General features: G+C 39.9%; 9 protein-coding genes and 1 pseudogene across 29 annotated transcripts in view; 3 read left to right on the forward strand and 7 right to left on the reverse strand.

Annotated features, from left to right (window-relative positions):
• The window catches only part of RASGRF2 (Ras protein specific guanine nucleotide releasing factor 2), a 260,971-nt gene extending 202,608 nt beyond the window's left edge, over positions 1–58,363 (reverse strand). For 2 of the 4 annotated variants that reach the window (XM_006065110.4, XR_006553204.2), the window contains exon 1: positions 57,554–58,363. In XM_006065110.4, coding sequence (XP_006065172.3) covers positions 57,554–57,841 — 288 coding nt within the window. In that variant the 5' untranslated portion in view covers positions 57,842–58,363. The remainder of the gene's footprint in view (positions 1–57,553) is intronic. The other 2 variants (XM_006065111.4, XM_006065112.4) reach the window with 2 other exon arrangements.
• A 49,487-nt stretch (positions 58,364–107,850) lies between these two features.
• MSH3 (mutS homolog 3) lies at positions 107,851–291,146 on the reverse strand. Of its 5 annotated transcripts, none has more exons than XM_006065108.4 (24): positions 290,943–291,146; positions 289,185–289,305; positions 281,983–282,203; positions 280,473–280,676; positions 277,587–277,703; positions 277,066–277,183; positions 275,110–275,255; positions 271,727–271,893; positions 243,913–244,025; positions 239,904–240,018; positions 233,543–233,627; positions 230,282–230,391; positions 206,116–206,248; positions 198,072–198,259; positions 197,023–197,191; positions 188,646–188,710; positions 185,613–185,729; positions 178,434–178,541; positions 169,853–169,964; positions 144,890–145,047; positions 124,432–124,618; positions 120,559–120,688; positions 111,407–111,578; positions 107,851–108,576 (listed from the first exon to the last, which is right to left on the reverse strand). In XM_006065108.4, the coding sequence occupies exons 1-24, from the start codon at positions 291,144–291,146 to the stop codon at positions 108,480–108,482; spliced, it is 3,357 nt and encodes a 1,118-aa protein (XP_006065170.2). In that variant the 3' UTR covers positions 107,851–108,479. The 5 variants fall into 5 exon arrangements, with proteins under 5 accessions (XP_006065170.2, XP_006065169.2, XP_044803280.2 ...); XM_006065107.4 differs by having other exon boundaries at positions 290,940–291,146; XM_044947345.2 differs by lacking the exon at positions 290,943–291,146 and adding an exon at positions 290,767–290,785.
• Positions 291,147–291,229: 83 nt separating this feature from the next.
• Positions 291,230–307,288, forward strand: DHFR (dihydrofolate reductase). 2 transcript variants are annotated; one of them, XM_006065109.4, is made up of 6 exons: positions 291,230–291,488; positions 291,866–291,915; positions 294,491–294,596; positions 297,961–298,087; positions 300,342–300,457; positions 304,588–307,288. In XM_006065109.4, the coding sequence occupies exons 1-6, from the start codon at positions 291,403–291,405 to the stop codon at positions 304,664–304,666; spliced, it is 564 nt and encodes a 187-aa protein (XP_006065171.2). In that variant the 5' UTR covers positions 291,230–291,402; the 3' UTR covers positions 304,667–307,288. The 2 variants fall into 2 exon arrangements, with proteins under 2 accessions (XP_006065171.2, XP_025148055.2); XM_025292270.3 differs by lacking the exon at positions 291,866–291,915.
• Positions 307,289–307,645: 357 nt separating this feature from the next.
• LOC123335004 (translation initiation factor IF-2-like) lies at positions 307,646–346,629 on the reverse strand. The gene is made up of 3 exons (XM_045166804.1): positions 346,588–346,629; positions 345,819–346,495; positions 307,646–307,771 (listed from the first exon to the last, which is right to left on the reverse strand). The coding sequence occupies exons 1-3, from the start codon at positions 346,627–346,629 to the stop codon at positions 307,768–307,770; spliced, it is 723 nt and encodes a 240-aa protein (XP_045022739.1). The 3' UTR covers positions 307,646–307,767.
• On the forward strand, positions 345,823–361,578 carry ANKRD34B (ankyrin repeat domain 34B). 4 transcript variants are annotated; one of them, XM_006065105.4, is made up of 5 exons: positions 345,823–345,959; positions 346,944–347,084; positions 349,238–349,323; positions 351,134–351,264; positions 359,194–361,578. In XM_006065105.4, exon 5 carries the CDS (start codon positions 359,216–359,218, stop codon positions 360,749–360,751), a length of 1,536 nt encoding a protein of 511 aa, XP_006065167.1. In that variant the 5' UTR covers positions 345,823–345,959; positions 346,944–347,084; positions 349,238–349,323; positions 351,134–351,264; positions 359,194–359,215; the 3' UTR covers positions 360,752–361,578. The 4 variants fall into 4 exon arrangements, with proteins under 4 accessions (XP_006065167.1, XP_025148056.1, XP_006065166.1 ...); XM_025292271.3 differs by having other exon boundaries at positions 349,241–349,323; XM_006065104.4 differs by lacking the exon at positions 351,134–351,264.
• Positions 361,579–373,512: 11,934 nt separating this feature from the next.
• FAM151B (family with sequence similarity 151 member B) lies at positions 373,513–408,205 on the reverse strand. Of its 4 annotated transcripts, none has more exons than XM_006065102.4 (6): positions 408,025–408,201; positions 401,434–401,559; positions 389,633–389,798; positions 381,917–382,134; positions 379,361–379,496; positions 373,513–374,878 (listed from the first exon to the last, which is right to left on the reverse strand). In XM_006065102.4, exons 1-6 carry the CDS (start codon positions 408,047–408,049, stop codon positions 374,719–374,721), a joined length of 831 nt encoding a protein of 276 aa, XP_006065164.1. In that variant the 5' UTR covers positions 408,050–408,201; the 3' UTR covers positions 373,513–374,718. The 4 variants fall into 4 exon arrangements, with proteins under 4 accessions (XP_006065164.1, XP_044803281.1, XP_006065165.1 ...); XM_044947346.2 differs by having other exon boundaries at positions 407,967–408,116; XM_006065103.4 differs by lacking the exon at positions 401,434–401,559 and having other exon boundaries at positions 408,025–408,205.
• A 7,795-nt stretch (positions 408,206–416,000) lies between these two features.
• ZFYVE16 (zinc finger FYVE-type containing 16) lies at positions 416,001–476,377 on the reverse strand. Of its 7 annotated transcripts, none has more exons than XM_025292276.3 (19): positions 476,168–476,377; positions 472,988–473,111; positions 459,718–459,826; positions 456,817–459,086; positions 454,845–454,941; positions 451,818–451,979; positions 448,984–449,126; positions 446,815–447,190; positions 445,498–445,620; positions 441,644–441,799; positions 440,051–440,275; positions 437,458–437,540; positions 436,388–436,492; positions 435,873–436,020; positions 435,184–435,264; positions 423,445–423,607; positions 421,741–421,846; positions 420,663–420,830; positions 416,001–417,950 (listed from the first exon to the last, which is right to left on the reverse strand). In XM_025292276.3, the coding sequence occupies exons 3-19, from the start codon at positions 459,785–459,787 to the stop codon at positions 417,786–417,788; spliced, it is 4,641 nt and encodes a 1,546-aa protein (XP_025148061.1). In that variant the 5' UTR covers positions 459,788–459,826; positions 472,988–473,111; positions 476,168–476,377; the 3' UTR covers positions 416,001–417,785. The 7 variants fall into 7 exon arrangements, with proteins under 7 accessions (XP_025148061.1, XP_006065161.1, XP_044803282.1 ...); XM_006065099.4 differs by lacking the exon at positions 476,168–476,377 and adding an exon at positions 475,892–476,053; XM_044947347.2 differs by lacking the exons at positions 472,988–473,111; positions 476,168–476,377 and adding exons at positions 475,269–475,335; positions 475,892–476,053.
• A 22,975-nt stretch (positions 476,378–499,352) lies between these two features.
• On the reverse strand, positions 499,353–500,932 carry FBLL1 (fibrillarin like 1). The gene has a single exon (XM_006065095.4). The coding sequence runs from the start codon at positions 500,460–500,462 to the stop codon at positions 499,464–499,466; it is 999 nt and encodes a 332-aa protein (XP_006065157.1). The 5' UTR covers positions 500,463–500,932; the 3' UTR covers positions 499,353–499,463.
• A 12,177-nt stretch (positions 500,933–513,109) lies between these two features.
• RARS1 (arginyl-tRNA synthetase 1) lies at positions 513,110–540,659 on the reverse strand. The gene is made up of 15 exons (XM_006065093.4): positions 540,507–540,659; positions 539,013–539,147; positions 535,970–536,158; positions 534,760–534,868; positions 534,118–534,218; positions 532,813–532,934; positions 530,663–530,783; positions 528,771–528,900; positions 527,682–527,786; positions 523,967–524,145; positions 523,478–523,587; positions 518,735–518,840; positions 514,530–514,702; positions 514,145–514,392; positions 513,110–513,332 (listed from the first exon to the last, which is right to left on the reverse strand). Exons 1-15 carry the CDS (start codon positions 540,549–540,551, stop codon positions 513,223–513,225), a joined length of 1,983 nt encoding a protein of 660 aa, XP_006065155.2. The 5' UTR covers positions 540,552–540,659; the 3' UTR covers positions 513,110–513,222.
• Positions 532,659–533,867, forward strand: LOC102411969 (annotated as a pseudogene).
• Positions 540,660–546,820: the final 6,161 nt, after the last annotated feature.

A 546,820-nucleotide genomic window follows, 5' to 3' on the forward strand; every position in this document is an offset into this window, starting at 1 on the left:
CATCACCCAAAGACAACCACTGTTAAATTTAGATGTATTTCAAGCCATTCTATTTTCTAAAACCAGTTTAATATAGTTGACCTCATGCTGCATATGCAAAGTTACTCCAGCTTTTTTCAAGTTATATGATAACCTAAATATGTTTCCACGTTACTTACAGTGCAGTAAACATTTATGAAAGCCTGTATAGCACTGCACAGAGAGGACACAGTACAGTTTACGTAAACATATTTGCATATTTTTGAAACACTTAGAAGGTTTTCCGCCATTCCTCATACTATTTATGGTACATAAAATTTTTCATTTGAATTTTGAGTTAAGACTCTCAAGTGTGGACAACAGAGATGAAGAGTTTGGGGATTTTTTAACTTGTTTTTAGACTTTTCTTTAGGGATCTTTGTTCCACGTTGGCCACGGTTGACAGCAGGTTGCATGTGACAGGCGTGACAAGCAGCTACTGGAGCAACCCTTGCACCAAAGTTACAGCAGCTAGCAGCCCCAGTTATGATACTATAACTGGAAATTGTAAGCAGCTGAATATTCCTCCCCTCTGGGAGCTTATGCTCTCAGGGGTGCTTCTTTAACCTGAGCAGCATATGATGTCCATGTCTGCATATGTGGGCATAAGAATCGCTAACATCTATTCAGTGCTTAACATATACCAGGCATTGTACTAAGATTCCTTCTGTATTTTCTCATTTAATTCTCATAATACCACCGTGATTTACTCCCCTTTTACAGATGAGGAAATAGGCCTAAAGAAACATGACAGTCATCCCCAATCCACCAGGGCATGTGCCCTACCCTGGAGGCCCAGGGGTAGTAATGGACCCACATTCAACCACGCACCCTGCTTCCTATTCTCTGTTGTGAAAGCTGTACACATGGCAGAGCTAGCCGGGTCATACGCGTCCAAAACCCTGGGTTCAGACACACAGGTCTATTCTGCTGAGCCAACTCACCACGAAAGGATGGACCGCATGGGAAGGAGAAATAGATGGGCTGGAATCTCAAAAGGGAATGTGTGTGTCCAGAAAATAAATTTCCCCAAATCATCAAGTCTACACAGTTTTACCCCTGAACTTTATAATATTCCCATCTGCTGCCCTAACCATTTGTATCCTCATTTCTAATCTTTATATCAATAGCCCGAGAGACAGCAGGTGCTACAGAAAGGAAAGGAAAGAGAGAGAAGGAGGGAGGAAGATATCTATTAAATATTTATCAGCCATCTTATTTTAGGAAGGATCATGCTGGTGTGTTACACACAAAGACATACATAACACTTTCTGGCCATGAGGACATTTCTATTTTGCTATAGAGCTAAATTACACACTTATACAACAACTGAATAACAATGTAAGATTAAATGTGTGTGTGTGTGTATGTGTTCAGTCGCTCATTTGTGTCCGACTCTTTGTGGCCCCATGGACTGCACCATACCAGGCTCCTCCGTCCATGGGATTTTCCAGGCAATAATCCTGGAGTGGGTTGCCATTTCCTCCTCCAGGGGATCTTCCTGACCCAGGGATTGAACCTGTGTCTCCTGGATTGGCTGACAGATTCTTTACCACTGAGCCACCTGGGAAGCCCAAATAACAGTGTAAGGTATGTCATAAGCTGTATGAAATGGCAAGTGTCAACATTTTTTTCAGATTACTAGACATTTGAGACAGTTCCTCCTGTATATCAGACTACTCAACCTGATTTTGGCCTATGAGAAAATACTTACTACAGGTAAAGACAGTAAATGCTACAGGAGATCACTGAACAAACATCAAGATACCAATGAGTCACTCCCCAAGGCTAAGTCCCTAAGGACAAGTCCCTAAGCATTCAGAAAGAAGGATGGTACCGAATATAGGAAGAGTAAATGTGAAAAGGGGGCTTCCAAGATGGCTCAGTGCTAAAGAATCCACCCGGCAAGCAGTTGACTTGGGTTTGATCCCTGGGTAGGGAAGATCCCCTGGAGAAGAAAAAGGCAACCCACTCCAGTATGCTTGCCTGGGAAATTCCATGGACAGAGCAGCCTTGTGGGCTACAGTCCATGGGGTCGCAAAGACGTGGGCACGACTTAGCGACTAAACAGCAACAGTAGTAGTGTGAAGAGACCGGCAGAAACAAGGCCGAGGTCTCTTGCTGGATATTCCTGGGGAAGCCCGGGGCCTTTAGGTCTTCTCCATTACTGCCACTGCCAAGGGATGTGTACACTTCTATTGCTCTTTCCACTCATGCCTCCACATCCTACTCACCCCCTCCCAACAAGGATGCCCTATCTGATCTGCCTGCGCAGCATTTCACATTCAGCAGGCTGGTCTCTGTAGGTGGGGTCACTGCTCTAAAGAACAACATGCAGTCACCCTTCTCTCTCAGTTGTGTACACAATTAGGGGAGTAAGGTTAGCAGAAATCATGGAAAGGCAGGTGATCCTAATGGCTGACTTTGTTGGTCGTGATGCCAGCCTCTGTGGGTTCCAGTCCCATTGATGTCCCTTAGGAACTTACATATCCTTGGGCAAGTTGCTTAATATCTCTGTGCTTCAATTTTTGCATATAAAAATGTAGGTGACTGTTATAACTATCTCACAGAGTTACTGTGAAAATTATATGAATTCTTACAAGTAAAGAATTTATGCAAATACAACTATTTTCACTAACAAATTTGGGTTTGCCTTGCTCTTTATTTGCAGGGCCTGCGTACACAGGTCCAGACTTACGGGAAATAGGAAGCTCCTATTTCAACATCAAACTCAGGCCACAGTCAGCGGGTGAGGTCTGCCCGGGATAATAAATCAGCCTTTGTTTCTCATTTGACTGGATATTCTTCAACACATGGCCCACTGGTGAGAATCAGAGGAGGAAAGGAACATAACTCCATAAAAGAAGGGATGGAAGGTTGCACCAATTCATTCATTAGATTTTAAAGAGCCACAGAAACTATAGAAAATAAATTTTATTCCATAGGCAATTGCAACTGTATATTTTCTTGGGCTGGAATCATGAGATAATAAAAGCTGTCTTTTATAAAAATTAACTGGCAGTTATACAGAGCCTTTGGCAGAAAGTTTCTGCATCCATTCAAACCAGGGTTTTTAAAGGTAAAAGAGTTTCCAGCACCTATGACTTTTTTTTTCTACCCAGATTCTTTTGGGGCTTCCCTGGTGTCTCAGACGGTAAAGCATCTGCCTGCAATGCAGGAGACCCAGGTTCGATCCCTGGGTCAGGAAGATCCCCTGGAGAAGGAAATGGCAACCCACTCCAGTACTCTTGCCTGGAAAATCCCATGGATGGAGGCGCCTGGTAGGCTACAGTCCATGGGGTTGCAAAGAGTTGGATATGACTGAGCGACTTCTCTTTCTTTATCCAGATTTTTTTAGCCAGAAATGTAGTATACAATACTACATTTCAACAAAGCAAGAGTTGTGACTCTTATGTTCTTAAACCCCATGCCTGACGTAGAGTAAGGGCTCCACAATGATGACTGCATAAATATAAAACAGTATTTGCAATAACTGAAAGGATACAATAAGAAAGCTGAATTTGATGGCATGAGTTTAAGAAAAAAAAAAGAAAAGATAAAAAGTGAGGGAGTGTCTGCCCAGCTAACTTCCACTGCAGTAACCAGCAGGAGCATTCTAGGGGACACAGGCTGGAGTGCCCTGAAGGTGTGTGGCTTCACAGGGGAGGGGCTGCTTCAGCCCAGGGCCCAGCTCGAGAAAGGTCCTAGGAAGGAATGGACCGCTACACCCCAGGGAAGAAGGGAAGCTTCACTGTGCAGAACATCTCTCAGGAAACAGAAAAGGTCAGTGTAAATTCTCAAGTTGTTGAACTTGAAAACCAGCAAGTAAGCAAAAGGAAACTCAAGTTCACCCTTCCTTCCAATAAGGGAAAAAAATCTTGGGAGCGTGTTTTCTGGGAAGAATCGGTCTACTTGAAACCACAATCAGAAACGTTTCGAACAAATTACATTCTGGGTTAAAAAAAAAAAAAAAAAGCACATGATTTTGATGGCATCTAAATCAGTCAAAATACAAGAAGAGGAAATGGATTTGCTGCTCCAGGGTTGAAACTACTCATTTTAACTCATTTACATCCTCATCCTTGTCTACCATGTACGTATCTTTCTACTGACTATTCTGACTGGAACACACTTTGGGGAACACCTTGCCACTCTCAAAACTGTTGAGGCTTTCAGAAAGCTGTTTAAGTCAAGAGACTGCCTCTCTCAAAGGCCCTTCAATCAGAGTAAGAAGCATCACACTGAAATCAAGAAGAGCCCAAAGAGCCATCAAAACAGGATCCTGACAGAGAACTGTAAACCGAGTATGATTACAGCTCAATAAACAACAAAACAACTTAAAGTGGAAAACGCTGACAGGAAATAACCCAAAATGTTAAGGCAGATGTTTTGGGGTAATACAAATTTAAGTAATTTTGGTTCCATAGTCATCTAGTATTTTAAAGAGCATTTATTTGCTCTTTTTGGAAAAGCACACAAACATTTTCTGAATATTAAAGTCCAAGTTTTTCTCAAAGTCAAGAAACATAAAATAGCATCTAGGGAATTTAGTGGGGTGTGGTGTGTTATTTAGACCTCACTGGAAATAGCTTCCTTCACATCTTGAAAATCTTTTATTATCACTCAGGAAATTTTTTTTAACTTGGAAGGGACCTTAAAGATTGTATGATAAAAAAAAAAGTACCTCATTGTACAACTGAGGAAACAGTGAATTTCCTAACAAATGGCCTGTCAGGGGCAGACCTAGAACTCTGACCCACATTTCCTGCCTCCTAATCAATGTTCTCTCCAGCTCTGAGTATATCACCAAGGAAAGTGCCCCTTCCCCTCTCCAAATAGGAAGAAAAAAAAGCATTGCAAAAAATTGTCTCTCTCCACACCTGGATATATACCCAAGAGAAATGAATACAAATGTCCACACAAAAGCTTGTATATGAATATCCACAGCAGCATTATTCATAATAGCCAAAAAATGGAAACAACTCAAATATCTTATTAACTGATGAATGGATAAACAATGTGGTATATCCGTGAAATGGAATATTATTCACTTGTAAAAAGGACTGAAGTATTGATACATGCTATATAATAATACATACATGGATGAGCCTTGACACTACTATGTTCAGTGAAATAAGCTAGTCATAAAGGACTACATATACAGGATTCCATTTGTATAAAATGTCCAGATAGGCAAATCCATAAAGTCAGAAAGTAAATTAGTGGTTGCCCAGGACTGATGGGGCTTCCCTGGTGGCTCAGTGGTAAAGAATCCACCTGCCAAGCAGGCAACGCAGGTTTGATCCCTGGGTCAGGAAGACCCCCTAGAGAAAGAAATGGAAGCTCACTCCAGTATTCTTTCATGGGAAATCCCATGGACAGAGGAGCCTGCCGGGCTACAGTTCATGGGGTCACATCAGACATGACTTAGTGACTAAAACAACAGCAACCGAGCTGTGGGGGACAAGTGGTGGGAAATTGGGGAAAACTGAGTTGTTTTAAATTCACTGTAGGGAGGAGTGCAACTGAAAACAAATACTAAAGATTTATCAGCACTTCTGTTGCAAGTAAAGAATAATACTGATGATGTCATATGGGGGGAAAACAATTGTGTAGATTATTATCTCAATCAGCGCATTTATACCTCTTCCATTTTTGCTGCCCTGCCATTGATTATGCTACCCAAGCTCTGGAACTCTGTCTCTGTTAAGATGGTAAAGTCTCCAGAGACATTTCAGCTGATGAAATGACCCAAATGAAACAGCTGTGTACACTATCCTGTGGAAGAAGCCAGGCTTAGTCAAGAGCCACCTGCTTTAAAGAACAACACACTATTAAGCTGCAAGAAATGAATCTGCTTCAAATGGTTTAACCAAGTGGTTAGGTGTGGGGTGGCTCTCATTCACAAGCCAGCTGATGGAATGTTGCTATTGGACTGGACGTTCAGCTTCACGGCTTCCCACCACACCCAAAACAGCCTCTTAGCTGTTTGCCCTACTTCTCACTCACAGAAAGTCCAGGAACACACTGGGAAATGGATCCCACTCTGTGATCAGTGGGTCAATCACTGCCTGGAAACAAAAGGGTGTGTAAGAAGTAATGTGCCAAACCCTATCTGGTTTCAAATCAAGGAGACCTCAAATCCAAGTACGTCCAAAACTCAGTAGCTGAGCATTATTTTTTCTCCCCTGTTCAATGACAGGAAACTGCTCATTGTGTTTAGAGTTCAGCAGCAAATGAGAGCTTTATTCTGGCCTCAGATCATCCCGGAGAACCTTAAATGCTCTGAGGCTCTGACCAACCTGCCTGCCAACATTAACACAAACACAAGCACACATGTCAACTCCGAGCTCTCATTTCACCATCAGCCCTGCAGCAGGGACTCTGCTTCCAAGCAGGAATTTTTAAACAGAAGGGTCGGGATGCATACAAGGGATGGATGCCCTGTTTGCATGACTGATCTAAAGTTACGTGAGCCCCTTTCTAGGCAAAGCCCCTAACTGTTACCTCCAGGACTATCTTCAGAGACCTAGGACAATGGTAAACATGTAGAAGTCTCAGCTCCCCACCACTCAGGGAGCAACATAAAGGCCTCTTTTTCCTAAAATAATTGAGAAAAAGTAGATATTCCATTTCTTTAGGTCCACAGTTCAGCCTCGACACTGACTCTACCTTACACAGATTTCTGTTTTGTTGCCTGAAATCAAAACACTGATTTTATACAATTTTATTTGCCAATTATATCTTAATACAGCTGAAAAACTGTTTTCATAAATAAACCTTAAAACAAAAACCAATTTATTTTTCCTTTATGAAAAAAACCTGACTCTTTGTTATATTAAAAAACTGAGATAGCTACTTTCCTCTGGCAGGAAATCAATAACATTGACCAATTCACACCCACTGGACAGAGTTCAAGGGACTCTTGTTGACAGTTTCCATCTGGTCTGAAGACATCCAGAACAGATTTTTTCCGTAAGTGGTCCAATGGCCAGAGGCAGGTCTCCCATGCTGCTTGCCAAACCTGTCACAATAAATGTAATATAATGCTGATAATTTATTGTTGGGGAAAATGATGATTCTACTATCAAATATTCCATTTCACTATCTAGTGAGATAACATCTTGCAAAATCCTGGAAAAAGATAGCTTAATTACAAAATGTCCAGGTCTACATAATAAATACTCTTATTTACATGATCTTGATATTCCACAAGAACTAATACATTTAAAAATCTAGGCTGTTACTATGTAAAGGTACGCTAAGATTTTTTTTAATTTTTTACCTCTTCCAAAGATGCAAATTTATCCAGTAGTAATTATAGTCCCTTTATGTTAATATCATATAATCACTTGTTTACAATGACAAAACTGCATCCTCTGAGTCACAGGAAAAATTAAGAATAGCTGTTGTGCATATGTGTGCTCAGTTATGTCCAACTCTTTGCATCCCTGTAGACTGTAGCCTATCAGGCTCCTCTGTCCACAGGATTTTCTAGGCAAGAATATTAGAGTGAGTTGCCATCTCTTTCTCCAGGGGATCTTCCCGACCTAGGGATAGAACCTGCATCTCTTCTGTCTTCTGTGTTACAAGCAGACTCCTTACCTCTTGGGCTGAACAGATAGGTCACCATAAGATACTGTCCAGATGCTCCTTAAATAGTGCTCCATTATATCTTTTTCCCCATAATTGATCATTTAAAACAGGTAGTAAATGAATGGCATTTCAATAGCCATCTAGCCATGTTAGTAAATACTTGGCTCAAAACATAATACTAAATCCAGTATATAAATGCAGGAAAGAAAAGCAAATAAATAATTAGATGTATTGCAAAGAAAAACAAAGCCCTGCAAATAAAGCTGACAAATTTGATAACTACTCCCTCTATAAATAGGAATAGTTGCTAAATGCTAAATATGCCACTTTTACTTCCTCCAACAAAGCCAAACTAGAAGGAAAAATTGGTTGATACTCTTTTTGGAAAAAATCCACTGGATATATATAATAGTTTGCAACTGGACTACAGATGCAAAGCCATTTGCTGAAAACTACAGAGATAGCGAATTACCTAATTCCACACATGCGCTTAGCTGCTCAGTCGTGTCCAACTCTTTGCAACCCCATGGACTGTAGCCCGCCTGGCTCCTCGGGGAGCCCCCCTGGCTCCTCCATGGGGATTCTCCAGGAAAGAATACTGGAGTGGTTGCCATGCCCTCCTCGAATATCACATAGAGATGTGTCTTTATAGATAAGACTGAACAGATGAACCCAGTCAACCGAAATGACTGGACACTTTTCTCCCATTCCTTAGAGACCACCAATTCTGTCACAATTCAGGAGGACACAGAAGACAAGACCTTGCTCAAACCAGCAGATGAGGGGAAACCCAGATTTCCGTTCAATCTAACACAAGTTTCTAAGTGTCCGTCATGTGGCCAAAATCATGCCGGGCACTATCAAGATGAGAAACTCTTTCTCTCAGCCCTCAAGGAAGTTACATTCCTACAGCAAAACAGACGCAAGAAAACAAGTAAATACAAATCAGGGTAGAATTAGGTTTCATAAGGTAGCTGCTCAGGTTTTTCAAAAGTGGAGAACAGCTCATGTGTATGTCTGGGAAAGCCCTTTGGTCATCAAACATCCACATCATATTCTTTAATTGCCAAGGAGAAGTACCTGTGCTCGAGAAGCAGGGAATCCTTGACTCTCAGAGTACCAGAGAGCATCTTCATGGTCACAAAGGAATGAGGTTGGAGGATGAAAATAGACGAGATGTTTGTCTTCCCCAAAAATTCATATGTTGAGTCCTAATGGCCAATGAGAAGGAATTAGGAAGCAGGGCCTTTGGGAGGTGATTAGGTCATGGAGTGGAGTCCTTGTGAATGGCATTAGTGCTCTTATAAAAAGAGACCGCAGAGAGGTCCTTCACTCTTTCCAGCATGTGAGGACAGTAGGAAGATGGCCTTCTAGAAACCAAGACGCAGGCTCTCACCAGACACCCAGTCTGCCGGGGCTTTGATCTTAGACTTTCCAGTTCCTCCGGAACTGTGAGAAATAAATTTCTGTTGTTTACAAGCCACCCAGTCTGTGGTATTTTGATATAGTGGCCCATACAGACTAAGTCAGAGGGCCCTAAAGTGGCAGTGAAAACTGAGATGTTCATGTGTCAAAGGAACAAAACCTACAAGACTGCAGGGCCACATTCTGCAGGGGTCCCAAGCAGTGCGCCTGAAATCTGTGGGCTCCTCCGGTGAATCCAAACTGACACAGCAGAGAAGCCCAGCCAAGGCTGGTAAGTCCCCACTCAAATCCGTCATTAGCTCTGAGTATCTTATCCTTGATCACAAGTATCCTAGAGAAGACCTGGGTAACAAAGACCAGTTTCATTCACAAACCTAATAGAAAAGACTGCTGCCGGAAGGCTATTGACTGGGTTAACAATGGTATTTCCCGGGAGTGAAGACATAAGAACAGAGAAAGAAAAACAGCTTGTTGGATCATATATCTCATCTCAGTCTCTTTAGAACAGTGCTTCTTAATTAAGGCTGCATGCAGTGTTGAGTTTGGTAATATGCCCAATCTATTTAAATAGGAAATAAGAAAAATACAGAATAACGGTGATAGCACTCACTGGTGCATAACTCAGCCATGCAACAAGTCCCCTCCCTCACCACTTGTAGGGTCTCATTTTCTGTTATTAGACTGTAGCTGACCTACAAAGTCATCTTAGTTTCAAGTGTATAGCACAGTGATTCAAGTATATTCTTTTCACTTTCAGGTGATTACAAAATTTTGAGTATAGTTCCCTGTACTATATATTAGGTCCTCTACATACAAACCTTCAAACTGCAAACTTTCAAAGATATAAACATGCGATCGCATGTCTAATCACGTGCTTTCGTTCACATGTCCAGTGTATGTTGTCACGTGTGTGCATCCTCTACAAGTGGTTGTGCTTTTGTGTACTTTACTTTACAGTAGTGTACAGAGTGCTTTCCTGGTGCCTCAGTGGTCAAGAATCCGCCTGCCAGTGCAGGAGATGTAAGAGACTCAGGTTTGATCCCTGGATCAGGAAGATCTCCTGGAGAAGTAAATGGCAACCCACTCCAGTATTCTTGCCTGGGAAAACCCATGGACAGAGGAGCCTGGTGGGTTACAGTCCATGGGGTCACAAAAGAGTCAGACATGACTTAACTGATCGAAGCATACATACTGTATAGAGTACAACAGTGTCTTTCAGTACAGCCCGGTATCTTTATTTCAAACCTGGGATGTCCAGAAGCAAACATAAAAGCAGCAGTGATGCGGCTGGTACTACTAAGAAGCGCTACCTGTTGCACTGGATTACTGTATTTTTCAAGGTACTGTAAGATTAAAAACTGTTTTATCTTTATGTTTGTTTTCATGTACTATTTGTGTGAAAAGTGTGACAAATATATTACAGTACAGTACTACATAGCCAATTGTGTCAGCTGGGTACCTAACCTAACTTTGTTGGACTTAGAAACAAACTGAGCTTACAAACACGCTCTCAGGCCAGAACTCATTCGTATGTAGGAGACTTACTGTATAGCAGCATGAATATGTTGATCTCATTTTTGAAGCTTCTAGCTCCACAGTTACAGACGCTGCGAGGTGCAGCAGCAAGCAGCTCACGTCGTTAGGCGTGTTGCCTTGGCTTCATCTATGGCCTTCTTGGTCTTGGCCAAGGTGATAGGGTGTCAGGGGTACAGCTCTGTTTGAATTCAGCTGGCCAACCACACCCCTGGTTGTAGTTATTTGTGTTTTGTGTACCATGTTGAGGAAACACAAAATGCACAAAGCCTTTCTTTGCTCAGTCATAGCAAGCAGATGAGCACCAAACATCACCACGACAGTGTACTGTATGAAATCTGCTGTATTCGCACTCCAGGCTCACGCCATCAGAGCTGTCTGCACGGCTTTGACAAACCAGCCTTGAGGAAAGTCAGATACGCCCTTGACACTTCAGCTTTTACTAGGAAGAGTTCCCTGCCCCAGTTAAGATCCCAACAGGAAACCAGTGGCACCCTCAGATTAGGACACTTGGGGTACATTTACAAAACTGAGGAAAAGAGTGCAATAACTGGGGTGCTAGCACAAGTTATCCCCCCGCCCAAGCTCAAAGGGACAGAAGGAGTTAGTATCTACCCAAATCAAAAAGCTAGGGAGGCTGCAAGGATGCCAACCTTAAAAGGGAAAGTGACCTTTAGTAGACTGAGGCCAGCTCACAGACAGGGAGCCCACAGAATGCCGCTGACTTAATTCTCCCCTCTCCTGCCTGTAGAATAAAAACAAACAACGCACAACCTAAAAGTTGAGAGTTATGCTTTATTCAAGATGTCCCAGGTGGCACTAGTGGCAAATAACCCACCTGCCAACGCAGGAGACATAAGAGACACAGGTGCCATCTCTGGGTCAGAAGAAGATGAAATGGCAACCCACTCCAGTATCTGTGCCTGGGAAACCCCATGCACAGAGGAGTTGATGGCGTACAGTCCGTAGCATCACAAAGAGTGAGACACGACTGAAGTGACTTGGCATAAGAGCCTGGGAGACAGCCTCTCAGATAGTTCTAAGAAACCGTTCCAAAGAGATAAGGGAGGAACCAGGATATATATAAGTTTTTGCTGAAAAAAAATGTAGTCAAACATCAGAAGATTACTGCTAATCACAAAGAACCAGATATCTCAATTAATGATTTTAGTGCTTTTCTATACACAGGAAGATGCAAGAGTCTAGGTTTATAAAAATTATTCCTTTTATATGCATCTTAACTATGTAGGACCAGTATCCTGTTTTTCACCATCCTGAATTCCTCTCAGGGTCACCATCAAGGGCAGCTGCAGTGGCTGATGGTTTGATGGTGGTCAACAATCATTGTTTATTGAAATGGCATGCAATGTTCTTTATTCATATGCTCATCTCCTGTTGGGCTCCTTACTGACTGAACCCAACTAGAAGCCACCAAGCATGGTACTCTGTTGACTCAATGCATATAGGCAGAGAGTACAGGGTAAAAATGAGTGGAGAGTGGGTGTACAAGGGGAGTAGTAGAAGGTACTCTTAATGCATAAAAACAAAAAGCAATACAGAACTCTAGGGAAGGGAACATGCAAAAGAAAGTCATGGTGCAAAAAGGAAACCCACTAAAATGTGGCCAAATGTGCTGAGTATATTGGAAAGAGAATTTAACATTTCCTGAAGACAAAGAAGTTGTGGTCCTGGTACCAGAGAGAAAAAAACCTAATCATAGTATAGCTCTGTATACTGCAGTAAAACCTACTTTTAGCTTTTGTCTTTCAAAAACCAACCTATACATAGCAGATGATTTAAATTTCAGAATGTATGTGCTTCTGCTCAGTCACTAAGTCGTGGCCAGCTCTGCGACCCTCTGGACTATACAGCTCACCAGGCTCCTCTGTCCATGGGATTTCCCAGGCAAGAATACTGGAATGGGTTGCCATTTCTCTCTCCAGGGGATCTTCCTGACCCAGGAATTTAACCCACGTCTCTGGCTTGGCAGGCAGATTCTTTACCACTGAGCCACCAAGGAAGCCCCATAGTTTCAGCCATAATGACTTTCACAGTAAAGATGAGGGGAAGAGAGAAGAAGGAAGGGCAGAAAACAGAGACTCAAGAGGTACTGTTGAAAGCTGATCAAATAAAACACAGAAATTTACAAATATCAATAACAGCTATAAAATTGGAATATCGTAACCACTGTAGAAAGGTCACCTCAGGCCTTGCTTGCCCAGCATGTGAGCATCTTCCCCTGGGCATTTCAGCTTCTGGAAGAAATAACTGAGCAAACATAATGTCTTCTCCTTCCAGTCATTCAAAACTCTCCATAAGCACCAGTTCATATGCTATGTTCCCACTGTCATCTTCCTGTTTTAAAGATGCAGCTGTCCTCAACGGAGAGATCAAAGCTTTGACGATTTTAAAGGGAAATACTGACCAATTTTCTTCTACGCTTTGGGTTTCACTTTCATATGCTATTGTTTAACTGGTTCCAAATTAGGAGGAGTACGTCAAGGGGTATATTGTCACCCTGCTTATTTAACTTATATGCAGAGTACATCATAAGAAATGCTGGCCTGAGGGAAGCACAAGCTGGAATCAAAATTGCTGGGAGAAATGTCAATAACCTCAGATACACAGATGACACCACCCTGATGGCAGAAAGCGAAGAACTAAAGACCCTCTTGATGAAAATGAAGGAGGAGAGTGAAAAAATGGCTTAAAACTCAACATTCAGAAAACAAAGATCATGGCATCCAGTCCCATCACTTAATGGCAAATAGATGGGGAAACAGTGGAAACAGTGAGAGACTTTATTTTTCAGGGGGGGGCCTCCAAAATTACTGCAGATGGTGAGTGCAGCCATGAAATTAAAAGACGCTTGCTCCTTGGAAGAAAAGCTATGAACAACCTAGACAGCATATTAAAAAGCTGTCATTACTTTACCAAAAGAGAGACATTACTTTACCAACAAAGGTCCATCTAGTCAAAGCTATGGTTTTTCCAGTGGTCATGTATGGATGTGAGAGTTGGACTATAAAGAAAACTGAGTGCCGAAGAATTGCTGCTTTTGAACTGTGGTGTTGGAGAAGACTCTTGAGGGTTCCTTGGACTGCAAGGAGATCAAATGAGTCAATCGTAAAGGAAATCAGTCCTGAATGTTCATTGGAAGGACTGATGCTGAAGCTGAAGCTCCAATACTTTGGCCACCTGATGAGAAGAGCTGACTCTTGAGAAAAAAAAAAAAACCCTGATGCAGGGAAAGATTCAAGGCAGGAGAAAAAGGGGATGACAGAAGATGAGATGGTTGGATGGCATCACCAACTCTATGGACATGAGTTTGAATAGGCTCCAGGAGTTGGTGATGGATGGGGAAGCCTGGCATGCTAGTCCATGGGGTCACAGAGTCAGACACAACTGAGCGACTGAACTGAACTGAGTCGCTAAGTCGTGTGTGACTATTTTTGTGATCCCATGGACTGTAGCCCTCCAGGCTCCTCTGTCCATAGGATTTCCCAGGCAAGAATACTAGGGTGGACTGCCATTTCCTTTTCCAGGGCATCTCCCTGACTGGGATTAAACCCAAGTCTCCTGCATTGGCAGGCAGATTCTTTACCACTGAGTCACCAGGGAAGCCCCCACTTTTGTATGAACTATAGGAATTTTCGCATTTTATGACAAAACAAATGAGTTCCATGATATGAGAAGCTATTACTGTTTCAACATTTCAGAATTCCCACTTTAGCCATCTTCCCGTGATAAATACACTAAGAAAGAAAAATGGTTATCTGGGCCTGAGATTATACTTTGTTGTTTTGTTGTTGTTAAATTTAACTAAACAAATTTCTTAAGATTGCAGTTGCTGTAAGAGGGGTTTGTCTTTGTATGAAAAATTCTCTTCATTCCTGCCTTCAGTGAAGTTATCAAGTATCTGAGAGTCAATAGTATCCTTGAGGGGCTTCCCTGGTGGCTCAGACAGTAAAGAATCCACCTGCAATGTGGGAGACCTGGGTTCGATCCCTGGGTTGGGAAGATCCCCTGGAGGAGGGGATGGCAACCCACTCCAGTATTCTTGCCTGGAGAATCTCCATGGACAGAGGAGCCTGGTGGGCTACAGTCCATGGGCTCTCAAAGAATCAGACAAGACTGAGTGACTAAGCACAGCACAGTGCAGTATCCTTGAGCACAGAAAAGACCCTGTGCTTGGTGAAGACATTCTAGTTGCAGAGTCCAAGAGAAGTCTGATCCACAAACTGGATGCCAGGTGCCAGATGATGAAGTCAAATCTGACAGATTCCAAAGGAGACTTGGAGAAAGTAAATTAGTAAACCACCCTCTCTGCAGCTCCCCATAATCAAAGAAAATGGTCAGAATCCCCTTTTACCATCTCAAAGATGACTGTTTGTAGCACAACAAAGAAAGCATACTTGCATGAAAAATATTACTCTGAAAGGTTTTCTGTAACATTGGCTAAGAATACTTTAACTCAAATAGCTACCAATATAAAGGGAGTCTTTAGCTGTAAAATCTTTGTTAGCTAATTTTTATCACGTGCCTCATTTTAAATTTCATGTTCTTGCTAGAAAGAGGAAACCTCCTTCTTAGTTCACTTTACTGAACTGTGCACCAAAGAAGTGGAACAAACACAGCTTTTTCCTAAGTCTCCTATAATTTCCTTCTGAACTTTCTTTAACATAACACAAATTACATTGCTAACATCAAATGTCTAATTTAGCTATTTTGTAACATATGACTGAAACAAAATGGAGCTATATCAAAACACACCTTCGTGTGCGTGCGCGCGCGCGCACACACACACACACATTATGGCAAAGTAACTTAATTGGTCATGCCTGATCCCTTTCCCTGAAATTTGTAATTTATGCAGGTATTTTCCATAAAGGACAGTCTACTGAGTCCAAGAATTGTAATTATTAACACTTTTATCTTCAAAGTGCTAGTTCAAGGCACAGGAAGATCCCCTGGAGGGGAACATGGCAACCCACTCCAGTATTCTTGCCTGGGAAATCCCATGGACAGAGGAGCCTTGCAGGCTACAGAGAGGGTCACAAAGAGTGGGACACGACTGAGTGACTGAGCGACTTCACTTTCACTTCCTCCCAGAACAGAGGTGACCAGAGACATCTGCAAAGAATATGGGCCAGGAAATCTCAGCAGGGCCTGGAGGCCAGAGTCTACTCCGTGTCCCACTCTTTCTGGACAGTCCAGCAAACACTGATTTACCAAACGTTTGCTTTTCTATCTCCATGTGAACTGCCTTCCTCTCAAGTTCCAAAGCACTGCCCCCCAGCAACCTATTTTGTCTTTAGCTGAAGATGGGATTTCAGGTGAGGATTTCGACCAGTTTGGTGAATCACTCAATTCTCCTGGGTCTCTGCCATGTACACATGTGATCAAACTTTTGTGTGATTTTCTTCTGTTAATCTGTCTCATGTCAATTTAATTCTTAGGCCAGCCAGAAGAACCTAAAAGCGTAGAGGAAAATTCCTTCCTCCTCAAAAGTACTGTCAAGAAACAGTGGCTTGTATATTAATTAAAACCTCCAGAAGAAGGAAAAGCAGACACAATTAAATGCTGCTGGCTCTTGAAATGGGATTAGAAATGAAAGTGGGCGGTAGACTTGTCTTTTCATTTTAAATCTTTTTATACTACCCAGATCATTTTAACCATGTGTATCTACTTGGATAAATATTAACTTGTATAAACATGTAAGCACAAATAGACAATAAAACCCCAGGAGATTTATTTGTAAAAATTTAAAGACTGGTTCTAAAATTCAAATGTTATACTCTATATATGATTCCATTCATATAGAATTTTATAATAAGCAAAGCTACAGTAACAAAAACCAGATTAGAAACTGCACAGGGCCAGGACTTACCACAAAAACACCCAAGTAAACTTCCTAGGGTGTTTATGGAATATATTTTCTGTATTTTGATTGTGGGATAAAATATTCCATAATTTGACTGCGATAGTGACTACACAATTGTACACATGCATGCTAAGTCACTTCAGTCATGTCTGACCCTTTGTAACCCTATGGACTCTACGTAGCACTGAGCTCCTCTGTCCACGGGATTCTCAAGGCAAGAATTCTAGTGTGGGCTGTCATGCCCTCCTCCAGGGGATCTTCCCAACCCAGGGATCGAACCCGCATCTCTTACGTCTCCTGGGTTGGCAGGTGGGTTCTTTACCCCTATCGCCATCTGGGAAGCCCACACAATTGTATACATGTGCCCAAACTCATGGAACTATATACTTAAAATGGATGAAATTTATTGTATGTATAGTCTCTATATATGTATAGAAAAATGTACTTTTGTTTGAGAAGCTGGGGGAAAATCCACTATAATTCCCTCAGAAGAGTATATTCCAATACTTGACTTCGAATCACAACATTTTTGTGGCACAGCTGATTTTGCTTCAAGCTATCACATGAATGGAATGGAAGCTAAGAGAGTGGAATGGAATACAAGCTAAGAGAGTGGTTTTTCACAATAGATACTGTCACAGAGGCAAGGCCACGGTGCCATCTTGTCAAATCTGTGAGATTTATGGATCAGAAAATGAATTTTCTTCAACACCATAAAGGTGAAAGCAGCAAATGAAATTTTATGTAGGCTTTATTTTTGTCCTGCAGTCTGAAAACTATTCTCATAGGATTCATTAGTACTTGACAAAGACTCTCAGAAACCTGACAAAGCTGTCAGCTCACATGTCTGTTTCATTTCCTTGGCTCTGCAGTGATTGTTGCCACTTACTTAAGGTCCCTTCACTGTCCAGTGGCCCTTTATTCACTGAACTCTATCACAGACCAGGTCATGGTTTAAGCACTGGAACTACAGCAGTAAACCAGAGATAAGGTCCCTAGTGGAGACAACACAAAGATAGAATTTCTTTGCTGTTGTTCGTTGGTTAGTCACTAGGTCGTGTCCAATTCTTTGCAACCCCATAGACTGTAGCACTCCAGGCTTCCCTGTTCTTCACCATCTCCTGCAGTTTGCTCAAACTCATGTCCACTGCGTCAGTAATGCCATCCAACCATCTCATCCTATGTCGTCCCTTCTCCTTTTGCTCTCAATCTTTCCCAGCATCAGCGTCTTTTCCAGTGAGTTGGCTTTTCACATCAGATGACCAAAGTATTGGAGCTTCAGCTTTAGCATCAGTCCTTCCAATGAATATTTAGGGTTAATTTCCTTCAGGATTGACTAGTTTGATCTCCTTGCAATCCCAGGGACTCTCAAGAGTCTTCTCCAACACCACAGTTCAAAAGCAACAATTCTTCAGTGCTCTTCATGGTCCGACTCTCACATCCATACACGACTACCAGAAAAACCATAGCTTTGTCTATACGGACCTTGGTCGGCAAAGTGATATCTCTACTTTTTAATCTGCTGTCTAGGTTTGTCACAGCTTTTCTCCCAAGGGGCAAATGTCTTTTAATTCTATGGCTGCAGTCACTGTCCGCAGTGATTTTGGAGTCCAAGAAAAGAAAATGTGCTACACTCAATATGCCAGCAAATTTGGAAAGCTCAGCCGTGGCCACAGGACTGGTAAAGGTCAATTTTCTTTACTATGAGGAAAATCAAAAGCATTTGTTTAGGAACATGAAGTTAGGAAAAGTGCTGCATCTCTTCAATTTGCTCCTTTCCAACTCCACTCTTCTTCATCTTGCTCTATGCCCCTACAGGCTGAGGTGTATAGAAATCCTCTGGCTTTTGACTGGGTTTGGCCCATGGCAGCCACCATCCAGGGATAGAAGGGAAATAGACTCAAGCTGAAGTAGCCATCCCTCCAGCTCACCTCTCAACCATGACTGGTTGTCGTTTTTGTTAAGTACTTCCTGAAAGCTAATCTCTCCAATATCTTTAACCAGGTTCTCCCCTCATGTCTTCAGGAAGTGCCAAGGACTCCCTGCTCCAGCTACCCCTGGGTGACATCCTCTGGCCTGCTGGTAAACGGTCTCTTTATTGACAGCCCCTCAATTACCCAGTTTGAGAATATCAGCTCTTACTTGCCAAGACCTTGGCTAATACAGAAGACTCTGGAGACAAAAGGAACCTTGGGGATACATTTTTAAACCCTCTCACTATGCAAATTAGGAAACTGAGGGATCAGTAGCAGCCACTGGATTTAATCCATTTTGTACAGACTTTCCCTGAAATTAAAGTTGATGACTTTCTGCTAGAGAAATCTTTAGTCCCAAATTTTCTTCCCTTTTTAAGCAATTCAACTTAATATTTTCCAAAATATAGCTTGGTTGAGCAAAATAACACTCATGGAAGACTGCATAATGGATATGGGTCCATCCACTCTCCAGAAATGATGATTTATCCCTGGAGGCAGTCAGAGAGCTGAACACTTAGACTTTATCATTTTGGGCCCTTGTACAAAGGTCTTCACTAAATTATGCATACATATGCCATCAGTCTATATGAAAAGACCTTTTGAAAAATAGTCCCACAAACCATTCTACATTTGAAAAATAGTCCCACAAACCATTGTACATTTGAGAAATGCTGATGAAAGCATAGTTCACAACACATACAGTGTTCCCTTTATGAGGTGTTTCTCTCCAATCTAAACATAGGGAACCCTGTTTTGCCTTAATCTTAGGGCCATGATGCATTGTATCACTGACTCAGGGAGCCTGGACACTCTCAGCCAAACCCGTAGCTCACTTCTAATTAGTGAATGGCATCTTCTAGAAAATGTTTTACATGCTGACCCTACTCCTAGCTTCTTTTCTTTCCATATCCTTATATATTTTATTTTTAATCTTTGTGGGTGCATCTTTGTGGGCTATGCAACAAACTGAAAGTTTCAGTTCAGTTCAGTCGTTCAGTCATGTCTGACTCTTTGTGACCCCATGAAACACAGCACACCAGGCCTCCCAGTCCATCACCATCTCCTGGAGTTCACTCAAACTCACTTCCATCGAGTCGATGATGCCATCCAGACATCTCATCCTCTGTTGTCCCCTTTTCCTCCTGCCCCCAATCCCTCCCAGCATCAGAGTCTTTTCCAATGAGTCAACTCTTCGCATGAGGTGGCCAAAGTACTGGAGTTTCAGCTTTAGCATCATTCCCTCCAAAGAAATCCCAGGGCTGATCTCCTTCAGAATGGACTGGTTGGATCTCCTCGCTTATATCCCCCCAAAATCCATGTCAAAACTTTATCCTCAATGTCACAGTACTGAGAGATGGGGTCTTTGGGAAGTGATTAGGTCATGAAGGTAAAGCCTCATGAATGGCATGGGTGTCTTATAAAAGACACCCCCAAATCACTCCCTCACTCCTTTTACCATAGGAGGACACAGCAAGTGAGAAGATGATCATCTATGAACCAGGACGTGGATCTCACTGGACACCGAACCTGCTGGTCTGTTGATCTTGGACTTTTTAGCCTCTGGAACCTCGAGAAGTAAATTTCTGTTGTTCATAAACTGCCCAGTGGTAATTTTGATACAGAAATTCAAACAGACTAAGACAGGCTTATCAAATTCTTTTTGAAATGAGACAGAGATGAAAGATAATTTAGAACAAACTTTCAAAAAAGGCTGAAAATAGTGACATGCATCTTTCCCCATAAAGCTTAATCTGTATTTTAAAATGCCCCTAAAACTGTCAAGAAGCCTAAAATGTGATGATAATCTTTATAACTTATCCTGAAGCTTATCCTGGAACCCATTCCTTTCCATTTTGTTGAAGGGTTTCTTCTCTTTTTCAAAGGAAGCCTCTGGGCTATATCTCCCTCTTATTCTCTTCTGCAAATGACACCACTAATCTCAGCTTTATTAGCCAGAAAAAAAAGTGGAACAGATACTAGACTACACTGGACGAACTTGCAGAAGCCCTGTGACATGTCTCTCACAGGCATGAAGGTCACTGGTGCTCCCAGGCGGGGCCCAGGAGACACCCCTCCTGCAGCCTCAACACCAAAGGGAATGTTCAGACCTAAAAAGCAGGTCCTTCCAAGAACAGTACTGGCTTCCCTGAGGGTCTTGGTCCTTCAATAAGTCTCTCTCAGGCTCTGTTTCTGTGTGTGTGTGTACGTGTCTGTGTGTGTGAATGCGAGTGTGAGTGTGTACGTGTGTGTGTATAGCACATGTATGCATGCAAAGAGTTCTCTCCTCTCTGTTAAAAAGAATGGGTCTTCTCTGGTCCAGGATGGGGCTTAGGGGAGGAGCGTGTGATGGAGGTTAGGATATGGCAGGTACTCATATGGAGGACTGTCTGCATTATGAACATCCTCATGGGAATTTTCTCCTTGGACATCCCATCCTTGTCTATAAGATCCATGAAACTAAATTTACCCAAGGCAGCACTTACTTATCTAAAGAACTTCTGCTTCCAGAATTCACAATGAAGTTGTTAGATGGGTTAAAAGACACCTTCTCTGGTAAAGCTGATATATAAACTGCTGGTGCTCAAAATATCTCTGTAAAATTTAAATATGCTTACAGAATTTAAAAATGAAAATATTTAGAAATTAATGCAACTCAGACTTCCTCGGTGGTGCAGTGGATAAGAATCCACCTGCTGATGAATCCGCCTGCAATGCAGGAGACCCAAGAGACATGGGTTCAATCCCTGGGTTGGGAAGCTTCCCTGGAGTAATGAGTAGGTCTTAGTCTTTTAGGGCTTTCCCAGGTGGTGCTAGTGGTAAAGAATATGCCTGCCAATGCAGGAGACTCAGGTTTGATCCCTGGGTTGGGAAGATCTGCTGGAGGAAGATATGGCAACCCACTCCAGTATTCTTGCCTGGGAAATCCCATGGACAAAGGAGTCTAGAGTCCATAGGGTCGCAAAGAGTCAAACATGACTGAAGCAACTTAGCAGGCCAATGCAGGGGACACAGGTCTGATCTCTGGTCTGAGAAGATCCCACATGCCATGGAGCAACTAAGCCCATGCACCCCAACCACTGAGCCCATGCTCTAGAGCCAGGGAGCTGCGACCACTAAGCCCACATGCTCTAGAGCCCATTCTCCACAACGAGAGAGGACACTGCTCTCCGCAACTAGAGAAAGCCTGCGTGCAGCAACAAAGACCCAGTGCTGTCAAAAATAAATAAATATAGTAGCATGTACGTGTCAGAATTTTTTTTTAATTAAAAAAAAGTAAAAGTAGAAAAAAATGCAACTATTTGTTTTCATAGATAATATCTTAGGAACACGTTTGACAGTTGAAAAGTTACTTCAAATGTGTATCAATACACATCTCAGTGATAGCAAAGCAAACAGACACACCAGAAATAGCTCTATTAATAAAATAAAATGGTGTGTAAGGTGGGATTTTGAGGGAAAACTGGAAAAAGGTGGAAAAGATCCTATTGAGTGTGAGAACCACGATGAGGTCTTCCCGAGCTTGTTAAAAATGCACAGTCTAGGCCCCAACATGCTGGATCACAGTCTGCATTTTTAAAAGCCCTCAGGTGATGTGGAGACCTCTGTAAGGCTCCAGAAGCCTTGCTCTAAGGTCCCAGGAGTTCATATACTCTATCAGTGAACATATAAAATTAGGAGTTACTGACAGATGGAACCCCACTCCAGTACTCGTGCCTGGAAACTCCCATGGACGGAGGAGCCTGGTGCACTGCAGTCCATGAGGTCGCTAGGAGTCGGACATGACTGAGCGACTTCACTTTCACTTTTCACTTTCATGCATTGGAGAAGGAAATGGCAACACACTCCAGTGTTCTTGCCTGGAGAATCCCAGGGAAGGGGGAGCCTGGTGGGCTGCCGTCTATGGGGTCACACAGAGTCGGACACAACTGAAGTGACTTAGCAGCAGCAGACAGAAACAAGGGGTGGTCGAAATCTATAGTAAAACTAAATGAAAATGAGGTTTTGACATTCCTGGAGGTACTTTTCCTGCTCTAGTCTGATTCACAAACTCCTCCACTACAATAGCGCCATCACCTACCTGAGCTTATATAGCTCAACCGTGTGAACCTTCGTATAGTAAGAAATCAGCACGTACAATGTAGGATGACAATTTGAACTCCACTCTTTCCCAGAGTCATACCAAGGGATGTCCACAGAATAGAGGTTAGAAGCCACCAGGATAAGGGGCATGCCAGCCAACCAGCCAGCGAGCCACCCCATGGGATGGGAAAACCTAGCTGGGAAGTAGGAAGAGCCAACAAAGAGGAGCCCAGAGTGCTGGGAGCTCAGAGTTCAGGCTGGTGCAAGCCCTGGGACTGGCTACACGACCTGCAACAGGGCCGGCCTGGGCAACAGAGCAGCACCCTGACAAGCCCCGACCCCAGCCCGCAACAGGCTTTCACCTGGACCGACAGCCCTGCTCATTCCAACAGGGCCACTGCCATCAAGAGCAAGCCTCCCAGGGAAGGCAAGTGCCCCAGCAGACCTGAGCCCCAGCCTCAGAACTCTTTGGCCTGGCAACAGGGGTCTGAACTGCTTGTGGCTACAGTTCCCGCCCTGCTCCTTCCAAAGGCAATGAGACTACAGGAGTGCTCAGGAGGACCCTCAGGACTCCAAAAGCAGGCTCTGAGTTGGCCATGAAATTGCAGGTGTGAAGGAGCTCACCTCCTTCCTACGGACCCTGGAAATCAAGCCACTATTGGACTGTATAGTGAGCCTTTGTGCAATTTAGAAAATGGGGCTCCAGCTAGACAGAAAAAGAAGAAGGAAAAAAACTCAGTAAGGAATGTTCCTTTGGGTGTTGGGAACACAGGGCTTAGCAGACAGAAGGCACCTGTGTGCTAAGAAAATGGCCCTCCTTTCCCCGGGGAATGCAGCTCCCGCTCAGTTCCTGGCACAAACATGTATGCAATGTTTACAGACAAAGCCATCTGCCCTCCCCACCCTGGCAGCCTCTAAAGTTAGGCTGGAAGAGAAAGGAAAATAGACTACATAAGCACAGGCACCCCAGAATCCAATAAATAATCCAGACAAAGAACTGTACTTTAGAAGTAGGAATAGTTCCCAGAGGACTCATCCGTCCTCACATCTCATTATGACTCGTGTTGTAATTGCATTTTACACAATACGATTATATTGAGTTTTATAAATTGACTGATGGCATGATTAACTACAGCATAACTACACTGTATCGTGTCGGCAGTAATGGAATACATTTCGGAATGCAGGAATATAATAAAGCCCAGGCTGCCAAAGTGGAGCTGTTTATTTCAGCATATGCACAGGGAGTGGGGTAACTGCTCCGCTCATGGGCCACCGCCGTCCTCCAGTTCTCATTTGCTAACACGATGGGGCATTTTATGAAAACATTTTTCCACCATTCTCACAGTAATAGCTCCAAACTGCAACAACATTATTGGTTGTTCCAATGATAAAGTTTGCTCCAACACAAAATTTCACACCAAGGAATCTTTAAAGGAGCCCCCACTACAGTGGAATGCCTAAACTAAAAATGGCTGCCCAGAAGTGAACTCATGAAAAACATAAGAATTTCTTATTTCCATATTATTCCACAAGAATGTTTTTACTCAATTCTTTTAACATCTGGTGTATCTTCAGGCCAGACTTTCTACAATTGACTTAATTTGATTTTAGGTAGCAACACACAAGTAAAGGAGTTCTTTCTTCTAAAAAATAATAGTAACAGTGTTCAACTTTCTGAGTCACAATGTCACATTAATTTTTTTCATGCCTGCAACAAGTCAATTTTATAATCACTGGAATAAATCATTTATATATGCAAACTACATTTATCGTGTTAGAATTCATTTTTCTGTGCTTGTATGTACAAACCATAGATAGCAGTTAGTATGTATCATGCACTTATTATATATCATACATTGTTAAGGATTTTGCACATGTCTTGTCTCAACACCATTATCTTTGCATCAACCCTATGGACGTACAATAGATATGACTTTTAGCCTCATTAAGAGATGAAAAAGTGAAGCACAGAAAGGTTAGACTGCTAATACATAGAAAAGTCAGTATCTGAAGCCAGGAAATATGTTTCTCTCTCAATTACTATCAAATAAATGCAAACAGTATCCATCAAGGCCTGAACCAAGATTTTAAGCACTCAACAATGATTTAATTCAGAAAGACTTCAACATTTAATACTTCAACATTTAAACCTTCAGAGAATGGTACTAAGATATCCACATAATTAAAAAGAAAAAAGATATTGTCCATGGCTACAAGTACTTTGCAGGCTAATAAAAGATAAAAACATACACATAAGGTACATTTATTTCAAAGCTATATATCTAAGTGGAAAAAGAGAAAGATGACAGATATAACAGGAAGTGTTGCCAAGGTGATCCCTAACGTAGCTTTCTAAGGAACCAGTGCCTGGATTGACAGTGATGGGAGAAGGGAAATTCACACCATGATCAAATACAGAGGCAAAAAGTAACAGGAGAGATGGAGGTGGCAGCTGGAGAACAGAATGTATGTCACAAAATATTAATGTTTCAAGCCATATGAAACTATGCCGAGCTACTTCACAGTGGTTTTCCTTTACCCAAGAATCTACATTTTACACAAATCACCACCACTAATCTGGCTTTACTCTCCTTTCCTCTCAGTGTTCCAGGGCAACACTCTGGACTATTAAGTGGAAACCATATTTCCTGTGTTCGCTGCCTGGTCTGCTTCCCACCAGTGTACAATGATTTGCTCAGAAACAAACTAGCCGGGTAAATGAGTGATGTCACTAAGCAATCACCCACCACTGACATATTTGCAAAAACTGTCTCTGCCCGAAGCCAAAATAAAATGAGGGTTGAATTTACATGACTCAGGTTACTTGTCTGCTTCTTTTAAAAGATTATGGAAAGGTCTTCAGTCAACCATTATGTTTTATTTAGAGAGCTCCTGCCCAACTAGGTGTTCAGCCCAGAGTAAGTGGTTAGCCCCCAAAGGTTCTAGCCCCCAAGAACTTGGTGATCCACTGGGAACCAAGTCAACACAGTGCCTGGCATACATTGGCATTCAGTAAATGGGAGCGCCTGTTTCTTGACCACTGTAGCTGAGCCAAGGGAACTGACGTAGAAGTCAAGAAGCAAAAGACAAATACAGAAGGTAAATCAGAGAGCTGAGAAGCACTGGACAGGGACCACCAGAAGGGTGTGGCAAACTCCCCAAAGGGGTCAGAAAGCTGCTCTTTCACGGAAGAGGAGAGCACCTGGCAGAAATAGGAAGCTGGAGAGCATTTTGAGCAGTAACACAGCAAAGAATCTGACCTGTTAAAGAATGATAGCCACCTCTGTGTGGTATGACTGGGGCCCAGACATGGGGAGAGTGGGAGAAACTAGGTCAATGCACTGAGGGCTGCAGTGCCCTGCAAAGAAGGCAGGATTATCGAGCAGTTACAAGGAGCCAGGAACAGATATTAAGCAGGAAATTAATCTGATCATACTCATTTAAAGAGAGAGGTGTGATGGCAATGTGGAGGATGGACTGGAAAGGAGGCCTGGAGCTCATCAGGTAGTGCCACTGAGGGAAGAGGAGGGTCTGAATTCAAGTGGTGATGAACGAGATAAAAGGAAGAATTTTAACAAATATCAGTACTAAGAGATTTCTATCTGCAAAATATGTAGCTTAAGCTCTCAAGTTAGAGACTGCTGGATTTTCTCATGTCTGCAAAACATCAGGCAGGAGGCCATTCGGATTAATGCCTTTTGAAAGAGGGATTAATTAATAATTCTACATCCCAGAACATTCCTCTCCTGCTTTCCTTCTTTCAATAAACATCAGCAAGACACTAACTATATACCCTATACTGGTAGCTAGGGATACAAAAGTAAGACACAGATGTGGTGGTCGAGGAGCTCTGAGTTTAGTAGAAGACAAATGGATGCAGAGATAACAAGCACAATAATCCCAATGCTGTATGAAGCATATGAGAGCTGGCAAGTGCACAGAGACTCACAAGCTATCTTTTTTTTTTTAATTTTATTTTATTTTTAAATCACAAGCTATCTGACTGCGCAGAGCAGGTAACTTTTTTGTGTGTGTCTTTTAAAAAGGTTTTTATTGGAGTATAGTTGATTTACAAAGTTGTGTTAACTTCAGGTGTACAGCAAAATGAATCAGTTATACATATACATATATCCACTCATATTTTGATTATTTTCCCATATAGGCCATTACAAGCATTGAGTAGAGTTACCTGTGCTATGCAGTAGGTCCTTATTAGTTATCTATTATATATATAGTAGTGTGTATGTGCCAATTGAAATGGTTAGTCAGTTTACTTTTAATTACAGAGATAATTGGGTATGACTGCAGCCATGAAATTAAAAGATGCTTACTCCTTGGAAGGAAAGCTATGACCAACCTAGATAGAATATTCAAAAGCAGAGACATTACTTTGCCAACAAAGTTCCGTCTAGTCAAGGCTATGGTTTTTCCAGTAGTCATGTATGGATATGAGAGTTGGACTGTGAAGAAGGCTGAGCGCCGAAGAATTGATGCTTTTGAACTGTGGTGTTGGAGAAGACTCTTGAGAGTCCCTTGGACTGCAAGGAGATCCAACCAGTCCATTCTAAAGGAGATCAGCCCTGGGTGTTCTTCGAAAGGAATGATGCTAAAGCTGAAACTCCAGTACTTTGGCCACCTCATGCGAAGAGTTGACTCATTGGAAAAGACTCTGATGCTGGGAGGGATTGGGGGCAGGAGGAGAAGGGGATGACAGAGGATGAGATGGCTGGATGGCATCACTGACTCGATGGACGTGAGTCTGAGTGAACTCCGGGAGTTGGTGATGAACAGGGAGCCCTGGCATGCTGCAATTCACGGTGTCGCAAAGAGTCGGACATGACTGAGCGACTGAACTGAACTGAACTGAACTGATATGATCTTGCAGGTAACACTTGACTCCATTAATGTCTTAATAATTTAAAGAATCTATCACCAAATTTTTAATGATAAACACATTGCCAATGATTCACTCCCCCTTAACTTAGCTGAAGCGATAGATGAATTATTTAAAATACATCAGAACATAGATTCTATGAAACTTTTTTTTTAATTTTATTTTATTTTTAAACTTTACATAACTGTATTAGTTTTGCCAAATATCAAAATGAATCCGCCACAGGTATACATGTGTTCCCCATCCTGAACCCTCCTCCCTCCTCCCTCCCCATACCATCCCTCTGGGTAGTCCCAGTGCACCAGCCCCAAGCAGCCTTCTGAATGTTAAAGGCAAATCCCATTTGCAGAGCTCTGCTTGCTAGCTGGGGCTCACCCATTAACTACTATGATGAGAGTCATTTTCTTGCATTTTCAACTAATTCTCAGCATTGAATTTCATCACAGAAATAAACAAAATGGTAAAAACCTATTCAGACCTGTCGGGGTCAAGCACACACTCTGTATTGCCTATCCAAATCTGAAGAGAAAAAAACCTTTGCTTTGTAACAGCAATCTCTTCAGACTACTTTTGGTGGCCCTAGTCCACTTTCAGACAATTTTTCCAGTAACTGGCAGGAGTTCCCATGGTACTCCACCCCCTCCACATCCTTCCTGTGCTAGGTCACTTAAAAATAACTAGCCATGAAACAATTTAAAATTTCAGGAAATTATTTTAGAGGAAAAATCACTGGCTATCACAATTGTGGTGAAGACTCCAGGTAGATCTTGGAAGGATTTCAAATAAGAACTTTACTTTTTAGGTAGTACAAATTTCTTTACTCCCTACCAATGACTACTTACCCTAATATCAAGACAATTTGTTTGCAATATGTGAGGAATCTGGAGGAAAAAGCTTTTTATTTAATATCCTTCATTATGTGACAACAAAATCTATTTTAACGAATTCCTATGCCTCATAAATATGTTCACTTTGAATTCTGAACTTTTTCCAAGGAGCTGTTTCATATATTAGTTACAAAGTTATCAAGTAGTTAATTATATAAGATTACAGATTATAGAAAATTAGACCATATATGTAGGCATGAGGAAAATTAAAATAACCCAAAGAGAATTAGTATAAACAGTTAGAACCTATTTTCTTCCATTCAGAATTTTTAAAGTACAATTTCTCTTTAAAATACTGCTTGTCTATAAATACTTTTTAATAATTTATTGCCATAACTTATATTGGCAATATAATTATGTACATATTTCATAATTTAGCTAATCAATCTTCAGGGTGGGGCATCAAAAATTGTTTCCAATTTTTCTTCATTAAAGGCAATAATGAGCATAGTACTTAAATATTCATCCAATGGTTTCCTTAGGACAGAAGGCTAGAAGTGGAGTTGCTGAATCAGAGTAGACATGATACAGTCATTATTTTTATAGCATAGGAAATATATAGCTCATAGGTTGTTTAAAACATGCATACAAAAATAAACTATAAAATAATGTAAATATAGCTGTATTTGAAAAACATAAAGGAAAGTATATATTTTTAAGAGTAAGAGTTTACATCTATTAAATTATAGCTTGCTGCTGCTGCTGCTAAGTCTCTTCAGTCGTGGCCGACTCGGTGCGACCCCATAGACGGCAACCCACCAGGCTCCTCCGTCCCTGGGATTCTCCAGGCAAGAACACTGGAGTGGGTTGCCATTTCCTTCTCCAGTGCATAAAAGTGAAAAGTGAAAATGAAGTCGCTCAGTCGTGTCCAACTCTTAGTGACCCCATGGACTGCAGCCCACCAGGGTCCTCCGTCCATGGGATTTTCCAGGCAAGAGTACTGGAGTGGGGTACCACTAGCTGTCAACAAAGCACAAATTCTCAAACTAGAATAGGCTGCCAGCTCCTCTGTCCAAAGAATTCTCCAGGCAAGAATACTAGAGTGGGAAGACATTCCCTTCTCCAGGGGATCTTCCCCATCCAGGGATCAAACCTGGGTCTCCTGCATCGCAGGCAGATTCTTTACCATCTGAGCCCCCAGGGAAGCGAGAGTATAGGGCAATAAACTTGGGTGCTACGCTATAGTAAGTACTATACTATAGAAATATAATGTGCTCTCAAATGTAAGCCACACATGTAATTTTAAATTTGCTAGGGGCTACAGGGGGAAAAGGACAGAAAAACTGGTGATATTAATTTTAATAATACATTTAATTTGACCCAATGTATTTAAAATATTCTTTCACCATCTTATCAAGTTTAAAAAAATAATTATTGAGATATTCTATGCTCTTTTTTTTTTTTGGTACCAAGTCTTCAAATTTGAGCATGTGTAAGTGTAAATATTTATAACATATCTCAATTCTGTCTAGCTACATTCTAGGTTTCAAAAGCCACATAGGCCTGGTGGCTACTATATGGATAGGCAAGCCTTCTTCTGTAAAGGATCAGATAATAAATATTTATGGCTTGGCAGGCCAACAGGCAAAACTGAGGATATCGCATAGGTACTTAAACAGCACCTTTTGCCTGAGTGGCCCATCCAAGGTGGCGAGCGGCTTTGCACCCAAGTGCCTTCAACGGAAGATACTTTTGAGATGAAGACAGTGGCTTAAAGGTGGACAGGGACACTGCTGACACTTCACCTGGATTTCAGTGAGATCCTGCCTCCTCCTGAGAACCCAGCTCACACTGCCACTGGGACAGGTGGCCAGGACAGAGCAGACTGAGCAGTCGAGATTCCCAGACAGGGACAACTCCATCCAGTACCCTGCATCTGCCAGAGCGAAGACCCCAACGTGTGGGCAATCGAAGTGGGCCAGAGGGAGAGCAGAGGACCACGGGCGTGCCACAGCTTGGTCCCTGCAGCTCTCTGTGCCAGCCCACCCTGGTTCTGGAATAGGCTATCAAGTAAGGGAGATCTAACAAAGCCCCTTGCACGGTGAAGATTCTGAGAAATCCTGTCATTAAGAAACCTGCTTCACTCTGGATAACTCTGCTTTTTCTGCTTTCTTAACTTTTTTAGTGTGAACCCATTTTAACAATTAATAAACACCAAGGCACACAAGTTGATATTTCTCATAACACAGGGCTCTCTTCGAGAGATACTGTTCTGATCTAATTTTGTAAAGCCCTGTTTGACATCAGGAAAAATGCCTCACAGTAAAGCTTATTAATAATAGAACCAAATTCCCAGGTTCCTTCTCAGGCTCCTGTCTTTCCTTGTTCCATTTTCCCAGAACACAGTGCTAGATTAGCTCTTCAACTCTCCCATGTCCACACTAGTTCCCTCCAAGCTCTTCATGACGCACAAGCCAGTGATTGTGGTCTGCTCCAAGTGCCTTTCCGATTTTTCCCAAACGTTACTCCCAACTTGAACCTAAATGTCCCAGCTGAAGTCAAAATGAACCTAGCTCTTCCTTTTTCCTATGAGTTAAACTTGGTTCCTCTGTCAAGGACCAAGGACCACAGATGTGCCTGCAATCCTCTCTGACCACAAAGCCAGAAAGGTCCTCCTCATCCCCCAAACATGTACAGCCTTTACAAAGCCTCACATATCCTCAGAGAACTCCTTAAATACACCACCTTACCTCCCCTCTAGACAGGCACTTTCAGGATCAGGGGCTAGACCTGAAAATTTGTTCAAAGGCCTCGGTATAATGCTCTGCAGCAAATGCTCAAAGTCTGCTTAGTGAATAAAGGAAGGAAGTGCCTGGGTTCTGATGCAGAGGGATCTGGCTTGTGAGCACATTCAGGTTTCCTAAAAGACACATGAGGTGAGGATATTCCTGCTAGCCTTCACAGCAGAAAAGCCAATGATCTAACCCTTGTCCTGATTTATCGTTTTAAGGCATGAGCCACATACTGCTAGTGAATTAATTCAAGGTCAAACTTCTTTTTCCCTTTATGACATACTTTATATCCTTTATATCATTATTCTCCAAAGACAAATTTAATATATTGCAATTTTCCCACTGAAACCAGAAGTTTTGCTTCTAAAAAGCACTTTTTAAGCATGAGAAAGGAACTGTCTGGAATACCTCTTAAAGAGGATGTTAGTTACTAAAGTATCACAACATACACACACATGTGCACTTACAAACTTCTATATCAAAAACACAACCCTTGTTGTAAGAAAGTCTCTTTCATCCCAGTTGTACCACATGGACTGCTGAGAATGCCATTTAAGAGTCTAACCAGAATTTCACAAATTTTTTCAAAGCTACCAGGAAGTACAAGTACCATAATTTTCAAAGCAAATCATGACCTCATGACCTGAAAGCCAAATGCTGTTATGGGACTGTAGAGATAGAATATTTTAAATCAAGATTGTCCTGGAAAACCTGGAACCCTGCTGTGATATCAATTAAGCCAAATAGTATGAACAAAAACAAGTCTTAATAAAACCTAACATGGAAGGTTTTCACTTCATAACAGCGATTAGATAAGTAACTACTGTTGGTGTATTGAGACTACAGTAACATGTCACACATAAAAACTCAGCTCCAAAACTTCTAGTAACTTTTATACAAATGTGCAAAAGAGATTAGAAGTATCTGGAAAACACTCGAGTGGGTTTTACTGTGATGTCATGAGCAGCAATCCTGAGGAATCTGGGAAGTGGGTACGCAGGAGGTGTGGTCTGTGAGAGCTCTCGCCAACAAGGCTGCCCACCTCACTAGCCAACAAGACTGCCAGGAGAAAAGGCATAGGGCTTTCCTCCTTTATGGAAAGTGACCGAGTCTCCAAATAACCTGCCTTCCAGGATGCTAAAATAATCTTCAAATAAAATGTTTTGTCAAGCAATCTAAATTTCCATTGACAGACGAATGAATAAAGAAGATGTGGTACATATATACTATGGAATATTACCCAGCCATAAAAAAGACTGAAATAATGCCATCTGCAGCACCATGGATGGACCTAGAGATTATTGTATTAAGTGAGGTAAGTCAGAGAGAGAAAGATATATATCAAGTGATATCACTTATTTGTATAATATAAAAAAAGATAGCAATGAACTTATTTACAAAACAGAAACAGACTCACAGACATAGAAAACACACATATATATGTATATATGAATCACTCTGCTGTACACTAGAAACAAGCACAACATTGTAAATTAACTATACATCAATAACAATACATAAATGTTTTGTCTAAACAACAAAACTAGAAAGCCCATTTATTTAAATTCACAGCAACATATAAGTTTTAAAATAAGAGGACAGAAGAGGTTCAGTGACATTCTTTCAGAAGTTCTGCTTGGGGCCAAAATCATTCTTATTATCAAAAGCCACAGGGAGAGGTGTGATGGGGTAGGGCTGGTGGAACACCAGGAACATGAAAGATGTTCTCAGTGGAAAGGATCAGAAGTTGCAAGAGGCAAGGCAGCCCTTAACAACATCAAAGGTAGGCAAGAATGATTATCCCAGGACGGTTTAATTGTTTTGCTCTGGTTTCTTTAAATCACAAAAGGTTAACACAATTCAATTTAAGGACAGTCTGCTGCGGCTGCTGCTGCTGCTAAGTCACTTCAGTCGTGTCTGACTCTGTGCGACCCCATAGATGGCAGCCCACCAGGCTCCCCCGTCCCTGGGATTCTCCAGGCAAGAGTACTGGAGTGGGTTGCCACTGCCTTCGCCGAAGGACAGGCTAGAATCGTCAAATTTGCCATTCTCTATCCAATGGAAGAATTTGAAAAATAAAGACCCACTGCCAAAAAAGTTGATAATGTTTTATGGAGAAGCAACATCTTGAATTTTAGTGACCAAAGATCGTGTAATTTAAAGGGGCTGCAGGAAAAGATAACAACCGCGATAAGAGGAGAGTAAACGCCTTTAAAAACCAAGCATTGAATTTTTTTCTTTCTCACGTGGTCAGGACATTCCCCATCCTTATATTTAATTATTATCAAAAGGTCAAAAGCCCACTGCATATGATACAATATGTGCTGTGCTTAGTTGCTCAGGTCTGACTTTCTGCGACCCCATGACTGTAGCCCACCAGGCACCTTTGTCTATGGGGAATACTAGAGCGTTTAGACAGGCTCTCCTCCAGGGGATCTTCCCAAACCAGGGATCGAACCCAGGTCTCCCACATTGCAGGCGGATTCTTTATCATCTGAGCCACCAGGGAAGCCTATGATATAATAAAGATATTTATATACCTCTAGGCTCAAATGACATGCAAATTTGTGAAGCGTTCCTTTTTTTTTTTTTGGACTTCCCTGGTGGCTCAGATGGTAAAGCGTCTGCCTACAATGCGGGAGTCCTGGGTTCAATCCCTGGGTTGGGAAGATCTCCTGGAAAAGGAAATGGCAACCCACTCCAGTACTCTTGCCTGGAAAATTCCATGGACTGAGGAGCCTGGTAGGCTACAGTCCATGGGGTCGCAAAGACTCGGACACGACTGAGCAACTTCAATGTCAATGTCAATGTCAGGCTCAAATACACAGAGCAAACAGCACTGCAAACACAACTGTCAAGTATCTTAGTCTGAAAATTCCCACTCTATGTCTATCATGGTATCATTAAGTGTGTTCATACTGTCATATCCAACTCTTTCAGACCCCATGGACTGTAGCCTGCCAGGCTCCTCTGTCCATAGAATTTTTTAGGCAAGAATACTGGAGTGGGTTCCCATTTCCTCCTCCAGGGGATCTTCCTGACCCAGGGATCAAACCTGCATCTCCTGTGTCTCCTGCATTGGCAGGTGGATTCCTTACCATTGAGCTACCTGGGAAGCCCATGGTATCATTAAATGCACCTAAATTAGTAAAGGTGTATAGGAAAAGTATTATCACATCAACCAAATGTGCACATTGATTGAAAACACATTCTAATTTCACAAAATGTAAAACATCACAATCCAAATAGGCTTAAAATCGATGGAATGTGGTAGTTTCAGGCATTTCTATTTTATTCATTCAAACAGAGCTCATTTATCATGGTCCTAGGCACTCTAACTAATCAAAACAAACACCTCCTAAGAAGAGTGCTGCTGCTGCTGCTGCTAAGTCGCTTCAGACGTGTCCGACTCTGTGTGACCCCATAGACGGCAGCCCACCAGGCTCCCCCGTCCCTGGGATTCTCCAGGCAAGAACACTGGAGTGGGTTGCCATTTCCTTCTCCAATGCGTGAAAGTGAAAAGTGAAAGTGAAGTCGCTCAGTCGTGTCCAACTCCTAGCAACCCCAAGGACTGCAGCCTATCAGGCTCCTCCACCCATGGGATTTTCCAGGCAAGAACACTGGAGTGGGTTGCCATTGCCTTCTCCCCTAAGAAGAGTAAATCCCACCAAAATGCATTTATAGGTCTATAGTTTTATTTCCCCAAATTAGACTACTGTATTGGGCCATATTTGTTTCTGTATTTTACTCACAGGTGAGATTGTACCTCCATCCAGGAATTTATATTTCCTGTTGGGTTTTCAACTAGCTACAATACTACCTTGAAATGAAAGTGGGGCATTTATTAGAGAAAATAGCTTTTATTAAGGTGGAGAAGTTGAGGGAAATACCCTTACGGTCATAGCTAAAAGCTGCCTATCACTTCCTGCTTTTTTGTTTATTAATTTAATTGCATGTACCTCCACCTGCCCTGACAATTTTTTCACAAATGTCATCCTGATGTTCACTACAGAATTACTTACTATACCAAAGCACAGCTTTATAACATTAAAGCAATCTAAACATCAGACAACAGAATGTTTACCGTACATCTGTGTGATAGCAAGAATGTTGTATGGTAATTTAAAATAATGTTTTGAAAGATAGTTACTAACAAACAAAATGCTCACAATACAATGTTCAATTAAAAAATCAAGATTCAAAACTCTACATATAAAATATGATATTGATTATGCTTTACTTTTAAAATGTCTGTTTATTATATTCATACCCATGAAAAAAACTCCTGAAAGAAATCCTCCGACAATTCAATATATGTTTTTTTCTGAGGAATGGGATTTCAGGAAATATTAATTTTCTTATAGTTCTCTGACTTCAAATTATACACAAAAAAATTATTCCTTTTTGAGAGAATGAATTTTATAATTCATTAATAAGTTTAACCATGTAGCTAAGTGGTTAGAAATTATAAAGGAAACACAAGTAATACAGAGTTATTAAGAAATCAATGGTTAAAATATGTGAATGTATTTTGAGTGTTAAATAGAATTATATATCATTATTTAATTTTTAAATAATAATAATAGTTTGAATTTCTATTGCAACTGCATAAAAATAGTTGACTAGACACTAGTTTTATAAAAGGCAGAGGAACCAGAGATCTTGCCAACATCTGCTGGATCGTGGAAAAAGCAAGAGAGTTCCAGAAAAACATCTATTTCTGCTTTATTGACTATGCCAAAGCCGTTGACTGTGTGGATCACAATAAACTGTGGAAAATTCTGAAAGAGATGGGAATACCAGACCACCTGGCCTGACTCTTGAGAAACCTATATGCAGGTCAGGAAGCAACAGTTAGAACTGGACATGGAACAGCAGATTGGTTTCAAATAAGAAAAGGAGTACGTCAAGGCTGTATATTATCACCCCACTTATTTAACTTCTATGCAGAGTACATCATGAGAAACGCTGGGCTGGAAGAAGCACAAGCTGGAATCAAGATTGCCGGGAGAAATATCAATAACCTCAGTTATGCAGATGACACCACCCTTATGGCAGAAAGTGAAGAGGAGCTAAAAAGCCTCTTGATGAAAGTGAAAGAGGAGAGTGAAAAAGTTGGCTTAAAGCTCAACATTCAGAAAACGAAGATCATGGCATCCGGTCCCATCACTTTATGGGAAATAGATGGGGAAACAGTGGAAACAGTGTCAGACTTTATTTTTCTGGGTTCCAAAATCACTACAGATGGTGATTGCAGCCATGAAATTAAAAGATGCTTACTCCTTGGAAGGAAAGTTATGACCAACCTAGATAGCATATTCAAAAGCAGAGACATTACTTTGCCAAGAAAGGTCCATCTAGTCAAAGCTATGGTTTTTCCAGTGGTCATGTACGGATGTGAGAGTTGGACTGTGAAGAAGGCTGAGTGCCAAAGAATTGATGCTTTTGAACTGTGGTGTTGGAGAAGACTCTTGAGAGTCCCTTGGACTGCAAGGAGATTCAACCAGTCCATTCTGAAGGAAATCAGCCCTGGGTGTTCTTTGGAAGGAATGATGCTAAAGCTGAAACTCCAGTACTTTGGCCACCTCATGCGAAGAGTAGACTCATTGGAAAAGACTTTGATGCTGGGAGGGATTGGGGGCAGGAGGAGAAGGGGACAACAGAGGATGAGATGGCTGGATGGCATCACCAACTCAATGGACGTGAGTCTGAGTGAACTCCAGGAGTTGGTGATGGAGGCCTGGCATGCTGCAATTCATGGAGTCACAAAGAGTCAGACACGTCTGAGCGACTGAACTGAACTGAACTGAGACAGTAGTTAAGGTAAGGTCTATTTGGGTTCATGGGTAGTGTCTGAGATATCAAGATAGTTTGAAGATCACAAACATCAATCCTTTACACTCAATTATTTACAAACAAACAAGCTCTGTTTTTCATCCCTGACCAAATGTTCAAGAAATTAGATAGTGCCTTAATTATTCTCTCAAAGAACTGGGATAAGAATGCAGGTATTTTGACTCGTATCCACTTGGGCTACAGTGCTGCAAGAACAACCAATCGCTTCCATATATAATTCATGGACTCAGAAAATATATACTATTGATATCCATTCACTGATTTCTTTCCCTGGTTTCATTGAGAAAAAACTGACAACACTGTGTAAGTTTAAAGTGTACATAATGATTTGATATACTATATGTTGTGAAATAATTACCATGATAAGGTCAGCTAACAAATCCACCACTTTATGTTGTAACCTTGTGTACCTGTGTGTTTGTGTGGTGAGAACATTTTAGACCTACTCTGGTAATTAATTTCAAGTATACAATACTGTATTGTATAGTAACCAAGATATCCTTTGGATCCCCAGAGACATTACTTTTTTAATGAATAGATTTCTTTATTTTAAAATAAAAATTATATATATATATTTAAGGTGTACATCATGATGATTTTATAAACTTGGTGAAATAATTACTACAGTCAAGCTAGTTAACGTATCATCTCTTCGCACAGTTAGCATTTTGTCCAATAAGTGCATCTGATATCTATTCTCTTAGCATATTTTCAGTTTTGATACAATACTAGAGTGGGTTGCAATTCCCTTCTCCAGGGGATCTTCCTGACCCAGGGATCGAACCTGGGTCTCCTGTATCACAAGCAGATTCTTTACCATCTGAGCCACCAGGAGAGCCCAAGTATGGCCACCATGCCTATACATTAGATCTTTAGGCTTATTTGCCCTGGTTTTCAGTTAGAACTCACTGCTTGTCTAATTAGACCAAGCAGTTTCTAATTCCTTCATAAGATTATTTTTATAAATAAAAAGTTGCTTTAAAAATGTTCTGTTAAATTAGGAGATTGGGATTAACATATACACACTACTATATATAAAGCATACAACTAAACAAGGGCTTAGTGTACAGCACTGGGAATTCTACTCAAAATTCTGTACTAACCTTTATGGGAAAAGAATTTTTAAAAGAATATACATATACTCAATTATATATACATATGGATATATACTTGCTTGCTTGTTTAGTCACTCAGTGGTGTCTGACTCTTTGCAACCCCATGGACTGTAGCCTGCCAGGTTCCTCTGTCCATGGGGATTCTCCAGGCAAGAATACTGGAGTGGGTTGCCATGACCTCCTCCAGGGGATCTTCCCAACCCAGGATCGAATCTAGGTCTCCTACATTGAAGGCAGATTCTTTATCATCTGAGCCGTCAGGGAAGCCCAAGAACACTGGAGTGGGTAGCCAAACCTTCTCCAGGGGATCTTCCCAACCCAGGAATCGAACGGGGGTCTCCTGCATTGCAGACGAATTCTTCATCAGCTGAGTTACTAGGGAGATACATATATATATATATATATATATGGTATATAGGGTGTGTGTGTATATATATATATATACACATATACAGGATATATAGGGTGTATATATATATATCTGATATATACATATATATAGGATATATGATATATATATATATATAGGATATATAAGATATATATATATAGGCTTTCCAGGTGGCACAGTGTTAAAGGATCTGCCTTTAACCAAGAAAGAGACTCAGGTTCAACCCCTGGGTCAGGAATATCCCCTGGAGAAGGGAATAGCTACTCACTACAGTATTCTTGCTTAGGAAATCCCATAGACAGAGAAGCCTGGCAGGTGACAGCCCATGGGGTCATAGAGTTGGACACAACTTAGTGACTAAACAACAATGTGTGTGTGTGTGTGTGTTGCTATACACCTAAAACTAACACTACATTGTACTGATAAATCACCAATAAAGATTTTTTTAAAGTCAGGACAACCAAGAAAAAACAATAATAATAAAAATAAAAATATTCTGTCAACATGGCAATTTGTACCAAAAGGGAGAAAAATGAGTAAGCTGTGGATTTATTTTTTAGTATACATTTTAAATACCCTCTATAAAAGGCTGAACCTTTAAAGTGCAAATATTAATTTAGCTATATTTTTCTTCTGAAAAATTACCTCTTAATCTCATTAATATATTTAAATGTATCACCATTAGAAGGATCTATACAAAAGAAAGCATCTAAATGACAAAAATTTTCACTAACCTATTTAGGTAATACTCTCCTGCACTTAGTAAAAGTAATCTTCCAACTATTTCTTGAGGAATCTGCCATCCACTAAATATTTTCCACAGACCTTAAAAACCCTGGGCTCCAAAAGATGCCAACAAACTAGGCAGAGAGCTATGTGGTTCTCAAAATGGACCATAAAATGAACAGAACACACACCTACAGTTAGCCAACTCTCAACTGACCTACTGTTTAAATGGCCCTCACTTAAAGGAAAAACATGTAACTGTGAAGAATTTAAAGGGACATTCTTGAATTTAAAGAATATAAAAAGCATCACTATGTGAAAAGTGTCTTATAAACTTTTATCTCAATTTAATACTCCCATTTTCTTTACAAAGTAGGAACTATGCCCATTTTCCAGATGAGGAAATACTTACATCTCAGAATACACATATTCAAAGATGTTCAGAATTAAACTGATAAAATAAGGATTAGTTGTGATTTGACGTCTTAGTATTTTATTATTACTGAATTACAAGTAATTAACAGATAAATTTCTGGGAAAAGGAAACAAGATAATTCTTCCACTCCTTTGAAAGGAGTTTGACTCATTTTTAGACTCACTATTAAAACGCATTTCTAAGTGGCAACAGCCAGGTAACTTGTTATAGACCCTCCCCAACCACTCTAACATGCACACACTAGGGACAGTTAGAAAAGCTGGACACAACACACATATACATACATACACACACACACACACACACACACACACACACACACACACACACACAAATCTATTTGAAAGCATCAGTGAGCTAACAAGATAACCAGGACCTAAGAAGTAAAGACCTTAGAGAAGGGAAGTAAACTAGTGAGTCTAACAGTCTTTGAAGTTGTTCCTCTCAATGAATTTGCCAATTGCAAAGACAGGCTCGATAAAGGACAGAAATAGTATGGACCTAACAGAAGCAGAAGATATTAAGAAGAGGTGGCAAGAATACACAGAAGACCTGTATAAAAAAGATTTTTACGACCAAGATAATCAAGATGGTGTGTCACTCACCTAGAGCCAGACATCCTGGAATGTGAAGTCAGGTGGGCCTTAGAAAGCATCACTACGAACAAAGCTAGTGGAGGTGATGGAATTCCAGCTGAGCTATTTCAAGTCCTAGAAGATGATGCTGTGAAAGTGCTGCACTCAATATTGCAGCAAATTTGGAAAACTCAGCAGTGGCCACAGGACTGGAAAAGGTCAGTTTTCATTCCAATCCCAAAGAAAGGCAATGCCAAAGAATGCTCAAACTACCGCACAATTGCACTCATCTCACACGCTAGTAAAGTAATGCTCAAAATTCTCCAAGCCAGGCTTCAGCACTATGTGAATCGTGAACTTCCTGATGTTCAAGCTGGTTTTAGAAAAGGCAGAGGAACCAGAGATCTTGCCAACATCTGCTGGATCATGGAAAAAGCAAGAGAGTTCCAGAAAAACATATATTTCTGCTTTATTGACTATGCCAAAGCCGTTGACTGTGTGGATCACAGTAAACTGTGGAAAATTCTGAAAGAGATGGGAATACCAGACAACCTGACCTGCCTCTTGAGAAACATATATGGAAGTCAGGAAGCAACGGTTAGAACTGGACATGGAACAACAGACTGGTTCCAAATAGGAAAAGGAGTACGTCAAGGCTGTATATTGTCACCCTGCTTATTTAACTTATATGCAGAGTACATCATGACAAACACTGGGCTGGAAGAAGCACAAGCTGGAATCAAGATTGCCGGGAGAAATATCAATAACCTCAGATATGCAGATGACACCACCCTTATGGTAGAAAGTGAAGAGGAACTAAAAAGCCTCTTGATGAAAGTGAAAGTGGAGAGTGAGAAAGTTGGCTTAAAGCTCAACATTCAGAAAACGAAGATCATGGCATCTGGTCCCATCACTTCATGGGAAATAGATGGGGAAACAGTGGAAACAGCGTCAGACTTTATTTTGGGGTGCTCCAAAATCACTGCAGATGGTGACTGCAGCCATGAAATTAAAAGACGCTTACTCCTTGGAAGGAAAGTTATGACCAACCTAGATAGCATATTCAAAAGCAGAGACATTACTTTGCCAACAAAGGTCCGTCTAGTCAAGGCTATGGTTTTTCCAGTAGTCATGTATGGATGTGAGAGTTGGACTGTGAAGAAGGCTGAGTGCCAAAGAATTGATGGTTTTGAACTGTGGTGTTGGAGAAGACTCTTGAGAGTCCCTTGGACTGCAAGGAGATCCAACCAGTCCATTCTAAAGGAGATCCCCCTGGGTGTTCTTTGGAAGGAATGATGCCAGTACTTTGGCCACCTCATGCGAAGAGTTGACTCATTGGAAAAGACTCTGATGCTGGGAGAGATTGGGGGCAGGTGGAGAAGGGGTCGACAGAGGATGAGATGGCTGGATGGCATCACCGACTCAATGGACGAGAGTTTGAGTGAACTTTGGGAGTTGGTGATGGACAGGGAGGCCTGGCGTGCTACAATTCACGGTGTCGCAAAGAGTCGGACATGACTGAGCGACTGAACTGAACTGAACTGAAGTAGTACAGAGCCAAGAGGCTAAGAAGCCAGGCAGAAGCAGCAGCTAAGCTGCTGGAAATCAGCACTGAGTTTTTGGCAGTTCCATGGGGCTGTGAAGAGACCAAGGAGGAAGGGGTTATGTAAACACTCAGAATTCCTGATAAGATCCTGGAAAGGCTATACTTTAGAAATCAGGACAAAGTGGAAACTCTGCTCTCACAACCTGAAACCTAACTTTCACCAGCTCATCCTCAGAATGGATTAGTATAAACTACCCCACATTAATGCCAGCTAGAAACCAAAAGTAAATCCTCTGTGAGGGAAAATAATGTCATGCAGAAACTGAAATTACCTCTTTTGGTTTTTCATAAACAATGTCCAACATCCAAACAAAATCACAAGGCAGGCAGGTGACCATTAGTTTACAGCTGAGTCCTTGATGAAACTGACCCATAGAGGACTTATAACTTTCCGTTCTGAAATTCCCATTTTTGGATGAATTAACTCAGACTCAAGAACTGACAAAGTACGCAAGGCTCAGACCTTGTTCAATGGAAAAGGTATGTTTACGAATGTAGTTGGTGTGGCCCAGAAGCATCTCAGTTTTACATTTTAAAGAGCAGCATCTCTCTCTCTCTGTAGGAAACTTTATCTGCTCAGCTACCTGAGGCAAAGCCACTGACTCAATAGGATCCTTGATTCACAGAAATTCCCTAAATATCCGGGCCTGATTCACTGATGTTTTGGCTAACCTGAAACCCAATGGTATCCAGCGGCGCGCTGTGGCTGGTCAGTCTCAGTGTCAGCAATGCAGAAGAAAGAGCAGATGGAGTTGCTCCAGTCAGAGGGCAGGGCTCAGACTTCATGGCTGTTGGCAATGGCACAGCCATCTGGTCCATCACTTGGAAAACTACAGACTGTAAGATTCAAAGATCCTTCTTTGGAAACATGAATGGGGGGCACTGACTGAACTGTCTGCTGACTGAACTCTCTGGATCAGGCATGCAGGTGCCCACAGGAAGGGCTGTGGGCCAGCTGGAATCAAGCCACTGATAGAGGCTGACTCTTTCTAATGCAGAGGGCTATCGCCGCAGGGCATGCTCATGACTCCTGTCCAAAGTTGGCCCATTTGTCTCACAATGGGAGAGGCCACACCATGAGGGGCGTTATCCCCTCCCACTCTTGGCAGCTTGCCTGCACCAGACACGTGAAGCCCTCTCAGGGCTTGCGGCACTGCCTCAGCACTGTTGGTACTCGTTCGGGTGACTGGTTAGCAGGTTCCAGTCACCCCACTGTGGCTCTTGAAACTAACCTGTGCACTCAGCAGTAGACTGACTGTCCACCTCTTTCTCCCTCATTCCCTCCCAGTCCATATGTTTCAGCAAGGCAGTTTGATTAGTGAATACAGGTATTCCAAGAAAGGGCTCATCCCTTCTCGATCATTTCCTGGGTACGGATCAGGACAAAGTGGGAAGGGTTACAGAGCATTACATAGATGTATTTTGAAAACTGAGGATTCAGTCTTGACCATTATTCGGCATAACACATTTTTCTTACCCCACTCCAGTACTCTTGCCTGGAAAATCCCATGGACGGAGGAGCTTGGTAGGCTGCAGTCCATGGGGTCGCTAAGAGTCGGACACGACTGAGTGACTTCACTTTGACTTTTCACTTTCATGCATTGGAGGAGGAAATGGCAACCCACTCCAGTGTTCTTGCCTGGAGAATCCCATGGACAGAGGAGCCTGGTGGGTTGCCATCTATGGGGTCGCACAGAGTCGGACACAACTGAAGCGACTTAGCAGCAGCAGCAGCAGCAACAGCACCCCCAGGTCAGCCTGGATGATACATCCTCCAGGTGGCAGTATAGTTGAAAGGTAGCTGTCAGGAATTCAACCTTAGCTCTGGTTAAAGTTAATAAAAGTACCTTGTCCCTCTCGCATCTGACCCTTTGAGACGAAAGGTAGGTGTGAACTGAGGATGTCTGAAAACAAAGTGAAGTTAGAAGTACTGGAACAGAACACCCTCTTTTGTGAATAACACCGCTGTCAAAATCCTTGTACAAATCTTTGGTGCATATACATGCATTGCATCTCTAGAGGAAGAACAACAACCTACCATGTAGGGAGGGAACACCTCAGGCTCCAGGAGGTATGAGGGAGGAAAGAACATTAAGATATTTTTGTCCTGTAGATTGCCCCTGGAGCTTTTCTCAAAGGGGAAAACATCCTGGTGTGGCAATCTGAAGCTGCTGCAAGTGCATTCTGTTTTACCTATGGCTGCATCTTCTGTGATCCACTTGATTGCTTTGACCACAGAGCAAAAGGGAGACCCCAGCTCCTGCACCTTCCATACAAAGCACCTCCAGATGCTGTCCCCATCCACACCACACTCATTTCATGGGCAGACAAATTCCACAAAGAAAAATACAGATATTTTATACTATAATAAAATTTTAAACTTCTCATCATCAAATGACACCTTTAAGTAATTAGAAAGGCAAACCAGAGTAGAGAAAATATTTCCAATACATATAACTGACAAAGGACTCATGTCTTCATACATACTAGGATGAACAAGATGATATTCAATTATTTTGACATTCAAAAATGGCAGTTCATATAGTTTAATTTAATATTTCAAAACTCCTACAGATCAATAAGGGCTTCTCAGGTGGTGCTATTGGTAAAGAACCCACCTGCCAATGCAGGAGATGTAAGAGACAAGGGTTCAATCCCTAGGTCGGGAAGATCTCCTGGAGGAGGGCATGGCAACCCACTCCAATATTCTTGCCTGGAGAATCCCCTGGACAGAGGAGCCTGAAGGGCTACAGTCCATAGGGTCGCAAAGAGTCTGACACCACTGAAGTGACTTAGCATGCACACACAGATCAACAAGATAAGACAACTCAACTGAGAAATGGGCAAAAGATTGAATAAGCATTTCAAAACAGAGAATGTTCAAATGGTCAAGAAGTACTTGGGAAAATGTTCAAGTTAAATATCAGAGAAATAAAAATGAAAACCAACATGAGATACTACTTCATGTCTACTAGAAGGCTTAAAACTAAAAAGACTGATAATACCAACTATTAGCAGGGATGCAGAGCAACTGTAATTCTTATACATTGCTAGCGGTAACACAAATTGATATAACTATTTCAGAAAACTGTTTAGCAGTAATTATTGAAGTTGAATATAAGTAAGTCCTATGAACCAAAAAGTTAACTCCTGGGCATATACTGAACAGAAATGTGTACATGAACACAAAAAAAATCTGTACAAGAATTTCCATCGCCATATTATTTGTAATAGCCTCAATCTGGAAACAAATCCAAATGTTTCACCAACAGTAGACAAAGAATCGACCAAGAAACCATTGTATACTCATCCAGTGGAATACTACAAAGAAATGAAAAGGAATGAACCACAGCATCCAAAGTGTCATCCAAAACTCATAGATATGATGTCGAGGGAAAGAAGCCTGACACAGAAGAGTACTTACTGCAGGAGTCTATGATGAAGTTCAAAAACAGGCAAAAGGAATCCATGACGTTAGAAGTAAGGATGGTGGCTACCCATGGGGAGGAGCACCGAAGAGGAACAGAAACAGGTTCGTTTCCGGAGGGCTGAACATGTCAATGACTTGATCTGGGTGCTGCTAACAAAAATATAAGCACTCTGTGAACATTCAGGAAGCAGCCAGCACACTTGTGATCTGTGCACTTTTCTATACATATGCTATACCCTGAAAACAGGTTTATATTGTAATTTACGGTTAAAAGAACATTCAAATAACGTTTACTATTAAAGTATTAAAAAGTAAAGAGAAGTTACGAACATGAATCCTTAGCAACACAGGAGGCCAATCAGGACCAGAGGATAGAAACTGTTTTATTGGAAAGATCTTATTGATAAGGTGAGGATGTAAAATTGCTACTGAAGGAAGAGAAGGTGGCTTACAATGTATGAATATTAGTTAGTGAAAATAATATTTACTAGCTTGATGAATACACTAGACATGTCAATAATGTCTCTGACATCCACCAAACTTTTCATGAAACTCCCTTATCCACAGCTCCTGCTGATTGACAGCCAGTCCACGGACTGGTCAGAGTCCAGCAGTCTTGTCTAGTCTCCAAATGTGAGCTGAGCCAATGAGATTCTCTCTCACAAAAAGACGAGCCTGAATACACTGAGTGAATAAGAGATGCCTCAGTGAGAACTAAAGCAGTAAAGCAGAGAGCACTAAAGCAGTAAAAGCAGAGAGCAGGGCCATACCATGCTGAGTCAGCACCACAAGAGGCATGGCAGCATACAGTTAAGGGAAGCAGAAATGATGAGAAAACAGAAGCCGTGAGAAACCAAAGAGGCATAACACACTGAAGAACACGTCAGCCAGCACCAGTGTCCAAAGCACAGCTCTGGTGGTTTAGTTGCTCAGTCGTGTCCGACTGCGACCCCATGGATTGTGGCCTGCCCAACTCCTCTGTCCATGGGATCTTCCAGGCAAGAATACTAGAGTGGGTTGCCATTTCCTTCCTGACCCAGAGACTGAACCGGTGTCTTCTGCATTGCAGGTAGACTCTTTACCCTTGAGCCACCAGGGAAGCCCAAATCATAGCTGGTCACAATAAAGCTAGAGCAATACTTGCCCTTTTATAATATTCCCACTATCCCCCTACCACACAGAGAGGTTCCCATTATTCAAGACAACTTGAGTTCATGTCCCTCCCTTGCCTAAAGCAAATAATCATGTGACAGAAACCAACGAACCCTGGAAAAACTTAGCAGCACTAGAAAAAGCAAACTATACACCCGACTAATTAAACCTTAGTAACTGCCTTAAAATAGCAGTCTCTCAGATATATGTGAGATGCTGCCTCCCAGTCTGCGGTCCTCCTTTTGCCCCAAATTAAGCTTAACTCGCAACTTTCAAGTTGTAACAACTTTTTAGTCAACAGTTATGGCAACCAATGAAGCGACCCAGAGTGGACTTCCTTCCTTCGACTGGACTTCATGAGGAACCAGAGCTTTGGTACCAGCAGTGGCGCCCTGCACCCATCCGCCTCCTCGGGGAGTGCAGACAAATTTGGGTAAGTCTCTCCTGTTCTTAAATCTCCTGTATTGGTTGAGATTCTGAGTTTTATTTGGCAGTGGAGCAGTTTACCTAACCCTTCCCAGTAGGAAAGATACTGGGGGTAAGGGGAGAGAGTGGAGCATCCAGGGCATACCCACTGATGGTCTAGACACTGAGGGGGGTTCAGTTGAAAGATATCGAGAAATTACCACCCAGTCAAAAGACACTGGGTGGGCAGGGGAGGGGGATGGCTGAAAGATGCCAGGGGAACAGCCCACTCAGTGGAAAGGTACTGGTGGGGAGAGCTTATTTGGGAAAAAATTCGAGGAATACCTGGGGCTCGGCTGAATGGTGCCAAGGTTGCTCTGTTTCAGGGGACTGAAGGGTCTTGGCTGAGTGGTTAAGTAAGAGACTGATCTGACACTTTTCCTTAGTCCTCATACCATGCAGTGGTCCCATAGGGAAACCCACTCACTAGTTAAAATACTTGCTCATCTGGGGTTTGCACATAAGAACTGGCCATGCAGCTGCCTGAGCAGCCACGGTGGTCTTAGATTGAAGAATCCGAGACATGTAAGACAAGCTGAAACAACTCTGGGATAACTCCTGGAGGAGTTAAGCTCACAAATAGAACATTGGCCCACTACGCAAGTTAACTAGTGATTTTTACCCAGCTTAAAATGGAAACAGAATCTCTCAAAAACAGAAACAAAGGGGTGTCAGAAAGCCAGCCTCTGACTAACACGCCAGCCAGAATCTTGTACAATATGTACGGAGCTCATACTTGCAAGTACCTAGTTAATTGGAGAAATTATACTAAAAGAGATCTCAACCTAAAATGGCCAAATTGGGGTTCTTTTGATATTCCAAAACTGACATTTTGCACGTACAATTAGAAAAGGCCGGTTGTGCTTACTTTGACTTGTACCTAGAAGCTTCTAAAAGAGGAAATGATGGAGTAACTTCTTTGCAGGAAACCAACAAGAAATTGCCTGAAACTATATCATCAGTGAAAAAGGCTGCTAACACTGACTCTGCCAGGTCTCAGGATTAGTGGAACTGGGAAGTCATGTTTGGCATTTATGCCTTTTGGCTTTTGATTTCTGGGCATCACTTTATCATCTTTTGGGGGACACTCTTCCACTTGGCTTTTGATTTCTGGGCATCTCTTTGCCTTCTGTTTCAAGTTTGACTCCTGGCTGGTGAGGTTTTGGTTCCATTTGGTTTGAGTGTACAGACAACTGGTGCAAACTGCTCGAACTAACATGGGAAGTGCTCACTCTAAGCTTCCACACCCCACTTTGGAACCCCTTGGGAAAAAAAATTTTTTTTTGGACTGGTCAATCTATAGCAATCATCTAATGAAAAGGAAAATGGCCTAAAAATATTAGATCTTTATTGACACAGGATAGGAAAAGGTACTGAAGTTCCCTTATGTCCCCTGGTGGCTTAGATGGAAAAGCATCTGCCTGCAATGCAGGAGACCTGGGTTTGATCCCTGGGTCAGGAAGATCCCCTGGAGAAGGAAATGGCAACCCACTCCTCCAGTACTCTTGCCTAGAAAATCCCATGGACAGAGGAGCCTTGTAGGCTACAGTCCATGGGGTTGCAAAGAGTCGGACACGACTGAGCGACTTCACTTCACTTCAACTGCTTTAAAATAGCATTTACTGCTGCTGGGTCTCAGAACTGATTTTGATAGATGGATGAAACACTGATTTATGGATAATGTCCTGACTGTTGCAAAGCTATGCAAAATACTGAGAGATGAGAAGTATCAATGGCATCAGAAGGGAAAGCACTCACTCTTAACTCTAAACAAGACTCTTTCAGCTGCTGGAAGAGTTTGGTAAGTAGATTTCAATAAAGATAAGAATCCCTCAATAAGAAAACCACCAATAATTTAATTTCCTCTATGTGTGCTGTGCTTAGTCGCTCAGTCATATCTAACTCTTTGGACCCCATGGACTGTAACCCTCCAGGTACCTCTGTCCATGGGGATTCTCCAGGCAAGAACACTGGAGTGGGTTGCCATGCCCTCCTCCAGGGGATCTTCCCAACCCAGGGATCGAACCCAGGTCTCACACATTGCAAGCAGATTCTTTACCGTCTGAGCCACCAGGGAAGTTCAATTTCCCCTACAATGGGGTCAAATCATGAAAATACTTTTTACACCATGGTCATGGTTAAACAACTGATTTCAGACTTCTTTTCTTTAGGATTTAACAAGCCAGGCCTTATTTAAAACCTATTTCTACTACCTTTGTATCTTCACAACTACTGTCTCCGGTTTTCTCCTTTATAATGATAGCAAAGGAACAAAAAGACGATGACAATTACAATAACACGCATTAAATCAGAAACACATTACAAACTCTCTCCAGGATCGTTCTCTTCAGAGCTACACCTGCTACAATCTTCAGCGCCAAACAAGGGCTGTGCCAAAAAGGGAAAACCTCCTTATTTAATATGATGTTTGGGACTTGCTTTAAAAGAGTCAAACAACAACAACAACATAGGCATGTGTGGGGAAAAACACGTAACAAGAAAGCAGAAAGCTGAATATTGTTGAAGCTAGACAAGTATATTGGTAGTCCCTAAAATATTCTATTTTGTCTGTTTTAAATTAGAAGTATTTTTTAAAGAGAAAGAAAGGAAAAACCTGCCCAAGCAACCCTAGTAATTAAAGCAACAAGAAGAAAATTTACAAAGTATTGTGTTAGAAAGAGAGTAACACAAACAGCAGCTGACAAGCGTGCTATGCACACGCCGGGGCCTGGACCGGTTGCCTACGAGTCTCCACAAGCAGGTGATGCGGCTGCCACCACGGTCCCCATCACAGGCAGGGGTACAGGCGTAGAAAGAGAAATTGCTCATCACGGACCCAGTAAGCATCTGTGTGGAGACTGAAACCCCCACGGTTTAACTTCTGAACCAAACCATACACAATACTACTATCTGACCTGGAAAGTGACATTCTTCAAGGTGAAAGCAAATCCCTATCAGATACGAGCGGTCCCCTATTCCTATGCATCATAACATCATCTTGTTATGACTCTGCAATGAGGTATGATACTCCACAGTGAGCCTGAGGCCAGACTACCTCCTCCCCATTCCCATATTTCTAACCCCAGAAGCCTCCTAGCTTTCCAATCGTCCCTCTATTTGACGGCACTAACCCTCCTGTTTACATTAGTCACACAAATGGCATGAGCTCGTAAATATAGTTCAGGAAATGAATCGGGCGTTGTCTACATTAAATCAGAAAATGACAAAATAAAACATTTCGGGAAACTGAAAAGAAAGAATGCAAATTATCAGTAACCAGGGTCCCTCAGACGCCTGCTGATCCCGACATCATCCGTCTCAGCCAGCTCACAGCATAAGTATGGGAGAAGCTAATAAAAGAAATTTTAGCCTTCATTAAAAAAAAAAATAAGGCACCGAAGCAGGGGTTCCCAACCTCCAGGATCTACTGTTTGATGACCTGAGGTGGAGCTGATTTAATAATAATAGAAATAAAGGGCACAATAAATGTGATGTGCTTGAATCATCTCGAAACCATGTCCCTGTTCCCTGTCCAGGGAAAACTCTTCCACAAGACTTGTGTCTAGTCTCAGAACCATGTCCCTATTCCCTGTCCAGGGAAAACTTTCACAAGACTTGTCTCTGGTGTCAAAAAGGTTGGGGACCACTGCACTAAAGAATCAATAACCTTTATTTTTAAGCATAGCTTTTCTTTTTTTTTTTTTTTAATTTTTTTATGCTGTCTTTAAGAAATACACTTTATTTTTTTTAATTTTATTTTATTTTTAAACTTTACAAAATTGTATTAGTTTTGCCAAATATCAAAATGAATCCGCCACAGGTATACATGTGTTCCCCATCCTGAACCCTCCTCCCTCCTCCCTCCCCATACCATCCCTCTGGGTCGTCCCAGTGCACTAGCCCCAAGCATCCAAAGTAGTTTTATTTGTATCTTCTCAGATATTATGAGAATTCTAGCTTTCATTAACTTACCACACTCTAATGCTATGACTTACATAAGCCTCCCCAACTTTCTCATTTCTTTCTTTATAGTTCAATAAAAAAGAATTACTACTTAAATAAACACAGATAAACTTTTTTCTTGTTTTCTTCCCTCTTCCTAAAAGTATATTTGGAGCATTCTGCATTCACTACGCGGAGAAGGCAATGGCACCCCACTCCAGTACTCTTGCCTGGAGAATCCCAGGAACGGGGGAGCCTGGTGGGCTGCCGTCTATGGGGTCGCACAGAGTTGGACACAACTGAAGTGACTTAGCAGCAGCAGCAGCATTCACTATGAGAAGTTTTAAGAAAAATGATATGAATGTTCATTTCTAATGAATCGTAAGTTTTTCAAGTGCTAGTAAAAAGGAAAAATTGTGAGAACATGTGCTTTCTGCATCTTTGTTCCACTTTCTGATACAAATGTTTTATCAAGGAAAACTTGCTGCTGTTTTCCTCCCAAAATATACACATAATCATATTTTAATTCCTTGGGGAAAAATGGTAAAATATTTTATACCCTTTGGCGGAGCCAAAATAATGTACTTGTAACTTTACGATCAGCTAATATTTGAAAATTATACCAACTGAACTGCATTGAATAATTCTGGAATAATGGTCAATTTTTAGAAAATTGCCAAATATTATATAGTAAACAAACATTTACCATAGTGCTATATTGATACCTAACAAATATCATTGCTAGTTGTGTTTCAATATTAACGAAGATGTTCATATACATAGTCTTAAGGTAAACTAATATCAGAGAGGAATTTATACTGTGATGTAACTTAACACAATCATTAGTCCTGAAAAATCACCCCAAATTGTATTTACAACTCATTGTAAATAGTATTGTATTTACAGATTGTATTTACAACTCATGTCTTGAAATACATGTCTTAATGATACAAATAAAACCCTGCAAATGCCAAGATATGTAATTGAACGCTAATTTGCTTCAGCTGTGGCCAATTCTCTGCAAATCAATGAACCACAGCCCACCAGTCTCTGTCCATGGGATTCTCCAGGCAGGAACACTGGAATGGGTTGTCATTCCCTTCTCCAAGGAGCAAACCTGTGTCTCTTACGTCTCCTGCCATTGGCAGGTAGTTTCTTTACCACTAGCACCGCCTGGGAAGCTCCGTATCATCGTATAAAAATTGTCTGATTTTTAATGATGGAAGATAAACTCAATAAACATATTGAGTCCTCAATTTTTAATGATGGAAGATAAACTCAATAAACATATACACAATATGCATACACAAATATACACACATATCCCTTTCTTATAGGACAAATAAACAAGGCATTAAAACATAAAATCAGGACTTCAGACCTGAGTAAATCCATATTGTTTGTCAATATGGCTTATTTCATTACTTTTTCTACTCTACAAAATTAAAATTATATTGATTGTATCATGCATATTTATTGAGAAATATGGACAAAAATATGGTCAACTAAAAAGTATAATCTGCATTAAACAAACAGCAATATCAACAACTACTATAACAACAAACTACTAATATTTGCCAGCTAAGCCAGAAGCTTTTGGTTATCATACATGTTTTTGGACTTATCATTCAATGAAAGAAAAATACTTTTGCTTTTTCATTCCTGAAAGAAGGGAAAAAAATTGTTATTACACTACAAATATTTTCCACCATTTAGTAGTATATTTAGTACTCACTTATTAAAACCCATGGAAAAATACTTGTCACAATAAAAATTCACTTTTATGTACATCTGTCCCATCAAAGATGGATTTCTCTACTCTGAATTCTTAATGATAAGTACAATAATATAAACAGTAAGGTTTAGTGTAGTCAAAATTAAAACTGTATTTTTCTAATCCATAGATTATTTTTCTTCATTCAAATCTTAATTGGAAGAATGACTACAAAATTCAAGTGATAAATCACTTCTTTCCTAAACTATACTTTAAAACATTTTATAAAATTTAACAAATACTTTTATTCCATTTCCCCTTTATTTGTGTTCAATAAATAAAGGTTGAAAAGAAAATACTGAGTTGGTTATTATATTTCAATTAACGTGAGCTGGAACAAAAACTGATCATCCACACTCCCCAACCTCCACAAATATTTCAGGGCTTGCAGGCAGCTCTGCCTAATTCGATAAAATGATTAAAATCCTCTGCTTGTGGTCAAGTTAGGAAGGCTAAAATGACTGGCTAGAAATGAGGTGACAGGGGGGAATCTCATAACCTTTAATCCCTTAAAAATTAAAACATGTTTCATTCAGCACAAATATGACTAGTACCTACTACTTGAAACCTCCAGAACTAAGGATATGTTCTCTACCCTGCCTCTGAAACCACTGAAATCAGGCTGAATAGAACACTCAACACTACCAGGAGAGTAAGAGTAAAGATGACTTTGTTCCTGTCTGCCTCTCCTGCAAGCAGGCAAAACGGATACAACCTCGTAAACAGATCAGACTAATTGGGATGTATGCTTTCACCCTAGAGTAAGTATTTTTAAAGATTCCCTACAAAGTAAATGAATGCCCCATACAATTGTTTAAGCATAAAGCCCATTTTTCTTTGAAAATGGAATGGTCTGCAACTGTATTTCTCAAAATGGAAACTGCTCCTTAAACAGTTTTAAGAGGAAAAAATTAAACAGTGATTCACTTACTACAACTCCAACCCCCATTTCACCCAGATCTGAAATTTCTTGAAGCTCAGTGGATTTAAATAGTCTCCTTAATAAGCCACTCTTCAGAGATTATTCAGTCTTCATACCTAGAGTTAGACTTTGGTCATCTCCCTAAAACTCTCAAAGCCTCAATCTTATCATAGGTAAACATGAAAGAACATCACCAATCTCCAAGAGCAGAAGTGAGGTTCCAACTTGATTAGCTAACAGAACGTAACACTGAGCTTAGCACACAGAATGTGAAAGTGAAAGTGTAGTCGCGAGGTCGTGTCGGACTCTTTGCGCCCGGATGGACTGTAGCCTACCAGGGTCCTCTCTCCATGGGATTCTCCAGGCAAGAGTACTGGAGTGGGTTGCCATTTTCCTTCTCCAGGGGAATCTTCCTGACCCAGGGATCAAACCCGGGCCTCCCGTATTCCAGGCAGACACTTTAACCTCTGAGCCACCAGGGAAGCCCAGCACATAGAAGGTTCCTACTAAATGCAAATTCCTTTCCCCCTTGAACACATTTACCTGAAATGAAAGGTAAGTTTGTCATTTTCCATAAATGGAGCTCTTGTAGAAAGAAGTGCTATCAATACACATATTTTCGAGAAAAGGAGCACCACTTAAAATTTTCTGTAATTGAGAGCATTTTGACTATATCGCTGCAACTATCACGAAGAAATAGCTACTATAGAAGGTTGATAAGAGCCATGCATCTCCTGAGGACCAACTAAAGTGAAATCCTGGGACGCTATTGAGAAAAATAGAGCAATGCAAAAAATCCTTCAACCTATGCACATTTGGAAAGTGAAAATCACTTTTCTTTTTTCTTCTTAACTGGAAACAGTTCAAGATAAAATGGCGAAATAAAGGAAAGAAGTGGGAGGGAGGAAGGGACAGAGGGAAAGAAGGAAGGAGAGAGGGAAGAAAAAAATGAAGGAAAAAAACCTTAATTTTCTTTTGTCAACCAACGCACTTTGAATGAGTATTAAGAAGAAACAAACCAATGAGCGTTTTCTTCTCATAACTTACCACAGCTAATTAGACTTTTAAATAATTTGAAGAAGTAGAATCTAAACTGGCAAGGATGACAAGAGGCATTTTATAGCAAGAATTACATCAGCTGTCACCGTCATTACGTCGCCCTTCAGTGTGAATGGTAGGAACATCTTTGTCTCAAGCAATGATGTTTCTATAGTTCTGAACCTCTGCTGATTGCAGTTATCAGAAGGTCCACTTCAATCACCTGCTTGGCCTCAGCTACTCAGAGGCAGTATTTATTACAGAGACGGGTAATCTTTAAATCTTGTGAAATTGTCTTTCACATCCTTGTACATAGCAAAAAGCTCACACTATGTATTAAAATCCTAGAAGCAGGAGATGTTCTAAATGGAAGGCAACTTAGAAATCATCTTAGCCAAACTCTTAATATTTACATGTTAAAAAAAACAGATTTCATTAACAGAAAAAATGTTAATGAGATGTTAAGAGATTTGCCTTAAAGAAGTCACACAGAAATGGTGGAGGAAACCTATTCTGTCTCCTTAAGACCTGTTTCAAGCCCTAACCTTCATGTATGTTTATGGGGTTGCTAGAAATGTTTATGAGGAAAGTTCCAGAAGCATACTTGGAGAAGCAGACCCTGACAGGATCTCTGCTCAGCCCCTCTCATCTTCCCCCTACTCGCCCGTTTCATAGATCCACCGTGTCTAGCTGAGGTGAAGGACACTGTTGTTCAGTCGCTAAGTCGTGTCCAGATCTTTGTGACCTCATGGACTGCAGCACACCAGGCTTCCCTGTCCTTCACTATCTCCCCGAGTTTGCTCAACTCGTGTTCACTGAATTAATGAGGCCATCCAACCATCTCACCCTCTGTCATCCCCTTCACCTCCTGCTCTCAATCTTTCCCAGCATCGGGGTCTTTCCCAAAGGCTCTTTGCATCAGCGCATTAGCAACACAAATTAACTGAAAGAGAACCAACTAAATAAACTGTAGATTTAAGGTAAACTGTTTCTGCTTGCTTCTCATCTTCACAGTTTCTTCATTCTTCAAACACAGCCAGATAGTACTACAGAAAAAATATTAGCCTGCTCAGCCAACCTAAGTCATAAAGGTTGTCTAACACAAGACAAACTAACAGATTTCCCCATCCAACTCCTAATCCATTTTGAATGCTGTATTCTCTATCTCAGTTTTATTATAATCACTGCAGGTTCTAATTTCTAACCTCATGGAGATGTAGAAATGAGTGAGAAATACTCATGGCTTGTATGACCGAGAAAAAAAATTTTTTGTAAGGAGACCTATTTTGGACTTCCATTAGGAAGTAGCATGAGAGTCAAACTATTTATAGAGATTAGAGTTCTTTATAAAGTATGCTTCAAAGAAAACTGTCCTAAAGATGAGAGTCTGGTTATTCTCCAAGTAGAAAAATCTTGGTTTTCATATGTTATTAGGACAGGCAGCCACGTTTGGGTGCAACAGGTTAAAAACTCCCCACTCCCAGTTTTTTTTTTTTTAAGTGGCTATCTCCTGATATTAGCATACATACAAAGAGAGAAAAATACTTTGTAATTAAGTCATTGATGTATCTTCAGAATAATCTAAAGTATCCTATTTTAGTTTAGACAAAATAACACATTTTAAATCTATTGGTCTTTGCTCCTATAGGCCTTGGAACACATGCCTTTAAGAAAAATCTCACCAACAGAAACATTAAAAAAAAAAATTCTGAAAAAAAAAAAAAAAACCTCTACATATTTCTTCAAAACCCCTCCTCTGGCTCTCAATTTAATTTCTAAAATATCTAACTTGAAATTTAAACCTATATTTCCAGTACCTACATCTACAAAACTGGAAATCAGTTTTTCAAAGACGCTCGACATGCCCTCAAAAACCAAAGGGGGTGTAAGTTTTTCAGGTGTGTGGTATACCAAGCTTAATCAGTTAAATCTGAATGATTTACAGTGAAACTAAAGTGAAAAAAGAAAAATCAAACTTCTGGTCCATCTAGCTTTAACTCCTCTTAACTTTACACATTGATTTATGAGCCCCCAGGGGATATGCAGGCATCTTATTCATCTTTCCATCGCTAGCGCCTCCCACAGCCGCCCTCGGGGTTTGCAGTAGAAGATGTTTGGTCTGACTTGCACGGAAAATTAACCTGCTAAATATGTTCATGCAACAACAAAGACCATCAATCTTTTTTTCCAGGTGGACATCTAGAAGCGAAGTGAGAAGATCTGGGAGCATAAAATTAGTCTGCTTTAATTTTAATAACAAATGGTGATTGAAAAAATACAAATTTCGCATTCGCAGGAATGGGGTGCGGGAGTTACTAAATTTGTAGGGGCTTTTTTTCCCTTCGTGAGTGCAAAACATAGCAAAACTAATAAAATTACGACCCAGAATAAAAAGATCACATTCATTTTCAAAGCATTCATTGAAAAGTACACAGAAGCGTTCTTTTTAAATGCCCGCATGTTTACACATAGCAGGAATGTGGCTACTAAATATTAATCCTGAGGGAAACGGATACACATTTACCTTCATAATTAGACCCAGCAGGCCAAATGTTAGCAAAGTAAACTGACAGAAACCACAAAGACAGATTGAAAGTGACCCACAGAAAGTGCCTGTCCGTCCTGGGAGCCCGGTGTGTTCCCGGCTCAGCCAGCGATCAAACATCTCAGGCAAAGAAACCTGCACGCACCAGCCGGGTAAAGGAGAAACCAAACTTTCCCAAATAAGTTAGTTCCGTTTTGCCAGTCTAAATCCAACAGGTGTCAACACACGTCACCACACTAAATCCTTCCGAACAAGGTGTAGAGAGGCCATGGGAGGTGAGCAAAGAAGCTGAAAGGACCCGCCCGCTTTCGGGACGCGGAAAAAAAAAAAATAACGCCGAGCCCCTGTACCAACGGATCATAGAGATGAAGGATGGAGGACAAGAGGGGATGGAGATGGGTAGACGCGTAGAGCTGTCCTGCCACAGACGCCGCAGGGGGACCTCGGAGCGAGGGCCCTGCGTTAGGTCGGGCCCTCGACCTCCGGGGTTAGTAGAGTTGGGAATCGCCGCGGCCGCAGGCAGGGGAACAGGGAGGGGACGGCGCGTGGTACCTGCTTGTCCAGCGTATCCCGGGCGCCGCCCGGCCCGGCCCCGGCCCTGGGCGGCGCGAGTGCCCGCTCGCAGCTGCAGCCCTCCAGGAGGTACATGCCCGCCGGGCGGCAGCTCTGCTCGCCCTCAAAGTAGAAGAGCACATTCTGGTAGAGGGCGAACCACTTTTCGTGCCAGCGGCTCGCCTCGGCTGCCTTCTTGCTCAGGAAGCCGCGCTTGGTGCCCTCTTTGCGGGCTAGGAAGGCCAGGTACAGGGCATGCCCCTCGTTGTAGCGCACGCTCTTCTGCATGGTGAGGGCGCGGGGGACTCAGCCCTGCATCGCGGCCATCTCCCGCCGGCTCCTCCAAGGGCGCGCCCGTCTGGCTCCAGACGACGTGGGGGGCGCCCCGCTGCCTGACGCGGCGCACCCTGCACGCCGTCGGCCTCCCGGGCGCGGCGCCGCGCGGGTCCGAGGGACGGCGGGCTGCGGCCGGGACACGTTGTCTGCCCTGACCGCCCTCTCCGTCCCGTCCCCGGCCAAGCGAAGCCCCTGGCGCCCCGACGCCCGTGTGGAGAGGGGCCCGCGAGGGCGCCCGGCCGGCCGCCGCTTCGCTCAAAGTTGAGGGAGCCCGAGCCCCGCGGCGGGCTGAGAAGGACTGTCCTCGGGCAACTAGCTCCGGGAGACAGAAGGTAAAACGTCACGTGGGAGATCAGCTGTAATCGGCTTGGAGACCGATTTAAAGGGCAGAGTCGGCGCGGCGGCGGTGACGGCGGCGCTAGCCGCTCACCGCGGCGCGCGTCCCTCCCTCGCCCGCCCGGCCGCAGCCTCTGCTCCCGCCGCGAAGGGGCGGTTCGCGAGGAGGTGGAGGCGCGCGGCGACCGCACACACCGGCTCACACGCGCGCTCCATCGCGCGCGCACACACACACACGCAAACCAAGTATACATACTCAAACACACAAACCCACATTCCCGTGGCGCGCACAGCCCCAGCACAAACGCTCGCGTTTGTACAATTACACCCTCACACTCCCCCAAACGAGAACACACAAATACACAATCACAGACCCACATACTCCAACACACACAAATATATTCGCACAAATACACACAACGCAATGCTTGAACACACAAAAAATGACACATATATACAAATAACACCCACAACGTGCATTCCTCCACACAAAAATACAACCCCACTTGCAAATTACACACATATGCAACTTACACAAACTCACACACTGACATGCTCACCCAAACACACACATTTACACACACAAATCATACAGTCATCCACACACTCAACCAAACTCACCCACACAGTGGACACATGCACACACTTTTACACTCATACACACATTCATACACAAATAGACATCCATACACAATACCTTTCTATTCACATTCATGGTCATACACTCACACAAAATGTGATCATATACAAACACATATATGAACACACACACAACTGCACACATTTACTCAAAAATACACACAAATAGCATATTCATACACAGAAACATACAAGTACACATTCATGCAAATTTATACACTTTCACAAACCCACTGACACATGCAACACACTCACCAGCTAAATCCATATACTCACACTCATCCACCACTATGTTCCCACTGCAGTGGGTGGGGTCACGATGGTTTTGCATAGCAGGCAACCTTGACTTTTCTGCCTATACTTCACTGTACTTAAAAATCGAGGTGAAGATCTCCTGTTCCCAGAAAGGTATCGGATATTATGGGTCCCCTGTCAATGACCGTTATTTCTGAGGATTGAGACGAAAGACTAAATTTTAAGCACAGAGTTTTCAACCAGGAAAAAACAGCCCAACAGGGAGACTTGGGGCCCCTGGCAGAATTTATCCAGAGAGATCATGCTGTCATAGGTTCATTAGATACTGTTGCTGGGACTGGGATTCATTTGATTAACAAATCTCACAGGTTCAGCCAGAAAACCAAGACCCCTACTAAACAATGTAAGTGGCATAGAAGTAATGGGCCCAGCAGAGAAAGCTGTGAGAGAAAGCTAGTGAACACTCCAGGGAGTACCTGTGTTTGATTCTGTTATATACATTTTTTAGTCTCCTTAGTCACTTATCATAAAAATGGTTTGCTATAAAGTGTTTATTGTTAAAGATAAGATAATAATGGCAAAATCCTTTCCTGGGCCATGAATCCGCCATAGCACACCTGTGTCTGGTACCAATAGTTGTGTGTTCATTAACTGGTAGCCCAGGGGTTCTGCTGTAAGTGCTGTTTTTGCAGAATATTTTAACTCTGCCTCACTGAGCAGCTGAGTGTTCCTTCCATTTTAGCTAAAAAAAAAAAAAAAAAAAAAATCACTATTAAAAACTAAACAATAGGGAAGTTGCCATTTGAAATTTCAGTATGAGAACTGTGGCCATTTCTCTCTACATATTTTTAAATATCTAAAGGCCAGTGCTTGGCTAATTTGGGTTTAACCCAGGTGGGATATTATTGTATTGTTCTTCAGAGGAGATACCTGTAGAGAGACACTAAGTAAATGTGGACACGGTTTTGAGTCAGGTCCGAGAGGCAGAGGAGATGGCAGTTACCTCAGGAGGTCTTTCATTTCTTTCACTGTGATCCAAACCCCATAAGCGAGTTGACAGGGGTAGAGTTGATGAGCTCCATTTTTGAGCGGAAACCATAAAGGGTGTGAATTCAATACAAAAACAATTTTGCAATGAGTATTTAGAACTTCTAACCACTTGTGTGTTTTTTTAGATGTGAAACTTTTTTCCCCCCAATAAGCAGTGTCTTTAGTATTTAGGCTAATTTCAGTGCTTATTTATCTTTCTGCTCAAAGTTCCTTTTTATTTGAACCACATGAAGTATTCTTCTCAGCCCCTGGTCTGTCACCACTTTCTACTATGGAAGGTGTTGTGACTGTCATATGCCCTCTGAAAGTGAGAGAAAGGAGCTCTTTCTTTCCCCAAAAATTTGACTGGTGACCGTTATGGGTTTTAATTATGAAAATTCATTGGGAAACTGATCACTTGTTTATGTCCTCAACGCTACATTTAGGTGAGATAGAGGATATAGAGAAAAGCCCTTGCCTCTGCCCCGGTGTGCTCAGTCTGTTAGGAATAGGGTTTAACATTTAGGCACTTCTCACCTGTCTGTTCCTCCAAGGCAGGGCTGCAGCACCCAATGCATGCCCAGCTGCTAAGTCACATCGGACTCTTTGTGACCCTGTGGACTGTAGCCCTCCAGACTCCTCTGTTCATGGGATTCTCCAGGCAAGAATACTGGAGTGGTTTCCATTTCCATCTCCAGGGGATCTTCCCAACCCAGAGATCCAACTCACGTCTCCTGCATTGACAGGCAGATTCTTTAGCACCAAGCTACCTGGCAAGCCTGAAGCACCCAGTAGGAGAGCTTATATGCAGTAGATATACAAGTGATTCATAATATTTCCTAAATATTGGGCCACTGAATTATTAAAGACGACACACATATTAGCAAATATTACATCATTCTGCAAGACTCTTAAGAGATGGAGAAACAACCAGAAATTCCTAGGCATTCTAGAGAAGCTATATCCAGTGAGTATCTGATGGACATTCATGGACTTTCAGCTTCCTTCATCTAGAGGGAAACTGCACCCCTGGAATGGTGCCATCTTGAAACACCAAAGGGCCAAGAGGTTATGAAAATGAGGATGATTATTCCCCCAGCTAATCATACAGGCTGGCAAACATGGACTGTGTTCCAAGTGGGTGGAAACAAGTGCTTCTATGAATTCATTGTTTTTCCCTCTTGCGTTTCATGAACTTGTTCCTAAAGGGGACAGTTTAAGTTGATTTTCGAAAATGGTGCATTTCTCACTGATGATGAAAGTGTCCTCTTTCACTTTTCCTAGGTAAGAGAAAAAAAATGGCAATGAACTATCGTATCTGGAAACTATATTTACGATTTGTAGAGGGAGACAATTTCCAGACAATTTGACCAAAAAGTAAAGGAGGGAGAAAGGGAAGGAGGAAAGAAGGAAGGAAGGGAGGAAAAGAGGGAATAAGGGAATAAAGAGGAAAGATAAGAAGGAAAGAGAAATTTTCTCTGAGTTGTCCAAAGCTATTAAGGTTGGGGAGGTGGAGGCAGGGAAACTCATTCTCCATTTACAGAACTTAATCCATAGTTTTCCAAATGCCTAATTCATACATGAGAAGACTTTCCAGGAGGGGGCTCTGTGGCCAAATATTCAGGGGTTAGAAGAACAGTAGGCAGGTAGGACCTGAGGAGCATGGTACCCCGGAGGCTAAATAGCAGTGTTTGGAGAAAGAAGGAGTGATCAGCTGTATCAAATACTTCTTTGATGTTAAGTTAGATGCTGACCATTGGGTGTGGACAATGAGAAGATCATCGGTGACAGTTACAGCCATGGTTTCAGTTGAGTGGTAAGGCTAAAAAGACTGAATGGAGTGGTTCACACACATTAAGTATATTACCCTCAAAATCCAGGATGCAAATAAAAATATTAGGAAAAACTGTGTCAATCACCTTACCAGTGTGGACTTGGAAGCTCAACACTCAGATCCTCTCACTCTGAGCACAGGCAGCTGTTGGCTCTTGTAGGTAATTGCCAGACACATTCTGACAAGTCAGGTCATCCCCAGGACCACAGACACCTGGGTGAGAAGCGCTGCTGAATTTGGAGAAGATTCACTGCCATTGGGGAATTTGCTCCAGGAATAGACATCTGACGAGACTCTGTCATGGTCCCCCAACTGATAATAATAAGATTGGATCCAGCCTTACCACAGTCACTGCTTGTCCAAAGCGTCACACAGTGCGGCTGTCTGGATGCTTCAGAGAGGAGTCTATTTATCCTGCTCTATCCCACCAAAGACTCTGAGCAAATGTTCTCGGTAGCTTTGCGTCATGGTCTGGATCCAGTTTCTCCTCGTGCTGTAGGTACAGGTGCTGATGGTGTAGGACGCAGGATGCATGCCTTTGGCTAGACTGAACCCTGAATGCTTTGCAACCTTGGGGATAATTAGTAGAAAAGGAGTGGGGGAAGCCGTGGGAATGATCCATAAACCGTAAATAATTTTCTGCCTCTCAGGGGCTGGAAACTTGGATTCCCTTTGGTGTAGAAACTGTCCCTTCATAAGAAGCCCTTGAAAAGGCTCTTCAGGTGAGAAATATAAAACAAATGACTGCTCATCATTTCGAGAAAACCATGATGGGATCGTTGTGTGCATAGCTACTCTTGGAGATGTTTCTTTTCCTTCTGGCAGATACAGAGATGAACGCACCATTCTTCTCTCCTGGAGTGGAGGGGACTCTATTTCCCAGCCCTTCTTACCATATAACTGGGTTTTGGCCTAAGGGACGTGGGCAGACTGATGGGCACCTCCTGCTAGGTCCGGTCAGGATCATCTCTGCTCTTTCTTCTCCTTGGTAAGAGTGAAGATACGTCCTGAAGTCAGCAGGGCCACCAGATGGAAGAAGCCGTGCTCCCTGAGTCACTGCATGGCTTCGGACTGCTTGGAGCAGCCCAGCCCGTGTGACACTGTGACGTAAGCAAAACATAAACTTTTGTTTTATCAAGTCATAGAGATACTAGGCTTCTTGTTATAACTAGTGCTAAGTGCCCTGATTGATACATTTCTCTGTGGACTTAAAGTGCGTTATATCAGCTATAAACTGTTCTTTTTGCTTTTTTATAAAAACAGGCTTCTTGAAGTATAAATGACTTACAATAACTGCACATATTTAAAGAATACTGTTTGATAAGTGTTGACATATTTGTATACCCATGAACCCATAGCTAAATCAAAATAACAAACATTTCCCTGGTGGCTCAGATGGTAAAAAAAAAAAAAAAAAAATGCCTACAATGCAGGAGACCCGGGTTTGATCCCTGGGTTGGGAAGATCCCCTGGAGTAGGAAATAGCAACCCACTCCAGTATTCTTGCCTGGAGAATTCCACGGATAGAGGAGCCTGGCAGGCTACAGTTCATGGGATCGAAAGAGTCGGACACAACTGTGCAACTAACACATATCACTCCCAATAGTCTCCTCATCCCTCTTTGAAATCCTTTCCTTCCCACCTCTCCTTCCCCTCCACCCCCATGCAAACACTGGTCTACTTTGCCATTGTTGGTTTGCAATTTTTAGAATTTAAAATAATGGACTCATACAGTCTTGTAGCCTTTTCATCTGGTGTCTGCCATTCATAGTGGTATTGAGATTCATTCATTTTGATGAGCTTTCCAATAGTTTATTCCTTTCATTTCTGAGTAGTATTCTGTAGTGTGAGTACACCACATTTGTTCATGCATTTGCCTGCTGGTGGACATTTGAGTTGTACTTTGGATTAACTTAGTGAAAGTGAAAGTTGCTCAGTCGTGTCCAACTCTTTACAACCCCATAACCTAAGAACACTAAGATTTTCTCCTGTATTTTCTTTCAGAAGTTTTCTGGTGTTAGGGCTTATATTTCGGTCTGTGATCCAAGGTGTGAGGTATGAATTGAGGTTTGTATTTTTTACATATGGCTGTCCAACTGTTCCAGCACCATTTGTTGAAAAGATTCTTTCCCTATGGAATTGCCTTGGCATGTGTGTCAAAAATCAATTGACTACACATGTGTGGGTCTATTTCTGGATGCTGTTCTGTTCCTTTGATGTGTATCTTTATATATATATACATACACATATATATGTGTATATATATCAGATTTACATTGATATATAACTTTATACCAACTCTATACTGTCTTGATTAACTTTTTAAAAAGTCTTAAAAATCAATAGTTTTAAGATTTGAAACTCATTCTCCTTCTTCAAAATTGTTTTGGCTATTTTAAGTCTTGTAATTCCACACAAATTTTAGATTCAGCTCACAGATTTCTGAAAAAAAAAAAAATTGCTGGGCTTTAGATTGGGATGGGATTGAATCTATAAGTCAATTTAGAGAGAAATGACATTTTAACAATACTGAGGTCCTCCAATCCATGAACATAGTGTATCTCCCCATTTTAGGTCTTCTTTAATTTCTCTCAGCAGTGTTTTATAGTTTTCAGTATACAAGTCTTGCACAACTCTTGTCTAATTTATTCTAAATATTTCACATTTTTTAATGCAATAGTGTCTTAGTTAAGGCTGTTCTTAAAAAAAAAAAATACTGTAAACTGGGTAGCTTGTCAGTAACAGAAATTTCTCTCAGTTCTAGAGGCCAAAAGCCCAAGATCATGGTGCTAACCTGGCTGAGTCCAGCCAGAGAGTCCTCTTCCTGATTGCAGACAGTGGACTTCTTGCTGTATCCTCATAGTGTAGAGAAAGAGAACATTTTGGTCTCTTCATTGTCTTACAAAGGCACCAATTCCATTCATTAGGGCTCCACCCTCACAGTCTAATTACCTCCCAAAAGCCTCCTACCTCCCAATATCATCACATTGGAGATTAGATTTCAGTATGTGAATTTGGGAGGGCAGGCATGAACACAAACAGTCCACAACAAACAATAAATAGTATGTTTTCATTTATTTTCTGATTTCTCATTGACAGTAATATAGATATAAAATTTATTTCAACATATTGATCTCATATCCTGAAACCTCACTATATTCACTTCTAAGTTCTTACAACCTTTTCATAAGTTTAAAATTTTCTACATAGACAATGATGTCATCTGTTAATAAAAATACTTTTATTTCTTCCTTTCATATCAGTATGTCTTTTATGTCTATTTCTTGCCTTTTGCTAATGGCTAAGTCCTCTAAAAAATATGTTAAATAGAAGAGGTGAGAATGTACATCCTTGCTTGTTCCTTATCTTAGAAGGAAAAGATTCACCAGGTGTGATGTTATCTGTAAGTTTTTCATAGAGGCCATTAATCAGGTGGAAGAAGTTCCCAGCTATTCCTGGTTTGCAGAGAGTTTTTTTTTTTTAATCATGATTGGATATTGAATTTTGGCAGATGCTTTTTCTTATGTTCATATGGTTTTACTTTTTAAATCATTCAATATGGTGAAGCAATAGCTTTAAATAATAGTGTTAAATAAACCTTGCCTTCCCAGGATAAACTCTACTTTATTATGGTGTATCATCTGCTGTTAACCCATACAGTGTATTTTTCATCTCAAACATTATTTCATCTTTAAAAGTTTGATTGGGTCTTTTTGTCTTGCATTTTCCTCTTCATCATGCTCATGCTTTCTTTTACCTTATCAAAGTGGGAGTATATTTATATATGGGAGTATATATGGGAGTATATATATTATATATGGGAGTATATTTATAATAGCTGTTTTAATGTCCTTATCCTCCCATTTTATTGTTTCTGTCATTTGTGTCATTTCTGGGCCTACTCATTAATTTCATTTTCTCTTTCCAAAGAGCCACATTTTCCTGAGTCTTTGCCATATTTGGTTAGATGCCTAAGGAAGTATTCTTACCAGGATAATCCAGTGGACAAAGGGATTATCTTTGTCCTGGCGGGCTACAGTCTGTGGGGTTGCAAAGAGTCAACTGAAGCGACTGAGCACGCACACACACGCGCATGCACAGACACTGCGAATTTTACACTTTCAGTTCTGTTGCTTTCATTGTGTGTTGCAATTTGTTGCAATACACTGCTTTAAATATTTTCCACTTTGTTCTGGAACTCAGTTAAGTAACTTGAAAATCGTTCGATCTTTAGAAGGCCTACTTTTAAGCCTTCTTTTCAGGGAGGTTCAGAACAGCCTTTCATTTAAGTTCGTTTGGCCCACTCAGCCGAGGACTCTACTTCATGCTCCCTGTGTTAGGAGATATGTCCATTCTTCTAGGAAGTGGTGTAAACTCTGGAGATTTTTCCTCTTGCTTCTTTTTTTCTTGTTCTGACTTTAGTCATTTTCTCACATGCATGAGCTGATCTGGGCTCAGCTGAAGACTGAAGGGGAACTTTCTGTAGATTCGCAGCTCTCTCTTCATGTAGCTGTCTCCTCTCCAGCACCCTGTTCTATGTATTCTAGCCACTGGCTTCCCTGCACTCAGTCTTGTCTCTTCACCTCAGTGAGGCCACCAGGTCTTCATGGGGTTCTCCCTTTAAGCTCTGCAGCCTGGCAGCTCTCTCCAGGATGGGTGGTGGGGCCACTTGTAGGGCTCATCTCGTTTGCCTCCCTCACTCAAGGACTCCCAAGTGCCTTCCTGCCTCTTTCCCTGTGTCTGGAAACCACTGCTTCATATATTTTGTCCTATATTGTGGTTGTTTAGGGTCTGAAGTAGAAATCCTGTCTTTGTTCTTGAGAAATTATTTGGTGGTTGCTCATAGGTGATGACGAGTAGCTGTTGCTGGGATATTCACAATGTAAATGATGGGTGGGAGCTTCAGCCCACAGGTAGGAGAGAGGAAGAGGGGCTGCACCAAGCTCGGCAAAGCCCCACTGTGGTCTGGACCATGGAGGTCCTCCCTACTCAAGGTGTGTTATTTAACACAGGAGACCACAAATGGCTCGTGTTGGACTCTTTAGTCCCATTAGTGGCTTAAAATCAGCCCAGACAGGACCTATGTTTTCTCCTAATGAGAGTGATTCTTCCTTCCATAGAATCATTCTGAGAAGAGGCCGATTCTATGACAAGTGAAAACTGGAGAGGAAGGTTTGTGCTGAAGGAAGAGAGAAACTTTTTCTCTAGCAGGGAACTTCTCAGTTCATCTCCATGTTAACGTCTGCATTCTCTATGTTGTCAGAACCTTCTGTTCTCTGTTGTTCTGATGGAAATTAAAGGACCAATTCCACGCTTGAGATGGGTTGGTAAAGGTGAGTGGTGCTTCCCCTTGCCAATCTCCATTCCCACTGGCCCGAGGGTAACTCTGGCTCGGAGTTGCATGGAGGTGATTTGAGCTTCAAGGAGATACTAGATAAAGATCACCACAGCTGGCAGCTCAGTGAGACTGGAGCAGGAGACTATATACAGATCTTCTAGTGAATCCTCGTAAGGAAGCAGCCCCATGGCCTCCTAACAATTGTGTGTGTGTGTGTGTGTGTGTGTGTGTGCGCGCGCGCACATGCATGAGCATGTTCAGTCACTCAGTTATGTTCGATTCTTTGCAACCTCATGAACTGTAGCCCACCAGGCTCCTCTGTCCATGGAATTCTCCAGGCAAGAATACTGGAGTGGGTTGCCATTTCCTTCTCCAGGGGATCTTCCTGATCCAGGGAGCTCATGTCTCCTGCTTGGCAGGCAGATTTTTTACCACTGAGCCACCAGGGAAGCCCCTTTGAGGCCTATCTGCCTGTACAAAACCGTTTATCTCATCTGGACCTCCACAGTAAAACCACTTATCTTCTTTCTCTTCATTTTCTCTCTTCCTCTGCCAGGATCCACTGCAGGCTGCCTGGTGAATACTGCTCTTCTCACACCCTCTCACTGCTCTTTTTTTTCTGTTTTTCGCAGTCTGTCTTCTATTGGGTTATTTCACTTGTATCCACAGCACAGTGCACTTAAAAGACTAACCTCACCCAGTCATGAACAGCCAATCAGAGAACTGCTTTGCTTCTGGGTGTCAGCCTCCACAGCCAATCAGAGAGCTGCTTTCCTTCTACATTGCAGCGGTCAACCACAGCTCATTGGCTGTGAGTTTCAGAGCCTTGCTTCTCTTCTGAAATCTGGCCTTCACAGGGTGACTACCTTGTCCCAGATTCCCAGGACTCTGGTTTTAGCATTGAAATTCCTACATCCTGGAAAACTCCCCAGACCCCAACAAATGGAATGGTTGATCTCCCTAATCCTGAAGCCAGTGCATGACTTCTTTGTTCCCAAGAGCTGGTTTTTAAGGCCATTCAAGGTTCAAGTCCATCTGAGCAACTTAAGGGTGGAAGTGGCTAGTTACCAGATGACCTAAGATTTACTATGGTGGAGCTTTTATCAAATCTTTATGTAGTTAAATTTGTATCATTTATTTTAAATGGTAAAATTATCATGTTCAGTAAATGTGTCAGAGTCAAAAACACAGGTAGAGTAGCATATGTTTGCCTAAGGCAAATAAAATGAGATTCTGTAACTCCTAGTCTTAGTTCTTAAGGAGTATGGGAAGATAATCTTACACTGGGGATTATCATTACTTATGCAGGCTTTAGTAAAAATTGTAAAAATATATGTATATATATATATACACACACAAAGCTTCCCTGATGGCTCAGCAGGTAAAGATCTGCCTACAATGCAGGAGACATGGGAGATATGGGTTCAATCCCTGTGTCAGGAAGATCCCCTGGAGGAGGAAAATGACAACCTACTCCAGTATTCTTGCCTGAAAAATCCCATGGACAGAGGAGCCTGGCGGTCTACAATCCAAAGGGTTGCAAAGAGTCCGACATGACTGAGTGACTAAGCAAGCACACACATGTACTTTGTATTTGAAAAAGACATATTACTTATTGACGGCTCGCAATCCATGTGTTCTGAATTGATTTTCCAATGCCAGAGATGGATTTTGGTGCTCCATCCACATTCCTTGGGGCCAAAGATAGACATCTAGGGAAGGAATGCTGTGGGAGGCAGGGTGATGCTCATATAAAACCCAGAGGTGGAGTCTGCACGGACAGCAGAGGCCTCTGAAGGGCACTAAGAAAGAGAAATTCCACCATCTGTGAGTCATCACTCTGAGTTTATTATTACTATGTCCCTGTGCATTTATTAAAAATGCATATACTCTCAGTAGGGGCACACATCTTTGTGTGAATGGATTTATCAACTCATATTCTTTCCTAACAGGAGAAACAGAACAACACAAAAGCCCTGGATCATAAAGAGGAAAAACTGGAGGAAGGGAGGAGAAGAGAAGTGGAGTATGACATTGAATTCTGGGCCAAATATTTATTGAGTTGGCCAAAAAGTTTGTTCAGATTTTCCTGTAATATCTTACAGGTCAACCTAATAGTTAAAAGAATTGGTAGAAGGGATATGGGGAGATCTTATATCATTCAGGATTCAGTAAGGAAAATTTGAATATTTTACATAGAGAGAACTTAATTCAGGGATGGAAGACCAAAGGAGTCAAACGGGGTTCAGGGTGGAAACTCAGAGATGAAGAAAGGCAGGAAGTCAGTACAGCTTCTGGGCTGCAGAGACAAAGGGAGAAGATGAATTCCTGGGTCCCTGGCATAGCCGGGCAGAAGCTGGTATCTGGCAGGAGGTGAAGCCAGGGAAGAGGCTCAGCTATTGCTGCAGACTCAGCCAGGCAGAGATGGGGGAGAGAGGGAACGAACTGGATGACTCTCTCCTGCCTTCAGATTCACCTGCCTTCTTGTTGGCTGCACTCACCCTGAGCCTGGCAGACAAATACAAAGTGGGGGGGCGGGGGGGCGGGGAGGGCAAGAAGTAAATGTGAGAGCAAACAGCCCCAAGACTGGCAAACACCAGATAAATACCTAACTCTCTGCTTCATGAGCATGCCAGGGGTGTGCTCTTAGCACCTCAGCCCTAGACTTCAAAACATACAACCTTGCAGTCAACTTTCCAAAACTCCCAACTCTATTTTCTCAAACTGGAAATGAATTTATTCTGTAAACCAGCATAATGGCCTCTGTGACCCAAATCATCAAGAGATCAACAAACGTTTATCAACTTCTTACTTGTTATGGTGATGATGGTAGAAACAAATATGAATAAGACTGAAGCACTGACATATATACACAACCATGTGTAAAATAGATATCTAGTAGGAAGCTGCTATATAGCATAGGGAGCTCAGCTGTGTACTCTGTAACGACCTAGAGGGGTGGGATTGGAGGGGTGAGAGGAAGGCTCAAGAGGGAGGGGATATATGAACACTTACAGCTGATTCACATTATATAGCAGAAACATTATGTATACTGCTTTACAACACTGTAAAGCAATTATCCTCCAATTAAAAAAAAATTTTTTTTTTAAAGTGCTATTGACAGGTAGGAGGTGGTAGAAATGGGTGAAGGTGGTCAAAAGGTACAAACTTTCGGTTACTAGATAAGTAAGTTCTGGGGATGCAATGTACCACATGGTGCCTACAGTTAATAATACTGTATTATATACTTGAAAGTTGCTAAATGACTGGAGATTAATCTCATCACAGGAAAATTGTAACTGTGAAGTTACACATGTTCACTAAACTTGTGTTGATCAGTTCACAATATATACATATCAAATCATTATGTTGTATACCTTAAACTCATAAATGTTGTATGTCAATTATATCTCAGTAAAGGTGGAAAAAGGTGCAAAAAAAAAGAGCCTCTAATAGTTTCCCATTTTATACAAGAGGGCAAGCAAATACACAACTTTTTTCTTGCCTTGTTTATAATGCAAGGCAAGACAAAAGGCCAAAATGAGTTTTCCCTGTGACCATCAGAAAAACTAGGTGATTGAGCTAGATGATTAACAAAAAGAAAGAGATGCCAAAACACAGTTCATAATTTGTGAGCACTTTCTAAGTTGGTGAGTTACGGTAAGACTGAGGAAAGGAGAGACTTGCTAAAACTAATTGGTGAGATTCTTTACCACCAGTCCACATCAGATTCCCTGACTCAAATTCCATCTCTCACTACATAAAGCCCAAGTTCCTTTTCTGGCACAGAGGGCTCTCTGTGACCTGGTCTCAATTCCAGGTTAGTCTCATCATCTACCATTTCAAATATTACTCTCCAAGAACTTCAAAATTCAAATTTTAATTTCCAGGCACTTCAAATATTAATCTCCAATAACTCCAGACTTCTGGTAGATCTCAGCTTTTACCATGTTCAGTGGTGCTCGTTGAATAAGTGACTGTTTTCATGCCTCTAGCTCTTTATCTGTTTCTTTTTGTAAGAGCTTTGGTTTAGACAGTAAAGAATCCATCTGCAATGCAAGAGACCCAGATTCTATCTCTGGGTTGGGAAGATCCTCTGGAGATGGGAATGGCAACCCTCTCCAGTATTCTTGCCTGGAGAATTCCATGAACGGAAGACTCTGGTGGGCTACAGTCCATGGGGTCGCAAAGAGTTGGACATAATTGAGCAACTAACACTTCTCTAAGAGCAGCCTTCTGTCTTCATTTGACAACTGTGAAATGCTTATCTCTGCTTATCCTGCAAGAAATTGCTTGGTTATTTTTCCTCTATGGAGGCCTCACTGAACTTCTAGCTGGATTTAGTCCTCTTTCCATGTGCAACAGTCATATTATCTCTATAAGCATTCAACACAGTTTGGGAATTACCTATATGTCTATGTCTATCTCTGTTACTGGACAAAGCTCCCTGAGGCCAGGGACACTGTCTTACTCATTTCTGAGCCTCAACGGAGGTCCCAGTCCAGGCTAAGCTGCACTGAACCTAGCTGTGACTACTGTTGGTTATCGCCACCCCAAATTCCTCTCCACTCCTCTTCCCTAACGATACCCTACAAGTACGAGTATAACAAGGAGTGTGCTCTAATCTCAAGCCACCAGAATATTCTCTCTCTCCCACTTGGAGTGATTGATCTAAGCCAGTCCAATCACAGTGAATGTGAGGACTCTCACTTGAAACTCTAGGGTAAAGACTAAAACTTTCTCTTTACTTAGATGTGGAAGAGAGCCAAGGAGCTTCTGGAGCATCAGACCACCATTTAACCCTCACTGCTCAATTGCTATCCCATCTGAGTCTGGACAGTTGGACTACTTCCAAGGGAAGAACTCAAGAGAATGGAGGGCACACTTCCGCCCACCATCCCAGGCCCAGACACTTGCTAAGATTTGTCATACGGTAGGACTTGCCCTGACAGTGTGGATCTCTGCTAGGGATCTTTTCATCCTGCAATCCTATCTACCCCACAAAATGAGGGCATCCCTGCCTAAGAGGCAAAAATCTACCGAACAAACTTCTGCTCCCACAAAGGAGGACTCCTCTCTAGATTTAAAAATTACCAAATAACAATAAGGCTACAGTGGAAAAGTAGGGACTCTAGATGGTAACGTAAGACCCAGAATCTGGTGGGGACACACACACACACACACTTGATTTCATGTAGAGAAAACAGGTACTGGAGTTTGAGGAGGGCAGAAATAAAGAGAAGGGAGTGATGAGGAGTAGGGTGAGCCTTTAGCATTCTGGAAGTCTTGTAAACCTCGGTCAAGGGCATATCTGCCCAGTTGCTTTGACCACCGTGGTTACCTCCCTCCATTTTTTTGAACTAAACATACTGGAGATTTCCTCCAGTGCAAATAACTCAGGTGAGTCTCTAGTCCTAGCTGGCATTTTCCCACCAAGTAAGTTTTGGCCTGAAAAAGCCCAGGAGTCTGGTAGGGTCATAAGTAATAATAGTGACGGCAGTAAACACACTTACTTACATAGCACTTACTATGTGCTTGGTCTTTTTCTTAAATTAACTCATTTAATCCCCACTGCAACATTTTGACTTACACTTTATTATCATCACTATTTTATATTTCAACAAAAACATTTACTTCAAAATATACTGGGCAGCCACATACACCATATCAGCAGTTGCCCTATTGCCATCCCCTCTGCTAAAGGATTGAGCAAATGAATTCTTTTGTCTGCATACATTTCCTATTCAAAACCTTCAGTGGTTCCCTGTAGACTGGAGAATGATATTAATATCTGAGTTCCTTAAATAGCCCTGCAAGTCTTTCTAGTCCAATCTGTGTCCAGCGGACTATACTCACCTGCCCTAACCCCTAAGATTGGCCCTGCTCTCACCTGGAAAACTGTACCATCTGGGAAAACTGATCTTTTCTGCAGGCCAACTAAGCCCTACCTCTGCTCTGAGGCCTCCACTCTAACACTCCCCTCCCCCAGCCTCCTCTGAACTCACATGGCAATTAGAATTGGTAAGATGCCCTGGACAGCCAATATGTATTTCAGGAGACAGCTCTTGAAATATTACTTATTTTGGTGGACAATTCCCATTATATTTTATCTTACTAGTCAGATTGTGGACTTCTTGAAGAGCGATCATGACTGATAATAGATCTATTCTCCCTGCAAGGTGGTGCACAGGGACCCACCCTGGCAGTATTTGCTGACTTTTAGACGAATTCCAGGAGGGGAGAAAAAACCCTCATGTTTAAGGTTCAAAGTTCAAATCCCAACTCTTTGCCACTTTCTGGCTGAGTGAATAACTCAGGGGAGTTGTGCAATTGCTCAAGACCCTAGGCCTTCCTTTAAAGAGTAGTTAATGATCACTTACATCGCTTAGCCTTGCATACAAATGCACCGTGCATTTTAGCTATAGTTAGTCTTTTTGTTCTCGTTTTTAACTCTAGGCACTTTTAAAAGTTCACCTGAAACCACAGGTCTTAGACCACAAAGATGACGCACCTGACTTTGGCCATGGGAGAGGAGGAGTTTTGCTAGGGAAAGATTCAAGGGCGAAGAAAGGTGACTTGAAGGAGCCTGTATTCATATCTCTCCTGTGGGCTCCAGGCTGTATATTGAATAATATTATAAATCTGATCCCCCCTTCCACCTTTCAGAATTTACGTAGGAATTCAATTGTCCAAATAATAATATAATTTATAGGGTTTGGTTTACTTCAGGCTTTACTTTTTTCCAGGCTTAGCTGTGGTCCATCCACAGCAGCATGAAAATTAGAAGGCTCTTTTAGCAGAGGATAAATGTCACCACTGAAGCCATTTTTTAAAATGATCAATGGGCAAATCCTATTTTTAGCAGAGACCAGAGCATATGTAATTTGAACTGAAGAAGACAAGCCAGGATGAGACACATCAGTAAGGATCTGGGAAGTAAAAAGCAAGATAAAAAAGCTCCCTGACAATGTTATCTGAGAGAGGCAAAGCACAATGGAGCCTCTTAACACTCAAAACGTAGCATGTTTGAGGCAGTATTGTTTTATATCAGTGCTGGAATGTGTCATGATACTGTTAGGCATAATATCAACCATCAAACAGATCAGAGTTCAAATCCTGGCTCTGCCATTCATCAAAGGGAAAACTTTGGGGAACTCTATGAGCTGGCACTCCAGAATCCAGTGGAAATTTGTTAACTGATTTCCATGTCTGTGATTAGGAATGATAATGATAACAAACTGACCTCATAGAATTGTTGTATTAATACATGAACATTTTTAACACAGTTCTAGGGACATGGATGGAGGAGCCTGGTAGGCTGCAGTCCATGGGGTCGCTAGGAGTCAGACACAACTGAGCGACTTCACTTTCACTTTTCACTTTCATGCATTGGAGAAGGAAATGGCAACCCACTCCAGTGTTCTTGCCTGGAGAATCCCAGGGACCGGGGAGCCTGGTGGGCTGCCATCTATGGGGTCGCACAGAGTCAGACAGGACTGAAGCGACTTAGCAGCAGCAGCAGGGACATAGTATGTACTCATTAGTTAGCTATTCTTATTCTACCCACTTAATAATTCTACTCTATTGTTTTAATACCACAATGCCTGGTGTTAGCCAAAATGCCAAGAAAAGCAGAAGTCTCAATTATTTAACAGCTTCCTTCCTTTGATCAATCTTCAGTCACTGCCACTCTAATTCTTTTATTTCTCACCAAGTTTATGGTCATGGACAATAAAGCATTTCCTGTGGGATCGAGTCATTTGGATTTCCTATGCTGGAGGCAAGCTTGATTTCCCAGGAAGGACCATCTGGCATTGCCCCTGGCTAGACTTTGGAGCCAAGGAACATTGCCTGGCAGTGGGCACAGGAATACATTTCATTTCCTCTTGTAGGATTCAATAGTCATATTTTGTTCAAATTATAGCTCTGTTCTCCTTTAGTGCTAGGATCGACTGTGAAAATTAGGCCTGAAATGCACATTCATTTTCTAAAATTGTGCTGTTCTGTGTACAGCAGTCTCTAGGTCTTAACTAAGTCTATAGATTCTGTGATGTTTCTATTAAGAAGTCAGTGTGAACCAGACAGATTAGAAAGGAAACCTCCAAAATCCATATATCCTGGGCTGGGGGAAAGAGAAAACTTCAGAAGACACAAGCCAGAGAGTTCTTACAATGCGTTGTATATGCATTTTCATTTACTTTTATTTGTCTTTGTTTGCATGAGTTGTGTGAAGTTAACTGTCAATGTGTTTATTTATATGGCTCATGATATTGCAGTTGCTGATATCTACTGCTGCAATTATTATTTATGACAAAATTAGCTCCTGTTGGTAAGTGCACTAAGTTTTCACTCAAAGAGTACATCCATGTTTGGGCTATTTTAATCCCAAATACAAATTGGCAAGCACAGTAATTGTGGAAGAGAACAAGGAAGCTGGATCATAAATTGCCTTTATGGAAGACAAAATATTCTGGGAATACTTAGAACCTTATTTCTAAATAATATCTGATACAAACTATTATATATATATATATATATATATATATATATAATGGATAAACACCAGGTGGTCCTATTGTATAGCATAGGGAACTATATTAAATATCTGATAATAAACCATAATGGAAAAGAATATGAAAAAGAATGTATATGTAACTGAACTACCTTGCTGTACAGTAGAAATTAACACAACATTGTAAATCAACTATATGTTAATAAAACATACTTAAGAAAAAATAAACAGCATCTGAAGAAAAGTGAGAAATTGCCCCAACTCTGATGACTTTGATGGTGACATTTTGGGTTTTTTTTGTTTTTAAATGTTTCTTTGGCTGCATCGGGTCCTAGCTGTGGCACAGAGGAGCTTTGCTGAGGGCTCTCTGTTGCAGCGCGCAGACCTCTCTCTAGCTCCTGCACACAGGTTCCAGAGAACACAGGCTCATTTGTGGCACTCAGGCTTAGTTGTCCCGCAGCCTGTGGGATCTTAGATCCCCCGCCAGGGACTGAACCTGTGTCCCCATCCTTGGATGGCAGATTCTTAACCACCAGACCACCAGGAGACATTTTTGAACTTAAGGAGCTAAATTTTAGCTCATGATCTCCTGGTTTTAGGTCCTGCTCCATTAAAGATCATGGGAACTTTTGAAATATGTTCAGTTGTCTTAATGGCAAGGAATATTATTTTTTAAGAATTAAAGTTATTATTGAAATTGCTTTGAAATCAAGATGTGAAGCTAGACTTATACAAGGTCACATGGGGTGGACTTCAGTGCATTTGGAAAGAGTTTTGCTGATTAGGATTGGATCAGATGAATAGATGCTGAGATGTTGGGAAATGGATTTCCAGTCACTGAGACCTCCTCTGGAACTTTATTTCTAACTTTTCTGTATGACCATAGTAACACTATCCCTTGAGCATTTTCAAGTCTAAATTGTCAAATGGTCAAGAAAAAGGTAAAGATTATTTCTCAAAGCCCTTTATCAAAGGCACTTCTCTGGTTAACTTTTTTACAGCTAAACCTCTCTGGGGCCACCTCTGGTTCCAGCAGTGGCATCATCCTAAATTTATCCTAAAGAGCCCATTGCCCTCTGAGGCATGGACCACTGGAATATTCCCTTTAGGGCAACTGGTGGGGCGCTGCTTGGGCAACAAAATAAAACAATAGTACATAGTTTCAACCCCTGGGTCAGGAAGATCCCCTGGAGAAGGAAATGGCAACCCACTCCAGTATTCTGGAATAATCCCATGGATAGGGAGCCTGGCAGTTTATCATCCATGAGGTCGCAAAGAGTCAAATATGACTGAGCGACTGAGTACACACACACACAGACACACTCATATTTTTAGCAGGCTTTTATTTTAAAAAATATCAAAATGTGCCATATGTCATCTTGCAGAAAAGACATTTAGGAAGTCATCTAGACCATGTTTCTCAAAACATTGGGTTTATAAAGTTTCACTGTTTCTCTGTGAAATTAGAAAAGTAAGAACAGTGTAGTAAGTTTATAGTACAATTGCATTTATTTAAATTTAAAGGCCTGTCTTTTATTCAGAAGATTTTGCCCTTCCTATTTTAGGAATTAAAATATCACTTTTATATAAATGACAGGTCCAATTCAGTAAGCTGATAAAGGGGTGAGCAAACTGTCAGTTTGTGAACTAGTTCCTACAAACCCTGCATGGGGAGCTATTTTATTCTTTGCTCCTGGGGACCCAGTTACTAAGCTGCTGCTGCTGCTGCTGCTAAGTCGCTTCAGTCGTGTCTGGCTCTGTGCGACCCCAGAGACGGCAGCCCACCAGGCTCCCCGGTCCCTGGGATTCTCCAGGCAAGAACACTGGAGTGGGTTGCCATTTCCTTCTCCAATGCATGAAAGTAAAAAGTGAAAGTGAAGTCGCTCAGTTGTGTCTGACTCCTAGCGACCCCATGGGTTGCAGCCTACCAGGCTCCTCCATCCATGGGATTTTCCAGGCAAGAGTACTGGAGTGGGGTGCCATTACTAAGCTAGCTCTCTCCAACTCTGTCCCTGAAAATGCACAAGACAATTTGTAATCACACATTATCACATTGCAACAAATGTTGCTGTTGCTATTTTATCACTAAGTTGTGTCTGACTCTTTGCAACCCCATGGACTGCAGCCTGCTAGTCTCCTCTGTTGACGGGATTTCCTAGGCAAGGATACTGAAGTGGGTTGCCATTTCCTTCTCCAGGGGATCTTCCCAACCCAAGGATCTAACCTATAACAAATATAAAGTAGCTTTTTTTAATTAAAAATTAAAAAAAAATTTTGCATGCTACGTGGCATGTGGAATGATGTTCCACATGAACACACCCATGGATGAACACACCCATGATGTTCTTCAATCATGGATCCACCTGGTGCCCCTTGTATTGGAAGCACAGTCTTAACTGCTAGAACACCAGGGAAGTCCCTAAAATAGCTTTTTATTTTGAATCAAAACTTCTGAACATTTCTCAGTTATCCCTTATGCTTTACTCTTTGAAACCATGGAATTTATCTGAGTGAAATTGCTGCCAAATCACCTACCCTTTCCCTTGGCTTCACTTCCTCTAGTTCCCAGCATCCAGCTTGCAAAATGGCCCCTTCCCTCACTGCTGGGTGGAAACTGGCTCCCTGCCAATTTCATATCCCCATGTGCCCCCTCCCAACACCCCTGACAATTATATCCCCATCTAGTTAAATTTGTTTTTCCTTGACAATCAGCTTCAACATATGTTTTTAAGATCTCTTTCTTATTCAATTGTATTGCTTTTCTAGCTCTTTAAGACTCAAAATATTCTGCTCTTACAGCAATCTGTAGAATTTTAGTTATTTTCTGGGTGAAACAGGCTTTTATGAACTAACCTAGAAACCTCTTAACCTTGTTTCCATGGGGAAATGCATTTCAAATAACCAGCTGATATACAGACCATCAGAACACAAGCTGTTTGTACACCACTGGCTGTCTGGAATGTCAAGGGCCTATGACTTTTATTTGCCATATGATATGCAGCAACGAAGCAGCTAAATGTGCTTTTCATTTCCATGTGACCACTGTTATCCCAAGCACAGATGTTTCAAGGTTTCTGTGAGCTGATGGAAGAATGGAAATGCTTCCAAAAAAGGAAAAAAAAAAAACAAAAAAAAAAAACCCACAATAAATCAACAAGGTGAAAGAGCCATTAAACTCCTTGAGAACTGGGTGCGTTAGTCTATCCAAGAAAATTTTATGGGCCAATGTGCAGAAACAGATTTTTAAATAAAGCTTTCCTGATTCAAGGCATAAATCTAAGAAAGAATGCTAAGAATTCACAGGTGCCAAGTAGCAACAAAACTTGACCTAAGGGCAGCCTGTCCATAAAATGGAGGATATAAAAAGTGGAGAAAAATTGCAAATACAATCAATTGCTAGCTAATTTATACTAAGCAAATTAAAACAGGAAAATATAAATTAGAAGAAATAGCTATTTTGACGTTTATGAACATGGACCACTCAGGAAAAAAAAAAAAAAAAAAACTATTAGTTTAATAGTAACTTAGCTGCTTTTAGGGGAATTTTTCAAAATAGGTACCAGGATTGATTTAAATAATTGCACAAGATAAATTTTGTATATTTTTCTCTTATTTACAAGGAAAAAAGAAGTACATGGTAGCATAAGCAATAAAAAGGGACACCAAATATTAAAACAACATTTTTGGCAAAAATGAAATATGTATAAAACAGAGATGAAAGGAAAGTAGCACGGCAACAATTGAGATGTTTATGTGTTTCCAGAAAGTAAAATGAAAGTAACACTCCTACATGATGTCCAGAATGCAAACTCAGCTACCACAACAAAGAAACAGATACCTATAAAAATTAAAGAATGATCAGATTTTTGAGATCTTTTCAAGGATCCACAAACACAAGTCATAAAGCAAGGAAATGGCAATCCACTCCAGTATTCTTGCCTGGAAAACCCCATGGACTGAGGAGCCTGGCAGCCTACAGTTGGTGGGGTCACAAAATGGTTGGACACGACTTAGCGACTAAACAAAAGTAATAAAACATGGTTTGTGAAATAGAAAACTACTATAAAAAAAAAAAACAAACAAGAAATATCTGGAAATACTGGATGATCACAGAATGCCAAAATGAAGACTGTTCCAAGAAACTATAAAAAAGACCAAACTCAGGTTGAGCATTGAAAGGCAGCCCTGCTTGCCTAAATCTATGATCTAAGCTGTGGAGTTGCTGTTGCTCAATACAGCAGCTGGCTGGTGTTCCTTTGATGGCAAGGAACAGAAAAATCAGACTTATAGCTTAAACTGTAAGGATGTTTTTTTTTTTTTTAAACTTTAGTTATATCTTTTTATTTTTATTTATTTATTTTTTTTAATTTTATTTTATTTTTAAACTTTACATAACTGTATAGTTCACTAAGTCTAGGCTGGCAATCCTAAGGTTGATTTGATGGTTCAGTTGTGTCATCAAAGACTCCAGCTCTTTCTATTCTTGATTTCACCACTTTCGTGGCCATAGTTCCAGGCATCACATTCTTATACTACAGCTTTCAAAGCTAAAAGTGGACAGAAAAGTGGATAGAAACAACTTCCTCTTTGCATGCTGCTCTTCTCAGAGAGGAACAGTATTTCCTGAGTCCTCTAGCAGATTCCCCTTAAATCTCAGAGCTAGATCTGCGCTCCGCTGGTAAAGAGTCTGCCTGAAATGCGGGAGACCTGGGTTCGATCCCTGGGTTGGGAAGATCCCCTGGAGAAGGGGAAAGCTACCCACTCCAGTATTCCAGCCTGGAGAATGCCATGGACTGTATAGTCCATGGGGTCACAAAGAGTCAGACACAACTCATCGACTCTCACTTTCACTGTCACTTTCAGAGCCAGATCAGATGCTTGCATGCTCCACTGTGTATGGTTCTTTGTGACCCTATGGTCTGTAGCCCACCAGGCTCCTCTGTCTGGAAAGCCCTGATAAGACGCTTATCTGTAGACCAATTATTAATACTCTTAAGGAGGAATAGAGTTGCTGTGATTGGTTTAGACTAATCAAACTATAGGGATTCCCTAGTGGCTCAATGGTAAAGAATTCACCTGCCAATGCAGAAGACACAGGTTTGATCGCTGGGTTAGGAAGATCCCCTGGAGAAAGAAATAATAACACGCTCTAGTATTCTTGCCTGGGAAATCCTATAGACAGAGGAACCTGGCAGGCTATAGTCCATGGTGTCGCAAAAGAGTCAGACACAATTGAGCAACTAAACAATGACAAAGAAAATCAATCTATTAGTTGGGCACATTGCAGCTAGAACAAAAGTTGGGATTCTGTTATCAAAGAAGGAAAAATAAATTGTTTAAATTTGGTCTTTAGGAAAGGATAAATAGGTAAATAAAAAGCCTAAGCAAAATGTTATACAAACTACCTAAACAACTATGTGGCTGCTGTAGTGTGGATGGAAACGTGCAAAGGGCAGTATAGGCTAAGTAATGCTGCAGGAATAAACAACTCCAAATCAACAGGTTGATTTTCCACTCATGTTACATGTCTATCACAGGTCATCTCCACTCATAGACCAAGACTCACAGAGCAGCTCTTATCTGGAATGCTGCTGGTCTTATAGCAGAAGAATAAAAGACATGGTGGACATAATACGCATTCTTAATATTTCTGCTCTGAAGTGACACACGTCACTTCTGCTCATAATTTATTACCTAAAGGAAGTCATTTGGCCATGCCTGAGTTTAACAGCCAGGGAGTATTATTTTCCTGCAGGAAGGTGATCTCAGGGAAGGGCAACAAATATTTTGAATGATAATGCAATCTACCAAAAGGGTGAATGTGTCATTTACCCATTATTCACTTCAATGTGATCATGAACATCTGTGACTCAGCATTAAGCTTTTGTAAAAGGACAGTCTAACTTGAATTTTTCTGTTGCCATTAAAGCCCGACCTTGCTATTGATCCTAAGATAAGCCACCTGAAGAATGAAGTAAACGAGGAACAGCACTTTTTGGTTACTTACATTGATTTTTGTCAGTAGAATAAAACAACCATATAAAAAATAATTTAAAACATCCATTAAAAAGTTCCATTTCCTGAGTTCCATTTCCCCCTTTTCCCTTAGCTTTGAGTCCTTCCAAGTGCAGAAGGGATTTTTAACTGTCCCCCTGACACCTCATGTTCTCTCTCTTTTTTAATCTAGAATTAGGTTGGCTCAAGAAACAGTTCTGGCACAACCACAATAGCCTAATCTTTCACAGTTCGGATATGACTTGGTTAGAAAAAGCATATTTGATTGTTGAGAGTCTGTTTGGAGTCGGGGTAAATCCCACACCTTCTGAAGTTCTGTTCTAACCCTCCCAGGTCACAGCCTGATAAAGTCCTTGCAAAGCAGCTCTCTCCCACAGAGCGTTGCCTTCACATTTGGCTCCTGTATCCTCAGGATGAGAATCAGGGCAATTATATAACTATCTGCGATTTCTCTGCAATTAGTTATGGGAGGAAACATGGCTTTTCTTGCTGCGTAGGGCTTTGCAGAAGGGTTTAAAGCAAGTTTTTGCACTGAGAACTTACTGTAACTTATTTTGTGATTAACAAAGTTCTATGGCAACATATTACACAGAAATCATATATGATTTTTTGGAAACAGTTAACAGATTAACTTCTTTGTTTTTTAAAGCACACACAAAATTAACCTGAATAGGGCATATCTAAGGCATCTTCCCTAGTATTTCTCAGTCAAGACCTACATAAAGGCAATATGTGATCCATTAACTTTTTTGTGTGCATGTAAGATATACATCCACTCCAGTATTCTTGTCTGGAAAATCCCATGGACAGAGGAGGCTGTACGCTACAGTCCATGGGATCGCAAAGAGTCGGACACGACTGAGCGACTTCACTTTCACTTTCTCTTTCAAGAATACATAGAATTTACCATTTCAACCATTTTAAGTGTACAGTTTAGTACCATTAAGTATACTCATAGTTTTGCGTACATATCACCACCATCCTTCATGAGAACCTTTAATCACCCCAAACAGAAGCTCTGTACCCATTTAACAGTAAAGCCCCATTACTCCATCCTGCAAGCCACCCATTCTACCTTCTGTCTCTACGAATTTGACTACGTGCCTCATGTAAGTGGAGTCATAGACAGTTTATCTGTCTTCTTGTAACTGGCTTATTTCGTTCACCATAGTGTCCTTAAGGTTCATCTACATTGTAGGATGTGTCAGAATTTCCTTCATTTTTATGTCTATTAATTTTTAAATTGATATAGATGATAATGCTTTTAAATTGATATAGATGATAATGTATTTTAAAATGATCTGCATTTTAAACGGTTTTGCTTTCTTTTTAATTTACATACAGACTTACTTTTGATGTACAGTTTAATGCATAGACTTGTGTAATCGCAAACACAATCAGGATCCAGAACTCCCCTAAATTTCTCGTCAGGCTCTACTCTCCCCCAACACTAATCTCATGCAATCATTAATCTGTTCTCCTTCCCTCTAGTTTGCCTTTTCCAGAATGTCACATAAGTAAAATCATGAATATGTAACCTTTCCGGACTGTCTTCTTTCATTCAACACAACACATGAGAGCTTTACCCATGTTGTCATTTGCACGCATAGTATGTTCCTCTTCCTTGCTGTAAAGTACTCCATTGTATGCAGCTATCATAGTTTGTTTACCCAGTCGCCAGCTGAAGACATTTGGATTGTTCCCAGAAATGGGTCATTCTGAATAATGCTGTTATAAATATTCATGTGTAAGTTTTTGTGTGAATATAAGTTTTTGTTTTTCTAGACTAAAAGCTAGGAGTAGGAATGTTAAATCACATGGCAAGTGGATGAAGTGGAAGTGTTAGTCACTCAGTCGTGTCTGACTCTTTGCAATACCATGGACTGTAACCCGCTTTGTCCATGGGATTCTCCAGGCAAGAATACTGGGGTGGGTAGCCAGTCTCTTCTCCGGAGGATCTTCCTGACACAGGGATTGAACCTGGGTCTCCTCATTGCAGGATTCTTTACTGTCTGAGCCACCAGGGAAACCTGGCAACTGTATATTTAACTTTAATAGAAACTGTCACATTGCTTTCTGAAGTGGCTGTACTATTTTTCATCCTCACCAGCAAAGTATTTCAGTTGCTCCACATTCTCACCAGCATTTGGTTTTATATGTTATGTGTATGTGTCTGTTTTAAGACATTCTAACAGGTGTACAGTGGTATCTTATTGTGACTTTAATTTCAGTTTAGTTCAGCCGCTCAGTCGTGTCCAACTCTTTGCAACCCCACGGACTGCCGCATGCCAGGCTTCCCTGTCCATCAACAACTCTCGGAGCTTGCCCAAACTCATGTCCATTGCCATCAGTGATGCCATCCCACCATCTCATCCTCTGTCATCCCCTTCTCCTCCTGCCTTCAATATTTCCCAGCATCAGGATCTTTTCAAATGAATCAATTCTTCACATCAGTAGGCCAAAGTATTAGAGCTTCAGGTTCAGCGTCAGTCCTTCCAATGAATATTCAGGACTGATTTCCTTTAGGATGGTCTGGTTGGATCTCCTTGCAGTCCAAGGGACTCTCAAGAGTCTTCTCCAACACCACAGTTCAAAAGCATCAATTCTTCGGCGCTCAGCTTTCTTTATAGTCCAACTCTCACATCCATACATGACTACTGGAAAAACCATAGCTTTGACTAGATGGAACTTTAATTTACATATCTCTAATAACTGATGATGTTACACATCGCTTAATGTGCTTATTTCCCATTCATTTGCCTTCTCTGGTAACAGGTCAGTTCAAATCTGTTGCCCATTCATGTACTAAATTGTTTACTTACTGATGAGTTTTGAGAGTTCGTGCATTGATAAGGAGGAAGCAGCAATATGATTTATTGCTTTACTGTAGCCTAGTGTATCTGACAGAATTGCTTCACAGTAGAATCCCAGGGACGGGGGAGCCTGGTGGGCTTCCATCTCTGGGGTCGCACAGAGTCGGACACGACTGAAGCGACTTAGCAGCAGCAGCAGCAGCAGCCTTGTGTATACACTAATGAAGTAATCATCTCAAAAACTTTATGGCATACAGTATTACAGTCATATTCATAATATAGTATTGGAAACACTGCTACACTAACACGCACACTTGTTTAAAGATCTAAATGTAAGACCTGAAACCACACAAGTTCTAGAGGAGAACATAGGCAGAACACTTTTTGACATAAATCATAGCAATTTATTTTAGAGCTGTCTCCTAAGGCAAAAGAAACAAAAGTAAAAATAAACAAATAGGACCTAATTAAACCTAAATCTTTTTACAGAAAAGAACATTATCAACAAAATAAAAAGACAATCTATTGACTGGAAGAAAATATTTGCAAAGGATATGACCAATAAAGGGTTAATATCCAAAATATATAAACAGCTCATATGAGTGAAATTCACTCAGTCGTGTCCGACTCTTTGTCACCACATGGACTATACAGTCCATGGAATTTTCCAGGCCAGAATACTGGTGTGGATAGCCATTCCCTTCTGCAGGGATCTTCCCAACCCGTGCATCAAATCCAGGTCTCCAGGCCAGAACACTGGAGTGAGTAGCCTTTCCTTTCTCCAGGGGATCTTCCCAACCCAGGGATCGAACCCAGGTCTCCTGCATTGCAGGTGATTCTTTACCAGCTAAGCCAAAAGGGAAGCCCAAGAATACTGGAGTGGGTAGCCTAACCCTTCTCCAGCAGATCTTCCTGACCCAGGGATGGAACCAGAGTCTCTTGCATTGCAGGCAGATTCTTTACCAAGTGAGCTATCAGGGAAGCCCATAAACAGCTTATACAACTCAATATTTTAACAAAAAATTTTAAAATGGGCAGATGATCTGAGTTAACATTTTTTCAAAGATGACATACAGATGGCCAACAAGGACATGAAAATATGCTCAACATTTCTAATTGAAAATATGCTCAACATTGCTAATCATCAGAGAATGCAAATCAAACCCACAATGAGATATCACCTCACACCTGTCAGAATGAGTATCATCAAAGTCTACAAATAACAAGTGTTGGAAAGGAAGTAGAGAAAAGGGAACCCTACTATACTGTTGGTGAGAATGGAAATTGGTGCAGAGATCAAACCAGTCAATCCTAGCAGAAACCAACCCTCTTTATTGAAAGGACTGATGCTGAAGCTGAAGTTCCAATACTTGGGCCACCTGATGTAAAGAGCCGACTCATTGGAAAAGACCTTGATGCTGGGAAAGCTTGAAGGTAGGAGGAAAGGGGGGCAACAGAGGATGTGACAGTTGGATGATATCACTGACTCAATGGATGTGAGTCTGAAAAAACTCTGGGAGATAGGGAAGGACAGGGAAGCCCAGTGCAGAAGGCGATGGCACCTCACTCCAGTACTCTTGCCTAGAAAATCCCATGGACGGAGGAGCCTGGTGGGCTGCAGTCCATGGGGTAGCGAACAGTTGGACACGACTGAGTGACTTCACTTTCACTTTTCACTTTCACACATTGAAGAAGGAAATGGCAACCTACTCCAGTGTTCTTGCCTGGAGAATCCCAGGGACGAGGGAGCCTGGTGGGCTGCTGTCTATGGGGTCGCACAGAGTCAGACACGACTGAAGTGACTTAGCAGCAGCAGCAGCAGCAGCAGGGAAGCCCAGAGTGCTGCAGTCCACAGGATTGCAAAAAGTCAAACATGGCTTAGCAACTGAACAATAACAACTGTGTAAAACAGTATGGCGTTTCTTCAAGAAAGTAAAAACAGAACTGCCACATGACCCAGTAATTCTCCTGGGAATATATCTGTAGAAAATGAAAACACTAATTATAAAAAAAGGCTACATGCACCCCAACTTTCATTGCAGCATTATTCACAATAGCCAAGATTTGGAAGCAAACTAAGTGTTCACCAACAGATGAATAGATGAAGATGTGGCATATATATAAAACTGAATACTGCTGCTGCTGCTAAGTTGCTTCATTCGTGTCTGACTCTGTGCGACCCCATAGACGGCAGCCAACCAGGCTCCCCTGTCCCTGGGATTCTCAAGGCAAGAACACTGGAGTGGGTTGCCATTTCCTTCTCCAATGCATGAAAGTGAAAAGTCAAAGTGAAGTTGCTCAGTCATGTCCGGCTCTTAGCGACCCCACGGACTGCAGCCTACCAGGCTCCTCCATCCATGGGATTTTCCAGGCAAGAGTACTGGAGTGGGGTGCTCAGTCACAAAAACGGATGAAATTCTGCCATTTGCAACAATGTGGATGGACCTAGAGGGTATTATGCTTAGTAAAATAAGTCATAGAAAGATAATATTCTGTTAAGCAGACACATTACTTTGCCAACAAAGGTCCGTCTGGTAAAGGCTATGGTTTTTCCAGTGGTCATGTATGGATGTGAGAGTTGGACTGTGAAGAAAGCTGAGCACTGAAGAGTTGATGCTTTTGAACTGTGGTGTTGGAGAAGACTCCTGAGAGTCCCTTGGACTGCAAGGAGATCCAACCAGTCCATCCTAAAGGAGATGAGTCCTGGGCGTTCATTGGAAGGACTGATGCTGAAGCTGAAACTCCAATACTTTGGCCACCTCATGCGAAGAGCTGACTCATTGGAAAAGACCCTTATGCTGGGAGGGATTGGGAGCAGAAGGAAAAGGGGACAACAGAGGATGAGATGGCTGGATGGCATCACTGACTCGATGGACATGAGTTTGAGTAGACTCCAGGAGTTGGTGATGGACAGGGAGGCCTGGCGTGCTGCGATTCATGGGGTTGCAAAGAGTCGGACATGACTGAGCGACTGAACTGAACTGAACCACTTACATGTGCAATTTAAAAAATAAAATGAATGAATATAATGAAACAGACTCACAGATAACAGATATAGAGAACAAACCATTGGTTACCAGTGGGGAAAGGAAAGAGGGGAGGATCAAGACAGGGGTTAAATGATACAAACTACTATATAAAAAATAAATAAGCAACAAAAGGCATTTTGTACAGAAAAGGGTAATAAATTCATTTTTTGTAATAACTTTTTTTTAATTTTATTTTTAAACTTTACATAATTGTGTTAGTTTTGCCAAATATCAAAATGAATACGCCACAGGTATACATGTGTTCCCCATCCTGATGGAGTATAATCCATAAAAGTATTGAACCACTGTTATACACCTGAAACTAATATAATATTATAAATCAACTGTTCAGTTCAGTTCAGTCGCTCAGTCGTGTCCGACTCTTTCCAACACTTGGGATGATAGTCTGATATGCAGTTTCTTCAATTACAAGAAAAAGAAAGGCATACTGTATAGTACTGTGAGTCTCTGAAAGCAAACTTATAAAACAGTGAGAAAATCAACACATTATTAATTTTATATTAACGATCACTCACCTTATGCCTATGGAAGGATATGCTATCCACTTCAACGCAAGTCTTGCACACAATGTTCTACACCATGAGTACTGAGGCAGTGATGAGAACCATGATGACACAAAAACATCTCATACAGTTCTTGTATAAGTTACTAGATTTTCACACAAAGATACACACACATATACAACAGGTAAGTTTTCGTATAACCATACGGCACAGCGATTCTTTACTACTCATTAAGTGGAGGTGGATCATCATAAAGGTCTTCATCCTTGTCGTCGTCGCACTGAGTAGGCTGAGGACAAGGAGGAAGAAGACAGCTTCGTCTTGCTGTCTCAGGGGTGGCAGAGGTGGAGGAGGTGGAAAGGGAGGCAGGAGAGCACATTCAGTATAACATCAAAATACTTAATAATCTCTTCTGACTTTTTTGCTTTTTCATACTTCTAAAAACTGTTTCTATATGATATCAATTGCTTTCTCCACCATTTGCTTTTGTTTCAGTGTCCATATCCATAAAAGGGTCTATGTTGTAAAGAAGTCAAAAGCAGTCTTAAATGATTGAAACCCTTCTGCCAGACTATGTCAATTTATTTTCTGGCACTGCTTCTTCTACATCTTCTTCCTCATCTGGCACTGGTTCAGAAGCACTTGCCTCCATCAGGTCATCTTCTGTCAATTCCTCTAGTGTGGTATCCAGCAGCTCTTGAAGTTTTCCGAGATCTGTATCTTGAAACCCTTCACCCACCCGACCCCACCCCACTTTTTTTTTTTTTCCATATCCATGATCTCTTTCATGATTTCCCTGTAAATTCTGTGAAATCATGCCAACATCTGGATACCGTTTACTCCAACAGGAATTTATAGTTTTGGGCTTGATGGTTTTCATGGCTTTTTCTATAACTATGATGACATCTTCAATGATGTAATCATTTCAACAGTGTAATCATTTCAGACTTTCATGATGTTCTCTGTATCTGGGTACTTTGCCATAGCATTAACAATTCTTTCTGTACAATACCATGCTAATGAGCCTTAAAGGTCCCTAGAACTCCTTGATCTAGAGGCTGAGTTAGAGATGTGTTTGGGAGCAAGTGGGTCACTTTGATGCCTTCAATGTTGAATTCATGGGGTTCTGGGTGGCCAGGGACATTTTCCAGTATCAAAAGAACTTTAAAAGGCAGTTCCTTTCTGGTAAGGTACTTTCTGACTTCAGAGACAGAACATTGTTGGGATCAATCCCCAGAAAAGGTTCTCAATGTCTAGGCCTTGTACAACCAAAAGACAGACGGCTGGTGCTTATCTTTCCCCATTAAGGCCCAGGGATTAGCAGCTGTATAGCTAAGGGCTGTCTTGTCATAAAACTGATTGTATTTTCACAAAACAATAGTTAGCTTATCTCTTCCTGCTTAAATCTTGGTGCATGTTTCTATTCCTTACTAATAGTGTTCTTCTTGGCATTTTTTTGCCCCCCAGAATAAGGCAGTTTCATCTGCATTAAAAACCTGTTCAGGCAGATATCCCTTCTCCTTAATGATTTTCATAATGGCATCTGGGAACTTGTCTGCCGCCTCCTGGTCAACAGAAGTTGCTTCTCCTGTTACTTGATATTTTTTAAGCCACACCTCTGTAACTATCAAACTATCTTTCTGGTATTAAAGTCTCTAGCTTTAGATCCTTTACATTCCTTTTGCTTTAAGTTGGCATATTTTTTTCTCCACTTTTTCTCTAGAGTCTATAGGTATGCCTTTTTAATAGCAATCCTGAACCCACATAAAAGCTGCATTTTCAATACAAGCTAAAAAGGTATTTTGCAAAAAGTGCAAGGATTTTGTGTCTGCTGGCACAGCTACAGCAATAGCTTCATGAATTTCCTTTTTTTTTTTTTTTTACAATAGCCTTTACCCTAAATTCATTTACCTTGAAATGGTGGGCAACCACAGCTGCAGACCTTGATCTATAGCACATATAAAGCAACTCAACTTTTCCATGACTTTTCTCTGCTTCCTGTGAGTATTTCCAGCATCACTAGCAGCACTTTGTATGGGGCCCATGGTGTTTTTCAAGGTTTATGGTACTGCACTAAAAAAGGTGAAAAACATGCAAGAATCGTAAGAGATCACTTTTTACTGTGATACACAATTTACGGGAGAAACAAACTGCTCATGCAGAGATGATTAGCATCACACAGCATTTTAAGTGGAGCTCACTGCAATAGCAACAGGAGGTGGCTACAAAATTATTATAGTAGTATAGTATGTACTAAAGTTAATTGTATACAATTACGACTTAATACTGCAGTTTTATGTTTGTTTATCTTTCATCTGCAAATGGTGCCAGGTATGGCCTGTGTTTGTATACATAAATTTTGATAAATTTTAACTTTTCATAATAGATTTGTGTATATTTTATGGTAATAAATGATAAAATAGACTAATGTCTACATATATTTTTTACATGGATGATATCCCTATCATTTTTCTTACTCTTTCGATATCTCTGGGCTATTTGATTTCCATAAGTTTTTTCAAACTGTCACAAATCTCCAAAAAAAATTTCCAACATATTTATTAAAAACATCCTCACGTAAATGGATCCCCTCTGTTTAAACTTATATTTTCTGACCACAATAAGAAAAACCCTCAAGTGAAAGTCAATCAGTTGTGTCCAACTCTTTGCACCCCATGGAGTTCTCCAGGTCAGAATACTGGAAAGTGTAGCCTTTCCCTTCTCTAGGGGATCTTCCCATCCCCAGGATTGAACCCAGGTCTCCTGCATTGCAGGCAGATTCTTTACGATCCGAGCCACCAGGAAAGCCCAAGAATCCTGAAGTGGGTAGTCTATCCCTTCTCCAGTGGATCTTCCCAACTCAGGAATTGAATTGGGGTCTCTTGCATTGCAGGTGGATTCCAGCTGAGCTACCAGGCAAGCCCCGAAAAACCCTCAAAATGAGTAACAAAAGCAGATGCTGAAGGCTGCCTCAATCAATATGACTTCAACTCATCTGTAGTATTTCTTCAAAGCTGGAAGGTCAAAGGTCAAAGAGATTTCTCCCATTCCCTCGAAGCTAAGGTTCTGTGTGGGACTACCTGTTGCCAATAAGACACAGTTGTGTGAGACTTAGCAGAACTGACTTTGTAAAGTGAAGATCACATGCTTCCTCAGAGGTTCTGTCTTGGAATTTGGTTTCTCTGCAGTGGTTACAGTAGAATATCTGTGTGTGTATGTTAGTCGCTAAGTTGTGTCCCACTCTTGGCAACCCTGTGGACTGTAGCCTGCCAAGCTCCTCTCTCCATGGGATTTTCCAGGCAAAGAATACTGGAGGGGGTTGCAATTCCCTTCTCCAGAGGATCTTTGCAATTCAGGGATCGAACCCTGGTCTCCTGCATTGCAGGCAGACTCTCTACTGTTTGAAAAAACCAGGGAAGCCCCAGTAGAACATCTGGTGTCTAGTAATTAGCTTTGTGAATTGCAAAGGAAAGGTACTGCCAGCAACTAAGAACTTGGCCAAAACAATCCCAACTACTTGATGATTTTAAAAATGTCTCAACCTTATAGACCAAAGAAGAAATAAAAATTTAAATTATATCATGCTTGGAAATTAACTACAATGAAAATATCAAAATGTATGGGATGGTACTCAAAGGTGTGTTTAGAGGAAAATTCGTAGCTTTAAAATGTTAACATACAAATATCATTATTAAATATGAGGACTTTGGGGTCAAACTACCTTGGTTTAAATACTGATTCTTGAACTCAGTGCTCAGAAGTCAGTCATGTATGATTATGGGCAAGTTACTCAGTTCCCCTCCAAGCCTGTATTCCTTTATCTGAAAAAATGGAGATATCTCAGAGAGTTGTTAGAAAGCAACTGAGAATGCACACACACAGATCTAAAGCCCTCAGCTCAGTGCTTGCATAATCATTCAAACAAATATTAGTAGAAGAAGTTAGCAAATAGATATATCAGTCCCTTTCTAGAGGAAAACAAAGAGAGCGGAGAGTAAATGGGGAGTTAGAAATTTTCTCAATGAAGGAAATTCCATATCTACTCTTCATTTGTTTTCAGTAGGTTCCAGGACCATCACAACCCTATTCAAAGCAATGAAAGAATTTGGAACCTTGGCCCAGGGAAAAAATGCTTGAGGATTTCTTGTAGAAACAATTTTTGTTAGAATCTCCTGATTCTGCATGAGAGAAGTTTTAGAACTATTTAGGGGACTATCCAAAATTAGGTTGAATTAAGTCTCCCCAAGTATATTCATAAAACATTCAATACCAGTATTAATGTGATTTCTAACTTGGTATCTAGTCATTTTTATCAGTCATACTCAAACAACAAGCATGTCATTTGTAACTATTTGATATTGATCAGCTAGCTATGTTATGGCTTATAGAGCTCTTTCTTATGCATTTCTAATTGACTCATAGAACAATCCTATGAATAAACTAAGCAAGTCACTTGTTAGTATTCCGATTAAAATTTTACAATGGAGAAAACTGAGTTTCAGAGACATTTTATATGATTTGTTTGAAGACACTAAATGGCAGGGCATAGAAATTTAGAACTCAGTTAAGAACCAAAAAGTACTAGACTCACTACAATATTTTCCTTATATTTTAATCCAGAAGTAGTACCCTTAGGCTGCCTGCTAGTTATGGTATTTGAGAGGGTTTTTATTTACTAAGAAGAAAACACTCTGTTTCATCAGGATTTCTTTCTACAGCCCTTTCAACACAGATCTAATCTTAAATACCATAAGAGTATAAGGATCTGCCATTATCATTAGTACAGTTATTCCCAAGAGTATCTTGTTTTATTCCATTCCCAAGAACGGTAAAAAGCTTTTCCTGTTCATTCTATATAACAATATTAACTCTGGATCCATCATTTAAATGTCATAACTCTTCATGAGCACACTAACATTTCATTGCTTATACATATATATTCTCACGGATGTGCATGCTCAGTCGCTCAGTTGTGTCTGACTCCGTAACCCCATGGACTACAGCAGGCCAGGCTTCCCTGTCCTTCACTATGTCCCGGAGTTTGCTCAAACTCACGTCCATTGTGTCGATGATGTCACCCAATCACCTCCTTTGTCGCCTCCTGCCCTCAATCTTTCCCAGCATCAGGGTCTTTTCCAATGAGTTGGCTTGTGCTATACAGTAGGTCCTTTTTTTCTATTTCACATATAGTAGCTTATATCTGCTAATCCCAAACGCCTAATTTATCCCTCCCCCACCCTCTTTCGCCTTTGGTAACCATAAGTTTGTCTTCTCTGTCTGTGAATCTGTTTGTGTTTTGTAACTACATTCATTAGTGTCATATTTTAGATTCCACTTATAAGGGATATTTTGTGGTATTTCCAAGCAGATATTTTTATCTTTCCTTTAGTTATGGTCTCCCTTTCAATTTTAAGATATTACTGAATCTATAAATAGATCATGCAAAATGTTTTCTAACTCAGATATTTCAACAATTCAGATAGGTAGGTGTGTTGGAATACTCCTCCAATCAGGTTGAACTGGGGAAGCTCTCTGTTTCCAGAAGGCTGATTTCCAGTGTATTCACATATTGCACAAACTTCCAGCACTCTCATGAAGTCAGATTAATCACTGGTACTGGTGTTCAGAGCTGCTGCCAAGCTCATAGTCAAGTGAAGCTGGATAAAGTGAAGCTGCCCTCCGGACAGAACAGACTAAACAGAGTAGATGCTTGATCTTGGGGTTGCTACTTCCCAAGCAAATCAGCTGTTCAGGAGGTGGCCCAAGACAAAAGCTACCCACAGGAACAGCTATGATAAATTGAAGCAATCAAGTCTGCCTTCTTAGGACATCTGAAATCAAAAGGAAGTAATAAATTGGTAGTGGGACAGAAATGGAGACCCCTGGAGAGAGGACAGGAAGTATAAGTGACGAAAATGCAGAGACCAGAAAACAGAGAGAAACGGTGGAAAGTCAGTAATGGTAGAAGCAAGCAAAAAAGAAGACCAAGAGAAGCTGACTCACTACAGTGGTGGAACAGCAGCCACATCAGTTCAGTTCAGTCGCTCAGTCATGTCCGACTCTTTGCGACCCCATGGACTGCAGCACGCCAGGCCTCCCTGTCCATCACCAACTCCTGGAGCCTACTCAAACTCATGTCCATCGTGTAGGTTATGCCATCCCACCATCTCATCCTCTGTTTTCCCCTTCTCCTCCCACCTTCATCTTTCCCAGCATCCGGGTCTTTTCCAATGAGTCAGTTCTTTGCATCAGGTGGCCAAGGTATTGGAGTGTCAGCTTCAGCATCAGTCCTTCCAATGAATATTCAGGGCTGATCTCCTTTAGGATGGGTTGGTTGGATCTCCTTGCAGTCCAAGGGACTCTCAAGAGTCTTCTCCAACACCACAGTTCAAAAGCATCAATACTTCGGCGCTCAGCTTTCTTTATAGTCCAACTCTCACATTCATACATGACTACTGGAAAAACCACAGCTTTGACTAGATGGACCTTTGTTGGCAAAGTAATGTCTCTGCTTTTTAATATGCTGTCTAGATTGGTCATAACTTGCCTTCCAAGGAGCAAGCGTCTTTTAATTTCATGGCTGCAATCACCATCTGCAGTGATTTTGGAGCCCCCCAAAATAGTCTGTCACTGTTTCCGTTGTTTCCCCATCTATTTGCCACGAAGTGATGGGACCAGATGCCATGATCTTAGTTTTCTGAATGTTGAGCTTTAAGCCAACTTTTTCACTCTCCTCTTTCACTTTCATCAAGTGGCTCTTTAGTTCTTCTTCGCTTTCTACCATAAGGGTGGTGTCATCTGCATATCTGAGGTTATTGATATTTCTCCTGGCAATCTTGATTCCAGCTTGTGCTTCATCCAGCCCTGCATTTTGCATGATGTACTCTGCTGCTGCTGCTAAGTTGCTTCAGTCGTGTCTGACTCTGTGCAACCCCATAGACGGCAGCCCACCAGGTTCCCCCGTCCCTGGGATTCTCCAGGCAAGAACACTGGAGCGGGTTTTCATTTCCTTCTCCAATGCATGAAAGTGGAAAGTGAAAGTGAATTCGCTCAGTCGTGTCTGACTCTTTGCGACCCCATGAACTGCAGCCTACCAGGCTCCTCTGTCCATGGGATTTTCCAGGTAAGAGTTACTTATAAGTTAAATAAGCAGGGTGACAATATACAACCTTGATGTACAGAAAAGAAACCTGTTTGTGATGAAATGACTAAACAACAGAAATAGAACTGTATATGCTGTATCCTGAAAATAATTCAAAGTTCTCTTCTTTTACAAGTCCTAGTGAGGCTGCTGTTTCTGTCTTCCTTAACTTTCAATGTATCCTCTGGTATCTTTCTGTTCTTGCAACTTAGAGTCTATCACTATTAACTAAGTTTGCAATTATTCATTTAAACACAGATGAATGAATTTATGATAAATTGCTATTCTGAAGGAACAATTTTAGTTGAAAAAATATCTTAACTGTGGCTAGACATTTAGGTAACATTTTATTTCTTGTTTGGAGGCCAGTAGCTAAACTGAATATATATATAATAAGATGTCTTGCAATTGGCTACCTACACTCACCTGCCACTAATAAATATTTTTATATTTAAACAAGATGCCTTTGTGTCTCTAGTTTGTAGAAAAGTTAATATTTTCACCTTGCTCCTTCCTATAAGTAAGGAATTACATTTCCTCACAGCAAGAGAACACTAAATCTATAACTTTTTTTTCAAACCTCACTCCAAGGTTTCTATCTAACACAGGAGTGATTGTTCTAAGAGCTTCTAATACTGCAGGTTTGTTAAACCACTGCTGACCCACGTTAATTGACACAGGGACCTGTTTGCCTGTTGCTTACAATGTGTGAGTTAACTTTTGGGTCCATTAACAATTCTTTTCAGACTAAGGTCATCTTATTTTCTGTGCCTACAGAGAAAGGACATTTTGGAACTTAGCTTGTGTACTAATAATATCAAAGCTACTATTCACTAGAAAATTGTAGTGTTCAAGGTCACGAAGCAAGTTGATGCTTGGGAAGATTTTCATTATCTCCTTTCCTGATTATGCTCTACACTGGTTGGAATATTACTTAGAATATAAAAATAACATTATAGCAGAGAGCTTATGAACAGTTTGAGGCACCACTGCATACTCTTTATAGACACTCCTTTAAATCTCATAACACAAAGATGCAACTTCATGTGTTTCTTTTGCCTAATACTCTATTACAAAGAAATGCAAGGATTTTGGAAAAATCAAAGGCCCACCATTATTTGCAGAACTGACTTCTTATGAGTAAGAATTTGACGGCGTTATGACCATGCTCCTCATAACTCAATTCTTTAACTATCTGCATCAGGATCACTTAGGACACTCATTTTAAAAATAAACTTTCATCTTGGTACCTTCCACTCAATTTTGCTATGAACCAAAAACTCCTCTAAAAATAAAGTCTATTTTTAAAAATGAATATGAATGCAGACCTTACACTGTTCACAAAAATTACCTCAGAATGGATCATAGACCTACATGTAAAATGAGAAACTATAAATCTCTTTAAGAATAACAAAGGAGAATACCTAGATGACCTTGAGTATGGCAGTGACTTTTTAGATATAACACCAAAGGCATGATCCCTGAATGAAATAAGTTGATAAGCTGGATTTCATCAAAATTTAAAAAAAAAAAAAAAAAAAAAAAAACTTCTTTGCAAAAGACAATGTCAAGAAAATGAGAAAATAAGTCACAGATTGGGAAAAAATATCTGCAAAAGATAAATCTGATAAAGGATTGTTATTAAAACTGTTCAAAGAATTCCTAAGACTCAACAATAAGTAAATGAACCTTCTAATTCAAAAAAAGGCAGAAGGCCTATACGAATACCTCATCAAAGATATACATATGGTAAATAAGCAAAAGAAATGTACGCTATTAGTAATTACAAATTAAAACCACAATAAACTCTACACACTAATCGTGTGTGTGTGTGTTAGTCGCTCAGTTGTGGCTGACCCTTTACGACCCCATGGACTGCAGCGCACTAGGCTTCTCTGTCCATGAGATTTTCCAGACAAGGATACTGGAGTGGGCTGCCATTTTAGAATGGCCCCAATCCAACAAACCAAAAACACCAAGCGCTGGCAAGCACGTGGAGCAACAGGTGCTACCATTCAGTGCTGGTGAGAGGCAACGGGGCACAGTCACTTTGGAAGAGAGTTTCGCAACTTTTTACAAAACTAATATACGCTCACTCTCCTTGGTATTTATCCCAAACTGTGTCTGCACAAAAGCCTGCACACAGATATGTATAGTAGCTTTATTCATAATTACCAAAACTTGGAAGCGATTACAATGTCCTTCATAAGGTGAATGGATAAACTGTGATAAATACAGATGATGAAACATTATTCAGTAATAAAATATGTGCTATGAAGCCATGAAAAGACATGGAGGAAACAAATACATATTACTAAGTGAAAGGAGCCAATCTGAAAAGGCTACATACTGTGTGATACCAACTAAATGACAAAGGTAATGAAAAAGGCAAAACTGTAAGTGGTTTCCACGTGTTAAGAGAAGAAAAAGGGATAAACAAACAGAGTATGGAGGATTTTTAGGGCAGTGGAACTATCTTGTATGACAGAATAATGGTGGACGCATGCCATTAAACATTCATCCAAATCTACAAAATGTGTAACACCGAGGATGAACCCTAGTATGCATACCATGGGCTTTGAATGATAATCAGCGTGTCATCGATTGTAACAAATGTACTACTCTAGTGGAGGAGGCTGTGCTTTATGGGCAGAGGGTATGTAAGAATTCTCTGTACTTTCTCTCCTCAACTTTGCTCTGAACCTAAAACTGCTCTAAAAATAGTCTTAAAAAAAAAGCTTCCCGGGGTTCCATGGCAAACCTACTGAATCAGACTGAATCTTGGCAAAGGTTTATGATCTAAGGAATGTGATTTTTAGCAAATTTCTTTGGAGACAAGACCACTAATCATGAAGGGAGGAGTAAGAAAGGGGAAGGGGAGAGAAAATGGGAAAGAAGAGATGAGGACAAAAATTAGTGTCGACTAATATTGCTGTGTACCAACCTCAGAGATTCAGATTCAGCAGAACTGAATGAGGCCTAGTCATCTGTATTGAAAATCTCAGATGTTTCTGAAGCTACAATGAGGTGCCACCTCACACTGGCCAGAACAGCCATCATTTAAGTCTACAAATAATGGTTGGAGAGGGTGTGGAGAAAAGGGAATGCTCTGCCACTGCTGGTGGCAATGTGAACTGGTGCAGCCACCACTGGAAACCAGCAGAGAGGTTCGCCCAAAAAACTAAAAATAGACTTACCATATGATCCAGCAATCCCACTTCTGGGCATATAACCAGACAAAAAGGTAATTTGAAAAGGTATATGCACTCCCGTGTTCACAGTAGTACTATTCAGAAGAGCCAAGACATGGAAGCAACTGAAATATCCATCAGTAGATGCATGGATAAATAATATATACATATAAAATTGTGTATATATATGTGTGTATGTATGTAAATATTTCCCTGGTGCCTCAGATGGTAAAGAATCCACCTGCAATGTGGGAGACCTAGGTTCGCTCCCTGGGTTGGGAAGATCCCCTGGAGGAGGGCACGGCAACCCACTCCAGTATTCTTGCCTGGAGAATCCCCATGGACAGAGGAGCCTGGCAGGCTACAGTCCATGAAGTCGCAAAGAGTTGGACATGATTGAGTGACTAAGCACAGCACATACAACACATAGGTATATATACACAATGGACTCCTAGTCATAAAGAAAATGGTAAAGAGTCTGCCTACCAATGCAGGAGACATTAAGAGACGTGGGTGTGATCCCTGGGTCAGGAAGATCACTTGGAGGAGGAAATGGCAACCCACTCCCGTATTCTTGCCCGGATAATCCCATGGACAGAGGAGCCTGGCGGGCTACAGTCCACAAGGTCACACAGAGTTGGACACGACTAAAGCGACTTAGCACGCAAAGAAGAATGAAATATTGCCATGTGCAATGTGAATGGACCTAGAGATTATTATACTAAGAGAAGTCAGAAAGAGACAAATATCACGTTATCACTTATATGTGGAATCTAAAATACGACAAAAATGAACAGAAACAGACTCATAGACACAGAGAACAGATCTGATGCTGCCAAAGTGGAGGGAGGCATACGGGAAGAAAGGATTGGAGTTTGGAATTAGCAGATACAAACTATTATATATAGGATGGATAAACAACAAGGTCCTACTGTATAGCACAGGGGACTGCATTCAATACTAACAGAAAAGAATATGAAAAAGAGCATATATATATATATAAATGATTCACTTAGCTGTATAGCAGAAATTAACACTGTAAGTCAATTATACTTCAATAAAATTTTAAAAAATTAAAATAGAACAAAACCTCCTTAGGTGATTCTGATAGAGGGAGGGACATCCCTACATCCATGAAAAAGCTTCATGGAAGTAAAGTTTTCTGGAAAAAAAGGAGCATGAGACTGAAAAGGAAGCTAAAATCACACATAATATTTCTGATGAAGAAAATAACAGGTTCTTTATGTTAAAGAAGAAAAAGGATATAGCCAATGAAAGGATGATTTGAGCAAAGGGTTCTTCATTCTGAGATTAATAATTATTTCTACCAGAGGCCAAGCCTGCGACATGTCTATGATCATACAGCTGCACATTCTTCACCATGATTTCATGAAAACAAGGCAGATGACAAAGTTATCTTTGGGGATTTAGTCTCATAAATAGATTAGGTAGTAAAGCTCTAACATGCCAGTTATCAGAGTTGTAATTTCTAAACGCCACAATCACATGGAGGCGGGCATGGCATCCCACTCCAGTATTCTTGCCTGGAGAATCCCATGGACAGAGGAGCCTGGTAGGCTACAGTCCATAAGGGTTGCGAAAAGTCAGACAGGACTGACTGAAGCAATTTAGCACATGTGCATGCAAAGCATTTATTATGAACACGTAAAATTCATTAGCAGAACTTTCAAATAAAAATCAGTTCATACAATGGGTTTAAAAAATCAATTTTTAAAGATGACATTCAAAATCTATCAAGTTGGTGAGTGTGTCCACGAATTGGCACCTAAAGCTAGGGTAACCATGAAATTTATTATTCAGAACAGGACACTTTTGGGGGGAGAGGGCTATGCCCTGTAGCTTGTGGGATCTTAGTTCCCCGACTAGGGGTCGAACCTGGACCCTTGGCACTGAAAGGGTGGAGCCTGACCATTGGACCACCAGGGAACTCCCAGATGATTCAGTTTGAACTCACGGCATACTTTTTCTTACAAAATTCCTACTTCTTTCCACTGAACAGGCTAAGAAACAATGACCAACCCAAAAGCACTGACACCTCTAACGCCCAAACTGTGGCCGCCAGATGTCATTTATCACTCAACAGGGTCGGGACTCCTTTGAGAAATATTCTATTCCAGGTGTCTGCACAGAAAATGTACAAGATGAGACTGGAAATCTTGTCACCTCAGAAAGTGAGGAGTCTCCCAAAGATGAACAGGTTTGGGTACAATAGGACACTTTTGAGTGAAAGAGGCTTTTAATAAGTGTACCAGGAAAACAGGTATAGTCCAGGATGCCCCAGATTCACCCTGGGCAAACCAGAATGAATATCCCCTTTATGGCAATACCTCTATGGACATTAATACAGTAACAATAATCATCTATCCTAACTTCAATGTTCCAAAGAGGAACTGATGGTAATTACAAACTTAGAAACCACAGATCTAATCCAATTTCTTTTTTCTCCCTACCCATGTTCTTGGTGTTAAACATCAAATAGCACTTTTATAATTACGTGGCACAGCAGTAATTAATATTGATCTTGGAACTTGGGAAAGTCAACATTAACTTGTAGACCACATTAGATTCAATCTCATTTTTCCTCTGGAATTCATGCAGTGAGCACTGTTTCACCAGCTGCATTACCACTACCACCAAGACAACAAGCTCCATTTGGACAAACTGTGAGAAAAAATTTTTATTTTTTTGTTTTAAGAGTTAGGACACTTCTGTACAGATCCGGAATCCTTAGTGAAATAGTATCTTGATTATGAAGAGTCATTTCACTGCATTTCTAACATGACAAGGTTTGTTGTTTTCTATTTCAATAAATATTTATTGGGGTTCTATAGTATGCCGTGCTTTGTCTAAATGATAGATTAAGCATAGCAGAGACAGCACATGATTTGTCAGTCCAGTGAAAAATACCGTTTAGTCATTCATAATCTATGAGACTCAGTTCAGTTCAGTTCAGTTCAATTGCTCAGTCGTGTCCGACTCTGCAACATCATGAATTGCTGCACGCCAGGCCTCCCTGTCCATCACCAACTCCCGGAGTTCACCCAGACTCATGTCCATCGAGTCGATGATGCCATCCAGCCATCTCATCCTCTGTTGTCCCCTTCTCCTCCTGCCCCCAATCCCTCCCAGCATCAGAGTCTTTTCCAATGAGTCAACTCTTCACATGAGGTGGCCAAAGAATTGGAGTTTAAGCTTTAGCATCATTTCTTCCAAAGAATACCAAGGACTGATCTCCTTTAGAATGGACTGGTTGGATCTCCTTGCAGTCCAGGGACTCTCAAGAGTTTCTCCAACACCACAGTTCAAAAGCATCAATTCTTTGGCACTCAGCTTTCTTCACAGTCCAACTCTCACATCCATACATGACCACTGGAAAAACCATAGTCTTATCTAGACGGACCTTTGTTGGCAAAGTAATGTCTCTGCTTTTCAATATGCTATCTAGGTTGGTCATAATTTTTCTTCCAAGGAGTAAGCGTCTTTTAATTTCATGGCTGCAATCACCATCTGCAGTGATTTTGGAGCCCAGAAAAATAAAGTCTGACACTGTTTCCACCGCTTCCCCATCTATTTCCCATGAAGTGATGGGACCAGATGCCATGATCTTAGTTTTCTGAATGTTGAGCTTTAAGCCAACTTTTTCACTCTCCACTTTCACTTTCATCAAGAGGCTTTTGAGTTCCTCTTCACTTTCTGCCATAAGGGTGGTGTCATCTGCATATCTGAGCTTATTGATATTTCTCCTGGCAATCTTGATTTCAGCTTGTGCTTTTTCCAGCCCAGCGTTTCTCATGATGTACTCTGCATATAAGTTAAGGGTGACAACATACAGCCTTGACGTACTCCTTTTCCTATTTGGAACCAGTCTGTTGTTCCATGTCCAGTTCTAACTGTTGCTTCCTGACCTGCATATAGGTTTCTCAAGAGGCAGGTCAGGTGGTCTGGTATTCCCATCTCTCTCAGAATTTTCCACAGTTTATTGTGATCCACACAGTCCAAGGCTTTGGCATAGTCAATAAAGCAGAAATAGATGTTTTTCTGGAACTCTCTTGCTTTTTCGATGATCCAGCGGATGTTGGCAGTTTGATCTCTGGTTCCTCTGCCTTTTCTAAAACCAGCTTGAACATCTGGAAGTTCACAGTTCACATACTGCTGAAGCCTGGCTTGGAGAATTTTGAGCATTACTTTACTAGTGTGTGAGATGAGTGCAATTGTGTGGTAGTTTGAGCATTCTTTGGCATTGCCTTTCTTTGGGATTGGAATGAAAACTGACTTTTTCCAGTCCTGTGGCCACTGCTGAGTTTTCCAAATCTGCTGGCATATTGAGTGCAGCACTTTCACAGCATCATCTTTCAGGATTTGAAATAGCTCCACTGGAATTCCATCACCTCCACTAGCTTTGTTTGTAGTGATGCTTTCTAAGGCCCACATGACTTCGCATTGCAGGATGTCTGGCTCTAGGTGAGTGATCACACCATCGTGATTATCTGGGTCGTGAAGATCTTTTTTGTACAGTTCTTCTGTGTATTCCTGCCACCTCTTTTTAATATCTTCTGCTTCTGTTAGGTCCATACCTGCCAGGAGCCGGCATATTGCATATTGAGTGCATATTGCATATTGAGTGCAGCACTTTCCACAGCATCATCTTTCAGGATCTGGAATAGCTCAACTGGAATTCTATCACTGCCGGGAGCCAGCGTGAGGAATTCCGCCCATGACAAAGGTCATGAGGAAGGAGGCTCGGCATACGCAAAGGCGGGATCGAGCCTCAGGAGTCCCCCTGGAAATTCTCGAGCATCTACCCCCCAAACCAGAGTCTGCCTACTTTCTGCTTTGTGCTTTCACCTACACCTCTGACTTTACGGGGGGCTGTCCCCCACTACCTCTCTCTGAAAAAAGAGTTAGCTTACAGCTCCAGTTAATAATTCCTGGGTGTGACAGTGTTTAACCTACAAACTCCTTTGGAAATCCTCTAGCCTGCCTGAATAGGTTTTTCCGGCCACATGTGATTGTTCAGAGCCTCCCAACTGTGAGAGGCAGGAGATGTTCTAAACTGTCTAAACACAGATTCCTTTGAGTAGTTAAAAGATTGATTAGAAATTGTATTGGTGAAGGGTTTTTCACTTATTGAGCCAATGTTTGCTGCTAAGTCTCCATACTCCGTACCTACTGTGTCCTTGGCAGTGTATTGATTGATATAATGGGTGTATAGAAATGTAAGTAGTAGCCTCAATGTTTGTAACGTTGGACCCTTGAGTTAATTCTTTTCTTGACTGAGCCCACCTCACCTTTGCCCTATAGGAATGCAGCTTTGTCCAATGCTTTTTTGGAGGCTGGTGCCTGACTTTGGAATAATCACCTTTAGAGAAAGATAAGTTTCTTAAATTGTTAACAGGCCTCCTGGCCAGAAGATGATGTAATTCACCTGAACTTTTGCATATGATAAGTTTGAAAAGCCTGGCTTCGATTAGGACCAGGAACTGCTGTCCTTGCATGACTCCACCCCTTCCCCCATTATCCTCTATGCACAACTTTAGGTATAAAAACTACTTTGGAAAATAAAGTGCGGGCCTTGTTCACTGAAACTTGGTCTCCCCATGTCGCTCTCTCTTTCAAATTCTGGCTGAGTCTCCATCTGGAGCGCGGAACCCACCATGCTTGCTAATTATGCCTGGGCTTCTAAGATCCGACCGGGGAGGCCTCAGTGTCTCCTCTCCTTCGGGAGAACGGAAGGACGCCTGCGGCCTACGTAAGTGGTGCAAACTTCTTGTCTTGAAGTTTTATTGGTCTCCCGTGTAAACCAAGCTACTCAGCCTCTTTTCTCCACTGAATTTTCCTACTGAGCTATCCTCATTCTATTACTCTTTATATCTTTGATGAATAAATAATTAAATAGGTCGCCGATGCCGTCCCCGCTTCGAATACCCTGGATCAGCCGGGGCTGGACCCTGGCACATACCATTTCTGTCCTTTATTGAGCCCATCTTTGCATGAAATGTTCCCTTGGTATCTCTAATTTTCTTGAAAAGATCTCTAGTCTTTCCCATTCTGTTGTTTCCTCTATTTCTTTGCATTTATCGCTAAGGAAGGCTTTCTTATCTCTCCTTGCTATTCTTTGGAACTCTGCATTCAGATGCTTATATCTTTCCTTTTCTCCTTTGCTTTTCGCTTCTCTTCTTTTCACAGCTATTTGTAAGGCCTCCCCAGACAACCATTTTGCTTTTTTGCATTTCTTTTCCATGGGGATGGTCTTGATCCCTGTCTCCTGTACAATGTCATGAATCTATGAGACTAGTGGTTCAAAAATCAGACTGCACTTTAGACTGGGGAGAACTTTAAAAAAAAAAAATCCTGTACCTTGCTACATAATGAATGCTCATAGCAAAATTCTTCATGATAGCTGAAAAATGGAAACAGTCTAAATGTGTATCAGCTGATGAACTGATAACAAAATATGATATATACATATAACTGAATAGATTTTAGTAATAAAGACGAATGAAGTATTGCTACAACATGTTCATGTTGCTACAACATGTTCATGTTGCTACAACATGAACCTTGAAAACAGTAAGCCAAGTGAAAGAAGCCGTATGCCAAGGACCACATAGTGTACAATTGCATTCATATGAAATGTCCAAAATAGCAAAGTGATAGAGACAGGAAGTAGATTAGTGACTGTCTAGGAGTAAGGATTTGGGGGAGGAATGGAAAGTAACTGCTAATGAGAATGGATTTTTGGGGGATGATAAAAGTGTTCTAAAACTGACCATAATCGTCAGAGAAATGCAAATAAAACAGTGAGGTATCAGCTCACACCTGCTAGGATGATAATAAGCAGTAACAAGTGTTGATGAAAGTGCAGAGAAAAGGGCACCCCGAGAATGAAAAAGCTGGCTTTTCAGAAAACGAAGATCATGGCATCTGGTCCCATCACTTCATGGCAAATAGATGGGGAAACAGTGGCTGACTTTATTTTCCTGGGCTCCAAAATCACTGTGGATGGTGATTGCAGCCATGAAATTAAAAGATGCTTACTCCTTAGAAGGAAAGTTATGACCAACCTACACAGTATATTAAAAAGCAGAGACATTACTCTGTCAACAAAGGTCCATTTAGTCAAGTCTATGGTTTTTCCAGTAGTCATGTATGGATGTGAGAGTTAGACTATAAAGAAAGCTGAGCACAGAAGAATTGATGCTTTTGAACTGTGGTGTTGGAGAAGACTCTTGAGAGTCCCTTGGACTGCAAGGAAATCCAACCAGTCCATCCTAAAGGAGACCAGTCCTGGGTGTTCATTGGAAGGACTGATGTTGAAGCTGAAACTCCAATACTTTGGCCACCTCATGCAAAGAGTTGACTCATTGGAAAAGACCCTGATGCTGGGAAAGATTGAGGGCAGGAGGAGAAGGGGACGACAGAGGATGAGATGGTTGGATGGCATCACTGACTCAATGGACATGGGTTTGGGTAGACTCTGGGAGTTGGTGATGGACAGGGAGGCCTGGTGTGCTGCGTTCATGGGGTCGCAAAGAGTCGGACATGACTGAGCAACTTAACTATACCCTGTTGGTGGGACTATAAACTGGTACAGCCATTATGGACAATAGTATGGAGGGTTCTTAAGAAATAAAAACTAGAACTATCGTATGATCCTGCAGTCCCACTTCCAGGTATATAACTAAAGGAAATCAACTCAGGATCTCAAATACATTATATCTAATGTTAGAACTGCAGCCCTCCTTAAGTTTGATACCTGGATTATCAATCATCTTTACTGCCAACCTCCACAACACATGGACAACCATCATAACTAGGACTCTGACACAACTTTCCCTTCAACACCTCAGTGCCCTGGCTGGGAAGGAGTCTCACTTAGAAAGGGTGTTTGGCACGGCTGGTCTTCTTTCAAACTTGGAGGCAGGCCTGCCCTCCCTCAAACTGACTAGCTGATATCCCGCTTTATGTTAGGGAATCTACCTTGCAACGTTCCACATTGTCACTTGCCAGACTCTGGGGTCTGTCACTGCCTGGACATGGTACTCCTGAAACCCTTACCTGCTTGAATGTTGACACTGACCTGGGCAAGCCAGAGATGGCCCAGAATGTCCACCTGGACATGAGCAGTGACTGCTGGTCCCTGCAGCTCCTCGGCCATGGGTGTGACATTCCTGAATTCATCTGCTTTTTCTGCTGACCTGCCTTTACAGCACTACCTCTGTTAACATAAAACATTGACAGTCTTACTGAGTATTGAAATATTGTTTAAAAAGTGCTGCTATTTAAAATTTAAAGAGTAAATCCCAACTAACTCTCTTTTGAGATATTTTTGAGAATTTCATTATATATTAATGAAACATATAATTCAAGGATGGAGGAATCAAACCACATCCTATTCTAACTCCATAAAGGGCTAGGGTGTAAGTGTTGGGAGAAGGCAATGGCACCCCACTCCAGTACTCTTGCCTGGAAAATCCCATGGATGGAGGAGCCTGGTAGGCTGCAGTCCATGGGGTCGCTAAGAGTCGGATACGACTGAGCGACTTCACTTTCACTTTTCACTTTCATGCATTGGAGAAGGAAATGGCAACCCACTCCAGTGTTCTTGCCTGGAGAATCCCAGGGACAGGGGAGCCTGGTGGGCTGCCGTCTACAGGGCCGCACAGAGTCGGACACGACTGAAGTGACTTAGCAGAGTATAAGTGACTCAAAAGTGTAATGGTGATCTAGTGGCTAAGACTCCCTGCTCCCAATGCAAGGGTCTGGGTTTGAACTGGTTAGGGAATTTGGTCCCACATGCCAAATACTAAGACCTGACACAAATAAATAAATAAATTTTTTTTTTAAGTGTAGCAACCAATCACTATTCATCAACTTGGAGAGACTCAACTGTCTGTCTTCATGGCTCACTGTTATGGCCACTGTTACGAAATAACCTAAAGAAGAAATTAGAAATATGACCATCAAATGTGTGGAAGGCATTTCACTGAGTAAGAATGAAAACTGAGTGGGAAGTAGGATACAGAAGCTTTGTGCAAGAAACAAAAAGCATATGAGAAGCCAGGTTTCAAGTGCTATAGAAAGCTCAGGGACATAGATGATCATGTGTTACCCTAACCTTGCAGGGAGGGAGTGCTTTTATGAATCAACAAAGCTATAAGGCATTTGCTGTATCAGATAGTAGAAAGGTCCAAAGTGAGAAAGCTCAGTTCTGTGCACATGGAAAAAACAGCAACCTTGGTTCCATAACTAAACCCCAAATTCAATAGGAAAAAGATCATAAATTATACCAAGTACTTATCAATGTTTATTACTGAAATGAATGACAAATAATTTCATCCAACAATCTCCAAATTGCTTAAGACTATGACACTATTTAACTTCTCAAATTTCATGACCTTGTTATTTCTGTGCTCTAGTTTCTAAACAGCCTGACAATTCTATTTCTTTTCAAAAATTCTTATGCTCACAGTGAATAAACTGGTGGTATCATAAAATTATTTCAGTTCGAATAAAAGGTATATTCCTGCCAGACATTTCACCCAGCTGCAAATTATCTGAACTGAAACAAATAAAATCATGCTTTACTTTTTATATCAGCCTCTAAAACTTCATGAACTATACAGTCTACTTCAGATTTTACTTAGAAGCTTTTTATTTTATTTGAATCTTACTGTCCATGAGATTTTCTAATGACATGATAGGAATCTTAATATTCAAAAGTGTTTATACTTTAAAAATCAGGATAGCAGGAACCTACACAAAAGGCCTCCCTGTTTCTGAAAGGAATATGCCACGGTCAGGCTTTATGCTCACATCACACAAAGATGGGCTGTTACTGGAGAGTTGTTTTCACAGAGTTGGCATTTTTAATTCTCTATTTTTTGGTTCCAAAACGTAGCCTTCATTTTCATCACAAAGAGACGTCTGTAATTTCTTCTTCCGTCCACTTTTGCAAGTCTTTTGCATCATTTACTGTCCATAGCTTCGTAAAACATTTTAGCTTTTTCCTGGACAGAAAATAAAATACCATTTCTTTTATAAATGGAATTGTTAGGGGCCAGTCCATCCCATCAAAACTATGAAAAGTCTGTAATATTAGAATAGCAGGCAGGCTGTATGGTTAGGAGGCTATGGTGGGGAGCATCAGCCTTTTGGTGAAAGAAGTTCTCAGGGCGGCTGCTTTAATCAAGAGACCAAGGTTGTTCATCAGCTCCAGGGAGGGGATGGTACAGCTTCCTCCCTCTTCTAACTCAGCTAGAGGCTGTGTGTGCTCACAGGATGAAAAGTGAAATTGATTTAATAAAATAATGCAGGCTATTGGGAAAGTAAAATGCCAACATAACACAGACCTACTTTTCTTTCTGCAAAAATGCAATCCAGTTAAATATTAACATCTTATGGAAAAACCTGAATGAACTTTTTGACCAACCCAATATTTAGGGTCTGCAGAGGGAATGTGAGTTCCAATCATGGCTCTACCGCCAACTAGCTGGGTGACCCTGGTTTCCCGGTCAGTCTCCTACCCTCATTTTTCCCAACTACAACATAGGATGAGAGCAGTATCTATTTCACAAGGTTATCATACGGGTTATGTGAATTAATGTATGTAAAGCAATAAGAATAGTACCTGGCTACAGTGTCTAGGCTGCTGCAAAGGACTGACTACCTAAACTTGCTGGTATCCATAGCAAGCACTCAATAAATATTAGCTATTAACACACTCATAAGGATGCACCAGATTCAGTTTGGGTTCTGTGACCAATGAAATCAATGGGATAACCACTTTTAGTGAAAAGGAAAAACAACAAATACAGTTTGTCCTGATAAATCATCAGATATCATGCCAATGCAGCCTCTTTCTACAATTCTCTGTCTTATTAAGCTAACTTTCTAGATTTTAAAATATTATATACTAATTGGAAGAGCTAAAATATTTTTCCCTTCTTATTTTTTAATTAATTTATTTTAATTGGAGAATAATTACTTTACAATATTGTGATGGTTTCTGCTATATATCAACATGAATAGGCCACAGTCTCTCCCCACCCTATCCCTCTGGGTTGTCCCAGAGCACTGGCTTTGGGTACTCTGCTTCATGCATCAAATTTGCACTTTGTCCTCTATTTTACATATGGTAATGTACATGTTTCAATGGTGTTCTCTCAAATGATCTCTACCTCACCTTCTCCCACTGAGTCCAAAAGTCTGTTCTTTACATCTGTGTTTCCTTTGCTGCCCTGCATGTAGGATCCTTGGTACCATCTTTCTAAATTCCATATAGTAGTTGTCTTTTGGAAGAGTTAAAATATTTATAAATAACCTGTGAATTTTACTGCTCTTGCTTTATAGCCTACAAGAACTTTTATATCTTACTGCCATCTTGCATCTTTTGTAGTAAAGTTCAATTCCAGTTTCTTTATGAAAAAAGAAAAATAAGAAGACAACAAGAGAGGATTAAAGTTGTCTGTGGACTCTGAGCAGAACTAAGGGCTAAGCTTACTTTTAAAATCTCATAGATGATCATTTTTCCCTCTAGAAAAATTTTATGTGAATCTATTTTGTAACAAGTAACTGGAAGTAGCCCGTGGCTGGTTGAATCATTTGCTTCTATCTGGTGTTGTGGAAAGGATCCAGCAGAGAATGCCACCAACGACAAAGTGCTGTAGTATTCCAGCACTTTGGACCTAGCCCACCACCGGTTACCATGGCAAGGTTAGGAGTGCGAGGCAGAAACACAGAGGAAGAAAGAAGAGGAGGAGAAGCTGCTTGCAGGACTGTTGGTATACAAGCTGGCAACTGTCTCTTTAACTAAAATATCAGGTGTTCATAGCTCAATATTTAAATTGGTAATAATTCCCAGAACTAAAAAATATTCCGACAGCATAATAGCCAGCCAGGATGTTCTATCTGACTTACAGCCTATTCGCTCCAGATCACATGGTCATGGACCAGAGCAACAATATCCTGCCCCAGGTCAATTACACTCTTCAGGCAGAGCAGGGTGGGGTAGGAGGTGGGCGAGGAGTTTATGCTGTTTTAAAATATAATCTTATATTTGGGAAACAAAAGGCTGCAATTGATTATTTATTAATAGGATATTTTCCTAGGAATATCTTCCTTCCAAAGTATGTTTCAGGTTTGTATGACGATCAGTTTATATACTGACTACATACTCACTGGATGTCCAGGGTAAAAGTGCATTCACATAAAGCATTCTAGGTGGTGGAGAAGTTTGTTTAGAATAAAAAATCTGTCACAAACAAATCCACAAAGTAAGTGACATGCACAGATACCGACTCTAATCACCTAGCTCTGTGATACTGATTTTACCAAAAAGTTCATTCAGGCATTTCTGTAAGATGTTATGTAAAAACCTAAAGAACTTTTTGGTTAACCCAGTACTATTATTTTCATTCACGTTTTGACAGAATTCTTCACTTCTGAATGTAACTGCTGCATATCTGAATGAGCATAAAAGAGTATAAAAGAAATACTCTAAATATTATTTATATATCGAGGTTTCCATTAGTAATAGTCTTCATAAATGAATATTTTAAGCAACCAATGTGTTGGTATACACTAAGGAGTTAATTCTTTAGAAAAATGATTGGAAAACCAACTTAGCAACTTAACAGATAAAGATCTGACTAGAGAAGCCTAAATGATTTCACATGGGCTTTGGGAAGAACCATTTTCATTTTATCATAATTGAATGTTTCAGAATATTTGAAGAGGTGCTTGAAGGAAGATCTGATGTTCATTTACAGGACAATCCTCTTCCTGGGACAACTTGGAAGAGTTCATTATAAATCAAAAATGCAGCACAATCATTCTGACCTTTTCATATTTACCAATCCTTCCAGTTCTTTGGACTTGCTAGCTGCTTTCTTTAAAATTTCTCCAGGAACATCTGCTAGTTTAGCCACATTGAGTCCATAACTCCTTGCTGCAATTCCTCTGGTTATTTGATAAAGAAATATGACAGAATCAGGGACCTGGTCTTCTTCACCTAAAAAAATAAAGTTAAAAGAAAGAGAGAGATAAAGCAAACCACACTTGACAATTGAAAGAAATTAAAGACAAAATAGAAATCTGTATAATTTTATTCAATTAAAATTTGTAATCTGAAAAAGAAATCCATTATTCCTAATCTGCTGTTACCTTCTTTTATCAATATTACATATCTAGAAAAAGGGTAAATACTGTTTTGAAAATGCTTTTGCATTTAGGATCTATCTTTTAGCTTAGTTAAAATGCTTTTTAACAATTATTCATTGTAAGTTAAGAAATATTTAGTTGTATGATGCTTGCTGAAAATTTTCAAATGAATTTCTATACCCAAAAGAGAATGATTCTGATACATGGTACAATATAATTTCTCCTTTAAAAACAGTTTTGGTTTTTTTTTTAAAGTGTTTTCCAGTGAAAGAATGTATTTACCAGTCTTGTATGTAATATACTCTGTAAAGTAACATATATAAAGGATGTTTCCAAGAGTGCAAGAAACAAAGCCACAAAAACAGATAAGGAAATAATACATGTTGCATAGTTTAAATAACAAGACTGAGAAATTCTGGCTTATTAAATATCCTAGTTAAAAAAGAGTTATACATATTAAAGTTGATACTGTTCACATGTGTGCATGCTAAATTGCTTCAGTTATATCCAACTCTGTGCAGCCCTATGGACTGTAGCCCACAGTCTCCTCTGTCCTTGGGATTCTCCAGGCAGGAATACTGGAGTGGGTTGCCATGCCTTCCTCCAGGGATCGAACCCCTGGTCTCTTGCAAGAGGGTTCTTTACCACTAGTGCCACCTGGAAAGCCCGTGGATGCTGTTTGGTACCATCCAAATCCCATTCAGACTGCCCCAACTATCAGAGCAACCCTCAGCTGTGTGCTCTCTTTGGGAACTTCCGCAGCTGAAGAAAGCTGTTTCGCCCAAGGTCACCTCCCATCTTGGGTAGCCTGCATCCAGTGGACTGGCTGCCACAGGGGTTGATAGGCAGCTTCGAAGGTGGCCACCGAAGCTCCCCTGCCTCCTGCTGTCCATGTCCTTGAGTCATTCTCCCTCTCTGACTGTGAGCTGAACCAAGGGACTTGCTTCTAATGAGTAGAATACGACAAAGATTATGGTACGTCACTTCTGAGATTAGATTGCAGGAGACTGTGGCCTGTCTCGGGCACTCTCACTTTCCTCCCTGTTTGCTCTAAAGGCAGCCAGTGGCCATACTGTGGACTGCCCTATGGAGAGGTCCACATGGAAAGAAACCGACATCTCTGGTCAACAAGTTAGTGAGGGTCTGGAGGCCAACCAACAGCTGTGTGAATGATCTTGGAAGTGGATATTCTGAGGTATGCCAACAGCATGTGAGAGGGCTGGGAAGTGGGCTGTCCCACAGTCAGGCCTTGAAGTGACTGCTACCTGGCCAATATTTGGATGAAGCCTGTGAGAGAGACTGTGAGGTGTTCAGCTTGGGTTCGTGACCGACAGGAATTATGAGATAATAAACAGTTGCTGTGCTAAGCTGCTATGTTTTAGGGGAAATTTGTTATGGAACAATAGATAATAAAAGGCATAAAAGTCTGGCCTTCTCGCCTCAAGCTGAGGTGACTCTGAAGGACCAACCCCTGACTGGGCTCTCTGCAGAGTTGGCTGAAGTCTTACAACTGTAACGCAGCCCAGAACTTCCCAGTCCTGCTCGGGTGTTGATGGTGAAAGCATTCCTCAATAAAACTCTGACACTCAAATTTCAGAATCTGTTTCCTACGGCACCAGTCTACCACCTAATACATATGCTTGAAGCTAAAACTTTTAAAGAATTGGGATATCATGAAGTACAGTGTTCACTGGAAGGACTGATGTTGAAGCTGAAACTCCAATACTTTGGCCACCTGATGCGAAGAACTGACTCATTGGAAAAGACCCTGATGCTGGGAAAGATTGAGGGCAGGAGGAGAAGGGGATGATAGAGGATGAGATGGTTGGATGGCATCACCAACTCAACGGGCATGAGTTTAAGTAAACTCCAGGAGTTGGTGATGGACAGGGAGGCCTGGCGTGCTGCAGTCCATGGGGTCGCAAAGAGTCGGACACAACAGAGCAACTGAACTGAACTGAAGTACAGTAATACAAAGACAATGCTGCGAAGGTATTCAGAACAAAATGTGCCATTTTGGCATGCAGACTCTCTTGAGTTGAAGATAGTGAAGGTTCAAAAGGCTCAGGAAGACCTAGCTCCCCCTTCAATGGCCTAAAAGAATTTAGATGGGCAGAGGGGTGCTGGCTCGGAGACAGACTATTACCAGAGAGAACTTTTATCAGAATGACCTATGCATATGGCAAGACAAACTAACTACCAAATATCTGTTTTTCCCATTTTCCCATCAATTACCCTCCTCCTCTTTGAAGCTCCTTCTCCTATCCCATTCCTTAGCTCAGGATGGTAGAGAAGCCTCAACTGCCTCACTGACCCTCATATTCTTCTGGGGCCCCTGTAGGTACATAATTAAATTTGCTTTTCTCCAGTTAATCTGCTTTATGTTAATTTGGTTATCAGATCACCCAAAGAACCAAGAACAAATTCTTCCTCCCCAACAGCTGCATACAGTTTAATCTTTGATAAATCTAAAGCAATTCAGGATTATGCAGCTTTTATTATAAACTTCAACATAATTGCACTCTACTGCAAAAATGGCCAAGATGACCAGATTCATGGTGACTTCTGAGACCCTGGTATACTTATTATAAGTTTATCAGGAGCTTTTCTCATAACATTATTTCATTTGATAAATATGTAAGCTTTACTCTTTTATCAGCTACAAGCTAAAAAGCCCAAAGACTGAACACAACAGAGAAAAAAGGATAATGGAAATGTCTTTAATCTCCTCTAAGAATTCAGCAACAGACAAATAATATCTTTCTAAGGGTGGGTGCTAGAGGTGGGAGGTGAAAAGAATGCTGACACTCTCAGAATACACAGACTAAAACTCATATCGCAAAGCACTAAGAATATCCTTTACCTCCAAAGAAAACTAAAGGAACACAAAGAACAGGTGACGAAGTGGGTGGGAAAAGACTAGGAAGGAAGCATGCAGAAACCAGTGCCTGCTAACCTGGATAGTTTTTTGTTACCCTTCAATTGCTCACAAGACCCAAAGTGAAATGAACAGCAGTGGGGTATCAAAAAAGTTAACTCTCTTCATTTTTAAGACAAACACAGATTTTATCACTTCAACTAGGCTAGTCCTAACTGATGTTTTCACCTCCAGCCTCACCTCTATAATCCAGATTTGAAAATGACCTTTCTAAAAATGAGATTAATTCATCTGTCAGTCCATCTGTCCATTCATTATCCATCCATTCATTCATCCATCCATCCATCCATCCTTTACTGAAAGCCTGCTGAATTCCACAAACTCCCCTCATTTAAACATTGCTTTGCTGACAGCTTTTTTCTTTTTTTGCTTTATATACATATAATATGTATAATATGTAGTATATATAATATAGCTAGCTAAAGATGCTTCTTAAATACAGCTATAAAATATAGCTAAATTATATCTGTTGCCCCAAAAGACTCATTAACACATCTCAGGACAAACGACTGCTGAATTTGTCACCATATGTAGCCTCTACTTTAGTAATGATTATGGTAGTTCTTGGTGGCACCAGTGGTAAAGAACCCGCCTGCCAATGCAAGAGACATAAGAGATGTAGGTTTGACCCCTGATGGGAAGATCCTCTGGAGAAGGAAATGGCAACCCACTCCAGTGTTCTTGCTTGGAGAATCCCATGGACAGAAGAGTCTGGCAGGCTACAGTCCATGGGGTCACAAAGAGTTGGACATGACTGAAGTGACTTTAGCACACAGCATGGTAGTTCTTAGAGCAGCATCAAGGTAAATAATGTGACCACTCTTCCATAATCACCTGAAGGAGCTGTATTATAGTTAGGTTCTACCTTAAGACTATCTTTCACCACTCTTCCATGGGAAGGACAGGTAAGAAGTGGGAGGAGGAACAGAGAAAGAGAGAGGACAGGGAGTGCATATGTGTGTGTCTGTGTGTAAGATGGAAATGTGGAGGCAGAAAGAGCCAGGTCAGAGAGCAGATGGTAAAAACAACTCATGTCTTTACAGCCTCAAATAAAAGCTCATGGTGAGGACTCTCCTTATAAGCTATGATCATTTCTTGTGTGTGTGTGTGTGTGTGTGTGTGTGTGTGTGTTAGTCGCTCAGTCGTATCCGACTCTTTGCGACCCCATGGACTGTAGCCCACCAGACTCCTTTGTCCGTGGAATTCTCCAAGCAAGAATACTGGAGTGGGTTGCCATTTCCTTCTCCAATGATCATTTCTTAAACAGATATTATTGAAAAGCTTATCCGGCACTGCTTAGAGTCAGTGAAAGCAATCATTCAAGTTTCTCCTTGTTACAGGGAAATTTAGCACAACTGTCTTAAAGCAAAACTTCTCTAGGCAGTTATTAAACAGATGTGTGCTGATCAAATAGTTTCTGAAGTCACTTTCAGGAGAGATTCCTAAAATTTATTAGACACGGATGAGATTAGGTGACTTGTCCAAGATCTGGAAGACACTAAAACGCAGGTTTGTCACTGCTGGTCCACTGATTTATCTACCACCCCAAGGGAAAGAGATAAACACAGAGTCTTGGCACCCAAAAGGCCTTTGGGAAATTAACTGATGACCAATAGCCTCGAATTTAGACAGAAGAGGGATTAGGTCAGAGGCAAAGGATGAAGCCTAGATACAGCCAGGGGTAATACTGGATGTGAGCAGGCAATGGAGCAATGCTTCAAGTTTCTGAGAGAAAATAATTCTCAACCTAAAATTCTAGCCCTAGCTAAATTATAAATCCAGTGTGAAGGTATAATGGAGACATTTTCATTCATGCAGAGTCTTAAAAATTTTATCTCCTTTAATTAACATTATTAGCAGCTTCTCCAAAATCTATTACACTTCTAAGAAAACCCTTATTTATAAAGGGATTAATTCCCTGAGAAACACTGGACTGGATGAAGCACAAGCTGGAATCAATACTGTTGGGAGAAATATCAATAACCTCAGATATAGAGGTGACACCAAACTTAGAGCAGAAAATGAAGAAGAACTAAAGAGCCTCTTGATGAAAGTGAAAGAGAAGAGTGAAAAAGTTGGCTTAAAACTCAACATTCAGAAAATGAAGATCATGGCATCCGGTCCCACCAATTCATGGGAAATAGATGGGGAAACAGTGGAAACAGTGTCAGACCTTATTTTTCTGGGCTCCAAATCACTAAAGATGGTGATTGTAGCCATGAAATTAAAAGACGCTTGCTCCTTGGAGGAAAAGTTATGACCAACCTAGACAGCATATTAAAAAGCAGAGACATTAACAGCAAAGGTCCATTTAGTCAAAGCTTTGGATTTTCCAGTGGTCATGTATGGATGTGAGAGTTGGACTATAAAGAAAACTGAGCACCAAAGAATTGATGCTTTTGAACTGTGGTGTTGGAGAAGACTCTTGAGAGTCTCTTGGACTCCAAGGAGATCCAACCAGTCCATCCTAAAGGAAATCAGTCCTGAATATTCATTGGAAGGACTGATGGTGAAGCTGAAACTCCAATACTTTGGCCATGTGATATGAAGAGCTGACTCACTGGAAAAGACCTTGATGCTGGGAAAGATTGAAGGCGGGAGGAGAAGGGGACGACAGAGGATGAGATGGCTGGATGGCATCACCAAATCGATAGACATGAGTTTGGATAAACTCTGGGAGTTGGTGACGGACAAGGAGGCCTGGTGTTCTGCAGTCCATGGGATCGCAAAGGGTCAGACACGACTGAGCGATTGAACTGAACTAACTCCCTGACCATTTAACCCAGGGGATAGTGTCCTTATGTCTACTTCCAAATGTTGATTCAAATTAGGCTAGGCTGTTCAAAGTTATCCTTGTCATTCTCACTTCTAGAAAGTGGTTTAAGAATGAGCATGTGCACTGATTCACTTTGCTGTACAACAAAAACTAACACAACATTGTAAAAGCAACTACTGTTGTTATTGTTTAGTCACTAAGTCCTTGTGTCCAACTTTTTTGTGACCCCATGGACTGTAGCCCACCAGGCTCCTCTGTCCATGGGATTTCCCATGGACAGAGGATTTCCCACATCCATGGGATTTCTCCGGGCAAGAATACTGGAGTAGGTTGCCATTTCCTCCTGTAGGAGATCTTCCAGACCCAGGGATGGAACCTGCATCTCCTGCATTTCCTGCATTGCAGGCGGATTCTTTATCACTGAGCCACCATATTCCAATAAAAATTAATTAAAAAAAAAAAGAATGAGCATGTGAATCAATTCTGAAAATAAGACAGGACACTGATGAGATCCTAGTCGGCATCTAAGAAAAGTTCTCCTGCTCCTAAGAAAGACTCACAGGAAATGCTGGTCCTTTTTCTTCCTTCGGACATTATCAGTTCTGGATGTGATGCCCAAAAGAACTGCAGCCATCTTGCTACTAGTGTGATGATGAAATTAGCAGAGCAGGAAGGCAAAGCCTGGAGAACTGCAAAGAAGAGAAGCTGAAGCCCACCCTTCCTGAGGTTCCCATAATACAAGATTATATTTATGCTCATTGTCTGAGCCAGAGTGAGTCCAAGCATTCTGTTACTTGCAAGTAAACAAACAGAAGACAGGTTAAGAGACATCCCAGAATGACACCAAGGCAGGTCTCGGGACAACAGCTGAGGTCTAGGGAGAAACCAGTTCAGATGAGCAGGAGGACATAGGACTCCAGGAGGAATGACCGCAGTAAGGAAACCTGGAATCAACACGTGCAATCATGTGAAAACTGTCTAGAGAGGCGTTTTACAGTTACTAGAGGATAGAATCAACAAGAGACTCAAAACAATGAAATGAAAGAATAAAAACAATTAATTATGACCTCGGATAAAAAAGGTGTAAAAGAAAGAAAACATACTTGTCTCCTTATGTGCCTCAGGAGAAAGCAATACCTAATGGTAGTAACAGTGAAACAATGAATGTGAATGAAAGAGGAAAAATGTGAAACCATTCCACTAGGAGGAAAGAGGAAGGCAGGACTGAAGACCCTCATTTAACACAAGCAGTCAGTAATACTGTCAGGCTGGTGAACCAAGAGATAGGAAAATAAGCACAGTATTTAGACCCAGGGAAGAAACGGATGGATGAAAGAGCCAAACACAGTTGCCTTGGGACTGGAGGGAGGAGGGGCCGTGGAGGAAAAGCATGGACGAGGGGACCACTGCTGTTAGCACGTGTCTTTAGCATCATTTAGTTTTTCTAAAATTCTGTTCATGAATAAAAATTTAAATCAATAAAATAAAAAGTCAAAACACTTAAGATATAAGGGTCTGGGTTAGCAGTTAGTTCACATCAAACGCTTACCACTGACCCTCCCTCCCTTGTTGGTGAAATCTGTTTTGTTTATCCCATGGAGTTTTAGCTTATGAGCTCCTCTGGTCACTTTGGATGCAGATGAATAGATGAGAAACTGTTTCCATGAGAGAATTTATGGTGTGTTTTTCAAGATCGCATGGTGGCAAAAGGCAAGGATTGCCTAACATTGTATTTATCTCAGGTCCACTGCTTTGTTTTATTTGGGCCAGTTGCCTGATTTCTTTTTCAGGTCCATCCTTACTTATTACTTTTCCAAAATAAAATCTGGACTATGAAGTATCTTGGATAACGGATTTTCCATTGTAGCACACCAACTGTGTAAACCATCACTGGCCCACAGGCTGGTGGCTTAAAAAAATTACTACTGAGCATGGGGAAAAATGCTAAAATCTACTACATTACTAATAGCACTTGAATTTTTTTATTGGCTAATGACGTTCTTTTTTCATGAAATGTTTCATTTCTGTGACATGAGTAGTAAGTGGAAGGCTAAGAAAAAAATACTGTAACTCTCACATAGCAGTTCTAACAGAGATGAAAAGAACCTGCAGGCAGAGGACATGGATTCTAGGTTCAACTCAGCTCCCACTCAGGTGTCTGACATGAGGGATCCAATGTACCTGAGATTCACTTTCCTTGTCAAATTCAGATAAAACATATGTCCAGTATAGAATACTAGAGACATCACTTTGCTGACAAAGGTCCGTCTAGTCAAGGCTATGGTTTTTCCAGTAGTTATGCATGGATGAGAGAGTTGGACTATAAAGAAGACTGAGTGCCGAAGAATTGATGCTTTCAAACTGTGGTGCTGCAAAAGACTCTTGAGAGTCCCTTGGACTGCAAGGAGATCAAATTAGTCAATCCTAAAGGAAACCAACCCTGAATATTCATTGGAAGGACTGATGCTGAAGCTGAAGCTCCAATACTTTGGCCACATGATGCAAAGAGCCCACTCACTGGAAAAGACCCTGATGCTGAGAAAGACTGAGGACAAGGGGAGAAGGGGGCAAGAGAGGGTGAGATGGTTGGATGGCATCATCGACTCAATGGACACAAGTTTGAACAAACTCCAGGAGATGGTGAAGGACAGGGAAGCCTTGTGTGCTGCAGTTCATGGGGTCATAAAGAGTCAGACACAACTGAGCAACTGAACAGCAAGTATAGAATATTGCTCTTAGTAAGTAATTCATGTTAAATCATATTTTGGGAACTATATTGGGTATTTGTCAAAGATGACTAATATACTTGACTGTTGAGGCATCTTTCCTAAGATGGACCTAGGAGTAAAATCTAAATGTTCCCCCCTCACCCCACCTTCTTCTTGAAGAAAAATGAGATAAAGAGGGCTAGAGAAGGACTGAGAGATGGCGAGGAGAAATGCAAACTCTGTTTGACCCAAAGCTTAGAGAAAATGATGTTGGACAAATGTCAATTACAATTGACATTCACAGTTTTATTATTAATAAGCAGTAAGTTCATACTCCTATGAATTTTGGGTTATTCGTCACAAAAGCCAGAAGAATGATAGTTGTACTTATGGCAAGAACAATTCATACCTGCATCCTGTTTGCTTTCATCCTCGTTGACCAAAAATCCCATGTGATAATTCCCCACCTGCTGTGAGTAATTTTTTTCCAGTTCACAAACTGGTGGATAATGGGTAACAAACAGGGTTAAGGATTTCACCTAAAGCAGTGAGACATAATGAAAATTATTTTATTTTTAAATTTAAAATTTTTTCCAACTTTATTTTAAAAAATTTCAAACCTTCATAAAAGCTGCAAGAAAAGTACAATGAACATTCATAATTCTTTATCTAGACAGCCATTTGTTAATATTTTGCTGTATTTCCCCTTTTTTCCTTCCTCCCTCCTCTACACACACTCACATGAACACACATAGTTTTTTTCCGGAACCATTTAAGAACTACAAACATCATGAAACTTTATCCTTAAATACTTAAGATTCTATCTTCTGAGAACAAAAACATTCTTCTCCATAACCAAAATAAAGTTATTATGCTCAAGAAATTTAACATTGATATATCACTATTTGGGCTTCCCTAGTGGCTCAAAGGGTAAAGAATCTGCCTGTAATGTAGGAGACCCAGGTTCAACCCCTGTGTTGGAAAGATCCCCTGGAGAAGGGTATGGCAACCCACTCCAGTATTCTTGCCTGAAGAATTCCATGGACAGAGGAGCCTGGTGGGCTACAGTCCATGGAGTCGCAAACAATCAGACACAACTAAAGTGACTAACACTTTCACTAACACTGTCTACTAATTATGTAGTCTGTGAATTTCTCTTACTGTCCCAATAATGTTCTTTAGAAATTTTTTTTTAATATATTTATTTATTTGGCTGTGCTGGGTCTTAGTTGCAGCATGTGGAATCTAGTTCCTGAACCATGGATTGAACCCAGGCCCCCTGTATTGGAAGTCTCAGCCACTGGATCACCAGGGAAGTCCCTAGAAACCTCTTTATATTAAAAAAAAAAAAAAAATCAAGACTCATGTAATACACCTGGTCATGTCTGTTTAGTCCCCATTAATCTAGAAGACTTCTCCAGACTTCTCTTTTTTTGACTTTTATGTCTTTAAAATTTTTGAAGTATCCAAGACAGTTGTTCTGCATAATCTGTCTCAGTTTGGATTCACCTGACTGTTTTCTCCTGATTAAATTCAGATCAAAATTCAATGCCAGGAATATTACATATACATGTAGGTGACATAATCTTTCCAATATATCACATCAAAAGGCACACGGTGTCAATCTATTATTGGGGGTGCTAAATCTGATTATTTGGTTTAAGTGCATGCCCATTCTTCACTGTACTGACACCTTTCTTCTTCTTAATTAATTAATAAATAACTTGTGGGATTACACTTTGAAACTGTGTGGCTATCATTTTCTCCAACAATCTTACCATCTATTGATCATCACTGCTGGAATCGGTCATTATTGTCATAGTTGATAAATGTCAGTTTAAAAAACAGCATTCTCTATTTATTAGCTGGCATTTTGTAATGCAGAGCTTTCCCTTCTTCCCACCCTACCCCCACCATTTTAAAATTTACTTTTGTGTTGTTACTATCAGTATGGACTTGTGAGTTACTTAATTAGCATTGTTTCAAAGCACCCATTCTATGTGTTCTAGAAATCCTTGTCTTAGGGGAAGTTAACATCAAATCTTGGTCTAAAACTTAGCAGAAAAGGGTAATCGAATTAAAGAACTCCAGCTTTGATTCATCTGCCATCCGCCTTGTTAAAAGTCAGAACATATGTCTTCTGTCTAAAAACAAGTACAAATAAACTTATTAAGGCAGGGTTTCTTTGACAAGTTGCTCTTAAATCTGCCCTGAAGCATCTCAGGACCAGCTGGCTCCCTGGAGCCCCTTCCCTTAGCTGGCAGGCATTTCTAGCTGGAAGATCTAAGGGTTTGGGTTACACCACTGCCCTCATCAAGGCCACACTCAGCTTAATGCAGCAACACACAGCCTTCCCGATGCCTCCTCTCTTCCCCATTCTAGTGATCAATAGACATCATGAAAAATAAAGATTTTCAACCATAAAAAGGTTAGGAACTCTTGTTCCTGAAGAATCCTCTTCAATGACTTTCCTCCAAGATAAATTTTACCTAAAACTAAGACTGTCTTCACCAACATTTATAATATCCAAAAACTGCTATAGAAGCAATGAAAACAGAAGTGACAAATTCACTTCTGTCATAATTTGTTCCTGAAGGTTCTTAAATAACTCTCTGGAATTTTGACAAACTGCTTCTGGCAGACAGACTCCAACGTGGCCCCAGCGATCTTCACTCCTCATTGTTCATGCTCTGGAGGACCCTCCTCCCACACTGAAGAGCGCTGGCCCTGTGTACTCAACAACATGATGGCAAAATCAAATGCTCTGTTGCTTCTAACCTTGGCCTCTTGGAATGCCTCCCTCTGGGGGAAGCCAGACGCCACTCTGTAAGGATGCTCAAGCAGCCCATGGAGAGGCCCACGAGGCAAGGAACTGAGGGCCCTGGCCAATCGCCTCACCAACTTGCCAGCCATGTGACTGAGCCACACTGTAAGAGGACCTCCAGCCCTGGCTGACAACTTGATTACAACCTCAGCAGAGGCCCTGAGCCAAAACCACCCAGCCAAGCTGCTCCCAATTTCCTCACCTCCAGACACTCCAAGAGATCATGAATGATTATTGTTGTTTTAAGCCACTAAGTTTAGGGGTAATGTGTTATGTGGCCATAGTAGCTGATAGACTTCTACAGAGTAGATACAATTAAATTCAAAGTTGACAAGTTCAGCTCTGTCATAATTTGCTCCTGAAGGCTCAAAAAAAAGGAGTATCTTAAATAATTTTTTATTAAGTGAAAAATTCTTTAAATTCTATAGCACGTTACAATTTTCAAAAGTTTCACACACATGATTTATAATCCTGTAACATCCCTTTTTCCTCCTAACCTTATAATGCCTCTCCCCCTTCCCTCTCCCACTGGTTACCAACAGTTTGTTCTCTATATCTGCGAGTCTGCTTCTCTTTTGTTATATTCACTAGTGTGCTGTATTTTTTGACTCTACATAAAAAGTGATATCCTACGGTATTTGTCCTTCTCTGACCTATTTCACTTAGCATAATGCCTATCTACGATGCTTAACATGGCAAAATTTCATTCTTTTTTACAGCTAAGTAGTATTCTTAACTGAATGTTAAAAAAATGTGTTTTGGAGGCAGATATAGGACTTTATTGAATCCATGATATATAGTTTCTATAATGATTTAAGAAAAGTTCCTGAGCTATACCGTTTTGCAAATACAGAATTTCTTTTTTTAAAGAAAATATTTATCTTAACAAAATATATCATCATTAACTATGTAATGGGGAGAGTTTGATGAAAGTGACAGGGATAGAAAGTTTGACACAAGTAAAATTGTACGTTGAAATGCTTAGGAACAAACTCTGGAAAAAAAAAGGACGCACAGTGAAGGAGTGGGGTTACTAAAACAGAAACTCAAGAAGATCAGCTCAAAGGCCTTATATGGAGATCTTTTAGGAGACTGCTGAGAAAAAGCATTTCACAAGGCAAAAATGGCACTATCTTTTATTTGGTTCTTTTCTCAAGGATTGGGTTGAAGGTAGATGGTCTCTGATCTTAATTTAGTTTGTCAAGGATAGTAAGATACAGTTTCTAGGTGGAAATATTGCCAAGGAGGTCTTTCTCCTACTGACCAGGTTTATTCCACTTCAGCTAAAGAAAGGAAGACACATCAGAGAACTCAAACATTATTTAGGGCCAATCTACTTGAGTTCCATGTACAGCATCTGAATGATCAATTGCAGGAATAGGATCAACTATAACAAAGATAGTGTTGAATATTTAGAAACTGAGGTCAGGATACAAAAAAGGTATGTAAGATACTTACGTCTCTAATGAAATATTCAAGTGTAGCATAAGCAATGGCGATTCCATCATGGGTGCTCGTCCCCCTTCCCAATTCATCCAAGATAACCAAAGACTGTGGTGTTGCTTTTCTTATTATTTCTGCTGTGTCAGTCAGTTCTTCCATAAATGTACTCTGTCCTTTATATATGTTATCTGCAGCCCCCATCCTATAAACAAAATGACAACATCTTGATTTTCCTTCATTATTAGGATGCCAGACATTATTTTCTGAACAATCATTAAAAAAGAGTTCCATGAGTCTATATACTTTGAGCCAATAACAGCTGAAATTACATTAAACAAACCAAAAAAATGTTGTATGTAAACTGTGTCTAACATCAAACGGCACTTTATAGAAACATTCTAGAGAGAATCCAATGTATTGGACAGAGCTCTTGAAAAGCAGGGGAACCCATTTTCTGACTAGTCATTTCAAACCGAAGTTTTGGTATTTACAGGGCAAAATAATACTTGTCTGTGTTGCTGTGTTTAAAATCCATGAGTAATAGTATACTGTACAATCAAAGGCTTTTTCCAGTGTTTCCTTAAGATTCCACACTGATATTACAAATTAAAGGACCACACTGAATAAGATAAAACTATTTTTTATTCAAACTAAAAGTATAAAATTTTAATAGCCTAAGACACCTAATACAGGTTTCTAAAGTGGACTTCATGGAATAGAAGTGCTTTAGAGATGTCAAGAAACAGGTTCAAAAGATTTGAGTTCTTTCCTATAAGACTTTTTAGAGCCTTTAATATTCTACTACACATTATGCATTTCTTACAGCATATCTAGCACATAGCATTTCAAACTCATTTAACCACGGGCCCTTGAAACTTCCCCTGGAGTTTCAAGGTCTACAATAATGGTCTGACAAGACTGGTCTATAGAACACATTTTGGGAAATGTACAAAAGAAACTGGGGTGCGGGGGTGAAATTAGGTATATGCACTCCAGGCAACTCAGTCAGCAGCAAAACCTAGAATTGACTCTGACCCACTAGCCAGCTTTGTAAATGCTGTAACTATTAATATTTTCTCAGCAAAATACCTTCAGCAATTTAGCTTTTCTACAACAGTTCACATGTGACCCACAGCAGGATAATATATCTCTTATTTCTGGAGGAACTCGTGGTGTGAAACCGAGCCTTCATCAATCTGTGACTGGAACCCTGCAGTGGGCAGGAGACAGAGTGTAATTTGCCCCCATGCAAGACTGGTGGAGCCTTAGAACTGATCTAGTGGCATTTAGAAACTATAATTAATTACATCTCTGATGGAGGTGATATGGGTTTACTCAAAGTGCTGCTGATTTTATCTATTTTCAAATCGGTAACCACAAAACATAATTTCTGAAATGTTGCTAACTTCGGAGCATTCTCATTACTTTATCAAAGTTCAAATTCTGTTATTACCTCAATTTCAAAGCTCACTTTACCAATACATTCCCTACCACAAAGCAAGAAGATTAAACTTTCCTATCTCTGCAACCACACTGAATTCTTCAGAATATTAATGTTTGATCCTCACTTAACGATATTTTATTTTATTCCTGATTGTGAACTGATGACACGAACACATCTTTGGCTGATAGGTGGGTGGCTTTATATATTGATCTGTGTGTGTGTGCTCAGTCATGTCCAACTCTTTGCAACCCCATGAACTGTAGCCTTCCAGGCCTCTCTGTCCATGGAACTTTCCAGGCAAAAATACTGGAGCAGCTTGCCACTTCTTATTCCAAAGGATGTTCCTGACCCAGGGATCGAACCTGCATCTCTTGCATCCTGCATTGTCAGGTGGATTCTTGACCACTAGCACCACCTGGGAAGCCTGCTGCTGCTAAGTCACTTTAGTCATGTCCGACTCTGTGTGACCCCAGAGACAGCAGCCCACCAGGCTCCCTCGTCCCTGGGATTCTCCAGGCAAGAACACTGGAGTGGGTTGCCATTTCCTTCTCCAATGCATGAAAGTGAAAAGTCAAAGTGAAGTCGCTCAGTCGTGTCCAACCCTCAGTGACCCCATGGACTGCAGCCCACCAGGCTCCTCCATCCATGGGATTTTCCAGGCAAGAGTACTAGAGTGGGGTGCCATTGCCTTCTCCGCCTGGGAAGCCTATATGGCATCAAAACGCGTGAAACGAAATCCCATGGTACCAGCATGTCTCACAGTATTACAGGGTTTCTGTCCTTAAGGTGGTTGGGCCAGGTTTGGGTGGATCTTGGATGTATTTTTATTAAACAATGATCTCGACTCTACTATAAGACCAGTGGTTTTCAAATATCTTTTTACCTGTTAAATCCTTTGTTCACATGAAATCTTATAAAGAAACTCACTCTGCAGATGAGACAAAAGGAACACTGATGTGGCCAAGAACCCAGCACTATGAGGCTCACCTTCCCACCTAGAGGGGGCTCTGTGGAATATTAACACCCTGTAGAACAGTCTGAAGGCCACTGCATTATTAGCAGCCAACGCATTTTCTTTCACAATTCCATTTTTCCATAGCACCTGATGATAAAGTAGCAATGCTGCTCAGCAGACAATGAAGAAATGCTGGCAATTAAACAGTCACTGGGGTCACTGGGGAAGTATATGTTTGTCACTGTGGCAACTTGTTTATTGATAAAAATATTTTCTGTTAACTTCTCCTAAGAAATTTAAGAGATTCTTCTTAAGAAATTAATTTTTCCCATAAACTTCAGCAATATAATAACTTTGTAAGATTCTGATGGACAAAGAATTTTATCACTGAACACATTTTCCTTTTAGTCTTGGTTACTAGGAAACAATTGAATAACATCTTAAAATAATAGCAAACAGCAACTGTGACTTCATCTAATGTTTCTATGCTAATTTCTCCTTGATCTTTGAATACCATTTTACTTTCTTATTATCCTGCTCTGTTGTATATATCCCAGTAAACTGCCTAAAATAATTTTTAAAAACAAGGCAGGGTTTAGCATCCTTAACAAAAAGTCTCTAATTTTCTATCACTCCAACAAGCATTTACAAGACATCCTACAAGACAATGATTCTGAATTTTTTCAAATGTTAAAATAAATTAGAGATTTAAGGAATTTCAGAACATATGTCATTGTTATCATTCTGCCTGTATTTGTATTCATATGCAGTGAAAAATGGGAAATGCACTCTTTAGGTTTCATCTCAGAGTTTGCTCTGAGTAGACAGGTTACAGATATGTGATTAAGAAAAAAAAATCACTCTGATATTTTTAGGAGTGGAGGCTCACTAATCTTTCTAATCCCCTACCCACTCCTCGTCTATAACCCTTATATAGGTCAACAAAGCTTAATAAAGCATTAATGGAGAAAAGAAATTACTACTTTTTTGAATCAGTTTCTAAAGTCAAGAACACTTTCATGAAAATTTGAACAAGGGTTTGTTTTTATGAAGTCTTGATATTTTGAAATAACATTCTAGACGTTTCTAAATTATAGCAAATGGGTGGGCCTCTGTCCATTCAAAACACAATCTCTAGGCCTTATGAAAGGAAAATGCTAGCATGAGAGAAATACTGCAATTAACAGGGGGAAAAAAGATTCTTTATATTGAAAGAAAGCAACTGGAGCTTAAATATCAAAATTGCTAAACAGAGGCAAAGATTATTTGTATGCACTGGGATTTTTTGACATAATATAAGTGTGTGTGTGTATATATATATATATATATATATATATATGGCTTCCCAGGTAGCTCAGTGGTAAAGAATTCGCTTGCCAATGCAGCAGACTCAGGTTCAATCCCTAGGCTGGGAAAATTCTCTGGAGAAGGAAACGACAACCCACTCCTTGCCCAAGAAATCCCATGGACAGAGGCACCTGATGGGCTACAGTCCATGGGGTCATAAAAGAGCTGGACACGACTTAGCAACTAAACAGCAGCAGCATGCACACACACACACACACAACTAAAATTTAGCATTTTAACGTTTTGAGGTGTGTAATCCAGTGTATTCAGCACATTCACAATGCTGTACAGTCACCGCTACTACCCATCAGCAGAACTTCTTCATGATCTCAAAATAACTCTTTAAAAACTAACTTCCCAATCTCCCCTTCCCTCAGCTCTTGTCTCTACAAATTTACCTCTTCTAGTTTCTCAGATAAGTGAAATCACACTCTATAATTACTCTGTTTTGTACAGAAGGGCTTTTATATTAGCTCATTTTGCCTTCTTTTTGAAACTGAAGATGTTCTACTCACTTCACTTTTGCTAAAAACTTTGCAGAATTTTGTACAGTATTGGTATCTTAGCTTGGGTTTTTTTTTTTTTTTTTTTTGCATATTATATAAATTTTACAAAAGGAAAATAATCTCCTGAATAGCAAAATACTCTAATTTTTAAGAAGGGTGGTCTAAGGGAAAAAAAGTTGAAGTCTAAGAAGAGAAAAGGCTGCAAATGATTACCAAATATTGAAAACTGTATATACACCATGGCATTAAAAGGCATACAGAAATGTGAAGTAGGAGATTTGTATCACATTTAAGTAAACATAAACATTAACCCAGCAATGGAATGAAATCACAAATAACTTACCACTATACATGTGCACTTTTTAAAAATCTGGAAGGTCATATACCTAAAGAACAATGGTTTTCAGGTCATGGAATTACAGGTGATCTAAATTTTTTTCCTTTTTGAGCTTTTCTATAGTTTTAAATTTGCAATGAACAAGCTTTACAGTGTCATCAGAAAAACACATGTTAATTTAAAAAATCACAATACATTAAAATACTTTGTACTCTACTGATACATTTAAAACACTTTATATTCTACTGTATCATTACTTTAAGACAAGGCAAAATGATTGTAATTACCAAGAAAAATAACCAGCTTTCTTCTACCAGTATAAAAAATACCTTATTAGCAGCAATGAGATTATTATAATAGGAAAGAAAAAGGTTTATTTCTCTAGTTTACCTGTTTCTACTAACAGCTGCAATCAGATCACACTATGGTATTTAAAGTCAATTTATAACAACTACGACAGTGAACTGCAAACATAACCAAGCAAAAAACCACTACAGCAATCTTTCTGGGTCGATGGAAACATGCTGAGAATCAAGGCAGCAATCCAGGAATGCCAGACTGTTACGGGCTCACAGGAAACCACAACCACTAGAACCACCTACACAGCACGTGCAGGCCATGTAAGGAGGACAAGGTGTTTTCCTAGCAGAAGAAACTCACAGTGTGCTGAGTGGGCAAACCATTTCTCAAAACATCTACTAGTCTACTCAGGGGGATGGTCCCAAGAAATTCAAAGGAAAATAATGAACTATTTCTTAACTATTTTCTGTGAAAAAAACACAAACAATTAAAGCCATCAAAGAAAAGATAAGATTAATCAGTCATGAGGGCAAAAACTAACCATATTAATTAATAAGTATTAGTTAATAAGAGGGAAATCCGACACAATCAAAGGAGGCATTGTTATAACTCTATGAGCTCGAGCAAATCACAATCTGTTTTCCCTTATGTAAAACGTCCAGCATTGAGACTGAATAATAGCTCCTAAACCTAGATATGTTTCTGAGTCACTTGCAGAGGTTTTTTTTTAAAGAACATTTTATTTAAAAAAAAATGTAAGTATAGAGGGCTTCCCCAATGGCTCAGTGGTAAAGAATCCACCTGCAAGGCAGGAGACATGGAGATGGGGGTTCAATTCCTGAGTTGGGAAGATCCTCTGGAGGGGGAAATGGCAATATTTTGCAGCACTCTTGCCTGGAAAATCCCACGGACAGAGGAGTCTGGTGGACTACAGTCCATGGGGTCACAAAGAGTCAGACACAACTGAGCGACTAAACAACAATCCATAGTTGATTTACAGTGTTGTGTTAGTTTCAGGTGTACAGCACAATGATTCAGATACATGTGTGTGTGCGTGTATTCTTTTTCAGATTCTTTTCACTTACAGGTTATCACAGAATATTTTTTAGAATTTCTGTACTATACAGTCGGAGAAGGTGATGGCACCCCACTCCAGTACTCTTGCCTGGAAAATCCCATGGCTGGAGGAGCCTGGTAGGCTGCAGTCCATGGGCTCGCTAAGAGTTGGATACGACTGAGTGACTTCACTTTCACTTTTCACTTTCATGCATTGGAGAAGGAAATGGCAACCCACTCCAGTGTTCTTGCCTGGAGAATTCCAGCAACGGGGGAGCCTGGTGGGCTGCCATCTATGGGGTCGCAAAGAGTCGGACATGACTGAAGCAACTTAGCAGCAGCAGCAGTATTATACCGTAGGTCCTTGCTGGTTATCTATTTTATATACAGTGGTGCATAAATGTTAATCCCAACCTCCAAATTTATCCCCTCTTCCCTTCCATTTTGGTAACCATAAGTTTGCTTTTTATGTCTGCAGGTCTGTTTCTGTTTTGTAAACAGGTTCAACTGTATTTTTTTTCAGACTCCACATATAAACAATATCATATGATATTCTTCTCTCTCTGTCTGGCTTACTTCACTGAGTGTGAATATCATATGCTATTCTTCTCTCTCTGTCTGGCTTACTTCACTGAGTGTGATAATCTCTAGGTCCATCCCTGTTGCTGCAAATGACACTATGTCATTCTTTTCTACGGCTGAGTAATATTCCATTGTGCACATACATCTTTATCCACTCATCTGTCAATGGACATTTAGGTTGCTTCCATGTCTTGGCTATGTAAACAGTGCTGCTATGAACACTGGGGTGCATGTATCTTTCCAATTATACCTTTGTCCAGATATACACTCAGGAGGGGGATTGTTGGATCATATGGCACCTCTATTTTTTTAGTTTTTTAAGGAACTCCATATTGTTCTGCATACTGGCAGTGCCAATTTACATTCCCACCAACAGTATAGGAGGGCTCCTTTATTTCCAACACCCTCTTCGGCATTTGTTATTAGTAGACTTTTTGATGATGGCCCTTCTGACTGGAGTGAGGTGATACCTCATTGTAGTTTTGATGTGCATTTCTCTAATCATTAGCAAGACCGAGAATTTTTTCATGTGCCTATTGGCCATCTCTGTTTTCTTTGGAGAAATGTCTGCAAGAGTCAATGTAATCCCTATCAAATTACCAACTGCATTTTTCACAGAACTGGAACAAAATTTTTTTAAACTTTTATATAAATACTAAAGATCCCAAATAGCCAAAGCAATCTTGAGAAAGAAAAACAGAGCTGGAAGAATCAGGCTACCTGGCTTTAAATTATAGTACAAAGCTATAATAATAAAAATAGTATGGTACTGGCACCAAAAACAGATACATAATCAATGGAACACAGTAGGAAGCTCAGAAATAAACCCATGCACCTACTATGGTCAATTAATCTATGAAAAAGCAAGAATACACAATGGAGAAAAGACAGTCTCTAGTCTCTTCAATAAGTTGTGCTGGGAAATTGGACCATTATATTGAAAAGAATTGAAAAGATTGAAATTGGAATGCTTTCTAATACCATATCAGTCGTGTCCAACTCTTTGGGACCCCATGGACTGTAGCCTACCAGGCTCCTCCGTCTATGGGATTTTCTAGGCAAGAATACTGGGAGTGGGTTGCCATTTCCTTCTCCAGGGGATCTTCCCAACCCAGGGATCGAACCCAGGTCTCGCTTTACTGTCTGAGCCACCAGGGAAGTCCAATACCATACACAAAATAAACTCAAAATGGTTAAAGACCTAAAGGCAGAACCAAATACTACAAAATTCCTAGAGGGAAACATAGGCAGACACTCTTTGACATAAACTGCAGCAATATCTTTTTAGATACATCTCTTAGAGTAACAAAAATAAAAGCAAAAATAAACAAATGGGACCTAAAAACTTAAAAGCTTTTGCACAACAAAGGAAACTGTAACCAAAATGAAAAGACAGCCTACAGAATACAAGAAAATATTTGCACATGATGTGATTGACAAGGGATTAATTTACAAAACATACAAAGAGCTCATATAGCGCAGTTAAAAAAAAAAAAAGTACATAATTAAAGAAGGAGAAGACCTAAGCAGGGGTTCTTAATTACAGAGTCCCAAAACCTCCTTCATCATACTGGTAACACTTGAATCTCCAGGGAATCTACATTTCAGGGACATGCCTGGAATCTACACTTAAAATTAAACCAAATCAAACCCTCAGGTGACTCTGAAGCATTATATTCATACAACCACTTCCCATCAAAAAGATGAAGTGAGATATCTCCTGTTTGGCAGACAAAGCTATAGGCACTAAATAAACCAGAGAGACAGTCATAAGGTAACATTTCTGATGCCAATAAAATTCTCAACAGCCCACTCATTTGGTAAAATATAATGTGGTTTGTAGTGCTAGTATTTACTACCAACTAGACAAACACATACTGACTCAAGATGTTTTCTTTCTATTCAACCAGGATATATATTTTTTAATAAAGTATAAATACTCCACAGTAGGTACTCAATCAATATGTCCTGAATTAAACTAAATTGGGCAAACAGACCAGTTATCATCCACACAGCCAAAAGCAAACATTTAAGATAATTTAATTTAAGTATCTGAAGACCTATTACCTTCAAATTCTCTCTCAAAATAAACACACTGGAGCCATTCTGGTTACACAGCATTGCTGAAGCTGGGGGCCGTAAGAGTTTACGTGGGAAGCGCGGCATGAAAATTACTAAGCAGGGGCCACTTAATGTAAATACCCCTTTCTACCAACATTTAACTGACATAAATAGACATAAATTATGCTGAGAGAAGCCAATTGTTTTATTTTAAAACTAGACAATAATTCATCGCTTTTCTAAAACTTTACTGAGTCTAAAGCACTGAATAAGGTTTAAGTTTGTATTTATCAGGATAACAAAAAATAAATCTTAAATTCAATGATGCACTCAAAGATGTTAATGATCTTTGGAAATAAATGTCTAGAAATATTTCACTGATGAGTATATATATCACAATACACTGATATAAATATACCAATTATGGCCAAATGAATATGTTTGAGAAAATTCTATTTTTAAAAAAATGCTTCTTTTTTTTTTTAATTTTATTTTATTTTTAAACTTTACATAATTGTATTAGTTGTGCCAAATATCAAAATGAATCCGCCACAGGTAAAAAATGCTTCTTATTCAGAGAAAGGTTCAACATTCAACATTCATATGAGGTTACAACATTCATCCCAAAGCCTCGTTTATAGCTTTTCGTCTGTTTATTTAGTCTCCTTATAAAACAGCACATAGTAGGTACTCAATAAATATTTAAGTAAAACATGAATTTAGTCCTAGTGTTGTAAATATCCAATTAATAATGCAAAAATAACCAATTTAAAGATACAGCCTGGAGCCACATGTTATGCATACATGTTAGATTTTATTATTTTTTCCACTGAGCAAAAAAAAGATTTGAAGTGATTTGGAATAATAATATATTTATAACAGAAGAGTTACAATGAATAGGAAAGTAATATTACAAGCCATATAGCAGATTTTCAAATTTGAACAGCAAATATAGCATGAGCTTTTAAAATGCTAAATTTAGGGTTTCAGGCCAAAGATTCCAATATAATAGGTCTGTGACAGGCCTTATTAGAAAGTATCATTTTTAACAAGAATCTCTGATTCTGATACAGCTGTTCTCAGAATCATGCTATAGGAGTACTCATGGGAGAAATAGTCCCATATAAAAAGAGAAGGGGAAAAACAAACCCCGAATTTGTTTCCACATTTCTGCCTTGAATTTAGCTCTTGCCTTCCTGGCAATTAACACAAAAAGTAATTAAAGAGGAAGCAGCCATTGGCTGAAAACAAGAGGCCTGGCGGTTTGTTAGGAAAGGTTAATAAATTGCTTCAAATCTCTTTGTAAACAGGCAGTGTATGCACATCAAGGAAAAAAAATTCCTTAGCATTAATAAAAAGTGATTTATCAGATGGTACTGTATGTAAAACACATTAAGTAACAGGAATGAAAATGTCTTTAAGAGCAATTTTAGAGAATATAGAGAAACATCATCAAATGGGTATTCTTATTCTAATTCATTTTAAAGCATCAGGAAAAATTTTACGCACTGCTGATGGGATTCTAAACTGGTCCAGCCTCCTTGAAGACCAAGACAGGTGCACTTTCCTTATACTCTACCATCCCACTCCCAGATAAAGTCCAGAATCAGCAAACTCACTTGTGTACTACATGTGTGTAAGACAAGTATCAGCACTTTTGAGATTTGCAACCAATTTGGATATTAGATATTAATAAAGAAAAATGGATAAACTATGGTACATGCATACAACGGACTACCACAATTAGAGAAAAATGAGTGAACTAGAATTATATGAATCCATAACAAAGTTCATAAATAAAACAGAGGGGGGAAAAGCCACTGATAGATGTTTAAAAACATGCCAAATAATTCTGTGTATTGTTTCAAAACATACCTATATTGTAAAAATACAGAGAAATTCGTGGAGTAAAAACCAGAGTCAAAAAGGACGGTTACTCTGGAGGGACTGGAGAGGAATGGAACCAGGGAGGACTATGGGTTCAGCTGTATTGGCAATGCTTTATTTCTTTAGGAGGGTGGAAGTTACATAGGGGATTGCAATATGTCTGAATAATTTCATAATAAACAAATGAAAAATGTGAGGGCATAATATTAAACCATACCCTAGTAAAAATTTAATATCCTAGGGATACAACTGAATGTGGTCCACACAGACTCCTTTCCAACGGTAACAAGAACAGAAGGTGAGGACAAAGAATGATAGGGAACAGGGTCCTTTCTACTAGAGCAGTGCACTGCATCCCAGATGGAGCTTTCAGAGGCTGAAGAGTTCAGGGAACCTCTGCACGGCAAATATACAGCAGCCAATAACAGTGTGATTCTAATCCATATGAACTGATAGGCAACTCAAAGTGAAGTGAAGTGAAGTCGCTCAGTTGTGTCTGACTCTTTGCGACCCCGTGGACTGTAGCCCGCCAGGCTCCTCTGTCCATGGGATTCTCCAGGCAAGAATACTGGAGTGGGTTGCTATGCCCTTCTCCAGGGGATTTCCCGACCCAGGCATCGAACCCGAGTCTCCCACATTGGAGGTGGACGCTTTAACCTCTGAGCCACCACAAATTAGGAAATAAAAGCAAGCTACATAAACAATAATGCTCAGTATTAATATAATTGGGTTTTCCTGGTAGGTCAGATGGTAAAGAATCCACCTACAATGCAGGAGACCTGGGTTCGATTCCTGGGTTGGGAAGATCCCCTGGAAAAGGCGATGGCTACCCACTCCAGTATTCTTGCCTGGAGAATTCCATGGACAGAGGGGCCTGGCAGGTTATAGTCCATGGGATTGCAAATAATCGGACACAACTGAACGACTAACACTAACATTTTAAAAAGAGAAGATTTATGTATACTTGTAAATTTGCAGAAAGTTGTATGCTGCTAAGTCACTTCAGTCATGTCCGACTCTGTGCAACCCCATGGACGGCAGCCCACCAGGCTCCCCGTCCCTGGGATTCTCCAGGCAAGAACACTGGAGTGGGTTGCCATTTCCTTCTCCAATGCATGAAAGTGAAAAGTGAAAGTGAAGTTGCTCAGTCGTGTCTGACTCTTAGAGACCCCATGGACTGCAGCCTACCAGGCTCCTCTGTCCATGGGGTTTTCCAGGCAAGAGTACTGGAGTGGGGTGCCGTTGCCTTCTCCGAGAAAGTTGTATAAAGAACCATAAATAGATGCTGGCCTGAGAAGAAGGTAAACATTTCACTTTATACCCCATTACATCACAAACAGTTTTCGTAAGAAGTTTCTATTACTTTATAATTAATCAACAGAACTCTCCAGCAAGGGCTTGGGGAAATGTGTCTCAATCTTGGTCACCTTCAAAACCATCTGGACACATGAAAAATTCAACTTCCAGACCCCACCCCAAATTAGAACCCCTGAGATTAGGGTTCAGTACCAACATTATTTTAAAAGCTCCATTAAAAAGAATCCAATGTACACAAAGGGAGATGTTAAAAATGCAAATGGCAACGTTTCTGTTATGAAAATCAAAAACACCAGGTATACTGATCTCACAGAAAGCCATCAATTCCTAGTAGGAAGAACTAGGGCTACTTAGAGGTTCGGTTGAAACTTTGGAAACAAGATCTGATGTGTTGTTGGGAAGCTTTAAAGCTTCGAACCCCAAATTCCATGCAACTGAGTTAGGAAGAGAAATTTACCCTAGGAAAATTTACCCTAGGAAAAAAGTATTCCCAGACAACAACCAAATACACATTTCAGTAGACTCCTAGGAAACATCTCGTTTTGACTGATACTACCCTTAACTGCGGGGTTGGGGAGGTATTTACTTAATTACATGTTTATTTCAGAATTTAAAATATATTCATAAACCAAAGGAAAAAAGTCACCATAATGCCATATCCTTCACAATGATTTTGGAATAGAGCCTTCTATCTAGATGGTTTGCACTGCATATATTTACATATATAATTTCTCATACAAAAGTGGAATCATACCAAATGCCGGGCTCTGTAACCAGCTCTTTTTCATGTATTTTAACAAAAATATTCTTTTATGTAATACTACCTCTGGATGGGTTGACCAAGAACAGGTAACTATAAAATGTATCTTCAAGTAGCTGAATAAACTACTGTGTTTAAAGGAGTTAACTCAGAATGAATACTACTGTACTGGGCTTCCCAGGTGGTGCTAGTGGTAAAGAACCTGCCTGCCAATGCAGGAAACACAAGAGCCATGGGTTTGATCTCTAGGTCGGGATGATCCCCAGGAGGAGGGCATGGCAATCTACTCCAGTATTCTTGCCTACAGAATCCCATGAACAGAGAGCCTGGGTGGGCTACAGTCCATAGCATCACAAAGAATCAGACACGACTGAAGCAACTTTGCTGTTGTATACTGAAACAACGAATTTAGTGTTGGCAAGGTTTACAGCTCAGGTGTTGTCTTATGCAGTGACTGGTCACTACTCTGGTTCCTTAAGGCTGCCCCTGGTTCCTGAGCTCCAGGCATGCCTTCATGCCATCAGTGTGGAAGAAGAAGCTCACATCTCATGTGAACACCCACCGTGTCAGCTACGTCCTGAATAACAAGAGGAATGGCTCTACCACCGCTCCATTCTGTGGGGCTAGAGCCTCAGGGTCGACGATTCTTACCTGTTTTACATTCTGAGAGTTCCAAAAGAGTAAGTGCCAGGGGGGTTATATTTGGTTAACGTTTTTCAAGGATAACAACTAAGACCAGAAATTTATAGTGGTTTCACATCCTTTAAAAAATATTCTCAAAGCCTGTAAAGCTGATATTATCAAACCTTTGCTCTATAGGTGTCAGACCTGAAGCTAAGTTAGAAAAGGAGTGCTACACTAACATGCAGACACAGCCAGACTCTACAAGCCAAAATACTAATGACACAGACTCTAGAAGGGACACAACTCAAATTTACTGAGCACCTATTATACGCCAGGTGCTTTATATACTTAATTTTTATTTCTCACAATAATCTGTGATTTAAGCAGTATTGTAGGAGACAGGAAGAATAAAAGAAAAGCAGGCCCTGGGAAGTGCCGCAAAAGAAACTAAAGAGCCTCTTGATGAAAGTGAAAGAGGAGAGTGAAAAAGTTGGCTGAAAGCTCAACATTCAGAAAACGAAGATCATGGCATCCAGCCCTATCACTTCATGTCAGATAGATGGGGAAACAGTGGAAACAGTGGCTTACTTTATTTTTCTGGGCTCCAAAATCACTGCAGATGGTGACTGCAGCAATGAAATTAAAAGATGCTTACTCCTTGGAAAGAAAGTTATGACCAACCTAGACAGTATATTAAAAAGCAGAGACATTACTTTGCCAACAAATATCCATCTAGTCAAGGCTATGGTTTTTCCAGTGGTCATGTATGGATGTGAGAGTTGGAATATAAAGAAAGCTGAGCGCCAAAGAATTGATGCTTTTGAACTGTAGTGTTGGAGAAGACTCTTGAGAGTCCCTTGGACTGCAAGGAGATCCAACCAGTCCATTCTAAAGGGAATCAGTCTTGGGTGTTCATTGGAAGGACTGATCCTAAAGCTGAAACTCCAATGCTTTGGCCACCTGATGCAAAGAGCTGACTCATTGGAAAAGACCCTGATGCTGGGAAAGATTGAGGGCAGGAGGACAAGTGACAACAGAGGATGAGATGGTTGAATGACATCATCGACTCGATGGACATGGGTTTGGCTGGACTCCGGGAGTTGGTGATGGACAGGGAGGCCTGGTGTGCTGTGGTTCACGGGGTCGCAAAGAGTCAGACACAACTGAGCGACTGAACTGAACTGAATTATTAATAAACTGGATGCTATAAGGCATGAGACTCTTGGAACAAGTCCAGAGGGAACAGTTCATAATTCTGAAAACAAGATATGATCCTGGGGTCGGAAAACTGACCCCAGACTGTTTCTCAACTGGCATCTCAGAATCACGTTTTACATATCTGGTGGAAAATCTATAGATAAGAATATTAGTCTTAGTTACTGATTTGTTATTGATTATTGTTTCCTAATTACTCAATGGTTAATGATCATTTTGTTCTTTGGCCCTGAAGGCCACATGAGTTATAATTTAACTCCCTGTAAATTCTTTCATTTACAGCTGAAAGTATAATAAAGCTGGCTTGGATTCAGTTTCGGCACCTTCACCTTGGAGCGGTGTTGGTCCCTGATCCTCGCTTTTTTCTGAATTCTTGTGTCTCATTTCTCATTCTCTCGCAGTATAGCGCTTTCGGAAACCTTGCTTGTCGAGCTTGTCTCGACACAGTATAATCTCCATTTTTATAGGTAATAAAATTGAAACACTGAAAAGTCAAGTAATTTAGTAAAGGTCACATAGTTGTTAAGTGGAAAAGTGGGATTTGTACTCAATTATAACACATCTTTTTTTTTTTTTCCTTCTTTAAATAAGAGGACACCATACTGCTTTCAAGACCCTAGGTGAAGTAACTACTGCATGGTCAGGAAATTGGTGAATTTGTATGGAAACCTGCATTTTTTGGCTCTAAAGCTTCCATCCTTTCCCAATACTAACCTATCTACTTACATCTTCAATCCAGTTCAGTTCAATTGCTCAGTCGTGTCAGACTTTGCGACCCCATGGACCGCAGCGTGCCAGGCATCCCTGTCCATCATCAGCTCCAGGAGTTTACCCAAACTCATGTCCAGTGAGTCGGTGATGCCATCCAGCCATCTCATCCTCTGTTGTCCCCTTCTCCTCCCGCCTTCAGTCCTTCCCAGCATCAGGGTCTTTTCTAATGCGTCAGCTCTTCACATCAGGTGGCCAAAGTATTGGAGCTTCAGCTTCAGCATCAGTCCTTCCAATGAATATTCAGGACTGATCTCTTTTAGAATGAACTGGCTGGATGTCCTTGCAGTCCAAGGGACTCTCTAGAGTCTTCTCCAACACCACAGTTCAAAAGCGTCAATTCTTCAGTGCTCAGCTTTCTTTATAGTCCAACTCTCATATCCATATATGTCTACCAGAAAGACCATAGCTTTGACTAGATGGACCTTTGTTGGCAAAGTAATGTCTCTGCTTTTTAATATGCTGTCTAGGTTGATATTATCAAGAGATAAAAGAATCCTAGTGACCCATCAAGTACTGGCCAAAGTCTTGGGTTTTACTCTATTTACGTCAAGTTAATCCAGCACCCGTTTCATGGGTGCTGTCAAAAGACACAAAAATCCCGAGTCAGAGACAAAGGACTTATTACCCATGTTGGTTTTCATCAGCTGTTAAGTCCCGTAGGGAGAAGGCAAAGGGCTCACCATGGATGCTGATACTGTGCATGCAGTGGGTCGTTAATCAGCAGAAACACTGAGCTTGAGGACTGACTACTTGTACAACAAACAGAAGCCAGCTTTCTCATTGAGGGGAGATGTCACTTCTTCTCTCAATATTGCTTACTGCAAGTCCACCCCTGACAAAAGCTTAGGTAGGGAGAATTCGGGTTTTCTTGGTATTCTTAGCAGGTACATGCAGAGACGCTCAGGGCCCATGGCAGACTGCTTCTATCAATATAAACACAACTTTGAGGTCCATGAAACAACAGCTTCTTAAAGGGAAAGCATAAGAGAATGTTCCATATATATGTGTTTAAATCTTTATAATCTATTTATTTCTTTACTTCTTTAACTGATTCACAGTTAAAAGTTTGCTAATTAACTAGTGTTTTAAAGCTGTGCTCAATCATGCAGTATAAAACACCAGTATCTCTCTATGTTTCAGACAGATCTAGAGATCCATAAAGATTCAGATTCAATTTGTTTGCCCTGATTTCATAGCTTGTGTTACAAACTTTTACCTAATGTTTGGTTGTCTCTCTTTTCATGACATTAGCAGCCATTTCTAATTATTGCCTAGATGTATAATGACATTAGGGATTGAAAAAAAAAAAGCGGGGCGGGGGGCGGTTATATTCTAATTCCACTATTCCCTCTTTGCTAGCTGGAATACTGCTATAAAGGGAAAATTCTTCTCATCATCTTTTTGGAAAGACATGGTAGCTGCTTGATTCTCCCCTTTATCTTTAAATTTTCATTCTCCAAAGTGACTAATGACTTCTTATTTTAAATATCATGAATTCATTCTACTACCCTCCAAGGTGACCAATGCATCTTTTTTTAGAATCATAAATTCATGGACATAAACATACCCCACTGGACATCCCTCTTAAACATGTTCAAGTCTACCAGTCAAAAACAAAACAAGTCCCTTACTGGATTTCTCACCTCCTCTTCCCAGCCAATCTGCTCCAGTGTCTTCTACTAACTCTATTTCCTAACCTCTCACTTACTGTTGAACTCTCTATAACTGGAGGGTTAAAGTTATAACCTCCCACCACCCAAACATAATGGTTCTTACAAAGGTCACTAGTTACATCCATTTTGCTAAAATCAAGGTGGACTTCTGAGGCTTCATCTCATTCAACTACTGTGGACCACTTCTTCCTTGAAGCACTCTTCCCCATACCCCACGGCACTGTGATGTCCTGGTTTCCCCCACCTCTCTGGCTACTCCTCCTCTGTTGGTTATTCAAGCTTATTCTTCTTACTCAGCCATGACATGTTGGCAGTTCTAAGGCTCAATCTTGGAACACTGTCTTCTTCACTATACTCTCTGCCAACAGGATCCCATTCACACCCAGGATTTCACTCCCCACCTTACACAAAGATGTCTCACAACAAATCTATATTGTTACCTTTCCTCTCTCCCTCTGAACTCAAATTTTATATTCAACTGACTACATGACAGCTTTCTTAAGGTCTAAGAGTGTTTCTATCTACTGCATACAAACATAAAGTCAATACTCAGTCATCAAAAAGAACGAAATAAGGCCATTTGCAGCACCATGGATGGACCTAGAGATTATTATACTACGTGAAGTAAGCCAGGCAGAGGAAGACAACTATCAAGATATCACCCAAATTAGGAGCTTGGAATTAACATACACACACTACTATATATAAAATAAATAACTAACAAGGACCTACTATATAGTACAAGGAACTCTACTCAATATTCAATAATAACCTATATGGCTAAATAATCTGAAAAAGAATGGATATGTATATATCTATAACTGAAGCACTTTGCTGTACACCTGAAACTAACAACATTGTAAATCAACTATACTCCCAAAAAATTAAAAACAAAACTAAAGTCAGGATCCATAAAAAAAAAAAAAATCATCCTCTTCCAGTAAATGCCACCATTCTCCAACCAGACGCACAAATTACTCTCATCTCTGAAGACGCCACTTATTTATCTCAGCCTCATACCTATCTGTCATCAAGTCCTGTTGATTTATCTTCTAACTGCCTTTCAATTATGACTCCTTTCCACTTTAACACTACACCCCAGTTCAAACCACTGATACCTCTCACCAAGGCCACTGCAAGGGCCTGCTGATGACATTGGTCTGATCAACTGTGTCCTTTCTCCAAGTATCTTCTGCACTGCAGCCAGTGTAGAGGTGATCGTGCCAAGCCTTTCAGTGGTTTCCCATGGCTTTCACACAAACTCCTAACATGGCCTACACTCTGTGTAACTTGCCTATTTTCTTCATCTTCATATCTTCATTGAAAAGCATGCTCCCCTAGAGAGCAACCATTCACTCTGTTGTCTATGTGGTTTTGTTTTTTTTTTAATGTGAAAGAACTTTGCACATGCTGCTTCCTTGGTCTGAAATGCTCTTTCTTCAACTTAACTCCTCCTTCACACACACATCACTTGCTAAAGGGAGGCTTCCCCTGACCTTCCTGACCAGATCAGATCCCAGTACCACAGGCAGTCATAGCCTCTTGTACACAACCTTTGTAGATTTGTCATATCTGTAATTTTACATTTCTTTAGATGACTTTTTGGTTTATGCTAATCTTCTCCATCAGGAAATTTCATGAGAACAGAAACTATGGTTGCTTTGTATTCCGAGTGCTTGTCATGTTAGATGTCAAGTTAGTATACGCTGGATGAATGAACAAATGAAAACGAATTGATAAATATCCAAGTTTGTTGAAATTAATATGTGTTGTCCTTTTCCAGAAGGCTTATGTTTGCTCTCACTGAATGTACTTTATATAAATATTTTATGTACACAGAACAGTGCCTATTCGTTGATAAGAATGTTATTATATTAATATTATAAATATGTTATTATCATAAAGGTTAGTTGTTGTTATCACTGAATACATTCCTTGTGGTAGAAACTATTTTCTGGTTACTTCTGAATCTATTCCTGAACACCCTGTCCCTTACCTAACTCCATTATAAAACTAGACAAAATCAAATTCATAATTTGTTTCCCTTATAATTATCGCCATGAGACACAGTTCTGGTTAGTGAAATATAAGTGAAAGCTCTCTGGGAAGCTTCCAAAAAGGTAAGGACTTCCTGAAAAACAGGAGAAGTCTTTGCATTCCTTTTCACTTTTTCCTCATGCGAATACCAACGTGATGTCTAGATTCACAGTAAGTATCTTGCAACTATCAGGAGAAGGCAAAAAAACTGCAGAGCCACTAAAGCACCAGAAGTGGCCACCTACTTCAGGCCTTTCTGTTCAATGAGAAAAGTAAAACCTATTTTCTTTTCTATTACTTGTGTATAAAAATACTCCTGATATTCTGCTAACTAGATTTTCTTCCAGACAAGTTACCTTATATGGACCAAGATATTTTTTTCCTCTTTCTTTTTATTTTCCTTTCTTTATATCTTTTTTCTCCTAATAAAACTTCTCTGTCACTCTCCTTAATAATGTAACCAAAATAAAAATATCTATATAGGAAACAGAAAATTAATTATAATTTTAAAAACTAAAGAAAGATTTTTAAAATTTCTTTAAAGTGAAAGACAGTCATGTCCAACTCTTTGTGACCCCCAAGGACTATGCAGTCCATGGAATTCTCTAGGCCAGAATACTGGAGTGGGTAGCCTATCCCTTCTGCAGGGGATCTTCCCGACCCAGGAATTGAACCGAGGTCTCCTGCATTGCAGGAGGATTCTTTACCAACTGAGCTATCAGGGAGGCCTAGTTAATTTACAAATATATGGAAATCAAAATAACATCTGTTTGGTGATATGGCATAAGACAGAATTTAAGTTGCTTTGCTTTTGCTCATTCTTAGATATAAGACCAAATTTTAAAGTATTCTAATGTCTATTCAAATACATGAACATTATTAGCATGTGATATAGTCTGATGTGTTCAAGGGTCAAATATTAAATAAGCAGGAAAATAAATCAGATACTCTACAGACATACTTTGACTATGTGCTATAGAGTATATTTACTTTTTTCTAAAAATTAAGTGTAGGAAGTATAAATAATACTTTAAGAACTCATAAATCTGAATAAGTAGATTAAACTATGAATCTTAACCCTTGAGACCAGGATATTTCACCTATATTCCAAATATGGCATACAATTTAGGTTTATATGTTGAGGGTAAGTCTTAGCCTTATGTTATGTCCTTAAAGCAAAAACGAATATGAATTAAATTATCTTGGGCCAGTGCCTTTTCCAGTCTGTTCTCAGTTTCCCATCTATAAAACAAGGAAGGTAGACCACCAATAAAACATGGATAGCAGACTTCTCTACAGAGCCTAGAAACCAAGTCTCCAAGCTCTCTACCTCTGACTGATCTTCTACACATGATTTCCTTTAAAGAAAGAGCTCAGTAACTAAAAATAACTTGGAAACTACTGGACAAAATGATCTCCTAGGTCTCTTCTGATATTAGTTTCATGATGAAGTAAGTGATTTCTTTAAACTCCTAAATTCTAAATATCAAAATCCTATACAGCAAATCTGTTCAATTAAATATGTACGTAAGAAAATTCATGTGACAATGTGGTCTTGATTTATTGTTAGAAATATATTTAAATAGAATTCGTGTTTTTACCTTGTGAAAATGCCATCCACAATTCCAATTGTTGCTTCCTCTGCAGGTACATAGGAGCCAATCTGAGCCATGACAGTAATCAATGCAACTTGTTTTATATATGAGCTTTTTCCACCCATGTTTGGTCCAGTAATTATCATTACTCTCTCCGAGTCCCCCTAGAAAATTAAAAAGCAATTTCACTTATTGTACCAGAGGGGGTTCTATATAATATCTATAATTTATTCCATAAATGGGAATGTATTAGGCAAAGATTATGCTGTGGTATTTAAACGTCACCCATTAAGCATCACACAGGGAAAGAAGCTCTCTGTCTTCAATTTGAACTGTGATATTACAGAACAGTGAATTCTCAGCAGTGCACAAGATTGTTTCGGAGTATAAAAAAGGAAATAACAAGAATCAACCTAGATGAGATAACCCCTATGGTTTTCTCTTTAAATAATCATTAATCTGCTTATGAGTGTCTTTTATATTACTTACATTTAAAATCTATCAATTTACAAATGTCCAAATCACAGGTATTATTTATTTAACTGCAGAAGGCCTAATCTGATTGGTAGCATGTGATATTTTCAGTTATAGATTTTAATATAGACAGTAAAGAGATTGATAATACCAAATTCTAGGTATCAATTTTATCAGCATTTAATTACTTACTGGCATTTCACCAGAATAAGTGAAAAAGGCAGAAAAGCTGCAATACTTGCTGTGATTTAATTTCTAGAATTTACCTCTATTAAACAATTCTAGTACTTGCCAAGTATATCCTAAGAAAAATCATCCAACTGCAGTCCTCTACAGAGGAGTCAGCCTTAGGCATCCACGTGCTTTACTACGTGAACACAACGCCCTTGGCTATGCCTGCCTGGTCAAGAGTAGCCGATCCATAACTGACCAACAGCCTAAGAGAAGACATAAACGTCTTCTGAAACTAGGCTCATCAAATCATCTCTCGGGAGTTGAAATTGAGAACCATGGAGTGCGTGCGTGCATGCTCAGTCACTTCAGTCGTGTCTGACTCTTTGAGCCCCCATGGACTATATATAGCCCACAAGGCTCCTCTGTTCATAGGATTTTCCAGGCAAGAATACTGGAGTGGGTTGCCATGCCCTCCTCCAGGGATCTTCCTGACGCACAGAGGGAACCCGTGTCTCCTGTGGCTCCTGCACTGCACACAGATTCTTTACCACTGAGCCACTGGAGAAGCCCCAAGAACCATGGAAAGGATCAATCTATTGATAACTAGAGGAGAGGTTGATAAGAAAGGAAGAATGAAGCTACATGGCACTGGGGACTGTAAATGGAAGCTATGAGGAACCAAAAGGTATGACAGGGGTGAAAAGAATAATTAGCAATGATAAGGAAAGAAAAAAATAGAGAAGAGCCAAGAGGAGTTGAGATGCCTCATGCAAATAATGGGGGTATCAGATTAAAGCATTACAAAGCCTTACAATTGAGGGGATAAAAAGTAAACCTATTCCATCTCTAAGTTGTAAAAGCGAAAGTGTTAGTTTCTCAGTTGTGCCTGACTCTTTGCAACCCCATGGACTGTAGCCCCCCCAGGCTCCTCTGTCCATGGAATTCTCCAGGCAAGAATACTCTAGTGGGTTGCCAACCCTTTCTCCAGGAGCTCTACCCAACCCAGGGTAGAGTCCCCACATTGCAGGCAGATTCTTCTGCCTGGGCCACCAGGGAAGCCCTGAATGATACAACTTGTGATCAAAATTTTTTAATTTTTCTACAGATGTTAAAAAATAATAAACCTATTATAAACAAACATTTGGCATATGAAATGCTTTGAAAATTCAGAATAAATGAGCAGAGTTCTTTTAAAAAATTGATAAAAAATAATATAATAAATAGAAAATAATCCAGTATATATTAAAGATTTTAAATCTATAATTAAAAGTCCTTCAACAAGAAAAACCCAAACTGAGATAACTTTCCCACTAAGGACAGGGAAGCCTGGTGTGCTGCAGTCCATGGGGTCGGAAAGACTTGGACACGACTGAGTGACTGAAAAACAAAATAGAAAAAAATAGTATCAATCTTACAAAAACTATTCTAGAGAATAGAACAATAGGGAACTTTTCCCAAATCACTTCTGAAAGCCACCATGATCTTGACACCAAAACCTGACCAAGAGCATTACAAGAAGGAAAACTTACAGGTCAACTTTATCCACAAATACATACACAAGACTCCTCAATAAAATATTAATAAGACAATCCAAAGATATATAAACCATTTAGAATTTTTGAGGAAAACAAGGTTGGTTTAACATTCAAAAGGCAGTTAACAAAATAAATTAACATTATAAATAACAATAAAATAACATTAACAAAATAAATATCCATTCACTTTTAAAAATGTAGGAAAAGGAAATAAAAGGTATAAGGATTAGAAAGAGAATAATGAAACTGTCATTACTCCTATATGTCATTACTATGTTACCAGAAAATCTAAAGTGATCTATGAAAATTATTAGAATCTACAAATGAAATGAGCTCAGTATTCAAATGCCAACATTATTTCTACATTTTACCAACAAGTAACTGGAAATTTTTTAAATGATCTAATTTACCACAATATCAAAAGAAATCAAATATCTAGGAATAAACCTAATACAATGAACAAGACTTCTACAAAGAAAACTACAAAATATTACTGAAAGAAATTGAAAAAGGTAAACAGTGAAAACAAGGTTTCTTTTAAAACAAATTTATAAAAGCTTTTGAAGGCTTGATGCTTTTGAACTGTGATGTTAGAGAAGACACTTGAGAGTCCCTTGGACTGTGAGGAGATCAAACCAGTCAATTCTAAAGGAAATCAGCCCTGAATATTCACTGGAAGGACTGATGCTAAAGCTGAAGCTCCAACACTCTGGCCACCTGATGCAAAGAACCAACTCACTGGAAAAGACTGATGCTGGGAAAGCCTGAAGGTAAAAGGAGGGGAGGACAGCAGAGGATAAGATGAGTTAGACAGCATCATTGACTCAATGAACATGAACTTGAGCAAACTCCGGGAGATAGTGGACAGGGGAGCCTGGCATGCTGCAGTCCATGGGGTCACAAAGAGATGGACGTGACTTAGCGACTAAACAACAACAACAACATTGATCAAAAGATGTCATTAAGAGAATACAAAATCACAGAATATATGATATATGTACTATATATTTCCCAAAGACTTGGATGCAGTGTACATAATGAACTCCCACAAATCAAAAGAAAGACAAACTTCAAGAAAAATGGTAGAGGAAAAAAAATTTTAAATGACAACACAAAAAACCACAAATGACCAGTAAGATGACAGTCTACTTTAAATCATTAAGAAAACACAAACCAAATCAGGGAGACAACATTACTTTACTAAATGGGAGACAACATTACTTTACTAAATGGCTAAGTTAAAACCAAAAACTGTCAGTGTTAAGCTCTGGCAAAGATGTAGGACAACTAGAATATTTATATACTGTTATTAGGGGAGTAAATTGTATACTATTTTGGAAAATTGCTTGGTAGAGTCTACTAAAGCTGAAAGTAGACATATCTGAACAATTCTGCTCCTAGGTACATGTCCAACAGAAATGTACATGATGTACATTAAAAAAAAAAAACATGTAAAAGAATGTTCACAGCAATACTTTCATAATAGTACTAAATTGGAAGTAACTCAAATGTTTATCAATAGAACAGAAAAGTTATATATTTATACAATGAAATTCTCTATGACAATATAAATAAGCAATATGCAAAAAAAAAAAAGGAGGAATCGCATAAAACCAATGTTGAATCAAAGAAGCCAGACACAAAGAATACATATTGTATGTTTCTATTATATACAGCTCAAAAACGAGAACAAAAATAACCAAATTATTATTCGTTGGTAAAAGAAATTAGGAGAGTGGTTATACCCTTTAGAGGGGAAGGAGTTAATGGGAGGCCCTCCCTCTCAAGTGGAGATTTTGTGTTCCTTTCCTTACTATTCTTCTGTTTCTTGACCTGGTTTTGGATACTTATATGGGTACACTTTGTGAAAATTCATTAAGCTGTACACTTACGATTTGTTCCTAATTCTGTATGTTATGTTTTAATTAAAGTTATCTTCAAAAGGAAATGAATACATTCTCACAAATTAACCTACATGCAGTACAACTGTAGAAGTTAATTCTGAAATTTCTTTGATAGAGTTAAGTCAATTCAACTTTGAAGAATGAGCTGGGAGAGGAGACTTTGTAAAGCTATAGTAATTAAAAGTGCAGCACTGCTTTAGGAACAGGTGAACAGAGAAGTAACAGCAAGCCTGGACACAAACCTATACTGGCATGTGAGACATGTGAGAGTTAGGATCACAAACAAGCAGAAAAGACGCCACGCTCAATAAACAATGGTGGGATAACTGGGTACCCATATAATAAGAGTCAGGCTGGAATCTCACAGCCTTTAAATCAATCCAGATGGATGTAAGAAAAAAATATGAAACGCAAGCAATCTTTTAGAGGAAAACATGGAAGAACAACTTAATGACATGAAGGTAGGGAATAACTTATTGACAAGATAGAAATAGCAATATAAAAATATAAATCATACAGGAGAAGACTAATATATTTGATTAAATTTTTAAAACCTCTGTTATTAAAAGCAGTCACCAAACACAAAATGAAAAGGCATATAACAAAGAAGTAGTGCTCCTACTTATTAGGACCATCAAAATAATGGAAAAATAGGCAAAGGACATAAGTATATTATATACACAAAGGCCAAAAAGTATTTATCAGAGAAAGGAAAATGAAATCAGCAGCATTTTTCAAGGGACCTACAAGCTATTCCTCATAGTCACATAAGGAAAAAAAAAAAATTAATGGTGAATATTTCTGAAGGAATAATTTTTAAGGAATAACTTTTTACATTCATCATACTATCAAAAAGTTTAAAAGTTTGCTTCCATAGCATGTTGGAAAGAACATGGACAGCAATTTGGAAATGTTTACTGAAGCTAAAGAGCCCATATACTGGTCTACATGACACAGTGATTCCCCTTTTAGAAATCTAGGAAGATACACAAGCACTCAAAAAGACATTTATAAAGCTGTTCAGAGTAATAAACACCCTCTTCTAACAACACAAGAGAAGGCTCTATACATGGACATCACCAGATGGTCAACACCAAAATCAGATTGATTATATTCTTTGCAGCCACAGATGGAGAAGCTCTATACAGTCAGCAAAAACAAGACAAGGAGCTGACTGTGGCTCAGACTATGAACTCCTTATTGCCAAATTCAGACTTAAATTGAAGAAAGTAGGGAAAACCACTAGACCATTCAGGTACGATCTAAATCAAATCCCTTATGATTATACAGTGGAAGTGAGAAATAGATTTAAGGGACTAGATCTGATAGATAGAGTGCATGATGAACTATGGACTGAGGTTCATGACATTGTACAGGAGACAGGGATGAAGACCATCCCCATGGAAAAGAAATGCAAAAAAGCAAAATGGCTGTCTGGGGAGGCCTTACAAATAGCTGTGAAAAGAAGAGAAGCGAAAAGCAAAGGAGAAAGGGAAAGATATAAGCATCTGAATGCAGAGTTCCAAAGAATAGCAAGAAGAGATAAGAAAGCCGTCTTCAGCGATCAATGCAAAGAAATAGAGGAAAACAACAGAATGGGAAAGAGTAGGGATCTCTTCAAGAAAATCAGAGATACCAAAGGAACATTTCATGCAAAGATGGGCTCGATAAAGGACAGAAATGGTATGGACCTAACAGAAGCAGAAGATATTAAGAAGAGGTGGCAAGAATACACAGAAGAACTGTACAAAAAAGATCTTCACGACCCAGATAATCACGATGGTGTGATCACTCACCTAGAGCCAGACATCCTGGAATGTGAAGTCAAGTGGGCCTTAGAAAGCATCACTACGAACAAAGCTAGTGGAGGTGATAGAATTCCAGTGGAGCTACTCCAAATCCTGAAAGATGACGCTGTGAAAGTGCTGCAGTCAATATGCCAGCAAATTTGGAAAACTCAGCAGTGGCCACAGGACTGGAAAAGGTCAGTTTTCATTCCAATCCCAAAGAAAGGCAATGCCATAGAATGCTCAAACTACCGCACAATTGCACTCATCTCACACGCTAGTAAAGTAATGCTCAAAATTCCCCAAGCCAGGCTTCAGCAATATGTGAACCGTGAACTTCCTGATGTTCAAGCTGGTTTTAGAAAAGGCAGAGGAACCAGAGATCAAATTGCCAACCTCCGCTGGATCACAGAAAAAACAAGAGAGTTCCAGAAAAACATCTACTTCTGCTTTATTGACTATGCCAAAGCCTTTGACTGTGCGGATCACAATAAACTGTGGAAAATTCTGAAAGAGATGGGAATACCAGACCACCTGGCCTGCCTCTTGAGAAATTTGTATGCAGGTCAGGAAGCAACAGTTAGAACTGGACGTGGAACAACAGACTGGTTCCAAATAGGAAAAGGAGTACGTCAAGGCTGTATATTGTCACCCTGTTTATTTAACTTATATGCAGAGTACATCATGAGAAACGCTGGGCTGGAAGAAGCACAAGCTGGAATCAAGATTGCCGGGAGAAATATCAATAAGCTCAGATATGCAGATGACACCACCCTTCTGGCAGAAAGTGATGAGGAACTAAAGAGCCTCTTGATGAAAGTGAAAGAGGAGAGTGAAAAAGTTGGCTTAAAGCTCAACATTCAGAAAACGAAGATCATGGCATCCGGTCCCATCACTTCATGGCAAATAGATGGGGAAACAGTGGAAACAGTGTCAGACTTTATTTTTGGGTGCTCCAAAATCACTGCAGATGGTGACTGCAGCCATGAAATTAAAAGACGCTTACTCCTTGGAAGGAAAGTTATGGCCAACCTAGATAGCATATTCAAAAGCAGAGACATTACTTTGCCAACAAAGGTTCGTCTAGTCAAGGCTATGGTTTTTCCTGTGGTCATGTATGGATGTGAGAGTTGGACACACATCCATGAAGAAGGCTGAGCACCGAAGAATTGACGCTTTTGAACTGTGGTGTTGGAGAAGACTCTTGAGAGTCCCTTGGACTGCAAGGAGATCCAACCAGTCCATTCTGAAGGAGATCAGCCCTGGGTGTTCTTTGGAAGGAATGATGCTAAAGCTGAAACTCCAGTACTTTGGCCATCTCATGCGAAGACTTGACTCATTGGAAAATACTCTGATGCTGGGAGGGATTGGGGGCAAGAGGAGAAGGAGAGGACAGAGGATAAGATGTCTGGATGGCATCACCGACTTGATGCACATGAGTTTGGGTGAACTCTGGGAGCTGGTGATGGACAGGGAGGCCTGGCATGCTGCGATTCATGGGGTCGCAAAGAGTCGGACACGACTGAGTGACTGATCTGATCTGATCTGATCAGAGTAATACTGTTTGTATTCATAATAGACAAAAAAATGGAAAAAGTCTAATTGTCTATCATTAGGAAAATGAATTGATCTACTTTGTATAATTATTAAAACAATTATTTACAATGTATAATACAATAAGACACTTTCACTGGGGTATATTTATGTACAGTTTAAGTATATACAAAAATAATAATGTCATATTAAGATACATCTATATCAAATAAAAGAATAAAAACCATCCATAAGGATAATAAATAACACCAGGATAATAGTGAGGATAGGAGGTGAAGAGGGAGGAAAAGAGATGGCAGTTAATTACATATGACCTTAGCTATATGTGTAATCTTTTACTCACTTCAAAAAAAAAACCTAAATTTTTACAAAATGTCAGTCTTTATGATATTTGAGTGAAGGGTAAATGAGAATCTATTATATAGGTTTCTGTATCTTTTCCTTTGAAATATCAGGTAGTTAAAAGTTATTTAAGTGAATTACCTTAAGATTTAATTATTTATTCATGGATAATCATGAACAAAGAGAAGGCAATGGCACCCCACTCCAGTCCTCTTGCCTGGAAAATCCCATGGATGGAGGAGCCTGGTAGGTTGCAGTCCATGGGGTCACTAAGAGTCAGACATGACTGAGCAACTTCACTTTCACTTTTTACTTTCATGCGTTGGAGAAGGAAATGGCAACCCACTCCAGTGTTCTTGCCTGGAGAATCCCAGGACAGGGGAGCCTGGTAGGAGGCCATCTATGGGGTTGCACAGAGTCGGACACGACTGAAGCGACTTAGCAGCAGCAGCAGCAATCATGAATAATCAAGTAACTCTTTACAAAGACACTAGTATAACTTACGAAAAATTCACTTAAGTTTCAAACAACATTTTGTTATTTGGACTTCTTAGTGTATTACACAAAAAACAAGTACTACAGAAAAGCACATAATGGAAAATGAAAGAATACAGCACAAAGCAGATAGCCCACAGAAGGGTTACTCCTGCCATGCTAAGGCCCCCCATGAAGGCATGGTTTATGGAGCTGCCTGAAGCGCAACTACCCAACTTAATGAGCACAAGAGGGTGGCCAAGGAAATGTGGGAGTCAAATTTTTGTTTAAATCAGTAATTTAGGGAAGCTATGAGAAAAAGGAAAATGGACACCTTTTATCTTGTAGATACCTTACTCTTTTCAACATCTTAAAAACTAAGTAATTATATTTATTCTTCAATTCTGTTTTTCCTTCCAAACAGAATCAATAATTTCACAGAGTATCTTCAAAAATCTTAATTTAATAACCAAATACTTTGGTAAATAAGATATGCAGTGATAAAGCAAAATAAAATAGAAAATAACGTTTGTAATTAGAAGACAGTATCGGTTTCTGGCTTTCATTCAGTTCAGTTCAGTTGCTCAGTCATGTCCAACTCTTTGCAATGCCATGGAGTGCAGCACGCCAGGCGTCCCTGTCCATCACGAACTCCCAGAGCTCGCTCAAACTCATGTCCATCGAGTTGGTGATGCCATCCAACCATCTCATCCTCTGTCGTCCCCTTTCCCTCCCGCCTTCAATCTTTCCCAGCATCAGAGTCTTTTCTAATGAGTCAGTTCTTCGCATCAGGTGGCCAAAGTATTGGAGTTTCAGCTCAGCATCAGTCCTTCCAGTGAATATTTAGGACTGATTTCCGTTAAGATGGACTGGTTTGACTCCTCGCAGTCCAAGGGACTCTCAAGAGTCTTCTCCAACACCACAGTTCAAAAGCATCAATTCTTCAGTGCTCAGCTTTCCTTATTGTCCAACTCTCACATCCATACATGACTATTGGAAAAACCATAGCTTTGACTATATGGACCTTTGTCAGTAAAGTAATGTCTCTGCTTTTTAATATGCTGTCTAGGCTTGTCAGTATGAAAAGATTTTCATTAACAAGTTACAATCTCATCTTCTCATCTGTAAGAATGAGTAATAGAAATCCTGGCCTTACACAAATTTTGTGAAATTTAACTAAATAAGAAAAAAATAATGTGAAAGTCCTTCAAAATTATAAACACTGTAACAATTTTTGTAAATCACTGTTTCTTAAAACTAAGCCACATGAAGAAAAAAGTTGCAACACACTCTAGAGTATCTGAAACAGAAAAAATGAACAAAAGGAAATGAAAGTTATTTTGCCTTAGACTTAATGTAAAAGTCAAATGTGAAACTTACTAGAAGCGTTTGATAAGTAAAATAAGCATGTGTATGCACAGGGTCGCAAAGAGTCGGACATGACTGAGCGAGTGAACTGAACTGATGGCACTTACACAAATAGAAATGTTACTTTCTTTTGGATTCAAATTGCATGTAAGTTAGTGAAAAATGGATAAGCAAATCTGGTACTTCCTATTATTTTCAAGAGGAATGACATTTTTCTTCTACACTTAACTACACAGAAACTGCTGTTATTTAGAACCACATCATCATGTACATGTTCCTTGAATACGTCATCTCTCCTTCAATACAGGATAGCAAAGCTTTTAATTTTTTTATTTCAGAGCCAACTGATACACAGAAATCAATTCTTTGTACTTAGCTTCTCCAAGCCTTTCTTTCCTCACCTGTAACATGGGAAGAAAGGCCTGGAAGCTAAGGATCTTGTCCAATAACGCAGAGCGACTACAGTAGCTAACATCCTGACAGATGTCTCAAAGGGAACTTCCACTCAGTGACAAGAAATAACAGTCACTGCTAAACAGGAGGAGTGCTCCCCTAGCTCTGGGCCAGCATCCTTGGATTCCTCAAACTACAGTAATGATCAATCAGTATCCATGAAGTCATGAGATGCAAAGAAGGGAAAAAAAAAAGTTGTCTAATGTTAATTTCCAAGACTTGAATATCAGCTAATTTTCTGCAAAAACTGTCTTCTTCCTTGACAGGTACAGATATTCACATCCATCCTTTAAAAAGAATCATGGTAGAACTATTTATATAATAGTTGCAGATTGATGAAAAGTTTGACAGTTTCAAAGTGTTTTATTCCCTGAAAACATCAATCAATGGCACATTATAGTAAGAGGACTTCCCTGGTGGTCCAGTGGTAAAGAATCCACCTGCCAATGCAAGGAAAATGGGTTCGATCCCTGGTCCAGGAAGATCTCACATGCTGTGGAGCAACTAAGCCTGTGTGCCACAACTACTGAGCACCACAGCTACTGAGCCCAGGCCCGAGAGCCCGGTCACTCTGCAACAAGAGAAGCCATCACAATAAGGACACGCACTGCAGCAAAGAGAAGCCCCCACTTGCCACAACTAGAGAAAGCCCATGCACAGCAACAAAGCCCCAGCACAACCAATAATAATTATAATAAATAATTTTTTTAAATAGCATGTTACAGTAAGAGACTCCTTAGTGAAAGCTCTGACCAGGCAAGCTCTCAGCCAAATTCTTATACTTTTAACTCCAGGTACATTTCAAACAGAAAGGGGAGAATGAGGCTGGAGAGTACAGGCTGCATGCTAAGATACCAAGATAAAAGTCCAAATCTTTCTGACATCTACATGCTTTCCAATTTACATCCTACTGAGAGCTAGTGGTTACTCACCCAACCCCTGCACTTTATGGATGACGAAATCAAGACCCAGTGAGGACGGTGGCCTATCTAGAGGTGACCGCACACCAACAGCAGAGCAGGATTTGAATTGACCTCTCCTATCATGGTTAGGCACTTTCCCACTACACCCATGCACCAAAAAGTGGTATATCATGAGATTTTTTTTTTTTTTTTTTAAGGAACAGAGAAAGTGCTAGAATAGAAAGAAATTATTTCTGGCCAGATGGGGAAGGCTTTAAGGAGGCAGTAGCATTTTGGGGGCCTTGAAGGCTGAGTAGTGCAAACAATGACGATGAGTGAGGCAGGAAAAGAAACAGGAACATTCTGTATCACAGAACAGTTTAAAAAGCAATTATCCTTGACACTCAAACTGTGAAGAGTTTTATGTTCTCAATCTACAACAAAAGAGGCAAGAGTATACAATGATGATAGTCTCTTCAATAAGTGGTACTGGGAAAACCGGATAGTTACATGTAAAAGAACTAAATTAGAACATTCTCTAATACAACAACACAAAAATGAACTCAAAAAGACCTAAATGTAAGACTGGATACTATAAAACTCTTAGAGGAGAACATAAGCAGAACACTTCCTGACATAAATCGCAGCAAGACCTTTTCTGATCCACCTCCTAGAGTAACAAAAATAAAAACAAAAATAAACAAACGGGGCCTAAAGAAATTTAAAGGCTTTTGCACAGCAAAGGAAACTATCAACAAAACAAAAAGAAAACCCACATTTCCAAAATATACAAGCAGTTCATACAATTCAATAACAAAAACAAACAACACAATCGAAAAATGGACAGAAGACCTAAATAGACATTTCTCCAAAGAAGATGTACAGACAGCCAACGGGCACATGAAAAGATGGTCAAAACTGTTGATTATTAGAGAAATACGAATCGAAACTATGAGGTACCACCTCACACCAGTCAGAATGGCCACCATAAAAAAGTCTACAGAGAGCAAATGCTGGAGAGGTTGTGGAGAAAAGGGAATCCTCCTACACTGTTGGTGGGAATGTGAACTGATACAGTCACTATGGAGAATAGTATGGAGGTTCCTTAAAAAACTAAAAATAGAACTACCATATGATCCAGCAATCTCAATCATGGCCAAATATTTAGAGAAAACCATAATTCCAAAAGATACATGCACACCAATGTTTACTGCAGAACTATTTACAATAGCCAAGACCAAGACGTGAAAGCAACCTAAATGTCCATCAATGGAGGAATGAATAAAGAAGATACAGTATATATATACAATGAAATATTACTCCACCATAAAAAAGAACAAAATAATGCCATTTGTAGCAATGTGAATGAACCTAGAGATTGTTATACTGAGTGACGTAAGTCAGACAAAGACAATATCATATGATATCATTTTTATGTGGAATCTGAAGAAATAGTACAAATGAACCTATTTACAGAAGTTGAGTCACAGATGTAGAAAACAAACTTGTTGTTACCAGGGGGGAAGAGCAGGATAAATTGGAAGATCAGGACTGACATATACCCTTATATATAGAATAGATAACCTATTAAGAACCTAATGCATAGCACAGGGAACTCTATTCAGTACTCTGAAATGACCTGTATGGGAATAGAATCTAAAAAATTGTGGATACATATGTATGTATGACTGACTAACTTTGCTGAAGAGCAGAAACTAATACAACACTGTAAATCAACTATACTCCAATAAAAAAAAAAATTTTTTTTAAAGAGTAAGAAAAAACATTGATTATTTTTTTAAAAAAGCAGTTATACAAAATGTCCTTCTTTAACTCACTGTTTCAGAATCAGGAAGAAAAGAGACAGAAGACAGAAGTAACAAAAAACAACACTGAAATGCCATTAATGTTTCCTTCAATCGTTAACAATATATCTGATGATTATGCTATGTGAAAACCACATTTATAGTGATTCTCACTGAAAATAAACTAGAGCCTGGCAGAAAAGACATCGTACAACCAAAGCTGTAAGAAAGATCCATAAAGAGAATCTTCAAAATTGATACAAATGAACTTATTATAAAACAGAATAGACCCACAGACACAAAAAACAAATTTATGGTTACCAAAGGGGAAGAGGTAGTGGGGATTAATAACTGTAGACAGTCAAACACACAGATATATACACACACACACACACACACAGAGATAGATATAAAAAAAAACTATATCACTTTGCTGTACATGTGAAACATTGAAAATCAACTATGCTGCTGCTGCTACTGCTGCTAAGTCACTTCAGTTGTGTCCAACTCTGTGTGACCCCATGGATTGCAGCCCACCAGGCTCTGCCGTCCCTGGGATTCTCCAAGCAAGAACACTGGAGTGGGTTGCCATTTCCTTCTCCAATGCATGAAAGTGAAAAGTGAAAGTGAAGTCGCTCAGTTGTGTCCGACTCTTAGTGACCCCATGGACTGCAGCCTACCAGGCTCCTCCGTCCATAGGATTTTCCAGGCAAGAGTACTGGAGTGGGGTGCCATTGTCTTCTCTGAAAATCAACTATACTTCAATAAAAAATAAAAAGAAATAGAAAGATCACAAAGAATCAGGTAGGAAAAGAAGAAAAGTCATCAGGTCAGGATCTAGGCCCCTAGGAAAGGACACAGAAGAGAAAAGGGATCCTTCCTGGGGAGTGATCAGGTCAAGACACATACCGGGTGTCCCAACCCTGGAGTACAACACCAGGAAGACAAGTCCCCTGAGTGGTTTAGAAAGCCAGTGGTACAAACAGGAAGGCCTAAAGAAACCTAGCAACATAAATAAACCCCATGCATGCACACTAAGTCACTTCAGTTGCATCCAACTCTGTGCGACCCCATGGACAGCAGCCCACCAGGCTCCTCTGTCCACAGGATTCTCCAGGTAAGAATACTGGAGTGGGCTGCCATTTCCTTCTTCATATAAGCCCCAAGGTAACCACAAATCAAAATTCTACAATAAATAAACAAAAATTAGAGACAAAGGAACACAAGCATTAACACTAAACAAGAATCATCAAACCAAAGGTATGTAAAATAATAAAAGAACAGACAAACTACAAAAACAATCAGAAAGCAATGAACAAAACAGCAATGACAATAAGTGAATGTGCATGCATGGTCAGTTGCATCAGTAGTGTCTGACTCTCTGTGACTCTATGGACTATAGCCCGCCAGGCTCCTGTGTCCAGGGGATTCTCCAGGCAAGAATATCAGAGTGAGCTGTCATACCCTCCTCCAGGGATCAAACTTGAGTCTTCTGGGTCTGCTGCATTGCAGGTGGATTCTTTACCCACTGAGCCACCTGGGAAGCCGTAGTAAGTATATACCTACCAATAATCGCTTTAAATCAAAATGAACCAAATGCTCCAGCCAAAACACATAGTGTAGCTAATGAAATTTTTAAAGTAAGGACTCATTCATTTGCTGCCGATAGAATACTTGCTTCAGAGTTAGAGACACACATATTGAACGTGAGGGTGAGAAAGAGATATTTCATGCAAATGAAAACAAGAGAGTGGAGGTAGCAATATTTATATCAGACTACAGAATGATCTCTGTTCATTTCCAGGGCAAACCATTCAATATCACAATAATCCAAGTCTATGCCCCAACCAGTAATGCTGAAGAAGCTGAAGTTCAACGGTTCTATGAAGACCTACAAGACCTTTTAGAACTAACAACCAAAAAAGATGTCCTTTTCATTATAGGGGAGTGGAATGCAAAAGTAGGAAGTCAAGAAACACCTGGAGTAACAGGCAAATTTGGCCTTGGAATACGGAATGAAGCAGGGCAAAGGCTAATAGAGTTTTGCCAAGAGAACACACTGGTCATAGCAAACACCCTCTTCCAACAACACAAGAGAAGACTCTATACATGGACATCACCAGATGGTCAACACCGAAATCAGATTGATTATACTCTTTGCAGCCAAAGATGGAGAAGCTCTATACAGTCAGCAAAAACAAGACAGAGAGCTGACTGTGGCTCAGATCATGAGCTCCTTATTGCCAAATTCAGACTGACATTAAAGAAAGTAGGGAAAACCACTAGACCATTCAGGTATGACCTAAATCAAATCCCTTATGATTATACAGTGGAAGTGAGAAATAGATTTAAGGGACTAGATCTGATGATAGAGTGCCTGATGAACTATGGAATGAGGTTCGTGACATTGTACAGGAGACAGGGATCAAGACCATCCCCAAGGAAAAGAAATGCAAAAAAGCAAAATGGCTGTCTGGGGAGGCCTTACAAATAGCTGTGAAAAGAAGAGAAGTAAAAAGCAAAGGAGAAAAGCAAAGATATAAGCATCTGAATGCAGAGTTCCAAAGAACAGCAAGAAGAGATAAGAAAGCCATCCTCAGTGATCAATGCAAAGAAATACAGGAAAATGACAGAATGGGAAAAACTAAAGATCTCTTCAAGAAAATTAAAGATACCAAGGGAACATTTCATGCAAAGATGGGCTCAATAAAGGACAGAAATGGTAGGGACCTAACAGAAGCAGAAGATATTAAGAAGAGGTGGCAGGAATACACAGAAGAACTGTACAAAAAAGATCTTCACGACCCAGATAATCACGATGGTGTGATCACTCACCTAGAGCCAGACATCCTGGAATGTGAAGTCAAGTGGGCCTTAGAAAGCATCACTACGAACAAAGCTAGTGGAGGTGATGGAATTCCAGTGGAGCTATTTCAAACCCTGAAAGATGATGCTGTGAAAGTGCTGCACTCAATATGCCAGCAAATTTGGAAAACTCAGCAGTGGCCACAGGACTGGAAAAGGTCAGTTTTCATTCCAATCCCAAAGAAAGGCAATGCCAAAGAATGCTCAAACTACTGCACAATTGCACTCATCTCACACGCTAGTAAAATAATGCTCAAAATTCTCCAAGCCAGGCTTCAGCAATATGAAACCGTGAACTTCCAGATGTTCAAGCTGGTTTTAGAAAAGGCAGAGGAACCAGAGATCAAATTGCCAACCTCTGCTGGATCATGGAAAAAGCAAGAGAGTTCCAGAAAAACATCAATTTCTGCTTTATTGACTATGCCAAAGCCTTTGACTGTGTGGATCACAATATACTGTGGAAAATTCTGAAAGTGATGGGAATACCAGACCACCTGACCTGCCTCTTGAGAAACCTATATGCAGGTCAGGAAGCAACAGTCAGAACTGGACATGGAACAACAGACTGGTTCCAAATAGGAAAAGGAGTACGTCAAGGCTGTATATTGTCACCCTGTTTATTTAACTTATATGCAGAGTACATCATGAGAAACGCTGGGCTGGAAGAAGCACAAGCTGGAATCAAGATTGCTGGGAGAAATATCAACAAGCTCAGATATGCAGATGACACCACCCTTATGGCAGAAAGTTGAAGAGGAACTAAAAAGCCTCTTGATGAAAGTGAAAGAGGGGAGTGAAAAAGTTGGCTTAAAGCTCAACATTCAGAAAATGAAGATCATGGCATCTGGTCCCATCACTTCATGGCAAATAGATGGGGAAACAGTGGAAACAGTGTCAGACTTTATTTTTTGGGGCTCCAAAATCACTGCAGATGGTGACTGCAGCCATGAAATTAAAAGACGCTTACTCCTTGGAAGAAAAGTTCTGACCAACCTAGATAGCATATTGGAAAGCAGAGATATTACTTTGCCAACAAAGGTCCATCTAGTCAAGGCTATGGTTTTTCCCATGGTCATGTATGGATGTGAAAGTTGGACTGTGAAGAAAGCTGAGCGCCGAAGAATTGACGCTTTTGAACTGTGGTGTTGGAGAAGACTCTTGAGAGTCCCCTGGACTGCAAGGAGATCCAACCAGTCCATCCTAAAGGAGATCAGTCCTGGGTGTTCATTGGAAGGAATGATGCTGAAGCTGAAACTCCAGTACTTTGGCCACCTCATGTGAAGAGTTGACTCATTGGAAAAGACTCTGATGCTGGGAGGGATTGGGGGCAAGAGGAGAAGGGGACGACAGAGGATGAGATGGCTGGATGGCATCACCAACTTGATGGACGTGAGTTTGAGTGAACTCCAGGAGTTGGTGATGGACAGGGAGGCCTGGTGTGCTGCAATTCATGGGGTCGCAGAGTTGGACACGACTGAGCGACTGAACTGAACTGAACTGAAAGAGACTCTGAAACAAGGTCTATAATAACAAAAGACAAAGAAAGGGCATTATATAATGACAAAGGAACCAATACAAGAAGAAGCTATAACACTCATTAATATTTTTGTACCTAGTACAATACAGTGGTGTTGGAGAAGACTCTTGAGAGTCCCTTGGACTGCAGTCAATCCTAAAGGAAATCAACCCTGAATATTCCTTGGAAGGACTGATGCTGAAGCTGAAACTCCAATACTTTGGCTACCTGATGTGAAGAACTGACTCACTGGAAAAGACCCTGATCCTGGTAAAGATTGAAGGCGGGAGAACAAGGGGATGACAGAGGATGAGATGGCTGGATGGCATTACCTACTCAATGGGTATGAGTTTGAACAAGCTCTGGGAGATGGTGGAGGACAGATAAGACTGTCCTGCTCTGGGCTGTGGGTTTCCCTTAGGTTACACAGATATACAAGGTTCCAGCACTTCCTGGGAATCTTCCTGCTTTGCATTTGACTAACTCTCCTCCTTAGAAATTTAGAAGGCACCAACTGTATCTTCCCCTTTTTCCTTCCCAATGTTTATATTATTTATATTTTTTTAAAAAACACAAACAAAACCCCCCACCTTTGATTTCTATCAAAAATCCATCCATTACATGAACAACAAGGATCTACTGTATAGCACATGGAACTCTGCTCAATGTTATGTGGCAGCCTGGATGGGAGGGGACTTTGGAAGAGAACTGATACATGTATATGAATGGCTGAATCCCTTTGCTGTGTCCACCTAAAACTATCACAACACTGTTTGTTAATCAGCTACACCCCGATACAAAATAAAGAGTTTAAAAAAATCCATCCATTACAAAGTCATTTGGCTTAAAATGCAGAAAACTCCTGAGATTACAGTAGGTTATGGTGGAGTTTCCCAAGTAGTACTGAGACAGGCTGGGGTCTGGGATCTGGGATACTTTGCTATAGTGCTTACATCTGGACAAATATCTCTTTGAGTGTTATATTCTGTTAAATACAAAGAAACTATAAGGGACCATAAATAACTGCATACATATACTGCTGCTGCTAAGTCACTTCAGTCGTGTCCGACTCTGTGTGACCCTAGAGACGGCAGCCCACCAGGCTCCCCCATCCCTGGGATTCTCCAGGCAAGAACACTGGAGTGGATTGCCATTTCCTTCTCCAGTGTATGAAAGTGAAAAGTGAAAGTGAAGTTGCTCAGTCATGTCCGACTCTTAGCGACCCCATGGACTGCAGCCTACCAGGCTCCTCCGTCCATGGGATTTTCCAGGTAAGAGTACTGGATTGGGTTGCCAGTGCCTTCTCCAGCATACATATACAGTTGGGGCAAATTATGGACAATAACATACAAAGAGACCAAAAATCCAACTGCCACTTCTGAAGGCCAGGAGCAAAACAAGGGTACTTTGCATGCCTCCTGCATACAACACCAACAAAGGGGTGGGCAAACCACCTAAGCTCCCCCTCTGGCTTGACCCTGGACACGGCCCTACACTCACCCCATATAAGGAACCAGCTCAGCTCCCTTGAGCAAGCAAGGGAAACTGCTGCTTTTTATCACTCTCCACTGCTCATGCAGGGGCCCCAGTAAAGCCATGCCTGGCCTCTTAACAATTTCTATCAATTAAGGAGTCCAAGAACCCTGGTTGGTAGCAGTATGTCTTGGCATATTGCGTCTTGGACTGCCTCAGAGGTTACAGGTGTTCTAAAATGTTGACCCTTAAAATGGCAGGTGGGGCTGGGGCAGTCAGAGCCCTTGGGCCAACCTCATTTTGCTCTGAGCAGCCTTTTCCTCCAGTGTACCAGCACTGTGATCATTCTCTTGGTGTGCTGTGAAGTGAAAAGGGTTGCAAAGCACTGGCTTGCCTTAGAATACATGTTTTGGGAAACAGGTCATGACTATTTGACTTTAGAAACCCCCAGCAAGTCGATTAGCCTTTCTGAGCCTTGGTTTACTTCCAAGTATGAAGAGGTAGTCACACCAAATGATCCCTAATATCCCTTCTAGTTCTTCAGTATAATTACTGTATGAATTGTGAACTCCTAATATGATATCCTGAAAAATAACATTTTGTGAAGGAAAAAAAGCACAAATTTAAAGTAAGACTTGGTGACTACTCAAAACTTCAAAGCTAATCCTTTTTTATTTAACAAATCTGATTGGATGTGCCAGAGAACTGCGACTGACAGTATGATTACAGCTAAAGAGGAGAAGCAAAGCCCCTGTTCTCTTTAAGCTTATAAGCCACTGGCAACCACAAACCCAAAAAAAGGCAATTACAATTTAGTGGGATAAATACTAAACTAGGGAGAAATATAGAGTGTTGCGGGCATATGACAGGGGGCACCCATCCCGGCTTTGGGAGGGAAGCCTTAGTCAGGATGTGACACCAAGACCACTCTTAAAGAACAAGCAGGAGCTGGAGGGTGGACGGGGTGCGACGTGGGTGTGTGGGAGGTGGGTGTGGACGGCGCGGGGGAAGATGACATTCTAGGCTGAGGGAAGACCATCTGCCAAGTCCTAGAGGAGCAGTAGCTTTGGGAGCTGCACGGCTGGAATTTTCAGCATTAATTCAAATGAGGGAGTGATATGACAGGTTAGGAAAAGCCCTGTGGCTGCAGAGTGGAGAATAAACTGGAGGTGGGCAGATCCAGTGGCTGCTAAGTCTACAAATACTCAGATTATGTAAGGAGTCGGGGAAGGGAACCAAAAAAAGAGGGTTTAAAAGTGTATTCCTTTCAATTATGCTTGCAGAAGTCAAACAAGGTTTCCTAGAAGATGAGGCAGAGCGAGGTCTTAAAGGCTAAAAAGAAATATACAATAGCTCCTTAAAAAAAATTTTTTTTGTATTTTTATCTTTTTGATGTTCAGATGAAACAATAACTAAATGCTAAACATTAGGTAGGGATACTTAAAAGATACTTGAAAAGTTCTCTTCATTTAAACCCACTTTCAGTGAAATGACTCCTTTCATGTCAATGCTTGAGAAGGCTTTTTCCTCAGCCTTCTTTACATGTTTATACAATCTCCCTGAGTGACAGACCCAGAATCTAAACTCCCTGAACATGCATCATGATCACTGTTAAATCCCTAACTCCATCTCAGCCCTCTCTCCTGGCTTTTATATCCACCTTCACATTGGGATCTCCACCAAATGTCCCACAAGTACCCCACAGTTCCTTACTATTTGATTCTTTGCTAATACTCCTCCAGGAAACTCAATATAGCAGTTTAAAAAAATGTTAGTTTGTTTACTGACCATTTGGATATCCTTTACTTTGTTTCGCCTGTTCAAGTCTGTTGCAATTTTTCTACTGGACAGTCCATTAGGTCCCTCATAGCCTTTATAAGTAGTCTATTGGTGTTAATTTAATTGGATCAATTTCTCACCAGATTAGAGATATTATATCTCTTCTTTGTGAGCCTAAATTCAAGCACAATATTGACACAAAGTAGTTGTATTAAAATCTGTAAGAATAAAATATTCATAAAACAATGCTAGCAAAAAATTTGTAAATCAATGCAAGATTGTGAAATGTGAAAAAATGATTATTCTTCAATTATACACATACACATGTATTATTTTTCAGATTATTTTCCATTATAGGTTATTACAAGATATTGACTATAGCTCCCAGTGCTATATGGCAAACCTTTGTTGAGTGTTGGTAACCAAAAAAATGAGTATTCTTAAAACTGGTTGAGGAAAAGTGGGCAGTAACTTGGCTTGTTTGGAAACTTTATAATGAGTTCATATAATACAGATCCAGAAAAGTACACTCATAATTACATGTACAAAAGACCATTTCTTAAAATTACATGACTGTCAAAAGCAATAATGCCATTTGACTTTCAGGAAATTATTTTCAGAGTATATTTTATAATTAACACTTATAAAATATTTAAAATTGAGTTTTACATAGTAAGTTCTTCTTCAACACTATCCCTATATAGAAATTTATACCCTGCAAAAAAGACTGTACTTCGCCATAGCAACAGTTCTATATCAACTCCTACTCAAGTTAGAAAAAGCATATGTAAAAGAAATGAATATTCTGGAATATTCTGAAGTGCTTGCTGGAATAATTCGCTCCATTTGTTTTGTAAAAATTTAAATACAAGAGTTCAACGTTTCTTTAAAACATCCCTGTCATTAGGCTAATTTAGTTTCTCAAATTTTGCTGTTTTAAATAGTGTAATACATTACTTAAAAGAAAGGAGGGGAATGAAAAGGAAACAAAAATTCAGTGTCAAGAATAACATACTTGAGATCAAGTTGACAGGTGTTTAGGGGCATAATAATAGGAAATGATATTTCAAGTGATTTATAAGTAAACCAAGGTACTAAGTGGAACAGCTGTATTATTTTCTCAAGAAAAGCTATACCTTACTAGTATCATGGACACTGAAAAAGGAATTCTTACGTTCACAGAGACTTCCTATGAAAGACAATAAATACATGAGTGCCTGTTAACTTGGTTTGATAAATCAAGCAACTCACAAATTCTCTAAGGAGAATAAACATGTTTAGACATCAGAGATCTAGTTATGTACTACCCCAAGTTTTTGTATGATACTGCCAGCTAAAAATTGCCACCTTCCATCTGCCTCTATAAGGACTAAGTCATGAACCGCTGCAGCCACTGTTCTCCAACACACCCTGAAAGGAGTTCAGGGTGGAGATCAGGAATCAGGCACTCTGGGCTTTGGGAAAAACTGGCAGACCAGGTCTTTGGATAGTTAGCTTATTTGCCGGAGAAGATTTTGAGCCCAATTGTTGCATCTCCTCATATCTAGAAAAGCACTAAAATCATTAATGGTGACATCTGCTCCTTGTGACTAGCAGTAAGCATCTGCCAAAATGTGTGCTTAGCTGCATGTATCCCACTTCCCTAAAATCATACGTAACAATGGCCTTCTGCCCATGTCTCTGGAGCAGTTCCTCAGAGCTATCTGAAACGCTATCTCCTGGGCTACAGTCCTCATTTTGCCCCACATAAAACTTAATGCACAGCTCTCACGTTGTGCATTTTTTTTCTGTCAGCAATATCAAAAATGTATTATTAAACTAGATATAATTCAAAGTATTTCCTTTTACTTGCCCCACCCTTTTGGTCAATCAAATTTAGCAGGCTCACATCTCTGTCACCCTTGCTCACGGCCCAAGATGGAATATTCTGTGATAGTCCCAACTGCCTTGCCCTCCTGGGTTTCCTTTGTGTGACCCAATTTCCAACTGATTCCCTACATTTCAATTTTCTCACTGTCCTCTGAAAAATTCTCTAAGACTTCTATGTTTCTAACCTCCCTGCTTAACATTTCCTTCACACAGTGACTTGAGCTGAAAGCTGCTGTTACTCCCCTGCGGTTCTCTCATTTCAAGGATGAGCTTTTTGCCACATCCTATCATTTGTATCTCAGGGTTCAAAGGTTCTCCCATATCTGCTTCTTTAGGGCCTTACCATCTCTACTTGTCTTCACCACAGGCATCTACATCTACCTCCAGCTCATCAAATCTCCATCTCGTGGAATCTCTGACACCTGGACCACCTTCACATCCCACTACAAATCAAGTTGTTTGGACAATTTCAACACGCCTATGGATGCCTTTTTCTCAAAAGCTGTTCCTCAATCTCCTCATCGCCAAAGACCTCCTCCACTTCTGCTCACCTTCCACGGCCATCCCTGGGCAAAGACCTCCTCCACTTCTGCTCACCTTCCTTGGCCATCCCTGGGATCTTTCTGTCACCCACCACACTGCCTCTAGAATCTGGAAGTCAGGAACCTCATTTTCCGATACAACCTCCCTCACTTAGCGACTCCATGTTAATTCTTTCATCTAATCACCAGATAATTTCACTGTGTTGACAGAGACTCCCTCCTTGATCAAATGCTAGTCAGGCTCTTCTGAGCCCACTTGGTCCCAACCTTGGCCTATAACAGCTGCAACCCTCTCGGCACAAATGATTTCATTCCCTCCCCAGTAAGAGACCAGAACAAAAGCCAGCATATAGTTTCTATTTAACAGCTCAAGGCCACAATCTTGGGATGATCCCAGTCCCCATTAACGCCCCTGCTTACAAAAGCACAACAGTGCCAGGGAAGAATCTGTATCTGTTCCAGCCAAAACCTAGTGAAAGACAGACATCAAACCTACTTTTTGAGCAATTACTTCAGAAATCTTGTGGTTATAAATCCTTTCTCTAACCCCTTTAAGAGGTAAGTCTTCCACCACTTAGAAATGCATATGGAGCCTCTCTTTGAAATGCAAACATCCCTGGAGATAACTCTCACTGTCCTTCTCAGTCCCCAGGGGAGGGGATCAGCAACAGTTGCCAGTTATGAAACCCAGAAGGGTTTCAAACCAACCCCTTTTCTCAATTTTTCTGTTTCCACTTCCTTGAACCTGCCCATGCCCAGCCCTCCTCCCTACTTGCTCCTTCTTACTTAAAGACACCTAGTCATCTCTGAAAGGGCGGCAGAGGATGAGATGGTTAGATGGCAACACTGACTCAATGGACATGAATTTGAGCAAACTCTGGGACATAGTGGAGGACAGAGGAGCCTGGTGTGCTACAGTCCGTGGGGTGGCAAAGAGTCGGACACGAGTTAGTGACTGAACAAACAAAAACATCTCTGCACAAACTGTACTCAGTTCAAGCTAGACTCTCTTTCCTACGCAACAATACTACTGAGTAAAATTACCCTTATCACCTGAATTAGTGCATGGCTCTGTTTATCATGGACAATGTAACTGGGTGTAACAAACACACACACACAAGTTCACTTTTTTCTGCAGGTTTAAACACTCTTTTCCTAGCATTCTCAATCCTTTAGGAAAAAAAAAAAAAACAACAAAAAAAACCTTTAAACTCCTTAATACGTCTTTAAACAAATTGGCCTCTTCCTTATTTCTGACACTTTCTTCTTTATATTCTATGCCCCAACCTTATGCAACATCTTTCAGTTCCCTGAACCCACCGGCGCTGCTTCACCCCCAGACTCTGCCACCCTGGCTCCTGCCCTGGAATACTCGTCTCCACTTCCCTGGTCTGCACTGACTCACTCTCTCTTCTGTCAGTATCTCGTCCCTGGGAAACCTTCCCAAACACTCTCCCTAACTCTGGGTTACGTCAATCTGCTACATGCTCTATGACCCCTGGTCTCCTGAATCCTGGCCTGAACGAGCCACATTATAGTAATCTATCTTCCCTGCTAGACCACAAGCTCTCTGCAGGCAGGCGTACTTCTGTCTTGCTTTCCACTGTCTGTCCTAAAACTCTGTTTCACTACCTGGTGCTAAATAGGTACTCAGTAAGTACGTGTTAGATGAATAAATACTGTAAATCATTAATGTTCTAAAAGAGAACCCTAGTCCATACGACAAAAATTCTTTTTTTTAATGATAAAAATTCTTATCACTGAAATCAGCTGAAGCATCTGTGATCCTTTCACAAAACATCTGAAAACAGACCACAAGACAAAGCCTATACTATACACCATCAGGAATTTGCAAAACCATCGAGTGATTCCTCTCCATTAGCACCTGTGGGCATTTAAAAATATAAAATATTTTTGCTGGGTCACCAGCTAATTCAGGCTAATCTTTTAGTTGCTAAATTGCTCCCTGTATGGATAACTGGAAATAGCACTGACTCCATGTATGGTGTTGAGTATAAAACTATAGCCATGCATTAGTTGACTTAAAGCCAAAGGCAAAACTTGGGTAAATTTTTAAAACATCATATGGTATTTAAAAGTTCGAGATCAATGTTATCATCTTCAACCTTTTTTTGTCATGATGTGGTACTTACTGACAAATCTGTACTATTGGGAACAAACTGGTCCTGCTCTCCCAGCAGCACATCAATCACAGGGTGCCGGCCATTTTTTATTAGGATTTTCCTTTCTTCTTGTAGAGTTGGTCTGCGAGAAGAGACATATTTCAATTGACAAAGCAAGGAAAGAGACTTTTAAAAAATCTCAAAAAGCATGAAGATTTTTGTGGACAGTCTGTCAGACACACAACCAAACCTTAAACATGGACTTTAAGAACATATGCTCAGGACAAGTCTGAGTATAAAAGTTTAAACTCAACTGTAGAATCAGAATTGGAAAGACAATTATAATTACAGTGCTCTGAAGCACAAACTTTAGAAGTCTTATGATGGCTCTGTAACTAACATCTCCCTTATAAGATCCTTTTTCTTTTTTTCTTTTCCTACTACTCTCTAAGATATATCCATTAAAAAAAATACAGTTCTGATTATTGCTACTTAAAATATTTTTAGCAATAAACAAAATTTTTAAAATCATGCAAAATTACTTCTAGATTATTACATTAATATAAATTGTATGTTGGACTTGGGGACAGAATGACCTAAATTTTCACATTCTGTTTAATTAAAACATCTTTCTATGGTCTTTAGTATCTTTTACTTTGATATAAAAAATGTTTATTTGCCTTGCTTGTTTTTTAAGGTTTTCTATTTCTGTTTTTACCAATAGCTTCATCGATTTATCCAAGCTCTCTGAGCACCAGCCTTCTCTCAGTTTCCTCCCCAGAGGCTCTTACCACTGAGAGCAGTTTGGCGTCTACCTTTTTCAGTTTGGTGTCTACCTTTCCCAACATTCTTCTATGCATTTAAGTTTCCATAAACTCATCGTATCGCTTTCTGATTTCTTCTTTAAAAATAAACAAACAACAACAACAGAAACCAAGAATCACACTGTAATTCATCATTCCACAACTACTTTTCCTCCCCTTAATATTCCTTGATACCTATAAAAGAGAGACTTCACCATTTACCATGTGGGTCCAATGGACTCTGTCATTTTATTTCTTTAAACCTTGCTAAGTCATTTTATAAGTACTATGTAGAATTGAGAAAAAAAATAATAGTGAGAGGAAAAAGTCATGACAACTAGTAAGAATCCAAACATAGCAAATTTCAAATTTTTATTCCATATTTTCCAGGTTTTTAAAGCACATATAGGGCTTCCCTGGTGGCTCAGTGGTAAAGAATCTGCCTGCCAATGCAGGAGACCCAGGTTCAAATCCTGGGTCAGGAAGATCCCCTGGAGAAGGAAATGGCAACCCCATTCCAGTACTCTTGTGTGGGAAATCCCACGGACAGAGGAACCTGGCAGCTACAATCATGCGGTTGCAGAAGAGTTAGACACAACTTAGTGACTAAACAACAGGCATATACGCCTGGAAAGGGCAACAGACTATCACTATGAATCTAAGTAACTGCATCAGCTGTCATGCAGGCACATGGACAATACTCATAAATACTAATTCTAAAGTTCAATACATTTCTAATAGGTTCTAGCTTATCCTTATTTCTGGTTCTTCTTCCACTTGCAACGAAAATGCAATGTTTCAAGAACTTTTTGAAATCTTTTAAAGCTCATAATTTTCATAAAGAGAAGATAGCTATCTTCTTTGCTTCAAAACATTTTCACACCTACATTTATAAAGACAATTTGAATAATCAGTCAAATGAGTACTTTTATATCATCTATTTTCTTTCACTCTCCTGCTTCAGCACCTATCCCCAAGCAAACAGTATCAAGTAAATTTCAGGGCACAAATATCATAAAAGACTACTCACATATGTGTTTTTAGCAAATCACGTTGGTTCCAATTCTTGTCACTAAGTACTGCATGATGGATGCATCTTTTGGAATAACACACTGGATAAGAATACTCCATTTCACTTTGCCCTCACAAATATATTATTCACACACACCTAAGACATATTATCTGCACACTCATAATCTGAGATTTTGTTTTATACAAGAAATTTCACTACTATCATTAGTATATAGAGCACTGCTATCCTTCTCTTCACATCCATCTTTAGAATAATCTAATAATGAAATGAAATGTCTTCTGTCAGTTTTTTTCTTTTTGCTATTATGAGTGAAAAGAAAAATTCTGAATTCTCAACTGTATTCACTCAAAGTCAGAAACAAACTGCAACAGTGGCATCGCCAGTCTACTTTAATCTCTCCTTGAAAGATGATGTAACTGTTTGGCAAACACAATGAGAAAAATGAAGAATGATACAACAGTGACTTCCATCTCATTTCTGTATTTCCCGCTTCCTTCTTATTTTAGGCTTTTACAGCCTGCTGGGAAATACAGATGAACAGTGATGAAATGATTCCTATCATGATGAGATAGTAAGGCATTCCAGACAAAAGCAAGATAAACATTATTAAAGCTCTCAAAATGCATTTTAGATTTATAAAAGGGTCCAAAGGGCCCATCTGGTGAATATAAGACCGAATACATTTTATTCTCCTTTAAAAAAAAAAGGTAAATTTTCTCTTTGTTCTTTATAAGACCTTTAAAAAACTCAAAAGCTGAAAATAGGTCCAGTAAACCCTGATGGCATGGAATACTGAAGATGAAGGTTTATTCCTTGGAGGCATTCTTTCAAAGCTGCTGAACAGCAAGTTAGGTATCTCCACTACTGAACATTCAGACTGTCTAGGCTTTCAATGTTATAAACAATGCTCCAATGAACAACCATATATACACATACATGTGCATATTTTCAAGTGATTCTCTAAGCCAGAGGAAACGCTTGAAGTGGAATTTCCAAATCATGGGACATGCATATTTTTAAATGCATGTTAAAATTAAAATGGCTTTTAATTAAAACTCAGGCCCATCAACTCGGTGATGCCATTCAACTATCTCATCCTCTGTCATCCCCTTTTCCTCCTACCTTTAGTTTTCCCCAGCATCAGGGTCTTTTCTAATGACTCAGTTCTTCATATCAGGTGGCCCCAGAATTGGAGTTTCGGCTTCAACATCAGTCCTTACAATGAATATTCAGGACTGATTTCCTTTAGAATGGACTGGTTGGATCTCCCTACAGTCCAAGGCACTCTCAAGAGTCTTCTCCAACACCACAGTTCAAAAGCATCAGTTCTTCAGTGCTCAGCTTTCTTTATATTCCAACTCTCACTATAGTCCACATATAGTTGGACTATATGTGTCTCACACATATATGGCTATTGGAAAAACCATACCTTTGACTAGACAGACCTTTATTGGCAAAGTAATGTCTTTGCTTTATAATAGGCTATCTAGGTTGGTCATAACTTTTCTGCCAAGGAGCAACTGTCTTTTAATTTCATGGCTGCAGTCACCATCTGCAGTGATTTTGGAGCCCCAAAAAATAAATTCTGTCACTGCTTCCACTGTTTCTCCATCTATTTGCCATGAAGTGATGGGGCCAGATGCCATGATCTTAGTTTTCTGAATGTTGAGTTTTAAGTCAACTTGTTCAACTCTACTCTTTCACTTTCATCAAGAGGCTGTTTAGCTCTTCTTTGCTTTCTGCCATAAGGGTGGTGTCATCTGCGTATTGGAGGTTATTGATATTTTTCCCCGCAATCTTGATTCCAGCTTGTGCTTCATCCAGCCCGGCATTTTACATAATGTACTCTGCATATAAGTTAAATAAGCAGGGTGACAACATACAGCCTTGATGTACTCCTTTCCCGATTTGGAACCAATCTGTTGTTCCATGTCGAGTTCTAACTGTTGCTTCTTGACCTGCACACAGATTTCTCAAGAAGCAGGTCAGGTGGTCTGGTATTCCCATCTCTTTCAAAATTGTCTACAGTTTGTTGTGATCCACACAGTCAAAGGCTTTGGCATAGTCAATAAAGCAGAAGTAGATGTTTCTCTGGAACTCTCTTGCTTTTTCGATGATCCAATGTGGCAATGTGATTGTTCCTCTGCCTTTTCTAAACACAGCTTGAACATCTGGAAGTTCACAGTGTATGTACTGCTGAAGCCTGGCTTGGAGAATTTTGAGCATTACTAGTCTGTGAGATAAGTGCAATTGTGCGGTAGTTTGAGCATTCTTTGGCATTGCCTTTCTTTGGGATTGGAATGAAAACTGACCTTTTCCAGTCCTGTGGTCTCTGCCGAGTTTTCCAAGTTTGCTGGCATATTGAGTGCAGCACTTTCACAGCATCATCTTCTAGGATTTGAAATAGCTCAACTGGAATTCCATCAACTCCACTTGCTTTGTTCATAGTGATGGTTCCTAAGGCCCGCTTGACTTTGCATTCCAGGATGTCTGGCTCTAGGTGAGTGATCACACCATCATGATATCCGAGTCATGAAGATCTTTTTTGTATAGTTCTGTGTATTCTTGCCAACTCTTCTTAATATCTTCTTCTTCTGTTAGGTCCATACCATTTCTGTCCTTTACTGTGCCCATCTTTGCATGAAATATCCTCTTGGTATCTCTAATTTTCTTGAAGAGATCTCTAGTCTTTTCCATTCTATTGTTTTCCTCTATTTTTTACACTAATCACTGAGGAAGGCTTTCTTATTTCTCCTTACTATTCTTTGGAACTCCACATTCAAATGGGTATATCTTTCCTTTTCTCCTTTGCCCTTAGCTTCTCTTCTTTTCTCAGCTATTTGTAAGGCCTCCTCAGACAACCATTTTGCCTTTTTGCATTTCTTTTCTTAGGGATGGTCTTGATCACTACCTCCTGTACAACGTCATGAACCTCCATCCATAGTTCTTCAGGCACTCCATCAGATCTAATCCCTTCAATCTATTTGTCACTTCCACTGTATAATCATAAGGGATCTGATTTAGGTCATACCTGAGTGGTCCCTGCTTTCTTCAATTTAAGTCTGAACTTTGCAATAAGGCGTTCATGATCTGAGCCACAGTCAGCTCACAGTCTTGTTTTGCTGACTGTATGAGAGCTTCTCTAATCTGATTTCACTACTGACCATCTGGTGATGTCCAGGTGTAGAGTCTTCTCTTGTGTTGTTGGAAGAGGGTGTCTGCTATGTCCAGTGTGTTTTCTTGGCAAAATTCTATTAGTCTTTGCCCTGCTTCATTTTGTACTCCAAGGCCAAAACATACCCTTACCTATTAGTAAATTTGGTATTATCAAACTTTCTAATTTTAACAGTGTGATCTCATTGTTTAAATATGCACTCACTGCTTCGTAAGGTTGACGTCTCTTCATCAGTTTCTTGACCCCTTTTCTTTTTCATCTTAATATCCTATCAGTGATCTCGAGTTTTTAGACTCAGACCTTTCACATATAAGCACATTACTGAACGTACTCATAACACCAAGAAATAATACTTTCCTGAATACTTGAATTCTTCTTAAATATATCTGACTAACAAAACCCCGAGAGTATACACTCACATCTCTAAAAGAAAGTTACTAAAGTATCTTCCAAGTAAACAATTTGAAATCACTTTTTGAAAAGGGGCATTTAAAGTTACAAGAAAATGACACTTTTTAAATTTTAGAGTATAATTTTAAAACAGAATTTTTATCTATATAGGTTACAAATATACTGTAAAGAAAAAAAGATGAAACCAACTATAAGTTATATCAGTTTTAAAATTCTAAGTGCTCTGCCAAGTGAAATCAACATATCATATTCATGACACTGATCTGACTTCCCAGAAAGGTTTTCACTTTAAAACAAAAATCTGAGTGGTTTGTTCTGCTCTAAAATCTACACTGACTTACTCTGTTGCCTTCAAAACTACATAATGAGAAAACACTTCCTGGTACAGTATGAAGCGAATGATTATTCAGAGACCTGAGAAGATTTATTAGGACGGGACAGTGATAGCAGAAAGATATGAAATGTTGATAGCATTTAGTGGCACTGAAGAGAAAGAACTGAGAAAATCTGGATGCTGCCTGAAAAGAATGAAACACTAAACTTAAACAAATTCACCTATTTTATTTTATATTTTTAAAACTGCATCATTCTCCTTTAAATGAGCCAGAGAAACAGAACAACAGTCTATATTAGTAAAAATGTACAATGTCTAGAATACAAATTGGATAGAAAGACCTAGAATAAGAACTTCTGTATAACGATTTAGAATATAGTGAATAAAATGTCCTAATAACATTTAGAAAGACGACTGTAATTATGAAGCCAACGATCAATTTGAACTAACTGCAGTAACTCAAATGCCTAAAAATCTTTAAACAAGCTGGAAATCTAAGGGAAAAGAGCATAAACTTCAGATTATTTAGATACTAGTTTTAAATATATTTTAGAAAAAAGCTTCCTATTTCATGGCTATTTACACTCAATTTTATGGCTGCCAAAAAAATAAAAAAGAGAGAGACTGATTGTATTACTTAAAGATGATGGCACAATTTTCATTTAAAATTTTTCAGGTGAAATTTTCTTACTATAAAATATATAGTAGCCAATTTGGAAAGTATTTTAGCATGTGACATTTCCTGAAACTGTCTTACTGACAGAAGACGTGGTTTAGAACAATCCTACTGAGGACAAATAAAAGGCTGGATAAAGTATAGAAAACCTGTACTTTACTTGAAGTATACTACTTGAAGCCACCTGACAACTAACAAGACAACAAGGAATTACCAGGCCAGGAGCTGGGGTAGGACAGAGGATAGAGGGCCAGGGAGGGTGTTTGCTGATTTCTGCTGCTTTCTGAGGGGATGCTGAGCACTATGAACAGTTTTAATCTGGATTGAGACACCAAAAGACTGCACACCAGGCAAAAGACTGGATCTGAAGTGAGAACTGCAGGCTTTGAATCTTTGAATTTTTGAATCTTTAATCCTTTGAATTTCTGAAACTTCTCAAGCTCTGATGTGGACTAAGTGATGCCAGAACAACATTGGTGTCTTGAGATGTGACCCTTTTGGAGAAATATACATCAAATTATTTCTACAAATGATTTTGCAAATATAATGCCCAGAAGATAATCAAAATAAGCAAGTATTTAAAGAGATGCATGAATGAAAATGAACAGAAACAACAGACAATAGAAAGAGACCCGCAAGGACTACAGACATATGAGTTATCAGACACAGACTTTGAGATAATTATCTTACCACATTCAAAAAGACAGAAAAGACTGTGAACTGATAGAAAACAAAAAGTGATTTTTAAAAAATAAATAATGATAGGTATGAAAGATACTAACAACACATAAGCTCAGATGTTTTTATTAAAGGCAAAAAAATTTTACAATACTTAATTCTTTCTGATTTTTGAATAAACATCAATGAGTAACTATTGCTGTTTATTAAGTATTTATCATCTGCCTGGTTCTCCTTAGAAATTTCATAGTCTTTATCTCATTTAATTTGTACAACATTTCTAAGGGGTATTATTTTGTGAAGAATATGAAGAAACTGAGGAGCACAGAGGTTATGAAACTTAGTTTAAGGTTAGTGGTTAAAATAACCAGGCTGGTGATCAAACCTATGACCCTGGGAGGTGATTAGGTCTTAAGGGCAGAGCCCTCAGGAATAGGCTGCTGCTGCTGCTAAGTCACTTCAGTCTTGTCTGACTCTGTGCGACCCCACAGATGGAAGCCCACCAGGCTCCCCTGTCCCCGGGATTCTCCAGGCAAGAATACTGCTAGTACTCTTATATAAGAGACCCCAGAGAGTCCCCGAGAGGGTTCACAGAGAGCCCCAATGCAGAATTGCAGCCTAGGGGAGTTGCTGGAATAAGCCCAGGCATAGAACACCAAGCAGAAGTGGGGCCACCTCAGAAGCAGAGCTTGGACATGGAATGAACCACTGTGGGGACTGGGCAGCCTGGAGCCCTAGGGGCCCAACCCCTGCCCAGCAAAGCTATGGGAACAGGATTACTACCCCCTCGGGTCTGGAAAGCAGGACCCCTGTACCCCAGTGGGCCTGGAAGGCAGAGCACTGAGCCAAAGCTTTAACTTAAGATTTAGTCTTAAGGAAGAGCAATTTGAGAGCAACTGAGTGGAATTTGCCTTAAAATGAATCATACCTTAAGTCTCCCCCATATCTGATTTAGATGATGTTTAAATAAGACTTTTATAATTACAAAGTTAAACATATCATAAGTGTTCAACTGAACGCTAACAAATGAAAGGATTGCTCCTCTATAAAAAATGTCACCCACATAAACCTAAAAATTGAAATATGTAACATTTCCCTCTAGTTATAGTCATCATCTGCTTTCATTATACTCAATGGTAGAGCAAGAAAGGAATTTCTTAATTTTAAATCAAGCTATATGTGTATGACATTCAGCTTTACCAAGAGTTCAAAATATTTGAGTAATTTTAATACTTTATAATGAAAGTGAAAGTCACTCAGTCAGTCTCTGCGACTCCACAGACTATACAGTCCATGGAATTCTCCAGGTCAGAATACTGGAGTGGGTACCATTCCCTTCTCCAGAGGATCTACCCAACCCAGAGATCAAACCCAGGTATCCCACATTGCAGGTAGATTCTTCACCAGCTGAGCCACCAAGGAACACTAAACTTAATTGAAAACTTCTATCTGTTCTAAAGCACTGAAAAGGGCTGAGGTAAAACAAAACAAAACACATTACCTGCAGTAATCTCTTTGCTTAGCGACCTTGGCCAGGGACAAAATGCAGTCAATCGTTGCTAGGTGATGGACTGCTTTACACAAGGTGTGATAATGTTCATTGAAATTCCTACAGAACCAACAACAACAACAAAAAGGTGAGCAAATTGATTTCTTAGATCTATAAAAACTGTACAATAAATAATCAGTTTGGTAGCTATGATGAGCATAAACAAATAACCAGGCACACAGCTAGCAGTTAAGAAAGGTGGAAATTACATTGAACTATTTTCTGTTTAATAACTTGATTATTGAGACTTTATTTGGAAAAAGAAAAAATATATATATATATATGTCTACTATTAATACCATATTGCACATTTCATCTGACCATGACCCTGAACTCAGACCTAATTAACACTAATGTAGAGATTATTTTCATTTAACTTAAATGACATCACGAACTACCCAAATGGATCAGCTTCCCTTTGCACATATCCTTCATAGCATTGTTCAAACTAGGAAAACAGTTTCAATATCTTCTCCTAAAATTTATTGGAAGTGTCTCAATGGTAGAGCTCATCAGGTCCACCTGATTTATTTATCTAACATTTAATGATAGAGTTGACACTACAATAAATTTTTTGAAGGCAAGCAAGAAGGTACCTTTTTTTTTTAGTAATCCTCAGTTTTTTTATTAATAATTCATATAGAAATTAAATATTAGATTTGTTTTTAAAAAGGTCACTTTAAATCTTTGGCTAATTAGGTAGCTGGTGATCTAAAAGTTTAAAAGACTTGCAATGAAAGACTTATTCTAGAAAAAACATACACTATATGTAGGGGTTTTCCTTTCCTTTTTTTGCTTAGATACTTTATTATCTCTTATCACAGGAGTTCCTTATAACCTTCTAAAGATGATCCTCTCCAAAAGAGATGAGTGTTCTACTGAATGTATCTCTTAAAAAATACTTCTCTATTTAATACTGCGGGTTTCAGAAACTAAGAGATTTAGTCTGTTTGCTTCTTAAATCCAAAGATTTTTAGAGTGCTTCCTACTAGAAAAGGATATCCAGATTAAGCTACTATGTGATCAGTTATTTCAGTATTATTACCATTGTACTGGTTTTTTAGAATCCATAATTTCTGACTTTTTATTAATATTAAAATAAGATATTCTATGTAAATGACTTTTCCAGATACTAGAACATTTTAAATATTCAGTTTTAATTCTAACTATTTGTGAATTACAGAGTATACTTACAGTATATTTTAAACTTCTTTGTCCGAGTAGATACAGCACTTGTTGTTCAGTTGCTAAGCTGCATCCTGAGGTGCCAGCTGCAGCATGCCAGGCTTCTCTGTCCTTTCACTATCTCCCTAAGTTTGCTCAAACTCCTGTCCACCCATCTCACCCTCTGTCACCCCTTCTGCCCTCAATCTTTCCCAGCATCAAGGCCTTTTCAAATGAGGCAGCTCTTCGCATCAGGCAGCCAAAGTATTGGAGCTTCAGCTTCAGCATCAGTCCTTCCAATGAATATTCAGGGTTGATTTCCTCTAAGATTCACTGGTTTGATCTCCTTGCTGTCCAAAGGACTCAAGAGCCTTCTCTAGCACCACAGTTCAAAACCGTCAATTCTTCCGTGCTCAGCCCTCTTTATGGTCCACCTCTCACATTCGTACATGACTACTGGAAAAACCATAGCTTTGACTAGATGGACCTTTGTCAGCAAATTGAGAACCTCATTAACAAGGAGAGCATAATGAATATAATTTATCTATTTCCCCCAAATTAAAGTTACTCAGAAGGAACTACATGGTTACCACTAACAATGTTAAGAGTCTGTGCAAAATACCAAACACAAAGGAGACTGGACCCTGACATTAAACAGGAGCACTCAGTTGCCACCTTAAAAATGATTCTTAGTTTTGAAGATGCCACGTGCTGTACGGACATAATGCTCCTGAGGGTGCCCTGTCATTTCCAGTCTAGCTTCAGTTTTAGATCTGACCACTCATCTACCCCTTGCACTGCGGCTGATTCTGTCCCTCTTCTAATTACTAATCCATCTGATCTTCCTATCCTGGCACTCTCTCTTTTGCCAGAAAGCAGCCATATTTGATATTTCTGCTCTTGCCTCTCTGGATCTGAGTGTTCAATATATCTGTGGCACTACAGTAAAAAAATTTAAAAAACAGCCGATTTTTTCTTATCCCCACTCTTCCTTCTCAGGTCCTGTCCAGGCCACTAATTTGTCACTACCCAACAGCCTTAGGTTGAGGATAACTGTCCCTGATGATCTAACTTCCGGGATTGAAATGAGTAACTTAACTCTTGGTCAGTACCGTTTCAGCTTAGTAACAACAAAAAAGGCAGGAGAGAGAAGGTAAATCATTTAGCTGTGGACAACAATGTTCCTTCTCATGTCAACTGTATAAATAAGGCATGTGAAAAAAAAATTTTAAGCTATCGTAAACCTTAAATGTCACCAGCACAACTCTTACAAAGCCTTGCTTGGCTTCTTGGTCTTTGTCTATTTGTTATTCTTGACCAAATTTCAAAGAGATCATTTTAGAAAAATGACACGCTGAAAAATGGACAATTCAGGTAACAATCCAATAGACTTGTGTTTACGTTATAACAACATACAACTTTACCACTAAGCCACCAAAAACAACTTCAACTAATCACTGTGATTTAATCTCAAAAGGTATTGCTGGGTCCATGGGAAGAAGATTAAAGACTCTTGGGTTCTAAAGTTATTATGACAGTTTACCATCCGATGTGATTCAATAATATTTGAAGTTAATTAAAAAGGAGAATATTTTATTTTCTATTTGCAAATGTATTTCTAAAATCCTTGAACTACTATATGAGACACAATTTTATTCAATTAAATAATATTCAATAATCTTATTATTAAAGATTTTTCAAGTGAGATTATTCAATATCGAGAGCCCATCTTTTAGAACATGAAAGAAGAGACACTGTTTTTTGAGAGAGGGTTCCATTCACAGACTTTCTTACAGCCTTGATTTCTTGCAATATTTCAATATAATGTAATGTGACTAACGGACAACTGGTAGTATCTCAGTAAGAGACAAAAGCACTGGTATTTTTGTCTGGTATATAGCTGGCATTCAATCCTCTAGTGCCAGGTTCAATGAGGTTAATCATTTTTGAAATGACATTATATTCACACCATCTGGCACCTCAATAAATAGTATGTCTAACAATCAATGCTATTCTCAAGTGGGGGTCTAGCTGCAAATGTTGTAGCTAAATTTCAGCCAATATTCTTTCTTTAGATAAAAAAATTTATATTTTTCTATTTGAAAGTCATATATGTATATTACAGAAACTTTTGATATCATGGATCTACAAAGTACATTAAACTGCCAGTAATCTCACCCTCCAGAATTAATGTCAATATTTGAAGTTATTTATATATATATGGTCAATAGGCATATTAATAACAGCATATATTTAATATTTTAAAATACAAAAATGTGTATGCTGTGCATGTATGTGAATTTACACATACAGAACTGGCATCACATTTTTAATACTTTTCATCCTTTTTTTACTTAGCAATATATCATATCATATTCTTCTGTGATGTTTTATTTAATGTTAGCTTACTCTCAGCAGCTCCCAACTCCAGCCAAGCCACAGTATGATGAGAGCAGGATTCTCCTGGGTTAATGGGGTAGAAGGGCCCAGGCAGAGGGCTGACACAGTAAGAATGGCAGGGTGTGAGAAGAGGACAGGAGAGGAAGGGGCAAATCAAAGAGATGTTTCAAAGAGAAAAAAGACAAACAGGAATTTGATAATAAATAAAGGGGAAAAAAGGAATAAAGAATCAGGATAGTGCCAAAATCTTTACCCTGGGAGATCTGAACTTTCTGTACTCTAGAACCATGAAAGAACATAACCCAGACCTATAAAATCACGTACACTATGCAGACAGTGAAGATGAACAACCTCGTCAAATCCCAGGACCCTAGAATACAGTCCCTGAAGCTTGAAAGGGAAAACATCAGTCCACTTTTCATGTTCTCAGTGATATCACTAAGGGGAAAGTCAGGAAAACAAAAACTCAAGAGCCCTGAAAACCCTTAGCAAGGGTAATTGAAAGTAAGTTGGAAAAGGAAGTGAGTAGACCAAATTTCTATCCCCGGATTCAAGACTCAGAGTCAAGATAATCTAAAAAGATTCAGGGTAAGTGTACTGAAATCTCTTCTGATCCTGTAATTCAAAACTCCTCTGGGCAACAAGAGATAGTACCAACCTACCACCTTTTAAAAACTGTCACATATTATCTTTTTTGTTCCTCTTTTTTCACTTGTCAGAGTTGTTACTTTAAATGGAAAAAAGTTCCCTGAAGACTACACTGAATATATTGTTTAATTTTTAAAGAGCAAGACTGAAAGATTTCCCAGTGATGCCCATGGATTGATTCACCATAGGTGGGCTATACAGCCTGACAGTATAGGGCACACGCCCTACCACCAGACACCCTGGGTTGAATCTGGGTTACAGTCTTATTGTGAGCAACTTATTCTTTATTTCTGCCACTCACCTTATTCATTTGTAAATTGGGGATGATAATAATGTTTCACTCTTAGGGCCCTTGTGAAACAAAATGAGCTAATAAACAAAGTGCTTAGGTGACTGGTGGTCGGGAGCTGGCTTCTATGGACTCATGAAAGTCAACTGTGTGCACATCTCTTTTCAGTCCAGGCCAGCAGGAGCTTGTAATCAGTCCTGGATGGTGTAGTGACACCACAGAAATCAAACACACACTACTGCTCTCCAGAGAGCTGGCTATTCACCATTTATCAGAATACCACCAACTTAAAACTATTACAATGAACATGTGACTGCTAATAAATCCAGAATGAGACATTCTTTGAGACAATGGCATGGATGCCTCCCCTCTAAATTTCATAATATAAAGGTAGAGGGCTATTCTAGATTAAAATATACTAATGAAATATAATAGACAAATGCAACATGTGAAAGTTTTTTTTAAATATGGGAGGAGGGTAAATCACAGTCATGGAGAAAAGACTTGTGGTTGCCAAGGAGGACGGGGCTAAGGGAGGGAAGGACTGGGAGTTTAGGATTAGCAGATGCAAACTATTATATATAGATGAGTAAGCAACAAGGTCCTAGTGTATAGCACAGGGAAATGTATTCAATATCCTATGATAAACCACAATGGAAAAGAATATAAAAAAGGAATGTCTATATGTATGTAACTGGGTTACCGTGCTATATACAGCAGAGTTTGGCATAGGTCTGTAAATCAATTGTAAATCAATCAATTTCAATAAAAAAATAAAAATAATAAAAATATGAGGAAAAGAGGAATTGAGACAATTTAATGTTTAACTTAGTAGCTGCATTCCATGGGTTGCAAAGAATCAGACATGACTGGGTAACTGAACAACAATTAAAGTTTCTTAGGTATAATAGTGGTAGCAAAATTATATCACAAAATGTCCTTATTTTTAGAAGATGTATGCTTAAGTATTTAGGGGTAAAGTGTTATAATGTTTAAAACTTACTTTAAAATGCTTCAGAAAAAAAAGTGTGAGGGAGATATAAAACAAATGTAGTAAAATCTTAACACTTTAAATAAACCTAGGTAAAGAGTACATACCACCTGACCTGCCTCTTGAGAAACCTATATGCAGGTCAGGAAGAAACAGTTAGAAATGGACATGGAACAACAGGCTGGTTCCAAATAGGAAAAGGAGTACGTCAAGGCTGTATATTGTCACCCTGCTTATTTAACTTCTATGCAGAGGACATTATGAGAAACGCTGGGCTGAAAGAAGCACAAGCTGGAATCAAGATTGCCGGGAGAAATATCAATAACCTCAGATATGCAGATGACACCACCCTTATGGCAGAAAGTGAAGAGGAACTAAAAAGCCTCTTGATGAAAGTGAAAGAGGGGAGTGAAAAAGTTGGCGTAAAGCTCAACATTCAGAAAACGAAGATCATGGCATCTGCTCTCATCACTTCATGGGAAATAGATGGGGAAACAGTGTCAGACTTTATTTTGGGGGGCTCCAAAATCACTGCAGATGGTGACTGCAGCCATGAAATTAAAAGACGCTTACTCCTTAGAAGGAAAGTTATGACCAAACTAGATAGCATATTGAAAAGCAGAGATATTACTTTGCCAACAAAGGTCCATCTAGTCAAGGCTATGGTTTTTCCAGTGGTCATATATGGATGTGAGAGTTGGACAATAAAGAAAGTTGAGCGTAGAAGAATTGATGCTTTTGAACTGTGGTGTTGGAGAAGACTCTTGAGAGTCCCTTGGACTGCAAGGAGATCCAACCAGTCCATCCTAAAGGAGATCAGTCCTGGGTGTTCATTGGAAGGACTGATGCTGAAGCTGAAACTCCAATACTTTGGCCACCTGATGCGAAGAGCTGGCTCATTGGAAAAGACCCTGATGCTGGGAGGGATAGGGGGCAGGAGGAGAAGGGGACGACAGAGGATGAGATGGCTGGATGGCATCACCAACTTGATGGACGTGAGTCTGAGTGAACTCTGGGAGTTGGTGATGGACAGGGAGGCCTGGCGTGCTGCGATTCATGGGGTCACAAAGAGTCGGACACGACTGAGCAACTGAACTGAACTGAACTGAAAGAGTACAGAGATCATCATTTCAACTTTCCCATAGATTTGAATTTTTTCAAGATACAAAGTAGGGGAAATAGGTAAAGGATGAGAAAATATGAGAAAAAAATTAAATGTAGATAGTGGGTTGGCCAAAAAGATCGTTCCTACAACATCATACAGACTTTGTTTCCTGTAACAACAAACTTTTTGGCCAATGCAATAAAACAACTAACCCATACTTGTCCAACTCTGAAAATGTTAAGCCTTTATACAAGAAAAGTAAACAAAATCCAAAGTAGAATTTCAAAGTGACATTACTAAACATCCTTAGCAACAAAATGTTGGTACAGTAACAAAAAGTATATTTGGTCTCTTACCAAAGACTAAGATGAGTTTACATTTCAATAGATTAAAAATAAAATCAGAGAACTCATGTACTCAACTATTTTATGGCAGGTCACAAGCAGTAATCTCTACTTTTCTTTTTGGTGGAAAGATTTTCCGGTCTATTTCTCATAGCAAAAAGTCAGATTAAATTTTTCATTGTAAACTCACTCTAGAAAAGCAAGCCATTCAGCACTGCAGTCAAGGACTAGCTGCTCCCGGAGCTGATTCAGATGTCTGTAATTTTCTACAATAAAAGGAGAGTGAAAGCGGCTCACAGCTTTTGTGCTAGAAGAGGAGAAAAAACATAAATAGGAAATCAAGGTTACTCAGAAGTCAGTAATGCCATCACCTCAGAAAATTAAAGTAGTTATTTATTATTCTCTGATGAACCTTGAAAGTAAATAGCTGTAAATAGAGAACATTCTTTAATTATGATCCTAAGCTTTATTGATTCCAAAGATCCTTATTGTAAATAAAGTATTTGAAGTTCAGAGTACTTTGTTAGGAAGCTTTTAAAATTCAGGTTATATCCATATGACAAAAATCAAAGTTTAGAATTTCTGTTTCGTAAGTAAAGAGGTTTTTTCTGTAAATTATACAAAATGAAAATGTCTGGTTTAAAAAAAAAAAAAAGATCAGAAGCAAATATAACAAAGTTAAGTCCTAACAAATCAGAGAGTTCGATATATTGGTGAAGGTCATATCATTTTTTATATTTTATACATTTCTGTATGATTAAAGTATTTCAATTTAAAAAAAAGCGTTACAATGAACAGCAATGCATTAATTCAGGAGGCAGTCAAAGAAGGGTTCATGATGCAACTGCAGATTCACAGTGACCCTGGATGGGAAGAAATATCATCTACTCCTCTTCTGAGCTTGCAAACAATCTCTGCTTCCTCATCAAGAAGCTACAGAACACAATGGTGGATGCTATGGGTCCCCAGTCAGAGAATCCGCAGTAAGATTCCAACTCTGTCACTTACTCGTTATCTGTGTGACTCTGGGCCAATAAAACTGATTTTGTCTAAACTAAAAACTTTCCTCACCTATCAAATGGCCTCACCTATCAAATGGGGATAACAACAGTATCTACTCCATGAAAAGTGAAAATGTTACTTGCGCAGTCATGTCCAATCTTCCCATGGACTGTAGCCCACCAGGCTCCTCTGTCCATAGAATTCTTCAGGCAAGAATACTAGAGTGAGTAGCCAGAGGATCCTCCCGACCCAGGGACTGAACAAGGATCTCCTCCACTGCAGGCAGATTCTTTACCATTTGAGTCACCAGGGAAGCCCATGGGTACTGTAGGGAGGATCAGATAGTGCTCAGCAGAGTAATTATGTCACTAGTACTCAATGATTTCCTAAAGGAAATCAATCCTGAATATTCATTGGACAGACTGATGCTGAAGCTCCAATACTTTGGACACCTGATGCAAAGAACTGACTCATTAGAAAAGACCCTGATGCTGGGAAAGATTGAAGGCAGGAGGAGAAGGGGATGACAGAGGATGAGATGGTTGGATGGCATCACCAGCTTGATGGACATGAGTTTGAGCTACTTCTGGCAGTTGGTGATGGACAGGGAAGCCTGGCGAGCTGCAGTTCATGGGGTCACAAAGAGTCAGACACAACTGAGCAAATGAACTGAACTGAACTCAGTGTTAGGAGGCATTCCACTGTGGTAGTGATTACTGCTTATTGATGCTATTACTATGATGGAAACTTTAAGAAGAAAAGGTCAAGGTTGAGTGATAGGTAGGTGATGACAGAGTGTACTCTGATCTCTGTTTGCACACTCACTCCTGTTAACACATGGTCACAATTATCTTTAATTCGGCAAGTTACTGAAAATGAGCCTTTTGCATTCGAAATCTGACTAGTGATATTTTAACTTACTCCTGTCAAGGCTCTGGTGGCTAAACAGATAAAAAACACCTTCCCAACCACATTTATTCATTTGATTTATATCACTGAAATGTTGAAAAGATGCTGGTATTGATTTATGCCTTGCTTATTGCTTTTAAAGTATGTAATCTAGATTTCTATGCAAACATATTAATCATAGCTTTTTCTTCTGACAAAACTCATTTAGTGAGACATTTCAGTGGTTGTTCTAGACAGATTAACACGATTTCTAGTAATTTCTCTTCATAAAGTGCATTACCATTCATGAGCTGTAGTATAGGACAAAAATTGGTAAAGGAAAGAATGCCTGCAGAAGAAGAAAACATTCCCTATAATCAACAATATCTGAAACTCAATTACAGCTTCTGGTTTAAAAAAAAAAAAAAAAAGGATGGTATTAGAGCTAAAGAAACCCATGATTATGCTTTCAGGATCCTTTGATAGTGGCCATGGATAACAGGGTTTTTTATTAAAATAATAAATTAATAATCATTCACACATCATGTCAAAATCATGTCAAAATTTCCTTCCACTCTTAACATAGCATTTCTCACACCATCACCAGCTACTAGTCCCTATTCTACTATCTTAGGAAAATGTAACATTTTCATCTCAAGTTGATACAAACATACTAACAGTAGTAATAAATATTTCAGAAACAGTACCACTCACAAGAGGAAATAAATTTCCCTGAAACCACTTCTTTAATGAGTCACCTCTTGAGGATTAATGCCTAACCAAGAAGACAAGGCAGGGTCTCATTGTGGTTCTCTAATTTTGTTTCTGATTAATTATTTTCATGAATCCAAGACACAATGTTAAAAAGGAACATGTAAAGAACTAGTGTAACTACCTGCCATGGAAAGCACTAAGAACAAAGAAAGGCGGAGCTCAGTGAGGCAGAAAATGAAATGTCAGCTTCTTAAAAGAATGTCAGGCACAGCATTCATCAAGAAGTTCAAGCAACCAAATTAATCTTATAATTGAAGGTTCTGCAACTTTCTCTTTTCCTGTGTTTAAAGTGTACTCTGAAGTATAAGGATAAAATAGTAATTCACAAAACAAGGAAACAAATATATACAAATAAGACACCTTTTGGACAAAATGTTTAAAAATCAATGATTAAAAGAGTTTAAGATAATTATTTCTCTAATTAAAAGATCCACAAGGAAACTGAAGGGCAAGAACTGCTTTTAATGTCAAAGATGTGCTTTTAACAGTCCAGAAGCATGAAGGTAATTTATTATTATAATCTACATGAATAATAAAAAACATGTATTTTTAAACTTACCTTCCAACTTTAACCCAATCAGTTGGTATACAAGATACAGCAGAATTCTTTACTTCAATCATAAACTAAAATAAATACAAATAAAGGTTAGATATTTAAAAAATTAGCCATTATATTTTTAAATCTTCCACAAAACTGTGCTGTGATAGTCTAGCAAATATCATTCTAAACATTCAAAATAAATCTAGCACTGTTATTGGGAGAATTCATATATGTCTGTACAACCAAATATTAATAATTAGGGTTTCAACACTTAGGGAAAAAAACAAAAAGGTTGTAATAAAAAATATAACCTGATGATTTAATACATGTAACACTGTTACATTCATACTACAAATGGTGATTTTTCCTTAATGACCTTTTTCATTCATTTCATTTATTAGTAGCATTTACGTTAAGAATTCTTTGACTCAGTAATAACCTCTAAATACATAAAATTTTAGAATATTTTATTATTAGACATTATATCAGTTTGAGATATGGCTAATCCCTTATTCTGAACAGAAGAGGATTTATTATAATAGCTTTTATCTAAGAAACCTAAGTCCTTTAAAAGTATCATCACACAAAGCACTTAACCCCTCAGCAATTAAGGAAGGAAGAGATTTCTTCACATGAGTATTTTCCTTAAGTTTTCACTTATATGAACTATTACAGATCCAACTGTACTTTTCTGAAATCAGCCAGGAAGTAAATGAAATCACTACTTCTATCACACCTTCCATTTTTCACATAAATTATGTATCATCTCCTCTTCCTGATCACATTTCTGTATTATTACAGTGAAATTTAATGTTTCATTTAAATAAAAATACACCTATTTTGTATGGGATGGGACCCAGAAATTCTGCAGTTGCCATTAATTTTGAGATGACTACAGGAATTTTGTCACATATGTTTTACAACATTTAGGTATTTATAACATGCATATTATTAATAGTATCAGCCTGGCTTTTGAGTTTACTTTTCTGTTAACAGAAACACTTTAGCTTTTATATTCATTATAATTGGAATCAATGGTTAATTTTAAGAATTTTTATCCTTAGCAATGATTTTGCAACTAACAAAGTCCTCTTGTATAGAGGAAATTAATACAATTTCAAATCTGACATATCCAGTTAAAGAAAAGAATTTTAAAAAGTCTCTCCTTTGGCTAAAAAAAAGTAACTGGGGGGGTGGGAAACAAACAAAATAAATATCACTAATGAGAAAGAAAAAATCTCTCGAAGACTATGCTAAAAAATATTCTGCTTAAATATTTTGAAATCTTCTATGAGAAAACATTTTGGTGTTTTTATACAATAATTGTGGGAGGAGATAAGCCAAAGGCAAACAGCAAAATTCGGGACCACAGTAGACCACTAACATTTGGGAATAATACATATAACACAGAGTTCCACAGAAATTACTGCCTAAATGATAGTGGAAATTTTGAAAAGAAGCTAAAACTGCCTCAATGAGGTCTCTGAGCAGCCAGCTGGAATAGTGTGCTTAAGTTACGCACCGTAACTATGCAGCATGGCAGCTCTGAATTCAGACCCATGCCCTATACACATTACTAACTGCACCGGTCACACTCCTTTGGAGCCCCCTGGGAACAGTTTAGACCAGGGGTCCTCAACCTTCAGGGTCTAATGCCTGATGCTCTGAGATAGAGCTGACGTATCAGTAACAGAAATAAAGTGCACAGTAATTGTAATGCACCTGAATCATCCTGAAACCCTCACCCACCGCCCACTAACCTGGTTCATGGAAAAAGTGTCTCAACAAAACAGGTCCCTGGTGCCAAAAAGGTTGGGAACTGCTGATTTAGAACATAACTGTTCAATCTTAAAGTATCCAGGGTCTACTCTAAGGACCACAGCTCCTCAAGCAAGCCCTTTACAGAGTCAATACTGGGTGGAAAACGGTGAGAATCAGGAAAGCCACGTGGACCCCCTGTTTGTTAAACTCCAGGGGTCACTTTCTCAGGTGCTGGTCCTGTGTGTCCTCTTGTGTTTCTCCTCAGCATTGTCACCAATGAGCAGTTTTTCTCAGTTCTACAGTAGTTATGGGATAGGAAATTTTCTATTTCTTTTCAATGAACATTCTAAGGATGAGCAGACAAGCCTTTTGTTTAGAGACTTTACTGCTAAAGGAAACTAACAAAAATTGGAAAATTAACATGTATTTCAGAAATTTTAGAGAGTTCTCACAGAAACTTTCCTTGCTCTATGGTTTGTGACTTTGTTTCTTAGGTGTTGATGTGAAAAATCTGTCCAGATTCATTCTAACAATCTCTCATATTCTTCTGCTGGGATCCAGTTCTGTCTTGGTTAAATGTCAGATACTGTTACTCAAACTACGGCTCACGGAATCAATGGGCTGGAATCATTGTTAAGTTTGCTGAAATTCTTCACTCATTTCAGAAACTGCTCTCTGTTCTCTCCAAGGCCACACTTCACCCATTCCTATTCTCCCCTCTTTCTCATTGTTTCTTAAGAATTCACAAATATTTTTTTATTTAGATGTAAGATATAACAGATTGCTTTTCATGTCTCAATCATGCTAAGCAGATATCTGGATATGCTGCATCCTATGAATTAGTAACTTTTTTTCTAAAGATGTTCCAATAATATTTATTTCCTTTTCCTTTAAGAAAACTACTAGTTAAAACTGTCCCAAACCTAAGTATCACCCCATGCCTATTCCATATTTGATTCAATGTTGAGATATAATTCTCCCCACACATAAAAGATGAGAGACCCTATCACAGAAACAATGAATTATGTAAAGCTATGTAAGTTTCTACTTTCATTATTTTCTTCCCAGGATTTTTTTTCTTTCACTATTTTCTAAAACAATACTGTCAGATGAAGGTGTGACAGTCACTCAGTTGTGTCAGACTCTTTGCCACCCCATGGACTGTAGCCTGCCAGGCTCCTCTGTCCATGGCATTCTCCAGGCAAGAATACTGGGGTGGGTTGCCATTCCCTTCTTCAGGAATACTACCAGAGTCAGACACAATAATTCCCCATAGGCAATAAGGCTTAGTATTCTCATCAGTACATAAAAACTGGGAACAAAGTGAAAAAAATGAATAGAGCAAAAAGTAACACTGGTTTGACAGTTTATTTTTACTAGCAAACTCACGTACCACACAGGGCTATTATAACAGGTTTTATAACATATATTACAAAAGTTATATGTATGGAAATAAGCTTTCAGCTAGAACAGAAGGGTATAAATAAGAAGCACATATATATAATACAAGAGTTTTCCCTCCCAGCTCCTTCACTTCTCAGAGGGAATCATATTTGATGAAGTCTGTTCTACTCCTTTAAATATCTCTAAATTTTGTTGATACCTTTAGTACAAATATTTAAACAGAATTTGATTATAACAATGCTGGCTACTTAGAATTTATTTGATGTTTGAATGAGCAGCATCACTAATTCCCAAAAAATTGTTATAAAAGTGATTCTATAATGAAGTACTATGGAGAAGGAAATGGTAACCCACTGCAGTTTTCTTACCTGGAAAGTTCCATGGATAGAGAAGCCTGACAGGCTACAGTCCATGGGGTTGTAAAGAGTCAGACACAGCTGAGCACACATTCAATTCAAATGAAGTACTATCAAGATTTTAGAGGTTTAAAAAAAACAAACAAACAAGAATCTATCCTTTTGTTAAAAACTAAAAAACTTCCTGTCTCAACCTCATCACCTTAATTTAGTAAAAGTTAAGAATAATTAGATAATTTACCTTCCTTGATAATCCTTTGTAATCCAATTACTTGATCTCCATGCTGTGCTTTTTCTTAAATGTCAGTGCTATGCTGTCAATGCTAATCGACTATGCCTTACGAATTTTTGATAAGTTTTCCCCATTTTAACTTTAAAACTCCAACTGAATCTAGGGCTGTCTTTCAAAACCTTATGTTTTATTTCAATCTGAATAGTACAAGCTCTAAAATGTCTGGATTTTATCAAATAAAATCTATGATGTTGATAAACCCTTGTGTTAACACTATTTGTGAGCTGAGTGAAATGACAACATGGTATAAAGATCAGAAACAGGGAGACCTGGGCTGGAAATAAGGTTCTAACTTGGGCAACTTATTTCACTATATTATGCCAAGTCTGAGTTTTCTTTCCTGAAAAACTGGAAAAAACCCTTTTGTGTTGTTACAAGGATTCAGTAACGTAAGTAAAGCACTTAAAACCATTCTGAACTTTAACAAGTGCACAACAAATGGTAACTATATTACTATTATTAAGTGAATAATACTGCAAAGTGCTTTATGATTAGAAAGTACTTTCATGCTTTTTAACTCATTTGGTCTTTGTAGTAGTCTCACTTCAGAGGTGACTCTTCCATGGTCACAGAGCATGTAAGCGGTAGAACTGGAAGATTTCGCCACTATAATACCAGGTAACCACTTTTCTACTACACATTTTCATTAATATATTAAGCAATTTTGATCATCTCATTTCCAACAAATAGACCAAAACAGTGGTGCTGAGGTCACTTGTCACTTAGCAAGATCATAATTATATACTCTGATGCTGTAAAGAGCAATATTGCATAGGAACTGGGAATGTCAGGTCCATGAATCAAGGCAAATTGGAAGTGGTCAAACAGGAGACGGCAAGAGTGAATGTCGACATTCTAGGAATCAGCAAACTAAGGAGGACTGGAATGGGTGAATTTAACTCAGATGACCATTATATCTACTACTGCGGGCAGGAATCCCTTTGAAGAAATGGAGTAGCCATCATAGTCAACAAAAGAGTCTGAAATGCAGTACTTGGATGCAATCTCAAAAATGACAGAATGATCTCTGTTCGTTTCCAAGCCAAATTATTCAATATCACGGTAATCCAAGTTTATGCCCTGACCAGTAATGCTGAAGAAGCTGAAGTCGAACGGTTCTAAGAAGACCTACAAGACCTTTTAGAACTAACACTCAAAAAAGATGTCCTTTTCATTATAAGGGACAGGAATGCAAAAGTAGGAAGTCAAGAAACACCTGGAGTAACAGGCAAATTTAGCCTTGGAGTACAGAATGAAGTACCGAAATCAGATTGATTATATTCTTTGCAGCCAAAGATGGAGAAGCTCTATCCAGTCAGCAAACACAAGACTGGGAGCTGACTGTGGCTCAGATCATGAACTCCTTATTGCAAAATTCAGACTGAAATTGAAGAAAGTAGGGAAAACCACTAGACCATTCAAGTATGACCTAAATCAAATCCCTTACAATGGTAGTAACAAACAGATTCAAGGGATTAGATCTGATAGACTGCCTGATGAACTATGGACAGAGGTTCATGACATTGTACAGGATACAGGGATCAAGACCATCCCCAAGAAAAAGAAATGCAAAAAAGCAAAATGGCTATCTGAGGAGGTCTTACAAATAGCTGTGAAAGGAAGTGAAAAGCAAAGAAGAAAAGGAAAGATATACCCATTTGAATGCAGAGTTCCAAAGAATAGCAAGGAGAGATAAGAAAGCCTCCCTCAGCAATCAATGCAAAGAAACAGAGGAAAACAACAGAATGGGAAAAACCAGATATCTCTTCAAGAAAATTAGAGATACCAACGGAACATTTCATGCGAAGATGGGCTCAATAAAGGGCAGAAATGGTATGGACCTAACAGAAGCAGAAGATACTAAGAAGAGGTGGCAAGAATACACAGAAGAACTGTACAAAAAAGATCTTCATGACCCAGATAATCACGATGGTGTGATCACTCACCTAGGGCCAGACATCCTGGAATGTGAAGTCAAGTGGGCTAAGGAAGCATCACTATGAACAAAGTTAGGGGAGGTGATGGAATTCCAGTTGAGCTATTTCAAATCCTAAAAGATGATGCTGTGAAAGTGCTGCACTCAATATGCCAGCAAATTTGGAAAACTCAGCAGTGGCCACAGGACTGGGAAAGGTCAGTTTTCATTCCAATCCCAAAGAAAGGCAATGCCAAAGAATGATCAAACTACCACACAATTGCACTCATCTCACATGCTAGTAAAGTAATGCTCAAAATTCTCCAAGCCAGGCTTCAGCAATACGTGAACTGTGAACTTCTAGATATTCAAGTTGGTTTTAGAAAAGGCAGAGGATCCAGAGATCAAATTGCCAACATCCGCTGGATCATGGAAAAAGCAAGAGAGTTCCAGAAAAACACCCATTTCTGCTTTACTGACTACGCCAAAGCCTTTGACTGTGTGGATCATAATAAACTGTAGATTCTGAAAGAGATGGGAATACCAAACCACCTGACCTGTCTCTTGAGAAACCTGTATGCAGGTTAGGAAGCAACAGTTAGAACTGGACATGGAACAACAGACTGGTTCCAAATAGGAAAAGGAGTATATCAAGGCTGTATATTGTCACCCTTCTTATTTAACTTATATGCAGAGTACATCATGAGAAATGCTGGGCTGAAAGAAGCACAAGCCGGAATTAAGATAACCTCAGATATGCAGATGACACCACCCTTTTGGCAGAAAGTGAAGAACTAAAGAGCCTATTGATGAAAGTGAAAGTGGAAAGTGAAAAAGTTGGCTTAAAGCTCAACATTCAGAAAACGAAGATTATGGCATCTGGTCCCATCACTTCATGGCAGATAGATGGGGAAACAGTGGAAACTGTGGTAGACTTTATTTTTTGGGGCTCCAAAATCACTGCAGATGGTGACTGCAGCCATGAAATTAAAAGACACTTACTCCTTGGAAGGAAAGTTAAGACCAACCTAGACAGCACATTAAAAAGCAGAGACATTACTCTGTCAACAAAGGTCATCTAGTTAAGGTTATGGTTTTTCCAGTGGTCATGTATGGATGTTAGAGTTGGACTATAAAGAAAGCTGAGCACGGAAGAATTGATGCTTTTCAACTATGGTGTTGGAGAAGGCTCTTGAGAGTCCCTTGGACTGCAAGGAGATCCAACCAGTCCATCCTAAACGAGACCAGTCCTGGGTGTTCATTGGAATGACTGATGTTGAAGCTGAAACTCCAATACTTTGGCCACGTCATGCGAAGAGCTGACTCATTTGAAAAGACCCTGATGCTGGGAAAGACTGAGGGCAGGAGGAGAAGGGGATGATAGAGGATGAGACGGTTGGATGGCATCACCGACTCAACAGACATGAGTTTGGGTGAACTCTGGGAGCTGGTGATGGACAGGGAGGCCTGGAGTGCTGCAGTTCGTGGGGTCACAGAGTCGGACACAACTGAGTGACTGAACTTAACTGAACTGAATTATATAGTGAAACCAAGAGATAAAATTAAGGATTTGGTATTTGCCGGTTCAGGGGAGGAGTGAGAATAAGTATACACATTATGAAATCATTTTTTTGTTATATAGAGTTCTATTTAGAATCCATTATGAAATGTATATAATATCTTAACTTCATTTAGAAGACAGGCTGACTTAATCAATAGTATATTAATAAACATTTTAATAAAAGATTATAATTTATTATAGAGTGTCTTCTTTCAAATAATCATACAAATTAACACTCTTTTGGCTAAATAAAGCAATGCAAATATGTTTAAAACTGATCTGAAATTAAGTTTTTCCCCATTGGAAAAATATCTATTTTTTAAAATTCTGAATAAAATGTTATCCTATAGAAATTACTCACAAATATCCCAATTTGCTATTTAAACATGTAGAATTTTTCAAATTGCTTCAGTTGGAATCTTAATATTTTATTAAACATAAGATGTAGAGGTAGCAATACCTCAAGACTGAGAATAGAACCAATGGATATAGCCACAATTTGAAAAGTGTACTTCTTCCTGTTTCTCATTCAGCTACTAATATCAAACTTTAAACAGAAACACACATACTAAAAAACACTTCCTACACAGCACCATAATCTTATGGAAGACTCACAAAATGTAGGTGTTTGCTATAGTTTTGTTTTTCTGTTTTTGTTTTTTTTAGCAGCTATACTCCTTCAAATAGAAGCCTTGTCATTTAATTACTGTATGATCCAATTAGTGTAGATGGTTCACTTTGTATCATTTATCATCTGCAGACTGGGAATCAAAGACTAACTTCTCTCTTCTAGAGTAAATGAATTATTTAAAGTTATTATTTACCATAGTCAAGGTTTCCTATAATATAATTTCAATAGCTAATACTAAAATACATGTAACATTAAGACCCATGATTTTACCAAGAAACTAAATAAGCAAACAAAATACTGCCATTAAAAGAAAGTTTTTATCAAAATAAGGTATTACAGTATATTTCCAAGGAATAAAACAGAAAATCTGAAAAAAAAAAAACCTTTCATCCTATCATCAGATATTTATTTATACTTTAAAACAGCTTTTCCAATTGAGGAAAATTAATGTAAAAGAAAAGTATTTCAATATTACCTCCTGTCCTGATACAGTCACATATTGTGCAGAAGGATTTTTTAGTATTTTTCGTATTTCTTGCAAATGTGTTTGGATCTTGTTGGTAACGTCTTGAATTTCATCCTTCCTCTTTTTTATTAAAGGGAAATCAGAAAGGTCTTTGAATAATTCAGTTTTATCCCCAATCCTAAAAAAAATGAAAAAATGCAAATATATATTTTTAAGCATATTACTTATACTAATTATCAATTATTTTTCAGAACATAATAAAAGGGACTTCCCTGGTGTCTTCTGGCTAAGACTCGACGCTCCCAATGCAGGGGGTTCTGTGGTCAATCCCCGATCAGGGAACTAGACCCCACAAGCTTCAACTAAAAGAGCCTGCATATGGCATAACTAAGACCTGACATGGCCAAAAAAAAAAAAAAAAAAAAACCATAATGAAAGACCAAAGGGTGGGAAGTCAGGAGAACAAGATTCTAATCCCAGCTCTTCCATAAATATTTATGGGTACGTTTCTTAATTTCTTGGAAGACATACGAAATTACCCTAACATCACTTTCATTTTGGAAGTTCATGATTGTCATGATGAAACCAAAAGATAGAATTCAACATTTGTTGTATATTCAGAAAATAAACACAAATGAAAATACTGTCAAATCTGTTTTCTTATACATAAAGTTCTTTGTGGGATAAAATGTAAAATGACGACCCCTTAAAGGATAAGTTTACTTCTACAGTTTCTACATATAAAACAGATCATCTCTGGCTATCTAGCAAATAAGCACAAGATGCCATCTGCCATCTACTTTTGGATTAATAAACTGCTACTATTTGCTCAGCCTGGACTTCATCATCTGATACCTGAAGAAATACCGTATTTGTTCTGTCTGACAGAATTGACTAAACGCTAAGGGTTATTTCCAGCTGTAATACAGAGCCTTTAGTATTCAATCACATTTCTAGTTTTTATATGCAACTTCTACTAACTCTAAGGGAAGCTTAAGTATCCACATATTAAATGGTAAATACATTACTTTCACTAGTAGAAAGGAAATGCTACTTACTTGGCAGCTTGTTCATTGAGTATCTTTAAGTAATGCTCCACTGGACTGAGGAGTCCAGGAATTTCTAAAATAAATGTCTGGAGCAACTCTGACTCAACATGGGAATTCACAGCAGGTATTAGTGCTTGAAATTCTGACTTCAAGTGATACAGGGTTTTGACAATCAGGAAGAACTCTTGCGTAGAACACTGAAAAGAGAAATATCTTTTACCTAAATAGCATTAGATACATGAAAATGAAATTCAGTTTGTGGTCTTTTTAAAGTTAGAATAAAAGAACATTTTAATTTATTGCATAAATGCTGCTGCTGCTGCTAAGTTGCTTCAGTCGTGTCCAACTCTGTGCGACCCCACAGACGGCAGCCCACCAGGCTCCCCATCCCCGGGATTCTCCAGGCAAGAACACTGGAGTGGGTTGCCATTTCCTTCTCCAATGCGTGAAAGTGAAAAGTGAAAGTGAAGTCGCTCAGTCGTGTCCGACTCTTCGCGACCCCATGGACTGCAGCCTACCAGGCTCCTCTGTCCATGGGATTTTCCAGGCAAGAATACTGGAGTGGGTTGCCATTGCCTTCCCCTTGCATAAATGAGTTAATTGAAATAAAGTATTGTTGATATGTCCTAAATGTTAAATCAATAGTTTAAGTACTTTATAAGGTAAAGCTATAAAGAAAATTTGAGGCAAGGATAGGAAAACCAATACTTGTTCAGTATTTTTTCATTTTCAAATATGCTGATCACATAACAAAAATACAGTAAACAATGTCACAAATAAAAAGGATAATTCTGGGAAAAATCTGCAAAATATTTAAGAGATAAAGGCCAAAACTCTTTCAAGTATAATGAGATTTTACAAATTGGAAAAGATGAATAGTTCAAAGAATAGTGGCTAAATGATCTGAATAAACTCATAGGAAAAAAAAAAGTCCAACAAACACATAATTAACCTCACATATAATTAGGACAAGCAGATTAAAATGACAAGATAGCATTTTTCACTTGTCAGAATGCCAAAGATTTAAAAGTATGATAAGAGCCAAGTCACACCGAGTATGAAAAATGATACTTTTATACGCTATTAGTAGAGGCATTACCTTCTTGAAAAGCAATTTGGCATATATTTATAATACAAAGTGTAATACTCTTTGACTATACAATTCCATTTTAGAGAATTTTAAAATATTTTTCACAAGTAGTAAAAAAAAAAGTTTGTATCTGAATATTTATAGTAGTAGTTTTGGTAATAATATTAAAAAGATGAATAAAAAACAAATACCCAGAAATTGAGATATTAGGAAAAATTCATTCAGTGTACAAACTATAAGACAGTTAAAAAACTAACACATCTGTAAATACTAATGTACAGATTAATACAGAACTTCATAATTTCAACATATAAGTGTATATAGTATATTTTTACACTATATACCATATATCTGTTTTACACAGTAAAATTTCATTTGTGATTCTTTAAATTATATGTTATTCTACAGAAGTTCGAGTATAATTTAACTTTCTCTAGTTACCTCTGGATAGTGGATATGCCAAAGGGTGGTAAAGGGAGACTTTTTACTCTTTATTTTATACTCCTGCTCATTGGAAAAGATCCTGATGCTCAGAGGGATTGGGGGCAGGAGGAGAAGGGGACGACAGAGGATGAGCTGGCTGGATGGCATCACCAACTCGATGGACATGAGTTTGGGTGAACTCCAGGAGTTGGTGATGGGCAGGGAGGGCTGGCGTGCTGCGATTCATGGGGTTGCAAAGAGTCGGACACGACTGAGCGACTGAACTGACTGAACTGATACTGTTGTAATTTTGTAACATGAATGTGAATAATTTATACTTTTGGAGTTTTGGATTAAAAAAGTGGGCTAAACAAGTGCATCTAATTTCACTCTGTCTTGAAGCTATAGTCCAAGATTGTTTTAAAAGACATGAAACTTCAAGAATAATTAGGAGAAAAAACAAGAGCAATAATCTTTTAGAAGCTACAAAGTAAACAGACTAACAGTAATTTGACTTAGAAGACTCTAGATACCTGAATCTTAAGCTTGCCATGAGGAAAACCAGGACTCAACTTTAGTTACACCCAGAATCCTAAGACTCAGGAATTGGGGGCACAAGTTATCTTTGAAAGTGGAAGCTGGGGATTTGGGAGTGGAGAAAACAATTGGCTGAAAGTGACATATGCAGCAATTAAGTCCCTCAATCCCCTATTCCTCTTCATGTCACTAAAGGGCCACCATTCTCCTACCCTACAAAGACTGTAGTGGACACTTGAACAACTGAATCACCTTTCTGTACAGCAGAAATTAACACAACATTGTAAATCAACTATACTTCAATAAAAAATAATATTTTTAAATAATAATTCAGAAAAATTTCCTAGAACTTGGTTGCCAGATTGAAATGCTCCAATACAATGAATTAAAACAACCAAATCACAGCTGATCATCATGAAATTTTAAAACACTGGAGACAAAAGACATAATCTTCCATTTCTAGAAGGAGAGAAAAAACCACCACCACAACAAAAAATGTCACACAAAGAATCGGGAACCAGTATGACTTCAGACTGTTTAAAAATAATAGTAGAAGCTGTTGAAAAAGACAGCACAAAATTCTAAAGGAAAATAATTTACTACCTAGAATTTTACACTCAACCAAACTACCAATCAAATGTGAGAGCAAAACAAAGACATTTCCAGACATCAATGTTTCAAAACTTACTCCTAATACCCTTTCTCAGGATGCCTCCAGAGAATGTACCCCACCAAAATGGAGGAATAAACCAAGAGGAAGTCATGAAGTATAGAAAACAGAAGATTCAATTCAAGGAAATAAAGGGAATCTAAAAAGATAGCTATTCAACAGGTATAGCAGGCAACAAGTCCAGGTTGGATCAGGTAGGAAGGCTCAAGAACATGAAATGAACAGAATATTTGATGAAAATGAATACCTTGAGATGAGAGGACAATGTAAGTTTAAGTTAATGGTAAGTACACACCATAAATAGTATATATATGTGTATATAGATATAATGCCTGAATGTTAAGAACATATTTAGAAAGATAATTACTTATAAGAAATAAAGAAAACTGTACAAAAAAAAAAAAAAAAGAAACTAGGTTCAACTGAACAAATGGTGAGTTCAGAATGTATCATAAAGCACCTCATCTCCAGAAAGGCCGTGGCTCACTGGGAAAGATACATACAGGAAACTGCACTGTTTGTATAAATATGGAGCCTGGAAATAATTTATAGCCTAGAATTGAACTCAAGTCACTTAATGGTATATTCTAATAAAAGTAAGGGGCCAAAAATAAACATTTTCAATAGAATTTCTGAATAATAATCTCATAATTATTGCAATTTGATAAGCAAAAAAGAAAAAAAAGGAATTGGTTGTTCATGCTTAGATATGATATCAAATTTAAGTGAGCAAGAAAAATAAGGTGAAAGCCAGAAGTGCTTGCAACCAAGTCCTAAGTGCCCAGGGCAGGCTGCTCTCAAATTTCTTAAGCAAAATGACTCAATGGAGTCACAAGAAAGCTGAGAATAAGGGTAAAACAGTTGCTCTTGCAGTCACTCATGTTCAACCCCATTTCTGGCAGCAAGCTTCTCTGTGGAAGTGCTTGAGAATACATGCGCAAGTGCAGAGGCAGATCATCACAGGACTGGAAGAACCCCAACCTAAGCTCCACACTGAAAACATGGAGTTGGGCTTCTAGCAGTCTAGCTAAGAAATTAACTATAAAACCTACAAAGTCTGGAAACCCTCTCCTTTCAACATTTACTAAGTGCTACATCCTTAGCGGCTATGTATCATTTTCTTACAAAATTATTATAGTTATTGAACAGTTAATGTGAACTCCTATCACTAGCACTATTTTCTAAGATTTAAATTTGAAGTCTTACTATCAAAAGAAATGTTTATTTCAGAGTCGGCCCACTTGGTATCCTCTATTATTATCATCATAAAAATACCTATTTGTGCCTATTCCACGGCACTTTCCACACAGCCAGATGGCCTAAGCCTACCACTTCCACAATATTCAAGCAGTGTTCCTTAACATTTTCTGAATTTCACAAAATTGGCACAATCTGTACCCAGGATATCACTCACCATTTGGTGCATATAGCAGAAGCTTATTTAGAGTAATCTAATGATAAAGAATAGACATGTGTTTTATGGTATGTTCCAAGAGCCAGCTAACTAATCTATAAAAATGTGGTTTAAAGCATTCAGACTTCCTAAAGTTGGTCTATACCAAATCATTTCTAATCGTCACTTTTCAAATCAATCCTTAGGCATATTCTTGTACAAACACTAAAACAGCAATGAAGGAACAACTTCTGAGGGAGTCACAAGTTTCATCAGTATAAGCTGAAAGTCTAAAAAGTCATTCCTGTTCTGCATATTGGTTACTTTTAAAAGAAATTAAATTCTATTCTGTATGATCTCACATGGATGTGGAATCTAAAAAGCCAAACAAAAAGCCTGATTTAATAGATATAGAGCACATATTAGGGGTTGTGGAACATGGTTATGTAGGCAAAATGGGTGAAGATGGTCAAAAGGTACAAACTTCCAGTTGTGAACTAAATAAGTCCTGGTGATGTAACGGCATGGCAACCACAGTTACTAATACTGAATTGTGTATATTTGAAAGTTGCTGAAGAGTAGATCTTAAGAGCTCTCTCTCATCAAGAGACAACAAAAAAGCTTTGCAACTTTACATAGTAAAGGATGCTAACTAGAGACTTATTGTGGTGATCATATATATTGAATCCTTATGTTATATACCTGAAACTAAAATAAAGTTGGATATCAATTATACCTCAGTTAAAAAAATTAGATTCTGACATTTACCAGAGTTTTAAGCTTTTATAAGTACACAAACTTTATGCAAATATGCAAATAATAAAGTACAGTTTAAAGAGAAGCAGGAAGGCATAATAGAAATCACCACAGTAATAAATCATGATGCCATCTTAATGCCATGGATACTATGATTCAGCTCTTTTGATTAGCCATTGATAATTTTTCAGCTTTGCTCCTATCTTCTTTTGAGAAAAACAAAAATCTCTAACATCTGCCAGTGAATCCTTTTTAGTAGTGAAGGCAATGTGTTTAGAGATCTGCTGCTTAATGAAGGGTAACAAGCATGGATTATCAGCCACTGGGTCAAGGTCAAAAACAAAATAACAGAGGGTATGTCATCCATTCTGTAACCTCAAAAATGGCAACCATAATACTTCCTACTACCAGAACAGCCTCTACTCTTGCCAACAAAACAGAAACTCGGCAACTTCCCTGGCAGTCCAGTGGTTAAGACTTCACCTTCCAAGGCAGGGGGTATGGGCTGGATCTCTGGTTGGGGAGCTAAGATCTCACATGCCTCATGGCCACAAAACCAAAAGATAAAATAAAAACAGTGTTGTAACAAATTTAGTAAAGACTTTAAACATAGTACACATCAAAAAAAATAATCTTGGGCTTCCCTGATGGCTCAGTCGTGAGGGGTTCTCCGGTCAATGCAAGAGACACAGGTTCAATCCCTAATCCAAAAAGATCCCACATGCTGCAGAGTAGCTAAGCCCATGCACCACAATTATCGAGCCTGTGCTCTAGAGCCCAGGAGCCACAACTACGGAAGCCCACGCACCCTGCTCTGCAACAAGAGGCCACTGCAATGAGAAGCCTGAGCACTGCAGCTAGACAGTGGCCCCTACTTGCGGCAACTAGAGAAAAGCCTATGCTGCAGCGAACACCTAGCACGTTCCAAAATAAAAATAAGTAAATAAATGTTTTTTAAAAAGTCTTGGGGGAAAAAAAAAAACTCGAACACAGTGCATCAAGCAATGGAACAATAGATGCCAACCCCATAATCAAGGCCTACATTTTTTCCCTAGGGATCAGTATTTCCCAATTTTGACTTTTTCTTTCTTTTCAAATTTAGCCGAAGCATATGGAACAGTTACGTAAGTCCTCCTGGACACTGCAAGTATTTTCAGAGGCAGCAGTTATTATTCCAGTAAAACACTGTAAAGGAAAAAGCCTTAAAAAGGTATAGACTAATAGAAAATTGGTGACAACTAAGGTTTTTCCAGTAGTCATGTATGGATGTGAGAGTTGGACTATAAAGAAAGCTGAGCACTGAAGAACTGGTGCTTTTGAACTGTGGTGTTGGAGAAGACTCTTGAGAGTCCCTTGGACTGCAAGGAGATGCAACCAGTCCATCCTAAAGGAGATCAGTCCTGAACATTCATTGGAAGGACTGATGCTGAAGCTGAAACTCCAATACTTTGGCCACCTGATGTGAAGAACTGACTCATTTGAAAAGATCCTGATGCTGGGAAAGATTGAAGGCAGGACAAGAAGGGGACCACAGAGGATGAGAAGGTTGGATGGCATCACCAACTCTATAGACAAGAGTTTCAGTAAGCTCTGGGAGTTGGTGATGGACAGGGAAGCCTGGCGTGCTGCAGTCCATGGGGTTGCAAAGAGTCAGACACAACTGAGTGACTGAACTGAACTAAAAGTTTGGGCACATAAAACCTGTTCTAAAAAAATTATTAAATTGGCAAGGATTTACATTTGGGCAAAAAATAAAAGTTGCTTACATAGGGACAGCCAGGAAGAAAAGATTTAATAGTATTCAAAACTGCTGCTATATCAAAAATGGTAGTATCCAAAAATGTAAGCCACTAAAACCCAGTCAAGGACCCTGGTTTAAATATGAATTCTGTCACTTATGAGCAAGTTATTAACCCTCCTCTTAGCATCATTTTAGCCAAGGTAATGCAAGCTGTCATAGCATTATATAAAGACAGAAATATACATAATTTCCCACCAGTAAGAAAGTAATAAACCTTCTCAACCTCACAAAGTTTTTTTTTTTTTACAACAGAGTCTAACATATGTGAATGACTTCTGTAGTAGGTAAGACACTATAAAAAGTTTATTAACAATTACAAATATCACCAACTGATAATTTTTTAATTTTAGGCATATTTTGAAGATAAATTATTTGTCTAACAAATCTCACTTGTTACTGTTATTCGATTTAAACTGGAAACCTTGCTGCTGCTGCTAAGTCACTTCAGTCGTGTCCAACTCTGTGCAACCCCATAGACGGCAGCCCACTAGGCTCCTCTGTCCCTTGGATTCTCCAGGCAAGAATACTGAAGTGGGTTGCCATTTCCTTCTCCAATGCATGAAAGTGAAAAGTGAAAGTGAAGTCGCTCAGTCATGCTCAACTCTTAGCGACCCCATGGACTGGAGCCTACCAGGTTCCTCCGTCCATATGGGATTTTCCAGGCAAGAGTACTGGAGTGGGGTGCCACTGCCTTCTCCGAAACTGGAAAGCTTAGGTGATGAAAATCAAAATAATGTGTTTTACTTAGCTTCAATATCCAAACTTGTCTGCATATTAATAATACCACAAATATTTTACAAACAGATTTTTCCTTTGGTTAAGTCAAATAATAAGTTGTTGTGAGGTCAAAAGAAATAAGGCATCTCTTCTTAAAGTAGCTAGTCTAAGTAAACTTCCTACTTTGATGATGGTCCATACTTTGAGGATGAATTAGGAGAATATCCTGTATTAGAACAGCCTCTATGTGTTGCTGTAGTTAACAGAAGTGGGCAAACAATGCAAAAATTGGAATAACCTCAGTTTGTGCAATTAAAATCTCTAAGGATTCTCTTATGTTATCTGTAAGATTTTACAAAATAAAATAACAATAAAGCTCTGTGATGTTTCCTATTAATATCTGGTATCCCCTGGTGGCTCAGAGGGTAAAGCATCTGCCTGCAATGAAGTAGACCTGGATTTGATCCCTGGGTCACGAAGATCCCCTGGAGAAGGAAATGGCAACCCACTCCAGTACTCGTGCCTGGAAAATTCCATGGATGGAGGAGCCTGGTAGGCTACAGTCCATGGGATCACAAAAAGTCAGATGCAACTGAGCAACTTCACACTATCCTCAAGCTGAAGAAAATTAACAATTTTAAAAGATGTGATTTCTATCACACTTACCTTTTTGTGATAAATGCTACAGAGTCCTCTCTCTATGTCAGGCAATTTACGTAGATGATTTTCTATCTGACCAAACACACTGGATTCTGAATGGAGAACTTCCGATACAGCATCAAGTCGAGCATTTATTTCCCTGTGGGAACAAAGAAATGGCAATTATCAGATAAGTTAGGAAAGCAGAATATAGGCATTTCCCACTCTAATGCCCAGTACTGTGACAGCAGCCACTTAGAAAAGCACAAAGGAGATTTCATTCGTACCTGTAGCCCTTCTCTGCCCCTTATCACTGGAATCAAAGACCAGGTACCACACTAGGAAAGTCATTAAACAGATGAGGCAAAGATGGGCTCTCTAAGTTTTCCTTCCTCCAGAACAAACACATAGACTACACTTCCCAGCCTCCCCTGCAGTGACGTACAGCCTCGTACCGAAGTTCTAGCCAATGAAATACATGTAGGAAGGATTACATCACTGCTAGTCATGGCCCATAAAACCTCCTGCAGTATTTCACATTCACTCTCTCCCCCTTTGCCAACTAGATGTTACTGCTGCTGCTGCTGCTAAGTCGCTTCAGTCGTGTCCGACTCTGTGCGACCCCATGGACTGCAGCCTACCAGGCTTCTCCGTCCATGGGATTCTCCAGGCAAGAACACTAGAGTGGGTTGCCATTTCCTTCTCCAATGCATGAAAGTGGAAAGTGAAAGTGAAGTCGCTCAGTCGTGTTCGACTCTTAGCGACCCAAGGACTGCAGCCTACCAGGCTCCTCCATCCATGGGATTTTCCAGGCAACAGTACCGGAGTGGGGTGCCATTGCCTTCTCCCAACTAGATGTTGAGCCCAGGGCTATTCTGTGAGCCACCTCACCTGTTGACTCCATCAGCGTGAGTCTTTGAGTAGAGCAGAAAAACTTCCATCCCACATCCGCTATCAAATGAACTTTTCATTAGCAAAAAATAACCTTTTTTTTTTTTTTAAAACCAATGAGATGGAGAATTTGCTACTACTGCTTTTATTACCTGCCTAATATAATGGATGGAGAAGGCAATGGCACCCCACTCCAGTACTCTTGCCTGGAAAATCCCATGGATGGAGGAGCCTGGAAGGCTGCAGTCCATGGGGTCGCTGAGGGTCGGACACGACTGAGCGACTTCCCTTTCACTTTTCCCTTTCATGCATTGGAGAAGGAAATGGCAACCCACTCCAGTGTTCTTGCCTGGAGAATCCCAGGGACGGGGGAGCCTGGTGGGCTGCCGTCTATGGGGTCACACAGAGTCGGACATGACTGAAGTGACTTAGCAGTAATATAATGGATCTACAGTGAGCAACTGGATTTTCTACTCTGACTGAAATAACTGACCATCTCGGTCAAAAAACACTTCATTCAGCCAACCAGCTGCTTTGGGAGAAGTCTCAATGATGGTAGCTGAACTGATTATATGCTTGATTGAAAGGGGACTTAGGCACACTGAGCCTGGGCAGAGATTGGAAGCAGTAATAGAAAGGGCAGAGGATAAAACATTAGGACCTCAGGAAACTATATTCAATATCAGGTGATAAATTACATAACAGAAAAGAATATGAAAAGAATGTGTGTGTGTGTGTATGTGTGTGTGTGTGTATAACTGAATCACCATACTGTACAGCAATAATTACCCTATATTGTAATTCAACTACAATAAAAAATTAAAAAAAAAAAACATCAGGAGACATGGGAGGCCAGGATTGCAGCATTTTATCATTGGCTACACCTTAAGTGATGGGTCACTTGGAAAGAAATGGTGAGACTGTCAACCCAACATGGAAACTTGACTAATGTGCCCCAAATGAGATAAAACCCATCCAGCAACTATACATGTCAAAGGCCTATACTAGGTATAATGGCCATATGTGAAAAAACTGAAATAAGTACATATCTAGTAGAAAATGGGCCTTCGGTAAACGTTCTTTTTGATCAATGAATGAATGACAACAAGCAAGCAAATGAAAAAAAGCACTGACATTTGAGGGGAAATGGGGACATCAGCTACTGAATGCACTCTATCAAAATTCTTTTGTTATCACACACACTGATGTAAAGGGCAGCCTGATATCAGAATATGCCTAGATGACTATTAAACTGTTTTACAATTAATTGAGAGTTTTTATATTTCTTATCCCTATAACTGGGGTTCCCAGGTGGCTCAGTGGGTAAAGAATCTGCCTGCAATGCAGGAGACACAGGAGATATGGGTTTGATTCCTGGGTCAGGAAGATCCCCTGGAGGAGGAAATGGCAACCCATTCCAATATTCTTGCCTGGAGAATCCCATGGACAAAGGAGCCTGATGGCCTCACAGTCCATAGGATTGCAAAAGAGTCAGACACGACTGAAGTGACTGAACACAACACCACATCCCTATAACTATGCTGTGAAGTCAAACTTGTTCACAAAGCAGAGGGTAACTTCAGGTATCATTTTTTGTTCCATTTTTCTCTAGCTCATCCTCTGCTGCGTAGAACAGGCATTTGATTTCACATGAAAAAGTAGAACAAGCCAGAATTTTGCAGACACACAGGCTGATTCTTCCATTCTCAATGCTGTGGCCTCTTAAATCTCTTCAGTTTTTTCCATTCTATTGCCTCTGCACTAGTCTAAGGTAATATGACCTCTCACAAAGAGAAGTGTTCTACCAAAACAGCCTCCGAAATTTTCTCCTTATGTCCACCTCTGTCCCTTTTCCCAATCCATTCTCCACAGCACAGCCTGAGCAGTCTTCCTAGAACCCAAACCTGTTTATGCCTTACTTCTGCCTTAAGCTCATCAATGACTTGCCATTAATCTTAGATTCAAATCCAGGATCCTTAAATGCCCTGCTTACCTCACAAGTCTCGTCTTAGATCACCTGTTACTCTCTTCCTCTCACTCTAAGTTTCAGTCGGACTGAACTTCTTCCAACATCTTGGTCACTCCAAGTTCTCTGACATTACGGCTTTCTCACCTGCTCCTCACTCTGCCTTGAAGACTGGTTTACCTTTTCCTCCTGCCTACCACCTTCCACTTTGTTTGGCAAACTCCTTCTCATTCTTCCTCTGAAAGGGCTTTCTAGACTCACTAGAACTAGATTTCATCCTTTCCCATCCTTTTCCATACAACTCTGTTTTCTTTCTATAGTGAAACTTACAACCGTATTTACTTCTCCACTGTCTTCACTGCTCAACAGTAAGCTCACTGAGTGTGAGAGTGTGCTTATGGTCAGTCATATCCTACTCTTTGCAACCCCATTGACTTGTAGTCCACCAGGCACCTCTACTCATGGGATTTTTCCAGGCAAGAATTCTGGAGTGGGTTGCCATTTCCAGGGGATCTTCCTGACCTAGGGATTGAACCCACATCTCCTGAGTCTCCTACACTGGCAGACAGATTCTTCACCACTGAGCCCCCTGGGAAGTCCTAAGCTCTGTGAGAATGGGGATCATTTCTCCAATAGCGTAACTGATCATGATACATGCTCAATAAGTAGCTGCTGAAATCAATTGAATTTCGAAGACTACATATAAAATAAACCAAGATGAGGTGAAAAAATTAAATTAAGATTGTTAGGGTAAAACATTGATTTATTTTATCACAACGTTTACCCCAAAATGCTACACAAATATAAAGTTTTATTTTAATAGCTGACTCCTGCACAAATGAAAGAAGACACCAATTGAAATAGACTAAGTTGATGCTGCAGATGGTATGAGGACAGATAAAATAATGCCATCTGTGAATGTATAAGACAGCCAGATAGCTCCTCTTTCAAAAATTATAAAGGTTGTCTGAGATATGGAAAGATAAAAGCAAAAGACTTAAATCATATTTATGAAGTCTTCCAAAAGACTTTTTCAAAAAATATTTTCTTGGAAAACACACAGGTAGTGGCTTTTATTTTAGCATTGTGACAGCACAGACAGAACCTTGCTCTGAATCATTTCCACAGTAACCCAGCCTTCACTCGTTAGGGAGGGTAACAGCTCGGGGGAAAGAGCTTGAGCTAAGAAGAGAAACAACCTCAGTTCAAATCCAGGTTCTTTCATTCACCAGTTATTTAGACTTGCCCTAGCTTCTCCATCTATAAAATGGGAATAATAATGGTCCCTAACTCATATAGAATTGTTATAAGAATTCAATGAAGTAATACATATTAAGCACTTAGCAGACTGCCTGACACACAATAGCTACTCAACACTTGTTGGGTGTTACCCCACTATTACTACAGACACCTTCGGTGGTGGTGTACTCACTCAGTCTTGTCCTATTCTTTGCAACCCTATAGACTGTAGCCTGCCAGGCTCCTCTGTCCATGGGATTTTCCAGGCAAGAATACTGGAGTGGGTAGCCATTTCCTTCTCTGGGGGAACTTCCCGACCCAGGGATTGAACTCTGGTCTCCTCTACCGCAGGCAGATTTCTTTAGCAAGTGAGCCACCAGGGAAGCCACAGACACCTTTGTTTGGTTATGAAATCTGTTTGGCAGGTACCACGAAGAACAGCACAGGGGAGGGAGAAACGACACCCAAAACATAAGCTGGGATATAACTATGTTTAGACAAGCCTCTAGGCATAGATACACAAAACGGTATTTTGTGCAAAGTGAACAAGAAAGGATTACACAAGAAAGGCCAGTCCTAGCATCTTAAGGGCTAAATCTGACTGGCAGTAGTGACCTGAAGTACTGTGCTGAGACCTGATAGGAGGTACATTGAGAAACAATGCCATAACCAACTACAAACGTCTACCGCAGTCAGGGAGAACTGGAGAGGGAGTGAGGCAGTATTTATCGTGAATTTCTCATCACTGGGGCAGCCATACTTCTACTTTTAACTCCAATAAGCAGATCAGAAGGCAAATCAGTAAAAATGACCTCCAATCAAGTTTTTTGGTGTATCTCAGAACTGTTCTCTAATTGGCGGGTATAAGACTTTCTAAATAACTGTAATAAAATAATTGGTCAGACCACCAGAATAGAAAACAATTATTTTGGTGCAGTCAATGAGTGTGCTCAATCGCTCAGTCATGTGACTCTCTGCAACCCTTTGGACTGTATAGCCCAACAGGCTCCTCTGACCATGGGATTTTTCAGGCAAGAATACTGAAATGGGTTGCCATTTCCTCCTGCAGGGAATCTTCCTGACAAAGGGATCAAACGTGTGTCTCCTGCATTGCAAGGTGGATTCTTTATTGCTGAGGTATCAGGGAACCAGTCAGTGAGAGAGATCAACAAAATAGGAAATAGCACTGCCAATTAAATGATGATAAATATATTATTCTTCCAAGATGTCCTATGGTACTCTACAATTGATCATACCACAGGATACATTCTAAACAAATGAAAAAGAGAACACCTGGGTCATTCATTTCATTCCATATGACAAAAAAAATAATGAACCTAAGGTTCTAGGGAGGACAAAGATTCTCTCCTTTATCATCAAAGATCCAACAAGTAAATGTGGGTGTCACTAGGGTCCTTCACGTTTGAAAATCAATGGAGTGATGACATTAGTACCTGCTGTGTGGGGCTGTCACTGAAACACAGTGTATCACCTACAGCCACTGCCACAGTAAGGACAAGTGCTCAGTCTGTACCTACCGGTTGCTATTTGTGGAAGATGCCTCTATTATTCTAATGTAAGTTTATTTGGAGGGAAAGAGATAAACTAACTACTGGGGAAAAGTTGGCAGTGTTTTGGTAGTTGGTTCTAATTTTTTACTGAAAGTTTAGCTCTAAAGATAATATAAAATGAATAAATTAAATTCAGACATTAACACATTGGTCATACAATATGGCTAAATCAACTACCTAAACAGCTTTCTGGTAGAAAGAAACATGAGTCATAGGCCTTCTCCTAGGGCCTAACCATCATTACTTGAATCTACCTAGCTTTGCCTTTCACATACACTATTCACTTATTCACTCAATGAACAATTACTGAGTGTTTATAAAGCACCCATTGCATAAATAAAAGAAGTAGGGACTTCCCTGGTGGTCCAGGCGCTAATACTCAGCACTCCAAACACAGGGGGCCCAGGTTTGATCCCTGGTTAGGGAACTAGATCCCACACGCTGCAACTAAAGACCCCACACACTGCAACTAAAGACTAAAGACCCACATGCCCTAAGACCCAGCACGGTCAAATTAAAAAAAAACAAAACAAAACAGAAGATGGAGAGTGAAAGAATAACAGTAGGAGCTAGAAAGCAGAACAGGAACCTGGTCACATGAATAATGCAGACCACACAGGAGCTCTGACTTAGTCCTGAGAGCAAGGGGAGTCAACAGCTAATTTTGACAAGGACATAAGGACAGTAGCAGGAAGACTGATTATAAGGAAGCTTCAGGAATCCAGGGGAGTGGAACTGATGATCTGAACCCAAGTAGAGGATATACCAGTGCAAAGAGCACATAGTTTCAAAAGATATTATAGAGGTAAAGTAAACAGGAGTTGTGATGGATTATACAAGGGAGGGAGAGAGGAGAAAAGAAGGAGTAACTTCTTTCTGAGAGGTAATGATAGGTAGTAAGATGCCATCTGCAAACATCATGCTCAAAACCTTACAGACAGTGAAAGAACGGGTTTATTTATGAAATTACATTGTAAAGAGCTATTCTGAATATTTACTTAGTTGCAAACTGTAAATCACCCAACCAGTTTTTAAGGATTTTTATTACTCATACTCAAAAGAGGCATCATTTTACCAAGAGACAATTTACCCCTTTCAGAATATTAGACAAAACAATTTCCTGACAGCTACCTTCCATTATTGGTTCAGGCCACAAACCTAAGCCATTGAAAAGAGCATGAAATGTGATTTCTGTTTTTGACAATAATGGGAATGGGTACTTCCAGACCATCCCTCCCACTGGGGACAATTTAAAAAACCAAACAAAACATAAAAACATGTTGTCACAAGTATCAAAGGACTAACAAAATGGTAAGAAAAAACTATCAAAATGAAAACAAGAACCCAAATACATAATCCAGCAGTCAATACTACTTTTGCACTAAAAAGATATGCCAGAAGAATCTTCTGTAAAAATGAGCCGGCCTCATAGTAAGGGTAAATTTGTAGTCTAGGTTAGTATCATTTGGATGAACTGAAACATGTCAAAACTGAACTTAAATTAAGACAGTCCCAGACTGGTAATACCACCAAGAATCTGGCAAAAGCAAACAAAAATATTCTTCAGGAGAAGGTACATTAGTATTCATATTATTTATTTAATTGAAGTACAGTTGACATCAACTATATTGTGTTAGTTTCAGAGGTAAACTGATGCAGGTTTTTTTTTTCATATTATGTCTCATAAATTATTACAAAATATTAAATATAACTTGCTGTGCTATCAAACCTTTCCCTTTGGTAACCATAAGTTTGCTTTCTATGAGTCTGTTTCTCTTTTACATATAGATTCATCTATATGGTGTTTAGATTACACATACATGTAACATCATACAGTATTTGTCACTACATATAATATTCTCTAGGTCCATTCATATTGGTGAAAATGGCAATATAATATTTCATTCTTTTTTATGACAGAGTAACATTCCATTATTTATGTGTGTGTGTGTGTGTGGCCCATATGGTAAAGAATCCACCTGCAATGCAGGAGACCTGGGTTTGATCCCTGGGTTGGGAAGATCCCCTGGAGGAGGGCATGGCAACACACTCCAGTATTCTTGCCTGGAGAATCCCCATGGACAGAGAAGCCTGGGTGGGGGCTATAGTCCATGGGGTCACAAAGAGCTGGATACGACTGAGTGAGTAAGCACAAACACAAGCACAAGTGTGTGTGTGTGTGTGTGTGTGTGTGTGTGTGTGTATACACACCATATCTTCTTATGCCAGTCGTCTGTTGATGGACATTTGGGTTGTTTCCATATCTTGGCTACTGTAAACAGTGTTGCTCTCTCAAGTTATTGTTAAAAACAAATTTTCAAATAATATAATTCATACACAAAGATAATCAAGTGTTCATGTATAAAAAGAAGCCAGATGAGTAAGAATCAAGAGAAGCAACAGACAATAGAAAGAGGCTACAAACTACCAAGCTTTGTGGGGTATGGGGCTGAATGATAAAAAAATACTCAAAAAATTCAAAAGACATTGTGAAAAGAAAGCAGATGAAGAACAGAATAGGTAGGGAAAATAGAACTTAAATCATTATGTAATTTCCATTACTTTACAGGTGATCTTTCTTTGCTCCCTTGACCTCTATAGGATTTTTATTTCTGATTTAGAATCATACATAGTTTCATTGTAATTTAGGAAAATGTGGATTTCTTGTTTGTTTTCAATTGCACTTTGGATTCAGTTGTGCTTTCTAAACCTAAAGATTCACATCTTTCATGAAATGTGAGAAACTCTCATCTTTCATTTCTTTGAACACTGTCTCTCTTTTCCTATTCTCTCTCATTTCCTTCTACTGGAAGTTTGATGAGGATTATGTTAGACCACCTAATTTTTTATTTGTCTTTTAGTCTCTTTTATCTTTGCTCATACTCTCTCTCTGTGCTACACTCTGGGTAATTTCTTTAGATAATATCTTGGATTTCAGTTATTTCATCTACAGTGGTCTAACTCACCAATTGTTTCTTTTCTTTTTTTTGGAAACTATTACTTTAGTAAGGAATCCACTTCCATGACTCATGAAGCTCAGGCTGAGTTAACAGAGATGAGTTCTGAGATAACGACACTCCACTCTGGACCTTCTCTCTCTTCCTCTGTTTGAGCAGGCAGATAGCTAAAGATGAACAGAGAAAGGGGGGTGCAGGCCAAACTGCAGGAGACCATACATCTTATCAACAATGGGAGTCCTTGGGCATACAAAGAAAAGAAGGAACCTCTGGACTGACATGAAACCACACATTTTGGGGTGATAAGTGTCCTGCAGGCTGACAAAGAAAGATAGGAAAAAGAGGGAATCTCTGGCATCTGAATGTAATCTTTTGCTCATCATGGTCTTATTACAGTAAAATTAGCCTTGAAGATAAGAAGTTCCCATCATGCACTGATACTATGATACTTCCGATCAAGACTAAATAAGGACAAAAATCCCCCCTCGCCTCAGGAAGGTGGAGCTGGGATGAAAATCAGAGTATACAACTCCAAACCCCTCCCTCCCCAATGAATATTCTGCTCCTTCATTTCTATGCCTCATATAACTGCAATGCCAAACAAACTCAGTGCAGCTACTCACCTGAGACTGCCCACTGTCCACTTAACAAATTCTCACTTTGCTTTCCTGACCTCTCTGTCTTGTCTCTGAATTCTTTCTGCAACCTAACAAGAACCTGCTCCCCCGTAACACCTCAACTGAAAACCCAGACTCATGAGGCCTCAATCCCTGCCCCTCTATTCCTAGAAGATGCCAAAGCCAACTATGTAAAAGGTTTTTTCAGAGGAGGAGACGACTTTTGTCCTCCCAGAAGAAAAACCCTCTGCTTTGCTGTATGAGGCAGGTAGCAATCCTAAACCATGGAAAGGCTGGGACCTGTGCAGGCCTCAATCCTACCCACTGTTTATATTAATAAAAGCTACATGGAGTTGTTTTTAAAAATCAATCTGATTTCTTCTGATGGTATATTTGTGCTGTGCTCATGTTTTGATTCCCTTTTGTGTTTCTTTTAATTTGGTGATTCAATATTCATCTTTCTAATCTCACTATCTAAAGGTCTTGGGATTCTATGTCTAGTGTTTATAACTTCCACTAACTCACATTCATGGGTACTTGTTTCCCCACATCTTTTGTAATTATGGTTTATGAACTTATGGCAGAGTTTTCTCTTTGAAATTCCTAGGAGGCCTAGATGAGAGTGTATACCTTCAGGGAGGATCTGTATTTGTTTTTACTAGGAACCATAAGGCACGATGGGACAATTATAAATAAGTTTCACAACTTGGAGACTGCCAGACCACAGGGATAAGACGAATCAGAATAATGAACCTGGGTGTAAGGTTGGCCTGTTATATATTCTTGGAAACTTGGCAACTACAGAACAAAGCAGAGGCCAGCTCAAGGTTCCTGCACAGAAGCATCCCAAAAGATGCTGGTTAAACCATATGCAATAACAGGGCAGACATTTGGATAAGAGGCTTTTAGGGTCACTTTTTCTTGGTGGCAGCAAAACCCCTCTCCACTTTCACTCACATCCACACAGCAAAGGCGAAGAGGCAGGGGGTCAACACCCATCAATCACAGCCCCCAGGCAGGCTTCACCCACCACTCTTCCATCTCATTTGTGAGCAGTACTGTGTCTCACTGGACTGAGTAAGAGTAGAGTCACCACAGGTGAATGTTTGTAAGCAGACTCATGGATCATGGGAAACCACAAAGAATAAATAGGGCCTTCTCATGTAGTTAATTTCAGGAAGTTCCAGAGTTAAAAATGGCACTTAGTCTTGCTAAAATAAATGAAATGTTAAGTGGAGCAAACATATAATATTCTATTACTTTGTCACTTAGACTAGGGCTATGTGGCACTAGCAGTAAAGAACCTGCCTGCCAGTGCAGGAGACCTAAAAGACACAGGTTCGATCCCTGGGTGGGGAAGATCCCCTGGAGTAGGAAATAACAACCCACTTCAGTATTCTGCCTGGAGAATCCCATGGACAGAGGAGCCTGACGGGCTACAGTCTATGTGGTCACAAAGAGTCAGACACGACTGAAGCGACTTAGTACGCACGTATGTATATGAATTAGAGATACAAACGCTAATACCCCAAACATAAGGGTTTACCAAAATAAAAGTCATTTAATTACTCAAGAGAAGGTTCAAGAGGGAAGGGACATGTATATCTATAGCTGATTCATGTTAATGTATGGCAGAAACCAATACAATATTGTAAAGCAATTATCCTCCATTAAAAATAAATAAATTTTAAAAATTATTCAAGAGAATTAACTATCAGTAAAATATACTTAGTGCTCTAGAAAATTACACAGAAATCTAGTCCCAGACCTACTTCCTAATACCAACAAGCTTCAATTTTCTTAAATATTTATGTGATTTAAATTCCAAGAATAAACTTAGCATGCTTAATTCTCTTAAGCAGCTTTCTAAAAATCTAACTGAATTATAAAAGTATTCTTCATTTGTTCTAACTGCATTATTGAGCTAGTGAAGAGCAAGCATTTTATTTTAGGTATTAAAGTTTCCTTCACTTTCAGCTCCTCCTCACTAAAAGATTATGCCTTGGTCAAATTAGATTAGAAGCTCCTTGAGAATAGGAACACTGTCTTGTCATTGAGATTAAATCATACAAAATTTTAAAAACCTATTTTATACTACTAAGTGTTAATGGGCACCTGGTCAATCAGAACAGAAAGCTGAGCTTCCTAAATCCCCAGGACTGGGTCAAGTTAAAGCATTAAATGAAAGAGAAAGGTTGTGATCCAAGCCTGACCACAGACAATGACAATGCTCAACTGTTAATGGTTGTATGATTCTGAGAAAGACTCACACAGGGACCCCACCTACTCACCAGTAGCCCTTGCACATTCTCCAAAATCCTGACTACAGCTACACAAAAGACACAACGCATGAAGCACCAGATTCCGGAGAACTGACGGGGACATATCCTGGACAGCTGACAACACGGGCACACAGCCTCCTTCCTTTCACCACTGGAAGCCCCCAGCCAGGACTGACTTCCCATCTTTCTAAAACAAGATGAGGTGAAAAGTGAATGCTCTGGAGTCTAACATGGGCTTTCCAGACAGATGGGCTTGAGTTTGCATCTCACTGTCACCTGATCAGGATGGTGGTGAAGGGGTGGTAGCAGTACCATTTAAAAAAATATATATGCATATGTGTATATGTATATTTTCTCCATATTATTACTTTCTAAAAATAAAACACTTCAAACACACAGAAAACACTCCCCCATCCATTTTTCTTTCTTTCTTCTCTTCCCAGAAGTAACCACTTTCCTGATGTTATTAAACATCCTTTCTACTTCTTGTACTTATGTTTCTGCCACTTATGTCTGAAACCTGAAACAACAAACGGTATTACTGTGTGTTACAACATTTAGATAAATAGGTTATCATGTCTTATGTCATAAACATTATTTTTATGAGAGTTATCCACGTTAAAACATGTAGACTCAACTCATTCATTTTAACTGCTATCCCGTATTCTAACGTATGACCAGGTAACTATTTTAGCACTGCCCTCCTAATAGCCAGGTTGCTTCCAATTTTGGGGTATTTAAAGTCCACAGCCACTTGACTGTGTGACTGACGCCAGGATCCACACTAACCCTTTATGCAGATCATCTCATTTGGTCCTCATAACACCACTACAGGGTAGGTGGTGCAATTCCCATTTTACAAGTGAAGAAACTGAAGTGTTCAAAAGTTCATAACTTGTCCCAAGTGACAGAAATGCAGGAGCAAATCTGAACTCAAGCTCTAGTGTCTCATTTGCTCCAAAACTGCTTTCAGATATGCCCCTGTGTGCTTTGCTGGATGATCCTGGATAATGAACCTGAATGTCACTTTTTCTCATCTATAAAACAAAAGCAGTAACCTCTGCCATCTTCTATGCATTTGATGCTTTTGAGTTTTCATCTCCTACTTCCCCCACGTAGACACTGGTACAGAGAGGAACAGACCAGAACTCACCTCTCAAGCCTCAGCACTTCCCTCCTCCCACCTTGGCTACTCTTCTTTCCTCAACTCTTAGATCTGGACATCTTCTCCTTTCTAGCAAAATACTTTCCTTTCTTTTTTTAAAAAAATAAAGTTTCCTTTTCATCTCTAAAATCAATCTAAACATTTTGCATAAATACCTACACCTGGACAGATACAATCCAGAATGTTTTTCAAAGGTAAGGAAGAAGAAAGATTTTTCAGAGTCCTGTACTACATGCATAAAATTACAGAACGTTTGCAATTTACAAATTCAGTGTTCTCTACCATCTCACTTCAGGTGTTGAATAAAAATGTGTGACACATTTAAATGATAATCAAAACACTTGTTTCCATTCAAGAGATGAGCACATTTGATCTGTCTGTGCCAAGAAAAGGAAAAATATGAAATAATTGAGCCTATCTGTTATGGATGAAACTGTGTCCCCTCCAAAAATATGTGTTGAAGACCTAACCCTCAGTGCCTCAGAATGTGACCTGACTTGGAAGTAAGGTTACTGTAGATTCAATTGGTTAAGATGAGGTCATAATGGAACAGTGTAAGCTCCTAATCCAATATGACTATATTCTTACTAAAAGAATGCCGTATGAAGAGAGATACACACAGGGAAAATACCACACGAACATGAAGGCAGAGATAAGAATGACACACTGGACTTCCCTGGTGGTGCAGTGGGTAAGAAAACGCCTGTTAATGCATGGGACATGGGCTCCATGCCCAGTCTGGGAAGATTCCAGATGCTGTGGAGCAACCAAGGCTGTGCACCACAATGACTGAGTACATGCTCTAGAGCCTGTGAACTGCAACTACTGAAGCCTTGTGTCCTACAGCCCATGCTCTGCAAAAGAGAAGCCACAGCAGTGAGAAGCCCGTGCACCACAGCCAGAAAGTAGCCCCAGCTCGCCACAGCTAGAGAAAGCCTGTGTAGAGCAATGAAGACTCAGCACAGCCAAAAATAAATAAATAAAATGTAAAACACACACAGGGAAAAAAAAGGCATTATCCCTTAAAAAAAAAAAGACACGTCTATAAGCCAAGTAACACACCAAAGATTGACAACAAACCACCAGAAGTTAGGAGAGGGACACTGAATAGATTCTCCTTCACAGACGCACAGACGCTTTGATCTTGGACTTCTAGCCTCCAGAACTGTGAGACAAATTCATGCTGTTTAAGCCACCTAGTCTTTGGGTACTTTGTTTCAGCACCCATAATAAACTAACAGACCCATTATGTACTTCAGATTCTACTGGTATGGACTTTAAAAAGCCATACTCGAAAATCATAATGACTCTAAATATTTGTAAGCAAATAAAGTTTGACTCAGATGAGTTTAGAGTTATAAGCTAGATTTTTTTACACGATACTTAAAACTAGCTATGCCTGATTCTTGTCACCAAGCCTGGATTCCTTACTAAGTCATATGACTTTCTCTGAGTAACTTCTAATCCTATGAGGGGTTTGACAAGAATGCAAGATGTTGCAACACCATTTCTTCCATGGTTAAATATCACCTTTTCACATCAGACCAAGCAATTATTCCACTAGAAGGGAAGAAATGATTTCTCAGAACCAATTCTATGGCACTAAGACAAGGAATCATATGAAAAAAAAAAAAAACTGCTTCTAAGGGTCTTTTAAATCAAGGAGTTTTTCTGAGAAAAATAAACTTCCCTTATATAGATGTGTTTTTATTTTCAAAGCCTACTTAGAACCCTAAGATTGTTAAATGGATTCATTTGTTCATAATTTCTTGATCACCTGTTATATTAAAAGCACTGTTAGCCTCATTATGCATTCTGTGTGTGTGTCAGGGGTGGAGGAGTAAGAAGCAGGATAAAATTGAGGGAAGATACCTTTCTACAAGGATGAAGTGGGGATTGAGGGAGAAGGACTTCTCAGAGGCAGGATCTGAGTTAGATCTTGAATGAGTTACTCTTTTAATTATTCCTTCAATGAATAATAAATATCCACTTAATAATAATACTACAAAGCTACAGTAATCAAAACAGTATGGTACTAGTACAGAAACAGATGTATAGATCAATGGAACAGAGTAGACGGCCCAGAAATAAACCCATGCACTTATGGTCAATTAATCTATGACAAAGGCGGCAAGAAGAGACAGTCTCCTCAATAAGTGATGCTGGAAAAACTAGATGTGACACGTAAATCAATAAAATCAGAATACACCATTGAAACATACACAAAAGAAACTCAAAATGGATTCAAAGATCTAAATCTAAGACCTGAAACCATAAAATTCCTAGAAGAAAACATAGCCAGAACACTCTTCAACATAACTCATAGCAATATGTTTTTGAATCTGTCTCCCAAGACAAAAGAAAAAAAAGCAAAACTAAACAAATGAGGTCTGATTAAACTTGAAAGCTTTTGCACAGTCAAGGAAACTGTCAATAAAACAAAAATACAACCTACTGATTGGGAGGTTACTTACAACTGACATGACCGATAAAGAGTTAATATCCAAATTACATAAATAGCTCATACAATTCAATATAAAACAATTTTTAAAATGGGCAGAAGATCTGAATAGACATTCTTCCAAAGGAGATACACAGATAGCCAACAGGCATATGAAAAGATATTCAACATCACTAATTATCAAAGAAATGTGAATCAAACCATATTAAAATTATAACCTCACAACAGTCAAAATGACTATCATCAAAAAGTCAACAAATAAATGTTGGAGAGGAGAAAACGGAACCCTAGTGCATCATGTGAAATGCCAGCCTGGATGAAGCTCAAGCGGGAATCAAGACTGCTGGGAGAAATATCAGTAACCTCAGACATGCAGATGACTCTACCCTAATGGCAGAAAGCAAAGGGGAAACTAAAGAGCCTCTTGATAAAGGTGAAAGAGGACAGTGAAAAAGACTGAAAATCAACATTCAAAAACTGAATATCATGGCATCCGGTCCCATCACTTCATGGCAAATAGATAGGGAAAAAAGTAGAAAGTGACAGACTTTATTTTCTTGGACTCCAAAATCCCTGAGGACTGTGACTACAGCCATGAAGTTAAAAGACGCTTGCTCCTTGGAAGAAAAGCTATGACAAACCTAGACAGCATATTAAAAAAGCAGAGACATCACTTTGCTGACAAAGGTCCATATAGTCAAAGCTATGGTTTTTCCAGTAGTTATGTAGGGATGTGAGAGTTGGACCATAATGAAGGCTAAGTGCTGAAGAATTGATGCTTTCGAACTGTGATGCTGGAGAAGACTCTTCAGAGTCCCTTGGACAGTAAGGAAATAAAATCAGTCAAACCTAAAGGAAATCAACTCTAAATATTCATTGGAAGGACTGATGCTAAAGCTGAAGCTCCAATACTATGGTCACCAGAGGCAAAGAGCTGACTCACTGGAAAAGACCCTGGGGCTGGGAAAGATTTAAGGCAGGAGAAGAAGGGGACAACAGAGGATGAAATGGTTGGATGGCATCAACAACTCAATGCACATGAGTTTGAGCAAACTCTGGGAGATAGTGAAGGACAGGGAAGCCTGGCAAGCTGCAGTCCATGGGGTCACAAAGAGTCGGACAGGACTGAGTGACTGAACAACAGTACACTATTGGTGAGATTGTAAATTGCTGCAGCCAATATGGAAAACAGTATGGCGGCTACTCAAAAAACTAATAATAGAATACCATATGACCCAGTAATTCTACTGCTGGATATACATTTAAAGAAAACAAAAACACTAATCTGAAAAGATACACGTACCCCAATGATCACATGATCACTATTTAGAAAAACCAACATATGGAAGTAACCTAAGTGTCCACTAACAGATGAACAGATAAAGAATATGTGATATATATATACAATGGAATATTACTCAGCCATAAAAAAGAATGAAATTCTGCAATTTGCAAGAATGTGGATAGACCTAGAAAGTATTATGCTTTGTGAAATAAGTCAGACAGAGAAAGACAAATACTCTCTGCCAAATAGGAAAAGGAGTACATCAAGGCTGTATATTGTCACCCTGCTTATTTAACTTATATGCAGAGTACATCATGAGAAACGCTGGGCTGGAAGAAACACAAGCTGGAATCAAGACTGCTGGGAGAAATATCAATAACCTCAGATATGCAGATAATACCACCCTTATGGCAGAAAGTGAAGAAGAACTAAAGAGCCTCTTGATGAAAGTGAAAGAGGAGCGTGAAAAAGTTGACTTGAAGCTCAACATTCAGAAAACGAAGATCATGGCATCTGGTCCCATCACTTCATGGGAAATAGATGGGGAACAGTGGAAACAGTGGTAGACTTTATTTTGGGGGGGCTCCAAAATCACTGCAGATGGTGACTGCAGCCATGAAATTAAAAGACGCTTACTCCTTGGAAGGAAAGTAATGACCAACCTAGACAGCATATTAAAAAGCAGAGACATTCCTTTGCCAACAAAGGTCCATCTAGTCAAGGCTATGGTTTTTCCAGTAGTCATGTATGGATGTGAGAGTTGGACTATAAAGAAAGCTGAGCGCTGGAGAATTGATGCTTTTGAACTGTGGTGTTGGAGAGGACTCTTGAGAGTCCCTTGGACTCTACAAGGAGATCCAACCAGTCCATCCTAAAGGAGATCAGTCCTGGGTATTCACTGGAAGGACTGATGCTGAAGCTGAAACTCCAATACTTTGGCCACCTGATGCGAAGAGCTGACTCATTGGAAAAGACCCTGATGCTGGGAAAGATTGAGGGCAGGAGGAAAAGGGGACGACAGAGGATGAGATGGTTGGATGGCATCACCAACTCGATGGACATGGGTTTGGGTAGACTCTGGGAGCTGGTGATGGACAGGGAGGCCTGGCATGCTGCGATTCATGGGGTCACAAAGAGTCAGAAACCACTGAGCAACTGAACTGAACTGAACTGAATCATTTATATGCAGACTCTAAAAAAGTAAAACAAATAAACATATGTAACAAAACAAGAACAGACTCACAGATTTAGAGAATGAACTAGTGGTTACCAGCTGGGAGATGAAAAGTGGGCTGGGCAAGGTAGAGGTACAGGATTAAGAGATATAAACCACTATGTATAGAACAAACAAAGGATATATTGTACAACACAGGGAATTATAGTCATTATTTTGTAATAACTTTAAATTGATTATGCTGCTGCTGCTAAGTCGCTTCAGTTGTGTCCGACTCTGTGCTACCCCATAGACGGCAGCCCACCAGGCTCCACCATCCCTGGGATTCTCCAGGCAAGAACACTGGAAATGGGTTGCCATTTCCTCCTCCAATGCATGAAAGTGAAAAGTGAAAGTGAAATCTCTCAGTTGTGTCCAACTCTTCGTGACCCCATGGACTGCAGCCTACCAGGCTCCTCCGTCCATGGGATTTTCCAGGCAAGAGTACTGGAGTGGGGTGCCATTGCCTTCTCCTAAATTGAGTATAATCTATAAAAATATTGAACTACTATGTTATACAACTGAAATTAATAAAATATTATAAAGCAACTACATACTATACCTTAATTTTTCAAAAAAGGACAAAATATCGATATATACAACACGAATGAACCTTGAAGATATCACACTAAATGAAATAAGATGGTCACAAAAAGACAAACCTTGTGTTATTTCAACTTTGTGGGGTACCTAGAATAGTCAAATTCATAAAGACAGAAAGTAATATGGTGTTTGCTCAAGGTTAGGAAAAGGAGGTAATGAGAAGTTATCCAGGAAAGTATACTGAGTTTCAGTTTTGCAAGATGAAAAGAGTTCTGAAGAAGGACTGTGTTGTGGTTGCACAACAATATTAATGTATTTATTACATTTTCAAATGTACTTCATGAATGTAATATATTTACTGACACATAAAAATTATTATGATGATAAATTATACATTATGCATATTTTACAATAATATATTTTGTTTGAAAAGTACACATGTAGAGAAATGAGCACAGGGGAAAGATACTTATCAAATGCTTGTTATAAATGAAACACACAATTTTGTGAGACAGATATTAAACAACACTGGTAAACAAATATCAATCATAATAAGTCCTATATACTATTCAAGAATGATATGAAGAACATAACTTGGATTAGGAGGGCAAAGAAAAAACTCTGAAGAAGTAGCAGTTTAAGGTAAAACCTAAAGAATAGAGGAGTTAACTGTGTAAAAACTGGAGAGCAAAGAACATTCTAGATAGAAAGACGAGTAAATGCAGAGACCAAAAGATGAGAGAAAGTTCTGGGATGCTCAGAAATCAGAGGAAGGCCAGAGTGATCAGGAAACAATGAACGCACGAATGCACAGTCATACTAAAGAGCCATGTTTAAGAATTTTAATTTTACCCGAAGCACAATGGAAAGCCAATGAGGATTAAGGCAGGGGAGTGACATAATTCAGTTTTCATTTTCTAAAGGGAAATCAGTTAGTGCTATATTTAAAATGGACAACCAACAAGGACATATTGTATAGCACAGGGAACTCTGCTCAATGTTACGTGGCAGGCTGGATGGGAAGGGAGCTTGTGGGAGAATGGATACGTGTATACGGATGAGTGCACCTGCAACTACGACAGCACTGTTAACTGGCTACAGCCCGAGACAAAATAAATAGTTTAAAAAAGAGAGAGAAAGAGACCAGTTAGGAGGATACTGCAGCAGTCCCAAGTGGGAGCTACTGAGAATTTAGACCAGGGTGATGGTGGTCAAGACGGCAAGACACACACAGACTATGGATATATTTTAGAGATAAAAGCAAAAGGACTTGGATTGGATGCGGTTGTCAAAAGGAAACGTCCAGAGTAACTCCCAGGCTACTGGCCCAAGAACCTCATGAGGTAGAGCAGCTGGTTCCTAGAACAGGGAAACCAGAAGGAGGAATAGGGTTAAATATGTTAAGTTTGAGATGCTTGTGATACACCTATGTGGTTAGGAGTCTAAGTTGAATATATAAGCCTGGAGAATAGAGCAGGGTAAGGACAAAAGACATAAATTTGAGAATCACTGACATTTTGATATTTAGGGTCATTGGTTTAGGTAAGTTCACTTGAGAGAGGAGGGGAAGGAAGGATAAGGGAAGGAAGAAAATGGAGCTCCTAAGATTCAGGCCTCAGAACTCCAACATTTAAAGACACAGAGAAAGGGACTTCCCTGGCAGTCCAGTGGTTAAGACTTCGACTTCCAATGGAGGGGGTGTGGGTTCGATCCCTGGTCAGGGAGCTGGAATCCCTCATGCCTCACAGCCGAAAGGGGCCAAAACATAAAACAGAAACAATATTGTAACAAGTTTAATAAAGACTTTGGAAAAGGTCCATATCAAAAAAAAAAAAAAAGAGAGCGAGAAAATCTTTAAGAAACAAATTAAAAAAAAAAAATACAGAGATGAACAGAGAGCAAAGGAAACTTTGAAGAAGCAGCCAGGAAATTAAGAGGGAAACAAAAATGAGTAGTTTCCATTTTAGAAAAAGGGAACAGACTGTACAAAGGTCCAGAAATAAATTACACCTCAGTCTGTTGTGAGAACTGTAAATAGTGGAGAGCAAAACATAATCAGATACACATTTTTTTTCAATCATCTTTGAGTAGTGCAGACAGAAACAGAGAAGGGCAAGACCAGACGGGTGGAGATACTTAGCCTTCTTGATAAACAAAGTCTTTACAAAAAGGCTTTCATCTGAGAGTCTTTCATAAAAAGTGATTTTACAAAAAGGCAAGGTGATCTAATACTACTTCTTACAGAGAGACTATTTTCATCATTGGTCAAAATAATTCCTCCACTAAGAGTGGAGAAACTGATTTCTCAGGTTCCCTTTGTGGTCAATACTCTGCTGTTCTATAAGTGTGTATGCATACCTATATGGGCATGTACTCACACATACACACACACACACACGAGAGCTGCATTTCCAAGAGATCACTCTCTCACTGAAGGATATAATTTTATTTCCAATTTCTTTTGCAACTCATGTGGAACGTTTCCTGAGGTAGAAATGTGCTCGCGGATGTGTAGGTCTGGAACTGGGGGAGATGATGGTGACCAAGCCATTAGCACATGAAGTTACAGGAGATGCTATGGCCACAGGTAAGACCCTAAGCAGTGCTGAAAGTGAGAAGACACCCCAGAAGAGAACCACAGGTAACAACATATAAGGTACAGGAACAAAAAAGAGGTGGGCTTCCCTGGTGGCTCAGTGGTAAAGAATCCACCTGCCAAGCAGGAAATGCAGGTTTGAACCCTGGATCAAGAAGATCCCCTGGAGAAGAAAATGGCAACCCACTCTAGCACTCTTGCCTGAAAAATCCCATGGAGAGAGGAGCCTGGTGGGTTACAGTCCATGGGTTTGCAAAAGAGTCAGACACAACTTAGTGACTAAACAATAACAGAAAAAGAAGTACTCATGGAGAAAGCTCAGAACTTACTTTTGTTAATATTTCAAAATAAGGAGTAAGTTTTTACTGAATCTTTAACACTACTTCTATGATGACCAGATATGCCTTGGAAACTAATCTTTTGCCTAAAATATCATTTTAGAGACTCATGCCACACTTCTCAAAGTTTTCTTTCCCCTGCTCTTACGTGCCCAATCATTACTGTATTTACAAGCAGAATTTGCATTTGGGGATTTGTGGACAAAACCAATAAGGTACATATGGTATATATATATAAGACTGACACAACTTATCAACTAAAAGAAACAGAAAAAATTCAAAGACCAGACCTTAAAAAAATGAATTCAATATAACTTATTTAATTTTAAAAGGTCTTAGGAATAATGGCTTACCAACATGACATTCATTTATAAGAAACCAGAGACCTACACTGAAGAAGCTTCCTGCGTAAATTAGAGAACTGATAAAAAGCATAAGAAGCATAACCTATTTATATGGGCCAATGTGGTTTCAATAGAGTAAAATCTGATCTCAATAACCCAAGTGAATTCTTTGAATCAGTCAATAATAATAGGGTCAAAGCCATTTATACTTTCTAGAAAGTCACTAGAAAACCCTGCACCAAAGAAGTCATTTTGCAGAATAAAAAGTAGTGGGAGTGGAAAATCCTCTGAAACTTGAAACACCTGGTCCTGAATTTATGAACTGTGATTGCATTGGGAATTAAAATAGACTAAAAATATAAAATATACATATATATTTATAAAAATATAAAGCGATTTAAGAGAATTCATGGATGACTGACAAATAATGGGCTCTTGAAAAACTCAGGGAAACCCACCTTACATTGTGCTGAATTCCCTTGTCACCAACAATTTTTCTATGATCTCACGAAAGAAGAAAACTAAGCCCTAAACTAACCTTTGGTTGCCAATGTCAGAGACAGAATATTAGCCTGGACAAACAACTGACATGATCAGCATGGCACCTAATGTTAGCATTAAAACAACAACGACTATACAGCTGAACAACTGACTAATCAGCTAAAGATTTTCTCTAGGTATTTGGAACAGGTTGCAAGCACAATTAAGATTTAACTGGAATTCTTCTGAAGTCAGTTTTAATTGATTAGACAGCTTAAAGTTTTAAAACTATGACCTAAAATAAAAAGCGCAAAAGAAGAAGCTTTGTGTGCTTGTTTTCAGCTATATATGCTTTAGGATGGTCTAATGTTCGTACTTGAAAGCACTGGAGCTCAATGCATGGAGTGCTTTCTCTCAGCCTTTCTGGGAAGGGAGGATCCCAGGAAGAATATGATCAACCCATAAGGAACATACAACATGGTCTACTGAATTCAGCTCAAATTAATCCTCTTTATACAAAACAAGTTTAACAACAGAAATAAAAATTTTCATTTACATGAAAAAGTCTGCTAGTAAGTCTGTTTCTGCTGAATATTTCAACCAATCAAAAAAAAAAAAAAAAGTAAGAACGGTGTGGCTGCTTAGACAGATGCCTTTCCATCAGCCAGCAGGCAATGCTTCTTACACTGCTGTCCACAGACTGCCTGCTCTTATTCCATGAAGCATCTTTATCTCATACAAATGCTGGTCCAAAGCAGAGACTTCCATTTTCAGAATTTCATCTTTATCTAGTCAGTTTTCACTACCTGAAGGTCTTTATGGTCAAGAAAAGAAATCGTAATAACCCACTAAAACCTGAAGTGATTTAGTAATTATCATCATCAAAACAGTATTTTAAAGCCTATGACCAACAGTGACAACATCTGCTATCCTTTGCCAAAGATGGCTATTTACTCCTAAGCCAGCATAAAATGCAGCCATGAGTGAGCTTGCTATGCAGTTTAAAAGAGACGATGCACATAAAGCCCCTAGCTCAGTGCTTGCTGTATGATAAAGAGCTCAAACATGGCAGTTAGGATCACTGTCTTATTCTGTTCCTTACAGCAGCCTGTGAGAAGGTATTGTACTACTGCAAAGATGAGAACGCGGTGTGCCGGGGCTGACAGGCTATGGACTTAGTGAGACTGACTCAGTTGACAGAGCCCACTCATACAGCAGCAGCACCACCCCCTCTGTGCTTAGTCCATATGGGAAGCTGATCAGGATGGAGTCAATGCTGATCTTACCTTTAGGCTCTACCCAGTTGTGAAACGTTGAGCAAGTTATTAAAACTGTCTGAATCTCTTTATTCATCTCAAGGATCTACCTCAAAAGATGATTTGAATATTAAATACTGGGTCAGAGCAAAAGCACAGCAGATAACAGCATTCAGTCATTCAGTCAACATTTCTGGGACTCGTACTAAGTGAGAGGCACAGGTCATAGCTCCCAAACCTATCTGCGTGTCAGAATTATCTAGGGAGCTTTTAAAAATTCCAACTCCCAGGCCACACTAAGTCGTCACAATATGTGGTGGCAGAATACAGGTATAAGTTTTTGGAGCTTCCCAGATGACTTCAATGTGCAGACAAGCTTGGAGACCACTATGCTTAGGCACTAGACTCACCTACCTTTCCTGAAAGCTCTCCTAGTTCACTCATTCTACTCTCTTAAACATCTCACACCTAAGCCCTCTTTCAGATTCCTACTGCTCCTTCTCTAGCTCAGGTTTTCAGAACCTCTCCATGAGCTTGCTAACTTGTCCCCTACCTGTCACTACTTTCTCTATCCCCCTACACCCACCAGCTCTGATCCAGCACTCCCGTGTGCAGAACCACTGGATTAACTTCCTCTGGCTACTAGCTCCTCAGTCCAGCCTGCAAAGCCCTCAACAAAGGCAGTGTCCCACCTTCCCAGCCCCTCTTTCCCTATACCCCTATGCTACTGATGACCCAAACCAACTGATTACCTCACTCTCTCCAGGTAGATCCCATGTCTTTCAACTGCAAAGACTCATTCTTGGGAACAAGGAAAAAAATCCTCATGATATTAGACAGTCTATCACCAGCTACAAAGTGAAATCTTCCCCAATTGAAAATGGTGTTCTTATAAACCATGGTGACCTTGGTTTTAAGGAGGCTGATGTACCTTTAATTTCATAATTTTATATAATTTCAGATGAAACACAAAAAAGAATTCCTTTTACCTTAATTTAAGGAGCGGCTGGGTCACCCACTTCTTTAACTTGCGTCTCCCAAATGAAGTTTTAGTATGGTCTAAAACCCAAAATAAACTTCCTTTGGTTTTCATATCAGTCTAAAAAAGACCAGAAAGCATGTTTTATTAATTCAATGATTGTATTTGAACCAAAATTGCCAGTTGTGCATGTGCCCTGCTGCTGCAGCACTTCAGTCGTGTCCGACTCTGTGCGACCCCATAGACGGCAGCCCACCAGGCTTCCCGTCCCTGGGATTCTCCAGGCAAGAACACTGGAGTGGGTTGCCATTTCCTCCTCCAATGCATGAAAGTGAAAAGTCAAAGTGAAGTCACTCTAGCGACCCCATGGACTGCAGCCTACCAGGCTCCTCCATCCATGGGATTTTCCAGGCAAGAGTACTGGAGTGGGGTGCCCTTACCTTCTCTGTCATGTGCCCTAATTATTCCATATACCCCAATTATAATGTTACACATGCTTAGCTTTTATGCTCAAACCAGGTGTTCATACATTAGATGAATGAATATGTGTGTGTGTGTATATGTATATATATACATACACACACATATATACACATTCTATTTCCCAGGTGGCGCTAGCGGTAAAGAACCTGCCTGCCAATGTAGGAGATGTAAAAGACACAGGTTCAATCCCTGAGTCACGAAGATCCTCTGGAGGAGGGTACGGCAACCCACTTCCATATTCTTGCCTGGAGAATCCCACGGAAAGAGGAGGCTGGTGGGCTAAGATCCACAGGGTTGCTAAGAGTCGGACACACCTGAAGCAACTTAGCACACACACACACACACACATCCATCCATATAAACACACACAAAGTATTGACATTTTGCATAAGAAAGATACAGTTTACGTATAGTTTTTAACTAACAATAAATTACTGAGAAGTCTCTTTTAAAACATCTGTCCTAAATACCTTAAAAATATAACTGCATCCTTTCCTGCCTTAGGAAAGCACAGTGAAAATAATTTCATGTTCCTTTGGCAATTCAGTATCTCCCACTACTTAAGAGTTGCCATTCTAAAGACAGATAATCTCATGACAACACTCTCTCTTAAGGAAAGAAGTGAACGTGCACTGCACCCTAGGACTGTACCCGGGAGGGTTTGATTTTCGCCTGTTTTATTAAATCCGTAGCAAAAATTTATCTATGCTTTGCTACTTTACCATTGAAAAAATTTACAATTAACTAGAAATTGTATTTAATTTTAACCAAGGTTTCACTGTAATACAAAATGTCTATTAATAGGTTTGTTTTATTTGGAACACAGAGTTACAATTTTCATCTGAATTTTTTTTTGCTTTTTCCTTTTCCTTCATATCAACAAACAGGTACTTATAGGACACCTCCCGTGTGCTCAGTAGAATGACTGGCAAAGGTATATTAAGACACGGTCCCTCCCTCAGGGCACTTATATCCAAGTGTGGGAGGAAAGACTCCTAATGAGGACACGATGTCATCTGGCAGAAGGCAACTATAAAAGGTGTGCTACAACCTCTCCAGACCTCGGGAGTTTAAAGCAAAGCACACATGGGAACGACAGTGGTCATGGAAGGTTCCCTGAGGATGAGCTGGGCATGCAGAGCTGACCTATGAGGGGAATCCACATAGGTGACTGCACCATCCTATCCTGAGACAAAAGCCCAACTGCTGGGACCACAGTGAAGGGTCCCAGGAAGAGCATGGAGCATTGGAGAAGCACACTCAGACAGGAGGGGACAGGTGGGGGAGATGGAGGCCTGTTACACCTTTGCTCTCTCTTGCTACTCAGACCCCTCCTCATGACCCTTTTCCACTGATCCATGGAAAAGGAGGAGAAAGCTGAAGTGTGAAGACAAGCAGAAGATGTTAACTCTCAGCCTCCACTTCTACAAGCACCTGAGTTCTAATAGAGAAAGGGATTTTTAAAGGGTATTTTGAGGATGGATGATTTTTGCCTTAGGACTTTGATTTTGGAACTGACGCCACTGTGATAGGACCTGAACAGGAAGGATGTGGAAGAAGTAAGGAAATGCTGGGGCTGCATCTGGAGGCTCTGACTGTGGGCTCTACCCCTACCACTTGTTTCCTGTCTTGGGGATGTATATAGCATTGAAGAGAAAGACTTGCGGGAAAGATGCTCAACTTCCAAATAACAGAATGATATGATAAAAATGCTCATGCATAACAGGAAGGCTGACTGCAGTACATAAGGACAGCCTGGCAGAGGGAGAAACCTGAATGAGAGAAATCAGACAGTAATATACAAATCCAAGAGTCAGGAGACTGACTAATTCAGCATTTACTTTAATTCACAGCAATAGCAGTGATTCACAGCAGATGGTTCAGCTCTTTCACTACTTACTCAAATGACTCGGAACTACCTTATATTTTTGTGACTTTATGTTATAATAACATTATTTTTTGGAGAAGGCAATGGCACCCCACTCCAGTACTCCTGCCTGGAAAATCCCATGGACGGAGGAGCCTAGTAGGCTGCAGTCCATAGGGTCGCTAGAGTGACTTCACTTTGACTTTTCACTTTCATGCACTGGAGGAGGAAATGGCAACCCACTCCAGTGTTCTTGCCTAGAGAATCCCAGGGATGGCGGATACTGGTGGGCTGCCGTCTATGGGGTCGCACAGAGTCGGACACGACTGAAGTGACTTAGCAGCAGCAGCAGCAGCTCACACTTTCAAGTGATAATTTAATGAATAAAAGCAATAATTTTAATATCTTCATTATCCTTCACATTCATCAATAAAGGGCAAGTAAGCAATGATGAAAGTTTGTGAAGTGAAGTATTATGTATCTCACAGTTAAACGCAGTATCAGAGAAACTTGTTTTATACGCTGGACAATGAAGTAAGGCTATGGACATTTTAACAAAAAGTTATGTAGAAAACAAACATATATAGAAAAACATAATGAAGCAGATCAAAAATATCCACTGTATATTAATTTCTAAAGATGATACCTTTACAAAGAAATATTTAATATAGAAAATATGAGGACGGCCATATTGCTTCAATCATTAAAAAGCATGCTCTAAAGCTCCCAATGTAACCTCCAAATAAGTATTTCATGTATTTGATTCTCCAAAAAGTGAGCAGTACAATTACCAAGAGATGTGAGGCAGACCAGCCGGCTGAAGACAATACTGTTTCACCTGCACTAAGAACAGACTGCTGCTTCATCCCAAATTTCTTTTCAAAACCATTTTGAATCAAATAGCCCTTATGTTTGCCTGACCTGATTCTGAAGGATTTCCAGGTTCCTTAATGTTGTTCCATTAATTGTCATAAATTCCATTTCACCTGACAACTGTTTAAAATTCCTGTAAAGGAATGAAATAAAAGCCATGAGGCAAGTGCATAAAGAAACAAAGAAACAAATTCAGTGGTTACAAATATTCCAGTAACATTACAACAGAAGTTTTAGCCCTCTGATAGGAAATCAAACCAAAAAAAGCCAGAAGAATATTCATTAAAAGATTGTCTTCCACCAGTGCTGGTGCTTTTAGGTAAACTGATGTGAAAGGACAGCCGTTCTCACACCAAAAACTAAAACAAGGGAAGTAATGGTATTAACAGCTTTTTAGTTTTTTAATTTCCAGTAATAGAATCAAGCATAGTCAAGTCATAGTATCAGGAAAGCAAGTGGGGGGGGTCTCTTCAGGAAAAGCTATGCAATTTGCTAGAAAAATATGTCAAGGTTCTTTAAAATGTCCTCCCTCTTCTTTGGCATGAGATCATCTTGATAAACACTTTAAAAACTTTTAATCAACATTCTGATACGTGCAAATGTTATTTATTCTATAATCAAGACCACACATTCATGTGGCTAATGTTTTAGTAAAGTCTAAACTGAAAAAGTAGAAATTATTTAGTTCAAAGAATTCACATTTTCCTTATGCCCCTCCAAGTACCCCAAACTAGATTAAAAGCTCAATAAATTTCAAACAAGCTTGAGTATTGAGTTCAATGTGATTACTAAATGCATGCACAATTCAAACTGCATCCTTGTTAGTCTTTCATGTTAAAAAACATATTAATCAATGCATTACTAATTCAATAATTAATTTCCTTTATAAGTCAGTCCTTTGACATTTCTATCCACAGCACTTATAGACTTGATGGCTCATTTTTCAAAGCAAAGAAAATAACAGCAGGTCACTAAGCTATTTGGAGGGAAAGCATGAATGTTTGCATCATAAAACCAATCCCACTCATCATGGCCCTAATAAGATACAAACAAAATCCAGTTTCCCAAGCCAGTAATGGAAGAAAGCCTTCATCTAGGAATCTAGAGCCTAGAATCAAGGCCAAGGAGCCAGTGTTCATTGAGAGATGCCTTGACTTCTAGATGACTCCCACAGCTAAGACCCAGAGCCCTGAAAAAGAAATAACTTGCTGCATATTAGGAACACTACCTAGCGACTCAACATTGTCCCGTGGCAGTGTAATATACCTGTGACAGGTTTACCTAGCTTCCAAAAGATGACTTGTTAAAAGATTTTCAGAGGGAAGCAACTCCAACACCGATAGCAGGTATGTGCGCCCAGTCTCTTCTTCTTGTAACTGTTAATCTGCCTTGCATTATGGAAATTTATGTTCTTCGGTGATCCTTATTAATAGATCTAAGCTCTGTGGAGGCATAGGTTATTTATGCCTTACACATTTTGCAGCACCTGCAGAGCCTAGCAGAAAGCAGATGCTCAGCAAAGGTCTGCCATCTTTCGATGGGGAGGCCAGTTTAGGTTTCTTTGTTTTCCTTTGAGTCATAAAGCCCAGAAATATATGTGAAACATCCAGAGACAATAATAAAATGTAAAACATTATTTTTAGGAAGAAACAATTGGGCAGTGATTTGCTGTACAACTGACAGATGTTCATACTCCTTCATGGTGAAAAATAGTTGGAAGTACTGCTAGCCTGGCCTCTGAGTTGGTACCCAACCAGGTCTCATAGGTTTAAATAAAGTCACTTACTTTCCCCTCTCCTGACAGGTTTAAACTACATCCTAGGGGTGATTAATGAACACTTGAGTACCTTAACATATTATTGACCAGAGATGTATTAATGCCACGGGCATGAGTTTCGACAAAAATGCCCCCGTCAATAAAGTGTTAATCATTCTCAGACACTGGGAATGCTTAGCTGGCATCAAGAATCCACAGCCCAGCAGCACTGACATCTGCACTCATCTTAATAAAAGAGATCGACCACTAGGAATATTAAGTTAACCCGATTCCTATGGCACAATAATTACCAAACAACTAAAAGAACTAACTCTGCTTTCAGGTTTCCCATGTTTGGATGATAAAGTACTCTGGAGTTGCGACTCTTCCTTACAAATACAAAAGAAATTTCCTCTGTCGATGCCTATTTTCAATAGGAATTATATATATATATATATATATATATATATATATATTTTTAGCACGCATGTAGAAAGCTTTAATAGGTCTCCTGCACAGGTGGTGATGGCAAGTCTTGGGAGGGCACGAGACTAGGTTCAAGGCTGCTGGCAAGGTGCTGGTGGAGACAGGGGCAGAAGCTTGGCTCTCCCAGGGGCCTCATGAAGCCTAAAGTCCGAAGCTCTCCAGGAGCCTCTGCCCAGGCCACCTCTGCCCATCTCCTGTTGCTCTGGAAGAGCCTTTTCCTTGGCCTTAGGTTTCCCAGGACCCAAGGCAGTAGGACTTTCCCCAACCAAACCACAAACGCTCTCTAAACTATCACAGCTTCACCATGGGTGAAACTGGCCCCATAGTGTGGGGAAAGCACCAACTGCCTTGTTTCTTTGCAAAAATGTGGCCCCATTTCAGAAGGCTGACTTGGGAGCATCGTTGGGGAACACCTGTCATGAGAATAGAGTGGCATCAATTTACATATAGGAAAAGGTCAGCTTTCATTCCAATCCCAAAGAAAGGCAACGCCAAAGAATGTTCAAAGTTAAAGTGAAAGTCGTGTCGCTCAGTCTTTGTGACCCCATGGACTGTAGCCTACCAGGCTCCTCCGTCCATGGGATTTTCCAGGCAAGAGTACTGGAGTGGATTGCCATTGCCTTCTCCAGGTAGGAATTATATATATATTTTTGAACTCAGGGTTGTATCTGCCAGCATTCCCTAGGAATTTGACAGGAGTGATCACTGATGAAGCAACTCTAAATTATTTATCCTTTTGGAAGAAACCAAATTTGATATGCTTTGAAATAAACCTTATAAACAAGGCCTGGCTAGCATTCACACTGTGTGAACTTCGACAGAAATCTTCCAAGTAACATGGGAAAATACTTCATTAATATTTCAGACAACAATAATACATAGGATGTATATGTACATCAAGTTTTATAATGGGAGAAAAACATTCCTGCTAAAAATTGCCAAAGAAGTTTAGGATTCCACATCACTCCTATTTCTCACTCCTATTTCAACTTTTAAAAAAATGAAAACCAATCTTTCTGATTCAGACAAAGGCAGCAAAGGTGCAGACCTTATGTGAAAGATCAATCCCTTACAAAGATTCTATTTAAATACTGTTAACATTATTTGAAAATGAAAACAGAAAAAAAAAAAACCTACCATATGCACCATCTTACATATGAAATCCATAGTATAAAATAATTCTCTATATAGTTTTCAGAGTTCATACATTCACTATTAGTCTAACTTTTGATTGTTAACTTAGAAATTATATCATATTACAAAAATTCAGTTTTATTGTAAATTCACTTCTAATTTATTTGCAATTAAAATGAATATCTTTGCATTCCTAACTACTGCCAGTAAGCATATTAGAGAAGAAAATAGTAAGAACGATGACCTACAGATCTCCAAGGATTCACTAGGAGAATACACAGTACTCAGCATACAGTTCATATAGCTATGATTATTGCAGTGAAAGGATATAAAGCAAAATCAGAAAAGTGAAAAGGTACACAAGACAAAGCCTGGAGGAAACCAAGGGCAAGCTTCCAAGAGTCCTCCTTGGCAGAAATACACAGGATGCACTTACCTACCCCAGAGTGAGTTGTGGCAATGTATATGAAATATTTACCAGAGAAGTTCATTAGAGACTCAGCACCCAGGATTTTTCACTGCTGCTGCTGCTGCTGCTAAGTCGCTTCAGTCGTGTCCGACTCTGTGCGACCCCAGAGATGGCAGCCCACCAGGCTCCGCCATCCCTGGGATTCTCCACGCAAGAACATTGGAGTGGGTTGCCATTTCCTTCTCCAATGCAGGAAAGTGAAAGTGAAGTCGCTCAGTCGTGTCCGACTCTAGCAACCCCATGGACTGCAGCCTACCAGGCTCCTCCACCCATGGGATTCTCCAGGCAAGAGTACTGGAGTGGGGTGCCATTGCCTTCTCCAGATTTTTCACTGGGGGGCTGTTTTTACAAAGGTACCTGCTCCTGAGCAGGTGCCAAAATTACAGCTCTCAGAAAGTAAGTAGTTGTCCAATATAAACCATACTGCCTGCAGAAATGGTTTAGGCACAGGGAGTCATTCTTACCAGAAAATGCTGGAGATTGGCCCCAAATGCAAGTCCCAGATGCCAGTCAAGAGTCAAGCTTGAAATAGGGTTTTCTAAGGATAGATGTCTCATTTGGCTTGCCATGTTAATCTGTTTTTAGTATCAGTGTTATATTTATATTCTTTTGTGTTCCTTCTAGTTTACTCTTTATTCCTAAATTGATCTTTTCTGGACATATAGTTCATTCTTAAGTCTTATCATCTCATTTCAAAGCCTTCCTATTTCTCATCTATTCTCCTTTGTTCTTTCACATTTAGCATCATTTCCTTAACGTCGTTTAGCTCATTTTGAAGTAGTAGGTTATAGTTTTTATTTCATCTGTGAGCATGTCTTTCTGGTGTGCGTTTATTTTCTATAAGGATATTATCCTGTTCCCCATTCTTTTCTATTATAATTTTATATGGGATTTTCAATTTGGTTCTTTTCCCACTGCTAATTTTTAAGTGAAAATTTGTTTTCCATAAGTTTCAAGACATAGACCCTGTTTAGGAAAGCTGCTGTTACTTTATACATCTCCCTCTTCTGTTGCTTTTGTGTGGTATTTAATCATGGAACCTCACCTGCTTTCATTCATAAAAAGATTAAATGCATGAACATTGCTCTTTAGCCACAATTAGAAAACTGGACACATTGTATTACATATGCGCACACACATATACATATATACACATACACATATGTATATAATTGTGTGTTTGTGTGTGTATTTTAAATTGTTTTTCAGGCAGTTGAACATCAGGCAGCATAGAACTGTGGTGCCTGAGAGAAGAAAAACAAAAAGAGATAAACACTAGGACTAACCTCTTGGAGAGACCAAGGAAAGTTGAAACTGTGAGACCGAATGCCAGAGACGACAGAGACGCACACAGAGAGATGTAGAAGGGTGCGCTCAAGTCTTTGGCCAAGCCCTGATCCTAAAATTGTGGAGGACGTCACATGAGATCATAAGAAACAGCAGGATGAACAAGGACCAGGTTCACACATGGCTTAGTATAGTTTGTTCTCTAACGAGAATGGCTGCTGCTGCTGCTAAGTTGCTTCAGTCGTGTCTGACTCTGTGCGACCCCACGGACGCAGCCCACCAGGCTCCGCCGTCCCTAGGATTCTCCAGGCAAGAACACTGGAGTGGGTTGCCATTTCCTTCTCCAATGCAGGAAAGTGAAAGTGAAGTCACTCAGTCATGTCCTACTCTTCGCGACCCCATGGACTGCAGCCTACCCCAGGCTCCTCCATCCATGGGATTCTCCAGGCAAGAGTACTGGAGTAGGGTGCCCTTGCCTTCTCCAAATGAAAATAGAAATACCTCAAAATACTTGGGACACTGGGTAGAAGTCTCAGAAGTGCATTGGGTGGGGTTAAAATAGACAAAGACAAGGACTTCCCAATCTTGGTACCAAATGATATTTTACTGAGACAGCTCCTATCTGTCCACTCCATCTCTGCAGAAGAGGAAGCAGCTTACCTACAGGATCAATATGATACAGGATAATTCTTCACAGAGCCAAAGGTAAGAGGCCAGTAAAGGTAGAACATGGAAAGGCAAGAAAATTATTCTGTTACCCTTTTTTCCCCACTAGCTTTTAAGCTAGCACTTTCTTAGAAGGTCAATTGCCAGCTTTTAAATCTCTCAACTCTACAAAATTAATCACTCTTTTAAAAAGCTGTCTATGTTAGTGGCTGTCCTCTTTATCTTCATCTTTATGGTCTGTGAAATAATGACTGAAATCAAGAATAAGAAAGGTGATGAAGTTTTATGAACGTTTTTAAATACCCCTTCTTAATACAACTTGTCAATTAACTGTGCTTTAATATAAAGCACAGTTCTTTACTCAACACTAAAATACATTCAATAGCAATCATGAATACAAACTGACCCAATTCTTAAGCCTTCTATTAATTTTTTATGTCAACTAACATTTTTAATACTCCTCAGTAACAATACCACACAGGTCACTCTTGCCCCAGAATACAGTATTCCATCAAGAGCAGGTAACTGAGTACAGTACTTACCAAATTCAATTTAAGAAATGTTTTTTAATATAACCCCACCCTTCTTAAAATTTGTCAGAAACCACTTACTTGGGTTTGGAAAGCACCTTTTCCAAGTTAAACTCTTTGAGGTATCTTATTATGGCAGCCAAAGAACAAATCACAGGCTTCTCCAAGTTAATGATGTCAGAAAAACTTTGAGAATCTAAAAAACAGAATATATACCTTCATTAAAATTATTATTCATCATATTTAAAAACAAACATTAAGTGAAATAAAATTTTGTTTATAATTATTGAAATAATCGTTTAGACACTTAACTCCTAAAATTACCCTTTGGAAAAATATAGATTATAAATACCTAGAGTATGAAAAAGGGCAATTTTCTGAATTGAACCTTCTTTCAAAAGCAAGGGATCAAGTATTTTCAAAGTGTAAAATGCTCATCTGCTTTGACCCAGAAGTACTCCAAAATGCTTGTTAAAGATGTGTATACAAGGAAATGAGTTGAAAAATCTTTCATAGTAGTAAAAAATTACAGAAAACCTAATTGAATATCAATTAATAGATAAACAAATTTCAGTACCTCTAGATTGGTATGCACCTACTACTGGGAAGGACTTTCCCTTTAGCTTTCCATCTGGTCTCCCACCTTTATCCCTGTGCCCTATCAGTTCAGTTTAGTTCAGTTCAGTTGCTCAGTTGTGTCCGACTCTTTGCAACCCCATGCATCGCAGCACGCCAGGCCTCCCTGTCCATCACCAACTCCCAGAGTTCACTCAGACTCACGTCCATCGAGTTGGTGATGCCATCCAAGCATCTCATCCTTTGTTGTCCCCTTCTCCTCCTGCCCCTTATCCCTCCCAGCATCAGAGACTTTTCCAATGAGTCAACTCTTTGCATGAGGTGGCCAAAGTACTGGAGTTTCAGCTTTAGCATCATTCCTTCCAAAGAAATCCCAGGGCTGATCTCCTTCAGAATGAACTGGTTGGATCTCCTTGCAGTCCAAGGGACTCTCAAGAGTCTTCTCCAACACCACAGTTCAAAAGCATCAATTCTTCAACGCTCAGCCTTCTTCACAGTCCAACTCTCACATCCATACATGACCACAGGAAAAACCATAGCCTTGACTAGACGGACCTTTGTTGGCAAAGTAATGTCTCTGCTTTTGAATATGATGTCTAGGTTGGACATAACTTTCCTTCCAAGGAGTAAGCGTCTTTTAATTTCATGGCTGCAGTCACCATCTGCAGTGATTTTGGAGCCCAAAAAAATAAAGTCTGACACTGTTTCCACTGTTTGATGGGACCGGATGCCATGATCTTTGTTTTCTGAATGTTGAGCTTTAAGCCAACTTTTTCACTCTCCACTTTCACCTTCATCAAGAGGCTTTTTAGTTCCTCTTCACTTTCTGCCATAAGGGTGGTGTCATCTGCATATCTGAGGTTATTGATATTTCTCCCGGCAATCTTGATTCCAGCTTGTGTTTCTTCCAGCCCAGCATTTCTCATGATGTACTCTGCATAGAAGTTAAATAAGCAGGGTGACAATATACAGCCTTGATGTACTCCTTTCCCGATTTGGAACCAGTCTGTTGTTCCATGTCCAGTTCTAACTGTTGCTTCCTGACCTGCATACAGATTTCTCAAGATGCAGGTCAGGTGGTCTGGTATTCCCATCTCTTTCAGAATTTCCCACAGTTTATTTTTATCCACACAGTCAAAGGCTTTGGCATAGTCAATAAAGCAGAAATAGGGTATTCTTAACAGAACAGGCAGAGGAATCCTTTTGAAAACGTACATCATATCATTAGATTACTTTGCTTTCAAATCCTGCAACATCTCTCAACTCACTGAGAGATGTGGCTCAAGTTCATAAGGATCTAAAAGTCCCTAAAAAACCTGCTCTCCATCTCCTTTTATCTCTGAGCTTGCCTCCTAATAGTCTCTTCCTTAGCTACTCTGTACCAGCACCCAGGCTCCCTGACATTCTTTAAACACACCTGGCACTCAGACATGCTGTACTTAGTGTTGTTTCTGCCTGAAAAACTGTTTCTTTGCTCATCCACGTGGTTTTCCCCCTTAACCCCTCTAATCTTTGTTCCATCTTCGTTCAATTGCATTTTCTCAGTGCGGTCTTCCTTCACCACTGCATTTAAAAATTCACCTCTTCCCTGTCTGTCTTCTTTTTAAACTCTGCTCATTTATTTATTTTTGGCTGTGCGGGGTCTTTGCCGCTGCGCGGGCTTTTTCTCTAGTTGCTGCAAGCAGGGGCTACTCTCCAGTTGTGACGCACAGGCTTGTCAACCGCGACGGCTCCTCTTGTTGCTGAGTACGAGCTCCAGGGTGCGGTAGGCTGCAGTAGCTGAGGCACGTGGGCTTAGTAGTTGCGGCTCCCAGAGTCTAGAGCACAGGCTCAGTGGTTGTGGTGCAGGGGCTTAGCTGCTCTGCGGCATGTGGGATCTTCCCAGACCAGGGATCAAACCCGTAGGACCTGCACTGGCAGCTGGGTTCTTTACCACTGAGCTACCAGGGAAGACCTTCCCTGCCTTTCTCTAAAGAACTCATCACCTTCAAACACTATTTTATTGTACACCTCCTCCCACTAGACTAAAAAACTCCAGAAGGGCAGGAATTTTAGTCTAATTTCTTTAAGTATAAACAATACTTTTAATAGGCATTCAATAAAAATTAGTTGAAATAATAAATCCAAGTCATATTTAATAAAAATAAAGAATTATGCATATTCATGTGTAGACCTGTACATCAAAAAATTCTTAAGAATTTGACAGGAGGGACTTTTACCTTTTTCCTTATACACAACTATGTTTTGATCTTTTTTTTTGGCAGTAGGTATTTACTACCTTTAGAAAAAATTATAAGATACTCTCTACAAATCTGTAATATAAAGTATATTACTTTCAACATAACTTTTTGTAAAAACAAGGTGTAAATGAAGAATTAACGCTTTTCTCTTCTACTGAGAACTTCATCTTTTGACTGCCCAGCTCTGTTCCCCAGGAAACCTGATAAAGATGGAATGCCCATGTGTTATGAGACAGCACTGCATATGGCGGAAATGGCCTGAAATCAGGAAACTGCATCCAGACTAGGAGAGGAATTACCTGATTCTAGAATTTTGGCCTTCCTTCAGTACATTGACTCTTTGAACTTGGTATGTCCTTTGGAGAAATTCCAGCAAGAGCTAAGGTTTCCTGTAGGGCAGACCCTGCATCCACCTGCTTTCTTTGCAGCTGAGTTGTCACTAGAGGATGCCAGGAAGTTCAGCACCCAGTGGCTCTATGGACTGCTGCAAAGACGGAGAGGACTCCTCCCGCTAAAAAAAAACGGTGCTGTGCCAGCAAACTGGATTTTCTGTCCTATGTGATTCTAGGTGAATTGGATGCCAAGAGTGGCTTATGATAATTTCATGACTTAGTCTTGTCTATAGTTTAGCATAATTTGATGATTCCTTGGCATCGGCCAAGACACCATGAGATTAAAAAGGATGGGGGAAAAATGCCCTAAGACACTGATGCCTAAGAGGGAGCTGGGGGAGGTTGGTCCAAGGGTGAAAGCTTTGCAACAGGGTAAAAATGGATCTTAACATAAGCTGGACTGGCAAGAATGAGGGGTGCAGGCCAAATCAAACAGATACTCAGCTGAGGAAATGTGAATTAGACAAATAATGGATTCAACCTATTAAGACTGTCAACAATGTTCTGGTATTTTAATTCTGGGCATTAATTTTTAGAAGTGCTAGCCTTCCTTAGGAGATTTCTCCACACATTTTATAAAACTGCAAGGAAAATCATGGCCACCTTTTGAGGGAAGGAAGAAGGAAGATGACTCAGTAATTAACTTGTCACACTCCATGAATATGTCAAAAACATCACATTACTAAAATGGTCATAACTACAAAAAGCAACTGCAGTTATTCCTCTAAGTGTAAGAACAGTGAATGCTTTCCTCTGCTTCTTCCAGTTGTTTATCAATAACTACCGAGCTTTCACTAGCCTTTACGTCAAATTTGTACCTTTATTCAAATCTCAACTCAGTTACATTTGTGGACATATGGCTAACATGTATAAAATATTTACCTTTAATGTCAACTACATCTTTTGCATAAAATTCTGTAACCTCTTGGAAAGCATGGCTGTATTCAAAATACACATTCTTCATCCTTTCTACTCGAATTCTATCATCCCGCACACTGAAAGAAAAAAAAACAAAAATTTAAAAAATAAGTATACATAATCTTGAACTATCTGTATTCAGGCCCTGACCTGACCAAAATAAATACTCATCCATTATTCTTCCCCAAGATGGGGAAAAAAAAAAGATCTAAGGTTTCCCTGTCAAAAGTCTACATTTCATAAAATACTATTACTTTAACTACTGGTATTTTATAACACCTCCACATAGTGAACACTCTAAACATACTATTATCAAGAACTTATTAAAATTACAGTCAGTTACTTTAATAAACACGAAAGAGAGAAAAACGGAAAAGCAATCAATTTAATTGCATCATTTGTTTAAACCCACTAACAAGAGAAGACATCACTGAGTATTTCTTTCCTCAAAAAGGCATCTTTGTCTGGTTGGCTCTGTGCTAAGTCCATTTCTTCTACCAGAGCCTTCCCAGTCAAATATAGTAAATTCCTCTTAGGTCAACTCCCACTCTTTAGTTAAAAGAGGAACTAAAAAGCCTCTTGATGAAAGTGAAAGAGGAGAGTGAAAAAGTTGGCTTAAAGCTCAACATTCAGAAAACAAAGATCACGGCATCTGGTCCCATCACTTCATGGGAAATAGATGGGGAAACAGTGGAAACAGTGTCAGACTTTATTTTGGGGGGCTCCAAAATCACTGCAGATGGTGATTGCAGCCATGAAATTAAAAAGACGCTTACTCCTTGGAAGGAAAGTTATGACCAAACTAGATGGCATATTAAAAAGCACAGACATTATTTTGCCAACAAAGGTCTGTCTAGTTAAGGCTATGGTTTTTCCAGTAGTCATGTAAGGATGTGAGAGTTGGACTGTGAAGAAAGCTGAGCGTTGAAGAATTGATGCTTTTGAACTGTGGTGTTGGAGAAGACTCTTGAGAGTCCCTTGGACTGCAAGGAGATCCAACCAGTCCTTTCTAAAGGAGATCAGTCCTGGGTGTTCTTTGGAAGGAATGATGCTAAAGCTGAAACTCCAGTACTTTGGCCACCTCATGCGAAGAGTTGACTCATTGGAAAAGACTCTGATGCTGGGAGGGATTGGGGGCAGGAGGAAAAGGGGACGACAGAGGATGAGATGGCTGGATGGCATCACTGACTCAATGGACGTGGGTTTGGGTGAACTCCGGGAGTTGGTGATGGACAGGGAGGCCTGGCGTGCTGCGATTCATGGGGTCGCAAATAGTCGGACACGACTGAGTGACTGAAATGAACTGAACTGAACACTTCTTTAAAAATATGCATGTATGTATGTATATATGCTCATCTGAGTACATAAACAAAATCATCAAATCATCATCCATGCTGATAGTACACTGTCTCATCCATTTCCTATTTTGCTTGACTCCCCTTTTCCCTCCCTCTTCTCCTTTCCTAATGACCTCACTCCCAAGCCATGCTAACAGCCTAAGAGGAATCCTTTCTCATTTTTTTCATGTTCATATGGTCATATACATATATACTCACATATACACTGTTTCATAAAAATGGAGCGACTTTATACAAACTTTCCTTTATCTTGTTTTCTCTACTAAGTAATAACTCCTGGAATTCCCTCCATATAAAGTGACCTAGATACAACTCATTCTTTCTAATGGCTAAAAAAATATCTGATAGTATGTAAAAGCCATAGTTTATACAACCATTTCTTTACTATTGGACATTCACTTGATGTTAATATTTTGCCACAGGTTACTTTAGAACATTTTTATCTAAAAAAATTATAGATGCAGATGTATCCTGCACATGTCCCTCTTCAGTCATATTCATCTACCATCTTTAGAAGTAAATGCTACCATCAACTTGGTGTATATCACCACCATGTATGTTTTTATATTTTACAACATATTTTATCATCTTTACACAATACATTGTATTGTTTCATGTTTTAAATTTCATATAAGCAATACTTTATTATACATACACTTCTACAACTTGCTTTTGCACTCAGTACTATATTTCCAAGATTTGTACATAAAGCTAGACATGCTTCTTTTTATATTTTCGATTATTTCTTATATTTGAGTAGACTTTTAAGATTTGTCATTCAAATTTAATTAATCCAAATTTATTTGGGAGGATGGTGTGAAGTTGAAAATACACTTTTATTTTCCATATGATTATGAATTAATGACCAAGCACCATTCATTTTGATATTTGGCAAAACTAATACAATTATGTAAAGTTTAAAAAGAAAATAAAATTTAAAAATAAATAAATAAATAAAATAAAATAAAACATTCCATCTTTTACTACTGATTTATGATGCTGCCCCCACATTTCTGTATATGTGTGACACTGTTTCTAGCTTATATCCTATTCTACTATCTTTTGTCTACCTCTGTATCAGGGCCATAGTACTGTAATTTCCATGGCTTGGTATCAATATTTGTGGCAAGGCCCCCACCTTGTCTTCATTACTTCTGGGCTTCTGATTTTCTTTAAAATTTTAGGTTCATTTTGTCAAGTTTTACAAAAATCTTATTGGGCTTTTGACTGGATTGCAATGAACTAATTTAGAGAGAAATGATATCTTAACAAATTAAGAGATCCCACTGTTAAAGATGGCGTAAGATCTCTACTTATTCATGTCTTTTATATCTAACAATATTGTTCTATTATTTTCCCCATATTATATGTATCTTTGGTTACACTCACTCTTAGATTAATAATACTATGAAGGGAATCTTTTCTCTATTATATTTATTAAAAGCTTATCATTGGTGTACATGAACCCAAATTCTTATATGTAGCAATTATACTAAACACTTTTTTCTTATATTGTCTGTGTATATATTAATATCACCCACAAGAGGAAAATTTCTATTTTTCATTTCTTTTTCCTACCTCATTACACTACAAGCTAAGACCTCCAGGGCTACGTTGAACAAAGGTAATGCCAACAGGCATCCTTAGTTTCTTACTAAAGCTAATGGGAATGCTTCCAAAGTTTCAGCTCTTAAGTATGATATTTGCTGTGGGTTTTGGAGTAAATGACTTGTTAGGCAAAGGTTTGGTAAGTTCCCCAGTTTTTGCAAAAAGAAAAAAATTAGTCATAAACGATTACTGAATCTTACCTAACATTATTTTTACAGGTGTTAAAATGATCATATGGTTTCCTCTCACTTAACCTTATATTATTCGTATTTTCTAATGCTGAATGAACCCTGCATTCCTGGAATATATTATACTTGTAATGATGCTCTGTACTACTTAAATAAAGTTATAAACTTGATTTCTTAGTTTTTTTCCCCCAGAATGTCTGTGCCCGCATACCTACCTCCAAAGACTTTTTCTGTTCTACTATAAAACTAGACAGGCATCAGCTGCTTCAGAAAGAAATCTTAAAGGGAGGATTTTCCCCCATCTGTGGTGCTGAAGAGGATTTTTCCACCTTAATCCAATGCAGAGAGTATCAGACTAACTATTGCAAATCTCTTGTCAATTTTTATCTTCCTATAGACACCCTTAATACCTGAATTTTTAGAAGCCTGTTGCAAAGTTATTTAGCCACTCAAAGAGCAATGAGTGACCTTACATGAGTCCCACAACGTTTCTGTACAAGTTCCTAGAGTGAACACACGAGGCAGCTGGTAACTTAATTACTGTTCTAATTAACATTTTGTTCGAGAAGCAGATAAGAATTTAGAAACCCATTAAATCTGATAAAAAATGACTTGTCAGTTATCTCTGAGGCTTTCCATGGAAGCATTACAAGAGTGTTAAATTCAACATTTTGCAATCTGTATGTTAAATACCCTCCTACATTTTTTTTTCCCCCACAAACTGGTTGGAATTATATGTGAAATCTCTAATCTGTGGTTTCCTAGATTTTTTTCTTTTTATGGTAAAATCAAATCACTGTATCTTTGAAACAAAAGCCTTCCTGAAACACTGTATACATAAAGAGTAATATCCAGCCAGAGGATTTTGTCAAACTGGATATTAGTAAAATTTCTATATTCAACAGAGAACTGTCGATCTTGGTTTCTTCAAACTGCAGCCTGAGGAAATACCTGGGTGGGAAACACCAGCAACAAACATTAAAAGCACAGGTGCCACACCCCAAATGTGTTCAATCTGAATTCAGATTGAATTGAATTCAATCTGAATTCAGATTGAATTGAATTCAATCTGAATTCAGCAGGAAGCTGGGGGAGAAGGTATTTTCAGCAGCGTTTTGGGGGTGATCCACAGGCAAAGTGCAGACCACAAACACTCATCTATATGAAAAATACTGGTGACCATCACAGGACTAGAGTACGAAGTGGAAATGTAAATCTTCTCCAAAGACAGTTCATGTTTTAGCTGCTCTATTAGAGGTGGGCAGTCAGTATCTTTTCACCAAAAAAACCAGTAAGGAAGTCAACTAAGGTCAAGTAATTGACACAGGACTTTAAAAATGATTTTAAAAAAACAGAAACAAAAAAACATCTTCCCACCCTCTTAAGAGGCTGTTTGTGACCAGGGGTTGAAGCCTTCTGAATGGAAAAGAGGCCGCAGAAGCTATGTTCCTCCAGGGACCTGGGGAGGCAACCGCCCCTCTGGGCCGGATGGGAGGACTAATGTCAACATGCGAGGAGTCTCAGTCATTACATGGGGTAGGCAAAGCTGGACTGTCTTAAGATTTCCAATTTAAAAAATTCCTTTTTGTATATTACATGCCTGTCAGTTGCCAAATATACTGTATTTGAAAAGTTAAGTGGTGATAAGACTCTCAACAAGAGTGGAATCCATGCTAAAAAGGAGGGGGAGCCTTAGACCGAGGAACTTTTAAAGTCAACTTGGACGTAAAACTGGTAATTTTCAGGTGTTGAGTAACAGACTACCTACAAAGGTTTTGGTAATGTAATTGTGACCAAATGTCAGCTTACCAATTTTATGATCTATGCTGACTTTGGAAACTATCATTTTTATAGATTAAAAAAAGCCTTGTTAAAGGCTGATAATCTACTCTATGAAAACTCAAGGCCTCTTCTGACAGTGTATTTACTGATAATAACAATACAGACTGAGTTCCAAGCTTGCTGAGTGGTTAAATTCTGTCCTCTGAAAACAGAATGCAGTAGAGGTTGAGATTAAATAAAACAGACCATGTAACATAGTCACGATGTCTCCATATTAGGATGAAATTCATTAATTTTATCACTGCTCATAATAGGGAACTGTCACCACTTTCTTAAAAGACAGAGGGCATAATGTCAAATTACAAAGACAACCACTAGAACAAAAATATCAGAATAACCCCAGAAGAACAGCAAGGAAAACATACCACACGTGAAAGATTCTTTGAAAGATATTTAAAATAGAAAACTAAATACAGGCAAGCTAATATCACATTTATCTGCCATGACAACAAATGTGAGTTAAACTCACCTATTTAAAGGAAATTAACCTCAGACTGGATTACAAGATAGAAAAACTTTCTACACTACCAATAGGAACAAAATTTTAAATCATTCAGAAAGGGTAGAAATGGATAGATGGAAAAAACTGCCCAGATGAATATATTAGGCGAACACAAATTTTTTAAAAAAGCATGGGACAAGATTTTGCTATTAGACAAGGTAAAATTCAGGACATAAAGCATTATAACAAGACAAAGAGAGCTACTTAAAGATAAAAAGGACAGGATAGAAGAAAAGCTTTTCATCCCATATTCTTTTAAGAATTTTAAATTTCTGAACCATTAGAATATACTACTTATTAAAAATTGTTTATTAAGAAGAGAGGAAAAAAAAAAGGAAACTGGATTTACATAGGCGCTCCCGGAAGACGTCTGTCCATTTCCCCCAACTTGAACCTGGAGGGCTAGGAGCTCAGGAGACGGTGGCTGCCACCATCCTGACACCTTGCGGAACACGCGCCATCAGCCAACACCAGAGTGGGAGACAAAGAAGAAGAGCTCGTAAACCCAGCCATCCTAATTCCAGCCCACCTTCAAGCTTTTCACTGATGTGAACCAAGATGCTCATTTTCTACTTTTTAAAAATTCAGTAAGAACTCAATAGAAAGTATAGGGTTTTAGAAAAGTCAAAAAGGAGTCTTTCACTGTCCAGAGAAGGAGGCAGACACCATCTCACAGACAGCATCTTAAAGATGGCAACAAATGGAAGTGAGAAAAACTCAGTCTGATTTCAGCTGGTGAGGCTGCTTCAGCCCCAGCCAAGAGGGAGACAGAGGATAAGTCAGAGATTCTAGAGACCACGATGACCCCCCTTCCCCACCATGCAGAGGGAAAAGGACCCTTGCCAAGTTACTGCTGGGGGCTAGAAAGTAAAAGCAGGTTTAGGGCCAAGCCCCTGCAGGATTAGAAAGAGCTGAGGTAAAGAAACACTAGGACGTGGCCCCAGAGGACAGCCCAGCTGGGGAGCGAGGGGAAGGACTGAGAACTTCCTTGCGCACTGTGTAAACCCCATGGGGCCCGAGGCAGAGAGAAGGCCTAAGGTCCAGCGAGTAACCAAGGCTGGCATCTGTGCTTGCTGTTCTAAAGACTAAGATAGGAGATCTTATCTTAAGGGAAGACGTCTACACTAGCTAAAGTCATGTCTTTCCAAGAAAATCTTCTGGCTTTTATTTTTTCTTTTACAGTAGTATTTACTTTAAGAGGGAAAAAAAAAAAAAAAACAGGTAACACGCCATCAAAAGATTGCTAATCTGTCTGGGAATTGTTAACCTGAAGGAAAGCACTTCTATCTGCAATGAGGTTAGGAAAATAAAGAGAATTAGAGTACTCAAAGTTGAGGAGCCAGTGGGAAGGGGAAGATGAAGGGAGAGGAAAAGGGGGCAGAAAGTCCAGGGGCCTAGAGAAGGCATCATTTCTGTCTACAGTCATAACCAGCTCTTCTTCCCTGACCCTAGAAATCTTTCCCAAGGATGAACTCCCATGGAACAGTATTTTAAAACCTCCATCTCTTCTTAATCTTTCAGACTATCCCAATCATGACTCTTTTTACCACCCATCTCCACATACCACAGCCACAGGCCTGTGCACACATTCTAACTTAACAAGCCAGCCAGGACTCACCTCCTCTAAGAAGCTTTCCCAGAAGAATAACCACAGGCCAGGATGACCTGTGCTTTATACTGGACCCGTGGGACTGTGGTTTGTAAAGTAATACCTTCAGAAATAGGTTTGTAGAGTAATACCTTCAGAAATAAAGTTACTTTGTTTGAAGCCCACATGCTTTTTGTCAAGAACTTTACTGCCAGAGAGAGAAATACAAACCGTAATATGCATTACAAAGGAATGAAAGTTTCATGGAATATTAACCAAAATAATGTCAACTGTGCTATAAAACATTCAGTTCAGTTCAGTTCAGTCACTCAGTTGTGTCCGACTCTTTGCGACCCCATGCATCGCAGCACGCCAGGCCTCCCTGTCCATAACCAACTCCCGGAGTTCACTCAAACTCACGCCCATCAAGTCAGTGATGCCATCCAGCCATCTCATCCTCTCTCGTCCCCTTCTCCTCCTGCCCCCAATCCCTCCCAGAATCAGGGTCTTTTCCAATGAGTCAACTCTTCGCATGAGGTGGCCAAAGTACTGGAGTTTCAGCTTTAGCATCATTCCTTCCAAAGAAATCCCAGGGCTGATCTCCTTCAGAATGGACTGGTTGGATCTCCTTGCAGTCCAAGGGACTCTCAAGAGTCTTCTACAACACCACAGTTCAAAAGCATCAATTCTTCGGCGCTCAGCCTTCTTCACAGTCCAACTCTCACATCCATACATGACCACAGGAAAAACCATAGCCTTGACTAGACGAACCTTTGTTGGCAAAGTAATGTCTCTGCTTTTGAATATGATGTCTAGGTTGGACATAACTTTCCTTCCAAGGAGTAAGTGTCTTTTAATTTCATGGCTGCAGTCACCATCTGCAGTGATTTTGGAGCCCAAAAAAATAAAGTCTGACACTGTTTCCACTGTTTCCTGATCTATTTCCCATGAAGTGATGCGGCCAGATGCCATGATCTTCGTTTTCTGAATGTTGAGCTTTAAGCCAACTTTTTCATTCTCTTCTTTCACTTTCATCAAGAGGCTATTTAGTCCCTCTTCACTTTCTGTCATAAGGGTGGTGTCCTCTGCATATCTGAGGTTATTGATATTTCTCCCGGCAATCTTGATTCCAGCTTGTAACACTACTCCTTTTGAAATCCAGAAGCAGCAGAGGTGAAGGAAGGGAATGGCTGCTTCTCTGTGTGTTTTTCCTGAGAAGCCGTATAATGGAGTGGTTCCGAGCCTGTGCTTCAGAACCAGGAAGTCTGGGTCAAATCCCAGTTCTGCCCCTTACTGGTGGAATACCCTAGACTTAACAGCCTTAGGCCTCAGTTTCCTGGAAATCTGTATTAAAAGAACAGTTGCTCCCTCATGGGGTTTGTGACGATTAACTCAGTCAATAAATATAAAGCCCTTAGAATAGGTATCTAATACCTACTGTTAGCTACTGCTATTATTATTAATATTCTCACTGCTACTTAAGAATGCAAGATAGCAGTAGTCAGGTGCTCAAGGGCAAAAGAGAGAGCTTTAAAAACAGATGGAACTGGGCAGGACAGGCACAAAGGAAAGAACACATCAGCAATGAGAAATATTCTCAGTAGCTCCCAAGATGTGTTTCTAATGGCACCTTTTTCACTCCAGGGATGAAGCTAGGGAAAAGCTAAAGAGGGATTTCAGAAACTACTGCCCCTCCCCAAAACAGACACAAACCATTTTCATTAAACAGGGAGAAACAAAAGAAGTCACTCTAAGGGTCATTTAAATAGCAGTTTTCAGAGTAAAGTAAGCCAGAAAAAGAAAAATAAATATTGTATTTTAACACATATATGTGGAGGCTAGAACAATGGTACAGATGAACCTATTTGCAAGGCAGGAATAGAGATGCAAACATAGCGAACAGACACAGGACAGGCAGGGGATGGGATGAATTGGGAGACTGGGATTGACATGTACACACCACTACGTGTAAAATAGATAGCCAGTCGGAATCTGCTATGCAGCACAGGGAGCTTAGCTGGGTGCTCTGTGGTGACCTAGATGGGTGCGATGCGAAGTGGGAGTGGCAAGGAGAACCAAGGAGGAGGATATATGGATATATGTATATACATGTAGCTGACTCACTTTGCTGTACAGCAGAAACTAACAACATTGTAAAGCAACTGAATTCCAATAAATCAAAATTTTTTTAATTTTTAAAAATGAGAAAACGAAAGATATGGATTAATTTTAAAGTTAAGTATTAGAAAAATTAACAAAAGCTGCTAAACTCTAAAACTGATAACGTCGATATATACACACTACTATATATAAAATAGATAACTAATAAGGACCTACTGTACAGCACAGAGAACTCTACTCAACACTCTGTAATGACCTATATGGAAAAAGAATCTGAAAACGAGTGGAATATATGTGTATGTTTAAATGATTTCAGGCTTCCCAGGTGGCACAGTGGTAAGGCAACCACCTGCCAATGTAGGAGACACAAGGGACATGGGTCCAAGCTGGGTTGGGAAGATCCCCTAGAGTCAGAAATGGCAATCTACTCCAGAATTCTTGCCTGGGAAATCTCATGGACACAGGAGCCTGGCAGGCTGCAGTCCATGGGGCTGCAGAGTCAGACACGACTGAGCACCCAAATCCACACACATATATGCATATCTTTTCCCATATTCTTCTCCATCACGGTGTATTATAGGATACTGAATGTAGTTCCCTGTGCTATACAGTAGGATCTTGTTTATCTATTTTGTATATAGCAGTTTGCATCCATTAATCCCGAACTTCTAATTTATCCCTCTTCCACTCTCACCTTTGGTAAACACAAATTTGTTTTCTGCGTCTGTGAGTCTTTCTCTGTCTTGTTAATAAGTTTATTTGTACGACATTTTAGATACAGCATATAATGAGCAGAGGTTAAGACAGTTAGACAGCATCAACAACTCAATGGACATGAATTTGAGCAGACTCCAGGACATAGTGAGGGCTTCCCAGGGGGCACTCGTGGTAAAGAATCCACCTGCCAACGCAGGAGATACAAGAGATGTGGGTTCGATCCCTTAATCAAGAAGATCCCTTGGAGAAGGAAATGTCAACACACTCCAGTATTCTTACCTTGGAAATCCCATGGACATAGGAGCCTGGCGGGCTACAGTCCCTGGGGGTCACATGAGTCGAGACATGACTGAGTGATCGAGCACACACATCACCAGGAGACAATGAAGGACAGGGGAGTCTGGCATGCTGCAGTCCATGGAGCTGCAGAACTGCACACAACTTGGCCACTGAACTACAATACAAGTGGTATCGTATGGTATCTGTCTTCCTCTGTCTGCCTGACTTTACGTAGTGTGATAATCTCTGATAATCTAGGTCCATCCATGTTGCTATAAATAACGTTATTTCATTCTTTTTTATGGCTGAGTAATATTCTATATATGTACCAAATCTTCTTTATTCATTCATCTGTTGATAGACATTTAGGGTTGTTTCCATGTCTTGGATACTGTAAATAATGACGCTAAAAACAAAAGCATGTATCTTTTCAAATTAGAGTTTTCTCTAGATATATGCCCAGGAATGGGACTGCTAGATCTTATGGCAATTCTATTCCTAGCTTTTTAAGGAACCTCCATACTGTTTTCCATAGTAGCTGCACCAATTTACATTCCCACCAATACTGTAGGAGGGCAACCCATTTTTTTCTTTAACAAGCAAAAGAAGCATATGAAAACATCATTGATGATCAAAAAAGAAAAAGTAAGTTAAAACCAAAAATGAGACACGACTTCACACTCACTATAATGGCTAAAATTAAAAACATCGTTAACACCAAGGACTGGCAAAGATATAGGGCAACTATAATTCTCATATCCTGCTGACGACAGCATATAATTGGGTAACTAAGAGTTTGCTTGGGCTTCCCTGGTGGTGCAGTGGTTAGGAATCCACCTGCCAACACAGGGGACACAGATTTGATCCCTGGTCCGGGAAGATTCCACATGATGCGAGGCAACTAAGCCCAGGCTCCAGAGCCCACACTCCATAAGAGAAGCCATGGCAACGAGAAGCCTGTGCGCCATAACTAGCGAGTAGCCCCTGCTCTCTGCAGCTGGAGAAAACTCATGCACACCAACAAAGACCCAGTGCAGCCAAAAATAAATAAAATTAAAAGGTTGGCTGTTTCTTATACAGTTAAATATATACTTACCAACAGAGCCCAGCGATTCCACTCCTAGGTATTTGCCCAAAATAAAAACATATGTCCATAAGAAGACTAGAATACCAATGTGCTCAGCAGCTTTACTGCAAATAGGCAAACACTCAAATGTTCAGCAAGTGAATGGATAAACAAATTCTGTGGAAATACTACAAACAATAAAAAAGAACAAACAACTCACACACTCATAGGTTTTATGCTGTAAGGGGCTATACACAAACAACGCATACTGTAATGAGCCCATCTATGTGAAACTCTGTAACAGTCTAACCAGATCAGTATTTGTTTGGAGTAGGAGGTGGAGGTAGGGAGAAGAATGCAAAGAGGCACAGGGAACTTTCTGAAAAGAGGGAAATGTTCTATATCTTAATTGGGGTGGTGGTTACATTGATGTATATATTTTTTCAAAACTGATTTGACTTATACACTTAAATTGTGTAAATTGTATTGCAGGTAAATTATACTCGATTAAGGCTGATTAAAAATTAAAGCTTTTGATATTTGCCATTGTAATTTATAGCTGAAAATATTCTATTAAGAAATCTGAACATTGGCCTTAGGAAGCATCACTACGAACAAACCTAGAAGAGGTGATGGAATTCCAGTTGAACTATTTCAAATCCTAAAAGATGATGCTGTGAAAGAGCTGCACTCAATATGCCAGCAAATTTGGAAAATTCAGCAGTGGCCACAGGACTAGAAAAGGTCAGTTTTCATTCCAGTCCCAAAGAAAGGCAATGGAAAAGAATGTTCAAACTACCGCACAACTGCACTCATCTCACACGCTAGCAAAGTAATGCTGAAAATTCCCAAGCCAGGCTTCAACAGTACGTGAACCGTGAACTTCCAGATGTTCAGGCTGGATTTAGAAAAGGCAGAGGAACCAGAGACCAAATTGCCAACATCCACTGGATCATGGAAAAAGCAAGAGAGTTCCAAAAAAAATCTACTTTGCTTTATTAACTACACCAAAGCCTTTGACTGTGTGGATCACAATAAACTGTGGAAAATTCTGAAAGAGATGGGAATACCAGACCACCTGACCTGCCTCCTGAGAAATCTGTATGCAGGTCAGGAAGCAACAGTTAGAACCAGACATGAAACAACAGACTGGTTCCAAATTGGGAAAGGAGTATGTCAAGGCTGTATATTGTCACCCAGCTTATTTAACTTATATGCAGAGTACATCACGCGAAATGCCGGACTGGATGAAGCACAAGCTGGAATCAAGATTGCAGGGAGAAATATCAATAACCTCAGATATGCAGATGACACCACCCTTCTGGCAGAAAGTGAAGAAGAACTAAAAAGCCTCTTGATGAAAGTGAAAGCGGAGAGTGAAAAAGTTGGCTTAAAACTCAACATTTAGAAAACTAAGATCATGGCATCCAGTCCCATCACTTCATGGCAAATAGATGGAGAAACAACAGAAACAGTGAGAGACTTCATTTTCTTGGGCTCCAAAATCACTGCAGATGGTGACTGCAGCCATGAAAGTAAAAGAGGCTTGCTCCTTGGAAGAAAAACTATGATAAACCTAGACAGTATATTAAAAAGCAGAGACATTACTTTGCCAACAAAGGTCAATCTAGTTAAAGCTATGGTTTTTCCAGTGGTCATGTATGGATGTGAGAGTTGGACTATAAGGAAAGCTGAGCACTGAAGAATTGATGCTTTTGAACTGTGGTTTTGGAGGAGACTCTTAAGTCCCTTGGACTGTAAGGCGATCCAACCAGTCGATCCTAAGGGAAATCAGTCCTAAATATTCATTGGAAGGACTGATGCTGAAGCTGAAACTCCAACACTCTGGCCACCTGATGCGAAGAACTAACTCATTGGAAAAGACCCTGATGCTGGGGAAGACTGAAGACAGGAGAAGGGGACGACAGAGGATGAGATGGTTGGATGGCATCACTGAAGTGATGGACATGAGTTTGAGCAAGCTGTGGGAATTGGTGATAGACAGGGAGGCCTGGCGTGCTGCAGTCCATGGGGTTGCAAAGAGTAGGACATGACTGAGCAACTATACTCAACATTTAGACCAACAAATTCCTATGCAAATGTGTATTTCAAATACATTTTTGGAATAAGATCCTAATTCTAGCATTTATTCAGCAAAAACTATGGTGCAACTTCTTTTTGAAGAAAAACATTTAACTCTAAAAAGTACACTCCATATTTACATGCTTTGAGATGATCAGTTTAAATGTCAACCACTGTTTTACATACATACAATCATCCTAATACCAAGCAAATTTTTACAAATTAATTTACATTTCCTGTGACTGAAAGACATTTTTTTGCAGTCACAAAAATCACAAAATCATTATCTGATATTATATGCCTTTAAGAAAAGCAAACAAAACTCTACTTTCTGAGAACTCAATCATCTTATAGAATTCTGAAGAGAATCATTAGCATTACATTCTCAGATTAGTGGAAAGTCATCTCAAATTTTTTTCATGCATGATTAAAAACATTCTCTCAGTGACAGACACAAAATCAAGACAATTTCACTCGGATCATAAGCCTTTTGAGGTCATTAACAAGCTCAAGGCTGCATGAGAAAACCTAAAACAAGCAATCTTCCTAAACTAATGTTTTGCTCATCAAATACCAAACTCTGATATTATCACCAGAAAAGGCTGCTTCAAAAAAATATTTGGAGGGAGGTTCAAGAGGGAGGGAACATATGTACACTTATGGCTAATTCACGGTGATGTATGGCAGAAACCAACACAATATTGTAAAGCAATTATCCTTCAATTAAAAATAAATTAAGAAAAAAATCTAAATGAAAAAAAAAATCAACAAACTGACAATCTACAATTCATAGTACAATGAATAACTAACTGATGTTTCCTTTTCAATGCAACAAATCTTCACTACAGGAATAAATGGGGAAAAAAGAGAAAAGGAGGTCCCTGCTGTGTGTTACTGGAGAAGGCAATGGCACCCCACTCCAGTACTCTTGCCTGGAAAATCCCATGGATAGAGGAGCCTGGTAGGCTGCAGATCATGGGGTTGCGAAGAGTCGGACGCGACTGAGCGACTTGACTTTCACTTTTCCCTTTCATGCATTGGAGAAGGAAATGGCAACCCACTCCAATATTCTTGCCTGGAGAATCCCAGGGACGGGGGAGCCTGGTGGGCCGCCATCTATGGGGTCACACAGAGTCGGACACGACTGAAGCGTCTTAGCAGCAGCAGCTGTGTGTTATGGGTTGAACTGTGTCCTCCTAGAAGCCCAATGTGGAAGTCCTAATCCCAGTACTTCAGAATGTCAGCTTATTTGGAGACAGAGTGCTTAAAGAGGTCATCAAGTTGAAGTGATGTCATTAAGTGGGTCCCCATTCAGTATGACCGGTGTCCTTATAAAAGGGGGAAATCTGGACACAGTTCATGTTCATGCTCAGTTGGTAAATCGTGTCTGACTCTGCAGGGCTTCCCAGGTGGCACCAGTGGTAGAAGTAAGTAAGTGAAAGTCGCTCAGTAGTGTCTGACTCTTTGCGACCCCATGGACTATACAGTCCATGGAATTCTCCAGGCCAGAATACTGGAGTAGGTAGCCATTCCCTTCTCCAGGGGAGCTTCCCAACCCAGGGATCAAACCCAGGTCTCCCACATTGCAGGTGGATTCTTTACCAGTTGAGCCACAGGGAAGCCCAAGGCAAGTGATAAAGAACCCGCAAGAGATGTGAGTTCTCCTGGCTTGGGGAACGAAGATCCTCTGGAGGGCATGGCAAGCCACTCCAGTATTCTTGCCTAGAGAATTCCATGACAGAGGCAAGAATACTGGAGCAGGTTGCCATTTCCTTCTCCAGAGGATCTTCACAACCCAAGAATCAAACCCACATCTCCTGCATTGACAGGTGAATTCTTTACTGCTGAGACACCAGGGAAGCCCCTGGACACAGAGACACACATAAAAGAAAGACAATATAAAGAAACATAGGAAGAAGATGGCCATCTACAAGCCAAGGGGAGAGGCCTGGGAAAGCCTTCCCTCACAGCCCTTAGAAGAAACCAACCCTGCTGGAACCCTGATGTGAGATTTCTAGCCTCCAGAAGTAAAACAGATTTCTGTTTTTTAAGCCACCCAGTTTGTGGTACTTTGTTACATCAGTTCCAGCAAACTAACATAACCCCACGGAAAGGCTCAACATCTATTCAGAGATGCTTATAAATGAATCACTGAGATACCTAGTACATTGAGAGGCATGCTGTGGCAACTAATTTAAAGAGTGTAAATATGCTCACCACGGCTGATTTTAAGCTATCAAGGCTTTAACAACCAGAAAGAAAGTTCCATGAGAATATAATTAATTAGCCAGTCTCCCAAGCCTCTACAAGCTAGATCTAGCATGACCAGCGACACAGGCATCAGCATCTAACAGCTACAATCCCTTTTCCCAAGTGATCTTTCTGAACCAGGGATCGAACAAACCAGGTCTCCTGCACTGCAGGCAGGTTCTTTACCCTCTGAGCTACCAAGGAAGCCCTTAACATCTACAGATTACGTCAATGTATAGCCAAGGTTAGAACCCCAACTGAAAACTGTAGGAGAGCTTCATAAAGGCCTAAGACTGTGAAAATATGGGCTATTTTAGAAGATAGATGTGGACAAAACCCAGCGTACCACATAAGAATAACTTAAGAATGGTAAAAAAAAGAAAAAGAAAACAAGCAGTGAATGAAAAAAGAGCTAGCATTTACTGAACACTTCCTATGTTCTATGTACTGTTTTAAACCATTACTTGTATTAACTAACTTCATCGCCACTACTACTTTATGAAAAAGTTCTATTATTATATACCTGGTTTTGAATAAGGAAACAGAGCCAAAGAGAGGTTAACAAGATCCATAGCTTTAAAAAAAAAAAAAAACAAAAACGGGAAGCTAAGATGCTAAGATTCACACACAGGCTGTTTGGCTCCAGGCTCCACACTCAGACCATGGTCCTATGCCATCTCTCACTGTATATGACATGTTTAGAACATTACCATCAGCATAAAGCAACCAGAGAGAGGGACAAGGGACCAGACAGGAGAAAGTGCACCATATTCCTGGCCTCATGTTACCTTACACAAGCAATGGGTTTGCGACTCAAATGGGGTCTTTGCAACTCCATGGGCTGGCTATACAGTCCATGGAATTCTCTAGGCCAGAATACTGGAGTGGGTAGCCTTTCCCTTCTCCAGGGGATCTTCCCAACCCAGGGATTGAACCCAGGTCTCCCACGTTGCAGGCAGATTCTTTACCAGCTGAGCCACAAGGAAAGCCCAAGAATACTGGAGTGGGTAGCCTATCCCTTGTTTAGCGGATCTCCCTGACCCAGGAATTGAACCGGGGTCTCCTGCATTGCAGGCAGATTCTTTACCAATTGAGCTATCAGGGAAGCCCATTGCAACTCAAACTCTGGTAAAATCAATTAATTTAACCTTTTTGCATAACTTGTTGCTTAAAAATGTCGAATCAAGTAGAAGACTCTGCAAGTGAAAACTAAAACTCTCTATAAAACAACATCACTATCTCCTTACTTATGTATAAAAAATAAGGTTTAGACACAAGATAAGGATTGCCAAGCAGGCAAAAAGCACCTGTCCCCTCTCAGGAGCAATCAGCACAGCCCAGAGCCTCTGAGAAGGAATGCCGGAGAATCACACACATTCCCTAAGCCACAAAGAGAATTCTGGAAGATGAGGCTGGCACTCACTAAGCTCCTGGGACAAAGGCAGCACCAAGCAAGGAAAGTCAAAGTTTTCTACTTTTAAAGTTAGAGGGAAGACATCCACAAACACTTCACATCATCATGGCCCGCGGGGATGAATGAATCCCATGACTATTTCCAACTTTTAGCCAGTAATTAACTCTGGAATTGTTCTTTTTTATTTTTATTTTTATTTTTTTTTAGAGGTGAGTAATTAAAACTCTCTATTTCAGACAAACAAAAACTTATTTGTATTTCGTCACAGTCTTTGTTTTAGTGTCTAGTTTGTCTGATGCAAATATTGCTACTGAAGATTTCATTTCATTTTTATTTGCATGAAATAATTTTTCCATCTCCTCACTTTCAGTTTCTGTGTGTCTTTTTTTTTTTTTTTTTTTTTTTAAACCTGAAACATGGAACTGTTCTTTTTTAAAAAATCCTTTTCATCTATGTATCTGCAGAGCATTGTGAAATACCAGCACTTGGACAAAGGCAGTGTATGGGATAACGGCAGGACTGAAAAAAACACATGTCCCCTTTGTCAGTACAGAGGGGAAGACAGAGTGAAGGAAACAAGCAAACAAGAAGCCTGAGGGAAGCATCTCTCCTTTCAGGGGCATATATTTTACTGTACACGGGGCCCTGGAAGTAACCTAAGGACACCCTTTCCTCAGCAGCTGCAGGAAAATGACAGAATGCATTGAGAGGCTAAGTTCTGTGTCTCCATAGCAATAAGTAGGCGGAAAGGAGGCAGAATATGACAATCAACCTGTAGACCAGGCTGTTTCCACGGTTTTCCAGTAGGTAGAAGAAATAGAATTTTATACTGTATGGGTGAGCAATCAATTGTCTTACTCAATTTAATCACCCACAGGTAAATTCTGTGGTCTCTGGGGGTTGACAGTTAAAAGTTACATAAAAGACTGCCAAGTATCCTTACCTACAAGGTAACTTATACATCAATGACTGCCTGACTTAGCAAGTAGGGATCGCTCAGCCTTAAAAGGACAGTAATCATTTTATCAAGTGCTTCCAAACTACTAATATTTCAGTCAGAAGCCAGCTAGTTTTTACATTCGTACTTGTAAAAGTTATGTCGATGTCAAGAGTATTAAACAATTGTCAGCTAGTTTGAAAAAGGAAGCAAAAGAAACTGGGCATTCAAGGAAGGGAGGCAATGGTTTGACTTAATTCTGTAACCAGCTACCAATTAACAAAAAAATTCTTTAAAGCTACAAGCCACAGGAAGTAAAATAGTTTGCATGACTACCCACTACCCACACATAATGGTAGCGTATTACTCTTCTATTAATATGTAACAAATTGCTAAAAACTTAGCGGCTTAAAACAACATACATTTATTACCTCAGTTCTGTAGGTCAGAATTCCAACACTGACCTGACTGCGCTGAAATCAAGCTATCAACAGGGCTGAGCTCCTTTCTGAAGGCTCGAGGAGACAATCTGGTTCCTTGCCCTTTCCTGTTGCTAGAGGTAGTATACGTTTCATGGCTCCTGGCCTCTTTCTCTGTCTTCTAAGCCAATCTGAGTGGGTCAAACACTCACATCGCATCACTCTGACTCTTCTGCCTCCTCGTCCACATTTAAAGGACTCTGGTGATTCACTGGGCCCACCTGCCACATCTAGGGTCCTCTCCCTACCTTAAAGTTAGCTGAGGAGCAATTTTAACTTCCCTTTGTCATTTAACCTCACATACTCACAGATCCGTGTAGTCAAGGCTATGATTTTTCCTGTGGTCATGTATGGATGTGAGAGTTGGACTGTGAAGAAAGCTGAGCACCGAAGAATTGATGCTTTGGAACTGTGGTGTTGGAGAAGACTCTTGAGAGTCCCTTGGACTGCAAGGAGATCCAACCAGTCCATTCTGAAGGAGATCAGCCCTGGGTGTTCTTTGGAAGGAATGATGCTAAAGCTGAAACTCCAGTACTTTGGCCACCTCATGCGAAGAGTTGACTCACTGGAAAAGACTCTGATGCTGGGAGGGATTGGGGGCAGGAGAAGGGGACGAGAGAGGATGAGATGGCTGGATGGCATCACTGACTTGATGGGCGTGAGTTTGAGTGAACTCCGGGAGTTGGTGATGGACAGGGAGGCCTGGCGTGCTGCGATTCATGGGGTTGCAAAGAGTCGGACATGACTGAGCGACTGAACTGAACTGAACTGAGCTCACAGATCCAGATCTTGGGTTTGGGTTACCGTATCTTTGGAGATAGACAAACAGACACATGTAAGCATACCATGCTACTTGGTAGCTACTAGACTACCGGTGCCTGTTTCCTCATATACAAATTTGTAATTTATAAATTATATAGTGATTACTATATAATAATAGTAATTACCACAAAGAGCTGTTGTGAAGATTACATGAGTTAATATAAGCAATGGTCACCAAATATACTTGGTATATAGTAAGAGCTTCACCCAGTATTTTTTACAAACTCGTATTTCATCTTTGTTTAAACTTTTCTCTCACTGTGGAATATGTTTCCCCAACACCTGTCTAGTTAAGTGTTGTTTATCCTTCTAGGCACTCTCTTACATGAAGCTCCCCCTACACTGCAAAAAACTGCGTTTGTCTAATATAGCAGTTACTACTCATATGCAGCCACTGAGCACTTGTAATGTGGCTGCTCGGAACTAAGATGTGCTGAAGTGTATAATACACACTGTACTTTGAAAATTTTGTAAAAAGTAATGTAAAGATTTAATACAGAAAGCAGAATATAACAAAGCTGTATGTTGAAATGACATTTTGGATATACTGAATTTAAAAAGTGAATTATTAAAAATTAATTGCATTTATTTCTTTTTACTTTTCAATGTGGCTGCTGGAAAATTTTTAATTACATATGTGACTCACATTGTATTTCTACCAAGCAGTTCAGTTCAGTTGCTCAGTCGTGTCTGACTCTTTGCAACCCCATGAACCGCAGCACGCCAGGCCTCCCTGTCCATCACCAACTCCCAGAGTCTACCCAAACCCATGTCCATCGAGTCAATGATGCCATCCAACTATCTCATCTTCTGTCATCCCCTTCTCCTCCTGCCCTCAAACTTTCCCAGCATCAGGGTCTTTTCCAATGAGTCAGCTCTTCGCAGGAGGTGGCCAAAGTATTGGAGTTTCAGCTTCAGCATCATTCCTTCCAAAGAACACCCAGGACTGATCTCCTTTAGGATGGACTGGTTGGATCTCCTTGCAGTCCAAGGGACTCTCAAGAATCTTCTCCAACACTACAGTTCCAAAGCATCAATTCTTCGGCGCTCAGCTTTCTTCACAGTCCAACTCTCACATCCATACATGACCACTGGAAAAACCATAGCCTTGACTAGACGGACCTTTGTTAGCAAAGTAATGTCTCTGCTTTTGAATATGCTGTCTAGGTTGGTCATAACTTTCCTTCCACGGAGTGCTGGTTCACAAAGAATTATCCTCGCCCTCTCATGTACTCTCTTAGTATTTAGTTTGCTTTCCTATCACACACACTGTATAATCTGCTTTGTACTACAGTGATTTGCATATATGCTGACTTTTCAAATAGACTGGTAGCCTTTAAGGGACAAGGGCTTCCCTGGTGGCTTAGAATGGTAAACAATGTGGAAGACCCAGGCTCAATCTCTGGATTGGGAAGATCCCCGGGAGAAGGGAATGGCCACCCATACCAGTATTCTTACCTGAAGAATTCCATGGACAGAGGAGCCTGGCAAGCTACAGTCCATGGGTCACAATGAGTCAGTCACGACTGAGCTACTAACACACACGCAAGGGACAAAGGTCATGGATCTTCTAATCTCAAGAAGATCCATGGTAACTGTACAATAAACGTTTGTGAAGCTGAATGGAAAAGGAAGCATTATTTAGCTAATGTGTTTTGTCTATATTATTTAATTTATTGTTAACTGGAAAGACCAGAAGTCAATCGGTCTTTGATGCAACTTTTTCTTGGGTTAAAGGATTGATTAGGATATAAGCAAATAGAAAAAGCTTCATACTGGAGCCTATTATACAGAGTGAAGTAAGCCAGAAAGAAAAACACCAATACAGTATACTAACACATATATATGGAATTTAGAAAGCTGGTAACAATAACCCTATATGAGAGACAGCAAAAGAGACACAGATGTATAAAACAGTCTTTTGGACTCTGTGGGAGAAGGCGAGGGTGGGATGATCTGAGAGAATGGCATTGAAACATGTATATTATCATATGTGAAACAGATCGTCAGTCCAGGTTTGATGCATGAGACAGGGTGCTTGGGGCTGGTGCACTGGGATGACCCTGAGGGATGGGATGGAGAGGGAGGTGGAAGGGGGTTCAGGATGGGGAACACATGTACACCCATGGCTGATTCATGTCAATGTATGGCGAAAACCACTACAATATTGTAAAGTAATTAGCCTCCAACTAAAATAAATAAATTTAAAAAACAAGTTTCATAAAACAATTCTTAGCTTATCACATACAACACACCCATCTATCTGACTCTACACTACTGTACTTCATTTTTTTTCTAAGTGTAACTGTAACCCACAAAATTGTTTTCACAGTCCACCAATGACTTGTGACCACAGTTCAAAAAGCACCTCCTTGATGTGGCAGGTGCAGGCCTCCCCAGTGGGACACAAACCATCTTAAAGATGTCAGGTGATACTCAGCCCTCCCCTGGTCTCAATGGCCCCACCAGGTAAGGACTAACCCTGTGGTGTGGCCATGGTTCAACATACAGATCCACTGATCACACATTCTTCTCCCCAGCAGCCTTCCTGGTAGGGCTGAGGCAATCCAGAACGCAATCTAGTACAGCATGTTCAGCACCCATGTCCACTCCCAAGAGATGGAGAGCCCAGCTCAGCCTGGCCAAGAAGAGCTCATCAGAGCTGAAGGTACCAAGTAAGAGAAAGCGCTCATGATGATGCTGAGGAAAAGAGTCCTAAGAACTCATCACGAGTTTTCTGAGCTCCTATCGTGTGCAGGGCTCCCAAACAAGCTTGTAGAAATGCCATCAACCTCAGCATTATGTATATTAAATCAAATTATTGTTGCTGTTGCCACTTAGTCCTGTCCAACTCTTTGTCACCCCATGGACGGTAGCCCACAAGGCTCCCCTGCCCATGGGAACAGTCTTGTCCTGGTAGTTGGAAGTCTTATGGTTGACTATTTTGAGGTTACGGAATGGATGTCAACCAATATGTTATTTTGTTTTTTACCTCTGACCCAGTTGCCAGTTACTCTTCATCAAGCAGCAGATCTCCAGACACAGACTGTTAATTCACCCAGGAATGGAAGGTGGACTTTCCCCATTGGCTGTGCTTTTAAAATTATTCTAACATGCATAAACTTAAGGTGATACCAAAGAGTAATAAAAACTATTTTAAATTAGAGAAAATTTGAAAAGGGAGTTTTCTTTTTCCCTTAATCAGATTCACCCATGTACAGAACTGCAGTAAAGATTTGAACAATGGCATTATTAACATAATCTCAGGGCTTTTAAAATTTTATTTTATTAAATTAATATCCAGGAAGCAACGTTCATTCATATTCAGAAGAATCTCTAGAATAAGATCCTGACTAGAAGCACTTCTGCTCTGGGAGGAAAGTGCAGACACACTCTTTCCCCTCTCTTCTGCTAAGTACAATTACCTGCACATTACACATAAAACAAATAGAAGCCAACTCTGGAAGACGGACAGAGAGCAGACCAGCAGGGAACCTAAGACCTGAGGAGTGTCGTGGAGGGGAGTCCCCTGGGCTTACTTTTGCCACATACATCCCAGCTTTGGAGGTGAAAAAGCCGACAGTCTCCAACAGGAGCACACAAAAAGGCTCTAACAAGCCTGCTCTCCCCAGACAAACACGCAGGCAAGAATTTTCGATAGCCAAACAAGATAGAAAATTCTTAGACAATAACCACCCTACTCCAGTCAAACACCACAGAAAAAAATACAATCTGACCCCATCCATACTAGCAAAGGCCGAGGGGGAACCTAGACTGCCTTTCTCACCAGACTGATAAATGGGATCAATGGATAAGGGTTAGTTTTTTGCCAAATATATCTTTCTAAATGCCATGCAGTTCCAGAAAATTTTCCAGCGTCAATATTGTAAGAAATCAGCACACAGCACAGACCCCATCCTTTGCAGCAGATGGACTACAACTGTGTCCCCCTGCCTCATCCTGGCTCTCTGACTGGCTCTTTATCCTCGCCCTTTCTGCAGCTTTCGATTCTTCCCCCCACTCCCAGCTACTGACATGCTCCAAACTCCTCAGTCTCCTCCTTTTCTCTGCACACTTTCTTCTTTTATGGGAACTGTTGTTGTTTTTCACTCAACTCTCCCGTGGAGGCCTCTTTTCTGTCATGCCATTCCTTTGCCCAGAGACCCAACTGTCTTCCTCTAGAGTTCACATCCCTTGGCTGGACTTTATGGTCCTCGAATCTCTTTTTCACCAACTCTCAACATGAAAGTTCTCCTCCAATCAGAAGAGTCTCCCCTCTGTCTTCACACCTCTTCTAATATTTCCAGCCTGTGTGGCTCAGAGTTCATGTCATTTCCACACATATACAACATACCATCCTTCCCACTACCAATTTGAAGCCCCACAATCCTGCAAAGGTCCCCAACCCAGCCAACCTCCTCCACAAGGCATTCCTTGGCTGTGCCAGGACGCAGAAAGCTCTCCCTCACCGTACTCAAAATTGACCATCATCTGCTCTGTTCATCTGACTTGCCTTAAAAATCAGTTTCTTTGAGAACTAGTAAATATTACTTAATATTTGTTTATTGCTTTCTTCTTTTATAACCATATAATATCCCTAAGCTAAAGTGATCTTTTTTTTTTTTTTTAGCTAAAGTGATCTTAACTGCAGTTAACACACTGCTTAAAAATCATTGTTTTTCCTTTGCTTCTTTCTATAGAGAAAATATAAGAATGTGTACATTCTTACAACAAATGAAAAAGATAACAAGATAGTAAGACTGATTTCCTAAGAACCAAACTGAAATCTTAAAAACACATTTTACAGAAATGATCTATAAAATTTTATATAAATTATCTATAAAAGATAATTCATTGAAGAAAAATCAATAGTTTAATATTATTTAGAAATAATAACTTTATTTTTGTACTACCTTTAACTAGAATTCATTCCAAATTATCATACAATACAAAGTAATTAAGTCTTTATCTAGACATACAAAAAGTGAAGCTTTCCATGTCTTTACATCGTTGCTGCTGCTGCTGCTGCTAAGTCACTTCAGTCGTGTCCGACTCCGTGCGACCCCATAGACCGCCTCCTACCAGGCTCCTCTGTCCCTTGGATTCTCCAGGCAAGAACACAAGTGGGTTGCCATTTCCTTCTCCAATGCATGAAAGTGAAAAGTGAAAGTGAAGTCGCTCAGTCCTGTCCGACTCTTCGCGACCCCATGGACTGCAGCCTACCAGGCTCCTCTGTCCATTGGATTTTCCAGGGAAGAGTACTGGAGTGGGGTGCCATTGCCTTCTCCGTTTACATCATTAATACATAATAAATGAAATGCTTTTGGCGCCCTCTTGTGGTCAAAGTATAAAAATATAAAACGAAACCCCCCCCCAATACATACTTAAAACGGATATTCTATAATTTCAAGCCATTCTGGTTTTTCTCACAAAGCTTTATTATTTCTTCTGTATTAATAAAATATCAACCATTAACTGACAAAAACTGCTGGTTTTATTTTCTGGTTTAAAGCAAAAGAAAAAGAATGAATCTGAGACACAAGAAACTACTCCTCACTACTTAAAAGTGAAGTCGCTCAGTCGTGTCCGACTCTTTGTGACCCCATGGACTTTAGCCCACCACGCTCCTCCATCCATGGGATTTTCCAGGCAAGAGTACTGGAGTGGGTTGCCATTTCCTTCTCCTGAGGATCTTCCCAACCCTGGGATCGAACCCAGGTCTCCCACATTGTAAGCAAGACGCTTTACCATCTGAGCCACCAGGGAACTTAAAACAAAGATGATACAAAAAAAAACAAAAAAAAACCACAAACTTTTCTCCTTGACAGTTCAATGTTATATTATTTACTGATAGTAAACATGAAACAGACTTTTGGCAAGCTGTTCTTCATACCCTAATTAAAAGCATTCCCTATCCCCACTGCTAACTTTTTTTAAAAAACAAGGCCAGGAAGGCTAAATTTTATGAATGTTAAAGTGGACCCACTAGCATTCAGAAAGAAATTAAGGTAGAACCACACCTACACAAAAGGAAAATAAAGGAAAAATGAGTTAGAAGTCAAATGTAAAAAAAAAAAAAAAAAATTTAATAATAAATTGATTAAAACAAAATATAAACAATTATGTAAGCACTGTCAGAATAAGGAGATATTTCTACATATAAAAGTAATGGACTGTTCCAGTTAGTATGGAGAACTTAATTGCTCTAGGCAGTACACTAAAAATAGAAAGAAATACTGATTAAAATATAAAGAAAAATGTTTTTTCAAGAGTCAAAAAAAAAAAAAAAAGGAAATCCCCAAGGAGCAAAACCAATAAGGAAACAGCTGCAAATGGGAGATGACGCCATAAAGGACCATGCACAGACAGTAGAGCATGACATTCCAACACACTTCCAATAGCAGTTCTGGTGGAGCGCAGACGAGAGGCAGTATTACAGAAGACAAGGGCCGCCAGGAATAACAAAAGGAACAGCTTCCATCTACACAGAGCCTTCTATGCTGGCGCTGTTTCAAGCGCTTTATATTAACTTTTTATATTTACTCTTCACAACAATCCTAAGAGGTAAATGCTCTTACTTTTTCTATTTTAAAGAAAAGGAAACCGAAGAACAACACAATGGAGTGATTCACCCAAAGTCACTATGGGGAAAGTCAGTTTTTCCAACCCAAAGCCTATGTCACAAGAATCACACTGTTTCACTGTATGACTTTTGAATGTCTATCACTCCATTCTGTCCGTAGACACAGATCAGCTTTAGACTGAACACAAATGTGGATTCATTGTTGACTAAGTTTAATCCATTATGTGAGTAAAATAAAAATTACATGTGGTTAGTAAACACAGGAAAAATTACATGCCCCCAATGCTACTGGAGAAATACAAATTAAAACAAGACAAAGGCAGTTATCACATTTGGTAAAATCTACATATGACACCCATACTATCTTTGGTATGCCCAAATCGCTTTTGAATCTCATCTGATGAGTAAACATTTATGAACATCCTCAGGAAATGCTGCCTACCAGCCAAAAAATTCAGTTTTGGTAATCTCTTTGTGGAATGTTTCATGTTTTATTGAATTCTGCCTTTATTGTTTTATAAAAATAAATGAAAATCAGAAAAATGAAACTGTTGATTCAACTGATCAACTTTAGGCTTACATCTAAATTAATCAAATATACACTCAGTTATGAAGGAAAATTAAAATCAAAAACATAAAATATGGGAAACAGTTTTAGAAGACTATCTTTAAAAACTTCTGAGATTTTATTAACTTTTTTAGCTCTCCAAATGCAGCATCCCTTATCAGTCTACTTGTCTGACTTTTGATTATTCAAGTTTGAACACTGTCAGCAAAGGATTAAGAACAAAATACGGGGAATTCATGCAAAATTTTCATCTATCCAATTGGCAGAAATAATTTCAGTGATCACTTCCCATGCTACCAAGGAAAAAAATACATGGGAAATTTTAAGTTAAAAATTAAAAAAAGATACAAAACTGACTTTGCAATATGAATCTAAATTTATAAACAACCAGAAAAAGGATAAACATACACAGAAATAATACACCAAAATGTTTACCAGTAGTTATCTCTGAGTTATAGCTTACTATTATGTTTATGGGACTTTTTTTTATAACTCTCAACTTTTCCTGAATGAATATGGATTAGTGTTATAATCAGAAAAACACATTATGAAAGCTACTCTGAAAGAATTTTAAGTCAAAGGAAAAAGGAACATTCAACTCAAAGAACAAAGAAACATACAGAACTTCACTGAATCATTCAGTTTGATTTTCCAACTGATTTGTCAACCTATTAAACATAAATCTTTGTGGGTTCACCTGGCTAAAGTCCAAATTCCTCAGTACATAATGTCCTTTTCACTGGAGCCCCAGCCCAACTTTCCAGTCTCTTCCCACCAAACTCCTTGGGGAACAGCCCAGAATCGTCCCACCCAGGCACCTTCATGTCTGTCATGTATACACCACGCTTTGTGAATCCAGTTAGGTCTGTACCATCTTCCTCCCCCGGTGGATTATAGATGCTGCAGACACATCTCACAAGCACATCTTCCTCCATAGGCCACGGTGCCTAGCACACAGCCTCATCAATAAGAGGAGTGACCACAGATCTAGTAAATTCGACTACTGGACTTGGCCACAAATTGAAACTTGCAGCAAAAATAAGGCATTTCCAAAATTACATAAACTTTCTAAGAAATGATTATCTCCAGAAACTGAAGACCAGCTACCAGATAATCTTTTTAAACAATACCATAAGCCTTTCCTTATCAAATAATACCATTAAATATCACAAACCCCTTTAAAAAGAAACTTCTAAAGGCCTTCATTAAGGTGACATTATGGGTAATTCTGTTTCTGTTTTTTGAAATTTCCACTACTATGAGGAAATATTTTTATACATAAAAAGAATTTTTAACGACTTTGATAGGCATTCACTTGGGAATCAGATCTAGGTTTCAGAATCCACATACTTTTCCAGCGATGCGCCAGCTCACCTCACAGCCGTGACCCTGCGGATGAGCGCCTCTGTTTGCTCCGACAAGTCTGAGGGAAGCAGCAGCTCCACTGGCTGCAGGCACAGGATCCGAGTTTCGAGCTCTGAACGGGAGGCGGAGTCCTGGAAACTGTCGAACACAACCTCACCTGTGGCGGGCTGTACTCCCTAAAGACAAAAACGTGCAGACACAGAAAATATATCTTTCCCCATTGTAACTATGGCACAGTATTAATACACATGGAAACAGTAAAGACGATACTCACGAGTGTGTACTTGAATTTCTAAAGTGTTTGAAAACCTGTCTGCTTTCCAAGACTCTTACATAAGAAGTCAGATTCACCAATATTTAAACTATGCTAGATGGGACTATAGACATCCTGAGTCCAGCCAAATCCTGGATATAAAACACAGGATGAAGCGACAACAACAAGTCACCAAACCCTCCTGGGCCTCAGGGCCCTCCTCTGTAAGTGGGAATCAACCAGGTTACTTCCCTCACAAAGCTATTGTAAGGGTCAAATCAGAAAACAAATGAACACTTTGTAAGCTGTAAAGCGCTATACATATAGTAGTTGTTGTAGCTAAAAGTAATAAGTGATATGCTCCTAGTACCCTGGCCACCAGAGGAGAAGTAAGTTACTATTTTGTTATATAAAATGAATAAATAAAAAATGCATTTTTTGCAAAAAACAAAATCGAATATAACAAACTCGGACTAAACCCCATGCACACAGTCTATCCAGGGAAATAACTATGAGAACTGAAAGCCACTTGCATCACCCCAAGCCAATAACAGCAAAGAAAACCTGGAAAAGATTACAGTTTGGAAAAGAAGAAAAAAATTAAGTCATTTACTCATAGGTCGAGAGGCGATATAGTGGTGGAGGCAAGATTCACATGGTCTGACTCCAAAAGTCACACACCTATTCATTACTGATAATTAAGAGAGGCACGGGGCCAGTTACAGACTGCGTGAGCGAACAGGAGGAAAAATAACCTCCCTACACTCAAACACGGCTGGTGGAAAGTCAACTGACACAACGTCTTCGAAAAACAGTCTGGCATTTTTTAGGAAAGTTGAAAGCATCCTGCAAAAATATCCTGTAACTCAGCAATTCCTCCCCTGAGTTAAGAAACTCAGGCACATGCATATCAGAAGTCACGCATTAATACAAAAATGTCTATAGTGTATACTTTGTATAAGCAGAAACTGGGAGGAATCCACTTGTCCCTTAGTGGAAGAATGAATAAATTGTAAAATGAAATACAATGTGGCAACAAAAGAACTACTAAGGTAACACATGCAAATAAATCTCTTGTACAAAATGGTAAACAAAGAAGCACGACCCCAAAGGAGTAAATACAACATATTTATATTAATATACTGCTTAAGGTGGCAAAATTGGATCAAAAAGCGAGGGAATTATTATCTTAAAGTCTGGATTATGGTTACCTCTGGAGGCAAGGGGCCCTTCTGTGAATGGTGTTATATTTTTTAAGCTGGGGGGCTGTCCCACATTACACTGGTAATTTTTGATTTATGCATTTTCTTTTTTTTTTTTAATCACTCATTCTTGGCTCAAGGAAGTTCCTTAATTCTAGCCCATAGGCCTTCTCTAGTGGCCAGATAACTGAACTGCAAGTACATTAGCATACATACTACTCCCAATCTACAACCCAATCTACAGTTGGGTTTATCTCCCAATCTACAACCAAACTTGTACAAAAGCTATTCCCAGAAGTTCAAGTAATAAAGGTATTGGCCAAATTCCTCTTTGCTTTTTTAAGCAGAGAAATGGTCTATATCATAAAACCTGCAACGTCTACTACTCCGTGTGATATGAGACACTGATAAGCCCACAGGCAGCCTATAGATAGAGCGTCTGATTGCATTGGCGCTACAACAGTAAAGCCTTTGATTTCAGACTAACTACCAGTATCCAAAGGATGACTCCTAGGTAGTGACCGGGGAACATGTGACACTCATCACAACAGGGAAACACCCAGCAGGAGCAGGGTTCAGGAAGATGAGCTCCATTTCAGCCACACTGAATTTGAGGGCCTCATCCAGTGAAGAGCTGGACATGCACATGGAATTCTGCTCAGTGTTTCTGGCAGCCTGGGTGGGAGGGGAGTTTGAGAGAGAATGGACACGGCTGAGGCTCTCTACTGTCCACTGGAAATGATCACGACATAACTATACCCTGATGCAGAATACAAAGTTAAAAAAAAAAAAAGTCCCAAGAAAATGACTGAGATGGAAACTATTAATTCTCCTTTCTTTCACATGCCAGTTCATACACTGTGTTCACTTTGGCAAGATGCCAAAGAGTATTTCTAAAGCACAAAATAGGAGTTGTATATACAATCAGCTCTGCTCCTTAGACTAAGTTCCAGGTAAGTATAAAATAGCACATTACATCTGTTAAAACTTAAAAGCAAATAACTTTACTATTTGTAGATGGGTTCAATTGCCTGCAGCTAGATAAAAAGTGCTTCTCAAGGATTAAAAAAAAAAAATCATTTAGAGTCCCCAATAGTAACGCTAACTCCCAGAGAGAATGGCTTATTGTTAAGCAAACATTAAAGTTAGTACCAAGTTATGCAGCCAAAATGAGGTATCAAAAGGTATTTTGGAGACATTTGGGCTCTAAGAATTTTTACTGATATTATAGCTGGTGGCAAAAGTTCAAAAATATAAAGAGAATGGGTTATTACTTAGGCAAGGAGTCCTGCTTCTGCTTAACAGAACAATGGAGTCTAACAATAGTTCCAAGGGGTCCTTAAGTCTAAGATTTTAAGCAGAGTCCAAATAGGTCTCTAAATGGGCATATCTGCTCATAAACTGCCAGAAGGCAAGATCAATAAAACTATGATTCACAAACTATACTCACCTGGAAGACTGGTTATAAATATTCCTAATGTTTATTAAAAATGGAGTTTTGAATTGGCCAGTTATAACCCTTAACTACCTTTTACTCTAAAACTAGACATGACAAACTCATAATTGTTTGCCTTTAACTCCAAATCTAGAGGAAATTTGTAAAAGCCTTTGTTATCCATGCATGTGTTGACTTAAATGTTTTATTCTGCTATCTGAACACTGTTTGCATACATGCCTATCACTATGTCTATCTTCAGCCCTAAACTACTAGAGCACATGGACAGAAGACGACCTGGATCCCTCCAAAGCACAGAGTGCCAAACAGTCATGTAAGAAAATTTATATTTTAACATATAAAATTAGGAGGGAAATGTTTTTCTAGTACAAGTACTTGAAGACACAACCCATCAGATAGCCTCATTATAAACCATACAGTATTACTCATATTTAAAGATACCATGAACATATCATTCGTTCTTCACCTACAAAGTACTTACCACAATTCCAATGGAAACGCTCCCCCTTTTTTTGTCTTTAACGTTTTCTTTGTTTTCACAGATACACAGAAGATAGCTGGTAGAAGTATCAGTCATTACCTCATCGACATTTACAGCATTATCCAGCTTGACTAGAGGATTCACATGTAATAATTATTAAGGAAAAACAAATGCTACATTCCCACGAGCTTGTCCTCCTTAAAATAGTAGTTCATTTTCCTGGATATTTTTGCTATATACAAAATCTTCCATACAGCATTCATTCTTCTGATTTACTCTGATTATAGTTACAATGCTGTATCTTCCCTAAGATACAAGATTCATGAGAACAGACAACTATTATCCTCTCACTTCCAAAAGGCCTGGAATATACCTCAGATCCTATGGAAGCCCAAACATAATCCTTGAATCCTTAACAATTCCATAAAGTTTAATTCCACAAATCAAAGCATGAATACACTAAAATAGTGTAAATTACTTCCCCCTACTAAAGTGCCTAACAGCTCTAAGACATAGCAAGAGAATTTTTTTTTAAACGTGAGAAAACCAAAAAAGAAAACAGAAACATACTTGTGTGTGTGTGTGTGTAATGAGTCCATTAAATAAATTCTCAGGAGTGAAAGCTGTTTTTGGACATAGTCAGTCTGGGAACATCCACTTTGGGCATCAGCTGATAAGAGAGTAAAAGAGAAGCGGGAAGGGGTGCTGTTTTAGAAGCAGGCTTTAAGAAAGAGACTCAAGTTTGGGCAAAAGAAACAGCAGAATTACCAAGTTCTTACAGCCTGATCAGCTTAGAACAATACAGAGTTGTTAATAGTTTGGGGTCCATTCTGAGTGATAACTGTTCCCTATTCATGGTATTAACAGAACAAAACAGCTTTCAGAATGTGGATAGAAGCTACGTAGGACTCTAAATAAGCAGATCTAAATAAGCACATCTGTAATAAAAATAACAGAAATACTGCTGTCACAGAGTGTCATTTAAGACTTTATCCCTACATTCTTTTATTCTGAGAGACCTGACCCCATCCCACAGTAAACAAAGTGCTTCCTTATCATATTTTATATGTAATTATTCAGTTTTTTAAGTTGACAAAATTTTATGACTGCTGTTAAAATCATTTGGCTTCAAGTAACTCATTGAACTGATAAATAACCAAAAACTGGGGGACAGTCACTGTATATACTGAAGATTCTTACACAGTGAGAAAGCTTACAATCCATTTTCAAAAGTAGTAAAATTCTTATGACACTGACAATTAACGAAGATGACCTACTATCATCTTTCATAAGCAGTTAACTGTGTGTTGACTTTGTAGTTTTCACATTGTGACGTTAGTAAGTTATTTTGTAGGTCTCACTGAGGAATATGGACAGGGGTTTGTAAGCCCAAGCAACTACGCACTAACGGCACAGGCCTGGGGAAGATGTAACTTCACATCAGCTGCTGACTTGCTGTCATCATTTACCAGGCTCTCTTTTTTTCTCTTAAAATATGATGACTTCTTCTTTAACTGCGGCATTTGGAAAATGCCTCTTTCTAGCCAAAACCAACCCTTCTCTCTTCAGTTATCATACTAATCAAAGGTCCAAGTAACCACACTGCCTCATCTCATCAAAAAGGTACCCAGTCTGGAATGGACATGTACAGACTGCTCTATCTAAAACGGATAACCAACGAGGACCTATTGTATAGTACCCCTGGAACTCAGCTCAGTGTTCTGTGGCAGCCTGGATGGGAGGGGAGTTTGGGGGAGAATGAACACGTGTATGTATGTGGCTGAGTCCCTTGGCTGTTCACCTGAAACTACCACAACACTGCTAATCAGCTTTATCCCCGTACAAAATACAAAGTTTATTTTTTTAAAAAGTACCCAAAGAACAGTTTTAAAAAATGTTATTTAAAACAAAGGCCTTGTACCATTTAAGAAAAAAATTCCTACTCAAAAAGGATATCTTCTCCAATAAGCGTAGATTTTGTATAAAGAGCAGTCAGTTTCCGGGAAAAGAGTGAGCTTTTGTTGTCCCCAATGGCCTTTAAAGCAGCTGTTTCAGTTTGCTTCACAACTCCCACCTTCAACAAAAGAAATAAACACTGCATGTTAAATACGATGGAAAATTTGTTAAGACGACATTATTTCTAGAGTTTAGAAGTCTAATTCTGAAACATTTAAAATAACAAACTAGTCCACAATGTCCAGATGTAGGACTTAAGTTTAAGTAATAAGTTAACACAAGGACCTTACAAGTGTGGATAAATCACTAAGAAACACTCCAACACACAGTTGAAAAAAATTTTTACCCTAAATATCTAATGTTAAAAACTCATGAAAATTAAGTGCTAGTAATTATGACAAACTTTAATTTCTCAAAAATGCCCAATTCCAAAACCAATTTCAGCCTCCCACCTTAGAAACGCCTCCCTCTCCAGAAGAGACTTCAACCCCCTTTTCCCACAAATTGAAGCCAGAGCTGACCTTATATCCTTTGGCCACAAGGCGGCGTACGTGAACAAACAGTCGGTGAGTAGGTATGCTTGCTGTCATAAAGTTGTGATCTAAATGGCAATAGATATTGAGCTCGCGCGCTGCAATCTAAAAAAATAAAAAGTAAAAAAATATATCAGTAAGTTTCTATTTCCCTGTGTGGTGTTTGTACACTCTGTTAAAAATCCATCAAGGTATATATTTAGGATTTGTGCACAGGACCGAAGCGACAGCAGCACAGCAGCAGCTATCTAAGTGGTGCGTCAATACAATGTTTAAAAGACATTCCCTGTGCAGAAGCCTATGGTTTCATCTTTTTTTTAACAGTGTCCATGGCCTAAACTAAAGGCCAACATCTGTATCTATGAACAACTCAGAAAAATATGATACGTTTTCTTTTATGTCCTTATTAGCGATTATCATGGAGAAGGCAATGGCACCCCACTCCAGTACTCCTGCCTGGAAAATCTTATGGACGGAGGAGCCTGGTGGGCTGCAGTCCATGGGGGTCGCTGAGGGTCGGACACGACTGAGCAACTTCACTTTCACTTTTCACTTTCATGCATTGGAGAAGGAAATGGCAACCCTCTCCAGTGTTCTTGCCTGGAGAATCCCAGGGACGGGGGAGCCTGGTGGGCTGCCATCTATGGGGTCACACAGAGTCGGACACGACTGAAGTGACTTAGCAGCAGCAGCAGCAATTATCAGGGATTAGCGAAGTGGCTTAGTCGTGTCTGATTCTTTGCGACCCCATGGACTACAGCCTACCAGGCTCCTCAGTCAAAACCTTAAAGTGCTGAACTTTTCCCTGTGCAAAACAGAGAGCATGAGAGTGTAATGGGATAAGAATCTACCACTTAGCACATGCAAATAATTGAAAATTAGGAGATGTGAAAGAAGCACAAGCTGGAATCAAGATTGCCGGGAGAAATATCAATAACCTCACATATGCAGATCACACCACCCTTACGGCAGAAAGTGAAGAGGAACTAAAAAGCCTCTTGAAAGTGAAAGTGGAGAGTGAAAAAGTTGGCTTAAAGCTCAACGTTCAGAAAGCGAAGATCATGGCATCCAGTCCCATCACTTAATGGAAAATAGATGGGGAAACAATGGAAACAGTGTCAGACTTTATTTTTTGGGGCTCCAAAATCACTGCAGATGGTGACTGCAGCCATGAAATTAAAAGATGCTTACTCCTTGGAAGAAAAGTTATGACCAACCTAGATAGCATATTGAAAAGCAGAGATATTACTTTGCCAACAAAGGTTCGTCTAGTCAAGGCTATGATTTTTCCAGTGGTCATGTATGAATGTGAGAGTTGAACTGTGAAGAACGCTGAGCACCGATGAATTGATGCTTTGGAACTGTGGTGTTGGAGAAGACTCTTGAGAGTCCCTTGGACTGCAAGGAGATCCAACCAGTCCATTCTGAAGATCAGCCCTGGCATTTCTTTGGAAGGAATGATACTAAAGCTGAAACTCCAGTATTTTGGCCACCTCATGTGAAGAGTTGACTCATTGGAAAAGACTCTGATGCTGAGAGGGATTGGGGGCAGGAGGAGAAGAGGACGACAGAGGATGAGATGGCTGGATGGCATCACTGACTCGATGGACGTGAGTCTGGGTGAACTCCGGGAGTTGGTGATGGACAGGGAGGCCTGGCGTGCTGCGATTCATGGGATCGCAAAGAGTCGGACACAACTGAGCGACTGAACTGAACTGAACTGACACAGTACACACAAATGATGAACCTCCCTGGACAGAGGGCATCTTGAGAAAGTGAAAAGAAAACCCCATGGTCTGGTTAGCTAATCAATGACACACGAATGTTAGGAATGTGGAAACATGTAGCACCACCTGATTCCCTACTTTTTTCTAAGAAACATCATGGCAGACTTCGCTGGTGGTCCAGTGGTTGAGGTGCTCCTGCCAACGCCAGGGGACCTGGGTTTGATCCCTGGTCTGGGAAGATTCCACATGCCATGGGGCAGCTATGCCCATGCACCACAACTACTGAGCCTGCTGTGCTCTAGGGCCCAGAGGTCACAACTACTGAGTCCGTGTGCTGCAACTACTGAAGCCTGCTTGCCAAGAGCCCATGCTCCACTGCAAGAAGAAGCTTTTGCATCTCAATGAAGAGCAACACAACTTAGACTAAGACAGCAAAATGACTCATATACAGAGACCTGTAAGACTTCACACACCTGTTGGTAGGCTAGCAGAGTTAATGTGCTCATCCTTTGAGATTTAACTATGTTCCTGGCTAAGAAAATTCATAAAGTAAAGGTAAGGAGAAGAATTTCATACATCTCAGTTTTTTTTAGTGTGAGTCTTCATTAGGAATACTCACATGATTATGATTCATTCACTAACTATTTGGTTCATCCACAATCAACTTTTGATGGATGAAAGACACTAGGTAAGCACCATGGAGAATAAGCATGAACATTCCCATCAGAACCACTCACTTCCTTCTCCACAAATTTAGCATCCACCAAGTTTGCTTCTGTTTATATGTAGTGTTTACTTCAAATGAAAGCTTTAAATGGGGCTTCCCTGGAGGCTCAGCTGGTAAAGAATCTGCCTGCAATGCAGGAGACCTGGGTCCGATCCCTGGGTTGGGAAGATCCCCTGGAGAAGGGCACGGCTACCCACTCCAGTATTCTGGCCTGGAAAATTCCATTGACTCTATAGTCCATGGGGTCACAAAAAGTCAGACACGACTGAGCAACTTTCACTTTACTTAAATGAAAGCATTTTTAAAAGGCAACTGATTACATTAGCTTTTTCATAAGGTCAGAAAGCAAAACGAAGACACTGGAAAATATTTAAGGCTGGACAAGAAAATCATGAAATAATGCCTAAGAAAATAACTTACCTCTGCATCTTCCCCAAAGAATCTATACTTATATCCACATTCCACACACAAAATTGCATCTTTCTGCTGCTGCTTCATTTCTAAGTATTGTAATTCTAAGGGTGTGTAGATGCTTTTAGTCCGTTTGTTAGATGGTTTAGAATCAGTTTTCTGTAGGTTTTCATAACTCCTTTGTGATGGTCCAAAATGGCTGAATGTCTTGTCCTGGCAACCAAATGATTTTCATAGTTTAAAAAGTATTAACCATAATAATAGTTCGAGAGAGAAACAGAGAATGTAAATTTGGCACAAAGCTAATAATTGGTGAATCCAGGTGAAAGGTTTATAGGAGTATATTGTACATTTAGGCAAATTTTCTCGCACATTTGGAATTCTTTCAAAGTAAATGACTTTAAAAAATTGAACCAAACTAAACTACTCCTTAATATCTTAAATTTTGAAAGCCTAAAATAAAATAATTTCATTTTGTTTTTTTTGACCAGTTCATGAATCTGGACTTTGCAGAAAGGAGTGTGAACTTCTGAAAATCAGATACAAAATTGTGTTGGTCTGAGTATTCTTCTGAGTAAAGAATCCATAGTTTCATTAGATTTAAATGACTCAAAAAAAAAAAGTAAAGAACTATTTCTTTAATTCAGTAGCTCTCAGCCATGGCTACACATTAAAATGAGAGCTTTTAAATGATAACCAAGTCCAGTTTTTCATGAACACCAAATAAACATGATTCTGAGAAAGGGTTCTGATTATTGATTTTTTTTTGGAAAGTCTGTTCTCCAGGTGATTCTTTTGTTTTTAACTGACATATAGTTGACACACAACATCATGTTAGTTCCAGGTGTGCAACATGGTGATCTGACAATCAAATACATTATGAAATGATCACAAGTCCAGTAACCAATTGTCACCATACAAAATTATTACAGTAAGGTCATCTCATTTAAAGCTGGGCTTCACCACTAATTCTGAATTATAGATTTCAATGATGGATCAAGAGTTAAATTCCCTGATTTTGCAATGGTGAAAGACACTGATAGTCACAAAACAGTAGAAGAAGTAAGGAACCCGTGTATTTAGTTAACTTTTCTATTTACTGTATCAGCCAAGCTTTCAACTAAAAACCTCAAAACATCTCTATAAATTATTTACCATGATTTTCTAGACTAATCACGGAAACAATAAGGAGGACTATAAGAAAAGTGCTTCTATTAATTATTAATAAAGAATTCCCCCCAAATTAGTGACTCCTAACCTAGGCTGTATATCAGAATCAGCTGGGAGGTTTTATTTTGTGTTGTTTTAATAAAACCAATCTATCCTGCCTTAATAGTAAATCACAATCTCCAGGAATTTAAAAAAAAAAAAAAATCTAAGAAGCAGAAGCTCCCTCAGCTGATTTAGATGATCAGCCAGGTTTGGGAACCCCTGCCCCAGGTAAACCCACAGAACCTAACGGACTTGAGAACCTACCATTTTAAGTAACTGGATATCCATCCATATAAGAGTCACATACCTTTTGGCTAGTTTGGGATTTGGAATCTTCAGAAGAAACAGCATTCTTTGCACGTAGAAGATCGATATCCTCAAAATCAGTACATTTTGGCAGAACTGCAAACTTCTTCTGAAGAGGTTCTGTCTGGACTCTATTTTGAGGAAGGGCAGAATCGCAGCAGAATTCTTTCAGTTTTTCCAGAGACTTTAAAACAGTCCTGGTCCTCAGATGTTTCTTGGGCTCTTAGCAGATCAGATGAAAATATAACAATAGTATTTTGTGTCATTATGTCAATTCATAATCAGCATAGGATTTTTACAGAAGGAGCTTCTCACTTAAGGCAAGAATCTAACTATAATGTGATAAAGGAGCACAGAAGACTCTTGACTAGGGAAACTGAAGAGCTCCGTAGGGAAGTCCTAAAGATACTGAAACCAGGAATTCACCAGGGAAACCCGAAAACCAACCCCCAGGACACTTACCTTCCTGCCTCCAAAGCTTACGCATGCAGTTCTCCCTGAAATGCCCTGGACCCCAATTTCCACATGTCAAATTGTACTCACTTTATCAAGACCCATCTCAAAACTACTTTTTCCAAGAAACTCTGCTAATTCTCCCAGTTAATGGTCATATTTTCTTTCCTCTGTGTTCCAATAACAAAACCACATCTTTCTACAGCCCATATCACATGCTGCCAATTAGTTGTTATTAAGAAGCAAGCAATCCATAAAATAAGGAATACTATTCACATATTGGATATTTATAATAATACATGCCAGAGTACATTTTTTTGCCCCTAAGAGCAATAAAATTCAGCAGTTACTTTTAAATATAAAGAAATGGGACTGCATTTATCATCTCTTACCTTTCCCATTAAAGCAAAATACTCTGAGGACAAGAGTTATGCCTCACTTATTTCTAAAAGTTTAAATTGTCTCATATTCATATCCAAACCTCTTTTTAGGTATATACTTTATCCTGTCTCCTGTTAACCTTATAGCTAGAAAAATATATATTTGAAATCTCTTTTCAAATGTATATATTCATCTTATTTACGATTACTCTCCCCTTTCCAGGATGTATACTTGAATCACTCTTCAAAGGTATACTGTAAGTTTTTATATTATATAAGAACTTTTCTCCTATCTATACAAAAACACTTTCCCAGGGCGGGGGTGGGGTATAAGTCTTAGAGTTGTACTTTCATAAAAAAAAAATCGTATCTGAAACTGAAGGGTTAAAAACTGAGGTGAAGGAGCCAGGGACTCTTCTGACTACTGAATATTCTGTTCTTTTCTTTACATTACTTATGTTTTAAGTAAAGTTCATATTTCAAAAATTCCATGTTATTTCCACAAACTTCAGGGTCTGTTTGGCTGGATCTACAGCAGGGCCTTAGCATGCATGTGGTTAGACTCCTTGATGGCTGACTTTCCCATTTCTCTTCCTTCCATCCTTCCCCAGCCTCCTACCCCACTCTCACTATGCCAAGAAGATTCCCTCATGAAGCTCCATCCCTGAGTTATGCACAACTCAGAAAGGCTTATATTGGTTCAGATATGATCCTGGATTGAACTGGTTTTTCTGTATAACCTCTCTGCCACCCTTCCACATCTCTTAAAATTTGTTCTTTCCTTTTTCTATGTAGTTATCTTTCATCCTTAGGCTATAATGTCTTTTATGGGTGCACCTCAGCTCAAGAGACAGCAAAGAAGACATCCCACCCTTATTCATTTATATCAAGACATTATGATTCCTGAACTATAAAATAAGGGGAAGAACTGGTACTTAAGACACAAAGTTATAATTTTTTCCTAATGCTCCTAGGGCCATTATATCTTGAGCCATCTAAAAGAAAACCAGGAGGAAATATGAACATGTTTATCTGTGGGAAGAATGAAGCTTACAGAGGAAAGCCACAATCTTTCATTGCCTTTCTCACAGATATCTAAGAGAGATCTTTACACCTTATGAGGCCCTCAAGGGAAAAAACTAAATGGAAGCCCTCTCAAATAAAAAGCCCCCAAGAGCTATAAAACCCTTATGCCTCAGAGGAGACATAGATATAGGCCCCAGTTCCCCCATTAGGCCTTGAGGAAGACTGTAACCACTGAAAAACCTGACTGGTCAAAAACTGAGTACAGTGTGTGTGTGTGCACGCATGCTCAGTCGTGTCCGACTCCTTGCAACGCCATGGACTCCTCTGTCCATGGAATTCTCCAAGCAAGAATATGGGAGTGGGTTGCCATTCCCTTCCCCAGAGGCTCTTCTGGACCCAGAGATCAAACCCACATCTTGTGTGTCTCCTGCACTGACAAGTGGATTCTATACCATCTGAGCCACCAAGGAAGCCCCTGAGTACAGTGTGTGTGTGAAAGTCACTCAGTCGTGTCCGACTCTTTGCGACTGTATAGTCCATGGGATTCTCCAGGCCAGAACACTGGAGTGAGTAGCCGTTCCCTTCTCCAGGGGATCCTCCCAAGCCAGGGATCAAACCCAGGTCTCCTGCATTGCAGGTGAGTACAGTGTACGATGAAAATTAAAAGGAAAATGGAATTGGAAGGCCAGCAGGGGGAGCTCTCCTGCACACACAGTGTCAATACAGATCCCAACAGGAAGAGACTTACCTTGCATCTCCTACAGAAGTGATACTACCTTACTACTACCAGAAGGAGGACGATTTTTCTCCTAGCCTGACAACAGTTCAACCAATGAGAGACTGTCACAACTCAGACAAAGAAAACCCTCTATATTCTGAACTCCCAATTTCCTCCAATCAACTTTCTGTTTATAACAAACCCTCCCAACTTCCCCTTCTCCTTTATAAAAAGTTTTCTCTCCTTAGCTTTGCCAAGCTTGCATGCTATTTGCTATAGCTGCATGTCCTGTATTCTCTGCTGCCCCCAAATAAAGCCATTTTGCTGGTAAAATAATTGGGTTGTTTTTACTGTTTTAAGTTAACAGTACCCAAACAAATCTTAGCAACCTCTATATTCTGCTCCTATATTTAAAACTTCACTTATACTATCTCATTTTCTGAAGATGCCATGAAATGAGACATCAAACTGGCACAATATGAGATTAAAACTTTGCAGCATTATCACTAGTCTCTGAGCCCTTAAGAGGATATACCCTAGAAATAAGGCCACTAGTTGCTGTCCCAAGACGTTAAATAGACCAAAACTTCCTTGCTAAGAATCTTTCACTGATATTAACACTTTCACTGTTTGAGCTTTAAATTTTGTGTGCCATAAAATGGAAATACATAATAGTTACTTTTCTCAAGACTACTCTTCTACATTTAGGTTATGAATGATCAAGGAGGAAAAAAGAATTATCATATTTTAAATGAAGAATTTTAATCTAGAAGGAAGCACAGACTAGATGCTAAAATATAAATATGCCATTATAAACATATTTGTAAAAATCTGTACAAGAACCTGTTTTACAGATAAAATAATTCATCATCTTAAAAAAAGGAAAAAAAGAAAAATCTTTGTAATATTACAAACATATTTTAAGTTGGTTAAATTAAACACAATGTTCAGGCAAAACCAATCTACACTAAGTCAGGATAACAGTTATCCTGGGTCGGGGGAAGGGGTTGCAGTGGGAGGGAGCACAAAGAGATTTCTGGGAGTCCTAGTAATACAGCTTCATGATCTAAGAGATAGTTACAGAGGTGACTTCAGTTTGTGAAATTTATCAAGCTTATAATTCTCTACATATCTTAAACATCTATAAAAAATTAAAAACAACAACAAATCCATGTTCATAGATCTCAGGGTGTCAAGAACTGTCTGGAAAGACAACCTACAGCCAATGTTTTAGAGTGTTTAAGCTGGAAATAAGATATTTAAACTTAGGCAGATAAAAAATAATATACAAGTCAAGCAGGATAAGGGCTTAAAAAGAAAAATAAACAAATTTAAGAGCCAGTTTCAAATCTTATCTAACAGCAGAAACCCAGGTAAGCAGTAGAACTTTCTCTAAATTTAAAAAACTTATTTTTTAATCTCAGTGCCTTTGTTTTAAATATTCATTCCAAACTGAGGCATGTTGTTTTAAACTTCTAAAAGTGATTTTTTTTTAATAGTATAAAACAAAAGTGGAAAATTCATTGGACAAAATTTTTTACCTTCTATAATAAGAATAGTCATTAGAGAATACAAAAATGGGAATTTGGGGAATGGTATATTTAATTCCATGGACAAATTTGATTTTTTTCATTAAAGCTAAGTAGCTTTATCTTCAGCCATTTAAAAAAAAAAAGAAAGAATGCCATTAGCAGCAACATGGGTGGTTACATTATCATACTGATGAAGAAAGTCAGAAAAAGACAAATATCATATGATATCACTTATATGTGGAATCTAAAATATGGTACAAATGAATTTATTTATAAAAAAGAAACAAGACTCACAGACATAGATACAAACTTATGGTTACCAAATAAGAGGTGGGTTGGATAAATTAGGAGTTTGGGATTAGCAGATATAAACTACTATATATATAAGTAGTATATACTAAAAATATAATATTATATATATAAAATAGATAAATAACAAGGACCTACTGTATAGCAAGGCAACTATACTCAATATTATATAATAACCTATAAGGGAAAGAAATCTGAAATATATATAGGTATATACATATATATATATAACTGAATCACTTTGCTGTATACCAAAATCTAGCAATCTAAATCAACTATCCTTTGATTTAAAACATTTTACTTAAAAATTTTTTTGATTAAGTAGCTTTAACTTTAGGATATTAGTGTGTAATAATTATAAATACTGGTTGGTATCTTTCATAAAATGGTTCAAGAATAACCTGGCAATTATATGAATTTAATATAAAAGGCAAATTTCAATTTGAACTTTCAGGGTACAGTTTAAAGGCATAATATCTGATATATTTTCCAGGTCCTTTTTTTAATTGTATATTATTTTTATATACTCTAGCTATATTTTCTTGTATCCTTAATTGATTTTGTAAAGTCCAAATTTATACAGTATTAAGATAATGGATCTGATCTGATCTGAAATAATGGATATCTGTATTTCTCAAAATGCTTTTGAGACAGAGTTCTACACTATGTTTATCTGTAATTAAAATAATATTAATAACAAAAAGCAGGTCTGAATTTGAGGAGATTTTATTTATCAAAGTAGCCAGACATATATATACCACTGAACTGTATACTTTAAAATGGCTAAGATATAAATTTAACCATATAAAATAAAAGTTTTGGTTAAAATTTAACCAAATTCTGTTATGAAATAACATAAAATTAAATCACAAGAAGGTGAACAACAAAAAATTAAATCAAAAAACTTTTGAAAGGGGTACAACAGACAAAAAGGTCACATACTGTATGATTCTATTTATATGAAATGTTCAGAATAGGCAAATCTATAGACAGAAAATAGATTTGTGCTTACTTAGGTCTGAAGGGGTGCTGTTGGGGGAAAATGGGAAGTGACTGCTAACAGGTACCGAGTTTCCTTTGAGGGTGATGAAAATGTTCTAAAATTGACTTTAATGAGGGCTGCACAATTCCGTGAATATACTAAAAGTCATTGAACTGTACATGCTAAATGGGTAAATTGTATAACCTGCAATTATATCTTAATAATTCTGATATTAAAAAAAAAAATAGGTGGAGTAATCACCCTCATGAAAACTCTTTCTTTTTCCTGAGAGCAATATTTACCAAGTAACAAAGGTTTTATATCATAATATTCCAAGTCTGATGCACCATTTCTATCTCATCTCTCCTGGGTGCCAGGGTAAGTCACTGAAGTGTGGTAACCCTCATAACTCACATATCACCCATCTCTTCTTCTATAAAAGGAGAATAACAAGGGTTGTTGGGAAGAGTAAAATAACTACAAAAAGCCTCCAGAACAACAGCAGGCAAACAGACGCTGTTCATTAACAGCTTGAAGATTTTACTGAAAAACTAAATAGATCAGGTCTATGTAGAGTAATGAAGCAAAGAAAAGTAGACAGCCCTGGAAAATGCAAATTCTGTCAAGTCATGCCTCCTGTCACACCCATTCAGGTAAAAGGCGGAAAAGGGTATCATCAGACCTATCCTTCACTTTAATCATGCATCTCCATTTCTACAGTTATTTCGTACATAAATTCAAATTTTACTTCTTGATCCACCAAACTGAAACTTTTCTTTTTTGCTTTTGACTCATTTTCTTTGGGCTTCCCTGGTGGCTCAGATGGTTTAGAATCTGCCAGCAATGTGGGAGACCTGGGTTCGATCTCTGGGTTGGGAAGATTCCCTGGAGAAGGGAATGGCTACCCACTCCAGTATCCTTGCCTGGAGAATTCCATGGTCAGAGGGGCCTGGCAGGCTACAGCCCATGGGGTCATAAAGAGTTGAACACAACTGAGTGACTTTCACTTCACTTTACTTCATTTTCTTTACCTAATTTCGTGAGAATTATGAAGAAAGAAGGATTCTCTGTCCTCTCCTATCATAAACTGTCTGAGGCCAATTAACTAAAGAAAAATTTGCTCAACTATCTGTATCCAATACCTCCACTAGAAGTCCAGGAGCTCAGGAATGGTGGTTTTACCCAAAGTCTTTTCACATACAGAAGAAACAGCTCCATGATTAAAAAGGACAGGATAGATCTACACGTCCTAACACTGAATATTGTTCAAAATGCTCTAAGAGGAGGAAAAAAGTTGCAAATTAGTATATTAGTATATTACAATTTATGAAATATTATTCGTTAACTAATTTGTGGTATATGTTTATACATATAGACGTGCATAAGTAGAAAAATCTGGAAGAATACACAGCATCTCCAAAAATCAGCAGTAGGCCTTACTGAAAGAAAGACTATGAGGTCTTTGACTGTCTACCTACTACGTTTCTGAATTGTTTGAAAATTTTATAACAAGAATGTTTTACTTTTATAACCAAGACCAAAATTTGCTAAAGGGAATAAAAGAGAAAATTGAAAGAACTACAGCCAAATTGCAGAACTCCAGCTTTTACTCCTACTTCTCCAACCTTCTACCCACACACCACCACTTAAGAAGGTGCCCGTCTACTCAAGCACAATGGAAACCTTTCTCCACAAAGGAAAAAAATGGCCCAGTTCTCCTATAGCCTCCTCTACCCTCAGGAGAACACAAGAATATTAGAGCCATGATTTGTGAGAACGAAGAAAAACTGCCCCAGAACTCACCAGAGTTTCCAGACATTACAGAATCACTTCCTTCTTCCTTTTCTTGGACTTTCCTTGCTTTCTTTTTAACAGGCCCATCACTCTCCAGTGCTTTCTTTTTACTTCTGTCAATTTCTGCAATCTATGTTAGAAAAGGATGTGTCATCTCTAATCTCAAAATTTGATGTACGCAAAATAATTTAAACTTTACTTCTGAATGACAGTAGGTTCTTTCCATCCACCCTTCATAGAATTATCTACTTAAGAGCTATGGGTGAACTGTTCTACCATCATCAAAGATAAGCTGGAGGTCAGGTCATGAGCCTCTGCATCTCAAGCAGTCCTAGAATTAGAACCAAGGCTGCTACTTTTCTTCACTTAATCAGCCTTGCTCTAGCTCAGATTATGAATCACACTACTTACCTATGTTAAATAGAGTACCTTCAAGAAAAAAACTAATATTTAGATAATTAAAGAATGGTATCATTTTTGAAATGTTAATTGCAATTTAACTGTTTCATGTTCAAACTTGGCTTATGTTTTACCACTGAAGATGCCACAAGATTATGGACTGTATGCTGGCAGAAAAACTGTCAAAAACTTAGGTCCTTCACACCTCTAAACAGTAGGTGTAAAATAAAATCTTGGTGAATTCATGGAAGTGCACACTATGGTCAAAAAACAACGACAGGAGAAGTACAATCCTCTACAGAAGAAATATAAATGAAGGGAATAAAATTTTGAAGCAGCCAAGCTGTCACCTGCTTTAAAACCTGGACGGTTACTTAAAAGCCAATCTACAACTCCCTTCCACATTTTCAGTTTGAGAAATGCTGTACCAGGGAGCCCCAATGAGGGCTCACCCTTAGGTTTTCCTTTGTGGCAGTGTTCCTGGTCAAAAACAAAACTATTTTACTCAAAGGATGGCAAACAACAGGAAGGACCCTACGACTAGCACATTTGTATCGTCTCAAGAAACTTTATCCACTCATATCGTGTATCAGACTTTATAATCTGAACCACAAGGGGTAGGTACAGTCACCAGGGAACCGCACGTAAGTCATGACTTACACTGGTAATCGCCCGAAACATTGAGCAAGGCTGTTGCAACCCTAAAAACTGGAGATTTAACGCCAGGTTTCATCCAGTCACCTAACTAAACAAATAAAAATGAACAAGGCTCTTCTTCAACCCTCAATCGGGGGGGGGGGGGGGGGGGGGGGGAGGCAGGGCGGGGCGGGCGGGTAGAATGGAGATTAAAAGAGGTATCCTCTGACCCTACTCATCAGAATGGGAGTCAGGAGACCTGAGTTTCTGTCTCAGGGTTGCCATTAAGAGTTGGTGTGACCCTAACCTCAAAACTAATACCTCAAGTGTAAGGGTGAAGTGAAAGTCGCTCAGTCGTGTCCGACTCTTTGCGACCCCATGGACTTCTCCATGGAACTCTCCAGGCCAGAATACTGGAGTGGGTACCCTTTCCCTTCTCCAGGGGATCTTCCCAACCCAGGGATCCAACCCAGGCAGCATTGTAGGAGGATTCTTTACCAGCTGAGCCACAAGGGAACCCCTGTTCGAAGGGCACCTAGGATGGAGGCGGGCCTACCTCTTCCTACCGCCTCCTTCCTGAGCCCTGCCCCTTTCCCGTCTGGCCCAGTCACCTCGCCGATTCTCGCGCACAGTCCCCGCCTCATCCCGCCCCACCCACAAGCGCTGCCTCCGCCCATCTGGCCCCGCCCCTCTCCCCGATGGCCCCGCCCCGATCTGGACCGAACCCACCACGTGTGGCTGCAACTGCGGCGGGAGCGTGGACGCTAGGGGCGCCGCGGAGTCAGAGTCAGGGTCCGCCTTCTCGGCTGCACCCGCTGGGGATGCGGTGGATTTCAGGCTTCCCGTAGACTGGAAGAATCTGCTCAAAACAGCCTGCCTTGCAGACGCTGGGTTGGCGGGAGCGGCGCCGCCGGAGGCCAGCTTTCGGCGCGACATCGCAAGGCCAGGAATCAACAACCCGAGAGCCGGGCCCAGCCGGGAGCGCGGGCCCGCGGCCGCAGTTCCCGGGGTGTCTGCGGGCGCGAGCACGTCGTGACCCGGCGGTGCGCCGGGGCGAGAGGCGGGGCGGGGGCGCGGTCTCGCCTACACAAATAGGGCTGGAGGGGCGGGGCGGCCAAAATTTCGCGCCAAGCTGGCTGAACGTGCCCGGTCGGGGTCCACGGCTAGCTAGAAACTGTTTCTTGCCGCTGTCATGGTTCGTCCGCTAAACTGCATCGTCGCTGTGTCCCAGAACATGGGCATCGGCAAGAACGGGAACCTACCCTGGCCACCGCTCAGGTATCTGCTGAGCCCGGGGCGGGGGGTGGGGGGTGTCGAGAATGGGAGCTGGCGCCAACGGCCCTTGATCGGGATACCTGGGCCGCGTCGGGCCGACGCCGGGAGAAGGAGGGGTTGGTCTCGTGACCTGAGCTGGCAAGAGCTAGGCTTGGGCTTCATTCTGCGTCCGGAGCCTGGCGGCAAATTATTGATTTACGTCCCGCTCCAGCTGCCCGGCTAGACCTTTACCCCCGGCTCCTACCCCGGGAGCAAAATCCCAGCCCTGGAAGTCCCTCCCCCCGCCACCCCGCAACCAGCGCCCCGTTTGTCGGGGGGCTTTAGAGCTTAAGCCCACGGGATCACATTCTGAGGAACTGCGTGTTTCTCTTAACTTGTAGGAATGAATTCCAGTATTTCCAAAGCATGACTACAGGCTCTTCAGTAGAAGGTAATGTGGCATTTTTAAGTGCTTCAAGTTTGCGAAAGGTCTTGCCTGAGGAAGCTTACCAGTGCAAATTTTACTTAAGTGAAAAGTTGCTCATGTTAGTCTTGGACCTTTTGTCTTAACATCAGTGTGTATACAGTTCCCAAGACTCATTAAACATTCCTTTAAAAAAAAAATTTGAAATTTTACGTGGGCACGTACAATTCAGGTATTGGGCAAAATTGGAAGCTAGGTAAAGGCTTCTTTGGAGGTCAGCGCCCGCAAAGGAGAACGGAAGCGGCTTTTGAAATCGCTGCTGCTGTAAGATGATAATGTCTGAATGGCAATGGAGAGGACAAAGGGCAAAAAACGGTTACAGATGCTCGATTTGGAGATCCGAAAGTTGAAGGAGGTGCAGTAAGGCAAGGATGAACTCTCATTTCCAGTTTGATAGTCTGAGTGACATGGGAAATAGTGAGCAGCTCTAATGATGACGATTTTGAAGTGCTTGTAGGATATTCGAGACAACTTCAGGCCCAGGGAACGAGATGAATTGAACCACTGGCAAGAAGAGGATGAAGTGAAGTGAAGTCGCGTCCGACTCTTTGCGACCCCATGGACTGTAGCCTACCAGGCTCCTCCATCCATGGGATGTTCTAGGCAGGAGTACTGGAGTAGGTTGCCATTTCCTTCTCCAGGGGATCTTCCCAACTCAGGAATCGAACCCTGGTCTCCCGCATTGCAGGCAGACGCTTTAACCTCTGAGCTACCAGGGAAGAGGATAACAAGGGGAAAGAGTATGGGCATGAGGGATAGGACCATTTAAAACCTAAGAGGAGTGTATCTTTGTTCATTGGAGGAGCAATAGCAGAGTAAACAGGGGAACCATAAATCGGAAAGAAGCAGATGCAGCATAACTGTAATGGCAGATAAAAGGTCCTTGGATTTGGCCCTTGAATCACTCACTGGTCGACACAAGATGGCAAGAGCTCTAAGGCAAAGGATTGACATGAACGCTCTCAAGAATCCTAAGTATGGCTTGCCAATTAGCATCCTCTGCCTGTTTGCTTGTTTTCAGTAAATATAGTATTTCTTGGATGAATGAATGAAAGGGTACCAAGGATGTCTTGGCTGTCTCCCTATGTCCTTCATTCATCATTTCTACCTTAGTTGTTAGGTCAGATCTGTGCCATTTTCCTCATCAGAATTCCTCACCTGTTAGCTTCATTAATAGTGGATAATCTCCTTATTGAACACACAAAGTTCTGTCCTTGAAAATATAGTGCATATTCTATAAGGATTCTTTGAATTACGGGGAGGGGGTGGGGGGTGTTTATTCTTGGAGGAAAATAAAATTTTTTGCAGTTTGTAAATTTCATGTTTTTGTTTTGAAAAAATCAAACAAATGATGATTCTTTAAGAAAACAGATACATGCACTCCTTTGATAGTCTCTCAGAACATGTCAAGAATCATAGAAATGTATATGTTCCTTTGATCCAGATAGTCAACTCCCAAGGTTTTTCCCTCCAAAGTAATTAAACAAATTGGAAGCTACATATGTAAAGCTTTTATAGAAGCAGTATAGTTGAAAGAGAAGCATAGAGGCACAATTGATAATGTTTTAAGCTCATTGCTTGGAATATTAAGCAGCTATCTTTAAGAAAAATTATTGTAATTTAAATATATAAAGTATGCAAATATAAATAATGTATATATGTGAAAGTTGCTCAATCATGTCCAATTCTTTGTGACCCCATGGACTATACAGTCCATGGAATTCTCCAGGCCAGAATACCGGAGTGGGTAGCATTCCCTTCTCCAGGGGATCTTCCCAACCCAGGGATCAAACCCAGGTCTGCCACATTGCATGCGGATTCTTTACTAGCTGAGCCACCAGAAGTGAAGTGAAGTGAAGTGAAGTGAAGTTGCTCAGTCATGTCCGACTCTTTGCAACACCATGGACTGTAGCCTCCCAGGCTCCTCCATCCATGGGATTTTCCAGGCAAGAGTACTGGAGTGGGTTGCCATTTCCTTCTCCAGGGGATCTTTCTGACTCAGGGATCAAACCCAGGTCTCCTGCATTGTAGGCAGAGGCTTTACCATCTGAGCCACCAGGGAAGCCCTTAAATACCCATAACAACTTAAATACCCTTAACAACTTAATTACCCATAACAATAAATAAGTCTTAAATACCCATAACAACTCTACAAGTAGGAACCATTGTTAGCTCCATTTTATAGGTAAGGAAAATAAAGCACAGGAAATAAACATGACTTGCTTAGTAGATGACAGAATACATTCAATTTTAGCACTTCATCCCAGTATCTTTGCTTTTAACTACTATAATATACATGATTACAGTTGGTTAAAGCTATATATTGGTTATAAATTGGCTAAAGGCAAAGGGAATAATAGTTTTTAGACTTAGATAATGGATGACATGATAAATTTTGGTAAAGCAGTTTTAAATTTTAATTTTTAAAGCAGATCCACTAGGTGTCACTATGACCATCATATCTATGTATGTATGTGTAAGTATATAAAAATATATATGTATGCTCCCAAAATATATTTATTCTTTCCATGTGATTTTAAAGGTAAACAGAATTTGGTGATTATGGGTAGGAAGACCTGGTTCTCCATTCCAGAGAAGAATCGACCTTTAAAGGACAGAATTAATATAGTTCTCAGTAGAGAACTCAAGTAAGTACTAGAACAAATTCACAGCAAGAAAATCGTGTTCCATTTCTTATGGTAGAGGGTTAGTATATGACTGAAATAGTATGAATGTTACTATGGATGAAACTACTTAATATCATAAAGGTGAGTACAGAAAAGTAGCAGTTATTTATGCCTCATGACAGTAACTTATTCTGTTACTCAAGGGATTGAGTTCATCACTTGACAAGTTACATTAAATCTAACTATGGTAATAGATTTGCGAGTTTCCTTGAACCATTATTCAGTAAACTTAAATATCAGTTATATAATGTAACTTAAGAAACTCTAGTTTCACATAAAATCAAAATACATGTTTTGGAACTTACCAAAATTAAGTGGTTATCCTTTCTCTGTACCTATCCCTAAATACACTAAGATGTAAGTTTTAGAATAAGCTAAAAACTGTGCTGTGTTATTTCATCTTGTGCTCTGTTATTTCTAGTTTACCACAACACCCAAATAATATTTTGTACTTAGGCTCTTTACCCAAAGTCTGAAGGTTAAAAATTTCAAAGGTTTGAAATGGAAGCATTTCCCAGGGATTCTCAGGAGTGTCTTTTGTTGACCTGTGCAAGGAATTTTTCTGTTCACCAGTCTAACATTAGGTGACATAGATCTGGATGCCTGGAAATGCCCTGGGGACTCGGCAGGGTGAGGAGGGAGAGGTGGTTCAGGTAATAGCATTAAGGCTGTTCATCAAGTCAGCTCCAGTGCTTTGTCTGCACCAAGGCTTCCATGGCATTTACTCTACAGGGGCTTTCCATTTTGTTACTTTTTGTTACTGTTTACATTGGTCCTAGCTCACTAAGATAACTTCCTGAACCCCAAGGGATTTGGGGGGTGGGGGAGCACCTGAATTACACCATAAGAGGAAGTTTGGAATTGGCATGGTAATTATTCTCTCTTAAACTAATAATCTAAGCAGAAAAAGAATGCAGTATCCTAGGTTACTGCTTGCTTAAGAACAAGGGTCATAATATTCCTTTCCCATGTGTATTATTAGGGTTCAACCAGAGCATCAGACCAGTAGCAGATAGATAGGTAAAAGACTTTTACTGCAAGGAATTATACCATCGTTGGGGCTGGCTGCTGCTGCTAAGTCGCTTCAGTCATGTCCGACTCTGTGCGACCCCATAGACGGCAGCCCATCAGGCTCCCCCATCCCTGGGGCTGGCTAGGCAAATCCAAATACCTCTAGGGCAGACCATCAGGAAGGACAGGCAGGAACTCTATCTAGAAGGGGCTGAAGCTGCTGCCCACTGGTGAAATCTCTTCAGGGAAGCCTCAGATCTGTTCTTAAGACCTTTCAACCCCTTGAATTAGGTCCACCCAGATTAAAGTCATCTAATTATCAGCTTTAATCACATCTACAAAATACCTTCATGACAACACCTAGATTGCTGTCTAAATAACTGAGTACTGTAGCCTAGCCAAGTGAATATATCAAAGACCATGGGAAGGAAAAAAACACTGCACAACTATAGCCTAAGGGGATTCAGGCTTGTGTAGATTTTCTCCCAAATCCCTCCTAGAATGGTATAGGTTAAAAACATGAAAGAAAGTATACCAGAATATTTGCACTGATTGCCTTTGGGTAGGGGAATATGTCTTGCCATCTGCCCCAGTCTTCATGCTGGTCTCTCCTTGTTGCTAGGATATTCTGATTATCTCTTTACTTGGTAGAATCGAGATTCACTGATTGTATTGCCATTCCCAGAGACTCTTTAATAACATATTCTTGAATACTATTTAAGTTTATTTATGGCCAGCTTGAGCTAAAACGAACATAAAGAAATCTCAGTGGGGGAGATTTTCAGTTGGGGAAGCATATCTCCAATTTCTTCCTTATGACCCCCTGTGGTGCATGTAATTGGATTTGGTTTTTTCTTATGTATTTATAAATAACATTTGTTAGTGTATTTTCACTTTTTTTTTAATAAGGCAGAGAGCAAATTTAAATTCTTTATAACCAAGAGAAAATTTAAAATCTTTATTACCAAGCACACCAAGGAAATAAGGATCCCAGTTAGGGAAAATTTTTTGAGTTATTTTTTATCCTTCCTTCTGCTTCCCTACTTGTGGTCAGTTCCACATATATCCTGAGCACCTGCTGTGTGCCAGGCACTGCTACGTCCTAAATAAAAGTGGGGAGATTCACACAGGTAAATCTCTAATTCATGTAAGCTTTTAGATAGGTTCAGTTTCTTACCACCACCACCCCCAGGGTAAAAAGAAACTGAATCCTCAAAGTAGCCCCAAAATTTGCTGCCAGATATTAGTCATTTTGGGTAAGTGTTTCCTTAATGAGGTATAGGGAAAAAATGCCTTTCCAAAGCTTTCTAGGCAATCCAGTTGTGGCTTTAAAAGAAATATTACACAGCCACATTTGGAAAACAGGCATTTTCTCAAAACATTAAACACAGAATCATCATATGCCCCAGCAATCCCACCCCTTGGAATATACCCAAGAGAAATGAAGGCGTAATTACATAAGAACCTGTACACAGATATTCAAAGCATCATCATTCATAGTAGCCAAAAAATGGAAACATCCCAAATGTCCATCAACTGATGAATGGATCAACAAAATGTACTATATCCATGCTATGGAATATTACTCCACAATAAAAGGAATGAATTACTGATACACGCTACAACATAAATAAATTTGGAAAACTAGAGTTTAATATTACTTTACTGTTTTTCTTTTGAAATAAATACTATGTACAACAAAATGTACATTTTTGTCTTATGTGTACATTTCCTACATTTTAACAAATGTATGCACCTATGCCTCTGATGCTGGGAAAGATTGAAGGCAAAAGAAGAGGGCAGCAGAGGATAAGATGGTTAGATAGCATTACTGACTCAATTGACATGAGTTTGAGCAAACTCCAGGAGATGGTGGAAGACAGGGAAGCACCGTGTGCTGCAGTCCATGAGGTCGCAGAGTCGGACATGACTTAGCAAATCAGCAACAACATGCACCTGTATAACCCATATCAAAGATAGAGAACGTTACTGTCACTCCCAGAAAGCTGCCTCGAGTCCCCTACTGGTGAATCTTTACCCCTTCCCTCCAGAAACAACTACTGTTCTGATCTTTCTAACACACATATCATGCGATATCACAGGTGGTTTTGGTTTTGATTCATTGTGGACTGTACATAAACAAATAAGGGTTGAATTATTGGCCATGGGCCATACTGATGCTAAATGCTTTTTATTGAAAGGTCTTATGTTTATGATGATTTTTACTTTATAATTACTGCTTCCTAGTCAGATTATTTTACTAATATGAATGGTGTTTGTAGATATTATGTGTAATTCTTTCTGTTAACCTCAGGGAACCTCCAAAGGGAGCTCATTTTCTTGCCAAAAGTCTGGATGATGCCTTAGAACTTATTGAAGATCCAGAATTAACAAATAAAGTAGACGTGGTTTGGATAGTGGGAGGCAGTTCTGTTTATAAGGTAAGAAAAAATTATCTGTGAATATAAAAAAATAGTCTACCCTCTTTCAGCTTCCCTGCCATCTGAACTTTGAAAAAATAAGCCATGAGCAAAGCGTGTTATTTCTATAAGTTAGACATACTGTCAGTGTGAAATACTCATTTTTTAACACTATCAGACAAACTAAATGAAACTTTTAAAATAAGTTTTTAGGTCTATACCAATTTATTTTCAATGCAAAATAGTTGATGTTTCCAATATTAAAAACACTCTAAACCCTTCCTGAGAATTGTGTTTGCACTGCATTGTTTACTTTTCTGTATGTGCCCTGCATACACTGAGTTATCATCTGTTTTTCAGGATAAATATGTTCCTTACCGAGAAAAGGCTGTGGCTGTCCATTGATATACAGTGCCTAGATGGATATGAGCTAATTAAAAACAGAAGACTCCCTCAACAGTTTTCATTTAAAATGAGGATATAGAGAAAGTGTTACATGATTTCATATCATAAAAGAAGACAGTATGTAAAATAGAAAATAATTCCTTTTGCTTGATACCAGAAGACCTCCAGCTTTAGAAAATGCTGAGGTTAATACATAGAATTTTATAACATTGATGAAAGATGAACATTTATGGGGAGGAAAAAAAGTCAGCCCCTATTCTTTGGTGGCTTGTGGTAATATACAAACACTGAAATAATTTTAGAAAGAAGAGGTATACCAAGATCCCAGGTGGGATTATAAAAATTCTTGTTTTTTGTGTTCCTCTTTCTACAACCTTTATTTCCTCCATTTGTAATAGGGGGAAATGGACATTTTTCTTTGGTCTTTTTGGCCAAGTATGAATTTTTTAAGAAAAATAAATCCTGTCTTTTCCTCAGTGTCTATCATATTTTGAATGATTCAATACTGCAGTCACTTGAAAATGTATTCTAAATGGTATAAGTACTTAAATACATTTATATAATTTGATATATCTAAACGCATATAAATAAAGAAGTAGAATCCCTAGGTGATAATTCACTATGGATTACTTCACATCACAATGACTTGTAGAACATTCAAATCTACCAGCCTGTTTTTGTAAACAGAGTTTCATTAGAACATAGCCATGCCTATTGGTTTATTGATGCTTATGACTGCTTTTGCTACAAAGGTAAGAAACTGTATGGCCCACAAAGCCTAAAATACTTACCATCTGACTCTATACAGAAACAGTGGACCAAATATCATTAACTATTACTTTTTTTCCAAACTTTAAGCTTTTTACTTTGTATTGGGTATAGGCAATTGACAACGTTGTGGTAGTTTCAGGTAAGCAGTGAAGGGACTCGGTCATACATACACTTGTACAAATATCACTAACTTTGATACAGATCTTCAAATGCTACTGTGATTAGTCCCTTCAATTTTTCCAATTTTTGGTACAGTTGAATTGATTTGGTTGGGGCAAGAGAAAAACTGATTTAATGGAAGCCATGGTATTGAAAATAAAAAGTAAAATTTGTTCTATGACCTTTATGTGGAATCTTAAGGATTACAAACACTTGAATTTATATGTAATGGTTTTGGAGGGGGGGGTTTGTTTTGTTTTGTTTTGTTTTGTTTTTTACCTCTGTAAGCTATTTCAAAATCAAGTTATTGCTTTCTTAGAGCTGCGGTTGGGACTGATTCCTGAATTTGTATTCGAATTTTAAGATATTTGTTCTAGGGAAGTTTTTTCTGTAGAAACTAGCAACAGTGTTACAGGCAGTGGCACTGTCTCTATAAGACCAAATGCAATCATTGGCAACAACAGACAGAATGTGTTACCTACTAGCATTGTGACTATCTGCTGAGAAATTGAAGCATTATTAAATTTTATGTAAAGGTACTAAGGATGCCCTTGGGATTTTCATTAGTCAAAGTTTCATGAAATTACTATCTTATCCATATATACATATATATATATGTAAGTTTTTTCCATGGAGGGAAAGTAGATAATTTGGGGGTTTTAATTCTTAAACAACAACCTAAGATAAAAGACAAATTGAATGCTTAGATACAAAAAGAGTTTATGCAACCAAACTAGAGCCCAGAGTATATTTGAATTCACCCTTGTAATTATTGATAAATGATTAGGGCCATTCTCAGCTAAGTCATACTTTTGCAGGGACCCAAAGTGAAGAATAGGATAATTATAGCATACTTTGGAGGTAAGTAAAAATATTAGAGTTTCTATAGCTTTAGACACAGATAAGTAAGGAAATTAATGCCTTTTGTTCTATTTCAAAGGAAGCCATGAACAAGCCAGGCCATGTTAGACTATTTGTGACAAGGATCATGCAAGAATTTGAAAGTGATACGTTTTTCCCAGAAATTGATTTTGAAAAATATAAACTTCTTCCAGAGTAAGTAAAATGTTATCAATTAGTCTGAAGCACCTTTGGCTTTCCTGCTTAAGAACTATAAAAAAGAGAATGTGTCTTCAGATAGAATTCAAGGTAGTAATGTGTTTTATAGACATAAGCTATAAGAATTTTGGGTATCTGCTTTAACACACTTGGGAAGGTTCAGGTTTTAATGATTTTGCTGAAATCTAGCGAGTCGGCCTTAGTTCGTTCTGTGAGATCTCTGCTTATTCAGGATCAAACCTCTGCCTTAGGGGATACAGTGCTTACCTAGACAGGTGATGTTACTATCACTATGCTCCAGATCACATTTTTCATAACAGAGGAGGAGGAGGGTGAGTAACAGATAAGCATCCAAAGAGTTGCTGTGTGGTGAATTGAAATACTGCAATGTGGTAGATTCTGTGTATTCTGAGAAGTCCTTTCTGAACGGTGACGCCTACACTGAGAGCTAAACAGCAAGAAGCCAGCCACACAAAGATCTGAGAAGAGCATTCCAGAAACCAGAAGTAGCTAGTGCAAGAGACCTGCGGGCAGAAACAAGCCTGGCATGTTCCCTGAACCTGAAAGCCACTGTGGGCATTATGACTGAGGAGGGGACTGAAAGGGATCAGACCAAGGGCAAGATTAGAGGGTTCTGAATAGAGAGTGATACTGTTCTTCTGGAGAAGGGGTAGGCTACCCACTCCAGTATTCTTGGGCTTCTCTTGTGGCTCAGCTGGTAAAGAGTCCACCTGCAATGTGGGAGACCTGGGTTTGATCCCTGGGTTGGGAAGATCCCCTGGAGAAGGGAATGGTACTCACTCTAGTATTCTGGCCTGCAGAATTCCATGGACTGTATAGTCCATAGGGTCGCAAAGAGTCAGACACTGAGCAACTTTAACTTTCACTTTAACTGTTCTGTTACGGGAAGTGGGCAGGAGGGACAGGAGTGAAGGAGGGAGGCCCATTACAGTAGTCCAGGTGAAAGATGAAGGAACTTAGTTAGCAGTGCTGGAGGTGGAAGAAGAGGTTACATTTGATTTACTCTGTACTTGTGCTTTTCACATGAAACTGATTGTGAAAACATTTTAGTTTAAAAAGCACTTTTCAGCTGTTGGCTATGGAAAGTAGAAGATTAATTATACCAACACTTGTAGACTAGCTCTTAACACATTCTTTCAGACATTCTCAGTTGAAAACAGTCTTTCTTTGAGTGCAAGTTTGATTTTGGAAATTCCTCCTAAAAGCAACATTCAGAGCAAAGTCTGTATAAATGGATGATGAGGGCCAGTCTCAATTAAGTCATACTTTTGCAGGGTAAAATATATTATATATATTCACTATAAAGCTTTAGAGTAAAGTATATTACTTTCTAGAGTTGGGGCTTCCCTGGTAACTTAGCTGGTGAAGAATCTGCCTGCAATGCAGGAGACAAGATGTAATTCCTGGGTTGGGAAAATCCGCTGGAGAAGGGATAGGCCTACCCACTCCAGTATTCTTGCCTGGAGAATTCCATGGACAGAGGAACCTGGCAGGCTACAGTCCATAGGGTTGCACTGTTGGACACAACTGAGCCACTTGCATTTTCTTTTAGAGTAATATAGGTAATGGTCTTGAATCAAATGAAGGGTGTAACTGATTTTCTTGGGCTCTTAACTAGCTCTAAAATAATCTGGAAACTCTAAGAACTCTAAAAATTTCCTAAACAACCAAAGTACAGCCTTTTGCTTATGCGGTCTCCAAAGGTGACTGCTTAGAAAAATCACATTATTGATTTCAGTCATATATATACATGAGGGGCTTCCCTGGTGGCTCAGTCAGTAAAGAATCTGCCTGCAGCACAGGAGATCCTGTGCTGTGTTTGATCCCTGGGTTGGCAAGATTCCCTGGAGAAGGAAATGGCTACCCACTCCAGTATTCTTGCCTGGGAAATCCCGGGGTAGAGGAGCCTGGCAGGCTACAGTTCGTGGAGTCGCAAAGAGTTGGATACAACTAATGACCAAACCACCACCGTATATAGTTTTTAAAAATTGTCTGTTTCTTTGTCCCAGCTTATTTTCTCCTGTGCTGCTTAGATCGCTGATTCTCACCTTCTGTGGATACTGATCTCTGCTGTCCCTCTTTTTTACCTTTCTTTTTTGCTACTAACAAAAAGAATAAATTACTATGTGAATCAGCTTCATATTAAATACCTTTAAAATACCTTTCTAAACCCTGTTGCTCTGAATCAGACATCTTACAAAGCTGTGACCCTTTAAATCCTTTATAATTTAAATACAGGGCTGGCTTTTTGACTCTTAGAAAAAAAAAACATGAACATCTTTACTGAGAAATGATTCACACATCTCAACATTCATCCATTCGATATATAAAATTCAGTGGTTTTTAGTATATTCAGAGTTTTGTGGCTATCACCACAATCTCAAGTTCAGAACATTTTCACCACTACCCCCAAAAAATCCCTATGCACATTAGCAGCTGCTCTTTATTCCCCTCCCATCTTGGCTCTAGGGAACACTAATCTATTTTCTATCTCTATAGATATGCGTATTCTGGATATTTCATATTAACAGAATCATATAATATGAAGTCTCTCACTTAGTATTCTGTGGTCATCCATGTTATGACTGGTTTGATCACCTTGCTGTCCAAAGGACTATAAAGAGTCTTCTCCAGCACCACAGTTTGAAAGCCTCAATTTTTCAGCACTCTGCCTTCTTTATGATCCAGTTCTCATAACCATTTGTGTCTACTGGAGAGACCATAGCCTTGACTATACGGACCTTTGTTGGCAAAGTGATGTCTTTGCTTTTTAACACACTGTCTAGGTTTGTCATAGCTTTCCTGCCAAGAAGCAATCGTCTTTAATTTCATGGCTGCAGTCACCATCCACAGTGATTTTAGAGCCCAGAAAGAGGAAATCTGTTACAGCTTCCACCTCTTCCCCTTCTATTTTCCATGAAGTAATAGGACCAGATGCCATGAACTTAGTTTTTTTAATATTGAGTTTTTAGCTGGCTTTTTTCACTCTCCTTCTTTACGCTCATCAATAAACTATAGGCACAGTGTCACACAAAAGATCTCCAGGATTGACTTATCCTGCTGAAATTGTATATACCCTTTGAACAGCTACTCCCTGTTTCCTCCTTCCCCCAACCCCTGTGAACCCCCTTGTACTCTCTTGCTTCCATGAATTTGACCATTGTAGACTTCTCATGTAAGAAAAATCATGCAATATTGTCCTTCCGTGACTGACTTATTCCACTTAGCATAATGTCCTCCAAGTTCATCCATGTTGTTACAGATGGCAGGATGTTCTTCTCTTTTGAAAGCTGAATAATAGTCTATTTTATGTATACATATTTTCTTTATATATTCATTTGTCACTATAGTTTCCATATCTTGGCTGTAGTAAACATGGAAGTGCAATTATCTCCTCAAGAGCCTTACCAGACTTCACTTACTAAGTGACTTCACTTACCAGAAAAATGAGAGAGAGTGTTGGCAAGGATGTGGAGAAATTAGGACTCTTGCACACTACTGATAGAAATATAAAATGGTGCAGCCACTGTGAAAAACAGTATATGGCTCCTCAGAATACTAAAAGTAGAACTACCATATGATCCAGCAATCCCACTTCTAAGTATATACTCAAAGGAGGGCCTGGGTTTTGATTTAGAAGCTGGTGGGAACACCAACCTAAGTGAGTGTTAGGGCATAGAAAAAATAAACAGTGATTCTAGTAAAGGATTTGCAATAAGCCACACAGTGGGGAATTAGAGCAGTGTTGTGTCTACTAATTAAACAGAAATCAAGAATTACCATACATCACATATAACTTCAGTTCCACTCTGACAGCTAAAGGTTGAATTTTATTTTCCCTTTGCTCACACAAGAAATTTGATACCAAGTTTAAGACTTAGCAAACGTCCTTAAGAAATTTCATATTAGCTGGATAATACAGTGGAAAGATAAAGACAAACTGCTAACAGTGGTTAGTTTGGGGGAGAAGAATTAGGAGTAAGAAGGAAAGGAAGAAGAATTATATGTTTCATTTTCTAACGTTCTACAGAGTTTGAAGTTTTTCTTACTATTTGCATGTATGATTATTTGCATAATATTTAATTATACATCTTTTTCTTTTACAGATATCCAGGTGTTCCTTTGGATGTCCAGGAGGAAAAAGGCATTAAGTACAAATTTGAAGTATATGAAAAGAACAATTAATGTGAAAATGTTTTCCAATCTATTTTACAATGTTGTGTTAGTTTCTGCTGTAGAACAAAGTGAATGAGCTATATATATATATCCCATTTTTTGGATTTCCTTACCTTAGATCACCACAGACCATTGAGTAAAGTTCCCTGTGCTATATAGTAGGTTCTCATGAGTTATCTGTTTTTTCCATAGTTGTATATTCCCCATTAATCTTAACTAGACTATGTCAGATACCATTTGTAAAACATTTCTTGCTATAACTGTCTGAATTCCCATTAAGGGCCAGGAATAGGTTACCAGCACCACCTAGGGTAGAATATATCTATCAAGATAGCCGAAAGTAGGAGAGTCCCCTGGTGGCAAGAAACCAGAGCCTGTAGAGCTGGGGGGTAAGTTCAAATGTCAGAAATGGACAATAAACAGGAAAACTAGCATTCCGTTATTAAATTAGATCAAAAGAGGGACTAAGAATTACTCCATATAGATCACACTACTGAAAAAAATTCTGTTCACACAGACCATTCCACAAGGATAGTGATGAACAGGTACAAGACTACCTTTTGATGGTTAAGAGAACGTCTGAGACCTTTAAAAACTTTGTTTCTGACCTTCAGTGAGATTTCACAAGATGTTACAATGATTGAACAAGAATTGGCTGCTCTTTACAAGAAAGGATAATCTAAAATCACACATAATGGCTAAAATTTTAAAAGGTAATAAATTGAGAATAAATATTGCTAGAAACCAAAATTAGTAAGTTATAAATTAAACATCACAGAATTAAAAAATAAACCATGTTTTACCTGTCTTATTAGCGAAGATTTAGATTACTTATATAAAAAAAATAGCATTTTCTGCCTTATAAATTGGTACAAATTTTTTAGTGTGTAAGTTAGCAATATCAATTAAAATTCAAAATATTCTGGGTTTGGACCCAGAGTTTCCACTTCTAAAAATTATTCCTGAACAAAGAGATGGATCCAAGAATATTTGTTGCAAAATTTTGTTTTAAACTTGGAAAGAACCCAAATGTTGATTAATAAGAACTATTTAATATGTCTATAAAATGTAACATCTGCAGCAGTAAGAAAAGGATGACTGAAAAATGCCAAAAACTGCTAAGAAGCAACTTATGTATCAACTCAAAATGTCTAATCAATGTTAATGTGTGGGGAAAGCATGCAGCAAGCTATTGACAGTACCAGTTTGGAGTGTTATTTTCTGCATTAGGTATGTCTGTTGTGATTAGACTTTTTGAAGTATTATGTGCTTATTTTTATTACAAAAATGACTTAATAAATAGAGCCCTTTATGTTTAGCAGTAAAATTAGGATACAGGCCATCAGAAGTAAAAAGAAATGTCCTAAAATCTTCTTAGAGGGAAAAGACAGATCACACAGAAAAATAGGAACCAATACTGAGGAAGACTTAAAAACCACAAGAAAACAGTGGTACTCTCTGCAAGGAACATAACCAGAAAACTATTAGTATCCAGAGTTTATAGATGTTAGATACTGACACGAAAAAGAAGGAAGCCAATTAGAGAAGAGGAAACTCAAATGACCAAAATGTCCCTGCCTAATTGGAGAAATGCAAATTAAAGCTACAGCAGGGTACCATCCACACACATAGATGTGGCGTTCTCACTGATGCCAATTGATTTGATAGATGATATCCGAAAGCATCAGTTGGTACATGGAAAAGTAAAACCGGGAAGGTAAGAAGGCCAGTTCAAGGTCAGCGAGCAGGTTCCAATTGGGTTACAAACTCAATACTGCTGAAATACCTGGGAAATGGAGGGGAGGAAAGCTGGAGTATTTATCCCCCACTCATTGATGGGGGCTACTCCCAGGGTTGTCAACCCCCTGACCTATGTATGACTGAACACACCAACGACTAGACAGAGTCCTAGATGTTTGCAGTAAGAGGCCGCTGACATGCTCAGTTCAGTTCAGTCGCTCATTCGTGTCCAACTCTTTGTGACCCCATGGACTGCAGCACGCCAGGCCTCCCTGTCCATCACCAGCTCCCGGACTTTACTTAAACTCATGTCCATTGCGTCAGTGATGCCATCCAACCATCTCATCCTGTCATCCCCTTCTCCTCCCGCCTTCAATCTTTCCCAGCATCAGGGTCTTTTCCAATGAGTCAGTTCTTCACACCAGGTGGCCAAAGCATGACACACTCAGGACCAGCAAACGTAAACACTTAAAACAATTCCATGTTTATGACTATGTACAATTTCATACTTTATATAGTAAAAAGTATAAAGGTATGGATAGTTAAAGTTTTTTACAATTTTAAAATACATGGAAGCATGAAGACCAGTTAATTACAGGTTCAGGAGAGGAATGATGGTAATTCAGACTAGAGAATCAGGTGCAGTAAAATATTTGATTCAGGATAGATTAAAAGTTGGAGGTAACAGGATTTTCTGGTGGCATTGGATTATGGCTGTGGACCTACTGAATTTGAAATACCTGTAAGGAAGGAAAAAGGGAATGAAAGAAAAACTGAAATAATAGAACCATGCTGTTAAAATTCTAAGAAATTATTTTTAACTGATAAATCTGTGCTAAGTCATTTCTATCGTATATTCAATCTTATAATAAATTCTATGTGGCATCCACATTTGGGGCTGATTTGGCATTTCATTATATTAACCACATTGCTATAAATGACATTCCCAATCAATAGATTAAAGCAAACGTGTGCCCTTCCCCTCCAGTACATTAAAAGTGAAGTAATGCTGTTCACTCACCATGTTGATTGAGAATTCACTGCCTTAGCAGATGAAACCCTAATCACAATGACTTAACACATGGAAGTTTATTGCGCAGATGAAGTCCAACACAGGTGTTTCCAGTCAGCAGGTAGCTCTCCAGGTGGTGATAAAGGGAGCCAGGTTCATTCCACCTTGCAGTGCCTGTCTGCAACTAGGCATTTCCAGGATTGTTGCCAGAAAGGAAAAAGCACGGAGGATCACTTGTGGGAGGTCTGGCCGGGAGGGCAGTCCAGGAACTGGTTACACGTGACTTTCTTCCACATTCCACTGACCAAAACTTTGTCATATAACCACATCCAACTGCAAGAAGCCTGGGAAATGTAGTCTAACTGTGGAGGACAGGAAAAAAAAAAAAAAAAAAAAGATTGGGTGAGCAGTTAGCCAGAAAGGGACAGAGAAAGATACGGATTATAACTTGACTTACGCCCCCCATTTTTCTATTTTTGAATCTTTGAATAGTTTGGAAATGCATCTTGCTTCGAAAATCATTTTGTGTTGTTTCAGAGGGCTCCAAAAAGCTCCGGTACCACAGTCCTTTATGTCTCAGTGCAGAAAGAATTCAGCGAGAGGAAAAGAGATAAGAATAGGATCCTTGTGAGGCTTATAAGAGGATGGGTGAGGCGGTGCCATGCACAGAGAACTTCCTGGGCTACAGTTTTATAATCAAAGGAAAAGTGAGGAGATAGAGAAGAAGAACTTTGTCTTTCTTGAGTAGACATGCTTCCATCATCAGCTCCTCCTCCAGGTTGGGCAGGGGGGTTTTCTTGTCCTTGTGTGGTCAAGCTAGGTCCACAAGTTATTGTTTTTTATGTGTGCAGAGAGCATGTCCAAGGGATCATTAACTTATTGAACTCACTGGCAGGATGTGGGTCTCAAGCCCCCGTTGCTTTGTTGTTTGGGGGCATGTCTCCTGCTTCTGTTGCATGGTTTTGTTGCCAAGCAAGCCTGCTTGGTTTTGTGGTTAAGAACACCTGCTTTCTTGAGTAATCATTAACTTACAAGGGTCTCCCATATTTTTCTTACTTACAATCCCCAAGTGGGATTAACTGTTTATTCACCTACTTGGTCTCTTTATCCCTATCACTTCTAGTATGGGCCGTTGAGTTTTTTGAAACTAGAAGACTGGAAAGAGTTAATGCTAATTGTTCTTTAGTGGTCGTGAGAAATGTAAGCAGAGTGCAGGTCTTCTTAGGAAAGAACTCTGTATTTTAGGAAACTGACTCATTTATGGGCAAAGACTAGATTACTCTTGTAAAGAATGGAAAGACTAATACCATTCTTTGCACATGGCAGTAATTTTGTCATTTAGAGCCTTTGTTTAACATTACATGTTGGGCTTGGATTTTAGTTGCATATTACCTGTGTTCTCATTGCCAATGTCATTATATTTTAGTAAAAAGTGTTCTTCTATTGTGGGATATATTCTTGTTTGACTTTTCCATCTGATTACAGGAAACCTGTCCTTCCCCAACAGGCTCTTAACACCATAGATTTCTTCACATTCTGTCCTCAAAGCTTACTCCTTTGTAGGTCTTTGTTTCAAGTCATGAGTGGAAAGCTGGTCTGAACCCTATGGGTCTCATTTGGTGAGTGCTCCCTGCTGGGTCTTACCCACTAGAGTTCCCCTGTGTGTATCTCCAGGCAGCCTGACAGCCCAAACATCTGTCTCACTTCCCTAGACAGCATTTTGTCACATTTGAATTGAAATTAAGAGTGCTGTCAATTCACTTAGTACAAACTCAGAGGAGCCGGAAGAAGGTTCATCCAGATTGAATGGTTCTGAATTTCCATCTTAAAAACTACTGCTAGTACTTAAGCACACAAATGTGATTGAATTGGTCTGGATTTTCCATAGAATCAGAAATATATATGTCAATTCCAGGTGGCGCTAGTGGTAAAGAACTTGCCTGCCATCACAGGAGATAAGAGACACAGTTCAATCTCTAGGTCAGGAAGATCCCCTGGAGGAGGACACGGCAACCCACTGTGTATTCTTGCCTGGAGAATCCCCATGAACAGAGGAGCCTGGCAGGCTGTAGTCCATAGGGTTGCACAGAGTCGGACACTACTGAAATTACTTAGCACACACATATACACGTACATATACATATGTACGTGTATAGGTATGTATGTATATATATATACTACAGCCTGGCAGGCTGTAGTCCATAGGGTTGCACAGAGTCAGACACTACTGAAACGACTTAGCATACATATATATATATGTATATATATGTATGTATGTATATATATAAGGAGATTTAAGGAATTGACTCAGTTAATTGTGAAGGCTGACAAGTCTAAAGTCTGCAGAGGAGGCCAGCAGACTGAAATTCAACCAGCAGTTGACACTGCAGTCTTGAGGCAAAATTTCTTCTCTGAAAAACCTGCTTTTGTTGTTCATAGCAGCACTTTGTATAATAGTCAAGACATAGGAGCAACCTAAGTGTCCATTGACAGATGAATGGATAAAGATGTGGTACATATATACAATGCAATACCAGCCATAAAAAGGAATGAGATAATGCCATTTGCAGCAACATGAATGGACCTAGAGATTATCATACTAAGTGAAATCAGACAAAGACAAATATCATATGATATCACTTTTGTGGGATCTTAAAAATATAAATGAACTTATTTACAAAAACAGAAACAAACACAGACATAGAAAACAAACATGGTTTCCAAAGGGGAAAGGAGCAGGGGGGATAAAGTAGGATTAACAGATACACACTACTGTACATAAAACAGGTAAGCATCAAGGACCTACTGTATAGCACATGAAATTGTATTCAATAACTTGTAACTACCTTTGTGTGTGTGTGTGTGTAGGTATATATACATATGCTGCACTGTGCTTAGTTGCTCAGTCACGTCCAACTCTTTGCAAGCCCATGGACTGTAGCCCGCCAGGCTCCTTGGTTCATGAAATACAGGCACACCATATGTAAAATAGCCAACGGGAATTTGCTGTACGGCTCAGGAAACTCAAACAGGGATTCTGTATCAACCTAGAGGGGTGGGATGGGGAGGGAGACGGGAGGGAGGTTCAAAAGAGAGGGGATATATGTATACCTATGGCTGATTCATATTGAGGTTTGACAGAAAACAGCAGAATTCTCAAAGCAATTATCCTTCAATAAAAAATAATTTACAAAAAAAAAATACATGAGCAGGCTGCCATTTCCTCCTCCAGGGAATCTTCCCAACCCAGGGATCAAACCCACATCTCTATATGTATGTATATGTGTACATATACACATATAATATATTATGTATACAATATTATATATGTATGTAACTGAATCACTTTGCTGTACACCTGAAAAAACATTGTAAATCAACTATATTTCAATTGTTTTAAGTTATCAGGCAGGAAAAAGAGAAACCTGCTTTTGCTGCTAAGATCTTCAACTGCTTAGATTCGATCCACCCATGTTGTTAGGGGTTGTTTCCTTTACTTAAGGTCTACTGATTGTGGGTGTTAACTGTATCTACAAAATACCTTTACAGCAACACCTGGATTCATGTTTAATTAAATTACCAAGTACTACAGCCTGGCCAAGTTAATGCAGAACACAGCATCACAGTAATCAGAGTAATGGGAAATGTGACTGTGCTGTATGCCCCTTGCAGTTATTTCCTTTACACATCAGAAAGCTTTTTGAAATAGAGGCAACAGTTTCTTAAGCACTAATGTCACACTTGGTCTATCAGGATGCTTCTTAAAGAGTTTGGGGTTAGTCTTAATGGAATATCAACCACATGGGAGAGTTTTGATTTATGATTGGGTCTTAATTATTACCTCCTCCATAGTTCAGTGATGTTTGAAGCTTAGATGAAAAATAAAAAGTGAACTATAACTTTTCATAGTTATGAAAAGTTGCCCCTGAAAGTTGCCCCTTGCCCCTGAAAATCCAGCTCCAACACAACATCTCACTCTTGCTTTTTATCTGTGCCTCCAGATATTTGCAGCTTCAAAAAACATTCCTTTGGAAAAGCAAATCTGAAAATATTCGAAGGGCTGGCCTTCAGCTCTGCAAACTTTGGACAGTATGTACACTGAATGCAGTTTGTCAAAACTCTGTTTCTTTCCATAGCCTGTGGCTTGTGAGTGATTTCTGGGAAATGTTGATTATAAAATAAGCTCTTTTCAGCCGGTTTCAAAAGATGACCCCCAGGCAGGTAATCGTCAAGTAGAGACATCTTTTCAGAGAAACGCAGGGGTGAGTGAACCCCTCTGGGCCTGTGTTGTCACTGCCCAGCTTCAGCAACCTGCCCGTTCAGCCCTTGAAAAGCAGCACTAAGCGCCCGCCAGGAGAGCGGAGCCTGCCGCCCCCACAGGCAGGTGTGTGGGGGTGCTTCCGCGTTTTGTATTTTAACTTTTCAACACAAATTCTAAAGCCAGGGAAGAGGGCAGGAAAACAGCCAGGCTTCAACACGAGGCAGCTCTCAGCTCCATCCTGGAGTCACCCTGTTAAGTGGAACCGGCAATTGTCTCGCGGGAGACCTGCAGAAACAGCTGGTGGGAAAGAACAGTTTGCACCTGGAATATATTCATTAGCGTGTGTGTCAAAAGGCCTCACGTGGATACAAACCATGATCTCGGCATTCTTTGTACTCTGCAGCCTTGAGACTTCAAGGGCAGAAGCCCACATGCCCAGGTGACCACCTGTCTACCCACCTGCCTGGCAAGGTGGGCAGCAAGTGGACGTGGTGGGAGAGGGTGGCTGGAAACAGGGATTTAGGTCCAAAAAGAGGAGAGAAGGCGGACGCGTTGTACAAATAAGCACTCTGTTAAAGGCCTGTTTCTGGTTTCGGGACCCTCCTACTAGTCTAGCTTAAATTGAGAGGGGATTTGGAGCGCCTCACTGGCTGTTTCCTCCCACTCATACAATCACAGCTCTTTTCATTGTCATTAAATATATTCAATATGTACCATCTTTGCATGGCCCTCTGCTAAAATCTGCACAAAGGCAGTGGCCCTAGCCCTGAAATTGTGGAAGGAGCACTGGGCAGAGAGAGAAGGCCTGGGTTTCGACGTGAATGTCCATTCAAAACCTTAGTTGCACGGAACAAACCCTCAATGAAACCACCTCTCATAATGGGGCGGGACAGGGTTTTAGCCCGAGCATCTAGGGAGGAGAGGAGCATTGAACCCCAGAGAAGGAGTTCAGAAAGGAAACAAGAAGGGAGATGCTACCTCCACTGGGGTAGGTGGAGTTTGAGGTGCCTCTGAACACGCAGAGATGTTAGGCTCTGCAGCTGGATGTTCCAGCCTGTTGCTCAATAGAGGAGACTGTGATGGAGATCCAGATGTAGAGACATCAAAAGATGAAAGCATCTGAGATGATGGGTCAAGAGAAGGTGTAGTGTGAGAGTGGGGGTCCATGTGGGGACCATGGATGGACCCGTGTCTGCAGGGGTGAGGGAGACTCACTGTAATCAAAAGAAAACCCCACCCCACCGTCCCTAAGAAGAGCAGCTCACTCCCATCCCACCACTCAGGAGTATGTTCTAGACAGAGACAGAACAAATCATTATTCCCTGACAAAGATTAGTGGCATTTACCTTAAACAGGAATTTGATCTGGACCAGGATAAGGATAAGCTGTAGTTTCAAAGTTTCAACCGTGTGCGTGCATGTGTGTGGTGTGTGGTTTATGTAGTATTAGGGTTCCGAAAGGCACAGTAATAAACTTTCTTATTCTCCCTAAGGCCATGACCCAGTCTAGAACTCCTACACAGCTCTGATAGTAATATACTTGGCTATTCCCATCACGGACATGAGAAACTGTACTGGCAAACATATTCTAGGGAAAGATTCATGATGGGGAGAAACATGTACTTATAGGTTAGCTGAAAGGAAAGATGTCAATGAAGCCAAGACTGAAGATAGACAAAAGCACAAGAGAAAAATGATGACGAAGGAGTATCCCCCTGGGGGTTCAAAAGCAGAGGTACGGGGCTGGGCCTGGAGAGGAGGCAGCAAGAAGGAAGGAGTCAGAAGAGCAACCCAGCTCACAGCTAAGTGAAGGGAAAGGAACTCGATGCATAAGTAAAAGATAGTTCACATGCCAGGCTGAAATCCCAGTGAACACGGAGAAACAGAGCAAGACTTTTCTGAGGCGAGGGACCACGTGCTTATGCACTGTGGGCTGCAGAAGAGAAGCTGTGTGGCAGAGAGCTGGCAAGGGGTCAGATACATAAAGAACAGCCAGTCAGTCGGTGAAAGTCGCTCAGTCGTGTCCAACTCTTTACGACCCCATGGACAATACCAGGGAATGGACTATTCCCCATGGAATCTCCAGGCCAGAATACTGGAGTCAGTAGCCTTTTGGTAGCCTTTCCCTTCTCCAGGGGATCTTCCCAACTGAGGAACTGAACCCAGGTCTCCCGCATTGCAGGCAGATTCTTTACCAGCTGAGCCACCAGGGAAGCCCACATAAAGAACAAGCCAGCACATATTTGCAGTAAAGTGTATACAGTATCTGTCAAGGTCATGTATAACTGGGGATGAAAGTGGGTATCTCATACTTTCCAGTTTTAAATAGAAAAGGACCCAGGGAAGTCATCATTTCTCCTTGAATAAACCCAGCACAATTCATAGACCTTAGTAAGTGAGCTTTGGGAAATCAAGCACTTTTTGTGAAAGTTTCAGTCTCTACAATATACAAAAAGTCCTGAAGATAGAGAAGAAAAGAAGCAAAGGACGGACAGGAAAATGTCAAAAGATAAGAACAAAAAGGGTACAGGAAAAAATACAAATGGCTCCTACATATATGAAAAGCTGCTCACATCACCAAAAATAAGAAAAATGCCAATTAAAATTGCACCTGAAAAGCTTGACAGCATACTCTGGTACAACCCCTGTGGAGCAAAACTTGACAAAGTACACAGCACTACCTGTATAGTCTTTTGCCAAAAAATTTAATCTGAATTGAATCAAGCGCCAGACCCAAATTCTAATTTATTAGAAATACAGAGGATAAAGGAACAAGTCAAATAGCCCCATCATAAAAGCAGAGTGTTGAACATTTAAAAACAAAACCAGACTAGACTCTGAAAAACATCAATGCTATAAATTAGAAATGACCCTAATGTCTATCAACAGTGGCATGAATAAATTTTGGTACAATCCTACACTAGAATGCTAATACAGCAAGAATGAATGAACTTCAGCTACACACAACAGAATAAATTTCACAAATATAATGTTCAGTAAAAGAAACAGAAACAGAAGAATCAATATACCAGAGTTCAATTTATATAAAGTTCAAAAACACACAAAACTAATGTATGGTGTAAGAAGTCAGCACTCTGGTTACTCTTGGGGGATAGTGATGAGAAGACATCAGGGCAGCTCAGCTTGTGAAAATTCAGTCATAAACTTAAAATCTGTTCCTCTTTCTTTTCTTTCTTTTAAATTTTTTTAAAATTGTGGTGTAATATATTCAGTGGGGGCTTCCCTGATAGCTCAGTTGGTAAAGAATCTGCCTGCAAGGCAGGAGACCCCGGTTCAATTCCCAGGCTGGGAAGATCCGCTGGAGAAGGGATAGGCTACCCACTCCAGTATTCTTGGGCTTCCCTTGTGGCTCAGCTGGTAAACAATCCACCTGCAATGCGGGAGACCTGAGTTTGATCCCTGGGTTGGGAAGATCCCCTGGAGAAAGGAAAGGCTACCCACTCCACTATTCTGGCCTGGAGAATTCCATGGTCCATGGAGTTGCAGAGTCGGACACGACTGAGCGATTTTCACTTTCACTATATTCAATGAAATGCATAAACTGTAATAATCTTAATACATACTGTAAAGTGGATTTTTTTTATAATTATATGCACCCTGTAACCACCATCCAGATCAAAATATAGAATATTTTCAACACCCCAGAAAGTTCCATGATGACTATTCCCCATCTAAAAATCACACACACACACAACCACTATTCTGACCCCCTTCACACTGGATTAGTTTTTCACACACTGGATTCCATCCAGCTTCTGTGTCAGACCTTTTTTGCAGCAAAACACCTGTGAGGTTCATCCTGACTGTTGCATGTGTCAATAGTTTTCTTAAAAATTGGGAAATAATCCATTGTCTAAATATATAGTACATTATGTTTATCTCTTCTCCTGTTGGTGAATATTTGGATTATTTCTAAAGTCGTGAATTATGAACAGTTTCTCTACCTATCTTTGGTGGACACAGGCACTCATTTCTCTTTGGTTATAAACCTAAGAGTGGACTTGCCTAGTCATCGAGTGAGCCTATGTTTAGTGTTAGTAGACACTGGCAGACAATTTGCCAAAGTGGTTGTGCCAACCTCCTGCTTACTAGCAATCTATGAGATATTTGAGATATTCTAATACTTCCATAACCTCTTCAACTCGGATTTGTCATCTTTTTAATTTTAGCTATTTTGATGAGTGAATAATGGTATCTCCCTGGGGTTTAATTTGCATTTCTCTTATGACTAATGATGTCTAACACCTTTTCATATGGTTATTAGTCATTTGGCTATCTTTTTTGTAAGGTGCTTGTCAATGCTTTTTTGCCCAATTTTTCAAAGCTTGGGTTTTATTTTGTTAGTTTAGTGATTTGTAGTAGTTCTGTAGATTCTGGAACTCCGAGAAAGCTGTCAAATATAAGCACTGAAGCTGTCTTCTCAATCTGTGGCTTTCTTTTCTTTATGCTTTCTTAGTTGTGTCTTCTGATGAACGGATGGTCTTTATCTTAATGATGCTAAATCTATCGGGATTTTTTCTTTTAATGTTATTGCTTTTGTTTACTATTTTAGATACATTTGTTTCCCTAAGGTCAAGAAGACTTTTTCCTTTGTTTTCTTTCAGAAATGTTATTGTTTCACTTGACATATATAGGTCTGTGATCCACCTTGTTACTTTTTGTATGTGGTCTGAAGTAAGGGTCAAATTTTATTTTATTTTCTATATAAATACACCATTGCTCCAAGGCCACCTATTAAAAAGGTAACATTGATACTTTCCCCCACATGACTGTAGCAGTGTTTTTATCATTTATCAAGGCACAGCATGTGTTTGCATATATTATTTCTGGACTCTCTGTTTTATTGCATTGATTATTTGTCTTTGCTTGGGCTAATATTCTAGCATCTTGATTATTCTTTTATAGAAAGTCTGGAAATCTTATATTACACATTCTCCAAATTTGTTTCTTATTCAGCACTGCCTTGTCTATTCTAGGTGCTTTGTAGTTCCATACATCACCTTGTCAATTTCCATTTTATTTGGAATTATTATTAAAGATTAACTATGTAGACTTACTGTCTTTCCATTTATTTAGGTCTTCTTTAATTTCTCTCATCAACTATTTTATACTTCTTAGTATGTTTGGAAAGCTTTAGCATTATTACCCAAATGCTAGTCCCTGAAAGCAAACCATGCTTTCTGTATATACACTGGTAGCTTAGACGGGAGACCTGAGTTTGATCCCTGGGTCAGGAAGATCCCCTGGAGAAGGAAATGGCAACCTACTCCAATATTCTTCCCTGGAAAATCACATGGTTGGAGGAACCTGGTGGGCTACACCCCATGGGGTCGCAAAAAGTTGGACACGACTGAGCAACTAACACATACACACACACAGTGTAGAGGACAACCCTTTTGAACCTTTTTTTAGGCTTACTTGTGGAAATTTTGTGCATTTTGATAGTATTGTAATTGACTTTTTACATTCATTTTCATTTTTTACTGCTATATATAGAAATTATTTTTGCAGTGACCTTATATCAAGGTCAATTGTAAAACACATCTTTTGTAAATATTTTAAAACTAAGATTTAATAAGTTTTCATATGTTACATTTGCTTATGTCATTATAGACTCTGTTAGCCTAGCTCAGTTATGCCACTAAATTTAAAATTTTTGAATTATATTGTACATATAGTAGGGCTTCCCAAGTGGTGCTAGTGGTAAAGAACCCATCTGCCGTGCAGGAGACATAAGAGGTGCTAAATTTGAACACCAGGAAGATGGGGATTTTCTGGTGTTGATAATTTTGTTTATTTGCTGATTTTGGTTGCTGATTTTGTTTATTCTAATAGTTTATAGATTATTTTGTTTTGCTTTGTATACAATCATACCACCTGTAAGTAAAGACAGTTTTCTTTCTTCCTTTCCAAACTTTATACCTATATATTTCTTTTTCTTATAAAGCAGGGTACAACATCCAAAGATTTTTGTATTTTTCTATATGCATATATGCTAAGTTGCTTCAGTCAAGTCTGACTCTTTGTGACCCCATGGACTATAGCCCACCAGGTTCCTCTGTCCATGGGATTCTCCAGGCAACAATACAAAGTGAGTTGCCATGCCCTCCTCCAGGGGATCTTCCAGACCCAGGGATCGAACTGGCACCTCTTATGTCTCCTGCACTGGCACATGGGGTCTTTACCACTAGCACCACCTGGGAAGTCCTACTATATGTACAATATAAATCAAAATTTTTAAATTTAGTGGCATAACTGAGCTAGGCTAACAGAGTCTGTAATGATATAACCAAATGTAATATACGAAAACTTATTAAATCTTAGTTTTAAAATATTTACAAAAGATGTGTTTTACAATTGGAAAATTTGAACATGATCTGAATATTAAATGATTAAATGAAATTATTGTTAATTTTCTTGAAAACAGTTTGACAATGACGTGGTCATGGCATGCTCAGTCGTGTCTGACTCTTTGTGACCCCATGACTGTAGTACACCAGGTTCCTCTGTCCATGGGATTTTTCAGGCAAGAATTCTGGGGTGGGTTGCCATTTCCTCCTCCAAGGGATCTTCCTGACCCAAGGATCAAGCCCACATCTCCTGTGTCTCCTGCATTGCAGATGGATTCTCTACCCCCTGAGCCTTGCTAGTAATTTAAAAATGTACTACTCTGAGGAGATAAATGTTTGAGAATTTACAGAGTACTGTTAATCATGACAAGTATTTTTAAATAGTTCAACAAAAATGTATGCATGTGTAAAATTTGTATCTATATATGTATGGAGAGAGAGACGGACAGAAAGCAGATGTGCAAAATATTAACAAGTCTTGAATCTAAACATAGAATTGTGCTGCACAATTGGAGTGGCTCCCCTGATCCCCATCTCCTGGAGTTCATCCTCTTGTGAGACTCCCTATCCTTGACTATGAGCAGGACCTGTGCCTTTCTTCTAGACAGTAAAATTCTGCAAAAGTGCAGGATGCCCATGTTTATGTGTTCATAATAATGTGATTAAGTTCTGTAAGACTGCAGTTTCTGTCTTAGTGGAGTCTCTCTCTCCCTTGCTAGCTTTGAGGAAGCAAGTGGCCATGGTGGAAGCCCCACATGGCAAGGAATTGTGGTAGCTTTCAGAATCTGAGGATGGTTTCCAGCCAACAGCAGAAAGAAACTGAGCCCTCCAAAGAATTGAATTCTGTCAACAACCTGAGTGAGCTTAGAAGCAGATCCTTCCCCAGTGGAGCCTCAGATGAGACTAGAGCCCTGGTCACCACATTGTGCAGCCTTGTGAGATGTAAGAACAGGACTCAGCTAAGCCACGCCAAGATCCTGACTCGCAAAAACTGTGAGATAACAGATATATGTTGTTATAAAATGCTAAATTTGTGAGGACATTTTTATGCAGTAATAGAAAATTAATACAAGGTGTGACAGTTAATTTTGTCAACTTAGCCACAGGGTCCCCAGTTATTTGGTCAAACTTATGCTGGATGTTTCTGTGAGGGTGTTTTTGGTTGAGATTAACATTTATTTATTTGTTTTTAATTCATTTTTATTTGGAGTATAGTTGATTTACAGTGTTGCAGATTAATATTTAAATAGGTTAACAGAGTAATGCAGATTGCTCTCCCTAATGTGAGTGGGCCTCATCCAATCAGTTGAAGGCCAGAATAGAACAAAAAAGCTGACCTTTCCCCAAATAAGAGAATTCTATCTGCCTGACTGCCTTTGAACTACAACATCACCTTTTTTTCCTTTCTTCAGACTCAAACTGATACATCCATTCTTCCGGTCTCAAAGCTGCTGACTTTTGAACAAGAACTATGCCATGAGCTCTCTTGGTTCCAGGCTTCCAGGATATGGTAGGATATACTGATATTCACTGCAATATTCTTTTACCTTTTCTACATGTTTGAAAATATTCAAAATAAAAATTGGGGAAAATGTTCTGAAGTCAGGAAGTATCAGGAAACAGTTCAAAGAAGGCTCCTATGAAGATCCACTAGATTATTTTACCTCCCTTTTTCTCAACCTCCCTTCTTTCCCTTTTTTCCTCAGTGAATCTACTTTGTTTAATATGAGATTTAAACTTTTTTATTTTATTGATATATTAATATTGGAAAATCCCATGGATGGAGGAGCCTGGTAGGTTGCAGTCCATGGGGTCGCTAAGAGTTGGACACGACTGAGTGACTTCACTTTCTCTTTTCACTTTCATGCATTGGAGAAGGAAATGGCAACCCACTCCAGTGTTCTTGCCTGGAGAATCCCAGGGATGGGGGAGCCTGGTGGGCTGCTGTCTATGGGGTCGCACAGAGTCGGACACGACTGAAGTGACTTAGCATAGCATAGCAATATTGTGTTAATTTCTACTGTATAGCTAAGTGATTTAGTCATACACATATATTCATTCTTTTTCATATTCTTTTCCATTATTGTTTATCACAGGATTATGAATATAGTTCCCTATGCTACAGTAGGACCTTGTATATCCATTTTATACATAATAGTTTGCATCTGTTAATCTATCTAAATGCAAACCCCGAATCAATCTCTCCCCACTCCCCGCTCCCTTGGCAACCATAAGTCTGTTCTTTATGTCTGTGAATCTCTTTTTCATAGATAAGTTCATTTGTGTCATATTTTAGATTCCATATAATAGGAAATTTTAAACAAATAGACACTGTATTTAAACATAAATAATAAATCTACCCCTTTCTGTGCAGATTTATGCTCTATAAACTTGACACTGAGAAAGTCTGACCTTAACCTTTGTTCTGCAAATGTTTCAGAATTTTTTTCTACTGCCACATTACAAAATAAATATCAGTCTAAATGAAGGCTTTTCTGTAAAACAGCAGCTACACAGATGGCCCCTAATCCATACTCATAAAAGACAAGACTACATTTTTTTGGTTGAAAATAATTTCAAAAGCTCTTCTTAAGTTCCCACCAGAACATAATGCTACTTTGGATGCTGCATGAGGTCAGTTAAATAAACTCAGACACTGTTCTTCAGGAGTTATCAACCAAACTGAGAAAATTACATAAAAATCATGGTTTTACCTAGGAGTAATATAACCACTTTTCCCAGAAACTTCAATAATTACACATGGCCAAATCACTGCTTTCACCCAAGTTGCTTCCTCTGATGTGTGACTTGATGAATAATCCTCCACAGAAAGTGAACAAGGTTAGCCAGAGGCAAACAATGGAGATATATCTCAAATGCATGTTCTTAAAAGCATTCCTTAAAGAAATCTAAAACCAGGACTTTCCTTGTGATCCAGTAGCTAAGACTGCTGCTGCTGCTGCTAAGTTGCTTCAGTCGTGTCCGACTCTGTGTGACCCACCAGACGGCAGCCCACCAGGCTCCCCCATCCCTGGGATTCTCCAGGCAAGAACACTGGAGTGGGTTGCCATTTCCTTCTCCAATGCATGAAAGTGAAAAGTGAAAGTGAAGTCGCTCAGTCGTGTCCGACTCTTGTAGCTAAGACTACATGCTCCCAATGCAGGGGACCTGGGTTCGATCCCTGGTCAGGGAACTAGATCCCACATGCCACGACTAAAAGATGCTGCATGAGGCAGCTAAGACCTGGTGCAGCCAAATAAATAAATAGCTTTTAAAAATAGCTATTAAAAAAAGAAACCTATAACCCCTGAGAGCATGTTTAAGGAGGTCCATCACATAGTAGAGCAGTGGTTCTGGCTTGGGCCACACATGAGAAACACCTGAGGATCTTAAAAAAAAAACGCTGGTGCCAGAGTTTCCACCCCCCAACCCCAAAAAGCGCAATTTTGGTCTGGGGTATAGCCTCAGTATCAGGATTTTTAAGTTTCCTTTGTGCAACAAAGGTTTTGGAATTATTGCAGTAGAAGCACAGAATATGTTGAATGAATAAATAAACTCTTTACATATTCTTAAATTACATGCAGAAACTAATTTGAATCGAATGTACTAAATGATGATACTCCTATAATCTAGGCCACTCGTGCTGTTCCAAAATGCACAAACCTAAAGGAAAAAAGAAAGGGTTGAAATGGAGAAAGGATTCAAAAGGCTGTCCAGATTAGGAACTGCTATAGCAACAGGTGTTGATTCTGAAAAGACAGACCTGGAACCTGAGAGCTGTCTTCATATAATTGAAGGGTACACCAAAGGGCAGAGCTAGAGTCACGGATTACAGCTAAAGGAAGCTAGATTGTGTGTAGTATAACATTTTTTCTTAAAAAGCAGTGTTATCTGTGGAACATTCTTTGACATAAGTCATAGCAACATTTTTGATCTGTCCCCTAAAGCAGAGGAAATAAAAGCAAAACTAAACAAATGGGGCCTAATTTAACTTAAAAGCTTTTGCACTACAAAGAAAACCATTGACAAAATGAAAAGACAACCTACTAAATGAGAGAAGATATTTGCAAATGATGTGATCAGTAAGCAGTTGCTCTCCAAAATATACAAATAGCCCATACAACTCAGTATCAAAAAAGCAAACAACCTGATTTAAAAATGAACAGATGACCTGAATAGATATTTTTCCAAAAAAGATATACAGATGGCCAACAGGCACATAAAAAGATGCTCAACATCATTAATTATTACAGAAATACAATTTAAAGCCACAATGAGATATCACCTTTTACCTGTCAGAATGGCTATCATCAAGAAGAACAGAAATAACAAATGTTGAAAAATATGTGAAAAAAATGAACCCTCATGCACTGCTGGCAGGAATGTCAATTGGGGCAGTCACTGTGGAAAACAGTATGGAGTTACCTCAAAAAACTAAAAATAGAAGTACCATATGACCCTGGGTACATACTGAAAGAAAATGAAAACACTAATTCAAAAAGATACATGCACTCCAATGTTCATGGCACCATTATTGACTATTGACAACATACGGAAGCAACATAAGTGTCCATCTACAGAGAAATGGATATATATATACATGAAAGTGAATGTGTTAGTCGCTCAGTTGTGTTCAACTCTTTGCAACCCTCTTTGCAAGCTCAACATTCAGAAAATGAAGATCATGGCATCTGGTCCCATCACTTCATGGGAAATAGATGGGGAAACAGTGGAAACAGTGTCAGACTTTATTTTTTGGAGCTCCAAAATCACTGCCGATGGTGATTGCAGCCATGAAATTAAAAGACGCTTACTCCTTGAAGGAGGGTTATGACCAACCTAGATAGCATATTGAAAAGCAGAGACATTACTTTGCCAACAAAGGTCCATCTCGTCAAGGCTATGGTTTTTCCAGTGATCATGTATGGATGTGAGAGTTGGACTGTGAAGAAAGCTGAGCACCAAAGAATTGACGCTTTTGAACTGTAGTGTTGGAGAAGACTCTTGAGAGTCCCTTGGACTGCAAGGAGATCCAACCAGTCCATTCTAAAGGAGATCAGCCCTGGGGTTTCTTTGGAAGGAATGATGCTAAAGCGGAAACTCCAGTACTCTGGCCACCTCATGCGAAGAGTTGACTCATTGGAAAAGACTCTGATGCTGGGAGGGATTGGGGGCAGGAGGAGAAGGGGACGACAGAGGATAAGATGGCTGGATGGCATCACTGACTCGATGGACGTGAGTTTGAGTGAACTCCGGGAGATGGTGATGGACAGGGAGGCCTGGCGTGCTGAGATTCATAGGGTCGCAAAGAGTCGGACACGACTGAGTGATCTGATCTGAACTATTATGTATAAAGTGAATAAGCTACAAAGATATATTGTACAGCACAGGGAATATAGACAATATTTTACAGTAACTATACGTGGAATATAACCTTTAAAAAATATGAATCACTATGTTGTACATCTGAAACCTATATAATACTGTACATCAACTAAACCTCAATATTTTAAAAAGCAATATTATCTGGGAATAGACTGGGTTGCCTTGAAATTGTGAATAGCTGGTCACTGCAAGAATTCTGACACTACCTTTTGAGCTCCAGGCCAAGTTGTAACAGAGGAAATCCTATGCTAGGTGCTATGTTAAGCATATTTGCTATTTTTGTGGCCATCTAATATTCCTTTGCTCTTTTCCTATAACAGCCCCATAGTTTTCTTTGAAGGCTCACTTTTATCTTACTCTCAGTTCTGACTGAGCCAAACACTGACCCACTCCCAATCAACTGGAAAACTGTAGTCACCCTTCATAGTGACTGGTTCAAGAAAAAGAAAATAATCCAGTTGTGCCAATCAGGGGTAATGCAACTAAACTGTGGGGATATTCCTTACACTTTTGAAGACTCTCTTCCATTAGATTCAAAATGTGAGCATGTGGTGTGGAAAATATGAACTGGAAATAATGAAGAGAAGAAAATTTCAAAAGGATCATTTAATAGCCTTAGAGATTAAATAAGATAATGTATCTGAGAAACAAGAGGATGATGCTATAGAAAAAGAATATTCAGAAAAAGAGTCCTTGGAAATTAAAATACGTGATGATAGTTTTCTGATGCAACACAGGCACAAATCAATGATCAATGTACCAAGGCTATGCTCAGACATCCTTAGCACCATCTCCCTTCAACAGACTGCTAGATAAACCACCTGTCATTATTCCAACAGCTGCCTAGATTCTACTGCCAACTGTGGACCCAAAATACACCCTTCCCAGTGGTTAAAAACAAATTAATAAACATTTGAAATATGATACTATTATTGAAAAAATCTCTTACAAAGTTGAAAGACAAATACGAATAAATCCTACCAAAAGTAAAAAAGGACAAAGGGATGAGTGCTAGAAGAGAAATTATATATGCATGATTAATCCAATATTAACATGATAAAAACAGAAGACTGATAAATAGAGAAGACAGAAACAAGTTGTCAAAGAAATAATAAAAGAAAAATTCTTAGAACTGAAGGACAGGAGCGTCTATAGTAAAAGGTACTATCACTGAGAGCACAGCAAAAATAAATTTTAAAGACCCACAGTAAGGCACGTTTTCATTGTCTCTGATGCTAAGTTCTTATAACCACAGGGCTTGGAAGAAAGTAAAAATCAAAGTGCAGCAGTAATGAGGGGTCTTGCCCAGACTCTGAAGTGCAAAGCCAAACAATACCCTGCTTTCATGATATGTCTTTCTCTTCAACAAAGCTAAAAAGATTTAAACATGGTAAAAGCTTTTTAAAAAATTATTTTAAAAGATATTTTGAGGAATTCTATAGAGACCACTCTCATAAATATGGAACCAAGATTCCCTGATCTAAATGAGACCAGAAGTCAGAGTAGCTGATTCATAAAGCTTACCAGGAAAATAGCCTTGAGAGTGAGGGCCTGCCTGACTGTATACAATCACAGAAAACTACAGGTAACTAATAAATCTCTCAAGATGACTTCTTAATGCTCTAAAATTATCTAATAAAAGACTGAATATGTATTTTTATGACTGCTACAATTGTGTGAAAGAATATCTGTAGTATGGCTGAGCACAAAAATCTATAAAATCAAACTAACAAAGTTTGGTAGTATGTTTCTATTGATGATGTTTTTATTCATCAGATTTTTCTTAATATTGTTAGTTTCGCAACAAAAAATTAAATTCCTTTTCTTTTTCCTTTAAAACAATTGGTCCCAAGTACAAAATGACAACTTTGATTCATTTGGATTACTCTCGAGACATGTTCCAAGATAATTTTGTGAAGGCCTAAGTGTTCCATTTAGTATTAGGAGAAGTAAAATGTTAAGGGATGCTTAAGCTCTGTAAAGTTGAACAGAATAGCATTTGAATGGCAGGATATAATTACAGATCACTAAGAATACGGTACAAAATGTACCCGATCCCACCTCTTCATACTTAGCTAAGAACAGTGCTTCAGCGGTATGTGAGATTAATAAAATAACAAAAGAAATAATTCTGGAAGAACCAAATCTCCCTAGTTAGATTTATTAGACCTATAAGAATTACTGATAAAATTAATAAAGTCTATATTAACCATAAAGAATTAGAACCTGTACTACATGTGTGTTATTTAATTGAAACCTATTTTCATTGTGTGATTTTCCAAGAATGTGTGTCCAAATACTCCATCTAAACTTATGAGACCCCGATACATAAATGCTGTATCCTATATATCTCTCTGTGTAAGTTTCCCCTCGACAAGGTCTGGGAACAGATCATTTATTTGGGATACAATCCTTGGGAGCAGAAATGAGAGAATAAAGCAAGAAAGGAGGAAAAGTATTTAAAGGGCACATATCTCAAAGTCACTATTAGGTAATGGGGACCTGGCTGAAACTAGAGGTGGTCCAAGGGGATGTGACGTGGGGCACTGAAAGCATCTGCCATACTCATACCAAGAATTGTGCCCCACACTCCAAAGACTCTCAGTAAAAGTTGCCAAGTCACTGAATCTCTTGCAGTGACCCTCAAAGCTTCCTGCTCCCAAGAGTGATGTCATCAAAGATCATCTGAGAACTTGTACATTGCCTTTTACAACTACATTCCAGGACCTAATTTCATTTTGTAAGTTCCATGTGTCTCCGTAGCAAACAAATGAAGCTTTTTCAAGAGCACTTAAGCTAAGGGGGTATTTATTATGAGGCTATGCGCATATCTCATGAACTCCAACATGACATTTAGGCTGGAAATCTGAAGGCAGCCCTCTTCTCTGCATGCTAGTCTCATCTCTCTGCAGAGTTTAAAATGAACCATCTCTGCGTCTGCATCTCCATTCCTTCCCTGCAAATAGGTCATCAGCACTATTTTTCTGGATTCCATATATATGGATTAATATACAATATTTGTTTTTCTCTTTCTGACTTACTTCACCGTATAATAGGCTCTGGGTTCATCCACCTCACTACAACTGACTGAAATTCATTCTTTTTTGATGGCTGAGTAAAATTCTATTGTATATATGTACCATATATTCTTTATCCATTCATCTGTTGATGGATATCTAGATTGCTTCCATGTCCTGCCTACTGCAAATAGTGCTGCAAACAACACTGGGGTACATGTGTCTTTTTAAATTGTGGTTTTCTCAGGGTATATGCCCAGTAGTGGGATGTGTGTGTCTGCTCGGTCATGTCCGACTCTGTACAGCCCCATGGACTGTAGTCCACCAGACTCCTCTGCCTGTGGGATTTTCCAGGCAAGAATACTGGAGTGGGGTCTCATTTACTACTCTAGGGGATCTTTCTGACCCAGGGATCAGACCACATCTCTAGCATCTCCTGCATTGGCAGGTAGATTCTTTACCAGTAGCGCCACCTGGGAAGCCCAGAGGTGGGATGGAGAGATAAATATATATATATATATATTTATAATTATGGCTTATTCATGTTGTTGTATGGCAGAAACCAACACAACATTGTAAAACAATTATCTTCCAATTAAAAATACATTTAAAAATAAAAAGAAATTTTAATTGCTCTTATAAAAAAAAAAAGAACCATCATGTTGAGTGGATCTGTGGATCAGTCATCCAGCGCTCATTGCCTGTGTTGAGGTGGTACTGTCAGTGATTCAGAGATTGGAGACATGACCCTGGACCTTAAAAAGCTTAGAATTTTGCTAAGAAGTCAAGGTATATAAAGAATAATCTACACACAAACTAAAGACTAAATGATGGCTACTATGTAAGTATCACAGGGAATGTAAAAAAGGCTACACCATGGTGGTTGGGATGGTTGGCCAAGGCTCCATGGAAGATGTGAGGGGGGTTTCCAAAGAGATATAAAATTCAGAAAAGTAGAGCAGAAAAGAGGGGACTGAAAGGACAAAATGAGCAAGAAAAGGACCAGAAGAAAGCATGCATCCAGACCATTTCCAAGAAATGACTTGACCAGTGGCAAGGGTGACTCTATCCATACTGATTGACTAACTCCTTACTAAATGCTGGTCAGGGTGGTCAACCAGAAGCTACTGGGACTATGAAAACATCTTCCAATTCTTTTCAAATTACAATTGCACAAGATCTTGAAAACTGCCCTCACAGATTATGACTTTGGTAATATCCTGTGTGAACTCTCTTACCTAATCACAAGCATAATCAATTTTACTGGGATCAAGGAACACTTAAAATTCAGTCACCAGAAAATCATACACACAAAAAATGATTTTCTTTTCCAAGAAATCTTGACAGGTAGGTATTTTTCCATAGAACTTAGAGACATGGACTATATTAGTATGAAACCTCATAATCTGTTTTTACATTTCATGCTTAAAATGAGTTCCTTTGAGTTAGAAGCAAAACTGAAAGTGACACTAATTCTTAATTTATCTAGTTTTTAACCTCCCCATTCCTTAGGAAATAGCACATCCTTGACTTAAATCCGTAACCTATAAAATTATTACATTACTCAATGATTAGTTATCACCACCTAAACATTACTTTAATACTTAATATAGCAGTTAGTTTCATCACACTGCTATATAAAAACCCTCACAGAATATTTTCAGTTAAAAAAAAAAAAGAAAAAAATTTTTATTGGGTTGGCCAAGAAGTTCATTCAGGTTTTTCTATATGACATTATGGAAAAATCCAAACAAACTTTTTGGCCATCCCAATAATATTGTATCTTAATCGGGTGATCATTTCTTAGTTTTCTTCCTTCTACATATTTGTTAGGTAGGAGCTACAGCCTTAGCCTTGTAGAAATGGTTCTTCTTTGAACTCTCTTTTTTTCCTGGAGTGGACTTTTCCCACACAAAAGTTTATTCTAGTTTTGCTTGTGTTTTCCAATCTTCTCTGTGCCAGGACACCTCCATCCCCTACATAGTCACCATCTTGGTTTGGAGACAGGTTTGGTTTTGTTTTCCCATTGAACAACTTTTGCTCATCCAGAAATATTACTTTAAAAAAAAATAGTAAGACCTACATTGGGCATAAATCAAATAATAAACAAAAAGCAACTCTAAATGCCAATAGCATGCAGAAGAGATGAGTTATCCTGAAGCACATCAAGATTTCAATATATCCCATCTGTCAAAAATGTAACATTAGAGCATGCTGCATGGTAGTAACACCTGAGAAAGCAGTTTTAATTACTGATTTTCAAGCCTAAATGAGATAAATTCTGTCCTTTGAAATGATTTATTAATTTTTTTGGCAGCGGGGAGCATACAAGTAATATCTGCCCAACATGTAAAGCAAACACCTCAAACTGAAGGAGTAATTCTCCCTAATAGCCAGGTAGCGTCACCAACTTGTGACGAGTCCAATTGCAGTGAAGTTCTACTATGCTTCTCAATATCATGACCAAAAGAAGAGACCAAAGTTCCAGAAGTTGCAGCTGGAATCACAAGAGTTTCAGCAAGGTGACAAGTTTCTATAGGGTTGGAAAAGAAAAAGTGCTTAAATGCTTAGGCTCCTTGTCCACACATCCTTGGGACAAGAGAGGAAATTTAGGTATGGCCCTGTCTCTGAGTCTGTCCTGTTCCCTGCATTCCAGCAACAACTCAACACTTATTCAACTTTTCTCTGATTTTGTAACCTGATTTTATGACTGATCTGGCTCAATGGACATGAGTTTTTGAGTAAACTCCGGGAGTTGGTGATGGACAGGGAGGCCTGGCGTACTGCGATTCATGGGGTCGCAAAGAGTCAGACACGACTGATCGGCTGAACTGAACTGGCCTTGTAACCAAATGAAAGGGTAACAGTCAGGAAGGCTCGGGATTCCCCAAGGGAAGGAAATAGACTGCAAGTGTCAGGCTTTTTTTTCCCTTCCCTATACAAAATTAAAAGGAGGTTTCCTTTCAAATTCCGTGTTGCCACAAGGATACCTGGTTCCACCCGAACTTAACTTTTCTCAAACCTTGAGCTAACCAATGCGTTTTTCTTATGGAAATGTTCTCTTAAGCTATGTTAATGAAACTATGTATTTGCTTGGAAACTTGTCTTTCTTCAAGATTCCTGTCAATTGTTTTATGGCCCGGGATGACTCACCTTGTCCCAATGCTATCTCAAAATGCATGTTGTGGGTGAGGGGCCTGGTGCCACTCTCTCAGTTTTGAGATATTTCCTTTCTCTAATTAGCAGCTTGCTAATAGGTATATAACTCCTTGCTAAAACTAGAAGAAGCTTCGTCTATCCCTTTTATACTTTAATAAATCTTTATTACACAAGATCTCTAAGCCATCAGGCCTCATCACTGGCCCCAAGATCAAATTCCTCTCCTCTGGAGGCCAAGAATCCCAGCGTCATCACGGCTTATAGAGACCTTTCACAAACACACTTTTTGATCTCAGATCTGCAAACTGGATACTTGTCTTTGCCACTCCCTTCCCCACGCTGCCCATCTTTCCTCCAGGAATGGTGTCAGATTATAACCCCTGCACATCCACTAACTGGCCATGCAATCTGGGGTGAATCATTTAGCCAGCTTGAACCTCAATTTTCTTATTTGCAAAATGAGGGGTTTGGATGAGATGGTTTCAAAGATGCTTTCGAATTCTAAAATACCACTACCTTTCTGTCAGGCTCTTGAAGACTGTGGCCTGTCCCTGATCAGTCCTTTGTCTGTTAAAAGGGTGAGTAGCAATTAAATGCACTGAAAAAACATGTTAGAACACAACATCCTTTGTAAATACATGCTTTCCTGTCAGTTGGACCCTAAAAGCAACTGTAACTTTTTTTTAAATTAATCCTTCCTGGTCCAAAGGTACAGAATAAAACCTTGTATCGTACTCTCACACAGAGTATATACAGCCAGTTTAATTTGCAGTTATTACTGCAAATAATAAAACCAACACAGGCTAATTTATACAGAAAAGAAATTTACCTGAAAGATACCTGATACCTCAAAGAACTTGAGGGAAACTGAAGAATCAGCCTTGGAAATAGGAACTCGGGGCTGTGTTGCACAATCAAGATTCCACCAGAGGGTCAGTAAGTGTAGGGTGCTGGGCCCCAGCATCTCCTCCCCGAACACGTGTCACCATCCCCCTGTCAGGGGAGAGTAATCTCCTCGGTTCTGTCTCGTCACAACAAAGATTTGAAGCGACAGACGTTAAAGCGCATCACAGCTCTCAGACAGTCCGTGTTATAGTTCTTGGACAGATCGATTTTATTTAGAAAATAAAAGGAAAATACATCTTGAGGCATGAGGGCATGCCGACCCAAAAGATGCGAAGAGAAAAGAGAGAGAGAGAGAGAGAACAAGTGTGTGAGGGAGACAGAGAGAGAGACCCCTGGTCCTTTGGCGCCTCTTTTTATATGTTTTTTCCTCCCCCTGGGCCTGCCCTATGTAAATTGGGCTAGCCAGGAATGCTGTTTGTTCTACCTGAGGTCCTCACTCCAGTCCTCAGACCTTCCTTTGTTCTATTTTCCAGGGCTTTTCCCTTCCTTGTCTTTTAGCCACTGCCATTCTGGACTCCTGTTTCCTATTTTAACTGCCTAACACACCCAACATTCAGAAAACGAAGATCATAGCATCCAGCCCCATCACTTCATGGGAAATAGATGGAGAAACAGTGGAAACAGTGTCGGACTTTATTTTTTTGGACTCCAAAATCACTGCAGATGGTGATTGCAGCCATGAAATTAAAAGACGCTTACTCCTTGGAAGGAAAGTTATGTCCAACCTAGATAGCATATTGAAAAGCAGAGACATTGCTTTGCCAACAAAGGTCCGTCTAGTCAGGGCTATGGTTTTTCCTGTGGTCATGTATGGATGTGAAAGTTGGACTGTGAAGAGGGCTGAGTGCCGAAGAATTGATGCTTTTGAACGGTGGTGTTGGGGAATACTCTTGAGAGTCCCTTGGACTGCAAGGAGATCCAACCAGTCCATTCTGAAGGAGATCAGCCCTGGGATTTCTTTGGAAGGAATGATGCTAAAGCTGAAACTCCAGTACTTTGGCCACCTCATGCGAAGAGTTGACTCATTGGAAAAGACTCTGATGCTGGGAGGGATTGGGGGCAGGAGAAGAAGGGGACGACAGAGGATGAGATGGCTGGATGGCATCACTGACTCGATGGACGTGAGTCTGAGTGAACTCCCGGAGTTGGTGATGGACAGGGAGGCCTGGCGTGCTGAGATTCATGGGGTCGCAAAGAGTCGGACACGACTGAGCAACTGAACTGAACACACCCAAGACTCAAGTCCATCCAGCCACTATAAATGATCTATGGCTGTCTCTAGCCTTATCATCACTCCCTGAAGACCCAAAGTCTCACCAAAGAGCCTCTGATTGGCTGAGCCTTGGCTAAATGTCCACACACAGGTCTAAGGGGTCCAAAGGGGGATTACCTGCTTCGCTTCAGGTTCCAGAGTGGGAAGCCAGATCCTGGCCTCCACTCATCTTGGATCTGCCTAAATAGAAAAGGTGTTTGGATGCTAAACAACGCAAAATGACACATAGCTTTCTCACTTATGATTATAAACGTAACACATCTTGAAGGCATAAGTAAGAGGTTAATCATGTTTTGGAGAGGTTTACATCTGATCAATTATACCAGCATTAGTTCGTCTCTTTATTGATTTACGTGAATGAGTAGTTGGTCCTGTAAATGAAAACATATTCATCAGTATGCTGACTAATTTATTGGGCTGGCTATTCATATTTACATGGGTCCTCTACATGACAAAAAGAGTATTTGGAATGAAGAATGAGTCACCAGAAGGAAAAAAAAAAAAACACATCTTCATTCTGAATAAAGGCTGTCCATTGAGTTTTCAAGTACAAATAATACTGTCTGATATTTAGTTCTCTCCCAGAGTTCTTCACAGAGCTGATGGTAGTTTACCTAAGATGTTGCACTGTCCTGGTTTTATAGATCAGTTGGAATGTCTGAGGTACCTGGAATCTATAATAGATGACACGTATTGGAAGAGACACTAGAGCTAGTCTCTTTCCAGAACAAATCCACTCAAGACTCCAAAACAGTTCTTCCACCCTAAGAACAAGAAGGCAGGAAGGCTCGCACTGGACTGCTATCGTTAAGTGGCACCCCTCCCATGGCCAACATAATAGAGGAGAGATTTGTCCACAAGCTCAAGGACTGAGAATATGTGGTAAGCTCAGAGAACTTGTCTGAGGAACTGCAAGGGATCAGCCTGTATGAGGCCTTTGGTTTTTGTTATGTTTTTAAGATATTCAGGGGCCAAGCAAAGAAAACCTCCTTAAAGAGAAATAAGCAGCCAGCAATCCAGAGTCCTTTATCTTGGAACACAAAGTACCTCCCTACACCAGTCCATCCTTTGTTCTTGTACAAAGAATGTAGTCATTATGAAATAGGAATGGATGCATGTAACAGACATCCTCAAATGACCAAGGCTGAAATAGACGAGAAGTACATTTCTCTCCATTAAAAAAGTCCCTCTGTTCTCCACTGACATGCTATCTACTTGTCCTTCAGGTATCAGTGGAAATGTCGCCCCCTCTGAGAAACCTTCCCCGATGCCACCTATTATAGTATTCCGCTCTCTGTTTCCTGAGCACCTTCGAACTCTATTAAAACAATGTGTTATAAGGGAATTCCCTGGCGGTCCAGTGGTTGGGACTCCGTGTTGTCACTGTCAAGGGCCTGCCTGGTTCAACCCCTGGTCAAGGAACTAAGATCCTACAGGCAGCATGGCCAAAACAAACCAAAAAAAACCCAAAATGTGTTATGGATTTGTTTCAGTTTTTTCCCACATAAAAATTAGCAACGCAAAGGTAGGGGCTGTGTTTATCTCACTCACCATCTTATCTCCAAAGAGCCACCTCCTACCTGCATATCACAGGTACTTATTTGATGTCTCAAATATACCTTTCTTGAATGTTCCTGAGGTTAGCAGGAATTGAATACTTCTCGTTTATCATACATAGGACTATTGCTCAGAAGATTTCAAAAATAGTAAATAGTATTAACAAAAACAACAACAGGGAAATAGGAACCATTTATGTCCCCAGCACAACAGCAGATTTGGAAAAGAGCAAAAATGTGTATTTCCAGTTGAAAGACCTCAGCTTATACATCAGAGGCTGACAAACTTTATCTATAAAGTGATAGTAAATGTTTTTGGCTTTGCTGGCCATATGATCACTGCTGCAACTACCCAGCTCTGCCCTGGGAGGAGGAAAGCAGCCACAACCCAAGTGTAAACTTGGGTGTCATTCCTGGGTTCCAACAGGACTTTGTTTATGAACACTGAAATATGAATTTCATGTCATCTCGTATGTCATGAAATAGTCATCTTTTGATGGTCTCCAACTATCAAAAAATGAGAAAGCAGAGGACTCAGCTTGCCAGCTCGGCTTGTCTGGTTTGCCAACCTCAGAGAGTACACTTAGGGTTAGGGTTAGGGTTAAGGCTTGCCCTAGGTTAAGACTTAGCTTGCCAAACTTGGCTTGTCTGGTTTGCCAACCTCAGAGAGTACACTTCTGTTCATTTCTTTAGCTGCATTCTACCCGTTCAGTGCAATTCACACTGATAAGCACCTACCATACGCCCAGCTCTGGGCCAGGGGCTCAAGAGAGGCAGAGATGGTTAAGATCTGCTTTCTGCATCCAAGGGCATGCAAGATGGATCCAATAACTGTGACATAAAACTGGGGGTGTTGGTCCCCTGGAGAAGCAGCTGTGGCCTCTGATTGGAGGAAAGTATTTCATGACCAGGTGGCATCTGAGAGGTAAGTCATGGGCCAGCCACCCAGGAACCAGCAGCTCTGTCTGGCTGTGGCTTCAAATGAGTCCCTCAGGGGATCTTGGGCAGTCAGCCTGGGAGGAGCTGTGTCAGGCTGTGTGAGGAACCCTCAGGGTCCAGCATAAAGATTAGTCTAGTGGGCAACTGGGAACCAATGGGGAAGATTAAACTGGCAGTAATCAGGTTATTCATTTTTTGATGTTCTAACTTTCAAATAATGAAAAAGTGATCTCTGAAGCTATTTGACCCCCTTTTCTGTTACTACCTTACCAAATATTTCCCCTGACATACCCTCCTGGGAAAAACACAAGGAGTTCAAGGATGCCTAGGAGGCAAAAGTGCCATCAGTGTCCACCAGGAAAGAGGGTTAGTGTTTTCCCAGGAGCCAGAGTTTATAAAAGGAGTCATTGTACAATAAAATACAATATAAAATGAGGATAAAACGATAATTTCAAATATTCATTAGATTTGGGGAAAACTCTGAGCTATTATGCAAGCCCCTCCCTTGCTCCATACTAATGAAGAAACCCTCATTTTGTCCCCAAGAAGAAAATTACTCAATATTATACTGTCTTTTTCCTTTTAGCTTTGAAATGGGAGTCTTGTTGGAAACCATGAATAGGAAAATAATAAATCATCTTTTCATACCAACATAAAATACAGAAAGCAGGAAAAATCAACTCAAGTTAGAAAGATGGAAACTGAATTCTGCTTCAATTGTATAAAAAGTCACCTTCCTCATGCAGCCAAAAATTCAGAGCGAGTCTCCTGGAGTGCCCTCTATTAAAAGATACCATCTCAGGACATAGGATGCTCGGGAAATGAAAGTGACATTAATCTGCAGGCAGTGACCATCTCCTTCACGCCAATGCACAATCTGATGAGAGATGAGGAGTCCAATTGCTGGCACCCAGATGCACTGTCTTGGCCAGAGACTCAGGCAAAATGCCACAGCTCTGCCTTCCATTCAAGAATTCACCCAGGGGACTTCCCTGGTGGCTCAGTGCCTGAGACTCCATGCTCCCAATGCAGGGGGCCCAGGTTTGACCCTGGTCAGGAAACTAGATCCCACATGCCACAACTAAAGATCCTGGATGCCACAGCTAAGACCTGGCACAGCCAAAGAAAGAAATAACATTTTTTTTAAAAAGGAATTCACCTAGCTGCTCCTTTCTGCCAGCTTTATTCATCGCCTTTCTCCTTTCCCTGGGCATAGGATTAGTGAATAAGGGAGTCACATGCTGGTTGAGTGCCAATCAGTGATGAATTGGCACAAAGTACAGTGGTACAATATCAACATTTCTAATTAATGAATTAATTTTTATTTTAATTTTTTTCAATAAGTATTACATTTATATGGGTCAAAGTTCAACAACTATAAATAGATAAGGAATCACATTTGATTTAGGTCATACCTGAATGGTAGTGGTTTTCCCTACTTTCTACAATTTAAGCCTGAATTTTGCAACAAGGAGCTCATAATCTGAGTGCCAAAGAACTGATGCTTTCAAACTGTGGTGCTGGAGAAGACTTTGAGAGTCCCTTGGACAGCAAGGAGATCAACAAACCAGTCAATCCTAAAGGAAATCAACCCTGAATATTCATTGGAAGGACTGATGCTGAAGCTGAGGCTTCAATACTTTGGCCACCTGACATGAAGAGCTGACTCAATGGAAAAGACTCTGATGCTGGGAAAGACTGAGGACAGGAGAAGAAGGGGACGACAGAGGATGAGATGGTTGGATGGCATCACTGACTCAATCGATAGGAGTCTGAGCAAACTCCTACAGATAGTGGACGACAGGGAAGCCTGACATGCTGTGGTCGACGGAATCACAAAGAGTTGGACGTGACTGAATGACTGAAGAACAACATGGAGTCAGAATGAAACTAAACAAGACAAAATTCCCTCCCACTACTAACACCCAACCTCTCAGTTCCCCCCTCTACAGGCAGCCTAAATACCCTTCTAGAAATATTTTATGCATATCATTAGCAAACATATTTTCATAGATACTATTTTAAATTATGGAAATAATTTACTAATTGAGGTAAAATGCTGGAATGAATATGCAATATCCAAAATGCAATAGTTCAAACAAAACGGGAATTTCTTTCTCCTCATATAACAGTCCAGGGTCAGTGGGCGGCTCTGCACCATGAAGTCATTCAGGAATCCAGGTTTCCTAGCAGCTCTGCTGTCTTCACGAAGTAGCTCTAGTCACTGCCCTTCCTGCCATCAGATGGGAGAAGGCACAAAGGCCAGAGGCCAGGGTTTTCCCTCATGCACACTTCACTTCTGCTCATTCTCTACTGGCAAAAACTTAGTCACGTGGCCACATTAGCTGCAAGGGAAGCCAGGAAATGGAACTATAGCCAAGCTTCAGCTCTGCCATAACTCTTGCAGTTATGTCTCTAAGGACTCTAGCCCTTACCCCACTCTCTACAAATCACCTTACAATGCTTTTCCAAGCTGTTGCCAAGCACCTATGCCCAGTGAGGACAGCAACCATTCCCTTAATCCTCCAAAGTACTGCTAATATTAGGTTATAATGTTCAATAGACTGTTATTACAAAAGAGAATCACCATGCAGGAGAGCCACGCTTAATGGTGGGCCCTACTAACTATCCATCCAGTGAATACTTTTCCCTTTTAATATATTTTAAAAACCCTTTAGGGCTTTCCTGGTGATCCAGTGATTAAGGGTCCACCTTGCAATGCAGGGGCAGCAGTTTGATCCCTGGTCCAGGAAAATTCCCCATGCCATGGGTCAACTAAGCCCATGTATCACAACTATTGAGCCTGTGCTCTAAAGCCACAAATGCTGAAGCCCACGAACCCTAGAGCCCAAGCTCCATGAGAAGAGAAACCACTGCAGTGAGAAGCCCAGGCACTGCAACTAGAGAGTAGGCCCTCCTCACTGAACCTAGAGAAAGCTGGCACACAGCAATGAAAACCCAGCATAGTCAAAAATAACTAAATACATAAAATTATTTTTAAAAGACACTTTAATGGTGCTCTGTTCTGTGTGCTTTATAAAAAAATTAAATCATTTAATCTTCATAATAACCCTCTGAAATAGGCACAGTTATGGTCCAGTGCCCAGTTTACAGATGAGGAAACTAGAACACAAAGACGTTAAGTAATTGTCCAGGCCACAACTAAAAACCTATGCTAGTTTGCTGAACTTGGTAAAAAAAAAAAAAAAAATTTTTTTTTTTTTTGGCTTTCCTTATAGTAGAGGTATGACCTAATTCAAGCTAATAAATGTAAGGGGAAATCATTGGGGCAGACACCAAGGAAAACTACTGCTGTATTGAGAAAATAAACAAACAAAAGGGAGAGATACAGGTGGGATACATCTTTGGTTCTTTGACCCTTACCCTTCTTCTGGTCTAGAATTTGGACATGATGCTTGGAAGTTATGCAGCCATTTTGTGGTCATGAAACGAAAACTGAAGCTGAAATAAGAAGAAAGAAGGAAACAGTCTTAGATTTTTTTTTTTATGTGAGAAAAAAAAAATATATATATAGCCTAATTTGTATGAGATGAGAATTGGGCCCAAAGCTATCTTTCAGTTCAGTTCAGTTCAGTTCAATCGCTCAGTCGTGTCCAACTCTTTGCGACCCCATGAATCACAGCACACCAGGCCTCCCTGTCCATCACCAACTCCGGGAGTTCACTCAAACTCATGTCCATCGAGTTGGTGATGCCATGCAGCCATCTCATCCTCTGTCGTCCCCTTCTCCTCCTGCTCCCAATCCCTTGCAGCATCAGAGTCTTTTCCAATGAGTCAACTCTTCGCATGAGGTGGCCAAAGTATTGGAGTTTCAGCTTTAGCATCATTCCTTCCAATGAACACCCAGGACTGATCTCCTTTAGGATGGACTGGTTGGATCTCCTTGCACTCCAAGGGACTCTCAAGAGTCTTCTCCAATACCACAGTTCCAAAGCATCAATTCTTCGGTGCTCAGCTTTCTTCACAGTCCAACTCTCACATCCATACATGACCACAGGAAAAACCATAGCCTTGACTAGATGGACCTTTGTTGTCTTTACTGGTATTTAAATCTAGATCATGGTTTGATTGCCCCAAAGTCCCTAGGTCAATTATCCCTTTTTTAAGGGTTCTCCAGTTAGCCTCTCCTTTATCATGCCTGCCCTGGATCCTCTTCTCAGAGTCCAGTGCTCACTGTCTCTGTGTCAGGCTCCGATACCAACTCTACCTCCAATGCAGTCAACCTTTCCCGTCATAATGCACAGCCTCTCCTCACAGTCCTGAACTTCTGACTTGCATAATAGGGTTTTGGACCTACCCACTTAGGTTCTGGGCAAGTAGTCCTGAAACTGGGTGACCCCTTTGCACTGCTGCCCCTGCAGTTGTATTTGCTAAGTCATTTACAAAGTCCAAGAAAAGAATCACAGACATCTTCTAAAATTTGGAAAATTCCAGCCTTTTTATGTCATAGAAGCCAATATGCAGAAGGACCTCTCAACTCTGAAGGCTCAATCTTCAATCCAGAAGTGCCATATTAAACATTCATCTGCTCCTTATGGAACAAATACAGAGGCCCAGCTTTGACCCCCAGGGCACATTCATCTGCTCCTTATGGAGCAGATACAGAGGCCCAGCTCCTACCCCCAGAGAATAGACAGCCTGGCTTAAGGACCAAGGATTGGACAGAAAGCATATTTAACTGGTACCTGGTGAAACAAAAGGGAAGGGGGCAGGGCACAACCTTTAAAAAGAATAACCTAGTCCTTGAGGATGCAACATAACTGATTAAAAGATTTGGATTCCAGTAAACCTTGAGCCTCATTATACACTCATTGTAACACACTAGCATGTGCTAAATGACACACACATAGGTGCCATGACAGTTCCAGGAAAGAGGCCAAAAAGTGGGTGGTGGCCCCAATCCTGGAAATCCTCATCCGTTCTCCAAAATAGTTGGGACTTCTCCTCCCACTCATTAGCCAATGAAATTACCAAGCCCATAAAAACTAACCACCTCATATGTCCCAGGCCTCTCACCTTCCAGGGGGACCCACATTCTATGGAGTGTTTCTCTCTCAATAAATCTACTTCTTAACTATTATTTTGCCTCTCATCAAATTCTTTCTGTGCTGAGACATAAAGAACCTGAGCTTCAGTAAGTCCTGAGACCAGGTGTGTGATTTCAATTAACAGACAGTGGGTTCAAGTCCTATCTGAGTTGTGCTATTTCACTGGTAACCTTCAAAGACTATGGTGAAGCTCTCCTTTTGTGACCTCTTTTCTTTCCTCCCATCAGGTAGGGCACGGTGCGTGGCACCTGTCTGTGGATAGCCAGGGCTTTGGAAGACTAAATACATCCAGGTCTAAGGCTCATGGATTTCAAGCATGAACTCTGAAATGGAGCTGTTAGCCCTAACTTCTTATCTTTTTAGCACATCAGAAGCATTTTTTTCCCCCCAGAACAGGAAAGCAATTTTCTCCAATAATGAATCAGAACACTGCTGGCAGCCTGGAAACAGCAGCCTTTCTCCACTTTAAGCTGTTAAGGTTTAGAAAATGTTAGGGAATGCTCAGCCAGGGGCCTCCCTGTGTGCTAGGACAGTGTGGGCAAAGAGGGAAACTTGAAGACAGGAGTGGAAAGGAACCAGGGGGGAGAAAATGATAAACAGAGGAAGCAAAACACACTCTGTTTTGCTCAGTCTGACAAGAAGCTTAGCTTAATGTCTTCCTACAGCCTTTCCTGTCCCTAAAAGAACCCTCCCCCAAAGATTATATTCAGTGTGTTTGAATCTTAAGTGAAAACAGCCTTGAAAAATGTATTTGCATCTCAAGAGCTGAAACTAAATATTTTTCCTGTATTGGTGAGAAGGTTAGGGGCCACGGGCTGTCAAGGCCGGAGGAAGAGGGCTCCATGCTGCCTGAACTGGATTCAGAACGCCCCCACAACCCTCCTGGTGGGCCCAGCGGTCCCCTGGGCCCAGGAACCTGGGGATGGAGGTGGGGAGAGGGCTTCTGGAGCCCCCCTCCCCAACTCCTCCATCTCCACAGCCAATCACACAGTGTCGCCTGTTGTCCCTTGTCTCCCACAACTGCTCTGAGACACACCACTTAAGGCTTTCAAAAACTATGAATTGTTGGCTTTAAGATGGTTAATTTTATGTTATGTGAATTTTATCTTAAACATTTTTTTCCTTTAAAAAGTTTTTTTTTTTTTTTTAAATGTGAACTGATGGGCAGAAAATAGTCAAGGAAGGTTACCTGTTTAAATCCTAGCTCCCTCATCCATCCCCAATACAGGTTACCCCCTCTCCCACCAGTCCTGGTTTGGCCCCGTGGTGCTAAAGCCTCATTCTACCACTGCTTCCCCTAACAGGGGAATAGCCTATTTAGGGATATATGGGATACAGGTATATCACTAATATACCTATTAGTGATACCCTAATAGGTATCACTATTTCAAGTGTCTCCAGTGGGTACCTCTATCATTTCTTGTTCAATCAAACATAGTATTTTCACCAGCCACACCCTGCTTTGTAAAGGGAGGCCCCCCACCCCATTTTCTTCTCACTCACTTTCTCCTAACTCCATGCCGTCATCTGTATTTTAATTTTTGTATCATTAATGTTGACAAAAGTTATTCTATTCTGAAATTATAATTTTTTTTTTCCTTTTTTTTTTTTTTGCCACACCGCATGGCTTGTGGGATCTTCATTCCTCCACCAGGGGTTGAACTGGTACCCATGATAGTGAAAGTGCAGAGTCCTAATCCCTAGGCTGCCAAGAACTCCCTGCCATTATATGAAGTCTTCTGTGCTTTGCCTTCACAGTTGAAAATCAAGTAAGTGTTCATACCACCCTAATTGCCCATATAATATTTACTGCACAGTTTAATAACTGCTTTCTAAGAAAATGTCTCAGAACTAAACAACATGGGTTTCCAGATGTAAAGGGCTCATGCGTGCACATGTGCTAAGTCGCTTCAGTCGTGTCCAACTCTGTGGGACTCTATGGACTGCAGACTGCCAGGCTCCTCTATCCATGGGTTTCTCCAGGAAAGGATACTGGAGTGGGTTGCCATGCCCTCCTCCAAAGGAATCTTCCCAAACCAAGGATGGAACCCACTTCTCTTACATCTACCTACATTGGTAGGTGGGTTCTTTACCACTAGCACCACCTAGGAAGCCCAGGTAAAGGGCTTACTAAGTGCCTAAAATATTACATAAAAATATTAATAGTCACAGATTAAGGCAAACAATAGTGAAATTTAAACCACTGTAGGAAAAAAAGGGGGGTAAATGCTGCATGTTTGTAAAGAGAGAGGGAAGAAAACATCGCCACTGAAAGATGGCAAATCAGAATGGCTTCAAATTTTCTCTCAATAATTCCGGGAACTAGAAGACAGAATGCTTTCAGACTTTTGAAGAACAATCATTTTCAACTTGGAATTTTTATACCCAGAAAAATTATCAAACAAGTGTTCAGGTAGAATAAAGACATTTTCAGATATTCAAGGACTCAAAAATTTACCTTCCATATATAATTTCTAGGAACTTACTGGAGATATGTATCAACAAATAGAGGAAGTAAGTTAAGAAAAAGAAAGATATAGGACCATCCAGGAGAATCACAGAATCGTAGGGGGACAGCAAGCAGAAAGCAGTCAATTAAAATTTGAAAAGAGTGAAGTAAAAGGAGATATCAAAGACTTGACACTATCCTTGAGCGCTTGGAACAACTTAAGTAAGCAGCCAAGACAGAAAAGCTTAAGGGGAGAGGAGCGTGGTGGAAAGGAAGACAAGAAGTCCAGGGGAAAAAAACAGCTGCTCAAGAAAGGAAATAGTTATGAATAATGATGATGAGTATGATGATGATGACCATGGGATTTTTAACTCAAAATGGAAGAATAACCACACATCTCCCTCTGTCTTGAGATCTGAATTAAATAGATAGTAAGTGAATTATAAACCACTATTTTGAGGAGAACTGGAGGGGTTCCATCAGTAGACCAAAGTGTTCAGCTTATTTCTGGGAGGCAGAAAATAGTTGGAAGGATTTTGGATCAAGATGCTTATCAAACACAGGCATTTAGTTTTACTTGTTCCTAAAACCCCATCAAAACATATTATTAAGGGTATAAAACCATGAAGATAACACGTTTCATATTCCAGATCATCCCATTTTATCACCCACAAAATATGATGTATTTAATTTGGTTTGCACACCTTGGGTCAGTTCTGCCTCTCGGCTCTCATCACCTCGGGATCTCAGTGAATCTCACACATCAGGAACGTGGAGGAGCACCAAGGACAACAGGAAGAACTGCAAGACTCATTCTGGTCTTGGTTCCATTCCTGAGGCTCCTTGAGTAAATTAGAGGGCCTCTCAGAGCCCTGCTGGTCTCATCAGTAAAGTGAAGATTATAACGTCTGTCCTATTTCCTTCAAGTTGCACTTGCTGAACTCAAATGAGACCAGGAGTAGACAGAAACTATATGTTCTCATCCTCAAGCCTTGACTGTTAAAGTCTTCACCTTTTAATATTCAAGTTACAGTGAAGGCAGGGCATGCTTGCCTAAATGAACAGACTCTTCTTCACCCCATGTCACCCTCACCTCACCTGACCTACTATGGGAAGTCAGTCCCTACAGTTCCACCATCAGCCCCAAAACAGGTCAGTCTGCATGGCCTGGAGGATGGACAGGGATATGGCATGGGCTGGGGGCACTGCCCACTGACAAGATCGTGACCACAGTGCAAAATATGATCAGTTCTCCATTGTTATCTTCTTGTTCCCAGATCCCACATGGGAGAGTCAGCCTTCCCCAACCTTTCACTCATCGAGGTACCCAGGCCCAGACTATTGGGCCTACTGACCTGCACTCTCATTCCTTGTATGAAAGCCTCTTGCCTCAGACATGTTGGTTGTCCAGGACTGTGATGTTCTAGCATCAGCCTCCCTCTCCTGCCTACCAGCCCTGGCACAGTACCCAAGTCAACAGCACCAATCCTCCCAAGGCGAAGGGAGGTGTGAAGTGTCCTTCTTTCAAGGCCTCACTGTCCTTCTTTCTCCTAGTCCAGCCTCTCTCCATCTGTTCCAATACCCTGATGACAGGTAGAGCAGGCTGAAAAATACCTTTCCCAAAGAGGTGCACATCCTAGTCCCTGAAATCTATGAATATGTTACAAAAGGAACTTTGCAAGATGTGATTAAACTAAGGATCTTGACATGGGAGATTATTCTGAATTATCTGAGTGGGCCCAGTAGTATCACAAAAGTCTTTCTGAGAGTGAAGCAAGAGGACAGAAGGAAGCAAAGGAAGACAAAGCTGTGTGACAATGGAAGCAGAGTTGAGGGAGAAACTGAGATATGAAGGGAGTAAGTGACCACCAGCCAAGGAATGCAGGCAGCCTCTAGAAAGAGAAAAAGGCAAGGAAGTGGATTAGCTCTTACAGCAGTGCTCCCCAATCTTTTTGGCACCAGGGACCGGTTTTCTGGAAGACAATCTTTCCAAGCACTGGGTTGAGGGGAATAGTTTTGGGACGATTCAAGCACATTAAATTTCCTGTGCACTTTATTTCTATTTCATCAGCTCTAACTCAGATCATCAGGCATTAGATCCTGGAGGTTGGGAACCCCTGCAGCAGTAAGAAACTAATAAGATAAGAGTGAAAATTAGATCATTTACTTTGAAAAGCTATTTGGCAATATTTACAGAAGCTGAACATATGCCTATTTATGACTCACAATTCCACTCCTAGGTACATACCCAACCAGAAATGTGTTTATATGTTCACCAAAGACATCTGCTATAACATTCCTAGCAGCATTATCTGTAATAATTACCCCAATGTGTATCAGTAATAAGATGAGTGAACTGAGGGACATTCACACAGTGGAATACTATACAGCAAAAGGAAGGAACAAGCTAGGGACATCCCTGGCAGTCCAGTGGTTAAGACTCTTCACTTGCACTGCTTGTCAAAAATGAATAAATAAATAAAAGTATGAACAAGCTAAATCTATAGATAGTATGTACCTCCTCAACATAGTTTTAAGAGAGAGAAGCCAGAACAGTATATTCTTCAGGATTCAATTGCTATAAAGTGTAAATATAAGCCAAAGTAATCTATGCTGGTTGAAGCCACTACCCTGCCCCCTAGAAGAGAGAAAAAAGAGACAGTCTTCTGGAGAACTGGTAATAGTCTGTCTCTGGATGTTAATGATGCGTTAGTATAAGTAAAATCATTGAAACTGTGAAAAGCATATCTATTAAATATTTACTATCAGTTTAGTTCAGTTCAGGTCAGTCCCTCAGTGGTGCCTGACTCTTCCTGACCCCATGGAAGCAGCAGGCCAGGCTTCCCTTGTCCATCACCAGCCCCGGGAGCTTGCTCAAACTCACGTCCATGGACTTGGTGATGCTATCCAACCATCTCATCCTCTGTCATCCCCTTCTCCTCCTGCCTTTAATCTTTCCCAGCATCAGGGTCTTTTCCAAGTATCTACTATACACTAATAAAAACTTTTTTAATGGGGGAAAGGAGACCTGTGCCTTCATGCAAATTTGCCCAATCCCTTCCTGTGACCTCTGATTTCCACAAACAAATGGATGCGGGCAACGGACAATCCAAACCTAGGGCTCCAGCTCCGTAGAGCTCAACTTGAGGTTAAAATAACCTATGAACTTAACATATACTTACTAAGGGGCCAATTTTAGCAGATTATTTTTCTAAATAATCCTCTCAGAGTTAAATCTACTTTCCCCCTTTAAGGACTCTAAACTACAAATTATTTTTAACCGACGTCATCTGAACAACCATAAAAGACAGTCACGGTCCTTTCTCCACCAGATGTATTCCTGATAAATGAATTCAAATCATTGCTTAAAATTCGTCTCTTTTTAATTCCATAGAGGAGTTTCACATGTAAAATATACGTCAATTAATATGTATTAATGTTTTGATAATACCAGAATCAAGTTATAAACTCAAAAAACGAAAGAACAGCTGCTCCCACGAATGCCTCAACCTGAAGTGAGATTCTGGCTTTACCAAAACAGAGGACAGGGACGGGAAAGGGGACGAGAGACCCGTGGGGGACGGACTCGTGGACCAGCCGTGTGGATAAGAACTAGAAGGAGGGACGCAGACATGGACAGGGGGAACCAAGAGCAGTTATGTAGGGGTGACCGACGCCCTGCAGTGGAAAAAACCCTGCCGCCCCTGCTCTGGGCCAGATCGCTGTAGCCAAAGCGCTGTGGCCGGGTTGGGGTGTGAGGATAGCGGGTGGCGGATACTCGAGGGGACAAAAGGCGGGGCTTCAGAGGCCACACTTCGGTCCCCGGGGCCGAAACAGACTTTGGCCCCGCCGCCCCCACCTGCAGCACAGCCCTGAACCCGCGCGTCACTCCCAGCGGAAACGAGGCGCAGCCCGGGCTTCTGGCGAGGTGCGCGCCTCCCGGCCCCCGCTCCGACGCTTCGCAGCTCCGGGTCCGCTGCCCGCATCTCTCCGCCGAGCGGGGGCGGAGACAGAGCTGCACCTACCAGGATCTGCGACTCGAGCGGCGGTGCAGCCAGCGGAGACAACATCCCAGCCCGGACGGCGCCCTGGGTCCACCGGCGCGAAGGGTCGGAGCGGAACCGGGAAGGCGGGAGGCGCCCCGCCGACTAAACAGCGCGTCGCAGGTCAGTGTGCGGCGCCGGCTGTGCGGGCTGCAGTTAGGAAAACTTTGGTTTGCGTGTCGGCTGCCGGGAGGAGGGCGCGGAGTGCGCAGCTCCAGCCCAGGGCCTCCGTGCGCCCCACCGGGTATACCTGGGCCCTGGGAGCCGGCATCTCCTGCGCCCTGACACTGCGGAGCCCTGGCGCCCACCGAGGGCCGCCGGAGCGTCGGGTCCTTTCCAGAGACTCTGCCCCGCCGAGCCGGGCGCGCTCCGCGGAACCCACACTCGCGCCTCCCGCAGTCCCCGCCCGTTCTTGGCTGGGGCTCTGCGGCGGCGCGGGCTCGGACCCCGCGGGCGAGCGAGTTTCGCGTCCTTCTCGGCCTTGCAGCGATGGGGAGGTGATGAGGGCAGCCGGCGGCCGCAGGATATCTGAGAGGATTCGGGCAGGGGCCTCGCGGGCGCGGTTCGGCGCCGCAGCGGGAACGGCGCGCGCTCGACTGCCGGAGCGCGCGGGTCGGAGGGGCGGACTTGGGCGCGTCTCCGCAGGTGCCTGCGGCCGCCTAGCTGTGGGAGGTGCGGGCCGGGCGCGGGGCGCGGGTTAGCTGGGGCTGCGGAGCCGTTTGCAGTCACTGTCTTCACAAATGCGAGTCACACAGGGGCCAGCAGCTGGGCCCCCGGAGCCTATTGGGGCCATACAGCTTTGGCACCAGGACCCCAGGCCCCTTGTCGGAGAACCGGGGTCCAGAGGTGCGCCTGCCCCCAGCAGAGGGTCAATGGCTTCTCCTCTCGGGCGTGCTATTTCCCAAAAGGAGGGCCGTGTCCCCCGGGCGGGCGGTGCGGGGACCGCTCTGCAGCGACTCTGGTCAGAACCCCTTCTCGTGGATGGCCATCGCCTCAGCCTGCCAGCTGTGCCCTGGCTCGGAGCAGAGGCGACGAAACGCGCACCCCGCCCCCATCGGTGTCCCGACGCTGTCGCCCCAGTCACCTTCCTGTGCCCTTCTCCGACAGCTCCTCGGGCTCGCTCCCTCCCCGCTCTCGGGAAAAACTGAGGCAACAACTCCGTTCCGGAGGCCGCGAGGACTGTGAAGACGCCGCCAGAATCCTCGGCAGCCTGGAAATCCCATCACCTTGGTTCCCTGAGACTTGGAGGTATAGGTTTGTTTATGTGTGTGTGTTGGGAAGGCGGGGTTGGGGGGGGGGTGCGGGTTCTGCAGAGGGATGTGGGGGTGCAGCTTCCCCAGGGCCCAGCACCAGAAACCTGGGGTCGCCTGCAGTAAGTAGAAGTAACCAGCCCTTTGGGGGTACACATGGGAAAGACAGCAAACCTTACCAGCTTGGGTCGTTTCTGAATATTTCTTATGAGCCCGGTGCCAGAGAACACTTTACCTGGCAAGTCATGACGTTCCCAGGGACAATCTCAGTGGCATCTTTTGTTCTGGCTTTGTCCCTTCCTTTGCATAGGGAAGGAGACACGTCTTTTGCTGGTGGCAGGCAGGCTTGCCTCATTCCAGGTGCAGCTGGCCTCCACATCCTGGCCTGGGCCTCCCACTGCAAGTCTGGACTTTCTCAGACCTGTCTAGGAAGGGTAGGGCAGGAGACCTCGAGTACCTCGGCTGCTGTAACTCAAGGCTGTACTCTTCTCTAGACCTGTGGGCTCTCTTTGCCCACTCTGAGGCAGGGCAGTTGTCTCTGCCCTTGGCTCCTGCAGCAGAGCTAAGCCTCAGATGCCCTGGAGGTGAAATGATTGGAGACAGTCTGGTGGGGGAGCCTTGGGCAGGGACTGATAGCTAATAGGAAGTGGGACTGGGGGACGAGTTTGTCGCAGATTTTTTCCAAGTGTGCACAAGAAGCACCCCCTATGGGGAGTGGAGCCTGGGATCTAATTAGCAAGCTCTCCATGTTAGGCCCATAGTAGGTGGAAGACCTGTTGGTTATAGGCATCTTAGCCCCCATTCTCAGACCCCTTAGCCCAGAGCACTCACATTTAGTGATGCATGTTTAGAAACTGTCATGATTGAATTCCTAAGTGGCAAATATATAAGGATCTTCTAAAATCCTCACAGTCATCATCAGTAAAAATTATCCCCACTTTAGGAATGTGGAAACAGAGGCTCAGAGGAACAGCTTCTCCAGGGCTGGTAACTTGGGAGGAGACAGAGCCCCAGGCTTTGACACACTGCCTGCTGCCCCCTCTGAGCATGCTCTGGTCCCCTGCAGGCAGCATAAAGACAGGGTAACCTGGGGCAAAGGTGAGGGACTGGGTTTCCAGCTTGAAACTCATCTGTTAATTTCCACCACCACCACCACCGCCCACCCCCCCCCACCCCTGCCCCTTGCTGCTCTTTCTCACCATGGCCAGATAAATATTAATAACTTTTAGGGAGGAAGCATAGATCCTGTTTGGAGGTGGACTAAGAGGCTCAAAGGAAAGTAAAATTTCTTCCTGAATGACAGGAAAACTAGGAGTAGCTTGGGGAGAAAAACGCCACAGGAAAGACCCAGCCTATTATCTCCACAATGGCTTCTGAGGCACCTTGGCCCCTGTGGCGGTGTCTAGTTGTGCGTGCTCAGTCACGTTGTTGTGCCCAACTCTTTGCGACCCTATGGTCCATAACCCGCCAGGTTCCTCTGTCCGTGGGGATTCTCCAGGAAAGAACGTTGGAGTGAGTTGCCATTCCCTCCTCCAGGGGATCTTCCTGACCCAGGGATCGAACCCCCACCCCGCGTCTCCTGCATTACAAGCAGATTCTGTACCGCTGAGCCACTGGGGAAATCCATAGATATCACACAAATCAGGTACTCAAAACAGAACTCTACTTTCCTCTGTTTCCCCATTCCTAAAGTGGGGATACAGTGGGGGAAGCTGGTATCTAAGAAGCAAGGAGACATAAGAGAAGGAACATGGGAACATCTATCAAGTCCTGGCGAGCAGGAGGGTAAGAGAAGTGACTCTGGGAGTTCTCTGACCTTTCCCCCCTCAGCCACATCAATGGGACAGACCTCAGCCCAGAATGGGGCAGACCAGGTAAATGCCACAGCTCAACAGTCCTTGCACAGCAGGCTGCGTCCTGTGTGCGTGAGTACGTGTGTGTGTGCGAAAATGCACATACACAGGATTGCCCTGCGTAGAATCCACTCCTAACACTTTACAGATTATAATCAGTGAAACATGATTAACTGCACAAACACTGTGGGGATGTCTTCCTTAACAGGGAATTAAAAAACTAGACTCCAAATGGGAGAGATGTGTGGAACAAATTATTGGTATTTATGTAGCTCTGAATAGCTTTGATTTCCTTTAGTAGGAACTGACAGCTGGCTGACAGAAAACTCATCCAAGGAGAGAAAAGACATAAGTGAAGTATGAAATTTTGAATAACATTTTCAGGTAACTTTCTATTTCCATTTAGAGTGGGTGTCTGGAGGGGCGAATGTGGTTATGATTTGAATTGCTTCATTTATCTATAGAGATTTTTTAATAGGGCTCATAATTCTGAGATCCAATGCCTTTTACTTCTTTTTCCTACCTCCCAGTACCCTGGTGTCAGGGCAGCGAGCTGGGAATTGCACCATGTAGCCTATAGACTCTCAGTTTCTTCCGTTTTCAGCACGTGGCTTCCAAGGCTGGAGCCTCCCTGATCAGTCTGTTTAGAGAACAGATCTTCATTCCTTGCCTAGGAGAGTGGTCGTCTACTTGGGGTGGCGTAAAGTTCTGGGGGTCCAGTTGTTCTAGCCAGCCATCCTGTCATGTTCAACCCTGTGCCTCATTGCCAATTTCTGTGTCATTTGGAACCTCCATGTCCTAAGCTTCCGGGGTCCTGCCAGTAAACTGGCTCCTTTCTCGCTGGGGCCATCTCCCTAGGGAGGTTTACGATGTAGCTTCTACTATGTTAATGCAGTTAACCATGCCACCCCCACCTCTGCCTCCTCAGCATGTTTGAAATTGATCATCTGATATTACCCTCTTTCAGTTTTCTTTGTTCTTCAGAATAGATATCTTAAAAAAAAATAAACTGTAATTTTAGAAGGGCCTTGGGAGATGGAGACCATCTTGGTGACTCAGGTGGTGGACAATATGCCTGCAATGCAGGAGACCTGGGTTCGATCACTGGGTTGGAAAGATCCCCTGGAGAAGATTGAGAGAGGCGGTAAAAGAGTAGAGTAAATATGCCATGATGAATCATGAGCCTTGTTAAAGACAATTTAATTTTAAAATAAAAGCAATTTATCCAGCTGTTTAATAATTAATATCTTATATTACTCATATCTTTAATGCTGAAATTATTGTATTTGGAAATTATAAGGAAAATGCCCTTAAAGGGGTATCTTATTCCATAGTTCACTTATTAGGTTCCATTTATGTTTACAAACAGTATTTACAGATTCTAGAAAAACAACATTTTAAGTTTTTTATGTTATTTAAATGGCCTGTGAGTTAGAGACATGATGGGCTTCCCCAGTGGCTTAGTTGGTAAAGAATCTGCCTGCAATACAGGAGACCCGGGTTAGATCCTTGGGTCGGGAAGATCCCCTGGAGAAGGAAATGGCAACCCACTCCAGTATTCTTGCCTGGAGAGTCCCTGTGGACAGAGGATCCTGGTGGGCTACAGTCCATGGGATTGCAAAGAGTCAGACACAACTGAGTGACATTTTCACTTTTCACTTTCGAGACATGATAAAAATAAAAGATGGCTAAATTCTGAGATAAAAACTTTAAAAAGAAGAGCACAGTGAGTAGGAAGGCACACAGGAAAGTCTCTTTCCAGATGTTGTCTGATTTCATCACCGGCCCCCAGGGGATGAATGTTTTATGATTGTCTTCCACCAACGGGGAACCCAAGACTCTGAGAGGCTGAGATATTTGACCAGGGCACACAGCTAGAAACTAGGAGAGTCAGGGTGGAAGTCTGGGTCTACCTGACCTTCAGATTTTCTCCAGTTGAACAGTCTATTTGGAAGGTGTAACTGAACTGGGGGATCATTTATAAGCTAGATTATAACAGAGCCTGACTCAATGTGAATACGGTACTCGCACTGGCTGCCCTCGGTGAGGATGTTTCAAAGGAAGAGACGTGAGGCAGGAACATTTCTGAACTAGGATCACTGTAGGCTAGAGAAGTGGTCTTCATCCCAGGTGGGGCTTACCTCTGCGAAAAGTAAATTAGTCAAACTTCAATATCAGCATTTTTGATGTGCAGATGGATGAGGTGAGAGAAAAGAACAGACTGAAAGAAGGTGAAGGCATGAAGACAAGGGGGTTATTCCAATAAAGTGCTGATTACAAGATGAGACCCTAGGAAACCAAATATGTATACACATGGAGAATAAAGTACGTGGTAACATTTTTTTTTGAAAAATTTAATGTTTAAACAATTTCAAAATTTCTCTATCAAGTGTAAGCAGTTTAAAAAGTGAGCATCTAAAAAAAAAATAAAATAAAAAATAAAAAGTGAGCATCTGACATTTAAAATAGATAACCAAAAGGACCTACTGTACATCACAAGGAACTCTGCTCAGTGTTATGTGGTAGCCTGGATGGGAGGGGGGTTTGGGGGAGAATGGATACATTTATATGTATGGCCGACTCCTTTCTCGTTCACCTGAAACTATCACAACATTGTTAGTCGGCTGTACCCCAATACAAAATTAAAAAAATTTTTTTAAAGTGATCAGTCCAGTAGCTTCAGTTCAGTTGCTCAGTCATGTCCGACTCTTCTCGACCCCATGAATCTCAGCACGCCAGGCCTCCCTGTCCATCACCAATTCCCGGAGTTCACTCAGACTCATATCCATTGAGTCAGTGATGCCATCCAGCCATCTCATCCTCTGTCGCCCCCTTCTCCTCCTGCCCCCAATCCCTCCCAGCATCAGAGTCTTTTCCAATGAGTCAACTCTTCGCATGAGGTGGCCAAAGTACTGGAGTTTCAGCTTTAGCATCATTCCTTCCAAAGAACACCCAGGACTGATCTCCTTTAGAATGGACTGGTTGGATCTCCTTGCAGTCCAAAGGACTCTCAAGAGTCTTCTCCAACACCACAGTTCAAAAGCGTCAATTCTTCAGCGCTCAGCTTTCTTCACAGTCCAACTCTCACATCCATACATGACTACTGGAAAAACCATACCCTTGACTAGATGGACCTTTGTTGTCAAAGTAATGTCTCTGCTTTAATGGCAACCCACTCCAATACTCTTGCCTGGAAAATCCCATGGATGGAGGAGCCTGGTGGGCTGCAGTCCATGGGGTCTCGAAGAGTCGGACACGGCTGAGCGACTTCACTTTCACTTTTCACTTTCATGCATTGAAGGAGGAAATGGCAACCCACTCCAATGTTCTTGCCTGGAGAATCCCAGGGACGGCAGGGCCTGGTGGGCTGCCGTCTATGGGGTCGCACAGAGTCGGACACGACTGAAGCGACTTAGCAGCAGCAGCAGGTTGGTCATAACCTTCCTTCCAAGGAGTAAGCATCTTTTAGTTTCATGGCTGAAGTCACCATCTGCAGTGATGTTGGAGCCCAAAAAAATAAAGTCCAGCACTGTTTCCACTGTTTCCCCATCTATTTCCCATGAAGTGATGGGACCAGATGCCATGATCTTCGTTTTCTGAATGTTGAGCTTTAAGCCAAATTTTTCACTCTCCTCTTTCACTTTCATCAAGAGACTTTTTAGTTCCTCTTCACTTTCTGCCATAAGGGTGGTGTCATCTGCATATCTGAGGTTATTGATATTTCTCCCAGCAATCTTGATTCCAGCTTGTGCTTCTTCCAGCCCAGCGTTTCTCATGATGTACTCTGCATAGAAGTTAAATAAGCAGGGTGACAATATACAGCCTTGACGTACTCCTTTTCCTATCTGGAACCAGTCTGTTGTTCCATGTCCAGTTCTAACTGTTGCTTCCTGACCTGCATATAGGTTTCTCAAGAGGCAGGTCAGGTGGTCTGATATTCCCATCTCTTTCAGAATTTTCCACAGTTTATTGTGATCCACACAGTCAAAGGCTTTGGCATAGTCAATAAAGCAAAAATAGATGTTTTTCTGGAACTCTCTTGCTTTTTCGGTGATCCAGTAATTAGAAGTCTTTATAATGAGCAAGTTAAGCCTTGTTGTTCTGACAGCTGGCAGTACTCAGGGGCGGGGTCTGCCTACAGCCGCATGGTAGACATCCTTGCTAGCTGCCGCCAGCTAGCGGTGCCACTTCCCAGGTTCTCTGAAGCCCTGGAGCTCACAGCATCTTCTCTTTCCACGGGACCACAGCGGAACCACTGCCCGGCTTAGCCATCCCAGCCAGCTCCCCTTCTTCTCCCAGTGAGAGGAAAACTTTCCCTATGGGAGGGAAAGTTATGGCAGGAAGTGGGCAGGTTTAGCATTGTGAAGAAAGGTCTGTACGTGAGGATAGGTGAAAAAATTTGAATGTTGTTCCAAAAGATTTCTTTTAAAACTTTAAAAAAAAAAAAAAGTGGTTTGGCTCCAAATAGTAGAAACTATATTTAATACTGAAATCTGGTATCTGGCAACTGGTTCTCATTTGAATATCTCTCTCAAATGCTACTTTTGGTCAGAGGTGTTTTTACATGATTGATACTATTTCCTCTTCTTGAATGACAGTTACAGAGTAGTTTTTATATTTTAGATTATGTTCCAGCTCATTTCTATAAGTCTCTTTGCTTTATTAAACCCATTTGTATATGAAAAATGCTAAAAGAAGGGTTTTTTGTGATCACTGTCTCATGTGAGCTCTTTTCAGGTGTTTCACATTCTGAATAGACCTCTGAATTGGGCCCCAATCTGTCAGCCAGCCATAAATTCCTAGGTTGCAGGTACGTCTGGCTGTGGAATAGCTTTTTTAGAAGGTTGCACAGAGGACAAAAATAATATATTTTATGTATTACTTTCATTGTATTTATAGATACATATATTGAGTGGTTGTTCTTTGCTTTACATCATTAATGAAACTGAAGTGGAAATGAATAAGTATATCCTTTTGAATACTGCTTATAGAAGCTGACTAGTTGAAATACCTTGAAAGTCTAGGCGTAAATACTATTGAAAACACCACAAAAAGTGATTTATGTTGTGAAAACTGAGACCTAATATGGTTCTTTATAAATTTTAATTATGAGACATTCTTACATAAATATTATGTTCTTTTTTGTATACATGTCCCATTTTACAATAGAGAATAGTAGTGTTGTATAGAGGAGTATATGAAGTATATACTATTTGAAGAATAAAAATAAAACAGACACCTATATACACACCATCCAGGTTGAGAGACAGAACATCACATGAATCTTAAAAACCTCTCCGTGTCCCTCCCAAAGTGCGTTATTCTCCTGATCCCCACCAAGAGGTCACTTGGTCTTGACTTTTGTGTAGATCGTTCCCTTTGCTTCTTTTTTCCCCAGTTTCCCACTTGTATATAATCCTTAAGTAGACTATTTATTTTTTGGTAAACTGGGTAGCAAGCACAAATTAGTTGAATAAAGGAAGATCAGTATTGCCAAAATATGGCAAAAGTTCTCAGGAGAAGATAAGTTGAACAATCTCTGGATCTCAGTTCAGCTCAGCATCCCTGAGTGTTTACGAGAGCCCTTCTGGGCAAGGTCTTGAGTGAATCCTGGGAAACATGGATTTACCATGACAGGGCCTCTGGCAGGCTACAGTGTCGACCAGATACTGGATATCCAAAAGCAGTGGGTCTTGAGTCTCCTCCTAAGCTCAGGGCTTTCTGGTGGCTCACACAGTAAAGAATCTGCCTGTGGTTCAGGAGACCCAGGTTTGATCCCTGGGTCAGGAAGATCCCCTAGAGAAGGGAATGGCTACCCACTCCAGTATTCTTGCTTGGAGAATTCCATGGACAGGGGAGCCTGGCAGGCTATAGTCCATAGGGTCTCAAAGAGTCGGACATGACTGAGCAACTAACACACACACACACACACACACACACACACACACCATGACTTATCCCCAGATCTCAGAGCAGGTCAAAGCAGAACATTTGAGCAGGGCTGAAATGAGTGTCATTCGTTGCCCCAGAAAGCAGAGGATGGAGGGGAGAGCAGAGATATGGTGAGGAAAAAGCAAGCTGGTTAAAGAACTGAGGTCAGGCTCACCTGGGTCAACTGGAGGACTCAGTCAACTGTCCTCAGTTAACAAGATGGTAAAATGGCAGCATAATCTCAAAGAGGATGCCTGTGCACATTCATTATCCTGGCATCTCACCATATTCCTGGGGATTATTGTTGCTTCTCCTCTGATGATCTCCAGATCTCGTTTCTTCTTTCTTGTTCCACCATTTCATCTTGATAGATCGTATTCTTCAGTAGATTCTTGAAAGTGAATTGGGATTCAATTGAAAGTGATTCCCAATTATTGACTAATGTTTTAGCTAGTAGAGAGTTCTAACCTGGGAATCATTTATCCTTCAGATTAAAAAAAAAGATATCCCTCTGTTGTCTCTCATTATTGTTGTTGATATATCTGAATCCATTGTAATTCTTGATCCTCTACTAGGTGACTTATCCATTCCACTCCCCTTACTTGCCTCCAAACTTGTGGAATCTTCCTTGTTCTCAGTGTTCTGGAAATTTATAACCATGAGCCATGGTCAGCGTCTGTCTTCATCCACTGTGCTGTGTTCTAATTGAGCCCTTTCAATTCAAGAACTTGAGTCCCTCACGTCTAGAAAATTTTCTTGATCTTATTCATCATTTCCTCTCCTGCTCACCCATTCCTCCACCCCCACTATTTTCTCTAGCAGGAACTTCTGTTGGATCACAGATTTCCTGATCTAGTCCTCTAATTTTCTCATTTTTTTTTTCTTTCTATTCTTTTTGCTTGACTGTGTTAGAGATTTTATCAACGTTATTATTCAACCCTTCTATTGACTTTTGCAGTTTGTATCATGTTTTTATCTTTTGACAGCTTTTTATGGTCTCTGAATATTCTTTTTAATAGACTTCGTATCGTTTCATGGTTACAATATCTTCTTATCCTTTAGAGGATAATGAGTTTTGGAAGCTTTCATTTTCTGGACTTTTCCAGGTTACATTTTCTATTTGTTCTGGTCTCTACCTTGAATATAAGAGGCTTTTTTGTTTGCATGCTCATGATTGAAGGGCTTGGGTTAAAAAGCTAATGTGTAGCTTTGAGCACATGCGGGACGTTTATACCCCTCGGTGGGATGATTTGGGTGGCATATTGAGGAATCCCTGTGATTAGTACTCTAGGTATTTTCTCCTTGGTAGGTCACATTCTTGAGAGAAGCCTATTCTGTTTTCTTCTGAAGAATAAAGATATGGCTGCCGTCCTTCTTGAAGCTGAGTAGGGGGGCGATGCTGTGAGTCCTTTCATATTGATGGTCAGTATGCATACCATCGTCGTTGTGGTGCAGTGGTAAAGAATCTGCTTGCAGTGCAGGAGATGTGGGTTTGCAAGGGTTCAGTACCTGAATTGGGAAGATTGAGCAACTTAACTTTCACTTTTCACTTTCATGCATTGGAGAAGGAAATGGCAACCCACTCCAGTATTCTTGCCTGGAGAATCCCGGGGACAGCGGAGCCTGGTGGGCTGCCGTCTATGGGGTCACACAGAGTCGGACACGACTGAAGTGACTTAGCAGCAGCAGCAGTAGCAGCTTGGAGAAGGAAATGGCAACCTGTTCCAGTATTCTTGCCTGAGAAATTCCATGGACAGAGAAGCCTGGCAGGCCACACTCCATGAGGTGCCAGAAGAGTCGGACATGACTTAGTGACTAAACAAGAAGCATACAGTCACTTATTCTCCTGTTTTCTTGTCCTCAGATATACCCAGTGTCTCTCAGTCCAGAGATTCTCTGTTTCACCATGTGTGGAGAATAAACTGGACATCTTTTGAGGTGGGAGATGACAGTCTTCTGTCTCCCTGGCTTGGAGTGGCGAAGTGTTTCTCAAATTTTACTGTGCACGCAAGTCACCTGGGGATCTAGCTGAACCATAGGCTCTGATTCAGTAGGTCTGGGGTCGGAGCCTGAGATTTTGCACATTTAACAAGTTTCAGGTAGTGCTGCTGCTGCTGGTCCAACGTAGGACCACCACACTTCTCGTAGCAAGTCCCAGGGATCTAACTGCCTCTCTCACGGTCCTTCTCTTAACCCTCTAGGAGGGCTGTACTCTCCACTTGCTCACTAGCTAGTTCTAGAGCTTCCAGCTGCTGCCTCTTTCGAGGATTCTGTGGTGTACGTGGGGTAGCTCTCAACCCTGCCACGCTGACTCGAGGCACAGCCTTTTCAGGTTGGCTGAGTCAGTCACCACTGGCTCGTTTGCTTTCTGGCTTCCAAAATGCCGCTGTCACCTTCTGTCCTTTGCCTGCTATCGTTGTGAGTTTATGTCTTTCTGGAAAGAAAAAATCTTTACTTTCAGGGGGTTTCAGGCAGGGTTAAAAATTAGCTGTGTTTGTTCTGCTGTATCACCCTAAACATAATCATCTGCTAAAGTATTTTCCTAAAGTTGATTATGGTATTGGTATAAAGCCTGATCTGTGATAAAAACTGTGCTAATTAAAGTCTTCAGGTCTTTGCACAGGAGTGGTCTCTACTTCTCCGCTCCCCCTTTTTCTTCCTGCCAAACGCTTTCACAGTCATCAAGGCTCAGCTCAAATGACTGGTCTCTGTGAAGCCCCCATTCCATCCTCACACTATTAACGTCTGTGTGTGCTCATGATTTTAACCCATAACCAGCTGCTTATTCCAAACAGCTGTATAAGCTCCTCAGGGCTGGGGCCTGCACCGTTATAGCTCAGAGCCCATGACAATATTAAGAGCTTATAGCTGTTTATCACCGAATTAATTTCTGTGTACATGTCGATCCCTTTTTTCTTCACTTTCTTTCTGCTCTCTTCATCTCTTCCTTCTTTTAAGAAGTCATATTTATTATCTATTCTACTGTCCAATAGAAATTCATGTCCAATATTCTTAATCTTAAAAGTAAATGACTAAAATAAATAATCCTTTTCAATTTATCAAAGCTACCAAGTTAAATGAAATAGACTTAAATATTACATAAACTTTTATTTGCTTTTTATCCCTAGCTCCAAGGACTGTTATAAAACTAACATTTTCTTGGCTCTCGATAAAGATATAATTCTTACCACCTAATGAAATTATCTGTTGAGTGAGTTTGAATCTAAATGATTTAAATAAATTAAACATAAATCATTTTCCATTTTAATGATAACAATAAAATGTTTATGAAGTCTACATGTCTTCATTTGTTTTTAGCCTAGAAAACTCCTTTGGAGCAGCTGTCAAAATTCAACCCAATAGTACATTGCTAACCCTGTAACCTCGGAGAAGGCAATGGCACCCCACTTCAGTACTCTTGCCTGGAAAATCCCATGGACGGAGGAGCCTGGTAGGCTGCAGTCCATGGGGTCACGAAGAGTCGGACATGACTGAGTGACTTCACTTTCACTTTTCACTTGCATGCATTGGAGAAGGAAATGGCAACCCACTCCAGTGTTCTTGCCTGGAGAATCCCAGGGACAGGAGAGCCTGGTGGGCTGCCGTCTCTGGGGTCACACAGAGTCGGACACGACTTAAGAGACTTAGCAGCAGCAGCAGCAGCAACCCTGTAACCTAGTTAGTATATGACTTAAATAATGGAATCAAGAAAAATGCAGAATCACATGCTCATCATTCCTATCTCAGTGTCAGACACGTCAGTTCTTTTAACATCTTGTAGTCCAGATATTTTTCATCCTTTAAAAGAAACATCAAAATGCCCCTCAAATTGGAAATCTAGATCTTAATTATATTATTTAATTGAAGAGCATGTTTAAGTAATTTAATACTAAGAAGTATTTTATATTAAGCTATCATAAACATGCTCTATTTTAGTTGATTCAGTTGCAGTTACACAGAAATTTGGCTTTTTTGCTTAAATTTGCATTCTAATGTTATTTTAAAAATATTTTTTCCAAGTAGAAAATAAGATGATGATTAGTTAATATGGGATTTAGAGAAATATCAGGCCAGTGTTATGTCATAAATATTCAATGAAGATTTTAAAAGTAAATTTTAGTTTGAATGCCCTAAAGGTTGTTACTATTCTAAAATTATTTTTAATTTTGCAGCTCACTATTTTGCTCTGTATTTATTAAAGAACAATCTTATTTATGTCTTCTTTCTCTAGACATATTTCAGAAATTGTGACTAACAACATGAATATAAATTGGGACATTGATTCCAACTAATCTTTTGTTCTTCATCTTCTTTGATAACCAGGTATTGATTCTGACTTTTGAAGATGGATGAATGTGTAGAAATTTCCAGTGATGGAAATTCCCTAATTAAAGCGGTCCATCAGAGCCGGCTTCGCCTTACAAGACTCTTGTTGGAAGGCGGCGCTTACATCAATGAGAGCAATGACCGTGGGGAAACACCTTTAATGATTGCTTGTAAGACCAAACATGTTGATCACCAGAGTGTCAGTAAAGCCAAAATGGTTAAATACCTGTTAGAAAACAATGCTGATCCCAACATACAGGACAAATCTGGGAAAACTGCCTTAATGCATGCTTGCTTAGAAAAAGCTGGTCCTGAAGTTGTTTCGTTGCTCCTAAAGAGCGGGGCTGACCTCAGCTTGCAAGATCATTCTAGTTCCTCAGCCCTGGTTTATGCTATAAATTCAGAAGACAGAGAGACCCTGAAAGTTCTCCTTAGTGCTTGCAAGGCAAAGGGGAAAGAAGTCATTATCATAACAACAGCAAAATCGCCCTCTGGCAGGCACACCACCAAACAGTACTTAAATATGCCTCCTGGGGGTATGGATGGGTGTCATACTCCAGCGACCTGTGCCACTCCTTCAGAAATAGACTTAAAAACAGCCTCACCACCACTTTCACATTCTTCTGAAACTGAAACACTTTTTGGCTTTAAAGATCTGGAGCCTGCAGGAAGCAGTGATGATACTGGGGATCGAGGCTCCCCTGTGAGGAAGCCTGGTCTGACCCCTAATGGGCCCAAGCTCCCTCAGGCTTCTCACTGGATCAGGAGTCCTCCTTTATTAATGCACAGAGTGGCCTCCTTACAAGAGGAGCTTCAGGATATTACTCCAGAGGAAGAATTATCTTACAAAGCCAACCGGCTGGCACTTTCCAAGCGATTCATTACTAGGCACCAAAGTATTGATGTAAAAGACACTGCGCATTTGCTAAGAGCCTTTGATCAGGCCAGCTCAAGAAAGATGTCATTTGACGAAGTAAATCATCAGTCATTTTTTTCAGAAGGAAATCAGCAATGCATTGACATCCCAGTGGATCAGGAGCCAGACTCTAACCAGACAATATTTGCTTCCACCCTAAGAAGTATAGTTCAAAAAAGAAACTCAGGAGCAAATCACTACAGCTCTGATTCCCAGCTCTCAGCTGGTCTTACCCCTGCAGCTTCAGACGATGGCAAAGCATTTATAGGAAAAAAAAAGATTCTCTCACCATCTTCTTCCTTGTTATCAGGGTCCAAAGAATTGTTGGAGAATATCCCCCCAGGTCCCCTGAGCAGGAGAACTCATGCCCTTTTAGAAAGGCGTGGTTCAGGAGCTTTCCCTTTAGATCACAACAGTACACAAACCAGACCAGGATTCCTGCCACCCTTAAATGTGAACCCTCACCCTCCCATATCAGATATCAATGTCAGCAACAAGATTTCCAGCCTTCTTTCTTGTGGTCAAAAAGTGCTTATGCCAACAGTTCCTATTTTCCCCAAAGAATTCAAAAGTAAAAAGATGTTGTTAAGGAGACAATCATTGCAAACAGAACAAATTAAGCAGTTAGTTAATTTTTAAGACATGGCTAGAAAGTACGTTTTTGTTCACATTTTATCAGAGAAATATGGAACTAGAAGATTCAAATGTTCATCCTTTTAAAACTTCTAATTGGATAGTTCATAATAGTTAGGGGTTATCAAAATGTACTGTGTACCATCATACTATGCATTGTAGATATACAAATAATAGATAATTTTTGAAAAGAGATTCTCTCAAATAAAATTAAGCCAATTTTTTTTAAACCTTCCATATTTAACAAACTTTATGTGGTCCAAGTTTTTAATTTAAACAAAAATAAGCAAACAAAGAAGGTTACATATGTTGGAGATAACTTTAAAGTTTTCAATTTTGCCAAAATTTTATTAGGAAGCATTGTGTTCAAATCAGTGATTTTTAAAAAAGCATTTCAAGATTGTAATTTGCCATGATGCCAACATCGTAAAAGAAAACATTAACAGTTATAAAGTGTTCTATGATCAATAAGCCTAAGCTACAAAGAAAGAATGAACTAATTCTTGAAAAATCTTGACTCCAGGTAGGTGACAATCTAATTAATATTTTTAATGGTCAACCCGTATAGTAGACAAGGCAGCTAATATGTGTTGTCAGCTTAATCAGTGTCAAAATGGTTTATAGCTTATAAAACTCAGATCTGCTGAGTTTTATAAGCTGGTTATAATCTATGCCAAATGTTTGTGTGCTGTTTTTTGCTTTGCCTTTTTTTTTTAATAGGATCTTTTCTGCTTTTTATTCTATTTCCCAAGAGCAAACACAGTAAGACTAAAGCAAGAATAGAATACTTTTAAAATACATAAAATATTAGAGGCAGTGAAAAGAAATTATAACAACAAAAATGTTAGTTTGTTGCTTGACGTTGTGACAGTGTACTGAAATTTCTTCCAGATACTAAGCTTCTGCAGTATTGAATTTACAGGATTATTAGTCAAAGGAACATTTCTGTTCATTTGCTGTTGACAGAACCTTTTTTCTTATTTTATATTATGGGCATTTTCAGTCACACAAAAGTAAAGAGAATAGTTCAATGAGCCTTCATATATACAGTATAATAGAGTATTGATTTTTTAAAACATGAAGGCATTTTGGAATAATATTAACTCTTTAGTCTGTAAACTCAATGTGGATCCAGATTTTTTTTTAATCCTCATATAATGTCCTTCTTTATCTATCTTTATGACATTTGTTTTAAAGTGTATTTTGTCTGAAATGAGTATTGCTACCTCCAATTTCTTGTCATCTCCGTTTGCAAGAAATACCTTTTTCCATCCCCTTACTTTAAATTTATGTGTGTCCTTCGCCCCAGACGGGTCATTTGCAGGCAGCATGTTGTAGGCTCTTGTTTTCTTATCCTATCAACCACTCTGCATCTTTCAATTGGAGCATTTAATCCATTGACATTTAAGGGAATTACTGATAGGTGTGTATTTATTGCCTTTGTAAACCTTGTTTTCCAGTAATTTTTTGTTTCTTCTTTGTTCCTTTTTTTTTTTAATTTTTGTTTTTCCTTTTGTACTTTGATGAGTTTCATTTTTGTGTGCTTATGTTCTCTTCTTTTTGGTTTTTGTGAGTCTGTTGAATGTTTTTGATATATGGTTGCCCTGTTTTTCAAGTGTGTTAATCCACTACAATATCTACTTGCAGTCCAGTTGCCTGTTACCATATCTTAGTGCAGTTCAGCTCAGTGTGTGCATGCTTAGTCACGTCCAACTCTTCGCAGTCCCAGGGACTGTAGCCTACCAGACTGCTCTGTCCATGGAATTTTCCAGGCAAGACTACTAGAGTGGGTTTTTGCCTTTTTTTCTTTTTAATGTTATTTTATGGAATTCTCTCTCTGTATCTTTTCATCCCTGTTTTTGTTTTTTGAAGCTTAGTCATAGATTCCCAATGACAATATAATACAACTGTTAAAAGCATTTCTTGTTTTCTTGTATCAAACTATTCTTCTCTTTCGAAAGACAACTGAAAAAAAGTTTGGGATTTATCACAAGAGAAACTAAATGCTTGCTTTGTTGTAAAAAAGAAAAAACTGATTATTAGATTATATTAGGTTAGCTAAAATAAAGAAAGCCAGTAGAAATTTAATTACAAAATATATTAAGTATTCGGTCAATATTAAAGAATATCTTTTTATTTCTGAGATATAATTATTAGATATTTATATAATTAGAATAATAAGGGTAATTTCCTTAGTGTGACATTCCAATCATCTAGTATTTAGGACCTGTGAATAATTTCTAACAAATGAATGTGATACTACTATCATAAAATATTATGGATATATTAGCTATATTATTTCAAAATATGGTGTCTATACAGAGTCCTTATTTCAAGTTAGCAGTTTTACAACAAAGAGTAAATCAAACTATACAGAACCTAAGTGTATTAATTTGAGGTCCTAGCAATTGACACAATGCTTTTCTTCATAACTTGATATAAGCAAGTTGTATAACATAGTAATTAATTTCTTGTGGCTTTTATTTGAAAAATAGATGGAAACTGGAAGTTTTCCATTTAATGTTTTGAAAAACATTTATATTAATTGCATTAAAAGAATTTTTTGGTTCAGAACTTAGAATCGTGCCTGATGTTTATAGGTAACTCAACCCTTTTTGGAAGTTTTAATACTGAGAAAAGTTCTTGGCTTTAAGTTGTAAGGATACAGTTTGGAAGAATATGTAGTTCGATTAGTTCATAAACAATGATATCAATAAAGATTTAAATGTCATTTTGAGTATCAGTGCTATTTTTTACTTTTCAGTATTTAGTACACATGCTGCTGCTGCTAAGTCGCTTCAGTCGTGTCCGACTCAGTGCGACCCCATAGACGGCAGCCCACCAGGCTCCCCCCGTCCCTGGGATTCTCCAGGCAAGAACACTGGAGTGGGTTGCCATTTCCTTCTCCAATGCATGGAAGTGAAAAGTGAAAGTGAAGTCGCTCAGTCGTGTCCGACTCTTAGCGACCCCATGGACTGCAGCCCACCAGGCTCCTCCATCCATGGGATTTTCCAGGCAACAGTACTGGAGTAGGGTGCCATTGCCTTCTACTTGAGATTAGACAGTTGACTTTAAATACTGAAAGGACTGATGACTGACTTGGTCCAAATCCTCCAGATTAAGAAAAACAACTAAAGCCAGAAAATTGAAGTTACAAAAATATTTCAAATATTTTACCTATCCTAGGAAGATAATAATGACTTTTGGAAATAGGCTGAGGATAGATGTTAATCAAAGATTTAACAAAAGAGATTCCTTTGATTGACTGACCACCAAAGTCTTATCAACTTTGAAGAGTTTTTGAGAAAGGCTTTACTTATTGACAATTCTAGATTCATTGGGACAAGTTGAAAACTAATGATTGAAATTATGTTTTTGAATTTCAGTCATCCATGCAACTTCTTAGCTTTATTTTCATGTTTATTCAGTGTTAGCTTTAGTGGCATAAATATAAATTTTGATTGTCAGGCAACACATTTCAAAAAGGCTCTTCTCAATTTCTTAAAAAAAAAAATTCTATATTATCCCTACAGCTTTGGGTCCTATAAATATGAGGAATCTGACATTCAAGGGAAGAACAATTCCACCAAGGGATTCAATCACAGTCCACCAGAATGGAAACTGTGATAACCATCTGATCATTCCAGGTTCCTTCACAGGAGAAAAAGGTTTCGTGACACTGGTTGGAATAAATACGGGTAGAATTTGAGGAATTTACTGGGGACCCCCTTGCATTATCATAGCCAGTGGTAAATGTAGGTTATCCCAGTTCCACACAAATGGAGCATCGAGGCATCAGAATTCTCAAGAATGAAGAGATGGGGGTACACCACCAGGTACGTTCTTGGCTGTTTCTGCCTGCAGCTGTTAGAAGGGGCAGCCTAAGGTGCCATATCGTCCCATGGTTCCCTTACTCCCCGACAGTAAACTGGATGAAGGATGGATAAGTGACCCAAAGGAACAAAGGCACAAACTGGGATGAGCCAATGGGAGCTCTCTCTCAGTAATCTGAATTTGTCTTGTGGCGCACTGGAGTTTGTGGCTTCCCACTGCTGAGGACCTCGTCTTAGTTGCTTAGGACAGTGGTCTTAGTTTTTGCCCTTCCTGCCTCCTAGGTGTTCAACATTTCTCTGAATTTTCTGGATATTGCTCTTATGGTAAGTTCTTTCCTAGCCTCAGTTATTTGAGTTAATTTGAGTAGGAGCCTATTAATACATCGAAAATGTTTCAGAACAAGATAGTACCTAAAGCAGTATCAGTTGGATCAAAATGGAAAATATGACCCAGAAAGAAGATAATCATTATCAAAACAAGGATTTCATGGCTCATGCCAAGAGAGTTATAAGGCAGCTTTGACACCTAAGGCTTCAGCTTTGAAGAGTGTATCAGGAGACAGTATCTTTATCAGTGATCATAGCATGTCACAGAGGTTCTTTAGTACAATGCCTGTATAATACACACTTCAGATTTTTACTGCTTCTTATCATAAATACAAGGATAAGGGTAGTTTTTATAAGGATAAAAGGATAAGGATAGTTTTTAAAAACTAAAAAACACTTGTTAAGTTGGTAAGACAATGGTTATAATTATTCTCTTTCCCCTGCTGCTGCTGCTAAGTCGCTTCAGTCGTGTCCAACTGTGCGACCCCATAGACAGCAGCCCACCAGGCTCCCCCATCCCTGGGATTCTCCAGGTGAGAACACTGGAATGGGTTGCCATTTCCTTCTCCAATGCATGAAAGTGAAAAGTGAAAGTGAAGTCACTCAGTCGTGTCCAACTCTTCGTGACCCCATGGACTGCAGCCTACCAGGCTCCTCCGTCCATGGGACTTTACAGGCAAGAGTAATGGACTGGGTTGCCATTGCCTTCTCCATCTCTTTCCCCTACAAAGTTACAAATGGATCATTATTTTATACAGCCTTTTAACTAAAAAACAACTTCAATATACTTCTGTACTGTTTGAATCTTAAAATTGCTTGTGTATATATTTTTCAATTTAAAGGCTAATAGGGAATTCCCTGATTGTCTGGTGATTAGGACTTTGAGCTTTCACTGCCGACGGCCCAGTTCAATCCCTCGTTGGGGAGCTAAGATTCCACAAACTGAGTGGTGCAGCCAAGAAATAATAAAGACTAATAAAACTATTTTTCAAGGATTGAATATGTTTAGACACAAAATACATTTAAATTAGAGATACGAAGGGAACATTTCATGCAAAGATGGACTCAATAAAGGACAGAAATGGTATGGATCTAACAGAAGCAGAAGATATTAGGAAGAAGTAGCAAGAATACACAGAAGAACTGTACAAAAAAGATCTTCATGACCCAGATAACCACAATGGTGTGATCACTCACCTAGAGCCAGATATCCTGGAAAGTGAAGTCAAGTGGGCCTTAGGAAGCATCACTACGAAAGTGGATGAATTCCAGTGATAGAATTCCAGTTGAGCTATTTCAAATCCTGAAAGGTGATGCTGTGAAAGTGCTGCACTCAATATGCCAGCAAATTTGGAAAACTCAGCAGTGGCCACAGGACTGGAAAAGGTCAGTTTTCATTCCAATCCCAAAGAAAGGCAATGCCAAAGAATGCTCAGACTACGGCACAATTGTACTCATCTCACATGCTAGTAAAGTAATGCTCAAAATTCTCCAAGCCAGGCTTCAACAATACATGAACCGTGAGCTTCCAGATGTTCAAGCTGGATTTAGAAAAGGCAGAGGAATCAGAGATCAAATTGCCAACATCCGCTGGATCATGGAAAAAGCAAGAAAGTTCCAGAAAAACATCTACTTCTGCTTTATTGACTATGCCAAAGCCTTTGACTGTGTGGATCACAATAAACTGTGGAAAATTCTGAAAGAGATGGGAATACCAGACCACCTGACCTGCCTCTTGAGAAACCTGTATACAGGTCAGGAAGCAACAGTTAGAACTGGACATGGAACAACAGACTGGTTCCAAATTGTGAAAGGAGTACGTCAAGGCTATATATTGTCACCCTGCTTATTTAACTTATATGCAGAGTACATCATGAAAAACGTTGGGCTGGATGAAGTACAAGCTGGAATCAAGATTGCTGGGAGAAATATCAAAACCTCAGATATGCAGACGACACCACCCTCATGACAGAAATTCACCCTCATGATGAAAGTGAAAGAGGAGAGTCAAAAAGTTGGCTTAAAGCTCAACATTCAGAAAACAAAGATCATGGCTCCGGTCCCATCACTTCATGGCAAATAGTTGGAGAAACAGTGGAAACAGTGTCAGAATTTATTTTTTGGGGCTCCAAAATCACTGCAGATGGTGATTGCAGCCATGAAATTAAAAGACACTTTCTCCTTGGAAGGAAAGTTATGACCAACCTAGACAGCATATTAAAAACCAGAGACGTTACTTTGTCAACGAAGGTCCATCTAGTCAAGGCTATGGTTTTTCCAGTAGTCATGTATGGATGTGAGAGTTGGACCATAAAGAAAGCTGAGCACCAACGAACTGATGCTTTTGAACTGTGGTGTTGGAGAAGATTCTTGAGAGTCCCTTGGACTGCAAGGAGATCCAACCAGTCCACCCTAAAGGAAATCAGTCCTGGGTGTTCATTGGAAGGACTGATGTTGAAGCTGAAACTCCAATACTTTGGCCACCTGATGCGAAGAGCTGACTCATTTGAAAAGACCCTGATGCTGGGAAAGATTGAAGGCAAGAGAAGGGGACAACAGAGGATGAGATGGTTGGATGGCATCACCAACTCAATGGACATGAGTTTGAGTAAACTCTGGGAGTTGGTGATAGACAAGGAGGCCTGACATGCTGCAGTTCATGGGGTTGCAAAGAGTCGGACACGACTGAGCGACTTAACTGACTGACTGACTGACATACATTTTATAGGTTAAAGAAACAATGCTAGAATGATCAAAGCAGAAATGGCATGAACCTTTTATCCACAAAAGCTGAACACCTGAAACACCTCGAGACATTCACACTTTTTGGTCTGAGAACTCTACAGTATTAAAAATTAGAACCTCAAATGTCTTTTGTTGTTTTTGTTTTTTGTATATCTGGGTTATGTGTATCAATATTTACTACATTAAAATTTAAAACTGGGACATTTTAAAAATACTGTTTTAAAATGCCAAACCCATTACACATTAGCATAAATATTTTATGAAAAATAGCTACATTTTCCAAAATATATTTAGTGAGAAGAGTGGCAGTGTTTCATGTTTTTGCAGTCTCTTAAATGTTTCACTTAATAGAAAACAGCTGGATTCTCATCCCTGTTTCTGCTTCAATCTGTTGTAAAATGTTTAGTGGAAACAAGAAGACAATATGGCATCACGCAGATATATATAAAAGGGAGAAATAATTTAATACACTTTTCAGATAATTCTAGATCATCTTTCTTGATACTGTACTCATACTTGTTATGTAGGTGGAAGTTTCTTAAATGGTTAGTTGTGGTATAGAATCTGAAGCCACACCAAGGAATTATCATTTTCTGTTACATTAAATTTCCCTGCTTTGTCTTGCACTTTGAATGGATTCCTTATCCAAGCAAGACTTATAATATCATGCGCTAGTCATTTGTAAAACAATGTTCCTTGAGTTATGCAGATATTCTAAGCGTTGACACACTGCACTATGTAACATTAAAAAATAACATTTATTAATATCACCACTGATATCAAAGTCCTTACGTATTGGGAATTGTCAAGCTCAGCATGATGGTTCAAGTTGAGTTAAATTCTATTTTTTTCATGTAAAAGCTCGGGTTTTATCATTGGCAGCAGATACTGTCAATTGTTTAAGTGACAAGCTTGCTTTGTTCATTTTTGAGAAAATATCTGCCAATTACCCAACACTAACTGGGCTGTCAGTTGTTCTTTAAAGTAAATATTTTTTCCATGAAAAAAAATGGCTGGTTCAGTTTGCATCAAAGGCTTTTCTTTAAAACAATCCTGAACTTCAGTACAACAGAGCTGTACTCTACCTCAATTCCATCACATGGAATCTTAAAAAGATATGTACTCAGGATCAAGATTTACTGACATTACTAATTATTGCTGAGTCATTGATGATATTCCTGTGTTCTTTTTAACATGTAGGGCAGTGGAGATTATGATTGATAGTCGATGCTATGAATTTGATTCATACTAAGGGCTTCCCTGGTGGCTCACACAGTAAAGAATCCACCTGCAATGCGGGAGACCTGGGTTTGATTCCTGGGTTGGGAAGATCCCCTGAAGGATGGCATGGCAACTCACTCCAGTATTCTTGCCTGGAGAATCCCCATGGACAAGAAGAGCCTGGTGGGCTACAGTCCACGGGGTCACAAAGAGTTGGACACGGCTGAGTGACTAAGCATAGCACACAGCACACCAGGTATCAACACCTGAACCTAACGTTCTTTTTTCGGCCATCAGTGCAAATGTCAACACAGTGAGACGGGCAATTTCAAAACGGTTTTGATCTCATCTCGCTTCTAAAAGCATCTCAGGGACACTGAGGGGTTTGTGGGCCACACTTTAGGAACCATTGATCTAAGAGAATTGCTGAGGTTTCGTGTCATCCATCAACCATTCATCCATCATTTGTTAAGGGCCTGTTCTGACCAGGTATCATACAAAAATGATGAATGACCTCTCCCTCAACAGCACAGTTAAGGGCAAAACACAAACCCATAAAATAATCATAGTCTAGCAGAGGACGTGCACCAGGAGAAAGCCCCGGGGAAGTCATGAAAGACCTTATATATAGAAACCTTGGCTTTGGGACAGAGCTCAACAGGCTCTGTGAAGAGGTCACACCCTTCAACTTTAATTCAGAATTTTTTGATCAGCTCTTGAATTCACAAAGTGGCAACAGACTCTCGCAGTAAATACTTCAATTAAATTTTCTAAATTCTTACTACATTATGTGACCCCAAGAAAGGGATAAAGAAGAAAGGGGCAATGACCAGCCTTTATGAAGATTCTATAGCAGCAATCAAACCCAGAACAATGCAACTGCCTGATTTAGTCAGACTGGTTCCTTTGAGAGCAGAAGCGTAGAAACAGAAGAGCCTCCCTTAGAGGACAGGAGGTTGGGTGAGCACCTTTCAAGGTTTGCCTGTTTTCTCTCTACTCTGATGGTTAGACCATGGGGTAGCTTTTGTTGGTTAAAATTACGACATAATTAAAAAATATGTAGTAAAGTAGCAGTTACTGGGGAGTGGGTGTAGTTGTTTAAGAAACTGTCAGTCACGTCCAACTCTTTACAGCCCCATGGACTATAGCCCACCAGCTCCTTTGTCCATGGAATTTTCTAGGAAAGAATACTGGAGTGGGTTGCCATTTCCTACTCCAGGGGATCTTCCTGACCTGAGGATTGAACCCTCCACTCTTGCATCCCCTGCACTGGCAGATGGATTCCTTACCACCAGCACTACCTGGGAAACCTGAATTAAAGAGCATTCTTCCTAAAGTCAGAATGGGAGATGAGTTCAGATGAGATTGGTTGTGTTGAGTGTGGTATGACCGTAGATGGGAGGTGAGTTCAGAGGCAGGAAGATGGGGTTTTTATTTTTCCTTCCAAATTGGTATCAAGTAGCAATGTCAACAAATCACTGAGAAATATAGCAATATCTAGCCTCTGTCTTGTCCTGTTTGGGTCAGTGGCTCCTCCTGACCCTGTTACACGAGCCCAAAATATGTATTATTAGATTCTTCCTTCTCCCCCATACTTCTCATTCAACTAGTTTCAAAGCCTTAAAAGTTCTTCCTTAACCTTTCCTCTATGTCTTGAGCCTTCCCATCCCCTTTTGCTACCACCTTAATTCAAGGCATCATCTCCTTTCAAGAATTCTAAGGCTCCTTCTCATGCCATTGGAATCATCTTTGTAACACTCAAAACTGATAACGCATCCCGGCTTAAAATGGCATGATGCCTCCTAAGCTTGAGAGAAAAGGAACAAACTCCTTAGCTTGAATAGTTAATCTGGCCCCTGCCTAAATGTTCAGCTTTGAGATACAGTGCCTCCACAAAAACTTTTCTGAACAAGTTTTTCCTCCTTAAGAGTTCCTCTGCTCATGTGCTTCTGTCAGAAAGGCCATTCCTTCTGTCTTCATGGTGAATCTTACTTAACACAACTTAAGTATTCTCGCCAAATTAGAACAGACTGCTGTCTCTTGCCACAACCTGGAATATAGTTCCATTACAGGAGTTACAGCAAATATCCAACATACTATTTACAAGTCTCTCTCCCCCTACTGGGCTTCCTTTGTAGCTCGAGCTTCCCTGGTGGCTCAGACAGTAAAATCGTCTGCTTGCAATGCTGGAGACCAGGGTTCAATCCCTGGGTCCGTGAGATCCCCTGGAGAAGGAAAGGGCAACTCAGCCCAGTACTCTTGCCTGGAAAATTCCATGGATGGAGGAACCTCATAGGCTACAGTCCATGGGGTCACAAAGAATTGGACATGACTGAGCAACTTTGCTTTCACTTTTGCTCCCCGTACTAGACGATAAGTGCTTTGGGATAGAAATCATTTCTGAATTATTTGCCCTGCTTCAGCAAACCAAACAACAATTAGGTGTCCCTTTTCCTCCCACCGCTCCCCCACCCCAGAGTTCCTACTGAGCCCTTAAGTACATGTCTCCCTCATGAAAGACACAAGTGACTGGACAAATTAAGGTCTCTGGACCAAAGCATGGCAGTCCAGATGTACAAGGAACAGACATGTAATCATAATGAAGACTGGAAGAGTGGCTCTGAGGTGGGGCGCTGGAACAAGGCCCCTGAACTCCTGCTGCTGAGGCCGCCAAGCGTCCTGGATCCTGCCCACTTCTTTCAAGACCTGTGATCAGTTCTTCTTGGTTTCACTAATTCATTATACTCTCATTTTCTACATTAAAAAGTACTTCAGCACTACTATTCTCATCTTTCTAACACACAATATTCCTTGCACTGATTCATGAACTTATAAGATAGTAAGCTCATACTAGGTAGACTCCCACCTTAAATTTCAAAATGAGAAATATTGCATTTTTCTATATATTCACTAGGTATTTAGGTTGTTGTTGTTGTTTTCAGTTACAAGGAAAAATCTAAAATCCTAGCTGCAACAAACAAGCAAATGAACAACCTGTTCTGAATAACTTGCAACAGTTCCCCACTGGATAAATGAGTACGCATCTGGTTGCTCAGCAATCAAATCAGTGTTACAGGGCCATAAGCCACTCTCCTTTTAAAAGCTCTGATTTTTTGAACAATTGGATCTTGTACAAAAGCATTTTCTAGGGAGAGGATTGCTCTGCAGGCTTGAGAAACAGCATTTGGATGCTATGGGATCTTAATACATTAAACCAGAGAATCTGGAGATAAAAAATCAGGTGTTATTAAATCATTTACTTGTATCTGCGAACTTCTTCCCAAATATTTAATAATAATACCTTACAATTTTATGTGTCAATTTATCTCAGTAAAGCTGAAATTTAAAAATGGAAAGAAATAATTGCCTAAAGTCATGAAAACATTCTCCTTTATTCTCTTCTAAATGCTTTATAGATTTAGCTTTCACTTTTAGGCCTAAGATCCAACTCAAATTATTATCTGTGTAGGGTGTGAAGGAGGGATCGTTATCCTTTTTTCCATATGGACCATAATCCATTTAAATTTTACTTTCAACAGAGTAAATTTCATAATTCTCTTATATAATTTTTATTTCTGCTGCTGTGTGTGCTCTTGCGTCCGACTCTTTGGGGCCCCATGGAGTGTAGCCCGCCTGGCTTCTCTGTCCGTGGGATTTTCTTGGCAAGAATGCTGAAGCAGGTTGCTATTTTCTCCTCCAGGTTATCTTTCCCACCCAAGGACCAAACCAGCATTTCTGGCATCTTCTGAATTGGCAGGTGGATTCTTTACCATTGAGTCACCTGGGAAGCCCTTTTATTCCCGAGAACACTTTAAAATACAGTTTTAAATCTTAATCTAAATAACACTCAGTTGATAAATTTTGCAATATAAAGGTATTTGGCTTTAAGATTAATACTTTAAAAAATATTATTGAGGACCAGATAAACAGTTAATCTGGGCAAATGAAATTTTATTTTAAACTTAAATGTAGTTCATTTATAAATTCAACTCTTTGTGAAAGCTAAGCATGGTCATTTTAGAACATTTATAATGTAAACAATACTTTTTACCATAGTTTTTAAGAGTTATTCTTTGCTACAATTGTTATAATTTTATAATTATGAAATTGCACCCTTTGCTTTTGGCAAACAACCAGAGAAAGTGAAGTTTTAGGTGTTATTTGACCAATAGCACCATATTCAGTTGTACTAAAATTTAAAGTAGAATACGATCATTTTCTTTAAGTATTGCATGTGTACAGTGTTTCACGTCATATCTCTTACTTTTGTCTGTCTACAATGGGTATAATCACATGGTAAGTCTAATAAACAGGGATGATCTGTTGAGCGCTTGCTATGAGACGAGCACTGAGCTACATGCTTCCATTTCAAGAATCTCCCTTAATCTCCACAACAACCTTACAAGAGAATCCTCATCCTCCACCCTGGCCCCCGCCCCCATTTTATACAGGAAGGAGTCAAGACTCAATGAGGTTAAATATTTCCTCAAACCCATGGCTAGTAAGGGACAGAGGTGGGGCTGTGAGGTGGGGCTGTAAGGGAAGTCTATCTGAATTCAAAACCCAAGCTCTTTTCTCTGCACAGCACTATTTTATTCTCTGGGGGGAAATGGTTGATAAAAGACAAATTACATATCTTAGGACATTCACTGGTAAAGTACTTTTTAATAAATCAAAGAAGCAACACATTTTTCTGAATTCCTTGCTCAGGACTATGCCAGATACTGTAAAGACAATTAAGAATGTTCTCTCACCATGAAGGACTCCACAGTCTAGCTAAGGAGACACAACTACAATGTATGACACAATCAGTGAACACTAACAGTTAAAAGTAATCGTTAAAAAAATCTGGAGATTACTGATGATGTAAGCGTTTTTGAAACAAAGCACTGTGCTGAGGACACTGAATTAACTTGTAGAGTGGGACTATATTAGGAAGGGTATTGAAAGAGTAAAATTCAATGAAGTTGAATTTAAGAAGCCCCTAGAGACTTCTGATTTGGCATAAAGAAAGAGGTGTTTTTAAAGTTGGTGTTTTTTTTTTTTTTTTTTTTTTTTCAGCAGAATTATCCAGCGTTTCTTTGAGTAATGTGAGGAATGAAGTCATGAGGAAATAATTTTTAAAATTCTAGTAGTAGAACAAAGGCCTGGGAACAAGGTGGTGTGGGTGAAAATCTTGAAAAACAAATAATAGATTACCAGGATTAAAATTCTGCTCCCCAATAGTATTTTGCTCACTCTAGATAAGATACTATGATCAAAACAAAGAATACAAAACAACACATTAATATATGGCTGTCAGGATGCTCTGAGCAATAAGGAAATTTTAGATACATCCTAATTTAATCCTCATTGCTTTCAGTAAATAGACTTGATCTTGTTATAAGAAAACTGCTCAACCCTGTGAAAGTTAAAAACGTTTTTAAAGCCCTCTTTCTCTTTTGTAGTCTCTGAAATAATTAGTTCTCCAGGGAAAAGAAAAGAGGATGGCATATTTTTATGGAATTTCTGTTATGCTAGCACCAACATGTAATTTAGTATCGGAATGACACGCGGATTTTTTCAATTATTTTCAATATACCAAAATATTTTTATTAACGGTTTTAAAGATTCATTTTCCTAAATCATTATTATATGAGGCCCAGTGAAATCTCTTCTTTCCAAATCTTGTAGGTAGGTACAGTATTATAAGGACAGAAGCCTAACAGAGTAAGCCTCAATAAGTATTTTTTGATTGGATGAACTGGAACATCAATCAATCATCATAATTTATATGGTAATTAATTCAGATCAGACAAAGAAGGATTGAAAAAGCAAAACATGAAATAATTTAGCAGAATTTTCATCTTAGAGATTAATTTTGATTCCAATGGCTTGTTTAAATTCATGGTTTTGTGGTTCCAAGATGTCATAGAAAACTCGTTTTTTGTCAAAATGATCTCTAATAAAAAGTAAATCTTCAGTGGAATAGCTATCATTTTTCCCAGTCCAAATGGTCAGGCTGTACCTGCATCAAAACAAAACAGAATCATAGAGTTAATAGAGAAAGATAAGAAACAGTGATGAAGAATTCCAACAAGCCTAAACACAGTCACCCTCACTTGTCTCTAACCCAAATTCACATAGAAGAAAAATTAATTAGCACTGGTGGAACTGTATTTTCCTGTTTCATTCCTTCATCAACATCAAAGGGACTAGGCAGAATAAAATTCACATCACTATTGCCTAAATTAGGTAACCCTCATATGACTTTAGAAACCCAGAATGGTTAGCACTGTAAATAGGCCCAATTTTGGACAAAAGAACAGAGGAGACTGTGTTGTTGATCAAGGAATCCGTTCCCTACACAAAACCGCAGCTCTAACCTGGTTTCTTCAGTAGCCAGGCCAGAGTCAAGAGCATGACAGGAAGGGACAGTGAAGAGATACAATTGTTACTAACATTCCCAACATTCATGTCCACTTCTAAGGCCCTGATACCCCTTCGGGGGGTTTCTGTAAGAGATATAAGAATGCCAAAGAGAATAAACCTAGATCTATTTCTGGAGTCAAAAAACAATAATAATATATGCAGATTGATTATGGATGTAAGAATATGCTCAGAAATTCAAACGCTACTTAAATCACATCTTTTCATTTCTTCTGGTGACATTACTATTACACTGTTCTTATTAGAATTCAGAGAAATGCAAATCTCTTAAGTATTTTCATATTTATTTTCCTCATAAGCACGTCAGAATCCAGGAGAAAATCTCCAAAGCAGTTGTTCTACTAAAGATGGGAAAACTGTCTAACCAATACATATATTCCTGTTATTATACTGACACATTCTCTCCTTACGGATGGTAACACCATTCTGGAAATGCAACAAAGGGAAGTACTTCGGACTTTGCATAAGAGTATTATGTGACAAACCCAGAAGAATTTTAAACTACAGTGGGGAACACAGGAAAAAAATAAGAATTACTCTAAAAACATATTTTTGCTAAAATGGCATTTTTATTACTTTTTTCAAGCACCATGGAGACAAACCTTATAAAAAGACAGATATGAATTTAGGTTAAAAGAAGAGCTTTCCAGTGTTGTTTTGCCTCTTTTAAACCTCCCACTATGGTATACAAACTAAAACAGGAAAAATAAAATTGCCTAAGGGTATTTTAAATTGCATTCATTCAAATCACCTCTCAGGTTTCATTTTTAAAGCTCTTTCCACTGTGAAATAACACATATAGGAAAAGATGCATAAAACATAAATGTAAATTTTGACAAATTATTATAAAATGAACTCCAGTGTAACACAACACAAACCAAAAAAAGAACCTTGCCAGCACCTTAGGAGACACCTGTATATCAGAGCCCCATCACAGCTTCACCTCTCCCCCGGAGTTCTCACAGCCTCGACTTTTCAGTTGCCATCTGCATGCTTTATTTACCACCTGTATATCCATCCTAAACAATACAGCTTAATTTTTGCCTGTTAATAAATTTTATATAAGTGGAATCATATGGGATGTAATATTTTTGGTATTGCTTCTTTTGCTGAATATTTTTTGTGAAATGTATTCAAGTTGAAACATGTAGCCACAATTTATTCATTTTCTTTGGAAAATAGTTTAGCAGTATCCACTAGAATTGAAAATATGAACACCCTATGACCTAGAAATTCTATTTCTAGAAGTTCCTTCCTGATATAGTCTTTAGGCACATTTGCACCAGGATGTATGTGTGTGCTCACATTTATATATATGTACATATATATATATATATATATATATATATATCAATGTTCACAACACCAATTTTTGCAATAGACAAAACCATGAAATAATCCAAATATTCAATAATAGATGAACTCTGATGTGCACACAATAGAATACAGAATTCATTATAAATTGATTAGAGCCCTTTTGATATACAAAAATATTCCCCAACTCTGCCTAACCTGTTCATATTCTTCATGGTGTTTTTTGATGGAAAGAATTTCCAAATTTTAATGTGTTCAAATTACTTAAACATATCCTTTATGGCTAATGATTTTTGTGTCTTGCTTAAGAATTCTTTCCTATCCTTAACAGTTCTGGAAGCATTGACACTCTAGGAGCAATGATTATACTAAAATCCCAGATTTTGCTTTCTAAATACCACCTGCTGCTATAATCAAGAAGGGATCCTTGAAGAAGTGACTGATTTGGGAATTGGGACAAGTACATGATTAGCTTGCCAAGAATGCAAGACCTGAGATCTAGCATGAGGAAATATTGAACTGATTGAGACTGAGGATATTTTTCATAATAAAGGGCCTATAGTCTTTAAGACTGTTACGTGTATGAGAGGAAAGGAAAAATTGAGGAAGAATTTTGAAAGAGATTGATGCAAACTAAATGCAATGCATGTTCTCAGAGAGTTTCATAGACCACAAGGAAATAAGGATTGTTGGAATGACTGATAAATTTGAATGGGATCTGGAGACTATAGGGGCAGTTTTGCCTTAATGCTGATTTCCTGGTTGGGAGGCTACATAGTAGAAATACAGAAGGGCATTCTTGTGTGGGTAAGTCTACACTGGAGGACTTCAGGATATGAGACATCATAACAGAAAAAAGAAACAGAAAAAAAGAAAAGGAGATGGGGGAGAGAGAAGGCTAGAGGAAGAAAGAATGGATAAACAATTTGGGAACATGGGTAAAAGAGATGTTGCAACTTTTCTGCAGGTTTAAAATTATTTTTATGACAGTAAGTCACCCTTAAAACAGTCAATGAAAAATAAAATAAAAATTATATTTATATTCCTTGGTGGCTCAGACGGTGAAGAATCCGCCTGCAATGCCGGAAACCCAGGTTCGATCCCTGGGTTGGGAAGATCCCCTGGAGAAGGGAATGGCAACCCTCTCCAGTATTCTTGCCTGGAGAATTTCATGGACAGAGGAGCCGGGTGGGCTACTATCCATGGGGTCACAAAGAGTCGGACACGACTGAGCCTCTAACACTAAGCATCAGGTTGGTTTCAATGTTGAGTTTATTCAAACTCATGTACAGGCTATTTGAATGTTATTTTTAACATCCTAGGAAATGTAAAAAGAAAGGTCCTTAGTTTTTTTCTAATGAAATATCCATGATATTGATACCCAAAACTAACAAAAAAAAAAAAAACTACAGACCAATCTCACTTTAAAATGCTGAAATTCTAACTAAAATATTAGCAATAAAATTCAGCAGACTTTAAAAGAATGATAAATCTCAATCAAGAGAGTTTATTCTGTAAATGTGTGGATGATTAATATATAAAATGCTAATATAATTTATTTTATTAATATATAATGTGAGAAAATAGGGTTATTTTCATAAAAACTGAAAAAAGCATTTAGTAAAAACTCTACCCACAGGAATATGGATATTTCTCTAATATTTGGGTATATGCTTCCCTTATTCTCTAAAATATAGTGAATTATCAAACTGGGTCTTTTTCTGGATGATTTGTGATAATTACTTGTTTGTTAGAATTGTTTACAACGATGTAACATATGTGTTGAAGACAGTTTTACCAGAATCTTTTCATTTCTATGTATTCAAATGTATCAAACTTTTCTTTTATTGCTTCTGGGTTTTGTGCCTTACCAAGAAGGGTCTTCTCCATTCTGAAACTATATATACCAAAAAAAAATCATCAATTGTGTTTTCTTTATGCATTTATTGTTTGGTGTTCAAATCTTTAATTCATCTGGAATTTATTTTGGAGGAAGATTAAGGAAGTTCATTTACTTTGTTTTTCCTACAATGTTGCCTGTCCCAATACAAGTTATTGAACTTTTACACCAGTGATCTGAAATACCAGCCTTTTCCTATCCTAAGTTCCATGATAGAGCTGAGTTTATTTCTGGGCTTTCCCTGCTGTCCTATTGACTAGCCTATTAAAAAATATAGTATCAAAACTGTTTTACTATCTGTAGCTTTATAATATTTAATACATGGTCCAACATATTTTTTTGACATGATAAAAAAACAAAATTTGGGGAATTCCTTGGCAGTCCAGTGGTTAGGACTTGGTACTTTCATTGCCAAGGGTACAGATTCAATCTCTGGTTAGGGAACTAAGATCTCACAAGCTGCACAGCCAAAAAAAAATTCATTTTTAAAATAACAAAATTTTTATATGGAAAAGACTTAGAATTATGACAGAATTCAAAGGGAAATTATTGTATCCACTTATAACTTTTTGTGAATGTATAGCATATTGAAAAAAATGACAAACATTTACTGGGTACCTATTACATGCAACAGGTTTCGTGCGGAACAGAGGTGAAAGACCTGATATTAAGATTCATCAAGGAGCTTCATTCCAGTGAGGAAGTCGGAGCACTGCCAGATCAGCGTCCACCTTCTGTCTCTTTCTCTCACACACTGTCTGTATGACCAGTTTTCATCTTTCACACACACTCTCATCTTTCACACACACTCACATGTACACACTACACTGTCAAATTTACACATACCTGTTTGATTGCTTCAACAGCCAGAGTAACTGAGAACAAGACTGCCTGACTAATGCAGCTCTGACAGGAAATGTTACAGGCTGATTTAGTTTGTTACATATATATTCCATCTCTTTCACCATTGTCCAACTGTAACCTGAAGTGAAAAGAAAGAAATTTAACTTTTCTCACCAGAATCCTAAAAAGTCAATTAAGTAAAAATTAAATTATATATGAATATGTAACTTCATAGGTAATTCACTAAAATTTCCATTTGGATTCAGAGAAAGTCCGTGGACTGTAACCTATAAGGCTCCTCTGACCATGGGATTTTCCAGGCAAGAATACTGGAGTGGGTTGCCATTTCCTTCTCCAGGGGATCTTCCCGACCCAGGGATCAAACCCAGGTCTCCAGCATTGCAGGCAGACACTTTACCATCTGAGCCACCAGGGAAGGATAAAAGTTAAATTATATATGAATATGTAAATTCATAGGTAATTCACTAAAATTTCCATTTGGATTCAGAGAAAGTAGTATACCACTTAATGCAGGAAAATATTTTGAGTGGGATGCAGATAAAAAAATTACATCTAAAGTCATGTCACAAGTGAACGAGAGCAAATCAAGCAAAAAAACTGAAACCTTAGAAAAGAATTGATTAATCTATCAAGTACAAAAAAGGAAATGTTGGCACTATATATATATATATATATATAAAATTTAAAAATCTAAGGCTCTGCATCATTAATATACTCTATAAACTTAGATTTTCCACTTGTGTTAAGCTTTCTTTTCCAGGAAAAAGATGGTTGCTAGGTACTTAAGAGCTATCTAAGTAATAATTAACTTCAATTTTTTTTTAAATGTGGGGACTAGTCCAAATTACTTACACATTTTTTTCTAAAATAGAAATAGTATTTGAATTGGCTTTTATATGTGTGTTTTATGTTTTAAATCAAGTTTAGACATTGTGGAAAATATATCTGCCTATTTATAAACAGCTTCAGAAAAAAAAATGTATATTTTAAAAATAACCCCTAAACTCTATCAAAAGTATTTTGGTCTATAAAAGAACAATTTACTAAAAGCCTATAGCAGCTAAATTCCTCATGAAAGAAGGGAAAGGTCTGCTTTCCTTTAAAATCTGGAAAATTGTACCTTTTTAATTAGAAAAAGGGGCTGCTAACATACGCTATTACTTACATTACTACAAACATAAACTCTCTTTCCTAAAATTTGTAGCATAAGAAGTAAGGGAAGATAAAGCACACGGTGGTAATGACCATCTGCCAGCAGGGGAAAAGTAGCCTGGAAACATTCAACACCAACATGACTTAAAGACCCAGACATAGTTTAATTCAGTTCAAGCCTGAGATTAAAGTCAGAGTTAGACTAAACTGTGACTAAAAAGAGATCAGAAGCAGGATGGAAGCTATTAAATCGTTTCTAGTTTACCTTCTTCAAACACTTTGAATTATAGGCTATATCCTTTACTGACACTAATACAATGATTAGAAAATTAAAATAGAACAAATTGAAAGTATACCGTTTTTCTCTTGATTATATCAATTGCTGGTCCAGGGGTTATAACCTAAATGTCACTACGCAACCAGATAGCAGTTACTCTAATTTCATGTTAGATTTTAAAACTTTACATCTAAAGACAGTAATAGCAAATAAGTAAATTTTAAAATGCTATAAACATAAAATAAAGGCTAACATTTCCATAAACTCTAAATATCTTCTTGGTTAATTATTTTTACCATGTGTTCAGGTGTCCCAGAGCATCTGATCTTACTGGATCCCTGACTTAGGATCCCTAATTAGTGATTTTACTGGACAATCACTAAATAGGGATGTATGAAGAAAAAGATGAATCCAAATAGCGTAATAAATTTCATCCAGGAAAAATAAGCTGAATATCAGGTCCATCGAAAAGAGTACATGAAGAGAAAGAAGAAATTTCCCAGAGAGGAAAGTCTCGTGGCCTCCCACACGCTCTGTCTAGCCTGAGGGCATGAGGGCACCAGGCTTCTTTCCTAGCAGTCTACATTTCGAGGACCTTCTAATATCAAGGGAACAGAATCCGTGCTCTTCAGCCACACACCCCCTACTTCTGGCCTTGCTGTTGTTACTGCTGCTAAGTCACTTCAGTTGTGTTCGACTCTGTGTGACCCCACAGACGGCAGCCCACATCACTTAAAAAGATTTTATTACCACTTCTTTATCTTTCATCCAACAGAGAGAATTTGCTTCAAAGTAAAAGGAAAAAAAGAGTATAGAATGCTCTACAAGTACAAAGAGACCAACTCAGAATTTGCAGAATGTAAAGAGGCAGCTTTGGTTATTCTAGACCTTGCAAATAAATATTTTCTGTGGGAGCCTGGTGACCAAAATGTCGCCAGTGAACGAGATCTATCTGAAATAACAGAAGGAAGAGTCATACACACATCTTTAGGGCCAGATCTTTCTCTCCATTAGGCTCTTGGGTTTATAGAACATGGTTTTGGTTTTGTATTAAAGGTATTATTTTTATATCTGAATGTATAAAAGGAACACATATTTTAAATTATCACCTTCATTGACTTTCTCAGGATGCCATCCTGTTGTCCAACCCAAGGAAAACGTCACATCTGGAGAGAAGGATGTCACAGTGTCTATAAAAGGTTTTGCATCCACTACTCTGCTATTTCCATTTGGACCAGGAAGAACATCAGCATTAATCCACACTGGACGCTTCAGATGCCTCTTGACATTTTCCAAGAGCATCATGGATGGTTCTACAGCTGCCAAACTAAAAACAATTTGTTGTCAATGAGATACATTCCTAAAGTAAAAGTAAAAAGTTCTTTTAGACTAGTGGCTTTAACATTCTCAAATTCATAATAAGAGTATAATATCATAATGCTTGAATTAAATAAAATCAAAGATTTAGATATCACCAGAGGGGAAAGTTAACATGTGTCATATCTTAAAATACTGATTTATACTTATTATTCAAGAAGGTATTTAAAAGGTTCTATAAATGTATGAATAATGCCATTACCTGTAGATAGAGGTTTCAAAACCCTGTTTTATGATCTCTCCGTATAAAAACAGTTTAAGAAAAGACACAAACATTCACTCATCAAAGAATGTATAAATAGGATTTAAAATTAAACATACTCACAACCTGCAAATTCCAGTTTATGAAAATACACAAAGTGCACTCAGACACCATGTCTCTAACACTGGCTAATGACCTTGGGAAAAAGAGCCTCTTTCCCCTTATGTATTCTTGTGAGAGTCTGGATGCACAAACACATTTCTAAAAATGACTGCAAAATGTAAAATTAAAACATTTCCTTAAAGCTTTTATAAACTTCATTCTTCTCCTCTACTGTAAACATCTTTTCTGAAAACTTGAGACAACTATATTTTAGTTACTTTTAAACTAAAAAGCAACTTCACTCCTTTTACTTCCTGATGTCTTCTTGGACGAATACCTTTTGAAATAATAAGGCTTTGAGCAGCCAATATAATTTTTACTTTTAAAAAATACAAACACAAACTTTATTGGAAAACTACACTACCTGCAATCTTGAATCCCTTCTGAATCTTTGAGGCCTATGCATATTTCTCAGAAAATTATCTTTTAAGGAACACAATTGTCACGCGAGTGTATGTTCCTCGGTTCTTTGTCTTGTCACAACCAAGGTTTGGAGCGATGGACATTAAAGCCCTCGGTGCGTCACAGCTCTCGGGTCTTGGACAAATCATGTTATAGCTCTTAGGCAAATCAGTGTTACAGCTCTATTTTATTTAGAAGATAGCAGGAGAACCCATCCTCGAAGAGTGAGGGCATGCCAACCCAAAGACTTGAAGAGCAGAGACTGGAGGAGCGCGCAGGGGAGAGAGAGTGAGAGAGGGAGAGAGAGAAAGAGTGCACGCACATGGGAGAGAAAGAAAGAGAGAAAGCGCTTTGGCTCCTCCTTTTATATGTTTTTTTCCTCCACCTGGGCCTGCCCTATGCAAATTGGGCTTAGCCAGGAGTGCTGTTTGTTCTACCTGAGGTCTTCACTGTGGTCCTCGGACCTTCCTTTGACTTTCCTTTGTTCTATTTTCACGGGCTTTTCCCTTCCTTGTCTTGTAGCCGCCGCCATTTTGGACTCCTTTTCCCTATTCTACCTACCTAACACAATGATTGGGGGGACTAAGAATCTGGGAGGTGGATATTGGGAGGGAGAACATGCAGCACCCCTTATCAGTCTTCAACTTTTCCTCTTAATGGACTGAAGTCCTTCTGCCTGTGCTTCCACCTCTCTTCCCTTACTCCTTTTGGGCTTCCTACTTTATGAGCAGAAACTGATAATGTCATCATTGTTGTCCGTTGTGTTCAGTCGCCAGTCATGTCCGACTCTTTGAAACCCCATGGACTACAGCACAGCAGGCTTCCCTATCCCTCACCATCTCCCGGAGTTTGCCCAAGTTCATGTCAATTACATCAGTGATGCCATCCAACCATCTCATCCTCTGTTGCCCTCTTTTCCTGCCTTTTCAGTCTTTCCCAGCATCAGGGTCTTTTCCAATGAGCCAGCTGTTCACATCAGATGACCAGAGTATTGGAGCTTCAGGTTCAGCATCAGTTCTTCCAAAGAGTATTCAGGGTTGATTTCCTTTAAAATTAACTGGCTTGATCTCCTTGCTTTCCAAGGGATTCTTAAAAGTCTTCTCCAGCACCACAGTTGGAAAGCATCAATTCTTCAGCGCTCTGCCTTCTTTATAGTTCAGCTCTCAAATCTGTACATGACTACTAGAAAGATCATAGCCTTGACTATATGGACCTTTGTCAGCAAAGTGATGTCTTTGCTTTTTTTTTTTTTTGTCTTTGCTTTTTAACACACTGTTTAGGTTTGTCATAGCTTTCCTGCCAAGAAGCAATCATCTTCTAATTTCATGGCTGTAGTTATCATCTGCAGTGATTTTAGAGCCCAGGAAGAAAAAATCTGTCACTGCTTCCACCTTTTCCCTTCCATTTGCCATGAAGTGAAAGGACCGGATGCCAGGATCTTTGTTTTTTTAATATTTAGTTTCAAGTTGGCTTTTTCACTGTCCTCCTTTACCCTCATCAGGAGACTCTTTTAAGAATTCCTCTTCACTCTCTGCCATTAGAGTGGTATCAACAGGTTTTTCCTGTGGTCATGTATGGATGTGAGAGTTGGACTGTGAAGAAGGCTGAGCGCCAAAGAGTTGATGCTTTTGAACTGTGGTGTTGGAGAAGACTCTCGAGAGTCCCTTGGACTGCAAGGAGATCCAACCAGTCCATTCTGAAGGAGATCAGCCCTGGGATTTCTTTGGAAGGAATGATGCTAAAGCTGAAACTCCAGTACTTTGGCCACCTCATGTGAAGAGTTGACTCATTGGAAAAGACTCTGATGCTGGGAGGGATTGGGGGCAGGAGGAGAAGGGGACGACAGAGGATGAGATGGCTGGATGGCATCACTGACTCGATGGACGTGAGTCTCAGTGAACTCTGGGAGTTGGTGATGGACAGGGAGGCCTGGCGTGCTGCGATCATGAGGTTGCAGAGTCGGACATGACTGAGCGACTGATCTGATCTGATCTGATCAGCATATCTGAGGTTGTTGATATTTCTCCCAGCTATCTTGATTCCAGCTTGTAACTCATCCAGCCTGGCATTTTGCATGATGTGCTCTGTGTATAAGTAAAACAAACAGGGAGACAATAAACAGCCTTTTCGTACTCTTTTCTCAATCCCGAACCACTCAGTTGTTCCATACAGGGTTCTAACTTTTGCTTCTTGACCCACATACAGGTTTCCCAGGAGACAAGTAAGATGGTCTGATATTCCCATCTCTCTAAGAGTTTTTCACAGTTTGTTATGATACACACAGTCAAAGACTTTAGCATAGTCAATGAAACAGAGATAGATATTTTTCTGGAATTCCCTTGCTTTCTCTGTGATCCAGCGAATGTTTGCAATTTGATCTCTGGTTCTTCTGTCTTTTCTAAACCCGGTTTGGACATCGGAAGCTCTCAGTTCACGTAATGCTGAAGCCTAGCTTGGAGGACTTTGAGCATTACCTTACTAGCATGGGAGATGAGTGCAACTGTCTGGTGGTTTGAACATTCTTAGTACTACCCTTCTTTGGAATTGGGATGAGGACTGACCTTTTCCAGCCACTGCTGGGTTTTCCAAATTTGCTGGCATACTGAGTGCAGCACTTATTCACAGCATCATCTTTTAGGATTTTAAATAGCTCTGCAAGGATTCCATCATCTCCACTGACTTTACTGGCAGCAGCACTTCCTAAGGCCCACTTGATTTTATACTCCACAGTGTTCGGCTCTGAGTGAGAGATTACACCATCGTCATTAGCTGGGTCATTAAACTCTTTTTTGGTACAGTTCTGTGTATTCTTTCCATCTCTTCTTGATCTCTTCTGCTTCTATAGGGTCATATTTATTAGTGAGCAAGGATACTGTTCACTAAAACCAGAGGAAATCAGCCTCTCTTTAACGCTGCTCCCATGTAATAAGCTGCTTTTTTTCTCATTGTTATACCCCTGAAATGCAGGCCCTAGATTATAGTGGGTTAATAAACTCTAATGCAGGACCTAACAGATTCTAATACAGATGTTGTCATTTCTCTGTCTCAAATGCTTTCTGCCTTGAATGGTATCAACGCTGTGTTAAAAACCACAATTCTTAGATCTGGCCAACTGTACTTCCTACAAAATTCCCTCATTTTTAGTACCTTGTACCTATTACAAGGTACTTAAGCAACTTGTACTATTACTCCAAAGCTTGCTTACCTATCACCTGTACCTATTACAAGGTACTTAAGCAACTTATACCTATTACTCCAAAGCTTGCTTGTCTGCAAGTCCCACAGCAGAAGCTAAGTGCTGGTGGGGTTCTGCTCTACAGAAGTGGAGTAGAAGGAAACCTTAAACGAATCCACACATGTCTTACAGCTGACCTCCTCTCCTTTTCTAGAAACGATTCTGCTTTCTTAAGAAATCTGGTGTCTGTGCAGTTGGGTTAATCACTAACTTCCCGTTTATATTCAACAGGAAGCTTCTTAGCCTTTCTCAATTTAGTAAACTGACATTAGGCTGTTTAACGATGGCTCGCCATCTGATAATATCTAGTCTCAGCACATTCTCCCCCAAACTGACATTGCAGCAGCATATATTAGGTGTCTACCACGTGCAAAGCACTGCACAGTTAGACATAAAGAGCTACGACACACAACATCATGAAGTAAGATTTTAATATACTTTTAAATATTTTTATTTTAATATTTAACTATTTAATATTTTAATATTCTTTTACATGTAAATGTTTTAATTATCACTAATGCAAAAGACTATAGTACCGCCACTTTCCCTTTCCGATAAGAAAAACAAAACCTATATTAAGAAAAACATAAAATCTTACTTAGGAAAAAATTTAGTTTTAATTTTTGGAACTTTAAAAATAATTACAAAATTCTTCTGGAAGAGTAAATATGGAGGAAACACCATATTTAGGAAGGGCAAAAAAAAAGACTGAGGATAAACTTTTGCCCAACAGCAAAATACAATGTTTACTACAAAGAATAATATACTATATTCCTAGCCTGAAAAACTCAATGTGTGAATATTTTAAAATAACAATTCTCTCCCAATTAATCTATAAATTCCTTTGTTCCTTTATCTGGAAGATGAGAACAGGAAGAACCTACGTCTTAGGATTGTTATAAAGATTAAATGAATTAACATTCAATGCTCTTAGACCATGGAGGAGGAAATGGCAACCACTCCAGTGTTCTCACCTGGAAAAGTCCCTTGGACAGAGGAGCCTGGCGGACTACAGTCCCTAGGGTCACAATGAATCAGACAGAACTGAGCGACTGAGCACCCTCTTACTCTTAGAACTGTGTCTGACACACAGTACGTGTTTACATAATTGTTAGGTAAATTCATTCCCCTTCAAATACGTATGATCAAAAAACAAGCAAAATCTTTTTCTAATGGTACAGCCTTTTACTGGTGACTACTAGCATTTACGGAGAAGGCGATGGCACCCCACTCCAGTACTCTTGCCTGGAAAATCCCATGGACGGAGGAGCCTGGTAGGCTGCAATACATGGGGTCGCGAAGGGTTGGTTGGACACGACTGAGCGACTTCACTTTCACTTTTCACTTTCATGCATTGGAGAAGGAAATGGCAACCCACTCCAGTATTCTTGCCTGGAGAATCCCAGGGATGGGGGAGCCTGGTGGGCTGCTGTCTATGGGGTCGCACAGAGTCAGACATGACTGAAGCGACTTAGCAGCAGCAGCTAGCATTTAGGAAGGAATGAGCTGATCTGACTGGTGAGGAGTCAAAGTATATATTACACAGAGAACAAGTCTACGGAAAATGGTAAACATTAAAAAAAAAAGAAAACTGAGCATGTGAAAAGGCAAGGAGATCTAAAGTTTTGCTCGCCAAGCATTAAGGATTAAATACTTTATATCATGGTCCCTGGTGGCTCAGTCGGCAAAGAATCCACTTGTAATGTAGGAGACCACCTGCAATGCAGGAGATGCTGGTTCAATCCCTGGGTTGGGAAGATCCCCTAGAGAAGGAAATGACAACCCACTCCAGTATTCTTGCCTGGGAAATTCCATGGACAGGGGAGCCTGGTGGGCTATAGTTCATGGGGTTGCGAAGAGTCCGACACAACTGAGTGACTAAACCTGCATCACAGGGAACACTGGACTGGCTCCAGGAAACCTGGAATCTGGTCCTAGCTCAGCTCTCAAGTTTAGCTGTTGTCACATAACCTCCTTAGGACTAAGTTCCTTTGCCAATAAAATGGAGTTGGACTATTCACCATTCTAAAAGCTTTAAGATCTTACAGTAGCTTTCATTCACAGTATAAAGAGGTTTACTAGTATATTTAGCCCCACAACAAATGAAAAGGCAAGGAGATCTAAAGTTTTGCTTGCCAAGCATTAATGATTAAATACTTACTAGTTTTTTTAAAACCCTATGAATAAGATTTCCAATCCTTATTCATTTCTTGAGATGGTTCAATTTTAAAATACTGTTCAAAGATAAAGTAAGTTTACCACATATTCTAGATTCTCATAGCAGTTGCCTTCATGGGTCTCATGAAGAGCTTTTATGGTGTCACAATAAATCCCTGGCTCTACCTATAATTTTTACACTGCCAAAATACCACAGAAGAAAAACTTTCCATGATGGTCACGGAGAAGGAAATGATACTTAATCTTGCTCTCTTCATTATCAATGTTTCTAAAACATTATTTTTAAGAAACTCTTCAGTAATTAAAGAATTCTAAATAATTTCCCAAATATAATAACACAAATCAAGTAGGAAATGCATTAACTAACCCAACTACTGCCAACTCTCTCTCAGACTACTTCTTAATGAAAGTAGCATCTTAAATGTATTGTTCTATGGACTTGTGAACTTATATTGCTCTATGACTTCCCTGGTGGCTCAGACAGTAAAGCATCTGCCTATAATGCAGGAGACCTCTGGATCTCCTGGAGATCCTCTGGAGAAGGAAATGGCAACCCACTCCAGTACTCTTGCCTGGAAAATCCCATGAATGGAGGAACCTGGCGAGCTACAGTCCATGGGGTCGAAAAGAGTCAGACACAACTGAGCGACTTCACTTTCTTTCAAATGGACTTGTGGACATAGTAGGGGAAGGAGAGGGTGAGACAAATTGAAAGAGTAACACTGAAATATATACACTGCTATGTGCAAAACAGAGCGCTAATGGGAAGCTGCTATGTAACACAGGGAGCTCAGCTTGGTGCCCTGTGATGACCTAGAAGAGTGGGACGGTGGGGGACAGGGAAGTTCAAGAGAACTTATATATATATATACACACACACATATATACACATACAGCTTATTCACTTCATTGTACAGAGGAAACTAACACAACGTTGTAAAGGAATTATCCTCCAAATAAAATTTTTAAAAAGTATTGGGAGTTATTCACATAGAAAAAAATTTACCATTCTATTATTACAATGGTCAGTTATGATAAATTCCTTTATAAAAATTAACTTAAGTTTGGCCTCAAAACGTTCCCAAGAAACAATATTAGCAGACAACTCTGTGGATCTTTGGTCCATTCCCGAAAAATAAAATTTGCAATTCCATTTTCAGTTTAGATAAAGTATAAAGTTACTTAGGTACAGATATATGAAGTTACTGATTTTTTCCCCTTATTGTTATTCTATAACAACCAGGAGACTGAACATGTTTGTACAAATACCTCTTAAAATCCAGCTTTATGCCTTTATTGCTTTTAATAACTTCAGCCAGCCATTCCTGTAAAGTATTATCACTGTTTATTTCTGGAGGATGGGCCATGATTGGCTGGCCATGTTCTGATCCATCACTTGGAAGAATGACATCGGCCTCTATCATATGAGCAGTACCTGTCCACATAAAAGAATCTATGTCAGTGTTAATAGAGACTACAGCAGATGGCACGTCCAGTATCCTTTGGAGGAAGATAAAAAGGAGGAAAGAAAATAATATTTACTGAGAAATAACTAAGTGCCAGGTACTATGTCAGGCCTTGCATGTTCTCTTGTTAGTTATGAGCAAACAGGTGGTTAGGAGTTAAATATCTTTGCCTAGGTCACACTCAAACTCTTGTCCTAATATTGAATTTCTTCCCAGTACACAGCAAAGTGAGTATACAAAAGGAAGCTTCATAAGTATTTGTTGAAGCTTCTGAGAACACAAATAGTACTTTTATCTTCTCATTCCTGAAATTAGAAACTATAGGTGTTTATTGTTTATGTTTGAAACTCTATGCTATAGATTCAATTCTTTGACCCAAAGCTTAGCTACTATGTAAAAGCACACATCCCTGGAATGGGTAAGAAGCTTCACTAGTCACTTAGTGTGGCTTAGCAGGCTTTGGTGGACTACCTTCAAAGATGTCTGACAACAATCCTGCTATCTTCTCATCTCTTTTTCCTCCCCTTGAGTCTGGGGTGGTTTTGTGACTTGCTTTGACCAACAAAAGAAAGTTGAAGCAAAACTGTCAGTTCTAGGCTTAGCTCTTAAAAGGTCTGGCAGCTTCTGCTTCTGTCCTCTGGAAAGCCAGTTACCACACAGAGAAGTTCAGGTAAGAATTCTGAAGACTCAGAAACCACATAGAGAGAGAGAAGTCACATAGAAAAAAACTAAGGCTTCATGCCTGACAGACAGCATTAGGTCTCTGACACGTGAGTGAGGCCATTGCAAAATTTCCAGGCCTAGCTGAGCAACCAGCCAAGTGCAGCAACATGTCCTCGTCCTATTCCACAAGGAAGAGAAGAACCACTATCTGACCCACAAAATCAGCAAAGATAATAAATCACTGTTATTTGAAGCCACTAAGTTTGGGAGGTAATTTATTACACAGTATTAGAAAACAAGCAGAAATAGTTATCTGGAAGCAGGGCAATGGCATAAGAAAAACCTGAAATGTGTGACACGGGCTTTGGAATCCAGTAGACTCTAGAAAGGCACTGTTAACAGAGGTTGGAAGAGCAGTGAGAAACTTATTTTTACATCATGGTGAAACTTCTGGCAACACTGGCACGTGTAGCAACTGGTGGAAGATAGATAGGATACCTAATGAATTTGTGGATTTAGCTAAGGAGGTTTCCAGGCAGAATATTGAAAGTGTTAATTGGCTTCTTTTAGTTCCTATGATAAAGGATGGGAAGAAAGAGCTGAGTTAAATAATTAGCTGTTTAGATTTTAAGCAGCATAAAGAGGAAATATTTCCAGATCCGAACTCGTGTGAGTTAGAAAATAAAACCACTCTCTCCATCTGGCAAAAGATTCTCAAAGGAAGAGAAAGCCTCAGTCCAAAAGTCAAGTCCAGGATGCTGCTAGGAAACTATAGCCTCAGGATCAAGGCCAAATCAAGGATACAACTACAGGACACTTTATTAAGACCTGAGAAATATGGAGCCTCGGGTACCAATACAGCTAGATAAAAGAATTTATAGAATCTTAAGGGTTTTATCCCATAGCACCCTAACTAGCAAACCAAAGCAGAGAGAGATCTGCCTCAAAGAGATTTGGCAGTAAGGCTTTTGACTAAAGGGATGGTTTATAACTTGATATATAAAAATCCCAGTACATTTTTAATAGAGCTGTTATAGACTTGGACCTGAAAAAAGAGAGAGTTAAAATGAAAAGAGGTCTGTTGTTGCTGTTGCTCAGTTGCTAAGCCATGTCCGACTCTTTGCAACCCTATCAACTGCAGCACGCCAACCTCCTCTGTCCTCCACTATCTCCTGGAGTTTGCTCAAATTCATGTCCATTGAGTCAGTGATGCTATCTAACCATCTCATCCTCTGCCACTCCCTTCTTTGGCCTTCAACCTTTCCCAGCATCAGAGTCTTTTCTAATGAGTCAGCTCTTCACATTAGGTGGCCAAAGTATTGGAGCTTCAGCTTCAGCATCAGTCCTTCCAATGAATATTCAGGACTGATTTCCTTTAAGATTGACTGGTTTGATCTCCTTGCAGTCCAAGGGACCCTCAAGAGTCTTCTCCAACACCACAATTTGAAAGAATCAATTCTTTAGCACTCAGTCTTCTTTATGGTGCAACTCTCACATCCATACATTGACTACTGGAAAAACCACAGCTTTGACTAGATGGACTTTTGTCAGCAAAGTGATGTCTCTGCTTTTTAATACACTGTCTAGGTTTGGCACAACTTTCCTTTCAAGAAGTAAGCATCTTTTAAATTCATCACTGCGATCACCATCTGCAGTGATTTTGGAGCCCAAGAAAATAAAATCTGTCACTGCTTCCACTTTTTCCTCTTCTATTTACCATGAAGTGATGGGACTGGTTGCCATGATTTTAGTTTTTCAAATGTTGAGTTTTAAACCAGCTTTTTCACTCTCCTCTTTTACCCTCATCAACAGGTTTTCTCATTCCTCTTTGTTTTCTGCAATTAGAGTCGTATGAGCTGCATATCTGAGGTTGTTGTTATTTCTCTGGCAATCTTGATTCCAACTTGTGATTTATCCAGCCTGGCGTTTCACATGATGTACTCTGCATAGAAGTTAAATAAGCAGGGTGACAATATACAGCCTTTACATACTCCTTTCCCAATGTGGAACCAGTCCGTTGTTCCATGACAGGTTCTACCTGTTGCTTCTTGACCCGCATACAGGTTTCTCAGGAGGCAGGTAAGGTGGTCTGGTATTACCATCTCTTTAAGAATTTTCCACAGGTTGTTGTGATCTACACCGTCAAAGGCTTTAACGTACTCAATGAAGCGGAAGTAGATGTTTTTTCTGGAAATCCTTTGCTCTATGATCCAAGGAATGTTGGCAATTTGATCTCTGGTTCCTCTGCCTTTTCTAAATCCAGCTGGTACATCTGGAAGTTCTCAGTTTATGTACTGCTTAAGCCCAGCTTGAAGGATTTTGAAAAGAAGTCTATGAACTCTCCAATTTCTACAGGCAGGAAATAGGCTGAAAAAGCTACTCAGCTGCACATACAGGTGCTTTTCCAATAAGTGCATGAACAGATGCTCAACATCATTAATCTTCAGAGAAATGCAAATCTAAACTACAATGAGATACCAACTCACAAATGCTAGGATGACTATAATGAAAAAGACAGACAATAACTAATGCTGACAAGGACATGGGGAAATTGGAAACATCATTCACTTTGCTGGTGAGAATATAAGAACCCACTCAGCTGCTTCAGAAAAGCTTGGCAGTTTCTCAAAAAAAGTTAAACAGGGCTATATCTAAGATGAAATAGGTCAAGCTTCTGTCTAATTTTGTAAGTCACACAAATATGATTTCTCAGTAAAGTGGTATTTAGTATAACACATGTAGGCATTCCATCTTGTCTATCAGAGCAGTTGTAAAGGAACACATAGGCTTTCGAATTCCTTAAAAGTAATAGCCAGTTTCTCCATTTATTAACTCCATTCATTTCCCATGAGTAGAAAAGAAAAATCGATAAATGGCAGTGGCTAGAGTCTCAGGCTCCATGTAAATTATGTTCCTGATGGTTTCTTTTAAGAATAAGAATGGAAGCCATGTAGTAAGGGCAACAGATCATGGTGGCTTGGACTAGGGTGAAGACAACAGAGATAGAGAGATGTGGACTAATTCAAAATGTATTTTGGAATAGAATTATAATGTCCAATAGAGTATACACAACAACAACAACAATAAAAAACAAAGAATAGATGACTCCCAGATTTCTGGCTTAAGAATATATGCAGATTATGGTGCCACTTACTGAGATTACTGAGAGAGGAAGGATCATAGGAAATACAGGTTAGCAGACACAATTGAGAATGTGATGCACATTCAGTTCAGTTCAGTCACTCAGTTGGGTCCAACTCTTTGCGACCCCATGGACTGCAGCACGCCAGGTCTCCCTGTCCATCACCAACTCCCTGAGCTTATTCAAACTCATGTCCATCGAGTCAGTGATACCATCCAACCATTGATCCTCTGTCGTTTCCTTCTCCTCCTGCCTTCAATCTTTCCCAGTATCAGGGTCCTTTCAAATGTCAGCTCTTCGCATCAGGTGGCCAAAGTACTGGAGCTTCAGCTTCAGCATCAGTCCTTCCAATGAATATTCAGGACAGATTTCCTTTAGGATTGACTGGTTTGATCTCCTTGCAGTCCAAGGGACTCTCAAGAGTCTTCTCCAACACCACAGTTCAAAAGCATCAATTCTTTGGTGCTCAGTTCGCTTTATAGTCCAACTCTCATATAAATACATGACTACTGGAAAAACCAAAGCTTTGACTAGACAGACCTTTGTTGGCAAAGTAATGTCTCTGTTTTTTAATACGCTGTCTAGGTTGGTCATAACTTTTCTTTCAAGGAGCAACCGTCTTTTAATTTCATGGCTGCAATCACCATCTGCTCTGATTTTGGAGCCCTAAAACATAATTCTCTCACTGTTTCCCTTGTTTCCCCATCTATTTGCCATGAAATGATTGGACCGGATGCCATGATCTTAGTTTTCTGAATGTTGAGTTTTAAGCCAACTTCTTCACCCTCCTCTTTCACTTTCATCAAGAGGCTCTTTAGTTTTTCTTCACTTTCTGTCATAAGGGTGGCGTCATCTGTATATCTGAGGTTGTTGATATTTCTCCCGGCAATCTTGATTCCATTTTGTGCTTCCTCCAGCCTGGCATTTCTTGTGATGTACTCTGCATATAAGTTAAATAAGCAGGGTGACAATATACAGCCTTGACATACTCCTTTCCTGATTTGGAACCAGTGTGTTGTTCCATGTCCAGTTCTAACTGTTGCTTCTTGACCTGCAAACAGATTTCTCAGGAGGCAGGTAAGGTGGTCTGGTATTCCCATCTCTTTCAGAATTTTCCACAGTTTGTTGTGATCCACACAGTCAAAGGCTTTGGCATAATCAATAAAGCAGATTTTTTTTGGAACTCTCTTGACTTTTTGATGATCCAACAAATGTTGGCTATCTGATCTCTGGTTCCTCTGCCTTCTCTAAATCCAGCTTGAACATCTGGAAGTTCACGGTTCACATCCTGTTGAAGCTTGGCTTGGAGAATTTTGAGCATTACTTTACTAGCATATGAGATGAGTGCAATTGTGCGGTACTTTGAGCATTCTTTAGGCTTGTCTTTCTTTGGGATTGGAATGAAAACTGACCTTTTCCAGTCCTGTAGCCACTGCTGAGTTTTCCAAATTTGCTGGCATATTGAGTATAGCACTTTCACAGCATCATCCTTTAGGATTTGAAATAGCTCAACTGGAATTCCATCACCTCCACTAGCTTTGTTCTTAGTGATGCTTCCTAAGGCCCATTTGACTTCGCATTCCAGGATGTCTGGCTCTAGGTCAGTGATCACACCATCGTGATTATCTAAGCCATGAAGCTCTTTTTTGTATAGTTCTTCTGTGTATTCTTGCCACCTCTTCTTATGTATCTTCTGCTTCTGTTAGGTCCATACCATATCTGTCCTTTATTGTGCCCATCTTTGCATGAAATATTCTTTTGGTATCTCTAATTTTCTAGTCTTTAGTGTTTCCCATTCTATTGTTTTCCTCTATTTCTTTGCATTGATCATTGAGGAAGGCTTTCTTATCTCTCCTTGCTATTCTTTGGAACTCTGCATTCAGATGCTTATATCTTTCCTTTTCTCCTTTGCCTTTCGCTGCTCCTCTTTTCACAGCTATTTGTAAGGCCTCCTCAGACAACCATTTGGCCTTTTTGCACTTCTTTTTCTTGGGAACGGTCTTGATCCCTGCCTCCTGTATGATGTCACGAACCTCCGTCCATAGTTCTTCGGGCTATCTATCAGATCTAATCCCTTGAATCTATTTGTCACTTCTACTGTATAATTGTAAGGGATTTGATTTAGGTCATACCTGAATGATCTAATGGCTTTCCCTACTTTCTTCAATTTAAGTCTGAATTTGGCAATAAGGAGTTCATGATCTGAGCCTCAGTCAGCTCCTGGTCTTGTTTCTGCTGACTGTAGAGAGCTTCTCCATCTTTGGCTGCAAAGAATTTAATCAATCTGATTTCGGTGTTGACCATCTGGTGATGTCCATGTGTAAAGTCTCCTCTTGTGTTGTTGGAAGAGGGTGTTTGCTATGACCAGTGCATTCTCTTGGCAAAACTCTTTTAGTCTTTGCCCTGCTTCATTCTGTACTCCAAGGCCAAATTTGCCTGTTACTCCAGTTATCTCTTGAATTCACACTTTTGCATTCCAGTTCTCTTTAATGAAAAGGACATCTTATTTGGGTTTTAGTTCTAAAAGGTAGTGTAGGTCTTCATAGAACTGTTCAACTTCAGCTTTTTCAGCATTACTGGTTGGGGCACAGACTTGGATTACTGTGATATTGAATGGTTTACCTTGGAAACAAACAGAGATCACCCTGTCATTTTTGAGACTGCATCCAACCACTGCATTTTGGACTCTTTTGTCAACTGTGAGGGCTACTCCATTTCTTCTAAGGAATTCTTGCCCACAGTAGTAGATATAATGGTCATTTGAGTTAAATTCACCCATTCCAGTCCATTTTAGTTCACTGATTGCTAAAGTGTTGATGTTCACTCTTGCCATCTCCTGTTTGACCACTTCCGCCTTGATTCATGGACCTAACATTCCACGTTCCTACGCAATATTGTTCCTTACAACATTGGACTTTACTTCCATAACCAGTCACATCCACAACTGGGTGTTGTTTTTAAATGCTTTGACTCGTCTCTTCATTCATTCTGGAACTATTTCTCCACTGTTCTCCAGTAGCATATTGTGCACCTACCAACCTGGGGAGTTCATCTTTCACTGTCCTATCTTTTTGTCTTTTCATGCTGTTCATGGGGTTCTCAAGGCAAGAATACTGAAGTGGTTTGCCATTCTCTTCACCAGTGGACCACGTTTCGTCAGAACTCTCCACCATGACCCATCTGTCTTGGGTGGCCGACAGGGCATGGCTCACAATTTCATTGAGTTTAGACAAGGCTGTTGTCCATGTGATCAGTTTGATTAGTTTTCTGTGATTGTGGTTTCCATTCTGTCTGCCCTCTGATGGATGAGAATAAGAGGCTTATGGAAGCTTCCTGATGGAGACTGACTGAGGGGGAAACTAGGTCTTGCTCTGATGGGCGGGGCCACACTCAGTAAATCTTTAATCCAATTTTCTGTTGATGCATAGTTCAGTTCAGTTCAGTTGCGTTGCTCAGTCGTGTCAGACTCTTTGCGACCCCATGAATCGCAGCACGCCAGGCCTCCCTGTCCATCACCAACTCCTGGAGTTCACCCAAACTCATGTCCATCGAGTCAGTGATGCCATCCAGCCATCTCATCCTCTGTCGTCCCCGTCTCCTCCTTCCCCCAATCCCTCCCAGCATCAGAGTCTTTTCCAATGAGTCAACTCTTCGCATGAGGTGGTCAAAGTACTGGAGTTTCAGCTTTAGCATCATTCCTTCCAAAGAAATCCCAGGGCTGATCTCCTTCAGAATGGACTGGTTGGATCTTCTTGCAGTCCAAGGGACTCTCGAGAGTCTTCTCCAACACCACAGTTCAAAAGCATCAATTCTTCGGCACTCAGCCTTCTTCATGGTCCAACTCTCACATCCATACATGACCACAGGAAAAACCATAGACTTGACTAGACAGACCTTTGTTGGCAAAGTAATATCTCTGCTTTTGAATATGCTATCTAGGTTGGTCATAACTTTCCCTCCAAGGAGTAAGTGTGAGGAAAAGAGCAAATAAAAAGTTGGCTAGACTAGTGCTCAGAAGAGAGGGAAGCCTGGCCTGGAGACATGTATGTGAGATGCCCAGCCTCTCTCGCTATTTGGCTGTTGGGTAGAAGGCTTTTGAAGGTCACGGTATGCCTCTGCTTTGGGAGACTGCCTGGTCACCATGTTTCCCATCTCAGGGAGAGTCACAGGAAGAAGTCTGCACATCAAGATTAACACTCCAACCACAGGAGCCCCAACTTTTGACAAGAGCCAGACAATAGAAAACAGCTTTGGGTTTTTTGTGATTTTCTACACAAGAAAATCCCAAACTGATGCTACTTACACTAAAACAAAACTCAAAGAAATATGTTTATAGAAATGAAGTTAAAATTATCTATCTTGCTTAAACTGTTTACATCCCTAATGCAGCAATTTACTATATTTTAATTAATACATTTAGTTGATGACTATAGTCACACTTTTCCTAAATGTTACAAAGGTTTTTTAAAAAGTACTACATTTTTTATTCTCAAAGAGATTTAATAATTTCTATTTTTAACCAGCATTTCTTTTAATATACATTTTAAAAATCTACATGCAGAAATGTTATAACAAAAAATAACATTATATGTAATAACTTTTGCAAACAATTTTCCCTATTCTGAGATCAGCTATGCTGATGATGCAACTCTTATGTCCACAAATGGCACTCCTACATTGTTCCTCCTGTACTTTGCTTTTTTAAATCACAGACATTATTGAAAATCCAATATCACATATTAATGAAAACAGAAACAGCTTCATTAATAACAGTTGTACTAAATTTAAATATTCTGGAAGAAATGAGATAAAGCAGTATAATACATGTCTCCAAGAACCTGTTTTCTTTCCTTTGTGTTTGAAAGAAATTGCAAGATTAGCCAGGACTGAAAAAAGGGACTTGATAAAAAGTACACCCCAAACTATAAAACTTGGGGTTCTGGTTGACTAGGAGAAAGTAAAGAAGATATTATCTGAAAACTAAGTAACCTACGAAAAACTCCCAGGTCAACAGTGGACTGCAGCAATTGGAAATGACTTCCCTTGATTATTTTTAAAACAAGGCTAGAATTAGTAATATTTAATTAAATTATTTCTAGGTCTGAGACTTCTACATTTACTATTACAAACCATAAAATTTAAAGATTGCTTCCAAATTTTTAGCTGTTACATAGAAATCCAATTTATTTTCTGCTTTGATTTTTATCTTGTCAAAAAGGTTGAGATTGTCTATATCAACCTATGAATTACAATCATTTAGCTGTAGAATCTTTTTGATTTTCCAAATATAAAACTATATTGTCTGCAAATAATAGATACATTTCTTCCTATTTTCTTTTATTTTTAAAAATTGATATATAATTCACAAGCTATAAAACTATTCTTTAAAGCATACCATTTAGTGGTTTTCAGAATATTCAGAAGGTTGTGTAACAATCATGCGTGCGTGTGTGCTCAGTCACTTCAGTCGTGTCTGACTCTTTGCAACGTTACAGACTGTAGTACGCCAGGCTCCTCTGTTCGTGGGATTCTCCAGGCAAGAACACTGGAGTGGGTTGCCATGCCCTCCTCCAAGGATCTTCCGGATTCAGGGATTGAGTCCGTTTCTCTAACATCTCCTGCACTGGCAGTGCCGTTCTTTACCACTAGTTCAGTTCAGTCGCTCAGTCGTGTCCGACTCTTTGCAACCCCATGAATCGCAGCACACCAGGCCTCCCTGTCCATCACCAACTCCCGTACTCACATCCATCGAGTCAGTGATGCCATCCTGCCATCTCATCCTCTGTCGTCCCCATCTCCTCCTGCCCCAAATCCCTCCCAGCATCAGAGTCTTTTCCAATGAGTCAACTCTTCGCATGAGGTGGCCAAAGTACTGGCATCATTCCTTCCAAAGAACACCCAGGGGGATCTCCTTTAGAATGGACTGGTTGGATCTCCTTGCAGTCCAAGGTACTCTCAAGAGTCTTCTCCAACACCACAGTTCAAAAGCATCAATTCTTCGGCACTCGGCCTTCTTCACAGTCCAACTCTCACATCCATACATGACCACAGGAAAAACCATAGCCTTGACTAGACAGACCTTTGTTGGCAAAGTAATATCTCTGCTTTTCAATATGCTATCTAGGTTGGTCATAACTTTCCTTCCAAGGAGTAAGTGTCTTTTAATTTCATGGCGGCAATCACCATCTGCAGTGATGTTGGAGCCCACAAATATAAAGTCTGACACTGTTTCCACTGTTTCCCCATCTATTTCCCATGAAGTGATGGGACCGGATGCCATGATCTTCGTTTTCTGAATGTTGAGCTTCAAGCCAACTTTTTCACTCTCCTTTTTCACTTTCATCAAGAGGCTTTTTAGTTCCTCTTCACTGTCTGCCATAAGGGTGGTGTCATCTGCATATTTGAGGTTATTGATATTTCTCCTGGAAATCTTGATTCCAGCTTGTGCTTCTTCCAGTCCAGCGTTTCTCATGATGTACTCTGCATATAAGTTAAATAAGCAGGGTGACGATATACAACCTTGATGTACTCCTTTTCCTATTTGGAACCAGTCTGTTGTTCCATGTCCAGTTCTAACTGTTGCTTCCTGACCTGCATACAGGTTTCTCAAGAGGCAGGTCAGGTGGTCTGGTATTCCCATCTCTTTCAGAATTTTCCACAGTTTATTGTGATCCATACAGTTAAAGGCTTTGGCATAGTCAATAAAGCAGAAATAGATGTTTTTCTGGAACTCTCTTGCTTTATCGATGATCCAGCAGATATTGGCAATTTGATCTCTGGTTCCTCTGCCTTTTCTAAGACCACTAGAGACACCTGGAAAGCCCTGTGCAACCATCATCACCATCTAATTCCAGAAGATTTTATCATTCCAAAATGAAACCTGTACCCAATAGCATTTACTCCCCAGCCCCTATTCATTTCAGCTCCAGGAAGCCATTAATCAATGTTTTCCTTAAGCATTGCTTCTGTTAAAATTTGTTTATTAAAAAACCAGTGTTAGGTTATTATGTGCTAGGCACTGTTGTAATTATAAAGCATTAAATACTAGTAGACAAATTTCTTCCCTTTGAAAAGCAAATGAAAATAATAGCTTTTTAATAAAAGAAACTATTCAGATACATTATCCAGATACACAGTTGAGTTGGATGTGTAAATTGTGTAAATTTGTAAATTTTTACAATAAAATATGAGATTACAAGGAAATCTTTCTGTTGGAACAGGGCACTTCAAGCTCTGCCCCATCCCTCTGATGATGCACCTTCATTCTCCTGCACTGCTGTAGCCAAAAGGGGTACTTCACAGGAAAAGGCTAACTAAACTGCTATAGTGTTCATCTATGTAAGATTACACATGGAGTTAGCAAACCCAAAGGCTTGGTTTCCAGCCCAGGCATAAATACTGCCCAAGGCATTATAAATTAGCATTCAATGGCTTCATTCATCCATTCAACAAATATTTTTGAGCCTCTCCTGAGTAAGCTGTGAAAGACACAGAAATACGTACAACATACAATCTTGATCTTAAACATTTTACTTAAATCACTACTATATATAAGCAAATGTAATAATACATGAGAACTTCAAATAAGGCATAGTAAAGGTAAATCATTTCTGGAAAATGAGAAAATTCTTCCATTAGGAAAATTTGTTCATTTTGTAAATAAAATGAGATCTTTTATAAGAATATTTATGTTAGCCAAGAATTTATACTTGAATCATCTAAGACTCTGGTACCTGAAAATATGACCAGATTTAAAAAAAAAAACTGAATCCATCTAAGTACAAGGAATACTGACTCACTTCTCAGTGCCTCATTCACTTGCACCTTGTGGTTAGCTGCATGATACCAGATGATTTGGGCGCCATCTTCTGTTGTGATCTGGTTATTTCTCAGAAAATATTCCAGTATATTTTCACTCCAAGATCCTAAAATGACAGCATTCATATAAAAAATAATTTTATAGGGTATTTTTAAATAAAAAGAGCACAGCATATGTTGATGGAGAAAAATAAAACAATAAAACTGAGGAAAGATTAAAAAAAATTAAGAACCAGTATCAAGATGGGCTTCCCAGGTGGCGCGAGTGGTCAAGAATCTGCTTGCCAATGCAGGAGATGCAAGAGATGAGGGTTCGATCCCTGGGTAGGGAAGATCCCCTAGAGGAGGGCATGGCCATCCACTCCAGTATTCTTGCCTGGAGAATCCTATGGACAGTAAAGCCTGGTGGGCTACAGTCTGTAGGGTCACAAAGAGTCGGACATGACTGAAGTGACTTAGCACACATTAAGATGTGACAAGTATAAAGATATATATATATATATATATATATATTTATATATAAATATGCTATAAATGTGGAATAGGAAATGGCAACCCACTCCAGTATTCTTGCCTGTAGGATCCCATGGACAGAGGAGCCTGGCGGGCTAGAGTCCATGGGCTCACAAAGAGTCGGACACGACTGAGTACACACGCACGCATGCTATATATGATGTAAGTAATAATTAGTAAACATTTAGGATAGTCTGAGCCTGAGACATCCTTGAATGTGAAGTCAACTGGGCCTTAGAAAGCATCACTAGGAACAAAGCTAGTGGAGGTGATGGAATTCCAGTTGAGCTATTCCAAATCCTGAAAGATGATGCTGTGAAAGTGCTGCACTCAATATGCCAGCAAATTTGGAAAACTCAGCAGTGGCCACAGGACTGGAAAAGGTCAGTTTTCATTCCAATCCCAAAGAAAGGCAATGCCAAAGAATGCTCAAACTACCGCACAATTGCACTCATCTCACACACTAGTAAAGTAATGCTCAAAATTCTCCAAGCCAGGCTTCAGCAATACGCGAACCATGAACTTCCTGATGTTCAAGCTGGTTTTAGAAAAGGCAGAGGAACCAGAGATCAAATTGCCAACATCCGCTGGATTATGGAAAAAGCAAGAGAGTTCCAGAAAAACATCTATTTCTGCTTTATTGACTATGCCAAAGCCTTTGACTGTGTGGATCACAATAAACTGTGGAAAATTCTGAAAGAGATGGGAATACCAGATCACCTGACCTGCCTCTTGAGAAATTTGTATGCAGGTCAGGAAGCAACAGTTAGAACTGGACATGGAACAACAGACTGGTTCCAGATAGGAAAAGGAGTACGTCAAGGCTGTATATTGTCACCCTGTTTATTCAACTTATATGCAGAGTACATCATGAGAAACGCTGGACTGGAAGAAGCACAAGCTGGAATCAAGATTGCCGGGAGAAATATCAATAACCTCAGATACGCAGATGACACCACCCTTATGGCAGAAAATGAAGAGGAACTCAAAAGCCTCTTGATGAAAGTGAAAGTGGAGAGTGAAAAAGTTGGCTTGAAGCTCAACATTCAGAAAACGAAGATCATGGCATCCGGTCCCACCACTTTATGGGAAATAGATGGAGAAACAGTGGAAACAGTGTCAGACTTTATTTTTGTGGGCTCCAAAATCACTACAGATGGTGACTGCAGCTATGAAATTAAAAGACGCTTACTCCTTGGAAGGAAAGTTATGACCAACCTAGATAGCATATTCAAAAGCAGAGACATTACTTTGCCAACAAAGGTCCGTCTAGTCAAGGCTATGGTTTTTCCTGTGGTCATGTATGGATGTGAGAGTTGGACTGTGAAGAAGGCCGAGTGCCGAAGAATTGATGCTTTTGAACTGTGGTGTTGGAGAAGACTCTCGAGAGTCCCTTGAACTGCAAGGAGATCCAACCAGTCTATTCTGAAGGAGATCAGCCCTGGGATTTCTTTGGAAGGAATGATGCTAAAGCTGAAACTCCAGTACTTTGGCCACCTCATGTGAAGAGCTGACTCATTGGAAAAGACTCTGATGCTGGAAGGGATTGGGGGCAGGAGGAGAAGGGGACGACAGAGGATGAGATGGCTGGATGGCATCACTGACTCGATGGACGTGAGTCTGGGTGAACTCCGGGAGTTGGTGATGGACAGGGAGGCCTGGCGTGCTGCAATTCATGGGGTTGCAAAGAGTCAGACACGACTGAGCGACTGATCTGATCTGATCTGAGCCTGAGACATGTAAAGAAAAATGCAGGAAGAAAAAAAAACTGTTAAGAAGCAGATATTTTAAAGCAGGAATTTTCACATGGTATCTTCTCCAATTCTAGCCCCATAATTAAGTAAAATGTATGTAAAGCCAAAGCTATATTAAAAACATCAAAATTTTGTAGAACTTAAACTCTCCACCTGAGGCTTCATTCTATATTTATAATAACCATTAGAATTTTAAACTATACATTAAGTATGCGTGCATGCTAAATCGCGTCAGTTGCGTCTGACTCTTTTCGACCCCATGGACTGTAGTCCATTAGGCTCCTCTGTCCAAGAGATTCTCCAGGCAAGAATACTGGAGTGGGTGGCCATGCTCTCCTCCAGGGGATCTTTCCCACCCAGGGATCAAACCCACTGTCTCTTACGTCTCCTGCATTGACAGGTAGGTTCTTTACCACTAGCGCTACCTGGGAAGGCCAACATTTAAGCATGCTGCTGCTGCTGCTGCTGCTAAGTCGCTTCAGTCGTGTCCGACTCTGTGCCATCCCATAGACGGCAGCCCATCAGGCTCCCCGTCCCAAATTATGAGTGTCAGCAACACTTATGAGTGACTAAGTAAATTCTGAATTAGTATTTTTAGATTTCTCTAGCATGTACAAATATACATAATTCCTGTATCTTTCGACTACTTTTTGGCAGACCAGATTTTTTTTTAATTAGGCATTAAAATGTGTGGGTTAATTTAGTTAAGACTAAAATACTTGAATCAGTTCTACTCCATATAATGCCATATCCCAATGACAGTGAAAAGTGTTAGTCACTCAGTCGTGTCCAACTCTTTGCAACCCCTTGGACTGTAGGCCACTAGGCTCTTCTGTCCGTGGGATTCTCCAGGCAAGAATACTGGAGTGGGTTGCCATTTCCTTCTCCAGGGGACGTTCCCAACCCAGGGATCGAACCCTGGTCTCCTGCATTGCAGGCAGATTCTTTACTGTCTGAGCTACCGGGGAAGATGCCATAACAAGGAGAAAAGGCTGAAAAACAGTAAGAGTTATCTATCACCTTACCTCCCCAATTTTTGTTCATTGTTTTGAACATTTAAGTACCTACCAAATAACTACAGATTCCCAATGCATGAGAGTGTGTCTTCCATTAATTGTTTATTAATTCTATATAACAACAGTTTAAAAACTTAATGATGGCCATTATAAACTGCTGACAAGACATTGAAAGAAAATAAAATTTGATAAGAGAATGGAGGGGCATATAAAAATAACTTCTAAGTAATATTCATGGAACTTAATGACCACTCTGTGTATTGGGTTACAGAATAAAGAAAGGGGAGAGTTAATTGTAGTATCCACTATCCCCCAAGCAGTCTCTTATAGAAACACACATGTCCCTTTTTAGCATATGCAATAGTCACAGACCTTTCAGACTCAGATGAAAGAAAATATATGGTCATCATTTTAAAAATGTTTAACTTATGGATCTTAAAAAGGCACAGTAATTATTGGCTAAAACAGAAATGTCCAACAATGGGAAGTAATTAAATCACAGTTTATCCTCATGATAAAATATATAATTGATGTGGCTGTTAAAAATGAAGTTTTTGAGATATGTGACTTCTCTGGCAGTCCAGTGGTTAAGACTCTGCACTTCCAACGCAGGGGACATGGGTTTGATCTTTGGTTGGGGAACTAAAGATCCCACTAAAGATGTTGTGTGGTGTAGAAAACAAACAAACAAAGAAACAAAAATAAAAAAATTCACTCCTATGTTCATAGCAGCACTAGTCACAATAGCCAGGTTATGGAAATAACCTAAATGTCCATGGACAGATGAATGGACAAAGAAAATGTGGCACATATACACCATGGAATACTACTCAGCCATAAAAAGAACAAAATAATGCCATTTGCAGCAACATGGATGCAACCAGAATGTTACTTAAGAGTTATTTTTATATGCCTGCATGTCATAATGAGGACCTAGTGCAGACCCCCCCCCCAAAAAAAAGTCAACTGTTTTCCTATTTACACAGCAATGAGCAAGTGGAAGTTGAAAACACAATAGCATTTACATTAAACCACAAAACCAAAACACTTTGGTATAAAGCTAACAAAATATGTAAAGATCTACATGAGGATAACTGATGAATGAAATCAAAGAAGAATTAAATAAATGGATTGATATTCCATGTTTATGGATAGGAAGACTCAATACTGTCAAGATGTCAGTTCTTCCCAACTTAATCTATAGATTCAAGCAATTCCAATCAAAATCCCACCAAGTTATTTTGTGGCTATCAACTAACTGGTCCGAAAGTGTATGTGGAGGGCAAAAACTCAGAATTGTCAATATAATATTGAAGGAGAACAAAGTGAAAACTCTATCCAACATCAAGACTTACTATAAAGCTATAGCAATTAAGACAGTGTTGTTTTGGTGAAAGAATAAACAAATAGATCAAAGGACCAAAACAGAGAGGCCCCCAAATAGACCCTCATAAATAGAGGTAACTGATCTTCGATGAAGGCACATAGGCAATACAATGGGGAAAAGACAGCCTTTTCAACAAACTTTTTTCTTTTCACACACACACAAAAAAAATACTAGACACAGAACTCATACCTTCACAAAAATTAACTCAATACAGATCATAGATCTAAGTGTAAAATTCAAAACTATAAAACTCCTACAAGATAACACAGAATAAAATATAGATGACCTTCAGTACAGCAAAGACTTTTTAGATATAGCACTAAAGGCACCATCCATGAAAGAAATAATGGATAAGCTGGACTTCATTAAAATGAGAAACTTGTGCTTTGCAAAAGATAACATCAACAGAATGAAAAGACAAGCCACAGACTGGGAGAAATCATTTGCAAAAAACATATATGATAAAAGACTATTAACCTAAATATATAAAGAACTCTTAAAATGCAACAATAAGAAAACCCCATTAAAAAAAAAAAAATGGGCCAAAGACCTTAACAGACATCTTAACAAAGAAGATAGATGGCAACCATATAAAAAGGTGCTCCACATCACTTTTCATCAAACACAAATTAAAACACAGGGTATAACTACACACTTATTAAAATGGCCAAAATCCAGAACACTAGTATATCAAATGCTGGTGAGGATATGGAGTAACAGGAATCTTCACTCATTGTGTGGGAATGCAAAACGGTATAGCCACTTTAAAATAAAGCTTGCTGGTTTCTTACAAAGCTAAGTATATTCCAATCATACAATCCAGAAATCACCCCCTTGATATCTACCCAAAGGAGCTGAAAACTTATGTCCATACAATAACCTGCACACAATGTTTTTAGTAGTTTTATTTACAGCATACTTAGATTTATAGCAGTTTTATTTACAACTGCCGAAACTTGGAAGCAACCAAGATCTCTCTCAGAATATGAATGGATAAACGGCGGTTCACTCACACAACATAATTATTACTGTTGGCTCTCAAGCTATAAAAGACATGGGGAAAGCTTAAAAACACATTACTAAGTGAAAAAAAGCCAATGGTGGAGAGCCGATGTGCTCTATGATTCCAACTACATGACATTCTGGAAAAGACAAAAAAACTCTATGGATACAATAGAAAGATCACTGATTTTCAGGGGTTGGGGGGAAGAAGATAAGGTAAAGCACAAGGGATTTTTAGGACAGCGAAACTATTTTGTATGATACTCTACCATGGACCATGTCATTCATTATATATTTGTCTAAACTCACAGATCTGCATCACCAAGAGTGAACAATGTAAATTATGAACTTTGAGTGATTGTGATACATCAAGGCAGGCTCAGAGTTATAACAAAAGTACCACTCTGAAGAGGAAGGCTGATAATGGGCAGCTATGTATTTGTCCCTAGAGTAGGAAATGGCAAACCACTTCGGTATTTTTGCCTGCAAGATCCCAGGTCATGGGTTGGCAGAGTCCAACACGACTGAGCACGCATGCCTATGTCAGGTAGGGCTGAAGGGAGAACCTCCAGGTCTGTCACTTAGTATTCCTAAGAAACTAAAACTGCTCTTTTGAAAAAAAGAAATCCTTTACAAAAAGGCACAATATTCCTGCCATTCTTGAACACCCCAAAAGCTTTTCGCTAACGCTCACACCGAGAACCAAGACTCTAGGCCAGCTGATTACGGGCACACGTGGAGAACGCGAACCACGAAGATCCAAAACAGGAAGGAGTGCCACCAGAGGAGACTCTCAAAGGGCCCCCAACTACGGCACCGGGCCGGAGAAAATGTCCACTCACTGCAAGCCAACAGTGTGGAGCACGGTCTCAGACTCGGAGCCTGGGGAACCCCGCTTACCAGGGCCCCCAGCGGTCGCTGGCATGGTGACCGTGAGCCTCAGTCTGCGCAGGCGCCGAGGGTGGGCGCCGCTGATGACCCGTCACCTGTGGCGAGAGAAGCCGACTCGACAGACTAAGAGGAGTGGCCTGCGAGACGGAGGCGGAAGCGGCTGAGGAGCAATGCGCACGCGCAGAGGCTGCAGCTCGAGTTTCGCGGGTGCGCGATCCTGCTGGCTGTAGTTCGCGTCCAAGTGTCGCGCGACTTGCTCTTCGGCAAAGTAGTCACCGTAGTTCTAGAACGTCTCCTCAGGGAAGACGGAGGCTGGGTTGAGGCGCTAAGTTGCTGCAGTGGGGTACGAATTTCCAAAGTTCGATATATTTTTTCTTTTTAATTTGATAACATCCTAAAAAAATGACATGAAATCATAGCTTCATAAAAATGAGTGTTTCTGCATGAGGAGGCTGAAATGCTAAGTCAAAATTTTTGTTTCGCTCTTCTCACTGACGGTTTTCATTAGAAACACTATGAGCCGCCCACCCAGCGCCTTTTTTGCCCTCCTTAACTCCTTTCCACAACCAAACTGGGATTGGAAAAAGAGCCAGTGGAATCAGACTGATGAGAATTAGCAACGTATCGCTGCCGTATTCTAGTACTGTAACTAATTCTACTCTGTCAATTGTAAAATTAGGGTAACAAATAGCACACGTTACACAAAGGACAAATGGCAGTCCTCGCCCAACTCTTCAGATTTTAACATACGTTAAGTCCAGACGAGTTGTAATTATCTCACTGTGTCTTCAATTAGGCTGAATTTTCTCAAGATCAAAAGATTTCTTGAGTTTCAGAAAACACTAAACTTCAATGACTTCACTTATCTTAAAGAAAAACTTTCTGGAGACATAATTGATTGGCTTGTATTTGATCTGCATTTCCTAATGATAGAAAATGTTACACATTTAAAGGGTACAATTTACAATTCACTGTAGTCATAGCATTGTGCAGCTATGACCACAATTTTAGAACGTTTTCATCATCCAAAGCAGTCACTTCCCATTTTTTTCCTAACTTTCAGTTCAGTTCAGTTGTTCAGTCGTGTCCGACTCTTTGCGATCCCATGAATCGCAGCACGCCAGGCCTTCCTGTCCATCACCAACTTCCGGAGTTCAGTCAAACCCATGTCCATCGAGTCGGTAATGCCATCCAGCCATCTCATCCTCTGTCGTCCCCTTCTCCTCCTGCCCCCAATCCCTCCCAGCATCAGGGTCTTTTCCAATGAGTCAACTCTTCGCATGAGGTGACCAAAGTATTGGAGTTTCAGCTTCAATATCAGTCCTTCCAATCAACACCCTGGACTGATCTCCTTTAGGATGGACTGGTTGGACCTCCTCGCAGTCCAAGGGACTCTCAAGAGTCTTCTCCAATACCACAGTTCAAAAGCATCAATTCTTCGGCGCTCAGCTTTCTTCACAGTCCAACTCTCACATCCATACATGACCACAGGAAAAACCATAGCCTTGACTAGACGGACCTTTGTTGGCAAAACAATGTCTCTGCTTTTGAATATGCTATCTAGGTTGGTCATAACTTTCCTCCCAAGGAGTAAGCGTCTTTTAATTTCATGGCTGCAGTCACCATCTGCAGTGATGTTGGAGCCCAAAAAAATAGTCTGACACTGTTTGCACTGTTTCCCCATCCATTTCCCACGAAGTGATGGGACCAGATGCCATGATCTTCGTTTTCTGAATGTTGAGCTTTAAGCCAACTTTTTCACTCTCCTCTTTCACTTTCATCAAGAGGCTTTTTAGTTCCTCTTCATTTTCTGCCATAAGGGTGGTGTCATCTGCATATCTGAGGTTATTGATATTTCTCCTGGCAATCTTGATTCCAGCTTGTGCTTCTTCCAGCCCAGTGTTTTCTCATGATGTACTCTGCGTATAAGTTAAATAAGCAGGGTGACAATATACAGCCTTGATGTACTCCTTTTCCTATTTGGAACCCACTAATCCACTTTCTGGCTGTATCGATTTGCCCATTCTGGACATTTCATTTAAATGAGCTCATACAGTATTTTGTAACTGGCTTCTTTCACTTAGCAGGTTTTCAAGGTTCATTCCTATGGTAGCATGTATCAGTATTCTTTATTGTTTTTTTGTGGCCAAATAAATTTTCATTGTTAGCATATTCCACATTTGTCCATTCATCAATTAATGGATGGACCATTGCATTGTTTCCATTTTTTGACTACTAGTTAATTTTGATTGCTATAAACACTCTTGTACAAAATTCTGTGTGGAAGTATAATATGTGGATGTACTTCTCTTGGGTATATACACAGGAGTGGAATTGCTGGTTTATATGGTAACTCTTATGTTTATCTTTCTGAGGAATTGTCAGTTTTGCAAAGCAGCTACATAAGACATTTTGCATTCCCAACAGCAATGTATGAGGGTTCCAGTTTTTCCACATCTTCGCCAATACTTAGAATAAGTTTAGCATAAGTTTAATTATAGTCATTGAAATGAACATGAAGTAACATCTTATTGTGGTCTTTGTGTATTGCTAGTGACTAATAATGCTGAACTGTTTTCAAGTACTTATTGGCTTTTTATATATCGTCTATGCATTGGAGAAGGAAATGGCAACCCGCTCCAGTGTTCTTGCCTGGAGAATCCCAGGGACTGGGGAGCCTGGTGGGCTGCCGTCTGTGGGGCTGCACAGAGTTGGACATGACTGAAGTGACTTAGCAGCAGTAGCAGCAGCATGGAGAAGTGTCTATTTAAATTATTCGCACATTTTAAAAATTAGGTTATTTGTGGAGATTTTATTGAATTGTAAAAATTCTTTGCAAGGATTTACCAACATTCTCTTCCATTTTACAGGCTTTTAAGTAATTTATTTTTGGCTGTGCTGGGTCTTTGCTGCACGCGGGCTTTCTCTAGTTGCGCAGAGTGGGGGCTACTGTAGTTGTGTGCAGGCTTCTCACTGCAGGGGCCTCTCTTATTGTGGAGCATAGGCTCTAGGCGCGCTGGCTTCAGTTGTAGCTCAAGGGCTCTAGAGCTCGAGCTCAGCAGTTGTGGTACACAGGCTTGCTTACTCCACAGCATGCAGAATCTTCTCAACCCAGGGATCAAACCTGTGTCCCCTGAGTTGGCAGGCAGGTTCTTACCCACTGTACCAGCAGCGAAGTCCTGCAGGTTGTCTTTTCACTTTCTAGATCATACCAGTTGCAGTACAAAAGTTTTTATGGCCTGTTGATCACCATATTGGGGCAATATTTTTATAGATTTTTATAGTAACTGGGTCAAACTTACTCTTCACTGTCCATTTTTTAGAACTATATAGTGGAATATGTAAAGAATCTGCCTGCAATGCGGGAGACCTGGGTTTGATCCCTGGGTTGGGAAGCTCCCCTGGAGGAGGGCATGGCAACCCACTCCAGTATTCTTACCTGGAGAATCCCCATGGACAGAGAAGCCTAGTGGGCTACAGTCCATGGCGTCACAGAGTCGGACATGACTAAGCACAGCACAGCAAGTGGACTAAGTGGCATGAGAGAATGATGTCTGAGATTATCTTGAAAATACTCCAGCAAAGAAATCAAGAGGTAAATGAAGCACAAGTGGAAAATCCTGATTAACTTTTGAATCTGAGGATTGTTATAGGAAGAGTACATGGAATTTCATATTACTAAGATTTTCTCTACTTTTAAGTGTTTGGAAAATTTTATAGCAAATATGTGTGATTACTTTTCATTTTTTTCCCCACAAAGGAAGGGTTTCATGTGTTAAGGGTACATGATACATTGAAGAAAGATGATGTACAGGGCTTTATGAAGATTAGAATGTGAAAAATGGGCACTGACCTGATAGTTTGGAGCTGCTTTTGATGACATATTTAAATATTTAAATAGCAATAAATGGTATAAAGATAAGTTCTGATTAACCCCATTTGGATAGAGGTGGTGAGATTTATATGTATTCCTCCTCTAGGAGTGGAATGAGATGAGTTGTCTGTGGAAGTATGACCTGTGATTCTGATTAATTTCCCCATTTTTTTTTTCAAGTTTCAAATATTTTATTTTCTTATTCATACAGTATGAAGTTTCCTAAAGATCCCACAACATGATGTTTCGTGCAGAAGAAAAACTAAACACCACCCACCCACACACACTACAAAAAAAAAGAAAAAGAAAAAAACCCTCATTCCCCAGTAAGGAAATAATGTTTACAGTATTTTTCTGTAACGCCAGCCAAGATATGCACAAGCAAGACAAACAGAAAGCATTTGCTAACATATCTGTAACAAATACTTATGTACAAAAAATTCACAAAAGACGAGCTGCCCTCTTGAAGCAGGGCACATGGCAGTTGACATCAAAACAGATCAAACCACTGGCTGGGATTATGAGCCACCTTCTGATTTACACTCCAGACTATACAGCCTTCCAATTGGCTATATTCCATTCTGCCATTAAACCTATTTGCCAATTTTTATATATTCTTGCAACATTTGTATTTCCCAAATTAGCTCCATCACTTTTTAGTTTCCCATTGTCTTCAGGAACTTGACACTTTATTTCTTTAAATACAGAAAGCATAAATTTAATATCTAAGATGATACGAATTTACCTGTTTCTACTAATTGCTGCTTCTGGAATCTGGTTCCCTCATGTGCCTTTTCAGTTGTGTGTGTGTGTGTGTGTGTGTGTGTGTTTTGTTTTTACTGTGTGCTAATAGATACTATATTTGAAAATTAATTTGAGACCTACAATTACTTTCTATGGAGAGACTTTACAGTTCTATTCCTCCTAGCACCTGAAGGCGGCATCACCAGTGGGGGACCACCTTAAAGCAAGTTGAAGGCTAAAGAATCTTTGGGTGATGTAGGCAATTCTAAACTTGGCTGTAGTTTTACATAATTTATATTTCTGGTTCATCTTCATCCAAAGGCCAAAACCCTTTGAGAGAATCTCAGATTGCTGTAGGGAAGTTCTTCTGTTAGGTTCACAACTCCTGTTAGATTCATCATCTTGTGTGGGTCTTGAACTTTGATATCTGTCCCCCTTACCCCATTAGGCTATCATATTAGGGCCCTATGCTCACTTCTATTTTTTGACTGGATGTTCCATACTGTCTTAAAATCTGTTTGAGGTTTGAAGATTCTTTTTGTATTTTAATCAGCTTTGGTTGTTTTTAGCAAAGATATAGATAGATAGTGAAGTCACTCAGTCGTGTCTGACTCTTTGTGACCCCATGGACAGTAGCCTACCAGGCTCCTCTGTCCATGGGATTTTCCAGGCAAGAATACTGGAGTGGGGTGCCATTTCCTTCTCCAGGGGATATTCCCGACCCAGGGATTGATCCCAGGTCTCCCACATTGTAGGCAGACGCTTTACCATCTGAGCCACCAGGGAAGTCAGGCATACTCTAAATATCCTGACAAGCAATTTGGAGAAAGAGAAAGTTTCCCACAGTTTCATCTTTGTTCCTACATGGCTACACCTACTGTTCCTCGTGGTATTCTCTGCACTTAGCACATACTCCTTGTGGCATGCAATCCGTAAATGATAAGAATTATGCTTAATTTTGTCAGAGCAATTTTTTTTTTAGAAATTTTTATTTAGAGCTGCCGTAAGATATCAGTATTTTGTTTCAGTTACCTAATATTAGTTGCTTTATGTAATTAACCAACAGAAAAAGTAGCAGCTTAAAACAACAGACATTTTGGACTCAGTGGGAGAAGGAAAGGGTGGGATGATTTGAGAGAATAGTACTCAAACATATAATTACCATACGTAAAACAGATAACCAGTGTGAGTTTGATGCATAAAGCAGGGCACCCAAAGCCAGTGCTCTGTGACAACCTAGGGGGATAGGGTGGGGAGGGAGGGGGGAGGTGGGGCTCAGGATGGAAGGACACATGTATACCTATGGCTGATTCATACTGATGTATAGCAAAAACCATCACAGTATTGTAAAATAATTGTCCTCCAATTAAAATAAAAACACAATAAAAAACAGACATTTATATCTGAGATTCAGAAATCTAAGAACTGCTTAGTTGGGTGGTCCTTGGGAGGGTGCAGTCAAATTGTGGTTGGGGCTGCAATTTGAAGTCTTGACTAGGGTTGGAGGGATCCCCTTCCACTGTCCTGGCAGCTGACTTCCCCAAGAATGAGTGACTCAATAGAGAAGGAGAAAGAGAAAGGGACAGACAGGGAGGGAGAGGTGGGGAGAAATGCACCAAAGGTGGCAGCCACAGAACTCTTATAACATAATACTGGAAATGCCATCCCATCCCTTCTTCCACATTCTATTAGTCACAAACACCAACAGTGGTACAACCTGGGAAGTGACTACCCAAGGGTGTGAAAACCAACAGGCAGGGATCATTGTGGGCTATTTTGGAGGCTGGCTAGCATCTTATTTTACCACAAGGGGGGGAAAAAAACAACTTTATATTCAGAGGTTCATAATAAAGCACTTGATTTAGACCTATTTCTTCATTTGTAAAAACATGAAAATATGGCTGTAATTTTCTCAATGCAAATGCAGATGTTTTCCAAACGGTGTTAAATATTGTGTATCATTCCAAGCTAAGCTAAAGCCAAAACACAGACTATAAAGAGAAGATTTAAACATACTAAAAATCTGATGTAAAAAACAAAAAACAATGTGTCAATTAAGTGGTAAAAGATAAATTTAGATGGTGAGGCTTAGTGTTGAATAGAAAAAAAAAAAAATAAAGGTTTTAAATATAGCTCAAATAAAAAATAACCCTGCAAGTATTTTTGTAAAAATTTGTTATGAGAAAAATAGTCCTCCTAACTGAAACATATGGTCATAATCCCAATAATGGATATTCTTCTTGCCTTTCTGCAATTAAGATTGCTTTTATCAATCAAATAGTGGTTTGAGAAGCAATGAAACTTTTAAGATTCTAAGTAGAAGCCACATAAATCAAAAGTAATTAAGGAGATGACACTGTAAACAGCACACTATATTTTGTATAAAAATGAGGGGAAAAAATAAAAATACATATTCCTATTTGCTTCTACTGTACCTAAACCTTGGAAAGATACACAATAATAAAAATCACTTCTTATTGAGGCTGCAGAGAGAGAAGACAGATGCATACAAGGTCGGCAGGAAAACTTATATTGATAAGTTTTTAACATTTCTGACTTTTTAATGTTTATATATTATATATGAACCATTATTTTAACCACAAAAGAATAAATTAAAACCTAGGATTGTTCAGAGGTTTCTGGTTTATTTCAAGATATTTTCTTTTAATGTTTGAGTCAAGTTATCAAAGTTATGTTTGCTATTAAAAAAAAAGTTGTATTCTTATAAAACAATATTTAAATCTAGGCTGTTGAAACACCATAGTCAGGCTACTTCTTTTATGATTAAATTATAAGATAAGATATTCACATAACACAGAAGACTCTTTAAATTGCCTTAAGAGGGAAAATTCAATGTTTTGACATATTATCTACTCTTCAGATGTTCAACTCTTGCCAAGACAAGTTTAATGCCCATGCCTTCTCATTTTTTGGTACAGCTATCCTCCTGGATTGTTTTCCAACCAGCTACTCAAAAGTCGTATTGCTATTTTAGCAAATTACTTTTTCTTTGTTAATTATCTGCTTTATACATTCATCTCCAAGAGGGAAAGAACTAGTTTATTCATCTTTCAATCAATGAAGCTTAATAAAGTGCTCTGTGTATAGCAAGCATATAGGCACAGAAAATCTGCCAGATGGCTGCAAAAAACAAATGGGCTAAATTTTACTTCGTGTATTTCAAAATTCAGAGAAAAACAGTACTCTTAAAAGGCATAGACCAAAAATAGATCATTGCAGATTGAGTACAAAGAACCATTCTATTTCTTTGTCTTTAAAAAAATTAAAGTTTTAAATTAAGTATCAATGAAGAACATGACAAATGCATTCAGAAACATTTATCTACAAAGAATAGTGCCTCCAAAGATACAGTAACTCCAATTTTTATTAAATGTAAAGACCTTATGAAAACAATTCCAAAGCTATCCCATCATGGGAAGAGCCCTCTACCTTCTGGTTATTTTAAAGTAAATTCAGTATTCATAGACTGTACAGTTAACTTATACTGTAAAATAAACAACAAATATATAAAGAAAACATTGAGTTTGATATGCATTTGATTTTATCTTATATGGTGTCAACAAATTTCACAAGTTATTACATGTTGCTATTTTATTTAATATCTGCAACATTTTACATTGTTTATGAAGTAGTTACTTCCAGAAGACTGATATTTTCCTTCATGCCATGTCTTTGGCTAGTACTACAGATGTGATTTAGTAGGAACCATATGACCAAACTGATTCAAATTCTGTCTTTCCTAGCCTGACACCTAAGATCCTGAGTTATTACAACCCTGACTTTGTCTTCAAGTTGAGATGCTTCATAGACACTTTTCTTAAAACAGGGCTATTTAGTGTAGTTTCTTTTTCGTGAGACATAGGAGTGTTTTTGATACAAAAACATATATATTCCACGTAAGAATTTTTTTAAAAAACACTAAAATAATGATTATATTTTATATAACTTAAATGACAGGATTAACTAAAATATGATTTTTTTTAACACAATGAACTTAAAAATTTTTTTGCTATTTGAAGTAAAGAAGAAAGTTCTGTAACAGTTTCAAATACACAGACTTTAACTTATGTTAGTATCCTGTTATAAAAAATAACTACCATAGAAAGAATTTAAAGTATGCAAAAGTAAGTAGTTCCATTTAAATTTATATTTAATACACTGGTGTCAATGAAAATATGCAGACTTGCCAAGAAACTTCTAAGGTTTCAAGGATAAGTTAAAAAACACCTGTTTCAGGCTTCATTTATTGCTACATAATGACTACTTCAAGGGTCATCTGGCCTGTCGTCAATCACTCTCAGAAGTGGTATATACAGTGGTACGCTTTGGGAGGAAAAGAGGAAAAATAATGCACTGCAATACAAAAATATCACCTATTTATAAATTATGAAAGATTTATAAAACACATACCAAATCACATGTTCTTGCTATAAAAACAATATACTTAAATATAGAAGCACAAGAATCCTGAAGCACCCACAATTATTTTAAGAATACCCATTTAATCAACAGAAAGTCATATATATATATATAAAATAATAATTTGAAAAGAAAAAAGGCAAAATTCTGATTTTAATGCAAATAATCTGTTTATCTAATCATGGAGGTAGGTCTCCACTCCAATTAAACAAATAAGCTACTCTGCTTTATTCAAAGAATTATCATATAAGTGTAAGATCTGAAAACTGGTCTGTGCCATTGAAATACATTTTTAACAGACTTTAGAAACCAGTAATTTAACTGGCATATAAACAAAACAGGTATTTCCCTCATAAGGTTACATCTGAAAGGAGCCTTCACTAAAATCGTTCTTGGCATAAAAGTGCAGATACTTTGGCTTTAGCATTTAAACACCACAGTAAATGCTACACATTTCTTAAGGACAAAAGAAATCCTTGTCTTTTCCAGTACTTGTGAAGTGTAAAGCTTCAAAAACTGTGGATCTCTTCCATTTTTTTGAGATTTAAATATTGTGCTAATGATTTTTAAAAGATCTTTCCTGCCTAAAAAGCAAAGCTTCCAAGTTTCAAACATCAAACATATTTTCTTTTAGTGTTTGTGGCATTTCAGCCTTAGTGCTGGAGTTAGTTTTAACAGGTCAATTTGTAATATATAATACAACTCAGTTCTTTCACTCAAAAAGATTTTCTATAATAAAAAATACTAATTCTATTTCTAATGGTAAACTAGTAGAGTTGGAGGTCCCACCATGTATCACAGGGATTAGAGCACTATCAAGATCATTTAGATAATGCTGAGGAAGAAGTCGGCCTTCAGATCCTGCCTGAAATTCAACCTGAAAAAAAAAAAAAAATCTTGGTAAGTCAACCCTACAAAGTGAGCAATCTTGTTTTAGTTCAGCAAATGAATATAAAATAAACTATTTAAGAGTATCAATCTATTTAAGCATGTTAATACTTCATATTTCCCCATCTACTACATAAATTATAATTGTCCCTCCCACAGATATTATGAAAGTAAAATTGCTACTACTTTACTTTAGGTCTCTTCTCTCTGAACATGTAAAACACATGGTGGACCAAAGTTCTGAATAATTATCAATATGACTTGAGTAAAAACCCCATGGTATTTTTAAAAAGATCTGCTTAAAAATATTTTTAATTTATTGTAAAATAATATTTGAATTGAATTTTGCTGGTGAAAATTACATTTTAATACATGACTAAAAAAATTAACAGTAATTACTCAAATAATTATCAGATGCTTCCTTGAAAAAGGAACTTTTAATAGATAAAAATATAAGTTCTTTTTTCCAATAAGAACTGTAACACATCCTGCCTGAAGAAAAGCAAACCTTTAGCATATGAAATTATTCCTGTTAAGACTGACCATTCTTGGACTTCCCTGGCAGTTCAGTGGTGATTCCACTCTTGCACTGCAAGGGACATGGGCTGTAGTGCGGGCCCAGCACAGCCAAAAAAAAAAAAGAAAAAGATTGACTGTTCTAATGAAAAACCTGGAGTGAAATCTATTATACTGGATGTTGGAAGCAGCTAAAAATGCACGTTAAAATACTACTGGAGTACCATTTTTTAACCTAGTAAATTGGTAAAGTTCAAAAGTTTGATTATATGCTGCCTTGATAAGAATGTGAGAGAAAGAATACTATCATAAATTGTGGCAGAAGTATAAATTGTCATAACCTCTATTTGAGACAATATGGTAATATCTACTGAGTACATACTTGGACCTGGGAGTTCCAGGAATGTTATATACTCACAGTTAAGCAAAAGCAAAATATTGTGGATACCTTAAATATCAAGCAGTACATACTAAACATGCATAAGAACTAAATAAATTATGGTACATTTATATAGTCAACTACTACTATGCAACTTTTAAAAAGAGTATGTTAAAATAAATAAATAAATAAAAAGAGTATGTTATTAATATGAAATCTCCCTAAGATATATTAAGTTAAAGAAGCACTGCTTTTTTAAAAAAAGTGAAAAAAGTACAACAAAAAGGACATACAAACTTACTTGCTCATACATGTAAATTACAAAGAATACATAGAAATGGATAACATTTGATTGCCTGATTAGGAAGGGAGGATGAAGCAGAGTATGGAAGTGGACTAAAGTGTTAGGAGTCAAGGGCAGGAAGGAGGTCTTTTCAGGGCTATTATCTCAGCAACTCTACTGAAACCATTTACATTGTAGCCTGGAGTTACTACCTCTAGAGGTCACCAATTAAATAGAGAATTGTGTGAATGCTGCTCTCTGAAAATGTTTAATGAGGTGGCCCTGATATATATATATACACATTTGTGAGATAATACCCCTGGAAACTCCTGCTCAGGATCCTACCAGACCTTGCCCTATGTATGTCTTCATCTGCGTATCCTTTAATGAATTGACAAACACAAGAAAATGTTGCCCTGAGTTCTGTGAGCCACTCTAGCAAATTAATTAAACACAAGGAGGATGGGGGTGTCATTGGAATTTCCGATCCATAACTGGTTGGTCAAAAACACAGGTGGCAGCTGTGACTCACATATGAAGTATGTGAAACGTGTGAAATGTGAAACGGGAGGAGGCAGTCCGGTAAGACCTGGAGGTTCTGATGCTATCTCTGGGTGAAAAAAGTGGCACTCAGTCATGTCAGACTCTTTGCAACCCCATGGAACACAGCCCGCTAGGCTCCTCTGTCCATGATCCGGATTTCCCAGGCAAGAATACTGGAGTGGGTAGCCATTCCCTTCTCCAGCGGGGGTCTTCTCAACCCAGGGATCAAACCCATCTCCTGCTTTGCAGGCAGATTCTTCATCTGAGCCACCAGGGAAGTCCCTCTCTGTGTAGATCAGTCAAAATTAAGTTGAATTCTTAAGATAACCTGCTTGTGTCTGAGAATTGCTTACTGGTGTGGGGGAAAGCCTCTACACATCTGGTGACCAAGTGTTTTCTGTGACTAGTTAAAAGAGACACACTGGAAAGAAACAGTAGGGAAGAAATGGTTTTTCCCTACACAGGAGGAAAAAACTGAAATTTCCCCCTTTTTAACACTTTAGACTTTCATGATTTTAAACCACATATAGAATCTAGCCAGCATAATTTAAAAATCTACTTATCAAGCAGGAATGTTGTAGTGTAGGGATCAGTAAGCTATGTATGGCCTGTGAGTCGATGTGGCCCACCCACTGTTTTCGAAAACAAAGTTTCACTGAACACAGCTCAGTTTGTTTATATACTGTCTATAGCTGCTTTCACACTACAATGGCAGAGTTAACTAGCTGTGAAAGAAAACAGATAGCCCACAATGCCTAAATTATTTACTGTCTGGCCTTTTACCAAAAAAAAAAAAATTCATGGGCCCCTGCTGTGGACAGTAAAGGAGATGATGTACATGAAGTACATACCAAATATTAATAATGTTCAACAAATTTTAGTTCTCTCCAGTCATCCCAAAGTAAAAGGTTAAAAAACTTTTGATTATTTTAATATAAGATATATTCAGTTCAGAAGTACATCAGAAAAACATGTCTCACCATATCAGTGTCAATGGAAACTCTGAGGCCAATTTTATTCATTCCATTACTCTTTAGAATTTTCAAGTGAGGGCACAGTGCAGCACTACAAGCCATGGCGATTTCTTTTGCAAACTGGTAACGAGTTGCTGAAATAGATAAATCCTGGTCCTTTAGAAAGTAGAATACCTGAAATATATTCAATTAGGAAACAAGTCATGATTAAGACTAAAAGTAACTTTAAAAATGCAATTGCTAATTTCAATTGAATTTTATGAATAAAATTCCAAGGCTGGTGCCATGAAATTCACTAATTAAGAACATTCTCGATATTTGGGCTGATCTATAAGTAAAAACTTAAAACCAGAGGTTAGGGGATACAGGAATGACTTAGCTGTTTTTGCCTAAAGTTAACTTGTAGCAACAAAAGCTTTGTTAACTCAGTTTAAAGAAGAGTATTAGTGAGTCCATCTTACAATATACCCATCTTATAAAGACATCTTAATGAAGTTAAGATCAAACAAAGAAATAATGTTCTGTAATTTCGGTATCCTCTATAGTTTCTGTATCTTGTACGTACCTAAAATCACAAATACCTAAGAAATTAGTAACATTGATTGACCCAAGAGGTAGAATGAGGGGGAATATGCAGGTAGACTAAGGGGCTGGGAGGGTATAGTTTCATATTATCTTTAATCATATTTTAAAAAATTGGAACAAGTAAAAATGACTTCCATATGTGAATTCTGATTATAAACTGATATCTATAAAATATTTTATTTTTTGTAAAATAAGAAAAATGAAAACACTATGGTCAAATAACATGTTATTGCATAAACAAAGATGGCAGTGCTGCCAAAACCTAACCGTGAGCTGACAGGCAGCATCACCATATAATAAACTGAAATAATCCTACGGGGATCCAGATCTGGTGGGTAAAAGGCAGTCTGGGGTGGAGATATGTGTGTCTCAAGATATAATGTAAAGTGTAATAAGCTGCACTGAAACATTCAGAGGTTGAATACTGTGAAATCTCCAAGTTAACAAAGATATATCCAAACACAGCATGTAAACAGAAGGGATCATTTTTCTATGATACCTCAGTACACTTTACAATCTTCTCATCAGTTTCAAAATCTGCTTCCAGTTTTATTTTTTCACTTGGAAATCCTTGTAATGACATTCCATCCACTGAACTAATAACACTGCAGAAAAAATGTAATAGAATTATTAACCAAAGTGCTTTCTATGAAGTGAATTATAAGACTTGAAGAAATGGAATAAGGGTAAAAATTACAAAAGCTATTAATTTAAAGCAGCAGTTAAGACATCTCAATTACATAAAAAATAATTAAAACTGTAGTTCACATTCATTTACCAAGATTTTTTAAATTGTGTAGCAAATTATATCTACTTTTTCAAATCCCCAATTCAGACCTAAGGTTTAAACTACCTTAAATAGTCTCCTAATAGAAAAGCTATCTCATGTATTTCAAAAACTCTATTTTGGAATCCTTCAACATTAGCCCTCTTCTTCCTTTTTTGTTCCAGGTCCCTTAGGCAGTCTCCAAAAAAAGAAAGAAAATGGGTAAGAGGGAATGGCAGTAATATTCTATAAGGCCTCTAATTTAAACATATCTTATTGAATTCAGTTGTATTTACAATGGATCAACATACTACAGAATAAACATCCAAAGGATTCCATTACTTACAAAAAATGATTGTGGGAGTAAAACCACCATATGACCCAGCAATCCCACTCCTAGGCATATACCCTGAGAAAACCAAAACTGAAAAAGACACGTGTATCCCACTGTTCATTACAGAACTATTTACAATAGCTAGAACATGGAAGCAACCTAGATGTCCACTGACAGGTGAATGGATGAAAAAGATGTGGTACATATACACAATGGAATATTACTCAGCCATAAAAAGGAACGCATTTGAGTCAGTCCTAATGAGGCGGATGAACCTAGAACCTATTATACAGATTGAACTATGTCAGAAAGAGAAAAATAAATATTGTATTCTAATGCATGTATACAAAATCTAGAAAAATGGTACTGAAGAATTTATTTAAAGGGCAGCAATGGAGAAACATAGAGAATAGACTTATGGACATGGGGAGAGGGGAGGAGAGGGTGAGATGTATGGAAACAGTAACATGGAAACGTACATTACCATATGTAAAATAGATAGCCAAAAGGAATTTGCTGTTTGGCTCTGGAAACTCAAACAGGGGCTCTGTATCAACCTAGAGGGGTGCATGGGGAGGGAGATGGGAGGGAAGTTGAAAACGGAGGGGATATATGTATATCTATGGCTGATTCATGTTGAGGTTTGACAGAAAACAACAAAATTCTATAAAGCAATTATCCCTTGATAAAAAATTAATTTAAAAAATTTGTGAAATAATTTCACGGAAATACATATCTGGTATATAAAAGGTAGTCTGGGGTGAAAATATGTATGTGTCTCAAGGTACCATACAGCAGTCAAAGTAGCTTGTCTTTCATAGACCCGGCATGAAACCGAAAGTGCTACACAATGCACACTGTTATCACCGGCCCCTCCCAAACTGACCACCCTTTAATAACTTACAGCATCCTAGGTAAAGAAATACACATGATGCTGGTTAGGTACATTTCTGGAAAAAATACTGCACTTAGTAATTAAAGTATATGCACTTAAATTAATGGTATAATTCTATATTTATAAAATATTTAATTTTCTTAACAGCATACTTTTATCCTTTCTCCTCCATCAGATCAGTTACATTTTGACAACAAAAAATTCCTACCCTTTGTTTCCTTTTTCTTCAGAATCTACCCAGCAGATGTCCACATATTCTCTCATGTCTACAGCATCAACTTTCCCACATGTAATTTTAAAGTCTTTTTGTTCTCGTAGAGCTAGCCGCAAGCCATCCATAGTCTCTGGAGTTATTTGTACCATTAAGCCATCTAAAAATAAAGAGTTATGTTTCACATTTCTTTTACTAATATAAATTTATATGTCTATGCCATAAATTTTGCCATCAAAATATATTCCACACAAGTTTTAAATCATATTTTAAATCATTTTGATGATTGTTTTCTGTCAGAAAACATCTAGGGACAACAGGAAGTACAATACCATGGTTCCTACAGGAATATTCAATAGATAAGCCCACAACTGTCCAAGCTCTCTGAGGACAACTTCTGCTTGGTTACTATTAAACCTACAATGGCCCTTCTGGGCTGAGAAGTGAAAGATAAGGGTTTAGGGAAGATTGAAATCGGTGGTCAAGACACTAAAAAGAGAAGCACCTGGAGACTGTGTTCAAGGGTCTCTTTGAGTCCGTGGACTGGAACTCAGGACACAATAGTGACCCTAGATGAGGCCCAATAGAAAACAGCTATTATACAGTTGGAACAGAACAGAGATACTAGAATTCAAGCAATGTTGGGAGATATTGGTAGTCTCAGTTCAGTTCAGTTCAGTCCAGTCACTCAGTCGGGTCTGACTCTTTGTGACGGCATGAACTGCAGCACGCCAGGCTTCCCTGTCCATCATCAACTCCCAGAGTTTACTCAAACTCATGTCCATTCAGTCTGTGATGCCATCCAACCATCTCATCCTCTGTCATCCCCTTCTCCTCCTGCCCTCAATCTTTCCCAGCATCAGGGTCTTTGCAAATGAGTCAGCTCTTCACATCAGGTGGCCCCTTAAGTACTGGAGTTGCAGCTTCAACATCAGTCCTTCCAATGAACACCCAGGACTGATCTCCTTTAGGATGGACTGGCTGGATTTCCTTGCAGCCCAAGGGATTCTCAAGAGTCTTTTCCAACACCACAGTTTAAAAGCATCAATTCTTTGGCACTCAGCTTTCTTTATAGTCCAACTCTCACATCCATACATGACTACTGGAAAAACCATAGCCTTGACTAGATGGACCTTTGTTGGCAAAGTAATGTCTCTGCTTTTTAATATGCTGTCTAGGTTGGTCATAACTTTCCTTCCAAAGAGTAAGCGTCTTTTAATTTCACGGCTGCAGTCACCATCTGCAGTGATTTTGGAGCCCCCCAAAATAAAGTCAGCCACTGTTTCCCCATCTATTTGCCATGAAGTGATGGAGCCGGATGCCATGATCTTAGTTTTCTGAATGTTGAGCTTTAAGCCAACTTTTTCACTCTCCTCTTTCACTTTCATCAAGAGGCTCTTTAGTTCCTCTTCACTGTCTGCCATAAGGGTGGCATCATCTGCATATCTGAGGGTATTGATATTTCTCCCGGCAATCTTGATTCCTTGATTCCAGCTTGTGCTTCCTCCAGCCCAGCATTTCTCATGATGTACTACTCGACATAGAAGTTAAATAAGCAGGGTGACAATATACAGCCTTGATGTACTCCTTTTCCTATTTGGAACCAGTCTGTTGGTCCATGTCCAGTTCTGTTTCTTCCTGTCCTGCATATGGGTTTCTCAAAAGGCAGGTGAGATGGTCTGGTATTCGCATCTCTTTCAGGATTTTCTACAGTTTATGGTGATCCACACAGTCAAAGGCTTTGGCATAGTCAATAAAGCAGAAATAGATGTTTTTCTGGAACTCTCTTGCTCTTTTGATGATGTAGCAGATGTGGGCAATTTGATCTCTGGTTCCTCTGCCTTTTCTAAAACCAGCTTGAACAATGGTAGTCTAGACCAGCCAAAATAGACAATAGAACCTCATTAACCTGAACTATGCAAAGCCAAGAGAAAGCCCTTACAAAATCTACAAGCAAAAGAGATTTTGAAAATGAGTCCTGCCAGACTGTAAATACCTTAGGATATCCACAGACTCATCTGTTACAAAAATACAAAATAAAGACTACACAGGCTTAAGGTAAACAGACATGAAAATGCCAGCTTAAATATAAATAAGCCTTCTTCAGCAAAAGCTAACAATCTGAAGTCTCTTGAGCATATCAATGACAGTACATAATAAAAAATTACCAGACAGTGACAGGACACTGTAAGCCCCTGAAACACTGGAAGGAATGATGCTGAAGCTGAAACTCCAATACTCTGGCCACCTGATGCGAAGAACTCATTCACTGGAAAAGACCCCGATGCTGGGAAAGACTGAAGGTGGGAGAAGAAGGGGACCACAGAGGATGAGATGGTTGCATGGCATCACTGACTCGATGGACATGGGTCTGAGTAAGCTCCAGGAGTTGGTGATGGACAGGGAAGCCTGGCGTGCTGCAGTCCATGGAGTCGAAAAGAGTAGGACACGACTGAGCAACTGAACTTTTTGAAAAACTGAAATTAACCATAAGATGGCCAAAACACTGGATTAAATACAAAAAAAAACTTTAAATACTGAAATATGTTCTAAAATATATTCAAATACCTAAAGGAAAATACATTCAAAGAATGAAAAAGCAAATATCAGCTAAATGAATAAAGATTCTAAGAATGAAAAAGCAAATATCAGCTAAATGAATAAAGATTCTTTAAATAATCTTAATGGAGAAATAGAAACTGGGAAACCCTCCCCCCAAATTCTAGGACTTTAAAGTATAATCCAACTGAAATAGAAACTTTAATGGACAGGTTTAGTAGTACATTGAAGATGGCAAAAGAAAGAATCAGAGAACATAAAGGTCAACAAATATCAAATCTGAAGAACCCAGAGAAAAAAGAAGAAAATAAAAAAAGTATCAAAGATGCTTGCGTGTGTGTGTGTGTGTGTGTGGTAGTCACTTGGTCATGTCTAACTCTTTGTGACTCATGGACTGTATGTAGTCCACCAGGCTCCTCTGTCCATGGGATCTTTGAGCAAGAGTACTGGAGTGGGTTGCCATTTCCTTCTCTATAGGATGATAGAAAACAGCCTAATACAGATATGGATATACATATACACATACATATACATAGATATATATCTCCCAGAAGGAGAAAAGAGATCAGAACATTTTTTAAAATGGTTATGAAATTCCCCAAATTTGATGAAAAATATTGACACACAAACCCAAAGAACTCAACAAACGTCAAATATGGAACTCAATAAATGCCAAATAGGATAAATACAAAGAAAGCCATATTGAGGCATATCACAGTAAAACTGGTGAAAAACCAAAGATAGAGGCTATCCTGAAAACAGATGAGAAAAAGGGCACATTAAATACAAGGAAAAATTTTAAAATTATGCTGAAGCTGAAACTCCAATACTTCAGTCACCTGATGCAAAGAACTGACTCATGTGAAAAGGCCCTGATGCTGGGAAAGACTGAAGGCGGGAGAAGGGGACAACAGAGGATGAGATGGTTGGATGGCATCACCGACTATGAGTCTGAGTAAACTCTGGGAGTTGGTGATAGACAGGGAGGCCTGGCGTGCTGCAGTCCATGGGGTTGCAAAGAGTCAGACACAACTGACCAACTGAACTGAACTGATTATTGACTTCATTAGAAACAATGAAGGCCAAAAAACAAAGAAGTGACATCTTTAAAGAAAATAAGACTTTCAAAGCAGAATTTTATATCTAGCAAAAATACCCTTAAAAAATGCGAATGAAATAAAAACAGTTTCAGAAAAATGAAAGGTAGACAACTTTAGGTAAATGAAAGCCTGCCAACAAAAATACTAAAGACTTCTGGGGTCTGCTCCAACATGTAAAGAGTACAGAAAGTGTCACTCCCACCTTCACAATAAGAAGAAAGCTGAAAAATAAATACCTAGGAATAAACCTAACTTCTACTCAATATGGGCTTTTCCTGGCAGCTCAGCTGGTAAAGAATCTGCCTGCAATGCAGGGGACCCTGGTTTGATCCCTGGGTTGGGAAGATCCACTGGAGAAGGGATAGGCTACCCACTCCAGTATTTTTGGGCTTCCCTGGTGGGTCAGTTGGTAAAGAATCCACCTGCAATGTGAGAGACCTGTGTTTGATCCCCGGGTTGGGAAGATCCCTTGGAGAAGGGAACGGCTACCCACTCTAGTATTCTGGCCCGCAAAGTCCTATGGACAGAGGAGCCTGGTGGACTACATACAGTCCATGGGGTCGAAAAGAGTTGGACACAACTGAGCGACTTTGGGCTTCCCTTTTAGCTCAGCTGGTAAAGAATCTGCCTGTAATGCAGGAGACCCTGGTTCAATTCCTGAGTTGGGAAGATCCACTGGAGAAGGGATAGGCTACCCACTCCAGTATTCTTGGGCTTCCCTGATGGCTCAGCTGGTAAAGAATCTTTCTGCAATGTGGGAGACCTGGGTTCGATCCCTGGGTTGGGCAGGATCCCTTGGAGAAGGGAACAGTTACCCACTCCAGTATTCTGACTGGAGAATTCCATGGACTATGTATCTATGGGGTCACCAAGAATTGGACACAACTGAGAGACTTGGACTTCCACTGGCTTTATACTCAATATAGTACTGGAAGTCCCAGCCACAGCAATCATATAAGAAAAATAATAAAGGGTATAAAAATTGGAAGGAAAGAAGTAAAATTGTCATTATATGCAGATGACATGATACTCAACATAGAAAATCCTAAAAACTCCACACAAAAACTATTAAGACTGATAAATAAATTCAACAAGATATCAGGATACAAGATTACCATACAGAAATATGTTGCATTTCTTTTAACTATCAATGAAATATCAGAAAGTTTAAAAAAAAAAATCCCTTTAAAAATTGCATTAAAAAAAATACCTATGAATAAACCTGACCAAGGAGGTGGAAGACTTATCCACTGAGAAGTATAAAACATTGATACAAGAAACTGATGATGATTCAAAGAAATCGAAAGATATTCCATGCTCTTGAACTGGAAGAATTAATATTGTTAAAATGGCCATACTGTTCAAGGCAATCTACAGATTTAATGTGATCCTTATTAAACTACACATCACATTTCTTACAGAACTTTAACAAATAATCCTAAAATTTATATGCAATCACAAAAGACCCAGAATTGCCAAAGAAATCCTGAAAAAAGAACAATCTTGGGAGACATAAGCCTCCCAGACTTCAGACAATACTATAAAGCTACAGTAATCAAAACAATATGGTAATGGCACAAAAACAGATATACGGATCAAGAGAACAAAAGGTAAGAGCCTAGAAATAAACCCACACACCTACAGTCAATTAATCTTTGACAAAGGAGGCAAGACTGTACAATGAAGAAAAGACAGTTTCTTCAAGACATGGTGTTGGGAAAGCCAGATACTAATGTAAATCAATGAAACTAGAACACTCCCTTCACACCATATACAAAAATAAACTCAAAGTGGTTTGAAGACCTAAATATAAGACATGACACTATAAAAATCCTAGGAGAGAACACAGGCAAAACATTCTTAGACATAAATCACAGCAATCTTTTCTTAGGTCAGTCTGCCAAGACAAAAGAAAACAAAGCATAAACAAACAAACAGGACCTAATCAAATTCAAAAGTTTTGCACAGCAGGGAAGCCATAAACAAAATGAAATGGAATGGGAGAAAATATTTACAAATGATGCAACTGTCAAAGGGTTAATTTCCAAAATATACAAACAGTGCATACAGCTCAATATCAAACAAACAACCCAATCAAAAAAGGGGCAGAAGACCTAAACAGACATTTTTCCAAAGAAAACACACAGGTGGCCAAAAAGCACATGAAAAGATGCTTAACACTGCTAATTAGAGAAGTGCAAATCAAAACTACCATGAGATAGCACCTCACACCCATCAGAATGGCTATCATCAAAAAGTCTACAAATAATAAATGCTGGAGAGGGTATGAAGAAAAGGGAACACTCTTCTACTGTTACTAGCATATAAATTGGTGCAGCCATTATAGAAAATAACATGGAGGTTCTTTAAAAAACTAAAAATAGAACTCCAATAAATAAATAGATCCAACAAGGCCATTCCTGGGCGTATATCCAAAAAAGACAAAAAGTCTTAATTCAAACAAAAATACATGTATCCCAATGTCCATAGCAGCACTATTTATATCAGCCAAGACATGGAAGCAATCTAAGTATCCATCAACAGATGAATGGTAAAGGTGTTGCATATATACAATGGAATATCACTCAAGCATGAAAAAGAATGAAATATTCCCATTTGCAGCAACTTGAATCTACAGATTATCATACTAAGTAAAGTCAGACAGAGACAAATATTATTTATCACTTACATGTAGAATCTAAAAAATAATACAAATGAAGTTATTTACAAACAGAAACAGACGCATAGACATGGAAAATAGGCTTATAGTTACAAAGGTGAAAGGGAGAGGTAGGATAAATTAGGAGTATGGGATTAACAGATACACACTAATATATATATATAAATAACATGGATTTACTGTATAACACAGGGAACCATATTATCTTTGATAACCTATGATGGAAAAAACCTGTAAAAAAAATAATCTGTAAAAAAGATACATATAACTGAACACTGTGCTGTATACCTGAACTAATATTATAAATCAACAGTATTTCAATTTTAATTTTTTAAAATAATTAAAATTAAATTTAAAAAATTAAAAAACTTAAAAACTGAACAAATGTAAAATGAATAACTCTTAGATCTATCAAAGAATTGAGGTCACAGGGCAAACTGCTGCCCTGAAAAAAGGAACAAAATCAAAACCTATCATAAAAAAATCCAACAAAAATAAAACATGTTTTTCCTTATTCCTTATCACATACAATGTGATATAAGCAATATAACTGAATACATCACATTCCATCATCAGAATGACAGATATGACACGCAAAATTGAGTCATAAAGCTCACTCACTTTTACATGAGAATCCCTTGGAAAATCCCTTAGACAGACGAGCCTGACGGGCTCCTGTCCAAGAAATCACAAAGAGTTGGACACAACTGAGCAATTAACACCAACACTGGAAACACGGCTTCGCAGGTGGCTCAGTGATAATCAACCTGCCAATGCAGAAGATGCAAGAGATACGGGTTTGATCCCTGGGTTGGGAAGATCCCCTAGAGAAGGAAATGGCACCGGCTCCAGTATTCTTGCCTGGAAAATTCCATGGACAGAGGAACGTGGCAGGCTACAATCCATGGGGTTGCAAAGAGTCTGACCAGTCCGAGTGCATACACATGCATGCGCGTGCACACACAAACAGGAAAACAGATCTAGACAACATTTGCAATCACTGTTTCCACTGGAAGTCCTAGCCAATAAACAATAAATTAAAAAGGCATAGGGGATCTAAAGAAAAATGTGAAACTATCATTATTAATATATATTATACTTAATTATATAAAAAACTCTAAAAGAATCTATAGGCAAATTATTTAAATAACACAAGTTAGCAATACAGCTGGTAATAAGATTAAAATACACAAATCAATTAGTTTAATTTCTATGTGCCAGCAACAAACACATAAAAATTTTAATTTAAAAAGATGCAAGAATACATTAAAAGGATCATATACTATGACCAAAGGGGATCTGTCCCAGGGATGCAAGGATTTTTCAGTATCTGCGAATCAATCAATGAAATACACAACATTAACAAATTGAAGAATAAAAGCCATATGACCATCTCAGTAGATGCAGAAAAAGCTTCTTACAAAATTCAAGATACATGTATGATAAAAACCCTTCAGAATGTGGGCAGAGAGGAAACATACTTCAATATAATAAAGATACCATCCGAAAACTACTGGAGCTCATCAATGAATTTGATAAAGTTGCAGGATACAAAATATACAAAAATTTATTTCATTTCTATGCACTAACAAACTGTCAGAAAAAGAAATTAAGGAATTATCCCTTTTACAACTGCATCAGAAAGAATAAAATACCTAGGGTATTTTTATAAGAATAAAAAAACCTACTTGAGAAAGTAAAAGACTTCTACTCAGAAAACTGTAAGACACTGATAAATTGAAGATGACATAAACAGATGGACACAGATATATTGAGTTCATAGACTGGAAGAATTAATATTGTTAAAATGACCATACTGCTCAAGGCAATCTACAGATTCAATGTAATCCTATCAAGATACCAAGGTTATTTTTCACAGAACTAGAACAAATAATTTTAAAATTTGTATGGAAACATAAAAAGACCCGAACAGCCAAAACTATCTTAAAGAACAGAACTGGAGGAATCATGCTCCCTGACTTCAGACTATACTATTTAATACAAAGCTACAGCAATCAAAACAGTATGGTTCTGGCACAAAAACAGAACCACTCATCAATGGAATAGAATAGAAAGCTCAGAAATAAATCCTTGCACTGTGGTTAATCCATTTACAACAGAGGCAAGAACATTCAGTGGAGCAAAAACAGTCTCTTCAATAAGCAGTGCTGGGAAAAGTGGACAGCAACAGGTAAAAGAATGAAATTAGAATATTCTTTAATATCATGTACAATTAAAAAAAAAAAAACCCTCAAAATGGATGAATGATTTAAATGTAAGATCAGAAACCATAAAACTTCTAGGAAAGAAAAAGGCTAAACACACTTTGACATAAATCGTAGAAGTATTTTTTGGATCTGTTTCCTAAAGCAAAGGAAAATAAAAGCAAAAATAAACAAATGGGAACTAATTAAGCTTAAAAGCTTTTACACAGCAAAGGAACCCATTGAAACAACAAAAAAACAAGCTACCAAATGGGAGAAAATATTTGCAAGGATAAGGAAATTAATATCTAAACGGCTCATACAACTCAATATCAAAAAACAAAACAAAACAACCTGTTTAAAAATGGGCAGAACACACACACAATGGAATACTACTTAGCCATAAAAATAATGAATTTTTGTGATTTGCAACAAGAAGAATGGACTTGGAGGGTATTATATCAACTGAAGTTAAGTCAGAGAAAGACAAATACTGTATCATATTACTTATATGTGGAATCTAAAAAATAAAACTAGTGAATGTAACAAAAAATACAAACTCATGGATATAGAGAACAAACTAGGGGTTACCAGTGGGGAGAAGTAAGTAGGAGGGGCAACAAAGGTGTAGGGGATTAAAAAATACAGCCCAGAAGGTGTAAACTGAATAAGATACAAGGATATATTGTACAGCAAAGGGAACACAGCCAATATTTTATAATAACTATAAATGAATATAACCTTTAAAACTTGTGAATCAGTTTGTTGTACACTTGAGGCTTATATAATATTTTATATCAACTCAACCTCCATAAAAAGTAAATTTAAAAAATTATAATGGCATTTGTATTACACTAAAATTAAAATAAATACTATTTACATCAGCGATAAAACTGATAAGGTACAGGAATCAATTAAGAAAATACCCTACAGAAAAACTAAAAAATTTTATTGGAAAAAATATCATTATGTATTATGTAAATAAATTGAAGGTACCCAATGTACATGGATAGGAACAATTAAAATAGAAAATATGCCAATTTTCTCAAAATAAAAGTAGCAATTCAATGCAATTACAATAAAAAGTCCAATAGACCTTCTAAACCTAACAAGCTGATCCTAAAATTAACATCATAAAAGACTTAAAACTGGCCAGACCACTACTAAATGAGGAATAAGGCTTGTGTGTGGCATCAGAGATAGGAAGACTTCCTATAAAGCTATGTAACTGAGATAGTATGGAGGAGGATATTAGTGAAAATGCAGACTAAGAACGTCTGAAAATACTCCATAAAAAGAACAAGGAAACTAATAAAGTGTCAGAAGCAACTTTTTTGAAACTCTGGAAATTAACCAAAGACTTGTACCAATCTGGAGAATATTTATAAGAAAAATGGCAGAATTGTGATTAAAAACAGCAAGCTTTGTGTCATTTTAACTTTCCTAGTTCCCTCCCCTCCTTTCCAGTTTAGCATTAGCCTTAAAAACCAACAGTCAGCAATCATAGTAAAAACCAGCAGCTTGGTATACACTGGAGAAGGCAAAGGGGGCTAGAACTCCTTCAAAATTTCATTACTGGAGAACTGTCATTTTTTTGACTGGTCAGGTGGTTTCTGGAAGACTCTTCCCTAGGAGACTCTATCAGTTCAGTTCAGTCGCTCAGTCGTGTCCGACTCTTTGCGACCCCATGAATCGGAGCACGCCAGGCCTCCCTGTTCATCACCAACTCCCAGAGTTCACTCAAATTCACGTCCATCGAGTCAGTGATGCCATCCAACCATCTCATTCTCTCTCGTCCCCTTCTCCTTCTGCCTCCAATCCCTCCCAGCATCAGAGTCTTTTCCAAGGAGTCAACTCTTCACATGAAGTGGCCAAAGTACTGGACTTTCAGCTTTAGCATCATTCCTTCCAAAGAACACCCAGGGCTGATCTCCTTTAGAATGGACTGGTTGGATCTCCTTGCAGTCCAAGGGACTCTCAGGAGTCTTCTCCAACACCACAGTTCAAAAGCATCAATTCTTTGGCACTCAGCCTTCTTCACAGTCCAACTCTCATATCCATACATGACCACTGGAAAAACCATAGCCTTGACTAGACGGACCTTTGTTGGCAAAGTAATGTCTCTGCTTTTGAATATGCTATCTAGGTTGGTCATAACTTTTCTTCCAAGGAGTAAGCGTCTTTTAATTTCATGGCTGCAGACACCATCTGCAGTGATTTTGGAGCCCAAAAAAATAAAGTCTGACACTGTTTCCCCATCTATTTCCTATGAAGTGATGGGACCAGATGCCATGATCTTCGTTTTCTGAATGTTGAGCTTTAAGCCAACTTTTTCACTCTCCTCTTTCATTAAGAGGCTTTTTAGTTCCTCTTCACTGTCTGCCATAAGGGTGGTGTTATCTGCATATCTGAGGTGATTGATATTTCTCCTGGCAATCTTGATTCCAGCTTGTGCTTCTTCCAGCCCAGGGTTTCTCATCATGTACTCTGCACATAAGTTAAATAAGCAGGGTGACAATATACAGCCTTGACGTACTCCTTTTCCTATCTGGAACCAGTCTGTTCAAAATTTCATTACTGTCATTTTTTAGACTGGTCAGGTGGTTTCTGGAAGACTCCTCCCTAGGAGACTCTGTATACAATGTCTTTATTTGACTGGACTCTTAAGCTTGCCCAGTGAAAAATAAGTCTTTTCTCAGGGAACATCTGTCAAAAACAATTAGTGGCCAGTGATCAACATCATAGCTGCCTGTGGCAGCAGATAATAGTAGAGGCAAACAATAGGCCAAGCAAATACTTACAGGAAAATCTGGGGAATGAGATGTCCATAAGTACTTTAAAAGGCTCTAACATATATCTGGGAGTTCAGGAGGCCTCATGCATGTGCAATACTGAGTGCACGCCCAGGGTGTGTGTATGCTAAGACCAGACCTGAGAAGACCCTAAGCTCTCACCTCAGACTGACCTTCAGGCTATAAACAAACAAGAAATGCAGGTTAAGGCAGAGTTGTCAGGCTTGAGGTAGACCCAAATATTAGTCATGTTCTAATTCTTGGCTGAGTGATGATTCACGTAAGTTTGAGGTATTATGCTTTGTAACTTATATATATTCTTTTGTAAGTATCAAATACATTTTTAAAAGCAGATAGAAAACATATTTACATTAAAGCAATCTTAAAGAAGAAACTCATACCTTCAACTATGCTGGACTTAGCAAGAAATCCTGAAGATGCTTTTAGAGCTCCATTGAATACCACAAAGCTTGCACCTGTCACTGATTTTTAAAAAAAAAAACACAATAATAATTATGTTTTAAACTGCTCTTTTTATGGTATATGATATTTGTTAAATGCATGGTCAGAGAAGTTCCGCCATGCCACATAGTGCACCCAATGGAAAAAAAAGTGGAAGAAAGGTGTGTGTATGGAGGGGTACTGTTTAAATATACACACAAGCAAGAAGTCTCTGAAAGGATATACCAAAAATTGATAATGTTGGTTTTGTTGCCTGTAGGGAGTGGAAAAGGGTAGTTTTATAAATCATTCTTACACTTATCTACCCTGTGCTTCCTGCTAATAGGCATTGCAGCAGAGCTTGCAAAACACTCTGGCAAAAACACTCCAGAGAACCCACTATCTGAGACACACTAAACCTGAAGACATCAAAATAAATACTGTACTCCAAGTCTTTAAACCTAATGTTGCCCAACACACACAAATTAGAAGCAATTTTTTTCTGTTTCTATAGCTAAATATTTAAAGCATACTGTTTCATCATCATCAATTCAGCAAATAAGTAAAACATCTATATATATTTCCTCTTTGAAAGGAATTCTATTTTTTAAGATGGTTTTATGGATTAACACTAGGAACCAATACTCACCTTTTCTAGGATGGCCAGTAGCACTGTTGGCCTGTGTCTGATAAACTCCATCATTCTGTATACAGACCAGATGAGAATCTGCTTCTGTACTGAAACTGGCTCCAATGCTAATGACATGCTCATTAGAAGAATTTATCACTTTCATTACCTAGGGAAAAAATACTCATTTAGAGACATTTTTAACATTTTATGCCTTTATTAGTTACAATAATTCAAAGAGTCATATTTCTGACCACCTTTATCAAGCTTTTAGTCTGGACAACTCCCTGAGAATGAGTCAGAAACAAATGTTTTAAGATAAAATTACCTCAATTAAAAAACAGATAAAAATAGTAAGAAAAAGAAAAAATAGGATTAAACATATCCTCTACTAGGAAACAAATCTTAAATTTCAACAATAACTTTTTCCTGCCATTATATATTAGTCCAATTCAGAACAAGAAATTTAACACACTTCTAAAGAAATCTAATGTTCAATATTATTTTCAAAACTTGAATAAAGTAATTACACTTACATCACTGTATTTTTTCCGAGGTATTTTTATGCAGCTCTTCCCCATTTCCATATGAATCAACAGCTGATCTATATTATGCAAGGTATACTGGTAATTTCGAAGGTCCTACATAAAACAATGATATTTCATAAAACTCAAACTACTATCCATGAACATTTACCCATTCATTAAATCCTTTTTTTAAAGAGTATCTGTCATTTTTAAACTTGTTATACATAACTATCAAAATGCCATCCAGAAAGCAATGCCAACTTCACAAACAAACTAATCCTTCCAGCTACTTTATAATAATATAAAAAATATTCTCAGGAAGAACTCTGTAGTATTTGAGGGTGTTCTAATCTTTTCTTTGGGGCTTCCCTGGTGGCTCAGATGGTAAAGAATCTTCCTTCAATGTGGGAGACCTGGGTTCAATCCCTGGGTTGGGAAGATCCCATGGAGAAGGAACTGGATACCCAGTATTCTTGCCTGGAGAATTCCATGGAAAGAGGAGCCTGGCAGGCTACAGTCCATGGGGTCACAGGGTCAGACATGACTGAGTGACTAACACTTTCACTCCTCTTTCCAGTTACAGATCTTCCAAAATAGGTCTTCTAACTGAACATTTATAAATAAAAGCAAGTCCACTGAAATACTTTTCTATAATAAAAGGTAAACACAAAATTAGAGAAATTAGAGGTACAAGGGAACCAGAAATCATCTAATCCAATAGTTCCTAGTAAAAATGAGATGACTTAGGCCAGTTTGCTCAAAATTACCAAACTGAATGACTATACTTTTACTAAAACTTCAACAACTGTGTAAACCTCACATTACCTAAATGTGTAAGCACTGCAGCTGAATGAATGAATCATAGGCAATCTAAATCAGGTATACATGAAGACATGTGTTCTAAAAGCACTTCATCAAGAAAGCTCATTATGTTAAATAAATTAGGATTTATTATAAATGAACTTTCATTATACCAAATATGCCAAATTAAAATAGAAAAAAATAAATATATAAATTTGCTAAATTAATTTGTTAAGTAACAATATAAGAATACTTAATAAAATAGTTCAATTACTCACAACAAGTAAGTTCATAATCGTGTGTCCTATTTCTCCAAAAAGAGGTTTTCGGCCTCTGATACTTGTTAAAGGAGCAGGATATGCTATATATAAGAATAGAAAACTGGTTACCATCAACAAAAACCAAAAGAAGCCTTGAATTTATTACTGTTAATTCTCATTTTTCAAAATTTATGAATAAATACCACTTATTCGGATCTTTGGGGAGAGTAAGAGGTGACATTAACACGTACTGGGTATGTACTAGATGCTACATTGAACTGGGACCTCTATATACAGTTTCCTATTTAAATCGCATTAACAACCCAATTAGGCAAGTGTATCTACTTTACAAATGGGAAGTAGACAGAGGTTAATAATCCTGTGGTTTCTAAGCTAATAACTAGTAAAAGAGATATGTAACCAGGATTGCTCAATTCCAAAGCACTTAATCTTTTCATCATACATGTTGTTTACAAACATTATAATGTCTGGAAAATTACCATAACTGGCTGGACCTCTATAAAATTCTCATAATTTAAAAAGAAACATTCTGAAAATTTAAAACAAAGTATGAAGAATTCAAGGTTTTTAAGGCAATTGTAAATAATGTTCAATTGTGTTCATTTATGGTGATATAGTTCTTGGATCAGCATGATAAAAGGAACATGTAGGAAGACAGTGCAAGGAAGTGACGTGGAATCTGTCACCTAACTACTCTTCTCTTTCTCTAGGACGCTATAAACACTGCACACCAACAGAGAAAAGTACCTCGGTGGCAATGCATCAGGACTTCTGGAAGAAAAGGAAAGTAAGAACAGGAAGATAAGACTATTTCTATGATGGTAAAAATCAGACATGTTAAACTGGGAATTTCAGTCCTCAGCTTAAATAAACCTCCAACTCACATCTTTGCTACATACAAACATATTTTTTTAGTTTTAAAAAATGACAACTAAGCTATTTGGATGACAGAGAATACAGAAAAAATGTAAGTTAGTGGTAAAACACATTAAAATGGGAAACAGTATGATTAAGGTAAAGGCTGACTTTTTTACTTCATTTTATATGAATAGGGAGCATCCAATGCAACTTGATAGAGGTAATTTTACCTAAAAAATTAATCTTCAAAAGGTTATGACTTAGAATGACATTCTGTCAGTTACAAAGGGACTTCATAAAACATCTAATTCAACATTTAATGATATTCCAAATAGTCTCAACATAAAAGTGCAGGAAATTCCTATTGGAAAATCACTAATTTCAGACAGTTTTCAGTCTTTAATCTTGGGACTCTAACTTTTGCCATGAACTTCTCCATAGGTATATTATCTCTACAACAAAATAATCACACACATACACACACACCCCACAATTTCAAATTCTAGTCTAAAGTGGCATGAACACCAGTAACATCAAAATGCTGGTCTATCTAAAATCCAGCAAAACACAAACAACTCAGAAAACAGAGACTAATTAACTTCTGTGTATAACTGGTAATTTTTCTCATTACCACTAAACAGCTGTCATAGCTTTCCAGCTCCAACCTGATATTTTGAGAAGTCTTTCAAAATATTACTCTGTGATTTCCCTATTTTCAGTATAAGAAAACCAGATTTAGTATACAGAAGTGATACTGGCAAAAATACTGGCCAAATTTATAGATTATTATGTTCCATAATGATTTAAGATTAGCCAGTATTTTGACCTAACTTTCCTAAAATAACATTCAAATATTAGTATCAGAGACAAAACATGAGCCTGAATGGATGAAACACGTGGCTCAGAATGCTATCTCTTAAGCTCTTTGGTTCACAGTACAAAACCTGAGATGAAAGTTAATTTTTCACTTCTTACAACACAATTTAATAGTATCACATATTTAAATCTTAAATGGTAAGAACCACCCCCTCAAATTAGAGTTTAATACATTTGCCAAATAGATTTAAATGTATGTCTCTTTCACGGAATTTGTCCATTTTGAAATAGTAATGGTCACTTTTATAACTTCTCTACATTTAATTTTTCTCCAAGAAAATATCCATTCAATTAGAAGCAAATGCCTAAATTTCCCTTATATGTGATATACTTTACATGCAATAAATAAATTATTCTTTTCTGTGAGGGATAAAGAAAGGTGTGAATTCAAAAAAGTTTAACACAGAAATTATTTTAGCTTAGAGATAACCTTAGAAATATACATAAGCCTTGACCATTACTTCACAGTCATTTATGTCTGTCATTATAGTATGTACAAATTGGGGTGGGGCACAATGATTTATCTTCTTAATATATAAGCAACATAACAAAATGAACTCCTTAACAGTAAATACTTTCAAGAAAACTTTTCAAGGTTTTCTGTGTTTTGTTTTGAAGTTCAAAAAAAATTTTAAAGTAAGTTAATAATATAATAATTAGGAACATCTACATACTCATAACATATCAAGGTTGTCTAGACTAATCTTATACCAGAGGAGGGCTGTTTTAGAATTTTAAAAGTACATCAAAACAAAAGTAGTCCCATTAATACATTAAAAATTCATTTTAATGATATGTGAAATTCTTATTTACAGTCAGTATATGAACCTATATAATTTATTACTCTAAAACTTACCTTTATATTCTGCACCCAATCTCAACATTAAACGCATAGGAAAAACCTTTGCCCACGGAATCTCTAGCTTCTGGATAAGAATTCCACAAAGAAAAGGATTACTTGGTAATAGGAGATCGTCAAGTTTCTGAAAAGTAGGTGTAATAAATAAAAATCCTCCATGATCCTTGCTGCTGAGAAAACTCTCAGTAAAGGTAATACTGTCCAAGTTTTCTATGTATTTTCCTAGAAATAAAATCATTAATAAAAAGACTTTAAATTGTTTTCAAGTGGCATTCTGAGTCTCAATGTCCCAATATAAACTTTCTTAAAGAAAAGCAATATATTTTCCTTACTTTCACTCTTAAAGAAGCATTAAATACCTTGTGTGCACAAAGTTCAGTTATTTCTGAGGACTGGAAATTGTAGACAAAAATTTGCGAATGTTTCTAACCAGAGGTGTTTTTAAATTTTTCTCCTTACTTCAAGGTCAAGTGAGTCATCATGTTCCCCAAATCTTATACAGCCTTTCCATGGTTTTAGTTACCTCTGGTCAACTATGGTCCAAAAATATTAACTGGAAAATTACATAATCTCTTGCCATCCTGCTCTGCCCCAGTGGGATGTGAACCACACCATGGATCATCTGTCCAGCATGTTCACACTGTATATGCTACAGGCCATCAGTCACTCAGCAGCAGTCTCCGTTATTAGATCAACTGTTACAGTCACTGTGCTTGTGTTCAGGTAACGCTTATTTTTCTTAATATTGGCCCCAAGGCACAAGAGAAGTGATGTTGGTAATTCGGATGTTCTCTTACTCTGCCTAATTTATAAATTAAGCTTCTTAATAGATATGCATGAAAAAATAGTATGTGTGTGGCTTTCCCAGTAGCTCAGCTGGTAAAGAATCCGCCTGCAATGCAGGAGACCCTGGTTCAATTCCTGGGTTGGGAAGCCCTCCTGTGAAGGGATAGGATAGGGTACCCACTCCAGTATTCTTACATGTCTCTGGTGGCTCAGACAGTAAAAAATCCGCCTGCAATACAGAAGACCTGAGTTTATTCCCAGGGTTGGGAAGATCCCCTGGAGGAAGGCATCACAACCCACTCTAGTATTCTTGCCTGGACAACCTCCTTGGACAGAGGAGCCTGGTAGGCTGCAGGCCATGGGGTCATAAAGAGTCGGACACGACTGAGCAACTAAGCACAGCACACATATATATATATTATACATATACATATATGCTATTTTTCATATAGTATATATCTACTACAGAAAAATAGTACAATAGGGTTCGGTACCATTTCCAGTTTTAGGCAGCCACTGGGGTCTTGGAACTTATCCCCTGCAGATAAAGGGGGACTACTGTGTAGACACATAAAAAGATCAAGAAAGTAAATATATTTTACCTTTTAAAATAGAAAAAAAAAACAATGAAGACACTAGTAAAATGCTAGATTTAAGGAGACTAAAAATGATAACTAAGCTCTTTTAGGTAATGAGTAATCTCATCATAAAATAAACCTTTAGTACAGTTAGCACTGCTAAAAGCAAAAATGCCCCTCATTTATCCATCCCCTGGCCTGAACAGTTAAAAATAAAATACTGTACCTTTCAGAGCATCCTTATAAATGGTGATAAACAGTCTGAAGATGTCCTTAGGAATAGTATCTTCATTTGGCAAACATAACAATAGAATAATAATTTCTGCCTGTCCCAAGCCATGCAATCCATTGGTTGAGAAGTACCAGTATTTGTCTGAGGAATCTTAAGTGACAAAAGCATACAACTATAAATGTCAACTTCTAGTTGTCCTTTGCATGAAGCACAACTTTTCAAACTCCTTATTTCCCCAATGTTCTCACAAAACTTAAACTGAATTGTGTAAGATGACTTGTGTAACTATGTAAGATTACTTCAATAGTTTTGGCCTCAGGTCAAATAACAGGGAGGGAACAGAGCCCCGCCCATCATCAGAAAATTGGATTAAAGATTTACTGAGCATGGAACCGCCCTCAAAACAAGATCCAGTTTCCCCCTTAGTCAGTCTCTCCCATCAGGAAGCTGGCATAAGCCTCTTATCCTTCTCCACCAGAGGCAGACAGAATGAAAACCACAATCACAGAAAATTAACCAATCTGATCACATGGACAAGAGCCTTGTCTAACTCAATGAAACTATGAGACATGCCCTGTAGGGCTGCCCAAGACGGACAGGTCATGGTGGAGAGGTCTGACAAAAGGTGGTCCACTGGAACTCCCCCGGTCGGTAGGTGCCCAATACGCTACTGGAGATCAGCGGAGATATAACTCCAGAAAGAAAAGAAGAGACGGAGCCAAAGCAGAAGCAACATCCAGTTGTAGATGTGACTGGTGACAGAAGTAAACTCCTATGCTATAAAGAGCAATATTAAAACCAATACAATATTGTAAAGTAATTAGCCTCTAATTAAAATAAATAAATTAAAAAAAATAAATAAAGAGTAATATTCCAAGGAACCTGGAATGTTAAGTCCATGAATCAAGGCAAATTGGAAGTGGTCAAACAGGAGATGGCAAGAGTGAACATTGACATTTTAGTAATCAGTGAACTGAAATGGACTGGAATGGGTGAATTTAACTCAGATGACCATTACATCTACTATTGTGGGCAAGAATCCCTTAGAAGAAATGGAGTAGCCATCACAGTCAACAAAAGAATCCAAAATGCAGTACTTGCATGCAATCTCAAAAACGACAGAATGATCTCTGTTTTCAAGGCAAACCATTCAATATCCCAGTAATCCAAGTCTATGACTGGGGCAGTAATGCTAACGAAGCTGAAGTTGTACAGTTCTATGAAAACCTACAAGACCTTCTAGAACTAACACCCATAAAAAATGTCCTTTTCATTAGAGGGGACTGGAATGCAAAAGTAGGAAGTCAAGAAATACCTGGAGTACCAGGCAAATTTGGCCTTGGAGGACAGAATGAAGCAGGGCTAATAGAGTTTTGCCAAGAAAACGCACTGGTCATAGCAAACACCCTCTTCCAACAAGACAAAAGACGACTCTAAACATGGACATCACCAGATGGTCAACACCAAAATCAGATTGATTATATTCTTTGCAGCCAAAGATGGAGAAGCTCTATACAGACAGCAAAAACAAGACAGGGAGCTGACTGTGGCTCAGATCAGACCTTATTGCCAAATTGAAGAAAGTAGGGAAAACCACTAGACCATTCAGATATGACCTAAATCAAATCCCTTATGATTATACAGTGGAAGTGACAAATAGATTCAAGGGATTAGATCTGACAGACAGAGTGCGTGACACTGAACAGGAGGCAGTGATAAAGACCATCCCCAAGAAAAAGAAATGCAAAAAGGCAAAATGGTTGTCTGAGGAGGCCTTATAAATACCCGAGAAAAGAAGAGAAGCAAAAGGCAAAGGAGAAAAGGAAAGATACAAGCATCTGAATGCAGAGTTCCAAAGAACAGGAAGGAGAGATAAGAAAGCCTTCCTCAGTGATCAATGCAAAGAAATACAGGAAAACAATAGAATGGGAAAGACTAGAGATCTCTTCAAGAAAATTAGAGATACCAAGGGAGCATTTCATGGCAAGATGGGTTCAATAAAGGACAGAAATGGTATGGACCTAACAGAAGCAGAAGATATTAAGAGGTGGCAAGAATACACAGAAGAACTATGCAAAAAAGATCTTCACGACCCAGATAATCATGATGGTGTGATCACTCACCTAGAGCCAGATATCCTGGAATGCGAAGTCAAGTGGGCCTGAGGAAGCATCACTATGAACAAAGCTAGTGGAGGTGATGGAATTTCAGTTGAGATATTTCAAACCCTAAAAGATGATGCTATGAAAGTGCTGCATTCAATATGCCAGTAAATTTGGAAAACTCAGCAGTGGCCACAGGACTGGAAAAGGTCAATTTTCATTCTAATCCCAAAGAAATCCAACACCGAAGAATGCTTAAACTACCACACAATTGCACTCATTTCAAACACTAGCAAACTAATGCTCAAAATTCTCCAAGCCAGTCTTCAACAGTACATGAACCATGAACTTCCAGATGTTCAAGGTGGATTTAGAAAAGGCAGAGGAACCAGAGATCAAATTGCCAACATCCGCTGGATCATCGAAAAAGCAGGAGAGTTCCAAAAAAACATCTATTTCTGCTTTATTGACTATGCCAAAGCCTTTGACTGTGTGGATCACAATAAATTGTGGAAAATTCTGAAAGAGATGGGAATAACCAGACCACCCAACCTGCCTCCTGGGAAATCTGTATGCAGGTCAAGAAGCAACAGTTAGAACTGGACATGGAACAACAGACTGGTTCCAAATCGGGAAAGGAGTACATCAAGGCTGTATACTGTCACCCTGCTTATTTAACTTATATGCAGAGTACATCATGCAAAATGCTGGGCTGGATGAAGCACAAGCTGGAATAAAGATTGCTGGGAGAAATATCAATAACCTCAGATATGCAGATGACACCACCCTTATGGCAGAAAGTGAAGAGGAACTAAAGAGCCTCTTAATGAAAGTGAAAGAGGAGAGTGAAAAAGTTGGCTTAAAACTCAACATTCAGAAAACTAAGATCATGGCATGTCATCCCATCACTTCATGGCAAATAGATGGGAAAACAATAGAAACAGTGACAGACTTTATTTTGGGGGGCTCCAAAATCACTGCAGATGGTAACTGCAGCCATTAAATTAAAAGATGCTTGCTCCTTGGAAGAAAAGTTATGACCAACCTAGACAGCATACTAAAAAGCAGAGATATTACTTTGCCGACAAATGTCCGTCTAGTCAAAGCTATGGTTTTTCCAGTAGTCATGTATGGATGTAAGAGCTGGACTATAAAGAAAGTTGAGCACTGAAGAATTGATGCTTTTGAACTGTGGTGTTGGAGAAGACTCTTGCGAGTCCCTCGGACAGCAAGGAAATCCAACCAGTCCATCCTAAAGGAAATCAGTCCTGAAAATTCATTGGAAGAACTGATGCTGAAGTTGAAATTCCAATACTTTGGCCACCTAATGCAAAGAGCTGATTCTTTTGAAAAGACCCTGATGCTGGGAAAGATTGATGGTGGGAGGAGAAGGGGATGACAGAGGATGAGATGGTTGGATGGCGTCACTGACTCAATGGACGTGAGTTTGAGTAGGCTCTGGGAGTTGGTGATGGACAGGGAGGCCTGGCATGCTGCAGTCCATGAGGTCGCAAGAGTCAGACATGACCCAGAGACTGAACTGAGTAAAAATCTTTAAAATATTACTTCAAAAATCACTGCATGTAAAACTGCAAAATTTATTTATATAATATTTGACTAAAAAAATCAATATCCAATACTGCTTATTTTTTTACAGTTGCCAATCAAAATTTAACCTGACAATGAAATTAATTATTCAGAAATCCTGCTTACCAATTAGGCAAAGAAAAATAAATCGTTACTTACAAAATGCTAACTTGACATTCACAAGTAGATTAGCATTTAAGACAAATGTAACAGGACAAGAACCTTCGCCTTCAAGAAGCAAAATGATCTGTTCATGAGATGGGTGTTCTTCTACTACAGGCACTAAAACATGAAAATAACATATTAATTAGAATAAACATGTCTCCTATTAAATATGCCTATCACAAAAAAGCCACATTTATAAATCCACCAATGACTTGATCACAGTTAAAAAGCAAAAACACATCTCATGAAATCAATCAACCACCAGACAACTGTTATACACTGCTAATTTTTACTTTTCAATTTATGTGAATATATTAATATTAGAATACATATAAATTCTGATCAATTATATATATAGTCTATGCACAAATATGTTGATTAAATAGCATACTGATGTAATTTCAGCACCTTTAAGCTTTTAAGACAGTTTTCTAAAGTGGACTCCAATCTGCCAGCCACTCCAATTATAAATTCTGAAATTTGCAACTCTAAAAGTAGTCTAGACCCAAATTGTATATACTGCTTGCTGTGATGTGCCTTAGGTCAGAGATAAGTGGCTAAGAAAGAGCTTGACAATCAACAGGAAAATACACCAATGGCATGCAAAGGACAGGGCTTACAGCATTGTTTTGCCACCATCACTAGGATCATGAAATAGCTCCTACTTACAGAACAGAGATCCTAGGCTTCATGCTACTACACTATCAGGCACAGAACGTAATCATTTCATGTGGGATGCAGTGTAACGCCTGCAGTTACATGGATGTATTCTTAGGGAACTATTCCAAGGTGGGAGATAGCCACAGAATCTTCAGCTTAGAAAGGTCCTTGGAGACCACCTAAATTATCTTCTTTTACAAAGGAAGCTGAGGCCCAGAAGATTAAATTATACTTCAAGTCATAGGTATATTATGTAGCAGACGAGGAACTAAAATTTCTATTTCTGTCATCCAATCCAATATTCTTTTCTTTAGGCACTATGCATCTTAAAAAAAAAAAAATGATATGGAGTAAAAACTAATACAAGACTTAAAGTCTATGAATTTCTCTGTTGTACCGGACTTTAAATTAGGGACCCAGATACATGAATCACATTCAAATCAACTCAAGAGGTCAGATATTTTTAGAACTGCTTTTATACAGTAAGACTTTTTGCAAACTAGTGTTCCATGCCATCATACATATTTCAACCACAGTAAGTTTAATAAAATACATTTCACATATCAGAGACAAAATTCATCAATATATTCTTCTTTAAAAAAAACAACAACAACAAAACTCCTTTTTAAATGTAAATAACTGCTATCCTACCTGCTCCCTTTTCTCCAGATGTAACCAGAAGAGGGGGCAAGCTGTCCTCATCATCAGGTAGAAGACTAATCTTATTGCAAACATTATTATCAATACTACACAATAACCTATAGTCTGAAGTACTAGCAACAGGTAAACTGCTGTTAACCAAGACATCAGTAGGACCTGATGGTTCCTCGGTTTCTGCAAAAACATCATCATCTAGTGTAAAAGAAGCAGATGTAGGCAACTCCTCAGTTCCTGTGTTTGTTGGCAGTTTTTCCACAGGTGGAACCTGAGAAGTAGGACTTCGAATTATCTCATTTCTTGTATCTTCTGTCTCACTGTTTGGTTTTTCCACTGGAGTAGAATGGGCATGATCCACTGTGTTTACCATCTGTGAAATATGAAGGAAAAAGCCCAAATCAGTTCAGGGTCTCTGCTCAAATGTGAAATATTGATTGTAGACAGTCAAAGATATCTTTTGAAAAAGAATAAATAAAATCAAAATGGGCTCAGAAATTCTTTAGAAGCCAAATTTCCCAAGAAACGGTACCATCTTGCTTCTAAATTCAAGAACACAGGTTTAGCTTTACTATATGCTCAGGTAAGTATGACTTTAATTTTATAGACTGGAAAAAGGAGGCAAGGAGAACTTCAGGATCCTATTCCATACCACAAAGTGAGCATGCTTATTAGTGCAACCCAAGGCACTTCTCCTAATAGACGAAAAAGCCTGGCTGGGAGGTGGCAAGGGAGAGGAAAAGGGAAGAAGGCAGAGAGGGGAGTGGTTAGGAAGCAAAATGGTAGATATATTCCACAACAGTAGCCATCTGGAATAAACTATACATCAAATCTGCTTCAATTAAGCCCCCCTTCCCTTTTTTTTTTAAGACTGGCCAAACCTGAGTCAGTAGAGAACTATTAATGAACTCAAGTAATACTAGCCTCTGTAAAAATTCCATTTTGTTAAAATATTGATTGAGGGTAGGTGCTAGCTAAGGAACATACTTTTGGTAATTATGGCTCCTTATAAAACCTAGCTCTTGAACTCTTACTGACAAACAACATTAAGTTTATACGGTATGGGAACTTGAAGAGAGGATACATGTGCATCTTGTCTAATGTATGTACCCTGGATAAACCAGGTAACTGGCTCAGAAGAGATGCTCAATAAATCTCTGTTTAATGAATAAACAAGATTTCTACTTCATATGTTCATATTTGCTTTTGTAAGTACATTACTATTTTACAATTAAGAGTTCTTAGTGGGTTTGGATTCTATGTCTTCTATTTAACACCTAGTATGTCTGTATAAATATATACTACCATCAAATACTTCACTGAATGTTTGAAAATCATTAAACAAATTAGTCTAAATTGCCTTACTAAATCTCAGTTCTATTTCCCCATACTAGGGGTTCTCAAAATGTGGTCCAGGGATCTCAACACCCTTTCAGGAAGTCAGTGAGGTCCCAGGATTTTCTTCATTTAACTAAAACATATCACAACAGATTGAATTTAGAAGTAGATGTAAGAATCTATCTTCTATTAAGCCAGATGTTAAAGAAATTCACACAAAATATAAAACAATGTTATTCCTCTCACTAAAGTTTTATTTTGAAAACTTTTCATAAAAATATTATTTCTATTAATGAATTTTTAATTAATTTAAAATTGTCAGTTTTAATTCAGTAATTATCAATAAATATAACCCACATAACCTACAGTTCTTTTGCGTTCTCAATAATTTTTGAGAGCATAAAGGGGTCCTGAGATAAAAAAAAATTTTAAGAATCACTGCCTTAAACTGACATTAAAAAATAAAATCTAAAATATATTCACTACATCATGTTTCTCATTTAATGAAGCTCAAAGACTTTTTAAAAAAGTACTCTAGTAATCAGGGGCTTCCCTGGTGCCTCAGTGGTAAAATATCCATCTACCAATGCAGGAGGTGCAGGTTCAACCCCTGGGTCAGGCACATCCTCTGGAGAAGGAAATGGCAACCCACAACAGTATTCTTGCCTGGGAAATCCCATGGACTGAGGAGTCTGGCAGGCCATAGTCTGTGGGGTTGCCGAAGAGTCAGATATGACTTAGCAACTAAACGACTCTAATAATCATGCAAGGAATTACCTATAAAATAAAATTTTACTAAATTAACAAGTCATTCTTTAGATTCCTTACCAATGGCATATCGGGTAAGAGAGGATTAAAGTCTTCAGGACATCTTTTACTTCCAGATGATAATTTTGTTGTATCTGCAACTTCACCATTGGGCAATATACCATCTGCAAACCACACTCTCTTCTGTTCTTTGGAGCATAATCCTAGAATCAGTTTAAAAAAATAAAGCATTTTAATTTGATATTGCAATGATTTAATATTAAATAGGTCAGGAAAAGTTTTCAAAAGCTTTTTCTAAATATTGGCAAGCCCTGCATTTCAGGGTTTCAAGGCCTACAGAAATGGCTTTTTGTGATTCATCTACCCGGAATAGTTTTTTTCCTAATTCCTACAAAGGCAGGGCTGGCCCTAGGAATCCCAAAGTCAGAAGAAGAGTAGACAAGAGACGTTATACCTTAAGGACATCGTTATACCTTATACCTTAAGGCATACCTATACCTTAGACGTTATACCTTAAGGCAGATTTAAAGCCTACATTTTTAAGGCTAACTTTGTGAGTATGGAGACCAAATAAAATTTAGGGACTAAGACACAGGGAGGGAAAATGTAATAGATCAGAGCATGGTAGATAAGCAAAGGGAAAAAAGTATTAAGAACAGAAGAAAGAAGCATAAAAAATCTAAAAAAAAGAAATGGGATCACTTGTGCATCGGAGGTCAACTTCTACTTCTAACAGAAGCACATGTTTTGTTCTTATAATGTTGGATATTTACATTTTTTAATACAATTAATTTATATTTCTTAATAGTAATTAATATTTTCCTCTCAGATTTGGAGGAAATAACTAGATGTCAGCATATCTGTTCCCTTTTGTTAAAAAGCATCTATGGAGGAAGGTTATGAAAATTCCTACCAGATTTTAGAACATATAAACATCAAAAGGACCAACTTTCCATATCATAATACAAATAACACTGAAAAAATTGGACTCATACATAATTTCTGCAACGTGGGTGGATATATTTTAAAAGGTATCTTTTTTGTATTTGCAATGCTTCAGAATTTAATAATTTTAAAGTCAATATAAGAAAATATATAAATATTTTAAAAAGTGGACTCATCATCTTTAGAGTTATAATAACCATACATGCTGAACCTCATTATTTAAGTTACCATGATAAATAGAATATAGCTATTAAGTGAGAGAGAAGTGAAACTCAAAATAGTTGACAGAAATACTTGAATTCGTCTGACAATCAGTTATCTTCTAGCATGTTACAGACTAATAGTTTATGTTAAAAAATATACACAGTACTGAACAGCACAGGGAACTACACTCAATATTTTATAATAACCTATAAGGGAAAGAATCTGAAAAAGAATATATATACATATGTAACTGAATCACTGCACCATACACCTGAAACTAACACAACACTGTAAATCAACTATACTTCAATTTGAAAATTAAATGAAAGTCTACACAGGTTTTACTCAAGATCCTAAACTACAATAGGTTGTAAAAAAGAACAGCGCCCAAAGGTTTTTAAATCTTTAAAAGTTTTTTAGAAGATATAAGAAACATTTTTTATTGTAGTGAAATACATATTTAAAAATAGATTTTTAAGGAAAGGGAGACATGCCAATTATTTATCTATTGTCTTTCAAATCCAAGCCCACCCTTCTATATGGTGCTCTTTGATACTCTTTGGACATCTGAAAGGTGCAATTCCCAGCCCCCCATGCTAGTTGGTTCTGGTCACAGGTACTAATGACAGGCACTGGCTGAAGACTGAAAGGTGGGAAGAGAAGGAATTCTTTCTGTTTCTAGTTTCTGCCAAGATCTCTGCAGCAGCACCACCACCAGATATACCTAACATGTCCCATGAGTTTCAGTACTCCTTACATCAATTAATCAAGCTGGGAACAGTCCTTCAGTCATCTTAACACCAATCCTATGAGGCTCCTCAGTGGTCCCAGCATTTGCCACTTGGTGTTCCTCTAGAAGCAACAGCACCAGCCGCATGATGTGGTACCCTAATCCATGAACACCACGTCTGAGAACCAAGCATCTCCTGGTATTCCTGTACTGAGTTCTAGTAACACTGACTCTCCCCTTTCATTCTCCCAACCCTAGGGATAGCAGCTGCTTCCTGCACTTACTAATCTCTGAGTCCCTTGTTCAGTCACTCAGTTGTGTCTGACTCTTTGAGACCCCATGGATTGCAGCACACCAGGCCTCCCTGTCCCTCACTATCTCCATGAGTTTGCCAAACTCATGTCCATTGAGTCTGTGATGCCATCCAACCATCTCATCCTCTGTCGTCCCTTTCTCCTCCCGCCTTCAATCCCTCCCAGTATCAGGGTCTTTTCCAATAAGTTGGCTCTTCACATCAGGTGGCCAAAGCATTGGAGTTTCAGCTTCAGCATCAGTCCTTCCAATGAATATTCAGGACTGATTTCCTTTAGGATTGACTGGTTTGATCTGCTTGCAGTCCAAGGGACTCTCAAGAGTCTTCTCCAACACCACAGTTCAAAAGCATCAGTTCTTTGGTGCTCAGCTTTCTTTATGGTCCAACTCTCAAATCCATACATGACTATTGGAAAAACCACAGCTTTGACCAGATGGATCTTTGTTGGCAAAGTAATGTCTCTGCTTTTTACTATGTTGTCTAGGTTTGTCATAGCTTTTCTTCCGCCCTTGAGCGTCGCTTGAGCATGCCCTTTTTGTTCTTCTACCCTTCTAACATACATACCCTTCTAACCAGTCCCCTGTATTAAGTTCCTTCTGGCAGCTAGTCTAGGTTCTCTGTTCTCACTAGATTCCTGAATACTAGAAAACGTCTATTTTAATAATTTATCTTTAATATTAGACAGAATTTTCTTCTAGTTACCTTCAACACTTGGTTGTTTAAGTGCTGAGATTGGTAAAGTTGTAGGTGAAGGTATACTTGATGTTTGAGTCTCCTGAAGAGGCTGGACGGTGGCACACTCATCAGAATGATTAGATTTAAGATTAGAACCAGTTGGACTCATCATCCTTTCAAATGCCTGAGCTATAAAGGGAAAAAAATTCATCTCAGATGTTTTTAAACTTCAAAGTAAGTTATGATAAATATTCTATTTTTCAAGTTGTAAGGAGAAAGAAATCAAATGGCTAAACGAGAAGTGGCACGTGGGAAAGATAACTTTCTTACTTCCTTATTTTAGTTGGCAGCATTCTACTTCAGTATAAGCTACCAATTAGTTAATTCAATATAATTTTGGCTTATGTTTGGTATCTACTAAAGAAAATCATTGTTATTTAATATGACCATCTGTTTTTGCCCTTGTACCCTTAGAGTCTATTTCCAGTATAGTTCCTAGTGATTCTTTAAAGACATAAATCATATCATATCATTCTTCTGCTTAAAATCCTTAGTGGCTTCCCTACTAAAATGAAAATTTAAGTTGTTACAGTGGCCCACAAGACCCTGTCTTAGTCTGCTGCTGCTAAGTCGCTTCAGTCGTGTTCGACTCTGTGCGACCCATAGACAGCAGCCCACCAGACTTCCCCACCCCTGGGATTCTCCAGGCAAGAACGAACACTGGAGTGGGTGGCCTTTTCCTTCTCCTAAGAAGGAAAATGTCTTAGTCTACATTTCTATAAATCCCGCCTCTGCTTTCCTAGTCAGCTGATACCATTTCTCACTAAAATCCTACTTACTCATCATGATACAGCCACTGAGGCCTCCTTGTTCTTCAACAATGAAGCAAGCACTCTTCTAGGTTAGGGTCTTTGCTGTTCCTGTTCTCTCTGCCTGGCATGTTCTTCCATATAGCTTTATTCTCTTATCTCCTTCAAGTCTCTGCTTAACATATCATAGTATCATAAGCCCTTATTCTTACCACCTTTTAAAATAACCACCTCTTGCCCCCAAATCTGTTACCATCTATCCCTCTTACACTTTTATTTTTATTTAGAATATTATCACCATCTGATATTCTCTTTGCTAGCCTATCCATCACTCCCCACATTCATAAGCTCTATGAGATCAAAACGTCCCATGTTTTGTTTTCAGCTGGATCGCTAAAGCACTGAACAGTACCTGAGCACTGCTGGATGGTTCTTCACCCACACAACATGGAACAGCACTGGGGGCCCTCCTGTAAGCATTTCTCCAAACTGATCCGCTACAAATGCTGCCACTGCTACAATAACCGTCTCCAAGCGCCACTGAATTAGCACCCTCATGCAATGACTTCCTCTAACCAAACAAAATCCAAACACAATACCCAGAGTTTCAAAGTAATTTCCAACCTGCCCTAAGTTTATGTAATGGCACTCACATGCATGCTTCTTCAAAACTTACACAGTTTTAGCACAACTTCCTCATTATCCAGTCAATAATGAAACTATCTTCTTCCTGGAATTTGTCCTAAAAGAGTCCTTGAGCCATTTTTCTCCTATTAGTAACATTATTTTAAATGATCATGTCTACTCTTTTCAACCCTAACGCTGGTGTTAAAGTAACTTATTTATGTTTTCTTGTGGTGTATAAATTAATGATAAACAGAGCTACAAATGAAATTACATATTATATCAAAACAGAAGAATAAAACAGATATCTAAATAAAACAAATCCATTGGAAATATTTTCTTTAATAAACCAAACTTGATCTCAGTTTCCTAGTTGGTTTCCTTAATGACTGTATCTTCTCTCCTGGATCCTCAGAGTCAGAGTATGTTCTAATGTTCACCTAAAAATCTGCCTTGTCAACTCGAAGAATGTTTCAAATCTTCATGGCTTTATTTTTAACTGAGGAGAGATAATTATGTTGCAGCTTGCTCTAAGATTTCTTAATTCTAGCAGATTGCTTGGCGAACAGTACCAGCAGTAGTCTTAAAGGCTACTGAAATGGCATAAGCAAAAGATATATAAGTACTTAATTTCTTCATAAAGACTGGTGGTATTGTGGAAATATTAAAAGATTTACACTCTATTATCTTCCAGAGCAGAGGTCAACAGCAGGGAGTAAAGCAGCTTACCTCAGGCTAACAGACTCACATCAGAGCTTTTTGAAGAATTGCTGAAAAAATTTATCTTCATTCAAAAGAGAAAAACAAATTATTATCAGGTATTTATTCTCCTGGCTAACAGGAAGCAGTACCTGAGCTAGTGCACAGGTCTGGTCTTAAAAGTCCCAAGTAATATTTGCTGGGAATTAAACTGTCAACAAATCTTTAAAAATGCCAAGAAGTACTCAAAGGAACAAACATGTATTTGAAGAAAAAAACAAACATACACATATATAGACACATACACAACTGTGAGAACTAAAGTAAGACCACCAAAATTTTTGCTGATAATAATAGTAAACTAGCTAAACATACAAACAAAATTATAAAACTGAGAAAGGAGAGAAAAATGCAAAAGACGAAACTGTACAAATAGTGTAACAGTCCTAAGAATTTATATAAAAATTATAAGTATTACTATCTTATCTTTCATTCCCACTGTAGGTTGTAATTTTCCATAAGGTGGGAACTATTATCTTGCCTTATGCTATTAATACATAAGACTGGGTAATATTTACTGGTAGATATTCTATAAATGTTTAGATTAAGATGATGAGGATGACAATGATGGTGACAAAAGCAAACAGGCGGATGAAATGCAGCATTTAGGGACTTGGTACCTGTTAAAAGTTAATGAACTGCCATTCCAGAAACTGAATGCTTCCTTTCCAGACTGGTAGTAATAATTGTGAGAGTGGAACAAAAAGAAGAGAAACCAAGCCTTGGGATGTCCCACCTAAGCCAGATAAGTCAACACTAGGTCCTCGCCTTAAGAAAATAAAGAAGTTTATCTTTGTCACAATCTAGTTGTTTTTAAGATATATTCAATTACTGGAAGAAGAAATGTCAGGTTAATACTCACCTTTACTAATAGTCTCATAGCAGACTACACATACTCTTGCCTCCTTCTCTAGATACTGCAATTTACACTTCCTATTACAACAGACACCGCAAAATACCTGAAGAGAATAAAACATCAAATTTGATTTTGTTTCAAGCATGGTTATACCTACTGGAGGCAAACACCATTTTTCTGATTACATGACAATTTTTCTAATCATCATAATCATAGGTAATTATTAAAATGATTCTTTTTATTTTTATTGTTTTACTTAAATGCTGCTGCTGCTGCTAAGTCGCTTTAGTCATGTCCGACTGGAGTGGGTTACTTAAATGAGGTTTCTACAATTTAAAATTGTTACTGATGAGAATTCCTTTAAATCAATTACGCTAATTAGAAGAGAAAAAAACTTTCTTAATAAGTTCACAATTTTAAAACCTTTCTGTCATCCTTTACAACCCCCCTTTTTTTAAAAACTTTTTGGCTGTGCTGCATTGCATGGGAGATCTTCAAATCCCAATCAGGGATTAAACCCAAACCCCATGCAGTGGAAGTACAGTCTTAACCACTGGACTGTCAGGGAAGTCTCCTTCCTTTACAACTTTTAAAAGTAGAATGTTATTCAAAAGAGAAACAGACTCAGATTTATAGAGAACAAACTAGTGGCTACCACTGAGGAAAGTGGGGAAGGGCAAGACATGGGTAGAGGATTAAAAGGCACAAACTAACAAGTGTAAAATAAACTACAAGAATATGTTGTACAGCACAGGGAATATAGCCAGTATTTTATAATAACTACAAATGGAGTATAATCTTTAAAAATTGGGAATCACTATGTTGTATACTTGAAACTTTCATAATACTGTAAATCAACTATACTCAATTAAAAACAAACAAACAAACAACACAAATAGAGGGCTTCCCTGGTGGAGAAGGAAATGGCAACCCACTCCAGTGTTCTTGTCTGGAGAATCCCAGGCACAGAGGAGCCTGGTGGGCTGCCGTCTATGGGGTCGCACAGAGTCAGATGCAACTGAAGTGACTTAGCAGCAGCTGGTTTACATTTGGAGAAGGGAATGGCAGTCCACTCCAGTATTCTTGCCTGGAGAATTCCATAGACAGAGAAGCCTGGGGGGCTACAGTCCACGGGGTCGCAAACAGTCGGACACAAATGAGTGACTAACACACACACACACACACACACTGGTGGCTCAGTGGTCAAGAATCTGTTGGCCAACGCAGGAGACACAGGTTCCATCCCTGATCCAGGAGGATCCCACATGCTGCAGAGCAACTAAGCCCGTGTGCCACAACTCTTGAGCCTGTGCTCAAGAGCCTGAGTCGCAACTACTGAGCCCATGGGCTGCAACTACTGAAGCCTAGCACCCTGGAGCCATGAGCCTCAACAAGAGAAATCACTGCAGTGAGAAGCCCGCACGCTGCAACTAAAGAGGAGCCCCTACTTGCTGCAACTAAAGAAAAGCTGAAAATGCTGGGGAAAAATGCAACGGTATTTCTATAGGCAAGCCTTAGAATTCACAGTCAAGACAGAACACAAATGAAGTCATCTTCAGTGTTCTGAACCTCGTGCAAATCAATCTGCTTTTTTTCCTCAGTGTTTACCTCAGGTATCAAGTGTTAACACTAGCTTGCAGAGTAGTCCTGAAATTAAGTATTCAAGGATAAACTGGAATTAAACTGAATTCCGTACATCTGATGTGTTAATGTCAGGGAGAAAATGACACATAGTTAGATTTCACAAAAATTAGTGTTCCTCATTTCCCAGTATGTAATACCCATGACTGTGTGATATTTATTCAAACCTCAAGCAATCTATAAAAATGGCAGGGCTTTATATATTTCCACATAAATGAAAAACAATGATTTTAAATTAACTGAATCTTTTAATCATCTATTAATCAGTTCTTCTGTCATGTAACATTTCATTTAAAATGCCTCAAAAGAATAAAAGACAAACATTTTAATAGCTTACTTTTCCGCATGCTCGGCAATGATGTCTCCGTTTCGTAAAAGTAAATTTGACTTGGCAGTTCATACAGTTTGGAGCTTCTGAATCAGGAACCCAAGTAGGTTGTTTCTGGCCCAAAACAAGGCCATCTTTGCAAGTGTTTGCAGGAAGAGATTCTTCATTTGCAGTTACAATACTGGACCCACCTTCAAAATTACTTTCTATATCAATGTAATTAGAATCGAAGCTAACCTGAGGATCAGTCACAGAATCTGTAGTACAGGTTGCGACAGTGGTATTTGCTGTCCTGGGTTTACTTTCAGGCATATTTGGAACATCCAGTTTATTTGGTTCCTTTGAACTCCTTGTTCTTGACGGAACACTAAACAATTGCTTAGGCCTGGCCCCTCCAACATGCACAGATTGACTGTTACTATCAGAGGCTGATAAGTCATTTGTAATCTCAGACTTACTGCTAGATAACCCTTGTTCAACTGTAACTGTACTTTTTTCGCCTAAAGAAAGGCTACCATTTTCAGCTGTATTTTGTTTATCAATTGTTTCACAAATCATATTAATACCAGGACTTTCCCCAGTAGCTCCTGCTTCAGCATCAAAATATATATTATCAATATTTCCATCATCTAGGCCTTTCATATCTATCTGATTCATTTGAGATTTTGCATCATTTATATTTTCTTCAAATGATTTTATGTTACTCGTCTGAAGATACTGTTCAGTGAGAAAGGCATCAAGTTCAGCATCACTAATTGGTGCACCACTTTTCATGCCTTCATCAATGTTAAAGTAATCTAAGTCTTGTCCATCAATATCATTGCTTGAAAAAGTGAGACCTTCACAATGATCAGGAGATTCTGGGGCACTAGCACCAGAAAGCTCTATTTGAGATTCTGCAGCTGTATAAGAACTGCTGTTATCAGCGTAATCCATAGATTCAACTCTAATCACCATCTGGTTAGAATCTACCTTTCTATCTCCCATCTTTTCAGTTAATGGCTGATGAAGTATGTTTTTACATTTATCCTGTTTCAAAAGATCAGTCTCCTTCAAAGATTCCCCACCTGAAGTAACTTTCTTCTGTATTTCTTCATGTACAGTCACTGCATCCTGTACATTATCTTTATTTTCATTCTGGGGTAAAAAATCACCATGACCTTTACTGTCAATTAAAGATCCACACAAAGACCCAGGTACTGGAAGACAGGACAATGAGGAGTATGTATTTTCACTTGAAACATGTAAAGCTGAAGCAGAATCTTGGATTACATCTTTATTATCATTAAGATCTACATTTCTTGAGTCTTCTTTTGCAGATTCTTTTATAAATACAGCAGTCCTATCTTCCTCAAAGGAAAAGTCAGGTAACTTGGAATTTTCATCTCTTAAATTTGAATCATTTAAGCATAAACCTCCATCTTCTGGAAGACTGCAAGACAAAGCACTTGTGCTGCCTCCTTCTTTTAAACATTCTGTGGCAGCTTTAACTGGCACCTCTTCCTCCTCTTTTACCAAACAGCCAACAGCTTTTACTAATTCACATGGCTGGTTCTTGTGCTGTGGGTGGTCTTTGGCATCACACGCTTTGGAACTTTGTTGAGTCAAAGCAGATGGCATGTTAAAATCAGCAACTGGTTCTGACTGACTGGAGATCTTTTTATCCTCTAAATTTTCTTCTTCATTGTAATTACATGAATCTGAAAGTGCTATATCTACTTTTACACCAAATTCTGTAGTTCCACTGATTCCTCTGTTTTGTAATTCCGAGCTGACGTCGTTCTGTTCCTCTCTGACTGCATTCTTACCATGGTCTGCTGAAGACACACAGAAAGTTTCCGACACTGAAGATAAATCCAGTCCAGTCAAGGAATCTGCACTAGACTTCAAATCATCTGGCAATAATTTTTTAATATCTTCTTCACTATTAGTTACATGAACTAAATTACCCATGTCACTTATCAGATCACAGACAGGTTTACTACACCGTCCCATATACAGAGGCTGGATTTCATCTGCAGTGCCGCCATCCACAGAAGAAAGGAGATCAAGCCCTGTTACATTCTTTTCATTTTGTAAAGAAGTTAGTCCCTCAAGTACTTTTTCACTCAGGGCAATCTGATTTGTCTCATAACCTGTTTCTGATGAGACACAACAATTAATGCACTGTTGATCCTTTGGTAGCAATGAAGTTACTTGTGAGGCAGTCAACTCTGAAGAGACTGAATAGTGCTTAGAATCATACGCCTTTTGTGCATCTTGGAGATAATCTTGTTCATCTAATTAAAACAGGAATATAATGTTAGTGATGAGACCCAAATCAAAATTATTACAAAGATATTATGGTTTCTACAACTTCTAAGCTTGTTTTTTTAGACCAGAGATAGATTACTCTCTTGCAGAATGGTAATAATTTCAGGATTATTTTTATTTGGATTTAAACTATTTGGGGTTTTTACCTTTATTTATGTACATGTCATAATATGATAGAAACTTTACTTAAAATAACTCTGTTGCACTATAAAAACCAGACTAAGGAAGAGCTGAAAAACAATCTAACTTCTTTGTGCTGCCCACCAGTTTCCCTGTCTTCATCCTAAGATGTGGAAAACACTGTCTTTCATAGTAATGAAATACCAATTTTATGAAGAACTCACAAGTTGCTTTTAGCTGGTTCATATGCTGGTTTTAAAGGTCTTTCTTTTACCTAAATTTATATCTGGAAAGAAACTTTTAGTTTTCTTATTTCTATGTCTGGCTATTGGTTCTATTCAGTATAAGAATATACTAATTCATTATACAGAGATATGTGAATGTTTTACAGAAGATAACCATGTGACCAAAATTGAAACCGTATTTTGCTAAGAGTACTAATTACTGATATTTTAAAATTACATTAATGGTACAAACCTGGATTCTGTTCAAAATCATCGAGAAGTCTGTCCAAGTCACTGACTGCTGCTTTAAAGTAACTGTCCATTCTACTTGTAGACTTATTCAGAATTTAATTCTTGTGTGGCTAAAAAATACAAAGTATGATAGTTCCTTTAATTCATTATATTCCTTTAATTCCATGTATTGCATGCCAAGAAACACAGTCAGGGAACAGACACAAATAAAATTTAAGAGTATTGCTTTGAAGAATCTGTGATATATCTGAGGAAATTCCTCTATACATACAAAGATGACATGAAAACAAACTAGCAATATAACATGTATATATAAACTACTGTCAAATTTAAAACACTCATCTAAAAACAAACAAAACAAAACACTCATCTAAATAACTCATAGGTCCAAGAATTCATAGTTGAAAACTAAAAATAGTTGTAAGTACCATGTATCAAATAATATAAAATATACTACATATAAATAATACTGCACGTAAAAACTTGTGAGAATCAGCAAAAGTGGCACTTCAACAGATACACAGAGACTTAGATGCTTAAACTAGGAAAGAAAGAACGGAAACAAATAAGCTAAGAGCAGAAATTAAAGAAACAGAAAATAAGCATACAAGAGAGGTACAAGAAAACTAAAATTAACTTTATGAATAAAGTAGATAAACCTTTGATTTGTGGCAGGAACTCCACCAAATAAGCCTAAGAGACCTTGAAGGAATCTATCAATGACTAACGGGACAATATAAAAGAACACAGGGGCTAAGCTGAAGGCGATCCCACTGGCTTAAATGGGACAAAGTGAAATTGACGTCGCCCAGTCGTGTCCAACTCTTTGCAACCCCGTGGACTGTAGCCTACCAGGCTCCTCCATCCATGGGATTCTCCAGGCGAGAATACTGGAGTGGGTAGCCATTTCCTTCTCCAGGGGAATCTTCCCGACCCAGGGATCGAACCCAGGTCTCCCACATTGCAGGCAGACGCTATAACCTCTGAGCCACCAGGGAAGCCCTAAATGGGACTAGTGAACATCAAATAAATGAGGCCTGACCACAAATCAAATGGATTAAAACACACACCAAGAGAGCATAATGATACTAAAAACAGAAACAAAAACCACCACTCATTAGAGGGTTGCTAGGGCAGTAACTCATTACTCTGAAAACTGATATATTAAGAGAAAATAACTAAGAATTTATTTTGCCCTTTATTTACAAAACGTACTTTAGGATAACAAAATAGCTGCTAAGGAAGAGTTCTTTAGATAAGAATTCCAGTTGATAAATGCAGAAGGATATTAACATTTAAAAAATCATCTCTTCACAGTCCCTAATGCAATAAATGGACTAGGCAATGGCTATCAATGGATGTTAAAACTGTTGGATGAAAGGCTGGTGGGAAACTTTATAACGTGGGATCAGGCCAATACATATGAATCCAGTGATCAATTTCACCATCAATAAATGTGAAAGAACCAAACATTATGTGCTTCATGTGGAAGACATACAATCACCTACAAAGTATTCCTGCCTTAAAAAACAAAAACAGTAACTGACTCCAAATCTAATCAAGCTTTTAGCACTAACTGCATGTTTACAGGAAATTCAAGCATAGAGGGACAAGTTAAACGACATCATAAGAAAGCAACTAAGACTAAGTGCAGAAGGGGGAACACTTCCAGCAATGTTCCTCAAACAGCTGATAGTGAATGACTTTTTAAGCTTTCAGTCTGTTACAAACTGTTGCTTTTGTAAAATACAATACAAATTTTGCAATAATATACAAACAAAAAGATATACATTATTAAACACATGTGAATGGTGGCCTGACGTACGGAAAAGGAGAGGAAAATGAAAGATGAAAGACAATAAACAAATGCGAGCGCTTTACTAGAGCCACCGATGATAGTCACCACAAACTGGGGACATGAAGCTCAAAAAAATGATACTTTAAAGACGTAATTAAAAAGGTTAGACAGAGCTTAATACAGAATCAAAGAACTGAAGACCTATCTGAAGAAATAACCTCAAATGCAGCCCAGAGAAATAGGGAAGAAGAAAATATGAAAAAGAAGTTAAGAAACATGGATGACAGAATGAGAATGGAGCCCTACAAGGAGACTAGAGAGCATGGAACAAGAATGCTTCTAAAGATAATGCCAGGAGTTCCAGAACTGATTAAAGACACAACAGATACAGGGAACCCATTACCAAGCAACATAAATACAGCTGACCCTTGAACCACATGGGTCTGAACTGCACAGTTCACGGACATGCAGATTTTTTTCGATAGTAAATACTGCAATCCTGCACAATCAGGGTTGGTGGAACCATGGATCTGGAAGAACCACGGGCACGGAGGACTGACTAGGTTATGGAAGAATTTCTGACAGCAGAGAAGGTCAGCATCCTTAACCCTCACATGGTTCAACAGACTGCAAAGAGGAATCCACAGTTACTCTATAGTGAAACTTTGAATCCTGAAGACAGAAGAGACAGAAAGAAAGGGTCATCTTCAAAGGAACAATTAATTATGCTAGCACAAGGTAAACTTCAGAACAATTCTCAATAACAATGGTATGTCATCCTAATTCATTCAAGTGTATTACTTCTATTTCCATTTTAAAATTGTGGTTATACCATACATATACAAAAGTACATGAAAACACACAGACACCAAAAGAAATAAAAGGAGCTTGGAGGAAGATATAATATAGGAAGAAGAAAACATCAAAGAAACTTACATTCTCAGAAAAAAAGCAACACAACTATGAAACAGCAATAGGAAGCCATACATAAGGAAGATATGAAGAAAAAAGTAATCATGGAAATTGATAGCAGCAATCTAAAAATTCAAGTGAGGATTACGGGATGTAGTAAAAGCAGTGCTTTGAGGTGTTTTTAATAGTATTAAGTGCATATATTAAAAAAGAATTATCTAAAAATCCATATGCTAAGCTTCCATCTTGGGAAATCAGAAAAAGAGCAATTTAAGGCCAAAGTAGGTAGCAGAAAAGATAAATAAAATACATTAGAGCAGAAATCAGTAAGTTAAAAACAGGAAAACAATAAGAGAAATGAAGAAAATCACTGAAAACAAAAACTCTTTACAAAAGTAAAGGTGATAAACTAGGCTAATTTTAAAAAGAGAGATACAAATTACCAATATCAGAAATGAAAGAGGGGTCATAACTACTGATATGATATCATGGACACTTAAAGAAAAATAGAGGAATATTATGAACAACTCTATATCCCCAAACTTGATCATTTCAATGAAATGGATCAATTTCTTGAAAAACACAAACTACCAAAATTCACACAAGGAGAAACAGATAACCTGAAGTCCTACATATATTAATGAAACTGAATTAATAATTAATAACCTTCCACAAAATAAGTCACCAAATCTAGATAGCTTCACTTGTGAATTTTACCATTTAATGAAGAAATGATCCCAATTCTCCAAAGTCTCCTCCAGAAAACTGAGACCAGCATGACTCATAACACCAAACCATAAAGACATTACAGGAAAGGAAACTGCAGACCAATGTAGCTTATGAACATAGAAGTAAAAATCTACAACAAGGTATTACCAAACTGAACCCAACAATGCATAAACAGAATTATACACAACCACCAAATGGGATTTATCCAGATAAAAAGGTGGGTTCAACATCTGAAGATTAATCAATGTAATGTACCACATCAACAGACTAAAGAAGAGTTATCAAACAATCATACTGACTGATGCAAAAGAAAAACCATTTGACAAAACCCAACACTCATGATAAAAACTCTCAGGAAATTATGATTAGAGGGGAACTTCTTCAGTTTGGTAAAGAATATCTACAAAATATCTATAGCTCCTTCCATGGACACATCAAAACTACTATTTATTTTTTAAATATTTATTTATTGTGGCTGTGCCAGGTCTTAGCTGTGGCATGTGGTTATCTTGGATCTGTTGAGGCATGCAGGATCTTTTAGTTGTCGCAGGCAAACTTAGTTGCAGCATGTGGGATCTAGTTCCCTGACCAAGGATCAAACCCAGGCTCCCTGCTTTGGAAACACAGAGTCTTAGCCACTGGACCACCAAGAAAGTCCCAAGATTACTATTTAAAGAGCAACCACTGATGAGAACTTGCAGAAAAAGTCTTCTATAACCTAATATAAAGAAGGAACCACAACAAGATGGGCAGGAAAGGTGGAGACATGGTACAGTCAAGGCACATATCCCTGGGTGGGTGACCCATAAACAGCATAAACGATTGCAGAGGTTCTGCCCAAGGAATGAGAAGCCTGAGCCCCACAGCAAGTTTCCCAGCCTGGAGGTCCTGCAACAGGAGGATAAGCCCTCTAAACATTAGGCTTTAGGCTTACACTCAGGAGAGCCAGAGGGCTGGGAGAAACAGAAACTTAAGCGTTCACACAAAATCACACATGCTCTGAGATCCAGGGCAGAAGCAGTAATTTGAAAGGAGGTTGTTCAGACTCACTTGCTGATTTCAGGAGACAAATGGGACTCACCCTGGGGACACAGATGCTGGCACCAGTGATTTTGAGGAGCTCATTCTACCATGTGGACACTTGTGATGACAAACATCATTCTGGCTTATTAACCACAAGATCTGGACCCAAGCAACAGCAGGCCAGCATCAGCTCCAGGACATCCCAGACCTCAAAGCCACCCATGTCAGGAAACAGTCCCACCTACCAGCAGGCCAACACCAGCCTCAGAACCCAGCTTCACCCACTAATGGGCCAGTACTAGTTCTGGGCCAATCAGCTCATAATCCAGCCCTGTCCACCAGCAGCCCAGCATCAGGATTGGAACACCCCAGGCCATACAGCCAGCCATGCCAGGACCTGCCCCTGCCACCAGCAGCTGGCAGCCTTCACACTACTTAGAGCTTGGCAACCAAACCAAAGAAGAGGTCATCCCACCACAAAGGAAGGGCCCCTGCAGTCCACCCAGAGTGCACTCTCTAGAGCACATAGGTCTGGGGATGAGAGGGCAGTGGGTGTGGGACACCACAGGACATCTTCTACATAAGGTTTCACTAGTCCAAGATCAGGAAGTGTAACCAACCTACCAAATACAAAGAATTAGGCAACAGAGGAGTATGGCCCAAATGAAGGAATAAAATAAAACCCCAGAAGAAGAACTAAGTGGAGATAAGCAACCCACTTGATAAAGAGTTCATGGTAATGATCGTGAAAATGCTCAAAGCACTTGGTAAAAGAACAAATGAACACAGTGAGAAATTAGTTTCTAGCAAAGAATTAGAAAACATAAAGACCCAAACAGAGTTGAAGAATACAATAACTGAAAGAAAAAAATACACTGGAAGGAATCAGCAGTAGGATGATACAGAAGAACAGATCCGTTAACTGGAAGACAGAGTAGTAGAAATCACTCAAGCTGAACAGGAAAAAAAAAAAGACAACTTAAGAGAACTCTGAGATGACATTAAATGTACTAACTTTACATTAAAGGAGTTTCAGCAGAGAAAGGAGCAGAGAGAACATATTTGAAGACATAATAGCTGAAAACTTCCCAAACCCTGGGTTTGGTGATGACCAATGACATGAGAAGGCAATGGCACCCGACTCCAGTACTCTTGCCTGGAAAATTTCATGGACGGAGGAGCCTGGTGGGCTGCAGTCCATGGCATCACTAAGAGTCGGACACGACTGAGCGACTTCCCTTTCACTTTTCACTTTCACGCACTGGAGAAGGAAATGGCAACCCACTCCAGTGTTCCTGCCTGGAGAATCCCAGGGACGGGATTCTCCGTCCTGGAGGACGCCTGGTGGGCTTCCGTCTATGGGGTCGCACAGAGTCGGACACAACCGAAGTGACTTAGCAGTAACAGTAATGACATGAGACATGAAAGAAAAATTGGTAAGTTGGACCTTATAAAGTTAAAAATATCTGCTCTGAAAAAGACACTGTTAAGAAAATGAGAAGACAAGCCACAGAGTGGATGACAAGAGTTGCAAAACACATAACTAATAAAGGACTTGTATCTAAAATCCTCAAAAAACTCTTAAAATTCAATAATTATTGGGTTGGCCAAAAAGTTTGTTCGGATTCTTCCATAGCCTGAACTTTCTAGCTTCCCCAGTAGATAACAAACAATCCAATTTAAAAACGGGCAAGAGTTCTGAACAGATACGTCTCCAAATAAGAAAGGGAATCAATCCGGAATATTCATTGGAAGGAATGATGCTGAAGCTCCAATACTTCGGCCACCTGATGCAAAGAGCCAACTCATTGGAAAAGACCCTGATAGTGGGAAAGATTGAGGGCAAGAGGAGAAGGAGGCAACATGGGGTAGATGGCATCACTAACTCAATGGACATGAGTATGAGCAAGCTCCGGGAGATGGTGAAAGACAGGGAGGCCTGGCGTGCTGCAGTCCATGGGGTCACAAACAGTCAGACACAACTGAGTGACTGAACAACATAAAGCACAGGGAACTCTGCTCAATTCTCTGTAATAACCTAAATAGGAAAAGATTTTTAAAAAGAATGGATACATGTATATGTATAACTGAATCACTCTGCTGTACAACCAATTTAAACACAATTATTGTTAATCAACTGTTCAGTTCAGTTCAGTCACTCAGTCGTGTCTGACTCTTTGCAACCCCATGAATCGCAGCACGCCAGGCCTCCCTGTCCATCACCATCTCCCAGAGTTCACTCAAACTCACATCCATCGAGTCGGTGATGCCATCCAGCCATCTCATCCTCTGTCGTCCTCTTCTCCTCCTGCCACCAATCCCTCCCAGCATCAGAGTCTTTTCCAGTGAGTCAACTCTTCGCATGAGGTGGCCAAAGTACTGGACTTTCAGCTTCAGCATCATTCCTTCCAAAGAACACCCAGGGCTGATCTCCTTTGAAATGGACTGGTTGGATCTCCTTGCAGTCCCAGGGACTCTCAAGAGTCTTCTCCAACACCACAGTTCAAAAGCATCAATTCTTCAGCGCTCAGCCTTCTTCACAGTCCAACTCTCACATCCATACATGACCACTGGAAAAACCATAGCCTTGACTAGACAGACTTTTGTTGGTAAAGTAATGTCTCTGCTTTTCAATATGCTATCTTGGTTGGTCATAACTTTTCTTCCAAGGAGTAAGCATCTTTTAATTTCATGGCTGCAGACACCATCTGCAGTGATTTTGGAGCCCCAAAAAATAAAGTCTGACACTGTTTCCACTGTCTCCCCATCTATTTCCCATGAAGTGGTGGGACCGGATGCCATGATCTTCGTTTTCTGAATGTTGAGCTTTAAGCCAACTTTTTCACTCTCCTCTTTCACTCTCATCAAGAGGCTTTTTAGTTCCTCTTCACTTTCTGCCATAAGGGTGGTGTCATCTGCATATCTGAGGTTATTGATATTTCTCCTGGCAATCTTGATTCCAGCTTGTGCTTCTTCCAGCCCAGTGTTTCTCATGATGTACTCTGCATAGAAGTTAAATAAGCAGGGTGACAATATACAGCCTTGACGTACTCCTTTTCCTATTTGGAACCAGTCTGTTCCATGTTCGGTTCTAACTGTTGCTTCCTGACCTGCATATAGGTTTCTCAAGAGGCAGGTCAGGTGGTCTGGTATTCCCATCTCTTGAAGAATTTTCCACAGTTTATTGTGATCCACACAGTCCAAGGCTTTGGCATAGTCAATAAAGCAGAAATAGATGTTTTTCTGGAACTCTCTTGCTTTTTCCATGATCCAGCGGATGTTGGCAATTTGATCTCCAGTTCCTCTGCCTTTTCCAAAAGTGCTTGAACATCTGGAAGTTCACGATTCACGTCCTGTTGAAGCCTGGCTTGGAGAATTTTGAGCATTACTTTACTAGCGTGTGAGATGAGTGCAATTGTGTGGTAGTTTTGAGCATTCTTTGGCGTTGCCTTTTTTGGGGATTGGAATGAAAACTGACCTTTTCCAGTGCTGTGGCCACTGCTGAGTTTTCCAAATTTGCTGGCATATTGAGTGCAGCACTTTCACAGCATCATCTTTCAGGATTTGAAATAGCTCAACTGGAATTCGATCACCTCCACTAGCTTTGTTTATAGTGATGCTTTCTAAGGCCCACCTGACTAATCAACTGTACTCCAATATAAAATAAAAGTTAAAAGGCTTCCCTGGAGGCTCAGTGGTAAAGAATACCCCTGCCAGTGCAGGAGACACACGTTTGACCCCTGGTCTGGGAAGACCCACATGCCATGGAGCAACTAAGTTTGTGCTACAACCATGGAGTGTATGTTCTAGAGCCCAGGAACCACAAATACTGAGCCCATACACCACAACTACTGAAGCCCACACGCCCTGGGGGCCGTACTTTGAAACAAGAGAAGCCACTGCAATGAGAAGCCCATGCACCACAAAAAAGAGCCCCTGCTCACTGTAAAGTAGAGAAAAGCCTGCACAGCAGTGAAGTCCCAGCACAGCCGAAGTAGAAATGAAGTTAGTTTTTAATTTAAAAAAAGATGTAAAATTTTGAAACAAAGATATGATAAAACGCTGAACATCATTTATCTTTAGAGAACTACAGATTAAAATAACACGGTATCATTTTGTATCTCTCACAATGGCTGAAATTCAAAAAAAACCCTGACAACACCAAATGCCCCAAGGATGCCAAGCAGCAAGAACTTTCATTTAGGAATGCAACATGTACAGTCACCTTGGAAGACACCTTGGCAGTCTCTTATAAAACTAAATATGGTCTTACCATATGGTCCAGCAACGGTAATACTAGGTATTTACCCAACTGATTTAAAGATTTATGTCCACACAAGCACTTAGATGTGAAAGTTTATAGCAATGTTATTCATAACTGCCAAAATGTGGAAGCATCGAAGATGTCCTTCAATGAGTGGATAAATAAACCTTGGTACATCCATGTAATGGAATATTATTCAGTGATATGAAGAAATATACTATCAATACACAAAAAGATGGATGAATTTTAAATGGGTATTGCTAAGTAAAAGAAGTCAGTCTAAAAAAAATCTATGTACTACTATAGGTTTCTAATTTTATGATATACTGGAAAGGGTAAAACTAGAAAGACAGTAAATACATCAGTGATAACCCGTGCTTTGGACTAGGGGAGGACTGAACAGGTAAAGCAAAGTGGATTTTTTAGAGTGGTGAAATTATTCTCTACAATACTATAATAGTGAATACAAAACATTAAGTGTTTAATACCCATACAACTTTGTAATACAAAGAACAATCTCAATGTATGCAAATTTAAAAAATATTTAGAAGGCTGGAGAACTCAGATGGAATGCAGAATCTGGGGGAAAAAAAATGTCTAAATGCATTATGAATATATAAAACAACTATGCTGAAAAGGGTGGAAAAATAAAAGTTCTACCTTGGGAAATGAGTGGAGTCTAAAAGCAACACAAGCATTATACTCTAGTTCAGGGATTCCCAACCTCCAGGATCTAATGCCTCTGGGGTAGAGCTGATATAATAATAATAAAACACAGAATAAATGTAATGCACTCGAATCATCCTGAAAGCACCCTCCCCAGCCCGGTCCATGGAAAACTTGTCTTCCATAAAACTGGTCCCTGGGGCAAACCACCCAGAGGTTGGGAACCGCTGCTCTAGTTGATAAAACTGTTTCCCATGGAGGTATGGGTTAATTCTGAAACCCCCATACACATAGGCTAGAAATGAAATTAAATAAATGGATGGCTGATGGTGGGAGCAAGGTCTCCCACTTTTAGAAGGAAAGGTTATAGGTAAGTTAAGGGGAAGAGCTAGAATATGATCCATATGATAACAAATTTGAGTTGGAGACATCAGAATAAATTCATGTTCACCTTAATATGGACACAGGTGGTTACACATTTGTAATAATTTTTTACTTGAAATATTTATAGATATTATCATAAACCCATTTATCTCTTGCTCCATCAGCTAAAAGGGCCTAAAAGCAAGACAATCCTAGTGTCAACAAACACACTAGTGCCCGTGTGTTTCTTCAACAAAAGGAACCAAGGTTCCTTGCAGGAATGGCTGACGCTAAGACTGGGACAGGAGATATACAAGAGCATGGAGTATCTTATAATGCCAGAAAGTAAGGAAATGCATGTGCACACACACAATGAAGGAGGTATGGCAAAATGTGCCTCCCACTCGGTCTTTTTCAGCAACTACTAGAAAATGTACTTTGCCAACATGAAGGATTTAATAGACACCAAGGAAGAAAGACCTGACATCCTGGAAACAAGCTGTCCACCACAGGGGAGAGACAAAAGAAATTCACAGACGACCATAAAAGGTCACTTCAGGAAGACAGCTGTGCAACAGGCCTAGAGAGCTACCCAAGACGGAGGCAGGGAGAAGGGTGACAGGAGGGATGCTGCAAACAAACAGGTTATCTGACATGTGTGAATCTACCAAAGATTTACGTCTTGTCTGAAAGTTTGTTAACATATTAAAGATAAAAAAAAGATATATTTAAAAACCAAGGTAATTTTAACTATAGGAAAAACAAAATTATATAAGAACATATCATTATAATATACTACCTAGCTCAGCTGTACAAAATATTTACATGGCTAAACAATGTGTGCTGTGTGCTCAGTCGTGTCCAACTCTTTGGGACCCTTTGGATTGTAGCCCGCTAGGCTCCTCCCTGGTGGGCTGCTGTCTCTGGGGTCGCACAGAGTCGGACACGACTGAAGCGACTTAGCAGCAGCAGCAGCAGCAGCAGGCTCCTCCGTCCACAGGATTTTTCAGGCAAGAATACTGGAGTGGGTTGCCATGTCCTCCTCCAAGGGATCATCCCAACCCAGGGATGAAACCTGCAACTCCTTGTCTCCTGCACTGCCAGGCAGATTCTTTACCACTGAGCCACCTGGGAAGCCCCTAAAAATTAACATATAATATGCAAACATAAAGGAGAGAAGTGCGGTGTTTAAATGTGGAGGTTGGTATAACAAAACTAAACTCCCATCTTCTGTAATAGGAAGTTGGTAAATAATATCTAAAACTTATTTGTTTGTTTACTTTGTGGTAGGATGGGAGTAGGAGAGAGAGAGAGCTGTATAAGAAAGCATGTTATTTAAAAACCTAGAGGTGAAAAGAGGCAAATTGCTGACTGTGGGGCAACATTTCTCGATAAAGGTTCTGTGAGATAATTAATCCTTAATGTTCTGAGGCATCCACTCTATGTAATGTATTAACATCTCTCCTATGGAGAAGGCAATGGCAACCCACTCCTGTACTCTCGCCTGGAAAATCCCATGGACGGAGGGGCCTGGTAGGCTGCAGTCCACGGGGTCGCTGAGGGTCGGACACGACTGAACGACTTCCCTTTCACTTTTCACTTTCCTGCACTGGAGAAGGAAATGGCAACCCTCTCCAGTGTTCTTGCCTTGAGAATCCCAGGGACGGGGGAGCCTGGTGGGCTGCCGTCTCTGGGGTCGCACAGAGTCGGACACGACTGAAGCGACTTAGCAGCAGCATCTGAAGTGCTACTGCAGTTGACCCTTTAACAGTGGGCTACAGGAGCTGACTCTTCATGAAGTTGTGTGTAATTTACAGTTGGCCCTCCATATCCACAGTTCCTCAGTGTCTGAAATTCCTCTGTATCCATGGATTCAACCAAGCAGGATCATGTAGTACTGCAGTATTTATTTACTACTGAAAAAACTCAAGGTCCATGAATAAGTGGACCTGCAGTTCAAACTTGGGTTGTTCAAGGGTCAATTGTAGTTATAAATCACCCTTGGGGGAACTGAGAAAACAGTCAGATTATTTTCTGTGTTTGTGATTCCGATGAGGAACACTCAGAAAAGTTGCTTCTGTTTTTGCTTCTGCAGAGTGGGATTTACGGGAGAGCATGAGGGCAGAGGGCTGCTTTTCATTATAAGTCTTGTAGTATTATTTGACTTTTTAAATTATGTACAGGTATCCTTTTGATAAATATTACATTAAAAATAAACATAGCAAAAAGTAATGAAGGAACTCTGAATACAAAATGTATTAAAAAAAATAAAGTGCAGAACTGAAAGAAACAATTCTCATTAGAAAAAGCCAGATAATTTTTCTTAAAGAATATAGAATTTATTAAGTAATACTTAATAAGGAATTTCTACTTACAAAGTATTTCTGTCTAAATAACAATACTACTAAGCACTATGTTCTTTAAGGCACCTAAAAGATACCCAAAAAGTAGGATAATTAAATCATAATCTAATAATTTATAAAAGGTATGATGGGTGTGTGCTTAGTTGCTCAGTCATGTCCAATTTTTTGCCACTCCATGGACTGTATCCCACCAAGCTCCTCGGTCCATAGACTTCTCCAGACAAAATGCCAGAGTGGGTTGTCATTCCCTTCTCCAGGGGATCTTCCCGACCCAGGGATTGAACCCTGGTCTCCTGCACTGCAGGCAGATTCTTTACCAATTGAGCCACGAAGGAAGTGTGATACTGAAATCTTTTGACATGAAATCTTATTAAACTGCACATACTTCCCATTTCAATCAAATTTATTGTGCCAGTAATCCACCTTGTAGAGAAGACACAAAAGAAATACAAGATATACTGCCTATTCTAAGGAATTTTATTTACATGTGCATAATAACCTGTTGTAAGTAGTATCTTTACTCACTTGGTTATTTATGTACACACAGTTTTACAAACAATTACTTACAGTATTTAGTTTTACAAAAATGATTTTTAAAAATCTCTTCATGAGTGAAACCAAATTGGCAACAACATGGAAGATTTGTCAGAAAACAAAAAAACAACAGTAAGGAGGCTCCTGAAATGGTTCAAGTGAGAGATGATGAGAGTCTGAATTGAGACAGATTAGACAGAAAGGAAACAGATATTCAAGTGGCTAAAGAATGGTGACTTTTGGAGAGTGAAAATAAGGGAGAAAGCTAGGATTAGCTAGGTTGCCATCACAATGCGTAGGTGGCCCGCAGTGAAGTGAAGTGAAGTGGCTCAGTCATGTCTGACTCTTTGTGAGCCCATGGACTGTAGCCCACCAGGCTCCTCCATCCATGGGATTCTCCAGGCAAGAATACTGGAGTGGGTTGCCATTTCCTTCTCCAGGGGATCTTTGCAACCCAGGGATCAAACCCAGGTCTCCCACATTGCAGGCAGACGCTTTAACCTCTGAACTGTAAGATCAGCTAGGTGGCCGGCAGTACCACTGACCATAACGGGCAATACAAAGAGGAACGGGACTGAGGGAAAACAAGAGTTTACGTTTAGACTGGTGTTTGAAGTACCTTGAGACTGTCCTGGGGGAGATGTCCAATGGGTAGTTGAATGTAAGGATCTGGAATGCAGGAGAGAGGTCTGAGATAAAGATTTGGAAATTGGCAGCACATAGCTGTTAACAGATGAAATCACCTAGGAAGAGAATACAGAAGAGGACAGGAGCCTGACATCAGATAGCTAAAGGCCACAACTGGTGTCCTAAAGCCACTCTGAAAGAACTTTGCCCAGAGTTCTATGTACTTCTATAGAAAAATACCCAATATATAATGTTAAAAGACAAAAAAAAAGAAAAAACCAAATTCTAAAACCTCATGCATAGTACAAACTCATTTTTACAAATAAGTTGTAAAAAAAAAAATGATAGTATTAGCAAAGGCACAACGAAAAAAAAATACAGAGGAGCAAAGACCAAACTATTAATAATGGTGTCTGAGATTATGTAAGCTTTTCATATCTATATGTCCTTATAGCATTTTTTAACAAAAATATACTACTATAAATAGGAAAAAAGTTAATTTTGTTCCTTTCCTTCAAAAAATGATAGCATGTATCCTTATAATATAAAAAGATATTACAAATCTTTTAGAAAAACACTTGGACACTGGACCATAAACAGGCAAAAAATATGAACAAACAACTAGTAAAATTATGAAAAAAAATTCAGTGTACAGTCCGCACTATCAAAGTAACACGAACTAAAATACATACCTTTGGCTGCCTACTAAATCAGAATACAATCTTTCTATTAATAAAAGCACACATGGTTTTAATAAGGGTCTGATAAAAAGAGCATCACAGACCCTGATGATAAGAAGTAAAGCAGTATACTCAGTCAGGGGAACAATATGACAATATATACCAAAAGACTTAAGAAAGATTCCTAAGATTTGATCTAATAATTCTCATTCCATAAATTCAAGAAAATAATTCAAAACGACTAAAACTATGCAAAGGTATTATGCCAGATCATTAATGAAAACAATCTAGACACCAACATTAGGACATAAAAAGTTATGTGGACATCAAAAGTGATGTTTATGTCTGTCAAGACTTTTTAGGTACATACTCTATGACCTAGCAATTCTACGTCTAGAGAAACACTAGTACTATGCTCAAGAATACATCACAAAGAACTTTCAATGTTGCAGTGTTTGTAATAGTGAAAACTGCAAAGAACCTAACAGCTCATCAATATGAGAACGATTAAATCAGCTTTTTCAAACTGTAGTCTGAGGGCTCCTAAAAACCCCAAATCTTTTTGGGGGGTGAGGGCCTTCCTGTCCAAATATTTATCTGTGTAAGGATGGATTTTCTTAATACGCTTCAGCTTAAATAAGGTAGCACACCAAATGAGATTCTACTTGTCTCCTATAATACCAGATGTTAAAGTGATCTACAAAAAAATGTAAAAAAAAAAACAAAACCAATATTAAAAAATATAGTTTAGCTATTTTAAACATATATTATTAATATATAGTTAACTGGTTTCTTGTTAATTTTACATGAATAAAAAAATTAATTTTCAGTTTCAATTTCTAAAGTAGTATATATACTTCATTAGAAAAACAAAAACTCTATTACTCCTCGATAATTTTTAAGAGTAGAAAGGGAACCTGAGACCCACTGGATTAAATAAACTGTGATACTTTCATATTATCTAGCATACCAGGGGATGATACTTAACAGGGAATTCAGTTTTACCTGTAATATAACTATTTCAAAAGATAGTTGGTTCATGTTATCAGTTATGATTTTGTAATCAAAATCATAAAGTTATATTTATGAAGTTTTTTTTAAATATGGGGAAATGCTCAAAATATAATTTTAAGCAAGAAAAGTGGGTAATCCAACTGTATAGAAAATCTCATCATCTTCATTAAGAAAATGCCATGGGGAAAAGACTCAAGTAAAAAGTCAAAATTAACTATTGTTGATTACCTTTAACTGTGGAATCATAGTTGATTATTTCCCCTTTTCCTTTATTTTAATATTAAAAAAAAATTTTACCCCAAACATGCAGTTTAATAGCCGGGTGAGAAAAAAAGGAAAAGAAGTTAGGTGAAAAATTAGTTCTACTAGATCAAACCACTGAACTTCTGCCAATTCAAAAGACAAGCTCAAAACAATAAATTAAGGAACCTAATTCGATCAACAAGCTGCCTATTTTGTCAAAGAAAAAAAGTTATCAAATGTGGGGGCTAGAGGGTGCAATAACACCCTCAGTCTGGAATATAATAATAGGCAATCACAGTAGTACAAATGAAGTTAACAGTTTAAAAGTTAGATCACCTTTTATAATTTTTCAAAGGTACAAAAGAAAACGCAGACGGAAGGAACACCGCCGCGTCCTTTGGGTCTAAAACGACGAGAAAAAAAATGCCTGGGTGCTGGAACGGGCTTTGCTAGAGCTGGGGCGGCGATGACAGATCGGTCTGCGGGGGCCGAGTCCTTTCGGCGTAGAGGCTGCCACTCTCTTCCGGGGAGCGGCAGCCCCTCCGGGATGCGCTGCACCCCAGCCCCAGCCGGACAGGCGGCCCAGGGGTACGGGGGGCGCTTCTCCCTCCACCCGCCGCGGCCCCAGGGGGTCGCTCCCCGGGGCAGCGCCAAGCACTCCGGGCGGCCCAAGTGGGTGGGACCCGGCAAACAGTCGCCGTGATTGCCACCCTAGCCTGGTCCGGCCCTCCAGGCTTTACTGAGGGGGCCGCTGGGTTTGAGGGTGCTGATTTCCCAGCCAGTTTCAGGGGGCTCGGAAAAGGAATGGTTCCTGGGGCCCCAAGGCTCGGCCCCTGGAGGCGCAGAAAGGCCAGACCCAGCGCCTAGCGCAGCGCGACCAGCGGCCACCCCGCCCCCTCCGTGAGGGCAACGGAGGTGAGGAGAAGCCAAGACGCCTGTAACAGGGAACTCTTACCTACCCACACCCCTGCGGAGCTCTCTGATGACCTACGAAGACGCCGCGCGGAGGAGTGAAGGGCGACCCGGCCGGGAGTCCAGGGAGTACTAGACGTCGGCTCAAGGTTTGTTTCCAACCCCTATCCTCCGCGACCGGGGAAAAACACAAAGCGCAGGCGCAGAAGAGGCTTTCCTCTGACTCGCACGCCCCCTCCTTCGGCGTCCGCGGCCTCCAGTATCGCAAGGCGCCTGCGCTCTGCGATGCAGGGGGTCTAAGCCCCGGGCCCAGGGCTTCTTACCGGAAATGCCTGAAGAGGTTCTGGGATCTCGCGAATGCTGGGGAAACTGGCTGTAGGTTGGGAGCCGGTTTCTCACTAGAGGCCTTCGAGCCGGGATCTGGTGGCGACCGGCGTCATTGTCCGGCTTCTTTTGTCCTTCGCTGACCTGGACGCAGCTCCCCCCGCCCCCACCCTCAGCCTCCTGCGTCCTCCGGCCTGTACTGGACACACCCGCCTGCTGGGCAGCCAACCCGGCCTGCTCCCCCGGCCCCTGCGCTGCTGCTGTTATCCCGGAAAAACCTCGCTTTTTTTTTTTTTTTTTTTTTGCTTCAGACTAGTTTTGCAACCACCCCACCCCGCCTCCTCCTGGCAGCAACAGAAATGCTCCTAACCCACTGCCAAGCCTTAAGCCCTCCAGCTGACTGGCCATTCCCAAGGGCTCTCAGTTGCTTTAGTTCTGCTTTTCTGTCAGTGGCCACGAGAGCAGCTGCCTCTTCTGTCTGAAAACAAAAGCTAACTAATTTGGAGAAGTAAACGTCAGTCATGTGATGTATATTTGGGCTTCTTTGAGCTTTACTATTTTCACCACCAATTTCCTATAAATTTAAATGAGGAAAGAAAAGACATATATTTGGGTGCAGAGTACTACAGACTAGGGGAAATAATCCATCGGTGGCCAAAGGTTTTAATTTCACAATTCATACTGGTCTTTCAGAAGTTTCAAGAGCTTTAGTATCTCCAGAGTATTTCCGTCTGATGTAAATTTGTGGTGAAAGATTTGAGAATCGAGATTCAAATCTACAACTTGGACGTATGGTTTGTGATCTTTCAAAGATACTGCATCTTGATTTTTCTAAACTCTGAAATGAAATTGTGTAGGTTTAGCTCAACAATGAAACGTATTGATTTTCTTAAAATAATTTAGTGAGCATCTATGTGACAAACACTGCTTTAAGTGCTTTGCTTAGATTATCTCCTTTAATCCTAAGAATAATTCTGCGAAGTGTGGTGTGCATTTTCTCTGCTGTGTGTATGCTGTTGCTCCCAGATAAATAAAAAGAAGTCACTAACCCTTATAGAAACAGTCTTACAGCAGAGCTGCATGTATACAAGTGCCTATTTGAGATAGAAGTATTTATATTGCACAATGTGAGGACAAAGACTAGAAATAGAAAACAGTAAGACCTTAAACAGATAAATGGGAAAAGTGTGGACATGAACAGTCAATTCACAAAATAAGAAATGGGTACTGCATATTTTACTAATGTTCAAACTCATTAATAACGAGAAAACAAAAGAGACATGTCCCGTGGATCTAATTAGTTTGTTTACTTTGTGAGTAAACTCCATTGGTGAGCATGGAATGAAATGAGCACTCATGCCCTGTTGGGCATATAAATGAGGACAAAAATTTTGTAGTTACTTGTCAACTCATTTCAAGAAATGTTCACATGACCTAATTAAGTAGCTTTTCTTTTGGAAATTATAAGGATATATTTCAGAATACAAAGATTTAGATGAGTAACACTAAGGTAAATATATCAAAAACTCAAATACCTTTCACATACAGATTGCATTTTTTATCACATTTATTTGTTTCTGGGTGTTTCCTCTATAAAGTGCGTTTTGCTAGGAGTTGTAAGGATTATAAAGATGGATAATTTATGATTTTTTCCCTGAAGTTTACAATCCATTGTGTTATTCTTTCATTTATTAACATAAACGGCTGAAAGATTGCTGCAGTATAGTAAAATTACAAGAGCTCTGTGTAGATGCTTGGCCGACTTTTCTTTGTTGGTTGAAATAAAGAAATCTACACATCAAATGCAATGCCAGAAAAAATATTAAGGAAAAACAGTCCCTGGAAAAAGTTGAGTAATAATTACTGAAATATTTTCACCTAAAGAGTCTAGTTTATAACTAAATGGACTCCGAAAAAGCCATCATCCTAGTTCTAACATATTTGGTTAATTTATTCCTTAGATTAGTCATTAATTGGCTCATCACCAGTTTTTATTATTTTGAAAGGTAACTAGAATCTTGATTATTTTAAGTGGCTTAAATTTCATTGTAATTTGAACTTCCAAAGGCTGTTCCCTTTTCATAAGTAAACTGGGTGGAGAAAATACCAGAAACATATAAAAATAACTACTATAATTATTCATTTGTTTTAAGGCTGGTCTGAGACTAACAAGCAATTTTTAAACTAGGGATTCATTGCTCCAAAATACAGAATGTGACCTGCAACAGTTAGTTACTGATTAGCATTTAAGTGCTATATTGCCATGCTAAAATACCAATGTTACAAGGAAATGAGCTGAAACATCTTAAAAAAAAAATAGTCAGCTAGTTAGGGCCAGTTAGATCAGCTATTCAGAACAAGGGCACCAATGAAGAAATAGTTATTTTGGTGATCATGACAGCTAGTTTTTAAACATACATAGAAAACATTTGGAAGGAATTCCACTAAAATATTAACTCTATTTTTGGAAGGTGAAATTATGGGTGATTTCTCCCTCTTCTTTCGAGTATTCCATTATTTTCCAAGTTTTTTTTTTAATAATGAGGACGTATTACTTTAATAATCCAAGAGGAAAAATGGAATAGTTCCTTTTAAAAAGAATTGCTGAATTCATAACTGAGCCAACCAATTACTTTATATTCATTATGCAATCTCTGCATATAATATATTGCATGACTATGAATCATCAGAGAGAAATATACCCAAAATGACTGATGAGCACTTGTATCTGGATACTGTCTTAGAGGTGATACATGGTACAGTCCTGCCCAGAGCTCAGGTCGGATACAGCTTCAACATCATGACACAGGCTTTCTTGTTGAGGGGGTCAGAAATCTTTACCAAATATTTCTAGTTCTTATCTCTTCTGGACATGTGATGGCAGAGTACCTTCTGGTTCCCTTGTGGTTGAATAGGTCCGGGTGAATGATTCAAGCTGATGAACTGTGTGAAGTGACATGTGTCTTCCTAGACTGGATATTTTACTCACCAATGTGTGGTCAAACAGGTGATGGTAAGACTGAATATCGACATTTTAGTAATCAGTGAACTGAAATGGACTGGAATGGGTGCATTACTGTGGGCAAGGAAATGGAGAAGGAAATGGCAACCCACTCCAGTATTCTTGCCTAGAAAATCCTGTGGACAGAGGAGCCTGTTGGGCTGCTGTCCATAGGGTTGCACAGAGTCAGACACCACTGAAGGGACTTAGCGTGCATGCATGCATTGGAGAAGAAAATGACAACCCACTCCAGTGTTCTTGTCTGGAGAATCCCCGGGACAGAGGAGCCTGATGGGCTGCTGTCCATAGGGTTGCACAGAGTCAGACATGACTGAAGCGATTTAGCATGTATGCATGCATTGGAGAAGAAAATGGCAACCCACTCCACTGTTCTTGTCTGGAGAACCCCAGGGACAGAGGAGCCTGGTGGGCTGCCATCTATGGGGTTGCACAGAATCGGACATGACTGAAGTGACTTAGCAGTAGCAGCAATGGGCAAGAATCACTTAGAAGAAATGGAGTAGTCATCATAGTCAACAGAGTCAGAAATGCAGTACTTGGATGCAATCTCAAAAACGACACAGTGACCTCTGTTCGTTTCCAAGGCAAACCATTCAATATAACAGTAATCCAAGTCTATGCCCTGAATAGTAATGCTGAAGAAGCTGAAGTTGAACAGTTCTATGAAGACCTACAAGACCTTCTAGGACTAACGCCCAAAAAAGATGTGCTTTTCATTAGAGGGGACTGGAATGCAAAAGTAGGAAGTCAAGAAACACCTGGAGTAACAGGCAAATTTGGCCTTGGAATACAATTAGAGCAAAGGCTAATAGAGTTCTGCCAAGAGAACACACTGGTCATAGCAAACACCCTCCTCCAACAATACAAGAGATGACTCTACATATGGACATCACTAGATGGTCAACACCAAAATCAGATTGATTATATTCTTTGCAGCCAAAGATGGAGAAGCGCTATACAGTCAGCAAAAACAAGACCGGGAGCTGACTGTGGCTCAGATCATGAACCCTTATTGCTAAATTCAGACTTAAGTTGAAGAAAGTAGGGAAAACCACTAGACCATTCAGTGACATAAATCAAATCCCTTACAACTATACAGTGCAAGTGACAAATAGATTCAAGGGATTAGATCTGATAGAGAGCCTGAAGAACTGTGGATGGAGGTTCGTGACATCATACAGGCAGCAGGAATCAAGACCATTCCCAAGAAAAAAAAAGTGCAAAAAGGCCAAATGGTTGTCTGAGGAGGCTTTACAAATAGCTGTGAAAAGAAGAGCAGCGAAAGGCAAAGGAGAAAAGGAAAGATATAAGCATCTGAATGCAGAGTTCCAAAGAATAGCAAGGAGAGATAAGAAAGCCTTCCTCAGTGATCAATGCAAAGAAATAGAGGAAAACAATAGAATGGGAAAGACTAGAGAGGTCTTAAAAAAAATTTGAGATACCAAAGGAATATTTCATGCAAAGATGGGCACAATAAAGGATAGATATGGTATGGACCTAACAGAAGCAGAAGATATTAAGAAGAGGTGGCAAGAATACACAGAAGAACTGTACAAAAAAGATCATGTCCCAGATAATCATGACGGTGTGATCACTCACCTAAAACCAGACATCCTGGAATGCGAAGTCAAGCAGGCCTTAGGAAGCATCACTAAGAACAAAGCTAGTGGAAGTGATGGAATTACAGTTGAGTTATTTCACATCCTAAAAGATGATGCTGTGAAAGTGCTGCACTCAGTGCCAGCAAATTTGGAAAACTCAGCAGTGGCCACAGCATTGGAAAAGGTCACTTTTCATTCCAATCTCAAAGAAAGGCAATGCCAAAGAAGGCTCAAACTACCATACAATTGCACTCATCTCACACACTAGCAAAGTAATGCTCAAAATTCTCCAAGCCAGACTTCTCCAAGCCAGTGAACTCATGTCCATTGAGTCAGTGATGCCATCCAACCATCTCATCCTCTGTCGTCCTCTTCTCCTCCTGCCTTCAATCTTTCCCAGCATCAGGGTCTTTTCCAGTGATTCAGTTCTTTGCATCAGGTGGCGAAAGTATTGGAGTTTCAGCATTAGTCCTTCCAGTGAACATTCAGGACTGACTTCCTTTAGGATGGACTGGTTGGATCTCCTTGCAGTCCAAGGGACTCTCAGGAGTCTTCTCAAACACCTCAGTTCAAAAGCATCAATTCTTCTGTGCTCTGCTTTCTTTACAATCCAACTCTCACATCCATACATGACTACTAGAAAAACCATAGCCTTAACTAGATGGACCTTTGTCAACAAAGTAACGTCTCTGCTCTTTAACATGCTGTCTAGGCTGGTCATAACTTTTCCTCCAAGAAGCAAGCGTCTTTTTATTTCATGGCTGCAGTCACCATATGCAATGATTTTGGAGCCCAAGAAAATAAAGTCTGCCACTGTTTCTCCATCTATTTGCCATGAAGTGATGGGACCGGATGCCATGATCTTCGTTTTCTGAATGTTGAGCTTTAAGCCAACTTTTTCACTCTCCTCTTTCACTTTCATCAAGAAGCTCTTTAGTTCTTCTTCACTGTCTGCCATAAGGATGGTGTCATCTGCATATCTGAGGTTATTGATATTTCTCCTGGCAATCTTGATTCCAGCTTGTGCTTCCTCCAGCCCAGCATTTCTCATGATGTACTCTGCATATGTTAAATAAGCAGGGTGACAATATAGAGCCTTGACATACTCCTTTTCCTATTGGAACCAGTCTGTTGTTCCATGTCCAGTTCTAACTGTTGCTTCCTGACCTACACACAGATATCTCAAGAGGCAAGTCAGGTGGTCTGGTATTCCCATCTCTTTCCACAGTTTGTTTGGGATCCACACAGTCAAAGGCTTTGGCATAGTCAATAAAGCAGAAGTAGATGTTTTTTCTGGAACTCTCTTTTTTGATGATCCAGTGAATGTGGGCAATTTGATCTCTGGTTTCCCTGCCTTTTCTAAAACCATCTTGAACATCTGGAAGTTCACAGTTCACATATTGTTCTTTGCTAGTGTGTGAGATAAGTGCAATTGTGTGGTAGATTGAGCATTCTTTGGTATTGCCTTTCTTTGGTATTCGAATGAAAACTGACCTTTTCCAGGGGCTCTGGATGTGGGTATGGTATAAGTCCTCTTGTTGGAGGTCTCCATTAACCCCACTATAGAGCTGCCAGAACTTACATAGGACTGGGAAATAGACTCTTGGAGGGCACAACAGAACCTTGTGCACCAGGACCCAGGAGAAAGGAATAGTGACCCCACAGCGGACTTCCTGTGGGTGTCCAAAACTCTCTGGTGAAGGCGTGGGTCGGTGGTGGCCTGCTACAGGTTTGGGGGCATGGACTGTGGCAGTACATGCCTGGGATCTTTTGAGGGAGGTTACCATTATCTTCATTACCTCTACCATAGTTTGGCCCCAGGTAAACAGCAGTGAGGGAACATAGCCCTACCCATCAACAGAAAATTGGATTAAAGATTTACTGAGCATGGCCCTGCCCATCAGAACAAGACCCAGTATCCCCCTCGGTCAATCCATCCCATCAGGAAGCTTTCATAAGCTTCTTATCCTTCTCCATCAGAGGGCAGACAGACTGGAAACCACCATCACAGAAAACTAACCAATCTAATCACATGGACCACAGCCTTGTCTAACTCAATGAAACTATGAGCCATGCTGTGTAGGGCCACCTAAGACGGATGGGTCATGGTGGAGAGTTCTGACAAAATGTGGTCCACTGGAGAAGGGAATAGCAAACCACTTCAGTATTCCTGCCTTGAGAACCCCATGAACAGTAGGAAAAGGCAAGAAGATAGGACACTGAAAGATGAACTCTCCAGGTCACTAGGTGCCCAATATGCTACTGGAGATCAGTGGAGAAATAACTCCAGAAAGAATGAAGGGATGGAACCAAAGGAAAAACAAAACCCAGTTGTGGATGTGACTGGTGATGGAAGCAAGTCCCGATACTGTAAAGAGCAATATTGCATAAGAACCTGGAATGTTAGGTCCATGAGTCAAGGCAAATTGGAAGTGACCAAAGAGGAGATGGCAAGAGTGAACATCGACATTTTAGGAATCAGCGAACTAAAATGGACTGGAATTGATGAATTTAACTCAGATGACCATTATACCTACTACTGTGGGCAAGAATCCCTTAGAAAAAATTGAGTAGCCATCATAATCAACAGAGTCAGAAATGCAGTACTTGGATGCAGTCTCAAAAACAACAGAATGATCTCCGTTCATCTCGAAGCCAAACCATTCAGTATCACGGTAATCCAAGTCTATGCCCCTACCAGTAATGCTGAAGAAGCTGAAGTTGAACAGTTCTATGAAGACCTACAAGACCTTCTAGAACTAACACCTAAAAAGGATGTCCTTTTACTAATAGGGGACTGGAATGCAAAAGTAGGAAGTCAAGAAACACCTGGAGTAACAGGCAAATTTGGCCTTGGAATACAGAATGAAGCAGGGCAAAGACTAATAGAGTTTTGCCAAGAAAATGCACTGGACATAGCAAACACCCTCTTCCAACAACACAAGAGAAGACTCTACACATGGACATCACCAGATGATCAACACCAAAATCAGATTGATTATATTCTTTGCAGCCAAAGGTGAAGAAGCTCTATACAGTCAACAAAAACAAGACCAGGAGCTGACTGCGGCTCAGATCATGAACTCCTCATTGCCAAATTCAGACTGAAATTGAAGAAAGTAGGGAAAACCACTAGACCATTCAGGTATGACCTAAATCAAATCCCTTATGATTATACAGTGGAAGTAAGAAATAGATTTAAGGGACTAGATGTATTAGAGTGCTTATGAACTGCGGAATGAGGTTCATGACATTGTACAGGAGACAGGGAGCAAGATCATCTCCAAGAAAAAGAAATGCAAAAAAGCAAAATGACTGTCTGCGGAGGCCTTACAAATAGCTGTGAAAAGAAGAGAAGCCAAAAGCGAAGGATAAGAGGAAAGATATACCCATCTGAATGCAGAGTTCCAAAGAATAGCAAGGAGAGATAAGAAAGCCTTCCTCAGTGATCAATGCAAAGAAATAGAGGAAAACAACAGAATGGGAAAGACTAGAGATCTCGTCAAGAAAATCAGAGATACCAAGGGAACATTTCATACAAAGATGGGCTCAGTAAAGAAATGATATGGACCTAACAGAAGCAGAAGATATTAAGAAGAGGTGGCAAGAATACACAGAAGAACTGTACAAAAAAGAGCTTCACAACCCAGATAATCATGATGGTATGATCACTCACCTAGAGCCAGACATCCTGGAATGCGAAGTCAAGCGGGCCTTAGGAAGCATCACTATGAACAAAGCTAGTGGAGATGATGGAATTCCAGTTGAGCTATTTCAAATCTTAAAAGATGATGCTGTGAAAGTGCTGCACTCAATATGCCAGCAAATTTGGAAAACTGGATAATATCAGACCACATTTCCTCATGTGACATTTTCTTCCTTTTATGGTCATTTCCCATTTCCTTCTCATTTTCTTTTTTATTTATCCTCTCTCCTTTCCCCGTTGGTAACCATAAATTTGTTTTCCATGTCTGTGAGTCAATTTCTGTTTTGTAAATAAGTTCATTTGTATCATTTTTTTTTAGAGTCCACATATAAACGATATCATATGATGTTTGAGTTTGACTACTTAGTATGAAATCTCTGGGTCCATCCATGTTGCTGCAAATGGCAGTATTTCATTCCTTTTAATGGCTGAGCAATATCCCATTTATATATATACTACATCTCTTTATCCATTCATCTGTTGACAGTCATTTAGGTTGCTTCCATATCTTGACTATTGTAAATAGTACTGGTATAAACATCAGGATGTATGTATCTCTTTGAATTAGTGTTTTTGTCTTTTCCAGATATATGCCCAGGAATGGGATTGCTGGTTCATATAGTAACTCTATTTCTAGAGTCTTAAGGAAGCTCCATACTGTTCTCCATAGTGGCTTCAACAATTTACATTCCAGTCAACAGGGTAGGAGAGTTCCATTTTATCCACATCCTCTCCTGCATTTGTTATTTGTAGACTTTAATGATGTTCATTCTGACTGATGTGAAGGAGTAACTCATTGTAGTTTTGATTTGCATTTCTCTAATAGTGATGTTGATTCCAGCTTGTGCTTCTTCCAGCCCAGCATTTCTCATGATGTACTCTGCATAGAAGTTAAATAAGCAGGGTGACAACATACAGCCTTGACGTACTCCTTTTCCTATTTGGAACCAGTCTGTTGTTCCATGTCCAGTTCTAACTGTTGCTTCCTGACCTGCATACAGATTTCTCAAGAGACAGGTGAGGTGGTCTGGTATTCCCATCTCTCTCAGAATTTTCCACAGTTTATTGTGATCCATACAGTCAAAGGCTTTGGCATAGTCAATAAAGCAAAAATAGATGTTTTTCTGGAAATCTCTTGCTTTTTCCATGATCCAGCAGATGTTGGCAATTTGGTCTCTGGTTCCACTGCCTTTTCTAAAACCAGCTTGAACAACTGGAAGTTCACAGTTCATGTATTGCTGAAGCCTAGATTGGAGAATTTTGAGCATTACTTTACTAGTGTGTGATGAATGAGGTTTGTGACATTGTATAGGAGACAGGGATCAAGACCATCCCCATGGAAAAGAAATGCAAAAAAGCAAAATGGCTGTCTGGGGAGGCCTTACAAATAGCTATGAAAAGAAGAGAAGCGAAAAGCAAAGGAGAAAAGGAAAGATATAAGCATCAGAATGCAGAGTTCCAAAGAATAGCAATAAGAGATAAGAAAGCCTTCCTCAGCAATCAATGCAAAGAAATGGAGGAAAACAACAGAATGGGAAAGACTAGAGATCTCTTCAAGAAAATTAGAGATACCAAGGGAACATTTCATACAAAGATGGGCTCGGTAAAGGACAGAAATGATATGGACCTAAGCAGAAGATATTAAGAAGAGGTGGCAAGAATACACAGAAGAACTGTACAAAAAAGATCTTCACGACCCAGATAATCACAATGGTGTGATCACTGACCTAGAGCCAGACATTCTGGAATGTGAAGTCAAGTGGGCCTTAGAAAGCATCACTACGAACAAAGTAAGTGGAGGTGATGGAATTCCAGTGGAGCTATTTCAAATCTTAAAAGCTGATGCTGTGAAAGTGCTGCACTCAATATGCCAGCAAATTTGGAAAACTCAGCAGTGGCCACAGGACTGGAAAAGGTCAGTTTTCATTCCAATCCCAAAGAAAGGCAATGCCAAAGAATGCTCAAACTACCGCACAATTGCACTCATCTCACATGCTAGTAAACTAATGCTCAAAATTCTCCAAGCCAGGCTTCAGCAATATGTGAACCATGAACTTCCTGATGTTCAAGCTGGTTTTAGAAAAGGCAGAGGAACTAGAGATCAGATTGCCAACCTCCGCTGGATCATGGAAAAAGCAAGAGAGTTCCAGAAAAACATCTATTTTTGCTTTATTGACTATGCCAAAGCCTTTGACTGTGTGGATCACAATAAGCTGTGGAAAATTCTGAAAGAGATGGGAATACCAGACCATCTGACCTGCCTCTTGAGAAATCTGTATGCAGGTCAGGAAGCAACAGTTAGAACTGGACATGGAACAACAGACTGGTTCCAAATAGGAAAAGGAGTACGTCAAGGCTGTATGTTGTCACCCTGCTTATTTAACTTCTATGCAGAGTACATCATGAGAGACGCTGGACCGGAAGAAACACAAGCTGGAATCAAGATTGCCGGGAGAAATATCAATAACCTCAGATATGCAGATCACACCACCCTTATGGCAGACAGTGAAGAGGAACTAAAAAGCCTCTTGATGAAAGTGAAAGAGGAGAGTGAAAAAGTTGGCTTAAAGCTCAACATTCAGAAAACGAAGATCATGGCATCCGGTCCCACCACTTCATGGGAAATAGATGGGGAAACGGTGGAAACAGTGTCAGACTTTATTTTTTGGGGCTCCAAAATCACTGTAGATGGTGACTGCAGCCATGACATTAAAAGACCCTTACTCCTTGGAAGGAAAGTTATGACCAACCTAGATAGCATATTCAAAAGCAGAGACATTACTTTGCCAACAAAGGTCTGTCTAGTCAAGGCTATGGTTTTTCCTGTTGTCATGTACGGATGTGAGAGTTGGACTGTGAAGAAAGCTAAGGACCAAAGAATTGATGCTTTTGAACTGTGGTGTTGGAGAAGACTCTTGAGAGTCCCTTGGACTGCAAGGAGATCCAACCAGTCCATTCTGAAGGAGATCAGCCCTGGGACTTCTTTGGAAGGAATGATGCTAAAGCTGAAACTCCAGTACTTTGACCACCTCATGCGAAGAGTTGACTCCTTGGAAAAGACTCTGATGCTGGGACGGATTGGTGGCAGGAGGAAAAGGGGACGACAGAGGATGAGATGGCTGGATGGCATCACTGACTCGATGGACGTGAGTCTGAGTGAACTCCGGGAGTTGGTGATGGACAGGGAGGCCTGGCGTGCTGCAATTCATGGGGTCACAAAGAGTCGGACAGGACTGAGCGACTGAACTAAACTGAACTTACTAACGTGTGAGATGAGTGCAATTGTGCAGTAGTTTGAGCATTCTTTGGCATTGCCTTTCTTTGGGATTGGAATAAAAACTGACCTTTTCCAGTCCTGTGGCCACTGCTGAGTTTTCCAAATTTGCTGGCATATTGAGTGCAGCACTTTCACAGCATCATCTTTCAGGATTTGAAATAGCTCAACTGGAATTCCATCACCTCCACTAGCTTTGTTCGTAGTGATGCTTTCTAAGGCCCACTTGACTTCACATTCCAGAATGTCTGGCTCTAGGTCAGTGATCACACCATCATGATTATCTGGATTAATCAAGATTGCGGGGAGAAATATCAATAACCTCAGATATGCAGATCACGCCAGCCTTATGGCAGAGAGTGAAGAGGAACTAAAAAGCCTCTTGATGAAAGTGAAAGAGGAGAGTGAAAAAGTTGGCTTAAAACTCAACATTCAGAAAACGAAGATCATGGCATCTGGTCCCATCACTTCATAGGAAATAGACGGGGAAACAGTGTCAGACTTTATTTTTCTGGGCTCCAAAATCACTGCAGATGGTGACTGCAGCCATGAAATTAAAAAACGCTTACTCCTTGGAAGAAAAGTTATGACCAACCTAGATAGCATATTCAAAAGCAGAGACATTACTTTGCCAACAAAGGTCCGTCTAGTCAAGGCTATGGTTTTTCCAGTGGTCTTGTATGGATGTGAGAGTTGGACTGTGAAGAAAGCTGAGTGCTGAAGGATTGATGCTTTTGAACTGTGGTGTTGGAGAAGACTCTTGAGAGTCCCTTGGACTCCAAGGAGATCCAACCAGTCCATTCTGAAGGAGATCAGCCCTGGGATTTCTTTGAAAGGAATGATGCTAAAGCTGAAACTCCAGTACTTTGACCACCTCATGCGAAGAGTTGACTCATTGGAAAAGACTCTGATGCTGGGAGGGATTGGGGGCAGGAGGAGAAAGAGATGACAGAGGATGAGATGGCTGGATGGCATCCCTGAATCGATGAACATGAGTTTGAGTGAACTCTGGGAGTTGGTGATGGACAGGGAGGCCTGGCGTGCTGCGATTCATGGGGTTGCAAAGAGTCGGACACGACTGAGCGACTGAACTGAATAGTGATGTTGAGCATCTTTTCATGTGCCTTTTGGTCATCGGTATGACTTCTTTGGAGAAATGTCTATTTAGGTCTTCTGCCTATGTTTTAATTGGATTGTTTGTTTTTTGGATATTGAGATGTATGAACTGTTTTTATATTTGAGAAATTAATCCCTTGTCAGTCGCATTGATTGCAAATATTTTCTCCCATTCCACAGTTTGTCTTTTTGTTTTTTATGGTTTCCTTTTTGGTACAAAAGCTTTGAAGTTTAATTAGGTCCAATTTGTTTATCTTTGCTTTTATTTCCATTACTTTAATAGATGGATGCAAAAAAATTGCTGCAATTTGTGTCAAAGATTGTTCTGCCTATGTTTTCCTCTAGCAGTTTTATAGTATCTGGTCTTACATTTAGATCTTTAATCGACTTTGAGTTTATTTTTGTATATTGTTTTTAATTTTTTAATTTATTTAAAAACTGTAATTTTTTTTCTTTCTTAGAAAAAATTGTTACACTCCATTTATAGTTATTTCAAAATACTGGCTTGATTCCTTGTGTTATTCAGTACCTCCTGTAGCCTGTCTTACACCTAATAGTTTATGCCTTTCACTCCCCCACACCTAAGTTCCCCCCTACTAGTAACTACTAGTTTGTTCTCTCTATATATAGAGTCTGCTGCTTTTTTGTAGTATTCACTAGTTCGTGTATATTTTAAGTTCCACATATAGATGATATCATACAGTATTTGTCTTTCTTTATCTGATGTATTTCACTTTAGCATAATGCTCTCCAAGTCCATCCATGTTGCTGCAAATGGGAAACTTCTATTCTTAATTTCCTTCTTAATATCAAGGACTCCTGACCAGTATCCTTGGTCTTAAATTAACACTATTATTTTTCCTAAATAGAATTTTCTTCAGTAACTTTTAATCTATTTTCATTTCAGCGATGGATTGTCAATTTTATTACAGTCTGCACTTTTCTTGCTGACCTTGTATATATTCATTAGATTTAGATTTGACTAAGTGGGCTTCCCTGGTAGCTCAGCTGGTCAAGAATCCAACTGCAATGCAGGGGATGCTTCCTGGGTGGGGAAGACCCCCTGGAGAAGGGATAGGCTACCCACTCCAGTATTCTTGGGCTTCCCTGCTGGCTCAGATGGTAAAGAATCTGCCCAGAGCAGACCTGGATTTGATCCCTGGGTTGGAAGATCCCCTGGAGGAGGGCATGACAACCCACTCCAGTATTCTTGCCTGGAGAATTCCATGGACAGAGGAGCCTGGAGGGCTATAGCCCAGGTGGTTGCAGAGAGTTGGACACAACTGAGCAACTAAGCACAACACACAGCAAGGATATTAGTAACCTGCAAAATATAAGGCTTAAACTAGATGCTTATTTTCCTTTTGCACTAACAAAATTTGCATTAATGTTACATTGTAACATTAACAGATACAGATATCTAGGGCTGCCATAGAACTCTGTTTTATGAAGTCAACACAGACTTTGGATTCTTCTAGCTTCAGTACGCTTGCCTGGAAAATCCCAGGGATGGAGGAGCCTGGTAGGCTGCAGTCCATCGGGTTGCGAAGAGTTGGACATGACTGAGCAACATGCAATGGAGAAGGAAATGGCAACCCACTCCAGTGTTCTTGCCTGGAGAATCCCAGGGGCAGCGGAGCCTTGTGGGTTGCCGTATATGGGGTCACGCAGAGTCGGACACGACTGAAGCGACTTAGCAGCAGCAGCAGCAGCAGCTTTTTACTCTGTCAACTGTAGCCTCTATTCCCAAGGTCACCTCATGGTCCAAAATGGCTCTTCAGCTCCAACTATCGTGTCCATATTTCAACCAGCAAGGAAGAAGAAAGTGACGTAGTGGGTCAAATGACTCATGTAAGCTGTTCCTTAAGGAAGGTTCTCTGAAGTTGCTACAGGATGTTGTTGTTTAGTCACTAAGTTGTGTCCTACTCTTTTGCAGCCCATGGACTGTAGCCTGCCAGGCTCCACTGTCCATGGGATTGCCCAGGCAAGAATACTGGAGTGGGTTGCCATTTCCTTCTCCAGGGGATCTTCTTGACTCAGGGATTGAACTCACGTCTTCTGGTTAGCAGGGGGATTCTTTACCACTGAGCCACCTAGGAAGCCCTGCTACAGGATACTCTTGCTTATTTGCATTGTTTAGGACTTATTCCCCTGGTCATATATAATTACAAGGGAGACTGAGGAATTGTCTTTAGTTTGGGAGGCCCTGTGCCTGGCTGAAAATTCTAACCTGCCTGGGATAATGGATATTTGGAGGAAATAGCAATTTCTGTCAGATTCTAATTGAACCATGGTGCCATTGGGAGCTCCCTTCTTGCAGGAACACAGATTCATCAAATAATATTGATCTGAAAAGTCTCTGCATGATAACTTCAACTCCAGAATAAAGGCTGACTTCTCAAATGCACTGGGACACACTATTAATGAGTACATTGTCAATGCAAAGTCAAAACACAAAAACTGTCCCTCCACCCCTCACTGTATTTCTTCCCCCATCACATTTTTAGGAGTGTTTGCTCTTATTGACCCACTTCCTCGCCTCCTGTTTTTATCTTCAACCTTCTCTAAAATGGATTGTCCCTGACGACTTTGCTGTTCTTGCAAACACTAAGAGTGACCCATGAAGCCAAATTAATCGGGTGCTTTCTGTCATCTTCCTTGGTTCCTCAGCATTTGGCAAAGCTGACACTTCCTCTTTCTTGAAATGCTGTCTTTCTTTGGATTTCATGACACAACATTGTTCCAGAAGCTTGTGTAAATCTCCTTTGTGTACTTCTCTATCAGAACACAAAATGGTGGATCTCCTAAGAGCTGAGTTCTAAGTCCTTCTCTCCTCCACAACTACACATAGATAAACCCATCTATTGCAGGCTTTAATTATCACATGTGCTGAAGATCCCCAAAATCTATCTGTAATTTGATCTTTATTCTGTTTTGCAGTATCTTCCTTTTCTTTCAGTGTCAGAGCAAACAAGTAACTTGTATTTGACTAGCCAAAGCTGGTTATTATCCATCTGAATGCACAGAAATTTTAAAACACATATGAGCTTGTCAGCAAACCATAAACTGTATGCCATATTAAGACAAAAAATATTATTATAGCTTATAATCATAGTATTTAGGCTTTAATTTATTAAACTGTCAACCATTATGGCTCCCTTGTGGTTGAGAAAGTTCATATGATTGGTTCTAGCCCACCTGTGAGTGAGTTGTGGTTGGAACTACCACGTCATGGCTAGAACACATAATCACCGGTCTGAGACCTTCTGGAGCCATCTTTTCTCTCTTGACAGCCAGCAGTATTCAAGATGGTAGCTGGTCTCTTAGCCTAGATCCCTAAGTAACTAAAATTAACTTAGTCATCCCTCTAAAACTCTCCCTCAACGCCCCCCCCCCCCACAAAGTAATGAAGGTGAGGAAGAAAACAAATTGGTCATTTAGGCACAGACTTTGGACATTTGTTACCATGACATAAGCCATCTGATATACCCATCCCAACTGGTATAAATGTTGGTACCAGCAGTAAATGCTATTGAACAGAAATCTAAATAAAACTCGAGGCCCTGGATTAGGGACTGGCAGCAGGTGGCAAAGAAACTGCTATCAGAGGATAGAAGGATGGTGATTGATCTTGTGAAGAAGTGAAACTTAGGTCACCTGACAACTTGGAAGGTAGGTAACGTGCCATTGAATGTGTGACCTTAGGAGAAGTTGGAAACGAGTGTTAGTAGAATATACTGGCAGCTGTTTTCATTTGATAATTTACTACGAGAAACAGATAGGTTCAGAAAACAACTGGCCAGTTTGCCAACAAATGCAGACAGACAGGAACAGAACATTAAGCAAGGAAGTGGCTATAGACCATGAAATCTGTAAAGAGGCAAATGAAGACTTAAGCAAGGGAGTTGAAAGGATGGTGAAAAGGTCAGAGAGTTGGAAGTCCTCAGGGGTTGAATGATTGTTGGACTTGGGGTTCCTAAAGGCAGTGAGGTGGACAAAACAAGTGGAGAGGAAAAGTGGGGGAAGATTAAAATCACATGAAAAGTAAGAAAGACAAATGTGCTCCATAAAAACAATCTCAGCTCTTCTTCTCATGTTCTGCTATGCTCAACAGCTACTGCGCATAGCAAGAACTCCTGTGTAATGTTCTTAGGCACCCAAGTTCTCCAGGCAGAGGCTCGGCTGGAGGCAGTGGGCCTGGAGCCATAGCTGATGATGTGGGGCTTACTGGCCCCCAGGGAGTGGAAATGGAACACATGAGAAATAAGCGAAAAATGGAAAGGTAAAAAAAGAAACAAATTTTTTGCTCAAGAGACAGGAAAAATTGGGAACACTATTCAGAGCTTGGATGAGGATATAGGCATTGCAGAATCAGCTTCTGGTTAAGGATCGATGTGTGATTGATTTTTCAGGCCTGACCACAGGCAATTAAGAAGGCTTTACCCAGAATACCTGGTGGGACCAGGGGGGAAGCTGCCCTTCGCGCGCCAGACCTGGGGCACAGCCTGCGAGCTCCTGTTCCTGAAGGGGGTTGCAGTCAAGGACTTAGGGCCATTCCTATCCGTCACCTTCATTCCAAAATGTTTTTTTGTTTTGTTTTGTTTTAATGTGAGTGGCATGTGGGATCTTATAGTTCCCCGACCAGGAGTTGAATCCTTGCTCCCTGCAGTGGAAGTGTCAGTCTTGACCACTGGACCACCAGGTAAGTCCCTTATAGGTTTCTATCTGAGGACTTCTGCTTCCTTATGCGCGAAGGGGAGAATCTTGAAAACTTTTCCGCTCCCAGCCTTTCCCCCTTGTCCCCTCACCAGAGGCGTCAGGATCCATAAAATGCTGGAGCATTTGGTTCCAGGGCGCCTTCAGCAGTAAGACATCCCTACATAGCTCTGATGCCACTGACTCTCAGCTGGGGTGCCTTTCCATGGGGGAATGTGGAACAGGGGAGTTGGCGCTTTCTCCCATTTTATCTGCTTGCTTATTCCATCACACTGCATGCGAAGTCACTTCAGTCGTGTCTGACTCTTTGCAACCCTATGGACCAAGGCCCTCTAGGCAAGAATATTGGAATGGGTTGTCATGTCCTCTTCCAGGGGATCTTCCTGACCCAAGGAGTGAACCCATGTCTCTTACATCTCCAGCACTGGCAGGCAGGTTCTTTACCACGAGTGCCCATTCCATCACAGTAAGCGATTAAAGACCAAAGTCTCTCATTTTTGCCTCCTTGCCTTTTGAACTCCTCCTGCACCTGGCAGCTCAGCTCTCTCTCCCAGCTCAGCTGACCTCCTTACAAAGAAGATTAGCGGGCAGTTCTCAATCAGGGGCTAAAGAGGCAGGAACACCAGTAACTTCATTCACAGACTTCAACCCTCCTCCTCCTGGGAATCTCAAGGGGTATCCTGGCCTGTCATAGAGACCCCGCAGAAAAGCTGTCATCTTCTAGTGATTCAAAGTGCTGTCCTTATTCTGCCCTTGCCAATCAACAGCAAGAACAGTATGGGGTAAAATAGTCATGTCAGCCCTGGACGCACATTAGAATCAGCTGGGGGGCTTAACCGAAAACAGATGTCAGGCCTTCTTTCCCCTAGAGCACCTGGTTTTAATTTCATTGACTTAGAGAAAGAATACAGTTCTTCGCAACAACCCAGATCTCATATTCTCCAGCTCTGTTGCACCTTGGGTGATTCCTGTCACTTTCCTGACCCTCAGCCTCCTCATCTGTGATGTGGGAATGATGACACTTGCCTCCCAGGGGGTGCTATGAGGATTAAGTGAAACAAGGTGTCTAGAGGCAACTGGAACACACCATGTGCACCGTAAATGTTGTCTCCATCAGAACGTGAATCAGGAGGAACTTCCTGTGAGCCCAAGAGCCGGGAAAGACTACTAGGAAGAAAGAGTTAGACTTGCCTCCTTAAGGAGGAGCACAGATTCAATTGGGTGGAGGGGCCACTCTCAGATCTCAGCAATCCGGGCCCCAGCCCAGGGCCCCACATACTGAGGGCTGCACCCTGGCCTTCCTCTGTCTGCACCTTGGCCCACAGGGCAAGGAGTCCATAGTGGCCGAGTGCCATGCCCCCGGGAGCCCACGCCCCCACCTTCTAGATCATGCATCGGGGCCAAGTCTTCCCCAGGCCAGTCCTCCTGAGGGGACCATCCTCCCAGTTTGCAACTCCAGTCCCAAGGGGCTTAAAGAAGGCTGTTGAGGGGCAGGATCAAATCTTGGATTTGAGGGCTGGGAGTCTATTTGCAGACATATGTGTGCATTCCTTCAGGGTGTGGGGGCAGAACCAGGGGTGGGAAGAAAAAGGGGCAGGTCACTGGTCAGGGGCTCTTACACGCTCTCTACTCCAGCAACACAGACGTTTCGAGTGGTTCTGACACCAGTATTCATTTTACAGCCAACATTAATCTGAACATTTCCATTTCAGTATTTTCTGGTATGTTTGTTCTCATGATTAATTTAAAAACAACACTTTGCAATCAAATAAGTGCTTTATGCCTGAGACATCATAAGTGATTGATAAATACGAGTGTAGTAGAATTCAAACATATTCACTGCAGCTCAGATGGGGTTAAAGCATCTTGCCTGGTTGAGGATTTGCAGCTGGGAGGGAAACTACCACTTGAAAAGAAGTTGGTTTCTTCTGGCTTAAAACAGTCCCTTTTGGACAAAGGTTTTCTTCTCCCTCCTCATTCTTCCTCCCCTCAGCCCCAGAGGCATCAGGGTGGAGGAAGCTGACGGACATCATAGTGAGGGCGTGTGGAAGGCTGAGGTCTGTGGGTTCTTCCCACTGGTTTCTGTTGACACTGTTTGACTCAGGGTCCATCTCACCTGCTCTTTGAGTATCAGCCTCCAGCCTCACTGCATCTGCTGGGCTGGGCTCAACCATGGCTCTTGTCACTCCTGATTCTCTGAAACTCAGCAGCAGATTCTACCCAGCTTCCAGCTTGAACCAATCCCTCTTGGAAGCTCAACTAATTTCCCTCCCCACCACTCCCACCCCACCCACCCACCAGCACCGTTCCAACCCACAGCCTTTATGTTAACTGTTAATTCTCGGTTATCTTACACTCATAACAGGAGGAAAGATGGGAGGAAGGGATGATGTGCAGCGTCCTGTGCAGGTACTTCAGTTGTACATTGCTTTTTGCAGTCATTTCCCAGAAGCCAATAAGACGGGCATTTTAGCAGAAAGTTACCATCCAGTCCCTAGTGTTTTGGGCTGAATTGTGTTTCCCCAAATTAAAACACTGAAGCCCTAACCCTCAAATGTGACTGTATTTGAAGATGGGGACTTTCTGGAGGTAATTAGCGTTGTAGGAGGTCATAAGGGTGGAGCTGTAATTTGACAGGGCTGGAGTGCTTCTACGAAGAGGAAGAGTCCACAGATTCCCCCCCACCACCCCTATCTCTCTCATTTCCCTTGCGCACACACGGAAAAGACCACGTGAGGACCCAGGGAGAAGGCAGCCCTTGACAAGCCAAGGAGAGATGCTTCACCAGAAACCAACCCTGCTGGCACCTTGACCCTGGACTTCCAGCCTCCAGAACTGGGAGAAGGTACATGTCTATTGAAGCTATGCAGACCGTGGTATTTTGTTATACAGCCTCAACAGTCTAAGACACCTAAGCACCCCAAATTTAATGCCTTCTGGGGACCCAAGCAGGTCAGATGCTACCTGTGTCCTGGAACCTCGCTGCCCATGGGAGTTACAGTCCCATACTTCCTTCCTGCCATTATCCTCCAAAACCAGGTTTCAGCTTCCCTCCCTACATTCCCTTAGTCCTTATTCCCATATTTCTCCTGGGATATACCATCTCATCCCATTGGCCCAAAGACCCATCCAGAGCTCAGAGACATTCTTTATGAGTTTTTTTTTTAATGCCATTTCTCCACTGATGGTCCCACGTCAAGCAGCTTCACACATTAACTATAAATTGTCTGTGTATATGTGGGAATGCTCACACCAAGGAAAGAGGCCAAGGTTCCCCTGCCCTTTCCTCAGTCTGGAAGGACAGAAACCCTGTATGGAGGCTCCAAAAGCTCCTTGTTGAGGCTGAGCTGACTCTGAGGAAGGACCGGATCCCTTAAGATTCTGGAAGTAATCATCCTGTTTCCTGGGAGTCCATTATCAGCCTCAGGGTTTTTTCTCGCTTTTTAAAAATTTTTTGGCCACTCTACCCAGCATGTGGGGTTCCCTGACTAAGGATTGAACTTGTGCCCCCTGTAATGGAAGCATAGAGTCTTAACCCACTGGACCAGCAAGGAAGTCCTCTTTTTTTTTTCCCCGCTGTTTTTTTTCAGCCTCCAGGTTTCATCTCAGCCATGAATCCATTAGCTTAGGATTGGAGAAAGGGCTTTTGGAGTCAGACTCCTGTAGGTTTGGTTTCTGGCTGTGAGTCTTACTGGAGGATCTGAAGCGAGTCATGTCATCTCTCCGAACTTCAGTTTCCTCATCTGTTAAATAGAAATGATCCTGGCTTTTCATGGTTTTAATGAAGAGTTCACACTGTTTATGGAAATGCCTGGATTGGGGTCTTGCAGACATTTACTCTATTCACCCTCTTCTTCCTGAGTCAGTCTGGCCAACAAATCTGAATGGTAGCTCTCCCCCTGCATTGTAGCTCGTGTGTGTGTGTGTGTGTGTGTGTGTGTGTGAGTGAGTGAGTGAATGATAGGGAAGTGGAGGGGAGGAGCAGAAGGGTGGCCAGTTAAAAATCTGATTTATCTTCTTCCTGTGTGAAGGAAGTGTATCCTCAGAAAACGCAGACCACCCATAGTCTCTGTATGAGCACACCTTTAGGAAGGTGGACCCGCTTTCCAAATGATGCATTAGGGACCAGTCATTCCCAGATGAAATATCCAGGACTTTGGCAATTGGCAGTGGGGAGTTCTTGAATGGATGAGTGAACGAATAAATAAAAGCCCTTTTAAAAGCCTGATTTGGAACATTCACAGCTCTCCTGGGGTTGTTTACTCTCCTGCTCCCTTTGGGCTGGTGTGGAGAGCCAGAGTTGATGTACTGAACTTCAGGATCTGCAGGAACTGCCTCTCAGAGACAGATACTTTCTGAGAGTCATTTTCCTGGTATTTCTCAGGCCCTTGGTGATGCCACTTTGAATGTGTTATGCCTTGCACTGGGAATACTGTTAGGTGGACTCACAGTCTACCTTCATACCCTGTATTACTATTTTGAAATCTAAGAGAAGGGGGACTTCTCTGGTGGTTCAGTGGTTAGGACTCCACACTCTCACTGCTGAGGGCCCAGGTTCAATCCCTAGCCACAGAACTAAGATTCCCACCAGCCATGTGGCATGGCCAAAAAAACGTAAAGGGTGGTATCAGGAGGGAGAGAAAGAACACAGAGGAGTCAAGAGAGTCCTAATCCATGTCTTTGTGTTAGGACTTGTACGGTCTCTTTAGCATGGGCCCTGTCGGGGAGAGGTAAGATCCTACTGGTGTACAAGAAATAGCAATGGATTATGAGCTCCAAAGACTGGCAATTGAGTTCCATCTGGCTGTGCAAATTTGAGCAACCAGTTTACCTTCAGAAGCTCTGTTGCCTCTTGTGTAAAAGGGTAATGGTAACAAAGCCACCCTGGGGCTGGCGTTCTCACTATACATACCGTGTGCTCAGTCACTCAGTTGTGTCCAACTCCTTGCCACCTCATGGACTGTAGTCTGCTAGGCTCCTCTGTCCATGAAATTTTCCAGGTAAGAATACTCATGTGGGTTGCCATTCCCTTCTCCAGAGGATGGTCCTGACCCAGGGATTGAACCCAGGTCTCCTACATTAGCAGGCAGATCTTTACCACTGAGCCACCTAAGAAGCCCCATTACACATACCAGCAAATGCAAAAGATCTTATTTGAAGAGGAAAGTTGTTGTTTAGTTGCTTAGTCATATCCGACTCTTTTGTAACCCCATGGACTGTAGCCTGCCAGGCTCCTCTGTTCTTGGGATTTCCCAGGCAAGAATACCAAACTGGACGGCCATTTTCTTCTCCAGGGGATATTCCAGACTGAGGGACTGAACCCACATCTCCCGCATTGGTAGGCGGATTCCTTAACAGTGAGCCACCAGGGAAGCCTGAAGAGAAAAGTATTGACTATTATGATTAGAACTCTGGCTTGGAGTCAGATGGGGTGTGTTAGTCCCAGTGCCACTCCCTGGAGTCAGGCTTGGTCACCTGATGTGTCAACGTGTAGGAAGTGCTCCAGCTGGCCCCCCCACCCCCGCCTTCCAAAGATGATTTTATAAGCCCATTTCCCCAGCCCCTGTGATGAGGAAGTACATGTGAAGAGGGGCCCTGACAGTCAGGATTTTGAGTGGCTGGAGTAAGCACAGTCCCCAAGCTGTTACTCCTTTATGGACCCCTTTCACCAGGTATCTTAGTTATTTTAGGGTTTGGTGGATTTGGAGATGTGGGGATAACTCAGTGTGGCCTCACTGATACACCTGGGTACTGTTTCTTTATGTCATTTAATACAAAAACAGTGCACGAAGAAAACGAATGGTAACACAAAGCACAGTACAGTCTTGGGCACATCTCAGGGACAGCCCGAGCTGGGTGGCTACTTGCCGCTGCTCTTAGGAAGAGGCCGATAGACCCCGACCACCACAGCGTGGTCCCTTTCGTAGGGCTCCAGAGTCAGCTGCTCTTGAGGCTTTAAATTCTCCTGCTGCAGCTTCCTCACCTCAGAGGCGAACACCGCCTCGGCGGACGCAGTGGAGTCTATGCAATTGGCCTTGATGGAGATGAGGAAGTGGCCTCCGTTGCGCAGGAAGGTGTGGGCGTTCAGAGCCACGATGCGGGACTGGTCCGGCTGTGCCACGTCGGCGAAGATCACGTCCACCATGCCGATGAGCATGCGGTACTTGAGCGGGTGCCGCGCATCTTCGAGGACCGGGATGATGTTGGTTCGCTTCTTGGCCACGTTGACGAGATCCCGGCCAGCGCGGTGGGAGAACTCAACGGCGTAGACCAGGCCGTCCGGGCCGATGATGTCGGAGACGTGGGACACGGTGGTCCCCGAGGCGGCACCCAGATACAGCACTTTGGACTTGGGCTTGATGTGAATCTGGTCGACCCCGCCCAGGATGGCCGCGGCCAGCTTGGAGCGGAAGGGGTTCCACGTGCGGTATTCCAGCTTCTCGCCGCCCTCGGTCACCGTGACCCGGCGCTCGCCGTACACCGACTGGCCCGGCACCATGTTCAGCGTGACTAGCGCGTCCTCCGCCCCGCGGTAGATGAAGACGCCCTCGTGCCGGTGCGGTTCCACCGACACCGTCAAAACGCTCTTCCTGCGGCGGTTCTTGTTCTTGGCCACGCCGCGCAGCTGCCCGCCGCCTCCGCGGTCCCCCCGGCCATCTCCTCCGGCGCCACCGCGCCCCCGGCCCCGGCCGCCACCGAAGCCGCGCGTCCGCGCCCCAAAGCCGCCCTTGCCTCCCGGGCCGCCGCCGTCGCCTCCTGCTCCCTTGCCCGCTCCGCCTCCGCCCCCGCGCCCTCCGCCCCAGCCGCCGCCCCCACGGCCGCCAGACCCGCCACGACGCAAGCCCACCGCCGACTTCATGGTGCGCCCTGGGCGCTCCGGGACCGGGGTAGGGGTGGGGGTGGCTGGCGGCGGTTGTCAGGGGTTACCGATGGCTTGGAGTGGTTGTCAGGGACGGCCGGTACCTGGGCGTGGTTGTCAGGGGTCACCTGTGGCAGAGATGTTTTCAAGGGTCACTGGAGGTTCCAGGCGGTGGTCCTGATGCTGGAGGAAGGTTAGCAGCAGCTGTTGCCTGCTAGCTTAGCCGCGGCAGGCTGCAGGGGCGAGGTGGGCGCGGGCGGTGGGGACGGGCTCTGCCGCAGTGCCCGCATCCCTGGAGCCGCCCTTTGACGCAGCGATGGGCGTCATTGCATCACACTCGCTATGGCGACCCGGTAGCCCCAAAAGCCCCTCTTCCCAGCCCTCTCCAGCTGCTTGCTCCATTGTAGGCGTCCCTTTCTCTCTTCCCCACCTCTGCTTTCTCAGAGACCCCTGACAGTTCTCCAGGGGTGTAAGAAAGGGGGAATCTCCTTGGCAGGAGAGGGGGAGACAAACTTCGGTTTCTGTCCCTACTCTGCCACTCGCTTCCTGTGTAGTCTCCGAAAGCTTTATCTGACCTTCTCTGAGCGTCTTATCTGAACTTGAGCAAGTGTCTTGACATCCCTGGGTCTCATTATTCCTTCTGTAAAACAGAACCTACCTCAAAGGTTTGTTTTGAAGCACCACATACCCTTGCCTCAGCTATGGTATGTGTTAAGTGCTCTATATAAGCATTAGCATTTTCTTAAAATCTTTAAAAAAATTACGATTTATTTTATTTTTGGCCATGCTGGGTCTTCATTGCTTTGCTGCTTTGCTAGGGCTTTCTCTAGTTGCAGTGAGCAGTGGCTTCTCTTGTTGCTGAGCGCAGGCTCTCGACACTAGGGGAGCATCAGTAGTTACTGCAGACCCGCTCTTAAGAGTGCAGCCTCAGTTGTGGCACGTGGGTATAGCTGCTCCCAGGTATGTGGAATCTTCCCCAATCAGGGATTGAACCTGAATCCCCCGCACTAGCAGACGAATTCCCATCCACGGTGTCACCAGGGAAGTCCAGCATTAGCATTTTTTTTTTAAATAAAAACTTTTGGCCGCAGCACACAGCTTGCAGATCTCAGTTTCCTGACAGGAGAGGGCATCCAGGCCACTGCAGTGAAAGTGTGGCATCCTAACCACTAGATCACCAGAGAACCCCCTGTTTAGTTTCTCAGTGTACTGGGTTGGCCAAAAAGTTCATTTGGGTTTTTCAGTAAAGTAGAAAATCCGAATCAATTTTGTGGCCAACTCAGTATTTCTTTTGGTCAATTTTTAATTGAACTGTATTGCCGGTAGTGCTTTAGCGACCTAGACATGGCTCTGACCCTCTTTTACGAGGCTGATGGAAATGCTCCTTGGTACAGCTGTCAAATCCTTAAACAACATACCTATACTTCCACTTAGTTATTCCACTTGGAAGTTTTTATCCTAGAGGGATGATTCCAACAAGAAGTGATGGTAAGTAGAAGCGGAGGGGTGAGGGTGGTGATGGTGGTGTGATGATCATCATTGTCATGGACGTGTTGGTGGAGGTGATGAAGCAGCCTAATCTAAGAGCTGTTTAGAAGATAGAATCCACAGGACTTTCTGCTAGAAAGGACATAGGAAGTCAAAAAGAGGAGAATTCCAAGCCAGGGATTGCCAAAGAAATAGTGGCTCCCCTGGTGTGATTAATAGCCTGCAAGCTACAGCCCTGGTTTCTCTCTATTTAGCTCCGCTCTTTTCCATCAGCTGTGCTAAATCCTAAAACCTGTTCTGAGAATATAAGACAACAAGAAAGTATTGACTCTTCAGCATGAATGGGGACATGTAGGCCAGAGTCCTAAATCGTTTAACACGTTGTCCAGAATCACTTCAGTTGTGTCCGCCTCTTTGCAACCCTATGAACTGTAGCCCTCCAGGCTCCTCTACCCATGGGATTCCCAAGGCAACAGTACTGGAGTGGGTTGCCATGCCCTCTTCCAGGGATCTTTCCAACCCAGGGATCGAACCTTTGTCTTTAATGTCTCCTTCATTTGACAGCACCACCTGGGAAGCCCCTATAATACATCAGCACAAGCCAAAATCTCATGTTTATAGTTGAATTTTAGTCCGTATCTCAAAAATCTGCTCTTTAAATGTGCAGCATCTTCCTGAGCATAAAAAAGAACCATTAGGCAGCACCACAGACAGCAAAACAGGTTGTCAATGCAGAGGCATACTCTTTGTATCAGAACCATGGACAGCAACACCAATGGGGCCAGTTAAGCTACTGGAGCTTGCTTCGGGCTCAACTAGGAGCCATGGGAGATGGCGTAGGTAGGTGGTGTAAGCAACCAATGGACCTCTCTGTGAGTGGGACTAAATGCTTGGTCCAGCTAGAGACAAAACATTCCTGAAAATTAAGGCAAATGTCAGGCAGGGTGCATAGAGCAAAGCTTTCATTTCATCCTGGACCAGGAGTCTTCATAATTCAAATTCATGGATAGCAACATCAGGTCTGGTTTTCTCTTCTGGTCAAATTGCCTCCTGAATGTGGGCTCGAAGTCTGCGTGTTGAAATGTGGACAAGGAGTCAGAGAGTGCAATGTATGGTTCCTGAGGTGGATGGTTCACATAAAACACTCTCCTTAGAGGTTCTTACTCTTCTCACAAGGGGTGTTTGTCCACATTGAATCTTCCTGCATCAGGGAATCAAACCCATGTCCCCTACATGGGTCGTTGAGGTAGAGTCTCAACCACTGGGCCAGCATGGGAAGTCCAGAAAGGAGTCATTATTGAGCAGATTAGCACAGTGCATGATTAGAGCTCAATTGTTCTGATTACCCTCTGAAGAACTGTACAGGTCATCTCAGAATTGTTCCAGCACAGGCTGGGAGGCTGGTGCAGTCACCCACCATTCTTCCTTCCCCCATTGTCAGGGGTTGTTTCTGAGGCATTAACGGTCTTATCCTTTGAGTTGCTCCTGTGCATGGCTCAGCAGATTCCCCTGATGCTTCACACAGCCCTCAGGTGGAGAAGCTGGCATTCAGAGTGGGGAGCTGCAACCGTACTGGAAGCTGCTTACCACCCACAGCTGCAGGTGAGCTCCAAGGTGAGTCTAGGTGATATTAGGCATCAACAGTACCTGCTTCAGTTGGCCACTGCATCTCAAATACAGCCAGAAGTTTGTTGTGCAAACAGAACTTGGAAGAAACACAGGACTCATAAAGCTTATTATATCAGGAGATACTATAAATGTCATACTATAAATGTACTATCTGTAAAATAGGCATTCAAGTTAGCAACACGAAGCTCTCATCAATAAGCATCAATATTGTTCCCCTCTGGTGCACAATATGATGAAGGTCTGCAGTTACATCTAAACAGCTTATTCCTACTTGCCTGCATTTCATGTCCATTGAAGATCTATGGAAGGTTTGTTCTACAAAGTCACTTGCGAGGCTCAGCACCAGCATCTTGTGGCTGTGACATGAGAAACAAGAGGGTTCCCATTGTCACCACACTACCACAAGGGAAGAAATGACATGGAGAGCTCACATCCCTTTTTCTGTGTTGGGTCCCAGGGCTTCACACAGTCATTTCTTCTCACAGCCCATTGGCCAGGACTAATCACATGCCCTGTCTAACTGGTGGGTGGGGTCGTTGGTGAATAGGAAACCTTTTGGCCACAGGTGTCTACTGCAGAATGTCAGTCTGGCACACCTGGATCAATGTACCTACAAAACATCACAGACAAAATTTACCGTTCTGTGTGCATATATATCAATGTATTCTTCAAGGCAGAATGTAATACCTTTTTACTAACACATGACTAAAACCCAAAGTAGTACTCAATTCCCAATCACATATCTAATATAGCATGTTAAGTGAAAAAGAGAACTGTCTCTTTTTTTAGTATCTGGGCCTTGGAGAATGGTCCAGTTCCCTTAGTTGGGATTCCATTGATGTTTGCTCACTACCTCCCTGGGTGAGGTGCTCACCTCTCACTCCGTTCCCCCTACAGAATTAGTGACTGACACATGAGAAATTCTCAAAAAGCTTATTCAGTCTTATTCTAGAGAAGCACGTTTTCTCACAGTTCTGGAGGCTGGAAGTTCAAGATGAGGGTGCCAGTGTGTTCCATGGTCGGTTTCTGGTCAACCACCAGAAAGAGAGCTGTCTCTTTCTGGCTTGTAAATGACCACCTTCTCACCGTGTCCCTAGCTGGTAGGGAGGCAAAATAAGCTCTCTGGCATCTCTTTTTTTCTTTCAGTTTATTTTACTGAAGTGTAGTTGGTTTACAATGTTGTGTTGGTTTTTGCTATACAGCAAAGTGATTCAGTTATACATATATACATTCCTTTTCATAGTCTTTCCTATTATGGTATATCATAGGATATTAAATGTCATTCCCTGTGCCATACAGTAGGAGCTTGTTGTTTATCCACCCTATATATAATAGTTTGCATCTTCTAATCCCAAACTCCCAATCCTTCCCTACCCCACCCCCACCCACCTTGGCAACCACAAGCCCGTTCGCTATGTCTGTGTGTATTTCTGTTTTGTAGGCTCGTTTGTGTCATACATTAGATTCCACAGGTAAGCGATGTCATATGGTGTTTGTCTTTCTCTTTCTGACTTATTTCACTTAGTATGATAAGCTCTTGAATCCACCCGTGTTGCTGTAAGTGGCATTATTTCATTCTTTCCTATGGCTGAGCGGTATTCCGTTACACATCTTTATTGTTCCTCTGACAGTGGGCGTTTAGTTTGCTTCCGTGTCTTGGCTCTTATGAAAGGTGCTGCTGTGAACATAGGGATGCATGTATCTTTTCCAATTATAGTGTTGTCTAGATATAGGCCCAGGAGTGAGATTGCTGGATTATATGTCAACCAAGGGTTCCTTTGTTCTTTTAAAAAATTAACTTATTTGACTGAATCAGGTTTTAGTTGCAGCACAGGGGATCGTTGCAGCACACGGACCCCCTATTTGTGGCTTGGAAGCTTAGTTGCTCTGCTGCATGTGGGCTCTTAGTTCCCTGAAACTGAAAAGTGAAAGTCGCTCAGTCGTGTCCAACTCTTTGTGACCCCTTGGACTATACAGTCCATGGAATTCTCTAGGCCAGAATATTGGAGTGGGTAACCTTACCCTTCTCCAGGGCATTTTCCCAACCCAGGGATTGAACCCAGGTCTCCCACATTGCAGGCAGATTCTTTACCAGCTGAGCTACTGGGGAAGCCCAGGGATCAAATCCATGTTCCCTGCATTGCAAGACAGACTCTCAACCACTGGACTACCAGGAAAGTCCCTCCAGAGAGTTCCTTTTTAGTGGCTGAATAATATTCTTCTGTGTAAGAACTTCTTTTTTTAATATATAATTTTATTTATTTATTTTTGGCTGTGCTGGGTCTTTGTTGCTGCATGGACTTTTCTGTAGAGAAAAGTGTCTGACTCTTTGAGACCCCACGGACTGCAGCACTCCAGGCCTCCCTGTCCCCCACCATCTCCCAGAGTTTGCCCAAGTTCATGTCCATTGCACCAGTAATGCCATCCAACCATCTTATCCTCTGTCACCCTCTTCTCCTTCTGCCTTAAATCTTTCCCAGCATCAGGGTCTTTTTCAATGAAAGTGAAAAGTGGAGTGAAAGTAAAGTCGCTCAGTCATGTCCGACTCTTTGCGACCCCATGAACTGTAGCCTACCAGGCTCCTCTGTCCATGGGATTTTCCAGGCAAGAGTACTGGAGTGGATTGCCATTTCCTTCTCCAGAAGATCTTCCCGACCCAGGGATCGAACCCAGGTCTCCCACTTTGTAGACAGACTCTTTACCATCTGAACCACCAGTGAAGTTCCTATGAGTCAGCTATTTGCGTCAGGTGACCAAAATATTGGACCTTCAGCCTCAGCATCAGTCCTTCCAATGAGTATTCAGGATTGATTTCCTTTAAGATTGACTGGTTTGATCTTGCTGTTCAAGCAACTCTAAGGAGTCTTCTCCAGCACCACAGTTTGTAAGCCTCAATTCTTCAGCTCTCTGCCTTCTTTATGATCCAGCTCTCACAACCGTGTGTGACTGCTGGAGAGACCACAGCCTTGACTACATGGACCTTTGTCGGCAGAGTGGCTTTTTAACACACTGTCTAGGTTTGTCATAGTTTTTCTGCCAAGAAGTAATCGTCTTTTAATTTCAAGGCTGCGGTCACCATCTGCAGTGATTTTAGAGCCCACAAAGAGGGAATCTGTCACTGCTTCTACCTTTTCCCCTTCTATTTTCCATGAAGTGATGGGGCCGGATGCCATGATCTTAGTTTTTTTAATATTTAGCTTTAAGCTGGCTTTTTCATCCTCCTCCTTCACCCTCATCAGGAGGTCCTTTAGTTCCTCTTCACTTTCTGCCATTAGAGTGATATCATCCACATGTCTGAGGTTGTTGATGTTTCTCCCGGCAATCTTGATTGCAGCTTGTAACTCATCCGGCCTGGCATTTCGTGTGATGTGCTCTGTGTATAAGTTAAATAAACAGCCTTGTCATACTCCTTTCTCAGTCCTGAACCAGTCAGTTGTTCCATACAGGGTTCTAACTGTTGCTTTTTGACTCACATATAGGAGACAGGTAAGATGGTCTGGTATTCCCGTCTCTTTACGAGTTTTCCACAGTTTGTTATGATCCACACAGTCAAAGGCTTTAGCATAGTTAATGAAACAGAGATAGATGTTTTTCTGGAATTCCCTTGCTTTCTCTGTTATCCAGTGAATGTTGGCAATTTGATCCCTGGTGCCTTTGCTTTTTCTAAACCCAGCTTGGACATCTGGAAGCTCTCAGTTCACGTAATGCTGAAGCCCAGCTTGAAGGATTTTGAGCAGAACCTTATTAGCTTGGGAGATGAGTGCAGTTATCTGTTGGTTTGAACATTCTTTAGTACTACCCTTCTTGGGAATTGGGATGAGGACTGACCTTTTCCAGTCCTGTGGCCACTTCTGGGTTTTCCAGATTTGCTGACTTATTGAGTGCAGCACTTTGATAGTCATCTTTTAGGATTTTAAATAGCGCTGCTGGAATCCCATCACTTCCACTGGCTTCATTGACAGCAGTGTTTCCTAAGGCTCACTTGACTTCACCCTCCAGGATGTCTGGCTCTGGGTGAGTGGCCACACCATCGTGGTTACCCAGGTCACTGAGATCTTTTTTGTACAGTTCTTCTGTGTATTCTTTCCATCTCTTCTTGATCTCTTCTGCTTCTAATAGGTCTTTACTGTTTCTGTCTTTTTTTGTGCTCATCTTTGGATGAAATTTTCCTATGATATTTCCAGTTTTCTTGAAGACAAAGATACACCCAACTAAATGCAGAGTTCCAGAGAATAGCAAGGAGAGACAAGAAGGCCTTCTTCAATGAACAATGCAATGCAATAGAGGCAAACTACAGAAAGGGAAAGACTAGAGAGCTCTTAAAGTGACCGTTACCACCACCTAAATTCAATACATTTTTATCACCCTATAAAGAAAGTATATATCCACTAAGCAGCCACTTCCCATTTTCCCTGTTTTTAGACCCTGGCAACCACTAATCTCCTTTCTGTCTCTGAATTTGCCTATTCTGGACATTTAATATAAATGTAATCATACAATTTATATCTAGCTTCTTTCATTTAGATAATGTTTTCAAGGCTTCTCCATCTTGTGGCATGTATTAGTATTCCCTTTTATGGCTAAATAATATTTCATTGCATAGATTACCACATTTTATTTATGTATTCATCAGTTGATAGATACTTGGGTGTTTCTACTTTTATCTATTGTGAGTATTGAATAATGCTGCAGTGCTATGAACATGTATACAAGTTCTTGAGTGAGCATGTTTTCAGGTCTCTTGAATATACACCTAGGAGCATTATTATATGGTATTTCTGCATTTAATTGTTTGAGGATAAGATGGTTAGGTAGCATCACGGACTCGATGGACATGAATCTGAGCAAACCCTGGGAGACAGTGGAGGACAGAGGAGCCTGGCATGCTACGGTCCATGAGGTCACAAAGAGTTGGACGTGACCTAGTGATTGAACAACAAGAACAATCTAGTGATTCCAGCACCATTTATTGAAAAGATGTCTTTTCTCCATTGTATGGGCTTAGTACGCTTGTTGAAAATCAATTAACCATAGAATATGGGTTTATTTCTGGACTCAGTTGGGTTCCACTGATCTGTGTCTATCCTGAATGCCAGTCCCACGTGGTTTTGTTTACTGTTAATTTGTAGTAAGTTTTGGAATTGGGAATTGTGAGTTCTCCAGCTGTTCTTTTTCAAGCTTTTGTCTAATCAGGGTGTCTTTCAATTCCATATGAACTTTAGGATCAGCTCCAAGGAGTTAGCTAGGATTCTACTGATGGTGAATAGGCTGAATCTGTAGATTAATTGGGGAAGTAATGCCATCTTAACAATAAGTCTTCCAAACCATGAATATGAAATGTTCCATTTTTTTAGACGTTTTAAAATTTTCTTTCCATGTTTTGTAGTTTAATTCAGCGTACAGGTCTTACACTCCCTTGGCTAAATGCATTCCTAATTATTTTATTCTTTTTGATGCTATTGTAAATGGATTTCTTAATTTTTGTATTGTTTGTTGTAAGCAATGCAACAAAAAAATAGGAATACAACTAAGTTTTGTACTTTGACTTCGTGTCCTGCAACCTTGTTGCTTTTACAAGCTCTATTAGTTGTCTTTGTGTATATGTGTATGTATTCTTTAGGAATTTTTAAAATACATAAAATCGTGTAATCTGTGAAAAGAGAATTTTACCTCTTCCTTTCGAATCTGAATGTACTTTAGTTCTTTTTCTGGCCTAACTGCCCTGGCTAGAGCTTCAGACCAAAGCAGATTTCCCTGTCTTGTTCCCAATCTATTGATATACTCATGTGGGGATTCCCCATACCCTCAATTGATTACTATGATGTATACTTTATTTTCAAATGTTGAACCATCCTTACATTCCTGGATAGTCTCATTTGCTCATGATACATTTTCTAATTTTTCCTAGTTCCTCCTTATAGTTTCTAGTTCCTTTTTACAGTAATCTTCCAGAGAATAGCAAGGAGAGATCAGAAAGCCTTCTTAAGTGATCCATGCAAAGAACTACAGGGAAATAATAGAATGGGAAAGACTAGAGATCTCTTCAAGAAAATTGGAGATACCAAGGGAACATTTCACGTGAATTTCTTCCAATAGCCTTCCTTAATTCCTTCCGTATTTTCATTATCCTCCTTTTGAACTCAGTGTCTATTAAGCTTAAGAGGTCTGTTTCATTGCTCTTTCAGGGAAGTTCTCCTGATCTTTTATATTTGGGAAAGGTTCCTCTGTGTTTTCATTTTACTTATATTTCTCTTGCACCATGAGTTTAGGAAAAACAGTTATCTACTGTGGTCTTGGAGGTCTGTGTTTATGTGGGGACATCCCTGTGTAGCCTGCATAGGTTAATCTTCTGGGTGTGAGGGCTGTTTTGGTATGGATGGCTGCCGCCTCGTAGTGTGGGCCGGCTGTCAATCCCCTTGACGGGAGGTGTGACTGCGTGGTGAGCAGACCCTGCCCTGGTTGTGGAGCGGGGCCTTCTCTTTGCCCTGTAGTTGTCACTACCCTGCTAGGGGCAGGGTCTGCTCTTTAGTTGTTGGGGCAGATGTTCCTGGATAGGCTTCTGAGCTGTGGTGTGAGGTAGACCGGACATTCCCACTGGGAGGGAGCCGCTGAGTATCCCTCTGCTGGAGCTGTTCCCTGGGGAGTGTGCTCTGTTGTGCCACCTTTCCCCCACAAAGTTCACTGTCGCGGGCACTGCCCTCTGCCCAACCTCAGCCATGGGGGTGTCGGCAATCAGCCCTGGTGTCTCTCAGTCTCCCAGGACTGCAAGTCCCACACCTGGAGCTGACGTGGGAGCCCACAGCTTAGATCCTGGCCTGGCCCAGCCCCCTCGTGCATGCACCCGCAAAGCCCACAGCTTTGGGACACCCACTCTGATCGGATGTCCCTCAGGCCCTCTGTGTTCAGCTGTGCTTTCCACCCCACCCCTGTACGTGGGCAACCTGCTGGCGTCTGCTCCCGAGGTGGGACCTGCAAGCCTGCCCAGGCGGGGCACACGCTCCCGGAGCCCAAGGCGCAGGGGGCTGACGTGTGGATGAAAAGGCTGTAATGGGCCCCTTAACACTGGAGCTTCACTTCTGTGGCGGCCAGGCTTGCACCCGATTGCTCAGCTGTACCGTACTCCAGCCCCTTCAGGGTGTCTCCAAGCAGCCAGCACCAGCCCTCTCCGCAGGCCTGTCCTCTCAACCCTGTTTCCCAGCCCGTGCCTTTACCCGCAGATGCACATCAGGCTGGGCTCACAGGGCGGTGGCACGGACCACCTGTCTGTTCTGCCTGCCTCTACCTACCATGCCCTCCTGTGAGCCACTGAAGCTCCTTCTCTGTCCAAGCTCTCTCCCCACAGGTGAGCGGTCTTCCTAGGGTGTGGGAACTTTTCCTTTCAGCTCCCTCCCACTTCCTCTCTCCTCCCACCCTTCTTCCTGCCCAGTTATGTGGAGATCTTTCTCATCCTTTCAGGTGTTTGAGGACTTCCTTTGGTGTTTAGTAGGTGTTCTGTAAGAATCCATTTGTAAATGTATTTTCGATGTATTTGTGGGAGGACAGTTGGAGCCCCTCATTTGCTCATAACATACACTTTTAAAATTGCTCAATTTGATTTCTAGTACTTTTGAGGTTTTCATTTGTATTCACAAGGGCTATCGATCTGTGCTTCTCTTCTCTTGCCGTGTTTCTGGCTTCGGTATCAGGGTGCATGCATGTGTGCTAAGTTGCTTCAGTCGGGTCCGGCTCTGCAAACTTATGGACTGTAGCCCACCAGGCTCCTCTGTCCTTGGGGTCTTTAGGCAAGTATACTGGAGTGGGTTGCTGTGCCCTCCTCCAGGGGATCTTCCCGACCCAGAGACTGAACCCAAGTCTCTGAATCTCCTGCACTGGCAGGCAGGTTCTTGACTAGTGCCACCGGGGAAGCCCTTGATACTGAGTGGTAGAAAGAATCTGCCTGCCAATGCAGGAGACCCAGGTTTGATTCCTAGGTCAAGAGGATTCCCTGAAGGAAATGGCAACCCAGTCCAGAATTTTTGCCTGGGAAATCCCATGGGGCCACAATCAGACACAACTGAACAACTATACATCATGGTAATACTGGGCTTCTGACCTTATAGAATGAGTTAGGTAGTGATTCTTCTTTATTTTTTGGAAGTTTGAGAGCTGATGTTAATTCTTTTTATCAGAGAAGTCACCTGACCCTGGAATTTTATTGGAATTTTTTTGGTAATAATTGACTCAATCTCTTCACTTGTTTAGGTCTATTAAGATTTTCTATTTCTTCCTCAATCAGCTTTGGTATTTTGTGTTTCCAGATTTTTTAAATTTCACCTATGCGGTCTATAATTTTTTTGGCATGCAACTAGACTACGTACAGTTATAATACATTTTATAATGCAAGGTTGGTAGTGACAGCCCCACTTTCATTTCTGATTTGAGTGATTTGAGCTTTTTCTTACCAGTCTAGCTATAAACGTTTGTCAATTTTGCTGATCTTTAGAACCAGATTTTCTTTCGATTCTCTTGTTTTTCTATTCTCTATTTCATTCCTCTCCAGTCTGGTCTTTATTATAATTTCCTTCCTTCGGTTTTCAAAATGTTAACTAATTAGGAAAATGCAAACCACAACCGTGATACCACCTCACACCCAAAAGGATGGCTACTATCAGAAAGTGTTGACAGAAATAGAAAAATTGGAACCCTCGTGCACTGTTGGTGGGAATGTAAAACGGTAGAGCTTCTGTGGGAAATGTGGCAGTTCCTAGAAAAAATAATTACTGTGATTTGTTTCTTGTTGCTTTCAAAGTTTTCAATTTGTCTCTCCAGATTGTGTTTTAAAAAGGCTTTGTTTTTATACTACTTGGAGTTTACTATGCTTCTTCTATATGTACATTAAAAATTTTCATCAAATTTGAGAAATTTTTAACCATTATTTCTTCAAATATTTTATGCTTCTTTCTCTCTCACCTGGGACTCCTGTTATACATATGTTGGTACTGCTGATGGTGTCCTAAAGGTCATCTTAGTCTCTTTTCATTCTTTAAAAATTTCATTCTAAGCACTGATGTAATTCTTTCTGTTATCATTTAAACTTGGCCTCTCTTCAAGTTCCTTTTTCTATCTGCTCAAATCTGCTGTTGGACCCCTCTAGCAAATCTTTAATTTCAGTTATACCTTTCACCTCTAGAACTTCTACTTGGTTTCTTCGTAATTTGTCTTATTGCTATTCTCTATTTGGTTAGATATTTATTCCCAGGTATCCTTTATGCTGTGGATACGGGCTCTGTACAGACCAGTTTGTAAATGGTAGCTATGGTCATAATTCATTCATATCTAAGGCTCCTCTGAGCATGGAGACCCTTGGAAGCAGCACAGTGTAGTAACATTCATGTATATTAAGCATGTGTTTCTCCAGAATAAATGGCAGTGAAGGTTGTGTTCTTGGGGACTACATTAGGGGTCAATAAATGGGATTCCTTATCTAATTAAAGTTAGCGAAAGTACTTTTCAGAAGTTTAGTTGTGAGAGACAAAGAACCACAAGTTCTATAGAGAGTTGATAAATTCCTTTTACTTGTTTTTGTATCCACATGATTGTAAAAAAGCAAACAATGCTAATGGCCACTTTGGTGAAAACACACAGTGTTCAAACCTTAGGAGGATTACATTCTTTGGACAGGTTTTATTCCCAGAATATCAAACCCCTTAGCCATGACAGCAGCAACTGCTTCACACAGCAGCATACGCCACATGTTCACCTTCAGGACTTCTCCTGCGAATACAGAGAAAGAGTCATTACTTTTTCTACAAATCACTGTTAAAGAATCTATGCTATTTCTGGACTTTATTGAGAAGTAAATAGCCTAACATATGTTTTGGGGGCTTTAACTAGAATCATCTTTACTTAAACTGTAGAGAGAGAATCTAAGAAATAAAGGTGTTCTGTTCAAGAAATCTGTTTTTAACTGATAAAAGATACAAAGCCTGTACTACTAGACTGTAATTTTATCTTTTTCTTTTAATTCTGTTCTAGGCTTCATGGTCTGAATTAACTTTAAACACCATAATGATTTTTTTTTCCTAATGCAATTTTAAGTTCTCAACCATGACTCTCAGAAATGTCTACTTGCTGTATTATTATTAATCATTAGTTCAGTCTATTTCATTAACTATGTAACACGATAGAGCAAAAAGCCTAAAAGAGGTATTATTTTTTTCCTCCAAGGGTAGTTTTCATTATCAAGAACCCAAAGGCTGACTCTGTGACTATCAGCCACACTGCTTTTGTTGGAAATGTCCTATTCCTAGTGACCTTCCAATTGTTTCTTTGGAGTTTTATGGTTCCAGCCCATGTGCTGAGGGTGGGGAAACGAGTCTGTTTAAGAATTCCATTTCTGCTTGTATTAGGGCCAGTGCAATTCTGTCTGTTGTATATGATACGGGTTACTGTGTAACTAGGGGGAAACTGGGTGGGGGGGGGGTTTCCATAAATAAATTGACAATTACCCACATCCAGCTCAAATGAATGCCTCTATTGGTGCCCAATCCCCAGTATGACTATTGATGACTGGATGAGCCACTTACCACTCTGCCGATCTTTCTCCACACAATAGCAGCTGTCATAGAATTCTGTGAAAGTAGTTGCCAGCTCATAGATATAATCACACAGAGTGTGGAGAAGTAAGTCATCTAGAATCTTCTGTAAAACCTCAGGGAACCGCAAAATGCACCTGCCTAGTTTCCATTCCTTCTCATGGTCCAAAATGATTTCGGTCTCGTGAGCAGCTTTCCGGAGCATCTCTTCATCAATATTGGCCAGACGTGCAATTGACCTGAAAAATCAGGTGATGGCCATCATTCCCCTTCGTTAAGTATATTCTTCTCCGTTGAAAACATGTAATAAGGAATGCCTGATCCAAAGTAGAAATCATCATTTGACTCAAAATTAAAAATGCTGCACCCCAATTACCTGATTCTAGTGAAGGCGTACAACAAGTAAGCCGCTGTGTTTCCTCTATCATCCAGCATTTTGTCAAAGGAGAAGATGTAGTCATTCAGCCGGTTATGGGAAAGATCAGCATATTTGATACAGCCATAAGCAACAGAGGTCTGAGCAGCCTTCAATTCCTCTGTGGTTAAGACCTTTTGGAAAAACAAAAAATACTTCATAAGTTACCAATCCTTGTTTTGTTGCACCATCTCATGGACAAAAGATGGTGGTAAGGAGCATCTAGGGCTTCCCAGGTGGCGCTATTAGTAAAGAACCCGCCTACCAACGCAGGAGATATAAGAGATGCAGGTTCGCCCCCTGGGTCAGGAAGATCCCCTGGAGAAGGGACTGACTACCCACTCCAGTACTCTTGCCTGGAGAATCCCATGGACAGAGGAGCCTGGCAGGCTGCAGTCCATGGGGTCATACAGAGTTGGACATGACTGAGTGAGCACAGCGCACACAGCACGAGGAGCATCTGATGGTCTTTAATAGTAAACTGCAATGAATATCAACACTGACGTAGGAAAACAGATCAAATCTACAAAGGAGGGAATAAGGAAAATAAAACTCATCGGCTCTGCATAACAAAGAATGCTTCCACAAGAAACCTGAGTTATAAATTATGAAGTGTCAGCTTGAATACTTTTTCCCCAGTGTATTCAGTAGATATGAAATGAAAGCACCAATTATTAGTTTTTATCTGCTTCATTCCATAGAATATTCTGATGTAGGTTATAGGAAACAAAATTAGGGTCAGGTAATTAACTGGAATAAAAACAGGGTGTCAAGAACTGGAAAATACTGTCTTGGTAAATTTGGTCATATTCTGAAACATTATTAGGTCAAGTAAGTAGGTGAGGATTTCTGGTCTGGACATGATGTAGGAGCTTGAAGCAGACTAACCCCTTCCACCAGAATCAACTACTTAAAAGCTGAATAAATTATATGAAGCAACTGTTTCAAGTCTCCAGAGAGCATCAACACAAGGACATCATTAAGACAACTAGCTGGTGTGCTGTCAGCCAGAAAACTTAACTAGGAAGATGACATTATCTACAACTATTACAACTTTTCACCCACCAGTCAGATGAAATGACTAAAAACCAAGGAGGTGAGGTAGAGGGAGGGGGAACAAGACAATACAATCAACAGAAATACAGCAACAGCAACTTTAAAGACTGCAACTGGAGCTTCCCTGGTGGTTCAGCAGTTAAGAATCTGCCTGCTAACGCAGGGGACACGAATTCGATCCCTGGTCCGGGAAGATCCCACACGCTGCGCAGCAACTCCTGAAGCCCACGCTCCCTAGAGCCTATGCTCCATTACAAGAGAAACCACAGCAATGAGAAGCCCACGCACCACAACGAAGACCCAGCACAGCCAAAAATAAAATAAATAATACACCTTTTAAAAGTCTGGAATCGTTTGAAGAATACTTATTAATTACAAAGAGGAGAAAGAGCAACTTCACAATGGAGAAAACTGATAGTATCACTGTAACAAAAGTGATCAAAATTAACGTTAACAATCATGAGACATATCAACATCGTGTGCCTCCTGAAATAATGAAGTGAGAAGGAAACTTATCTTCCTAAGACGGTGTAACTGGAATTAATCACGAAGAAATACCAGATGAACCCAGCTGCAGGATATTCCACAGAAAACCTGACAAAAAGTGTCACGATGATGAAAGAGAAAAAGCAAGGAACTGCCCAGATTAAAAAAGATTAAGGAGACATGAGGACTAAATGCAACATGTGATCCTGGACTAGAAAAAGGCAAATGGCAAAATCTGACTAAGGTCTGCAGATTAGTGAACTGTACTGTAGCAATGTTAATTTCCTGGTTTTGAAATCACACTACATCTATAGGATGTTAATATTTGGGGAGGCTGATATGGGAATACTTTGTACTATTTTATAATTTTTTATGTCTGAAATTATTTCAAAATGGAAAACTATGATTAAGGTATTTAGAATATACAAAATAAAGCATATAGAGGAGAAAAGTAGGAAAAAAAAAAGTGAAAAAAACACACTGGGACACAGTCAAAAGTTCTAACATAATACATGTACTTAGATTCCACGACAGAACGGGGCAAAGATGCAATGTTTGAAGAGATATGGCTGAGAACTTTCCTAAACTGATGAGGAACCCAACCCTCAGAAAAGTCAGCAACTCCAAGCAAGATAAATACAAAGGAAAGAAGGGAATACTCTACTTCCCTCTCCAAACCACACCTCCGCAATTAGAAACTGCAAGGAAGAATAAAGTTCACAGGAAAGTGTAAATATGTGGATAAATATAAATGGATGGTCTAAAACAAACACTATGCAAAAGGCTTGAACATATTATTCACAAAAGATACCCTGATGATCAATAAGCAACAGTTAATGTAAAGGTTACTCATCAGAGAAATGCAAATTTTAACTTGTGAGATGCTAATACATATTCACCAGAAAAGCTATTAAAATAAGACTCACAAAACCAGTTACGTGGAAAGATACAGGGCAACTGGAACAATCATACTAGTGATGGGAGTATATAACGCTTGTAACTCTCTCCTTGGCAATTTTTAAAACAGTTAAATGTAAGCCCACCCTACAACCCAGAAATGCCATTCCTAGATATACATCCAAGAGAAAAGTGCATGTACCCAAAAAGTGGCTTGAACAGAAATGCTGAAATTATTAACAGCTTCTTATTCGTAACAGTCAACAAACAAACAACCCTAATGTCCTTCAACGGAAGAAACACATTAATGCTATTATCTAGCAGTAAAAAGAAATGAACTACTGATATACCTGGAAAACAGCACATACTTCATGCTTTCATTTAAACTCCTCAAATAAACAAAAATGATCTATGGTGATAGAAAACTTTCTGGGGTGACAGAGATATAACTTGATTGGTTGATGTTAGCATGGTCACAACTGAGCAATTTCACTTTCACGCATTGGAGAAGGACATGGCAACCCACTCCAGTGTTCTTGCCTGGAGAATCCCAGGGACAGAGGAGCCTGGTGGGCTGCGTCTATGGGGCTGCACAGAGTTGGACACGACTGAAGCGACTTTGCAGCAGCAGCAGCGTGTATATATGTGTGTGTAAAAATTCATCAGGCTTTACGTTTTACTCTATGTAGATTAAAAAAATAGTAGGTGAAATGGCCAAATAAAGAGTTAAAGCAGTTTTTGTTACTATGCAGACTAAACAAACTGATTAGTGACTGAATTTTCCCCTTTTCATCTGATTGTGTCACTTATACCTAGGCCAGGACTAATAGGCAAAACCATTCTGGAGATACCAACTGGGTATACTTGACAACCACCAACTGGAAACAGAATGAAAAACAATTTCATGTTTCACTTTGCGAACAATGGAAATGGAACAGGTGGGGAGAATGTTCCCTTAGAGCCTGCCTTCATGCTCTCTGGACTACCAATGATCTACCCAAACCAAACCAGAGTATGTCCTCGAAGAACCTTTCTTTGTTTGGCTCATTCATGTCTACATTTAATCCTATTCTGTGTCTCTTTCTATAATTTTACTCTTCTGTTTACAGTAGTTATGTTCATTCCATTTGACTGCTGGAATGTAAAAGACCCAAGATCCTTTGACTCAATCTTTGACCTCTATTTTATAGTTAAAAAAAATTTTTTTCCCCACTTTGATGCAGTTCATCCAAATTTTACACAAATCCAACCATAGTCCTTTCTAAGGGTGCTATGAAAGGCCACCACGTTGCCTACTCTGTGGGCTCAAGGGAAGCCTCGCGTGGTTGGTGTTTACTGCTAATGACGACTCTTCAAATGCTCCCAGGGAAAGGAGCTCAGCAGATGTACACTCTAATGTAAGCTATTCACTCAAACCGCCTCAGTCTTCAGTATTCTCCTGTCATTGGTTCAAAGCAGTGACAGGTGAACTGCCAAGAAGCAGCAGAGATTCTATGCCACGTTAACAAAGGAAGAAAAGGCCATGGTCTTTTGTAATAGCTATGAACTATATTTTCACAATAAACACTCAGCAATTCATGAAACAAACCGTGCAATAAACCTGAGATATAAGCCTGTCACAAGTTGACTGACTGCTTATAAACCTTCCCAGTTCTCTCAATAAAAACAAAAATGAAAACCACAACAAAATACATGCTACACAATACACAAGTCAGTCTTTGGATTACCTTGTCTCTTTCTTTTTCCTTCAATTTGTCCATGGAGCGTTTCAGTCCTTCTTCCAGGAGGTCAATGAGGCGCACTGTTTCACCCGATCGTGTTTTAAACTTCTTCCTAATAAAATTTAAATGTCCCAATTAAACAGATTTTGAAGCAGACCTTCCAACTTAGAAATTTTTTAAAGTTAAGGTTTGACATCACCTTATTCAGCTGACAACTAGGGCGGATGACAAAAGAAAAGCAGACACTCCCAAGTGTCTCTCATCTATAACCCTCAACTCCAAGCATTCTATGCTTTAGGCTCCTAACAGCATTCTCTACATATCCATTTTTAATACAGTCCCTAAAGGGGAAAGAAAGAAGGCATCTATCTGTTCATTTGTTCATTTTCCTGAACATGAAGTCTGGGTCAGTTGTTTTGCCTTCTTAGAGAATTATTAATTAACAATACTTTTGCTTCTAGAATTGCTTGGGAGGAAATTCTTAACTGGAATCTCACTTGCATTTTCCTGACTAGTAATTCCACCTTTTTAGTGGTAGCCAACCCTAAGAACATATCAAAACCAGCCTGAGAACTTTTAAAACTGGATGTCAGGGCCCCACTCATACCTACTGAAATCAGAATCTTTGTGGATGGGGCAAAAGTACAGATAAGCACTGCCCTGGGCAACTGCACTATTAAAAGCATCTCATGAAAATTGAATTTCACCTATTAAATACGTTTGCAAGATACTTAATGTCTTTTTTTTCTTTTAAATTAAAAACATTGTTCAATCCCAACAATGATACAAAGGAAGCATGCTTTTCTATTGAACACAAAGTGTGCCAAAGTGCCTGTGATACTTCCTGTTAAAGTTGTATGTTCAGAGTTGCCTTTAAAAGGGATCATTTTGCCCTTTATTATGGAATTAAACTCCTTTATTATTCCAAACCTACATGATTTCCCAGGCTTTCCTATGTCATCCCCACCTATCCTTGAGAGTCCAACAACTTCCAAACCTTCTGTGAAATGAAATGATACCCATCAAAAAGCCTAGGCAAAATGCTAAGAAAGCCTTCCTTAATGTTTCCACTTGGCAAAATCTGGTCTTTTCTGTTATTCCCTACCTGTGCCTGCCTTGAGTCTTTATCTTTCGTGTGTGGGTCCTCTCCTCTCACCAGTGGTTCCAAAGAGGGACGCACAGCTAAATATCAAAAAGAGCTTTCAAAAACAGATGCCTACTACCCACTGCAGACCTAGAAAGTCATTAGCTCTTCTGGGAGGGCCTGGCATGTGTATTTTAACAGGTTCCAAAGGGAACTTCTCTGCTTTAGAGGATGGGCTTCTTCAGGAAAGAGGACGTGTTTTATGTTATCTTCATGTACACACTGTGGAGCACCCAGCCAAGGCCATGCACAGTGGGTGCTCAATACACAGGAAGTTGATCAAAAAAATGATAAATTATTTATTGTAAAAAGCCTTAAAAAAGAAAAATTCACTAAAAAAATAGACGGCAGATTCTGAGCATTTTATTTATTTTTTTTGGCCATACTGCATGGCATGCATACTTCCCTGACCAGGGACTGAACCCCACGCCCCTGTAGTGGAAGCTCGGAGTCTTAACCACTGGACCACCAAGGGATGTCTGAATTTGAGCATTTTAATATCAATGTTTTAAAATATGGTAGGATGCCACTGGCTAGCTATCCCTGATAATTTTTCTTTTTTATGGTGTAGGACACCATAATTATATAGATGCAGATATCTAAAACAATACAACCAGGGTAGGAAGAATCAATATTGTGAAAATGACTATACTACCAAAAGCAATCTACAGATTCAGTGCAACCCCTATCAAATTACCAATGACATTTTTCACAGAACTAGAACAAAAAATTTCACAATTCATATGGGAACACAAAAGACCCCGAATAGCCAAAGCAGTCTTGAGAAAGAAGAATGGAGCTGGAGGAATCAACCTTCCTGACTTCAGATTATACTACAAAGCTACAGTCATCAAGACAATATGGTACTGGCACAAAAAAAGAAATAAAGATCAATGGAACAAGACAGAAAGCCCAGAAATAAACCCATGCACCTATGGGTACCTTATTTTTGACAAAGGAGGCAAAAATATACAACGGAACAAAGACAGCCTCTTCAATAAATGGTGCTGGGAAAACTGGACAGCTACATGTAAATGAATTAAATTAGAACACTTCCTAACACCATACACAAAGATAAACTCAAAACGGATTAAAGACCTAAATGTAAGATCAGAAACTATAAAACTCTTAGAGGAAAACATAGGCAGAACACTTGATGACATAAATCAAAGCAAGATCCTCTATGACCCACCTCCTAGAGTAACAGAAATAAAAACAAAAGTAAATAAGTGAGACCTGATTAAACTTAAAAGTTTTGCACAGCAAAGGGAACTATAAGCAAGGTGAAAAGACAACCCTCAGAATGGAAGAAAACAACAGCAAATGAAACAACTGACAAAGGTTTAATTTCCAAAATATACAAGCAGCTCATACAACTCAATACCAGAAAAACAAACAACCCAATCAAAAAGTGGGAAAATGACCTAAACAGACATTTCTCCAAAGAAGACATACAGATGGCTAACAAACACATGAAAACACATGCTCAACATCGCTCATTATTAGAGAAATGCAAATCAAAACTACAATGAGATATCACCTCACACCAGTCAGAATGGCCATCATCAAAAACTCTACAAACAGTAAGTGCTGGTTGAGGGTGTGGAGAAAAGGGAATGCTCTTGCATTGTTGGTGGAACTGTAAATCGATACAGCCAGTATGCAAGACGGTATGGAGATTCCTTTAAAAACTAGGAATAAAACCATCGTATGACCCAGCAATCCCAGTCCTAGGTATATACCCTGAGGAAACCAAAACTGAAAAAGACATATGTATCCCATTGTTCACTGCAGCACTATTTACAATAGCTAGAACATGGAAGCAACCTAGATGTCCATCAACAGATGAATAAATGAAGTTGTAGTACATATGCACAATGGAATATTGCTCAGCCATACAAAGGAATGCCTTTGAGTCAGTTCTAATGAGGTGGATAAACCTAGAACCTACACACAGCGTTAAGTAAGTCAGAAAGAGAAAGATAAATATCGTATTCTAACACACATATATGGAATCTAGGAAAATGGTACTGAAGAATTTCCTTACAGGGCATCAATGGAGAAAGAGACATAGAGACTAGACTTGTGGACATGGGGAGAGGGTGAGATGTATGGAAAGAGTAACAAAGCCAACAGGCATTTGCTGTATGGCTAAGAAAACTCAAACAGGGGCTTTGTATCAACCTAGAGGGGAGGGCAATGGCATCCCACTCCAGTACTCTTGCCTGGAAAATCCCATGGATGGAGGAGCCTGGTAGGCTGCAGTCCATGGGGTCACTAAGAGTCAGACACGACTGAGCGACTTCCCTTTCACTTTTCACTTTCACGCATTGGAGAAGGAAATGGCAACCCACTCCAGCGTTCTTGCCTGGAGAATCCCAAGGACGGGGGAGCCTGGTGGGCTTCCGTCTATGGGGTCACACAGAGTCGGACACGACTGAAGTGACTTAGCAGTAGCAGTAGCAGAGGGGAGGGAGATGGGAAGAAGATCAAAAGGGAGGGAATATATGTATACCTATGGCTGGTTCATGTTGAGGTTTGACAGAAAACAACAAAATTCTGTACAGCAATTATCCTTCAATAAAAAAATAAATTATATAAAAACAAACAAAACAACAAAAAAAAAATAAAAGAAAAAATCCTCTAGCCATTACATGATAAACAAATGCTGACATATAACTATTGGTGATAAATATCAGACATAAAAAGTAAATGTGCTTTTTATGAAGCACATTTACAGGAAGCTTGGGGCTGGTGCACTGGGATGACCCAGAGGGATGGTACGGGGAGGGAGGTGGGAGGGGGGTTCAGGATTGGGAACACGTGTACACCCATGGTGGATTCATGTTGATGTACGGCAGAACCAATACAATATTGTAAAGTAATTGGCCTCTAATTAAAATAAATTTAAATTTAAAATGAAAAAAAAAAAAAAAAAAGACAGATTTCCAAGGCAAAAAAAAAAGTAAATGTGGTAATTGTCTTTCAGTTGTAGGAATAATCATCTAAATGTTAGTCAAAAGAAAAGAAAACAGGAAGATACTCTAAAGCAATACTCAACTCATGTGTTTGATTTTTAGCACTCTCTTAGGACCATGAATACCTTAAGGACCAGGTGTCTTCCAATTACGAAAAAAGTGCAGCTATATAGAATTATATGTTTGATCTAAGGTATTTTGTCTGCATATAACCTTACATCTAAAATAAATATCCTGACATTTATTTGGGTAGGGCTAGGCCTTTTATATGCTTAGTTAGGACTTTTGCACATTGGCGTGTTAAGCACCTTGAGCTACTTCATGAAGCTTTTAGAAACATCACCCACTTTTATGTGATGGCAGAATTTAGGCCATGTCTCCAAATCAAAAATGATGTGGTAATTAAATAACTAAGTGATCCTAAGACAATATTAAATGGAAGATGTAAAAATTTCTCAATTCTCCTAAAAGGCTGCACTCTCTGGCAGTGATGAGACACAGATACAGAACAGCTTGGCTGCGTACATACTACAGCATATACAGACTCTGGTATCAAATGAAATGGTCTCTATTAAAGAATTCTGGGGGTCGGGTATGTTGTTACCACCTTCACATTTTCAGACTTACTTGTCTTCCCCCAGCACCACACCAAATCCAGCATGAGACACTCGAGTTACTGCAGGGTCATACCAACCAATCATTTGAGCAGCACCAAATATTGTCTGGAAGTGTAAGGACTATAAAGAAATAGAAAGAGAAAGTTACTTGCTAAACTTTCTAATTTAAAAAATGACTTAAAGCTCTTCTACTTAGGAATAAAGATTTGTAAAATTCAAATCACTCACTAACCTTTTAAGGCAAGTAAAGTTATAGAAGCTCTTCTTTATTCCTTACATATGAGAATAAGGGAACATCCTTCCTAGTTTACAGAGACAAGTGGGAAAACTGAGAAGTGAACAAGTTTGGCCAAATTCAAACCCTGCTCTCTCTCGCATATCACTTTTCTGAATTTCCGTCTTTGAGGAAAATTTACAGGGTTTTTGAGTGCCAAACGCTTCAGCATACTGCCTTACCTCCAATCAGACAATGCAAGTTGATACAAATGTACAAACTTACTTGTCCACTGTCCACCACATAGATGACCATATCTGCTTTTTCCTCAAACAGTCTTTGTTTAATGGCAGCCAGGTCAGATGTATCATAGGTATAACCTCCATCCGATTTTACTATGGTTAATGGTACAGAACATCCTGGAACAAACACAATCTTTCTGCCATCGTCCACTTGCACAAATCCTAGAAGAAAAAGAAAAAGAGAAAACTGCGTCTGGGCACCCAGGGAGTGTTCCTGGTAGTTTCCCAAAATAACATGACACCTGGCTGCCAAACTCTTCATAGAGCATTTCACTCTATGAGGAGTCGTCCACCTGCCCAGCAGACACAAAACATGGCAATCTGTGCTTTGCTTTCAAGCAGGAGCCATAGCTTCCTTTGGGAGAAAGATGCAATTTCTATCATTACCTCTTAAAATGTATTCATTCATTTACAGTTTTCGAGTTACAACTACAACAGAGTTCAGGACACAAACACGGCAGGATTCAGCATTGAAATGACTAGTAAAATGGAAAAAATAAAATCATGTTCATACACTCATGATGAAAAAGGCAAAATTCCTGGATGCAAGAAGGGACAATAAGGAACATGATGATAAAAACAGCCATATTTCAGAGTGTGCTGCTGCTAAGTTGCTTCAGTCATGTCTGACTCTGCGAGCCCACAGACGGCAGCCCACCAGGCTCCTCTGTCCCTGGGATTCTCCAGGCAAGAACACTGGAGTGGGTTGCCATTTCCTTCTCCTCAGTGTGTGCTACTATATGCTAAATACTGTACTGAGTCTTAAATTCAACCTTCACAATAACTCTATGCAGTAAATACTATTACTATTGCCTTTTTCCTTTTTTAACATTTTAGAAAACTGATGCTTGGTAGGGTGAAGGCAGTATAAAATCCTGGTTAAAAACAAACTCTGAAGCCAGACTGCCCAGGTTTGGATCTTGACTTAGCAGTTATTAGCTATGTAACCTTGGGAAGTTACTAACTTCTTTGTGCTTCTTTTCTTTCTTTAATGGACATTACTTTTCTTGTTATGAGTACAAAATAATGTCACAATTAAAGTGTTTCTCACATTATGACAATCTGGATTCTCATCTTCCCCTCACAGCAAGGAATACAGTTTCCCTCCAATATCCTAAACTATTTCTAAGGACCCCACACTTGCACTGCCTTGCTTTGTTGAATTCCTCCTTTCTGCTAGCATGACTAACATGGCCAGCTTCTTTTCTCATTATTAAAATCTTTTTACCTAAGTCTACAAATAACAAATGCTGGAGAGGGTGTAGAGAAAAGGGAACCTTCTTACACTATTGGTAGGAATATAAACAGGTGCAGCCATTATGGCAAACAGTATGGAGGTTCCCCAATAAACAAAAACTAGAGCTGCTGTATGATCCAGCAGTCTCATTCCTGGGCATATATCTGGATAAAACTATAATTCAAAAGGATGCATGCACTCACAGCAGCACTCTTCATAACAGCCAAGGCATGGAAACAACCTAAATATCCATCGACAGATGAGTGGATAAAGAAGACATGGCACAAACATACAACGGGACACTGAAGTGAAGTGAAGTGAAGTCGCTTAGTCGTGTCCGACTCTTTGCGACCCCATCGGCTGCAGCCTCCCATGGGATTTTCAAGGCAAGAGTACTGGAGTGGGTTGCCATTTCCTTCTCCAGGGGATCTTCCCGACTCAGGGATTGAACATGGGTCTCCCGTATTGCGGGCAGACGCTTTACCCTCTAAGCCACCAGGGAAGCCCAACGGGACACTACTCAGCCATAAAAGAGAATGAGATGCCATTAACAGTAACATGGATAGACCTAAAGACTGTCATACTGAGTGAAGTCAGACAGAGACAAAAATCATGAGATAATTTATATGTGGACTCTAAAAAATAGACACAAATGAACCTATCTACGAAAGAGAAACAGACTCAAAGAGAACAGACTTGTAGTTAGGGAGGGAGGGAAGGGGGTCTGGAGTTAGTAGTTCCAAACTATTATACATAGAATGGGTAAACAAGGTTCTATCATATAGCACAGGTAACTAAAATGAATATTCTGTGATAAATCATAATGGAAAATATGAAAAAAAATTTTATATATATAACTGAGTCACTTTGCTGTAAAGCAGAAATTAATTGTAAATCAACTATATCTCAAGTTAAAACAATTTTTAAAAATTCCTTATCTTAAAAGTATGGTCCTTAGTTTCCAGAATGTGATTAGTAAGTATCATTTCTCATTCAAGGAACTAAGCTTCCCTGGAGATAATAGAATAGCTGAATCCACAATTAAGGCAGGAAATGTACAAACTTATCCTGAAATATTGTGTCCAGAAAACAAGTAAACTATCAAAAACTGTAAGGGTCAAGGGGGAAAAAAAGGAAAGCCACTTGAGACTACCATTAGCGAAATACAAGACAACCTGAGTATTAAAAAGATAAAGGCAAACAGTTGGAAAATATAAAATATATTAAACCTAATTTACAATAATGCTAAAAATAATCCAGTTGTTACATCTGGAAGATATTAAGAAACTAGTTTACTATTCTGAAAATTGGTAAATAAAAATAAACAAAGAACCAAGCATTTATACTGTTTGCCTATGAACCGTACCTCTGGTTAACCAAAATGATTATGCGACAAAGTTCTGCACAGGAGAATTCCAGGTAACAAACAAAGAAATGACAGAATGCTGTATTCCCAACCTCTAATGAAACAATAAAACCAAGTCATGACCATCAATAGTGGCTAAAACCACTAGAGGAAAGTCTAATGGAGAAATTAAAGGACAGATCAGGATGACAATACCTGAACCCACTAATCCATCTTAACATCGTAACAAGAGTCAACTAAAAAGTGGCATTCTCACAAATAAACAAGACAAAACAAGAAAAGAAAACACAAACCAGAGTTTAATCTAGCCTCTTTAGAAAATACAGATAGAGGAATTATGCCACACAACACCATACGGAAATCTCTGTAAGACAAATGGCCTAGTTTCTTCAATAATAAATGAGAAAGAAGTGTGGGGCTATGGAGAGAAACCCATGACTTAACAAATTTTATATTAAACAAATGTAATGTGCAGACTCTGAAAAAATACTTATGATTAAAAAATATGAATCAGCTTAGGAAATGTGAACTCATGACTTGCTATTAAGAAATCATTGGGACCTCCCCCTGGTGGTCCAGTGATTAAGAATCTGCCTTGCAATGCAGGGGCATGGGTTCAATCCCTGGTCAGGGAACTAGGATCCAATCGCTGGTCAAAGAACTAAGATCCCACACGTCACAGAGCAACTAAGCCAGTGGACCAGAGCACAGAGCAATACTGAAGCCCACGTGCCACAAGCGAGTCCGTTCACTGCAATGAAAGATTCCACATGATGTGACTAAGACCTGATGTAGCCAAATAACAAATTAAAAAAAAAAACAAAGAAAGAAGTATTAATTGTCATGGAGTGATAATGCTATCATGGTTTTGGGGTAGGATGAAGGGTCTGTTGTTTCAGAGACAAACCAAAGCAGTTATAGAAGAAATTATATAAGCAGTGTACACAGGAAGGTAACAGACACAATAAGGTCTGCCTGTGTTCATAATTAAGTTGGTGACAAGTGCATGAAGCTGGGATATCACTATAATATTCTCTCTGCTTTTGCCTATGTTTGAAAATTTGTATAATCAAGTTAAAAAAAAAGAGTGCTTACCTCTATCTTCAAATTCCTTTACAATGTCATGCATCCTATCTTGATAGAAGGATTCTCCCCTCTCTATTAAAGAGATGTCCAATGCCTCATAGATTTTATTAAACTCTAGGGAAAACGTCATAAAATAAAGAGAATGTATAATTTAAAAAGAGAAAGCATGCCTCTTACCTTCAAGGAAATTTATTATTTAATTGAAACATTTGCAAGAAAATTAATTTCACTAAAATGTATGATACAGAATATTACACACATATTGCCATTTTCAAAATGTGAAGAAAATATTGCAAGATACATATCAAAATTATTAACAGAGGGTAGGAATACAGCTAACTTATTTTCTTTTTTCCTGTCTACATTTTTTTTTCCTCCAAAGAAATACCTCATGTAATTTTTTAAAAATGTACTTAGAAAATGTAAACGATAAGGAAAAAAGAGAAGCCTTTCCTATTTGGAGATCAACTGTTCACTGAATTTTCTTATAGTTTTTCCTAATTGGTACCATTTATCTTTTTGTCAAGCTGCACATTAGTGACACAAGATAACCTAGAGTAACACAATACATTTTACTGCCTCGTGTGGCAAAACAGCCACCAGCCTCTTCCAAAGATCTACTGGCTATTCGTGTTCATCTGTTCTTCAAAGTGACCTTTCAAGTAACACCGTCAAGTCTGAACACTCAGAACTGTCTTGAAACCATAAATGAATATGGAGAACTAAGGGACGTGGCCTGACACCCAAACATTCTGCTCCACCCTGGTTGTGTATTTTCCTTCATTTTAGCCCTACACATTTCTGGATAGATTTATTTGTAAGGATTTTATAGCTTCGGATGCTTAATGTGAATAGCATCTTTTCCCTTTCTACTTTTTTTCTAACTAATTTTTCCTCACTTCTAAAGAAATTTTGCACCTGCCTGCCTTTATAAATAAACTTTCTTTGTAGTTTCAATTTCAGAAAATATGTAAGAAAAAAAAAATCTATTTGTTAGCCCTTGAATATTTAATACGTCATTCAAAGTCAATTCTGAATACTCAAGAAACTACATGCAATAGTATTCGCTGGATAAATAAACAAAGCCCAGAAGCTTACCTTGGCGGGAGACATCACAGATAAGTTTCCAAGCTTTTATGATGTCTGGATTTTTACTCTGGAGCAAAACAACACACTGATATGCTCGCTTCTTAAATTCCTCCTCAGTATCAAATCTCTTCTTGGATTCCTATATTAAAAAAGGTAAGGTTTGTAAACAATCAGCCCCATATTTCTAGATAAAACACATTTCTAAAAAAAAAAAGAAAAAATCCCACAAAAAAAACCAGAGGAAGTAAAAATTTAGATCTGTTGAACAAGTGTTCTATCTCAACAGTATCTCAACAGTCAAAGAATGTTGTTACAAATGAATGTGCTAATAAAACCCAATTATTACTTCTGAAATAATTTTCCTTAAAAATGTAACATTTGATCACAATGCTACCTCCACCTTTCCAGTTCACACTAGTGCTTGTGTTCTGGGAGAATGACAATGTACAGCTAACACATGAGGCTGAATTTTCCAGGCTCTATTTTCCATTCTGAATAATTTTTTTTGGGGGGGGGTAATTAAAAATAAAATCATGGACTTCCCTGGTGACACAGCAGATAAAAATCTGCCTGCCAGTGCAGGGGACACAGGTGTGACCCCTGGTCTGCGAGGACGCCACACGCCGTGGGGCAACTAAGCCTGTGCGCTACAACTACTGAAGCCTGAGAGCCTCAAGTGTGGGCTCTGCAACAAGAGAGGCCAGTGCACAACTAGAGAGGAGACTCCGCTGCTGCAGCCAGAGAAGGCCCTTGTGGAGCAACGAAGACCCTGTGCAACCAAAAATAAAAAAAATTGCTTTCATTGGTTCATATCTACTTTGAAAGCAATACATGCTTATTAAAAAAATATTATTGTTAACCCTATCCCAAACTAACCAGCAATAACATTCTGATGAAAATTCTAGATATCTCTTTGCAATCACAGACCTGTATGTTTTAAAAACTATAAATATATAGTTTTTCTTTTATCCTTGGTATTAAAATTCAGCAATGTGTTTTAAATATTTTATGGCTTTAATAGATTTGCCCATTGTATTCAGTGCACAGAATCCCAGCAGATTATAGCTATTTCACTTAACTGATACCAGTAAACAATTTTCAATCTTTTCATTAGAAAATACATACCAAAAGATTAAAAAAAAAACCTCTAAAAAAGCCAGGTACCAACCAACCAAAAAAAGTTTTAAGTACTATATTATTTCTTAATACAGTAATCCTATTCTTGGGACTCTATCATAAGAAAACAATTTTAAAAATGAGAAAACCTACATGTAGAAACATGTAGGTACAACCTACAAGTAAACCTACAAGTAAAAACATGAAGTTACTTACTGAGCATCCCCAAAATGGAAGGGGGGGGAGGGAACCAAATAATAAGGAGCATACACTTTGGTCTACAAATCCAAAATAAGATGTGGTCACAAAGTAACATGAAAGAGTATGATAAAACTTTAAATAGGTACAATACAAAAATGGTACTATAACCACAACTGATATAATAAAAGTTTATATACGGATAAGTGAAAGACTCAAAGACTGTTTACTACAGTGATTTATTTAAAATTATGGTTTATGGTAAATTTGTCTTTAAAAAACTTTATACTTAATAATGCTTTCAAAATATACAGAATCAGGAAGATAACAGCAGCATCAAAATTTTTCAATAAAAAAATGTTATTTTGACTAACAAACTCCTAAATTCACGTAAGAATGGGTAATGCTGTAGATTTAAATTTTTAACATACACCAATAAAAGCAAACATGCTATACTGAGGAACAGAGAATGGAGCAACTTTTATTTAACCCCATAATAGCTTCAAATACCATTTAAAACTCCCTAAGGAAAACAATTATGATAATTGATAGACACACAAATAATACAAAAATAAACGGCACCAAACCTTATAAAAAGCCTGAAGATCCCCAATGGGAGGTGAAACTGTTAGGTAATCTGGAAATTTATCTTGCAGGTGAGCAATGAGCATGCCAAACTGGGTTCCCCAATCTCCTACATGGTTTAATCTAATATCAGACACAGAACATAAAACCACTTAAAAATGATAAACATGAACTGGACTATAAAGAAGACTGAGTGCCAAAGAATTGATGCTTTTGAACTGTAGAGTTGGAGAAGACTCCTGAGAGTCCCTTGGACTGAAGGAGATCAAACCAGCCAATCCTAAAGGAAATCAGTCCTGAATATTCATTGGAAGGACTGATGCTGAAGCTGAAACTCCAATACTTTGGCCACCTGGTGCGAAGAGCTGACTCATTTGAAAAGACTTTGATGCTGGGAAAGGATTGAAGATGGGAGGAGAAGGGGACGACAGAGGATGAGATGGTTGGATGGCATCCCCGACTCAATGAACTTGAGTTTGAGCAAGCTCCAGGAGTTGGTCACGGACAGGGAAGCCTGGCATGCTGCAGTCCATGGGGTTGGTTGCAAAGAGTTGGATACGACTGAGCGACTGAACTGAACAGATGTTCCATTAGGAACCACAGACATTAAGTGCCGGTACATCATGTTTAGTAGTGTTCTTTTTATGGAGGTGTTTCCTCATCTGGTCTGAGAGGCAAAGACAAGGTCTGTTATGTTTGTCATTCGATACCCAGTAATGAGCCTGCAACACCTGGCCTACAGGATTTGCTGAATGAAGTTCCTATGAATGGACTGTGATCTGTTTATTGCTTAGTTAACTGGACGAGTGGCAGTCAGGTCAATGTTGGTCATAACCATAATTTTATGAAAACCTAACTTTTCAACCAATTATTTCAGTATAATTAATTAGTTCCCAAATATTGGAAAAGGCGATGGCACCCCACTCCAGTACTCTTGCCTGGAAAATCCCATGGACGGAGGAGCCTGGTGGGCTACAGTCCATGGGGTCGCTAAGAGTTGGACACGACTGAGCGACTTCACTTTCATGCATTGGAGAAGGAAATGGCAACCCACTGACAGGGAGCCTGGTGGGCTGCCGTCTATGGGGTCGCACAGAGTCGGACACGACTGAAGTGACTTAGCAAATATCAATGGACAAAATTCTTCAAAATATATCAATCCAATCACTTCTCATTCCTCACTGCTTTCATCTAACCTCAAACCATCAGATCATCTCTTCAGTTCAGTTGCTCAGTCGTGTCCGACTCTTCCCTGTCCATCACCAACTCCCAGAGTTCACTCAAACTCACGTCCATCGCGTCGGTGATGCCATCCAGCCATCTCATCCTCTGTTGTCCCCTTTTCCTCCTGCCCCCAATCCCTCCCAACATCAGTCTTTTCCAATGAGTCAACTCTTAGCTGGATTATTAAAACAGACTTCTAATTAATTACTATAGTTCCTTTTCCCTTCTTTGCCTAGTTTATTTGAAGAAACCAGGGCAATCTCTAATCAGATTTTATGCCCTACTAAGACTCTCCAAAAGCTTCCCACTGCATTTAATAAAACCGCAATTTCCTACCATGGGCTACAAGGTCCAGTACCATCTGTTTCTTGCTTACCTCTCCCACTAAAATATATACTTCTAGTATACAGGACGGAAAAGGCAATGGCACCCCACTCCAGTACTCTTGCCTGGAAAATCCCATGGACAGAGGAGCCTGGTAGGCTGCAGTCCACGGGGTCGTGAAGAGTCGGACACGACTGAGCGACTTCACTTTCACTTTTCACTTTCATGCACTGGAGAAGGAAATGGCAACCCACTCCAGTGTTCTTGCCTGGACAATCCCAGGGACGGGGGAGCCTGGTGGGCTGCCATCTATGGGGTTGCACAGAGTCGGACACGACTGAAGCGACTTAGCAGCAGCAGCAGTATACAGGAGGCACTCAAGGAATATTTGTGCAATAAATGAGGGAGTTTTCCCCTTGGTTCTACATCTACCCCAAGTCTTAATAGCTATTAGTCCAAAGGAGGGGCCAAAGGTATAATTTAAAAGCCTAATGGGTGATTATGAAGTAGACACTTAGGAATCACTGATTTAATCAAAGATTCTTTCTCTAGTGATAACTTTTGTTTTCTATAGAAATCTCCAAAGAAAGGCAAGAGTACGTACCTCAGCACGTTATATCCTGCAAACTCAAAGAGGCGGCACATGCTCTCGCCTATGATTGTTGACCGGAGGTGGCCTACATGCATCTCTTTAGCTATGTTGGGAGAGGAAAAGTCAACTATAACCTGGGATAAATAGTAAAGATTTTTTTAGAGAGGGGTATAAACGTTTTCTTTTGCTAACACATTCATTAATAACATTTAATAATAAACAAGGCTTAAACATTAGCTTGGATTGTAATGCAACTGTTAGGATTTCTGATGGAACTTGTCTGTCATTAATTGAAAAATAATCAAATCTGTTTAAATAAGTTATCTATTCTTTATTTCAGAGACAACTCATAAATATCAGTTGGGTACCTCAAATGCCTTGGGGAATGAAAACAAAAATCATATAGCAATCAAGACCCAGGGGAGCTTTTTCGAGGGTGGTGGCAATTGTGGGTAGAGTGCCATGAAGGCCTCAGGGACGCTCTGCGAGTATAAGATGGTGGGGTGCTGCCTGCTGACCCCCAAATGCTGCCCCTCTATCGTATGAGAATTTTTGCACCTAATCACACAGTTGCCAAGTCCCGCTTATGGTACTTTTGTGTCTCCACTGAAGACGATGAAGAAATCCTCGGGGGAAATGGTCTACAGTGGACAGGTGTTAGAGAAATCTCCCGTGGGTGGCATCTGGCTGCACTGTGACTCCCACAGCAGGCACCGGGAGGAGCCGTCACCCAGGGCTACCGAGACATGGGCACTGGCACCAAGCTTGGGCCCACTCAATCCAGATAGTGAAGGTGGAGGAGCTCGCAGCCATCAAGTGCCGCCAACCAGCGGTCAAGCAGTCCCAAGACTCCAAGATCAGGTTCCCACTGCCGCACGAGGCCCTCCGTCGCCAGCACAAGCCATGCTTCGCCACCAAGAGGCCCAACACCTTCTTTTAGGTGCAGGCCCTCTCTGTTCCCGGGTCTGCCCAAATAAAACTCAAGTGGGAAAACCGGAAACAAAAAAAGACCCAGGGGAAGGGGGAACTTTCAAGATAGCGGTGGACCAAGATATGGAGATCGTCTGTCTCCCCACAAATACATCAAAAATACATCTGCATGTGGAGCAATTCCTACAGATCACCTACTGAACGCTGGCAGAAGATCCCAGACTTCAAAAAAGCAAAAAGACCCAGTGGAAAGGTTATTTCACAGCTATGTTCATAATCTCAAAATATGAATGATTAAATCTCAATATAAAAAGTGAAAGCCATTCTTAGCTACAGCTAATAGAATTCTAATGTATTATGCTATCAATAAAAAAAATATACATATACCTTTTTGTTCTCTCCAATGGAAGGTATTTTAACACCATTCACCAAGAGATTGGTCAACTGTTGTGATACAAAGCCCTTTCTTAAGTGGATATTAATAAAACCTAAAGAAAAACAGAGAAGAGAAAAAAATCAGACAGCCTCCAAACTTGAAGATTGCTATTCCCAAAGCACTTCTCAATTTCACTTATGCTGGCTCCAGAGCCCTAGTGTGGCTCTGGTGAAACTCTTCAGGCTTCCAACAGCACCTGGGGCCTTGGCTTGAGCCCTCTTATGAGCTCCCTGTTTCCACACCTAGTTTCACCACTTTCCTGAAAGCTTCCTATTTAATGCAGGACCCCTTCACTCCCAGCGAATGATTTAACTCTTAACAGAAAACAAACGATCCTTCTGCCACAGAGTATCTGCCATCACTTATCTCCTTTTTGTTGACGAGAAACTGAGTGACAAGGCAATAAAGTAACTCATCCATAACCAGGTGAGTAAGTCTCATTTAAAACCTGTTTCCTAACTCCCAATCCAAGGTGCTTTCATCATCATGTTCAGTACATGAGTTTTAACCTTATGTTTATATTTAAAATGGTTTTCTTATTTCAAAAGGACTCAGCAATCAATAGAACTACTTTAGAGTATATTATGACATACCAGGACCAGCAATTTCAACTTTCTCAATATATTCATTGTCTGGGAGGTGTTTGACAATGTTTTCAGCAATTTCTCTTGGATTAACTTTCTGTTCCTTGGTTTTAAGCATCTATAAAACATAAACGATTGATTACACAACAGGTCTCAGCAAATTACTAGGAAACGCACAGCTGACAAAGCATCAGATTCACCTGACACAAGACTCATTGCAAGGCAGCAGCAGAGACCAGTGACCTTGTAAAGAGAGAGAGATTAAAGCATCAGACAGCAACAGTGCCAGGGGGAATGGAAAAGTGCCAAAACCACAGGATCTCTTTTCAGAATGAGCTGCCGCAACTATCTAGAACTTCTTAATGAAGACTTTTAAAGTCTTTAGTTATAATGCCTGTTTCCAGAATATTTACATTTCTAATTTTCAAATCATGAAAGTGTGCAATATTCAGATTTGAGTAGTAAATAGCACTCGTATAAACTTAACTCCAGCACAGACACACAAAAATTATCTAGGAAAAAAATCTGATTTCTTTAGATGAAGCCTTTCTATTCAGCAATGAAAAGAAATCAAAAAGTCCCAAACCAAGCACAATAAACTACTAACACATTAGCTATTAGAAACAGGGAACTCCTCTGACTGAATATGAAATACACAAGTCTATCTCACAGACACATCTCCATCAAATATTTGATGGGAATGCTGGTGCTAATTAGCTAACTTCTAATCCCTCAACAATAACTCAGTTATCCTTGACACAAAAGGAGCAATGTGCCAAAACAGTATCAGCTATTTCCTTAAATACTGAGTATATATAATTTAAATATTAAAATTTGTGCTTTTTAAAGATTAAAAACACACAATCCCTTTCCTCAAGCTTTTCAGAACTGTGGAAAATATTATTACTGAGGATACAATGCTCTATTATTTATGTAAATGATAATTATGGGCTTCCCAGGTGGCTCAGTGGTAAAGCATTTGCCTGCTGATGCAGGAGACGTGGGTTTGATCCCCAAGTCAGGAAGCTCCCTGGAGAAGGAAATGATAATGCACTTCAGTAATCTTGCCTGAGAAATCCCACGGGCAAAGGAGCCTGGCGGGTTACAGTCCATGGGGTTGCAAAAGAGACAGACATGACTGAACACACACGCACGCAATGATAACTGTAATGCTTAAGAAAATCAAACCACAAAGAATGCTTTAGAATAATATAGTTACCTGACAGATGCCCATAGCACTGTTACACTGATAGTCCCCAAACTTGGGCTGCTGACTTGGAGTCACTATCAGCGGAGGATTTTCCAAAACTGGATAGGCAGCCTTAATGGCACAACCAAAGACCTCTTCCAGGCAGCTATTGATGTTAATCATATTTTTGGTTGGTTTGTTCCTTTCTGCTTCAAGACTCTGTAAGAAAAGAATGTAAATGTTAATAAACTTTATACAAAAATTTCCCAAATATTTTGAGAAGCCTTCAAGTATCTTGAAACTGAAAGGTAACACACACTCCTAGTGTAACACTCTCATATTTAAGATGTGCTGAGAAGCATTAATAGGACAAGTCTATCCCACAGCATCTAAGACATACATGTAAAAATTCCCCATGTACTTTCTTTCTACAGTTATTTAATATAACACAAGCCAGCAATAGGGAGTAAGGGGCTGGTGATTTTCTCAGCTTCCTAAAGCACCGAGAAAATAATATAAAATAATCCTAAATAACTTCCTATCAAATGCTGGAACTGAAAGCTCTATGGACAAAAACAATAAAAACATTTAATCTCTTCATTAAAACGCTGACCCTTTCAAGCATGAAATGAAACAGGTCAAAAATACTGATGGGTAATATTAATGTATCAGAGAAACAGATTGTTTTGTCTTCCTGCTAAATAACCCTGTGGTACTTCCTATTTCTTTCCTTCTCAGAAGTGGAATACACTCATTTAAGATGGTATGTAATTAATTAATTACCTCCATTATTGCACTTTTCATACCTTCTCCAAATTATCTGTGTTTGGACAGATCTGAAATTTCTCTAAATATTCTGATTGCAAAGAAAGTGTCTTATTTATGGTTCTATCCTGATAGGTGACAGTCCGTGTAAGTGTTGGACAAGCAACTAAACAACAAAAGTTCTGGCACCTAGCACTGTACCCATCATGTAGCAGGTCAGGATGGCTGGTGACTGAGCAGATATGCTCCTAAAGAGACACAAACGAACATGCTGTCTACACACTAATCATGAGTTTACATTAGTCAAAGTGTCGATATGTACTATGAATGGCAACAATAATGAAAACTATTATTCGAGCAGTACTGAACTGAGTGCTCCTGAGTGATTCAAGTGTCAAGAGCTTTATTTATGTGCGTTACCTTACGTCACCTACATAACAAAAATGAAGTTTGTGACTATTATCACCATTTCCTTGTGGGTTAGAGATTAAGTAACTTGCTAAAAATGATAAAGGGAAGAGGCAAAGTCAGGATTCAAGGTGAATACTATCTTCTCCCTTAAAATGTTAAGTTCCATGAGGTGAAGAAATATTACATATGGTACAATTCAATATAAGCATTCTGAAACATCACATTATGCAAAAAAACACAAACTAACTAAAACACCCTCCTAAAACAACAGAACTTGTAAGAAAATTAGCATCAGGAGATAACTCAAAATCTGTGATTTTGTAATAAGAGCACCATCACATAGCAACCTTAACATTGTCACTGATGAAAAAATGTACCTGTTTTTCTAATAAATACTAATGTAAGACTTAATCTTGAAAAGAACATGACAGCTCAATGGGAGATTTGTAGAGATGTGGATGGACCCAAGTCTGTCAAACAGAGTGTAGTAAGTCAGAGAAAGAAAAACAAATATTGTATATAACGCATGTATGTGAAATCAGGGCAGGAATAGATAAGCAAAGGTAGAGAACAGATGTGCAAGTGTGGGAGAGGGAGGGTGGGATGGGCTGGGCAATTAGGTTCAACATAAATACATGTCCACGGGTAAAACAGCTAGTGGGAACAGGGAGTAGCACAGGGAGTTCAAGTTCTCCATTATGTGCACCAACAACTTACTCCTAACTTGTGTAATGCAGGGGGAAAGGATGGGGTTTGAGTCCCTTTACCAAATTTCAGAATCTTCGCTAACAAGGATTTTTTTAAAAGACACCATAATTTAAACTGCAGGATGAAACCAAAGCCCAGAGTACTCACTTTTTGAAGGATATAACACATGTGTTGCATAGCAGAGGATTGGAGGGTGGGAAGGAGGTCCGAGAGAGGGTGTATGTGTACACATATAGCTGATTCATAGTTGTACAGGAGAAACTAACAGAAGGTTGTAAAGCAATTATACTTCAACAACAACAACAAAAGAATACACTTCCTTTTGTACCTTTTCCCTCCTAGCTTCCAGCACATATTAGGTATTTAACAATAATTTTGATGTGAAATAAACAGAGAAATGGATATAAATAAGTGCAGAATGAATGAGATAATCAGAAAGGTTGAGATATTCTGGGGACAATTCCCTGGAAATGTAATTTTTTTATTTTAGAAGACTCAAAGTAGGTAATAAAAAAAGACTTCATGGCAGTGGGGCAGGCAGAGTCTAAGATGAATAAATAAGAGTAAGCTTTGGAAAGAAGGTATAATGCCAGCACAGCCTGCCTGAAAGTAGTAGAGAACACACAGAGCCGAACAATCAGGGAGTGAGGTCATCGCCCAGGACGTGTCATCAGCAGACCTGAAAAGCAGGCCAAGAAATTAAAGCCCCAACGGAAGCAAGCTCAATTTTCTGACAAAATCAATAAACACTGTTAAGATTATGAAGTCATGAAATAACCAATACAACACAAGCTTCATGGGAAAAAATGTTCCAAAATACTAACGGGAAAAGAACCTTCTCACAAATATAACTCTGTAAAACACAAAAATAAAACTGTAAAATAACCAACTTAAAGCAGAGAAGGACTGTGGGTGTAGTTAAAAATATTTTGACTTGATATAAGCAATTACTGAAAATTAAGCTGGTTACACACTTAGTATAATGAAACATTTAAAGGGCCCCAGAAGGAAAACAGCAATTTCTCCATCATCTGCACCAACAACTTACTCCTAACTTGTCTAATGCAAGGGAAAAGGACAGGGTTTAAGTTCTTTTGCCAAATTCCTTTCAGTATTTTCACTAACAAGGATTTTTAAAAAGACACAATAATTTAAATTGTAGAATGAAACCAAAGCCCAGAGTACTCACTTTTTGAAGGATATTCAGTCGATACTTTAATTTTAAATTTTCTTCCCGCAACTTCTCCAAATCTGCAGAAGCTTCTGAACAGCTGTAGTTTTTCAACCGATCAATTTCAGCAGTCAGAAACTTAATCTCTTTTTCCTAGGAAAGAACAGCCACCTTGGTCCATCATGATCGATAACTCCCAGATATGGTAAATTGAACCATAAACTTACTTCCATATCTCCCCTCCTCTCCACCTGGGCATGGTAGAGGTGATAGTAATTAAGGACTTTGCCTTTGATAAGTTGTGGTTTTTGATGACATTACCAATGTCATTTTTTGATGACATTCCGATACTATCCTTGCTAAGCAAAAAGTATTTGTTTGTGTTGGAGAGGAGGAACAGGCATCTTAAGCCTGCAATGGGATCCCCTTCAGATGGCTTGCTTCTGTGGTTCAAGTCCCTCCGCTTTTGCCTTTTCTGAGACAAAAGGACTTCCCCCTTTTATCCTCTCTTTGTTTCCAGTGTCTTAAGTCCTAGACTAGATGCTTTACTCTAATACCCCAAACCAAAGACATGTCAATTCAAAAGAAATAAAGCTACCAAACTGCATTATTCAAGGAGAGATTCCTCACTTTAAATGTGATTGTTTATCTGGGCATAATTACAGCAAAGACAAAAACACAGTGTGCCATAAATAAGCATACTGTGTTCCAGGCACAGAGCTCAACACTTTTCAGAAATCATCTCCATTCTTCTTATCACAACCCACTGAGAGTATACCTATGTCCCCACACCGAAAAAGACCGTATGACTCGAAACAATAAAGAACGTGACAATTTACTTGACCAGCTTGCGACGGATTTAGCAATGAAGCGGTGCCCATCCTCCCACCCCTCCCCACCTGCACCTGGAATGTAAGGAAACTGTCACTTCTTGACAAGCTCTTGAAGTTCTTTCTCCACGAACACTTAAGGCAAGAAGCAAACCCCAGCTTGATAATCAGCCCCTACACGGGCTGAGAAGAAAGAATCTCAGGATTCCTCTTGCACAGTATCATGGACAGAACGGAGTGCTGAGCTGCAAACAGGGCCCAGGGCTCCTGCTCTCACCCTACTTTCCTCTTTGTGTGTTCCCGCGCTTCCCCCGACAGAGCGCCCGTGTTCGGGGAAGGACGAACACTGGTCGAGGCGGGACTCGACACGCCAAGCTCCAGCCCCGCTGTAGATGCTGGCTTGGGGGGTGTCAAAGAGAGGGGGACCCTCCCCCTCGCTGGACGTCATCGTCACCCGGGCCTGGGAACCCAGGGTTCTTCCTCTTCCATCTCTTGGAAAGCGTTCCTGGGAGGGCATTAACCTCCGAGGCAGCGCAGGCCCGTGTGTGGGGACTCCGCTGCCCCTGTCAGAAGGGAGTAGGTCGGTCCCCGCCTCGCTGCCGTTGTGTTGGTGCTGCCAGGGCGGGAGCCGGGCCCTGGGGCCTCCCTTTCAAACCTTCCCACCGGCCCCATGCGGTACTACCTGCTGCAGCAGCCGCGCGGAGCAATGAGCAACTAAGGCGTCCATCCTCGCGTCAGCGCCCTAACCTCCAAGTCGCCGGAAGCGGAAGCAGTAAGCCCCCTCGGAAGCGGAACCCCTCCCCTTCTTTCCCGGCCCCGCCCAGCCACGCTTGGCTGGCTGGGGTCGTTGCCTCCTTCTCTGCTGCCCCCTGGTGGAATTTGGGAGAAGCTGCGGGGAAAATTCGCGGGGAATTTTCTGCCTGGATGAGGGCTGCAGCCTTCAGAGCCTCACGTTGGGAGGACCGCAAAGAATTTGAGGGGAATCCGACCAGAGCTGCTCTGTGCTCAATGGATTTAGACAGAGGGACTTACTAAAGCCTGCGTTTAAGAAGGGCTTCATTTAACCTTCCGTGAAATGGGTACAGAACCAACAAAATTAATTTATTTACCCAATAGCATTTATTATGCACGTTAATATGCCATCACTATTCCAGGCGCTGGAACACCAGCTGGACAAGTCCGACAAGGTTCCTGCTTTCATGGAGGTTACATTTTAGAGTAAATAGATATACCAGACAAAAGATAAATAATCTCAGTTTTAATTGCCACGAAGATAATGTGATAGGGTGACTTAGGGAAGGTCTCTCTGAGCGGGTAACATTTGAATTAAAATTTTAAACAGCTAATCTGGGATTAAGTTCTGAGAAGACAGAGGCCTTAACTGTCTTGTTCACTTTTCCCAGGAGCCGCAGTGCTTCAAACAGTGGTCTCCAAACATTTTTGCCTCTGTGGCCCATATAAGAATTTTTAAAATTCATACTCTAGCCTACAGACTTTTAAAAGTTGACATCTGAAAGCTCTTTCCACAAATTGGAATAGTTGTGATGAACTATTTTCTGGCATGTTGTTGCTTTTATAAGTGCTCTTAATGTATTTTCATCAAAACTGTGGAGCTGTGAATTTAGCTTATCCAATTTATGAAAAATTTCCACTATATTAATTGGCAAAGCTAGTTCTCTTTGTCAAGTCAAATACTTCATATCATTTTTACTTCATTTTTTTTTATTTTTAAAGTTTGCTTTTATTTTTATTTTTAACCCAAACACAAGTGTTAATATATGTTCCTGTGATACCTTTTTACTTCTCTAAGAGACAAAAATGGATGGAGGGAAGGATGGATGAGTTGGTGGATGGTCAAATCAATGGACAGATAGATGCCCACCTTCAAAATAAAGCAGGAAAAAGGGCCATCTTCTAAATAAATTTCTTTTGTTTGGTGCTAAAGGGGTTACCCTCAGGGGAAACTCTTGAAGTTGTAGAAAAGCGAAATTTGCCACCTCAAAATGTATCTTTTTGGTGATTATTTAGGCTGATTATTCTTTATGAAAGGGAAGACTCAGGAAGTTTTTCTTTTTACCTCCCCATTAGCTGCCTAAGCAGCTGAGCACCAAAGAATTGATGCTTTTGAACTGTGGTATAGGAGAAGACTCTGAGAGTCTCTTGGACTGCAAGGAGATCAAACCAGTCTATCCTAAAGGAAACCAGTCCTAAATATTCATTGGAAGGACTGATGCTGAAGCTGAAATTCCAATACTTTGGCCACCTAGTGCAAAAAACTGACTCTTTGGAAAAGACCCTGATTCTGGGAAAGATTGAAGTCAGGAGGAGAAGGGAACAACAGAAGATGAGATAGTTGGATGGGGTCACCAACTTGATGGAGATGAGTTTGAGCAAGCTCTGGGAGTTGGTGATGGACAGGGAAGCCTGTTGTGCTGCAGTCCATGGAGTGGTGAAGAGTTGGACACGATTGAGTGACTGAACTGAACTGGCTGCCTAAAGAATTTTATTTATTTTTAAAAAAATATTTACTTATTTGGCTGTGCCAGGTCTTGGTTGCAGGATGTGGGATCATTAGATGTGGCCTGTGGTATCTAGTTCTCTGACCAGGGATTGAACCCGGGCCCCCTGCATTGAGAATGTGGAGTCTTGGCCACTGGACCACCAGAGAAGTCCCCAGCTCCCTAAGGAATTTAGATAAAGGGCCTGTTTCTGGCATAGAACAGCGAACTCTGCAAAGAATACGGGCTAGGTGTGCTGGGGGAAACTTGGCAGGGCCTAGAGATCACAGTCCACACTTATCTCAAATGTTTACTTACCCAACACTTGCTTTTCCATTTCCATGTGAATTGCTTTTCTCTGAACTCCCAAACCATTACTCCCAATAGTCTCTTTTGTCTTTAGCTGAAGGTGGTATTTAAGGTGAGGGTTTGAGCCATTTTGGGAGTTCCTCATTTCTCCTGAGTTTTCCCCATGTATACATATTATTAAACGTTTCTGTGATTTCTCCTGCTAAACTGTCTCGTGTCCATTTAATTCTTAGACCAGCCAGCTCAAAGAACCTAGAAGTGAAGTGAAGTGAAAGTCGCTCAGTCGTGTCCGACTCTTTGCGACCCATGGCCCGTGGACTTCTCCAGGCCAGAATACTGGAGTAGGGGACCGTTCCCTTCTCCAGAGGATCTTCCCAACCCAGGGATCGAACCCAGGTCTCTGCATTGTAGGCGGATTCTTTACCAGCTGAGCCACCAGGGAAGCCCAAAGAACCTAAAGGGTAGAGGAAAATCTCTTCCTGACAGAGTATACCTAGTTCAGTTCCTGTTAGTTTACACCCAGGGCAGTGGGAGGAGCGTTACGCCTTTCTCTGTGGAAAGAGAGCTATAGAAAGAGAATCGGATAACTGAATTTACAAGCAAAAATTTTTTAGGAAAGAGTATACAAAAATTAACAATCTGTAAGTAGATTCTTCTCGTGTGTCCAGGCCGTAACCCCTCTTAGAATGTCTTCCTACACCCTGAATTGCATACGACCCCGTTTGTCACAGGACATCGCTAAAAAACTGTTTCTTAATTGTAATGAATAGGAGGGTTGTGAGTGAAAAATGTCTCCTGCCATATCAGTAAAGAAAGGATGTTGCAGCCGCCAGGCCATCCCAGGACAGCCACCCTGGACAGTGAACCCTGAAGGAACTCAGGATGCAGGCGACCCAGATTCTATTCCTGGCCAGGGAACTAAGATCTGAGATGCTGTGGGGGCAACTAAGCCCACAGGCCATAGCGAAGATGCAGTGCGACGAAAAAAAAAAAAGTTGAAATAAAAACTAAAAACTGGACTTCCCTGGTGGTATAATTGGATAAGAATCTGCCTGCCAATTCAGGGGGCATGGGTTCAATCCCTGGTCCAGGAAGATTTCACAGTCCGCAGGGGAACTAAGCCTGAGGACCACGGCTACTGAGCCCTGGTGCGGCAACTACTGGAGCGCACGCGCCGAGAGCCTGCGCTCCGCAACCAGAGAAGCCGCCGCAGTGGGAAGCCCGCCCAGCACAACCAACAGCAGCCGTCGCTCTCGCTCTCCGCAACTAGAGAAAGCCCGCAGGCCGGTTGTTTTTTTTTCTTCAGTCAACAGGGTTCTAGACAGAGGGAATAGCAAATGCAAAGGGTCTCGGACAGGAACTAGGTGTACTGGAAAGCAGAAAGAGGGATTGGGTGTGAGCGGATATGGAAAGATTGGCAAAACCAAAGCATATAGGAATTTTAAGTGAAGGCGATGGGGGTGGGGGCCGGTTTCATTTTGTTCTAAGCGGAGTGTGAACCATTGGCTGGCGTAGCAGAAAAATCAGATTTCTGTCTTTCAAAAGGAAGTTGCGCTGTTACAGGGTGAATTGTATTCTCTCCCCAATCCATATGTCAAAGGCCTGACCCCTTAGTATCTCAGAATGTGGTATATCTGGAGGCAAGGCCTTTACTTCCCTTGTAGCTCAATTGGTAAAGAGTTTGCCTGCAATGCAGGAGACCCGGGTTCCATCTCTGGGTTGAGAAGATCCCCTGGAGAAGTTAATGACAACCCACTGCTGTATTCTTGCCTGGAGAATCCCAGGGACAGAGGAGCCTGGCAGGCTACAGTCCATGGGGTCCCAAGAGTCAGATACGACAGCGGCTAAACCACCACCAGGGCCTTTACAGAGGGAATTAATTTAAATGAGGTCATGAGCGTGGGGCCTAATCCAGTATGTTCGGTGTCCTTATAAGACAGGACACACACACGCGCGCACGTACACACACGCACGTACACACACATTACAGACACACTGAGAAGACTGCCATCTGCAAGTCAAGGGGCGTGGCCTCAGAAATAATCACCCTTGCCTGCAGACCCTTTGGTTTCAGACTTCTAGCCTTCAGGACGGAGAAGGCAATGGCACCCCATTCCAGTACTCTTGCCTGGAAAATCCCATGGGCGGAGGAGCCTGGAAGGCTGCAGTCCCTGGGGTGGCGAAGAGTCGGACACGACTGAGCGACTTCACTTTCACTTTTCACTTTCATGCATTGGAGAAGGAAATGGCAACCCACTCCAGTGTTCTTGCCTGGAGAATCCCAGGGACGGGGGAGCCTGGCGGGCTGCCGTCTATGGGGTCGCACAGAGTCGGACACGACTGAAGCGACTTAGCAGCAGCAGCAGCCTTCAGGACTGTGAGAAAATAAACTGTTGGTGAAGCTCCCTCACTGCCCGCCTCCCCCGTCTTTGACAGACCCTTATGGCATCACTAGCAAACTAATACAGAAGGTTTGCAAGTGATCCAGGTGAGGGATAATGAACCAAAGTGGTAACACGGAAAAATAAAATGGACAGATTCACAATAAATTTTGGTGGTAGAACTGATGGAACTTGCTCTTGGCCTAGGAATCCAAAAATAAAGACATGGGGAATGAGAAATAATGAACTAAGTATGAGCAGAAAGAAATGAAGAAGGTTATATAGGGAAGGAAAAGATGATTGGATCTTTGAATTTTCCTTCCCAGAACAAAAGTTTAATGACCCAACATACTTTGTTTCCATAGTGAATAATATTTACTTCAACCATGGCACTGTAAATGCTGTTAACAGTTCTTAATTTTCAAATCAACTCATAATAGGAAGCTGGATGATCATTGCAGAGGAGCATGCAAATGTGACTCTATGTTTTAAACGACATAAAAAATAACCATGTAACTAACAAAAATTAGGTGTTGCTAAGGAGAAAGGGAAATATGTGGCAGAATCTCCTCATCTTTATGGCAGGGAGGGGACAGCTCTTGTCTGCAGATGATGAACAGGGAATAAAGGTCAATTATTTAAGTGGAAACCACCTGATTAACAATTATTAATTGTAGATTCCAGAGGGTGGGGTGTCTTATTTTATATCTTTCTGTAGCATTTGAGGGTTGTTTTTTTTTTTTATACCTATAATTACATAGTAACTGAAAACAAATTCTAAAGTGAAAAAAATCAGGCACCAAGCATACTGAAACTCTAGGTGGGGCAGGCCCTCTTTCTTAGCCTCCAGCTCCCAGTGAGGACTGCCCCAAGCACAGAGTGAGTGACTTCTGAAAAGGAGAGGAGGGGACCAAGACAAAGTTCTGACCCAACAGGAGGTGAAAGCCTCTCCATGTCTTCTCCCTGTTGTCAGAGAGATGGTAGGGAAGTCATCGAGGGTCCCAGGGTCCCCAGCCCTCATCATTCCCACTTGTATAGCACCTGGGTCCAGTGTCACACCAGCCTTAAGCCAATACGAAGGCATTTTACTGTGCGTAAAAGCAAGGGGTTGGCAATAACATAAATACCCATCAATTAATTCAAGTTATTTATTTCATTTAGTGGAATACTTATATGGTTGTTGAAAAGTCACTTACAGATACCTAGCACCATTCTAGACATATTGACTCAATCACTGTCAGATAAGTTTCTTTGTTGATTATGTGATTTTTAAAAAATTTACTTTTTTTGGCAATGCCACAAGGCTTGCAGGAATTTATAAAGCTCCCCGTCCAGGGTTCAACCACTGCCCTTGGCAGTGAAAACACAGACTCCTAACCACTAGACTGCCAGGGAATTTCCCAAGATAGGAAATTAAATTAAATCAATCTTTAAATTGATTTCTTTCTGAACTTAAATGCTTGCTTATCCTCATCCTCAGGAGTAGTAGCTGTGAATTCATGAGTTCGATAGCCAAGTTGAAATAAACATATTATTATAATTATACAAAATCCACCGAGGTACCCTCTAACAGTGCTTCCTGTACTTTGCTTTAGAAAACTCTGCATGAAATCATTGGTTATCAAGACAGCCTGTCAAAAGGTCAAACTGCTGGTGCTGCTGCTAAGTTGCTTTAGTCGTGTCCGACTCTGTGCGACCCCATAGATGGCAGCCCACCAGGCTCCTCTGTTTCTGGGATTCTCCAGGCAAGAATACTGGAGTGGGTTGCCATTTCCTTCTCCAGTGCATGAAAGTGAAAAGTCAAAGTG

This window comes from Bubalus bubalis, chromosome 9, assembly GCF_019923935.1.
Source record: "Bubalus bubalis isolate 160015118507 breed Murrah chromosome 9, NDDB_SH_1, whole genome shotgun sequence".
Classification (NCBI taxonomy): domain Eukaryota; kingdom Metazoa; phylum Chordata; class Mammalia; order Artiodactyla; family Bovidae; genus Bubalus; species Bubalus bubalis.

What these genes read in the sequence shown, in the direction of transcription:
- FAM151B (XM_006065102.4), bottom strand. Translation starts at nt 408,049, where the DNA reads ATGCCAGCGACCGCTGGGGGCCCTG. An exon ending in AGTGAATGAGGCACTGAGAA is followed by an intron (nt 389,799 to 401,433) that starts GTGAGTCAGTAT and finishes TTATGTGGACAG; the next exon opens with GTACTGCTCATATGATAGAG. An exon ending in TCCTGAGAAAGTCAATGAAG is followed by an intron (nt 379,497 to 381,916) that starts GTGATAATTTAA and finishes TTTTCACTTCAG; the next exon opens with GTTACAGTTGGACAATGGTG.
- ZFYVE16 (XM_006065097.4), bottom strand. Translation starts at nt 459,787, where the DNA reads ATGGACAGTTACTTTAAAGCAGCAGTCAGTGACTTGGACAGACTTCTC. An exon ending in TTATAAGGATGCTCTGAAAG is followed by an intron (nt 440,276 to 441,643) that starts GTACAGTATTTT and finishes TTTTATTTCTAG; the next exon opens with GAAAATACATAGAAAACTTG. An exon ending in TAAGTCCAGCATAGTTGAAG is followed by an intron (nt 423,608 to 435,183) that starts GTATGAGTTTCT and finishes CTTTATTTTTAG; the next exon opens with ATGGCTTAATGGTACAAATA.
- FBLL1 (XM_006065095.4), bottom strand. Translation starts at nt 500,462, where the DNA reads ATGAAGTCGGCGGTGGGCTTGCGTCGTGGCGGGTCTGGCGGCCGTGGG.
- LOC123335004 (XM_045166804.1), bottom strand. Translation starts at nt 346,629, where the DNA reads ATGGCCCCAATAGGCTCCGGGGGCCCAGCTGCTGGCCCCTGT. An exon ending in GCCCAGCTGCTGGCCCCTGT is followed by an intron (nt 346,496 to 346,587) that starts GTGACTCGCATT and finishes TCCCACAGCTAG; the next exon opens with GCGGCCGCAGGCACCTGCGG.
- DHFR (XM_006065109.4), top strand. Translation starts at nt 291,403, where the DNA reads ATGGTTCGTCCGCTAAACTGCATCGTCGCTGTGTCCCAGAACATGGGC. An exon ending in GTTCTCAGTAGAGAACTCAA is followed by an intron (nt 294,597 to 297,960) that starts GTAAGTACTAGA and finishes TGTTAACCTCAG; the next exon opens with GGAACCTCCAAAGGGAGCTC. An exon ending in GAGGCAGTTCTGTTTATAAG is followed by an intron (nt 298,088 to 300,341) that starts GTAAGAAAAAAT and finishes TCTATTTCAAAG; the next exon opens with GAAGCCATGAACAAGCCAGG.
- ANKRD34B (XM_006065105.4), top strand. Translation starts at nt 359,216, where the DNA reads ATGGATGAATGTGTAGAAATTTCCAGTGATGGAAATTCCCTAATTAAA.
- MSH3 (XM_006065107.4), bottom strand. Translation starts at nt 291,146, where the DNA reads ATGTCGCGCCGAAAGCTGGCCTCCGGCGGCGCCGCTCCCGCCAACCCA. An exon ending in ATCTACGCTTATTGGAGAAG is followed by an intron (nt 275,256 to 277,065) that starts ATATCCTTTTTG and finishes AATAATTATTAC; the next exon opens with ATGTGAATCCTCTAGTCAAG. An exon ending in TGAAAGCAAACAGGATGCAG is followed by an intron (nt 111,579 to 120,558) that starts GTATGAATTGTT and finishes TTATTTTTTTAG; the next exon opens with GTGAAGAAGACCAGGTCCCT.
- RARS1 (XM_006065093.4), bottom strand. Translation starts at nt 540,551, where the DNA reads ATGGACGCCTTAGTTGCTCATTGCTCCGCGCGGCTGCTGCAGCAG. An exon ending in GTGCTATGGGCATCTGTCAG is followed by an intron (nt 534,869 to 535,969) that starts GTAACTATATTA and finishes TATGTTTTATAG; the next exon opens with ATGCTTAAAACCAAGGAACA. An exon ending in AAAGGAATTTGAAGATAGAG is followed by an intron (nt 524,146 to 527,681) that starts GTAAGCACTCTT and finishes TTTTTCTTCTAG; the next exon opens with GATTTGTGCAAGTGGACGAT.